General features: G+C 44.1%; 3 protein-coding genes across 18 annotated transcripts; 2 read left to right on the top strand and 1 right to left on the bottom strand.

Annotated features, from left to right (window-relative positions):
* Positions 1–107,247: 107,247 nt before the first annotated feature.
* On the top strand, positions 107,248–133,347 carry ABHD3 (abhydrolase domain containing 3, phospholipase). The gene is made up of 9 exons (XM_090039795.1): positions 107,248–107,503; positions 110,875–111,038; positions 112,672–112,854; positions 114,498–114,543; positions 117,526–117,638; positions 124,318–124,491; positions 125,209–125,257; positions 125,341–125,506; positions 132,512–133,347. Exons 1-9 carry the CDS (start codon positions 107,357–107,359, stop codon positions 132,688–132,690), a joined length of 1,221 nt encoding a protein of 406 aa, XP_089895921.1. The 5' UTR covers positions 107,248–107,356; the 3' UTR covers positions 132,691–133,347.
* Positions 133,348–143,056: 9,709 nt separating this feature from the next.
* Positions 143,057–197,719, top strand: ESCO1 (establishment of sister chromatid cohesion N-acetyltransferase 1). Of its 4 annotated transcripts, XM_090039792.1 has the most exons (11): positions 143,075–143,200; positions 146,332–146,436; positions 146,635–148,766; positions 149,408–149,519; positions 152,928–152,994; positions 158,091–158,202; positions 172,040–172,171; positions 181,108–181,197; positions 190,218–190,361; positions 191,525–191,712; positions 196,516–197,719. In XM_090039792.1, exons 3-11 carry the CDS (start codon positions 146,637–146,639, stop codon positions 196,661–196,663), a joined length of 3,123 nt encoding a protein of 1,040 aa, XP_089895918.1. In that variant the 5' UTR covers positions 143,075–143,200; positions 146,332–146,436; positions 146,635–146,636; the 3' UTR covers positions 196,664–197,719. The 4 variants fall into 4 exon arrangements, 3 of the variants coding, with proteins under 3 accessions (XP_089895919.1, XP_089895920.1, XP_089895918.1); XM_090039793.1 differs by lacking the exon at positions 146,332–146,436 and having other exon boundaries at positions 143,057–143,200; XR_016441391.1 differs by lacking the exons at positions 191,525–191,712; positions 196,516–197,719 and adding an exon at positions 180,372–180,493 and having other exon boundaries at positions 143,074–143,200; positions 190,218–190,263.
* A 5,059-nt stretch (positions 197,720–202,778) lies between these two features.
* On the bottom strand, positions 202,779–447,900 carry GREB1L (GREB1 like retinoic acid receptor coactivator). 13 transcript variants are annotated; one of them, XM_090039779.1, is made up of 36 exons: positions 447,752–447,900; positions 442,512–442,607; positions 440,309–440,422; positions 330,203–330,313; positions 312,340–312,511; positions 311,963–312,160; positions 301,422–301,598; positions 298,285–298,461; positions 296,080–296,217; positions 283,263–283,397; positions 282,749–282,886; positions 282,289–282,408; positions 279,464–279,601; positions 277,555–277,740; positions 254,078–254,404; positions 252,798–252,926; positions 252,145–252,279; positions 249,479–249,676; positions 246,177–246,357; positions 243,999–244,191; positions 241,671–241,804; positions 236,728–237,067; positions 231,360–231,475; positions 230,720–230,964; positions 224,705–225,267; positions 222,659–222,761; positions 221,362–221,517; positions 221,122–221,261; positions 216,986–217,147; positions 216,509–216,716; positions 215,404–215,569; positions 212,884–213,111; positions 210,260–210,401; positions 209,048–209,248; positions 207,690–207,828; positions 202,779–206,339 (listed from the first exon to the last, which is right to left on the bottom strand). In XM_090039779.1, exons 5-36 carry the CDS (start codon positions 312,506–312,508, stop codon positions 206,176–206,178), a joined length of 5,946 nt encoding a protein of 1,981 aa, XP_089895905.1. In that variant the 5' UTR covers positions 312,509–312,511; positions 330,203–330,313; positions 440,309–440,422; positions 442,512–442,607; positions 447,752–447,900; the 3' UTR covers positions 202,779–206,175. The 13 variants fall into 13 exon arrangements, with proteins under 13 accessions (XP_089895905.1, XP_089895906.1, XP_089895903.1 ...); XM_090039780.1 differs by lacking the exon at positions 440,309–440,422 and adding an exon at positions 330,820–330,868; XM_090039777.1 differs by lacking the exon at positions 440,309–440,422.
* Positions 447,901–487,042: the final 39,142 nt, after the last annotated feature.

The raw sequence follows: 487,042 nt of genomic DNA, 5'->3' as shown, positions 1-487,042 counted from the left end.
CCCAGATTAGTCCACTGAGTCTCAACCAGGGTGTTGTAGCCCCCTGGGATGCCCTGGGCTCCTATCGAGGGCCCACACTGTTAGCACTCTTAGGGGGATGGGCATGATTCACAAGAAAAACCTAGGATTTTCAACTAGGAATTCAGGGTGATTAAAACACTTTGCCCTGCTGAGGTCCGAGTCCTTCATAACAGAAGAGTTGCTCAGAATTTTTCCATAGTCAAAAAAGGAGGGAGAACTAAGAGCTGATGTGTTTCAAGAGGGGCCTTGAGTCTATGGAGGGGCGTTGCAAGTATGAAGAGGTTGAGAACCACAGGGTTAATCCATAAGATGCACATGTACCCTGCCGTCTGCTAGGCAGATAGACAGACAGCTGCCAATGCATCCTCTGCTGCCAACAGAGGTATGAGCTGTCGGAGCAGGGTATGAGCCCTCCTCTGAGGATGGAGTGTGCTTCCCCCTTTTTTTCTTACCAAGACAAAAATAATATAAAATCCATCAAAACACCAACAATACCGGTAGAAAATAAGCATCCCCAGCACCGGACTTGTTAGGAGTACTGCTCCTGGTACAGACATTCACATGTCAACCAGCAAAGTCAGAGGTAAGGAGGAGGATGAAGTAAGGGCATGGAGAAAACACCACAAAAAAAAAAAAGAGAGGATGAAGAGGGGATGGACATAATTTTGTAGGAAAGTGCTTCAGACCTAACAACGCATAACCACCCAAAAAAGGTAGTTAAAAGTAAGCCAAGGCTCCATTTGGGATGGAAAAAAGGGGCACCGAAAAAATTGGACTGGAGAGAGGTTGCTAATGGAGATCCTCAAGGATTGGCTGAGAGACAGATCTTATTTAATATTTTCATAAAAGGCCTTGAAAGAAAAGGTGTGAATGTTCTAATGATCAGTGCAAAAAACCATGTCAAAAGTCAGGTGGAGTTAGAGCCTACCAAGGAAAATAAAAGGAAGACCAAAACATTCTTCAGACATATAAATTAAAAAATTACTTCATGGAGGCACCATGAAGGGAGGATAAGATTGAAACTAAAGTTATGGCCCAAAAAATAAATGAATGCTTTACCTTGGTTTCCAATATGGAATAAAATGTAGAACGTGGAACAGGATGGCTAGTGAGAATAAATGTGTGGACTGCATCCAAGGGAGAACCAAAATTCAAAGACTTTAATGTGTTCAAGTCAAGCAGCTGCATAAACTCCATCCCAGGAAACTGAACCGCCCCCACCTCCACTCCCCTCCCCCCCCAAATATGTGGACTTGTAACTCTAGTAGCAAAGCCTTTTCATGTTTAGGGACCTACTGAATTCACAGCAAAAGTAGAGTGCACAGCGGCTCCTTTAATCTTGCACGTTCCCCCCACATACATCTCGCCCCTTGCCCCCACCCCTTGCTGCTAATTAGCAGAGGACCCCCCACCACTCCATCCTGGTCAGAAGGGAAGCTAAAACCACAGTTTTAAACCTGGCATGGTTTTTGCCTCCCTGCCAGTCAGCAGCAAACAGGGGGACAATCCCGGGCCCCTCAGTCAATCAGTGTTGGGAGGCAAAAACAGCGCCATATTTTAAATCACAATTTTTGACTCTCTGCTGATCAGGAGCCAGCCACAAGCAGGGTCCCTCCACTAATCAGCGGGTGGGGGAGATAGGGCACAGGGTGAAGGGCACAGGTGAACCTGCAAGATTAAAAGAGCCACAGCTTGCTCCACTTCCACCATGAATTTGGCAGGTCCTTACTCACGCTGTAATGCATAAGAGTAAATGCATCAACTCTGTTTGAGGAAAGGAAAAAACTATGACCCAGGCAACTAGACTTCCATTAGAGCAAGTTCACTAGTATGCAAGACTTTTTAAAAAGTTATAATTCAAGACATGAAGGCAAATGGGAAATGGTATAAAAGGCAAAATATTTTTTACCAAAAGTAGGTTGTATCAGAAGAATGCGATAAATTTCTTTGATAAAACAACTGACTTCCTAAAATAAGGAAACGTGGTCTGTTTCAGCTCTCTCTACTTCAACAAAGCATTTGGTCTGGTACCACAGAAAATGAATAGTTCTACTGCAGAAGATGAGGGTGCACTTACTGAAGAACCATAAAGGAAACAATAGGTCCCCATTGAGGTTGTGCTAAAAGGGGACCTACTAAGCTGAAGCAAGGTAGCTAAGGGAGTTCCTCAAGGATTGGTCATGGGACTATTATTTAATATTTTCATTAAAAGCTGTGGTACAAAAAAGTATAAATGTGCTACGGATATTCATTGGTAGCACAAAGTTGTGACATGAAAGATCTTTATCAACACAGGCAAGGGCTATTCAAAAAGAACTGGATGACTTTGTGGCCTCGAGAAACAGAAATTGGCTTAAATCTAATAGTATGAAATGTAATATCATGCATTTGGGAACTAATGCCAAGAATTTCCAGGTTGGGAACTCATCAGCTGCAAACAATGTAGTAGGAGAAAACCAGGCTGTATACTAACCAATTACAGGATCACCATGAGCCACCAAAGTGATGCCATCATAAACAGGACTGGATTAATGCATTGCCTAGTTTGCCTCATGTCTAGGGCCCTAAGTGAAAACAGGCTCAGTTGTGCTTATTTTATATATCATACTTATTAAGTGAAAAAATAATATAAATATATAGTATCAAGTAGGGATCTATGTGTTTGTTTGCCTTGGGCCCACTAAAGGGTTAACCTGGCCCTGACCATAAGAAAAGTGAATGCTGGGTTGTAGCATGTGAAGCTGTTCTAGTGGAAACAGAACAGTATTACAGAACAATACCATGTCACAAGGTTGTGATGAGACTTCATCTGCAATACTGTGTATAATTTTGTTCATCCACATTTAAGAAAGATGAACTGAAATAGGTGCAGAGAAGGTCTACTACGATGATGAAGGAAATGCAGGTGTCTACACATTGCATGTATCATACAATTACTGAGTTAATTGTGCAATTAAACTTAGACCAGCTACAGGTACAAATTAACTAACATACCATTAAAAGGTCCAACCCGCTATAAAGATACAACTCACTGGAAAATGTTTAATAACTTTATAGCTGTTTTTTATTCAGCCTTCATTGCACTTGAAGGGACTCTACCACCCAGCAGCGCCTTGTAGCTGCAGACTCTGGGTCCTGGTTGCTGGGTCTAGGGTAATCCTAGACCAGCAATAAGGCATGTGATGCTGGATCCCACAAGCATGCACATCCAGCATGGCAGAAGGCACGATTGTGTGGATTGTGCATCAGATCCTATCACACCCTCACCTGAATGTGTAAAGGGGTCTGCAGAGACTACCTTTTGGCAGAAAACTAAAAGAGCTTGGCTTCTTTAACCTAGCAAAACAGAGGTTTGGAGAGTATATAACACTACCCTATAAATACACTATGAAGGGTAAAAAGGTACTTAGTCACTAAAGAACACTATAGGCACATGAACAAGTGGGTATTAAACTGGCCAGAGACAAATTAGCTTGGGAAATACAAAACATAGGATGAAAACAAAGAAGAAAGAGAGAACTGGATGATTATTGCAATGAGAAGATTAAGTGTATTTAGCTAAAAAATGTTTACATGACATAAGCTTGGAGAATATGGTTTTTCTATAAGACATGCTATGGAGTTCTGCAGAAGGTGGAATTATGTGTGTGACAAGAGACTAAAGCAACAGAACAATTGTATTCATGATCCTTATGTAGGTGGAGATGTATCAGACATTTCTGCAGGTCAGGACATATCACAGCATGTATAGAAGTACTTCAGGCCCTATATGGAAAGGACCCTCCTTCTTCATCTTCCTCCCATAAAGACACCTTGCCCAACTTCTACTGTTTTTGCACAGAGATGTAGAATGTGGCTCTTAGCAAACTATTTCACTCTAAATATTGATTCTATATCTACTGTGTATAGAATCAAAGTACAAGAAGTTATTCCATTTTAAATGTTTTCGTTATTGTTCTCATCTGTCCTTAATACTATTGGACATGTTGACCTTTTATGTTAATAAATTTAAGGTTTTAATGGAAAGAAGCAATTAGGCAGGCAAAAAATACCACCTCATAGTAAAGAAAAATGACTTGGAAAAGGAAGCTATGTTTCCCTCCTGTCTCAGGTATTATTACTTGTGTCCATCCTGTCCCCCCCCCACTCAACCTTTGAGAGACTACTCATATAATTGGAAAAGCTTATGGAAGCATTTCTTAATGTTTTTGCTCCATACCATTCTCTCATGGTATGTATAGCATACAACCACAATATAGACATATAGCTTCCAAAGTACCATAGTATTAATTTACTTGGTGACTTTTTCTTAATCCATATTAATGATAGCCTAGGAGGAAGAGCTTCTTCTCTTTAACTTGAAGTTGTTCAACTCTTTATCATGAAATTGCTCTGTGTGCAGGCACTCTGTCTGTGTCAGAGTTCTTTTTCCGCAGTAGAAGTAGCAAAAAAAGAGATATGATGTCTGAAAAGTATGTAATTGTTGAACAGTACAGATTTCCTTGAAAATTGACTTTGCATGGTCAATTTATTAAATTTATGCAAGTCACTGCAAAGGTACTGAGACAGAACTGGGCAGATTCACAAGCTGTAACTGCCAGCTTCCTAGAACATTTTCTCCTCACCACTGGGGGTGTTTGCACCTGAGGGGCTATTGATAAGCCCTTGGAATTTTCTTATCTGTCAGTCTACTGTTCAGAAATGTGATAGATGGTTATTGACAGGTATCAGTCACTAAGAACAACAGAAAGCAATGGTTTTTTAAAATTTATTCCTCAATTTACTGCTACGAGGGTCTTAGTTTCCTTTTCCCGGGTGTGATTTCTAGGCCTCTATTTTTCCCCATACTTGTTGGGCTTGTATGATTAAATTACAATTTATAAAGATATATTCTGGTTTTAAAACATGAAACAGCCATATGCAACTCCTACAGACACAAGAAACTAAGGAGCTACTTGTGTATAGAACTGTATGGGTTGCAACAAATGTGAGAAACTTTCGGTAGTGGTGAGGGAAAGAACAGACCTGCATAGAGACCCAAAGCTAGTAAAGTTTTTACAAGCACCAATGCTCTCATCCTGTGAAAAATAGCTATCAGTACTAACAATTGGAAATAGAATGAGAGCTACTTCAATGTTCTTCCTTATGGCTTCATTGTTTCACCCAATTCCAGTCTAAACAAAATGCTAATGCTAAAATATCTATGCAAATGCCACATTAGTCACTTCCTCTTTCTGGTCACATTAGGTTCATAGACTCTCAAAAGGTCTGGAACCTCAAGGGTCATTATTCCAATCTCTTACACAAATACAGGATGTGCTATTCTATTCTTAAACCATCCCAGACAAAAGCTAATCCAGCTGCTTCTTGAAAAACCTCCATAGGAAAAGTTTCCACATCTCCAGGCAGCTTGTTCTGGAGTTTTAACCAAAAGTGCTTTGCTGTAGTTTAAACCTATTGTTTCATGTTTTACCCTCTGGGCAAGGGGACAACAGCTCTTCATGGCAGATCTACTCACCTCCCTTTCTCTAAACTAAACATACCTAATTCTCTAAACCTGTCTTCCTACAGCTTGCACATCAACCATTTGTTGCTTAGGTCTGTATCTGCACCACTTTCTCTATATCATGCTTAGGATGTGAAGCTAACTCCATACATTACTTCAGTTAGGCCAGAACTGCTCATAACAGTCCAGCCCATAACACCACCCTGCTTACACTTTTGGCTTGCTTCCATTTATTGAGTTATTTAAATCTTGTTCAGCTCCATCTTCTTCAGAACTATTGTTCCTGCTCCTGCTTATAAATCTTCACCCTTCAACAACACTGATGTAGAATTCTGCAGTGCAAAACTTATTTTCCCCATAATGTTTTTTGTTACAAGATTTTGTACTGACTGAGTTATCAGAAAGTTTAATAAGATTCACATGTAGTCAGACAAGGATGAAAAGCTTTGGAAGCTCCAAACTATAAAACTGTACTACCCCCTGTGTGAAAGTCACCACTGGAAAGAAGATGATGTGGTAAAACTGGTGAGTCTGAAACTTCCAATTTTTTTTTTCAATCAGGATAAGCAACTATAAAGGCAGTAGGTGCCATACAAGAAATCCAACATCTGTTATACAAGAGAAGTCATTTAAAATTACTATTTAATAAAGTGACTGCTGTTAGTTATCAAAATAACAAAGTTAGCATGTGCTTTGGGACTTTACGCTCTAAGTGAACCTCTAGGTTTCTGCATTAACATTTTACAAAGAAAGGGGGTTAAGGCTTGTTTGCAAATTGTAATCAAGTTTGAATTTTAGAAGATACCTATAAAAACAGTTGTTACAATTCTGAAGACATTTGGCCTAATGTCAAAGTCAATTGCCGCTGTGAGATAACCATACTGAATTAGCCTGAGAAAAAAGTCACATCCTGAAATGGGGCAAATTATACCTCTTTGTGCATCCCCACTTATAAAGCAAAGCCACCCAGAAAATCTTGAGGACTTCCAGAAGGTTAAACCTTGCCTTTCAAGTACCCAGAATTGCTTAACTAGTCTGTATGTCAGTCTGTGGTTTAGCTTTGCTTAGAAAGATCTAGTGATAGAATCTGCCCAGTAGGCTCATTCAGTTTTAAGCATTGCATCCAGTCATAACTCTCCAACTTATTATTCTTGGTCCCTCCTCTTACACGCAGAAGAAAGCTGCATTAAATAGATAGCTTATCTTTTAGCTGCGGCTAAAAGCAGCATGTGCTCAGTAACAAAAGCCAGCTATGAAATAGATTAAATACAAAATCAAGTGAGCATGACTATAAAACACACATGGCCTATATAAGGGAAACATGCTGATGGGTACCTTTATTTATTTTACAGGTTTTATTTAAAAACTCACTTTTCACCCTAGACTTGCAGAGCTACACATATTGAGCACCCTTGTTTTACCAAGACTTCATACCATAGAAACAGTTGCATATAAAAGATAACTCCACATATTAAACCCTTAAACATGCATAAACTTCCCATAAAAACAAACCCTTACAGAAGCAGTTGTCTTCATACAGAATCCCATGAAAAACCTGTTACATCAGTAACCACCTGAAATTCTGCCCCTCCTGCCCACCCTCTATTGATGTAGTGAAACAAACATCCATGACTTTTTCCTCCACTTCTCTGCTTCTTCTCACATCTCTTCCTTTGTCTCCATTAGTGTAGTATTTAAGTTCATGCAGCCCCAGCTTCAGGCACTCTTTCAGTGAAAGCCAACTCCTTAAACCCCTGGTTTCTTACTTTCCACAAACTAGTTTTAACAGATATTAAGCCCTTAAAAACATTTCCTCTGTTCCCTTTGGTATGAGTCCTTATAGTACCATCTCCCATGCCAATGACAGGTTTATTTTGGTTACACTCAAAGTGGCAGACTCTCCCACACACCCGTTGCATATGTACACTCCAAAAACATGGCCCACCATTCATTCTTCCCTGTACCTCTCCCTCAGACACCCTGAGGAACTCTTCAAGCCTCATGTAGGTTGCACTTCTCTCACTACTAAAACGTTTCTTACAACCATCCATGTGAAGTCAGCATGTTTGCCGCTTAGTTGCATACTGCTCCCCCGTACCTCCTTCACTCATCTTTCTGTGAAGTTTCGTACCAGCACCATCCTGTCTCTCTGTTACTGCTTTCACCAATTCCTTATGATCCTTCTGGACCTCCAGCCCTACCTTATCTATTTTATACTTCTGCATGAATCCTTCCATTCTGGTGCAATGAATCTGTGGTTGCCAAGCCCATGGACCCTTCAAAGAGATCCGACATACACCCATTTGCTCAAAACTGCAGCTGCATGAAAATGGGTGTCATGTACCATCTTCCCCTCTCCCTCCATTATTGCCTTGCTCATCATACTTACACATTTTGCTTAGACTAACAATCCCAAGTCTGGCAGCTGCCATCCCCTCATCTCTGTACAGTTCAGCTCTAGCCAAATCTCTCTCTCTGGCATTCCAGAAGAACACATTTCCCCCTATACTTTTACCATCTGCTGCCAGGTTGGTGCAAATACAATTCTTGTATATAAAGTAATTAGCAGTAGCACAGCTTTAGAAATGCTACCTTCTCTGGCAAAGAACAGTGTCCTTCTGGACCATAACCAAAGTATTAGCTACATCCTTGCCATCACCTTCTCCCATGCTGTATTACCTTTCCCCTCAGTGTCCATTAGGATCCCTAATGCTCTGGATTTCTACTTATTTGAAGGCCCAACTTCTTCTAGTGCCTCCAATTAACCAATCCCATTATGGTGCTTTTCCATCAGTTTAGCCCCTGTTGCTTCTCCATACTCCAACATATGCTTTAGCACCCTCTCCATCAAAAGCCTCTTTAAAGTCTACATTTACATCATCCATGTATAATAGAAGAAAAAGACTAGTTCAGGCACTATGATGAGAACAGGATGTTAGGGTCAAGCAGAGGGAAGGACATAGGAAATAGCTAGTCAAATATTATTAGAGATATATGCATCAGATATTGTGAATGCCATATACTTTCAATGAAACCAAACTAGCCATGTTCATTTTGCAGATACCCATAAAGAGTTTAGTTTAAAGCAAAAGGCTATGCTAATGATAAGCAAGGAAAATCTTAAAAGCCATGGTCTACACAGGCCCCCCAGCAGTCAGGGCTTGAGTCAGAGGGGGTACACACGTGTACCCAACTGACTTAACGGGCAGTGGAGGCACACCAAGAAAAGGTAAGAGGGGCAGGGGCCAGTGCAGCTGAAGAGGATCCAGAGGGGACCCCCCCCGCCCCCCCCAGAGCTGCACCCCCAAGCCACACTATGGGGGCACACCAGCATTTATGCAGGCATTAGCACAGGGAAGAGAGTTGTAGGAGGCAGTCTCTCTCCAAGGGAGACCACATGTGGGGATCTTGATGGGGTGACTGAGTATAGCCAGGAACCCTGCCCTAAAGCTGCCCACCACCTGGGGTGCCTCTGAGGCGTCCACCCAGATGCAGCCTCGGGGTAGGGCAGTGACACCTGGGCCCCCTGTGTGTAGGGGTTGCCAGGCAGGTCCTCAGAGGCCTGGGGGCAGGAGGGAGGCCAGGGGTCCCCCTGCCTGTCCCACGTGCCAGGGTTGAGGCACTGGAGGGGCAGGTGGTGGTACTCCAGGCAGAGGTGAGCAGGTTGAGGGGGATCAGGACAATTGAAGAGAAGATTGACAGGTACTTCCTTCCTCTGCAGAGCCAGACACCAGGCAGAGGAGTGGACTGCAGAAGCCCCAAAGACAGATATGGAAGGGTAGACAACAGTCACCTCCAGGGCCAGGCCACTCGCTGCAGAAATGGATCCACTGGTGCAGTTGGGAACCAGATATGAAGCCCTGGCTGCACTGGAGGAGAGAGTGCATGGAAGGAGCCCCAATCCATCCCTGAGCAAGCTGAGCTACCAGAAGAAGAGGAGACATGTCATCCTAGTGGGCAACTCCCTACAGAGAGGAACAGAGGGAAACATCTGTCCCCCCAGATCCCATGGCACATGAGGTACGTTGCCTTCCAGGGACCAAGATCCAGGATGTCACAACGAGGATTCCTGACCTGATCCAGCCCTCCGACTACTATCCCATGGTCTTCATCTATGTGGGAACCAATGATGTGGCCAGCAGTCCTGACCATGTCATGGATGACTACAGGGCCCTGGGGGCCAGGCTTAGGGAGACAGGGGCTCAGGTGGTCTTGTCATCCATCCTCCTGGTCAGGTCGCAGTAGGCACCACAGTGCCTGCATCAGAGAAGTCAACCTGCAGCTCACAAGTTGGTGTCATCATGCAGGATTTGGCTTCCTGGACTAGGACCCACACTTCCTGGCAAGGGACTTCTTGAGACACGATGGACTTCACCTCTCAGCAAAAGCCAAATCTTTTCTCCAACAGGCTGGCTGATCTCTTCAGTCAGGCTTTAAGCTAGCTCAGCCAGGGGACCAGAGGGGAGGGGAGGGGGGCAGAAAGAGAACATTAAGAACCTGCAATCCATGGGACATCCAGCAGTACAGCACAAATAAGCAATAGGGGGCCCACTGGGCATCAGAGCCAGGAGGCAACAAAGGCACCAGTCACAGGGCTCAAGTGCCTATACACTAATGCTAGGAGCATGGGGAACAAGCAGAATGAACTAGCACTCATGCTTGTAGAAAATACTTACAACTTAGTGGAGTTAACAGAAACCCGGTGAGACTATCCTTTCTTTACAGCTTATAGCCCTCAGTGTGTACTGCCCAGTCATGGGTAGAGTGGGGAGGAGAGGGGGAGGGGTTGGACTCCATGTCAAGGAATATTATACATCAACCCTTATCAAAATGGGAATTGGAGGAGGAGAAAGTAGAAGGATTGTGGGTTAGGATACAAAAAGGTCAAGGGGAAAGGGATTTGGTGGTAGGGGTCTGCTACAGACTCCCACACTAAGGTGAAGAACTAGACTTGGAACTCCTGAGGCAGCTCTTGGAGACCATAAAAGACTAGGGAAAGCAGTAGGCATGGGGGACCTAAACTACCCTGACATCTGCTGGGAGACGCAGACAGCAAATTCCCACCATTCATGCAGGTTCCTATCCTGTGTGCAGGACCTGCACCTGATGCAGGAGGTACATGGTCCCACTAGGGAGAATGCCTTACTGGACCTGGTACTGGCAAAGGGGGATGACATGGTAGGGGACCTGTAGATCAGTGGTCACCTGGGGGACAGTAACCACCAAATAACAGAATTCATGATAAGGTATAGAGCGGGAAAGGCAACTAGAATGGTGAAAGTGCTAGACTTTAGGAAGGCAGACTTCAGTGAGCTCAGGCATTTAGTCAATGATGCACCGCAGAGTAAGAGATTTGGCGAGATGGGAGCCCAGGAAGGGTGTCCATGCCTTAAGGAAGGGATCCTTTGGGCACAGAGGGAGACAATCCCAATGGGGAGGAAAAGGGGCCAAGAGGCTTCCTGGGCTAACCAGAGAAATCCAGAGCAGCCTAAGGGCAAAAAGGGGGGCATATAAGCAATGGAAACAGGGAGAAATTACTAAAGAGTAGTATGCCTCCTCAGCTTGCAGTTGTAGGGAGGCAGTTAGAAAGGCCAAAGCTACCATGGAGCTAAGGATGGCATCCCAAGTTAAGGATAAAAACAAAAACAAAAAAAGAAAAAAAAATTGTTTTTCAGATATATAGGGAGTAAAAAACAGGCCCAGGGTGGTATAGGACCACTACTGAATGGGCAAAAGTGATTGGTGACAGACAGGGAGGACAAGGCTGAACTCCTCAATGAGTTCTTTGCCTCAGTGTTCCTAAATGAGGGGCAAGACAAGTCTCACGTTGTAGAGAGACAATAGCTGGGTGCCAGACTACCAAGCATTGACCCTAAGATGCTGCAGAGTCGCTTGGAAGGACTGGATGTTTAAGTCAGCAGGCCCAGATGAGCTCCATCCAAGGGTACTGAAGGCACTGGTCAATATCATTGCACAGCCACTAGCAAGAATATTTGAGCACTCGAGACACACGGGACAGGTCCCAGAGGACTGGAAAAGGGTCAATGTGGTCCCTTTTTTCAAGAAGGGGAGGAAGGTTGATCCAAGCAACTACAGGCCAGTCAGTCTCACCTCCATCCTTGGTAGTCTTTCAAAATATTATTAAAGCTCATATGTGAGAGCCCAGCAGGAAGAATTATGCTGAGGGGAAGCCAGCATGGGTTCATAGCAGGTAGATCATGCCTGATTAATCTCATCTCTTTTTATGACCAGGTTATAAAACACCTGGATGCAGGAGTAGGGGTAGATATCATTTACTTAGACTTCAGGAAGGCCTTCAATATGGTATCCCACCCTATACTGGTGAACAAGTTAAGAGGCTGCAGCTTGCCACCAGTGGGTGGCAAATTGGTTAGAGGGTCATACCCAGAGAGTGGTGGTGGACAGGTAAGTATAGACCTGGAAGGACATGGGCAGTGGGGTCCTGCAGGGCTCAGGCCTTGGACCGATATTCTTCAATGTCTTCATCAGTGACTTGGACAAGGGAGTGAAGTATACTCTGTTCAAGTTTGCGGATGATACAAAAACTGTGGGAAGAAATGGACACACCGGAGGGTAGGGAACAACTACAGGCAGACCTGGACAGCATTGGCAGAAAACAACAGAATACAATTTAACAAAAAGAAACGCAAAGTGCTGCACCTAGGGAGGAAAAATGTACAGGACACCTACTGCCTAGGAAATGACCTGCTTGGGAGCACAGAAGCAGAAAGGGATCTCGGAGTCCTAGCGGACTCCAAGATGAACATGAGTCCTCAGTGTGATGAAGTCATCAGCAAAGTTAACTGCACTTTACATTCATCAGCAGATGCATGATAAACAGAACCTAGGAGGTGATACTTCCCCTCTATCGGGCACTGGTCAGACCACAGTAGGAATACTGTGTGCCGTTTTGGGCACCACACTTCAAGAGGGATGTGGATAACCTGGAGAGGGTCCAGAAAAGGGCCACTCATATGGTTAAGGGCTTGCAGGCCAAGCCCTATGGAGGAGAGACTAGGGCACCTGGACCTCTTCAGCCTCCACAAGAGAAGGCTGAGAAGCAACCTTGTGGCTGCTTATAAAATCAGGCACAGAAAGGAATAGGTGAGGCTCTACTCACCAAGGCACCCCTGGGAGTTATAAGAAATAACAGCCATAAGCTAGCAGAGAACAGATTTAGACTGGACATTAGGAAGAACTTCTTCACGGTTAGAGTGGCTAAAATCTGGAATGGGCTCCCAGGGGAGGTGGTGTTCTCCCCTACCCTGGGGGTCTTCAAGAGGATAGACAGGTCATCTGAACCCAGCACACTTTCCTGCCTATGCAGGGGATCAGACTCCATGACCTATTGAGGTCCCTTCCAACCCCAATGTCTATGAATCTATGGGGTTATATGGCATATTCTAGTGGAAAAAACCGGCCAGATCCAGATATAGGAAAGATTTCAAAACGTGCAGTTATGACCAAACATTTGCTGCATGACTGAAAGAATACTAATCCAATGGAACCTTTTCTGAATACATGCGATTACAAACAATATGTTCTAATATAATCAAACTATTTTGCATCTCAACATAAGCATGGCCAAAGTACAGTTTCTCTTCCCCAGCTCTGCAGAATAATGTTAATCTATGCTGGAAGGTTATACCTGTCCATTTACTGAAAACAAATTTAGTAAAGCAAGAGTCACATTAGTAGAAACACTTTTCCTTGCCTTTTAAAATTGGACTGGAAGGAGACATCAGTTAGTAACGCAGAGATGCATATGTCCATCTCCTCTCACTGAGTGAATACCAAACCACTAAATGAACAAGCAAGTGTGCTTTCTTCATCAGACTTTACACTTCAAATCCTGCTCCTGACCATCTGTAATCCAGTCTAACTAGTGATGCCCCAAACCAAACAACAAGCAGTTTCTTACCCGTCTCTTCAGGGGGGACAACTCATAGGGTTAAAGTGAAGCACCAGCTTCCTTACAAATTCTTTGCAAGCCCTAGAGAAATCCCCAAAGCAACAGGAGACTGCTCTCAGCTGAGACCCCTGTACTCCACTGAGCAGAAACATCTGGCAGCTTAGGTAAAAGGAAACTGGCCTTCTAGCTATGAGCAGATCACCCAGCCAGTTATCTCCCATTTGGTATTTGTATTCAATTCTTTTGAAGGTGTAGAACAGAGGCAGGCAATTATTTTGGGCAGAGACCCGCTTACTAAGTTTTGGCAAGCCATCGAGGGCCACATGACAGGCAGCCAGGGGCAGATAAATATTAATGTTTGAATTATTTTTTTTAAAAAAGGGCCCTGGCAGGCCAGACAGAATGGCCTGGCAGGCCGCATCCAGCCCACAGGTTGCATTTTGCCGATCCCCAGTGTAGAACCTTGCACTTGTCAGCACCAAATTTAATTCTGTTGTTTCTAGCCTAATTTTCCAATCTATCAAGATCCTTCTGAATTCTACTTCTATCCTCCAACATATTTGTATCAGCTGCAGACACACTCAGGAAACTACCACATCATTCTAGTAAACATGTTAAAACAGCACTGAATCCAGGACAGACCCCCATGAATGCTCACTCAAAAGCTCATACATCTTTCTAAAAATGCTCTATTTATAATAAACTTGTCTCAACAATCACAACCAAAAGGTAATCTGTCTTTGGGCAGATGTGATCTTTTATTAGACCAACAAAATCTAATAAAATATACCACATGTACCCAAATGACTTTGCCTGCCTATGTCCTTAAATCAACACACCTACAATGAACAGCCCTGTCTACCTTGTAGCAATTTTATCAAAGCCCATGTGTCCTCAATCAGCTTGTGAGAAAGACATGTGGGACTTTATCAAAAGCCTTAGTGAAATCCAACAAGACTAAATGTACTGAGTCTTCATGACCTTTATCTACCCAGCTAGTGACTCTGTCAAAGGATATACTCGGGAGACAGGAGCAGGGAGAAGACGAGGGATCCAGGCACACGTGTGTCCTGCATGCGCAATGTGCCCCCTTACCTGACCCAAAGTGGAGGTGGACAAAGCAGCAGCTGATCCCCTTAAGGTAAGTGGGGCAGAGGGACCAGACACAGCTGAGCCAGATCCGGAGGGGAAGCCCCCCTGGATCCCTCTTAACTGAGCCAGGAGGGAGCTGCACTGCACGCTCTGTAAGAGCGCGCAAACAGGCGCGTGCTCATCAATGGGCAAGCAGGAAGGTCCAGGAAGGAGACTCCTGCTAGCACAGGGCAAAGGCACCACACTAAGCCAGAAACAAGCAGCAACTCCCACGATGGTGTTGACATGGAGTGCTGCCAGGTCCTCTGCCTGTGGGGTGCAGACTACCTGAGGCTTGTCTGAGGCCTCCACCCAGACAGAGCCCATGGGGCACCAACATCCCCCCACCCCCTGGACTGCAGGAGTTGCCCAGCAAGGCCCCGGGGGCAGGGATTGGGGACCCCCACACCTGTGCTGCAGGTGCCCGCCTTAGGGCCCTGGAGGCACAGGTGAGGGAGCTCCAGGAGGAGGTTCGCAGGCTGAGGGGAATCAGGGAGGCAGAGGATGAAATTGACAGTTATTTCCTTTCCATACAGGGTCACACACCCAAGGAAGAAGCACCTCAGGAAGTGCCCTCCACTGCAGTGTGGCAGACAGTCACCTCCAGAACCAGGGCTGCTCGTAACACAGCAGTACCAGTTCCTCCAGTCCAACTGGAGAACAGGTACAAGGCCCTGGCAACTCTGGAGGAAAAGGAAAGGAGGCAACTCCATGATCCGAGGAGGCCAAAGGAACCAAGCAGTCCCGGAGGAAAAAGCATCGAGTGATCGTCATAGGCGACTCCAACCTGAGAGGTGAGGGCCCCATCTGTTGCCAGGACTCCTCGATACGCGAGGGGTACTGCCTACCTGGAGCAAAGATTCAGGACATGAAAAGGAGGATCCAAGCTGTGATCCAGCCCACTGATTACTACCCCATGGTCCTAATCCATGTGGGTACTAATAATGCAGCCAGAAGAAGCCCCAATCGCCTGATGGCAGACTACCACACTCTGGGGGGTCATGCTGAAGGAGATAGGCATACAGGTGGTTCTCTCTCCTATCCTACCAGTGAGCAGACATAGAAGACTGCATGTGACATGCATCACAGAGACCAACTGGAGGCTTCAGGAATGGTGTCTTGAGGTGGACTTTGGCTTCCTTGACAACAACTCGCACAGCACAACAAGAGACATGCTCAGATGGGATGGGCTCCACCTTTCCCTTAAAGGGGAGAGTGTGTTTTCTTCTAGGTTGGCAGATCTCCTCTGGTGGGCTTTAAGCTAGGCTCGTTGGGGGGAAGAGGAAGACAAGGGCGGAAGAAGCCTTGGACTGCCAAACCAAGCAACACCCACAAGTACAGCCCAGCCTAGACCGACAAGCAGAACATATACACAGATAAGCAACAGGGGCCAGGGCAATGCTGAGATTAGGGGGCCAGTGTACACATCCACAGGAGGCCTCTACACAAATGCTCGTAATATGGGAAACGAGCAAGAGGAACTCACCCTTCTGCTAGCTGACACCAATCCAGACATAGTGAGGCTCACTGAAACAGTGGGACCCAATGAATGACTGGGCCGTGAATATCAAGGGCTATAGGCTGTACAAGGATAGGACGGGGAGGAAAGGTTGGGGCATGGCACTCTACATTAAGGAGGAATACACATCCTTGTCAATAAGCAAAGAATCAGAGAGGCACTCTGAAGTGCTCTGGGTTAGAATACAGGGCAGTCAAGGGGAAAGACTTAATGGGGGTCTACTACAGACTACCCAACCAAGGGGAAGAACTAGACTAGGAATTCTTAAGTCAGCTCAGAGGTAGTTAGGTCAAAGGACATGATCATCATGGGTGACCTGAACTTTCCAGACATCTGCTGGGAAGAGCAGTCAGCCAGGTCTGATTGCTCACATAGGTTTCTAGCCAAAATGCAGGACCTCCATCTAACCCAGGAGGTGCACAGCCCCACCAGGGGAGATGCCTTGTTGGACCTGGTGAAGGGACTGCGGGTGCTTGACCACCTGGGTGATGGTGATCATCACCTGCTGGAATTCACCATCCAGCGCAAAGTGGCAAAGGCCTGCAGCAAGGCAGCAGCCCTAGATTTCAGGAGGGCAGACTTCAATGAGCTAAGTAGAATAGCTGGGGAAGCATCAAGGTCCCAGAGGGGAGGGGACCCAGGTGTCCAAGAAGAGTGGTTGCTCCTTAAGGAGATGATCCTCCAAGCCCAAAGGGAGATAATCCTAACATGGATCAAAGGGAGCAGGAGGGCACAAAAGCCCCCATGGCTCACCAAAAGCATCCAGAAATATCTTCTAGCTAAAAGGGACGCATACACCCAATGGAAAGGAGGGGTCATCACCAGGGAGGATTATACTGCAGTTGCTCGGGGATGCAGGGGGGCAGTCAGGAAGGCCAAGGCAGAGATGGAACTGGAACTAGCTTCCCGGATCAAGGACAACAAGAAGTCTTTTTTAAATACATAAGGGGCAAAAAGAAGGTTCCAGGTAACGTGGGGCCCCTGCAAAACACTAGGAAATTTGGTTGTCACACCAGGCTACAAAGCCAACATATTTAACAATTTCTTTGCCTCCATTTTCCTGAGCAGGGACTGGAACAGCCACCTCCCCCAACCCCCTTATACCCCAGGGGAGGTGCACCTAGGCCAAGGGTTAGTAAGGAACTAGTTAGGGAATTTCTAGAGGGACTGGATGTATTCAAATCAGATGGTCCAGATGATCTCCACCCTTGAGTACTGAGGGAATTAGCCAAGGTCATTGCAGGACCCCTGGCACAGCTGTAAGAGTGCTTGTGGTGCTCTGGTGTGGTGCCAGAGGACTGGAAGAGGGCTAGTGTGGTTCCCATCTTCAAAAAAGGGAGGAAGACAGACCCAGGAAACTGTAGGCCAGTTAGTCTTACCCTTGGTCCTGGGGAAGCTTATTGAGAGAATTATTCTGGCACATGTCCATGAGGGGCCAGCAGGGGAGACTATGCTTAGGGGCACCCAACACAGGTTCATTAGAGGCAGGTCCTGTCAGACCAACCTAGTGATATCCTATGGCCAGGTCACCAAATCCCTAGCTGCACAGGTAGCAGTGGACAGTCTTCCTGAACTTTCAGAAGGCCTTCAACACCGTCTCTCACCCTGTTCTCATTAAGAAACTGGGAGACTGTGGTGTCAACACCCACGCAGTCAAATGGGTCGCCAACTGGCTGGAGGTCCACACCCAGAGCAGTAGTGGATGGGTCATTTTCGACCTGGAGGGATGTGGGCAGAGGGTTCCGCAGGACTCAGTCCTCGGGCCCACACTGTTCAACATCTTCAGTGACTTGGACAAGGGGGTAAATACCACTCTGTTCAAATTTGCTGATGACACTAAGATGTGGGCATGCTAGAAGGGAGGAATAGGATACAAATTGGACCTAAACAGGTTACAGGGGTGGGCAGATGAGAATAGGATGGGATTCAACACTGACAAGTGCAAGGTGATGTACCTGGGGAGGAAGAACCAGCACCATACCTACAGGCTGGGGAACTCCCTTCTTGTCAGTACAGAGGCAAAGGATCTTGGCTTCATCACTGAGGCCAAAATGAACATGGGCCGGCAGTGTAGGGATGCAGTAATGAAGGCCAACCGCATCCACTAACGCATCTCAAGCAGGTCCAAGGAGGTGATCCTCCCCCTCTACGCAGCACTGGTCAGGCTGCAGCTAGAGTACTACATCCAGTTCCAGGCACCGCACTTCAAGAGGGATGTGGACAACTTGGAGAGGGTCCAGAGGAGGGCCACTCACATGAACAGGGGGCAGCAGGGCAGGCCCTATGAGGAAAGGCTATGGGACCTGAACCTGTTCAGCCTCCACAAGAGAAGGCTGTGGGGGGGGGGGGGGGGGGAGGGGGGAAATATAGTGGCCTGTTACAAACTAGTCAGGGGGGACCAGCAGGCACTGGGGAAGTCCCTGTTCCCCCATGCACTACTAGGAGTGACCAGAAATAACGGGTCACAAGCTGGCAGAGGGTAGATTTAGGCTAGATATCAGGAGGCACTACTTCACTGTCAGAGCAACTAGGATCTGGAACCAACTTCCAAGAGAAGTGGTGCTGGCTCCTACCCTGGGGATCTTTAAGAGGAAGCTAGACATACACCTTGCTGGGGTCATTTGACCCCAGTACTCTTCCCTGCCATGGCAGGGGGTCAGACTTGATGATCTGCTCAGGTCCCTTCCAACCCTAGAAACTACGAAATTACATTGTTTTGGCATAATTTGTTCTTACCAAGTCCCTGCTGGCTGCTCATGATCAGCCTTTCCTCTTCCAGATGCTTACAAATAGACTTCTTCATAATCTGCTGAAGTTCCTGGGTACTGAAGTCTGGGTGAACTGACTGGTAAATAGTTCTCCAGGTCCTTTTACCTTTTTAAAGAAAGGTATTATGTCCCATTTCAAGTCCTCTAGGACTTTGCCTGTCTACCAAGACTTCCTAATATTACTGTCAAGATCCCTTCTGACAGTTAATTAGGCCCTGATGACTAAATTCAGAGTTCTTTGACATTTTCACTATCATGACCCTCACCCTTTTCCCTTACTTGTCTATGAAAACTTCTTAGTAGTCTGGCTGTGTGCAAAAACCAAGACAAGACTAGTTAAGCAGCTCCATTTTTTGGCACAATCTATTAATAGATCACCCTAGCTATTTAGCTTTGGACCTACTGCTTTCTTTTCTGATTTATGTTCTGTATTTATAGAACTGCTTCTTGTCCTTGTATCTGGGAAGAGAAGCTAATTTCCCCTCACCTTTCTTCCCTGATTTTGTGCCCACAAGTTCCTGCTACTTTATTGTATGCGTCCTCAGTGACTTGCACATCTTTCCAGTACCTGCGTGTTTTCCCTTTGATTTGAGGCATCCAAGGACCTCCTTGTACAGTCACATTAGTCTGCGATTATTCCTGCATTGCCATTGTGTCCTACTTCTGAAGTTTCTAACACCACTTTGAGGAAGACCTAGCCAGGCCAAAGTAAAGTTCCAGTCTCTCTCTCAGGACTGGATCGTCTCTTTTAGTTTCACTTGCCATGACTTGTATGTTAAGCAAGGAATCAAACAGATAGCCCTGGGAGACAAAGCCAATGTTAATTCCTGCAACTTAGAAGTATGGCTCCTTTTCACAGGGCTCCACCATCCCCATCCCCTGTCCTTACCACATAAGATTGTTGATTGTTGGCGTCACTGGGCATAACGCTAGGTAACTCAGAGGGATGGAAGACCATGAGTGTTGATGAAGCCCCCCTGCTCTAGGCCCAGGCAAGCCAGGGCCCCCCCCCCCCCCGAACCTTTGTAACCCTTTCTTTGAACTTTTGTAACCTCCTGTAATACTGGAAAACAGGATGAGTAGCAAGCAAGCTGAAACTCCCTAAAAACTGTTATCTGTGGAATGCAAGGGCACCACTCAGAGAGAGAAGGGAGGAGGGAAAGGGGGGGGGCAGCTAGTGGAAAACTACTGCAGAAAGTGACCAGGATATAAATATACACTGTTGCAGGGCTAGGCACATGGGATTTGAGAGCACACACACAGTCTCCCTGCACCTTTTACTTGAGCTCAAATAAACTCCGTCTACTTCTCCCCCCAGTGTGTTTATTGGGGCAACACACACCAGACAATGAACCCAATTGTTGCCTCCCTCGGGCACCTTGTGCCAGCAACAGTTTTTGGTGCCCAACATGGGGCTCGAGGCTAACATTTTGCCTTGCCTGGATCCCTCCTGGGGTTGACGACTTGCGGCAACAACCGACACCCAGTGCGCACCAGTGGTTTCATCAGGGGCCTCAGCGGAGATGTGGTTTGATCGATCCCGGAGAGCACAACAGTGCAATGCACTCAAATAGAGGCGAAGCAATCATGGGCAACGGTATGGAACCAGTCCCCCGGACAAGGTAGGATAAGCTCAGCAGTCTGAGCATTGCCTGTTAAGACCTGGGGATGCCCAGTGTCTCCCTGTTAGGGCCTGGGGATGCCCAGCATCTCCCTGGTGTATGGGACAGGGACAGAGTACAGTTGGCAGGGTATGGTGTACACCCTTAGAATTGATTCTGACTAATTGGAAACTGTTTAAGTCAGATCTAATGACTAAAAATAATCTTAAAAGGTTCTGTACAGTGGAATGGCCTCAATATCAACTGGAGGATCAGGAAAGGTGGCCTCTGGCAGGGTCAATTAGCTATAATACAATCCTCCAATTGCTCCTGTTTTTGTCAGCAGACAGATAAGTGAAATGAACATTTGTATGCTTAATTGTTTATGGCTTTACGAAATGACAGATATTTTGCAGAAGTGTAATTTGACTCTGACAGGATTGGTAGTTGTCAGTGTTGAGTCTCAGCATTCCCCCCCAACCACTGTAATGCCAGAGTCGGTGTCCCCTTTGGCTTTAACACCTCCACCATATAAAAGATCAGATGCCCCCAGTTCCAGAGATTCCTCCCTCAGTGGGATTTTATCCTTTACTTACTGAAACTGTAATTGCATGCCCATCTGCCACAGGCTGGGCTGCCCAGACCATGCAAGTATACACCCATGTACCTTTTAATCCAGTGGACCTGGTGGCTTTTAAGGCACAGGCTGGAGAATTTTCAACTAACCCGAGTAAGTTTCTCTCCATCTGAGGGATGTTTAGCTAGTCACAAGCCTGATTGGGATGATTGTAATATCCTTATGCGAACCTTATTATCTGAAGTAGAGTGGAATCAAGTTATTTCCAAAGCAAGGGAGGAAGCACAGCAGCGGCATGAAAGGAATCTCGTCAATGTTCCTGGTCCAGCAGATAGGGTCCCATCTAGGGTCTGCTACGGGAACCACAACAACCTTGTGGATCATACCCATCTTACCTCTTACAAAGAACTGCTTATGCATGGGCTCAGGCACTCAGCTGTCCGACATAATAATTGGGGAAAGCCATACAAAATAGCACAGGAGCTGAAAGAAAGTCCAGTTGCGTTCCTGCAGCACATCCGGGATGCCATTCGGCAAAATACCAATGCAGACCCTGATGACCAGGCGATGGAGGCTATTATAAAGGGTATTTTTACCAGCCACACAGCCCCTGATATAAAGCAGAAATTACAAAAAAAAAAGGAAGACTTAATGGGTATGTCTGTAGCACAAATCCTGGAGACTACAAACAGGGCGTATACCCTCAAAAAGGAAGAAAAGGAAAAGAGACAAGTTAAAATGCTAGTAGCAGCAGTACAGGCTGGAATCAGAGAAAGGCCACAAGGTGGGAGAGGCAGAGGTATAAGGGGTCATGGGCACGGGCGCCCTGGCCCACAAGAAAGACACCTGGGACAGAACCAGTGTGCCTTATGCCAGCAAGAGGGACACTGGAAGAATGAATGCCCAGAGAAAGGGAGAGACTGTACTCCTGTAATGGCAGCAGAAGGACAGGAGTAGGGGTGTCAGGGAAAATAGACCACCCCACCCCCAGAAGCCCAAGTAAAAGTGCAGGTGGGGAATTCAGAAATTGATTTTTTGTTAGACTCCGGGGCCGCACGGATTGCTGTAAATCAACCTCTTCAATTTCCCGTAGCGGACTCTCTCATCATGGTAAGTGCCATGGGAAAAAAGACTCGGTGCTCAGTGTATGCTCCTGCAGAATGTGCTCTGGGAGACCAGGCTCTCTCTCACAAATTGGTCTACCTTCCAGATTGCCCAACACCCCTGCTAGGACAAGACCTGCTTTGTCGATTAGGTGCATCACTGCATTTTACCCAGGATGAAATAACCCTCACACTGCCCCCTGAAATGCATGGATAATGACCCTCGCGATTGAACCCTCGGCTATGAACGCCCCCCCACCCCCAGAGTGGAACCAGTGGGAAGACCAGGTATACCCTTTGGTGTGGGCAAGGGGGGGTCCCTGGAAAGGCTACACATCAAACCCCCATTAATATCCAACTACTGCCAGGAAAAGGTCCCGTACGAATCAAGCAGTACCCAAATCAAAAAGGAAGCCAGAGAGAGACTGCAGAAGACTATAGACTGTTTCCTAAAGTACGGCATACTGTAAGAGTGTCAGTCAGCCTGGAACACTCTTATCTTGCCTGTACTAAAGCCTGATGGCACATAATCGACTGGTGCAGGACCTAAGGGCGGTTAACAAACGGGTTAAAACTTTTCATCCCCTCATCCCAAACCTGTATACCTTGTTGGCCTCCATAGGGGGGCAGTATACTTATTTCTCAGTTCTTGATTTGAAAGACACTTTCTTTACGATTCCAGTTGACACCCCCTCTCAGGAGATATTCTCTATTGAATGGGAGGACAGAAAAAGGGTTAAGAAACAGCTTTGTTGGACAGTATTAGGGTGGGAGAGTTCTTAAATCCCTGGGCTTTTTGGCCAATCCTTAGCTAAAGACTTGGAGGAGTGGAATAATGAGCGTGAAGTCCTCTTGTTACAATATGTGGATGATTTATTAATTGCTGCTGTAGATTTAATCTCTTGCCTTAACACCACTGTAAGCCTCCTGAACTTTACTGAACTTCGAGGATATCAGGTGGCTTGAAATAAAGCTCAAATTGCTCTCCCCGAAGTACGATACCTGGGATTTGACATAAGACAGGGGGAGCGCCAGCTTTCAAGTGAACGAAGGGAGGCTGTGTGTCAGGTTCCCACCCCAAGCAACTAGAAGTGGCTCAGGGCATTTCTTGGCATGGCAGGTTTTTGCAGAATATGGATCCCTGAATTTGGACTATAGGCAAAACCACTATATGACTGCGTAAAAGGGGCAGACCATGACCCTTTTTATTGGGCTCCAAAAGCCGACAAGGCATTTAAAATACTAAAAAGGAAACTAATGGAAGCCCCCACCCTGGGTTTACCAGACCTTTCTAAACCTTTCCAATTGTATGTGCATGAACGAAAAGGGATGGCTCTGGGAGTGCTTACTCAATTGCTGGGAGCATGGAAATGTCCCATTGCTTATTTCTCCAAACAGCTTGATCCAGTTGCCAAGGGATGGCCAGCATGTTTACGAGCAGTTGCAGCAACTGCCCTAGTACTTGAGGAAGCTGAAAAGTTAACACTGGGAGGAGTCGTGCAGGTGTATACCCCTCATATGGTCCAGGCTCTGCTAGACGCAAAGGGGGGTCTCTGGCTCACCCAGGCTCAGGTGGCTCAGTACCAAGCTAAGCTGTTGGAGAACCCTGAAGTGACTCTGCAAACCTGCCCCTCCCTCAGCCTGGCTACTCTCATGCTTTTGTTCTTTTGTTTCAGGTAAGATTGTTTAGACATCATAGATGCACAGTACTCCAGCCATCCAGACCTACAGGATCAGCCACTTCCGAATGCTGATTGTGAGTGGTACAGGTTATGCTGTTGTGACCCTCTATGATGTTGAGGCCAAGGGTTTGCCTGCCAGAACATCTGCTCAACTTGCTGAACTGGTAGCCCTGACCCAGGCGCTAGAACTGTCAAAAGGGAAACGGGTCAACATCTATACCGACTCTAGGTATGCTTTTGGAGTACTGCATGCCTATGCTGGCCTATGGAAACAAAGGGGAATGCTGACAGCCCAAGGCTCCCCAGTGAAGGATGGACCCCAAATTCTCCGACTCCTGGAAGCTGTTCAACTTCCTTCGGCAGTGGCTGTAATGCATTGTAAGGTGCATCAGAAAGAGGATCAAGACATAGCCAGGGGTAACGCTCAGGCAGACAGAGAAGCTAAAAATGCTGCCACCCTGAGGACGCCGAGACCTGCTGACACCCATATGCATGCCCTCATTCCATCAGTGGGGGAGCTCCCCAATCCCCAGTACTTGTAATGAAGAAAAAGAACTAGCCAATACTCCAAGAAAAGGAGGGATAGCTCTGCTCCACTGATGGGAAGATCCTCCTACCAAAGAGCCTGACCCAGCCAGTGCTGCAATGGCTACATCAAAACTACTCACACCAGAAGAGCAGCTCTCACCTCAGCTAATGAACAAATATTTTCTAACCTCTGGACTTCAACCTCCCAGATACAGGCCAGCTGTTCGATTTGTCAAAAGAATAACCCTCGACCTGGTCTCTCAGTACCTCCAGCCATTTTGGAACCTACCCCAGGCCCAGGACTAGTCTGGCAAATAGATTTTACTGAGTTCCCCTGAACTCAAGGATTCAAGTATCTCCTCATTATAGTAGATCAATTCAGCAGATGGCCTGAAGCCTTTCTGCGTCGCAATTGTACAGCCAAAACTGTAGCTCTAAAATTCGTCCGGGAGATTATTCCCCACTTCAGACTTCCCCAGTGGATGGAATCTGACAATGGAACACATGTCACTTCAAAGATCATCCAAAACATCTCAGATGCCTTACAGATCCCCTTGAAACTCCATGGCAACCACAGGCTAGTGGTGTAGTAGAACATACAGATCAGACCCTCAAGCATCATCTATCAAAGATCTGCCAGGAGGCCTCTCTGCGATGGCCCGATGCTTTGCCCCAATGCTTTGCCCCTTGCTCTGCTTCGCATCCATGCCCTCCAAAGGGAAGATTAGGCCTTAGCCCCTTTGAGATTATGTTTGGAAGGGCATGGCCTATGAACAGGACACCGGTTTTAGCAGGGGAGTGGGAAATAGGATGTGCTCCATCTGCTGTTCTTTCTTCTCTCCATAGGTACACTAAAGACTTGCAGCCTCTTCTGCTGGATGCTCCAGTCCACTCATTACAGCCAGGGGATTCCATGCTTGTTCATACCTGGAAGTATGAGCCCCTCCAAGAGAAGTGGAAAGGACCTCACACTCTGTCCTACTAGTTTCCCCCACACAGCAGCAAAGGTTTACGGACACAAGAACTGGATTCATCACTTGTCTAAAACCGGTGCCTACTCCACCTGCAGGACAGTGGACCGTCCAGCCCACCAACAACCTTGGACTAAAAGTTGCTGTTTAAAAGGGGAGAAGTTTAGAATTAACAGTATGAATTCTAGTTTACATTTCAAAACTACTGTAACATTTTTCTTTTTTACTGTAGGCTTTCTTTTCCCATTACCTTTTACTACATTCTCCTTACATGCAGGGTGGGGAGGGGACCCAGCGGACCTCGTTACAAACACCTATGAAGCATTGAAGGTTACTTCCGCCCATAAGTTTAACCTACCTAACTGTTGAGTATGTTCCCAAATCCCTTATCACACTGCAGGACTCTCATGGCAAGCCATGCCTAGCAACATGAACCCACTGTTTTCGATTCTCTGGAGCTGGTTGCCCAACCTCAGAGGCGTAGGAACAGGCATCCTTCACCTCCTGGTCACTGGTGTTGTGTTTAATTACCCTCCTGTTATTTGCATGCTGTAATGCCCTCCTATACAAAGTCTGTGTATCCCCCTCCCCAAGTGCTTCACTATACCCTTGCATTGAAGATCCCAGTTCCCAAACACTTAACCACCTTTTATCTTCAGAATATGAGAAAACTCAGCCAAAACTTTGTTGAGTATTCTCAAAAGGGGGGAGTTGTTGGTGTCACTGGGCATAACCCTAGGTAACTCAGAGGGATGGAAGACCATGAGTGTCAATGAAGCACCTCTGGTCTAGGCCCAGGCAAGCCAGGGCCCCTCTGAACCTTTGTAACCCTTTCTTTGAACTTTTGTAACCTCCTGTAATACTGGAAAACAGGATGAGTAGCAAGCAAGCAAGCAAGCTGAAACTCCCTAAAAACTGTTATCTGTGGAATGCAAGGGCACCACTCAGAGAGAAGGGAGGAGGGAAAGGGGGGGGCAGGTAGTGGAAAACTACTGCAGAAAATGACCAGGATATAAATATATACTGTTGCAGGGCTAGGCACACAGGATTTGAGACCAGTCTCCCTGCACCTTTTACTTGAGCTCAAATAAACTCCATCTACTTCTCCCCCCAGTGTGTTTATTGGCACAACGCACACCAGGCAATGAACCCAATTGTTGCCTCCCTCAGGCACCTTGTGCCAGCAACAAGATGTTCCTGCATTGATCTCATTATGTCTCCTTCATGGGAGTCAGATTCTCTATGCTGCCTTACTCCATCTCCAGGAAGCCTGTTTCTGGTTGTCTGCCTCTTGTCCCATTCTTCACCTCATGGGTGACAAATAAACGAACAGTCATAAAGCTGCCCTCCCCACCCCCTTACAGGAGGAGTAGTCTTGGGACAATGCCCTGAACTCACAGTTTAGATGTGCCTTTCTTCCTCTCTCAGGCCTGCAGGATGAAGTCTTGCACCCACCTGACTCAAGCTCACTAGTTCAGCTGCATTAACTTCCTACTGCCTCTGCTCTTCAGGCAAGTCCATCAGCCACAAGCCACTGTAGCAACTCCATCCTCCCCAGAGCATCTCAGGATCTCCCTCCCCTCACTGTAGGAGAGCTGACTGCTCCATCAGCTCTTTTAAATTCCCACACTGATCAGCTGCGTACACAGTGGTAGCATCCCATTTACTGCTTTGTCAGCTCTCACAGCATCCAGGGATTTGAGAGTCTTTTCCTCCATCTGGACTCACCATGTCATTTCCCTTATCCAGGCTCACTGCCATGGTAAGTTTCTTTTCCTCTTATTCTTTTGGTGTCTTGTGATGGGGTAAGGCTTACTGTTCTGTCTCTTGCATCCATGAGAAACAGCCAGCCATCCTGACCCCCTTATCCTTCAGTTTGTCCTTGCATGGAACCTTACCTACTATTTCTCTTAACTGGATGAAGTCCACCCTTTGGTATCCCTTAGCTTTGCAAAACCCATGCCTTCCTAGTCTTTAAACCATGAATTCAGTCATGTCATGATCACTTCCTCCAAAAATTTCTTATTCCCTTTCCATCCTCAATCATTTTGTGCTTACTAGTCAGAAAGAGATCCATTAGTTATATCCTCAACCTTCTGAAATAAAATGCTGTCCCCCCATAAGTTAGGAACTTGCTCAACATTTCCCAGGATATGGGCAAAATTGCAAGTAGCACTCATCTTCCGGGTTCTGAATCTAATTCCCATCAGCTCCCTTCCAGAGGGCTCTTTTTTCACTTCCTCCCCATTTCATGTTCCTATCCATTTCCAACTGTAGCACAAAACAGCTGTGGAAACATTCAAGTTTCCATGGCACTAGTTTAAATATAGTACTTTAAGTGTGCACTGCTTGTTACACAAGACAAAAGCATCCAAAATCCAAAATGTTTATTTATAAACAAGACTAGTGCTGTGATTTTGAGTAAATAAATTAATAACTCAGTTATTCAACATAAAATATGCAACAGTAAGTTAGTAAATAAAGATAGTGTACCACATTAAATTAGCCATCACATCAATTAAAGTCAATTAAAGAGACCAAATAAGTTTCAAGAACATACCATCCTTTGATGTGGCAATAGGATATTTAAAAGAAAATCCAAGTCCTAAAAACAGAATGAATGGTAGATACCTAGGGGAAAAAAAAAAAAAAAAAAAGAGACAGCCACAAGTTAAACCAAAATATAAACTTACATCATTCAGCAAAATCATAAATTACTTTTCTATACAAGTGATGGAATATTATAGCCCATGGACTTTCTATATGTCCCCCTGCTTATCATTACCAAGTATCCAATTAATAGATTAATTTCTAGCTTGACTCTTCCCCATACTGCATTTTTTCCTGCAACAGTTCACAATGCTACCACTATTAACAATACCATGCAAACAGAAAAGAATTACTCATTGTTTATTTATACTGAAAATGCAAGTTCCCATCTAAGACCAGGCTCTAATTGCAATAGTATTTATATTAAATAATTGCTTGCTCAGAGCTCAGTCAGCCACATACTGTTCTGTCTGTCACCGTAATTTTGTATCGTAGTAGTTTAAATTGTGTGTCTGATCTGTGACCATTCCATTATTTATGTATTAAAAAAGACACCTACAAGGGTGTCCTTAATTCAAATGATAATTTTCAAATTTAATATTAGGAGTTCATTCAAATTAAAAAAAACAACTTAGCTTGGCAGGCTACATCAAAATCTGAACACAATGCTTAGGACAGGCTTAGAACACAATATTGTACTCCACAGCTGCTGGATTCTGCTAATGGCAGGAGGCCTCCTGCAGTGCTATTAGCCAGACATGGGAGGGGAAGAAATTCTCCATGAAACCCTGTCAACTTGAAAATACCTCTACAAAACTAAAATCATAGATTTCCTAGGTCCATGGTTCCTACACATTGTTTTATTTAAGTTAAAGAGTTCTGGAAAAAAACCCATAGGTACAAGTTCCATGTTTAACCAAAGACAAAGACTTAACCTATATTGATAGTATTAACTTTTCTATGGGGAGTGCTTTGTACATTAAGGATAGTCATCCTGTCACAACATCATACTCCCTACCACAGTATCTCCTGTAGGTGGTAACTACCATCTGCAGGAGAAAAGAAATGGAAGGCTGTTCTCTGCCTGGCAAAGTTTTCAATTCTTGAAAGCTTTTCTAGGCTTCATGGTCACTTGGGATCATAACTATAAATGATTGGTAGTAAGGTGTAATGAAGTGTCAGGCATTAACACTTAAATGGACAAAGCCTTTAATCAAATGATTTAGTACACAAGTAACAAATGCATATTTTTTGCAGAGATTTTTCACTTCCCTGTAATACCAAACTTGGAATATTCATACGTATTTCAGGATCAACATTATAATTCTGCTTAGCAAATCCTTGCACTGATCAAATGCATCACAGCTATTGCCAGTCACATCCTGGGTCTCCCTAAAACAATGCAAGCGCCATGTCAGGGCTAAGGCTCCAAGTACATTACACAAGATAAAATCTGCCCTTTACACTTGAGACTTAATACAAGTTGATATTTTGTATAGTGTCATACCACAAAATGAATTCCCCCCTTCCAGATAGATTATTTTACCAATTTGTCATTGCATTAGTCTCAATGATCAATATTTAGAATTATTTTATTATTTTTTACATTTATCTCACCCTACTCTAAAGGCCTCAGAGTGGATATTATCATCACCCATCTTATTGCCCAGATGCAAAAGCAAAGAACAGAGAAGAGCCACATCTGCAACACAGGAAGCTACTACATTTTTAGTAACACCTTGATAATACTAACTAGAATAGGACTGAGACTTGCTGAGATTGCTCACATGATAGCCAGCTTTCAGCTGGCCTTATCCTTCATTGCAATAACTGGTGAGCAAGACATTTCATGACAATAAAGAAAGATCAGGGACAGATATTCAAAATCCCTGAGGCAGAAGTGATCCTAGTTGTGCTGTTCTCAGTAAGCAACATAAATTTATAACTGTAGCAAACTGAATACAGACTTGCCCTTGTGGGGGGAGGGGCATAGCTTAGGCCAGGTTCCACCATGTTTAAACCGGTCTACATGTGCTAAACTGCTGTTCTGCTACAGATATGGACTGGTGTCTGATCACTTTTATCAATAAGTGCTGTGTCAGGCCTAGGTGTCTAGCCAGGTAGAAGCCTTCCCTTTCCACTTGTACTGGCTGCAGGAAGAGGCCTAATTACTGTATTCTAAGCAAAGTGAATTTCCAGCCTCTGTCATACAGGACAATAATCCTCTTGCAATGCACTGACTGCAATATCTGAAATTATAGAAAGCATTACATTAAATGCCACTTGCAAGTAGAAAATAGAAATAAAAAAAATTAGGCAACTCAAATAATCATTCCTTCCTCATCAGTAAATACAGGAAGTACCTTCCATTTCCTTTGCTTACATAATCAAAACCTTACTGAGGCTTCTTTGCAATTAACATTTTTGGTATTCGGGGGGTGGGGTGGAAAGAGAGGTCAGCTCCAGGAAAAGAGCTTACAACACCAGAGGAGTGTGAGAAAGCATCTGAGAGGACATTTCTAACAGAAAATTAGCAGGAGTCTGACAACATCTTTACAACTTAAATCATTACAGTTTTGGAGGCATTTATATTCTATTTAATATACCAAGGAGTTTAATCATAGTTCACCACATGGTTTGCTACTTAACTTCCAATTCCACAAAATTGGAAAATTGCACAAGTCCCACTGAAGTCAGAGCTACTTATGCAAGCAAGGAGTAACTTGTGATAGTGAACAATGCTGAACATTGCAGTGATAAACAAGTTCCCAATGCAACCTTAGTGGAAATGATCTAACAATTATTACATACATTCCAAGCACGAGCAAAGAACTTTTCTAGTTCCTCACCTTCCTTTGATCTCAGGTCCTTCATTGGCCCTTTTTCCCCTTGGTCTCTCAGATACTTCTCCATCCTTTTTTCTTCCCTTCTTCATGCCATCCCCCTTCCCATTTTGGTCTTTCAGGCCCTTCTCCAGTCTTCCTCCTTTGTTCCTTTTCTCAGGGGTTTCTCCAACCTCCCTTCCTGCCTGCTTTGCTCCCAAGGTACTTCCTCAGTCTCTTCTTTCTTCCTTGCTCGGAAGGGATTCCAAAGCAGCTTTCATTTGCTTCCTGGTCCCTCAGATGCTCCTTGAACCTCTCTTCCTTGTGGTCTCTCAGGTGCCTCCCCAGACTCTTTGCTCCCCCTTATCCTCTCATATGCCTTTACTGCTGCTCCTCCTTTAGCTCCAAGGTGCTCCTCCAACTTCTGGTTTTCCCCCTTGGTTTCTTACATGTTTCTTCTCCCCTTTCAATTGGTCTCAGGAGATCTTCAGCCCCCATCTCCCCAGATGCCTTGGCATTTCACCTTTGATTTCCCCACTTCCTTTAGCTTTTCTTCTCTATCCCTTGCTCTCAGGTACTTCTCCAGCCTCTTCCTTCCTCTCCCAGCTCCACCATGGCTTCTTATTGTTGCCATTGCACCCTTGACCTGCAAGCCTGGGTCGGCACGACCAGCTTGGCACGAGGAGGGATTTATGACCAGGCAGGTCAGCAATAACAGTGAGTAGGAGTCAGATGATTTAAACACAGTGTATTGGTTACACAAAAAGTTTATTTTACTTGCACTACTGATGGCTTGCAGCTTAAGCAGAGGAGTTGATTTATTCAGTTACAGCATGCAGATATCATGTTACCCAGCATTTACAGGGTGGGTAAGAGAGTTGCTCATTACAGATTCCAAGTGATTCACATAAGCCATTGCAGTCTGCAGATTACTGAGAGCTCTTGATAAGAAAGATAACGACAGAGATAGAGAGATAAATGGGCCAGCAAGATGGGGATACACCAGAAAGATATGTAGGCGGAGAGATAATATATTTGTTGTGCACAACCTGTTCTTCTTGAGTGTATACACAGTTCTCTGCCTTGGGCAGAAGTTCTTTCAAAGTTATACTGACAAAGGTGACTAATTACTATATGCCAGGCATGAATAATTAACAAGTTGGCACTTGTGCTATTTTTGTTTGTTTGTTTAGGTTTCAGGAAAAAGGGGGGTATTTTTACTTGGGTGGTACTGGTCCCGTTTGGTCACAGGATGGCACACATAGTATATTATTTTAAATTTAACAACTTCAAGAAAGTAGTTTCATTTTTATCTGGTCACCATGGGTACCAATATCTTTCATGCTGAGTTGTCAAGGTCAGTTTCTCTCTCTTGTATGGGAGCTCAAGTGATTTGAAATGCAGCAGACAGGGGTGTGTATATGCAGTACTGTTAATACAGAGGGATAAATTACAAATTACAGAGTTTGTTGTGTTGGCAAAAGGTCAGAAGCTATCGGCATCTGAAATCAAAAGACTTTGATCTTTGACACTTATGTGCTCCTGCAACCTCTCCACATTCTACTTTAGGTTCCCAGGTTCCTCTAGGCCTCTCCTTGCTCTGCCTTGGGCTGTCACCTGCCCCTTTGGTGCCTTTGGGCTCTTCATCAGCTCTCTGATGCAGCTCCACTTTGGGCTCTCAGGTGCACTTCCTGAGGCAGAGCCTTGAGAGGGTGGTTCTCAGGTGCCTCTCCATTTTAACTTTGCCCTTTCATGCATTAGTTGTTTCTGAAGCCCCTCTGGTTGTCAGAGGCAGTCATTCTAGCTTTCCAACTGCTCATGGATACACTTCTGACAATTCTTCACTCCCCCTTGCTCTCAAACTTACTTTTCCAATATGCCTTTTTTCTTGGCTCTGAGACAGGGGTGGCCAAAATGCAGCCTGGGGGCTAGATGCAGCCCACCAGGCCATTCTATCCAGCCCGTGGGGCCCCTACGAAGTTTAGGAATATTAATATTAAAATCTGCCCTGAGCTGCCTATCATGCAGCCCTTGATGGCTTGGCAAGACTCAGTAAGCAGCCCTCTGCCCCAACTAATTGCTCATTTCTGCTCAACAGGGTATTCCTCTGGCCACTTCTCTCAATTGTTAGTTCAGGGGCTTCCCCACCCTTTTGTCTCCCCAGCTTTTTTTGCCTGTTAAGATCTCCCACAGCCTCTCTCTCAACCCAGGTCCCTGCGAGAGACCTCTTAGCTCCCAAATACATTTTCATTAAAACCTGGCTGAAGTATATCCAGGTTTAGCAAGTAACACTGGAGCAAGAGGCAGGGTTCCTTTGATAGCCCTACACCAAATTCTTACAGTGAAGTGGTGGTATATAAGAATCCAACAGACATTTAACAACTCTCCAGTTCCCTGTCCCAGTGGATACTTGTCCTATGCTTTGACAAGGGAGCCTTCCCAATTCATTTATGAATATGGCTTCAAGCTTCTCCATTCTTAACAGTGACACTTCATTAAGCTCCCTCAAGCCCTGTACCCCCACCACACCAAAACTTAAAAGAACTCAAACACCTTTCCTTTATCCTAGCTTTGGGCTCCTCAGCTGCCATTTTTGGCAGCCCTATGCTCAGAACCTACTTGCATGTTTCAGGACAAGCATCTACCTGGCCTTCAGCTGTCCTCTAGACCCATATCTATTTGTGCCCCTAGGTTTGCTGAGGAACTCTCCCTGCTTCAGCCATCAGCCTGCTCACATGCCTTCCCATAGCACAAGCTATCACATCAAGACATATGCCTGCTGAAGTTCCACCAAGCCCTGGCCTACAGCAGAACTCCCCCAAGACCCAACTAACTTAGGCAGCCTCCAAACCCAGTGCTTACAACTCTGGCTGTGGGATCATAAATAGCAGCAAGATTCATTGGAGGAACAGACATTTATTTTCAAAATCACACCCCAAAACCTACTTCCAGGTGGCAGGACAAATACCCACCTGGCCAAAAACTTAAGTAGTGATCTCTGCACTTAATTCTGATGAAGCACCTTCCCCAAATCAGCTGTTAAAAAGTGCCTCCAAACTTTCCCCATTCTTTAGTATTAAGACTTGCTTAAGGTCCTTCAAACTTCAGGCCCAGTCCAAGACCTGTAGAGCCTCACAACAGACCTTTGCTCATAATGCCACCATACCCAGGCCTTAAAGTGATCTCAGAAATGCACAGCAGCATTACATATCACTGGACCTCAAGTGAGGGTGCCTTTGGTAGCTGTAAACCCAAAATCTATTTCAAAGGGCTGGGATACAAGCACCCACCTGGCCTTCAAGTCTCTTCTTGATCACTGTCAATCTGTGCCCCTGGCCTGAATAACTCCCTGCTTCAACTATCCTGATGTCCCCAGCCCTTCCCCATTCCACAGCATAAAAACACTTTGGCCTGCTTAAGCTTCCTCAGATCCAGACTCGGGAAGGAAACCTCCAGGATTCCAGCCACAAAGACTTAGAGGGCTCCCCAAGCCCCTTTTCCTGAAACTCAGTTGTTGGATCTCCAGCTGCAGGAAGTGCTTTGGAACCAATTAACCCAATACCAAAAACAGACAACCAAATAGGACCATATAAGCAGTCACCTGGCCTTTTCCCAGCCTCTTGATTGGTGTAGGTGAGCACATAACAAACAGGAGAGAAGAAATCAAGAGGGGAAAAGGCAGGTCAGATAAGGGGACAAGAAATTAAGTAGGCATGAGGCAGGACAAAGGGAGACAACACACCCAGACTGGAAGTGACTAGAGAATAGCATGAAAAACCAAAAGGTTATCTGAGGCAGGACTGGGGTAATAGACAACCTAGACAATAAGTCAGTTGAAGTTAATGGAGCCAGAAGGATACAAGGATGGAAGAAGGCACAGCAGACCAAAAGGGAAAGGAGGCCAGATGAGCATACCTCAGACAAAGGGGTAACTGAGGCATGATTAAGACTCTAGCCATCTCTAAAGAGGACAGACCAGGAGGAGTGGGTGGCAACCCCAGGGGACAAAGAACCTTGATTCTATTGACTGATGAAGGAAACCATGAGTAAATCCCTGTCCTTCACTCAAGTTCCCTGCTTGCTACCAGCCCAACCAAGTCACATCTCCCACACCCACCTCTGACTCTCAGGACCCCAAGGCCCAAGTCAACCCTCTCTACTTCAAGCAAGGTTGAGACAACATGATTGTAATAATGTTAAAGCCCTGTGCTGAACCCCCAGACTAACTAAGCAAGCCAAACTGCACCACCTCAAATCAGTGCCACTGCTTTCAATTAAAACCCTCCACCTGTTCCAGATTTCAGGGAATCTACTAGCTAGGTGTCAACAAAAACAGAAGCCTCAAATAGGGTCCAGTGAGGAGGCTGTATCTGAGGTATTTGGATCCATCTGAGCTGACTGAAGTGCTAGCTTTTAGGAATGGCAAAAGTCTCATGACATTGTTGCATCTAGCAAGGTTTCCCCTCAAGCTAAGCTAAGGGCACAGGTAGGTCATGCTCTCAAGGACAGGGGTATACCAGATGTATGCTTATAACCTACAGCTATGGGAAAGATGTTGGCCCAGAACTAGACCAACCATTCCCAAGTGTACAAATGAAAAAAAAAAAATGAAGATCTGAAAAAACATGAAGCAGGACAGTAAAAGGCAAAGCGTCAACTGGGTTGGAAAGAACAGGGGCCAGACAAAAACTGAAGACAAAAGGAAAAAAAAGAAAAAATGAGGGGCTAGAAAAGCACCTGAAAAATTGAGAGAAGTGGAAGAGTACAAGACATGCAAGAGAAAAAGAACAGAACAAGAGCAAAAGGGACAGCCACTGAGAATAGCAGATAGGGTCAGGAAGCAATGCACACAGGAAGGAAAGTGCTAGAGAGAGGGTAGAAGGTAGAATAGGGAAAGAGACTTGAGAAACACCTAGGACACTTAGAGTGAGGCTGGATACGAAGTCTCACAGCAAAGGAGGAAGGAGAGGTAGAAGCACTTGACACCTTAGGGAGAAGAAAGGCTGGAAAAGCATTTGAGCCACTAAGGAGAAGATGGTCTGGGAAAGCATTGAGTCACCAAAGAAAAACAGGGACCTGAAGAAGAGCCTGGGACACCAAGGAAGAAAGGGGAGAAGGGAGGCTAGAGAAGCAACTGAACCATGATGGAGGAGGGGTGGTGAATGTCTTGAGGAACACCCAAGGCACCACTGAGGAAAGCAAGGCTCAGGAAGATACCAAGAGACAAATGAGGGGAGATTTCAGAAAAAGTGCTTGCAACACAAAGTGATAAGGGACAGAAACCATCATGAAATAGGCATCTGCTTTGACTGGCCAAGAGTGAAGAACCCAGGCCTTTAGGGCTTGATAGGTGGCAGATTAAGCACTGGGATGCACCAAAAAGAACCAGAAAGGAGACCAGCTTGAGTATCAGCTGGAAGAGTCTGTTTGACACAAAAAGGAGAAGGCAGCCAGAGAAGACTACATGCCAATGGTGGGAGCAGAACAAATGCTAGGGGGAAAAAAAGCAGAAGACCAAGGGCCAGAGTGAACAGGTTGTGGAAGCACTTGATCAAGCAAAGAGAAGGCTGCAGGAAACCTCACAGGGCCCATCAGGGCAGAGCAAAGAGGCTGCCAAAGTACAGAAGGGCTGCAAGGAAGGTCACCCAACAGATAAAAGGAGGGGTAGGTAAAGCGACTGGAAGAGTCTGACAGGCCACTGTTCAGCCAGCTTGGGACCAAGCATACAAACCAAGTCAACATGAAGACAAGAGGGTAGAAGCACAGTACTGGCTGGCTTGGAGGCCACTGGAACTGCTTGAGCTGGCTCAAGTGCTGACCTTGAGGAGTGGGGTCAGGCACAGGCTTTGTTAATGGCTAGGGATGGAAGGGCTCCTCCAAGGTAAGGGCACAGGTGGGTCTAGCTCAAAGCCAGCTTGTGGTCTCACAGCTCAGAGAAGGTGGTCTAGGCCATCACTGCCAACATGCCAGTCTGCCTGTGCCCTCAACCTAGCATGGACAACCCTGATCTCATAGATTTCATAGACATCAAGGCTGGAAGGGACCTCAGGAGATCGAGTCCAGCCCCCTGCCCAAAGGGCAGGAAGTCAGCTGGGGTCATAGGATCCCAGCAAGATAAGCATCCAATTTACTCTTGAAGGTATTTAATGTAGGTGCTTGAACCACCTCCGCTGGCAGACTGTTCCAGACCTTGGGGGCTCGGACAGTAAAGAAATTCTTCCTTATGTCCAGCCTGAAACGGTCTTGCAGGAGTTTGTGACCATTCGACCTCGTCATCCCTTGGGGCGCTCAGGTGAACAAATGTTCCCCCAGATCCTGGTGGTCACCCCTGATAAGCTTATAGGTGGCCATCAGATCACCCCTGAGCCTGCGCTTTTCCAGGCTACAGAGTCCCATGGCTCTCAGCCTGTCATCGCAAGATCAGAGGTCAGGAAAACAGATCATGCACATGGCTCTCCTCTGGACTCTCTCAAGCTTCTCCACATCCTTTTTGATGTGTGGAGCCCAAAACTGGACGCAGTACTCCAGCTGCAGCCTCACCAAGGCCGAGTACAAGGGGAGAATGACATCCTGGGGTTTGCTTGAGAAGCATCTATGGATGCACACCAGCATTTTGGTCACTTTACTAGCTGCAGCATCACATTGCAGGCTCATGTTCATCTTGTGGTCAATGATGACCCCCAAGTCTCTCTTCTATAGTGCTAACCAACATAGCACTGCCAAGCCTATAAGGGTGCTGCAGGTTTTTCCTCCCAAGGTGGAGAACCTTGCATTTTTTGGTGTTAAACACCATGAGGGTCTCATCTGCCCATTTGCTGAGCTTGTCCAGGTCTCCCCACCCATCAGCACAGTCTGAAACATTCCCCATTCTTTAACACTAAAGTCAGTTCAGGCAGCTCCAGCCACCTTGAGGACAGCCACAGGCTGGAGACCTCTTAAGCCTAGTCCACATGATTCTGGCTTGAAGGGGATGACAGAATGGGGTTAAAAGGAAGCAAAGACTTGGAAGCTATAGACTGAAAGAAAACAAGACAAGGATGGTGGTAAGGAACAGACCACTAGAGCAGATGATGTAAATGAAGAAAATGGAAGAAACAGTACTGAGCTAGCGTACCAGAAGGGGAAGGGAAGCAGGGTTAGGAACACAGGCACAAAGGAACAACAGGCAGACTGGGAAGGTGGGCAAAGGCAGGCAGGCCTAGGTAGGGGAAGAAGTGAATTGAGACTAGACTAAGGAACTCCTATCCAGGTAGGCAGGGGATCAGGTAAAACTGGATCAGCCCCACACAGCCCCAGCACCAAGAGGGGGGGGGGGGGAAGAGGCTGGCTAAAAAACAAAAACAAAAATAAAAAAAAACCAAAACACAAGAACAGGAGTAGTGAGGACTGGAAGAGCAGCAAGACACTAGGAGACAATGAAGACAGGCTGACAGCCACCCAGGAACACCAAAAGGTAGGACACCAACAGCTGCTGAAGCATCTACAGGACTTCATTACAGAAGGTAGGGAAAGAATGAGCAAATCAAGAAGCAGAAATGAAAAATTATCAAAGCACTCAAGACAAAGGCAGCAAGTGCAACAGGGGAAGAAGGGTTGCTGAAAGAGGTAGAGGAGCACCACAAAGGCAAGTGAGGCAAGAACTGGAGCCATACCTGAAACACCAGAGAAAAGGGCTGGACAAAGTGCAGCAACACTGAACAGCAGTGGTGATGGAAGAGAGCCTGGAGAAGCACTTGAGAAAGCAAGAAAAAGTAGTGACACTGACAGAGCAGATGAAAAAGCATGGGAGACAGAAGTGAGTCTGGAGAACAAAAAAGAGGACCACCAACAGGGGAAGACAGACTGGAAAAACCCAAGAACACGAGGGGAAAGATAAGCTACAGAAGCACATAAGATACTAGGAGAGGAAGGGAGGACAAAGCACCTTAGACACAAGGGAGGTGGAGAAAGGCAGAGAACCACTTGATGCAGGAGGGGAAAAAAAAAAAAAAAAAAAGAAGTGGGAAGCTAAAGAGATACCAAGGAGCAAGAAAGGCTAGATAATTATTTGGGGGCACAAGGGAAGAAAGCCTGGATATGTACCACAACACCAAGGAGGGGAGAAGGGAGGAAGGAGAACCCACAAGGACACAAACAAGGAGAACAGTGAGGCTGAAAAGGCACAGGAAGGAGAAGATAAAGGCTGGAGAAGCACCCATAAGCCAATGAGAATAGTAAAGAAGTGGCAAAAAAAGGATATACCAAGCTGGAAAAAACACCCGAAAGAGGAAAGAAGGAGAGGCTAGAGAATCAGCCAAGACACCAAGGATTTGAAGAGACGTGGGACAAGCACTGGAACACAGCAAGGAGAGAGTGCAGAGCCCAGAGGAAAGAAAACAGACACTGGAGAAGCACCTGAGACAGCCAAGGGGAGGGAAGGGAAGCTTGAGGAACACCTATGACATGAAAGAGGTGGGCAACTGCAGAAGCAGCCAAGAGCCCAAGGAGGAGGAGAGGAAAAAGAGACCAAAGGAGCACCTAAGATACCAAAGAAGAGAGGAGAGGCTATGGAGAAGTAATGGATAGCACAAGTAAGAGGCTGGAGAAGTAGCAGAGAAGTCAAGGAAGAGAGAAGAGAGGCTGGAAAAGTACCTGAGATGCCACAGGGAAGAAGTGATGACCAATACAGACCAGAGAGAGGAAGGAGAAGAAATAGAGTTAGGGAGATTAGCTAGAAAAACAAGAGAGATGCCACAGAGCAGAAGAGGCTGTAAAGGCACAAGAGACAGCAAGGACAGGCAAGACCTGGAGAAGCAGAGCCAAAGGGTAACACTAAAGAGGTTTGATAAAGTAGCCAAGAGCCCAGGAAGGAGGGGAAGAGAGAGGCTTGAGAAGCACTGGAGACACCAAGAAAGAGAGAGGGAGGTTGAAGCAGCAACTGAGAACCCACTGAAGAGGAAAAGGGTTAGGAGAAGCAGCTAAGAGCAAAGGGAGAAAAGTCCCAGAAAGCCCAGGAAGGAAGAGAAAGTGTGAAGCAGATACTAGTGCCAAAATGAAAGACTAGAGAAGTATTAGAGTGCACATGGGAGGAGACAAGAGACTGAGGAAAAGTGGGGAGAAGAGAGGAAAAAAAGCTGGAGGAGCAACAAAGGCAAAACCAAGGTTTGATAAGCTGCTGTGAGCCCAGAAAGGAGTGGAAAGGCTTGAGAAGCACCAGACACCAAGGAAGAGAGTGGGGAGCCTCAAGCAACCCATTGGGAGGAAGGGTTGGGAGAAGCAGATAAGAGCAGTGTCTCAACCTTTTAAGTAGCAAGTAGCCCAACAATTTTTCTAGGGGATTTTATATTTACAGACTAACATGTGCCATGTTAGAAGGGCCGTGTATGAGGCCATTATACAACAGATGTCTGATCTGGTATGGGTAGGGTTGCCACCTCAACACCAGGGCTACACAACTCAAGTATGTACTTGGACTAGAGGTGATGTTAGCCAAAGCTAGGAGGGCTGAATCCAGTGCCACAAAGTGTAGCACACCAAATTTGCCATTGTTTTGCAAGAAAGGGGCAAGAGAAAAAGGAAAAAGGCAAGAGTGTTGGGGTACTCACATACCACCTGCCTGCATCTCATACCACAGGTTGAAAAGCAATGGATGAGAGCAAAGAAAGGAGAAACTACAGGAAGGAGGGGAAGAACTGTGAAGCAGAGACTAGTGATTTAATGATAGAAGATGAAATACCAGAGAGCCCAAGGGGGGCAGAGAAATTGGGGAAGCAGGGGAGAGCCAAAGGAGGAGAACAAAGGCTGCAGCAGCAGAGAGCCTAAGGAGAAGCTGAGACATTGGAGAAGCAACAGTGTACAAAGGAGAGGGGGAAAAGGCTGGAGAAGCAGCAAAGGGCTCAGGAAGGAAAGAAGAGGCTGGAGATGCAGCAGAGTCCTGGGAAGAGGGGACATGTGGGAGGAGCACTGAAAAGCTGAAGGGGAAGAGAAGAGAGTTTGAATCAGCAGGAGAAACATCCAGGAGAAGATGAGTGAGAATGGATACATACCAAAGAGGATAGAGTAGAAATGGGAGTTGAAGATGCTGAAGTGAGGGGCTGGAGGAAAAGCTCAAAAACAAACAGGACAAGCAAAGATTGGCAGCAAGACAGTGGGAGGTAGAGGAGAGGCTGGAGAATACACAAGCACCAAAGGCAGCTGCAGAAGTACCTGTGTGACCAAACCAAAGAAGAAAGGCTAGAGGAGAACTTTAGTGATGGAGGAAGAGACACAAAGTTAAAACAGCATGACACCCCAAAGGAAATTTGAAAGAAGAGAGCAGAGGAGCACCAAATAGGGCAGACAGGAAAAGACTGCAGTAGTACCTGAAACAGCAAGGAGGAAAGCAGAGACTGGAAAAGATGCAGCAACACTATTGGTAAGGTCATTCTGAAAATGAGACAGACACCAAGAGAGAAAGGAAAGAGACTGAAGCACATGATGCAGAGAACGGAAGACTGGAGAAGCATGAGAGCATACAGAAGAGGGAAGCAACTGTCAAAGCACATAAGTAAAGGGGGAAAGAAACAGGGACACCAAGAAGTAGAGAAAACAGGCTGTAGAACCACTTGAGAAAAGGCAGGGAAGGAGAGAGGCTGCAGGAGGGAAGAAAGGAAGCTAGAGAAGCAGCTGAGACACTAAGGAAAAAGGAAGAGAGGCTAGAGAGACCCAAGATAGAAAGGAAGAGGAGAAAAGCACTGAAAGAGGAAAAGGAGAGAGACTGAAGTGATACCAAGAGGGAAAGAAGCACTGGAGACACCAAAAGAGGGAAAGAGAACCTGGATAATGACCTCAAACATCAAGAGAAGGGAAGCAAAAGAATCCATGGGGACACCAAAGACAGAAAGCACAAGGAACACCAGGGAGCAGAGAAGAGCTGGAGAAGCATCCATTAAGCTAATGTGCCAACAAAACTTGACTGAGCTGGGTAAAAAGCTAGTAAAACACCCAAGTCAACAAGGAAAAGAGACAAAACTATTAAAGATACCAAGTATGAGAAGCAAGGCTTGTTAAGCAGCTGGGACAGCAGGAAAATGAGGGAAGTGGCTGCACATGCTAGAGGCAAGGGAGGATCCCAGACAGCTAGATGGAAGTGGTACTGTATAAACATTGGGGATAGAGAGAAAAGACATGATATTGGACCTACTGGAACAGCACTAGAAACAACAAGAGGGAGAGTAGAAGGAAATGAACAAGGACCTGAAACAAGGGAGAAAGGCAGGACAAACCCAAGACAGCAAGAAGTGGGGGAGGGCTGATGAAGCACCTGACAGCAAGTAGGAGAAGAGAGAATAGGGGCTAGACAAGTACCCGGTAAGGAACAAGACAGGAGAGGGGCCAGGGAAGTAGCTAAGACAGCAAGGAAAGTGTGGAGAAGACAAGATGAAGCACTAGACACTTAGGAGAAGAGAATAAAAAAGCACAAGAAACAAAAACATAGATGCTAGAAAGACTTAAAATACAGAAGAAAATAAGAAAGCTTGAAGCCACCCCCCAAAAAAAATTAAGCAAATAACAGAACAAGAGTCCTAGGAGAAACTAGCCAAAAAGTATAGAAAGAACAAAGAAACCCCAAATAGCAAAGCACAGCCAAGTGTATCACATACCAAATACACCTCTACAGAAGTAAAAACAAGCACTTACCTTTCAGAAGCTAGAAAACACTCATCCTACAATCATGCTAGCAGTACTTCCTGCAAAACAAGGGCAACTTCCTTTGGAGTGCACTTTATAAAGGCTGAGAAACTCCGCCCCCGATTACTGATTGGTCAGCGATGGGGGGGGGGCTTACTTAACCTTTATAAGGCAGCAGCGAGGGGTTTAGACCTTTTTTTTTTTTCTTTTCTTTTCTTTTTTCTACATAGGTGGATGCTACCAGGCTGCAGAGTCTATAGTGCTGGGATAGAGGTAAATTTTTTTCTCGGTGCAGGTAAGTTAAGATTATTTTGCTGTTTATCTTGGGTCTCTAGGTTGAGGAGCGCGGCGCAGCAGGTACCGCCTCAAAGAGCAGGGTGGGGGCCATGGCTTCCCTGTCCGCAGCCCTCACCGCTGCCTGTGCTGGCATGGCAAGGCAGCGGCGCTAGTCCCCTGCTCCGGCCTTTCCCTTCAGGGTGTCTGGGGCAAGCTTTGCCCCCAGGCTTCTCTGTAGGACTGTTGAGCTGGTTGGGCTCTGGATGCAACCCTGCCCCGCGGCGTGCACCCGGGCTGACCCCGGCCCTGCTCCGAGCTCGCCTGCTGCCAAGAGTCAAAGTGTAACTATGACCCTGCTTTGGGCTGCCTGACTGGCTCTGGGGCTGTGGCTTGCTGGAGTTGGATGGTTTGGGGCTGTGCTGGTCTGGCAGCTGGGTGGGGGAGTGGCTGCTGTGCCTGGTCTCCTGCCCCCAGGCACTTCAGGAGCTGAGCTGCTTCCCCTGCTGCCTCTGGTCTTGGGCAGTGCTTCTCAACCTGTGGGTTGGGACCCAAAAGTGGGTTTCAAGAAAATATGAAAGGGTTGTGAGCAAACTTTAAAAATGTGGATTTGTCTTTAAATGAGAAAAACATGGGAAACTGACTTTTCCCTTGCAGGCTGGCAGAGTTCCAGCCTGTAAGGGGCTGCTTGGGGGCCCTCCATGCCCCACATATACCCCACTCTGCTACACACTGGGAGCTGGGGCTGAGGCTGGGGGGCAGTGTCAGGAGTGAGGGGCATTGGGTTGGTGCTGGCTGTGGATGTTGATGTGTTTCTCAAATGCTTTTTTATCAGGATGCATTTGTCTATGGCAAGGCTTCTCAACCTGTGGGTTGTGACCTAAAAGTGGGTTGCACAAAAATGAGGGTGTGGACCAAACTTAAATGGGTCAACACTTTAAAAATGGATTCTTCTTGAAAGGAGGAATATGTGGGAAAATGGGTTTTCTTTTCCAGACTGCTTGGGGCTCCCCTTGTCCCATGTACTTTGGGGCTAGGGGCACAGGGCAATGGGTTGGGACCTGGCCTCTAATGTTTACAGATGCATCTTAGTACAGAAAAGGTTGAGTCTAGCTAGGGCTTGGAGTGCCTGGGAGGGGTGGTGAGCTTGAACCCTTGAGCAAAACTGGCACTGGCTTGGGATTGGATTGCTCTTGTTGATGTGGGTACCTGGCCTGGCTACCTGGGGCTGAGCCATGTTTGGGAGTAGCCTGTGTGCTGGTATGATGGGGCTGGCTTTTCTGGGGAAAGGCTTGGACTGGCAGAGCCCAGCCAAGAGACTAAGGGGTGGGAGTTTTCTTAATTGGGCTCAGGTTTGGGTCTAGGGCCTGTAGATAACTCCAGTTAGTGTTGGGCCTTGTGGTGCTATGGCTTGGGAGAGGGGGAGGAGAGCTGGGACTTGCTGGAAAGCAGAGGGTGGTTTTGTTGGTGTAGCTTGGGATTTGGAGGCAGGCCTGGGAAGTGCTTGAGGGGTCTCCTTTTCAGGCAAAGAAGGTGGGGATCTCTGGGCTGGGCTGGCTGCGGTTGGATGGTGGGAGCCTGATGGCTAGATGTAGCCTGGGGCTTGAAACAGGTGGAGGTTTCCAGATGAAGTGCAGCTTGGGTGCTCAATGGGGTGGGGCTGCTGGTAGAAGGGTGCAGGGGGAAACTAGTTCAGCTACTATAGGACATGTAGCCTGAAGTAGGGGTAGGTGGCTGGACTTGTCAGGGGATGGGGGACAGGTTTGGCTTGTTGGGGTTAACAGTAGCTTGGGGGATGGTGTTTGGTGTTTTTTCAGTTTTTTACAGAAAATGTTTTGTATCCCAAGTCAAATAAGCCAAATCAATTACACATCTGTGAGGCATTCAAGAACCATAAGTGGCCATGCTACTTGCAAGCATCCTTCACCCCTGCCTGGGGCTTCAGGTACTTCCAAATCCCTTGGTGAGCATTCTATGTGGAGGCCCCAGCCCAGAAACTTGGGGTTTAGATGCCCCTGAATTATGTTTGCCCTCTGCTGTATGGCTGCAGGATCAAGCTAGGGAGGAACCTCCCAGTTCCATAAAGTTGGTGTATAGCAGAGATCTTCCCAGTCAAAGTGGGAGGCTAACTATGCATTACCTAGGTCAGGGTACTAACTTCTGCCAAGAAAACTGTTTTCCCCCATGACTAGGAAAACCACCTTCATAGTCATGTGATTTCACTTGTCAGATAAGGATTGTGTGGTGGTTGGCTGGGATGACTGCAGCATCAAAGGGCGGTGTCTTAGGATGGCTGAGATGTGATGTGGGTGAAGGTTCAGGTTGTAGAGACTTTTGGTTTGGTTACAGTCTGTGATGTTGCATGAATGCCTGGTGCTGTGGCTTAGCTGCCTGTGGTCAGGCTCTGGGAAATGGGGATCTTGGTATGTTAGCTGTGACCTGGGGCCTGGGATGGGTGAAGCTATGGTTTGACTAGTTCAAGGCTTGGGTTGACTGAGTTCAGCCTGGGCCCTGGTTTGGTTTAGTTCCTCAACTGGGGCTTGGGTGATATTTATTCTGGTTTGGGTGGGGAGATGCATTCTTGCAAAGAGTCTGGGCCTGGGTTAGTTCTGTGAAAGCCTGTAAATGGGAATAGACTTCTGTCACTTGTTTGGTACAGCTTTCAGGGGGTATGGTGGGGGGGGATGGAGGTACACTGAAATAGGGGAGTTGGAGCTCTGGCTTGTTTGTTTGCATGATGAGAGCTTGGGGGAGCGCTCTGAATGAAGTACTGTGCATTCTTGCATGGAGAGGTGTTCTGTCCTGGTTGAGTTGTATGATAGAAACCAGCACAATATGACTACTGGTGGGAGTGTTCTGATGAGGTTGGTTGTAGATATGGGGGGACTGGTATGGTTGAGTGCTGCTTGGGTCCTGGAACAGGTGGAGGGTTGTAGCTATTGGCTGCAGCCTGGCTATATGCTGTGTATGACTGACATAAGTTTTCTTCAGGATTTCAGATGGGTGCGGAGATGTAGATGGGTTACTTGAGTGCACCTTTGGATGGTGGGAGGAGGTAAAGATGCCAGATGGCTGATGCCAGGGATCTCAAGTATGAGGAATTTATGGTGAGAAGTCTGTTTAATTTCGTTTTAACACACAAGCTGCAGCCATTTAGTGTGGTGTCTGGTTTATACCTAAGATACAGGGGTGATGAGACTGAGTAGCCAGGATGCACACAGGCAGAGAGGCATTTGGGTTTAGACTGGAGGATAGTGAAAACAGTGGTGGGAGCATGGGAACTGAGGAGACCTGGCAGCTTGCAGTGCAGTATTCATGCTTGGGTTTTGGATGTGGGGCCTGCATAGATTAGGAGTAACCTAGGGGCCTGGCAAAGTTCCCAGCTTTAACAAACCAATCCAAAACTCAGGCTGGGAAGGGGGGCTTGAGGGCAGAATGGGGCCTGGGTTAGTGGCAGGTGAAGAGGGTCACTTGTCAGCCTGAAGCATTGGGAAGGGTGGGATGGCAGCTGAGTTGTTTATACTGTAGGGCAGTGGTTCCCAAATTGACAGATTGCATCACCAATATAAAACAATTCAACCTTAAGTACCACCAGCAAAATTTTGTTGTATAAAATAATTATTATATATAATGTTTGATTGGTTTCATGTGGCGGCGTGTCTCGCTGCTGCCCGCCCCCCCCCCCCCCCCCCCCCCGATGGGTGTAGTGGGGTCTCTCGCTGCTGCCCCCCCATGGGTGTGGCGGGGTCTCTCGCGGCCCCCCGGACAGGTGTGGCTTAATTAGCTGTAGCTGTCATGGGTGGAGGCACTGTCCTCTGCTGAGTGTACCTTCCTTATTTGGAACCAAGTGCTCTTGTTAAATTGGGCATTATGTTCAGGTGTGATGAGGTAACCTGGTTGAGGGGTTTGTGGTGCCCTGGCCTGGATAATTAGAGTTGGGAGAGCTGGAGTTGGAAGGGGCTATCCTAACTGGTTGTAGCTGATGGTGAGGTTGGGGGACTTCTAGGCTGGCAGGTGCAAGGCTTAGATTGGTTTGGTGAAGCCTTGGGCCTCATGGGGATGGAACTGGCTTGGTTAGTTGCCTCTTTGAAACATCTCTGGGGTTGAGGCCGCTGGTTAGTATTGGGCCTCAGACCCTAGCCCAGGGGCAGGGAATTATTTTGAGTAGAGGGCTGCTTACTGAGTTTTAACAAGCTGTTGAGGGCTACATGACAGGGCAGATGGAATACTAATTTTAAAATTTTTTTAGGGGCACCATGGACTGGATAGAATGGCCTGGTGGGCTGCATCTGGCCCCTGGGCTGTGTTTTGCCCACCTCTGCCCTGGCAGGAGAGGTGCTTCCCTGATTTGGTTGGAGCACAAAGTGCAGGGGGGAAAAGCCTGAGGTCTAAACAGAGTTAGTAACACTGACTTTGTGGGTTGCTCTTTGGGTGTATGGTGTTAGGGATTTATAATGCATGTGGAAGGACTGATTTTTGGGAATGGAATGTCAGAAGCCTTGGTCAACTGGGTGCAGACAGCATCTTGGAATCAGTGAGTAGCTCTGTCATGGTTCAACCTAGTTGTGGTGCAAGGCCTTGATTATTTCCTGCATCATACTCTGATCCTATTAAATACCCTAGTCCTGCACTGCTTCAACCTTGTAAGAGGTAACTTGATATTCATTTGAATTCCTTTATTCTTGTACTTGGTTCATGGTTATGGTTTTAAGATCTCAAGCTCCTTAAGTCCCCTTGGTCTTCTACATTGTAATCCAGCCACTCTTTTACTTGGCACATATATCGGGTGCTTCTCCAGCCTCTCCTATCACATTTTTCAGCTTAGAATAATTTGGAACAGCTTTTTTTTATTAGTGTAACAGTGATCCAGGCCCCTTAACAGCCTCATCCCTTTGAACAATTAAGTAATTTTAATGTTGCTGCTTTAACAATGTTAAATGTGCTAAAATAAGATTTTGGCTTAAGGAGATTACCTCCTCTTCCCTCTATGTGAAGCTGCCTTGGCATTTCTACTCCTTAGCTTGAAGTGTTTAAATGCTCCAAATCTTCAACTAGTAGAGGCAGGCAGGGTCCCGAAGCCTGGGATGCATGGGCAGGGCTCTGGATAGGTCAGGTGGGTACTTGTCACATGAAGTTGAAAAGCATTTGGGGCTTGAGGTGTCAGGGTGAAGGATTCATCCTGCCAAGACTCATTTGAAAGAGTGGTTTGGAGGGTCCCTGAGGCCTCCTGCCACAAAGCCCAAGCCTTGATTCTCCTATGTCAGGCTAGGTTAGGGCTTCTGTGTGAACAGTAAAACCACTGGTACATATGGCATAGAGGGGGAAGGAAGCATGTGTTAGTTGCTAGAGGTGGTGGATGGGCAGGATTCTGGTTAGGCCAGGTGGATACTTGATGGATGCATGATGCTGGGAACTTTGGGGCTCAGGGCAGCATGGGTAAGACATAATCATGCAAGGGCTAGGCTGACAGAGGGAGGTGTGTTTGGGGGCAGGGGGAGGGTCCTTAAGGCAAAAGGCTTCAGCTTGGGTGTGAGAGGCATCAATCTGCCTGGGGCTGGTAGGGGCTTCTGCTGTTAAGGTGAAGATCCAGTACTCGGCAAGGGAAGGATTGGGGCCTTGTAACAGGCTCCTTGCCCCCACTAGACAAGTGCTGGCAGGTGGTTAGGGCTCTGATTTTAAGCTGTGTCAATGCTTCTGCCAAGCCATGTTAGGAAGTGTTCACCTTCCAAGGTGGCAGGGAGCAGGCTTCATCCTTCTAGAGCTGAGTTCCCTGAGTGGTTTGGGGTCCCAGAGGCAAGGTTTGGCTTTTGTGGGTTGGGGGGTCTCCTGCCTGGGGCTAGTAGGGGCTTCTGCTGTCAAGGTGAAGCTCCTGTGTTCTACAAGGGCAAGGATTGGGGCCTTTCCTTTGGGGACTGAGAGGTTCAGCGTGTCCCAAATGTTGACTGACTGGTGGCCAGGGTTTTGGTTATGTTAGGTAGATGCTTTTATCCCTCCATGGTGGGAAATGCTTGGTTTCCAGGGTGGTAGGGGACAGGTATTAACCGGCCAGAGCTAGGTTCCTTGAAGAATTTAGGTCATCCCTGAGGCAAGACTTGAACTTTCAGGTCAGAGGCATCGCCTTCCTGGGCTTAGAAGGGGCTTCTGTTACCAAGGTGAAGCTCCAGTGTTCAGTAAGTATGCTGACTGGGGCCTTTGGTCTAGTTGGGGCTGAAAGTTGCAGCATGTTCCAAGTGCTGGCCTCTGTTCAGGGCTCTGGTGGGGTTAGGTGAATGCCTTAGTCTGTTAATGTTTCCAAGTGTTTGCAAACTAGGGTGGCAGAGTGCAGGATTCATCCTGCCAGAGCTAGGTTCCCTGAGGGATTTGGGGATCTCTGAGGCAAGGCTTGGGCTTCCTGCTTAGAAAAGTTTCCTGCTTGCACTTGTTAAGGACTACTGCAGGTGAGGTAAAGCTCCAGTGTGTACAGCAAGGGAAGGATTCCCCTTGGTGGGGACTGGGAGGTTCAGCATGTCCCAAGTGTTGACTAGTGGCCAGGGTTTTGGTTAGGCTAGGTGGATGTTTGTGTCCCTCCATGTTGAAGTTTTTTGTTGCATGTGTGTTTGCTTTTTTTTTTTCCATTTTATTCCCCAGGATGGCAGGGGCAGGCTTCATGGTGCCAGGGCTGTGTTCCCTGAGGGGTTCTGGGGTAACTGAGGCAAGGCCTGGCTTCAGTGCTGGAGGGGTCACCCAGCTGTGGCTGGTAGGTGCTTCTGCTATTGGGGTGAAGATCTAAGGATCAGCAAGGGGAAGGACTGAGGCCTTTGGCTTAGTGGGGACTGAGAGGTTCAGCCTATGTGAAGTCCTTGCAGAAGATCCAGGCTTTGGTTTGCCTAAGTGGATGGTTGTGTCCCTTCACATGCTTGGAAGTGTTTTGATTCCAGGGGGCAGGCTTTACCCTGCTAGAGCTGTGTTTCCTGAAGTAAGGCTTCAGTTTTCTGGCTACAGCTGTGTCCTGGCTGGGCTTGGTAGGGACCTCTGCTGTCAAGGTGAAGCTTCAGTGTTCAGAAAGTGTGATGGCCAGAAGGGTCAAATGGGCAGCTTTAACCAGAAAAATTTGCTTTTTTAAATATCTGCAAAAGTGGCTGATGAAGCAGTTCTCTGTCTATCTGGAAGAAGATTTATATATAGCTTTTTGTATTAATCTCCAGACAGAATGAACTTTTAAAAAGCAGAACTTAAAATTATAGCCACAGACATAGCTGATTTATAAATTTTGATTAGAAACAGTTTAAAAAAAAACAAAACACAACAACAAACAACCCCCCCCACCCCCCAAACTAACAAATATAATTAACATAGTGGGTTGAACTTAGGTAGGGACATGTTAATCTCAGACCCCAAAGTGATGTGGTATGATTTGCTTATTGGGTAAACCCGAGCTTGGGCAGTGACTTACTGTAATGATTTCTAACACTTTAACCTCATAGGATAACAGTTATATAGCCATTCATAGAGTTACTTTATAACCAAAAAATTAGCATAAATAGGATATAAAAAAACCGTGCAAGTCAAAATAAGCCTTGGGAAGGATGGAACAGAAGGGTCATTGCTGTTCCATATCCTCAGATCTCTGTTTCTCCCTGAGAGAGCAAGGACCAGATCCTGTCTGAGGGGTCTGCCCTGATTTTTCCTTCCTGGTTCTGAGATGCATGTCAAACTGATTCGCCCAAACCAGACATCTTCTAACTGAAGGACTATCAATAAGTTACTAACCAAGTGGGAACTCTTGGTTAATTTCTTCATCTGTTGTATTATCACTGTCAATTTTAATCTGTATTGCTATGTTGTCTGTTGATTAGCTTAACCTTTTTACTAACTGTCATATGTGCAAACTATATCTTTTGTCATAAGTAAAATTTATTCTTTCTTTTATAAGTAAAACCTCGATCCCGAACCAATGGCTAATAAAGTTGCAATGATCAGTCAGTCTGCAACCCACTTGATATACTCATAGTGCCCAGCTGGCCTGTAACAAAGTGGACTGACTTAGGCAGGGTGGATTTGAATTGAATCAAATTGATCTAAATCACTAGTTAAGAAACTAAATTTGAAGGCCCAGAAAAATTCAGAACCCCCACCCCATTATTTTCTGGGTTTTTTTTCAGAGTACTTTTGTGTTTGTTTTTCTGAAATTGAAAATTTTTAGAAAAATTAAACTTATGAAATATTTACTTTTAGAATGAGGAAAAAGGTGTTTAAGACAAGGCATTCATATATTGCTACCATTTACTCCCCCAAAATGTTTTCTAATAAACATGTAATGGTTAGACTTTTATGTAAGACTATCTACAGTATCAGACCATTACAATTCCTGTACACTGAGGACAAGCAGTACAGTACAACTCTCAAATGCAAGACCAAGATGCATTTTTCCCCTAGGGGGCACTGCAACTTTCACAAGAGAAGGAAGAAGGATTCAGTGGCACCTTTGCTTGTGGACTTCCTCTATTGTTGACTTTTAATCTAGCAGTTGGTGGATATGCTCCTGTCTTTGGCTAGGTGTCAAAGGACTGGCAGTGGACACTGGGAGTAGCATCCATTTGTTCCCATAGAGATTTAAAACCAAGGAGCTTATTGCTCTGCTTGCTCGAAAGCCTCAGGAGAGGAGACGGAGCAAGTCTAAAAGTTTTGGAGTTGGAAGGAACCTGTCTCCCCGTGACCTTGATCTACAGAAGTCCAGAAGCAGCCTCTGCTTACAAGTACAGAAACAAGCAAAGTGAAAGACTTTATTAACAGATGGGAAGAATTGTGTTGCCAATCAATTCATGCTGCTGTAAATCACTTGGATCCAAGATTCAAAGGCAGAAATGTTAGCGATGATAGCACTGCTACTGCACTTGACTGGATTATAAAACAAGCAACACACTTCGGGCTTGATGTTGGAAAGGTACTTTGAAATGCTGCAGAAGACCGAACACCTTCAGGTAGGTGGTCCAGGAATGCAGTCTGGAACTCTGCCAGGTATATCCCTCCTGCAACATGGTGGCAAGGCCTTTGCATGACTGTCTCTGACTCCTTTCACATGCTGCAAGAGATGGAGGAATCTGAAACAGGCAAGAAGCACAAGAAACTAGTCTGTTTGGAAGTACTTGCACCAAATCAAGAAACTAACATGTGAAAGATTCAGGAAGCTTGTCGCAATTAAGGCAACAAGCCTTAATTATCTTCATAGACTTCACTTTTCAGAAGTCTATGAAGATGATAAAAATGAAGGATCAGAAGAAGCAGAAACTGCTGATAGTGATGGCTCAGAAAAGGAGACTGATTAGTCAAATTTTCATGTAGCAAAATTTGTATTAATTGATTCTTGTTTTTCCCCTTTTTTCCCCTTGGTGCTCTAAACACAAGTACTGCTATACTGTGACACCATGTAATCATAGAAAGTTAAGTTTTTGGAATGGACCTCAGAAGGTCATCTAGTCCACCCACTCAAAGCAGGACCAGCTCTTGACTAGATCATCCCAGCCACAGCTTTGTCTAGAAAATTGAGATGGAGCTTCTACCACCTCTGAGTAACCTGTTCCAGTGTTCTGCTACTTGCCTAGTAACAATTCTTTTTAATAGCTAACCTAAATTTCCCTTGCTACAACTTGAGACCATTGCTCCTAATTCTGTCATCTGCCACCACTAAGAACAATCTAGCTCCATCCCCTTTGGAACTCCCCTTCAGGTAGCTGAAGATGTAGTATTAAGTCTCGTCTGTCTCTTCTCTAGACTAAATAAACTTTGTTCTCTCAGTCTTTCCTCACAATTCATGATGCAGCCACCTCACTTTTTTTGTTGCATTGGACTCTCCAATTTGTCCCCATCCTTTCGGTAGTGGCGGGGATCCAAAACAGAACACGGTACTCCTGATGTGGTCTCACCGGTGCTGAATAGAGGGGAATAATTACTTCCCTTGACCTATTGGCAACACGTCTACCAATGCAGTGCAGGATGCTGTTGGTCTTCTTGGCAACAAGGGCACATTGCTGACTCCCCATTCACTTATTGTCCACTGTAACTCGCAGGTGTTTTTCTTCAAACCTGCTGCCCAGCCAGTCAGCCCCCAGCCTGTACTGCTGCACTAGGATTGTTCAGTCCTAAGTGCAGGACTTTGCACTTGTCCTTGTCAAACCTCATGAGGTGTCTTTGGCCCTATCTTTGAATTTATCTTCTGTCACTCTGAATCCTAGCCTTGCCCTCCAGCATATCTACTATGCCCCCCAGCTTGGTGTCATCTGCAGACTTGCTGAGGGTGCACTCTATGCCATCTTCCAGGTCACGGATGAAGATATTGAACAAAACTGTCCCCCAGGACTGATCCCTGGGAGTATCCATTCAATACTGGCTGCCAAATAAATATTGAAGAATTGATTTACTGCTGAGCCCAATGCTGTAGCCAGTGTTTTTCTGTCCATTTTACAGTCCATTCATCCAACCCATACTTCCTTACCTTGCCTGAGGGAGTGCTGTGGGAGACTATTAAAAGCCTTGCTTGGAATTCAGGTACATCACATCCATAGAGCCAGTCACCTTGGCATAGAAGGCATGACTTAGTGAATCCATGCTGACTGTTGCCAATTGTCCTTTTCTCTTCCAGGTGCTTACAAAAAGATTCTTTGAGCATCTGCTCCATGATTTTTCTAGGGACTGAGGTGTGAGACTAGCTGGTCTATAGTTCCCTGGATCTTCCTTTTTTCACTTTCTTAAATATGGATGCTATGTTTGCCCTTTTTTCCAATCATCTGGGACCTCTTGCTTGCCATGAGTTTTCCAAAGATGATGACAAATGGCTCTGCAATCACATCGGCCAGCTCCCTCAGCACCATCAGGTGCATCCCATCTAGCCCCATGGATTTGTACATGTCCAGCCTTTCTAAATAGTTGAACTTTTTTTTACCACAGAGGGCTGCCAACCTCATCCCCAAACTGCTCCTTGGTGCAGTAGTCTGGGAGCTGACCGTGCTTGTGAGGAGGCAAAAAAGGCATTGCGTACTTAAGCATTTTCTGCCTTCTTCTCGATCACAATGTTGCTTCCCCCATTCAGTAAGGGACTCTCACTTTCCCTGATCCTCTTCCTACTGACATAATTGTAAAAACCCTTCTTGTTACCTTCCACATCCCTTGCTAGCTGCAACTCCAGTTGCCCTTTGGCCTTCCTGACTTCATGCCTTCATGCCCAAGCAATGCTCTTTATAGACTTCCCTGGTTTATTTGTCCAAGTTTCCATTTATAAGCTGCTTCACTTTTGATTTTAGATAACTGAAAAGTTCCCTGGTAAGCCAAGCTGGATTTTGGCTATACTTACTAGTTTTTCTTCATATTGGGATAACTTGTTCCTGCACTTTCAGTGAGGCTTTATTAAAGTACAGCCAGCTCTCCTGGACTCATCTTCCCCTCAGACTGGCTTCCCAGGGGATCCTGCCCATGAGTTTCCTGAGCGAGTCAAAGTCTGCTTTCCTGAAGTCCAGGGTTCTTACTTTGCTGCTTTCCATCCTTCCTTTCCTCAGGTTCCCGAACTCGATCCATCTCATGGTCACTACTGCCCAAGTTGCCATCCACCGCTGCCTTTCCCACCAGTTCTTCCCTGTTTGTGCAGTAGGTCAGGAAGAGCATGGCCCCTAGTTGGCTGCTCCAGCACTTGTACCAGGAAGTTGTCCCCAGTACTCTCCAAAAACTTGGGGGACCTGGTGGCTGCCTAAAGTATATAAGGGGTATATCAGGGTCTGGGGGAACACCTGTTCACCAGAGTACCCCAAGGGATGACAATGTCAAATGGTCATAAACTCTTCTAAGACTGTTTCAGGCTGGACATAAGTAAATTATCCTTACTGTCTGACACATCCTCCCCCCCAGGCCTGGAACAGATTGCTTCCAGAGGTGGTGCAAGTACCTACTCTGGACTCCTGTAAGAAACATTTGGATGTTTATCTTGCTTGGGATTCTTTGACCCTAGCTGACTTCTTGCCCCTGGGGCAGGAGGCTGGACTTGATCTTCTGAGGTCCCTTCCAGCCCCAATGTCTATGAAACTGGGCTAGAGGTGGTAGGCTTTTCCCCCTGGGATTGGAATTAGGGCTGCTTATGTCAAGGTGAAGCTCCCAGGGTTAAGCAAGTGCATGGACTGGGGTCTTTGGTCTAGTGGAGAGAAAGTTATCACCTATACCTGCTTGTGGACCCTGTCCATGGCTCTGGATAGGCCAGATGGATGCTGGTGTACCTCCATGTTGGGAAGTGTTTGGGGCTGGGATTTCCAGGGGGCAGGATTCATTCTGTGCATCTCACCCTAGCAGAGGGTTTTGGGGGTCCCTAGGCTTTGGTTCCTGAGGTACTTCCTGCCTGTGGTTGGAGTAGGGGCTTTTGCTGTGGAGATGAAACTCCAGTGTTCAGGAATTGAAAGCATTGGGACTTTTGGTCTCATGGGAACCAGGAGCTTCACTAGTCAAATTAAGCTTATTAGATAGGCAGGGGTTTTGAGGACTGGTGGCAATACTTGCATGCAAATACACATGCTACCCCCACCTCCCTTAGCTGCAGGGCATAAGCATGCACCTGACATCTCACTATTTTTAAGAGCCTGGCCTACCAGCTGTCAGATTAGGGAACAGCAGAGGGGGGATAACTTCAATTTAGATTGCATGACCTCTGCCAGCCTCAACTGTGGAGACATCCTTATAGCTCTTCAAGGCTAGCACTTGAGCCAGCTCAGGCAGGCCCAGCCACCACAAACACAGCCCACAGTCTCACCCATTTTTCCCCTGTCCTGCTTCATGCTGCCTCTCATTGTGTTGGCCCCTAGTTTCTGGGTGCTCAGCCTCTTTCCCTTTTCTCCCTCTTACCCTACAGTTACCATTCCTTTAATCTCCCAGGTGTTGTTCATTCTCCTGATGGTGCTTGTCTCCTGCTTCCTTTCCTCTTCTGGTTCGTCATCTTTCCACTTTTCCTCTCTGGCCTAGTTGCCTGACATCTTTACCTAGTCTGATAGTTGTCACAACACCCCAGTTCCTGTGTCCTGCCCTCTGCTGGTCCCCAATCTCTGCCCCGGGTCTCTCTATTGCCGTCATGCTTTAGGTCCCCACTTGATTGCATTATTGGCCAGTCCTGCCTTCTCTATTTTCTGGTCCCTCCCTTCTTGCCTCACTACTTGCACTAGATTCTTCTTCCAGTTTCTTGCATCACTACTTATCAGTACTGTGTGAGCCTCTGCTCCTGTTGGGTTTATAGTCTGTCTCTTCATAGTTTCCTGGTTGGAAGGGACCTGAGCAGATCACCAAGTCTGACCCCCTGCCATGGCAGGAAAGAACACTGGGGTCAAATGACCCCTGGCAAGGTGTCTGTCTAGCCTCCTTTTGAAGATCCCCAGGGTAGGGGGCAAGCACCACTTCCCTTGGAAGTTTGGTTCCAGATACTAGCTGCCCTGCCTGTGTGAAGTGTAGTGCCTCCTGATGTCTTAGCTGAATCTGCTCTTGATCAACTTTATGGCAGATTTTATTCCTTGTTACTCCCAGTAGTGCTTGGGGGAACAGGGACTCTCCCACTGCCTGCTGGTCTCCCTTGGCCAGTTTATAGACAGCTACCAGATCCCCTCTCAGCCTTCTCTTGTGGAGGCTGAATAGGTTCAGGTCTCATAGCCTCTCCTGGGGCCTGCCCTGCTGCCCCCGATCAAGCGAGTGGCCCTCCTCTGAACCCTCTCCATGTTGTCCACATCCCTCCTGAGGTGCGGCACCCAGAACTGGATGCAGTACTCCAACTGTGGCCTGACTAATGTCGCATGGGGGGGAGGATCACCTCCTTGGACCTGCTCGTAATGCATCTGGATGCATGACAAGGTGCAGTTAGCCTTCTTGACTGCATCCCCACATTGGCAGGCCATGTTTGCCTTGGAGTCTGACTCTCAGATCCTTTTCTGCCTCTGTGCTGATGAGAAGGGAGCTCCCCAGCCTGTAGGTATGCTGCTGGTTCTTCCTCCCTAGATGCAGTACCCTGTACTTGTCAGTATTGAATCCCATCTTATTCTCATCTGCCCACCCCTGTAACCTGTCCAGATCCAATTGCAGCCTGTCCCTCCCTTCTAGGGTGCCCACTTCTCCCCACATCTTAATGTCATCTGCGAATTGGAACAAGGTGCTTTTCACCCCCTCGTCCAAGTTGCTGATGATGTTCAACAATGCGGGTCTGAGGACAGAGCCCTGGGCAACCCCACTGTCCACATCTCTCCAGGTTGAAAATGACCTGTCCACCACCACTCTGGGTGTGGCCCTCTGGCTAGCTGGTGACCTGTCTGACTGTAGGCATCGACATTACAATCTCCTAATTTTTTAATGAGAATGGGGTGAGAGACGGTGTCGAAGGCCTTCTTAAAGTCCAAAAAGACTGTCCACTGTGACACCTGCATCCAAGGATTTTGTGACCTGGTCATAGAAGGACACCAGGTTGGTCTGACAGGACCTGCCTCCAATGAACACATGTTGGTTTCCCCTAAGCATACACTCCTCTGCTTGCCCCTCACAGATGTGCACCTGGATAATTTTCTCAAAGAGCTTCCCCAGGATGGAGGTAAGACTAACAGGCCTATAATTTCCTGGGTCCTCCTTTCCTTTTTTGAAAATCCTCTTTCAATCCTCTGGCACATCACCAGAGCATCACGAGAGCTGGTAAAGCTATGCCAGGGGTCCCACAGTGACCTCTGCTAATTCCCTCAGCACTCTGGGGTGGAGGTCATCAGGACCTGCTGATTTGAAAATCTCCAGTCCCACCAGAAGTTCCCTGGCTAGGTCCTCTTTGACCCGGCTGTGCCTCCCCTGGGACCATTGGGGATCCCAGTGGGGGGATGACCTGGTCCTTGCTCAGAAAAGTCTTCCTTTTTCTCCTCTTCCCTTTGGTCCATTCAGGTTTAGTTTGGGCTTTGAAGAGGCTGTAGTTGGTAAAAGCTTAGGGAAATGCAGGAAGCTGACTTAAAGGATGGAGGTTTTGGTGACATTTGTTTGATTTGAGTATAGAGTGCAGGCTTGGAGAGGGGAAGGTCTTGGGCTGGGTTGGTTTCAGGATAGGGGAGTTAAATACTGACTGGCTTGGATGGCTGCAGCTAGTGTGGTAGCAGCCATCCAAATCTGGTAGGGTGGGGAGTGGGGGACACTAGTAGCTGTGATTAGAGTAGGGGATTAGGTAGTTTGCAGCATCTTGGGTGCTCAGGTAGCACCCAGGTCTACAGCTGACAGCACTGTGCAATTGAGGGGGATGAAGCTTCTGAACAGTAGCTAAGAGGTTTGACTTGGTGTTGTGTGTAACCTTGATGTCAGACTGTGGGGGATGGAGCTTGTTTCAGTTAAGATCAGAGGAGGGAGCCCTGGAGACTTCTACTTGGTTGGAAGCAGCTTGGGGTCTCCCATTGGGGTGCCCTTGTTTGTTTGGGTAGGAGGTTGGTTCTGTAGCTGAGCTGACTACAGCCTGGGGACTTGAGGAATTGGGTACGAGGCTGAGGTGTTACATATGTTGGCTAAGATGTAATGCTTGGGGTGGGTGTGGGTTGGATCTGGTTTGTCTGGCGTAAATACATGAGGAGTAGATGCTTTGGGTTTGGTCTGGACTTGTTCTGGTGGGTAAGGGCAACTTGCTTGGTTTGGAGAGGGGCTGACTTAAGGCCAAGGCTGGGATTGGGTAAATACAGTCAGCAGGTAAAGTGGTAAGAAGCTGTTTCATTTCAGCTCAGCCTTGGGCATGGTCAAGTTTTGGGGATAACTCAGGGCTGTGTTTTAGCCTTGTGCTGTGGCCTAGAGATGGGGATGGGCTTTAAATGTAGCTTTTAAAGGAGTCGCAAAAGGCACCAGGCTTGATTTTTTTTTTTTTTTTTTTTTTTTTTTTTTTTTTTTTTTTTAATCAATTGAGGATAGCCATGTGTGGCTTCTGTTATCCTCCTTTGCCTTATTTCACATTTTCCTGCCCTGCCCCCCCACAACCACATGTCAGTTGCCCCTACTTCTATCATCCCCTTTTTTTTGTTCCCTGCCCCTGCCTTGTTTCTATTATGCAATGTCTTGCCCCTTTTGATCTGTCATCTCCTACACTTAATTGACTTACTCACTTGCTCTACAGTCTCTTGGTGTGGAAGCTTCACTTTGGTTAGTCCCTTCCTCCTGTTCAGTCATTCCCTTCCCAGTTCTCCCCTTTGCCTGCTTTGTGTTCCTTCAAGTCCATCTTACCTGACAGCTTGGTCATGCCTTGGTTGGTTTTTCCTGGCCCTGCCTCTGCCCTCCTTGACTTGTGTACCTTGATTCTACCCTGTTCCCCATGTCCCTGGTGTTTTGGTTTGTTCCTATCCTTGCTGCATTGGGGAAGATTTTGAGCTGCATTGATAGCAGGGAAGGACTGGGCTCCAACAGCTTAATTGGTGCTTTTACAACAAATGGCCTGTTCTCTTTGCAGTTTGCTATTTATACAGTTGCTCTTATTCTTTCCTGGGTGTCTCAGTTGCTTCTTAAGCCTTGCTTTTTTCTGTCTCAAGTGCTTCTCCAAACTATCACTTCTGCTTGGTGATGGAGGTGCTTGTCTCCTTTTTAGAATCTCAGGTGAAACAACAGTTTCCTCTCCTTGGTGTCTGTGGTGTTTCTCCAGCCTCTTACCTTGACTAGTTTCTGGTTTTAGGTGTTTCTTCCATGTCCTTGTTCAACCTTTCTACTCATTGGTGTTTCAGGTGGCTTTCCATCATTGTTTTCTCTCCTCATTGCTGTTTTGGACCTTTTTCCTGCCCCCCTCCTCCTCCTGCTTTGAGGCTCTGGGACTTTTCCAGCCTCTCTCCTTCACTCCACCTTGGTGTCTTACTTGCTTCTCTAACCCCTGTCTTACCTTCCCTGGTGTTTCATTCTTTTCCAGTTCTTTACTTCCTCTTCGCCATCTCTTTGGTGCTTCTCCAGCTTCACTTCTGTCACTCCTTGCTTTTCTAGCCCCTCTACCTTTTTCCATGCTTCCATGTGATGGATGAGCTGCTTCTCTAGGCTCCCTCTCCCCTCGGTGGTGTTTTAGGGTCTCCTTCAGGCTCTCTGATCTTGGTGTTTCAGGGGTGTTTTTTCCATGTTTTCATTTTGGATCTCATGGGTGTTCTCCATCCTGTGTCCTCAACTTGCTTTGGCTGTCTCGGGTGCTTCTTCACCTTCTTGTCACCTTCCACTGAGATTTTTAGCTGCTCCTGCTGCACCCTCACCTCACTCACTTGCTCTCTTGGGTGATTCTCCGAGCTAACTTCTCTTTTCCATCCTTTTTGTGTGCTTCCCCTAGGTCCTTGTGCAGCCTTCCTACTCTCCCTTTTGTTTCTGATGTTTTTCCAACATCTTGGATCTCTACTTTGCAATCACTTCTATTTATACAGTCCCTCTATCCAACTCATGGGATGCTCCTCCAGCCTTTCACCCGACCCCACCCCCCTTGGTGTCTAGATTCTGGAGCCTCTCTTCTCTCTTCTTTGCTGTCCCAGCTGCTTAGCCAGCCTCTCTTCCCATTTTTATCTTAAGTGATTTTCCAGCCTCCCACCTTTTGGTGGTCTACTCTAGTGTTTTCCCAGCTTCTTTTTCTTCTCCACCTTAGTGTGTCAGGTCATTTTGCTGGCCTATTAGCTTCATGAATGCTTCTCCAGTCTTCCTCATCACCTCTCCTTGGCATTTCCTGTGTGTTTTGAGACCCACTGCTCTTCTTCTAGGGGTGTACCCATGGATTCTTGTGCCTCCTTTCTTTAGTCCTTTGGTGGTCCTGGTACATACCAGGGTTCTCTTTCCTTCTCTTTTGTGCCCCCAGTGCTTCTCAAGCCTCTTCATCCTCTCTTTGGTATCTCTTCAGCTGCTCTTCTCTGTTTCAAGTTATTCTCTGCCTCTCCTTCTCTCTCTTGGGTGCTTCCACAGTTGCTTTTCTTGTTTCCACCATTCCCTCCCTTCAGGTGTTTCTCCTGCCTTTTTTTTTTTTCCTCCCTGATGTCCCACTTACTTCTCCAGGCTTTCTCTTTTCTCTGGCTCTCACATGCTTTCCCAGTATTGCTTCTCTTCATTGCTGTCTTGGGTATGTCTCCAGACTGTCTCCTATTCCCCCTCTTCTATCATGCGGTGCATCAGCAGCTTCTCATTTTCCCTTCTTGATGGTCTCACCTGCTTCATGAAACTGACTTTCATCACCAGTGATGTTGCTGTCTTCTCCGGTCTTTCCTCTCTCCCACTGCTGCTGTTTTTAGGTGCTGCTCCAGTTGTTCTTCCCCACCTTGGCTTTGTGCTGTATTATGCAGCCTCTTTCTTTCAACGTCCCCAGCTTGGTCTCAGATGCTTTTTTTTTTTCTAATTTCTCATCCATCATTCACTCTCCTTCAGCCTTTCTTTTGTTTAGTCACAATGGTACTTCCACAGTTGCTTGTGTCCTGCCTTTTGGTGTTTCTGGGTCTTCTCCAGCCTTTCCTTCTTTAGTAGACCCAGACACAGGCATGAGCAAATTGGGTGGCTGCCCAGGGCCTGGACAGAAAGGGGGGCTTAAAAATGATAATAGTTGTGTGCTGTGCCTGTGCCACAGGGGGGCCCGATACTAAAAGTTCACCTGGAGGGTCCAGGAGTCTAGGTACAGTGCTGCTCTTTACTGCCTAGTGTCACATTACTCTTCCAGTTCTTGCTACTCATCCTGTTTTGTTTGAGGTGCTCCTCCAGCCTCTCTTCTCTCCCCTATCCTCTCATACTTTCGAAGCCACTCAGTTCCCTTGTTGGCTTTGGTTTTCCTTAACATGCTTCTATTCCTCCATTCTTTTTTTTCTGGTATAGCTGCATCTCTGGTCTATTTTTCCCCCTTCGTCAGAATGTGTTCTCACCTATACCCACATCCACTTGTTCCATTTTTCAATTTCCTTCTTCCTCTTCCTTACTTAGGACCTTTTTCTGGGTCTTCTGTGGTCCAGCTTACCTGACCCCTTGCCCTGCCTAGATAGGTGTTCCTTGGTTCTGTCTCAATTCTCTAATTTATATTTTCCTCCTTGCTGCTTTTGCCCATGTTGCCGGTCTACTTGGCATGCCCCCTCCACAGGCTCTGAACCCTGCCTCCTTTCCCCTCCTGGTATTGGTGTGCCTGTTTTCTTTGTTTGCATCTCCTGCTCTATTGGTCTGTTCTTGCTATCATAGTCATATCTTGCTTACTGTGTTCCCAAGTCTCTGCTTCCTTCCAGCCCCATACTGTCATTCCCTTCAAGCCACACCATGTGGACTGAATGCTGCTTACCTCCAGCTTGCAGATGTGCTGGAGGTGCCTGAGCTGGCTTCAGTATTAGTGTTAAATAACTGAGGATATTTTGGACTGTGCTGATGGCTGGAAAAGTTGCAGCTCCCCAGGCTGGGTTGAGAGTGCAGGCAGGCTGGGCTCCTGAGGCCAGTGGCAGTGATAGCCTAGACCTCCCCTGAGCTGTGGGACACAGGCATCCACCTGGCTTCCCCTGGCTTCAAGAGCTGTGACTACCTGTGCCCTTTATAACTTAGCTTGGAGGAGTCTTTCCAGTCCCAGCTGTTGGCACAGCTTGAGACTGACCCCAGTCCTCAACACCAGCATTTAAATCAGCTCAGGCAGTTCGGGCTTTTTCCTGGGTTGGAGGTTCCTAATCTGCTTAATGATTACTTTGCATTGGTTTCTCACCAGCCCAAAGGGGACCACCCTGCTGAGCATGATGTGGGATGACTAGGGTGAAGATGAATATATGCCCACCATTGGTGTAGATCTTGTGAGGGAGCATCTTGAGAGATTGGACCCCCATAAATCAGCTGATCTGGATAAATTGCACCCAAGAGTGATATAGGAACTAGCAGACAGTGCGTCTACTAGTGAGGATATCTGAGAGCTCATGGTGCTTGGGGGGGGGAAGATTGGAAAAGGGTTAATGTGATGCCCATCTTTTTAAAAAAAAAAAAAAAGGTGGGGGTGGGGGAGGAAAGAAGACTTGAGAAACTACAGGCCAATCAGTTTGACCTCAATCCCTGGGAAGATTTTGGAAAAAAATATCAAAGAAACCATTCTTGACAGCCTAACAGTAGGCAACATTCTGAGGGATAGCCAGCACGGGTTGCTTGCAGGTAGGTCTTGCTTGACCAATCTTATTTCCTTCTATGACCAGGTGATGTATCACCTGGACAAAAGATGAGGTTGATGTCATGTATTTGGACTTTAAAAAAAGGCTTTGACCTGGTGTCCATGATGTCCTCATGGAAAAATTAGGCAACTGCAGCCTCAACTATTCTGCAATCCAGTGGCTGGGAAACTGGCTCAGAGGTTGGACCCGAGTGGTAGTTGATGGAACCAAATCAACATGGCACTTGGTGACTAGTGGTGACCCCCAAGGCTCTGTTCTTGGACCTGTACTCTTCAGTGTCATCTCAAATTATCTAGACACTAGTGTCTTAAGCAGACTGGCCAAGGTTGCTCATAACACCAAACGTTGGGGAAGTCTCCACACTTGAGGATAGGCTGGTGATCCAGGCTGATCTTGATAGGCTTGCAAGGTGGGTGGATGAAATCTGATAGCATTCAATACAGAGAAATGCAAGGTGCTCCACCTCAGGAATAAAAACTTGCCTCATACTTTTATAGGCTTGGCAATACTGCACTTGCTAGCACTGTGATGGAAAGAGACTTGGGGATCACGCTTACAAGGTGAGCATGAGCCCACCAATGCAATACTCCGGCTGGCAAAGCAAACTCTGCTTGCATCTACTGATGCATGTCGGGCAAGACCCAGGATGTCATCCTCCAGCTGTACTTGGCCTTTGTGAGGCTGCAGCTAGAGTACTGCATCCAGTTTTGGGCTCCACAGTTTAGCAGGGCGTGGAGAAGCTTAAAAGAGTCTAGGGGAGAGCAGTGTGCATGATCAAAGGGCATGAGAGCAGGCCTTATGAAGAGAGTCTACAAGCTATGGGACTCTTCAGTCTGGAGAAGTGCAGGCTCATGGGCAACTTGGTGGCAGCCTATAAATACAGGAGGGGTGTACATCAGGATCTGGGGGAACACCTGTTCACCAGAGCACTGCAGGGGGTGGCTATGTCTAGTCATCACAAACTCCTACAAGATGGCTTTAGGCTGGACATAAGAAAAAAACTTCTTTACTACCTGAGCCCCCAAGGCTTGGAAACCCCTCCCCCCTGAGGTGGTGCAAGTACCTACTCTAGACACTTCTAAGAAACTTTCAGTATTTATCTTGCTGGGATCCTTTGACCCTAGCTGACTTCCTGCCCCTCAGGCAGGGGGCTGGACCCAATGATCTTACCAGGTTCCTTCCAGACCTAATGTCTATGAAATCTGTGAAAGCCAGCTAGAGATGAAGGCCTGGGGAAAAAAAAAAAACCAAGAAAATTTGAGGAATAAACAAGTTCATGGCTTCCAAAGAGCGGGCTGTGGTCATGGAGAGAGAGGCAGCGAGCTGCTGGGAAGAAATGGCCTCCACCTCTCTCCCCTGGGGAGGAGGCTCGTCTCAGCTAGGCTGGCTGACCTGCTCCACCGGGCTTTAAACTAAGCCCGCTGGGGGTTGGGGGGACTACTGCCCCTGCTGGCCCGCTGAATGGCCCTCGCAAAGCCAGCGGACTGGGGCACTTAAGGGAGCCCAGCCCTGGCACAATCTGTGGGCAAGGCAAGAGCCCCCAAGGGCACACTTGCCTGCTTGTACACTAATGCCAGGAGCCTGGGCAACAAGCAGGACGAGCTCGTCCTCCTGCTCAGTGCAAAGAAATATGATGTCATTGGGATAATGGAGACCTGGTGGGACTCCACCCATGACTGAACCACGGGTATAAAGGGCTATACCCTATACAGGAGGGATCGTATTGACAAAAGGGGCGGGGGTGTAGCTCTCTATGTGAAGGAAAGCTACATGTCCCTGCAAGCTGATGTTGGCGACGGGCATGGACAGCTAGAGACCCTCTGGGTAAAAATTTGTGGGGAATTCGGCACAGGGGACACAATGGTGGGAGTCTACTGCAGACCTCCCACTCAAAGTCCCGAGCTTGACCAGGAGTTCGCCCAGGAACTGACTGAGGCCGCTTGCTCCAGGACCTTGGTTGTCATGGGTGACTTCAATTACCTGGACATCTCATGGGAAGATCACTCAGCTAAATCTGAGCGGGCGCAAAGCTTTCTCTCATGTGTGGATGACCTCTACCTGACTCAAGAAGTCTATGGGCCAACGAGAGGCAAAGCGCTGCTTGACCTGGTACTAGCTATGGGGGACAACCTAATTGGCGACTTAGTGATTGATGGGAAGTTGGGTGACAGCGACCATGAGCTGATCACCTTCACCATCTGCCGTAAAGCTGGCAAGTCAGTCAGCAACACAGAAGTCCTTGACTTCAGAAAAGCCAACTTTGACAAGCTCGAGGCTAGTAGGTCAGGCCCTCCGGGACCGTGACCCCAGGGAGATGGGAGTTCAAGAAGAGTGGTCGCTTCTCAAGGAAGTGATCCTCAGTGCACCAGCTAAATCTATTCCAACGCGGAGGAAAGGCAGCAAGAAGGCACAGCAGCCCCCCCTGGCTCTCCAGAGACCTAGTGGACCTCCTGAAGCTAAAAAGGAAAGCCTACAAAGGATGGAGGATGGGATTCACCTCCAAGGAGGATTACTCCACGCTGGTCCGGTCCTGCAGGGACCAAACCAGGAAAGCCAAGGCTGCAACTGAACTCCAACTAGCTTCAGGCATCAAGGACAACAAAAAGTCCTTTTTCAGATATGTGGGGAGCCAGAGGAAAAGCAAGGGCAATGTTGGACCCCTGCTAAACCAGATGGGGCAACTGATGCCCAGGAAAAAGCCAACCTATTAAATAGGTACTTTGCGTCAGTCTTTCATCAGTCACACGGGATGCCCATGCCTGCTATGGGACAGGGAAATCTGGGTGAGGGGGATCCCCTATCCTCCATCAACGCTGACCTTGTGAAGGAACATCTTGAGAATCTGGATACCTTCAAGTCAGCTGGCCCTGATGACCTGCACCCCAGGGTACTCAAGGAACTGGTGAGCGTCATAGCCCAGCCCCTGGCACGGATCTTTGAAAATTCCTGGTGCTCTGGTGTAGTGCCCGAAGACTGGAAGAAGGCCAATGTGGTGCCGATCTTCAAGAAAGGGAGGAGAGTGGATCTGGCTAACTACAGGCCCATTAGCCTGATGTCTATCCTGGGGAAGATCTTAGAAAAGTTTATTAAGGAGGCCACCCTTGAGGGACTGGCCCAGGCTAACATTCTAAGGGACAGCCAGCACGGGTTTGCTGTGGGTAGGTCTTGTTTGACCAATCTCATTTCCTTCTATGACCAGGTGACCTATCACCTGGACAAGGGAGAAGAGATTGATGTCATATGTCTTGACTTCAAAAAAGCTTTTGATCTGGTATCCCATGATCACCTCTTGCCAGACTGGCCAGTTGTGGCCTTGGCTCCACCACGATCCGCTGGCTGGGAAATTGGCTTCGTGATTGGACCCAGAGGGTTGTGATTTGATGGTAGTCACTCATCATGGTGCCCTGTGACCAGTGGGGTCCCTCAAGGCTCTGTCCTTAGACCCATACTGTTCAACATCTTCATTAACGATGTGGACATTGGAGTCAGCAGTGGCCTGGCCAAGTTCGCCAATGACACCAAACTTTGGGGCAAAGCATCCACGCCAGAAGATAGGCGGGTGATCCAGGCTGACCTGGACAAGCTCAGCAAATGGGCAGATGAGAACCTCATGGTGTTTAACACCAAAAAATGCAAGGTTCTCCACCTTGGGAGGAAAAACCTGCAGCACCCTTATAGGCTCGGCAGTGCTACGTTGGTTAGCACTACAGAAGAAAGAGACTTGGGGGTCACCATTGACCACAAGGTGAACATGAGCCTGCAATGCTATGCTGCGGCTAGTAAAGCGACCAAAATGCTGGCATGCATCCATAGATGCTTCTCGAGCAAATCTCGGGACGTCATTCTCCCCTTGTACTCGGCCTTGGTGAGGCCGCAGCTGGAGTACTGCATCCAGTTTTGGGCTCCACAATTCAAAAAGGATGTGGAGAAGCTTGAGAGAGTCCAGAGGAGAGCCACGCGCATGATCAGAGGTCAGGAAAACAGATCTTACGATGACAGGCTGAGAGCCATGGGACTCTTTAGCCTGGAAAAGCGCAGGCTCAGGGGTGATCTGATGGCCACCTATAAGTTTATCAGGGGTGACTACCAGGATCCGGGGGAAAGTCTGTTCACCAGAGCGCCCCAAGGGATGACGAGGTTGAATGGTCACAAACTCCTGCAAGACCGTTTCAGGCTGGACATAAGGAAGAATTTCTTTACTGTCCAAGCCCCCAAGGTCTGGAACAGCCTGCCAGCGGAGGTGGTTCAAGCACCTACATTGAACACCTTCAAGAGTAAATTGGATGCTTATCTTGCTGGGATCCTATGACCCCAGCTGACTTCCTGCCCTTTGGGCAGGGGGCTGGACTCGATCTCCCGAGGTCCCTTCCAGCCCTAATGTCTATGAAATATATGAAATCATTTTCTGCTCCCCACCCCCCCCCCACCCCGACTCTTGTTTTTTGTGAAAAATTTTAAAAATTTTGGGGGGGAAAGCTTATGAAATGTATTTTCTTTCAGAATGGTAAGTGCTTAAGACAAGATGTTCATGTATTGCTACCCTTTACTCCCCCAAAATGTTTTCTAATAACTATGTAATAGTCTTACATAAAAGTCTAACTATCTACAGTATCAGACCATTACAATTCCTGTACACTGAGGACAAGCAGTACAATACAGCTCTCAAATACAAGACTAAGATGCATTTCTCCCCCAGGAGGCACTGAGGCTTTCATAAGAGAAGGAAGGAGGATTCAGTGGCACATTTGCTTGTGGACTTCCTCTATTGTTGACTTTTTGATCTAGGGTTTGGTGGATCTGCTCCTGTCCTCTTGGCTAGGCTTCAAAGGAGTGGCAGTGGCATCCATTTGTTCCTGCAGAGAAAAAAACAAGGAGCTTATTGCCCAGCTTGCTCAAAAGCCTCAGGAGAGGAAATGGAGCAAGTCTAAAGGCTCTGGAGTTGGAAGGAACCTGCCTCCCTCTAGCCCTTGATGTACAGAAGCAACACACACGAGCTGAAAGAAAACATGCTACTTTATTGAAAGGTAAGAGTTTAAATTTCTCTGAATTCACCGTTTTTAATTTTATTTTGGCTGCATTAGTATATTTTCATTACCTGTGTAACTCAAAATTGACTTCCTACTAATCTGACTTGTGACAAATCACCCAGCCTTGGCAATGAGGTAAGGCCTGCAGGGCAGGGAAGTTGTTCACAGTCAACTCGGAGCAGGCCTGTCCTCCATCCATTACTAAATTTTGTACATGCTGTAGCTTAGTGCTTATATATGCAAGCTAACTACTAAATAACTTTTTTCTTTTTTTTCCTTCAGCAAAATGCTGTGACCAACTTCTAGCATATGGAAGCATTTCCATGCTGCAAGTTATTCTGACACTTATTTGCAAATACTGTCAAATGAAATATGCATTTCCAAATGCTACTAGGAATACCAAACATCCTTGTATGCAAGTAGTGTTCTGCCATGCATTAAATTCTTCCTGGGTGTAAGTGAGGAGCAGGTGTAGATCGTGATGATGAAAGTGCAAGTAGCTCTTTCCAAAGTTCTTAATCCAGAAGTTCTGCTGCTGCTGCTTCCATAACATCAGCATCACAAAAGGATGCCTATCAACATCCTCAAGTAACCAAATATTGCAACCAACTGTATACAAAAGACTCTTGATAGCTTCATTTGTAGACGAGATGACTCCTGACTATCATCAAAAAAATTGACCAAGCTGTTGTAAGAGCAATATATTCTTCTGGCATGCCATTGTCAATAAGTGAAAATGCATACTGGCAGGAGTCCTTGAAATAACTAAGACTATCATACCGTTTGCCCAGCAGATGTTCTGACTCTAAAAGGCTTACTCAAGAACATGAATGTCTAATGTGCAAGGAAAAATCAATGAAGTACTGCCTTGCAGTACTTACAGATGGATGGACAAAGGTATGGAGAGAAGGAATCATAAACTTTGGGATAACACCTCAGTCAGTTTTTAGGGAAGCATTGAAACCAGAGAGAACAGGCATACTGTAGAGTACAGCTGTAGTATAATGAAGACTGGGAGTGGTAAAGTGTTTTGTTTTGTTGACTGGCAATGCAAGTAACATGAAAGCAGCATGGAAGATCATAATGGATAAATATCCACATTATTGCAACAGCATGTGCCTCCAAGGGCTAAACTCATTTCTTAATGACAGCATGATTTTGGACACTGCAGAAGATCTATAGAAGAGCAAAAAAGTTCTAAAACATAGTTTTAGAGTTAGTAGGGTCAGAAGGGACCTGAGCAGATCACCAAGTCCAACCCCCAGCCATGGCAGAAAAGAGTACTGGGGTCAAATGACCCCAGCAAGGTGATTGTCAAGCCTCATCTTAAAGACCCCCAGGGTAGGAGCCAGCACCAGTTCGCTTGGAAGTTGGTTCAAGATCCTAGCTGCCCTGACAGTGAAGTAGCGCCTCCTGATGTCTAATCTGAATTTACCCTCTGCCAGTTTGTGACCATTATTTCCAGTTGCTCCTAGTAATGCTTGGGGGAACAGGAACCCCCCCCCCCCCACTGCCTGCTGGTCCCCTCTGACTAGTTTGTAACAGGCCACTAGGTCCTCTGGCACCACACCAGAGCACCACAAGTGCTTGTAAAGCTGTGCCAGGGGTCCCACAATGATCTCAGTTAATCTTGTCAGCACGCTAGGTTGGAGACTTGTCTGGACCAGCTGATCTAAATGCATCCAGTCTTTCCAGAAGTTCCCTGACTAGGTCCTCACTGACCCATGGCCTAGGTGTGCCTCCCCTGGGGCCTGAGGGGGGCCTGGTGGGCGCAGTGTGAGGAGAAAGCATGGCAGCAGGGAAATGTCAGAGGACACCACCAGAGGGAGCCCAGGAAGCACTGTGGACTTGTAGTGGTGGTGGCATGCTTGGGAGACTCCCTGGGAGGAGATCCTGGCCAAGTCACAGTGGGGTGAAGAAACCAGAGCAGCGTGCCACAGAGGTACCTTGGGAGGAAGTAGCAACCCCACTGCAGAATGTAGTAAGAGGGAGGCATGTGGTGTGGGGGATGAGAGGAGAGAGCAGTGCCACAGCAGCACTGAGCCAACTGGGAACCCATGAAGAAGGGCGGAAGTCAGGGGTCACTCTGGGTGGTAAGACAGGTGGTGGCATGGGACCATGATGGCCTAAGGCCAAGCCAGGAGGGAGAGCCATGCAAAGCAGCCAAGGCTGGTGATGAGAGCAATGCTGGGGAAGGACTAGACTATCCAGCCTCAGGTCAGATGGGGCTGAGGTAAGAAGGGGCAGGGACCCAGCAGAGGGCCCCCACAAGATGACCACCAGGGGTGCGGGGGGGGTGGAGCTGCTGAGCCTACCTGGCTATCTTAAATGGGGAAAGTGAGAGGGCCCCAGCAGGGGACCTGTGGGGCCTGGGAGATGAAATCCAGGGGCCCATCAGTGGATGCTGATTATTTTCTGTTGCCATTGGCATTATCCTTAAGTTCCTGATTTACCTCAGCATTGAGACAAGTTTTTTGGTTACAAAGGCTCTAGTCCAAGGTTAAAGGAGGATGGTCTGTAAAGAACTTATGGCCAGGAAGTCTTCAACCCTCAAGAAGTGGGATGGTACAGGTGAGAAGATATCTATAAGCAAGATCTCCAGAGATGGATGGTCATCTTGGCTGTAGATGGGGCTGTAAGGGTGGGGTAAAGGGGAGGATGGAGCCCCACTTAAACCCAGGTGTAAGATCCCACATGCACCACCTGCTGGGAACTCTCTTCCAAGAGAAACATCAAAGGCAAAGCAGGCAAGCAGGAGCAGCAATCAGATCACAATACCTACCAGCGATGGCATCTTTGGCTTACCTTATTCTCTTGGTGTCTCCCCTATTTCTTGAACCTCTGTTCCCTCACTAATGGTGTCTGGGTGTCTTTTCCTCCCTCTCTTAGCCTTTATTGTGGTACTCAGCCTCTATTTTTTTTCAACCTCCCCCACCCCCTGACCCTCTGCCTTGGTGTCTTGAGTATTATCCTAATAGGTTATTCTTCCTGCTCACTCCATTCAGATCCACCTCCAGCCTTTCTTCCTTCATGTAGTAACACAGCTGCTTCTAGAGCTGTATGTTGTATGTCATGGGGGGGGGGGGGTTTTTTGCAGTGCTCCTCTAATAGCTCTTCTTTTTTTCCATCCTCGCCCCACCTAGCCTCTCTGTCCTCTTGGTCTTAGAGTCTTCCAAAACATGCTCTTCCTCTTGACTTTGCCTGGTTGTTCATCTACATCTCTAGTGTCTCTTCTGCCTTGGTCAGAATGCACCCCCATCCCTAGCTTGTCTCCTTCTTCCACTGTACTCTTTCTTAGTCGCCACCTTTTTCTGGGTCCTCTGTGGTCCACCTTTCCTGACCCCTTTGCTTGCCAGGATGGGAGTTCCTTGGTCCTCTGAGCTTCTTTCTAGTCCTTGCTGAATTGCTCAACTTTCCAGGCTACCTGCCATCCCTCTTTCCATGGGCTCCTAACACTGCTTCTCTTCCCCTACTGGTGTGGCAACTCAGTACAAGTGTTCCCATTTACTTTACCTTGTGGACAAAATCAAACTTTGCATTGTGGTTGAATCAGAACTGACAGCCAGCTTTTCTTTATTTAGGGCTATACTGTGATCACAGGGAGGATTTTGTACAGCAAGGGGAATCACCCACTTGTCCGTTTCAAAGGAATCTTCCCCCTCTCTGTTTTCAAGCATTTTTATACTTAAGCAAACAGAAAAAAAAAATGACCTTAGAGAAACTAAAACAAATTTACTTAATTGGACCTCTGTGCACAGGGTAAGAAGACATGCAGGATTTTTTATCTCAAAATACACAACTGAAATATGCAGCATCAGCACTTCTGGTCTCTGTCTGTTTTTCTAGTCAGGTAGGCCAGAAGCCGACTAAATTTACTCTTACAATCTGCATCTTCTGCTCTATTGATCTGTACCTTGTCATCATCTTTGCATCTCCATTTTTTTTCAGTCTGTTCCCAAGTCTTTGCTTCCTTCCAGCCCTATTTAGTCATTCCCTTCAAGCCACATTATGTTGACTCCTGGTAGCATCCAGCTTGTAGCTATGGTGGAGATGGCTGGAGTAGCCTGAGATGGCTTTGTAGCAGGCAAGCTGAGTTATGCTAAGGCTTTTTAGTCATAGTCCAGGCCTTCCTAAGCAACAATATTGAACAGAGCACCTTCTGTGGCACTAAGATGCAAGCACTGTGACTGGGCACTAGGGGAGCAAGGTACAACAGATTCCCTATAAGGAATGTGCCTGATAGTGCCAGGGGATTGGTGTACCATATAAGAAATGTTTGGTGTGCAGCTGGGGATTAGACTGTCTTGGAATGAGATTACAAAAGTAATGGCCAAACAAAGGAATTTGGATGTGTTACCATGCTATGACCCTGGGAGGACAGATGCAGCTGCTGGGTCCCTGCTCACACAGCAGGGAGCCAGAAACTAAGATCCAATGCAGGCAGCAGCAGACTTGAGGCCTGGTACCCCCAAAGGTCACTGCTGTAGTGTCTAAAGAGCCACTTGTCAGGTTGTACTAGGGGAAGAAAACCTCTAATAGTGTCTGTGGGTTTATATTAAAGTTCATTTTACAACAGTTGAGTTGCTGTGTCAATCCTTGGAGGGCTCTGGCAAAAAGAATCCCAGTGGTAATGTTTGGCAAGCCAGGCAGGAGCCACAGATGGATTGATGGCATCAAGTTGAAAACTATAGCCAGTAGGTAAAGTAACCTTCAGGGATTAGGGAATGAAGATGGCTAACTGGAATTCTGTTTTCCCCTTTGCCACCTGCACTAGGGATGCTAGGGTGAGCTAATTCTTGATCAGAGTAGTTCAGGGCAAGTTGTGTAATAAAGCATTATGTTGCTGTTCCCCTATTGTCCTACTACACAACCACCCACCTCGCTGCCTGACCAAAATCCCACTTCGGGTGTCTCTCCCTGGGGTGCCTAAGCTTGGCCAGCCCCCTTCTGGTGTGTGCACACAAGCCTGGGGTGATTGCTGCTACCTGGTCCTTGTTAGAGCTCTTGGGGTACACAGACCCTCTGACCTTGCAGGTGCTTAGCCCATCATGGTATTTTGGGGTACTTTTTAGCCTGAAGCATTCACAAGTAGCCTCCTATATGGGAGAAAGCTAAAAAGCCATGCCCATCTTAACCAGCCAGCTGAGTGAAACAGGGCTTTAGAGGCTCATTATAAGCATTTACAGCAAGGAGTGCTATAACAGATAGGTTTTCTTTCAATTTTACATAGATCAACGAGGGAGAGGGTGAGGAATAAAAAACAATTTAAGCAAAAGGTACAATGGGAATAGGCTTGTTGGCCCCTTTTGATATGTATCTAGTTTACTTGCCTGAAACTTAGCCAGTAACTTCAGATTAAGTTACTTGCATGTTCAGCTAGATACTGATGGCTCAACAAAAGGCCTGTTGCTAGTTTCAGGGTCCCAAAGATGACTGACCTCTCCAAAATGGAGTGATACCCTTTTAAAATATTAATGACATCATCACTAAGTCCCAACCAGAAACAGGCAGTATTGGATGCAGACCAAACCTTTAAAAGTAGTCAGCAGCTTTGAGTGGGGGGGACCAGAGCTACACAGGACAAAGGAAGAGGGAGTCCCCCTCCCAATGGAATTTCTCTCTGACAGGCAGGTGACCAGGTTCAAACCAAATAACATGGGTAAAAAAGAGTGTTAGAAATATTATTAGGAATGCATAATGAATAGAGTGTTGTTAGAACTGCACAGTTTGCATCTCGTACCTGATGAGCAAAAACACTGCCAAGGACATTTCTCTCCTTGGCCATTGCTAGCTTTTCTAATGCTAAATTACTCTCTACCCCCACACACTCCCCCTGACTTTCACATGCAGATTACAGAAGCTGGAATTCAACTGACTGTGTCCTTGAAAGGGGGGGGAGGATTTCAACTCTTGGTGACCTAGAGAGCTTTCTGAGCGTGCGTAATTAGCTGATGCATATATGCCTATCCGCCCCGCATACTTAAGTAGTTAGTTATAATGCACATGCGGCGGATGATGTGATGCAATTACATGTATGTTTGTATGAACCAGAAATGAGCTGTAAGAGTTCCTGTTTCTGCACGCGTGCCCAGGAGGGAGGGTATATAGTACCGGCTGCGGGTTTTCCTCGGGGGCAGAGTAATCTGAGATTTTCTGTCTCTGCTCTGACCCTATTTGCAAATATACCTTTTGTGCTGCTAATAGTGTGTGCCTGAGAAATTATTATTTGCGAGCCTCCAAAAGAAATGAACAGCAATTTTTGCATCAAGAGAATGGGTGTTAAGGATGTCCCAAGGCAGGGCAGTGAAAGTGGGATTTCTTTCCACACAGTCCATAACTGGTGCCTGCAACACTATAGTATTATGTAGAGGAGCTGAAAACTGATTTAAAAAACAAAAAAGGCCCTTGGTAAACTTTGAAATGTGCTGGTCCTGGTGCATGATTAAACTTTTGTAAGACACAAGTTGAAAACTAGGGATTGGAGGTTGTAATTGGCGTGGGGGGGTGTCAGAGGAAAAAAAGAAGCAGAGGAGCAGCTTAAGCAGTTGAAAAATCCTCATCATTTGATGGCTCTTGAAACCATTGCAGATGGCTGACTAGAAGAGAGAAAGATGTGGAAAGTGTTTAGAAAGAAAGGCAGTGAAGAGACTAACAGAGCTCATTTGGATGCAAGAGTAGGCAGGATGAGAGAGTAAGAAGGAAATTTTAGGAACTACTGCTTTAGAGCAGGGAAAGATAGTTGGCTTGAGGACAAGTTGCAACTTGCTCTGAGTGCCTGAGGTCCTGCTGTGGCCTGTTTCGGTTACAATAGCTTCTGTTGTTGGTCAGATAGGAAGTCAGTGGCAGAAAAGATTAAGCTCTGTGCTAGAAACTGTATGAATGTTTCTAACAGAAGTCAAATCTAATAACTGGGCTGCGTTGTAGAGATTAAGGTGTTTGTACAAAACGGAGAATGAAGCAATGTTGTGTGTTTTTGTGCCTGTATTTCAGGCAAAGATACTGTTGGAAGTATAAATGCTTGCACTCTGTCAGGGAAATTGGTCAGCTACTGCTTAGCACCCATACACTGAAGGGTGTGCTCATACACCGAGGAGCACTGGCCACATCCCGTTGATGCAAAAGATTGCGGTTTGTTTCTTGGAGGCTCGCAAAGAATCTCGGACACGGTCATTTAGCAGCACAAAAGGTGTATTTGCAAATAGGGTCAGAGCAGAGTCAAAAACTCAGATTACTCCGAACCCACCAAGGAATTTTTGCAGGCTGTATTTATCTTTTTCCTCCTGGGCACGTGTGTAGAAACAGGAACTCTTACAGCTCATTTCCGTTTCATACAAACATATGTGGTTACATCACTACCTCCATCGCATGCATATTATAATTAACTACTTAAGTATGCAGGGTGGAGAGGTAAATATGCATCAGCTAATTGAGCATGCTCAGAGACTATTATAGGTCACCAAGAGTTTAACCCCCCTCTCCCCCCCCTTCAAGGACACAGTCAGTTGAATTCCAGCTTCTGTAATCTGCATGAGAAGCTGGGGGAGAGTCTGCAATTTAGTATAAGAGAAGCTGTGGCAAGGCTTGCCAAGGAAAAAAGTCCTTGGCAGTGTGTCTTTCTTATCAGGTGCAAGATGCAAGCTGTGCATTTCTAACAATACTCCATTTCTAACAATATTCCCTCCTCAAGATGCTTTCTGCTCCCCATTTTCATTTAGGCAGATCAAGATAATTATGAGGAATTTTTCTGAGTACCATGACTTTTGCTATAGTCTGCACTTTGAGGGGGACTGCTGCAACTTGCATCCCTTCAACTGTGGTGGTTATCAATCTAGCGAGACAGGGAGTAAGGCAAGGAATAAAAATCAAACCAGTCAGAGCACACAAATACAAACCCTACTTTCTTCCACCAGGGTCCTCCAAGTAGATTAGACCACCAGTCTTTATCCCATGTGTTTTCCCATGTTTGTATTGGTACATGGGCTATTTTCCTAATCTCTTTAGCAATCTCTAAGACTGCTTCTCCGTTATCATCTATTTGGAGACAACAATTAGAAAGGTTGAACTTTCCGCAGACTCTGCCATCCTCTGCGAGTAAATAGTCAAAGGCCATCCGACTTTGGTATATGGCTTCTCTCATCTGAGAACTCTGCCGGGCCAGTAACTCGAGAGCAGTGGCAGTTTGATTAGTAATTATTTCCAAGACTGCCTGCAACCTGATGATTCTATTTAGCATGTATATTGGTGTCCGGTATCCCCAACGCCCATCATTAGCCCATGTAGCTGGTCCATAATACTCAATAATCCTTTGAGGGGGCCACTCATCCTCCTTCCACTTTTGGGAGCCACCCTGTGTCAAACTTACATCAATACTTCTCTTGGTCCTTTTCCAATCATCATACATACAAAGAGACTCCCAACTTATTTCCAACTTCAGATGGTAGCAAAAAGAAAGCTGGTACAATTACCCCAATATAGCAGGTTCCTGTCCACCTTTGTGGCAGTACTGTATAGGCTCGCCTTCCGCAAATCCAATAATGTCCTTTTAAGGCCCTGTTCTCCCCTCCCGGAGTCCCCCACAGGCCCAGCAGTTGGTAAGATTGGAGGTACCTGCAATTCTTTCCATCATGTCAACATACAAATTTGTCCCTGGGGGAGCAATTGGGGGAAGCAGGGATATAGGCTGGTGGCTAGGGCTGCTCAATCCTGCTGCTCTTACTACATAAATAACAACAAAGCATATTAAGATTCCCACCATATTCTCCCTTTCTTGAGATCAAATACAGCCTAAACTTTTTTCTTTTTACTTTCTTGTCTAATTTTCTGAACTTTGATTAAGCCGTCTCAGGCGCACTTGGAGATCACCAGTAGGTTCACAGCTCCACTTGCTGGCTTCTTGTTCTGAGGACGACTCGGCTTCCGGAGTGAGTTCGTCTTGGGAGATGTTGTCCTCTGACGCTCGTGGATGTTGTTTCACACGGGTATGGTGTATCCAATGGTCATGGCCAGCAATCTTTACGGTCGTGTGGGTTGTTAGAAGTACCTGGAAAGGGCCACTCCACCTCTCAGTCAAAGGTTCCTTTTTCCACTGCTGCACCAAGACCCAGTCTCCCGGGCAGAAGTCATGTACTGGTACGTCTAAAGGCAGATGCTGAAAGGAGGCTGCATACCTGTGAAGAGAAGACAAGACAGACTGCAAAGCAATAACGTACATATGAAGCTTGCTATTACCTAATTCAAAAGTTACATTTTCTCGCATTCCAGTGGGTTAGACTCAAGGGGGCTTGCCAAACATAATTTCATATGGGGTTAATTTAATGCCCTGTCGGGGAGTGTTTCAAATGCAAGTAAGAGCTAGCGGCAATGCTTGAGGCCACTTAAGGCGTGCTTCAATACAGATTTTGGTGAGTAGAGTCTTTAAGGTCCTATTCATGCGTTCCACTTGTCCTGAACTCTGTGGTCTCCATGGTGTGTGTAATTTCCAAGTGATCTTGGGAGCTTGTGTGACTTCTTGAACTACCTTTCCCACAAACTGTTGTCCTTGATCTGACTTGATGGATTCAGGCAGAGAATACCGGGAAATGATCTCCTGCAACAAATACTTCACTACTGTAGCTGCAGTGGCAGTCCTGGTGGGCCATGCCTTGACCCAACCAGAGAGCTGGTCTACCGCGACAAGTAAAAACCCATGATGTCCGGGCCATGGGAGCTTGGCAAAATCAATCTGCCATGCTTGTCCAGGGTACGCTGCCCAGGGTCTACCTCCCATTGGCACAGGGGGTTTCCTTCGAGGGTTTACTTTCTGGCATGTGATGCACCTGGTAGCAATACACTGAGCTTCTACATATATAGCCCTGGGGCTACTGCTTGGTGGATCACTAGATCACCCATAACCAAGCCTCCCATATGGGTTCTTGCATGGAGCTGTTGCAGCACCTCCCGAAGCAATGGCCTGGGTATCATGACCTTTCCTCCTGGTACTATCCGCCACCCCTGGGAGTTCTTTTTTGCACAAGCTTTCTGTGCAAACTTATCTTCTTCAGGGGAATACTGCGGGACTAAATCCTGGATGTATGGCCATATGGCATGGGACAAGGCCTGCCTGGATACTTCCTCCGCTTCTCCACCAATAAATGCGGCTTCCTTTGCTGCCGCATCAGCCTTTGCATTTCTGAGCTTATGCTTTTCCTCATCAGCCTTCCTGTGGGCCCGCACATGACTGCTATCTCTTTAGGCTGGTGGAGTGCCTCTAGTAGCTTGATAACCTGGGGGCCGTTAGCAATTTTATTCCCAGAAGCCGTAATGAAACCCCTTTCTTTCCACAATAGTCCGTGCGCATGGACCGTAGAAAAAGCATAGCGAGAGTCAGTGTATACATTAACCTGCTGGCCTGTCCCCAGCTGTAATGCTTGGGTGAGCACAGTGAGTTCTGCGGCCTGTGCCAACCATGAGCTTGGCAATGACTCCCTCCATACTACCTTATCCAAGGTTACCACTGCACATCCTGTTCGTCTTTTTCCATCGATGACAGAGCTGGAGCTGTCTACGAAGTATTCAGCATCTGGGTCTTCAATTGGGTCCTCAGCAAGATCAGGCCGCACCTGTGTGGTTTGATTCAGGACCTCAAGGCAGTCATGTGTCGGTTGCCCTGGCTCTGGCAGCAAGGTTGCAGGGTTCAAGGCTGTAGTATGTTTGAAAGTAAGTCCTGGATTAGAGAGCAAAAATATCTCATACCGTGATTGTCTGGAGGGGTTAAGAAACTTTCCTCCCTCAGTCCCTAGGATCTGGGGAACTCCATGAGGAGTGAGTATTTCCATATCCGCACCCATGACTATCTTCTGGGCTTCTTCAACAACCACTGCTGTGGCTGCCACAGCCCGAAGACAGGCTGGCCACCCGAGTGCAACTGGATCTAGAACCTTTGAGTAATATCCCACGGGTCTCCAGGTCGGGCCTGATGGCTGTGTCAGCACCCCTGATGCGACCCCTCGATTCTCATGAGCATACAGTCGATATGGCTTTTTACTATTTGGGATGGCCAGGGCAGGGGGCTGGGTTAATGCTGCCTTAAGCAGATCAAAGGCATGCTGCATTTCTTTATTCCATTTTCCATTTAGTGAGACTCTCCTTAGTCAGTGAGTCATACAGTGGTCTAGCCTTCCCACCATAATCTGGTATCCATAGTCAACAGAACCCAGTTAGCCCTAGGAATGCCCGCAGCTCCTTGGGTGACCTAGGTGAGGTTAGACCTTGGATTGCCTGTATGCGATCTGCACTCAGGGCTCTGACTCCTTTTGAGAGCTTATATCCCAAAAATGTAACTTGAGGCTGACATATTTGGGCTTTCTCTCTAGAGACTTTATATCCTTTTTCCCCTAGAGTGTTTAGCAGTGACCTGGTGGCTTCCTCGCAGAGCTGCAAGTTTGGGCTTGCAACTAGCAGGTCATCCACATACTGGAGGAGAGTCACTGTGGGGTGTGATCCCTTCCACTCCTCCAAGTTCTTCTGAAGGGCAAGTCTGAAAATATGGGGGGCTGCTATGAATCCTTGTGGAAGAACTGTCCACATGAGTTGGGCTTTATGCAAAGTATCTGGATCCTCCCATTCAAAAGCAAACAATTTTTGACTCTCTCGGTGAAGGGGAATAGAGAAGAAAGCATCTTTCAAATCTAGCACTGAAAATATTTCAGCTTCCCCCAGTACTTGTGTCAAAATCGTGTGTGGGTTCGGGACTACAGGATGGTCTGAAAGGACCTTCTTATTTACTGCTCGCAGGTCTTGGACCAGTCTGTATGAGACCCCATCTGCCTTCGGCACTCCAAGAATGTGGGTGTTATAGGGTGAGGACCCTTCCACTAGCCATCCGCACCTCTTGTATTTCTCTATTAACGGCTTGAGTCCAGCTCTGGCTGCTCGGCTGAGTGGATACTGCTTTACCCGAACGGGCCCCTCCCCATCCTTGAGTATGATCCTTACCAGGGAGACCGACTAAGCTCGTGCAGGGGTTCCATCAGCCCATACTGAAAGGTCTACTCCAGTCATGTGATCTTCAGAACTTACTACAGGGCATCAGGCCTCCAGGAGAGCCATCTGATAGTTCGAGCTCTGCTTGACCGGTAGCTGGACCACCATCTGGTCGGCTCTGAAAAATATCTCAGCTTGCAATTTTGTGAGTAGGTCCCGCCCAAGTAGGGCAACTGGGCAACTTGGAGAATATACAAAGGAGTGCTCAAGCAAATGGTCCCCCACTTTGGTGAGGAGTGGTTTACAAACAGGGAGTCGGGATTGCGTTCCCTCAATCCCTTCCACAAGTACATGCTGTTTACTAGTTCCTGCACATGGGGGGTTTTCCGGAATCATTGAAAATGTAGCCCCAGTATCCACCAAGGCTTCAAAGTTTTTGCCACCAACCCTAATGGTTACCATGGGATCTTCTCAGGCTCCAACCCGAAGGGTAGTGGTCTTAGATCCCTGTCCCCTTCATTCTGTGTCCTCACCCTTTTCCTCTGCCCGCATGAGGTGACCTCTTGGTTCACCCTCTCTCTTCTCCTTCAACTTTGGGCATTCCCTCTTCCAGTGTCCTTTCTCCCTGCCGTAAGCACAAACGTCTGCTCCCACTCTTTCTCCTTTCCCTTTCTGCATCCTGGCCTTTCCAGGGTTACCTCCAGTTATAGCAGCTGCCAGCGCTGCCATCTGTTGTTGAGCCTTTTTATCTTCCTTGCGCTCTTGCATATGCTCACGATTCCCATATACCTTATGCAATTTCCACCAGCTCTGAAATCGGTTTCCCAGCACCTCCCTCAGTTTTCTGTAACTTCTTATGAATATCAGCAGCGGATTGACCAATAAACAAGATTTACCATGCGTTGATTATCTGGGGCTTCTGGATCTAGGTCCGAAAACCTGCAGAATGCCTCATACAGCCTCCCGAGGAAAGCTGAGGGATCCTCTTCTCTTCCCTGTCTCACTTCACACAATTTAGACAGATTAGTAACCCGAGGCACTGCCTTCCCCATTGCTTCCACTATAATCCCCAGATACCGTGCACTCAGCTCTCTTCCTTCTGCAGTATGATTATCCCATCTTGGTTCCTCAACAGGGCAGGTATCATGCAAGGTACAACCAGCAGCTCCCTCTGCTTCTACCCTGGCTGCTGCAATGCGCTCTGCCGTCCCCAACACTAATCTCCTTTCCTCCAGGGTCAGGAGGGTTTGGAGCATCATCTGGACATCAGCCCAAGTGGGTCGATGGGTTTGCCCAATAGATCGAAACAGGTCCCTCATCTTTTCAGGGTCTTCACGAAAAGAGGGGCTCTGATTCTTCCAGTTAAATAAATCTGAAGTACTAAATGGTGTGTAGACAAAAGTTGCATTGCCCCCCTCTCCGATAACCTCTCGCATTGGGCAGTTCAGCACCAGCTGTGATTCTACAGTCTTGCGCAAATAATAGCCCTTATTCCCTGATTCAGATGGGGCACTTGGCTGAGGCTCACGCTCTGAATCATTAGGTATGTTCTGATACGCCGGTGGTAGTCTCCCTGAGGGAGGGAGCGGTGGTGCAGAGGGACTGGATCCTGAGGAGCTGTCTGATTCATCCTCGCTACCTGACAGGGCGACCGGAGAGTGGGTCCGATACTCAGTCAATTCAGAATTCCCCCCCTCATTAGACTCGGGGAGTACAGGCGGTCCTCCTCGAGTCTTTCCTTTAACAACCATCACGTGAGACTTCACTAAGCATTTCTTAATCCAAGGTGGCTGATTTTGAACCACCCACAACCAACAATCAATATAAGGAAATTGATTCCAATATCCGTTCTGCATAACTATTTCATGGATAGCTATCACTTCTTTTACTACAAAAGATCCTTTCGGGGTTCAGTGGACCCCAAATGTTGGCCACTCGAGTTGACAAAACTTAATTAAATCACCCTTTTTCATCTTTACTCCACAATCTGCCTGCTTTGCAAATTTACTAAAGTTCCATAATATACATCCTAAGGGCGTATTAGAGTTTTCTACACGGGAGCGACCCACACCCATTGCCCACAAGAGTGCGCCCAACGCACACCAAATACCAAAAGATCCTGGTTACAGACGGCTCTTATATACCAGGCCAAAAGTTTCCCGGTATTAAACCAAATAGAGCACGTCTTTATTCCTAGATCCAGACCAAATTGGGCAAGGGAATTCATATACTCACTCAGATACCCCAGAGATCTCGATCAGAATGCTGGAGTGTGTGTCTGGCGTCCTCAGAAACCAAAAATTTGCACAGGAGCCTTTAACTTCTCGAATATCCCGACTCATGTCTCAGACCCCCAGACGAGCCCAAAAAGTTGCCTCGGTGCGCACTCCCCATGGTGCCAGAGGCGATTTTGTCACTGAACTTCAGGGTAGTCCACAAGAAGGTCCTGCCGCGGTCACCAGAATTGTTGCAAAATCTTGCGGTTCGTTTCTTGGGAGGCACGCGAAAAGAATCTCAGACACACACTTTTATTAGCACCACAAAAGGTGTATTTGCAAATAGGGTCGGAGCAGAGCCAAAGGACTCAGATTACTCCGCGCCCCTGAGGAAATTCTCAGCTGGCATTTTATCCCTTCTCTCCTGGGCACGTGTGCAGAAACAGGAACTCTTACAGCTCATTTCCAGTTCATACAAACATGCATGTGACCACGTCACTTCATCCATCGCGTGTATATTATAATTAACTACTTAAGTATGCGGGGTGGATCAGTGAATATGCATCAGCTAATTGCGCATGCTCAGAAAGTTCTCTAGGTCACCAAGAGTTGAAATCCTCCCCCCGCCCCTTTCAAGGACACAGTCAGTTGAATTCCAGCTTCTGTAATCTGCATGTGAAAATCAGAGGGAGGCTGAAGGAGTGTGGGGGAGGGAGTGATTTAGCATAAGAAAAAAACTGTAGCAAAGCTAGCTAAGAAAGAAAAGTCCTTGGCAGTGTTTTTGCTTATCAGGAACGAGATGCAAACTGTGCAATTCTAACAACGCTCCATTTCTAACACACCCATCTCAAAGAAAACACTTTATTCAAAACACTGTATTAAAAAATGGGAGCTTAACAATATAAAATATACACACAGTGTTTAAAAAAATACCCCCAAAATGCTTGCAATTCTGACTATATTTCACTCTCTTCATTCATAGGTGGTTGCCACCCTGGTGCGTTCTGCCTGTGAAAATTTTCTGCAAGGAGGGGGAAAGAGGAAGAGGAGGAGGAGTGGGGGTTTTGGAACACAGTCAAAAAAACAAGCTTTTGCATCTGTCCTCCACTCACCCTGTCCTCCTCTTCCTCCCCTTCCCCCTCTTCCCCATCCCCCAACACACATGTACATATAAGGTCAGTGGGACATATTACCTAAATATCACCTGGGATGCTGCATATCCTGGGTGTTGGGTCTGGCAGGCAGTATCCTGCCCCTGGATTTTTTTTTGTCGTGGTTCTGAAATGGAATGTGATGAAGTTCAGAAGTTTTGCAGCATTGAAGGAAGTCATGTAACCATTCACTCCAAAGTTTCAAACTACTTGCCAAAAACTTGCGATTACGGTGATGCTCCAGTTGTCATTGGGAGTTATGTCCACTGCAGTGGCAGCACATGAAAGAGGCTGTGGGGGGCACAGGTAGAGGGTACGTCGGCGAGCCCAGGCATGAGAAAAGCTGAGCTAAAAGCCCCCGATACTAATTAAGACTACCAGCTGGGAGAGCTGGCAAAGGAGCAAATAGGATGCTGTGTCTAGCACAGGGAATTAAGAGCTGACTGAACAGTCAGCTTCTGCTGGTGAAGGGGATGGCATGGAGGAAGACCTGTGGGAACATGGAGTGATGGCAGTGGTGCAAGACTGACCAAGGGGACTCGGGAGAGTATTCTGAAGACGTACTTGCCTGACGAGCCAGGAGGACAAGTTAAGTTGTAGCATCCAACCTTGTGACTTAGTCCGGTGGGTACAGGATTCTGTTCCAGAAACCTGAAGAAAGGAAAAGAAAAGGTCAAGCATCAATATGAGTTTGGGGTGTTGGCCCAATATAGTTCTGCCCTGCAGGACAAGGGCAGGGACAAGCTGTGTGATGGTCAACTTGGTGTTAGAAATGTGCAGCTTGCATCTTGCACCTGGTAAGAAAGAAATACTGCCCAAGGCTCCTTTCTCCCCTGGTCCCGCCTTAGCCTTTCTCATGCTGATTACAGAAGCTGGAATTCAATTGACTGTGGGCTTGGGGTATGAACTTTTGGCGAACTGTTGTAGTTTCTGGGCATGCTTAATAAGCTGTTACATATTTACCCCTCCGCCCCGCATACTTAAGTAGCTAATTATACTATACATGCGATGTATGTAATGATGTAACTACATGTATGCTTGTATGAAACGGAAGTAGCTGTAAGAGTTCCGGTGTCTGCACACATGCTCAGGACAGAGAAGATAAATTCCGCTTGCAAACACAATTAGTTTGTCAGAAGCTGATTTGGGCATCAATGCCCCACTCTGACCTTGTTTGCAAACAAGTACATCCTTTTGTGCCGGCTGATGTTTGTGTGTCTGTGATCTTTGCGGGCCACCAGAGAAACGAACTGCTTTTTGCAACATTGGGACCCATGTGGAGAAAAATGGGGCAAGTGACCCAGGACAAGAAACCAGATGTCTAGAGATTAATCAAGGGAAGCCAGACACTGAGACTTGCACAGAGGGGACCACAGCAGGGATCCTGGTTTTGTCTGATTAAAAACCCAAAATCCATGATAAAAATTAAAGGCCCCCCACAGCCCCTCCCAGCGTTGCTGGTGCACCACGCTCCTCCCCCACAGTCTCAATAGCCCTCCTGATGCCCCTCGCAACAGCCCCACAGACACTGACACCCATCCCAGCAGGTAAGTGTGTGTGGGGGGGACAGGGTTGGGGAAAGGAAAGGTGATTGGGGCAGGTAGATCAAGAAGGGGAGAGTGTGCCCTGTGCCCATGCTGAGGAGCAGGGCCAGGGGGTGTGGGCAGGGGTGCCACCCTGCAGGCCACATACATGCCAGCTGGCCTGACAGGAGGTTCGCACATGGGGGTCACCACCACAACTCTGCTACTGCACCCTGCGCTACCATCCCACAGCCACCTGCATGGCTTTGTGGGCAAGTGGCGCAGGGCACAGCTGCAGCAGTGCAGTGGCAACCACTGTGTGTGGGTCACATATGTGCTGCCCGGCCAGAGGGTGAAACGGGGAGCTTGCATACAGTGGCATGCCCCACAACTGGCTGCATGGCTCCAAAGCGGTACTGGGTGGTGCCAGCTGCATGCAGGGTGGGGAGACTTTGTGGGCAAGCGCTGCCACTGTGGAGCCATCCCCTTCGCCTCTGGATCCTAGAGGTAAGTGGGGCTTGGGGGCTGTGGGGCAGGGCTGGGGAAGATGGTTCAGGGCTGAGGGGGTGGGGTGTGCTCGGCCCCAGGCGGTACCTTACAGCTGGGACCAGGTCCAGGAGGTGACGGCAGGGGTACCTCTCTGTGGGGGGACTTTGTGGGCAAGCTATGGGGTGGTGCCTGCCATGCACGGGCCACATGCATGCTGCCTGGCCACCTGCCCACGGGAGGGGGAGAGGGAGGCTGGCATGCAGCTGGAGCACAGCTCTGTGGGTGACTCTGCAGCCACGGTGAGGGATGGGAGGGTGGCACATGGTGGCTGCTGCTTCTTACCTGGAGGTCTGTGACGGCTGCTGCCTACACAATCCCCTGCTGCTGCTGTGGAGCCATGCTTGAAGCTGTGCGACCACCAGCAGTGGTGCAGCGCAGTGTAGGGGGGTGGGGGTTGCGTGCCACCCGGCCACCACCACGCTGCTGCCCAGTGGCCAACCACACAGCTCTGGGCACAGCTCTGCGGCAACAGTGGGAGGTTTTGTAGGTAGTGATCACCACGTGTGAGCCCAATCCCCCACCCCCCGCGCCCCAATCCCTCGCCGCAGCTGCAGAGCCAGCCACAGTGCTATGCTCCAGCCATGTGCCAGTCTCCCTCTCCCCCTCCCCTGGGCAGGCAGCTGGGCAGGATGTGTGTGGCCTGGGCACCACCACACTGCATCCTGCATCTCTTGCCTGCAAAGCCCCCCGTAGAGGGGCACCTCTGCTCTCACCCCATGGCCCTGTTCCCAGCTGCGATGTGCCACCTGGGACCGGCAGCACCCCCTGCTCCCTCAGCCCCCAACCATCTTCCCCAGCCCTGTCCCACAGCCCCACTTATCTCCATGGGCTAGGGGCGAAGGGTGAGCCTTGGCTGCCTCAGAGGCTCAGGTCCCGCCTTCCCCCTTCTCCCTCCCACCAGGGCTGGGGGGTTTTCCCCCTTTTTGCAATCGGCTCTTGCAGGCTGGAGCTGTGCCAGCCTGCAAGAGCTCCTTGCAAAAGCAGATAATCCAATCCATGGATTTCTCTGCTATAAAGAGAAATCTGTGTTTTTCCAATAAAAACAGGGAATCTGTGGTTTTCTCTGTTTTTCCGTGGGAGATGGAAAACCCAGTTCCCTGCTAATAAGAGTAAAATTGAAGCATCTGATGTGGTAAGGACAGGATATGGGGATGGTGGAGCCCTGTGAAGAGGAGCCAGCCTTCTAAATTGCAGAACCTAACAACAACTTTGTCTCACAGGACTGTATCCATCTTTTCCATCTAAGTCGTGGCAGGATCGTTTAAAGGAGACTGTCTGGTCCAATGAGAGAGAGAGCAATTTAAATTTGGTGACATGGCTAGTCTTCCACACAGCTTAGTACCCCATGAGGTTTGTTTGGCAATGTTTTGTAAATTCCTTGAGGATTAGAACTGAAAGATTGGAAAGAGTGTGGTTGTTGTCATATTGAATATAATAGTTTGAATTCTTGTAATAACTGCCCCTTAGCCTGTTTAGACAAAAGGAAAGGTTCATCTTCTTATCTAGGCTCATTGCTTGTTTTTGCCTACATGCTGAATGTCTTGGTTCTTGGATTTTATTTTTAGAGGCCTTTAACAAAGTTAACCTAAAAACGACCCTTAAGCAAAGATTCCGAGAGATCAAAACCTAGGGGCTTTTGAAAGGGAGTTGGGAAGAGAGGTCACCGCAGTGGTGTGGAAAATTTCCCAAAGAAGAGAAACTGATTACCCAGGAAAGGAATCTGTTGAGTAAAGATTCAAGCCTGAATTTGGGAGTAGTGACAGGTTTGGGTAGGAGGGGCCCAAGATGGCAACTCACCCAGTAAAAACTGTAGTCCCAATTTGGAGGTAACCTCACTTGCAGAACACCGAAGGAAGAATCGCAAGTGTAGGCCGGATCAGACTGATCACCTAAACCACCCTCTCCGTGAACAAGAACTCCCATTCATGCTGAAGCCTAGGAGCGCCTGAGTGGGACTGAAGGAAAGGGACTCATTCCTATCACTGCTGAGACCAACCCTAAAACCATAACTAAAGCATGAAAGTATACCTGGGGATTTGGTTTCTCGGAATTCTAGGATTGTAAGTATACCATGAGAAATAACCTTTGCTTGTAATTGTAGTTGTTTTTGTAATATTAATTCTTATAGCATTGTTTGGGAAGGATTTCTTAAAGCTAAGCAGTGTTATATGTGTAGCAAGGAATTTTAAAATAAAATTGTGTTGTAAGAATTTAGTGTGCAATCATTGTGAAATCATACAATTAACCAAATACTCCCCCAGCCAGGTGCATCAAATGAATCAGTAAATTGTGTGGGATCTTTCTCTATTCCATAACCCACTAAACACAGTTGTCTTATGAGAAGTGGGCACCCACAATTAATTAGGTATTTTTGTCTTTGCTAGACAAACAACAACTGTGTAGCAGAATGACCACTCATGGAAAATCTATTGAAGACAAAAATACCCAATTACCTGTGGGTGTGCACATCTCACAAGACAACCACTCTCTCTCCAATCTCTGTTCTAATCCTCAAAGTGAATTTTACAAAACAGGTTTTGTAGATGAACCTAACAACTTCATTGATTATAAAACTACTGGATTCATAAAATCATGGACTAAATATAGACATTGGATTTACGGCACATTATAACCTGTCCACCATCCTATAACCCCAGATAACCGCTCTACGTTTTACTAGCTATATTCTATCATCAAGTCAACTTTCCCCCTCCCCATCTACCTGTCTCACACCTATCATCACCCATGGCCTCTGATCCTTACTGCCATGCTTTTGCATTTTCACAGACCTGCATTTCCATTCATGAGAACATGAAGTACCAGCAGACTCTCCCTATGCCTGAAGAAGGGTGTTTGTGCCTGAAAGCTTGCAAGGAACTGCTTTTCCAACTATTTAGTTGGTCTAATAAAAGACATCATATTTCTCCAAAGACTTTGGTCTGCATATGTCCTTAGACCAACATGGCTATAACCAACACCACCAACGACTAAAGGAACACAACACTACTTTTAATAAGTTTTCAGCCATCATTTTTCTTGCATCCCCTTTCTATAAATTGTGATTATTAACAATGGAAATATTTTTCGTCAGTCTGTGAGCGTGAGGTGAACTTACTGTTTATCAATGTTTATTGATAAAAATGTAATCCTACCAAACCTATGTATAATCTAGGATAGCGGTTTTCAACCCGTGGTTTGTGAACCCATGGCGGTCCACAGATTGTCTAAGGGATCTGTGAAAGGCAATCAATCAAAAGTTTGTGAGTATCTACACTTACATGTCAATGAGGTCTGCACCTCCATTCAATTTTTTAGGGGTCTGCAAATGAAAAAACGTTGCAAATCACTGATTGAGGAAGCTCAAATTAGTGTCTGTGGTGTTTTAGAGAGAAACAAATGACTGCCTGCTAGCAGTTGATTTGCAAGATTCTGCCAACAGCTATATGATGTGATTTGCAAGGTATTCCTAGTCACCATGTTTTTTACAACACAGTACTGATAACTTGCAATTGTCAAGTAAATTGTGTAGGTTCAACCATATATCCATAATGCCATTTTCTGCAGTGGTTCCATCCTGTCTCTGAACAGAAGTTAGCCCAGCAGAAGGAAAACTGTGGTATCTGTTTCATTGGAGTCTTTCAAGAAATGGCTGGATTAGGGTACCTCTTTAGGATGGCTTAGGAACAGCAAATCCTGCCCTTTTGCAGTGAGCTGGACTACCTGACCCTTGATTTTTTCCTTGTCATCCTACATTTAGAAAGGACTTGGGGCTATGTTGAAGTGCCAGCATCCCATCCAAGCTTCTGTTATCAGCGTAAGTCTGAATTTTATTTCTTTTTTAACCATATATTTTGTTCCCTTCAATGTATGGGCAAGGGTTTTTATATAATAATTGATATTTTTAGATCTTTTATGCTGCTCCATTCCCTAGGGTTCTGTTCTGATGATTTTGGGCTCTGTTCTGATGACTTCCTTGTCCTGAAGTGTATTAAGCTAAGACTCCAGGATTTGTCCTCAAAGTAACTGTTCTATTGATTCAATTTCACTTACAGTTAATTTCATGATATCATAGGAGGACCAAGGATCAGGGCCCCATTGTGTGGGGCTCTATACCTACACTTACAGTAGGACATAGTATTCCAAAGTAACGTGGAAGATTTTGTCTTGAAACTAGCGCTCTTGTAACCTCATGTTTAAACCTATGAGTACAGGTGCTGAGCAGAGCAGATTGAATTTTTTAATCATTCCTGTTGCCTGTCTTTTCACCGCCGAGTAAACAAAACACCAGATTTGTTTCGCTTTATCACTCGTCATAGCAAACAGCAGTGAGTGCATTTGTGGACTGTTCTTTCAAAGGTGTTCAGCATTAGACAATCAAGTTATTGGTTCCTAAACTTGCTAATTGTTCTGAAACTTTGCCAAACACTTTTAAAGGATATCCTTTAGTGAAATAAAGCCTGTCGTCTGGATCACTCTTCTTGTATCACTGCTCCGTGGCTCTTTGTTCAGTTTCAGGTTTAATCTCCTAACTGTGGTCTGAATATCACTTCCTTTATTTTTTCCTTGTGAAAAACTTCAGAATGTTAGAGTGGACCTGCTGTCTGCAGTAGTTATAAAAGGGTGTTATGAAGAGGCCTACTTGGGCAGTTCTAACAGCCTGCACTTCTAAAACATGACGACTAGAGGGCAGCATTCATTGTGGAAAGGTAGGCAGCCATGCCTTGCATGTGTATTAGAACTGATTAGGAAAATAAGAATTGTTTTTGAAAAGCATAGATGAAAGATTTTATCATGTCTATCCCCAGTGATCACAGTGCATGCCTACATTATTCAGTGAATCTAATGCGCATGAAGTACTTATGAGTATAGTACTCAGCAAACATGCCAACTGGTGTGTTTTGATATAGCATCTCTTACTGGAATATCCCTGATTGCAGGGCAGAGAAACAGGTTGACTGTTCTTTTGAGAACTTGTGCAAAAACACGTTCACGCAATGTGTTCATTATATATTTTCCTCTTTTCACTGTTTTATTTATAGATAGATCTTGTGAGCATTTTGAGAGCTACAGCACATCTGTGCTTGTATTGCTTCACTCCTGCTGTTCTCTCTTCTTTCTATATCCAGCCACTACTTATTGATATACCCACATTTCCTAAACTGTGTAAGACATGCTTTACTATCAAGTGGTTATTCTGTTAAGGCCCCAGGTACGTAAATCAGTCAGATACCTAGCTTTTCCCACAGCAAAGATCATAAACAGATCTGCTTATGTATAGAATTATTATATATATCTTTAACATAATAATGTATTTGAGAATCACTTTAATTAAAACAGGGTGGATGAAAATCAATGATTTAAAAAAAAATAAAAATTGGATTTTTTTATTTAAATCAGATTTTTTATTTTTTTTAAATAATCAGTAAAATACTAAATTTCGCTCATTTAAAAAATAACAGTTACAATTAAATCTCATCAGAAACTGCTAAACCTACACTTACAGTTTCATAAAAATGAATTAATGGCTCTGTCACAGTCACGCACATCGAGTCATCTACCAATCAAACATGGACACTCATTTCAGTTTTTCATCTCATGAAAATGGCTGTAGTCTGTCTGTCCAGACTAACTACCAGCTTTTGCTTCTTGAAAGTTCTGGGCTTTCAGTTTCTGTTTCTCAGCAGACTAAAGTCATGTGTGCAAAGACGCAGGCTGGATAGGATTGTTGTTCTGTGCTTATGTGGTGATGGAGCTGGGCCAAGCAAGGCAGAGGAGTTAAAGAGAGAGACAATATAGGAAGGGACAGAGGCAGAGTAGAAAGGAACAGTGGAGTGGACTGGAAAGAAAAAGGGAACACATTATTCAGTAGTACACTACACAGTTTCTTATATTCCCCCACACTTTTGCCACAGGAAAACTGTCATGGCTTCTGGGCATAAGAGAGACCCTATCTGGGAATATTTTGAAGAAATTCCTTCCCTGGGTAAAAAAGGAAAATGTGTCAAGTGTAAGCGGTGCAAGGAGGAGATGCAAGGCCTAGTGGCAAGAAAGAAACATCATAATGAAAACTGCTTATTGGGAGAAAATGATGTGGATGAAGATGTGGGTATGTTTGAAGAACAGTTTGGATCAACTGGTTAATAAATTAAATAATTCAATTTGCAATGCATCATTCTTCAAGACTCTCTCTATGCCTTTTACTGTAAGTGTGATTTAGCAAGTAAATTCCTAAGCTCTTTGCTATGTTTGATGTTGCTAGAAAAAAATGTTTAGCTTTATCTAATCCTTATGGCTTGTTTAATTAGTTAACTAGGTTTAGAATTTATCACCCAAGTTTACCATACAGAAAGCTGCAGTAAGAGAAATCTAGAGTTGCCACTGGGTGTCATTTTCTTATTTTATATTATATAGTACATACCCCTTATTTTGGAATATCATGGCCGTAGACCATAATGGTGATGCCATAAATCTATTCCCTGTTTTACTTCAGCATAACTCACTTTTCCCAAGGGAATCCCATCCTATATTTGTTTTCTCAAAAAACAGAAGTGCCAGTGAGTTCAATGGGCTTACTCGAAAATTAAATGCACTCTAAATGCAGTCAGCCTTAGTTTTTCTGGTAATTTGGAATTGGATCTGCATCCTTGCTGAAAATATAAATGATTAACTGAATAATAGTGAGACGAACAGAGAAGAATGACTATTCAAAAATCATTTTTGTTTCAGGATCCCATTCTGTTTCAGTCTCTAAATAAAAATGACAGTGGGAATGGGGAAGATGACATCTAGTTGTAGAAGTTTTAAGGACAGTGTACATTTAGTGTTGTGATGACTTGTCTGTTACAGTGAAATTTTTTAATTTTCAAGTTATATTAAGGGAAGAGGTTATAAAATGCTGTATTGAGTTGTAAATTCACATGTTTTAGTGATCAGATTTGTGCCATTGTTTAAGAAATATGTGAAGAAGTATCAGTGGGAAACTTGATTTAAATCAATGATCAGGGTTTTAAATTGGCTTGAATTAAATCAGTCCACCCTGAATTAAGAGCAGCAATGCCTTTGTAATAAAATATGAGGTATCGTTACCCAGATTACAGGTAACCTTGGGGGTAAGCTACTGATCAGAGGTAGAAACAGGTCTACAGCTCAACCTTTTATTTGCTTGCACCATGAAACATGAGAACATTTATCCCGAAGTTTATCTGGCTACTCACAACAGCACCAAACAGATTCTCACCTATACCGCCTGAGGAAACTTGAAAGGTGGGAGGAAGGTAGCATGAAGATCATCTTAAATTTGGGTCTTCCAAATTTCCCTTCAGTCTGCCCAATATTTATAGATAGTTGGGTTTAACCTTCTAAGAAAGATCTCTGATCGGGTTTTTCTTAATTTCTTTGTTTCACTTAAACTTTTGGAATTGGACTGAACCAGATGTCTTGTGGACTTGGAAGGTGTCAATTAGTTGGGTTTTATATCATTGGGAAAGGGTTCCTTATTTCCTTTCCTTCCCCATTATGTAATGCTGTTCTTGTTTCTTCTTTACCTTACTTTGTTATTCTTTGACAAGGCTATTTTTTGTTTTTATAAATTATCTAATCATTTTAATAAAAATATCTATTATAGCGAAATATCTAATACATTTGGTTACATCAACCACTATACCTACTACTACCATTTTAAGATAAAGCTATGATATAGTGTATATAATGTACAGTCTTCCCTTACCTCCTTTTCAGGCCATGTGCTTTGTTTAATGTTGGTTTCCTTTACTTGCTGACCAAGTTAGTTGTCACATCTGCAAAGGTTCGCACTGTGGTTACTGAGAGAAACAAGCTGTGAGAAAGGAAGAGAGGGCCCAGCCAGACTTTCCCCATCACACACTGTAGGGGAGATGATGAGAGGCAGCTGCAGGGAGATACAGTGGTGGCAGGCTCAGGTGCACCATTTTCAGAGCTGCCTGAGCCTGTGAATCTGAGGAGACAGAGGGTGGAGCCAGGGAGAGGAGCTGGCTGTTGAAAAAGTGGCTTGAAGATCAGCTGAGGCTGGCATGGGGAAGCTGGAGCACAGTGGTGAGAAAACACTGTGGAACACTGCCTGGGGAAGATGGGGAAGTACTGAGGAGCATGGCTTGGGAGAAGCTGAGGCAAGCCAAGGAGACTGTCTCCGGGAAGAGATGTGGCACCAGAGACCCAGCTGCACATCCAGGAGACACTCTAGGAGGAGGACCTGACACTGCAGCTGAGTGTGGTAGAAGAGGCGTGCGGTGCCAGAGCCGGGAGGACCCAACTGAGTGCTGTGGAACTACCCCACTGGCAGGGAGCCCTTGAGGAGGGATGGACACTGGGAGCCACACCAGGCAATGAGAGAGGTGACAGCATGGGGCTATGAGGCCATGACAGCCTGGAGCTGGCATGACGGGGAGGTATCGTTGTGCAGGGCTGCCAAGGCGAGCGGTGAGAACACCATCCAGAGTCACCCAGACAACCCAGCCTCAGGGTGGAGGTGGGAAGGGGCAGGGACCCAGAGGAGGGCCCACAAAAGAACTGCCAGAGGTGTAGCAGAGAGCAGCTAAGCCTGCAAGGTGGCTCTTAAAGAGGTGGGTGGGGGGGAAGGTAAAAAGCCCCAGCCCTGGGACCTGGGAGAGTAGACCCAGGGATCCATCAGCAGAGACTGATTGTTTCCTGTTGCTATTATTCATGATGTTCCTATTACCTCAAAATTGAGGTGAGTTTTAGTTGCACAGGCCACAGTCCACAGACAAAGGATAGCCTACAAGGAGCTGACCAGGGGGTCACCACCCCTCAGAAGCAAGGCTTTACAGGTGAGAAGGTATCATCTCTAAAGGGGACTTTTGGAAATTGATGTCCATCTTGGCTGTGAATATGGTAAAGTTGCAGTAAAGGGAGGTTGGAGCCCCATAAAGAAGCCCAGGTACAGGATCCCACAGGCCACCTGCTGGAAACTGTCTCCCAAGAAGAACATGAAGTCGTGGCGGGCAAGCAGAAACAGCTACCAGAACATGCAGGTGGTACAAACTTGGAGTCTCATCCTGACGTCGCTGTGGGGCAGGGCACTGGTAAATGGGGACTCAAGCCCTAACAACAACACCTACCAGCAACACAAGCTTTGGGCCTTCTGTCTAGCAACATTTCTGCACCTTTGGCCTCTTGAAAATGGTCAAGGCTGGCAACAGTGTTCAGTAGTATGAATTTTTGCAACTGCGTTATGGATTAACATCATTATTTGATAGGCAAAATGCATGTTTATTTAGGATGACTTAGAACCTTACTCCCCTATCAAATGATCTAATAATGTGCTGCATTTTAATTACTCTGAGTGGCTTTGTTTAGTCTACCTGACTTCTGGCACTTAGTTCTGGGTCACCAATTTTACAGACAGGCTGTGGTATGTTACTTTCAAGCCAGTGGCGGTGCATTGAGGGTGCACAACGGTGCACATGTACACCCTGGCAGCCAGTGCTCCCTGGTTAGGTGATGGGCAGAGGGCAGGTGGGAGTGCCGGTGGCCCCCCCCCACGAGCACCAGCTGGGGAGTGGGGGCGCTAGGAGAAGCACTACTGGCAGTTGCTGGGAGACCCCCTCCCCCCAGTTGCTGACTGGCCACTGGGGGGGCATATGCCCCCCCTGACCCAGGAGGCACCAGTTGCCCATGTGTCAAGGCCTGTCTGTTTTGCTTTTTAGCACATTTCAGTTGATTTCTCTCTTACCGTCTTATGTATCTGAAGAGACCTAGTTCAGTATTGCCAGTATTTTGAGCATCCTTCTGTTAATAGCTTGGTCTTGTGAAAAGCCTGGCCTTTAGGCTTTCCAAAATGTCATAAACCCTAACTTTTAATTTCTGTAGGTGTTATTTTTGTACCCACTTATTTTTTTGCCAAATATTATAGTTGTGGGTCTAGTACAGGACTCTGTACTCTTAAACAGTATGATTGACTTTGTATTTTGATTTTAATTCCTGTATAATCATCTTGATGACACATTTCTTAGGCGAAGTGTCTAATTATTATTTATTTTTATGTTATAATATTTGTTACCTGAATTATAGTTGCACTGGCTGCTTTTAAGAGTTGAGAGACTGTTTGAGCCCAACTGGTTTTTCTTGACAACCCAGCAGGCAACCTGGGTCCTTGGTTGGTTATGTGCAGCCTTGGGGACTGGGGTAGGAATGGCTTGACCTGGTTGGAGAAATGCTTAGACTGACAGATTACAGCCAGAGGCTTAAGAGGTGGGAACTTTCTTAGTTTTGGTTTAATCTTGGGTTTGGGCAGGCTGGGGTAACTTCAGTTTGTTTGACCACATGCTGTGGCATGGGAACAGAGACTGTGTCCTTGGATACATCATGGGAGATGTTCGTGGGATGGGTCATTTTGTTGGTGTAGTTTGTAGTACAGCTTGGGAGTCTTTGAGCCCTGGTTTGCTTACATGTACATTGGGAACTTGGAGGTGTGCTGTAAAAGAGTTATGTTTGGGTGTTCAGATAGGAAGGAGTGTCCTGGCATGGTTGGTTTCATTTGAGTGATGGAACCATCATTTGGTTGGGAACCTAAATTAGGCCATCAGTTTGGGTGTAGGTTGGGGCTTGAAACCAGGTGGTGGCTTCTAGCATGTAGATTGCAGCCTGACTGTTGGCCAGGCTGGCTTGTGAAGTATGGGGTGCTAATGAACAGGGGACATCTGGTTTTGTTTCTTGTTGAAGTGCAGCCTTAAGAAGGGGTGGCTGCCTACAGGTGTGGGTTTTGTGTGGTAGTTGCCTTGGATGACTGCAGCTTTGGTAGCCTGCTATGGTTAGCTAAGTCTGGCAAAAGCTGACTATTTTGAGTGGATCTGGATTCTTGGCAGGTTTTGTCTCATCCTTTGAGGAGTGGAGGGGTCTTTAGGAAATAGTTTGGAGGCTTGGGAGCTTAGCACTGTCTTATTTGGGTTCAGTCTTGAAGTTTGGGCTGTGAGGTGGGATTTGCCTGGACTGCATGTAGGGGTTCTGGCTTGGTTGAGAGCAGTTTTGGGGCTCCCTTTGGGACGCAGTGGGTTGGTGCTTTATTGGCTGGTTGCAGCCTAGGGGTGGGATGGAGTGGTAGTACTGTAAATTAGTTGCATGAAGGCTGACAATTTCAGGAATGGAGCATTTTAATCCCTTGACTTTGGGATGGGCAGGGGTCCCTGTGCTGTGGGGTGAAGCCCTGGGCCCTCAGGGAGGAGGTGTCATTCTGCAAAATGGTCTGGGTTCACTAAGGAATTGAGATATTGACCAGGGTCAGGATGGGTGGGCAGAATCCAAGGATCAACTGGATCAGGAAGATAAAAGGATGTTCCAAGAGTGGGATTTAGGAGCAACTGGAGTTAAGAAGCTTGGAGATGATGTAGAGAATGGAGCATAGAAGGAAGCTGGGTTGAGAAGCTGGGAGATGAAGCAGAAGAGTGGAGTTGAGAAGCAAGCTGGAGGGAACTACCAAGTTGTTGGTTAGATTCAGCACTGTTGCTTGGATACTTCTTGCTCCTATACAGGAGTCTATATGGGGAAATGGAGGGTCAGCTGACAGCTGACTCTGGCCAGCTGGCCACTTCAGTAGCACAGAGTGGTCAAAATATTAGGCTATGCCGGATTGGTTTAATGGTCAGCCATAAAGTAGTTGGTTGGGATAAGGGGCCTTTCTGACCTGACTACTTTGGACTGTCAGGGGAATGTCTACCTGGGTTAGGAGCAGCCTAGGGAGTCATGATGGGATCTGGATTGTTCAGCTTTTTTTGGAGGCTCAGGCTATGGTCTGAGTTTGTTTGGTTGGGTGCTTGGGCTGGAGGCAAGCCTTACTTTTCTGAAGTTTGAGGACTTAGGAGAGACGGAGCAGGGACAGTTCAGTTGGCTATGACCTGGGGCTTAGGTTAGGAGCCGGATCTTCACTTGGTTGGGTTCAAGTTTTGATCTTCAGGGATCTGGATGTGGGTGGGGAGTGTCAGAATTAATTGGTGGAATGCCTTGAGTGGTTTGGTGCAGGTAGTGTATGGGGAAGGTTTCAGTACTTGGGCTGGGGCATTCTGACCTGAGCTGGGCCTTGTTATGGCAGCAAGATTGAAGCCTGCCTGGGTTGGGTGGTGATGCTGGAAGCAGAAGTTTGGTTTGGATGAGATGCAAGGAAAGGTTGGCTGCATCCCAGAGCACCATGCACACTGTCTGGGATGACACTGAACAGATCACTATACCAAGAAGCAAGATAAGAGTGGTGGTGGTGGTTGGTGACTTCTTTCTCTGGGGGACAGAGGCACCAATCTGTCATCCAGATTTGGGGACCAGGTGGTGTGCTACCTGCCTGGAGCCCAAATTTAGGACATCACAGAGACTGCCAAAGTTCATCTGTCCTTTGGATTGCTACTCCTTCCTGCTTGTCCATATAGGCACCAATGACACTGCCAGGAATTAGCCACTGTTGGTCTTCTGTGGCTCAGAGGCTTTTGTATTGAATTAATGGCAGGAAAGCTGTGAGCCCAAAGCTGGGTATGGGCCCCTGAGCTTCAGCCTGAATGCACAGCCCTGTGGGGATTGATTTTTTATGTCCTCAGAACACAAGGCAAGCTCAGATGGGTTGCAGAGCCCACCTTCAGGACTCAGACATGCATGGCTTGGTATGGCATAGAATCATAGAATTGTAGAACCAGAAGGGACCTGTAAGATCATCAAGCCCGGTTCCCTGCCATGGTCAGGAAGTTATTGGACTCAGACAAGCTCAACAAGGTGCCTGTCCAACCTCCTCTTGAATACCTCCAAGGATGGTGACTGCACCACCCCTGCTGGGAGAGTTGCAGATTCTGGAGATCCTTACAATGAAGTTTTTCCCTATATCTAGTCTGAATTTGCTGTCTATAAGCTTATGTCCACTGGTTCTTATCCTCCCTTGAGGTGCCTTCCTGAAGAGTTGCTTGCTTAGATCTTGGTGTTCACCCCTGTCTACTAATAGACAGCTATAAAGTCACCTCTCAGCCTTCTCTTACTCAGACTGAACAGGCCCAATTCCTGGAGTCCCCTTTGACCATGCCCAGGAGGGGCAGCCCTTCTTTTTACCCTCTTGAGCTTATCTTTCTTGAAGTGTGGTGCTTGGAACTGGACACTACTCCAGCTGAGGCCTCACCAGTGCCAAATAGAGAGGGAGGAGCACTTCCCTGGATCTACTGGACACACAGCAGCTGATGGACACCAGAGTTCTATTTCCTTTCCTGGCAACTTTGTTGTACTGCTGGCTCATTCATCTTCCAGTCTATCATAACCCCCAGGTCTCATTCAGATGCTCTGCCAGCCAGTGGACCACGTAATTGTGGTGAGGGTTCTTCCTACTTAGGTGAAGGACTTTTGCACTTATCCCTGTTAAACTTCATCTGATTCCATTTTGCCCATTAGTCCAGTCTGTCAAGGTCATCCTGGATCCTGACCCTATCCTCCAGTGTGCCTGCATTTCCCCACAGCTTGGTATAATCTGCAAATTTAATTGAGCTTTCTACCCCCTCATCCAAGTTGTTAATAGATTTAATAAAGAGCACTGGTCCAAGCAGTGATCCCTTTGGACACCACTGGAGATGGCCCTCCTTTGTCTTTGGGGTTTGGGCATGCCACGCCAAGCCTCAGCTTCTGGTCCATGCTTCAATTGGAGGCCTGGAAGTTTTTCTGAGGAAGGGTGACTGGGTCCAGCCAAAATGTTCTGCTTTTGGCAGGGATGGGGGGGGGGCGGTGAGGGGCATTCTGCTTTAGTGTTGTGGCAGCTGAGACTATTCAGGTCCTACCACTTAAGAAGCCAGCAGTCCTGGACATGTAAGAAGCCAGTTTGTGTCTTATCTCAGGGACTGAGCATGAAGCTGTCAGGTAAAAGCAGTCTGTGGCTGCTTGTGGCCTCTTCTTGCTGGGCAGAGTGCCCTCTCTCAGGGCACTTCATTTTTTCTTTCTTTCTTTTTCTTGGTATGCATGCAGTAGTAGTTTGCATGGTCAGACTATGAGAAGTGCACTGTTGGCTCAGAGGCTTGTGAGCTGAAATAATGAGCTGTGAGCTCAAAGCTGGATGTGGGCTGCTGAGCTTCAGCCTGACAGTACAGCCCTGGTTGGCTTGAAATTCCATCCCAACACATGCCAAGCTCAGGTGGGCTCCAGAGACCACCTGACTAGCTCTGGGGCTCAAAGATGTAGGGCTTAGCATGGGATTTCAGCATGCCATGCCAAGCCTTGGATCTTTGAGCCCCTGAGCCACTGTCAAGTGGGCTCTGGAGCCCATCTGAGCTTGGCATGTTTTGGGGTTAAGAAAAATTCTCAAGCTGACTAAGTTGCAGCTTAGTGGACCACAGCCAGCTTAGTGGACCACAGCCAGCCTGGATTTGGCAGCCTTGTTATCCTTAATTCTGCACACAAGCCCCTAAATCTCAGAAGATGACCAATAGATGACCATTCTCATAGCTTGAATGCTCAAACTACCGCTACACATGCACCAAAAAACATATCTAAATCAATAAGCAAGTAAGTGCTCTGAGAGAGTGCCCTGTGCCCCCAGCAAGCAGAGGCCACAGGCACCCTGCTTTTATTTGCCACCTTCATGCTCAGTTCCCAAGATACAATGCAGGCCTCCAGGGGTGCCTGCTCCTGAAGCAGTAGGGCCTGAATCATCTTGGTTGCCCCAAAATTTAAAGAATCAATCAGTTTTTTTTAAGGTGTGGAGAGCAAAGGGCATTTGAAGCAAGTTTATTTAGGAATGTTGACCGTTTCCTTGGACTACGATGAAAATTCAAGATACCAGGATGACAGCTTTTTTGCTGTTCACAATTCTCATATCACTTGAAATTAGCTGCATTTAAGTGGAAAATGACCTTTGCTCTGTAGTTTTGGGCAAGATCATTGTGACTCAGGATTAATATAGGGTGTATATTGGGCACATATAAATAATTAACTTTGTACAGAAGAAAAGCTATTAGAAGTGGCAATCCCTGACCTTAGACAGTGCATGTGTTAGAACCATCCAACATGAGTCGTCAGTGTGACGAAATAATCAGCAAAGCTAACCGCACTTTATCTTGCATCAGCAGATGTGTGACAAATAGAACCAAGGAGGTGATACTTCCCCTCTATGCAGCATTGTTCAGACCACAGTTGGAGTACTGCATCCGGTTTTGGGTGCCGCACTTCAAGAAGGATGTTGATAGACTCAAGAGGGTCCAGCAGAGGGCCGCTCATATGGTTAGGGACTTACAGGACAAGTCCCATGAGGAGAAACTGAGAGACCTGGACCTCTTCAGCTTCCGCAAGAGACGGCTAACAGGTGATCGCCCACCGTGAATTCTTAAAGCTACTGTACATGTTTAAAGAAAAAAAGAAAGAAGAAGAAAAAGGCCAGTGCAAATCCACTTGTGTAGCTTTTAGGTGTTTGAATCAATCCTAATCAATCCTAATCAATGGTAACAAAGCCATTGAGATATATCTAGGTTACTTCAGCATCTCAATTTGTCCATTGTAGTTTATCTAGTGCAGGGTGTCAAGCATATTGCTTGTGGGCCAGATCTAGCCTGCAGAGCACCTGTATCTGGCCTGCCAGATAGTGGAAGTTGAAGGGCATGGTGGGGGGGCTGTGGCCTGCTGCAGAATGTGGGGCCCTGGTGGACATGGCAACGGGCAGATGGAGCCTAAGTTGCACTCTGGCTGCTTTGCCTACCATCATTGCCGTGTGCCTTCTACCCCATTCCCTGTGCTGGACTCAGACCCTGAGCTCGCCTCGCTGTGGTTCATCCTAGAGTTGGAGCTGTCACCCCAGCATGAAATGTGGTGGTGGCAGCAGCTCCAGTGAGGAGCAGACAGCAGGAGCAGAAGCTAGATCTGTTGTTGCATGCACTGTACAGGAGCAAAATACATAAACAGCGCTGTCAAGCACAGGCTGGAAGCTAAGGCCAAACCTAGCTCTCCTATGTTACTGTCCCTGTCACTGGGCCATAGTCGCATGCTTTTTTTTTGCTTGCTTTCCTTTTTGGCCTGGATCTTTACTTCTCAACTGCTCAGCAGGACGGTTTCAACAGGAGGAATAAGGGACTTGACCCCTAGCTTAGCAATTAGGTAAAGAGGTGCGAATACAAGCCTCCTCTGGCTAAGGAAGTTTTAAAATTTAAGTCTCCGACTCCCAGGTAAACTGCTTCCTGTGGCCTTTAAATGTAAGAAGTGAAACCAATTGGGAAGTATAATTCTGTACTTAATCTTTTTTACTTTATTTACAGGTGTGGTCAAACAGAAGGTGACACATTCTGCACATTATATGTCTTAGTCTGATAAAATTGTCTGGCATTACATTGAAATATAAAGCAGTAGCAGTATGTTATTCAGCTGAAATAGCCTAAAGCAAAGAGTTCATCTTTTCAAAAACTGTGTTAAAAGAGAAGGTCATGAGAGAACTTCATCTCTTCTGTAAAGTTACCATTTAGCAAGAAGGAGTTGGTAAGGAAGCTGTTTTCAAGTAGAGTTAGAGCTGGATCTAGCTTGTAGACCCTAGGTTGGTGAACTCTGGCCAAGTCGTGGATCTGCAAGATGACCCATTCCTGACTGCAAACCATTTGCTTATGCATTTGGGTACATAATCAAAAAGGCATCTGACTGCTGCTTAGGCCTTTCTTCTATGTGGAATGGTGCTCAACTTGGAAAATAAGGCCCATGTGTTTGTAGGTTGGTCAGATGTGAGATCTGCATTAGCTATGCAATCCCAGCATGCACAGCAGGAGCAGATCCGTGAGGGGGGGGAGGGGGTGCTGTGGTAAAGATGCACTTCCCTTTCAGTTGACAATGATGTGAGAGCAGCAGGTAAGAATTCCTCCTCCTCTCCATCCCCAGCTTGTTCAGCAGCACTTTCCCTCCCTTTTCCTGCATCCACTGCTGCTGTTATTTCTGGCTGCTCCAGGGGCAGGGAGAGGGAAGGCTCCGGAGCAGCTGCTCCTGCCTGCTCTGGCCATGCTCAGCAGAGAACCAGGCTCAGCCAGGGACAGCGACAGCAGTGAGCTGGTTCCTTTTCCCTGCCCGCTCCCCAGCCTGGAATGTTCCCTGCCAGCCCAGGTGTGGGGGAAGGGAACCAGCCTGCTGCTGCCACCAATGCTGCTGCTTCTCACTGAGCCAGGCTCCATATGCAGCCCAACTGGAGCAGGGCAGGAGTGGATGCCCCACTCTGGGTCAGCTGAGGGCAGTGGCGGGCTGGGAAGAAGAGCATGGGAAGGGATGGTTATTATCAATGGTGTAAGGCAGAGCTGTGTAAGTGGTGGTCTGCAGGCCACATCTGACCCATGAGGGGTTAGCGTGGTCCTCAGACTCATGCTCAGTCACCACAGCCCCTATTGCTCCAGGTGCTGTGGGGATGGGGATCACCCATAGGATGGTGGCAGCTACGTGTGGGGAGGGAATAAGAGCTCATGTGGCAGCAGTGGGATGTGGGGATCACCTACGTGGTGCTGGCAGCAGGGGGCTGACATGTTAGCAGTAGTAAGGGGATCAAGCTGCTTATGGCAGGGGGGCTGTATGCAGCCAAAGTCTTGGGGACTCCATGTGGCCCCCTTGGCATACAGCCATTGTAGTGTGTAGACCAGGGCCTGTGATGTGTGAGAAGTGAAGACCCTAGCTGCTCTGAAGTTGGGCAGCCCCTGTGTAAGGGATCAGGACTTAGGTAGTCATGGTGATACCTGGATTACCAAGGCAGCAGTCAAGGGAAGTGGGATTGTTGGAAAGCCAAGGGACTATAAGCTGGTGGGGCTAGAGTCTGGAGCCAAAGTATCCTAAGGCAAGCCAGAACGTGATTAAGCAAGGCATTCCAACCAGTAATTTAGTCTTTTCCTGGACAGCCTGGATGTTTTAGGTTAATTAAGTCCTGTATGAACCAGGCTCCTTGCAAGGGCGGGGGGTACAAATGGGTATCTGTTCCTGCAAGGGACCATCTCTACCTTTTTTTGCCACTTCTTGTGAAACAATTACCACTAAGTTGATCTGAGGCCATTCTGACTAATTCTCCTTTTGTGTGCACCTCCAAAGTCAGATCTCAAGGCTCTGTCCTGGGACCCATACTGTTCAACATCTTCATTAACCATGTGGACATTGGAGTCAGGAGTGGACTGCCAAGTTTGCCGATGACACCAAACTTTGGGGCAAAGCAACCATGCCAGAAGATAGGCGGGTGATCCAGGCTGACCTGGACAAGCTCAGCAAATGGGCAGACAAGAACCTGATGGTGTTTAACACTGAAAAATGCAAGGTTAAAAACCTGCAGCATCCTTATAGGCTCGGCAGTGCTACGTTGGATAGCACTACAGAAGAAAGAGACTTGGGGGTCATCATTGACCACAAGATGAACATGAGCCTGCAATGCGATGCTGCGGCTAGTAAAGCGACCAAAATGCTGGCTTCTCGAGCAAATCCCGGGACGTCATTCTCCCCTTGTACTCGGCCTTGGTGAGGCCGCAGCTGGAGTACTGCGTCCAGTTTTGGGCTCCACAATTCAAAAACAATGTGGAGAAGCTTGAGAAAGTCCAGAGGAGAGCCATGCGCATGATCAGAGGTCAGGAAAACAGATCTTACGATGACAGGCTGAGAGCCATGGGACTCTTTAGCCTGGAAAAGCGCAGGCTCAGGGGTGATCTGATGGCCACCTATAAGTTTGTCAGGGGTGACCACCAGGATCTGGGGGAAAGTCTGTTCACCAGAGCGCCCCAAGGGATGACGAGGTCGAATGGTCACAAACTCCTGCAAGACCGTTTCAGGCTGGACATAAGGAAGAATTTCTTTACTGTCCGAGCCCCCAAGGTCTGGAACAGTCTGCCAGCAGAGGTGGTTCAAGCACCTACATTGAACACCTTCAAGAGTAAATTGGATGCTTATCTTGCTGGGATCCTATGACCCCAGCTGACTTCCCGCCCTTTGGGCAGGGGGCTGGACTCGATAATCTCCCGAGGTCCCTTCCAGCCCTAATGTCTATGAAATCTATGAAATGAGTCTGCATGCTTCAAACGTAATTTGCAGGCCACTGTAGTACAGCACATTTAAGAACTATGTACTGAAGTGACCAAAAGTTGTTTGTTTGTTTGTTTGTTTGAATAAAGTTGAGAAAAGACCCTGTGCTTATTAAAAGCCTCCCTAGTTCACACAGGGCTCTACCTTTCCCAGGGCCTACCCTGTCTCCTCACTGTTCCCTTTTTGATCGTTAAAACGAGTGCTGTTCTTTCAGCTTTTCCTCATAGGTCATGTCTTCTAAATCTAGAATCCTTCTTGTCCTCAATTTGTCAAAATATTTCTTAAAACATGCATCTCAGAACTGAGTACACCATTCCAGGTGAGGCCTTATTAGTGCAGAATTTCTTCCCAGGTCTTAGTTACAAAACTCCTGTTAGCACATTCCAAAATGAAATTTCATTCTTTGCAAGAGCAGCATACTGTTGACTTTTTTAGTTTGTAGTCCCCTACACACTCCCAGTTTTTCAGTATGTATGTATGTATATTGATTGTTCTAGTATCTTTCTGGATAGCCAAGTGAGTATGACAGCTTTATTTTCTCACGTGCTTCTTTTCTTTTTAAATAAAAGAGGATCTACTTATGAACTGTCATACTTTGAGCACACAGTTGTCAGACTAGTTCAGTGGTTCTCAACCTCTTTTGGACCAGGACCCATTTGTAAACATCAACAGCCGGTCCCAACTCTCCCAGTGTGTGGAGCAGGAGGTCTGAAGCAGTCCCATGCAGGCTGGAACTCTACCAGCCTGCAAGGGAAAAGCCAAGGTTTCCCACAGTTTCCTCCTTTAAAGAAAATCCATTTTTAAAGTTTGATTGCAACCCTTTTATATATTTTTGCAACCCACAGTTTGAGAAATGCTGCCCTCGACCTCCTGAGGTTCCTTCCAGCCCTAACTTCCTATGGTTTTATGATTGTGTGGCTGTTCATTGTCAAAGGAACTACAAGCATTTGTATCTTAATCCTGATTCTGACAATGTGGCAGAAAAGTTGCACTCAAAACACTTAACCATTTAAGCAGTTGCTGTAGTTGCCATGGTAATATTGTATGATCAGGAACAGGAAGGGATACATGCCATCAAGAAAAGATCCACTTGCATGGATCTAGGATTTTAAAGAGTGGTGTGCAGATGGTCTAGTGCATCATCCTATATAACACGTTATTTATTTTTCTCCATGTAAAAAAGCTAGATGCTTTAATACTGTGGTAGAGTCTGAGGACTCTGGTATTTTCAGTTTAATATAGAACGAAAAACAAATGCATCTTACTTGGAATATGTTAAAAACAGCCTGCAGGCACATAACATAAGCACTATGGCTGATGATAGACATGAAAAAACAAAAAAAGCATTTGACCAGGAGAGGAAGTTGTTCATTGGATCCATCTCCCCAGCATCTACATAGGTGGCATGGTTCAGCCAGGGTCTTTTTGGCACTTCTACATAAAGCTGATTCAATCACCTATTAAATAAATGACAAAAACCATTATTGAAGTGGGTGATCTATTACAGATGTTGGGCAGGTGGATTCCAGCTACCTTGATGCCTCTACTGGGCACATGCTGTGCTTGGCTGGAAGTGAAGAGTTATTTTTTGTTGGTTTTTGTTTCATCTGTCTGTAAAGCAGCCTCTGTTCCCATCCAACAGAATTGCAAAACAGAGGCTAGCTTACTTAGTCAAACCTCTAGACCACTGACATGGTGAGGCTTGTTAATGCTTGTGAGAGGAAGAGGGAGAAGGGATCAGGTACAGGCAGTCCTCAGACTTACAAACACAATTGGTTGCTGAGAACCGTGTCTTAAGTCGAAACGTTGCGACTCCGAACGGATTTTCCCATAGGAAACAATGTTATAAATGGGGGATTGGTTCCTGAACCAAGGCCTGATAGATACCCTATTCTCACCAAAAATAGCCCAGAATTTTGTACTCGATCAATTATAGATGAGTAATATAGCTACATTAACATATTTATATTGTAAATAGCAATCATATTGATTTGGAAGGACTTCTTTGAGGTGACTCTGGACTTTTTAAAGGGCTCCTGGTTGGACTTTTTGAAGGGTTGTTGGCTGGAGTCTTCTTAGGAGTCTTGTCTGCTTTCTTAAAGAAAGTGTCCAAGGAAGTTTGGATAGATGGGAGATGGGTGATGCAGCGAACTTGTTTGCTGAGGTGGCGTGGTGTTGGATCAAGCATTGTAAAGTCGAAACTGAGGTCAGAAAGTTGAAACAGTGTCAATTTATAAACATTGTAAGTGCAAAAAGTTATAACTTGAAACGTTGTAAGTCAAGGACTGCCTGTACATAAGGAGCCATGCAGTCCATTGATTTCCTCAGCACTCCGGGACTATAAATGCTGATTTTAAGTTTGGGGTGGTGCAAGTACATCTATGTACCCACCCCTCTGCCCCTATCCTTTCCATCTGAACCAGCTACTCTCTAAGATACCACCCTGCCCCACCTTCTGTTCCACGGGATGTGATCCCCACAAGAATTTATTTATTTTTATATTTTGGAGCCTCAGGGCTTCGAGCTCATTCACTTTCCTAGGCTGCACCATTCAGAAGCCTTCCTCCCTGCTTATTGTGCAACCCTCGGCAGGACGGCCTTGTCCCTCTCATGTTCTTCATCCTCCCGCTTGAGGAAGAAAGCTGAAATTGGCTCCTTGGTCCTGCTTCCTTTTTCAAAGCTAATCTTTCCTCAGTGAGAAGTGGTTAGTAATGAAGTAGGCATGCCACAGGGTTGGAATTTCCTATTTTGCCTCATAATCACATCTCCACTCCTCCTTCAGGGCACTGTAGTTGCTTGCTGGTATTATTTTACTTTCTTAGTAGTGAATAGACTTTTTTTGATAAAGTTGTATGTCCTTAGCATGCCTACTTCCTTACCAATGGCCTTTAAGGTTAGCTCTGAGGAAGGAGCCAGGAGCAGGGAACAGGGCAACCCCCTTTTGCCTGCTCCCTGGGGATGGCCCCGGCGCCAGCAGCCCCGCCGGGAAACGGACTAGAGCAGGCTGCCGAAGCCTCCCCCCGCGCTGCGGGCTCCCGGTGGAGGTGGAGCTCGCCCGGCTTCCTGCCGCCGCGCTCGCCCCTCCCCGGGGCGGGGGGAGAGCCGAGCCGAGCCGAGCCGGCTTCTAGTCCCCGCAGGTGGCTGCCCGCGAGGTTGCGCTCCGGCGAGCCGCCGCCGCGATGAGCCTGCAGGTGCTGGCGCGGGATCTGTCCCGCTACCTGGACAGCCGCGTGCGGGGCGGGCTGGCCGGCTCCGGCGTGGGCTGGTCGCTGGTGCTGGGCTTCGGCGTGGCGTACGCCGCCTGCTACCTCAGCAGCATCGCCAAGGTGAGCGGCGGGCGCGGGGGGGGGGGCGCCGGCGCCTCAGCAGCCCTGTCCGGCCCCGCGACCTTGGAGGCGGACGGCCCTGCGCGCTCTTCCCCGCCCTTGGCAGCCGGGGCGGGGGGCGCCTGGGAGCCGAGCCGAGCCTGCGGAAAGCCGCTTTCGCCTGCAACCGCCCCCCCCCCGTCCTCTTTCCGCGGCCCCGGGGTCCCCCTGGCTTGCAGCGCTGAAGCAGGAAACGCTGGTTTCCGGGGTTGGTCCCAGCAGAGAGGGCTCCTGGCCTCGGCGTCAGACGCACACAGACATTTCTTCACCGTCACACACACACACACACACACACACACTCTCTCTCTTCCTCACCTTCATATACACTTACACATGCATGAGCCAGTCTTTCACCCCCCCCCCCCACATGTGCATGCTTTTTTCTTGCGCACACACACACATCATTCTTCCACACTCATGGGGCACTCTCATTATCTCTAGCCCCACACGTGCACACACCATTTGCGCACATGCATATACATAGGTATCATTCTTAGGTACACACATGCACACCATTCTTACACAAACATGGGCCACTCTCTCACACCCCCCACACATGCATGCACTATTCTTGCACGTGCAGGCATACACAGATCATCCTTGCACACTCCTGGGCCAGTCTGTCACATGCGCGCACACACCTACACATGCACACACCATTCATGCACATAGACATACACACACATACATAGGCATCATTCTTATGTGCACACACATGCACATCATTCTTACACAAGCAGGGGCCATTCTCTCGCACACAGCCCCTCATACATACACACATCATTCTTGCACATGCACACACATAGGCATCATTCTTATGTGCACACATGCACACCATTTTTATACACTCATGGGCTGTTTCTCACCCACATGCACCCACCCATACACACTTGTGTGCACGCCATTCTTGCACATGTGCACACAGGCATCATTCGTACATGTGTTGTTGGTTGTAGCTGTGTTGGTCTAAGGACATAAGCAGACAAGGTTCCTTGGGTAGATGTGATACGTTTTATTAGACCAACTTAATAGTTGGAAAAATTGTTCTTTGAAGGGTGTTTGTGCCTGAAAGCTTGCAAAGAACAATTTTCAACTCTTCAGTTGGTCTAATAAAAGATATCACATCTACCTAAAGAAACTTGTCATTCTTGCATGCACATTTACACACACACAGCATTCTTACACATGTACAAGCCATTCTGTCTCACACGCACACACACACACATGCACAGACACATATTCGCACACCATTCTTGTGCATACCCATGCACACGCAGGCATCATTCTTACGTGCACGTGCAGCCATCATTCCTACACACGCTACTCTTATGCACGGGCCATTCTCTCTCTCATCTTCCCCCCACGCACCTTTCTTGCACACACACACACACGCATGCACATGCACCATTCTTACATTTCTATTTCCTTACATCCATAACTGATTTACTGCAACCCTTTTTTTCTTGCTCTGAGTTTCTAACATCTTACTTTGATGTGTTCAGATTTGGAGGACGGGGATTTGACCTCAGCACATCCTTTTAATGCCCTTGCTTCAGGAGATACAACTTGGGCAAAAGGAGCCATTTGGGAAGGGGAATTCTCTCTCATCTCCATTCTTGACTTCTAAGCATCTACTAAGGTTACAGTCAAGGGAAATAGCTCTTGCAGCCTTTCCTTCTATATATATTTTTTTCTGCCCTCTGAATTAGCATCAAATAAGTATATTTGGTCTTACTGATTTATGTTGCAGGGCTTTCTTTATTTTCCTGTTGTGGTTTCTTTTAAATGTGAAGGTTGTCTGGAGGGGGAGAGAGGAAGTATTGGTGGGTTTTAGGGGAACAACCAAGGCCCCTCTGTGGAGCAGGGGGCTGCAGGATTGAGGGGGACCTTGAGGAAGGATGGAAGGCATGTCCCACTGGGAGAGAGACATGGAAGTTGGTGGACATGGGGAAGAAGGAAAGTGAGAAGAGGTTTTTCAGAAGTGAATGAGTGCTGGAAAACTTGGTTGGGACGTGTGAGAGCATTTGATGTCCTGGGTGAGAATCAGGGAAGCAGAAGTGGGTGGGTGGGGTAGGTGGAGTTTGAAAGTTCTGGGGTGTCATTTGGGGAATCTGTTGCTTTATACCATGTGGGTGGTTCTGTCTCTTATCCTAAGCTGCCCTGAGCCTTCTTGGGGAGGGTGGCATATAAGTGCAATGAATAAAATAAGTATACATCTCAGGTACTTTTCTCTGTTTCCTTGTCTGTAATAACATTACAAATAAATCCAGGACTCAGAAATAATTTGGATACAGTGAGTCAGCACCACATCTGTTGGAAATGGGCTTCATGGAACTGCCAATTAACTAACACATGAGGCTTGGGCTCAATATTTCATCAGTTGACAGGGTGCAGGAAATAGTACATTTTGATTAATGGGTACTTACACTGATGCTTTCCTGTCAGATATGGTTTTGCTGCTGTCTGTATCTTAGGCTGTGTTTAGCAGTTTTCAGATAATTTGTTGTGGCACTGCCTGTGCAGTGTCAGAATGGCTATTCTGTGGCTCCAGAGATTTGAGTTCAAACATTTTTCAAGATGGGTGCTGAACTCTGTCCCAGTCAGCCCAGCTATAAATGAGTACTGAGTCATTTCAGGTTGTGATGTCAAAGGCGGTTGGATACAATGTTGGCTATAAAAACTGGCATGCTGTAACCATGTTAGCCCAACTGACTGTTTGGCTTGGTGGACCTTTGACTACTTTTGTCCTGCCCCTGTGGCTAACTAGCCTAGGAAAGCTCATACAGAGATCTAGCTAGCATGGTGAGTAGGATAGAGTTTAGTAGGCCTGCTAGACCACAGTTGAGGGTATATACAGTATGACGTTAAAAAAATGCCAGTAAAGATATGACTTTAGGATTATTGTATGATGGGCTTATTGATTAAACTCTATGGGTTTCCATTGCCCCATTTGTGAAACAGGTATAGTATCTACATCTTACCTCTCATGTCTGTTTTGGGTCTTAATTCATAGCTATAAAGTGCTCCAGCTTTGGATGGAAGATGCTTACGGTGCCAAGTATTTTTCATTAGAGCACAAACAGTACTTTAATAGCATATTTTAAATATGTACCAGAAATCTATTTTGCTTAAAATCAATAGTGTTTTTTTTGCTTTTCCCTTAGAGCTTTGTTTGCTTCTGATTTTAAATCACTTTAATTTCCACTTTAAAGAAATAAGTCATTACTAGTACAGAAATACATAAAAGCAATTAGCGTGTGGGAAGAGAATGCAACAAGCTAGCCTTTTTTGTTTGTGGGTTCTGAATACCTGACCACACCTTCTCTTTTTAGAAACCTCAGCTAGTGGCTGGCAGTAAGAGATTCTGCTGCTTTCTCAAGAAATATTGTCCTGTTGTGACAGAAACTTACTACCCTACAATCTGGTGCTGGGAAGGCCGGGCACAGACACTTCTGCGCCCCTTCATCACCTCCAAACCTCAGGTGCAATATAGGAAGTAAGTGCCTCTCTCCTGCAAAGTTACCAGTCTTCTGCATATTACCTTGAATGTGGGTGTGCATTACTTTGAAAGTGTAATAAGTACTTTAGGTAATACCAGTATTCAGATACTGTACTGTCACCTTTACAACTTGAAGGATCTAATGCCCACCTAGAAACCAATTCAGCCTCTTGTGCCGCAAGGTAGATTCTGCATGCAATTAGTCTGATATTACAGCAGAGATCATTAAAGCAGTAAGCTCATGTTACTGAAGCCTAGATTAGTGGTGCTTAATGGGCACCATAATTTGGCAGGGGACATAGTAACACTTTGCTTCTCCCAGTTGAAGTTTTTAGTATTCCTTTAGTTCTATTGCAGCAAATTTAGTTCTGCCTCTGATTCTTAGGTCAAATCTTGCTATCATAGTTTATCTTTTGTTCTTGGATGCCTAAATTAGGACAGGAATAGGCATTTATATTTATTTCTCTTCAGTAATTGCAATGGCATGCAAGGCCGCTGGCACAGAACCTGAAGAGGTGGGGAGTGATTTTATACCACCTGTTCATCTTCCTTGTCCATGAGGTCAACAGAAGACAGTTCAGGCTCTTGGGCAATATAAGGTAGGTCCAGCATCTGGACCTACAACATTCCCTGTCTTCTGGGGGTTGCAAGGAAAGAGGCATAGATCAGAAAATGCTGACTTTGCAAGATTTCTTAATACAAAGAATTCTTAACTGGTCACTCACGCCAGCTTTAAATCTGCTTCACACTGATGAAGCAGTGCAAAGCTGGTTGAACAAGGCTAAGGATTTGGCTGGTACACTTAAAATATGCTTTAGCAGTTGTCATGAGTGTTATATTGATGAGAAATCTTTTGTCTCAGATATGCTTTTCATAGGATGATATTGTTCATTCTCAACAATATAGTATTGGTATGATGTATTCTCTTCATTAGAAAGCTGTTCAACATGAGGAAAAATGCAGTAAGCTTTCAGAACATGTTTTCAGCCAGTTTATATGTTTAAGCCTTGCTTGGCTTCTGAACATGTTTTGAGTTGGTTGCAGGCTTGAGAGAGAAGCTTTAAAAAAATGCACCCTAACAAAAATTCCTTGTAGATTGTCATGGCGAAATCCTGTCTTCACAACTTTTTACTTGAAGCAGTTATAGCTTTGTATGCATGTGTGTGCATGATAAAACTTCTGTCAGATAATACTCTACCCAATAAACACTAATTGTTTTCTCCTGGAAAAAGAGAACATGTATGTGCAAGAGGCTTATGTTGTTTAATGTACTACCAGAAGATGCTAAAATGCTACAGCAATGATGGTGTAACAAAGACACTTATAGAATGGAAGGTAAAACTCCTATGAACTTCATTAAGCCAGCACTCTGCAAGAGATTGAGAGAGCCAGCTCTTCATATGGTGCAGACTGAAATAGCAGTGCTGAGTATGAAGACTAAAGCTGCTGAAGGCCTCTACCTCACTATGAATTAGAAATTTGCAAATAAGTGTGTTATATCAGACTTTAATATTAACGTAAAATTAAGGATAATTTTTTGTGTGGTAATTGGTAATGACTCAGTGGTATGCCTTTTTAATTTTTTTAAAATAAAGCTAATCAGTGTTGTCTTCTGAACTGTGTATTTCAGCGAGCTTATTAAAACAACAGATGGAGGACAAATTTCACTGGATTGGTTTGATAATCATGACAGTGTACGTTATCCAGATGACAGCACAAGACCCACAATCTTGGTATTGCCTGGCCTTACAGGAACAAGTAAAGAATCATACGTTCTTCATATGATCCAACAGAGTAAAAAATTGGGATATAGGTAATCTTACATATTTACAGTTTGTTTGTTCAACTAATATTAAATGTAGGCATGTGTTGTCTATCTAAAGCAAATGATATATAGAGAAATCCATTTACATGGGATAATAGTTGGTAATACACAAAAGTGATATAGCAAAAATGGTAAGTATGTGCAAAATACTAAGCAGGTCTTAAACTTAGTTTGCTTAGTTGTAAATGATTACACAAGATGGTAGGGAATAGGGAATCAGACCTTTAAAGTGCAGTCTAAATGTTCATTGCTGTGTGTCTGCATGTCTGTCTCCCATGTACCTTCCTGAGGAGGACTGTTTAGTGCAGCCCCAAGTAAACTGGTTTGGGGAAATCTGTCAGAGGCTGCTAGAAGTATTGCATGCTAAGAATTAGAAACTTGGATCCAGTGACTAAAAACCTACGTGTACCATGTGGCAAGGGATGACATTGTACACCTACTGCTGATGACTTGTGGGTAGATCTGTCAGTCTTCACATGCTTTGTGCACAAGCAAATTACTCAGAGTTAGGATCACAGTTGGTAGGGGAAGTGAATTGCTCCATATGAGTACAGCTTCTAGATGTTATAATTTTGTTACAGTTCTGTTTTAGAATGTAATAACATACTGTGGTTACTCCAATATCGTATTCCGAGTCCTGCCACTGTACCCTGAGTTTTGGCACTGAATATGTTGCATTTTGTAAATATGTACATGAATGTTCATATTTGATTCTTTGTTGTCCACTTGGAAATGCTGAAACCTGCTATAATAGATGCTTAATTTTATTGCCACTTAATACCATTTTTACATGTATTCATGACAGGTACGTATACTTATCACCTGAGACTGGAATGTGTAACTACAAAAAGAGTCTGGGATCGAGTCTTTTGTTCTTGCTTTCATAGAGTGTACATATTACTTTATATCCCACCCTATTTTGGGTAGAAAGTTAATTCCTTATAAGGCACCTACTTATTTTAAGTCATATTACAATAGAATAGCATGAGCTTAATTAACTTTAAATTACAATGTTTATTAAATAAAAGTGAAATTCATCTTTTTTGCATTTAATCTAATTTTTAAACTAACAATTTTTATGTTAACAAAACTATTCTTGTACAGTTGTGGAGCAGGCAATAAACAGAAAAACCCCCAAAACCTTACCCAAAGATTCTTAAATCAAGATAATTCCTTTTATAAGGAACTTCATACACTCTTGCTTAGATTAAATAAGAGGGATCCATTTTGGCACAGGTTGAAAACTCCCCTTCTGCTCTCCCTACCTGCTTGAAAATATAGGATACATGAATTTGTGGTTTTTGTTTTGGCTCCTCTCTGCTGCTTAATAAAGATTATATATACTTGAGCCCTATGCACACGTATCAGATTGCAAGATCAGACTCCCATGCATAAAAAAGAGTCCCAGTGACTTCTCTGGACTCCAAGTAGGCATATGGATCAATTTTAGGATGAGGACCATAAATATCTCCAGTAGATAACTTAGGTTTTCTACTGATTCACTTATTTTCTGTATTTTCATTTAAGTTATGTTCAAATGACCTTTTTTAGATAAATGAGTAATTCTAAGAGGGCTGCTAGATAGTTGTGTGCATCAATGTACCTATTCAATTTACCTTCTCAATTTTTAGATGTGTGGTTTTTAACAATCGAGGAACTGCTGGAGAGGATCTCTTGGTAAGGATTACTTTTAAAATCAAGATGAACTTTCACTAAAGCAGTACATATTGAAACCATCAGTATTAACCCATAGGGCTGGAGTCTAGTCTTAGAGAGACAAATCTCACATGGTATGTTATCAAAAGAACGGAATAGAATGTAGGCTCTAGCTGGCTGCCTGCACATCTTTAAATTAATACAGTATATTTATTTAAAATTTAATAGCACTCATCCCAATCGGTTAAGTTCAGTTCAGTTGACAAATTTCAAGGAATAAGTTAAAATATATGTGGTCAAAGACCACTGAAATTCATGGAAAGGTTTACATTGACTTCACGGTCAGGTGCTTAGTTCATGATTTTATTTTACATCTTCACCCCTTTTTATCAAAATATGATTTCCTTATCTGATAGTGACTTGTGTGATCTCCTTGTTCTGCAATAGACATCTAAAGTTCAGAAATCACATGGTCACTTTCTGAACCTTATCTACACTAAAGATATACTGTGAAAGCTTGATTTTTTTTTTCCTGAAGAATTGTCCCTGATTTTTGCAGCAATACTGTTATCTGTAAAGTGTAGCGAGTTAAATGGCATTTTCATTTTATAAGATATTGCATAATTTATTATTTCCAGCAAAATGCATCTTTTGTATTTTCCTTATAAAAATTATCATAATTCTTCAAATCTGTCCAGTATATTAAATCTGTCCAGTGCAGTTTTTCTCTCTCTCAACTTACAAGTCTGAGCTGCATTAACTATTTTAAATGAAATTTGTTGGCATGAATTTAAACTAACCTGAGTATAATAAAAATAAAAAGCTTTATACTTAACTGACTGATCCACCGTTGTATCCATGATTGTATGAATGAACCAGATTTATATGGATTGTGACTGGATTTTTTTTCCTGAACAGCTACAATATATGATGGGCTACTAGTAAAAGTTATTTTGTATAGAATTTACATAGTACATTAGCTTACAAATTAGTGACAGCTCCATAAATTACTCATATCTAAAAGCTAAGCATTTTCTACAGCTTGGCACAAGATGTGATTAAAATATTGCTGAATAAGCTTTGTTTCTTTATATACATTTTATTGATGCTTCTGCAGCTGTTATAGAAGTGCATAATACTGCCTGTTGTTCATTTTTGCATTTTTAATCCACTGATATAAAACAACTTAAAATGCTCATAATGCGCTCTCTCAATTGATTCAGATATTTCAGTGCAAACACTGCCATGTTAAATGTCAATTTTCTGCATACTTCTGGAGATATATATACAAAGCAGTTTTGTGACACACAACGTCCTTATTGATAAATTTGATTCAGTAAGTGAAAAGACTTCTTGTTTGGATGTATTGTGTGTATTTCAGTGTAATCAGCTTTCCATCTTTGGGCATTATAAGAACTTAGTGTTAACTGAAACAGCTAAAGTCATTTGCTGCAGGGGGCTTTCTACATATTAATATAAACTCCCTACTTAATGAGTTTGAGGCATAGTCAAGCAATGTGGTAAAGCAGTCAAGCAGCTCATTCTTGTTCTGGTCTTTATAGAGAGATTTAACTTTAACTTACTATTTAAAGTATTAAGTATGAAAAGCTAGTGTACTTGCATTTGAGTAATAGTGAATGTTGTATAACTAAAAAGAATTATTTTTCTAGAGTGGTCATATTCTAGATAAGTATAGTTTAATTTCAGTTAAAGCATGTATAACTTTCTTGAACACTGTTTAAAAATAACTTCATCTAGCAAGTGGAAATCCAGTAGAGTTACAGGAATTAACTGTAAAATAAATATATCATGCTTCTGTTTTTGTAAAATTTAACTCTTTTCCATGGGAAAACATCATACCTGCCTTACTGAAATCATTTACTTTTCTCCTATATTTAATTAAAATAATAAAAGTATGAATGAAAATTCACTTATGTGAATGAAAATTGTAAGTAGCATAAAAGGAACAAAAATTAGATTGGAAAAAAGCTTCAGCTTCATTTATCCCACTCTTAGCATTTTAATCTTTATCTTCTATTTTAATATTTTCATATTCCTGGTAAGTAAATTTGTATCAATTAGCTTGGTATACTAATGACCCTCAATTTTAAACATTTTTTTTAAAGTTGAAAAACATATAGTTTCATCATGCATTTGGAACTATAAATGAGCAAAGGACAAATGTTACAACTAAAATTCAGGAAAGGCCAGGTCCAACTCACAATAGGAGCAATGGGATTCTTTCTAGGCTGTATTCAGAAATTGAAGGGATACTAGAAGTTATGTTGTGCTTAAGTGCTGTCCTGAATAAGAATAGACAATATGCATGCTTAAGTGCTTTCCTCAGTCAGAACTTTAATTGATACATCTTTCATCTGGATGTCTGTCAGTACAATCAGCTTTAAGTATTTTTTTATTTAAATGTCTGCAACTAAGTAAAATATAAAAAGCCGTAACATTTTCTTCAGGGTGTTTTCTACTCTAACTTAGAACAAAAAATAGGTCATTGTAATAGCATTAACACTAAAGTTATTTAAAAGCAGGAATTTTGTAGTAATTAAATACTGACTAGTTTTGAAATCTGTATTTATAGAAAACTTTAAGACATCTTACAACTCTTTGTAGACAATGTTCCTATTTAGACAAAGTATGTCATGAAGTCTGCATTGTTTCCTTAGGGGTTATAACTTGCAGTAGTTCCCATAATTTTAATACATTTCAACCAAAAACCTGCATGTTCAGAAGCTGTCCAGTTAATGTTTTGACAGTTGCAACTATTGAGCATACTAGTCATTGCTATTAATCATGCTTAATAATATAACTCCTCCTTCCACCTCCCCCGATATTATTCCAATTTATGGTTTTATCTGGCTATTATTCAGTGAGAAATGTTAAGTTAATTTCAATGTTTAAATTGTTTAATTTAAACCACCCAGCTCATACTTTAACATGAAAAGTGATGCAAATACCTAAGATAGTGTTTTCCCTTGTGGCTCCTTACAGACACCAAGGACTTATTGTGCTGCTAACACAGAGGATTTAGAAGCTGTGATTCATCATGTACACAATTTGCATGCTTCAGCTCCACTTCTGGCAGCAGGTGTTTCTATGGGAGGGTAAGATATTACGTAACAGAAATCCCTATAGCTTAGCTTAGCAATTGCAAAATAAGTGTTGCTGCTTTACTGTCATTTAGTGCAGTGTAACATTTCCTGAAGTTAAATGGAATCATTAATATGCTAAAGAAATTCTAAAGTTCTAATTATGGGTTCTGCTCAATGGAATTCAGTTTCAGTGAGTACCCATCAGCACAACTTTAACCAAATTTCCTTTTTCAAGCTAAGCTCAGAATAGCTCACACTATGTTGTTGAGTTACAGATGCAAACAAATTTATAAAAGGAGGTAAATTAGATTTGTCACACTTAAAATCTTCATCAGCCTAAAACGAGTTGAGCAGAATTTCTGACTAAACAATTTTTACACTTAGCAGTCAACAAAAGGACATAAAATTAAACTCCTCATTTAACCTTAACTATGGGGTTACTATTTTCCATTTTCATTCAACTGATTTACCAGATAAGGTAATTTGAAAATTTGGATATTAGTGATACCTGTCAAACAGAAAAACTTGCAATTGCTTTACTAACATGAATGGAGGGGTGCAGAACCTATCAAAAACAAACAACAGGTTTAGGAAAAGGAAGAAGCCAAATGTTATTTTTCCCTTAACTGCCTATTATAATATACCTGCTGTACTTAAAAAGTGGAAATATATCCCCCCCAAAACTCAAAATATGGGGCCTGGTGATGATTGCATTTCCATTTGTTACTAATGTACTTGTACAGCAGAAAACTGGTACTGCAAATAAGTGGTGGAATAGGGTATAAAGGCAGTGACTAAGCCCTGGGGTCTTTGGGTACAATGTTGTTTTCCAAGGATAAGCTAACTGCTGTAAATTATGTTGATTGTTCTTAGTCTAGGACTATAATTGCAGATTAGCACTGTATAGAGGTATTCTGGTGAAATTTTCCTGTGGAAAAGTATAGTAGGTATGTTGGCAGCCATGTGAGTTGCATGAGAACCCCTGTGCTTTCACTAGGCCAAAGATCATCCTTATTTTGGCATAATGCTTGGGTCAGTATTTGCTGAGGTTGAAAGACAAAGCAGTCATGCTTCTTTGGAAGATCAAGTCCGCTAACTGTAAGGTCACATGGGGCCAATGACAGTGTGTTTAATAATTAGCATTCTGTTATTTGTATTAAATAGTAAACACAATAATTACCCAGTGGTATGATGATTTTTTTTTAAATCTGATTTTTATCTGATTTGCCACTTTATCTCCTTATTGGATATATTTCACGAAGTGCATGCTACTGCTTTTATGAACAGTAGGGCTGGAAGGGACTCCTTGGGTCACTTGAGTCCAGGCGTCTGCAACCACAAGCCACAATATTGCATAATCTTTTATAAACGGATCAAGTTTCACCTTTAAGCCAATTAAGCCTCTTTCCACTGCTACTCCTGTTTAGTCTGTTCCAGCACTTCACTGCTTCGATGACTAGGAACCTTCCTTAAATTTCCAACCTAAATTTATTCTTGGCCAGTTTAAACCCATTTGTTTTCATGTGCCATTATTGTCCTCTAGTTGAAATGGTTGCTTTCTATTCCCTGGTGTTTACTTCTTCCCTGATGCATTTATAATCCTATCTCCATTTAACTTTCACTTTGCTAGGCCAGGCAAGTTAAGCTCTTTTAGTACTCCTAAAACAAGCTTTCCAATCCCTGATCATCCCAGTCACCTTTCTTTTCAACTGTTCCAGTTTGAATGTATCTTTCTTGAACATACGTGACCAGGATTGTATACAAGATTTCAAATGAGGTCTCACTCCTATTTTGTACAATGATATTAATGATTTCCTATGTCTATTGGAAGTACCTTGACACTGCAATTTAGGATTTTACTTGCCTTTTTCATAGCTACAGCATTTTGGCAGCTCATAACCGTTTTATAGGATCATAGGAAAGTAGGGCTGGAAGGGACTGCATAGGGTCATCTAGCCAAGGCCCCTGCTCAAGGCAGAATCATTCTCGACTAAATCATCCCTATCAGGTGTCTGTCTAATCTGCTTCTGAAAAATTCCAAGATTGGCAATTCCACAAATTCTCTAAGTAGCCCGTTCCAATCAATGCCTGACTTGACCACCCTCACAGTTAGAAAGTTCCTCCTAATCTCCAACCTACTGCAGCTTGAGGCCGTTGTTTCTAGTTATGTCCCCTACAGCCACAGAGAAAAGCAATTCTTCATCCTCTTTATAATCGCCCTTCAGATGTTTTGAAGACTGTTATTAAAACCCCTCTCACACTCCTCTTTTCTAGGCTAAATAATCCTAGTTTTTTCAGCCTTTCCTCAAAAGTCTTGTCTCCCAGGTCCCTGATCATTTTTATTGCTCTGTGTGCTGGGCTCTTTCCAAACTATCCATGTCCTTCTTGAAATGTGGGGCCCAGTACTCCAGGTGAAACCTCACCAGTGCTGAATAGATCAGAAGAATCGCTTCCTTTGATTTGCAAGTGACATTCTTGTTAATACAACTCAGAATTGTTCACTTTTTGCAACAAGAACACACTGTTGGCTGATAGTCAGCTTGTGGTCTGCTGTAATCCTCAGGTCCTTATCTGTAGTACTGCAGCCTAGCCACTCATTCCCTAGTCTGTATGTGTGCATGCAGTTATTCTGTCCCAAGTGTAGGACTTTGCACTTTTCCTTGTTGAATCTCATCTGATTGATTTGCAGACCATTTCTCTAATCTATCCAGGTCAGTCTGCCCTTTGGAGTGTCTGCACTTCCACCCAACTTGGTGTCACCAGCAATTTTGCTAAGTGTGCACTCAGTTGCATCATCCAAATCATTAATGAAGATGTTGAACAATACCAAGGCCAGGACAGACCCTTAGGGAACTCCACTCGATACCTTCTCCCAACTTGACATCGAGCCATAGAGGACTAGTTACTGAGCATGATGATCCAACAAGTTTTGTATACACTTTACACTACTTCTGTCTAGTCTGTATTTCCTTAGCCTGCTAATGAGAAAGTTGTGGGAGACCATGTCAAAGCCTTCGTAAGTCAAGGTATATTGAATTTTGTTCCAGTTCTCAGTGTGATTAAGTTCTTCCTATATAATATGCTGATCTCCCTCTGCATTCACAGAGCTTTACAGCTTTGTGCTAATAACATTTATCACTATCTCCTCTTTTTTGTGCCAAGATCATTAAGGAAAGGAAATATTAAACAAGATATGTCCCAAGATCAGTCCTTGAAGAACTCCACTCAACTTCTAACCAACCAAATGCCTGCCTTTTCAACAGTGCCTATTGTTGTGTCTCTGTTCATTTTTTTTTAACTAATACTTACCTACCTACAATGTATCTGTTAATCCAGTGGGAGTCAGGCCCTTGGGGCACTTACACGCATGCAGGGAGCCTGCTCCGATGTGCTGGAAATCCATTGTGTCAGAGCAGACTTGATTAATCAAAAAAGAGATGTATGCAGTGGAAGCTAGGGATGGTCCACAAGGAGGACTACATTAGTGGCCAGCACTTGTAGGGAAGTGATCAGGAAAACCAAGGCAGTGACTGAGTTTAGGTTAGCCACGGGAAAGGACAATAAGAAGTCCTTCTTTAGGTATTTAGGCAGTAGAAGGAAAACAGATGGAAGTGTGGGACCCCTGCTTAATGCCTCGGGCCAGCTGGTAACTGACATTCAGGAAAAAAATAAACTCCTGAATGCCTGATTTGTTTCAGTATTTCACTGGACCAAGGGGAAAGACAAGTGAGATAAGGCTCATAGTGGGCATGCCATCAGTGTGATGTGGCAGCCAGCAGGGCAAATAACACACTGGCATGCATCAACCGATGAATCTCACGTAAAACTAAGGAAGTGATACTCCCGCTGTACTCCGTATTAGTAAGACCGCAGTCGGAGTCTGCATCCAGTTCTGGGTGCCACACTTGAATAAGGATGTGGAAAACTTGAGAGAGTCCAGAAAAGAGCCACCCATATGATCAGAGACTTGCAAGGCAAGCCATATGAGGGAAAGCTGAGGGACCTGGGCCTCTTTAGCCTAAAGAAGAGAAAATTGAGAGGGGACTTGATAGAAGCTTGCCGCTATATCAGAAGTGTTCATCGGGAGCTTGGTGAACAACTGTTCACTAGGGCACCTCTGGGGAAGACTAGGACCCCCAATGTCTACTCAGAGAGCTGGTAGCCCAAGAAGGGCTTTAGACAGACTGCCAGGACTGGGGAAGCCAGGTGTTCCCAACTGGCCAAGGATGGGGGTCAAGGCCCAGAAAGGGCTGAAGGTCCAAGAGGGGCCACCACCAGAGATTGAGAAGGTAAAGGACTTGCAGGCAGAGAGTCTGGAGCCAGGTCTTGTACCATGGACCTAGGCTAAAGGGCCCACCCAGTGAGAGCATGGAGGAAGAAGGTTGATAAGGCCAAGACTCTACAGTGTGGATAACAATACAGTAACACCTGCAAGGCTTGGGGCATAGTATAGGGGAGGAATGGAACCATGCAATCTGCTCTTAAAGGTTACAGGTGCCCTGCAAGCACACAGTGAGCTGAGAAGGGTCTACTAGGCTTGAGAGCCTAGCTGAGGTGAAGGGGATCCAGGGGAGGGGCCCAGTAATGATTTGCATGGACTCTGGCTCTCTCTAACAGCTGATGGGCATCCTCCCTTACACTGTATCTACTGAGAACAAGGCGTGGTGAGCAAGTGACCAAGGGAGGGCTGCATTAGAGGCTGAGCCTGATGGAAACACACAGCCACCGGGGCATAATGGCCACGAATCTGCATGAACCCAGTGGTCACGAACCCAGTGGTCACAAACCTGCTGGAATGTCCCAGAGTCCACGGAGAACTAGTCGCCATTATGTCTATCGTATCATGAGGTCACTGGAGTTCAGTTAAATGATCAGAAATTGTCATTTTACTATCTTCCTGATAAAAGGATTTCAGGACAGAAGAAAAAAAATGAGCTGAAAAAATGGAAGAGGAAGTGGAGCCCATTAGCCTATGAAAGTTTCAGGAATTAATTCTACGTTGGTGGGACTTTGCAACCGATAGGTACATGGTGTTGGCGTAGGTGTGGACTTCAGTAAGCATCTGCCTCAGAAGCAGGAAATAATCTTGACCAAACCAGCAAGACCTAATTAACACTTAGTGTGTGGTGGCTCCACCCCAGAGAGCACAGCTGGACTAGACAGTGATTGTACAGGTACTCAGGAAATGTGGAAGTGTGCTGTTAGGAAGAAAGGGGATTACCCAGTCACCCTTTCTAATAAGGCACTCAGAGTGGGGGACTTTCAGAAAGAATTCTGCTAGTACAGGGTGGAGTCTTCTGTTTCTTTCTTATTGATTTTACTGAGGATAAGCCTGGCTCTTTACAATCTCTAATGACTACATTTCAGTGGGCGAGTGGCTTTTAAAACTTGATGGGCCAAATCCCAGACCCACTGGAAGAGAAACATATGTTGGCACCCTGGGCAATGTTGGTGGGAAAGGGGGAAAGTGAGCCTTTGCCTGCTCATGCATCTGTTCTGAATCAGCCATGCTCGCCTGCCCCCAAAGTTATGTTACTGCACTGGCATTATTTGGAGTTTTGCCATTGTCTTCAAACAAACCGAGATTTGGACTATTACTGGGTTGCTTTCTTGGTTTTTGTTGTTGTTGCCTGTCTCCAGGGAGTCACCAGTGTTGTCAGGGCAGATGCCATCAGTGGTATTGTCTGACTGTTAGGGTTGTTCAGGGGTTAGGTGCTGCCAGTCACATGAGGCTCCCTCAGTCTGAGTTGTCTGTGTGCATACTGTGAGGATACTGGGGATGTGCTGCTGACAGCCCCATCGTTATAAGAAACGGACTGCAGTCTTTGGCTCTTAGCCGGGAAACAGACATCTTATGTGGAGCAGGATTAGGTGTGCTGCAGTATGTCTCCGGGGGGAGTGGGGAACTCGCATAGGTGTGTTCCCATCCATGCTTGCAGGCATGCATGAGGAAATCCCTTGCAGAGCATAGGGTGCATGTCTGCAAGCAGGGAACCACCACTTGCAGACATGTAAACCAAAGCCCCAACTTTCCTTGCATATCCAGATGCCTCCATAAAAAAAGTGTTTATGGTGGTGCAAAGGTGACATCTGGTGTTTATGGTGGCACTGACAGCTGATCTCCCTTCTTCACTGTATTTGATGTTTTGGGTACATTGTAAGATTTGGACTGCAATCCCTTAGGCATGTGAAACTTTTAACTGTAGCTTTAAGGCAGTCTCCTATTATTCACCTTTTATTATTGTCCCTTTCTTCTGTTTGATTTCTTGTCTGTCTTTCTATATTTGGAGTGTCAGGTATCTATTAGCTGTCCTTCTTAATCTCACATTGCTGCAAAGGAGGTTGTAAGTGCCAGTTAATCAGAAGAGCAACACTTGTGGGCTGGGTATCTGGGTGATAGTTTTGCTAGTTTTATTCACTGTTTTTCTTCTTGTTCTTTATGTTCCTTGCCTTAAAAAGCTCTGTATCCCAGGTGTGAAGCAGTGGTGATGTTGGAGAGAGAAAAAATAAACTATACATGATAGATGTTAGTTATATTGCTTAATACGTTTTTGGAAGGTGTTCATACACTGCAGTTAGGCTGGTACACAGACCTATGGAGAATGAAATAGACTTAGAATTCTACATTTGGTTGTTTTTAAATAGTTGATTGGATAATTATGTTCTTTGTGGTTTTTATCTCTGTTTGTAGCATGCTTCTTTTAAATTACCTGGGCAAAACTGGTAGAGAAACTCCTTTGATGGCAGCTGCAGTTTTCTCGCCAGGTTGGAATATTTTTGCATCTGTAGAATCACTTGAGAAACCACTGAACTGGTTTCTTTTTAATTACTACTTGACTACTTGTCTACAGTCCTCTGTTAGTAGGTGAGTCAATTTCATGAACTCCTTAGACTGAAGAATGTTAGCTTGGCATTTATGCGAGATAAAATGTTGAAAATTAAGTTGCTATTATAGCATTTCACCTAACCTTTTTTGTCTGTGTATCCATTATTGAAAGTTCTAAAGTATATTGTTTGAAAGATTTTCTTCATCAAATTCACTTCTATGTAAAGAACCAGGCCAAAGTTTATCTACCACTTATGTCTTCAAAATGGAGATTAAGTGGGATTTAAAATGGATAAATAGGTTTCTGCTGACTCTTTTTACAAGACCATATTTTATTTTCTGTACATGTTGTCTCACGTAAGGCTACTCAAGAGTTGGATAGATGGCATCTATTTGATTTTCTTTAAAATCTCATTGAGTTTGTGGGATACATATGTACTCATTTAATAAATGTGTCAAATTTGAAAGCAAAGAAAAGAGTTACTTGTGTTTAAAAAAAACCCCGAGAGTGTATATTCCTAAAAATACAGTTCTCCTTTTTAACATTGGCGTATTTCTCATGACTAATGCAGATGTCAAGCAATTTTCTGCATGTATTTATACGCAAGTGAACAGTGCTTATCATCCTGTACAGATTTTTTTTTTGAGACACAAAAATGAAAACCATATTTTCTTACTCATAGAATTTACTTCTAGGTATGTCTTTGTAGGAAGGGGGACTTCTACATCTGTTAAAATACTTTCTCTTGTTTTCAGACATCAAAAAATGTTGGAAAAATTATTTGATTTGGACCTGGTCATGAAGGTATGTGAATAAGAAGTCTATTTTGGTTTCATGCTTCATTTCTTGTTGCTGATATAATTCCATATTTGATTTGTGTACTTCAGGCTAAAACCATTAGGGAGTTTGATAAGCAATTTACCTCAGTCATGTTTGGCTACCCTACAATTGAGGATTACTATGAAGATGCAAGCCCATATCACAAGTTGAAGTCAGTAGGAATTCCACTGCTGTGTCTGAACTCTCTGGATGATGTTTTCTCACCAGGCCATGGTAAGTTAATGCTGACTTGTATGTTTCTCTATTTATGTAGTCAGTTTGATAGAAACTATACTGATTTAAGAACAGGCCCTATATGTGAGGTTGTATCTAAGAATTGTATCTGTTGGTGTTTTGCTGTACATCATTCTTGCTGTTTACTTCCAAGTTTCCACTCTGAACTTGAAGTTCTTAGAGGCTCTTTACAATTAATACAAAGTACCTAAGAACTAGTGATTCTATAGATCAGCATTTTTTGAAGCCTGTCCTTAGGGGGGGGGGGGGACGATGACCCAAACCTTTGTTCTTGGACTAGATCATGTATCAGGGTACTTGAACTCCTCAGTAGCCATGACAGCCAATGACCTCTGTGATATAAAGCTCCAGTGACTAAATGCAAAATTATTTGGTTTTACCCAGATAATTGAAAATGAGATACTGCAAGAATCTCATTTTGAACCTAACATGGTATTGTCATGGATCTCGCCCCTTTCAGGAGAAGCTCTGCCACAGGATTCTCCATAGAGAAGCCTTATTTGGTCTCCCACTCCTGAAGGACCCTCTGAAGCCAGCCCTCATGTGGCTTCATGAGGGGCAGGTCCCCAGCCTGGAGACCCTGGCTCTTTTCTGCCTCTGGCTTCTCCAGTGATCTTCAGCACCCCCACAATGGAGAACTCCTTCTTAGTCAGCTCTTGGGAAAGGGGGGGTGTACTCTTCTTCAAGGAGTGGGGGAGAGGATGGGTGGGATCAAGTCAGAGTGCTGACATCCCAAACAGTACAGCAGACTGCTCAGCACCAAACTGTCTTTATTGGCCCACTCTGTCCTCTCTGGGACTTTCCCTCTACTCTGTCCCCGCTGAGACTTTCTCTCCCCAGTTTTCTCATTCTTTTTCAGGCACAGTCAGCCAGTCTCATAACAACACTGTTACAAAAATATAGTTTTAGCCTGGGGACTGATACTTACCCAATCAAATGAAATGGGGGAGCCAACAGGGGACCTGTTTCTTCAGCCTGCTGCCAGGCACAGGCTGCTATCTCCCCCTGGGGTGAAAAGGACGTTCAGTCTTACAAGACTACGTATAGCAAGGATTTATAGCACAGCATGCTCATGCTGAGCCTCTCCTTCCCCCAAGCTAGGCAATCCCAGTGGTCCTGGCATACCTGGGAAGCCTTCACTCCTTGGAGTGCCCCGTAATTTTAAGTATTATCTTGTCTGGGGTGCCAATTCACCCTTCAGGCTTGGAATTCTCATGGGCCCTACTCAATCCTGATCAAAAGTGTAACCACTGGCGCACCGGTAAAGCCCGGCAAGCTGCCAATCCCTTCATCACCTTCAGGATCTTGGATTCCTAGAGCCCCAGGGTCTCCAGGGAAACCCAAAATGACTGCACCACCTTCAAGACAAACAAGGCCACACAATCCACTCTTCACTCCCTCTGCTCTGTCAAGCACAGGAAAACTTGGGATCCCTAAAGGACCCTTTCTCCTTGGAATTCCTTTTCCTGAACTAATTTTGGTCACCCTTGATGTTAGGTGTCTCTGGTATTCCATCGTAATCTGGTGCACCGTTCTGTCTACTGGCACTGGTAGGACCTTGTGGGCTATGGTCACCTTGTCCTTGTCCTGCACCAGGAAGCAGTCACAGGGCACCATGCTCAGCAAAGAAAAGGGACTGTTACCAGCTCCTGTTGCTGCTGCTGCCTTGGCAATGCTGCACATGCAGCAAGGACCTGAGTGCTGGGGATGCCACAGAAGTTTTGGGCTGTGCACAGGTGGGGTAAGGCACCATGCGAGGGACATTCTGCTCCACTGGGCACCAGGCACCTTTGCAAAAGCAGCTTTTCTCCAGCAGCTGCGGGAGCTCAGGTGTGCAGGTCCTTTCAGCAATGATGCAGCAGTATGTTCTGGAGCTCTAAGTGCACGTGGCACCACTGTCCTCATGAAGGTCTGCCGCACCTGTCTGAGATGGCAGTATGGACTACATGGAGAGTGAGGCTGCAGGTAGGAGCTGTGGGCAAGGGGGTAATGTGCATGGGAGCAAGGCAGTTACCACTTTCCCCATCAAGATCTGGAGCAGACTGGAGGGGTGTGTGTGTGTGTAATGCAAAACAAACAAAAAAAGGGTTTACATCAGTAGTTTAAAATGGCCCGCACTATTACTAAATATTGGTTATTGCAGGGGTTTTCAACCTTTTTAAAGAAATGTATCCCTTCTGGTGGCGGCAGTCAGATGTGGGGCGGAGGTGCATGCGGCTGCTACCCACCAACCCATGCCACCACCACACCCTGCTTTCCCACAGCTGGTTGCATGTGTGGCTCTACAGGCTGCTGATGGGCCTCGCACCCAGCCAATTGTGCGCCGCCAGTCAGCAGCCCACAGAGCTGCATGTGGGACTGGCTGTGGGAAAGTGGCACAGGGCAGTGGATGGCAGCAGTGGCCACCACATGCAAGCTCCCTCTCCTCCCTCCTGTGACTGGCTGGCCAGGTGGCTCCTGTGTGGCCCACAGAGGGGCACTGCTGCCCTCGTTCCCCTGGCCCTGCTCCTGGGTGGCGGTGGCGCAGGGTGGTGGTTGGTGGCGCTCCGTCCCCCACTTGCCTTCACGTGCTTCCTAGGACAAGCACGAGGCAAAATAGACCCTGTGGGCCAGATCTGGCCCTTCAGGCCATCCTATCCAGCCCATGGGCACCTAAAAAGCTTAGAAAATTAATATTTATCTGCTCCTGGCTGCCTGTCAAACATGACAGGATCTAGGGGGGCAGTAGGATCCCAGGGAAGCTAGTAGGACATGGGAACAAGGCCAGCCTGGCCCCACCCCCACCCCCCTAACCAGAAGCCTCTGCTGGCCCTGGCTGTTACTACTTTCCTGCATCCCTGTTCCAGCACCATGTGGCCCTGGGCTGCATCACTGGACTATGGGAGCACAGGGCCATGCTGGTACCCTGGGGTCAGGAGCAAGAGGGAGGGAGGGTGTGTGTGTGTGTGTGTATATTTATAGGGTGAGTACCACAAGCACACCCCACTATACACATGCACCCACAGCCCCCTCTTCCATTGCCATACACACAGATACCCACGTTCCCTCACACCCCACGCCTATCCGCCTATCCACCCCCCCACGTAGTCCCCTGACACGCACCCATGCCCCACATACCCAGACACTCACAGCCCCCACAAACCTATACCCTCCCCTGATGCTTCCCACCTCTCCACAGTATAAAAGAGTAAGACTTCATTTTAAGCTATTGTGCAATCACCTCTATGTACACACAAGCACATGTAAATCAAGACAAAAATATTTTTTTAAATCAAATTAATGAATGCTGTAGATGTTTGAATTTTAGAATATAATTTGGTATTTTTCTGGTTCTGAGATGGCAAAACCCTTTGCTGAAAGGAGTATTTCCAGGGGCAAAGGGAGGGACTTCTGGTGGCAAAGGTCAGGGGTTAGGAGGTGGAACTTACGGTCCCAAGATGGTGACCAGGGGACGGGGCATGTGGCCCTCAACAGCTTACCAAAACTTGGTAAGTGTCCCTCCACCTAAAATAATTGCCCACCCCTTCCTTAGGACTTTTCTAAGTACCCTGGGGTATGCGTACCCCCAGTTGGCAACCCCTGGGTTATTGGATCAGCATCAGCCAATATGGTTGTTTAATCACTGGCTATCAGTATCAGCCAAAAAACCTTTATTGGTGCACCCCTAGTAAAAAGCCCAACAAATAATCTCTAGCCAGTCATTTTAAATTTTTGTGTTGGATGGCAGAAATTTCAGGCTAAAAAAACCCCCCACCCTACGTGCCCTTTTTCCCCATGAGAAGCCATATCCTTTTTGTCCTCAGCTTGCATGTCATTTTCTGGCTAACGGTATAGCCATGTGAATGGAGTGACTTGGCTTTTTTTTTTTTTGCTGGGGACATGTATCTTCACTGTGAGAGGTTGAATCAGCAAAAATCACAGTCCAGCAGAAGGAAGAGGTCAGTGATTACAGCTGCTGACATCAGTTATGTCACTGGACCTCATCTCTGTTGGCATTTTGCTAGCAGCTGCATGTTAGTTAATGGTGTATGTTGTTTAGAGAGGTGATATTGTTCTGGCAACAGAAAGACTGAGGCTTGCTGGCTTAGAAAATACATATGTGAACACATAAGCCTCTGGTGACAAGGCAATGTCTGTTGACAAAACTCTGTAGTGGAGACCAGGCCTGAGACCTACAGTGGAATACTGGTTTCACTTTACAAGCTCAAATGGCAGTTACCAAGTGTTTTTAGCACTTATGTGCAATGTGTGATCCTATCCTGCAGGCAGCATGGACACGCATACATCCTCACTAGCTGTGTGGATGTTTGTGTCAGGTACATGGCTCTGTACAGATATACCTGGGAGAGTAAGTCCTGAAATAGTAACCAGACAAAAACCCATGACTAGCAGGTGTTAGAGGAAGAGAAGGGCCATCCCAGGCTTAGCCAAATAATCTAGTGTAGAGGTGTCAAAAGATACTTCTTGCAAGCTGGATCCAGCTGACAAAGCTGTATTGTCCAGCCTGATGCATACAACATGTACTTGCCGTGACCCCACATGCTGCAGAGCTGGAGCTGCACATTGCAAGCAGCATGCATGGCTACTCCAGGGTATGTGCTGCCTGAAGTACCCTCACCAGCCCAGCCCTGTGGGCTAGATTGGGCATGTGGGCCAGTCTGTGGACCTGATCAGGCTAGTAGATCAGCTCTGTGCCCCTCATCCAGCCCACAGGGCCAGATGACTTTGACATCCCTGACCTAGTGATTAGGGTACTGCCTTCCAGCACCATGCATGCTGTGCATCTGGCTTAATTTCCATCTTTTCACTAAGCTGCCCAGTGCTGCTGTGTCTTACCTAAACATGTGTCCTTGCGGTTTACTGCCTTATTAATATCTTTGGACTGTTCCACTCCATTTTGGTCTGAAATAGCAGCAGCAGTCATGAATGTAAAACCTTACTAAATTTTCTCTTTATTCTCTTTGTTTTTGGTTCAGGCTTGTGGCACTATGTTGTTGAGCTTTACTTTTCATGCAAACAGTATAATGGAGTTAAATGGTCATTAGAAACCAAATGTGGGGGACAAAAGAGAGGATAGAGACTAAAGAGAGTGATAAGAGAAAGGGATAGAGAGTTCATGGATCGATAGGAAGATGAGACCAAAGGGAATGAGTCAAAAGCAAGCTAGAAGTATTAGCAGAGTTCATGTAGCTCAATTTATCTTCATAATATTGATGTCATTCAGAAAGTAGTAAGATTTTTTTTTAACAAAATGTAGTTTCATGTACGAGTTGCCTGAGCTAAAGAATCCTGTTTAATGCTGTTTGCTTGCTTCTGTCAAGATCAAATGCAAATTCTTTTTTATAGATCCTAAACAGTCACATGGTTAGAGTTTGAGTAATTTTCTATTTTCCATTATATTTTATATTTTCCTGTAAAAAGTATTTTAATACTTGAAAATTTTAGTTTTATGGGGCATCTGGCAGCTATGAGCTCATAGTGGTGCTCTAAACCAGGTGAAAAAACAAATGCTTTTCAGGTCTTAAAACCTTAGCTATTCACTTTTCAAAGATAGCTACATTTTAAATAATGAATTGCTTACACCATGAGCACGAGTAACACAATTGCATAATAGCCATTCAATTTCCTGTCAGATAAATAGTCCATAAGGATATAAATAGTCTGAAAGGGTATCTCTACATGATGTTCTCAATACTTCTGGTATTTGATCTGCTTCTGTTCCACTGGTATCAAACTCAAAAATGAGGCAGTAAAGCCTCACTGCCTGTCCTCAGCCCCTTTTCCCCAATGCAGTACTGCCAACTCCACCACGTCAAAAATCATGAGACAAACTTAAAAATCAAGGTTTGGAATGTATATCATGAGATGGTATTTTTGAAGTGTGTGTGTGGGCGGGGGTTTACCTATGAAGATGTAATGGGTTGTAGGCATGTGTGGGGTTTGGTGCTTGGGGAAGAGGGATCCCTGCACACCCTAGCAGGGTGTGGGGTACTGTGTCAAGAGTGGGGGGCAGCAGCAAGGCTGGGGGGGCTGTGGCTTGGGAGTGAGGGGCAGATGTGCACACACACAGACAGCTGCCCACAGCTCTGTTGCATGAGTTGCCCCAGTCCTGAGGCCCCATTCATGGGTGCCTCTTGATTCAAGGGGGGGCATGTGACCCCCCGACACCAGTCAGCAACTGGGTGGGGTCCCCTGGCAGCTGATCTTAGTGGCTGAGGGGGAGTCCACTGGCGGCCAATCCCACTGGCTGGAAGTCATCCCCCACATCTGATCTCACTCACTGTAAAAGTTTCTGTGCCACTTCCAGAACTCCCGCAGCCACTTCTGGAAGTGGCACAGCCACTTTTGCTGGTGGCCCTGCTCCCCAGTCAGCGCTCGCAGGGTGGGACACTGGTGTTCCTGCCTGCCCCCCTGCCTGCTGGCTAAGTAGGGAGTGCGACCTGACGGGGTGCACTGGCACTCTTGGGAGTACATGTGCACCCCCTACACATCGCCCTGGCCCCATTCACCCCTACCCCACTCCCGCCCCCTGCCCCTTCCTCTTCACAAACTTATCAGCTTGACACACTCTACATGTGCCAGAAGAAAAAATCCTGAGATTTGACAACTCTCTATCAGGAGATAATGAGTCAGAGTTAGTGTGACTTAGAAATCAGGAATCTTGTGATCTTTTTCATGACAGTTGGCATTACTGCCAGTGTCACTCCTAAGATCTCTGTCTCTGGTATCCTGGACAGCAGCAACAGCATGTGCCCCCTCGTTTCCAAGTTTCATGCATGCAGGTAGGAGCAGGTGAACCAGGGATACTTGAGCAATATTATTCTACCGTGCTGGGGACAGTGTCTAATGTCCCAGTCCTGTACCCTCTTTTCCTTTATTTCTGTTGCATGCAGTTTTTAATTTGTATCTAGCATGTTTAATATTTAATAGATATTACTAAGACTTGTGGGAGGACTGTCAAACCTTTCTTTTCTCCCTTTTTAGCTGTTCCGGTGGAAATGGCCAAACAAAATCCAAATGTTGCTATTGTTCTTACCTCCTGTGGAGGCCATATTGGTTTTCTGGAAGGAATGTGGCCAAGGAATTGCACTTATATGGACAGAGTCTTCAAGCAGTATGTGCAAGCTATTTTTGAGCATGGGAAACAAATCATTAGCATGTAGCTTTGGACCACTATTTTAGCACATTCTGAAAAGGGCAACTCAGCCTAATGCACAAGTTTTAACTACTGTAAGCCAGCAAAATGGATGAAGTCCATTACTTTCCGCAAAAAATACATTTGCCTAAAACTTTGTAGCAAGAATTTTACGTATTACATTGTCACTTTTGTATTTATAATATGCCTTACTAAGAATGACCTTAAATAAAACAGCACTCTGCGTACATCCAACTGCACTTAACCAAAATCATTAAGTAATAGATAATAATTCCTCAGGGTTTTTATTTAAGCCAGTGCATTTTAGGAGACTTGATTGATAATATAAAAACTGTAACTTCTAAAATTACACTTATTTTTGTTGCGTATTACAAATTGGTGAGAATAATGAAATATAAGAATAGAAGGAAAAGAAGGAATGCAAAAACAGCATTGTTTCTTCAAGTAGTCTTTACATTTTACATTTGAGAATGGATTACAACTGAATTAGATTGATACTGTATCTATTGTTTACCCTGAGAGAATTACAGATTTAGGATTAGTTTATAATGGTAATGCTGTATGTCTTGCACAATTATTTTTATTGTTAACTAATTTATAATATTTCTATATTACGAAAACATGCTGTTGAAGCAATGCATAATAAAATGTCATTAAAAAATCATTTTGCATTTAAGCGTTTATTTAATTTTACGTAGTATTGTATATACAATGCGTATATTTCACATAAGTATGGTAAAGAAACATAAAATACAGAATCACATTGTTTACTACTTTGCAGGAACATTTTTGGCTTTTAAAAATAAATGTTAGGAACATGGGGTGCAGTCTGCTTTTAAAAATTCATATTTCCAGTTGTTGTAAATAGTATATGCAATTAATACAATGGAAAAGGAGGGGAGAATCTTTGTTTCAGCTGGTTTACTCTGTGCACTTGTTAAAGACTTGAGAAAATGTCTGTAGCCCCTCGTGTCCTGTGTCTGTTCCAGCGATAAAAAAATGGTATGAAACTTGACCATACATCATCATTTCCCTCCCAGCTTCCACAATACTGTTGTTGCAAAGAAGGGGTTAAAATGAACTGGACATAATTTAGATTCTGAGACTGCTGCGAAGTCCTAATCTAGTACTCAGTAAAGCAAATGCACGTCACGCCAGGTCGGGGAGCTGCAAACTACCCTTGCACTTTTCTTTTCTTTTTTTTGGCACTGCACCAAGAACAGCTCAGACCAGAAACTCATGTACACCTACTCCTTGCTTAACGTCATAGTTACATTCTTGAAAAATGTGACTTTAGGCAAAACGATGTTAAATTAATCCAATTATGTCACAGTAGTTATCTACTAGCAGGCGGCAGCCAAACAATGTTATAACCGACGTTGCGCTACTTTAAAAGAGTATGTTCTCTGACTTTATTAATTCTCACTTCCATTTTTATAAACAAAGAATGGCACATACAAGTGTGACTAGGTATGGTTCACAAGTTCAGAGTTAAACCTTTATAAACTACTTTTATTAGAGAAATGTTTATAGTTCAATGCAGAGTTGCCTGAATAATGACAGGTTTACCATCTCTCCATTTACTGTCTAAGTGAAATAAGTCTTGATCCTGAAATTTCTTAAATCAGTGCAAATATTTACTAGTTTAAAACTAAACATAACCTCAATCAAGCCATTTGTAGGAGTGGGATTTTAAACTGTAACTTAAATATATCTGTTTTAACACACACACACTTCTAAAGACCAACTTAAAATTCAATGGTTTGTGCAGTTCTTTCTTTTCCAACATGTATTGCACTCTTTTCCAAATGCAGTGTATTGATTTGACTGGGATAGACCAATGAATACCAGCTTCAGCAATTTTCTCTCTTCAACATCCCTCAGACAAATTACATGAAACAATACAGTATATGAGTAACTCTAGTAATACTAGTGACTTACATGGTTATTAACAGAAACTGTCAGAACCCTGGGGCCTAGTTTGCTGTTTTTTATACATGATATATGATATCATATTAATAAATAGGGGTCTACCAAACTTAAGGTGCAGCAGGTAGATCCTGGGGCCAGCCACCATTTTTGCAGGCTGAATGCAGCAGTCCTGTTCCCCCCTGCCGCCTCCCCCGGCTGAGGGGCCCAACATCCTGTCCCTCACCTGGCTCCAAACTGTGGCTTAAATTGCCCAACAATGTTTCCCTTAATGACTTCTGTGGGCTTAATCAGGAGATAAACATTCACATGTTATTAAGCAATTTAAGCACTCAATTAAACTCAAATGAAATACTTTATTAAAATAAAGCTGTGCACATCATGAATTGTAAATAATACCAACTATATACAATTTATTAAAGGATATTATAAAAAGGAGTTGACTGAAACTGAATGCTAACCTTAAGACAGGCAGTAGGGCTGTGCAAACCTTTGGTCCCTGATTTGATTTGGCCTGATTTGGTGGCCAAATCTCCAAATCCAAATTGAATCAGAAGACTCTTAATCTCTTTTAATTGAATTGAAACCCTACAAATTGATCTGGAAAGATTTGGAGATTCGGATATAGAGGCAGCTTTAAATGTTTTTTCTACATATTTCTATGTAGCAGGGGCTTATGAATGCTGTGATGCTGGGGCACGTAGAGTATCCCACAGAAGCAAGGGGACTCCCCAGCATGCTCAGACCTGGAAGTGGTTCCGCCAAGGAGTGTGCTGGGGGCACCCCGGCTTGGTGACTGGTGCCTTTGGGGGGAAACTCAGGGTCTTCCTGTGGCCAATCACTGAGCCTGGGAGGCATGGGGGGGGCGCCCCAACATGCTCCCCATCAGACCTGGAAGTACTTCCAGTCCACTTCGGGTTCACTGCTGAGCACATGGAGGGCACTCCTGCACTCCTGTGAGATGCTCCATGCGCCCCAGAATTGTAGTGATCACCGGCTGTGCCTGCTACCTCAAAGTATGTAGAAAAAACCTTTAAAGCTGTGTCTATGTCCAAAAAGCTGATTCTCCAAATCGGTATCAAATCTTCAGATTCAGATTTGGCCGAATCCAATCGGGGACAGTGATCCAAATCAACAAAGCGAATCACTGTCCGTGATTTGGGCTGAATCTGAATTGAATAAGGCCTGCTTTGCACACCCCTAACAGGCAGTTCAGAGTAGCTATTAAATGCAAGTACGCTGCACCCAACCACAGTTGCTGCAGACCATTTTCTTTCTCTGTGAGTAAACACTTGCCCATACACTTGAGATGGCACGCTCAGTGTCCGTTGAGTTTGTTGGAATGGTGAGGCAGTATCTTGTTAGGATGTAGAGATGTGGAAACAGGTTGCAGAGTCCTTGAACACAGGCACAGATTTCCGGCATTCTTTGACAAAGTTCACATAAGCAAGTTGTTCATTGTCATGCTTTGCCATCCCAGGATTGCTTTCAGTAGCTGATGGTGACAACTCGGAACAGGCACCTGTTTGGGATCTAAAATGCTAAGTGCTAAGGAAGGTGGCAGCCGGTTGTCTACACCGTGGTGGAAGTGATGGGTCACGTGTAGTACTGGTTCAGTTTCACAGCTATTGCTTGGAACAGCTCTTGTCTCCACTGGTTTTCATTGCATCTTGACAGTTCCTGCAATGCCCTGTCTTTGACCCAGCTTATCAAATCCATCAGCTTGTGTGCGTGGTGGACCACAGCCTGCTGGCCTTCAAAACACATTAGGAGCTCCATGAGCTGGGTAGCATTGTCAGTCACAAATGTCACTTGCTCTTGAATGTTGCCCTGCCTTAAAAGATCACAAAGCTTGCACAAGCGAGGAGATTGTGAGATTTTCAGCTTCTCAGTCACAAACTGCTGATAGTGCTGCATATGCTTGGCATGGTTTCATAGTTTCATAGTTTGTAGGGTCAGAAGGGACCTGAGCAGATCATCTAGTCCGACCCCCTGCCATGGCAGGAAAGAATACTGGGGTCAAATGACCCCAGCAAGATGTTCATGGTAACAGACTGCATTGAGCCATGAATTCCACCGTGTGAGCACATGCTCTGGTGGCAGCAGCATAGTCCCCCCACTTTGTCATGTGCATCCCCACTGGGCTCCTGTGCAGCTCAGGCAGGCAGGCAGGCTCCAGGGGGGGCGGAAAAAAGATAAGGCTTGCTGCTTTTTTTTTCCTTCTGTGGAGCCTGCCTTCCCAGGCTACTGCCAGGCTGTCTGCACAGCCCCTGAGCCGCACAAAGCTGGTGCTTTCCTCCCTGGCTGTAGAGTAGGAAACTAAGGTTTGACCTATCATGTTACCTTCTATAGAGTTTCCCTACTTAGGCTAAATAGATTTTCTTAAATCCTTCAGCATGCTCATTTCTCTGCACACTTCATGTTCACAATAAAACGAAGAGCAATGCACTCTGAATTTACATAGTTAACTTGAATTATGAAGCTTAACCTCATCCAGGAGGTTTATGAACCACTTGGTAATGATATTTATATTACCTTTATTATTATATCTATAATAGATATAATAGATGTAAAGTCATAGTGGATTACAGTGAGTTAAAGAGGAGCATCTACAGCAGGGGTCAGCAACCTAAGGCATACATGCTGAAGGTGGTATGTGGCATGTTTTTTATTGGCATGCAGGCTGCTTCCCACTCCAAAGGGTGGGAAGAAGCGTGCCCAGATCGAGCAGCATATGACTGCCTTGTGCTGCTGCCAACCCCAGCCCCGGAACAACCTGACTGCACCATTGACCCCAGCCAGGTAAGAGCCCCCACCCACACCCCTAGCCCACCACCAGCCCTGGCCCCGGGCTGGGGGCTGTCAGCACCCCGATGGTCCTGGCCCCAGCCCCACACTGCCGGCATGCCCCAGCTGGCACTGCTGCTGCAGCTGGCCCTGCACCCGGCTCCAGCCAGCACCACTGCTGCCACGGGCTCTGGCCCCACCACTGCCCTGGGCCCTGGCCCAACTACCACCCTGCGCCCAGCCCCGGCACCGGCCATGTGCCGTTGGTGGGCCCGGTCCCAGCCTGCACCACTGCTGCTGTGGGTGCTGACCCTGGCCCCACTGTTGGCCATGGGCCCGCCCATGGCCACATGGTGCTGGTGGGCCTGGCTGCTGCCACCCACCCCAGCCCAGTGCTGCCACCGGGCTGGGGCTGTCAGTGGTGCTGGCCACATGCTGCCGGTGGGCCCGGCCCTGACTGGCACCACTGTGGGCCCCAGTCCAGTGCCAGTACTGGGCTGAGGCCATCAGCAGTGCCGGGATGAGGCTGGGGCCCGGGCCCAGGCCCATCCCGTTGCTGCTGGTGGGCCTGGCCTTGGCTGGCACCACCACTGCTGCCGCTCACCTCAGTCCAGTGCTGCTGCCAGTGGGCCCTGGCCCCAGTCCTGTGCTGCTGGTGGGCCCTCATTTTGTTTTTCTGATATGTTGGCACTCCAGCACCTTTCAAGGTAGACGTGGTTTTTTCCACACTCCAGCCAAAAAATGTTGCCTACCTCTGATCTACAGAGAGTTATAAATAACTTATCCTGCTGTCCACAATCAGAATAAAAAATGCAGCTACTGAAAATTTCCATGTGTCCAGGACAAGCTGCGCTTCACTGAAGCGAGGGTGGAAAAAGTATCGTATAAAGTAAGGTAGGCTACACATTTCAGTGTCACTGTGAGGACAAACAAGAATGTACAGGGACAGCAAAACCTCTCAAGGTTAAGGGGAGATGAGCCATACTCTCCACGATTAGCTCAATGTAAGGATCTACTTTCCAGCAGCAAGCTGTGCAAATGGGGTGGCAGAGGGATAGGTCTAATTTAGAGCATTACCTGAATCTAGCAGCTTATTTTATATGGGGAAAAAATACCAACATAACTGCATTTTATGGGTTAGTATCCTGTGTGTCACAGTGGCAGACTAGATGCTGAAAGGGAGAGTGGACAGGATTTTTTCCGCTATTCCTCTCTCATTTGCAGCCTTCAGCATTTAAGGTTTAGGAAGTTCTGATTCAGAGCCTGTACCCCTAACTCCCGTGCTCAGTAGCTAATGATGCCTCCTTTCACCAAGAATTAATCCAATTTCTTTCTGAATCTGGCTAAACTGTCAGCTTCCACACCTGCTGGTGGCAGTGCATTCCACACTTTAATGACACACTGTGTGAAAAAAAAGGTGGATTAATGCATGGGCCAGCGATTCCCTCTGGAAACAGTGGATTTCCCCTTGCAGGCAGGCATTATTCCAGCCTGCAAGGGGTCCTGCTTGGGGCTGCCAGGAGATGCAGGAGCAATGCCAGTCTCTTCTTAGTGGGGGGCCTCAGCCAGGAGCACCATGCCTCTGTGGGTTGCAGGTGGGAGGGGTGCAGGCAGCAGCAGCACTGGGAAGGGGGCCAAATATGGGAGTCAGAGCCTCATATTTTGTGTATTTACATTTTATGTTTGTGAGTTGGTATTTTAATAAGAATTTAATACTGCCTGATCTTTACCTTTTGGTCTGGTTTACTTACCCCCGCCCCCCCTCAGGATACAGGTAAAGGAGTGTACATATATTGCATATAGTTCTATGTTTTGTGTATATATATCTATTTCTTTCTATGGTTATTGTATTAATAAGTTTATATATAATTAAGTTCAGAGTGTCCTGGCTTGGCTCTACAGGGGAAGGAGGGAAACTGTGCTTAGCCTGCAGTTTCCACCCATAGCACACCTGCCCTGCTAACAATCCCTTCAACTGGAGAAGGGAGGACATACTCGAGTACACCCGGGCTACGTGCGTTTGCCCAGGGCCCCAATAAATTTTAATCCACCTCTGGTGAAAATCTTCCTTATGTTAGGTTTAAACTTACTACTTACTAGTTTCATTTTGTGACCCCCACCCCCTCCTTGTTCTTGCATGGTGAGAGCATTGGCAATGCATAGAGGGTGCACACGGATGCAACATGTACCCCCTGAGATTGGCAGTGCGTCCCCTGCAATTGGCCGCCACTGCCAGCAGCACCTGTAGGTGGTTGCTGCTCACCATCCTCCCCCACCCTCCCTGCTTTGCTGCCGACACTGCTGGCGGCATCTGTGAGTGGTTGCCGATAGCCGCTGGCTGCCACTGCCAGCGGTGCCTGCAGGCGGTCACCACTCGCCACCCCCCTCTGCCACCGCTGTGTGCAGGAGCTCCCCGCTCCCCCGCTGTTGATACCACTGCCGCCGCCTGTGGACCGTCACCCTAGCCTCCGGGGGCACATGTCGTTCATGGGTGAAAGTACATAATAAATTCATATTTACTCTTTCCTTGGCATTTAGTATTTTATAAACCTTTTTCATGTAACCTTCAAGCCTCTCTTTTCTAATCTGAATAGGCCTAGCCTCCTCAGGGTCTCCTCCTGTGGAGGCCTTTCCATGCACTAATCCTTGTTGCTGTTCTCTGGACCTTCTCTATTTCTTCTATCTGCTTGTGGAGGTGTGGGGACCAGAACTGGGCACCGCCTTCAAGGTGCAGACACACTGTGGGTTTAAAAAGGAGCATTATGCTACTTTCAGAGGAGCAGGGAAAGTTATCCAGATAGATGCAGCTGGGAATTCATGACAGGTGCCAATTAACATAGAGCTCCTACTGAATGCAGAGAAGAGCTGATGCAGATGCACCAAAAGACCAGCTCAGTCTCCAAGTGCTCTGGGGGGCCAACATCATTTGGAAGAGGGGGCAGCTGTATAAGAGATTGCCCTTGAGGAGAGGACGTGGTCTAAGCTGCAGGCAGCTGCTGACTGGCTGCCTCAAGCCACAAAGAGGTTCCTTCCTTTCTTCCAGTGGTTTCTTCCACAATCCAATCCCATCCCATCCCATCCCAAGGGATGGCTGTGCCTGCATGCCAGTGTTGCCAGGTCTTAAATATGAAATTATTGTACTGGAAGCTCAAAATTATCGTATTTGCTGAAAAAATATCATACACTAAAATGGCATGCAAATAAACACGCTAATAAGTCGTATTTACTTTATATTGCTCACTGTAATTTCCAGTGAGTGAGTGAGAACTTGGTGGTCTAATTTAAAGCATTTCTTTATTTGGAGGCAAGCAGTTCTAAGAAAGTGCTGACAACGAACTCAACAGTCAGTTAAGGCTCTCTGAGTGTGACCTGAGTTTTGCATATGCTGCACAATTAACTGCCTCAAAAATTAATTCTATGATTTGGATCCCATGAACCAGGGGCGATGCCTAGTGGGTACATGTGCACCCCCTGAGCGTGGCGGTGCACTCCCTGCCAGAGGTGTCTGCGGGTGGTTGCTGACCCCTGGTCGGCGCTTGCCAGCCCCCACTGCCGCCAGCACTGGCTGCATTTGCAGGAGCTCCCGCTTACCGCTGCCATGCTCCAATGGCCGCCATGCCCCCCCAGCTGCCAGGGATGCGTGTTGTGTGTGCTTCCCTTCCCCTCTGCCCGGGTGCCTGCCTCAACTCCAGGAGTGGGGGCTTCCTCCCTGTCAGGCTGGGGCTGAGCACACAGGAGGGAGGGCCCTGGGGACAGGATCTGGAAGCCTGCAAACCCTGAAGCCCCCCCACTTGCCGCCCCTGGTTGTAGGCCCTGGGCACATGTTACATATATGAAACAACTGACTGGTGAATCATGTTGTTAACTGAGATCGGCCACATGTGTGAAGTGATTCTCGTAGTTCACTGGGCAATTGTGCAATAAATTTAGACTGGCCACACTTGCAAAGTGATTGTCATGCAATTCGCTGGTGAGTTGTTCAATAAATGTAGACTTATATTGCATGTGTGACCAGACTGGCCACAAGAGCAAACTATCATGCAATTTGCTTGTGAATCGCACAATAAATGTAGGTGGCCACGCATGCAAAGTAAGACTGGCCACATATGCAATCATTATGCAGTTCACTGACAAATCGCACAATAAATGTAGACCGGCCACAGGTGCAAAGTCATTATCATGCCATAGAAGTGCCCACCCAGCTATAAAAAGAGCCAAACAACTAATGCTTGGAAATGTATAACAATTTTACAGCTGGTTTCTCTGTATGCAGGGCCTAATAGTATCATGAAGATGTTGGGCCAGAAGGAACCTCTAGATGTCATTTAGCTCAGCCCCCTGCCTGAGTCAGGATCATCCCTATCCAAATCGTCCTGTACAAATCCATAATCTCACCTCCATAATCTAACCAAAAGTACAATCAAACTACCATTTATTCCAGGGTAGACTAGTCCAAGATTTGACTTGCATTGGTGGAGGTGCAGGACAGTTGTTCACACACAAGGTTTAAATGGCAGTTCCCTTGAAGCAGCACAAATTGTTTCCAGGTAAAATGCTAAATCAGGCTAAAAGCAGACAACCAGCTTGATTCCAGTTTCAGTGTTTTATTTTAGGACAAACCCCAACCCCTCCTACATGAGGTGCATATGAATTATCCAAACTAATGCTTGACCAGATGCTCAAATTAAAATCAAACCAGTTGTCTGTTTCTAGCCCGTGAAGTACTGAGATAACACTCCTGGCCCCATCTCCTACCTCCCCTTCCCATCCTCAGGACAAGTGGGACTAAAATTTGAGTAAACTGCTGTTCCAGCTGCCTGTGTAAATGAGTCTCCAGCCTATTCTGATGCAAGTCAAAGCCCAGTATAAACTCATCTGTTTTTTTAGCCTGGGAGAGTTGGGAATACTGCACTTGCTAAGCAATGTTTCCCTTTAAGATTCCTTTGAGTTTGCTACTGTAATATAGATCCTACTTGGAGGCAGGGACTTGGTGTGAACCTTCCAACAAAGATTCCTCTCTCTCCCCCCACCCCCAATGCCAAGGTGCAGGACTTAATTAACATGAGTCATAGGGTGAACCACTGGGTTGTGTGAAGCGTCAGTCCCTGATTCCATCGGCAGATATTTGGACTGATTCGGTGGCTGAATCTCCAAATCCAAACTGAATCCACTTACTGACTCCTCTGTGAAATCCTATGAGATATGAACTTTCATTTCTACCCAGCAGAACTTTTACAATCCTTTCAAGGGTGCCTGATGAAGTGTGTTTGTGCCCCAAAGTTTAGAATTAAAGAATTTTTTTTTTGCAAAAATCTTGTTCGTCTGAAAAAAAAGACAGCATCTCTCCCACGAGTCTTGATTGCTTATAGGCTATAAACACTTTTACTAGTATTGCTCGTACATTGTAGTAGGGGCAAAATCGTAGAAATACGGTAATTACCATACAACCAGCAGCGCTCCTCTGGCGCACTACCCGCAGGAGCCGCTGCAGCTGCACTCGAGCGGCACCAACGTCCTTCACTGGGCATGCGCTTCCCTGCCGGAAGGAACTAGGCTGCGGGAGGAAGCGCTGTGCGTTTTTTTAACCGGGAAAAACTAATAGGGGACGGCTCAGTGCCCGGATGTGAGCAAACCACGCCCCTTCCCCGCGACAGCGGCTCGGAGGGAGATGGCAGGGGGGCACGCGCCGCGCTGACCTCGGCGCCCCGCCCCCTCCTCCCTCCCCTCCGCCCCGCCCCCTCCCCCGCCGGGCGCTGGCGGAGCGCGGCTTGCGCCGCTGCCACGCACCGGGTGCCGCTGAGGTGAGTGAGTGGCGCGCGACGTCACCCGCCTCCCGCGCCGCCGCCGCCTCCTCGCGACTCCCTGCCGGGCCCGCGGCCCTGCGCTGCCTCCCCGCGGGGCCCGGGGCGGGCCGGCAGGTGCTGCAGCCCGGAGCAGCGGCCTCTCATGGTCTCGGCCGGGACGGGGACAGGGATGGCCTCTTCCCCACCCTTAGGTGGGGCCGGGGGCGCGGGCGGCCAGCTGTGCGGGGTTGGCTGTCGGTTCGTGGAAGAAATGTTTTGCGCGGCTTTGAAGGCCCCAGCTGTGCCTGTGCTGGCGCGGGGGGTACACTCGCTCCCCGCTAGGTCCCTCGGTCGTCCTTGTCTCTGAGCAGAGCCGAGCCAAGCCGGGGGCCGGCGGGGCTTGCTTCCTGCAGCCGGCAACGTTGTCAGGGGAAAAACAACCAGGGGTTGGGCCGGGCTGGCAGGGTTCTGCCAGCCCCTTTGCTGGAGCTGCCTGGCCTGCCTGCCCAAGGTGGGTGCAAGGGGCGCAAGCTCCATCAGCCTGTGGGGCTGCTGCCTGTAAGGAGACCTCTCAGTGCTGACACCAGGACTTCTTCCTCCTGTCACCCCCCACCTCCCTTCCACCCGCCCTCCTGGATGTTTTTTCAGACTTGCCCTGGGTAAGCCTGGGGGTGGGCAAAAGGCACTCCACGGAGCAGTTATGTTGGACCTATTGTGGGGGGGGCAGTGATGGCCAGTCATGCCACCCTTGGGCGCACAGCGGGGCTGGGGTGGTGCAGCAGCTAGACTCTGTTTCCTGGTAGCAGTTCCTTCCAGCTGCTGACCCAGCCCCACTGCCAGAACAGTCCATCCCATATGCACCATCAGGGGCAGGCCCCATGTGGGCATGGCATGCAGCTGTGATGGGCGCACAGACCAGCAGGAAGTAATGTTGTAGAGCGAGATGGGCGGCTGGGGCCAGATAGACCCCAGGATCTTGGGGTGGCGGCAGCACAGAGCCAGGGCCCACAGGCTCCTGCCCACACGCCCCTGTGACAGTTCTGCATGCAGGGGGGGTGCCATGGCTCTGCCCTGAACCTCGCCTGGCCTCATGCTGTCACTGCCCAGAGATCCCGGACCTGGCCCCGGCCCCAACCACAGCTGTTTGCCTGCCTGCAGCTCCATCCTGTCTGTCCATATGGCTCCTGTTCATTCGGTCTCCATGGAGACCCCAAGATCTCAGAGTGGTGACAGCACAGGGCTGGGACATAGCTCCTGTTCTGTGGGTGGGGGCATGTGCGGAGTGCATCATGGTGTTCCCCTGGCCTCGCACTGTTACCACCCTGCAGTCTTGGGGTCTCCATAGAGACTGGACTGGCAGGTGGATGGGATGGGGCTGTGGGTGGCAGGGAGCTGCAGCTGGGGCCAGGATCTTGGGGTGGTGATAGTGAGGAGCTGGGGCAGAGCCGCAACCTGCTCCCTGTGTGCCCCTACCTGTAGAATGAGTGCCCATCACAGGGGCATAGGGACAGTGGATCACCTCTGACCTGGGCCCTGGCCCATGTTGTCACCGCCTCATGACCCCACCCCAAGATCCCAGCCTGGCCTGTCCTGTTCCCAAACACCATTCTCTGCCTGCCTGCCTGCGGTCCCATCTCCATACAGAGTTTTAGTAACTCATGGGGTGGGGTGTGGGGTGGGTGTGAGAGTGCTGACCTGGCTCACAACAGCTCAGCAAAACTCTCTGTGTTGTCTGTGGGCCCAGATAATTGCCCACCTGTGCACTGGCCAGTGCTCCAGACTTGAAGCTGTGTTCTAAGTGTCTTCCGACTGGAAGGAGTTTAAATTATACATTGGTGTTGTCGAGCTGTCCAACTTGAGAAACATTATTGTTGCTGTTCTTATTTTTATCATTGTTCTGAAAGCTTTAAGTAGAAGCCAGATAGCCCTAGAAGGCCAGTGGATAATTAAAGCTCCTTCTAGCAGAATATTATCATCATCTTCATTAGCTTTGCCTGCCGGGGTGGGGGGGGAGTTTAATAGCAGCAATGAAGCTAACTAGAATCTTGTTAATTTGCATTCCATACTGACAAAGTGACAATACCCAAGGAACACGGGAGAGGGTAGGATATAAATCTAAATACTAATATATATTTTGCAGATTGTGGATAGGACTAATATGTTACTTTTCTTTCCATTTGGCTTTGGAAGATTGCAAAGCAGCTAGAAAGTTGTTCTTAAATAGTCACCTCTACTTATTTCAGCAACATTTGAAATGCAAGAAGGGAAATGAGAACCATGAAGCTAGAATATATATTTTCTTAAATAACAATTGGAGTGAATATTAAAAATGTTTTGAGATCTTAATTGGAAGTTACCATATCTTGCTGCTTCATCTTTTTGTTATAGGGCTTGTCTAATGCATCTTTGCTTTATTTTAGTATTTTTAGTAGCACTGATAACCTTTTTAGGCCAAGGGTGCAATAGAAGTGGGTCAGTTTCAGATGCAAAGGGGACATGTATTGTCACTTAACAGTGTTGTAGATGGAGGTGATGATTTCCAAAAACAGCCCTGTCAACTTTTTTGTTCCCTTGGGCTTTGAGTAATGCAGAACCACAACTGAACTGAAGGGCTCCCACTGTAAAATTGCGTTATCATGATACCTTAAACAAAGGTTGACCTACAATCCAGAGGACTCTTTACCTGAGAGTTATATGTAGTTTATCAGCTTAAATGATGTTTTCTATTTTCAGTTTAGAAGGACAGCTAAGGTATTTAAAGCTAGCCTTTGTGAGGATCAAAGATTTCTTAGGTAATATCATTTATCAGACAAACTAGAGTACTATTCTTAATATGTTATGCCTGGCTTGTTCTGGTTGGACCTGAATAAGGCATTCAAGAGCTTGTCTAACAGTCCCAACTCTACAGTTTAGCCCAGTAAAAGGTACAGTATTGCCCTAAGAAATCTTAGCCTCTTATAATTTCTACACCATCACAGCTATAGTATCACTCTTGTACTGCCAAAGCTAAGCGTAGTTATTTGAAAGAATGGGAAATTTAGCATGGTTGATAAGGAGCTCTAATGTGAATTTTGAGATTGAGAAGGAAAAAGCTTACTTAAATACAGTATATTTATTTTATCTCCATAAATTTTTTATGTTCTTCATAGGTGACATGTAACTTCCTGTCTATAAGCATATTCATAAGGAATGCTCTTGGCACACCTTGATAAGTTACTTTGGCCAAAACAGCGGTTGCTTCTTGTAAAATACCTGTAAGTAAAATAAGTGTAGCGTATTAAACTAAAGATGACTTGCACAGTTTTTGGTTTCTGATCATGACTTGTATGTATTAATCGTAAATAGACAATATGATTAATGTAATTTCTTGTATTAAATAGGCTGATATTGAAATATGCTGAAGTAGTTGAAAAGGTTATAGAAGTTTGGTTCACTTATTACTTATTTTGCAGAAATGGCAGCACAGAAAAGGAAGTCTACACTACTAGAACCTTCTGCTAAACGTCCAAAGCTGGATAAGAACAGCAATTTAGCTTCAACAAAGAAAGAAAGAGAGGTTTCAGGTACAAAACATGTCTCAAATAAATCAAAACCAAATAAAGCTGCAGTGCAAGAGAAAACACTCAAAGCACCTACCAAACTAAACAGGTCGGTGGTAAGTAAAGACAACAAAAATTGTACTAGGCCTTCTTCCCACACTAAACCGGTGCAGAAACAACCTAAACAGAGTGAAATTGACTTAAACAGAAGATCCTGTAAAATAGGACCTGTCAGAAGATCAACTCTGAAATCATTAAGTATGGTATCTTGTACAAAGTCACCCTCCAAAACTTCAAAAATGAACCATACTAGTTTCTTGAAATCTGCAAAGACCTCTTCCAAAACGAGTCCTGAAGGAAAGAATAAATCTAATTCTACACAAGGAAAGGTCTCTGAAAGCAAGAGACAGCAGCAATTAAAAACAATTTCAAATGATAAAAAGCATTCATCTGAAACCCAGAGTAGTAAACGTCCTGTCTTGCAATGCGTAAAAACATTAAATACAGCACTGCGGAGAAATTGTGTAGAAATGAAATCTGTTAAAGACCATTCTAAAGAAAATACGTCTTCTAAAAGCTCTAAAGATTTAAAAACTGATAGAGATTTAGAACTAGATGTTAAGGGTTCTAAAAAGAATCTTGCAAAAAAGTCATCTTCTCAAGAAGCTGAACAACAGTTGGATAATTCTGTTAGTGGTAACACAGATGAACCTGAATTAGGGATGCGTATGACTACAAGATCTTCAAGCACCAACTCTAACAATAAAAATGTACAGCGACAACCAAAAGCCACAATAAATAAGGAAGTGTGCCAGAAAAAATCTATAAAAGAAATTTCTAAGTCAAAAAGTACAGTTACCCCAAATGAACAACAGATGAGGAGGTCACAGAGATTGCAGCAGTTATCAGAAGTGCCAGCAAGATCGCTGCGTAACAGAGACATTAAAGAAGTTTCAGAAACGAAACAAGGCATCCAGACGAAAAAACATGATCAAGGTGTTGAAGTTGAAATGCTTAAACCTGGTAAGCAGAAAACAGAGCAGAAAAACATAAAAATAAAACTTGATTGTACAGATGAAGATGGAAAAATACTTACAGAAATAACTAGCTCTCCAAAAGAGAGTAAGTGTAAAGTAGACCATAAAAACAACGATACCAGTAGTTCCCAACATAGCCATCAAGGCTCAACGTCACTTATGGATAATAATCTTCAGCAAGAAGTTAAGAAAGAAAAGGCAGACACCGAGTCTCCTATTCCTTGCCATGTGAAAAAAGTAGATGTGGTAAGCTGTTTTAGATCAACTTCTGTGACAGAAAATAAGGAAAAGCAACCAGTGCATCAGAATGGAAAAAGCAGTGTAAAAGTTAAGAGAGTTTTACAGCCACCAGTAAACAAAGCAGATCAAGCCCATCAGCCAGAGAACACTGAGAAGTCCAAACGTGTAAGCATCCTCGAACTCTGTGAAGAAATTGCAGGTGAGATTGAGTCGGACACTGTTGAGGTAAAAAGAGATTCTCCTAACACTGAGTATGAAAAAAGAGAAGAGAAGCATGCAGAAGAACAGCTGCGACAGACTGAAATACTTACTCAGAAGGAACCCAATCAAAGCACTCAGTGCAAGAGGTTCTTCCCTAGCAAAAAAGGAATGCCTGTCAAATGTACACTGAATGGCAGAAATAATTCCACAAACAAAAACTCTAAGTGGACCAAAATTAAACTATTGAAAGCTAATCACATGAAGCAAAGTAACTTAAAATCTGCAAGCGTTTCCACACTTGCTTTGTTAAAAATGAAATCTACAGTTGCAGAGATGAGTCAAGTGCCAACTATGGAAATACAGCTTTCAAAAGCTCCAGTCAAAGTGCCAGTGACAAAAGCATATGAGGACGAAAGTAAAACTTGTTTGCGGGAGAAGTCGGAAGTTCCTTCTGAAAGAGCTAAAGCTAAAGATGTGACATCAGGAGCAAAACAACTCACAAAAAAAGTTGCTGAAAATGGCTTGGATAATTTGACAAAACAATGTCCTGAGCCAGCGCCAGATGAGGTAAGCCATTTTAATTATGGGACGTGGAGGGAGGTTCTGGTACCTAACAATGTTAGTCTCATGTAACCAACTTCAACAGTAATATTTTGTATAGCTATGACACTCAGTGCAGAAACCTTAAGCTAAAAAGGTTTGTGTTGCATTACATTTTAAAGACAAGAAGGTATACTTCAAATAGGAAAACTAGTCTTTATGCTTTATTAAGGACAGTAGTTTCAAAATTGTTCTCTTCCAGTATTTCAGGTATACTTTTTGACAGACAGAACTGTATTCCACAACTATTCTATGTTAAAAGTGTACTTTGAGGGACAGAGAAAGTACACTTGGTCTGGATTAATCTCAATTTTGTTAAATGTATTAAGTTTTAATGACATATTTAAAAATGTTTTATTTCTGAATAAGTTTTTATAGGCATTAAAATGTGTTATTTAACTACATTTTGCTAATTTATAATGCCACAAGCATATACATGTGGAAATTTATACATGAGTTTGCTTATCGGTTTATTAAGCAGTCTCAAAGAGGGGATAAAAAGCATTGAGCAGTACTCGACTTGGAATTAAGAATTAGTAGAAAGAGGTGGAAGGAATGTGTGAGATGAAATATTTTCATCTTGTATGTTCTGACATAATTATTTTTAGAGTTTCAGCCTGCATTTGGATTCAAGCCCAGAAAGTTCTCCAGCAAAAAGTATTGCAGCACCTCCACCACCAAAACAAGCCAAGAAAGAGGCAGAAGAATGTCAATCTCAAGGTAAAAAAAAAAAATCCTTAAATTCCACGTCACTTTTAAATATTTATTTATTTATGTATTTTGCTACTAATGTCAAAGGAAAGGTTGTTATTTTTTTTTGTAATATGAATAGAAGATGCAAAATTTACCTGGTAATTTAAGTAAAAAATACAGTATCAGTGAACATTCGTCAATCCACAGCCATATCCTCAGTAATAACATAGCATGTAATTGTTTTTAATCATGTATAAGTGACATCTTTTAACTTGTTTTTTAGCTCTTAAATTTCACTAACTGCAAGTTCTTGTTAAATAGCAGAAATAAATTCATTACTAAGAGGTGCCACCAATACATCGGTCCAATATCGGATCGCCACCGATATCAAGAAAATTGACTGTATGGAAAATCAACTTTTTTTACCTGATGTGGCCAATAATGTGACCAATAAGTACCCTATGCATGCATGCTGCCGAAATGCAGCATGTAGGTGGTGAAGAGCATAGCCCAGCAGCTTGGAGAGTTGCGTCTGGCTGGTAAGCCTGTTGTGGTGGCAGGTGAGGGGGAAGAAAAGGGGCATGGTGGGGGCAGATCAGGGCCCCCATGGTGAGGGGGGGAGTGGGGCAGGCGTAGGCACTGCACAGCCAAAGCGGGGTGGGATGCAAAATGGAGCTACAGCTATTCCGGGGTGCCTCAAGGAGGGTGAGTGGCTCCTGCCGCTGCATGCACCCTGGGAGGGCATGTGGGGCATGTGTCCCTCTGGATCTGCACAGGATGGGGCAGGCTGCCTCTGTGGGCTGGAGTTGGGGTTGTGGCAGGCTCCTCCTGGTGGGGGGCAGCTACAGCGAATTTTGGGGTGGCTGCAGGCCCCTGTAGCTCCCCTCCCAGTGCCACCTCTGCCTGCCCTTAGCACATCCCAGATCAGCCTGTGCTGGGAAGAGCCTGGCACAGCCCTGGCCCCAGCCTGCAGCGGTCGCCTGCCCTGCCTTGCCTAGATCTGGGGGGCACCTCCAGAATGTGGCCCCACCCCACCCCACCCCGGCTGGGCAGTGCCTACCCCAGCCCCACTCCCTCCCTCACTGCAAGGGCCTTGATCTTCACCCTCCATGTCCCTTCCGTACCCACTCCCCTTCCCCCACAGCAGACTTACGAGCTGGACACAAATCTCCATGCTGCTGGGCTCTGTATCGGAAATCGGATCAGGATCAGCCAATATGCCTCCTTAAAAATCAGCTATTGGTATTGTCCCCCAGAATCTCTGTCAGTGCACCTCTATTAATTATGTACAGCCTCTAACTACACTATAGTGATTCCATGATATGTATGGTATGATTCCATCATAGTAATCTGTTAGGATAGTGTAGTTAGAGGCTGTACAAATTGGTTGTGAATAGTGTTAATCAGATGCTGCTTCAATTTACCAATATTATTCATATTTCATGGTGTTCTACTATCTTGATTTACTTCAACTTTTGTTTTTGTTTTACCCTTTCCCATCTTCACTGCAGACTTTCCAATAACCAGTCATCAGACATTTAGCGTTCTACTAGTACCCACCCGTCAATTTCTTTCTCTCTCTCTCTCCCCTTCTTCCCTTTCATCTGAATGTTTACACTTGCAGCTTGTAATTTTAATTACTAGACAGGAGACTTGAAACTGAGCATTGTCCCACCTTTTTGTGTAAAGTTTGGTTTCCTTCTAGGTACTAGCAAAGGGAAAGTTGCTGAGATTCCTTAAGAAGCTCATGTCTTTCATGTAAGCTTCTGCCTACTAGATACCTGAAACTTAAAGCCACTCACCCTGTGTGGCTGCCAAAAGAGAAGAGCAGCACTCTCTCTCTGTTCTTATTTCCTTGTACTCCCTGTAGCTCCTAGGGTGAGAGTTCTTTGCCATGTCTTATCTTCCCTGACCTTCTGCTGATGTGTTGTGGATGGAGAGAGTGTCAGCTTGTCCGCTCTGCCTTCATCTTTCTGTATGACATTAGGAAAAAGTAGCATAAGTATATTCCTTTCTCCAGATGCCATTTTTAGAATCATGTTTAATAGGATCTTTCTCCCTCCCATAGCTTTCCCACGTTAGTGTGGAATGAAAGTGACCTGATGATTTGCTTGTACCCAAGAAGATCTGCAAAATGCCAAATGGCAACTCAAGCTTCTGGTCAGTTTTCACAGAGTTGCTGAGCTGTCTTGCACCCTTCAGTAGATGGCATTATGTTGCTTTAACCTTGGTTTGATCTTGGAATGCCTTTTTCACAATTTATTAAAGTTAAAAAAATCTGAATTTTTATATTTATATTGGCTGATACCACATTCTTAGGAAAGTGTCCTATTCACTCTGACCAGTTTTTTTTTTTTATTTTTTTTATTTTTCTGGCTTTGGGTAGGGAATTGAGTAATTTTTTTTCTGAACAATCCATCTGAGGAGAAATGTTGATTGAATTAATACAAAAAACACAAAAAACTCATGCAGCTCTTCTTCTCAATTCCTTCTTTCCTTCCTCTCTCATTTTTTGCTCTCTTTTTTTTTTTGATCTTCTTTAATGAGTGTGCATTTCTTCTCCTTCATTTACCATTTTCATTTACTTTTATCCATCCTTTCTTCAGCAGTAATTTGAGTAACTTCAGAGTTCTTCCTTTATTTCTTCTCTTTTTTCAGCAAATTCTCACATTCATTTCCTGTCTAAGGAGTGGTGTGTACATTTCACTTCACAGCTGCTCTTTCATGTGTCCAAATTTGTTTATAAAGACATGAGAATTTTCCTACAGCCTCATTGGCTCAAGAAATAAAGAACCAAACTCCATCATATGCCAATAAATAGTCAGTAGAGCAGTGACATATCTCTTTCTCTTATTTGTATGCTATCCTTTTTTCTTCTATTTCACTATGAGTGTGCCTGATCCTGATACTTCACCATCAGTGCTTAATTACATGGTTTATACTTTTTAGTAGAATTTCTGCAAATCTTCTTTTCACTGTAGTATTGTTGAGAGGACAGGAGAAAGCATTGTTCTTCTCTGCTGCCTTTCTCTGTTCTTTTTCTCCCCCTCTCTTCCTCCTGCCACTATTTCCTGCACCCAGAGCAAGTGAGGATCATGTTTGTGGCTCTCCTGCTATACATAGTAGGCCATTGATCTCAACACAAGCAGATTAAAATTCCATTTCATTGCTGCTTCTGTTTGACTGCTGGAGAAGTGCTGTGTGTAGTAGTAGTGGAAATATGCCGTTTTCCTGTAATGGAAATTGAAAAGAAATAGTGTGGAGTAATATCAGAATCCTGTACTAAACTTGTTTATTTTAATACAAATAAAATAGTGTCATCTTGAATTGTCTTGGTATAGTGAGGTTAACACATTTCAGTATTTGTTTATCTATATTTGCTTTGGTATTAAAAGAAATTTTATAATGAAATGACAAATCCTTGATTAACTGCAGGTTTGGCTCCCAAGCAGTTGGTGCGTGCTTTATTCACAAATCAAACATCTGAGACTAATGAGAACAGGTATGGTACCTTTTTATTTCTCAGGGACAGTAGTTCTTGCTAAACAAAGTTGTAATAAAGTTGCCTTGAAGACTAATTATTTTTGTCTATTTTCCCTTGGTCCTCTTAAATATCTTTCTGAAATCAGTATATTGCCCTTGTCATTGCCCTTGTCATAAGGGAGAATGTAATCCAGTTTGAAAACATTTGTTGATAATGGAAGAAAATTTTTTTATCAAAGCAGAAGTTGATTCTTAACAGATAAGATGGCTTCAGCTTCTGAACCCTGAATTTTGAAGAGGTAGCTAGCAGATTAGGAAGAAATTTCTAATATGCTTTGTCATATGCAAACCTTACTGGAAGATGGGTAATTAAATGCAGTTTAAGGTTAATGAAGAGTCATTTAGTTCAATAAATGAAAGCAGTAGTTGGTACAGATTTTTTGGAACGACAGTTAATTTTAGAAGTTGATAATGATCTGTTGACCCAGCCACACTGGCTTAGCATGACACCAATTACCTGAGAAGATCAGAAACTGAGGCTGCCTTTTATGTTAACTACACTTCTGTATTGTGAATATCAGAGTTGTTGTACCAGTTCTGGCTGATTTATTCTGCTCTTCTTATTAAGCAGATAACACATTGAAGTCAGTTGATCCTCCCAGTTTAAAATTCTGGGTTAGCAGAATGCTGACATGATAACCAGTGATCCAAGTGTCATTAGACATGCTCACAGCCAAAACCAAATAATAAGCAATACTTCACTTCCAAATCATATAAACACATTGAGTGCTCAAGTGTTATAGATGTTAACGTTGAGGGAAGAGTTCTTACTTCAAGAATAACGCTACATTCAAAGTAGCTATGAAAAGAAGAAAAGAGAAGTTTGGAAACTTGTGGCAGATACAGGGATTTTCAACTGAATAATTTTAACTTGCAAAAATAAAATCCTAACATTTAATCTTAAAACTGATTTTTTAACTTTTTTTTTTGTTTGGTTTGACATTTTTATAAAATACTTCCTTTTTAAATTACAAGTGTATAATCTTATCCTTAACTTCACTTTGCTGTTGTTTAAATTATTTGTCCTTATTCTTTTTTTACCAAATGTTCTAGATGTTGTACCTGTTTTATGTTATAGTGAAGTAATTTGTGTTGAAGTTACAGAGAACTCAATACATTGCCCATTGGGGTAATATAACTCTACCCTATGTCCAGTAAAAAAAAAATACAGAAACAAAAATCAAGCCTTTGAAATATTTTCAGTAATGAACATATATCAAAGGAAATTAGTAATCAAGTGAAAAGGCATATATTTGCTGTCTTATGTCTGGCAAGAAAAGTACTCTTTTAAAATAACCTTCTCAGCAAAAATTCATCTACTACAGTGACCACAACATGTCAGACTTCTGTTAAAAGACATCATATTGCTCTTCCCCTGACACTCACTTGTCAAAAAATTAGTGTTAGTAATTGTCCTATGGATGTTTCTCCCTATGATTTTCAGGGATCCCCATGAATCTTTATGCTAAATCTAGAGAAGTACTAGCCTGTGGCAATCCTCTTGGAGACATTCTGCACCTTTCCTTTCTATTGCCCAAGTGCTGCCACCATGAGACAAGAGCGTTTTTCTGAGGCTTCCTTCAGTTGGGAAGAGTGGAGTCATATTAATTACTGGGATGTGGGGATGGGGGTGGGTTCAGAACAGAGTGCGTAGCTAGGAGGGAAGAAACTGCTGGTTTGGGCAAAAGGCAATCCCTACTGGATACCAGTCTGAGGAAGTCCTGGGACGTATTAATTTTTTCTCCACTTTCCCACACCTCCCTCTAGTAACACACCTGAAAAGAAAACAGGAGCAAGAAGAGATGTGGCCATTAGGGCTGTGCAGAGCTTTGGTAGCTGATTCAATTCAGAGGACATTCAGTGTGATTCAGGGACCAAATCTCTGAATCCAAATTGAATTGGGAGACCAATTAAAAGTTCCAAGTTGATTTGAAGCATTTGAATCGATTTGGAAAAAGCTTCGGAAAAGATTCGGCCGCTTCAGAGATTCAACCATAGACTAAACAGGCAGCTGACACGGCTGCCTCCAGCTGTTAGCCTGTTGGGGTTGGGGGAGGGAAAAGGTATAGGGGGAGGGGGGATTGGGGCTTTGGCTGGGACAAGCTGTCTAGCCAGGGTAAGGTGGGGTGCATTATTCGGGAAGGGGCATGGGATGTGGGCACGGCAGCAGTGGGACTGGGCACTCTGCCCTGCTGCTGCTTGCCCAGCTGGGAAGGGGGCACAGGATGCAAGCATGGCTCACTCCAGGTGGAAGGGGGCAAGCAGCAGCAGGGCATACCCCTTGTTCCCAGTGCTGCAGTGCCCTCATCCTGCACCCTTTGCACCCGCTGGCAGGTGACAGCAGGGCAAAGCCCCAGCTTCTAGCTCTGATGGGCGTTGCAGCACTAGGGAGCTGGGGCTACTGCCCTGCTGCTGCCCAGAGCAAGCCCTGACCTGCATTGCATGCACCCCTGCCTTCTCCCACACTGTTCCAGCTAGGCAAGTGGTAGCCAGGGTAAAGCCCTCACAGCTTCCCCTGCTGGGGCAGAGGCAGGCAAACCCAGAGGAGCCATGGGAGAAGCCCCCATAGCTGCCCTGCTCAGCTGCATCCCCTTCACTGCTGAGCCCCACTGCACCTGCATCATGGAGCATCTGTCATGCGGGTGCCAGGTCGGGGGTGGGGAGATCCCTGCTGCCCCCCACTGCCCTAAAAAACAACAAAACAACCCCACACTCACCAGCTTTGGCACCCGTCCATCTGGCCCCTGGCATGGGTGCAATGCAGTGCATGTGCCCTGCCGAGTTGTCTGGGAGTTGGCACAGCTCCACATGTCAGCCAGAGCACAGCCCATTCAGCCCCAGCAACCCCAGCTCCCAGACAGCACACGACGACCTGCTAAGCCGTGCTGCACCTGTGCCATGGGGCAGCTGCTGCGTGGGTGCCAGGTGGGGGAGGTGATCCTCACTCTTCCCACTGCACAGAGGACTCCACCACGAGAGCCCAGAGGCCACAATCACTGCTGCAGCTGATGAGGGTGGAGTCTTTTTTTACTCTAAAGCACTGGGACTAAGCTGGGGCTGGGCAGGGGATGGGGCCAGGCAAAGGAAGCCATGGGGGCTTCTCCTGTGGCTTCCCACACCCACAGAGGCAGGCACAGCCAGAGAAGCCAGAGGAGAACCTGCAGTTGCCCAGCTGTGCCTGCCTCTCCCCAGCTGATTTGAATCACCGAATCTCTCTGAATCAGAGCCGACTCCTGGAAAGCCAATTCAGCCGAATCGATTTGGGACAGTGATCTGAATCTCCGAATTGAAACGCTGTCCTCCAAATCGGCCAAATCTGAATTGAAAAGTGCCCTATTTACACAGGCCCAGTGGCCATCAGAACGCTAATCTACTTCCGAGGCAAGCAGGTCTAGTGCGTCTTCTCTGCTCCATGCAGTAGGGAAATTCCATTAAGAGCTTTGAAGCTGAGCATGGCATGTGTCTGCATAACCTTTGCAGACCCATTGAGACATCTGGGGAAGAGTTTTCAGTTCTTACACTTGAGGTGGTGTGATAATTAGACATATGTAGCTGTTCTTCTAGTGATATTGGGCAGTTACTGAACATGACAATAAGTAGTTTTCAAAGTAGAAATTTTGTGAAATTACATACAAGTGTTCTTCTAATAATTTTGGTTCATGTGTGTAGCAGGGCCCTTTTAAGACATTAAGCAGTCTGAGAGACTGCTTGCAGGTGGCAGAGAGGAGCTAATGAGGAACTCACCTGACCAGAAGAGGGCTCAGACTGGTGTTATATAAACTCAGAGCCTGCACCTGTCAGGTAGTCTTTTCCCAACAACCAAGAAGTGGAGCTCCCCGCTTCAGGGTTCCTGAAGGGATTGGATATTGTTGAACAAACCTGCAGTTCTGGGAGCTGAGGCAAGTCTCCTGGCCTAAGAAAGACTGGGTTTACAGGCGAGTGGGTTTTGTTTATGTTAAATCCCTGGAGGAGAGAGGTGTCTACCAGAGGGTGGTGATGTTTCTTGTTTATTTGAGTTATCCTGGTTGTTTAGCCTTGAGCCCTGCAGGGGCAAGCTCAAGGCCTATTTAGAGGACCAATAACCCAGGAGTCTCAGACTGAAATTGGGCCCCAGTGAGGAGCCCAGGAGCCAAGAAAATGGCTGAGACCCAAACCTAAAGGTCCAAGAGCCCAGGAAATGGTGGAGTTGGGCCAGAGCAGTCCAAGCCAGAGTAGAGGGTCCAACAGCCTGGAGGAGGGGCTGCATGCAGGACTGAGGAACAGTGTAAGACTGAGTAGGGGACCAGGGGGCCCAAATGTATGAACTGTTACATCAGTGAGAGAGAACATCTGTGAAGCTTGGGGCATAGTGTAGGGGAGGTGAAGGAGCCAAACAAATTGCTCTTAAGGCTCTTGGTGCCCTACAGGGGGCCTAGTCAGGCTGATTGGGACTTACCAAGCCTCAGGGCTGGTTTGAGGCCAGTGGGGTCTCAGGAGAGTGGCAACTTACTGGGATTAAAGCGCACTCTAAGGACTATTAGCAGCCTCCCTGAATCAACCTATAATATTTAAGAATAAGGAATGGCAGGCAAGTCATGTAGGGAGAGTGGCACTAGAGTTTGAACCAGGCAGAAGTGACAGGGCCTCTAGGGGGTGTCATGGCCGAGCTGGTGGCAATAAGTCTGTTGCAATGTGGTATTGAATGTAAATACTAGCATAATTTAAAAATGATATTGCTACATCACTAAAATGAAGAATTTTAGGAATTGGCAAATGAAAGAATCATGATCTCAAGGTCTTGAAATATGTAAGCTTCAGTGTAAAGGATAGCACATCATCTCTTTATATATAGCTGCAAACAAATGGTGTGCTTTTTAATTCATCCTTTTAAACTTGCCCTCCTATGTTTCAGTTGAATTATAAGGTAAAATGCATACTGTCATGTTTAGGAGCATAAATCAAAGTACCTTTTAAAGTACATTTTTGAAAATGCCTGTCAAATATGGCTGTATTGAAGTATGTAAGTTGGAGAGAATTAGACAGCCTTTTTTATATGAAGTTTGTTTATATTTAAAGGGTCCCTTTGTCAAATCATACACTAACACCAAGGTGCAGTAGCGTACCATCAGAAGGGCATATTCAGAAATTAAAAGAAGCAGGAAAAGATGGTGATAAGCAGCTGATAATTGTAAGTACATTCTTTTTATATAACTTTCTCAAGTTCTTTGAAATTTTAATGATTACAATGAAATATTTTTAATTTCGCTATGCTTAAGCTGTATGAACTTGCCTTAAACTTAGCTGACAATCAGTGTACTTTTCTCTAGTCTTGCAGTCACTAACTATTACGCTTTTATTGAATTATTGTCATTTAAAGTTGGCAGGAAAAGTGATGATTGATTAAAATAGAACTGCTTTTAAATAAATTGCCAATTTTTTTACAATCTCTAAGTAAACTGTTTATTTATTCAAATACAAAGATTTTTACTATAAAGAAGAATAGAAAAGGAATGAAAAAGACTGTTAAATTATCTTTATTAGCAAATCCTCAGTTTTATTCCATTAATAGAACTGCTGTAGGGGGGTGGGGAAGCAATGTATCTGGCATAAACGTATCTTGCATAAAAAGTTGAATGTAAAAAGCATATGCTTATTGAAATGAGAAAATATTTTTCCGGGACACTATGTAAAACCAAAGATCATGAAATTTTCCCCCTATACCCTGATACTTTTTAATCGTATCATCTGAGCTTCAACAATAGCAAATACTGTGAGGGAAATAAAAAGAAATAAACATGATTGGTAAACTAGTAAGTATGGCTATTTCCACTAAAGTAGTAGTATATTGAGAACTATTAAACACAATTTCAAATTGGCACAAATTGGGGCAGGGGGCACACTAATTGTCCTTAGAGAAAAGGAACACAAAATGCCACAGCAGAACTAACACAGACATTATCAGATATTCACACTTCAGTATTACAAAAATAGAGTACCTAAGAAGTAAAATCATAGGAAAGTCTTTAATCCTCCAAAAACATATACCAGGAATACAAGTCAGAAGTTTTGCTCTTTATTGCAGCAGGGACCTTGCTCCCGTATGCATGGCATTACAAACTAACAGATACTTTGCTCATTGCCACTCAAGTTCATAAATTTAAGGTTATTAAATTGTTGTGGGATACATTTAATTAATCTGCAGTAGTCTCAGTAATTATGTGTATACCTTATTTTAGGGATGTGCAGATAATACCAAGCTGTGTGGAGTTGTTGACACTTTGGATTTAGGATAACCTTGATAAACTGTAGAAAAGGTTAAAAATTAATTGAATGAAATTCAGTAAGGGTAAGTGCAAAGTGCTGCACTTGAAAAGTAATAATTGCATGCACTAGCGGACTGTGATCTGAATATGAGTTGACTTGTTTTCAACAAGAGCACACTGTTAACAGCATTATATTATCAACATGGTTGTATTATCAGGAATGTCACTTGCAAGTCAAGGGAAGTGATTCTTCCACTCTATTCAGCATTGATGAGACCTCATGTAGAGTATTTTATTCAGTTTTGGACACTACATTTCAAGAAAGATATGAACGAATTTAGAAACTGTTCAGAGAGAGCAACAAAAATAATTAGAGGTCATGGGAACCTAAGTAGGGCTCTCACCTTCAGCTTCATCTGGTCTCTCCAACTCCTGAAGCCAGTCGAGGCATGACTTCTAGAGTGGAGAGGAGAAGCCAAAGCTTTTTGGTGCCTCACCCTCTCGGGTCTTCTACAGCCCTTCCTCAGGGCAGTACCTTCTCATTGACTTCAGAATGAGGGACATTAACTCTTAATAGGGATAAGAAGTGCATCCTGAAGTTCCAGCAGCAAAGCAGATAATGTATCTTTAAAAAGGCAGCTATTGAGCCAAAGGCCACCCAGCAAGAAATCCTTTTCCCCTCCAAAAGATTAAGCAAGTAACACTGTACTCAGGCTAGCTCATATAGCCCTGAGCACCCCAAAGTTAGCTGCTTTCTTTCTAGTCCTCAGCTCCCAAAGTAGCCTATCTGTTTTCTTTCTCCTGATTCTTGAGATCCCAAGCCAAACCCTACCTGTTGAGGCTGCTCCTATCCAGACGCATGTCCTTCAACTTTCCTGTATTCCTTTGGCTTCATTGTCTCTTAACCCCTTCTTTCCCCATGTACAAGTCAGTCAGGGAAACTGAGGCATACAATACCATTAAAACAAAACTGCATTTAAAATACATTTTACAATAAAATTTGTAGTCCGCCAAACTTGACATATGAAGAAATGTTGGAAGAATTGAGATTGCCTAGTCTGTACATGAAAAGGTTGAGAGGGATTTGATAACAGTCTTCAGATTCCTGAAGGATAGTTGTAAAGAGGGCAGTGATTGATTCTTCTCTGTGTCCACAGGGGACAGGACAAGGAGTACTGGTCTTAAATTATAGCAGTGGTAATTGGGTTTGGATATTAAACTAAACTTTTGAACACTAAGTGGTAAAGCAGTGGAACAGGCTACCTGGAGAGGTTGAGAAATCTCCATTCTCAAGACCAGTTTAAATAAACCAGACGACAAAGCTAACATGTTTAATGATTTCTTTGCCTCCGTCTTCCTAAGTAGGGACCGGAACAGCCACCTCTCTGCTGGGCCCCCCTCGGGCCCCAGGGGAGGCACACCTGGGCCAAGGGTTAGTGAGGAACTAGTTAGGGAACTTCTGGAGGGACTGGACATATTCAAGTCAGCCGGTTTGGACGATCTCCACCCTAGAGTTCTAAAGGAATTGGCCATGGTCATTGCAGGACCCCTGGCACGGCTTTACGAGCACTTGTGGTGCTCTGGTGTGGTGCCGGAGGACTGGAAGAGGGTCAACGTAGTTCCCATCTTCAAAAAGGGGAAAAAGGAGGACCCGGGAAACTGTAGGCCAGTTAGTCTTACCTCGATCCTAGGCAAGCTGTTTGAGAAAATTATTCTGGCACACATCCACGAGGGGCCTCCAGGGGACTGCATGCTTAGGGGTAATCAATACGGGTTCATCAGTGGCAGGTCCTGTCAGACCAACCTGGTGGCCTTTTACGATGAGATCACCAAATCATTAGATGCAGGGGTAGCAGCGGACATAGCCTTCCTGGACTTCCGGAAGGCTTTTGACACTGTCTCTCACCCTGTTCTCATTAAGAAACTGGGGGACTGTGGTGTCGATGCCCACACAGTCAAATGGGTCACCAACTGGCTGGAGGGCCGCACCCAGAGGGTGGTAGTGGATGGGTCCTACTCAACCTGGAAGGACGTGGGCAGTGGGGTTCCGCAGGGCTCGGTCCTTGGGCCCGCACTGTTCAACATCTTCATCAGTGACTTGGACGAGGAGGTAAAAAGCACCCTGTTCAAATTTGCTGATGACACTAAGATGTAGGGGGATGTGGGCACACTAGAAGGAAGCAACAGGCTACAATCAGCCCTGGACAGGTTACAAGGGTGGGCGGATGAGAATAGGATGGGATTCAACACAGACAAGTGCAAAGTGATGCACCTGGGGAGGAATAACTTGCACCATACCTACAGGTTGGGGAACTCCCCTCTTGTCAGCACAGAGGCGGAAAAGGATCTTGGAGTCATCATTGACTCCAAGATGAACGTGGGCCGGCAGTGTGGAGAGGCAGTCAGGAAGGCCAACCGTACCTTGTCATGCATCCACAGATGCATCTTGAGCAGGTCCAAAGAGGTGATCCTCCCCCTCCTTTGCAGCACTGGTCAGGCCGCAGTTGGAGTACTGCGTCCAGTTCTGGGCACCGCACTTCAAGAGGGCTGTGGACAGCATGGAGAGGGTCCAGAGGAGGGCCACTCACATGATTGGGGGGCAGCAGGGCAGGCCCTATGAGGAGAGGCTACGGGACCTGAACCTGTTTAGCCTCCAGAAGAGAAGGCTGAGGGGGGATCTTGTGGCCTGTTATAAACTAGTCAGAGGGGATCAGCAGGCATTGGGGGAATCCCTATTCCCCCAAGCACTGCCAGGAGTGACCAGGAATAACAGTCACAAGCTGGCAGAGGGTAGATTTAGGCTTGATATCAGGAGACACTACTTCACGGTCAGGGCGACTAGGATCCAGAACCAACTTCCAAGAGAGGTGGTGCAGGCTCCTACCCTGGGGGGTTTTAAGAGGAGGTTAGATGAACACCTTGCTGGGGTCATTTGACCCCAGTACTCTTTCCTGCCATGGCAGGGGATCGGACTAGATGATCTGCTCAGGTCCTTTCTGACCCTTGAAACTATAAACACTTGTCTGCAATGTTTTAGACAGGTATGATCTTGCTTTTGGGTAGGGAGTTGAACTAGAACAGCAGTGTCAAAGAAGCATACAGCTCATTGAACAGTAGGATCTGGCCCATGAGTCTTGGACTGAGCACACGCGTTGTGTGTATTGGCCCCAGTCCTGCTTATGACATGTGATGCCTGTACTGCACTGAATCTGCATGGTGGCTCCAAGGCCAGATCAGGCTCACAAGCCATCCAAGCATGCTGGAGTCATTGCACAGGGTCAGTTGGATGTAGATGCAGTATGCACCCCATGTCAGATCTGCATGCGGTATGAGCCCCAGACTGGTCAGCCTAGGATGCCCAGAGCCTGGAACCTGTATGCAGCACAGGGGGCCAATCCAAAGTTGCACTGCATGTAGCACCCTGCACACTGGCTCCAGGGCAGTCTGTGTCGGACCCACAGACTGGACCCAGCACACAGAGTTAGACTGGTATCAGCACTTCGTGCAGTACGTACCCAACATGCCCCCATGTATGGCACATTCAAGCCCTGGACTGGTACCAGGGTGGTGTTGCATGAGCTACCTGTGCTGAACCAGCCTTGCATGCTGACTGTGGTGCATGGGGTTGGTCTGTGGGTCTGGTCCAGCCTGCAGGCCAGCCGTGTTCCCTTCATCTGGCCTGCAGGGCTAGAAGAGTTTGACGCCCCTTGACTACATGGCCTTTTGTGGTTCTCTCTAGCTCTATTTTTCTCTGATTTTAAGTTAGAGTATTAATCTTAGAGTAAAAAGGATGGTTTTCATGAAGAAAGTTAGAAAATAAGTTTAAATTGGCAACAAATTCATCATTTTTTCTTGTTCATATTTCTCAAGCCAAAGAGAGGGATGCTTAATCATAACAAAATATTTCTAAAAGGAAAAGACCTCCATAATATTATTATTTCTATTCATTCTGTAGCATTAATACTTAAAATTAACACTTACTTGGATCAGGATTAGTTCTTTGTTGGGTTTTTTTGTCAAAAGAGACGTTAGTCAGGCCTGTAGTTCACTTTAATCAAAGAGTGACAGTCCATGTGGCAGTGAAACTTTTTGGTTTACCTTTCTCAGACATGAGACTGCAACATTCTATATGTATAGAGAAAGTTGTCCTCTGCAAAATAACCTTTTTTGTAAAATACTACATATTTGTTAACTCTAGTTTTTGTAGAGATGGTTCATGGTAGTTTTGTGTATGGTTTTGATAGTTTGTACTCACATATATAGAAAAATACCTGATTTGAAAAGGAAAAATTTCAAATATAGTTACTTGAAAGAGTTTAAATCAGTAAATACGTTTTTTTAAAATCCTATTTTTAAAATGCATAGTTGCCATTTATGAGAATTTGTGATTTTTTTTTTAATCACATTTTTAGATATCAGCAGTAGTTCAAAATTTTCTGAATGGACTTTTTACAAAGATGCTTAGGTACTATTGCGTTGCAGGTATCTGAGTACCAAATCAAAGAATGCTAGTTTGATTTAAAAATGAATCAATTATTTACTTTAAAAATAAATATAATAAAAATGTTTTGTTGTGTGTAGCCAATTTAAATTCAGTTGCTGTATAGTTATAAGCTATTTTAATAGTAATAGCTAGAAACGTAATTCTAATTCAGTTGTAATTACTAGTATGCTCTTAGCAATAGCACTTCAATATAAAGGAATAGAAATAGGCTGTTGCACATGTGCACATCCAAAAGTGTACTCTGTTGGAGGAGACTTATGTTTAAGGTCACTTACAACATTTAAATCTTGTCCTTTTTGCGGTAAGCAAATGTGATCTCTCTCTTACAGATCAAGGAGAGATGAGTAGCAGGATTATGACTTGGATAAGGTCAAAGATAGTGTTAGTTTCTGAGGCCATGTGCAGACAAGTGTGCACGCGGTATATTCTGCGGCACCATAAACTGCATGCACCGCACGTGCAGGTGTTCACTGCACTGCTGATTTGCAGTGCACTGGGAGTGTTTTTGACCCTGGGCTATCCCAGTGTCAAAAAAAACCCTGCACCTGAAAAAAGTGGAGCGGTGTATGTGGAAGTAGCGTGCGCTGCCCAAAATTGGAGTCTGGACTGTCAGAGCCACGCTCCGGCTATCGGCCAGGCTCTGCATGCTGGATCACCACCTCGTAGCCCTAGGAAGCCCCCAGGATCTCAAGTAATGCTGCTGTGGCCAGCCCAGATGCTGGCTTCAGCCTCCTTTAGCCCACCCAGAGTGACTTGTCGTGTGCATGCGTGCATGAACGTTACTTGGGGACAAGTACCAGCAGCACAACTATGTGCAGCTGCTGTTTGTCCCCGGGAGATGCACGTGCACGCTTGTCTGGACATGCCTTGATTTGTTCTTGTGTTCAAATGAATATAACAAACTATTCTGAAAATTTGTTAAATTCACCCCCTCATGGATTATTTTAGTATGAGAATTATGGACTACCATTTTTTTTAAATTCACATATTACATTTATGTGCTTTAAAGTTAAATGAGCATCCAAATGATGCAAAATGAACATATAATTCAATTTTATTTTTTATTTAATAAAAACAATATGCTTCTGCAGTGTCTGCTTGCTAAAAAAATAGTTTTGGTCATACTTCCAGTTCTACAATTTAGTAAAAAAAACAGTTCATGGGAGACCTAAATTTCTTTTGTTTCCTAAATTCTTACCAAGCTTACAATCTTAATTGTTTTACTTTTTATTGTTTTAATCTTAATTGTTTTAATTTATAAACAGTGATCTTTACTTACATTAATTTGGTAAAAGCTATTTATTATAAAACTGAAAAAGTTAACTATTCTACTTCCAATTGTAGGGTTATATGTGTTATAAAACAATGGAATATTCAAGTTCTTCATCTGAGTTGTTTGATAACTACGAGATATCATATTATCCATGACTGAATACTGTTTGCATTTCCTTTTCTTAGTATCTTTTTATAATTGGACATGTTTATACTATTAAAATAGTAATTAATTCATGACCGATAATTCCATAAAAATAATTATTTTAAAAATAGCCTTAAATTGCTCTGCCTCCCCTGGCTAAAGCACTATCTCTCTAAGTAAACTGGACTTGTCTTCCCAATGGTTCGTTTGAAGTTTATTTCCTTTTTGAGGGGGGCATGTCTGCTGACCCTCTTCTTGATCAACAGGATGACCTGCCCAGTATCTTACCTTAGAAATGCCTGTTGTTGCAGGCATGCACAGAGCACCATAGGAATCCCCATTCCTTTTCCTTTCTGTGAAGGGTCTAAGAGGGAAATCACTTCCTTCTTTGGAACGTCTGTCTTCTTTTTGCCATTTCATTTTTCATTTTCAGCCGCTCTGTTTTCTGGCTGTTCTGTTCCTTATTCTAGTATCCTCACTCAGCAAAGTATATCTCCCTCTACCTGAGGGTCTATAAGGAGGGAAGTGAGTTATCCTTTGCCCAAAGCAAGGGCTCCCTTCAGTCTCCTACAAAGGCACCAAATGCCTTTTTTGCTTGCAGGGCTCCTTAAACCCAAAATGGAAGATTGGCAGACATGCACCGTCTCAAAGAGGAGAAATTTGGTAAGACTTTTTCCCCCTTGTTTAATACAAACAAAGGACTTAGCCCTTCTGGATGTTAACTTGGCCCTGATGTAACGCAATGCTTTTTTGCAATGAGCCCACATCATCTTAATAGAGTTTGCCTAACTTACCAGAGTTGTTTGTCTGCTGCATTACAGAATTTGCAATTCTGTACTCCTAATTTATGTAGGCCAGTGGGTTTCAACCTTTCAAACTTTTTAGCTCTTTAGTTTTCGCTCTTTTTGACTATGGAAAAATATGAGCAATTCTTCTGTTGCACAGAACTCGGAAAGATCACAATGTCCAAATGATTTTTAACATCATGGATTCCTGTTTGAGAACTCAGGGTTTCTCTCGTGAATCATGTTTCTGTACCTAACAGTGCTAACATAGCGTGGCACCCTGTGGCACTTTGAAAGCATCTACCATATTTTTCGGACCATAAGACGCACTTTTTTCCCCCCCAAAAGTGGGGGGAAAACGAGGGTGCGTCTTATGGTCCAAAGGTGTGTGTCCCGGGGAGACGGGGCGGAGCTTGCCCGCGGAGGCGGCGGAGCCCGAGCGGGACACCCGCCGCTTGTTTATGCCGTGTCCCGGGGAGACGGGGCGGAGCTTGCCCACGGAGGCGGCGGAGTCTGAGCGGGACACCCGCCGCTTGTTTATGCCATGTCCCGGGGAGACGGGGCGGAGCTTGCCCGCGGAGGTGGTGGAGCCCGAGCGGGACATCCGCCGCTTGTTTACACCGGAAGCCGGCGCCCGTGCCGGTGGCCGGGAGCCGGCAATAAAAATGGCCGGCCACCGGCACACATAGTCTCTCCTGCCATAAAAACTGGGTGCGTCTTATGGTCAGGTGTGTCTTATGGTCCGAAAAATACGGTAATTTTTCTCCAGGGTGCTGCAATACGCTGGTTGAGAATCATTAATATAGGGTTCTTGCTTGGTGACTAGAAGAATGGATTCAAGACAAGTAATCTAATTTCTGCTCTTTCTACTGCTTTTCTAAAACCTTTTGTTCTGCTGGATTTCTGGGAACTAATCATCTTGACACCATTTACTAGTTGTCTTCAAAGTCTTGACAGCTCATGCTCCAATGGGGGCTTGTGAAGAATAGTGAAGGGACACAATCAACTTGAACTAATATTAACTTAAAATGAGTTAAAGGGATTCTGTCAGCTGAAATTTTATAGTAATATAAAAAGCCTTTTTCTCTATTTCCAACTTTAAAAAGAAGTGAAGTTTTTTATCCTGTGCTGAAGCTTTTTGCATTATGGTAGATTACCAAGTTCTGAAAAGGATTACTCAGGGTTGGTACATATCCCTCCATACCCCCCACCCTCTGGACAGGTCTTCCTGCTTGCCACTTCCAATTATAGGGTCAAAATATGTATTTTTTTTAACCTCTTAAACACTAAGAAGAAGAAGATGTAATTCCTTCTGCTGTATTGCTGCTCTTGATTTTAGTTAGCTTAGTGTTTTTTGCCCTGAAGAGCCTGCACTCCATCCTGCACAACAATTTTTTGCTTGAGGGATGGTGCACAGTGGTGTAACAGAGTTAAAATACTGCTTTAAGTTTAGTTGCTAGCTAAAATCTGTATGGACTGCAGAATATATTTATCTAAAACAAATTAACCCCTTACCACTCTGCTGAGCTTGAGAGAAGCCCACATGTGTTTTGTAAGGGTCTCTTGCATTACCCTAGTATATGGTAAATATTTATGTGTGTGGTTGTTGAATACATTAAAAGTGTTATTTTAATGAAATCCTGAAAAATATCCTGTCAGATATATGAGGTATACTAGAATTTCCAATATGGCTCTCTTATGCCTCTCAGAAACATTAAGATAATAACAACAGCCACTGAGTGGATTGTACCATGGGCCCTTATTGCCCAGTATCCTGTCTCACAGTGGCAGAGAGTGGATGTTGAAAGGGAGGGAGGACAAGGTATGATCAGAGTTTTTCCCTTGTTCCTCTTGCACTTATAGCCTCCAGCATTTTAAGATCTAGGAAGTTCTGATTCAGAAGGTGTACTCCTAACACTCATGCTGAATATCTGCTGGTAGCCCTAGATGAACTAAATTGACACATTTTGAGGATTTCTGTCATTTATTGTTTTGGTGATTTCCTGTGTTCAAGGATTTTTGTTGGCAAACTAACCAACATTCAAATATAATAACCTTTACATTTTCAATCATTTGAATGCAGATACTTTTGCTTCAAAAGGATAGTTAATAGCACTGTTACGTGTTTGAATGTTTAAGATTTATTTACCTGATTTTTTTTTTTAAGCGTTCTTCAAGGATCTGAACAGATACCCTTGCCCTTTTTAATCTATCATACCTTGATCACTTTCTTTTTCTTCTTACATGCCATGGGAATATAGGACCTGTGATACTGAGCATAGATCAGTGATTTCTCAGTTGCTTGTTTGCAGCAGTGGTTCATATGTAGATTGCTACAGGCTTTTATAAATCCTACAAAATGACAGGAAAGAGTGACAGCCTTTCTTGTGTTTCTACCTTCCACCTAGTTGGTATTATTTTTTTTTTGAAGTGCTCTGTCACTTGAAGTACCCTGTGACAATTACTAGCAGTCTATACTTCTTACAGTGAATTTATCAGGAGGCTCTAAAGTCTAGACTTCACTAGCAGGTTTGCTTGAGGTCACAACAGTTTCTGTGTATCATAGAACATTAGGATTGGAAGCCTAGGTGACGGAAGGGGGCTGTTAACTGGGCTCAGCCCCCGCAAATGCAGGGGGCAGCAGGTATGGCTGGACAGCAGCCTGGCCACAGGCTGCTGCAAAAGTGGGAGAGGGGCGTGCACTCAGATCCCTGCACAGCCAGGATCACAGCCAGCCTAGCAGGCAGGTAAGTTTCTTTCTTTACCAGGGCTTGACAGGGGGCAGGTCAAGACCCCCACAGTGCAGGAGGCAGTGGGATTGGGATAGGGGCAGGGGCGAATCATTCACCCCTGCCCCACTCCATGCTGCACTGTAGGGATTGTCCCATGACCTGACCCGACCTGAGCCCCTTTCAAAGTGAAGGGGGGGCTGGGCCGGGTCATGAGACAATTGGAACCCAGTGGCTCCTCCAAAGGTATGGCACCAGGGAGCCAAAGGCAGCAGGGCATGTGCTCCCCTGATCTTTGCATGGGGCAAGGGCGGGCTGCAGCTGCGAGCTGGGATCTACCTGCTCCCAGCCTCTGCAACTCACTGCCACCTTTGAAAGCAGCGTGGTACCATGTACACCCCTCATTGGGTGGGCTGGGCAGCAAGGCACATGACACCATGCTGCTTTCGAAGCAGTGGCAGCGAGATGCGGAGGCTGGGAGCAGGCAGAGCCCAGCTCGCAGCTGTGGCCCACCCTTCGCTGTGGAAAGATCAGGGGGGCACATGTTTCCCCCCCTCCTCCCCTTGGCTCCTCAGTGCTGCACCACACCTCTGGAGGAGCCGCCAGGCTCCAATTGTCCCGTGATTCAGCCTGGCCGGGGCCCCATTCACTGTGAATGGGACCCCAGCTGAGCTGGGTTGTGGGACAATCAGAGCCCAGATATTCCTCCAGGAATGCAGCATGGGAGAACCAAGGTGGGGGAACATGCTCACCCTCCCCTGGCTCCCCCACGGTGTGCACAGCAGGCGGAGCCATGCACCTGGAGAAGCCACTGGGCTCTGATTACCCCAAGACCTGGCCTGGCCTGAGCACAGCCCAGACCAGGCCTAGCCTCATTTCAAAGCCCCACCGTTCTTCCCCCCGCCCCTTCCTCTACAGACTTTCCCAAGGGGCGGGGGGGAGCACATGTGCATGTGTGCACACACTTAGCCGCCCCCCGCAAGAAAAATTTCTCCCTTCACCTATGATTTGGGAAGGACCTCAGGAGGTCATCTAGTTCAGGAGTGGGCAAAATGTGGCCTACGGGTTGGAAGCACCCCATTAGATTATTCTATCTGGCCCACAGGGCCCCTAAAAAATTTAGAAAATTAATATTTATCTGTCCCTGGCTGCCTGTTATGCAGCCCTCAATGGCTTGCCAAAACTCAGTAAGCGGCCCTCTGCCCAGAATAATTGCCTACCCCTGATCTAGTCAAACCCTTAAGCAGGACCATCCCCAACTAGATCATCCCAGCCAAAGCTTTGTCTAGCTGGGTCTTAAAAACCTCCAAGGATGGAGATTCTATCACCTGTCTGGGCAACCTGTTCCAGTGTTTTACTACCCCTCTTAGTGAGAAAGTTCTTCCTAATATCTAACCTAAACTTCTCTTGCTGCAACTTGAGACTGTTGCTCCTTGTTCTGTCATCTGCAACCACTGAAAACAGTCTAGCTCCATCCTCTTTTTAACCCTCCTTCAGGTAGTTGAAGGCTGCTATTGTATCTCTCAGTCTCCTCTTTTCTAGGTTAAATAAGCCCAGTTCCCTCAGCCTCTCCTCAGAAGTTATGTGCCCCAGCCCTCTGAAATAAGTCTGTGAAGTAAGTCTGTTGTCTGCATCTATTTATCAGTTTTCAGATCCAACTTACGCCATATTTACTTGAATCCAAGACAAGGTTTTTTCTGCCCAATCAACATGAGGCGTGGGGGGAAAAAAAACCTTGTTTTAGTTTTTTTGTACTGGCCTGAGATATGCGGTGGCTCAGTTCTGACTTCAGCCCTGGCCTGGGATGGCTCATGCAGTGGAGAAGGTGGTAGGCACCAGGATGCAGGGGGACAGGTACAGACATGGGGATGGGGGCAGAGGGTAGTGGGGGCAGGCACAGACACTGTTTGGGGTCAAGTGACAGGGGGTTAGGCATAGGTATGGTAGGGATAGGCAGCAGGGGAGCAGGCATACACATGATTTGGTTAAGGGTAGGGGTGACAGGCACAGGCATGGGGAAATAAGCAGGGGGATAATGGGTGGAGGTCCTGCCCCTCATTATTGGCATTGCTGTAGGCAGGATAAATTCAAAATAACCCTCCAATAATTAGATTCGACACATGGACAATTATAACAAATTTATAATTTTCCACATATAGAATCTAGTTATTGGTGGGGAGTCTAAAACTCAAGGTTGTCTTGGATTCAGGTAAATACAGCGTGTTCAAGTTGCAAGAACGTCTAGGAAGTGAACTGAAAAAATCTAGTCATGCTGCAAAAATCTTTCCACTGACTATTATAAAATGATTCTGTTCTTTTATAAAGGTCTGAATTAAGTTAAATTCAAGCAGTATATATTCATGTAATGCTATATGTGAGAATTAGATACTGCCAAGGGGTTTTTTAATATTTTGCGTACTTCATATGAAATAACAACACTGCTTAAAGAATGAACAACAAATCATTTGCATGCTAAAGTTTGTAATGGATTGCAAAATAAGGTGATAAATTTAATGTCAGAAACAGCAAGATGGAGAAGAAGGTTTCTTTTATATCATGAGTACTTATCATCTGTGTTGAAAATTGCGACGTGAACTATTCCCTTAAAACCAGATACAAAGTATGGTAAAGCTGATATTCAGAACTGTCTTTGTTGATGGTGAGCATGATATTATAAGTCTCTTATACATATATACCACCAAAGGAGAAGAGAAAAAAGTACAATGCTAGCCAATTGATATGAAAATATTTAGTTTCATCACAGAATTCTGAAATCCCTTGGGTAAATACAGTAAGTTTGTTACTGCTTATTTCCATGTTCTGGATTTTCATAGTAGTGACCAAAGTATGCTAGACACTTTCCAGATCTTCAGAAAGGGTTTACACCCAACGAATTTATAATCTGACAGGAGTTGGTAGTGGGAAACAATAAGTAATGCATTTTTTATACTAGGCAATAACGGTTGTTACAAGTAACAGAGTAGGTAATGGCATCTTAATAATATCTTTGTATTCTATCTTTCATAAAATATGAATAGTCCTTTTGCTCTATGCATGTGTCTTAGCTCTGACCTGAAGGAACTGGGGAGGGAAAATTTGTCTTAATGCCCCTCTTGGTCTGTGGTCTGTCTTGAGACTGACAACTTGTCTGAATGCTATAGGAGGGTAAGGCTTCCAGTCACTATTTTTTGTATTTTTCCCTTCCTCCATTTTAGCTTGTGTGCTGTGTCTACCGATGTTATTTAATTGCATATCTACTTATGGAATCCCTTAATTGAATTCCATTTCTGTTCTGTACTTTTGAACAATATACCTTCTTTTAAATAGGATGCAGGACAAAAGAGATTTGGCGCTATTTCCTGCAATATTTGTGGAATGCTTTATACTGCATCAAATCCAGAGGATGAAACTCAACATCTGCTGTTTCACAATCAATTCATTAGTGCTGTAAAATATGTGGTAAGATAATTTTATGCCTCTTTTTAAAGAATAAGATTCATATTTTTCATAGTGTATTAACTCAAGTTCAGATTGCTTTGAAGTATAAATTTATTGTAATAAATTCTTGCCCTTAAAAAAACACAGTAGATTACAAATCCATTTCTAGAAAATGATGGTTTTGTTAAAAGCGTAACAGGTGGTTATAATTAAGCTACAAAAATTCATCATCAAGATAATACACATCTGTTTCAGTTTTATTCTGTCCTCTTTATTTAGTAGTTGGGCTTACCGTTTTCTCTAGAATGCCATAGAACTTCTTATTCAGTTTGCTTTCCTTAAATGGGCTAAGTTAAAATAGCAGTAATTCAGAAGTAGATTAGCTAGGAAATTTTTGGCATAGCTTTAGTGTGTTTAAACTTTATTGAATAGGCTGTTTTCTTTTTTACAGTGTAAAATTAAAAAATAGAATTTTACATTGTGTGCTTAATAGGTATGTTTGTCATTGAGTTGTACATTTTAGACAAACTTGGAAGTTTTGCACAGTTTCAAATTTGTAGAAAAATCAGTTATTTTGTATAAACTGATATTACAAGATTTATAGGGGAAACTTGCCCCGGTTTCTGAAATTCAGATCAGAATCCATGAAGTCCATTTTCTTTATCACACATGTTACCTTCAGTACTCTACACTCAAGAGATAAGACCTCCAGGATAACTGAACTGCGGCCACCAATTCATTTCATGTAGGTGCCAATCAGCAATTGGAGTACTCTTAAATCTAGAGCTGGGTTTGAACCAGTTACCATTAAAAAAATCAGTATATTGCACTAATACTTTTGCAACTATCTAGTCCTGATAAAACACTTGAGTCTTTCATTCTTTTCTCAGTTGACTGGCTGAATAACCCCAAAAATATCCTTTCTTGGTGTTTCTGCAAAAAAAAAAAAAAAATCAGCTGTAAGAGAAGAATGAGTTGATCATGTGATAAAAGGCAGCATGATACGTACATGCTTTGTCCATTATCTGACAAAGTAGTCATTTTATGATGTCTGCAGATAGTGAACATGTCCCAGGAGTCTCTTCACTATTGTAGATACTGCAGCAACTGGCAATAAGGTGGCTTGGGCACACCACATCTGGGTTTAATAGTTTAGACTGACAGTGGGGTGATGGGAGGGAGAGATTATACAGACAAATAGGTACGGGGGTGGGGAATGGTAATTAATATAAGAGCAACTCTTTCCTTTGAGCAGATGTGGCCTGTAGCTGTTCATGCCACTGGAGGGACCTTGGGGCAGAGTGGACAAGTATTTTAAGGAAGATGAAAGTTGCAGCAGTTGACGTGACCTGTTCCTTACTGTCATAAGATAATGTCTAGGACAGTTGTGTTCATTGTTTTGGCCTTCTGGGTCAGATGAATGGTGCAGGGCTGGTCCATAGGCCAGATTGGGCCTTGTGCTGGCCCCATCCACTGGAATCAGGCTTCGGAGGCCGCACACTTCTCCTGTTTGGCTCCTGTGCACTGGGATTGGGCCTTGCATGGCCAGCCTAGCATGCAGGGGCACTGCCCATGGGAGTCCATAGGGAGTCCTGCGAGCCAGATGACACAGCACTGGGGGCTACATCTGGCCTGTCAGCTGGGGATTGAGCACCCCAGTGTAGGATAAGTTATTAACAAAATTAACAGTGATATTAATATCAAAGGAAACGGATAAAAGCTGTTACAATTCAATTGCTAAACTGTCCCAAGGCAATTGGCTAGCTTGTATTGCTGCTTATTTATGCAGATATGCTAGTTACGTTGTAATGTTTGACACTATTTATAAGCAGCAGCCTCATCCCTTCTGTTCAAAGTGACTTTAAAGTTCATTTGTCCGTACCCACAGACCATTTCAAGGTACTCTCTTCTCCCATTCATTTATATGGAAGCCAGTATTGGATAATGCTTTATAATGAGAAAGTTTGTGGTTTATGAGTAAGTTCAAACACTAGGGAATTTTTTTTCAAATAACACATAGAAACAAGGTTGTATAAAAGGACACATGATCACATGGGTGAGAGCGGTTTGGTTTGTCTGTTTGTTTTTAATTCCACCAGAGCAGACTTTTTAGCTCAGGGAATGTGCACAACATTGTTATTTTCTGAATGATATGCTATTGTAATAGGCGTAGTGGTTTTTATAATAGGCATTTTAGATATAAGGGAAATCACTGAATTTTTTTATGTTCACTTCTTGACCAGTTCTACAGTTTCATAGCATAGGGATTAATATCATGTAGAACATTGTGTAATTATAACAAACCATCATATCACTGGCCATTTTTTTTTCCCCCTCTTCAGTTTGCTCACCTGGGTTTGGTGCTTTGGTATACAATAGTAATATCAGTGGCAGACAGTCTCATAACTTGCTTTTTAAAAGAGCCTTAACAGTGTTTTTCAAAGTCAGCCTTTGGCCCTTTTTGCTCCTCTTATGCTTAAAGAAACCCCAAAATGTTAATTTTAACCTAAAAATAGCAGAATTTAAATAAAATATTATGTCCATCTAAAATGCTAGTATGGGAGTGAAGGGGCTAATACCAAAAATCTGTAGTAAAAGTTGTGAATGGTTCTATTTTATCCCTTTTTTCAGAAAGTGTCAGTATTTGAAAAAATGATCAGATTCTTCATTAAAGGGGTGACTGTTAGGGAGAAATTGATTGCTTTACCTCTGGACCCATGAGGTGGGAGTTGTAGTTGCCTCTGTAGTGTTGCTCATGGTCCTTTCCCCAGACCTTTTGAGCAAGTAATAGCTATTTTTGCAGTAGCAAGGCACTGGCAATGACCTTGTCTTCCCTGTTTTTACCTATGATATGTTATAGAGTGTTCTTGATGTTTCAGGTGTTATGCCATGTAGCTGGGTGTGAAGATTAAAAGTGGCAATTGCTTGTAAATGTAGGGGGACCCCTCAAGTTCTATGGGTTTTTCTGCCCTAAATAGTAAGACACTGATAGAAAAACCCCAGTAAGAGAGGCTAGGTGATAGGATCAGGATATAGTCTCTTGTTCCTTATTGTGTTCCAGTCAGTCGTTAATGCTGTAATGCTAATAGCTTTTTTCCACCCTGGGGCCCATTTCCTCCTAATAAATAGGAAGGACAGAGTAATGTTTGCCTCTCACATGATTGTGATCCCAGAATATGCTCTAATAGTAGTGTCTAACCTTTCAGCCCCATGAGCTGAATGAGTGGTGTGGGATTGGGCATGGACCAGATCAGGCCCTCAGTTCTGAGTTGGCAGAGTGGTGTGAGGCTGGGCATGGGCCAGATCAGAGTCTCGTTCCCAGCCCTTGCCCTGCGCACACTATCACAAGGCTTTCTTGGCTGTTATTGGGGTCTACATTTTTCTACCCTTAGGCCTTCTTCTCACAGTTTTCTGATTGTTTCAAGGCAGACAAGGCTCTTTGGATGAATCTGGTATCTTTTATTAGACCAACTTAAATAGTTGGAAAACAATTTTTAAGCAAGCTTTTGGGTTCAAAAACCCTTTGTCTGGCTAAGGAAGTATCAGCAGTTGGTGTTCAGATTCACCCAAAGAACCTTGTTTGACTATGTCCTTAGACCAACACGGCTACAACCCACACCCCTTTAACACTGACTGTTTCAAGGGATTTGTCTCTTTTTACCCATTGTTAAGGCTTTTCATAAGGTCATGCAACTTTGGAGCAGAGGCTAAAGTTTGGTGATGGGGGAGTAGTCTTCATATACCAGGGGTATGTCTTCTGTTATCCCTACCTTTGACAAAGCTATGTCTTTGTAAATCCATTACTGAAATATATTCCAGTACACTTTAGATTTTAACAGCTAAATTCCTTGAAGAATCAATCATCACTGTACATACTCCAGCCCAGGACATGTGCTCTTCCTTCCAGAGGCTGGAATGGATTCTTGAAGTCTCATTATGCCTGTACCACCAAATCTGCAAAGTATGCTGGTCTCATTTAATTTCATTTGATTCACCTAGCACATTATTGTCAAGAATTAGTTAAGGTAGGAGAGATCTGTACACTGGATCTAAATCTTATATCCCTACTGATATCCCAAGGCGCCAATCCATCACGTCATGACTTTTTTCCTGGTTCGTTTTCAAAAGTCTAAGGCTCCTTGTACGCGCCGCAGGGGTTTGATTCGGTTTAGTTCTCCCTAAATTGAAATGGTGGGTTTTTAAAACACCGCTTCAGTGTAGGGAGAATTAAACCGAACTAAACCCCTGTGGGGTATACACAAGGGTTGGGGGTTGATCTTTAGCTGCCTCTTCAGTGGGGGGGGGGGAGGGGGCAGCTGCTGGTGGGCTGAGCAGTCCCTGTTAGGGGCACCCAGGCTGTCCCAGGGGAGGCCATAGGCACGGTGGAAAGTGCCAGCCCCCATACAGCCACGGAAGGAATCACCAGGCCCCTACACAGCTCAGGCAGGCAGGCTTTGGGATGAAAAAAAAAAAGATCAGGCCTGCTGCTTTTTTTTTTTTTTCCTCCTTCAGTGGAGCCCGCCTTCATGAGCTGCGGCCGGGCCCAGTCTCACAGCCCCTGAGCTGCGTGTGGCCTACCAAGCCCCAAGCATGTTGGTTTCCAGCAACCCATGCACAGTTGCACTTTGTTAGGTAGCAAACTAAAATACCTCAGGTGTTTTATCTTGCTACGTTCTGAAGTCATTTAAAGTGGAATATGCCGCCAAGCGTGCAAACAGCAACTCCATTAAAGTGGTGCAAAAGGGCATTTAAGCTGCTTTAAAGGCCAATTTTGTGGCATGTACAAAGGCCCTAATCAAAGTTGCCTTAAAAGACAACTAAGATTGGAAAGTCAAACAGCTATAATTCAGCTTCTGCCCCATTTTATGCATTGTATAATCTTAAATTATGTGTTCATATTTGCTAACGTCTTTTAATTTTTTAGTTGTAGTCTGTGTCATGGGCATGAAAGGATACATGTTTGTATACCTAAGACTATATGTCTAGTCTTAGGTATACAGTACCTACAGAGGAGTGATTTGCATCAGAGCCCACATTAATAATTTTTATAGTTTTCAGATTAAAGAAAACCCAAGATTTGATTATTACAAAAGATTAAAAAAGGGGTGTGCAGTTGAAGTTAACTTCCTTATCGTAACTTCTTTTCTTTAAGACATACTAAAGAATTTACCGGGAATAAGGTTCTTTATTTTTTCCACATCTAAACATTTTCAGTTGGTCTGTTAGATTTCATCCTAAGAAATCCTTACTTCTCACTTAATGTTTGGACCTTCACAGCTACAGTATCACTCTTACAACACCATAAACATTTTTAGGAAGAACAATTATGTATTGTAATGTAAAATTATAATTTTCAAGCTATTTGCATCTATATGGGAGGCAGTGATTGGAAACAGGTTATGCCTGGTGTATTAAAAAAACCAGTGCCGGGCATCATATCATATTTTATATTTTTATATGAACTTTTTTAAAATTCAGAAATATATAGTTAATGCATTCTTCTGTATCCTTAGTTTGTATATCTTCAAGGGACAAGTGTACATCAGAAGTTCTTTATGTTGTGAGCATAGCAGAACTTACATAGGTGCAAGCACTTCCAAGCTACACCAGAGTTGCCATCGCTATTGAAAAATGGCTTAGTCACACTTGTATCCTCATTCTACCCCTTAACTAGGCTGGAATATACCAAAAAATGCTGCACCAAAACTGCACTGTCACAGTTAGTATTCCTATCACAGTGCCGCAATACTGCAAACAGTGCAGCAACTGCTGTGTAATAGGCAACATTTCCTTTATTCTTGATTAGATTTCTTGTTTAAGCTATTCATTATTTTGTCATTCTTTTCATACACATTCTGTGCATTGTTAGGGTTCAATAAAAACGATCTTGAGTCATTTTTTAAAATAGTTTAAATAGAATATGTGCATATGAATTAGAAAATGTTTAAGTGATAATAATGCAAATAGATATTTTTTTCCCCAGCAGTTTGTCAGCTCTAGTAAAGGACTCTCTCATCTTAGTTTAGTGACCTACAATATAGATATCTACATCCACTGACATTGCAGGTGTTAGAGAGAATGCTTGCTGGTTTCAGCTTACTAAATGGATGATACTACTCTGATAGACTAACGTGAACTTAGTGTGCCTTTATTACTTACAATTAATAGCCATACAGAATCTCAACAACTAGTTATCTAATGACAGTATAGCTTACTTCTGTGGGTATATGGTTACAATCATGCCCTTTTCCCAGACAATGCAGAGTTACAAATATTTTGATACAAATGAAAGAAAGTGATGGCTCATTCCGCCAACTTTAATACTGATTTTTTTTAATTTATTTTTTTAATTCTAAACAACATTTTGTATTACTTGAGTTCACAGTCCCACCTTAGAAGACCTTAGTGTAGAGTCCCACTTCGAAGTCAGAATGATGAAAACGCTTTCTTTTTACTCCAGGTCTTCATGGGGATTTATTTTTAAAGGAAAATATACCAGCAAATTGCATAAAATATCATTAAAACTGTATTAGTATATTTGCAAATACTTGATCAACTAAAGTTGAACATTTAAAATATGATATAAGAATAATGCTAGAACTATGATATTCTGGTGATTTATCAACATACTGGTAGTTTAGGAGGAAATAGTTTGTTCCTTTTTGTTTGTAAGCATTAGGATTTTTGACAAAATAGAGAAAAAGGTTATATCTACTTCTTGAGAAATACTACAAAATTCAAAATGAGAGGGATGCCATTTGTATTTGGTTTTGTTTTTTACTCTAAACCATAAAATCAAGTGATCTAAATCTAAATCTTTTTTTGAATACTGCCAGCATACCTGGGAAAACTTTAAATATTTCTCAGCACAGGCTGTCTTTTAAAGGCAGAGTTGTAAGGCTCTGGATTTCAGAAGTTGTGGAGTAACAGCTGCACAGAATTATTATCTTGTATTAAAAAAATATATATTCAGTTAAATTCTCTTCAGAAAAATAGTAGATACAGAACAATAGAACCAAAAGAAAAATGATAAATATTTAGAGGCAGTTTCACTGAAAGATTGGTTCTCTGATCTTACTCTATTTTGTTTTAGATTCCTACTAATAAAATATTAATCTACTTAAAAGTAGAGCAGTGGCAGCATAGTCAGGTGACAGGACTCTTATTTTTCTGTATGCTTTTATAGGTAGACTGACTGTTCCTTGGGATTAAAATTCTTCTGAAAAGACAACTTTCATAATTTTCTTACCTTTTAGTGAAACTATTTTTGAAGAAGAATGTCTGAGCATCTCTCCTGAGAACATGTTTTTTGCCTAAAATGCTTATGGTCTGCATCCTTGTGTTGGGACAGTATCACTCTGGGTGCTGTTATGGCAGGATTACCAAGCACGTGATTTAGATTAGATGAGTGACATTCTTAGTTGGGAAAGAGTAGGTAATGGAATACGTTGGAGTCAGAGAGTCAAGTTAAGTGAGATGAAAAGGAAAAAAGAGGGGGCTTAACTCCTGCTCTAGTTTGTTTAGGAGATGCTATGTTTATTAAAAATCAAGATCAAGCTATCACATACAGTACTGTTCTTCTGAGTGAGTGTCATGGTAATCTGTATTAGTTCCTACCAGCCAAGCATAACTTCCGTTATGCCACTCTGTGTCGGTACTCAGTATTGCTGTTGCTGAGGTGGAAGATGGCAGGAATGAACTACACTTGTGCATAACATCCCTGTGATATTAGTGCTCAACCCTGGGGAACACCACATGTTCAAAAGTATCCCTTTTGTGTCATTTTCAGTGTTGGCTGCAAGTGGACCTCTGATGAGCCTCATTTCTAAAATTCTTCTCTTACTCTTGTTTGGGAAATGGAGATTGAAAGTAGCATGCTAAAAAAGTAGAAATCAAGCATAATACTTTCAGCATGTGACACAATACAGGTAGATCATGGCATTCAGACACAGTGCCAAATCCAGTTGTTTGTTTTAGTTAGGTTTTATTGATGCTGGAAGTTATAGATTTCAATGAAAAGTGTTCCATCTGTGTTGTTTCTGCAAAGGCTTTTTTACGTTAAGTTGCTTTGAGTAAAACTTATAGATTGGCCAGCTAAGTGGCTGAAATTACTCTTTCTGTATTTTCAGAACCTCATCAAAGCAACTTGAGTTCTAATTTCTGGATTAGTCCCATCTTACTAGATTTAAGTGGCTTTTTTTGTTTTGTTTTTTCCATGCAGGTACTGCTCATTAATCACCATGAGTGTGGATCTGAAGAAGAATTAATAACCTCTATTTTTTTGAGTATGTTTAACTTCAGATACACACAACGTAGCCTCCTTCCCCATTAGATTCTTAGAAGGTAGTTATACTACTTTTTATAGTCTCCTTCTTGTGGCTTTGATAGTTATGATCAATTAAAAAAAATCTCTTCCTTACATTTTGGGCAACTGCATGCCAATCAGTTCATTTAGAACCTCCTGGAGGTCTTTCGCATGCCAAACTTTAAAACTGAGTGTGTATTTGTGGAGGTAACTATGTTAAAGAAGAAATCTTTTAATAGAAGCATAGATTTTTCCATTCACTGGACTCTAGAAAATTAATGCCTTTTAGACTGGGGCATCAGTTATATTATCTGAGTGAGTTCATCCTTTTTTAAAATTTCAGTTTGAACTATCATGTTGTGGGGGAAAAATTCAGTTATACAATTATAGAATACCTTCACAAGTTGTATGTAGGTGTAGTTGGGTGATTATAAACTTGCATCAAATGTGACTGTGTTATGATTATTGTGTAGATAAATAAGGCTGGCTGATAAGGTCTTTTATCAGCTAAGCAATTGCAATTAGGTTTTTTTGTAAATTTTTATACCACAAGTTGATATGTATTACTATTATTGTAAAACGGCATCATGTATTCAGATTTGTTGTTATTATTATTATTATTATTATTATTATTATTATTATTATTATTTAGGGATGGAAAAAGGAGAGAATTTTGGCTGAGTACCCTGATGGCAAAATAATAATGGTTCTTCCTGATGATCCAAAATATGCACTTAAAAAGGTAATAATAAATAAGTAAAAATACGTAAAGTTGCTTGATGTTTAAATGTCACAGTTATCTATATTGTAGTTAATGTTATAATAAGTTTTTTTTTACAGAGCTGTCAATACACTTCAACTTAATACTTCCCAGTTGCACCAAATCCAGCCTTAGCCTAGCTGAGAATTCAGTTCTGCGTATTCAATCTCTTTAAGAAAGCCCATGATCATTACAGCCTGGGCTGACTGTTAGACTTAGTGACTGGTTGATAAATGTGTATGTTTGGCGAGCTTAAAAAAAACTCCATTTGTTTCATGAGAGGACTGGATTCACTGGCCCAAGAGGCTCATTTCAATACTATATTCCTAAATTTTGTGAAATGCCTTTTCTCTTTAAAAAACAAAACAAAACAAAAATTACTGCGTGGGCATTTTTAAGCTGGTTGGATTGCATACAAATGTGAATCACTTTTGATGACTTCAGCTGGGTTGTTTTTAAGTTTCAATTGAGAGTTCCGGCACTTGAGATTTAGCAGCTGATTAGAATTGAACAGAGCATGACATGAGCACCAGTACTTTTGTAAATGTTTAAATTTTGAGCCTGTTAAAATAATCATGGCTATTCACTGAAATATCAACTTTAATATAAATATAATCTCTTTCTAAATACTAGGTGTAAACACTTCTGAAGTTAAAATTATAAGAAGGAAAACCTGGTATGCATATAGTGAATTCATCATTTTAAATAATGTAGTTCTAAATTTGAAGGCTTATAGACTAATATTACGGTTTTGTTTAAATTTAATTTCAAAATCCTTTTTTTTTAATGTGCCATGTTTCTTTAACCTACTTTACAGAATGTTCTAATATCCATATCCTTGCAATTCAGTATTGTCAAAAAGATAGTTCTAAAACAAATATTCATGGCTTTGGCACCAATTAAAAGCAAAAGTAACTTACATTCTTCATTTGTCACAGATATTTAGGTATCTTTAATAATGAGGCCAAATATTTAAGTAGTTTAGTTTTTTAAGAATATCTTTCGACTGAAGTTTAAATTACGTGACAAATACATATTTAAATATGTTGAAAGGTATTGTCAGATATTTCATACACAGAAGAAATTGTTCATCTTATTGTATAGTAGTAGCGCTGTATAGTGTTATATAAAAGACCAGTGATTACTGCTTTTGTTAACTTGCTCCAAAGGACTTAACCGAATATAGCAATGACAAATATTGCTAAGTTGCAGCGGTGCTGTAGTTGGATCTTATCTTATATTTGAGTAAATATAGTAAATTTAAAGTGAACCTGAATGTAAGATGAACCCCATGAATTAGATTCTATATATGGACAATTTATAAATTTCTTATGTTCTGGGGGTATAGGTTGTAGCTGTGTTGGTCTAAGGACATAGGTAGGCAAGGTTCTTTGGATAAATCTGATATCTTTTATTAGACCAACTCAGATAATAGAGAAAAATTCTTTGTTGCAAGCTTTTGGGTTCAAATGCCCTTTGTCAGGCTCAGGAAGCATTTATAATTTTCTAGGTATACAGTCTAATTATTGGAGGTTTGCCTTGAATTTGTCTACCTCCCACTGCTACAGCAGGGAAAAATAAATCAGGGGGGATTAGGTGGCTCCTTTCCTTCTCCCCTGCAGCACCTTCCCTCTCTTCCCCACCATGGTCAGACTCTGCTCTGGAAGGGAGGGGCACATTTGAAAACACTGACTTTTTTACTCCAGGTACCCTCAGATTTAATTCATCCAAGACTGATGCATTTTACCTTTTTTGGAACTGCTGGAAGTTTTAGCATATAAATTCATACACACACTTTTAAGCAACACTTTTGCACATACTTATATGCAGTACAAACTATGCATGATGTTAGTTCAGAGACAAAAGGCTAATGATTTACCATATAGTTCACTGGGCTGGGCTGTTGAGCCAATGGGATTTCAAGCCATGGTGACCTCACAGATCAGCACTGCTCAGTATGTGTGTGTACTCCAGATAGCTCATGGATCCTTTGTGGAGGTAATTAGCCTGTCCATTCATAATTGCAACCGGGTGCTCTTGTCATGAGTTCTGGGATCCTCAAAAACATTTACGTAGCTGAGACATAGGGCAACCTGGTTCAGCTCTACCTCATGAGGCGCTACAGGGAGTTGGGAGCGGGGCTTAGGGGTCTGGGAGCTCAGGTGCTGTTTTCATCGATCCTCCCAGTCTCGGGCTATGGGCTGAGGAGGGAGAGGAGGATCCACGCAGTGAACCAAAGACTGCAGAGCTGGTGTCATCGGGAAGGCTTTGGCTTCCATGACCACAGCCTGCTCTTTGGCGAGAGAGGCAGCGAGCTGCTGGGAAGAGATGGCCTCCACCTCTCTCCCCTGGGGAGGAGGCTCTTCTCAGCCAGGCTGGCTGACCTGCTCCACTGGGCTTTAAACTAAGCCCGCTGGGAGATGGGGGGATTACTGCCACTGCTGGCCTGCTGAGCGACCCTTGCAAAGCCAGCAGACCAAGGCACTTAAGGGAGCCCACCCCTGCCCCAGCCCTGGCACAATCTGTGGGCAAGGCAAGAGCCCCTAAGGGCACACTTGCCTGCCTGCACACTAATGCCAGGAGCCTGGGTAACAAGCAGGAGGAGCTTGTCCTCCTGCTCAGTGCAAGGAATTATGATGTCATTGGGATAACAGAGACCTGGTGGGACTCCACCCATGACTGGACCACGGGTATAGAGGGCTATACCCTATACAGGAGGGATCGTGTTGACAAAAGGGGCTGGGGTGTAGCTCTCTATGTGAAGGAAAGCTACATGTCCCTGCAAGCTGATGTTGGCGACCAGCATGGACAGCTAGAGACCCTCTGGGTAAAAATTCGTGGGAAAAACGGCACAGGGGACACAACGGTGGGAGTCTACTACAGACCTCCCACTCAAAGTCCTGAGCTTGACCAGGAGTTCGCCCGGGAACTGACTGAAGCCGCTTGCTCCAGGACCTTGGTTGTCATGGGTGACTTCAATTACCTGGACATCTCCTGGGAAGATCACTCAGCAAAATCCGAGCGGTCGCAAAGCTTTCTCTCGTGCGTGGATGACCTCTACCTGACTCAAGAAGTCTATGGGCCAACGAGAGGCAAAGCGCTGCTCGACCTGGTACTGGCTACGGGGGACGACCTAATCGGCAACCTAGTGATTGATGGGAAGCTGGGTGACAGCGACCACGAGCTGATCACCTTCACCATCCGCCGTAAAGCTGGCAAGTCAGTCAGCAACACAGAAGTCCTTGACTTCAGAAAAGTCGACTTTGACAAGCTCAGGAGGCTTGTCGGTCAGGCCCTCAGGGACCGTGACCCCAGGGAGATGGGAGTTCAAGAAGAGTGGTTGCTTCTCAAGGAAGCGATCCTCAATGCACAAGCTAAATCTATTCCAACACGGAGGAAAGGCAGCAAGAAGGCACAGCAGCTCCCCCTGCTCTCCAGGGACCTAGTGGACCTCCTGCGGCTAAAAAGGAAAGCCTACAAAGGATGGAGGATGGGATTCACCTCCGAGGAGGATTATTCTGCACTGGTCCGGTCCTGCAGGGAGCAAACCAGGAAAGCCAAGGCTACAACTGAACTCCAACTAGCTTCAGGCATCAAGGACAACAAAAAGTCCTTTTTCAGATACGTGGGGAGCCAGAGGAAAAGCAAGGGCAATGTTGGACCCCTGCTAAACCAGATGGGGCAGCTGACAACTGATGCCCAGGAAAAAGCCAGCCTATTAAATAGGTACTTTGCGTCAGTCTTTCATCAGTCCCATGGGACGCCCATGCCTGCTATGGGACAGGGAGATCCGGGGATCCCCTACCCTCCATAAATGCTGATCTCGTGAAGGAACACTTTGAGAAGCTGGATACCTTCAAGTCAGCCGGCCCTGACAATCTGCACCCCAGGGTACTCGAGGAGCTGGCAAGCGTCATAGCCCAGCCCCTGGCACGGATCTTTGAAAACTCCTGGCACTCTGGTGTAGTGCCCGAAGACTGGAAGAAGGCCAATGTGGTGCCAATCTTCAAGAAAGGGAGGAGAGTGCACCTGGCTAACTACAGGCCCATTAGCCTGACTTCTATCCTGGGGAAGATCTTAGAAAAGTTTATTAAGGAGGCCATCCTTGAGGGACTAGCCCAGGCTAACATTCTAAGGGATAGCCAGCACGGGTTTGTTGCAGATAGGTCTTGTTTGACCAATCTCATTTCCTTCTATGACCAGGTGACCTATCACCTGGACAAGGGAGAAGAGATTGATGTCATATATCTTGACTTCAAAAAAGCCTTTGATCTGGTATCCCACAATCACCTCTTGGCCAAACTGGCCAGTTGTGGCCTTGGCTCCACCACGATCCGCTGCCTGGGAAACTGGCTCCGTGGTCAGACCCAGAGGGTTGTAATCGATGGCAGTCACTCATCGTGGTGCCCTGTGACCAGTGGGGTCCCTCAAGGCTCTGTCCTGGGACCCATACTGTTCAACATCTTCATTAATGATGTGGACATTGGAGTCAGGAGTGGACTGGCCAAGTTTGCCGATGACACCAAACTTTGGGGCAAAGCATCCACGCCAGAAGATAGGCGGATGATCCAGGCTGACCTGGACAAGCTCAGCAAATGGGCAGACGAGAACCTCATGGTGTTTAACACCGAAAAATGCAAGGTTCTCCACCTTGGGAGGAAAAACCTGCAGCATCCTTATAGGCTCAGCAGTGCTACGTTGGATAGCACTACAGAAGAAAGACTTGGGGGTCATCATTGACCACAAGATGAACATGAGCCTGCAATGCGATGCTGCGGCTAGTAAAGCGACCAAAACGCTGGATTGCATCCATAGATGCTTCTCGAGCAAATCCCGGGACGTCATTCTCCCCTTGTACTCGGCCTTGGTGAGGCCGCAGCTGGAGTACTGCGTCCAGTTTTGGGCTCCACAATTCAAAAAGGATGTGGAGAAGCTTGAGAGAGTCCAGAGGAGAGCCACGCGCATGATCAGAGGTCAGGAAAACAGATCTTACGATGACAGGCTGAGAGCCACGGGACTCTTTAGCCTGGAAAAGCACAGGCTCAGGGGTGATCTGATGGCCACCTATAAGTTTATCAGGGGTGACCACCAAGATCTGGGGGAACATTTGTTCACCTGAGCGCCCCAAGGGATGACGAGGTTGAACAGTCACAAACTCCTGCAAGACCATTTCAGGCTGGACATAAGGAAGAATTTCTTTACTGTCCAAGCCCCCAAGGTCTGGAACAGTCTGCCAGCGGAGGTGGTTCAAGCACATACATTGAACACCTTCAAGAGTAAATTGGATGCTTATCTTGCTGGGATCCTATGACCCCAGCTGACTTCCTGCCCTTTGGGCAGGGGGCTGGACTCGATGATCTCGCGACGTCCCCTCCAGCCCTAATGTCTATGAAATCTATGAAAATCTATGAAATCATGGGGGGCAGGGCTACACTGGTTATATACACCAGACTGAGAGAGGGAGCAACAGAGGGATTCTGGGTAAACCGTATGGGGCCCTGTTTGGTGATGTTTACTGACATTTAAGCCAGATGAAGAAATAGGAATCAGTGGAAATGGCACAGCTCATCTGTAGAACTATGGAAGTCAAACTATTCAATATTGTGGCTCGCCATGACGAAAAGGAGGTCTGCACTCAGTGGGCAATTATCCTCTATCTTATTCAGATGGGCTTCACTAATTTATCTTTATGGTTGCCCCATACGGGCCATGTGTTTTGTAGTCATGTTTGGAGTTCCATTACTGAGCACATTCTGCTTTTGGCAGCAGTTTAATGATAGTATATTTAGTGAGGTTTTCTTGTATGTAAAAATAAGATGAGCTTTTCCCACCATGCAGATTGGGGTGGCAGGGGCGAGGGACTTTCTCTTATATTTGAGTAAGTGCAGTAATAAATCAAGCAGATTTTGTTGTGCTCATTACGTGGACAGGAGAGCCTGAGGAATACTGTTGAAGGAACATGTACATTTTTCTATTCCAAAAAGGCAACTTCTCTGGAGATGTTGGATTCTATAGTCATAATGGTCCAAGACATGTGAGAGAGAGTGATATTTATGGGTCATATATTTTATAGGAACAACTGTATTTTTGGGAGATATTTGGACAGCCTTTCAGGTACAAGTCACTAGTCCTCAGGTCCTGGAAATAGTTTGTCTAGCCCATGGGACAAAATGAATTTGATACCCCTGGTTTAACAGATTTTGGATTAAAATGCCTCACATCCTAAAACCATCCCATTTCAAAGAGCCTGCTTTGCCTGCCATAACCTCTTGCTCTGTCCCATATGTTGAGGATAGAATAGTAGAAGAGACCTTGGGTACATATAAATGCAGGGTCCACCAACAACTGTGTTCTGTTTACCTCTGGAAACAATCTGTTTCTAACCTTCGCCTGCACTGGACACTAGCTGTGAGCTAAAAAAGAGTTAATATTTTAAAATCTTTTCTTCAACTGTTAAAATTCTGTTACTTTTAAATCGACTGGGCTTTCTGGGAGCCATGGGGAAAACTAAGAAAAACTGTCAGAATTCTTGCCAGTCTGCTCTGGAGAAAAATTTCTTCCTGGTCATAAATGAATACAGGCCCAGACTTAAGACATGGGTTTCAGGAACCAAGTGTGGCTTAAGTTGAAAGGTTCTAACTAGGAACTAATTTTCCCATAAGAACAATGTTATGAATGGGTGATTGGTTCCTTTAGGATGCTGGATACAGCTATGTCCAGCTGGTAAGTCTGGAAGGGGTGGGGGGGCAGATCAAGGTGGGGTTGGGCCTGGGGCTGGGACAGGGGCTGGGGCAAGCCCAGCAGGGGCAAGGGGCGCAGGATGAGGGTGCAGCTCATCTAAGGGGTATGGGGGTGGGGACATTGATCTGCCCCCTGCCCATGCCCTTTCTTCCCCCTCTCCCCTTCCAGACTTACTATCTGGACACAGCTGTATCCAGTGTTATAAAGTTGAAACCCACATTGAAACCTTGAAATGTGTCAATTTATAAAGGTCGTAAGTGCTGTTCATCATACATCAAAGTCATAAGTTGAGGATTGCCTGTAATTGGTCAGAACCGAGAAACATTTGCCTTGCCATGGCCAAAGGGATGTAGTATAGTAGGGCAGTTAAACTGGAGTAAGTGGTTTTGAAAAACCTGGGCAAGAATGGCTTAGTTGGCCTAGTCATTCGTATCTCAAGAATTAGAAAGGCAGAGAGTTCAAGGAAAGAGGGATATCAGTTGCAGTCCACATTCTTGCACCTTGCTTTGCACTTGTCATCCACTTGGAGTCTCTCACTGGTGAATCGGAGGAAGATGTATTTTTGGTACATCTATACGGTGTTGAGGTGCCCCATGTCTGCTCTTTGCGCTAACTCCCCACGTGGAGGTAATGTAGCCACATTAGTGAAGCACTGTTTACATGCAAATAAGCTTTGTATTGCCTCCAGCTGGGGAGTTGATATCTGCAGAGTAAGCATTGTGCATCTTGGTACAGTGCTACTTTGTGCTAAGTGATGGCTAGAGAATGGTACTTAAAGGTTTACTTTTAAAACTTGGCTTGTAGGTAAAGTAAATGTTGTAGTAAAACAATGGTTCAGGGCAATGGCAAGGGTTAGTTAATTTCTAAAAAGCCTGTTTGTAAAAGTTTCCGAAGGGCTACTGTGTCTAACAGGCAAGCAGCAAACAGACACACAGGCTGAAAAATAAACAAGTACCACACTGTGTTCCCTAACATAAAATAAGGTGGCACCAGGTCACAGTGCCCAACTGCAGAGCTCTTGAGATTTCTGGTTTTGGGGAATGGACCAAATTAGAAAAAAATCTGGAAAAAAAAATTAGGATGTGTGCATGTGATGGATGGGTTTGTAAAACAAAAATATGCTGACAAAACAAAACATGAACAGTATAACAACCACAAAAAAACAATTGGCAATACCCAAAAATAAAAATTAAACACAAAGAAATACAAAAGCAAAAATTTCAAAGCGGCAAAGGGTCCTCAGAAGGGAAATCCAAGGCCACCAGTTACAAAGGGCACACCACCAATCTGTCTCATCCACCCCAGTCAGAGGAGGGGGGGAGAGCTGCGGCTTCTGATCTTTAGGCTGTTAACATTAACATAAAAAAAGAACCTCAGGGTAAAAGTTTGCATGCTGGCCAAACGTACCTTCCCTCTGATAACAGCTCTACAACTGGTAAATATAAAATTCTTTACATTATTCGTATATGCTGTGTAGCAATAAAATTATCTTATCGCTGTATATCAGTAAAATTTGCCTATTATCAAATAAAAAGGTCGTGGTCAGTCTAAGCGTTTTGGGTCTGCCCAAAACAAGGTATCTGGGTCATAAATCCAGTGCCAGCACTGTGTACCACTTGTTCTGAGAACTGTATGTCAAGAATGAAGCTACAAATATTGGCTTCATTCAGTGTTTAAAATGAATACCAAACCTCAAACTTGATTTTGTGAAGCCTGTTTCTTAGCTTCAGCTAGATCCATTGTGATGATGGAAATGACTGGGTGCATACAGTTTGAAACCACTGAAAGTTGATCAAAAGAAATGTCTTTTATCTTTTTAATTAAGCATTCTTTAAATAAGTTTGTGAATACTTCCATTTGGAACTTCTTAGTAGCCCTTCTTAATAACCCTGAGCCTAACCTACATATAAAATGAACTGTTCCAAACAGGAGATTTTACCACGTCTTCAACTCTCCTATGAAATATGAACTTTTAGTTATAACCAGAAGAACTTCTACCATTTTCTATCGCATGCCTGAAGACGGGTGTTTGTGCCTGGAAGCTTGTAATTAAAGATTTTTTTTTCAAAAATCTAGTTGGTTTAATAAAAGATACTTCTACCACGAGTCCTGATTGCTTAATAACCTTTAGAATTTATGGAGGAATAAAGTTTCAGATGTCAAATTGTTGCTACATTTGTTACATTGTCGTTACATTTTGTTACATTTATTTTCTTATTTGTAGGCCTTCTGTTGTATATTAAGCTTCATTGTTTTGACAGGTTGAAGAGATTAGAGAGATGGTTGACAATGACTTGGGGTTTCAACAAGCTCCACTTATGTGCTATTCTAGAACAAAGACACTTCTCTTTATTTCTAACGACAAAAAAGTGATTGGATGCTTAATTGCTGAGCATATACAGTGGGTAAGTGTATCCAGAATTTTATCGGTCTTTAGGGTTTGGGTATTTAGTGACTAATTATGTTTGCTAGGTATTCCAGATCCAGAGAATCTATTAAAATTCTGTTTGGGACATTTTGCAGTTGATTTGTAAATCTGCAGTGTAAGATGTCTGTGCAATTTAAGATCCTACTTGTGAAGCTTAAGCATGTAGTCTATGCCGCCTACAGGAATGTCCAACAGCAGTCGGCCTCCCACTTCCATTTCCTGGTTCTGTGCAAGGTCTCTCATATGGAGACAGAAAAGATACACTTAAAAGTAATTAAAAAGATTCTACAGAACTAATCTCCATGCTGATTAGAAGATAAGATACAGTTATGGGCCACTGGTTTTTTTCCTATTATGATTCCACTTAGATGATTTGGTGTGCATGCAATATTTGTGTCTCTGCAATTAACAGGGGTTGGGACTTACTGTGCCCCAGCTGTACTATGTTAATTGTCCCTCTGATAGCTGTTATCCCATGGTAAGAAGTAAAAAGAGTTTAGCCGCAAATGAAATAGAGTTGTCCCTTGATTTAGATTTCCCTTAATAAGGGAAAACTGTAGGCACAGGGATAGTAGCTGCAGAGTAGCTGTTAATTAAGTTGGCAAACTGGGTAAGAGGGATTGAAGAATATAGTGGTTTGTGAGAGATGTTGCCATCCCGCCCTAGTTGGGAACTGCTGCCATTGATATTTCCGGCAGCTAGATACTCACCTTAAAATGGTACGCCCTGACATAAGATACTTACTTATGTAGGAAAATGGATGGATATTCCTACCCTCTCAAAGTACAGGAGGAGCGTGAACAGGGAATGAAAAGAAAATTTTGAAGAGGAATTAAAATAGAAGTAAATTTCTTAATACATTTGTGATTGTACTTTCATTTTCTTCAATATTGTCATTTTTTATGCAACCTTTTCCCCCTAACGCATGGCACTTGAACAGTAGGATGGTGACTTCAAAAGGGACTAAAATGAAATTATTTATGGTTAGATAACTTACTGTCTTGACTGAAGTAACATAGTATGTTAGTGCGTGGATACGTTTAAATTAAAATTTTAAAGTACAGTGGATTATCTTGTACTACCATTCATTTGCAGCTAGGAGTAATTAATTTTGCTGTTATACTTTGCCATTTTTTTCAGGGCTATCGAGTTATAGAAGAGAAGATTCCAGAAGCTAGCTCAGAAAATGACAAAGTCACATTTGAAAGGCAAAAAGCGTGGTGCTGCTCAACTTCTCCTGAGCCTGCAATCTGTGGGATTAGTCGAATTTGGGTGTTCAGCATGATGCGCCGGAAGAAAATTGCTTCTCGGATGATAGAATGTCTTAGGTATTATTAAAGTCATTACTTTTAATAATTTGAGTTACAGGTTGAATTAACAGTAACATTTTTGTCTGACTTAATCTTCATGGGTTTTTAGACCTTTCATTTAAATTGGACATACATCTGACTACACCTGGCAGTAGTAGTTTTTAACAACCAGTTTAGTAACTAGGGCCTGCCTTCACCAGAAAAAATTGCTTGAAAATACATTTGTAATATATTTTGTACGTTACAAAATAGCTCGGCTAACACGGACCACATTTGTGCAGTCAGCGTACTTCAGGATAGAACTGGAGTCACAAGTGACTTAAGAAAACAGGGCTCTGGCACTCTGAATGCTGGGACTTCAAGTATAGTTTAAGTGTTGTGACCAGATTCATTGGTTATACCTTCTATATTTTTTTTCATCCTTTCTAACCTTAAAGTAAGAAGCAAAAATACAATCTTATCTCCATCCTGCTTGTATACCTACATGCATATTCCTTTCCTTCTGTAGTGTATCCTAACCTTAGTCTGATAATGATTTCAGGTTCACTGAGCCTTAATTGAGGTTTTTCAGTTTTCGTGGAGTTGCGCGGCTCAGGGCACTTATCCCACGTAGGCGCCCTTAGCATTTAGCCAATACGTGAGCAGTGAAGCTGTTCCAACCCACTGTAATTACAGCGTGTCAGAGCAGACTTGATTTGAGTCTGCTGGTGCATGTTAATTATCGCTGTCCAGCAGGCCCCTGCATCTCTTGTATTACTGTCCCCATGGTGAAAAATGGAAGTGGGAGCCCTTTAACTAAAGCTCATTCAACAAGCTCTAGTTAAATCAACCCTGTCACCATTTTTCAGCATGGGGATGCTGATGCACAAAATGCTCTGGGCACTTTCATTAGAGTGGCTCTCAGAGCTGCTCTGATTAAAGCCCACGCCTCCCTCTCCTGGAGCATGTGTATACATACTCTAAAGGGCTAGATCTACAATTTCTCTTGAGTGTCTGCAGTGGCAGTAAGGCATCTAGGTTCAGAACTGAGATCCTCAAACCTCTGCTCAGCTATTGCCTATCTTTGGAGGTGCTTAAAGTTCCTAAGATTCCACCAGTGAAGTTATTAGATGCCTGAGTGTCTGCTACTGGACATACCAGAATCACCTGAGTCGTGACAGTGCTGAGTAGCTAAGCACTTACAGGCAGTCCTCAGAGTTATGACACAATTGGTTCCTGAAAACTGCTTCTTAAGTCGAAACGTTGTAACTCGGAACGAATTTTCTCATAAGAAACAATGTTATAAAAGGGGGATTTGTTCCTGAACCAAGGCCTGATACCCTATTTTCACCAAAAATACCTCAGAATTTTGTACTCGATCAATTGTAGATGAGTAATATAGCTACATTTAATGTACTGATATTGTAAATAGCAATCATATCTATTTGGAAGGACTTCTTTAAGGTGACTACTGGACTTTTTGAAGGGCTCTTGGTTGGACTTTTTGAAGGGTTCTTGTAACTCGAAACGTTGTAAGTCAAGGACTGCCTGTAGTTCAATCCTAGGCCATGTTGGGATCTATGGACTAGGCATTCCTCCATCTATCTTGCTTCAGAGACCTAATATAGCAGGCATGGTCAGAGAACTTCTGGATGTAATGCCCCCATTCTGTGCAGTGTCTGCATAAAACACACTTAGAACATTGCCCTCCTTTTAGCCAATATCCCAGTGGTTTCATGGTCCTGTGCCAGGACTGTCATATGGAGACCAAAAATGTTCATTTTTAAGCGAACATTAGTGAGCCAGAATGTGGGAGTTAGAGGCTCAACTCCCTCTTGCCTGAGGGGATATGAACTTCTATTTTCTGCTTCCCAAGTCAGTGCTTTAATGGAGGAGTTCTTTCAACCCTTTCTGTTTAAAGCTGTTCTGTTTGCACAATATATCCATCAGACAACCATAGAGAATGTGAGCATGATTTTGGAGCCTAGTGGTTTGAGAAGCAGGTTTCATGGCTGTTTTTCTTTGTCAGCGAACACTTAATTGTTCATTAGAGCAAGGGCTAGAATTCAAATCTCCCCTGAAGGTTGTAGTTGTAGGTTGTACTTCAGTCTCTCTTGCCCACTGAAGCTGTTTGATGGAAGATATTGACATCCCACACTAGAATATGCTATTGCCTGGTGGTTAAAGCATTCACCTGCAATGATGAATGTTGTTCTGCACTCAGGAAGAAGAATAACTTAAATCTGGATCTGCCTCTGTGCATTAACTACTGGGATATTAACTGCTTCTTTTTTGAGAACAGGCAGTTTGGAAAAAAATGTTTATAATTACTCAGTCCAGAACAAATGAGGGAGAATCAGGTACTGCTATTTCAGGCAGGTCACTGTTGAGATCCAGAATCATCAAAAATGCTGATTTTGAGGCGTTTGTGTTGGAAAGAAGCCCAGGTAGCTGACTTGAGGCATGGATTATGGTAGCAAGGCTTTGAGGCGTGGATTATGGTAGCAAGGCTTTTAAAAGTTAGGCACTGCAATGCTTAGTAGTAAAAGGCCTAAGTCCCTCCCAGGAAAGAACCAGCCAGTTTCTAAACTTGTTTTAATACAAGGGTTGGAAAGAAGTTTTCAGAACCTGAGAGTATCAAAGGTACCATCAAATGAGCACACACATTTGATAATTGGACGTTGATTTTAATTTTAGAAGCTTTGTGATATTTAGTACTTCTCCATTAAGCTGCTGTAATTTTTTTTTATTAGGATCTAAAAAAGGTTACTTCCCAGACCACACGGAAAAGCTCTTTCAGTTTACATTTCTACCTTATTTACAGGATACAGTTACCTTAGCTGACTAAAGCCAAATCAAAGATAATGGGAAAATCCTCAACGGTCCTTGAATTCGCTGTCTTTGACCTGTTTGACTAGCTTAATTCTAGCTTTGACACCCTCCCAACAGACATGCATTCCAAAATCAGGAAAAAAAATCTGTGTAAGATCTCTCTGAGCCATATAGGATCCCAACTAATTACATGGTTGTAAATATCAGTCAGAAGATAACTGTTAAACTTATTTCAGAATAAAGCAGTTGGAACCTCAGCATACATTGGGCACTGCTGCAATGTAAGTGTAAAAAATGGAAGATGTGCAGATTCTGTTGTATTCTCTTCTAGGGGGTGTTTCAGGTGCATTCACTACCAAGACGAGTAACACAACTGAAGTCCACAAAACTTCTCTGGTGAACGAAATCAAGCTCTTTTGAAATCCTCTCCCTCACATTTTTTTCATAGACTCAACACATTTTGACTGAAATCTGACTTTTTTGATCTAGAGGTTAATGCATTCTACCTTAATCTGCAAGCAGGTCTAATAACCTGGAAATTTTATAGATTAGTCCCTTGGTATCTCTTTAACAAGAGATTTTCTTCTGACTGTTGAAGTTGCTTTCAGTTAAGGTCTTGGAGAGCTCCAGATCTCCATAAACCAAAGTCCACCAAAAATATATCCAGTAAAATAGCAAAAGTTTTGATATCCTGAACTTTTTTCCCCAAGGTAAAAGAGGAGGAGAAAACACAACACTTTCAGGCCATCGTCTGTCTTTGTCAAACAAAAGGTTATAGAGCCATTTATGATAAACATCTTGAAAGTACCTTATATATTAGGTACATCAATATGCTGGGTTCTTAAACATTCTGAATCCATTGAGGTGTACTTTTATCCTAGTACCAAGTGGTGTCTTAGACCATCATCTTTACTCAGTCTTCACGCAGCTCAGGAATTGCATGCTGCCAGTTGTTTGTAGCTCAGAACCCTGGTATTTCTGGTATTTCTGGTAGTTCTAATTACAGAACAGTACTTTCCTCCACTTAATCAGATGGTACTTGGAATACAAAGCTAAATTCATTCTAAAATGAATACAACGATTATTTTTTTACAGCTCATAGGAAATAGCATTGATAGGTACATTCAGTATCAAGACTAGTAACACCATTGAAGTCCACAAAACTTCTGTACAGATGAATTAAATCAAATGCTCTTTTGAAATATTCTCCCTCATTTTTTCCAGAAAAACAGAAATGCCAAGCCATGGGAGGAGGGAGAGATGACAGGTGTGGTGCATACCAGAACTTTTTTTTTCTGACAGCTTGCACCATTAAATTAATAGCTTATTGGTCTAAGAGGTTATGTCCTTTAATAGGACAGATGTAAGACAGGCATCTAAAAAACAAACATTTTCCTTTGCTATTTAGCGAGAAGTGGATAAACAAGCCTCTATTACACTGCCTTATACCAGGAAAAGGCTAACACGAAGAAGGGTGCCTTGTACTCAAAGATTTGTCTAAATTTCTCCCAACCATGCAGCTGATATATTACCCATAACAGTCTTTTCTCTTCTACGTAGTTCTTGTTGTAGTTTATATTCTGTGGTGCCAAATTATCTGTGTGTAGGGTCAGTAGACATCAATATGAAAAATAGGTGACAAACTTATAAAAAATTTCCTTTCTTCAGATACCTCTTGGCATCTACCTACCTTTTTATTATTATTTCTTTATTGGAATCTCAAGTGCACAGTCAGGCTGTGCAGATGTATGCCAGCCAGCATGGGACTACATTTTTAGCTTATGACTACTTATGACTGTTTCTTGTATATAATTATTAAAAAAATATGGAAGTGTACTCTAGTTATTTAGAGAAAAAGGTTTAATACCCCACTGGTGACAGACAAACTTGGTTTTGCCATTTTAAAACTCCATGGGTCCTTTTGCGAGGATCATCAGACTTGAATTGAGGGAAGGTAATTGTTGCAGTATTGCTTCATCAAAGTAACTTTTTTTTTTTTTTTTAAAACAGGAGTAACTTTATATATGGCTCATATTTGAGTAAAGAAGAAATTGCTTTCTCTGATCCAACTCCTGATGGAAAACTCTTTGCAACACAGTACTGTGGCACTGGCCAGTTCCTGGTATATAATTTTCTCAATGGACAACATCACACTTAAGTGGAATTCCTTCAGCAAGTTACTAGAAGACTTCTCAAATGTACTGAATGGGTACTGACCTTAACCAGGAGCTAGGGCCATTTTTTTTATCCCAATGAACTCAGGACTGGTAACAGCCAAAAGGTTGTACTATTTTATTACAGTTGTAAACAATGCAGTAATAGGCTAACTTGGTTTTTTAAAGAAGATATTTTGTTAACTTTTACAGAAGTTTATGATTGTATTTTATCTATAGTTAGTCATGTTTACATGCAGCAGATACTTGTTCATAGTGGACTGTAAATTAATGCAAGGACTATGGTCTCACTGATGAGTACATATTGAAGTTCTTAATTTGGTGATATACCAGTGCTCTTTAGTACTGTATATTTTTAGTATTTGACCTGCTACCACCAGTTTGGAAGGTTTCATAAGGTAGATAGAAGATTCTGTTTGACAACATTTAAAACTATATTCAGAACATCAATGAAAGGAGTATATTATGGCTGGGGTTAGCAGCCTATTGCCCATGTTCCAGATCCAGCCTGTAGAACCACTGGATTTGGTTGGTGGGCAAAGGGCTTCAGAGGCAGGGGGTGCCATTTTGTGGGTGCTCTCCCATGCTACCATGAGGATGGGCACTGGCTGCCTCTGACTTGGGATAGGTTGTTCCAGCCCAGAGCCAGAAAAGGCTCCCTACTTCTCTATTATGGTGCAGTATTTAATGGTGATGAAATTCACAGATCACATGGTAGGTCCTGGTATGCTTTCTGTGCATTCATGTAAGTAACAGGGATGAATTAACCTGGGTCCTTTAGTAACATAAAATATAGGACATTTACATACTGTTGTTTGTGAAAGATGAACTTAAAACAAAAGAACTGGTATAAGGACTGTCATATTCCTTCAAATGCTGTACTGGGTATATGCCTTTGTTATTGGACTTCATTCTGTTACTTGTCTCTTTCATAAAGCCCTCTTCTTTAAAGGGTGTATATGTTGAAAAATGCTGTGGCCTTTCTTGATCTGTATATAATGTAGATTTAAAAAATAAAGTACTTGATAGCTTTTTTTAAAGCAATTCTGTGTTGAGGCTGCCAAACTGAATAGGTGTTCTTAGGAGGTTTTGTTTGGGCAGGTGGCTTATTATTCTGATATACAAGTTGTGATTTTGTGTGGTGTTTGTGGAGGGTGTTACAGTATTATGAACTGAACTCTGGTAAACTGGAGATCAAATGATCACTGTAGACATTCTGTCTTCAGTACAAGTCTCACTTTCTGGCTGCTGATGCTAGAAGTCAGAGCTGTCCAGTTTGCAACCCACAGGCTCCTGCCACTCCCCACACTGCTCCAATGGGGGTCTCTGAACTCCCCCTGATTCCTCCGGCTTTTGTTTCCTGCACCCATCCAGGGATCCCAGGCAGTAGGGGTAAGCCCACAGGGAGTCAGCACAGCCTCTGGGAGAAGTGTCGGGAGAAGCTGGAAAACCCTTCTACATTTCATTTTGAAGCAGACCATAAGAGTGGCAGTAGTAACCTTGCCCATGTAGGGACTGCTATAGAAGTAGGATGTTCTGAGAGAGGGAAAAACATTGCTTTGACCTTCTAATAAGCTTTCCTTCTGTAAAGCGCTTTCAGTGGAGAAATTCTGTATTCACTTCTTATTTCATGGGTTGTCTTGCAGTATACCCTACTGCAGCGATTCCCAAACTGTTGTATGGGTACCACCAGGGGTACACAGACAACCTGGGAGTGGTACATGGAGGGCCAGGGGAACGGGCATGCATATACACAAGACACCCAGTTGCAGCCTGCAGCAGGCAGCCAGGAACAGCCCAGCCACGTGTGGAGCAGTGTCCACCTGGTAAATGTGGTGGGAGAGGGAGGTGGGGGGCAGATTCTCTCTCTCTCTCTCCCTGCCCCCCATTTTTTCTTTCTCCCCCTCTTTCTCCTTTTTTTTTTTCTATCCTCACTTGCCTCTTTCTCTCTCCCTCTCTTCCCCCTCGCCCTTTTTCTCTCACTAGTCTTATTCTCTGGCTTTCTCCTCTCCTGCTATCTCCTGTTTCTCTGTCCCCCGCTCTCCTCTCTCTCCTTTTTTTTCTATCTTCTCTTTCTCTCTCCTTTTTCTCTTTCTTTCTCCTTCCCTCTATCTCTCGCTCACTTTCCTCTTTCTCCCTTTTACTCTCTCTCCTTCCTTTTTTCCCTACCCCTCCCTTTCTTGCTCGCTCTCCTTTGTTTTACTTTCTCTTCTCTGTCTTTCTCTCTCCCCTTGTCTCTCTCCTCTCTCTTTTTTCTCCCTCTCTCCATCTCCTCTTTGCCTTCTCTCCCCTTTCCTTTTTTCTTTGTCCTCTCACTTTTTCTTCCTCCCTTTCTCTCCTCTTTCCTTCCCTCTTTCTTTCTCTCCCCCTTTCTCTCGTTCTGTGACCTTTCGCTCTCTAGCTCTCCTTTTTCTCTTACTCTCCCTCACTTCCCCTCTCCTTCTCTCCCTTTTCTTTCTTCCTCCCTCTCCCCTCACTCTCAATTTTTCCATCTTTTTTCTCTCCCTCACTTTCCTCCACTCTTCCCTTCTTTTATTTGCCTTCTCCCTTTCTCTCTCCCTCTTGTCTTTCTCCCCCTCTCCCTTTCTCTCTTTTTCACTCTCCTCTCTCTCCATTTTTTTCTCCCTCTCCTTTCTCTCACTTTTTCGTTCTCCCTTTTTTCTCTTTCCCTCAGTCTCCTCTCCTTTGTCTCCCCTTTGTCTCTTTCTTTTTCTCCCTCTCTCTCCATCTTTTATTTCTCTCACTGTCCTATTTTTTCTCTTACTTTCCCTCTTCCTTCCTCTCCTCCCTTTCTTTCTCTCTCTCCCCTTTCTTTCCCCTTTCTCTCTCCTCTGTCTCTTGCTTTTTTTTTTCTGTCTTCTTTCTCGCTTTCTCTTTTTCCCTTTGTCCATCTTTCTGTCCCTCTTGCTCACTTTTTCTTTCTCCCTTTTCCTCTTTTTCTTTGCCTCACTCCCTCAGTCTCTCTGTCTTGCTTTTTCTTTCTCCCTCTATCTCCTCTTTCTCTCCCATTACTTTCTCCCTCTCTTTTCTTTCTCCTCATTCTCTCTGCTCACATTTTCCCTCTCCTCTATTCTCTCCTTTTTACTCTCTCTCCCCCCTCTTTCTGGTCTCTTTCTTTCTCACCCTCTCTCTGTCTCTGTATATCCCTTTCTCCCTTTTTCTCTTTCACAGAATTATAGAAGTAGGGGCTGAAGTGACTTTGTAGATCTTCAAGTCCGACCCCTCTGCCTGGGCAGGAGAAAAACTGGGCTCAAATGACTCCAGCCAGGTAGGCATCAAGCCTCTTCTTAAAGACCCCCAGGGTAGGAGCCAGCACCACTTCCCTTGGAAGCTGGTTCCAGATCCTAGCTGCCCTAACTGTGCAAAGTAGTTCTTACGGATGTCTAATCTAAACCTACTCTCCAACAACTTGTGGCCATTATTCCTTGTTATGCCAGGGGGCACTAAGGGAAACAAGGTCTCTCCCAAACCCTTCTCATCTCCGCTAGGGAGTTTATAGACGGTCACCAGGTCTCCCCTCAGCCTTCTCTTGTGAAGGCTGAACAGGTTCAGGTCCCGCAATCTCTCATTGTAGGGTCTGCCCTGTTGTCCCTGGATCATGTTGGTGGCCCTCTCAGACCCTCTCAATGTTGTCCACATCCCTCCTGAAGTGGGGCGCACAGAACTGGACACAGTACTCCAAATTTGGCCTGACCAGTGTCACGTAGAGGGGGAGGATCACCTTCTTGGCCCTGCTTGAGACGCATCTGTGGGTGCATGACAAGTTCTGGTTAGCCCTGCCAACCTTGACCGCACATTGTCGGCCCATGTTCATCTTGGAGTCAATGACTCCAAGATCCCTTTCTGCCTCCGTGCTCTCAAGAAGGGAGTTTCCCATCTTATAAGTGTGCTGCTGGTTACTACTGCCCAAGTGTAGCACCCTGCGCTTGTCAGTACTGCAATACATCCTGTTTTTGTTAGCCCATCCCTGTAACCTATCCAGGTCTTGCTGCAGTCTTTTCCTCCCGACTAGCATGCTCACCTCACCCCAAATTTTGGTATCATCAGCAAATTTTAAACAGGTTGCTTTTCACCTGTTCACCCTGTTGTCCAAATCGCTGATAAAGAAATTGAACAGTGCAGGCCCAAGGACTGAACCCTGGGGGACTCCACTGCCCACTTTCCCCCGGGTTGAGTATGACCCGTCCACCACCACCCTCTGAGTACAACCCTTGAGCTAATCTGCAATCCATCTGACTGTAGGCATCAATGCCACAGTCGCCTAGTTTTTTAATGAGGATGGGGTGGGAGACTGTGTCAAAGGCCTTGCTGAAGTCCAGAAAGACTAGGTCCACAGCGACACCTGCATCCAATGCTTTTGTGACCTTTTCCCATCTCTCCTCTCCCTCTGTCTTTCTCCCCTTTCTCTGTCCTTTTCTTCTCTGCTTTTTCTCTCCTCCGGCTGGTTGTCTCCCCCCCTTTTTCTTTCTTTCCTCACTTTCTTTCTCTCCCTCTTCCTCTATTTCCCTCTCTCCCCTCTCTCTTTCTGTAACTTTTTTCTCCTTTCTCCCCCCTCCTCAGTCTTGTGTTTTCTTTTTTGTTAAGCATGTTGTGATGAGAGAGGGAAGAGGGAGAAGGAGAGAGAGAAAGAAAGACGAGAGAAAGGGGTGAAAGAGGAGGGGAGAGAAAAGAAAGCAAGAGGAGACAGAAAAAGGGGGAGAGAAAAGGGAGAAGAAAATGGGCAAAAAAGGAGAGAAAAAGCGAAAAGGGTGAGAAAGGGGAGCAAAAAAGAGAAAGTGAGGAAAGGAAGTGAAAGAGGGAGAAAAAGGAGTGAGGGAGAGAAAAGGAGACACGAGAGAAGAAGGCGAAAAAAGGGAAAAGGGAGAGAAAGGAAGAGCAAGGGAGGGAAAGAAGAAAAGGAGGGGGAGAGAAAAAGGAAGAATGGAGAGCGGGAGGGAGAGAGGAAAGGGTTAGAAGGAAAAAGAAAAAAGTGGAAAAACAAAGAAATTGGCAGGAAGTATTTACCTTTTTTGTTGTAAAGCTCTTGATTTTGATACGGGTGTACTTTCTCCTTACCTGTTACCCAATTTCAGTACTGCTGAAGGTGCCTTTCTGAGTCCCTGTGCTTCCTTAATTCTTACTTTTGATTTTAGCTATTCTGTATATCATGTCCCACTTAAAGTTAGGAGATGTAGCATTATTAAAACAGAGCTGCCTTGGCTGTCTAATTCCTAGTGAGGTGTTTTGTTTTTTTTTTGTTTTTGTTTTTTTTTTTTTAACATTCTGCTATTTTAGTAGAGCTACATATTCAGTGATACTTAATTTACTTTATAGAGTCCAGCATATGAATTCCTTGAACCCATATACTTTAGTTTGTTCCATATAGTTGATTGTATTTCCTGAAAGGCTAAAGGTGTTTTGGCCGCTCCTGGTACCTCAAGGTATGTAGGAAAAGCATTTAAAGCTATGTCTGTGGCTGAATCGCTGATTCTCCAAATCGGCATTGAATCTTCAGATCCAGATGTGGGTAAATTGGGACAGTGTTCCAAATCAACGAGTTGAATCAATGTCCCTAACTCGGGCTGAATCCAAATCAAAATAGAGCCAGTTTTGCACATCCCTAGTTAACATTGGAGTAGTTTTGCTACACTTATCTGCATAATTCAGCCACTGCATCAGTATCCTTTAATTTTTGCAACAGTTATGTCTGCCTATAATCCTTGGTGACATTTTTTTAAAATTGGGGGCAGGGTAAGTAAAGAAAAGTTAGAATAAGCTGGATTGTTAAAGAGCTCTTTTGGCTTTTTAACTAATACATTTGTATACAGTTGTTTCCATGTTTTTCCATTAATTTAAAACTCTAATTTCAAAACATTCTCCTGTATAAGTTTTCCTGGAAGGTGATAACATTTTTAGTCTTAATCTGTTCTCAAATCTGTTGCTCTTTCTCAAAACAGTAAGTACAAAGAGAGTGAGGCTGTCTTTATGGACACCACATCTTGTTACTGGTAAGTAACTTTTGCTGTTAAGAGTATGTACACAAAACTAAGATATTTATTTACATGGAAAAACCTACAAATTACATAGTTTTTCATACTGCACAATAAAATCACTACCAACACTGGGAAGTTAGGGTGCATCTGGAAGAGGTAATGCTCCTCGTAATGAGTTACTGACAGCACAACTGCTCAGTAGTGAGCAAATTTAAGATTATTTATTGAAAGAGTATAACATAAGGAAATCCTTTACACTCCTATTCTATCAAGCTGACAAGTCTGAAGAAAATGCAGACTTACATTACAACTTTAATATAGTCAAATTTAATGAAAGCACATTATAAACATACTTGTAGCCACAACTGCAGACAATTTCAATCATAAACAATAAAATGTGAGGTAGACTGACTAGTGAAGCTAAATTCACCAAGTTTTTTAAGAAAAATTGTACACTAAGAAAGCAACACTTTTACCCCCTTCCAAAAGTCATAAAAAGCAATTGCATAAGTTACAGCAAGACATATCTGAATATGATTTTCATTAAAATCTTAGTTTACATTCAGTATTAACCTGTGAACGGACATTCGCGTCTACAGGTAAAGTATAATGCTGGCCTATGTAATACATTCATAAGAGTGGCCTAGATGGTAAGTCTTAAAACCAAAACGGAATAGCAGTACTCTGGGTGTCAAATAACCGTCTCCTTCCCTTGTAGTCAGTGACAGCAAGCTGTATTTCTCAAACAGGCAGGCAGGCCTAGGATTCTTGTAACTATCTGGTGCTGTAGTGTTAACATATCAAGAATACAAAAATATGCTGCCAAAAAAACCTTTTCCTCTGCACTGGAGATAGTGTTATGGAAATCAGTTCTTGTTTGGTAACGGAAGGTAGATACACTGACTTTGCGATTTCGTTCTTGACTTTGAGGGCAATTTTGCACCACGACTTTTCACCACAGGACTAAATCACTTTAGTAGTCTTAGCACTGGAATTTTAAGAACTTAGTGCAAACATCAAGTATGCAAACATATAGGAAACAATTTAGAACATTTTATATCCTCAGGTTTGCAGAATACAGGTAATATTTCCGAAACTTACACCATACTATATCTCAAAGTTATTCAGTCAACAGCAAGCCTCCCTAGCAAAATCCAATCTACATTTAGCTGTATAACAAAAGCTTCAAGTAATATCTCTGGATCTTTAATTTTGCCAAATTCAAAGTATATTTTAAAATTATAAGGCAGATCTTGTATGAAGGATAATTAAAAACAAATCTAAAGAGGGTGGTTCATTTATTACATTTACAGCATCACAGTTAAGCTATATTAAAACCAACATATGCAAAGCCTTTCCCTTTTGGCTTCAGTCTAAATATATTACGTTTTTCATTATCTGTAAACATCTTTTCAAAAGATGAAAGAAGTTGCTTAACACTTTGTTCAAAATGCAGTTTTGGCAGGCCCTTCCTGGTTGAGTTGCAGGTCAACTATAAAGTCCGTCGTAACTTCATAAAAATGTAAAGCAGGGAATGAATATTACTGATTTACCATCTTACAAAATGTGCTACATATATCTTGATAAGAGGACAGAAAGCAAGTGTGTGGGGGAATATATTTAGAGAATGCAAAATATGTAATCATTTGAGTAATCACAAACGGAATACTCCAAAGTTAGTTGTACTAGTAAAATTGATGCCATTATGATGTAAACCCTGATGCCAACCACTAGCGCACCAATTTCATTCTAGAACAGCCCAATAGTAAATTGAAGGGAGTAATGTTTTCAAATGAAAGAAATGTACAAATATCACTACAACCAATATTTACAGAAGTTTAGTATTCATAATAAGAGAGCAGCTTATTTCAGGCACTGTCTTCAACTCTGTCATTTGGATTATGAGCAGATTCTCTTGCAGATGGTCCCGGTTCACTTGGAAATGATTTTTTGGTTGGTTAGGCAAAGTCCCAAATTGTCATCCTCTAACCCACGTGTCAGCAACCTGCAGCCTGCATAGCCGTTGGATCCAGCCTACAGATGGGTGGGGCTTAGGTGGCAGGGGGCTTCATTTACCCCTGCTAGGACCAGCTGCCCAAGAGCTTCACCCATGCTGCACTGTGGCCAGGTGGTGGGGGAAGCAGCAGCGATGACAGCTAGGTCCTACTGCTAGACTGCTTCAGCCCCAGAAAAACATTGTCAGCCATTACCCTACCCTGTTTTGGTTTGCTTTAAATACTGTGCCTAGTTTCTGTACCTTGTCACCCTGTTTGAGTGCTTTCTTGATGCTTTATTCACCACTGGGTGGGCAGGTGAGTTTGGACTTAGAAAATTGTTTTACCTAACCTCAGCATGTGCACCCTAAGGAAGGACACCCAGAATAACTGCATGGCAACCTGTGCCGACAGGAGCTGATGAATGAGGATATTTGCCTGTATTACATAAATGGTGGTTTCACCAATTTTAAAGCCTTTGACATAGGCAAGTAAGATAGATGTGTGATAGCTTTTATTAGACCAACTGATACTTGGAAAAAAGTTCTTAGCAAGTTTTCAGGCGCAGTCACCCTTCATCAAAACTGGCTAAGAACTTTTTTCCAACTACTCAGTTGGTCTAATAAAAGCTGTCACATCTACCCAAAGAACCTTGCTGACCTATGTCCTTAGACCAACATGGCTACAAGCAAAATCCCAGCAAAACCTTTGACAGTATTGACAATTTGAGTAATGTTGCTGGTGTTTCATGACTAACTGAAGGGACAATATGCATAAGAAATCTTTTTCTTCTCATTATAGTAGCCAGTTATTCTACCTACAGAGCAGACTGTTAAAGAGGTGAAATAATGTAGAGAACCTGCGTGTACAATACCCGCCATGCATTTACTGATTTGTTCGGGTTTAAGTAGTAAACTTTAACTCCTGTGGAAAATTTGCCAAAGAGTTTCAATACATATACAATTACAAATCTTAAACTAACACTGCACAGAGAGAACAAGACTATTCCTTTTAATACAAATATCTAAGTTACTTTGTAATTTCAAACCCCTGAGTATTACTGTACTAAAGTACAGATCTGAAGAGAAATGGAGGGCTCTCCTCAGCATGTTATCTTCAATGAATTCCACATGACTAGTGAGAGTCATGTAACATTCAGGCTAGTGGATACTGAAGGCAGTTTTTCCCCTAGCTTAGCATAGTACAAAAAAACCCCTCTTGATTAAGCAAAATATGTCCTACTCCTGTAATCACAGAACATAGCTAATATATGCTCTATTGTTAGTCACATATATCAATTGATGAGGAATCATCTCGACTCCAAGATCCTTTAATCATAACCAAAGTGATAAGTTTATGCCTAAAAATAAACCTAGTTTAATTTTTTTGGGAATCCTTTAGAGTAGTCTAGATAAATAATGGTTGCACTTTGCTCCACAGTGATTGTACTTTAAAAGAACAAAACAAACAAACAAAAAAACCCAAACTGTCAAGTTCTTTTTCCCTTTGTTACTTGGTCTCCTCTCCAACTTAAATGTGACGCCCAGTCAGAAAATAGAGTGGTTTGTCATCGCTGCTGTTGGCAGTTTGAAACTCATCTCTGAGACGGAACTGCCACTCATCTTCCAACTCTAAACGGACTATTGTTTGACGTAATGAGCTTCTGTCTTGGCATATGACACACAAGGTGGCACCTTTAAAAAAAAAAAAAAAAGGGGTGGAGGGAGGGAATAACATTTTAGGCTACAAAGTTACACTTACATTTTCTTGCTCCATTTGCAAGGAGGCATTTATTTTGAAACCTTGCCATTAGAAACATTTCCTCTGAAAAAATACACTCCTGAGAGGTTACCAAGGAATCTAACACATCGTAACAGCATAACCAGCATGTTCAGCTTCAAAGCAGTCCGTGTCCTCAGAAAAAACAGGCAAGTATCTCTATTTGCAGTGTGATTTAAAAATGAATACCATATACAGTGGAGAAAAAGTTATGCAAAAGATCTGAAATTCAGAAGTTTACAATGACACAAGAAGAAGGAAGTGATATAAGACATGTTTCTCTCTTTTATGTAGACAATGCTATATGAAATTAGGGTATGTGTGCCAAGGAGGAAAAACAGAATATGCAAGTGCAGCTTGTTGCATTGGTATAATATAAAAATGACAGACCATACAGAATGAGTGTATTCAGTAACCCTAGCTATTCTGTTATCAACTGTGCATCATGTACATGAAGGGCAGAAACTACACACTAGTCCTCAAATGCTTTACTGATGTCAAGTAAGATCTACCACATTTTCTTTGGCTGGAAAATCAGGTTTATCAAGGGTGGATTAGAGATCAAACTATTGCATTTATCCCAACTCCCTTTCCTTCCATGTCTTACCGTTACTATTAACCATTCAGCCTCTGCCCCCATATTTGAAAGCATTTTCCTTATTGAAAACTGAAGTAAAATATTCAAATGAATGAAGATTTCCAAGAAAATAGGCAGGGCTGAGGGAGGTGGAGAACTATTATTTATTTGCAAAATGTAGTAGTACTTGGCGCCTTAATCTGGGCAAGGCATTGTCTAAAAACATAAAAGACAATCCACGCCCAGTTGAGCTTTCTACTTGAGCAACTTTGGTTACACCCACTCTGTAGCTATTCACTACTCCATTGGCAGGCTCATAGGTCTGAATGGATGAACTACCTGTTCTACCCAATATGGCACCTGCTGTGTACTGAAATCTACTTTCAAGTCATACCTTCCCAAAGTGGTCAGCTGCATGCTGCACTGGGTGAGTTTCACTTGCACTGTATCTGATCTGCCCACCTATTTTTATTGATAGTACTTTCATTACTGCAATTTATTAATTATTAACTACCCTTGATACTACCCTACACAACTCAAAATAGACAGAATGCATTTCTTTCTGGAATACGACTAATTATAACAACAGAGTTGCTAATTAATCCATTTCTTCTTCTGTATTTTAGTATTGTAAGCTTTTATTTTGTGCCTCAAGCAAGCGAGGTGCTCGACAGAGAAATCCGATTACCTTTCAAGAATCTGAACTTCTTAAGAAGATCTGCACCTACAAAAGAGTCACAGAGGTACAACAGCAGTCCACTGAAAAACACCCCCTCACAGTTGACATTGACAGAGTGCGGGCGGGAACTGACATAGCATATGGCCACCTGAAACCAGAAAGCAAAGCACAACTTTTTGGTTAGAAAAAACATGCAAAATAGACCTTATATGGAGGTGGAACATGAAATAGCCATAAGTGCCCAGAGGTAACTGGCCCAGGTGAAGAGGGAAGAAAGACAGTTTTGTTTGAACTGTACCAAAAAAAGGACTAAAACATGCAACCATCTAAGATTAATAAACTACAGTCAGAGAAAGTCCTAAATTCATCAGGCTTATCTGTTACTTTTTCATGGTCCTATACAGAAATACAGCTGTCTCTCTAACTCATTTTGTAGTTTTAAACCTATTTGTCAATTACTTTTGTGTGCTTAACTAAGCCCTGGGATTTTCCTTTAATTATCTGTCCCTCAAGCAAACAGAATGGTACACAGTGGGCATGTCTACACATTCATAAATGCACTGTAATTATAGCATGTTACATTTAGTACTGTAATGCCAGGTACTAAATGCACCATAATTGGTGGCCCTACTGCGCATGACTGCAGGTGAAGGCATTTTCTGCAACCTTAATGTGCATTAAACAATCTCTTGTGCATTAGCACTGTTTTGCCTGCTGCAGTAGAATTACTCTTTTGCCTATTAAGTGTCTCATGTAGATGTGCTCACTGGTGTTTAATTCCATTTCCCATGACAGAATGATTTCATAAAGGGGAGTGGTGCCTGCAGGGGAGGGGAAATTAAAATCTCTGGTGTCAAAATCATGTGAACACCGGAAAAATACATTCACCCTCTTGAAGGGACCCACTGTAATCTTAATTCCCTGAGTCTCCATGGATTAAAATGTCTGCAGTTTGAATTTATAGCAATTGTATTATTTGGTTTGTTTTTGCTTATCTGACATTTGAAGTATATCCCTTGTAGAAGAGAAAAGTTCTGTCAATGGGTACATTACAAAAAAAAAATGAGTATGTATCACTGGTGTAGGCAACCAGAATGGCCTCAATCACTGCATAATCAGTACTGGCAGAGCACAGATCTTTGCTCCCACATATAAGGTCCCTGTCACTGGAGCACCTAAGAGTTTTACTGCTACTGCTTCCAGGCTAATAAAATTTGTCAAGCAGTAGAGACTTTGTTTGAGATCAGGGCCCCATGCTCAAAATCCAGGGACAATTCTAAGATGACATCATACAGAAATAGCAGTTGTAAAAATAAAAAAAAAATTAAGAATTTATATTTGCTGGATCCTACTCTCCAATTTTGTACCTCGACTCCGATGTTCAGGTAGCAGTCAATGGCCAGTACAGGGTTCTTGAAATTATGGATCGCCTTTGGGAAGAGTTTGTAAGTTGCATGCTGAAGGAATTTCTCCAGAAGGAACTGAGCCGGGGCAGCCAGAAGTGTATGTTCACTGTCTGGAGCACATATGTACTGCAGAGGCATTATTGGAGCCAGGCCTTCAGATACCTACAATGAAAATGATGGAGCATCTATCAGTGAACACTCCACAGCTTCTATCTTTCCTGCCTAGACTCTATTTAGCAAGTAGCAATTACACAAATACAGCAACAAGAAAGTAAACTGGAAACTCCAGGACAGGCAACTCAGCAATACCAAATGGAACTAGGATTTATTCCTTCTCTGAATATCTTGCTTTGAGGACATCCTCCATTCCTTTAAGTGACTGGTTTCATTTCCTTGGAATTAAAACGCAAGCATTTGCCTTTTCTGGCTTAGCCTGTGTCTGCTTCCTTCCCCAAAAAGATTCCTAGAGTAAGGCCATTACCAGCAATTGGAAGCCAAATCCAGTTTCCTGACCACAGGTGAAATGTATTCTTCTGCTGAAACATCACTTAACAGCAACCAGCAAATTCTGTAACAGTCACAGTTTCCAAGTAAATGTTAAAAAGTGTTTCAACATCTGTGTGGAATGGCTTTGTTTGTTCATCGTTAATATCGAAGACTGAAGATCACTACAAACTACTACTGACAGGAGACGGACCAGTTACATGTCTTGTCACATCCATCTTAAGATTTAGTTTAGAAAGATTTACCCACGGCTAATTAGAATTTAAGATTAGGAGCCCTTAAGACAAGCCATTGCTCAGCCAAAAATACTAGTAAACAACTAGAAATTAAACACTTTCAAGATCCCAGCTGGCTCTTGGTGGTCCCATGTGATGAAACAGTTGTGTTTTAATGACTGTGATATCAAAGACACTCCTGGGATTAGTGCTGGAAACAGATATTTGCATTAATATTTATTATTTACTGTTTGTATGTACTGCAGTTGTGCTTAGGAGCTTACCCACAGACCATGGGTAAGCAAATCAGGTACTGAGCAAAGGGGGCCCAGTAACCCAAACAGCTTCCAACATTCAAGTAAAATATTCCATTTTGACCCTGAGGGAAGAAGAAGAAAGCACAGGTTTTACCTCCTGCCCATAACTGCTTTTCTGCCCACACCACCAAACTCACCATAATTTTTGGCTTAATGACAAAGTCCTTTTGCCCTCCAACTTGAATGTGTTTCTTCATGACACTGAAGTTGTTAAAGCGGCAGATAAGCAGGCCACTGCTGTTTGTTCTCAGGTTGAAATCTACATCTTCACAGAAGTACCTAGGCATTAAACACAAGGTCACTCATCTGATTGTGGATCTGCCAAGAGTAATTTTCTGTCCATGATATATAGAGCCCTTTTTAATTGTTTAAAATAAACCGTATGTTGTAGAAATGGTCTATAATAATACTAGCCAACCTTGCTAGTTCAGGTGAAGCTGAAACTATATTCCTTGGCCTGTCAAATGAACCGCGCACTTGAATCTTGAACTATCTTACCAGCTGCTTTGTTGGAAAAATTTGTATAACTCCTACATAAATCCTCTACCCAAAACTTAACAAATGTGTCTGCCAACATACTGGCATGTTCCCACTGTTGAAAGACCTTTGCAGACTAATTTTAAATTGAGAAACAGGTGTCTATCTTTTTTTTTTTTTAGTATCGAGTTGGATAGCCCCCACCATTGTTCTGGCATGTAACACTTTCCTTAGGCTTTTGGGGTTTTTTTTAATTTTATGCTTTATTTTTGACCAGATAAAAATCTACAAGTGAACAATCTCCCTTTCACAATGGACCCATTATCTCTGAAATATTACCCAGGTGAACTGTTTTTGTAATTATGTGGCTTCTTTATGTTTGTAGCCATACACGTACTAATCATAAGGGGCTATACTGCCGGTAACAAAACCAGCTGCTACCAGTTTATCCTATTTGTGTGAGGTGAAGACCCAAAACCGCTGTGTTATGAAGGATACAGACAAGAGAACTGCAATAGCAGTATCTTTGGCACCCATATAATGAACTGAGCACACCAAAAGGTGGTCACTCATACATACGACAGCCATGCAGATGATGGAGGCAGAATCCAGTACAAGCCCCCTTGGAGTCAGTGGTGCGCACAGCTCGGGCTGCTGGTCATGGGGAATAATTAAATTCTAGTCTCAGCAGGAATTTAGATTTTGCTTTGGGCCATGGCCTTGAAGGGGACTTACAGGTAGACATGGAAGCTGTCAGGTGAGCAGAAAAAGGAAAAGAAATGGTAGGCATCACAGGAAAGTTAGTATTCTTTATTTTTTTTAAGCCCATATATAGATGGAAGGCAAAATAGCAAGGCAGAAGGAAAGAGAATGTGGGTGCTTCCTGGAAAAACCTGACATAAAATTCAGAAGTGATTTAGCTCCAAAAGAAATACAGTATCTTCCGCTCCCTGTGTGCTTGATGCCATGCTTCAGTTGTTTCCCATTCTCTTACCTTCAGTCAGGTGAGCTTGGCTTGGCTTGGCTTGCCTTGCCTAGAGATTCCTGCCACTGGCCGGTGCGTTCTGGAAGCAGTGCTTCCTGTGACTGACAAAAGGTGCTGTCTCTGGCAGGGTAGACTTTCTGCCTCTCTTCTCATTTCTTCCTCTTTCTGTCTTGCAGTTTAGGTCTCCTCTGTTGTTTAACTCCAGAGGGTTTTATCCCTCAGACTCACCACTTTCACCACCCTTACTAATCTCCCAGCCTATCTGCATACCCTGCTTCATCCTTCCCACAGTGTTCACTCCCACACGACTCCATTCTTCCAGTTTCTGCTCCAGGGAGCCCTCACACACACAAAAGCAGCACCAATAGGGAAAGGCAAATCCCTGCTTCTGGATTTTATGCATTGACTACTTTCTCCTGCCAGGCAGATAGCAGTCAGCCCCACTGAACTGCACCAGCGGTATACCGGGGAATAGGAACAAAGATCCCAAACCATCACCCCAATGCTCCTTTTGTTCTAAGAGAAAAACACTCTACACTCCCCCTCACCCAGGGACAAATTAATTTACTAGAACTCAATCCAATTTCTGGCTGTATTTTTTTTCTTTAAAAAGAGGGCACCTGTCCTAGAATGGGACACTAACCCCTACTGGCCAGTTAGGATTCCCCAGGTCTGAGCACTACAGGAGTTGTAGTTTCACAGCCATTAAGAAGCTTGCATGCTAGCAATCAGCAATCTGTTCTCCCACCCTTCCCTTCAGGGTCCATAAGCTTTCTATCATATATAAATATGTATTGATAAAACACAGGAAATGGAGCCAAAAGGCTAAAATAAATACATCAAGCAGTTGTGATTGTCATGGCAGCCTGCAAGTGCAAAACCGGTGGGTTTTGTGATGACGTAAGTGGAACTTGTAGTTGGTATTTTTAGAATTTAAAATCACAAAACAAGTCTATTCACATCATATACAGGATTTCCACTCGTCCCTTCCATTAGTTGAGTAGGCCCCGTCCGTTCCTTAGAAAGAGAGATTCTTTTTAACTCTCAGTCTGAAAAACTCGTTTTTGTACAGCAGGGTTGTAACAACAGAAGCAGCTCAGCCAATCATCATACGAATGATTTTCATTTGTTTGGCTGCTGCAGTCATTCATTAATACACTGCACATTTCTTTGAAAGTCCTATTTTATGGCTGTGACCTCACACCATGGTAACACCACTTTCCATTATGCCTACAAAACACAGAACATGAGTTAGCTGATGGTGAGATTTTTACTGTCTGTGAAATCCGCTTTGCCTACCTGTTTAGATCATATTGCACATTCTGGGTCAGGTCTATGTTGAGCAGTATGAAGTCATGCACATTGCACCTGGAGAATGGAGCTTTTGATTTCCTGGAATTCAACTTGCTGTTCCATTTCTGAATACCCAGGATTGCGTAATGAACAATTTTTGGTGTGGCTTCAATGTGCTGTAGAACACTCTTCAAAGATACATTCTTATTGGTCGCCCCTGGCTCCATGGACTGGCTATGAAATTTAATCAGGTACACATATGATTCAGATCTCTGCTATCATTATAACTGATGTGTAAAGTGTCTATTATCACCATGCCAAAGATCCCAATCAGGAGCCTTTCATCCTTCATATTATGTAAAATACACACTTTACATTTTGAATTATTAAAAATAGCTAGAAGCAAATGCTAATTAATTCCACCTCTTCTTTCCTCTCAGTCTGGCCATAAGCAACATGTAGATATTAGAACAGAGATGGGCATTAGAGAGACATCTGGAGAAGTAGAGAGAAGTAGCCTTTTGGATGAGTGTGGGGAGGGGCATTGTGAAGGCACTGAGACCTATAAATTTGGCAAGCCAGGATGCCCCATCGTCTCTGACATGGGCACAATCACAAGAGAATTTCTGGCTTTGTTGACTCTATCCTATTCCCACATGCCACTGGAGCTGCCATCTATTTGAAAGACACTACAGATTTCTTGAAGAAACCTGGCTTCACTGACAAGCTTCCAGCAAACATCATATTGGTTACCATGGATGTCTCACATCTCTGTACACCAACATTTCACCAGGAGGATGGATTACAAGCCATGAAGAGCACCATCCCCAAGCAGGATACTGCTTCCGATTCCATCAAACTCTTCTGCTTTGTCCTCACACACAACTGTTTCAGATCTGGGGACTCCCTACATCTACAAGCTAATGGCACCACTCTGGGCATATGTATGGGCCATGATGTGCCAGCATATTTATGACAGACCTTGAAGTCAGATTCCTTCACAGCTGCCCTCTCATCCCCTGGGTATGCCGAAAGGGCATGGATGGACATCTTCACTGTATGGACACACAGGAAGGAATCTCTAAGAAATTTCACTGGGACTTCAACAACTTCAGCCTCTCCATCAAACTGACTCTGGAATACTCCACACCTCACACATTCATTTTCTAGACATCACAGTGAAAGTTTGCAGTCACCACTACTTCGTATCAGAAACTCACCAACCACCACAGCTACCTTTACACCACCACCTTTCACTGTAAGCACACTGCTATCTCCACTGTCTATAGTGGCCAAGTTCTACATTACAACTGTATCAGCTCTGATTCCACCAACCAGGATACACAACTTAGGGGTCTGGAGCAGGGTTTCTTAGAATTACAATACAATCCCAAAACTGCAGCCACTCAAATCAACAAACCCTGACTCAGACTGTGCACTTACTGGCTACAATACCAATCCTGAGACAAGGATAACAATCCTTCTGGTTGTCACCTACAGCCTCCAACTTGAACACCTTGGACACATAACTAATGACCTCCAATCTCTCTATCTCAAGGTAGCTGTGGAAGACAAACCTGGCCTGGCTTGCAAGCAGCCCCCCAACATCAAACCGCATCTCTTAATCCTATTGTAACCAATGCACCAAGCCATGCAATAGACCCAAATGCAAGATGTGACCCTTCATAAATACCTACTGCATCATTACTGGACCAAACAATGCAGATTTTAACATCCATGGTTCATTTACCAGCATCTAGACCAATGTCATAGGCTATCACCTGTTTACAGTGCCCCTCTGTTTTCTACATTGGACAGACAGGGCAATCCCTACATGAAAGAATGAATGAACACCGATCAAACATCAGATTCAGGAAGATACACAAGCCTGTGGCAGAAGAATTCAACTTCCGTGGATGTTCCATCACTGACCTCAGAGTAGCTGTTCTTAGACAACAAAACTTTAAAAATGAACATGAAACTGCAGAACAAGAAATCATCCACAGTCTGAGTAAAGTATGGTCTAAACCAAGACTACTGATTCTTATCCCATTAACTGCATTAGCTTTTGTGACCCCCTTTGTCCCTCCCTATGGGTTTGTCACTTGTTTGACTCTCAGCACTGCCCCCGCTCCCCTCTTGTCTTCCTGGTCTTTTGTATTTAAATCACTCTATCTGGTAGCCTGTTCTGTCCTTTTACAGCATGTGATGAAGTGAGCTGGGACTCAAAAAAGCTTATGCATTTCTGATTTAGTCAGTCTATAAGGTGTATCATTATTCTGCCTTCTAACTGAGAATAATGGCATCATGGTTCCCAAAATAAACTGCCTTCAGTGACAAATGAAATACACTTTAGAGATTCTGCTCTAACATGGTCAACGCCTGTTTTGAGTATTGCCAAATACTACAAAGGGGCAAATTTTCAAGGGGTTGACCCAGACCATAATGTTTAAGGTGTTTGACCTTAGGGCTATGTGTGGAGCCCACCTGAAAACTCCAGTCATTGTTTATGAAAAGTGAATTTACCTGGACTGTTCTTGGACACCATGCATATTCCATAAGACACATGAATCATCCATGACGACAATAAACGGCCAGACACATTGCCGTTTAACTCCTAGTTCTTCTAAGCGGTTTCTTTCCAGTTCTAGATTGTGGTAGGAAAGTTCCTTAATAAGGAATCTGGCAGCACCTGGGAAAGTGCATAATACAGAACAACCTCCATAAAGAGATCCATAATAGACTTTTTTTGCCCCATAAAAGATGCAAAATTTTTTAAAAGAGCTGCTTATTTTGCCCTGAACTACACTTTGTGAAAGTGCTTCTTACCTCTTACCTTACAATTAGTAAATGTTCAAGTGCATTTGAAAAACCTGGGCCTATTCCTGTGTGTATTATCTGACAGACAGTGTCATATTTTCCTTGGTGCCTGAAAAAGTATTTATTATCTGACTTTAACCAACTACAACCAGTCTTTCTGAAAATGCTAGTTAGCAAGATGCATCTGCTACTGTAATGGCATTTGAAACTCAGGTGGGAAATGATTCATCATTCAGTCTGCAATGATGAGGAAAATGATTGAAGCATGTCTATAAATCAGCTGCTCTCAAACTATGATCCCTTCAAAAACTATCCATTAACAGGAAATACAAAACAGGCGCACCTAGGAGGAAAAAAAAAATGATACTGTGGAAAAGTGACCGGACCACACAGTCCATGGACTCGGGCAAAAGGAGAACCCAGCAGCACAGAAACAGAGACAGGGGGATAAGACAAACAGGCAACAGGGAGACATACAGAGAGAAATAGGAAAGGGAGTAGGAAGCTGAGGAGCAGGTGGACAGAAGAGAACGGAAAAGATGGAGAATAAGTAAGCATGATGCAGATTGTGATTAACCTGGTTCACAAAAAACAAAATAATTATCCCATGGAAGTTAGATAGAGCGGATACTTTCCTCACATCACCTTCTGAGCAACATTATATGAATACAATTGCTGAAGCTGTCACACTGTATATAATCACAGTGGGAGGGACAGGCATCAAGTTCTCCCTAAAGATATGGTTCGTACTATAAAACAGGTTTGAGTTTTCACCCTGTTTTCTAAATAATATATTGTTGTTTCCTCTTACCTACTCCAGCGTTGTTGAACATGCCTGGCAGGACTAGCATGATATGATTGGGCCAGTATTTACGGTAAAGTGGCATTTCATACTCCTTGACCACTAGGAGGTGAAGGTGATTGATGCCTTCCATAGCGTGGTAAAGGTTCAAGAGGCCATGCTCATGGCGACCACTGGAAGGAGTGAAGATGGGACTCTTTACTGCATTCAGATTCTGCTGAAAGACCAACAGAAAAATATTTTATAAACTCTTGAAAAACAAAGATTGATGCTGATTGACTTCTTTCTAAGATCTCAAAGATGAGTATTTATTGTAGTAGCTAAACATAGAAACTAATTTACATCTATCCAAGGAGGCACCTACCCTGAGAGACTCAATCTATAGAAAATCAGAGATTACAGGAAAGGGTGGTTTGGTGGGTTTTTTTTAGTGAGTTAGATTCACCATGGGCATCAAGTATGAGGAGGTAAAAAGTACACACCCACCTTGTCAGATACAAGAGGGAGACGCATGCTTTCCAGATGCTTTCCCTGCTTGCTGAAGACAAAATGGTTCTCTTTGGACTTGGGGATTATAAAATGAAGTTGAACCTCTTCTCCTAACATTGAAGATGAAAATGTGAAAGCATGCAAGGTGGAGTCAGATATCTGTAAGCAAGAAAGCAATCGAACTGTAATCAGATAAGGAGGGTATAACACAAACATGAAACTCAAAGTACAGCAACTTTAATGGCATTGCAGACTGCTGGAAGCAGCTAGAAATGAACACTAAACATTTTCTCAAAAATCAAGTGAATCTTGATCAAAATCAAGAATCCAAATCAAGTGAATCTGATTCTATTACATTCATATTTTCCCTCCCAGAAGTGGAATTAGGCATGTAACCTGTCAGCTTTCTGTATGAATAACATGATCTTCAGCCCAACTATGCTCTTGCTTAAATTCATGTTACTTAGATTTTCCAGTGCTCTGTATGTGTCAGTATTTCTAAGTGCTAGAAAACCACATCTCTTATCAATATGTGCTACCACCAAGTGTTCTGAAGACGAAGCTTTAGGTCCCATATTATGTAGACATACCATAAATTACCACCGACTTGCACAATATGACAAAACTCCAGCAATTCATAGTTTACTACACCTTAACAGTATTAATGTATATAAAATGAAACTAAGCTAAAAAAGTTCAGCTGAGTCTTGCCTGCATTATTCATAAGTTCTAGTGTATTGCAACATTCATTTGCCTAAAAGTCGTTAAAAAAAAAAAAAATCAAAGGACAGACCTCAAAGGACCTTATGTCCAGAGAACTTGGTGACCTTCTTCCACTTGTCTGTTTCTCCATTCAGCAGCTTTTGATCTCATTCTGGTAATGGGTTAGTTTACAACAGAATAGAGATCATTAGCACGAGCAAGTGCCCTTTTTATTCTGCATGTTAACTTCCACTTAAGTGTTTCACTTTATCAAAGGAAGAAGAAAGGCCCCAGTTCAGGAAAGCAGTCAGGGCCAGATTCCAATTAGTTATGTAGGCACCTAAATATGGGACTGAAACAGAATTCATCCACTTAAGTCACAACCAGGGATTCAAATGGGCCTTGCACTAGCAGCCACAAAACACATTTGATGCCTAAAATAATGAAGCATCTCTGTGCTTCAAACTGTAAAATCTAAAGTAGAAGCATAAAAACACCTAACTGCCATGTATAGAGGTGCCTACACTCCACCTAAATCCCTGAAGTGGCACCATCTGGGCATGCTCTGAGCTTGCCTAAAATGGCACCAACAGCATTTAATTCAGCTAAAAAATCCTGCCCCACCCCCACAAATTGCCCACCATCTGCCCAAACTCTAGTAATTAGTGGACTCTTCAGTGAACGCCCTCAGAAGTGAGCCTGAAAACCAGAAATAAGCCTTGAAAGCAAGCACGTATGCTTTCTTGTGGGTGGAGAGTTCCAAGTCCCAGCTACTAGGGTTATTTCTGGTTTTAGCCAACAGCTGTCTAATATAAAATGCAGAAAGAGTCTGGACCTCTTTGTCCTGTAGACAAAAAAGGGTTTGAGCACTCACCCCTGCAGTGGAAGACCTGGGTTCCAGGCCCTCTTTAGCTACAGGGGATTCACACCCACACCTATTTCCCAATTTCCCATTCCAAAATAGATTCATAGATGCTAGGGTCGGAAGGGACCTCAATAGATCATTGAGTCCGACCCCCTGCATAAGCAGGAAGGAGTGCTGGGCCTACATTACCCCAGCTAGATACACATCTAGCCTTCGCTTGAAGACCCCCAGGGTAGGGGAGAGCACCACCTCCCTTGGGAGCCCGTTCCAGACCTTGGCCACTCGAACTGTGAAGAAGTTCCTCCTAATATCCAATCTAAATCTGCTCTGGCAGATTTATAATGGCAGTTATAAGGTTATGTAAGTGCTGCTTAGGCCGTTGACAGACATTCTGCCTACCTAGAAACTGGGGGAAATTTCTGACAACTTTCCTCTGGGAGAAATCGTTCCAGGAAAGGGAGCAGTACAGATATTCAGTCTGCAGCTGCTTCCTCTCCCCTGCTCTCGGCGCCTTCCTGAGACTGGGGTGATCTCAGTCTGGGGAAGGTGAGGGGAGCCATGCATGCCTGCTCCACCCCTCACAGTCCAAAGGGAGTGCAGCAGCAGGGAAAGACTCCCTCCGCTTGCACCAGAACACTGTCCCCCCAAGCTGGCAGGGGAAACACCGTGTATCTGGGTCCGTGAAGGCAGTTTTTCTCAAGTGTTCACAGGGATAACTGTTCTTCTGGTGTGTTTTAGTACCTGCCGAGGTGTTGGGACTTAAAGCCCACTTTATGGAAATGGGAGGCTCCTCCATAGCTTGCTTCTGCGGTCATATGGCTGAGGGCAGGTGAAACTTGGGGGCATCTGCACCCCAAGCCTCTGGGCTTGGGCCTGCATGTAGGATGCCTGCCAAAAGACTTTGGAAATATCTGAAGCCCCTGGTGGGGGTGGAGGATGTTTGCTGGTTGTAGGGCCACTTATGCTTCTGGACTGACTCATGGTTTGGACTTGATTTGGCTTGGGACATGAAAAATTTCTTTAAAAAAACCCAAAACAAACAAACCAGACCAGGCTCTGGGAAACAGGGTGGAGGCTACCCATTTTGACTCCACTCTTCAGTCTCAGGGAGTGGAGCGGAGTGGAGGGAGCACTGGGGCAAAGCCCCCAGTCCCTCTCTCAAGCCTAGCAGTGTCCAGCATGGGGCAGAGGACAGGAGCAGTAGTAGCTGCTCCTCTCTCCTCCTGGATCAGTTGAAGAGGGGAAGGGACTGGAGAGGCCAGACACTTCCCTGGCTTAGAGAAGGGGCTAGGAAGTGGGCTTTACGATTCCCCTCCCCTCCCAGACCAATCTGGGAGAGGAGAAAAACAAAGCTGAGTGGGAGCAGAGGAGGGAGCACTAGGGCAACCCATGCCCACTTCTCACTCTGGTCCTGGGGTGGGAGAAGCAAGCAGGGGACTCAGTGCTGCTCCACCTGCTCACTCCTGGTGCACAGAGCAGTGGGGCAAAGTCCTCACCCACTACACACATCTGTGACTCCACTCAGTTGAAAGTGTACAGACATTCAGTCTGGGAGCGACTTAACCCTGGGTGTTCCTGGAGTAGCTATTTTTGCTCCAGAAGAAAAAGCTTGAATGTCTGTCTGTACACTTCTGGTTTCTATCTAGAGAACAGCAATTTTCCCAATAGAGACTGAATGTTTGCATGTAGCCTTAGACACACAGACATAGTGCTAAGGCCTATTTAACCTCTTTGTTTTCAATTTCATAACAGGCTGTTAGAAAACCAAGCACAGAGGAATGCAGTGACTTGCAATAAGAAACATCTAAGTAAACACTTTATGGTGACTAAAGAACAAAAGCCCTAAGCTCCTAATTGGGAAGATTTTTCAGGTTCCTGCCAGGTTACACACTTTTGTACTGTTGGGTCCCAGCAAAACAAAGGGATATAAATAATTTTTAAAATGCCTCTCTAAAGGTTTGAAGAAGCTAAGCTTTCCTCAGTTCCCATCACATAGGGCAGAGGACCTATATAACATACTAGTAGGTATGGAGTGTTGTTGCAAATATGAAAATCCAGGAAACATGCAACAGGCAAGGGTTTTTAGTATCATAGTGCTTAGAGTCGGAAGGGACCTAAAGAGAACATCAGGTCCAACCCCAGCAGGGACGGGTGCCGGGATCATAACACCCCAGCCAAGTATCTGTCCAGCCTCCTCTTGAAGACCCCCAAGGTAAGAGAAAGCACCACCTCACTTGGGAGCCCATGCCAGAGCCTGGCAGCCCTAACCATAAAGTAATGCCCCCTGATGTCCAGCCTGAACCTTCTCTCTAACAATTTGTAACTGTTATTCTTTGTAACCCTGGGTGGTGCCCGGGGGAACAGAGCCTCCCCCAATTCCTGCTGGCCCCCCCGGTGAGTTTCTTTTGGGTGATATCTTTTATTGGATCAACTCCATAGTGGGGAAAGGTGCAAGGATAAGGGTGCAAAGTGTCCTTCCTTTGGGTGTAGACAGACAGACAGACAGACAGACATGCTATGCTACGCTAAGCTGTAGATATACACATATAGAAGTTCCAATACCAACCTGTGCAGCAGGATTAATATCCATGTACTGATGGCACTGTTCACAGTGATGAAATGTATTGTAAGCTGCATATTTGGTCAACATCATGGACACTGTCTCTCTTTTTCTGGGCTCCTCAATTTTAGTTTCTTTATTGTTTTCTGCAAACCAAGATGATAAACAATTATTTTTTAGATCACTGATACACTTGCAAGTGGGCTGTAATTTGAATAACTATTTTAAAGAAAACCAAGTACTGACCTTGTTTTACTCTTGATAGTTGTTCTGTATACACTGGACTTATGGAACTGTATTTGGGGTCATGCACACTCAGGTCAAAGGTCATTTTACTGAAGATTTCAATATCAGGCCAGTGATCATTGTTAGACTGAGTGACTTCACTACTTTCTGCATGATCTGTGCAAGTAAAAAACATACATTTGGTGCAAGCAATGGAAAAGAACAGGCCAAATGGGTTTCCTTGGCATTTGTAAGCCAACAAATACACAGAAACAAAAATAAAAGTTGAACTCTATGGCAAACATACAAACTGGAACTGGCATGAGAAATCATATGATGCCATTTGAAAGAAATGAAAATTCCTTAGAAAGGGAAGAACCAAAGGAGCAGTCTCAATAGCTGAGCTTCTATTTTATTCACCTGTCAGTATTTGGAAGGTGTCCATCACTAAAAGCTCTAGGCACTGGATAAAATTAGCTAGTGATGCAGTCAATTCTCCATCTCACCTTCCATCTTTTTCATCTCATGTCATTAAGGATTAATCATCCCTGTAACAGCTTCAAACTAAAGGGTTACATTTTAACTCTATTACACCAGTCTTTGAGCATAATTATACATTAGTTTGTTCAATGGATAGAAGATAACCACCCTTTTTCAAAGCTAGTGCCTTGGTTGTAGGGCTCATGTGTTAGGAGATGTACACAACTCAACTGTAATGGTTTGTGACTCCATAAAGAGGTATACCTGGTAAAGGTATACCTGGGGATTTGTATTCCCTGATAATGAGCAGATGTTACCCAGAAGTTTCATCCCCAACTGACAACTTTTAAGTTTAAGACACAATAGAAGCGTCCACAGAAATTGGTAGCTAATTTATAGTGAGCTTATAACTACTACCCAAACTGCAAAGTGAAACAAACCTTTTTAAATTCATTTTGTTGGCTTAAATGAGGACAGAGCCAATATTGGGGAAAGAAAAATATATGAAAGCCACGAAGAGACAAAAAGAGACAGATTGTATCTGCATGAATTTTACTGCCTTCATTTGCCTTCCCAGTACTGCCTAGATATAGTATTTCTTCACTTAAAAGTGTTCCACTGTCCATGGATAATTGCATCTAGCCCCCTAAAAAGGAAGAATGTATTTAAAAACCTCCTGAGAATCTAGCTACATGTTGACATATTAATGATATGTCATTTAACATACAAGACGTTAATTTTAATTTACAAAATGATTTTATTCAGTCAAAAACTTTACTTTTATTTTATTAAAGTTCATTTCTGCTTGAGGTACAATGAAATCCTCCTTCATACTTACCGCAGTTAATTTCTTCTTCATCATATACATCAACCTCCAGTAACCTGATCAGCATGCGAAAGAGAATCCTGAGGAACTGCAAGTATGAGCCAGTCTTTCCCACCTAAACCGAAGGAGGAAAAACACAGAAAATTGACTATAAAAATACAGTTACAGCTAACCTATTTACATTTTGTCCTCTTATTTTGCTTTCCAGTCCTGCCTGAATAATGTCTATATATGGTAAGAGCGCATTATTAATAAATACTGCTCTCAGTTACACAATCGCATCAACTTCAGTGGGATGTCACCATTAGAACTGGTTGAAAATCAGGCCCAGCACCTACAAGTTGTTTTATATCAGTGTCTTGCAGAAGTTAATCTGCTCTCTCCAGATCTGTTTAAGGCAGGAATGTGAACCAGGCCTCGCACAGAACCATCTCCTTTAGAGCAGGGGGCTCCTGAAATGCAGCCTGCAAAGCTTGTGAACGTAGCCCACAAAAGGTGGCTATCCTTGACAGGGGCAGCTCATGGGTGAAGCTCTACCCATTGACCATTCATGAATAACTGCCTGACAAACCTTAGCAACAGCCTAACTGTTCTTCTTGCCATAGATTTGTATGCAAGGCATACCGGGTGCCTACAGATGTGCTGCGGGGCTGCTCCAATGCACTGTAATCCCAGCATGTCAGAGCAGACCCAATCAAGACTGCTGGAGTGTTGTAATTACTAGGGCTGTGCAAAACAGCACTGTTTCATTTTGACGGGACAGTGTTTCATTTTGAGTTTCATTTCATTTCAAAACCACTGTTCTGTTTCGTTTCGTCAAAACTGTCTTGCTGTTTAGACGTTTCACCCACAGGTTATAATGGGGAACCACAAAACTGCCCATAACTTTGTCAGTTCTTGCCTAATTTCGATGGAACCTGCAGGGACAGTAGCTCCTTCTGAGGCCACAAAGCCTGCCAAGTATCAAAGACAGATGCATGGGGTTTCTGGGAAACTGCACCTCAAATTCTTGAAAGTAAAACTCGAGTGACTTGTGTGTTAAGGCACAGCAGGGTGAAAACTGCAGGGATGGTACCCCTGCCCCTGCTGAGGTCATGAAGCCTGCCAAGTTTCAAGGAGATAGGTCCAGGGGTTTCTGGGAAACTGCATCTCAAGCCGCTGACAAGCAAAACTCATGACATGGGTGACAGAAAGCAGGCCAGTTCAAATAATGCTGCCTTTTATGCTGTTTTTTTCCATCCCTCCGCCACAGCGCTGGGATTGGAAGGGACCTCAGGGAGGGCCGACAGTCACTGGCCAGCTACACAGTCAGTATGAGAGCACTCCTTCCCCTCTCCTCCCCCTCCTTACTTTCTGTTTCCCTGCAGGCAAGCCCTGCTTGAGTTTTGAAACATTTCAGAACATTTCGACTGCCCTCGTTTCGTTTCAAGGCGGCTTTGAAGCCCTTAGTTTCATTTCGATTTTGCTGTTTTGAGCTCAAAATGAGTTGAAACAGCATCAAAACAAAACAGCCCTAGTACTTACAGTGCTCCAGCCAGGCTCTGCATCTCATGTATTAACATCCCCAGGCTTCAAAATGGTGGCAAGGGCCTTTGAAATAAAGCTTGTCGAATGAGCTTTAGTTCAAGCACTCCTGCCACCATTTTGAAGTGTGGGGATGCTAATATCAGATGCTACAGCACTTTAATTAGAGCAGCTCTTGGAGCCACTCTAATTAAAATGCCCCCACCCCTTGAGCACATCTAAAAGTGCGCATTATGTTACACCAATTGAACATAAAAGGATTGCACTGTAAGTTCATTTTGTTATGTGGCCCCAAACATGACAACCCACACATTAAGTGGCTTTTCATGAACCAACTAGGGAACTCTTTTTTTTAGACAGGTATCAATTCTAGAAGCATCGTACCACAAAGCATGGCTTTAAACAAACCCAGTAAACAATGCCATTTGTGTCTTGCCATGTGCCTTGAAAAGAAAAAAAAAGTCCTCTATTTGTAGCTACCTTTTGGTCCACCTCTTCTGCCCTCATGCTCTACTGTGAGGAAAACTCTCATACCTGAGGAGGTCCTGTCAAAAGCAGTCGTCGTGGGTGGAAATTCCTGGAACCAGCAGTTTCGCCCTGATTACTGTAATCTGCATGATGTTGCCTGGCTGTGGTCCACTGCCTGTAGTAGAGAGACTGCTCGTCACTATTCATGTCCTTGTGAAGCACAGACCTCAAAGAGTTCAGCCAAGACACGTCGGCATGAGGCAAGAGAGAAGAGGAGGAAGGCAAGTGCCCATTTTTCTGTGAGCTAAGGAGACAATAGGCAGCTTTAGACAATATGACGATGCGTGGCAGTGCAGCACGTAGGGTCTTGCCCTCCTTGGCAGACTGGCTGGGCCACCGAAACATCTGAGATGCGGAGGACGAGGATGAGAACTTAGAAGTGGTGCTGCTTGCCATCTGGTTGCCCAGAGAGTCACATTCCTGTTTCAGAGTCTCCCCAGATGTAAAGCCAGGGTAAGTTCCTTCATCCACTGAACTATGGGCTACATGCTGAAAGTTAAGGGATGCTGGTTGTTTCTGAGACTTGTCTGCAGCACTGGAGGAACTCACACCATTTTCAGCTAAAGAACCTGGTAGGAAAAAGCAGGAAATAAAAGGAAACAATCAAGCCCCCAAAATACCCAGACAACCTCATAAGAAGGGATCCTGGTTTTCTCTGTTTAAAAATTACAAACACTGTGGTATAAAAAATAAATAAATCACGCATTTTCTGAATAAAAAATTCCCAAATCCACAATTAAAATGAAACCCCACTATACATATATAGGTATCAGTTGAACACAATGTTTTATTGATATATTTGCAATTTTAAAGCATTTTGGAATCCTACCAGTGTCACTATAATAAATAAAATCAGTACCTATACATTTTAGCATTTGATTTTGGGTTTTTTTATCATTGAAAATCACAGCTCCCTCTAACCCCTTCTACGATGGAGGTCCAGGCCCCTCACTCCCCACTCCCAGCCCCGCTGGTGCCCCTCACTTCTCACCTCCCTACAGGGGACTCAATCCCTCCCCTCCCTTCCCCTCCCACCCTTCCTGACTTACCTAAGAGAACTGCTCTCTCCAGGCTCCCTGGCAGCCATGTGCTTGTGTGTGCATGCATGTGCACATAGTGCCCCCAGCCTGACAGCCTTCTCCCGCTCCCCTCAGCCCCTTGCAGACTGGAACTCTGCCAGCCTGCACAGAGTTCCTTGCAAAAGTGGCAAATCCATGCATTTCTCCATTAAAATTAAAAATCTGCAGTTAAAAGGAAAAATTTGGAGGTTTTTTTTTTCCATTTTTCCCTGGGGAACAGAAAACCCAGATTCCTGGTGAGGGGGCTGCGGGTGATGGGCCACCTGGGAGACAGTGATCATCGCTTGCTGGAATTCACCATCCAGCGTAAGGTGGCAAAGGGCTGCAGCAAGGCAACAGCCCTAGACTTTAGGGGGGCTGACTTCAACAAGCTAAGGAGGATCGTTGGGGAAGCGCTGAGGACCCAGTGGGGAAGGGAATCAGATGTCGAAGGTGAGTGGTTGCTCCTTAAGGAGACGATCCTCCATGCCCAAAGGGAGGTAATCCCAACAAGGGTCAAAGGGAGCAGGAGGGCACATAAACCCCCATGGCTCACTAGGAGCATCCGGGAATGTCTCCTTGCTAAAAGGGAGGCATATACCCAATGGAGAGATGGGGTCATCACCAAGAAGGACTATGTTACAGTCGCCCGAGGATGTAGGGGGGCAGTCAGGAGGGCCAAGGCAGAGTTGGAGATAGGACTAGCTTCCCGGATTAAGGACAATAAGAAGTCCTTCTTCAAATACATAGGGGGTAAAAAGAGGGTCCCGGGTAATGTGGGGCCCCTGCAGGACATGATGGGCAACTTAGTCATCACGCCAGATGACAAAGCTAACATATTTAACGATTTCTTTGCCTCTGTCTTCCTAAGTAGGGACCAGTTCAGCCACCTCCCTGCTGGGCCCCCCTCGGGCCCCGAGAGAGACACGCCTGGGCCAGGGGTTAGCGAGGAGTTAGTTAGGGTACTTCTGGAGAGGCTGGACGTGTTCAAGTCTGCTGGTCCGGACGATCTTCACCCTAGGGTTCTACAGGAACTGGCTGAGGTCATTGCGGGACCCCTGGCGCGGCTCTATGAGCACTCGTGGTGCTCTGGCGAGGTGCCGGAGGACTGGAAGAGGGCCAATGTGGTCCCTATCTTCAAAAAGGAAAAAAAAGAGGACCCGGGAAATTACAGGCCAGTTAGTCTTACCTCAATCCCGGGTAAGCTCTTTGAAAAAATTATCCTGGCACACATCCAGGAGGGCCTTGCGGGGGAATGCATGCTTAGGGGCAACCAACATGGGTTCATCAGTGGCAGGTCTTGTCAGACCAACCTGGTGGCCTTTTACGATCAGGTCACCAAATCATTAGACGCAGGGGTTGCTGTGGATGTAGTCTTTTTGGACTTCCGGAAGGCTTTCGACACTGTCTCTCACCCTGTCCTCATCAAAAAGCTGGGAGACTGTGGTGTTGATGCCCACACGGTCAAATGGGTCGCCAACTGGTTGGAGGGCCGTACCCAGAGGGTGGTAGTGGATGGGTTCTTCTCGACCTGGAAGGATGTGGGCAGTGGGGTTCCGCAGGGCTCGGTCCTCGGGCCCGCACTGTTCAACATCTTCATCAGTGACTTGGATGACGGGGTAGAAAGCACCCTGTTCAAGTTTGCTGATGACACTAAGATGTGGGGGGATGTGGGTGCACTAGAAGGGTGCAATAGGCTACAAGCTGACCTTGACAGGTTGCAACGGTGGGCGGATGAGAATAGGATGGGGTTTAACACTGATAAGTGCAAGGTGTTGCACATGGGGAGGAAGAACCGGCACCACACTTACAGGTTGGGGAACTCCCCTCTTGCCAGCACGGAGACGGAAAAGGATCTTGGAGTCGTCATTGACTCCACGATGAACATGGGCCGGCAGTGTGGGGAGGCAGTCAAGAAGGCCAACCGTACCCTGTCATGCATCCACAGATGCAGCTCGAGCAGGTCCAGGGAGGTGATCCTCCCCCTCTATGCGGCACTGGTCAGGCCGCAGCTGGAGTACTGCGTCCAGTTCTGGGCGCCACACTTCAAGAGGGACGTGGACAATATGGAAAGAGTTCAGAGGAGGGCCACTCGTATGATCAGGGGTCAGCAGGGCAGGCCTTATGAGGAGAGGCTACGGGACCTGAACCTGTTTAGCCTCCACAAAAGAAGGTTAAGGGGGGACCTTGTGGCCTGCTACAAACTGGTCAGGGGGGATCAGCAGGTATTGGGGGAGTCCCTGTTCCCCCGTGCGCTGCCAGGAGTGACCAGGAATAACGGTCACAAACTGGCGGAGGGTAAGTTTAGATTAGATATTAGGAGGCGCTACTTCACAGTCAGGGCGGCTAGGGCCTGGAACCGGCTTCCAAGGGAAGTGGTGCAGGCTCCTAGCCTGGGGATTTTTAAAAGGAAGTTAGATGAGCACCTTGCCGGGGTCATGTGACCCCGGTGCTCTTTCCTGCTAAGGCAGGGGGTCGGACTAGATGATCTACCTAGGTCCCTTCCGACTCTAGCTACTATGAAACTATGAAACTATAAGATATGAACCCAATTGATCTAAGTTTAATATACAAATGTTTCTGTTTAGTTAAACCCTGTGGTGTCAGGCCCTCACCTGGTATTAGTCAAGGTAGCTGTACTGAAATCAGTGGAGTTAGAAATGTAGATCAACCGAGCCTATAACTTGCTCTCTCCACCAGAACCGGACAGGAAACATCCTCTCACTGAACAGAAATCAACAGTAGTGCCCCCTTTTGAGCATAAGGATCATGCTCACTCTCTCTCTTACATCGAGACATTTTGGGATTTGGAAAGGCAAGTCAGCCTTAAGACGAACATGAGCCTCCAATGCGATGCTGCGGCTAGTAAAGCGACCAAAATGCTGGCGTGCATCCATAGATGCTTCTCGAGCAAATCCCGGGACGTCATTCTCCCCTTGTACTCGGCCTTGGTGAGGCCGCAGCTGGAGTACTGCGTCCAGTTTTGGGCTCCACAATTCAAAAACAATGTGGAGAAGCTTGAGAGAGTGCAGAGGAGAGCCACGCGCATGATCAGAGGTCAGGAAAACAGATCTTACGATGACAGGCTGAGAGACATGGGACGATGACAGGCTGAGAGACATGGGACTCTTTAGCCTGGAAAAGCGCAGGCTCAGGGGTGATCTGATGGCCACCTATAAGTTTATCAGGGGTGACCACCAGGATATGGGGGAACATCTGTTCACCAGAGCGCCCCAAGGGATGACGAGGTCGAACGGTCACAAACTCCTGCAAGACCGTTTCAGGCTGGACATAAGGAAGAATTTCTTTACTGTCCGAGCCCCCAAGGTCTGGAACAGTCTGCCAGCGGAGGTGGTTCAAGCAACTACACTGAACACCTTCAAGAGTAAATTGGATGCTTATCTTGCTGGGATCCTATGACCCCAGCTGACTGCAGGGGGCTGGACTCGATGATCTCCCGAGGTCCCTTCCAGCCCTAATGTCTATGAAATCTATGAAATCTATAATATATTAAAGGGAAGACAAATTAGTAGGCAAAGGTCCAACTCAAATTATTAATTGCAGGAAAACTGGTGGGCTGAGAGTGATAAACAATCGGAAACCAGGCCAAGATGGCTACAGGGAAATTTGTCATCAGGGAATTTTCTAGATTTTATCCATTATCAAAATTCAGAAAAGTGAGATTGATTCTCCAAACTCTCACACATGTATATTTCAGGGCCAGCTCCAGGAGCTCTGCTTTTCTAGATGAATAAGCAAATATCCAAACTTAGTATCCCACAGTTACTGAGCGTTTTGCTGTTCCAAATATTTTATACTACTTATTTTATTTGTTTAAGGTTTTCAATCTCTCTCCAAAATACAATAAATAGAAAATTACATTTCAAAAACAGTTCCAGCTGGTTCAGCTTGTGTTATCTAAACATCCCAAACCAGCACCTGCCTCCTACTCTAGTCAGGAAAAACCTGGGAACACAAAGATGCACCCTGAAAGTTTTAGCATGAAATTAGATGTTACAATTAAACATTAAGGGCACTTAAATCATGAAGGATTACACAGTCATGCTCATTAGCAACTGCTAAGTGCCTTCTAAGTGTCTTAACCCTTACCTCAAATAGCATAATTTTATCATTGTGCTGTGCTAACCAATCTGACTTAGTCTAACTTCCAATTGTTCATGGGAGATCAAAGGACCAATTCACAGTTCTCCGTATCCCAAGAGGCACTGCTTCCAGTTGGACCAGTTGTCCACCTGGACTCTGATGCCTTCTTCCATGCAGTGACAGCCTGGGCAGCAGAAGAGCAACTGGTGACTAGGGAGGTGAGTAGGGAGGGAAGGTGCCAAACTGCATACACAGCACACCACTCACACATGAGTGACGGTGTGGGGGGAGGCGATGAATGTTCACATGGTGCACCATGGGCTGCTACCCAGCACTGACAGGGAAGCTCCTGGGCCATCAAGGATGGCTGCTTCCTCACTGCCTCCCCCACGTCCAGTAGTGCTGCTTGATGGTAGCCAAAGGCAATTCGGGATGAGGGTATGTGAGCGGTGGGCTGTGTATGTAAGCTGGTGGGGGTTGTGCTCTGCGTGTGCATGCGCTGTGCTGGTGGGTGTGGGTTGCAGCTAGAGCTGGCAAACAGGGCAGGCATAGAGCAGACTTGTCAGGTCCTAGCCACACCCGCACTCGCCAACCCTCTAGCACTACCTTAGAGTTGTGCACCTTACAGAGGGCATTAACCTCAAACATATCACTGCTAGTGACAGCAGGGGCTAACTGTAATGTGTAAACTTGCTCTTCCACTCTGGAACAAGTACACAAATTTTATCTTGCAACCTGAAGCAAAACACAGCTGCCAGCTGAAATTGTACTACATGCTTTAAAAAAGGTTTTTATTTACATTCATACACTAGATGGATCAAGATGAACTCTTCAGGGAATAGCAAACCATATAACTGACCTGATGTTCCAGTAACTGCACTGCTATTACTCTGGGGTCTCTCCAAGTCGATCAGCAGTTCATCAGAGTCATTTTCACTAACATTAGCTTTTTCATGCTCCTTCTCACTAAGGTCAAGAGCTACGATAGGCCCTCGAATTGCCTCTTTTGAGACATAGCAGCATGCCAGGCCCACTTCTTGCTCTAAGGCAGTGCGAGTTAAAAAGCTTGAGTCAATTAGTCGTAGGTCACAGTATTTCAATGACCTAGAAAACCAAACCCAAGAAACAGGATGTTTTATGGTTCTCTGGATTGTAAAGAGTTACTTTCACTATTAAATTCAAATTGTTAAGAGAACATCTATTAGCAATTCTATCAGTAGAAATTAAATTAGTTTAGCCCATGAACTATGGTCCTTCATACTTGGTACAGCTGTTCAATTAACTGCACAATGTCTAAACCATTTCAAGCAATTTACTTTTTATATGCACATTTTTGTACAGCTGAGAGAAGCTGTACCCAAAGGAAGGCTTCAAAAATCTCTCAGAAATTTGCACAAAATCAGCATGTTGTATCAGCATCTCTGACAGCTTTACATTTACTCTGATAACCATTACAACTTCTAAAAACAACATTTATATTGCAGTAGTTCAAATGGTACCTGGGCAAAGTTTCTCCTAGAGGGTCTTTGCCAGTTAGGATAACAATGCAAGGTAGACCTTCTAAATCCTGGTAGGTACGAGGAACCCAGTCATCCTGTTCACTGCCTCTCCAAGCCTGTGAAGAGAAAATGTCCAGACAAGCATGGATTCTATATTTTTATTTTTAACTTGATTTTAACTTTTACAATTTTTTTTTTTTCCTCTGCACATGGTTCAGTATATCAACACCCAACAGGGAAGGTAACCTATGGGCTAGCATGCATTTTTCCAGGTAGCCAAATACTAGGCAAACAATAAATGCGTAATAAGGTGCATGTTTTTGGGTTAGTAACGTACAAGTGGCTGAGGTATTAGCAATGAATCAGTAAACATCTTTGGGTATTATCCACACTCCCTCCACCCTTTCATACAATAGCACAATGATCCCAGTGGAGCACAGCTGTATTGTTAGGTACAGCTCCTTAAAAATCTTGCTACACCTTGAGCAGGAGAATCTAACTGACTTCACTGCACTTTTATCCCCCTTACTGCCCACCCCTCTTGAAGAGGCAGGCAGGTTTAAATTACAGAATGTCCTTTTAAAAAAGAAAGTCTCTCTCAGAATGGAAAGTAAAATAGAAGGCCTTATTGCTTTCTGAATTAACACCTATTAGTAGTTCAGAATATTATTGTATTTGAAGAATCTGCCTCACCTTAATAATGAACAGGAATCAGTTGTGAAATATATTCCCATACTTCAGCCTTGCAAAACTCTCAGGGAAATTTAGCATCTGAGGCACAAAATCTACTTCGCCAACTGAATCATGAATATTATTATAAAAAAAAAAACCTTAACAGGTTTTAATTGCTCATTGAAGATATGAGAATGTGCTACTATTCTGGAGGGAGAAGACTGGCAAAAATATGAAAATACCTAAAGAAGTGTGTTTGTACCAGAAAGCTTGCAAAGGACAATTTTTCCAACTATTTAGTCAGTCTAATAAAAGATATCACATTTACCCAAAGAAACTTGTCATAATATAACCTGCACATTTGTGTCTTCACAGATTACTTAGATTTGTGCAACCTCTGTGACAAACGTGTAAAGCCGGGAAGAACAATTCAATGTTGTTTTTATCTCAGCTTGTCAATTCTCCACCTGGGTGCTCTATTTTCTCTCTCTCCTCTCCCACACCTCAGAAAGGTCACATCTTATGAGTCATTTCTTCTCAGGCAAAGGAACAGGCTTGAAAAGGAAGACTCAGCAGCAGATCAATGACTCAATATGCTGTTCTATATTTAAAAATTTCCACTGTGAAAAACCAAATGACTATTTATCTCTTGGGCTTACAGGTAGCACTTAATCTCTTCTGCTATACACTAGACAAGGGGTAGGCAGTTTATTTGGGCCCAAGAGTCACATAGGGAGTTTTGCGGAGCTGTTGTGCACCAGGTCAGCACCTGCTTCCCCACCCCCAACTCACCAAAACTCCCTTTGTGGGAGGGGGCTGTGGGCAGGTGGGGAGCAGTATTCAGGAGCAGGATGGGCAGGCGAAGCTGGGATCATGCAGCTAGGTCAAGGGCCAGTGACAGTACAAGGCTGTGGCCCAGAGCAGAGCCACAATCTGGCCCACACATCCCTGCGACTGGTGTGGGTTCAGTGGGCAGGGGCATGCAGGGAGCAGATCATGGCTGTCCCAGCCCTGGCCCCGCACTGTCATTGCCCCAAGATCCTGAACCTGGCTCCAGATGCAGCTCCCAGCAGGTTTTCACGGAGAGCCCAGGATCACGGCACAGTGACAGTGTGGGGCCAGGGCAGAGAGGCAATGGACTCCTCACACATCCCTGCCCTCAGAACCAGGGTACTGTCCTGGCTCCAGCCCTGTGCTGTCACAGCCCCATGATCACAGGGCACGCAGCTGGGGGATATTTGCATCCAGGTCTGGGGCAGAGGCCAGGGTCTTGGGGCAGTGACAGCGCAGAGCCAGGCCTGGACAAAGCCTCAATCTGCTCCCTGCATGCCCCTGCCCATGGAACCTGCACCCATTGCAGGGACTTCCAGGCAGCGGATCATGGCTCTGCCCCAGGGCCCAGCCCCATGCTGTCACTGCCCCAAGATGCTCGGGTCTCCCTGGCCCTGGACACCTATCTCACTCTTAGACACTGCTCCCCACCACCAGGGCAGCCAGGAAATGGAATTGACTGACAGTCCACTCCAGCCCCACTGTGCGCCGAGGGACAACAAGGCCAGCTGCATGTGCCACAGCCTGGGCGGCCCCCGTGACTGGGCCAGACAGGGCCAAGGGACCTGCTGTGGGTCAGGCAAAAATTGCTCCATGGGCCAGGTTTGGCACACAGGCATATTTTGCCTGCCCCTGCACTAACCTCTCACATATCAGGACCCCACAGAACAGTCCCCTGTTAAAAAACATAAAAGGAACATAAAAATGAAACCCATTTACAGCAGTCTAAAACACAATAAGAATAATCTTACAAAGTATGGTACAAAAAACCTGTACATCCAGAGGTTTATGCTTTTCTTGAATTTCTAGTGACCAAATTGGGAGTTAATATTATCTCAGTGTTAAAATAAATGCTGTTCAAATAAGCAAGGGTCTACTGTAGCCCTATTTTATTTCCCCACCCAAAGAGTTTACTGATTTCTGCAGCTTGTGTGTAGCAGATTTTTGGAAATAATGCAAATGGTTCCGACTGTCTTCTATCCTCAGCATGTAGGTTCAGTTAGCAGGTCTGTACCACTTTGGACACACGAGGCCACATTCACATATCATCCAGAACAGCGTAAACAACTTTGGACACTTTTGGTATGTACACTGCTGGGAATGGAGATGGGATTTAGGTGCATAATTGTGAGCATGTGGGCATGTTTCAGTGCTGATAGTTTTTTTCCACCCTGCATCTGATGTGAAATATGAAAACAAATGTTGGACCTGAAGAGAAGATATTGTGTCTTATCTTGTGTGGGAGAGTTAGTTGAGAACAGCTAGTTTAGAGGTTTCTCAATCTCTACTTGATTATGGGTTGTTGTTTTTTTCACAGCTTCAAGGATTCCCTGCTGTCTTAGTGGGTTTGATACCAATCCCAACTCTAGCCCCTGCTGCTGTCCTGGCAATGTTACAGGGGGCACAAATGTTTAACAAGAGTCCAGTGAAAAATTACCACAGCATGATTATAGCCTAGGATCACTCTTACAAGCCCAGAAACAGCCTATAGGAAACAGCTTCATGTAAGGAAGCAGTAATGGGCAGACGAAAACCTCATGGTGTTTAACACCGAAAAATGCAAGGTTCTCCACCTTGGGAGGAAAAACCTGCAGCACCCTTATAGGCTCGGCAGTGCTACGTTGGTTAGCACTACAGAAGAAAAAGACTTGGGGGTCATCACTGACCACAAGATGAACATGAGCCTGCAATGCGATGCTGCGGCTAGTAAAGTGACCAAAATGCTGGCGTGCATCCATAGATGCTTCTCGAGCAAATCCCGGGACGTCATTCTCCCCTTGTACTCGGCCTTGGTGAGGCCGCAGCTGGAGTACTGCGTCCAGTTTTGGGCTCCACAATTCAAAAACAATGTGGAGAAGCTTGAGAGAGTCCAGAGGAGAGCCACGTGCATGATCAGAGGTCAGGAAAACAGATCTTACGATGACAGGCTGAGAGCCATGGGACTCTTTAGCCTGCAAAAGCGCAGGCTCAGGGGTGATCTGATGGCCACCTATAAGTTTATCAGGGGTGACCACCAGGATATGGGGGAACATCTGTTCACCAGAGCGCCCCAAGGGATGACGAGGTCGAACGGTCACAAACTCCTGCAAGAGCGTTTCAGGCTGGACATAAGGAAGAATTTCTTTACTGTCCGAGCCCCCAAGGTCTGGAACAGTCTGCCAGCGGAGGTGGTTCAAGCACCTACATTGAACACCTTCAAGAGTAAATTGGATGCTTATCTTGCTGGGATCCTATGACCCCAGCTGACTTCCTGCCCTTTGGGCAGGGGGCTGGACTCGATGATCTCCCGAGGTCCCTTCCAGCCCTAATGTCTATGAAATCTATGAAGGAAGCTCCTTGGGAAGCAGCTCTTTGGTACCCCCTTCCCCCACCCCCAGCATACCTGCAGTAGTGTAACAAGGGGAAAGGGGTGTGAGGCCTGTGCCCATACCACCCTATCTCCAGATATGGTAGTAGGCAAGGAGCTGCACCTCCCATGACAAAACTCGGTGGCAGAAAGAGGTCGGGGGAAGGTAATTCTATTCCACTCAACCCCTCCTCTCTGAACAGGACACAGGGCAGCCCAGTGTCTGCACCTGCCATAGTGGAGACACCCAGATTCCCAGGGGGGAGTAGTATCCCGGCAGCCAGAATACCTTCTTGCGGCCAGAATGCAGTGAGTCTGCTCCTTACCTGCAGCAGCAGTTGCCACCAGAGTGTGGCGAGAGCAGGGGCAGGTAAAACTCTGCCCTGCACCCCTCCCCCTCTCCAGTGGTTGCACTCTGCAGAAGGTACTGCAAGGGCTTGCTACATCTCCATATGCCCTAGGGACATGCTCTGAGAAGTAATGGCTGGGAATGTCCCCTGCACTTTTCCTGTGCTAAGTACACCTTGGTCAAAATGAAGGATATGTCCCATGGGCTCCAATTTGTACATCACTGCACATCTCATAAAATGGGTGTGAATAGGATGACTAGTCAGAAAACAGCCCTCCAAGTGCTGCTAACTACAGACCAGGTAACTCAGAAAATGCCCTTCCACTACCACCAACCGTTCCAGGAAAAGCAGTCTGTTTCCAGTAGTTTTGATATCCAGTAGTTTCATTAATGCTGGCAAGCTCACTGCAGGAGACAGCCTTGGCTAAGAATGTCATGCACTAGCAAAGCCATGCTTGCTAAAGTTCTAATCAAAATGTTCAGCATGGCACAGATCAGTTGTGAAGAGGAGGCCTTCATCATGCATTGGACTGAAAGGAGATGTAGTCCTATGCCAGGAGAATACTTTACCAGCTATCAAGACAGTAGAAGACAAACTAGACAGACACAGATGAAACAGAATTAGTTCACCTGGTGAGAAGCAAGATGTGCTCTCAAAGATTCAAGAAAGTAACCTATCAGGAATTTAACAAAGATTATTTCATGCTGTTGTTTAGTTTTGCAAGCAAGATAACATGCTGCACTTAGGTTAACAATGCCAAATTATTGTTCTGACCCTTAAAGTGATTACAAAAATATACTATACCTGCACAGTGAGAACTGTTAATTATGCCCCTTTTTCTACACAAGAATTAACATACAAACCCATAAGATCTGTAGGCAGGCACACAAGATCTGTACATTTACACAGGTATTGTAGTTGGATGCAGAAACATTCAACTGCTGCTAACCTTTAACCGTGTCACAAAGTGCTTGGCAACCAAGAGCTCTGAAGCAGGATTCCCAAGAAGGATCTCAAAACGATACTGCAGACCCAATTTGTCTCGCACTTCTTGCAATCTCTCTTTTGCCAACATTGCCAGCTGCAAGGAGGGAACTCTAATAATAAGCATGTGGCCACAACCATTTTTATCCTTTCCTGGTGAAGTGATGAGATCATCCATGATGCTGAGGGTCTCAGGTGTACTGTGGTCTCTAAGTGAAGCCATGGTTGTGAGGGCCATCAAAGCTTGTGAATACTGCTGAATGAGAAGGTAGCAACGAATCACCATGCTGTGCAGCCTGGGGTACCTTTAAAGAAATACAGTTACACATTAATGGATATGTTAAATAAAATCACCAGATGAAGATCTGGAAATAAGTAGGCCCAGATGGCAAAAGAGGAGCTCATTTTATGTGTAGTACATGGAAACTGAATTTCTCAACTTCTGCTTGAGGTTGGATGCATCAAATAGAGTTTTACATAGGTAAGCACAGCACTGTACAAGTAGACAAGATTTTGAATGAAGACCTGGCCATACTGAAATAAATAGGATTCAGAGGGATCAGGATTTCACCCATAGTTTTTACTGCAGGAGGTCAATCCAACTTGAACGGAGTAAGCACCAGCACAGATGTGTACAATACAGGTGGATGAGTCCATTTCTCATATCTGCCCCAGGTTTTTTTCCGCCTATCAACTTGAAAGGCCATCACTGGAAAGTTGTATAGAAGAAGCAAGTTTTAAGGCAGGCTATAAAAGTACATCGCTCACCCAAATTATCAAGTTGTATTTACCAATGTACTAAAGCAGGATTTCAACAAGTTGAATCAACAATTCAGCTTTTTGGCTATCCAGCCCTGTATATTTTTGAGAGGCTAAATTTAATGACAATGGATCTGAATAAATGTGAAAATAGGGGTGCACCAATAAAGATTTTCTTGGCTGATACCGATGGCCAATGATTAACCAGCCATATTTGCCAACACCAATCCAACAGCCAATTTACAGGAATGCAGCTTGGAGAGCAGCATCCAGCCAATAAGTCTGTGGTGGGGGGAATAAAAAGGGACATGGGGAGGGCAGACTGAGGCCCCCACAGTGAGGGAGGGAGTGAGGCAGAGGCATGGGCAAGGGGAGGGGCAGGGACTGGCAGGAAATGTGACCCCACCAGGAGCATGATGGAGCCATGGGCACCTACCATCTGCTACTGCACTCACCCCTGGGGGAGGTGTAGGGGGCATGTACCCCCCCTGGATTTGTGTGAAGCGGGTGGGGCTGAGGCTGCACAGGGCTGCACTCTGGGTCAGCAGTGGAAGGCTCTGGGAGAGGAGGCTATGCCCTCCTGACGCTTGTCCAGCCAGGGTGAAGCGGAGCTGCTGCACTGCCTCCGGACAAGTGGTATGCAGTGGCCAGAGCTGCTGCGGCCTCCCCGCACCACCCCAGCCTGGCTGGGTGAGTGGTGGCAGGGTATGGGGGGGGGGGCACGGATGTGTGCCCCCAGATTTGTGCGGGGTAGGCGGAGCGGGGGCTGCTCCAGGCTGTGCTCTGAGCAGGTGGCAGGGCCTATGGAGAATTTTAGGGTGGCTGCAGCCCTCCCATAGCCTTCACTCCACCACCTGCCCCACCCCGATCCAGGGGCACACTCCCTCCCCCGCATGCCCTGCTGCTGCTGCTCGCCCAGCCGGGGCAGGGCAGGGTGAGGCAAAGACGCAGCTCATCCAGGAGGCATAGGGAGACCGGGGTGGCTCAGGGATGCTGAGTGCCCTTGTCCAGAGGCAGTGCAGTGGCTCCACCCCACCCCACCCCACCCCAGCTGGGCAAGCAGCAGGAAGGCAGAGCCTCTGCTCCCAGCACCTTTCACCACCCACCCAGAACACAGCCCAGTGCAGCCCTGGCCCCACTCGCCCCATGTAGATCCAGGGGCACATGTCCCCCGCCATGCCCTGCCGGACCAGCAGTGTATAGCAGTGAGAACCTCTGGATGAGCTGTCAGATGAGCAGCTCCTGGACCGGTGAACTGCAGCAGCAGGTGCCGCCCACCCCCTCCCCATGCCCCCCCTGCCCCGGTTGGGCAGCCCTTGCCCCAGCCCCAATTTCTCCCTTGCTGCCAGGGCACTGATCTGCACCCCCACCACAACGGAGTTACCAGCTTGAGGCAGCTGTGTCCAGTGTGGTAAAGGAACCAATCCCCCTTTTATAACATCGTTCCTATAGGAAAACTGGTTCTGAGTTACAATGTTTCGACTTAACACGTGGTTTTCAGGAACCAATTGCATCGTAAGTCGGAGGACTGCCTGCACCTGGGAATAGACTATAGGTCATATCAATTCCTGTGACACTCCATTTGTCACATTCCTCCAACTAAGCATGCATATTCCATTATACTTTGGCCTATATGGGGAGTTTCCAAAATCTCCGAGAGAATTAGGATCATTTTTCAGCATAATGTGCAATTCTGAATCACTTTGGCACTATTTAAAAGAACACTACTGAGCCTTTGATACTAGTCTTATGTGGTACTACAGCAAAAAACTCTTTCACAAATAAATTTCTTCATCCCTAAGAATTCCTTGTCCATTCCTTTAATTACTTAATCATATTTATTAAACATGATGTTCCCTTTTATAAATCTGTGCTGACTGCTTTTGACCTGCCTGCACCAAGAGGTCTGCAAATAATTCTGTGGTCTTTAGCCCAATAAGTTTTAAAAGCACTCTTTGCTCAAATAAAGGAAAATTCACAACTGTGATCCTAATAAAAAAATACTAGAATGGCTGAATTTTTCCTTAGAAATGCTAAGCCTGGACAATCTGTCTACCTAAGTAATCTCCTTAACCTGAAGAGCCTTGTTTCATAAAACAGAATGACAGAATGATCCCCACGACAAAAAATGAACCTAAAATTCGTAGGAAAGATAGCACGGAAACATAACACTACCACAGAACACAGAAATTAAGGTCAGTTGGCAGAATCAAAAATTACATATATAGGTAATATACTCCTTAGAGAGATCAGCATTTTTTAAAGATATGACTGCCCTTCTCACCATATTTGGCTTCTCTTAGAATATGTTAGGCAGAAAGGAAGGCAGAATGGCACCTTAGGCCCCCTCTACACATTACAACAAAGGTGCAATTAACCAGTTAACAACAACCAATAAACTATAAAGTTATTCCACAGAAAATGTGTAATGTAGCTTGTTCCAATCGTGACATTAATGGAATGTGTGGCCACATGCTCCCCTATGGCGGGGAGCCCCATCAACTGTGGAGCTCTCAGCCACAGTGGTGTCCCATCCACTGCCAACCCTGCAGCTAACAAGGCTTGAAGTGGTTGCAGCATTCCTGGCGCTGCCCCCAATGTGAGCCTCATCAGCCATGGTGCTTGCTGGGAAAATGCTGCCCCTCTGCAAGCCTCATCAGGTGCAGGGCTCACAGCAGGAGCAGCGCTGTGAATGATGCCACCACTGCAAGCCTCAGCAGCTGTGGGGCTCACAATGAGGGCAGCAGCGAAAATGCTGCCACTGCTGCAAGTCCCGCACCTCAGGAAGCTCGCAGCAGCAGCAGCAGCAGCAGCAGCAGCAGCATTCTCCCTACTGTTTTTTTTGTTTGTTTTTTTTATAAATCAAATTTTGTATCTCAGGCCAAATCAGTCAAATCCATTCCAAATTCCATCAACTGAGCAGAGTTTTTTTTTCCTTTATTTGAGCAAACAGTGCTTTTAAAACTTATTGGGCTAAAGACCAGAGAATTATTTGCAGAGCTCAGTTGTTCACATCCATGTGGCACTACCACTGGCAAGCATCCTCCCAAACGCCTCAGCCTGGTGCTTCTGATATCCCCAACATACTACCATTGACAAGTACCTTACCTCCCAGACTCTTCAGCCTGGAGTTTCAGATACTTCCAAATCCATGGCAGGCATCCTACATGCAGGCCCAAGGCCAGAGGTCTTGCGGGGTTCGGATACTCCTGCGTCTTACTTTCCCTTCGCCAACAGATCAAAAGGCACGAGCTAGGGAGTAAACTCTCATCTCCATAAAATAGGCATGTAGCCAAGATCCTTCCATTGGGAGGCTATAGTAGACTTTCATAGAGGGCCTTGTCTCCAGTGCATTGGATGGGTCTCCACCCTTCACTACACAATGCCATTCAAAGTGATCTGATTTCAACAGGAAAACCACACCATGGCACCTCCTCAGGCTAAGCCAAAAGTGCTGCCCCACACTGCAAGCCCCACAGCCTACATCAGCTGTGAGGCTCACCTGCTGCAAGCCTTATGAGGTTTGGGGCTTGCAGCATGGGCAGTGGGAAGAGCTTTGCCACTGCTGTGAGCTCTGTGAGGTGCGGGCCTTGCAGCAGTGCTGGTGGAGCCAGGATTGTGATACTGGGCTCCTCCTACACCAACAAGAATGTGCAATGGGATATGAAACATGATCCCACAATCATGACTCCTGCTATACACGTGTGGCATGTCAGGAGGTGCAACTGCGTGGACTGTAATTGTGTGGAGATGCAATTGTGTAGATCCCATTGTGCCTCTACCTGTGTGTGTAGAGGGGTTCTTACTATCCTGTTCAGAAAGGCATTAACTTTTATAGGCAACAAACTACTTCATCTCAGTCTGTTGCAGTACATCCAGACTTCCTGATTATGAATATCTTATGGTACAGGACTGTTTAGTATTAAATGAGGAGATATGAAGCAACTGTTAGTTAAATCTAGCTTCAAATAACAGAGACCAAAAGTTAACGCCATGTGTCTATTTTTCCATTTGTTGAGTCTCAATCCAGTTACCAGCATCTATCACACTGTGATATCATACCTCCATCCAAAGTATATAAAATTGTAACCATATTCTGTATTTGGATCAGAATTAAGCACTGTTTGAAATTCTCTTCTTACTGTTTACCTTTCCAAGAGTGTGTTCACCATTTTTTCAAATGTTTCATCACATCTCAGCAGGGGGCTTGTGATTCCCCATTGTAGAGATTTGCTATATTCAGTTAAGCCAAAATATAGCTTTTCTTCACTGCCCACCTCGTCCTGTTCCAGAGAGATCAGAAACATAACAAAGGTCAGAGATAGTTTACACTTGTCACACAACCACAAACTCTAGTCAATACATAGATTCACAGAAGTAGAGTCGGAACGGACCTTGTAGATCATCAAGTCTGACCACCTGCCCTGGGCAAGAGAAAAAACCGGGCTCAAATGACCCTAGCCAGATAGACGTCAAGCCTCCTCTTAAAGACCCCCAGGGCAGAAGCCATCACCACTTCCCTTGGAAGTTGGTTCCAGATCCTAGCCGCCCTGACCGTGAAGTAGTGCCTTGGGCTGTCTAGTCTAAACCTACTGTCTAACAACTTGTGGCCATTATTTCTTGTCACTCCGGGGGGGCTCTAGGGGCTCTAGCCTAGGAAATGACCTGCTGGGTGGCACGGAAGTGGAAAGGGATCTTGGAGTCCTAGTGGACTCCAAGATGAACATGAGTCGGCAGTGTGACGAAACCATCAGAAAAGCCAATGGCACTTTATCGTGCATCAGCAGATGCATGACAAATAGGTCCAAGGAGGTGATACTTCCCCTCTATAGGGCGCTGGTCAGACCGCAGCTGGAGTACTGCGTGCAATTCTGGGCGCCGCACTTCACGAAGGATGCGGATAATCTGGAGAGGGTCCAGAGAAGGGCCACTCGTATGGTTAAGGGCCTGCAGGCCAAGCCCTACGAGGAGAGACTAGAGAAACTGGACCTTTTCAGCCTCCGCAAGAGAAGGTTGAGAGGCGACCTGGTGGCTGCCTATAAGTTCATCAGGGGGGCACAGAAGGGAATTGGTGAGTATTTATTCACCAAGGCGCCCCCGGGGGTTACAAGAAATAATGGCCACAAGCTAGAAGAGAGCAGATTTAGATTGGATATTAGGAGGAACTTCTTCACAGTTTGAGTGGCCAAGGTCTGGAACGGGCTCCCAAGGGAGGTGGTGCTCTCCCCTACCCTGGGGGTCTTCAAGCGAAGGCTAGATGTGTATCTAGCTGGGGTAATGTAGGCCCAGCACTCTTTCCTGCTTATGCAGGGGGTCGGGCTCGATGATCTATTGAGGTCCCTTCCAACCCTAGCATCTATGAATCTATGAAAAGGTCTCTCCCAAACCCTGCTGGTCCCCCCCAGTGAGTTTATAGATGGCCACCAGGTCCCCCCTCAGCCTTCTCCTGCAAAGGCTGAACAGGTTCAGGTCCTGTAGCCTCTCTTCGTAGGGTCTGCCCGGCTGTCCCCGGATCATGCGAGTGGCCCTCCTCTGGACCCTCTCAACGCTGTCCACATCCTTCCTGAAGTGCGGCGCCCAGAACTGAACACAGTACTCCAGCTACGGCCTGACCAGTGTCACATTCACGAGGAGGATCACCTCCCTGGCCCTGCTTGACATGCAGCTGTGGATGCACGACAAGGTACGGTTAGCCCTACTGATCGTGACCTTGCATTGTTGGCCCATGTTCATCTTGGACTCAACAATGACTCCAAGATCTTTCTGCCATCATGCTCTCAAGAAGGGATTTTCCCAGCTTATAAGTGTGCTGCTGGTTCCTACTGCCCAAGTGCAGCACTCTGCACTTGTCAGTATTGAAACCCATCCTATTTTCATTAGCCCACCCTTGTACTCTGTCCAGGTCCTGCTGTAATCTGTCTTTCCCTACTAGTGTGCCCACCTCACCCCAAATCTTGGTATCATCTGCAAATTCAAACAGACTGCTTTCCACCCCATCATCCAAGTCACTAATAAAGAAACTGAACAGTGCAGGCCCAAGGACCAAGCCCTGGGGGACTCCACTGCCCACTTCCCTCCAGGTCAAAAAAGACCTGTCCACCACCACGCTCTGAGTATGACCCTTCAGCCAATCTGCAATCCATCTGACTGTGTAGGCATCAATGCCTCAGTCACCTAGTTTTTTAATGAGGATGAGGTGGGAGGCTGTGTCAAAGGCCTTGCTGAGGTCCAGAAAGACTATATCCACAGTGACACCTGAGTCCAATGCTTTTGTGACCTGATCATAGAAGGCAATCAGGTTGGTCTGACAGGACCTGCCCCTAATGAAACCAAGCTGAGTGTGTAAGAAATGAATTCCAACCTGGAAAATAGATTTCTCCAAGATTTCTGTTTATACACCTGGGTTACACAAAATAGAATCTGACAGATGTAGAAGATGCTATAATTCAAGGCTCAGCAGTTACTTACAATACTTACTGTATTGTCCAATTGTATCCAGTGTACCTCATTGTTAGAGCTTATCCTGGACTGCTGCGTTTGTAGAGTGTAGGGAAAAGAGCTGACCTGAAGAACAAGGAGATTGAAAGCCTCAAGAACCTCTCTGCAATTTATAACTCTATCTGCCAATCCATGACTGGGTTCCCCATGTGACAGTGAACTTGAGATGGCGCTGTAGAAATAAAGAAAATGAAATGTCCATTTTGTATTTTTCAAATTCAACTGGTCAAAATAAAATCTCCAGATGAACAGTTCTACATGAATAGGTTCTCTGAAAAGAGCAAGAGATGCCCAAACCACCTAGATGACCTGCAGAGAAAAGTCCAGGAGTGAGAGAGAAAAATAAAACAAATAATAGAGCAAAGTCTTCCACCATGATATGACTAAATCAGCCTGCCAATTTAAGAAAGTACCAGAAGAAAGGATATTATAAACAAGCTGAATACAGATAAACTGTCTTTTAGCTGCAGAGAGCTGTTCCATGCATTTGCAGAAGGTAACTGAGTTCCTGATACAGAACCAGTCCTTACATACAAAACTCAAGGCCGGAGGACACTCTCCTGTGCTCACTTACTTCAGTGGACCTACAGGATACAACAGACCAAATCTGGAATTCCTCAGAGAAAACACAAATTTGTTTTTGGGAAAAAATAATTGACAAGATGCTTTCATCTCCTTCAGTTGAGGGTTACTTCATAGACTGTGTTTTGTATATTATACTTCTACCAACAAAAGGAGAGAGAGAGATAGCACGAGAGTAAGCGAGAGCACAAGAGCATGAGAGAGAGCATAAGAGACAGTGCAAAAGCGGCATACAAGAGTGCACACGTGTGGTCACAGGGCTAAAGGTCCATGAACAAGCTGCAACCAACATATACTTTGGACAGATCAGTTGTCCTTGAAAAGGAATAGAAAATTACCAGTGTGTTGGAAAGATATGTGTAGCTGCTGTTTATGCAACTTGCAAGTAACTGCTCCATATTGTTAAAATTTTGCAGAAAACTATGATCAATGTGATAGAAGATACACTCATGACTAAGTAATCTTATATTCAGGACAATATCAGGGTGAAGCTGAGGTGCTTGAATAAAATGAACTTGACCAGTATATGTCCTTGCTGGACTTCCCAACAGGCAGTAAGGTTGTTGCCAAACTTTATATGCTGTACCCCATGATGCTGACAATATGCCGTTGTATGGCTTGTTCCCAATAAAAGGGTTATCTCATGCCTCTTACAAGAACTCATTTTGATCAATTCCCTTTCCGTTGAGAAGGGGGATTCATAACAGCATGTGTTTGCATGGTGCATTTTCTGTTCAGACCAAACACTGCCATTTAACCTCCATACTCGTGATACTTTATCAATGTTCCCAACTTAAAAATCTTTGACTTGAAATTAACTATGGTTGCATTTAAAAAGAAGAAACACCTGTTACAGAAAAAGATAACAAATGACTCCCTCTCTTTGAGAGAGCTCTGTTTCTGAGAGAAAAATTTCAGTTCTATCTTCAATAAATCTATTTAAATGAAAAACATTAATAACAACAACTACAAAAAACCCCTTTGGTTTAAAAAATGTGGCTAACTGGAAACCTCCCAGTCAGCTAATCTAACCATGAACATGGAAAGAGCCTGAGGGAAGTAAGTGGTTTACTTTTGTGATACTGGATCAGAGTTCTCTTTTTTTATCTTATTTTGATAGAGAAGAAAGGCAGTTCTTTTAGCTCCAAGTACTCAAGTACCATTTTGTATGGCACAGAGTACACCATCAGTTGTTTCTCTCTGCTCACTGCCTGCCCAGAAGGAAAGGAAACTGGGAAAGCCCCAAGAAATTGGAGAATGTTGCTAGGAGGAGAAAAGAGACCATGAAGGACCATCCCCTATGGGAGGAGCTTTTTTAAAATCTAAAAATCTAAAGTTAAGTCTATTTATAGTGCCTTAAATTGAATCAGCATTATAAATTTAGAAATATCTAGAATGGGTAAAGCAAGTGATATATGTTTATATAGACTGAAATGGCTCAGGCACAAAGTAAAAGCAGACTCCTAGAGCACAGTTTTGACTTTGTTTTAAAACCCTCGTTTTGATTTTGTTTTAAAACCCTCATGTGAATAGACAAAGAAGAAATATTTTGTCTTGTTATTCCAAAGTACTTACCTTGTTAAATCCACATGAGCATTGTCGTGAACCAGCACAAACAGTGTGTATGGATTCTGCTTTACCCGTCTCATAAAAATTTCAAACTTAGCTTGGAGCTCATTGTCAAGGCGCACTACATATTTCTCTGCTCTCTGATAGGCTGTCCCATTGTCTTCAAGGCCCAAGTCTACAAGAACACCTGCCAAACATAAAAAATTAGAAAAGGGGGAAAATGTCCTTTCACTCTGGTGGTGACAGTGATTTTGCCATTTCTAGATTTTCTCCAAGGAGAGAGAGATGTACGGTAATTCCAGAGAGTCAAAACACTACTAGAAAAATGTCAGACCTACATAAAGATGCTCCAAAATTCCACTGACTTGGCTTTACACAGTGACAATAGGCCAAGTTTTCCCATGTTCTGCTAATGCATTATATCCCACTAGAAACAGAAAAGGTATTTTGCCTCCCACACCACTTCAAATATTTGTAAATATACAGATTTCTTGCCAATACTGTGTCAATCTTTTCTGCTTTCCTGAGACAAAGCTAAAATTGCTGCCACCTCCTACAGCCTTTTCCAAACAACAGGAAGTACAACATTTTGTGTGCAGTTCTTGTAAACTGTCTAACAAACTATACCTATATTCATAAGGCAGACAAAATGTATTCCTTGGTTTGCAATAGAAACTGTTTCCAAGTAATACTGTTAACAGCAGTCCACAGTAAAATATTTATTCTGGATTGTCATATTTTTAACTAACTATAAATCACTCAGTTAAAAAAACAGAACAAAGAAGACCTGCACTTACAGTTTACAACTATCCTGTGGAACTCCCTGCCATAAAACACTGCAGACCAAAAGTTGAAAGGGATTCAAAATGGATTACAAATGTATATAGATAATCCACAGTTACATTACACTGGATACTTTTAAAGAAAGCTCATAAATCCTGATGTTTCAGGCCACAGAACAATCATTGACAGACTATGTGAGACAATATCTCCTTCAATAAGGAGAGATTTTTGTGGGCGATAGCCTTTATTGGATCAACTGTATAGCTGGGAGGGACACAAGCTTTCAGGTACAAGTGCCATTCCTCAGGTCTAGACCTCAGGAGACACCTAAGGAAGGTTACTTCATACCCAAAAGCTTACCTTTCTCCCTCCCAACTATTACTGGTTCCATAAAAGATACCACCGACAAAAATCCTTGCGCCTCATATTTTTCCTGGACCACCACAGCTGCAACACCACCAAAACTCTCTCTCAACAGCAAAATCAGTCCATAAAAAAGGACATCATGAGCCTTCTACTTCTCTCTCTGGCTATTCCAGTCACAGAATTACTAATTGAGTCAACATGGCATTTCCTATGTTACAGTGTATGTGGATACAGGCATATTAAATTAAAAAAACAAACAAATCTGGGTTTAATACTATGACCAATAACAAGGACTTTAACTATAATATAGGAGCATATAGACTGGAGACATCTGAGAAAAACGGAGACCTGGGTGTGCTGTTTGATCATAGGATGACCAAGAGCTGCCAGTGCAATGCAGCAATGGAGTACAAAAAAAAAAAGCTAATGCAATTCTAGGTTGTACTAGGCAGGATATGTGCAGTAGAGACAAGGAGGGTATTAGTAGCATTGTATACTGTGTGACCCCATTTAGAATCCTGTATGCAGTTCTGGTCACCAGTTCAGGAAAGATGAACTAAAACTGAAATGAATTCAATGAAGGGCCTCTAAGATGGTTAAGGGAATGAAAACATTTTCTTAAGAAAGATTAAAGGAGCCTGGCTTTTCTCATATGGCTAAATGAAGATTCAGAGGGATATGGTCATATCTTACAAGTGCATTCATGGGTGAATATTTAGGCAAGAAAAGCATTTTTCAGGCTGAAAATAGGCCCAACACAAAAATCAAATGATTCCAGACTAGCTATGAATACATTTAAACTGGAAAGTAAAAGATTTCTAAATATCAGAAAAATCAAGTTTGAAATGGTGTTCCAAGCCCCACAGTTAGTAGGCAAAAACCTGATTTGCTTTAAGATGAAACTGGATACGTTTATGGAAAGGATGGTGTGAGAAGACAGGGAGTTATGGCTGAACAACCTGGGTGTTTGTGGTCCCCCAGGCTGGGACAAATACCTTATAGTGTGGGAAGTGTCTTGCAAACCCATCCCACTTCTTCAGGTCACCCATTGGGACCAGGAAAACTTTTTCACCTCATGAATGCTACCAACTTCTGGGTTTTTGGGGTTATTATTTATCTTTCGCTGAGGCACTGGAATATTGGCCACAGTTAAAGCTGGTGTTTTTTGACTGGGGTACATTGATGATCCCACTAGCACTTAGAAAACCAGAGGCTACCTGGGTAGAGGGGCCTTGTTCTGCTCAGGCTCGTATCACTCAAATTTGAGGTCACGAGGGAATTTTCCCCCTAGGTCAGATTGGCAAGGACTGTGAGGTTTTTTGCCTTTCCTGTAGCGTAGTTCTTTTCCTCAAAATTTCTGAGCATATGTTAACCAACTACTTCCTGTTGTAATAAAGGCATGGCATGAACAATACCTTCATCTCCATTTTACCTATGCCATCCTTCAGGGAGCTATTAATGTTCTCAGTATTGTGCTTTTTAGTCATGTGCAAAGGTTTGAAGTAGTGATTTTGGTGGCCCCTTGGGTTAATGACTTCCAGCCAAAGCAGGGGACTAGATTCAATGGCTCAGGTGGCCCTATCCACCCCATGTCCCTAAGAAAGTATGAAAAGACATTTGTTTATTCTTTCTTTTGCTTTCATATTGCTGGTTGTTGCCTCTGCTCAAAGATAATCCAACTGTTACAGAAACATAGCAGCGTCCTTTACAAGCTATGCAGTAGATGCAATAGATTTGTTTTTATGAAAGGTGACCCGTTAGACCTTTTTAGGCTCAAGGCACCCCTTGGAAAATGCCGGCTCTTAGTTTTCACTCTTTGAAATTAGAGCAATTCTTCTGTAGCAAAGAACTTATAAAAATCACTGCAAATCAGAAAATTTTTAACACTATGGATTCTTACGAGAAAGCTCCTGGGTTTATCTTGTGAATCATGTTTGCAGACATAACATGTGGCACACTTGACAGGATCTTAAGGTATCCCAGGAGCCCATAGCACCCTGGTTGAGACTCATTACTTTAGACCTTATATGACACTAACTGGACAAATGTGGGATTTGCAAAATAGAGTCTGGAACAGGTTATTCAAGCACTGCATGCCCGGTGTACATAGATGAACTAGTTTGATTTAATAAAAAAAACCTCCCTCTCCATTGCTTTACCTGATTGTCGAATCCGTTGAAGAGTCTGCTGGACCAGGACCTCTGAACGAGGAACTACAATGATGAAGTCTACTTTACTAAAGTGGCCCAGATCCAGACTTTGATTGCCACTGTCTGCTATAGCACAGACTTGGGACAAGAGCTTTCTGGCAATAGTAAGCTGTGGCTGGTAAATCTGGAAGGTGTCAACATCCAAATCTAATAAGAAAAGGCATCATATTTTAATTCAGTTTATGCTAAACAAATCTTCAAAATATTCTATCCTATATAGTATAACCTCATTAATCTGGATATAAAAAATCTGGAATTCTCAAAAATCTGGCACTTTTTAAAAATACGCTAAATTGGGGAGTAGTGGTGGCTGGCCCCAGAGCAGTGGAAAGGGAAGCTTGTATGCGGCAGCTGATGCTGCCATCCACCACCCTGTGCCACCACTCTGCACGTGGCCACTGCTCCGGGACTGGCTGCTGTTACCCTCCGCCGCCTTCCTCCCCCCTACCCGTACTGTTTCAAAAATCCAGAATTTTCAAATTTCCAGCAGGTGCTCGGCCCCGAGCATGCTGGATTCATGAGGTTATACTGTATTATCAACAAAAATTACTTAACAGAATAAATCCACTTACTTCCTAATGGCACTGTATAGAATTGATTTTTGCAATAAAAACATGGCTGAGGCTGGTGTACTGGACAACCAAGAGTGCTAGAATCATGAGGCTAGAGGGAGAACAAACAAGAGAGAGCCTGGCTCTGTAGGTTTGTTGTTACAGCAGTTATCTGGGAAAAGGGAACCCTGGGTTCTGGTCCCTTATCCATCCAAAACTTAAACATTTTACATTAAACAGTCTGGGTAAAAATCAAATATAATCCTGGAAGCAAGGAATAGATTCCTCCATCCAAGCCAAGTACCCTAACTGCAATGCTGCAGTCAGGCTCCTTCTTGCTTTTACTCCATTTAGCTTCATGATTCTTGCACTCTTGGCTTCAATGAGAGGGGTAGAGGTGCAGCCTCATAGAATATTCAACAGCCTGGTGATTGGAGCACTCTCCTAGGAAGTGGAAAATTTGCATTTCAAACTCCCCTTCCTGGATGAGTGCTGTAACTACTACAATCGGATGTCGAAAGATTGGTCCCAGCCATGCCTCCTCCTCAGGCCACATTCTTGAATAAGTACGATTGTGGCTGCAGTATTCTGCAATGAACTCAAAGCTGTTCCATGGATTTAGGAAGAGTTCAGGGAGCATCCCACTTCCATTCTGGATTGCTGCAGGATTTAGGTGCAAGCCAGACACCTATTTGCTTATGGATATATGTGGAAACTGAAATGTAAAGTCCTAAGAATCCAAAACATAGGTGAATAAACAATTTAGGCACCTACGGAATTTGGTGGCTACTAACACAGGGATAATTTGGATGAGTTAAGAATAGGGCCAGATTCAGGGAAGTTGCGGGGGTGGGGTGCAGTGGTGTACCCCCCATCTTTGAGTGGAGCATGAGCAGGTACCCCCTGCTCCATCCAAACTTTACAACCAACTGCCTGGAAGGGCCAGTTGTATTTCTATTTAGGCAGTGCTGAGAGAATCAATTAATTGAATGGATCATTATCAACTCCACTCCACGCATGTTAATGGCCCTCTATCCTTTTCTATCCTAGATGTTCCAATGTTCAAACTATCTTTTTTTTCTGAAATGTTTATATCTCTTAGCCATTCCTAGTAATGTCTCCTTTTTAACAGCCCTGAAGACTGTTTTTAGCTCTCCTAAAAACCCTTAACTTAGGTCTGGCAATATTAACTTGAGTGTAGAAATGAGGAACAGTGAAATACTGAGAGTCAAAATGCTCAAGAAGGCTGGATTTTGTTTTATGAATCTGAATGTAAGAGATGTATATTTCATTATAATGACTATGGGACTAATGACACAATATCTTTTAACTAGTTTTTGGATACTTTTCCTTTTTCTTAACACAAAATCTAGGAAATTGTGCACAATTCCAATCATACTTGCTTTTGCTTTGATCTTAAACTGAGTAATTTAACGCTAGCCCCCTAGAAAATAATAGAGCTTCTAGTTTCACTTTAACTGGAGAAAAATGTACTGTATTTTCAGAAGTGATTATGTGCCACACTATCTACAACTACCTTTTCAAAATTTTAGATTCACCATTGTTTAAGGCTCAAAGCAATAATACCTGTAACCCAGACAAGCTACTTTACATAATGAAGCATATACAACATAAAGCTCATACCTGTGTAAAAGGCCACACAGGTAGTCTGAGTACAGTCAGATACAGGACACAGATCTCCTTTGCTTTTACTTCAAGACAATGTTCTTTTCCCCAGGCATAACAGTGTGAGATCAGTCCAGAATTTAAGTCTTAAACAGGAATTTCTCCATGTTCTAGTTTGTGCATTGTACAAATTTAGAGTAAAATATTTTAGATTAAGAATTGTTAAGTAATATATTTTAGATTAAGGATTGTGAAGGGTAAAAAAAGGAAGCTGTTTGTGATACAGGTTTTGTGCCAAGATTATTGCTTTGCTTTCTCTTGTTGATGCATTCTGCCAGAAATGCTAATAATTTTGGCTCAATGCCTTCAGAATACTCTGAGACATGCATTTTATGACATCTACAAATAACTCTTTACATCTTATTAGAAAAATATTACCTGGTTCTTGTCCTGAAACCATGGCAGCTGCCTCCTGAGATGATAAACATTCGTTAACATCTCCATTAAAAGGGATTACAACACTGTCTCCTCGCTGATGCTGCATTTTCTCTAGCAACTTGTCCAAATCATCACCTATTTAAGAATTCAGAATAATGTGCATGAGTAGAGCTTAGTATAATTGATGGAAAACTTTATAGCACATATAGTCTAAATGATTGATGTCATATTTGCTATCCTCAATTTTACTAGTGGCTTACTATGAAGCTTAACTCCAAAAGGTAATCAGAACTGGACACTTTCGTATCTTTTCCTTTAGTTAGTAGTGATATTTGATAGTCACTGAGGAACAATTACAATGAAAATATGCTGACTGATCAGCACACAAGCCCTGTGCACTTCTGGATGCCTCACAATCAGATTCAGCACAAGTAGGGTAAGGATAGACTAAAACAGGATGGTAGCTCTCATTGCACTGGCCTGAAAGAAAGAGAACTCCTTTATACTCGGTATACCAAAGGCCACAGAAAGGAGAGAGAGTTATGGTACTCCTTACCCCTTTATTTCAACCCCTAAAAGAAGATATGCCAATACAAAGAACATTAAGAAATTTCCTCTTTTAGCAGGATCTTGAGTGTCTCCAATTCACTCACCCAAAGATGTATTTTTGAAATGTGATGCCAGGAAACTAACTTTTCCTGTGATGAGCTCATAACTGATCTCTTTTAAAAATTCACTGGTTGTAAGCATACTCTCTGCTAGGGCTCTAGACTGATATTGACCTAGAGAATGCAAAGGACATATCAAAATTAGATACAACCCACTGTCATTACAAACTCTTCAATTTGACTTTATAGAGGCAAAGTTAATCTTCAGCTATAGGTTTCCACCATCTTTTCAGAGAAGAGACTGGTAATATCAAGGAGTAAGATGTTCAAGCCTACTGCAACAGGAGGCAGGAGGATGAGATATGTCTATTTAGCACATTTCTTGCAAGTTACTGTCCACAAACATGTTGGCTGAGCTCTAGAATTAAAAGGAAATATGCAGTGTTAGCTTTTAGTCAATCCCTCAGAAGGATGGCAAACTTTGCTAAAATGTGAAGAGAAAATTATCACTAGAATCTGATTTGTCCACAGAGAAAGTAATAAATTCAGCTCCTCTCAGGCACACAAGTATGCAATGCAGACCTTCTGTAATGGCCACTAGTGAAAAATGGTACAGCTGAAGTAGTGTCCTGTGTTTCATACTGTTAAAAAATTAGTCATTTGGAAGGAAGGCATGGTGTCAGAGTAGTTAAGATCCCTGGCCCGTGAACAACAATAGTACCCAAGGACCTCAGAGCAAGCCGTGGGATGGAAACCATTTTGCTTGCTCTGAATTCAGGCGGAAGGCTGCCCTCAGCGAATCGAGCTGTAAATGGGTACCTAGTCATTGCCTAGGGAATCAAAGTAACCAGAAATGATGCTGGCCATATTGCTTTGTGCACCACCAGCTGCAGACACCTGCATGCCTTAGGCACGGAGCCAAATGAGCTGCTTAGGCTCAGGTTTGGTTTCATTTAGATATTCACCACCATAGTGTAAAATACAGTGCTGTATAAATTAGGGATATATGAGGGCTTTATATTGCACAGAGGACACCTTAAGCTATTTCCCAAGGCAGCTGTATAAAGAAACAAGCACAGTTTCAGGCATCTCAAGCAAAGGATGACTAAATAATCTGATTCAGTAGATCTGCTGGAAGCATGCAGCTATGTTCCATCACCTGCTGAGATCCCTGTAGCCACTAGTGCACAACATCCTGGTGGAGCAGAAGACAGAGCAAAGTGAAAAAATAAAATGGGATCAAAAAATGAAGAGGGAAATTTTAAACTCGAAGCACTGCAAACATAACTGCCTTTGTAACCAGAGAGTATCGTAAAGTTACTTACCTAAAACTACCACACAGAACTCATTTCCTCTAATCTTGGATGCACAAATTGCAACAACATAATCTGGTAGTTTTTGCCGATGTTTCATTTCATTGAGGGATCTCAGAGTCTCCGAAATACCTTCAGCCAAAGAATTCTGGGTAATCACCACATGCACCATGTCCCGAGATACACTGGCAATTAACCTAGCAAGCCAAGGGAGCTGACCTGGTGACACTGAGACACACTGAGTGCTCATTTGCAAGGAGCGCTCTCTCAGTGTGAACTCCTGCATAGCTTTCAGCATGATCTGTTCAAACTCTTCCCTGAGTGGTATCTGGTCAGGACCTATAATTAAAATAGAACATCTCTTCATCACAATATCGTTGCATTAAAAATAATCAGTCATTTGCCCACCTGGATTTAAGACACTCTTTTAGACTCACCTAGCATTTTTTCACATTTTTTAACCTGAACACATTCTCACTGTTTAATTGTAAAAGTTCTATTTTTAAACAAAAACTGCCTCCTCCCTAGCTTCTCTCTCCTCTACAATCAGGCTACTAAAAAATAGATCAAGCAAAGGGAGAGAAGAAAATTTGTACTCTTTAGGTGAAATGGAAGCAATTTATCTATATTATAAATACAGCATCCAGTGGTCCAGGGAACAGGAAGTCCAATACTCACCCTTTAATCATGACAATGCAGTATGCTAAAACTTGAGGACTGGCCTGAAATATGCTTTTTCTATCACCTCTCCAAGTAAACTGAGTTTGGAAATTACTGGGTAATTGAGTAACACGATTTAACAAAATATCAAGCTTCTGATCAAAAGAATTGTAAGCATATCTAACACTTGAAATGGACTTCCGACATTGATTACATTAGTTTTAATTGGTGAGTTATAGCAGTATCAATTCCCAAAATAATTCAGTTTTATTAGCATTTTCTCACTAGTATGAATCTAACAAGATTAAATATAGCCAACTTCCAAAGATATCCTGAACAGACAAAACTGTACTCATAAATGAAAAAGAAGAAATACCCAAGTTACAAATTGCCAATATTCCATATTAGCGCCACAGGAAACTGATGGATAGTCTAGCAATTTGTTCATCTGTGCAAATATATGAAGTATATGAAATGCATGTTTTCATGTTATGCTTATGTCAGGACAAAAAAACAGGGGTGAAGGAAAGAGAAGTTAATGGAAAGGAAAAAGTTGACTGAGAAGTAGGAAAATAAATTGGTAAATGACCTACTGTAAAAGTCAGCTAAGGGTGCAAACAAGTAATTCATCACTCTCAGTTTAGGTCTAGCTGACTTACTTTAAGCTGTTAGGAACAGTACAGCCCTGGGGTTGTGCTGAGAACATATGCAGGTCCTGTGTTAACCCTTTGTAGATTTGGTTAACCTTTTATTGATCTAGTTCACCTCAGAATGTGAACTTAGATCAGGCATGCCATCTTCTGGGCAATTTATATCCTGTGAACATCTGCACAATCTTGGTTATGTCAATCTAAATGTAATGCCTGTATGTATCCTAAATGTCAATGCAGAACCAGCTTTTCTACTGGATTATCACCACCAACATGAGTAGGACAAATCTAATTTTCTGAACGTCAGGCAATTTTCACTTTTGATTTGAGGCAAAAGGTCCTGACAAATATGATAATGACACAAAATGGGTAAAACTCTGTATTTTCCATTCCCCTTCTGTAGAAACATGTTTGTATCTTCAAAATTGTCTCAATGCCTCAGCTACACCAAAGCATCACATCCATCTCTAAAAATCTGGATTAGCAGGAAAATGATGGCTGATGTTCTGTAGTGAAAATTATTACCATCACAAGAAAATGTAAAAAGTCTGCAACATGCTAAAGAAAGAAGCCTAAGACTGCACAGAAACAAAAGCAAAACTGTGCTGAAAGTGACCAATTATGTAGCTTACAAGTTCTAGACTGAAAGAGTGAAAACACCCAAGGAAGACAAGGGTAATTGTACAAATAGAAAGACACAAAATACAGAATGCTGTAAAGAGAGCTGAGGTGATGTTACCCGGAGTTCCTGAAGATAAGATAGCCAAATGCAAAATCTATAAGAGTATAGGAAACAGCCTGCAAGAACCGCTGAAACCACATACATTTCCTGATCACACTGGTTCAGGAAAGATCATCCCCTATTAAAGGACTACCGTCAAGTTATTTTAAAAATTAAGCCATCGCAAAAAATAGTGAGTGGCAATGTAAGAACCCACTGTAAAATTTCAGTTTGTTCTACACGAATTAACAACAAGTATTAACCCACAATCCCAACTGGCTCATTTCTTCAGTTCTCTTAGCTGTCTGCTCAAGTATATCATGTAAAGTGCTTATTATGCACAGACAAAAGAGGTAGAAAGAAAATAACTCAATTTCAAAAAACCTAGAGGGTTCCAGGGTTCCACAGTGCATTCCCATCCACATAATGATGCTTTTCTGATTCACGTGTTCAGAGTCATAGGCAATAGGATAAATACGTGAGAACCAATGTCTAATAAGTCTCTCAACCCAAAGAAAATTAATTCTGAATTAGCTAAATAAGATACATTAGGACAGAAGAAATATTCTGACAAGAATGCCAAACAATTACCCCACACTGCTAGTAAGTGAAAATATGATGTTTCAAACAGAAAACACCTGGCAACTTGCCAAAGAACAGTCAAAGCCACCAGGAGTGGCAAGCAAAAGGACCAGTAGCTTATCTACCTTTGCTGCTGTGGTAGTAAATTTAGTTGGGCTTCTGGCCTACTTGACTAGGAAAACAGACAAAGATCAGAAGAGCTGATACTGCTTATTTCAGTTGCATGTTCTGTGATAAGGAAACCTGCATGCCTTATTACCCTGTGCACAGATGTCCAATTAAGTAAACTTGTTTTGTTTTCTCCAAGGTCGTATTTTTTTCTCTTTATCTGTATTAAGTATAAATCTGCTTAAAAACTTAGAGAGGAGGAGGATTCCTTTGAAACAGACAAGTGGGTGATTCCCCTTGCTGTCTGGAATCCTCCCTGTGATCACAGTATAGCCCTAAATAAAGAAAAACTGGCTCTATCAGTTCTGATTCAACCACAATGAGAAGTTTGATTTCTTCCACAATTTGGTGCCATGACTTGGATAGAGACACCCAGAGTGATCAGCTGGGACACAGACATCTCTTTACTGAAGCCCTGGTGCCAAACCAAGGTAAGAGACCTTTTGAAATCTCTACTGGGGCTTTTCAGTGACAGGCTGTCTCTGTGTCTTCCTGATTCACTGCTTGAGGCTTACCCTATCCAAACTTTTTTTTTCTGCCAGAACTGTCAGACCCACTGTGTAAGTAGTCACTGTGAGTAGAAAGAATTAAGGTTAAAGACTCTGTGTTGCTGTTGTCAATGAAAGTATTTCCCCGTGTGAATTAAGTTCTGTAAAGAACTATGAGGTCTCTCTGAGGCCAGAGTGGAAACCTTGTGCAGCTGCCCCAAAGACAACAGATTTGTTCTGTGTGCTCTTCGAAAGCAAGGGTGCAAGGTGGAAAATCTTAGAGTGTGAGTGTTTTCCACAATAAGCATTGACCAAGGCTGAAACTAAAGAAATGCTCTTGTACCTCATGCCTCAATGCAGAAATTCCCCTGTGTGGAATGAGTGCATGAATTGAGAAATATGAGCCACTGACCAGGTCTGAGACTAAGGTTGGGTTCAGCTGCCCCAAGGCTGTCCGGAAGGGCAGTTTTGAATGCAAGGGAGCCCAACTGGAACCTCGTGACCCAGTGCACAGGTTTACACTTTCCCCACCCTCATAAATGAGCTGTGTCTAACCGTAAGTAACTGCAATGTGTGCTGTTATTGCAATGGAGTCTCATCTTTGGACATTAGCCATAGCATCTCTGTGCTGCTAGCAAATCTCACAACCTGACCAGACACCCTGAATAAGCCATTCCTTTATGAAAGACCTGTGTGAATTGAGTTTAAAGATATAGGAAGCAGAAAGTCTAAAGATGTACTGGCTCCGCCAAAAGGGACTCCAGCATCGTACATGTATGCACACTATGGCCATAAAAGTTGTAAGTTTCTAGACAAATGGAATTGGTATACCAGAGATGATTTTAGCCGGCAGTTACCCCTGGAGGGAACATTTGATTTAAGTAAAATTGTTCATCTCCGCAGAGACCTTGAGTTAAGAGGTAGTAATATACCACAGACTCAGCGGGACGCGTTTTTTGATCGGTATGAAGAAGCTTTCAAAAGATGTCAAGAATCTCAAGTTCAGAGTCTTAAGGACTCCCGAGAGAAACTGAAATCTCAGATAAAGGAATTAAAACAGAAAGGTGCACCAAAAGGGGGCCCCACCATCAACAATACCATCAGCACCAAAACAACTTTATCCACAAATAACTGGATTGAATGAATCTGCAAGAAGACATCATTGATTTTCTTAATGTGCCACCCCCATATCAGTCCCAGGCACAATCTGAACCTGAAGAAGTCTAAAGTAACCAAATAGATTCTTCCAGCAGGATTAGCCCACCTCACCAGGAAACTATCACTCAACTACTCTCATCTGCCCCAGGGCATGCCCACGTCCACCCGAGGCATGGCGTCTGTCTCCTGAAATCTCAACCCCCTCCTCTTGCTTAAGGTCTGGTACCCAGTATGGTCCATCCTCTTCTTTAAAATCTAAAAAGGCTCAGTTTATGGCTTTACACCAACTTCCAGGGCAAGGTCCAAATGGGAAAACTACAATCACAGTCCCTGTCCCCTGGACCCTAGGAGATCTCCTAAACCTTGTTAAATAATTTCCCAATATCAGGAAGGAACCCCAGAAATTTAGAGATGAATTGAAAACTGTAATCCATTGTTATGATCCAACATGGGCAGATTTGAACCAATTAATGAGAAGTGTTCTGCCCTCTGAGGTCTGCAACTGCCTCATCGCACAGGCTACTTGGCCTACTCAAGACCCCGGAATAGAAGATCACTTAGCAGATGCCCGAAGATGCCTTCTTGAGGCTGTACTTAAAATGTGCCCCAGGAAAACTTACTGGGCCAAAATACATAACTGTAAACAAAATAAAGGAGAATCCCCAGCAGACTACATGGACCGCTTAAAACTAGTATTTGAAAGACATTCTGGTATTGAAAATGCAGCTGAAACTGCCCCAGAAGCAGTTGCTTCCACCTTTGTCCACTGACTTCTTTCTAAAGTCCAGGAACAGTTGTGCACAATTGCTGTAGGTTGGCAGACTAAGCCACTTGCAGAACTAGTCACCATTGCAAATCATTGTACAACCTGCCAGGAAAAGAAAAAGGAATCCACAGAAACTAAGCTAATGTCATTACAATTACAGACTTTAGGCAGGGGCAGAAGTTGAAGTTTCCATCAAGGACAGTTCAGAGGCAGGAGACGTGGTCACAGGATGAGACGAGGAGGATTTCAGTCCCAAAATAATGACAGTTGTCATTATTGTGGCCAACCAGGACACTGGAAGGCTCAATGTTCTCACTGGCCTGGCCAGGCGGGGATGATGTTTAACCCGCCACCACCTCCTCTCACTCAATTCTCTGTCCTGAATCAGGGAGCTTCCTGTTAGGCCAGCCTGAGGAATAGTAACATCACCACAGCCCCGCTTCTCCCACTTAATCAAGGTGATCCCTTCATTTCCTGCGCAATAAATGGCATCTCTACAAAATGTTTAGTAGATACCGGGGCAAGCCGCTCTACTCTTCGAGCTGAAGAATTTTCCACAACTCCCCTCTCCTCTGCTGTTGTAAACACTGTAAGAATTTCAAATCAAATAGTTCCTCATCCTGTTTCCCAACCATTACATGTTTCTCTTGGTCCTGTTTCTGATCAACATGCCTTTCTCCTTAGTCCTTGTTCTCCTGTTAATTTGTTAGGCAGAGATTTGTTTTGTAAACTCAGCTGTACTATCTGTTGCTCTCCTAATGGTGTTCATTTAGATGTCCCCTGTGATAATAAAATAGCTGTACTTGCCGCTTTAGCTAGCTCACCACCTGAGCCTGAGCTCCCTGATCTTTCTGTGTTGCAAAAAGAAATCATAAAAGCTGTCCCTCCATTTCTCTGGTCCCAGCATGCTAATGAAGTAGGACAAATCCATACTGCCCAGCCTGTAAAAATTAGATTAAACCCAGCTAAGCCTTTACCCAAAGTTGCTCAATACCCTTTACGTCCAGAAGCCAAAAAAGGGATACACCCTGTTATAATTGCCCTTTTAAAGCAAGGTATCATTGTCCTGACTAAGAGCCCTCATAATACGCCTATTCTTCCTGTAAAAGAAACCTGGAAAGAATACCTATCGCTTTGTACATGACCTCCGTGCGGTAAATTCTGCAGTTTTACTGACTTTTCCTGTTGTACTAAATCCAGCTACTATCTTGTCCTGTATTCCTCCTAATGCTTATTTTACTGTTGTTGACTTGTGTTCTGCATTTTTCTCTATTCTTATACAACCTGATAGCCAGCTTCTCTTTGCATTTACCTATCAAGGACTTGAGTATACCTGGACGAGATTGCCCCAGGGCTGTACTGAATCCCCTTCTCTTTTTTCTCAAACTCTGAAGAAAGATCTAGATGACATGATATTTAAAGAAAACTCTGTGCTTGTGCAATACGTTGATGATCTGCTGTTAGCATCTACCTCCCTTGAAACCTGTAAAACTGATTCTTTAACTCTCCTCACTTCTCTTGCCCTAAAAGGCCATAAGGCATCTAAAGAAAAGCTACAACTTTTTCTTCCTCCTGTCCACTATTTAGGTCATGATATTTCTGCTGGAGGATGACTGCTTTCCTCTTCCAGAATAGAAGCTATTCTTAAAATCCCTAGACCAACTACTGTGTCCCAAATGCGTACCTTCCAAGGCATGGCTGGCTACTGCTGTCAGTGGATACTCCGCTATGCTTCTATAGTCAAGCCGTTGCAAAATCTGACTCTTGTTAATACCCCTGAGCCTTTACCCTGGACTTCAGAGATCAAAGTCGCTTTTGCCTCTATTAAACAAGCTCTGTCGCAAGCTCCTGCCTTAGGTTTAGTATAATGGGGAAGGCCTTTTATTCTTTTTTGTCATGAAAAGGAGGGATTTGCACTTGCAGTACTTACTCAGACACATGGAGACAAGCTCCATCCCATTGCTTATTATAGCTCTACTCTTGACCCTGTTACAGCTGGATTTCCTCCATGTCTCTGTGCTGTAGCTGCAGCTGTTGAACTTTGCTCTACCCTTGTATTAGGTTCTCCCGTTACTGTTGCTGTCCCACATGCTGTATCAGCCCTTTTACTAAAAACAAAAACCCAACACCTTTCAAATGCTAGATTAACTAAGTATGAAATCTTGCTTCTCTCTGCTGGAAATGTCTCCCTAACTAGGTGCCCTGTTTTAAACCCTGCTTCCCTATTACCTACCCCTTCAGATGGTGAGCCCCATGACTGCATTTTTGCTACTGCTCACCTAACAATGTCCCGCACTGATCTTAAGGACAACCCCTTGCAAAACCCAGATCTAGTATTCTATGTTAATAGAGCATGTCAAAGAAACTCAGAAGGTTCCCTTGTTGCAGGATATGCAGTATGTTCCCAATATGATGTTACAGAAAGCCATCACTTACCTAATGTGTATTCAGCTCAAGTTGCCAAGCTTGTGGCCCTCACCAGGGCTGGCACCCTAGCCTCTGGTGACTCTGTTAATATTTATACTGATTCTCGCTTTGCTTTTGGCATTGTACATGATTATGGTCAACTTTGGAAACAAACAGGCTTCCTCACTTCAGGAGGTGCCAAGCTTAGTAATGGTTCATACGTAAATGCCTTGTTAAATGCTTTACAATTACCTTCTGCTGTTGCTATTATTAAATGCCAAGCTCACCAGAAACCTTATAATGATGTTACATGTGGAAATGCTCTGGCAGATTCCGCTGCCAAAGCTGAAGCTATTTCCACTCCCCAGGCTACGCCTGTGTTTTTGTCTATTCCAACTAACCACGTCTATTCCATTGGCAAGTCTTCACGACATTGCCCTCCTCCAAAATCAGGCTCCTGAACCAGAGAAACATACCTGTAGACTGGCTGGGTGTTTGTTACACCCTGACCAGCTCCCCAGATGGCTGCCTGGTTGCCCCAGTGGTCCCTCTTCCTCATCTTGCTCGCATACACCATGGCATGGCACATGTGAGCACAGGGGGGATGATAGAAGCTGTTAAGCTTGATTGGTTTGCTCCAACTTTTCCATCTGTGGCTCAACAGTACTGCCACACCTGTCCTATTTGCCAAGCCCATCATGTGGAAAAGCCTGTAAAAACCAAGAAGGCAGCACATCCCCCACCTTGGGGACCATTTGTAAATTTACAATTAGATTTTATTCAAATGCAGAAATGTTGTTCTTATGAATATGTTCTTGAAAAATAAACTGGCCAAAATTTGTCCTGAGACACACCTAAAATGGCCAGATGCACTTCCCATAGCCCTTGTGAGAATGAGATCTACTGACAACCGAAAGACTAGGCTTAGCCCACATGAAATTTTAATGGGAAGACCCATGAGGCTCCCTGCCTCGCCACCTGTTCCCTCCCACTTTTGCAATATACATTCACTTGATGATACCATTCTAGACTATTGTAAAGCACTAATGAAGTGTGTTAAGGCTTTTCATTCACAGGTACAGGCAGCTCTCCCCATAGAATCAGATGAGCCGTGCCATTCTATCCTGCCTGGTGACTGGGTCTATATAAAAGTCCATCAATGAAAGTCATTGCTGGAACCTCGCTGGAAAGGCCCATTCCAGGTACTCCTGACCACCAACACTGCAATAAAGTGTCAAGGACTCCAGACATGGATCCACACTTCACACAGTAAGAAAACATCAGCCCCATTAGACCCAGTCTCCTTCATATCAATTTTGTAATCAGCCTCCACAGACTAGTAGTGAGCCTAGCGCCTGCCAGCAGGAGAGCTCAAGACCAGTAGTGAGCCAAGTGCCTATTGGTGACGAGGATTTGCCACTACAGAGCGAAGAGGATGTGCCCCAACGATATCACTATGCCCTTCGGGACAGGAAAAAGGCCTCTACCTAGTTCCTGGTTCCCAAGGTAGAGAGTTGGTTAGTCGTGATTTGACTAGTTCTCAGTATTTCTTTTTGGGCCATCTTATATGAACTTGACTCATCAGTTATAAAAAACTCTGTAAACCAAACTACACTTCTGCACTGACAAAGAAGATCATTTCATGAAAATATGTTCTTGTCTTTAGTTAATCAAATTGGGATAGATTTAAATGTCTCTCGTTGTTGGATATGTAGTCATGTCCCTATCTATTCTACCGGAGGAATACCCATGATACTGGTACCCTTGAATGCAACTCAGATGTTAGCCCCTTACTATTCAGATTTTCATGGAAATGAAACTTGGCAGAATATAAGTTGCAACCAGTCTGACTATGTATGATTAGCATATGCCATATGGAAAGTTCTGTTGGACCTGTAATGGATCTCATGTTGCAGTAGGAGTCAGTAAGTGCAAGGTAGAATTTAAGATAAATGGTGCTTGGTTTTCTAATGGTTCCTGGATATCTAACTATTCCCCTGTAGGTCAATTTTCAGGCTATTATTCAGAATGGATGATGTCCCCATGCTGTAATACAGGCAGATTTACTGCATTAGCTGTTCACTATTTTGTGTGTGGAGATAAGGCCTATAAAAATCTTCCCTCTGGTTGGAAAGGTATGCGCTACATCTCTGCAGCATATCCTGCCTTTACTATTAGGTATCACTTACCTAAAGGAAGAATTCTCAATGTTTGCGAAATTAGAGAAAATCAAAGGTTTTGGGGTATAATGTTCCCCAGCTATGGTTCAGCTTAGCTATGTCCGAGATAAAGAAAGTTGCAGCATCTCTGAAAAAGATTGCTAATGCTACTGCTGATAGTGTTGATAAAATAAATACAGAAATGAAGGAAATAAGGCAAATGACATTGCAAAACCAACTTGGCGTTAGATTGTATACTAGCCAGCAAAGGAGGAGTCTGTGCTTTAACAGGTGAAGAATGTTGTACTTATACTCCCAATAATTCAGAAGAAATCCAGGATTTAAGTAAACATATTTGGAAAGAATCAGCTAAATTGCATGAGTCAGATAGTTGAAATTTGAGTTCTTGGGTTAGCTCTATTTTCAGTTCCTTAGGCTCTATTGTCATTCATAGTTTGTTATTGTTTGTTGTTTTTACTGGAGTATGCCTAGTGTTTATGATAGTACAGTGTTGCAGCACGTGGGAATCCGGCTTCAGCCACATGATGCTCCGGATGGGACGGATTCAGCTGGGTCAGCACCGGCCAGGAAAAGCGGCATGCAGCTGAAGTCGGCTTCCCATGTGCTGCTGGGGACAGGAGGAGCCTGCCTGGGTCTGCACCGGCCAGCAAAAGCGGCGACAGAGCAGTGTGCCGCTCACGACAGGAGAAGCCCGGCTGGAGTGGCAGGGGCTCACCTGAATTTTCTCCCTGCCTACACCAGTCAGTCCCGAGCGGCACATGGCTCCGCCGCCGCTTCTGCTGGCAGTGCCGACCTGGCCGACCGCCTCCCCTCCTCCTCCCCAGCAGGACGTGGGAATTCGACTTCAGCTGTGTGCTGCTCCGGATGGGAAAGACCCGCCTGGGTCAGCACCAGCCAGCAGAGGCGGCGGCAGAGCCAGGTGCTGCTCAGGACTGACCAGCGCAGGTAGGGGGAAAACGCAGCTGAGCCCCAGCTGCTCTGGCCGGGCTCATCCTGTCCTGAGCAGCATATGGCTACTCCTCTTCCCACACGCACCGCGTCAGCAACATCAAGCTGATGCGGTGCGTGTGGGAACCTTGTCCCTTCCCCAGCCCTTCAGCAGCCATTAGGAAGCTACTGAGGGGCTGGGGGAGGGACAAGGGGTGGGAACGAAAGTAAACAGTGTTTACTTTTGTTTCCCATCACAACACTGCGGGCCTCAGACAAAAGCTTTGTCATTCAGTAATTGGGAATATGCAGGAGTTGAGGGATATGGTATATAGATTTTTATTTTTCAAGCATTTTGTAGAAATGTATACCAGGGAATATAATTTTTTACCAAATACTGAAGCGTGGTTCAAAAAAAAAAAAAAACCCCAAAAAACCCAGAAAGGCTGATTTTTCTACTGAATTTTCATCCAAGAGAAAGAAGCTCCATGAGAAGGACTTCTCAGATGTTTGGAATATTCTTGGTAATTTTGCAAAAGGAGCAGTGTATAGAATATTAAATGTGTATACCATATTACGCCTGGGATGTGCTGTCCAATTTTGCAGTGTACTTTAGAAAGCAAATAATAACTTTACAAATAAGTGAGCTAAAATGTAAAGGTCCCCTGGCCTATAAAGGATGCTAACCAAGCCTCTGTAAATTTTCTAAACACATTAGAAAATGAGCTAGGTCATTTTGTAAATAATCAGTTATCTATACAATATGTGATTCTACAAACACTTATGTGGATGGAGAAGTTTGCTCAAGTAAGCAGTTATGTTGAAGTCAAGTGGTTATACTGAACTCTGCATCAGTCTTCCCTTGAAACTTCCTTGTTTCACAGCCATATCTCCCTTGAAGTGGGTGGAATTACTCAAGTAGCCTGCCCCCTGTGAATGCTTACGCCTTTCTCAACTGGTTAGTCAGTCTCTCAGGTGCTACACTACACTACCTTCTGCCTCACCAGACTAAGCATCCAAGTGTCTCTTATATGTACATTTTTGTGGGTTTGCCCCCTGCAAGGTTCATGTAACTAGCTGACCAATGCATTACTATCATCAAAGTACTTCAGCAAAAAACATGTGCAAGTAACTTTCTATCTCCTCCTGTGTGCAAACAATATACTGAGAGCTATGTGAGAACTCCTATCATCATACAAAAACTTTAACCAGTACCTGAGTAAGAAATTTCTAAATCAAGAGAAAAAAACATAACAATAGTTATCTAGAAGAGAGAACCTGTTGCCAGACATAGGCCCCCCCTCCACACATTACAGGTTTCACATAATTAACTGGTTAATTGTGCAATTGCCTTGAGACCATCTACACATATAGAGTACCTGTCAAGTCATAAAAAGCTTCAACCAACTATGAAGTTAGACCCTGAAAATCATAGGATAATAGTAATAGAAAATTAGAGTCAGAAAGGACCTCAGGAGGTCATCTAGTCCTCAAAGCAGGACCATCCCCAAACTACATAATCCCAGCAAAGTCTTTGTGTTTACCTGGGTCTTAAACACCTCTAAGGAGGAGTTTTCACAACCTCTCTGGGTAGCCTGCTCCAGTGCTTTACTACCCTCCTAGTGAGAAAGTTTTTAATACAGTAAAATCTCTGCTATCTGGTACTTAACCAACGGAAATACTCCATTAACTGTAGTTTCCGCACGGCTGGGGGTGAAGCTTGCATGCAGCAGGTGCTGCTGCCACTCACCACCCTGCCCCTCCACAACTCTGCTGGCTGGATGAGTGGGGGGGGGAAGGGAGAAGCGGGGGGAGGGGTGCAGGGGAAAGCATCTACCACCCTGTGCTGCCACCACATCCCCCTTCCCCTGCTTCCACGTTATCTGAAAATCCTGCCAAGTTATTTCAGATAACCAGAGTTTTTATGTAACCAGCAATCCCCTTACCCCAGGGATGCCAGGTAACAGAGATTTTACTGTATCTAACCTAAACTTCCCTTGCTACAACTTGAGACCATTATTCTGTCATCTGCTACTACTGAGAACAGTCTAGCTCCATCCCCTTTGTAACCACCCTTCAGGTAGTTGAAGACTGCTATTAAATCCCCCCTTAGTACAAATAAGTGAGCTAAAATGTAAAGGTCCCCTGGCCTATAAAGGATGCTAACCAAGCAACAGATTCCGTTTTTAAATCAGAGAAAATGTGGATTTCTCTTTTTAGCAGAGAAATCTGAGCCTCAGCCTCTGAGGCAGCCAAGGCCAGGCTCAGGCTCAGGCTCAAACTCTCCCTTTGCCCCTTGACCATGGAGGTAAGTGGGGCTGTGGGGCAGGGCTGGGGAAGATGGTTGGGGGCTGAAGGAGCAGGGGGTGCTGCCAGTCCCAGGCAGCACATCGCAGCTGAGAACAGGGCCAGGGGGTGAGGGCAGGGGTGCCCCTCTGAGGGGGGGGCTTTGCGTGAAAGTGATACAGGGCGCAGTGTGGTGGTGCCCACCATGCGCAGGCCTCACACATGCCGCCTGGTTGGATGCCCGGGGCGGGGAGAGGGAGGCTGGCATGCGGCCGGAGCACAGCTCTGTGGCCGGCTCTGCAGCCACAGCGAGGGGCGGGGGCTTGGGCTTGTGGGCGGCCCCACAGGCAAGCAGCAGCAGCTTCCTGTGCCAGCAGTGACTGCCACTGCCTACAAAACTTTCTGCTGCTGCCGTAGACCTGTGCTCGGAGCCGTGTGGCCAGTGGCAGCGGCGCAGTGTGGGGTAGTGGTGGCTGCGTGCCGCCCAGCCACCACCATGCTGCTGCTGCCACCTGGCGGCTGGCACAGCTCTGAGCACAGCTCTATGCCAGCAGCAGGAGGTTTTGGAGGCAGTGGCCATCACCGCCATCATGGGCCTCCAGGTAAGTGGCAGTGGTAGCCACATGCAAGCCCAAGCCCACGCCCTCCCCATCCTTCACCGTGACTGCAGAGCCAGACATAGAGCTATGCTCTGGCCGCATGCCAGCCTCCCTCTCCCCCTCCCCCGGGCAGCTGGTTGGGCGGCACGTGTGTGGCCCTCACATGGCAGGCACCACCATACTGAGCCCCGTATCACTTGCCCGCAAAGCCCTCCCACAGAGGGGTACTCCTGCCCTCACCCCTGGCCCTGCTTCCCAGCTGCAATGTGCTGCCTGGGGCCAGCAGCACCCCCTGCTCCCTCAGCCCCCAACCATCTTCCCCAGCCCTGCCCCACAGTCCCCAGGCCCCACTTACCTCTAGGATCCAGGGGCGAAGGGCATGGTTCCGTAGTAGCACCGCTTGCCCACCAAGTCCCCCCACCCTGCATGCAGCCACCACTCCCCCACACCACTGTGGAGCCATGCAGATGGCTGCGGGGCATGCCACTGCATGCAAGCCCCCCATTTCACCCCCCGGGCTGGGCGGCACATATGTGGCCCGCACACGGTGGTTGCCACTGCACTGCTGCAGCTGTGCCCTGCGCCACTTGCCCAAAAATACATTCAGGTGGCCGTGGGATGGTAGCACAAGGTGCAGTGGCAGAGTTGTGGTGGTGGCCTCCACATGCGAACCTCCTGTTCTTCCCTTTCCCCCGCCTTGCCATGCCTCTTTCCCCCCCACACACACTTACCTGCTGGGGTGGGTGTCAGTGTCTGTGTCTGCATGTCTGTGCATCTGGGGGGGCTGTTGTGAAGGGCATCAGGAGGGCTATTGAGACTGTGGGGGGGAGTGCAGGGCACCAGCATCAGTAGGAGGGCCTGTGGGGGGCCTTTAATTTTTATCCTGGAATTTGGATTTTTAATCAGAGAATCTGCAATTTTTAATCAGAGAAAACCAGGACCTCTGCTCATCACCAGCCTTTTTTGGGCCATTGCCTCTCTCCCCAGGCCTGCCTCACTCCTCTGTATTCACTAGCTTGGCTTTGGGCACCTTGGCTCTCCAACCTCCACTGCCCCTCTCCAGGAAACAGGCTCACCTGCTCCTGTTTCCAGGCCTGTCTGTTCCAAGGTCTGGTTGGTTCCTGGACTCAGTGTTACTTACCCCAGCTTGGCAGTGATCAGGAGCCCTGCTGCCAGAAGCTCCTCCCACACTGGCACTCAGAAGTACACTGCCTGACCAGCTCAGGCCCTGGGCTTTTATGCATCAAGCCCTGTCACCTTCCCATCAGGTGACCATCTCATCAGCCCCCTGCCACACCTTCAGGCTACTTCTCAGGCAGCCTCTCCTCTTAAAGTGACAGGAGTGCACCAAGTACCCTGTCACACTTTGGACTTCTCCTTATTGAACCTCATGACATTTGGCCCAGTCCTCCAATTTGTCTAAGTCACTGAATCCTAGCTCTACCCTCTAGCATATCTGCTACTACCCCCAACTTGGTATCATGCACAAACTTGCTGATGGCACTCTATGCCACCTTCCAGATTGTTGATGAAAATCTTGAGCAAAACCAGTTCCAGGACCAACCCCAGCCCTAGGACTTGACACCAGCTACCAACTAGACATTGAGCCATTGATTATTGCTCTTTGAACCCAACAATCCAGCTAGTTTTCTATCCATAATCCATTATTCCAGCCCATACTTCCTTAGATTGCTTGTGAGAATATTGTGGGAGACCATATCAAAAACCTTGCTAAAGTCAAGGTATATCACATCCACAGTCAGGTTAGTCAGGCATGACTTGGCCTTGGTAAATCCATGCTGACTGTTCCTAATCACCTTCCTCCCCTCCAGGTGCTTGGAAATGGATTCCTTGAGGACCCGCTCCATGAACTTTCCAGGGACTGAGATGAGATTGACCTATCTGTATTTTCCCAGATTCTCCTCTTTTTCTTTCTTAAAGACGGGTAATATATTTGCCCTTTTCCAATCATTTGGGACCTCCCCTGATTGCCACGAGTTTTCAAAGATAACGGCCAGTGGCTCTGCAATCACATCAGCTAACTCAGTACCCTTGCATGCATTGCATCGGGCCCCATGGACTTATACACATCCATCTTTTCTAAATAGTCCCCAACCTGTTCTTTCACCACTGTTGGTTGCTCACCTCCTCCCCAAACTGTGCTGCCTTTCTTGTTACCCTGCACGTCCCTTGCTAGCTGCAACTCCAGTTGCACTTTAGCCTTCCTCATTTCATTTCTGCATGCCCGAGCAATTCTCTTATAGTCCTCCTTAGTCATTTGTCCAAATTTCCACTTCTTGTAAGCTTCATAGTTTCATAGTTGGTAGGGTGAGAAGGGACCTAAGCAGATTATCTAGTCCAACTCCCTGCCATGGGCGGGAAAGGATGCCCCCAGCTAGGTGACTGTCTAGCCTCCCCATGGTAGGGGCAAGCACCACTTCCCTTGGAAGTTGGTTCCAGCTCCTAGCCGCCCTGACAGTGAAGTAGTGCCTCCTGATATCTAATCTGAATCTACTCTCAGTCAACTTATGGCTGTTGTTCCTTGTTACCCCCGGTAGTGCTCAGGGGAACAGGGACTCTCCCACTGCCTGCTGCTCCCCTTTGGCAAGTTTAAAGGTGGCCACCAGATCCCCTCTCAGCCTTCTTTTGTGGAGGCTAAACAGGTTCAGGTCCTGTAGCCTCTCCTCGCAGGGCCTGCCCTGCTGCCCCTAATCATGCGAGTGGCCCTCCTCTGGACCCTCTTGATGCTGTCCACAGCCCTCCTGAAATGCGGCACCCAGAACTGGACACAGTACTCCAACTATGGCCTGACCAATGTCGCATAGGAGGGGGAGGATCACCTCCTTGGCCCTGCTTGTGATGCATCTATGGATCCCTAACAAGGTGCGGTCAGCCTTCCTGACCGCATCCCCACATTGGTGGCCCATGTTCATCTTGGAATCAATAGTGATTCCAAGATCCTTCTCTGCCTCTGTGCTGATGAGAAGGGAGTTCCCCAGCCTGTAGGTATGCTGCTGGTTCTTCCTCCCCAGGTGCAACACCTTGCACTTGTCAGTATTGAAACCCATCCTATTCTCATACACCCACCTCTGTAACCTGTTGAGATCTAGTTGTAGCCTGTGCCTCTCTTCTAGCGTGCTCACTTCTCCCCACATCTTAGTGTCATCTACTAACTTGAACAAGAAGCTTTTCACCCCCTTGTCCAAATTGCCAAAGATGATATTGAACAGTGCAGGCCGAAGACCGAGCCCCGGAGAACCCCACTGCCCACATCTCTCCAGGTCGAAAATGACCTGTCCACCACCACTCTTGGGTGCAGCCCGTGTGATGGCCAGAACCAAAGAAATTAATAAGCAATAAATATGTGCTTCTTGGAGGCATTTGGAACGTTTGTCTAACATGAAGCTTGTATTTTTGTAACCCACAAATGTAACTTGTAACTGTTTGTGGAACTGACTAGGCCTCAAAGACAAAGCTATAGCTGTGAAATTAGCTGACCTAATAGTTCTTTCTCGCTCAGAATTTAGCCTTGATGATGATAAAAACGATTCAACTGCCCAGCTTATCTAGTACATTTCAAAAAGGACATCTCAAAAAAGCATAGTCAGAGAGTTTTGAAGGGGCTGGATTTAGGCAGAGTAATGTTAATTTTAAACCTAAAGACGTGTTGCAATTTGCTTATTTGATAAACCCAAGCTTGGGCAGTAACTTATTATAATAATTTCTAATACCTATTAACCCCATAGGATAACAGCTATAAAGCAATATTATGAATGGCTATATAACTAAAAAATTAGCATAATTAGAATATAAAAGAACACATGCACCCTTGGGAAGGACGGAACAGAAGGGTCACTGCTGTCCCATACCCCACGGAACTCTCTTACTCCCTGTGACAGTGAAGACCAGATCCTGACTGAGGGGCTTCCACCGGTATCCTTCGAGCAGCCCAGTTCAGAGACGTCTGACTTCGCTGATTCTACTTGCTGTGCATCTTCTAACCGAGGGACTATTGATAAGTTACTAACCAAGTGGGAACTCTTGGTTAATTTATCTGTTTTCTTATCATTGTCAATTTTAATCTGTATTGTTATGTTGTCTGCTTATTAGCTTAACCTTTTTATTAACTATTATATATGCAAACTATATCTTTTGTTGTCATAAGTAAAATTCATTCCTTTTTGTAAGTGAAACTTGTCATTTCTTTCCTTTCCAACATCACCTTCTCAATCCTGAACCAAAAAGCCCAGTGGCTAATAAAGTTGCAGCGCTCAGTCAGTCTGCAACTAAACTGATATTAGTTCAGGCCTGTCAGCCAATTTGTGACCCATCTGACTGTGTAGGCATTGACACCACAAACGCCTAATTTTTTAATGAGGATGGGGTAAGAGACAGTGTTGAAGGCCTTCCTAAAGTCCAGAAAGATTACGTCCACCGCAACACCTGCATTCAAGGCTTTTGTGACCTGGTCATAGAAGGCCACCAGGTTGATCTGACAGGACCTGCCTCTAATGAACCTAAACATAAACTCCCCTGCTGGCCCCTTGCAGATATGCTCCTGGAAAGTTTTCTCAAAGAGCTTCCCCAGGACTGAGGTAAGACTTATGGGCCTATAGTTTCCTGGGTCCTCTTTCCTTCCTTTTTTGAAAATGAGGACCACATTGGCCCTTTTCCAGTCATCAGGCACCTCACCAGAGCACTACAAGTACTTGTAAAGCGTGCCAGGGTCCTGAAATGACCTCTGCCAGTTCCCTAAGCACTCTGGGGTGGAGACCGTCGCTTCCTTCTTGTGTTTCAGCTCATTGAAAAATTTCCTGCTAAACCAAGCTGGTCTTCTGCCATATTTGCTAGTCTTTGTACATTGGGATGATTCATCCCTGTGCCCTCAGTAAAGTTTCTTTATAGTATAACCTGCTCTCCTGGACTCCTTTTCCACTCAGACTGGCCTGCTCATCAGATCCCTAAGTAAGTTGAAGTCTCATGCATCTTATCCTCCTGGTATAGTATTCTATAGCAGACATTCATCACAACATCACCCTTGTTGCTCTCCCCTCTGACCTTAATCCAGAGACTTTCAATAGGCTTGTCTCCAGTTTCATACTGGAGCTCTTAGCAATCATACAGTTCTTTTACATAAAGAGCAGCTCTTCCTCCTCTGCCTGCCCTTCCTGAACAGTTTATACTCATTCCTGACAATGCTTCAGTCATGCAAGCCATCCCACCAAGTCTCTGTTAATCAAATTGAATCTGTGACTGTGCAAGGACTTCCAATTCTTCCTGCTCATTTCCCAGGCTCTGTGCATTCAAGTACAGACATCTGAGGTAACCAGCCAATTGCCCTGCTTTCTTCTCTTGCCCACTTCTGGTTGTGCTTTTTCCAGGTCATCCCTGCTTTCCAACTTACCTCAGGGTTTTGGTCTCCTTCCTCTGGTAAACCTAATTTAAAGCCTTCCTCACTAGATTAGTGAGTCTGTCTGCAAAGATTTTCTTCCCTTCTTCATCAGGGGTATCCCACCTCTTCCTAGAAATCCCTCTTCTTGAAACAACATCTCATGGTCAAAGCCAAAGCCCTGCTGGCATGAGGTAGTAGTCAGAGGGCTGGATGAGTCTCGGTAATCCTTCCATGACATCTCAGATCTGGGCTCTAGGCAAGCAGAGGTCCTCCCAAGACAACAGGTTGAGCCAGCAGATCAGGGCAGCGGTCAGTACACATATATACAAGCTTTAATTTGCACATGTAGCAGGGTCTCCCCCTGCAGGGCTCCCAGCCTCAGGGGTGCACCATGCCCAGCCAGAGCTGGAGTTCCACAGCTGAAGGGGCTCTCAGCCCCAGCAGCTAGTGACTGGGTCCCACCATGTAAAACACCCAAGGCTCAGAGATCACAGCAGCTGTCTCAGCTCCCTATGGGAGCTTGCTCCTTGCAGTAAGACACAATGGGAGCTAATGCACAATCCCAGAATTGTAACGTAGATCCCACTGCATCTTTACCTACACATGTAGAAGCATCCTTATATATACACATTTGTTTGTAATCAATTTATTGCACAAGATATTTCATCATAACCCAACAAGAGAAACTACAGAAACTCCAAGAAATATCTGTCACGCTATTACAATAATATCTGATTCTCAAAGAAAGGAATACCAGTCTCCACACATCACATACCAGTATCCTATTTGGAGAGCCAGGATTCCCCTTTCTCCCATCCTATCCTCTCTGTAAAAATTAGCCTAGCTCCTTTCGCTTTCCTTCATATCCAAACTTGCTGTGGAACTCTGCTTCATTCTTCCGCTACAGAGCATAACCTGTCCAATTATTATCTGCTCTGGTCTGCAGAGCTCTTCCCATGATCTCTGAGATCATGTACAGCACACAGTAGACATTGCTGCTCCTAAATCCTCCACGACCGATGCATATCCAACCTCTTCTTGAACACCTCCAATGAAAGAGATTCCACAACTTCTCTAAGCAATGTATTCTACTGCCTCATTGTTTTAACAATAAAGATGTATCTGACAGCCAATCTAAACCTGCAATTTCAGGCCATTACTGTGTGTTCTAACTGTTGTTTGTCCATGGCAGTCATAAATAAATTACTCCAGCCACAAGTGGGGGAAAGTACTGCCAGACTGACAAGCATGGAATATATTGTAAACCTAAAGTAAAACTATACATTCATTGCCATTAGCAGATTAAAGAAAAAGTAACTTTAGCTGTATATCACCAGATTCAACACGTCTCACATCCTGTCCACTCTTTTTAAAAATGACTACAGCATAACACAGACTGCAAGATTCGCAGGGAGCTTGCATTTCCAGTTTCTGGGTAAAGCCCATCGCCTTTCTGATAGCTTCCCTGAGAATGTGCTGTACTGACTATTGTGTCAGGTTCTTATTTATGTTTCTTTCCTGGGTAGTGGCTAAGGGGGGTGGCCTTTAGAGGAGGTGAGGAGATGGCCTTCCTTCCTCCATAGCCTTCTCCATGTTAGATTCAAAGGTGTCCTCACCAAATGTAGGTTGCTCAGCATTAATAGGTCCTGGCTGGTCAAGATTGCCATTTTCTTGTGTAGCACTATTGGTCATCACTATAAGTTACAAAACTGATGGTTCAACAAAAGGTGGGGCTCCAACTGTTGCTTCTGTGCTCTGTTTGGTAGTCACTCCTGTGCTCTTTTCACAGATAAACAAGAGTCCATCAGCATTTCCAAGTGCCTTTGCTCTTTTTTATTTAATGTCATAAGTGTAACTAGCTAAGAAAAGACCAGTGTTGAATATGTGCTGCATTTATCCCAGTTGACACTCCTTGACAACTAAGACTAAAGATTGGTGATCTGTAATCAATGTAAGCTTTCTCCCATATAGTATTGGTGAAATGTTTTCACTCCAACACCAGAATTAAAGCTTTTTTGTCTGTCTCTGCATAATTCCATTCTGTTGCTGTAAGTGATTATGATAGACATGCTATGGGTTGGTCACGGTCATGGCATGTGATATAACAGCTCCAATGCCATATGAAGACGTATCATATGCTAGCTTGATAGACAATGATAGGCCAAAGTGAACAAGTACCCCACCAGATACGACCAGCATTTTGCTTTGAGAGAGCTTTCTGACACTTGTGACCACACCCATGTGTGGTTCGTTTGCAACAAACAACAGAAAGGATACAGTACAGTTGCTGGGTTTGGTAAAAATCTACTAAAATAACTGATAAATCCTAGAAAATATCTAAGTTGTGAAGCACCTTTTGGCTATGGGTCTTCCAGAACTGCTTTAATCTTAAAATATATGTAATCTTAAAAATGTATGTGTTCTTGGAATACTCTGTAATACTAGATCCATTGCTCACTGCCATATAGCAGGAACAGAGGCTATACCAAATATTAATCTATTATACTGGTATAACGCTTTCTGTGTATTTATGTTAAAATAAACATTTGAATCTCCATCTCTAAGTAAACTTTCACTAAAGCAATTTTGCAAAATCTCTATCCCCCAGCTAATGTGGAAAAGTATCTTCAATTTGAGGTAGAGGATATTTAGAAATTATCAGTACAGGGTTTACAGTAACCTTAAAGTCCCCCCTCACACTGTACCACATTCTTTTACAATTGAAAAAGAATGCAGTACACAGTATGCCCCATTCACTCTGATCTACTTTTGAAAGTACTTTTGAAACTCTTTCTAAGCTTTATAATTCTGCATCTATCTTGGCACACAGAATGTAAGGAACTGGATGAGCTTTGTGAAACTTGGCCTAAATGTTTTCATCTATCATTATCCTAGCTTGGAAATTTTTTAAGTTTCTATGCCTTCCCTGAACAATTTGGAAGCCTAGTGCAACAACCCTTCTAATTGATGTTTAAGTTTTTGCAGGGGTCTCTGAAAGTGCCTGCAGCATCTTTGCACAATTCTAATCCAGTGGAATCTCTTAACCATTCACAACCCCACAGAGCATTTCCCTTCTTTCAATGACATGTAAGCTGAAGAGGTGCTGCTTATTGTTATAGTCTACCAACACTGATCCTTTAGTATAATTTTCTCTACTGTGTATGTTTTTAACAGCACTGGTATCTTCCTTAATTTTGTTTTTTTAGAATTTGTTCACAGCCTGAATACAAGATAACAGAAACTGTATTCAACTTCATTTTAAGGGTTTTCCCAGAAACCCATGGTGAGCAAGTGTGCTGCCAGACTGGGAGGCACAAAATATATTGTGAACATTAAATAAAACTAAGCATGCACTGGCATTAGCAGATTCAACAGAAGGTGACTTTAGATTTACATGTGCAAATTCAGCATATTCACATCTCATATTGCTCTCTGCAACAAAGGAGAAAAGAGGTTTTCAATTTTCTTTATGGCAGTCCTTCAGATATTTGAATATTGTTATCATGTCCCTCCTTAATCTCCTTTTCTGAAAGCTCAACATTCTTAGTTCTCTCAACCTCTTTATCGTAGTCCCCTGAAGCCCCCCCCCAACCTTTTTTTTTTTGGCCCAGCTTTGGACCCTAGTTTCTTGTAAAGGAAAAGCACTTCATAGTTTCAGCCCAGGCCCTAGCGGACAACTGAACCTAGTCCAGAACTGAAAGCAGAAATTAAAACAGACAGATCACATTTATAAATTGTGGGGCAATAGTGGAAGGATTATTCAAACTGTTGGGCATATTTCAGCCTCTCGTAAATAACTGTAGCACATCAGAGAGACCAGTACACTGGGGAATCGTACAGTATCTAGAATTGTTCAGAGCAGGTCTACTCTAAATTTTGGTGATTCTACACCACAGAGGAGAGTGCATCTAATATGTACTTGCCACTACTGTTTATGCTTATATTTATTATCACTAAATTTGACACCAATTTAGGGAGAAGGTCTCTAACAAAAAGTAAAAGAATCACTAGACTGCCTTAAAAGCCTATTTAGGAGTATATATTAAATAGACTAACAAGAATTAAATCATTTGTTTTAGTTTGCACAAGAGAGTTCATTTTCATGTAAATACTTAATCCCCTAAACAGTGGTGACATCTCCAAGTATCTGTCATGGAACTGAATAAAAGATGGAATGGTCTGAGAAAGATATCTGAAGGTTTGATATCTTAAGCAAATGAGATATTTGTCTTTCAAAGTGAGTATGGATTTTCACACAAGTAACCTGGTGAAACATCACAGGAGAAGGCAGAGACAGCATTATCCTTTTCCCATTCAACTCATCTTTAATTTGATTCACAAAGTAGCCAAGTCACTGACTCTAGATGGAGCTATGAATCCCTTTAAGCCAGACAGAGAGCAGAATGTTGGCTGCCTACATAAAGCAGGGTTAATTTTGATATACAAGGTAAAAAAACCAAAGAGAGTCATGAGTAACAATTGAAATTAATATGAAAAATGGCTTACCTAGCCGGACGAGATACTGGATAGTTAAAAGAATCATGTTCTCCACAGTTAGTAACTGACTGCCAGTCAAACCCAAAAGATCCAAATCCTTGTTCTCTAGCTGTGGACTCTTGTAACAATTTACCAGCAAGGGACTTACTACAATGTCCCCAACATTTCCATAGAAATAGGGTAAAGTGCCATAACCTTCAAAAATAAAAGCACTCAAGTTACTATGCAAAAATCTTGTGAATGCTATATTCTGTAACATCTACTTGAAGCCACATAGCGAATCATGGGCCATCACCATGACCAGACTTGACATTACAATTGAAGAAAATCAGATATATAATATAGGGCAAACCAGCACTGGCATGCGTCAATTCAGAACAGCACAAAAAGAACTGCAATTATCTTCCTCCCACCAGGAGGGTAATTTTTTTTTGTTACCGACAGACAAAAATTTAAGTCGTCTCCTCAGTTCTTATCACGATCCTTTAGGTACAAAACACTCACATTTCCAATAATGTAGTATCCAAACTCTGTGCAGCTACGGTACCTCAATCTTAATATGATAAAAGCAGTACGAATTGAAGCAGATGATATTTCAAATACTGCTGTATTGCTTTGATCAATATGACTTCTTATCTGCTTTTAAACTCTACTCTTGTGAACAGATTACACAAACATCAGCTACTGACAGAAGCTTTTCTGTATGGTAAAGTATGACAGACAGAAGAGACTAGTTCTTTTCTCCAAAGAACATTTCTCTTTTAAAAACATATTCTCGGCAGTGTTTGGTAGACCCATCAATGTTGGTACATCTGGTTCTGTGCTATTAATAGGACACTGTTTTCCAGGGACACTAACGTTTAGCCTAACAGAGGCTGGCCCTGGCAACTCTCCAGGAACCCAAAGGCTGTACTTAATTTGCACTTAAACTGAAATGACTTCAAGCACTGCCGTCTTTAATAAGGAAATGCAGTCTTGGAAATTACAGAATAGTATTCTGGGGCCCAGGATTTCTCCAAATTGTGTTCCCATAAATGAAAAAATATAAATGAACTATAATCCTAACCTTGCACACTTTCCTCATGTAAGGAGCCCATTAAATCTCATGTTAAGGACTACTTGCTCAAGTAAGAACTTGTGTGAGTGCTTTCCGTCTACTTGTTCATAATTCATTCTAGGGATCATACTGGCATATCTGTTTCTGTTATACTCAAGGAGCTTTACACAAGGACAAAGGATTGCACTAAATTGAACAGACATGAAACTGCCTTTTGAAATGACACCAATTTCTAGTCTTAGATTTTAAAATTTTACTTGGGCATCACATCTCAAAAAGAGTTATTTACATTAGAAGTCATGTTTTTAAAGTAAAAGTAATATTCTTATACAGGCTATTAATAATGTACCTTGTACAGGTAAAAAGTTTTAAAACTCTGATTTAGGTTTTATAATTTGCACTGATTTTTATTTATATTACCCTGTACTCTGGGAAAAAGCTAGTCAGGTTTTACTTTTAACTGGTCACTTCAAACTAAATTTTCATTTCTGTTTCTCATGCCGTAGCACAGAGCTACAGAGTTGCAAACACTGCAGAGGAGTATACATTTGTTTTCCATTTGTTTTTATTTTAATTCCTTAGAAATATGTTTATTCTTAAATTTTTTAGAAATCTTTATAACAAAACCAAAATTGAGGGTAAATGTCGACTCTTGTGTATGTCAGGTCTTACTCAATTATTCAGATTACTCTATTTTTCATCATAAGAATTGCACAATTAACACAGGATGTCACTGACAGTCTTAAGAAACACAAGGACCCCATGCTGCACTGATGGGCTCAGCGTAAAACAGAGGTTTCAGTGCTACAAAAAATTCTATTTATTCAAGATGCAGAGTGTTATTCACAGTGTGAGGCTTACCTATCAGAATCACTGGTCTGACTCCTGAGTTATTCAGCAGGTTTTCAGGAACTATTACAGTCTCCCCTGCAGGGATGGGTTGAGGCTGTAAAATTCCAGTTAACATTGATTGAGGAACTGGGACTGACAAAAGGGGCTCTATAAAATAAAGAAAGAAAAACTTCCATTACTAAAAGTCTCATACTGTGATTTGGCCTTATGAACAAATAAAAACACTACTACAGATCACTAACTGCAATAAAATTCAAAATACTTTTGCACTTCCTTGTATAGTTGCAAGGAATTTAAATTAAGAACCAATATCCTTCCTTTGCCTCATCCCTAAAGTAAAACTTTATTTCTTTCTGACTACTGTATTGTTTATAGAAGAGGGAGATGAAAACCTAGATTTGAATATGCATGACTACCAAAGCCAAAAGCTAGGCTAAAAGTATTTACACAGGTCATCTTTCAGTGCTACCTGTCAACACAAAGAAGGGGGAGACCTTGCTAACTTTTCACCTACAACAGGTTAATTAAAAAGCCAAAGCACAGGCCAAAACCTCAAAGCTATTTGTATACCATCTCACACAGTTCTGAAGTAATGAAGACAAAAACTAGGCTTTAGTTGTGAAAAAAGCAACTGCATTTTTTCAAAAGGAAAAGGAAGCACAATGCCTCAATTTTTGTAATCAGTTAAGTATTAGCCATAGCTGCCTCTCTCACAGGAATGTTACAAGCTGTTTAAAGTAACAGATTTTGCAGTCATCTGTTGAAAGGTGCTATAAACTGTATTTTTTTTAGTTGTTTTTGTTTCTAGAGCCTTAACTTAGAACTTTCAACAGCAGAACAAAAACAACAGGGACCCACCAAAAATCTACGCAACTAATGCAACACGAGGCATGTAACACGCAAGTAAAGAGCAATATAGGTGGTAAGATGTCTTTTTAATGGCATATTGTTTGATCCTGAGCAAATAAATAACTTAAAAGCAAAAATTCTGCAACAAGGACCACTGATTCTGGATGCCCAAAAAGACAGGCATGCCCTGATTTCAGGTGCTGGCTTGGATGGATTAGGATTTACTAAAAGGGGGTGTGGCACACTGCCCTTCAGACCATGGAAGAATGGGGCAAGGCATGGCTGGAGCCCCTAGGTAGACAGGGGACACTAGGAAGCCAGGCAGGGAATAGGCACACAAAAGTGGGCAGGACTAGAAGCTGGAACTTGTATGGCACCACTGCTGTCCCCAGAGGTGCTTGTCACCTTGTGCAGCTGTTTAACACAGCCCCCAGACAGAGCAGGGCAGGAGCAGTATGGGGGCTCCTCAGGCATTTATAGACATGCTCTGGGGGCAGGGTGCTTTAATTAGCAAGGATCTGAGAGCCACACTAATTAAAAGCACCCACGGCATCTCATGTATCAGTGTACCTATGCTGAAAAATGCTGGCAAGGCACTTCAAACTAAAGCTCATTGAATGAGTTTTATTTTGAAGCACCCTGCTGCCATTTTTCAGTGTGGGGATGCTGATACACATGACACTGGAGTCTGCTGGAGCATAGTAATTACCTCGCTCCAGCAGGCTTGATTAATCGAGTCTGCCCCAACATGCTGTAGTTACAGCATGTCGAAGCAGCCTCCCTGCATGTGTGTAGGAGCCCCTCCTGCACCCAGTCAACCAGGAACAGTGACAGCAGCAGCAGAAGGGGGCTGTACCACAACAACTCCCTTGGATCTGCCCCCAGGGCCTAAGCCCCAGCCATTCCCACTGATTCTTTTTGGAGCTGTCGATACCTTGCACCTCTAAAACTTAGGTTCAAACTGAAAAGCCAAAAAACTGATGCTCTCAAAATCCTTGTTACTATTGACAATTTGAGCCTAACTTTGTCTCAGCTTCTTTCCTTTAAAATAAGATAAACCAATCCCCTTTGTAAGCCCCCTAAGAGCAAAAACTGAAAAATGTTATTGTGACAAGTAGTTACATTAAAAATGTGTATATTTAGTATATAATCCCACCTTTTATCCCACCAATGGATAACATCACATGTCCTTGTCAAGGCCCTAGGGATTCACTAGACGTCTTGCTGTCAAGGCAGAACTGCACCCAGCTGAAGATGACTTGGCGGGACATTCAAAGCAGCCAACATTATGTTTATATAAAGTCCTTTTTTTCCTGTGGGGAAGCTGAGCATGCTGTTTCTACCACATGTGGTACCTGCCTGAAACTAACAACTCCAAGTTGAGGAGCAAAAGAAATTTTATGCATTTGTATCAAAAAGTCAAAAGTCTACCAGAGCCTCATGGCCCAGTAGGCTAGGACAGTTAAGGCACACCACTTTCCACAGTCAATGGCATACAAGGCAGTGCTGTGGTTACCATCACATCCAACTGATGTTGACCTTCCTGTCTGAATGACCAAGGTACTCAGATGACTTGAGGTTGCCTTCAGCCCAGGTTTGGAGACAAAGCAAGATGCCTTAGCTGTTCTTTCTCTATACTCTTCTATATTGGTAGACTTACACGCACATACATATAGCTACCCTTGCAACCTAGCATTTTTATTACTACCACTCTCATTATACCTTTTCCTGTCCCATTAATTGCTATGCTTCTTTTTGTCTCATCTCAAATTAGGGAGCAGAGGGCTTAATCATCACTGCTGCTTGTAAAGGGTTGAACAAATTAAGGCCCTTATCCTTAGCAAGGCTAGTTACTTCTTCATGGAAGTGATGAAGTGTTTTGTGCAACTGTTCAGAGCTGCGTTCCTAAGCCTTTGTGCCGGCTAAGCACAGAATTTGTACAAACGTTAATCAAAAGGAAATGTACAGAATTAGTTAAGCCTTACCTGTCCTTGCTAGAGGCCGAATTGTAGGAACAGGTACAACCAAACCAGGAGGGGGCACTGGTGACCCAGGAGACCATCCCCTGTGTCGTTTCTTTGGTGGTCCAGAACTGGACATTGATGCTGAGAAGAATGAAAGAAAAACATTATTCAAAATACCTTCCCACACCCATTGCCATTCAGGGACTTAAACCCTTGGTTGGGTTCTAATCACAAGCTACTTTTACACTGGTATAGGTGGTCTAATATTAGTGCTCTATTCTGCATTGTAATCTGAGGAATGCTAACAGCTATAATAAGGAGTCTATCATTATCATCCACCATCATGCCAGCAACCTACAGCATTTCAAAGCATGAGTTGTAAAAGTAATTATAGTGGAAAAGAAAACAAAGTTATACTTTTCAGATTCAATAGCAAATGCAGTTTAAAATGAAATAGCAAAAACTCAGAGCCATTCTGTACCCTGGTCTCCAGCAGCACAACCAGGGCTGGGGGAAGTTGAATGAGGTATAGGCCGAGAGAGTGTAGAGCTCATAACATTATTCCTTCCTCCACTGTTGTTTCCATTAGCAACATCAGAGGCACGTAGTGACAGGGGAGCTGAATAAAATAAATACAGTAGAGCTTTAGACAATCCTTAAACAAACCAAAGGATTGTAGAATATAAAAAATATTAATTGAACAAAAAGCATAAGAAAAACAATGAATCCACTTTTATCCAGGGGCAAATCTCATATGGCTTTCAGGCAGAGAGGTAATAGTTTTCTTTTAAGTTCACTGACCAAATTGTCAGGTCTGAGGGCCAGAATAGTACCCATGATGTGGATAGTAACAACAGAATGGGAACTGCATGGAGAGAGTTAGGGGTGTAGTGCTGCCTTCTTTTCCTTTCCTCCTGATAAAGTGTTCCATTAGTCCCAGCTACTGAACAGACAACTCTCAAGCTCACCAGGCCTCCTAGATAGCAAATGATTACCTGTAGCAAAAGTCTTTCCTACAAGCTGCACAGACAAAGCCAGTGGTTTCACTATGTTCTTGTTCCGGGACAGATCTTGAGTTCCACTTAAATTAATGGCAGAAGAGGATTTTGTTGGACTAAATACAGAGGAATCTGCAAAAGAGGTTGTTTTAACAAAGTAACTCTGTGAAAAGAAATGCATCTATTTGTACAGCCCTAAGAAATTATCAGCCAAGTGATTTTCTTAGAAATGTCAAATAAATAAGCTTACATTTCTATACAGTCTTTTCTCCCAGGAGCTAATGCTGCAGCTCATTATTTAGCACCTACATACCTTTCACCTTCAGAGAACTTTTAAAATATCACCTAGTTCAGTGGTTCTCAACTTTTTAGACTCAAATCACCACTCCAAATGTTTCCAGAATCTAGCAGCACCCCCATTAAAAAAAACCTATTATGAATATGTTTGAATACAAACATCATACTGCTATTAACAAATGTGTTATTAATTGATTGGATAATCATATTATATTCACCCCTTTGGGCTGATGACAGGAAGTGTTCCCCTAGCTGTGCCTGGTCCAGCACATGTTTGCACACAACACAGACTCCCCACACACAGAACCAGGTCACTGATGGAGATTGGGAACTACTGATCCAAGTTCTTCCTAACAGTTCTTCTCCCACCCCCAACTCCAGCTCTAGGGCTGTCAGAGATAGAGTTGGGGGACACCCGGGTGACAGGGAAGTGCCAGACTACACATCTAGCACATAGGGAGTGCTGAGAGGTGAGAAGGGCAGGGACTGGGCTAAAGGACACATGAGGTCAAAGACGGGAGAGAGGGCAGGCCAACAGGGTGCTGTGGTGCAGTCACTGTCACAGCCACCACAATCAGGCAGAACTGCATCGCATGCCTCCAGCAGAGCCAGATCAGGAAGTGGCTGTGGTAGAAGCACCTGCTCTTTCCACAGCCCTTTCCAGTCTGACCTGGCATGATGCCTTCCAGAAACAGAGGTGTGCAGGGCAGGTGGAACTGTCCTACATGCTTCTGTTTTCAGGAGGTGCATTGGAGCGTAACGGAGAAGTGGCTGCAGCAGCAAGGCATGCCTGCCTGCATTACATTATAAAGGCAGGTGCGCCACTTTTGCTGCAGCTGTTCCTGGTTTGGCTCTGATGTGCTGACTAAAAATGGGGGCAGATGAGGCAATTTCAGAAATGCCACCGCTACCAGGCAGAATGGCTTGGCTCACCTCCATTTTCAGGTGGTGTGTTGGAGCTGAACTGGGAAGGGCTGCAGCAGAAGCAGCATGCCCACCTGCACAATGTAAGGCAGGTGCTTCCTCCTGCTACAGCTGCTTCTCAGCTCAGCTCTGACATACCTCTTGAAAACATAGTGGTGGCAGTAGTGCAGCACTCATGTCAGGTTCTTTCAGCACCCCAGGATGCCACAGCACCCTGAGAAGCTCTGGGTTAGATCTTCCTCACACTAACTCTCTATGGATTAAGCACGTAAACATGATTATCCTCTTTTACAAAAAAACTCAGGCGACTTTCCCAGAATATCATAGGGGGCCAATATCAAAACTAAAGCATTCCTAATTCTATGTCTTATCCACAAACTACTAGACACACCTCCCTCAAAGCACTTTACAAAGGTGAACAACTGTTGCTATTGCTATCTGAAAGCTGGGGAAACTTTGATGCAGAAGGATTAAGTGAACTGACCTGTTCTATAGAGCAAATCAGTTGTACAGCTAGGAAATGAGCCCAGAACCTTCACATTGAGAGCCTTGCTCTAAATATAAGGTATTTAATCTCTGTAGTTGAATTCAAGTCATACTCCACACTTTGGATGTTGGTGCACTAACAAACATAAATTCTTGTGACCTAACAATGAACTTTTCTTCTGAAAGAATATTAACTACATTTCACTGAGTGAATTAATCTGCAACAAGTGAGCAGAGTATGCTAGATCCCACCTACAGATGTCCTAGTAAAATAGCCAGTGACAGAAAACAGAAGGTAAAGAACATTACCACCTTGATCTGCCAAAATAAAGTACCCCAAAGCAACACATTAACAGAAGAACAATGTGGGGAGGAGGAGGAAGGCTTTTTTGCCAGCTGGAATAAGCAAGGTAGAGAATAGGGAAGGATCTCTGCTGCTGCTCCAGCAGAATTACTTGTCCCACTTTCATAGTAAACATGCCAAACAGCTAACTAGTCAACACAGGGTCAGAGGCTCCAAAGAAATCTGATACTACATCATTAAATATAGTGTTACAAGCTAATCTCTAAGTGTCTCCTTTAGCCCATAAAGCTGTGTCATCCACTCTGCAGGGCTCCCCAAATTTTCAAACTGGCCCCACCAGTTTGAAAGTTTGACAGCAGGGAAGTAGTGGCAGTGTCAATTGCTCCTCCTCTGCTGATTAAAATCTCTGGACCTGTGGGGAGCTCCTGCAGACCGGAGACTGTGGCCCTGCATACGAGATTGGGCATGCAGGACAGAGGTGATGTGGGGACCAAGCTGAGTGCACAGGCCCAGGCCAAAGCAGAGTGGGATCTGACCCAGGCATGCAGAACCCAGCCGTGTGTGGGATCTGGCCTGTGGGAAAGAGCACCACTATCCTAAGGGATTTTTTCTATGTCAATAAATCCATGTCTCTAGCTTTTATATAAATTTTAGAAATGGACATGTTTATGTGTATGTGTTCATGTGCGTACATACACATATACTTATCTAGCTATATCTGTGTGTGCTTTTGTCTACTTAAAAATCCAAGTGTATGTAAGTAGAGCTGACAGCACCAACTATTAAGGCTGCCAAATGCTTCCCTTTTTAAACCCTATTTATTACCCTGGAACTTTACCAGACTTTAACTGTTTGGGCTGTAATTTTCCATGCCAAGTATCTGAATTATTATTTTGTAAAATTTCAGCTAAAAAACTTGGTCACTTATGAGAATGAGGCTGAGGGGAATTGGGGGGGGGGGAGGGGGGCAGGGAAGAAAGGCGTATTGTCTTGCCAGAGTTAGAAAAAACTCTTGAGGCAATTATTTTGAAAAGCTGTAATGCTCCTTTCTTCTAGTTTGGAACAGAGACTTCATTTTTAGGGGTTTTTTTGTTTTTGCCAGGGGGTGGAGGAAGGGGGAAGGGTGTGTTCTGTGTGTTGGGGGTATGCCTTTTGCTAGCTTTGTGAGAATTTGTCCAAACTTTACCAAGTTTTTTAAAATAAATTACTGTTGGCACAAGTTCCATATAGGCTTCTTCCATTTTTTTGCAGCAAAAATTGCTGGAGATTCTATTTTCACTGGACTTATGTGACCCCATTACAGCTTCTGCAGCTGACTGGCTGTTCATGTGCCAGTCCTACAGAAGGACTAAATATGTTCCAGTCCAGAGAGGCTCAGCCGTCTTGGCTATAATGTTTGCTTCCAACTGCTCTGAGCCAGGCACCAGAATTGAAAGCAATGAGCCCAGCTTCTCCTATGCTCCTTGCAGCCACCCACACAGCCTGAGTGAGGAAGCCATTTCATTCAAATGCAGAGGTGGAAGAGAACAATATTTGCTCAGTGCAACCTGTCTGGAGAGAATGGGACTGGAAGGGTATACTAGGACTGGCTGGTCAAGAAGACTATGACTGGGAACTGTGGGGAGGAAAGGCATGCTGGACAATGAGGACTCAGCTGGGAGGAAATTCTGAGATTTGATCAGGAGCTGGGACTTAGGAGGCAGCAGCAGACACTGGTAGTTGGTGGACGTGGAAAACAGGACACAGAATGATGGAGTAAAGTGTGGATGAGGGAGAAATGAGATGGATCTGGCAAGTAGTTAGGTTACTAGGGTAGAGAGACTGGCATAGACAAATGTTCACTTGGAATGATTTCAGGAGCGAACTGCTGATGGGGAGCGCACAGCAGCTGTTACACTCTTAACTTCTACCTGTGCGTAAACAAGCCTACAGCCTTATAAGAGGGCTACAGATGACAAAGCAGAGTTAGAGTTGGAGTAGATATAAATGTGGCAAAACACTACAGGTCCTTAACGGTACGATTACAGCATGAAAGGCTATTGCATGGTCTGGAGAAGTGGCTCTTACTCCCAGTGAATGCTCTGAGTGAACACTACTCAGTGCTCTGACATGCAGGAAGGGTAGGACGCAAGAGACTTAGGTTAGATACCGTGTGAAATGTATTGTTTTTTCTCATTTTCCCCCCAAAATAAAAATCTATGAAATTATACACCAAGCTGCACTAAAAAGAGGATGTTCAAGGCTGCGAAGTTAAGCACTCGGGGGGGGGGGAGGAGGTGGGTTCATAGTTTCAGTTTCTAGGGTCGGAAGGGACCTGAGCAGATCATCTAGTCCGACCCCCTGCCATGGCAGGAAAGAGTACTGGGGTCAAATGACCCCAGCAAGATGTTCATCCAACCTCCTCTTAAAAACCCCCAGGGTAGGAGCCAGCACCACCTCTTTTGAAAGTTGGTTCCAGATCCTAGCCGCCCTGACAGTGAAGTAGCGCCTCCTGATATGTAGCCTAAACCTGCCCTCTGCCAGCTTGTGACTGTTATTCCTGGTCACTCCTGGCAGTGCATGGGGGAATAGTGACTCTCCCCCAATGCCTGCTGATCTCCCCCCTGACTAGTTTGTAACAGGCCACTAGATCCCCCCTCAGCCTTCTCTTTTGGAGGCTGAACAGGTTCAGGTCCTGCAGCCTGCCGTCATAGGGCCTGCCCTGCTGTCCCCTGATCATACAAGTGGCCCTCCTCTGGACCCTCTCCATGCTGTCGACATCCCTCTTGAAGTGTGGCGCCCAGAACTGGATGCAATACTCCAGCTGCGGCCTGACCAGTGCCACATAGAGGGGAAGGATCATACTAAAAGAAAAATGTCTTCGTGGTCCATGTGACCAGACTCTGGAATAGATTCCCAGTGGTGGTGGTGCAGGCGCCTACCTTGGAGATCTTCAAAAGGAGACTGGACACACACCTTGCTGCTCTGCAGAAGTCTCCAAATATTTCAGAGGATCTATATCTATATCTATATGTATGAGAGAGAGTTCATGCTTTTTTTTAGAGGACCTTTTTGTGACTAGAAATAATTTTTGAGTTGCTTAGGATGAAATTTAGCCTGGGGGTCACTTTTCAAAAGTTGGTATTTGGCCACCATCTTTAAAAATGGCAGCCATGCCCATAGGCAGAGGGAGCAAAAATTATTTGTGGGGGGGAGAGGGGAGTGCATGTGCCCTCCCCCCAGCAGGTAAGTCTGCAGGGGAAGGGATAGGGGGAGGGAAAAGGGCTGCTGTGGAGGAGAAGGGAGTGGGGTTGGGGCAGGCCATGCACAGCTGGGGTGGGGCACAGGAAAGAGCCACGAGCGGCTCGTCTGGGGACACTGGGAGGTGGGGGGTGGCAGCTCCTGCCGCTGCACGCTCCCTGGGAGGGCATGGGGGGGCTCAGCCCGCTGCAGCAGCCTGCCTTGCCCTGCACAGATTCAGGGGCACACACCCCCATGCCTCCCGGGGTGCACACAGCAGCAGGACCTTCACCCCCCAGACAGACTGCTCATGGCTCAGTTCCATGCCCAGCCCACCCTAGCTATGTAGTACCTGCCCCTCCACCAGCCCTAGCCCCATTTCTTCCTGTCACCGCTGCACACATGCCCCTCTCCACCCCTATTGCAGCTGCTGGAAGCCCACAGCCAGGCTGCCTTGCAGCCCTACCACTGCCCTGCGTTTGAAGGGCTAAGCCCCATTAGCCCCCCCCTTCCGCCACCTATGGACGTGACTAACACGATGGATAAATGTCAATATCTCGGTACCTATGAGGCTGATTTTGATTTTCTAAATGACTTTAAATAGATATTGCAATAACCTACAAACTTCCTTTGTCTTTTGATGGCTCATTGTTTGGCACCTCTAAGCTTTTAAATGCAAAATAACAATATTACTGACTGCTTTTAAGGCACAACATATAGCATACAAGAGCCAATACCAACAATGTTTTGGTAATCCTATCCTTTTGTTGTTACTTCTTAATCTACATTAATTTTTAACTCATCCAAATCCTGAAGGAAATTAAAGTGGGCACTTCTTATTACGATATTCTTGATAAACTTTCAGCATGGGCACTGCAGGAATGCTACAAATCTGACCATAGTTCAATATTTTTAGTAGATACATCGCAGTCAATTCAGCATGGTCAGTTGTGTCCAAGTGAAATTGCTCTAGGTCAGCCTTATACTGTTGTCATGGATAAAGATGATTTCAATGAGGAATGGGTTAACAGGCTCCGAAATAAGCCATTATACAAATGTAATTATGACACAACCAATTTCATTTAACCAAGAGTAAACTATTTTAGATACAACAACCATGGTTATACCAAAACCTGAAGTTTGAAAGATCTAGTCTGCCCAGTTATTGCCAAAAATTATGAGTGTGGCAAATTATGTGCTCAACCAAAACCATAGAGATTGGAAGTTAGTTTTGAGGGAATACTGGTGCACCAGTTAACTGCCCATGCACTTATCCAAGCAATTCAACCATGTGGAAAGGTCCTAGCATTTACTGGATATCATTCCTCTCTTGAAAGCAATGTTGTGATGTGGGAAACATACAACATTAAATGTTACACACAGCCTCCAAGCAAAGAAGTTGTTATAGATGTGATGGACTGTTGCCAAAAAGTTGCTGACCTGAGGAAGATGCCAGTGATTTTAGTTGGCTGCAGATCAAGCAATGTAGAGGTATACTGAAGACGCCCTTTGTTAAGATGAGAAGAGAAGGCCTCATGTGAAAGGGGTACCTGGAGGGTTTCACACAGAAATGTCTTATCTCAATGATCTAGGAAACAGATGTACAGGCCTTCAACAATTAGCTGTGGCTGCAGGTAGTGCACATAGAGTGTTTTCAGATCAACATTACAACAGTGCCTCCATAAACTAGTAATAGAAGGTTTACTATGTAAATACATAGATACCTCCAGAAGAGTCCTCAAGCAATTGACAGCTTGAAACAATTGGTAGATATCACTACAGAAAATGGACATGATAAATTAATCAGTTAAGCTGCTTTTCAGGAATTGGTACCTTCAACGTTTGAAAAAGTGCTCAGTTGTGAATAAGATATGACCAAGTATTTGTCTTATATCATAGATGTTGAAATTGATGTGGAATGAATTTCAAAGAGTACTTATCAACTTGCCATAGAATACTTGCACTGTTAGCAGCTTATGGAAATATCCTTGTGTTACTGATGAATGACAACATTGAGAGAAGGCAAAAAGGTGCACATGACTAGAGTGTTTTCACTTTTGTTCACTGGAAGGACTTGCAGCAAACTACCTCCAGACCAGGTCATTGAAATGACTGTGGACAAAGAATCCAAAAACAGAAGAAGTGGGGGCTGGACTGGATTTACCAAGAACCTATCCATGGTTGCAATCAACATACTAAACAGACCAGTTATTATGCAGTTTACAAAACAACTAAAACAGGTGGCTCATTTCAAGCAACCCTTGTATTTTTATCCAGAACTGGGTCCATCAAGCATGAAGATCAACTGCAAGGTTCTTGATGCAGCGAAGACAACTCTGGAAGAATGGGATGTGGACCCATGGGATCTGAATCAACCAACTCTTCACTCCCTTTACTCCAGAGAGCCAGCAACTGAAGAGGTAAGGAAGAATCTCCACACAGCCCATGATGAGGGTAATGTGATGGTGAAAAACATTCTGGAGACACTTTCCTCCAGAATTCAGTGAATATATGATACCCTCACCACAAGGTAAAGCAAGACCTTTGCAATGAAAGACAACTGCAACCAAGACCAAGCAAGAGTGTAGGAAAGATTTACCATACTGCAATGAAATAAGTCATTGATTGAACCTCTAACCAGCAAAAAAGAGATTACCATGACTTCAGAAGAAACCATGCAATACAGAATTACTTCTATGAGCCTTTCACTCTTCACAGCAGATGGGACATTCCACAAACCTGTCAAATCAAAGTTCGTAACATTGATGAAACTCTAGTCAACCTCACCACCACCATTATCATACAATAATACAGGGGCTTTCAAACTTTTTTAGTAAGTGTCCCGCCAATGGCCAGACACAGAGTTGGAGGGCGGGAGAAGAGGAGGGGAGAGGGGGAGTGGCACACAGCCAGACATGGAGCAGGGGGAGGGGGTAGCATGAAGCCAGATGCAGAGAGGTGGCAGAATGGGTTGATGGAAAGCGGCGGCAGCTGCTGCATACAAGCTTCCCCTCCCCACCATGTCCAAGCGGCCAGGCGGCACCTGCACGGCCTGTAGAGGGGCACCACTACCCTCGCCACCCCCCCCCAGCCCACATGTACTCCCTAGGGCCCTCCCAAGTACCCCTGGTTGACCACTCCTGCAGTAATAGATGTTGGAATGACATGGAATAAAGGCCCACCAAGCAAGACGTGGTCTGAATATGCTTCCAGTCTTTTCAAGTATGTTGCTGGCTGACACCCACAAGCAGTGGCATTTTACTTCATTAATGATATTTATGACCAAGAATTGTTGAAGACTATTACAAAACAGTACGAGCAGCAGCGTTGCTCAGAGTCATTCAGGTTTGTTTTTGACCAGGAAATGCCTACTGGAGCATCCTGGTGCTCATTTTGATTAAAGCATTAACAAAATGAAACTACAATGTTTCCTCTTGAATGAACGGCATTCTTACTTCCACCATGCTGAGCTGTACTTTACAATGAATCTCATCTGTATGAGTTAAAATACAGAGATCACGATGCATACTTTGTATTGAAATCTACATATGAAGCTGATACAAGGGAGTTCTTCCATGCAGCTCAAATGGAGAATTCCTGCACCATCATTTTTGATTTCAAAGAGACTGATGTATGGGTTGTTGCTTCCTACATCAGTCACATGATGAACATGATATGTACATGTACAAGGAACCCAGAGAAGCACCATCATACTACTATTGCTGTTTGTTATTTCCAGAGCATGATGCTGCTCTTAGGGTTTATGGATTCACTGGAATAGACACAGTGGGAGGTTTCTTTGGGTGTGGAAACGTGACATTAATTAAGCAAATCTTACAAATCAAAAGTTTGATGGACATGGAGACTATGCAACAACTTTTGGAAAAAATGAGGAGCTTACTGAATATCTGTTTGATAAACTGTTTTTATTCACTGTCAGAATACTTTACAATGATCCTGTGAGCGATAATTTGTCCGCTGCCCAGGCACATAAAATGGAGGCAAATGTCACACAAGAATTCTGCAAGACTTCCTCCGGACCATGACTCCTTCAAACAGCACTGCCTCCAAGCACACTTGCAAGTCTATGAATGGAGAAACTCACAACATGCACAAACTCTTGATCCAACAAATTTTGGGTGGATGTCAATTCTGGATGTGTTGGAACCTGTGACGCATACTAAAACTGAACTGCCAGATGGAATGAAATTGCCTCAAGACAACGAAAATGGACATTCAGATGAACCAATTAAAGCTAGTGTTCTAGAGTCATCTGAGGATAGTAATACAGAAAAAGAATACTTAAATTAAGAGTATCCAGTGTACACCACATCACAGATTTGACTTCAAATTTCAGTTGAAGTGTTTTTACTTAAACGTGTTCTATACCATCTGCCCAGGGCAGGAGGCTGGATTTGATGATCTACTAAGGTCCTTTCCGACCCTAAACATCTATGACATCTATAATCATTTGTACCTTTGTTATTAATATTATTAAATGAGACTTTGAAGAAGTAAATGGTAAACTTTCCACCTCAAACAAGTACTCTTATTGTGTTGCCATACTGCTCAATATTGATGGTTTTTGCATTTAAAGACTTAGAGCTACAAAACAATGGGTCATTGCTCATCAAAAGAAAAAGAAAGTTTATTAGTTATCACAATACCTATTTTAAGTCATTTAGAAAGTCAAAATCAACCTCATAGTTGCCTCATAGATACTGAGATATTGATATTTATTCATTGTGTTAGTCAAAGCCACCATTTTTAAAGATGGCAGCCAAGCACCAAAATTAGAAAAGTGACTCCCCAGGCTAAATTTCATCCTACACAACTCAAAAATGATTTCCAGTAATAGAAGGTCCCCTAAAAATCACATGGTTTATATATAACACTATAATGTGTTTCAATTTTAGGTTTCCATCCAAGATGCATGGCCTAATTTGTGAAAATGCTTAGTACTAGCAGTTGCAATTGAAGGTAATGAGCTGGGCTTAAGTGTGTGAAGTGTTATTTTACTTAAAGTTATTACAAAGTACTCAGAAAAATCAGATACTAGACATCTCCGATTTGGCACCCAGAATTAATGAATACTTTATCTTCCATTTAATTCCCCATCTGCAAAGCGTGAATGAAAACTTACTGTAGCAGAGGTTTTGTGAATTTTAACATTCATTACTATTTAAGAAGCACTCAGATACTATTGTGAAAAGCCTCTCAGAAATCCTAGCAGGAAATGAAAAGTTCTGTCTCCACACCAAAGTCTGAATACTATACAAGGTCAAGGGCTATATGTTAAGCAACGAGGATAAAACAAAAAACTTCTCATGGCTGTTCATTAACTGAGCACAGGCTATCTACTGCACTAAATAAAGAAGGGATATTATGGGGGGAAAAATCATGCAACTATATGTAAGCACACAATAAGGAGATTCAACTAAGGCTGCACGAGCAACCTTAATTCTAGCATTTTCTGAATCTTAAGCATTTTCCTTTACAATCTTAATAATCTTATCTTAATTTAGTGTTTTGCATTCAATATGTGGGTAAATATATTTTTACATATATTCAACATGCCCTTCTAGGGTGGCTGGGGGGCATTTTTTTTTTGGTTACAAAGACAGACAAAGGGGAAAACCTGGCTACAGCACATTCATTTGAATTTACTATACAATAGAGAAATTAATTTCCTTTCAATATAGGACAGCAGCATTATACCACTAAAGGTGGTATATAGATTTATACAGCCTGCAAAACCAGTGGGCTTTTCTTCCCTTGTCAAATGGAATTTGTATGCATGAATGTGATGTTATCTTCACTGGAAGATAACAATGGTAGGAGATGAAAACGTTTTGACAGTTGTGACCTGAGAGTGCAAACACTGACAGAAAGAACAAGCAGAAGAAAATCACAATCAGCTAGCAGAAACCACAGTATAAAAGGTGTATCTATTAACTTGCAGGTCCAAATCCAAGACAAAACTGTGTAAATATTAGATTTCTTGTTATTCTGACTAAAATGTGTTCTCCTGTTTTTGTACCAGGACCTGGAGTCCAAGGCATTACAGAAAGCAAATGCAAATGTTGAAACACCACTGTCTTTCTACATTAGAAATACAGTTTCCTAACTGGGAACAAAGCCTGCTGCCTCTGCCAAGGTATTTTGAAACACACAGAATAATAACTGCAATCCTACAGGAATACTTATGTCCAATTTTTTTTATTGTTCATTTCTTTTAAGCATTAATCCAGAAAAATAATTATTGGGATAAGCTTTTTTTTAATATGCTTCACATTCTTTCACTGAAATATATATTCTGGCCAGCAAGTGTCCAGCAAAACCGAAAGCTGTAAGACAGAAGTGTCATTCTTGGAGGGGGAGGGAGAGGGTTCCCCCCCGCCCAAAACAGCAATATTTACCTCTTGTCCTACTCTAGCTCTTCTGAATAAGTTTCATGTTTACAACATTTAAGAACCAAAGAAGAAAATAACATTATGACAGTAAAAAAACCTGAACAAACAAATGCAATGAAAAATGCAACAAGACCACTAAAACTATGGCTTATAAATGCAGAGAAGAAATTGTTCTGGGTAAACTATTTTTTTTTTTTTAAATCAAGGTCTTTCCTCTTGTCAGTCACTGTTCATTTAAATGTCATTACTTCTCTTTATTTAAACATGTCAGATTACCATATTGTCAAATGATGCATCCTAGTTCACTTGAAAAAAATCACTGGGTTTTATTACAACTCGTGATACAACTTAATAGTGTGAGAAGACAGTGAAAAAATATGAAATCTATGTTTTGTTCCACAAGGGAAAACACATCAATCTTAAACCAAGTTACCCAATCCATTAACATTACTTGTGAACATGTACAGGACAATACCATAACTGACTGGGGTTACCTGGCCACAGTCCCAAGCATCATTATTCATTATTGTGTGTGTTGGGTGGGGAGTGGGGGGAGGAGAGGAGAGACAAAAGCATCCAATACTATCTAGTCATAGAGCTGCCCTACTACATTTCTGGTATGGGGTGTTTCAAGGGTGACAGTGTATGGGCGGGGGGGCACATACTCACAGGCTTGATTCAGCCTGTGGGACTTGTTGTTGTTACTTGCCCTGCTCCAGACACAGCCTGCAAGGCTTCTCCCAAGCCAGACCCAGACCCCAGTGCTTCCTGTAGGCCACTGGGGCTTTTAGTTGCCTCGGGGAAGAGGGGTGCAAGCAGCAGTGGCATTAACTCCCTGGGTTCCATGGCTGCGCTGAAAAAGCAGCCCCAGCCAATACAGGGATTAATGTTGCCGCTGCTTATAGTCATCTTGTCTATGGGAGGCCCAGCAGTCTGTGCCTGGCCTGCAGGAAGCCTCATGGTTCAGATTCAGCCTATGGGACCAAGGGAGTTTGACACTCATGTTCTGCAGCATAAAATTTGGAAGATGTCTTCCTACTTAAGTGATTGACCCATTTCTGACCATCCACTTATCCATTGGTCTCTCTGATGAGCAGCATCCAAGTTAATTAACCAGCACCCCATTGCTTCCATGGTTATTTCTGTAGCATATGGCGTTTTCAGTTCCTACCTGTCTGAGTGAACCCTGATTTGTATCCATTGGTTGATCCACCCTCCGGGGTTGTGGATGGTGACACCGAAGAATTTGGTTTAGCAGAATGGCTAGCAGCAGATGATTGCCTGCTTCTACATTCTGGAAGTGAAGGAGCTACAGTACATATTAACAATGCTTAGCTTCCAGCAGGATGATATATAAGGTTAACAAATACTGACAAGCACATACAACAAATAGCAACATTGAAATAAAACATATTTTTCAGGGTTTAAGTTCTTAAATATGAAAACTTTTCCTAGAGCAGAGTGCCAAATAAATACAACTCAGATGCCATAAGGCACTAAGAGGCCTTGACTGCCAGCTTCTAGTAGAGCTGGAGGTGTGGGGTACCTGAGCATTTTATCCTTTATTGGATAGCATTATATAAATTATCATTTTTCTAACCGTATGTTCTTTAGAATACAAATGGTGTTGACATCAAACCGTCTGGTTGGATTCTATGCACAACCTTCTGCAACATTCTGCCCTATTAGGGGTCTGTATAGATCAGGGTTGGCCAACTTGCCACATGTGGCAAGGGCAGCCTGTGTGGCATGCAGCAAATCAGGAAGCGGACAAGCAGCACAGCAGCATATAGAGCAGGAAACAGAAAGCAGATAGGAGATCTCAGATCAGACAGGGTTAGGGAGCACAAAGCAGAACAGAAGGTTGGGTAGAGGAACAGTTTCAGAGTTGCGGTCAGGGAGGGTGTGGGACTAATTTGTGACACCTGCCAAAAAGGTTAGCCCCCACTGGTCTAGATAATCAGACCAGGGGAAAAGTGAGTTTTAAATTCAACTTCTAACTTAATTTTGAAGAAAGTGGAAAAATCGTTTTTTCCCCTTTTTGTTTATTGTGGGATATAGCTATAGGAAGGGTTTGCATACGGGTGCTTCAAAAATAAATAGTCATTATCCAATCAACATGTGGCCTTATATCATACATTAGATTACCCCTGACAGAATTTAGTTCATCACATATCTTACCCCAAATAGTATATTCATGCAAATTTGTCTGAAATTTTAAATGCAAAATAGTCAAGAAATTCAAATGAATTATTCCAATAGCAACTTTAACTCCTCCCATGCATGTATGCATTGTGATAGAATCAACATTTGTATAATCACAGAATTTATATGGAATAAAACAAAATTATGTGTGCACACAGATAAAGACTTTGTTTAGAATATTTTAAATGAGATTACTATGCAGAATAACAGTCTATTGTGCAATTTCTAAAGGTGTGCCAAATTGTCTACTGTTGTTTTCCTTAAATTATATTCTTTTTTTATATATATATATATATATATATATATATATATATATATATGTATAAAGGGCTTAGTCTGTCTGTAGGTCTGTAATGCGTTTGGCCAACTGTGCATGTGCTGCCAAGAGGGCAGGCCAAGATTGGCTGCGCAGGCCCAGGCTGCATGGGTGCAAGTTTGAGTCGCTGCCAGGGATGTTTGTGGTCATGGCAAACATGCCCCGGCTGCTCGAGCAGTGGGGCTTCCCCACGCCTCCCTGCCTGAGGGCGAAGGGGGGTGGGGATTATGGTGGCAGTGCCCCAACGCTGCCCATCCCCGACACCCCCCAGAACAGCCTACAGGGGAGGAAATGCGGCAGGAGGAGGCAAAGTGGGGTCATGGTGGTGGCACTTGTTAGGGCTGGGAAGGGGGCCCCAAGAACAACTGGCAAAGAGGGGGAGGCCTCGGGGAGGGAGGAGGCTGCATTTTTTTCCTCATTCTGAAAATTTAAAACAAATGAACAGATTTTTTTCGTTCAGAGTTTCATAAAATATCATTCATGGTTGGTCTCTGCTAAACAAAAATTTCAGCTCATAATTAATTAATGTATACTTTTGACTGAGAATAGTCATAGCTGTAACTGATACAATGGCACTATAATCTTAAATATGGGTCAGCAGTGCAGTAGGGCTGTCTTTCTATGTATGACAGCATAATGTTATAGGACTGCAATCTATCTGAGAAGTCTCAAAAGATTTAAGGGCTGATAAATCCCTGGGTGACATACTGACTCCACTGCAGTCAATGGGAATCTTCCCACTGTTTTCAATCATGCCAAAATTTCACCCACTAAATTTTTAATGCCTTAAAAATCCAGTGCTCAATATCATCTAAAACCCTAAGCATCTTGCAACAAAAAGGGGGGACTCTTTACCTTTCCAACAAATAAGGGGTCCCTTTGATAGTACACCTTGGGAGCTTCTTACTAGATAGTACTTTAAGTGCTTCTGCTTCTTTGGCTGAGTGGTTAGTTTCAGATTTATGTGGTTGGAAAACTCTGTGAAGTACCGAAATCCTCTTTCTCCACAGCCTATACAATTCCCAGAAAACCCTACAAAAAAGATGAGAAAAGATATACAGAAGAGAATAACAACATAAATAAATAAGTAAATAAATAAATACATAAAATGACATATAACACGGACAGGAAATTAGTCTGTTTTAGCCTTGCCTGTATATTTTATTTCTACTGATTAGCTACCCCCCCATCCATATATCCATCTACTGCAGACCTTTCACTTAGCACACAAATGGCTGGAAGACAGACAAGCAATGAAGACAGACTTTTGACATGCCTGATTTGTCTGAAAATTCCATCTCCCTCCAGCTATTACTAATCTAGGGCCAAATGCTACCCCAGTGTTCTGCACTGCAAATTGTACACAGGAGTAGACCTTCAGAGGGAAAGAACGTACAACGGAGAGCTATGAAGACTCTGAAATTGGTAACACAAAGATACTCAAATCCCATCCATGTCACTAACTTTCTTCTTGATCCTCAACACGTGTCAAATGGACCTGCTTTCTTTCCTATGACTGTGGCTGATGCAAAGTATTCTATGGGAAGTTGGTGCTGCTTAAGAGAGCATAAAAATCAAGTATATTCCCTATGACTGCCTTTGGCTATCTTGTAGAAACTTGCCAAGTGAGAGCAGAGGGGTAAGCAATGTCTGTCCAATGGGGTTTTCAGAAGAAAGAAGCAAGACTTTCCCCCTTAAGGCCCTGAAAAGACCCTAATACTTTATACAAAATCTTTAGGTTCTACTGAGATTGAAATTAAAAGCTTTTAAAATCTAAAAATCTTTGCAAACAACAGAATTAGGAATAAAGACAAAAGCCAGACAGAGAACCACCTTACTGCAAAGTTGTCAAAACAATTTAATGGAGAGGGCTGAAATTACATTGAATTAGAATCTATGGGAAAGGGCTGCATTTTCGAGCTATATAATCCATAGCAGAATCCCACCAATGTCAGTGGGAACTGTACACAAAAGCAGAAGGTACATTGTCCCTGAAGGAAGGGACAGAGAAAGCTAGTGGCTTGTTCCTAAATGTATGAAATTTCTTTTCTCCATGTAAAGCGTATGTTGTCTGAAGGAATCCAAATTGTTCTGACATTTTCTTATCATTTGCCAGTCCAACAATGTTTGAGTCACTGGCAAAACTTATCAGCAGGGATTTTATATATCTTTATCCAGATTACCATTTAAGGTTTTGAAACAACACTGAGTCTAAGTAGGATCCCATTAGGAACATCTTCTTTGATTACCCATTTTGATATCTATGAGTGAACTAGGTTTGTATCTATTTAATAATGTACTACTATGATAAAATGGCATTTCTTAAAATGAGAATGTCATAGCTCTCTATTGTCAATATTTTTCAGAAATCTACATCAGCAGTCACCTTCATCAACCAAATTTGCAATTGTTAAACAATGACATATTAAGATTTTCTCTGGTCCTTTGAAACTTCCTAAGAATTCTATGATACCTTTAAAAAAACAAACAAAGCCAACATCAGTGGTTCATAAGACCCCCAAAATAGTTCTTTAAAAAAAACCCTTCTGGCTATAATTTATCTAGTCTTCCAGATATTTAAATATTTAGATCATTACCAGAGCAGAAATTGTTGGACTCACCACTAACTAAGAGATGAGAGGAAGATTAAGGCTAAGTTTTGAAGGGCTTTACAAGAGAAGACAGTTTATATTAAGGTAGTTAAAAAGGGAGAACTGAAGATCAGAGGAATGAAACAACTGGAGGAGGGGCAGGAAAATAATGTAGCTGGAACAATAAGCTAAGTGGGCAGTCTTTGCAAGAGTGTTTTGAATGGGGAACAGTATGACAGCTGTCAAGGACAAAACAGAGCAGAGTGCAAGACTTACGTCAGATTATTGATGGACTAAACCAGAATTTTAGCTATATCTAAATAAAGGTGCTTAGGCTTTATTGACATTTCTTGTTTGTTACAAAGTATACCTGAATGCATTCTAGGCAGCACAGTAACTAGAGACAGAAAGGAGAGGATCCAAGACAGATACTGAGGATGCCAAAAAAAAAAAAAAGCCTTAAATTACTTTTACTGGTTTGTTTACACACCAACCATGAGGCAAAGTAAGAAATCCAGTTGCACAGATGATTGTCTCCAATTACTAAGAAACATTAATACATCAATTTAACGGCACTGCTTATACAGAAAGTTATCAAATAAATTCTTTTTACTTATTCAGAGTTTTGAGGGCAGAACATAGAAACAGAGCTGGCCTTAGGGAAATGGTGCCCTGGGGGACCTTGTATTTTGGTGGCCCTGCCCCTCCCCAAGTCAGCAGCACTGCTGTAGGCAGAAGCAGGCAGGGAGGGGTACAGGGCACAGTCTGGCAGGGAGGCGGAGTGGCATGGTATGCTGGACAGGTGGGTAGGCAGAAACCACTGCTGCCACCCACACTGCCTGTCTCAGCTCCTCCTGAGCAACAGCTGGAGGTAGGGGGCAGGCTGGGCTGGACACTGCTCCTCCTGCTTGGGGAGGCAACTGGCTGGGGCAAAGGTAGATTGCTGCTGTGAGCACAGGCTGCTCACGTGTGTATGTGTGTGCCTGTGATGCACACCTGACCATGGTGCCCCGGGTGATCACCCATGTTGCCCACCCTGAAGGGTGGCTCCACATATAAATTATTTAGACACTGAAGATTAGCTGCATATGGATACTTCTCAGTCATTCAATGTATAGCAGAAGCAGCTTTAGAATTAAAAACATATTATGCTTCACATTTAGGGCCCAAAGGCTTACTTAACATGCTGAGTCTCATTCACTTCAAATGCAATAAATTGTAGGACCAGGGTCTTATTTTAAAAGGGCTTTTGAAGCGTAGCTGTAGATTTAATGCAAGAAATACTGACTTCCTTCAATGCACCATTAGTCAAAATTAATTTGCCAAACTGATATAGTATGATGTTGAGCCAAACTTTAAATTATACATTTTTTTACAAGAGGAGTAATGAAAGCCATTTACCTAAAAGTGCATTTTTTCCATGATCATCTGGCAAAAACCGCTTGTCAACAGCACACACTAGAATGTGCTCAGGAAGATTTGGAGACTTGGCTCCTACCAACAGGAAGCCTGCTGGGATATCAATTTGTTCCATACACAGGGATACTAACCGCAAATCCTTGCCTGCCTGACAAAAACCTAAAAAGGAAAGACACATGATGAAACTTTATAAGGTTTGTGTTCATTATACAAAATAATTAAGAAAAATACTTACTGTTTTGAGATTATATCTACTTTTTAAAAAACAGACATTTAAGAAAAAAAGTAAATTCTGGACATGTTTCATTATCCTACTTGTTTGAGGTCTAATCTAAGTCAACAGAAAGATTCATACAGGCCTCCAAGGAACTGGGATGAGGCCCACAACAAGGGGCTCAGATCTGCTAGCCGAGAGAATATAAATAACGTATTTGGCAGGGCACCTGAAATGCTTCAAAATGAAGATTAACAAAACTATGAAGAAATCACATGGCTAAAAAATAGATAAATTTTCACTGTTCATGCCCAGTTTTAATAGCACAACTCAGAAGAAGTTGTAACACACTCAAAATTACAAGAAAGCCCCATGGTAAGTGAAACTGATTTAGTATTTCCTTTCCCCCTATACAATGTATATCATTTCAACCCAAATTTAAAGATATTGAGAATTCATAACAACAGAGTCCTTAATTTATTATCAATAATTTTCTTTATCTCAATCTTTATATTGCAAAGTTTTCAAATGAGATTCTCTATCTTGGTATCTTGTACCATGTTGACCATATTATTGGTACTAAACAAAATATATTAACTATAAGAAAAGAGGTAGGCATAAATCCAGTGCAATAAAAAATGCTTCAAAATCAATTTTGAAACTTTCCCTTAACATAGCTGGGTTTTCTTCATTAAAGGTATGAGAAAGGTTTCAATAATACATTATTCAAAAAAGAGTTTGGGTATTTTTTCACCTTTTATTTTCCATATATATTCCATCTAGGTATGGATTTGGTCTATATTACTATATTTTATGCTGGTGCTTATCTGATCTGCTCCATTTATTGAAGTTTATAATTTGACTGAATACATTTCATATTAAGGGAAAGACCAAGCTAAAATGTGTGTTTTTCAGGAGAGTCTGAGCTTTTCTCTTGTGCTTTTTCAACAAAGTTTGTTTAGTTGTTATCTCTTACTTAAAGGTATTTTTCAGAATTAAAAATTTGCTTATTTTACACTTTCAAGTAATGGGGACTGTTTAGGTTTTCACTTTATTCATTTTTTCATATATTATAGGGAATCTAAGATAGCCAAGGTTTTGGTTGTCAGAATAATTTTCAGCACTGTTTCAATATGACTTATCTCTACAATGAGTAAATAGCAGAAAATCATGTTGGAAGCTGAAACTTCATAAGCACAACAACTCCTCATGTTCCAAACACCAATTCAAGTGAAGCGAGGTCCAAAGAAGTTGAAAATTTTGGACACAACTGTAAGTGACCCAACAACTCATACTGAAACCATGCTGGGCAAAATGTGGCCCACAGGGCCCCTAAAAAGTTTAGAAAATTAATATTTATCTGCCCCTGGCTGTCTGTCGTGTAGCCCTTGATGGCTTGCCAAAACTCAGTAAGTGGTGCTCCGCCCAAAATAATTGCCCACCCTGGCTGTATACAGAATAAAGCCACACCAGTAGTTTTGATGATAGAAGGATTGAATAGGACATCTTAAGCACTAGTAGGAGCCTCTGCAGGTGGAAGGAGTAGTGAAAAACTGGTCACAACATTCAGGCAGTAATATTTTGAACACACATTAATGTTTCACGAGGCAACGATTACTTAGGCTGATATATTTTACTGGACAAACTGCATGGTTGCAATAGAGTTAAGACAAGTTTTTGAATGCAAGAACATGGTGCTTTAATAATCCACACTGAAACCAGCCTGATACCACAGATACCACCCTATTAGGCAAACGGTTTATCTGAAATTTCATGTTTCCCGCTATCTGTATAAAGACAACTGTACTGTATAAATGCCACACACGCACTATCATAATACATCTAACTATGTAAATATGACTTTTAGTATTTACACAAGAAAACAGTAGCTGGGAAGCAGCTATTCCTTTCTGCTTAGATATTCAAATCATAAGTAACGTGATAAACTGCAAACCATACTTAAGGATCTGTCCCAATATGTCTGCTACGTAACTATTAACTGTTCTCTTAACAGTTCTCCTGGGGTTTTGGGGTTTTTGTTGTTGTTGATGTTACTAAAAATAAGAGGGCCTACAACACAAAACAAAGGAGATTTCAACACAAGATCTGAACAAAAATTAAAGAATAAAATCCTGCAAAAACAGAACTGAAGCAAAAAATACACCCTTAACTCACCATTAGCCCAGTAAAGGACAAGACTTGAACTGGCAGCAACTGGTTGCAGCAAGGACAGAATCTTGCCTATTTTCCAACTACTTTCCTAAGTTCCAACTACTATTTAAAACTAAACCAGAAGATCCCATACAAGGGTCATTTCTTTAGAAACAAACAGTTCATTTGGATAGGAGCAGGGTAGTCATTTTCCCCCCCTTATTTTTCCCTTCATTATTTTTTTCTATTATTTAACCACAAATTCAGAATACTGCTTTTTAGTATGATTTTGTGTTGATAAGTAAATATTAACTACAGGTATATCCATTTAAACATCAGTAAAGGAAGATGAGGTGAAATAAGACCTTTGTCTTGTAATTGCATACAAGAAAACCTCATTAAATGCAATGTCTATTATTAAACTACAGTCAACAGTAATTGGTAATGGAAACCAAGTATAAAGTTGATTAAATCCAGCCAATACTGAGCATGAGAATAAAACACATAGTCTACATGGGACAAATATACTGATGGGAACCTACCACAAGAATAGGTTAGTGCAGCCCATCTGAATAAGTTGCATAATAGTGCCCATTGAGCTTAATCTCCCCTTAAGCACTGACACTTTTTCAAGTCATGGTGGGCTACATTGAATACATCCTCTTCACTCCCACAGCTGAGCTGCACCTTAGTGTCCCATTTCCAATGATTCCTATTTCTTCACCAGTCTTAAATGTCTGGCAAACACCAACAAACGGGGCCCCAAACAGTTCACCCAGTATCCCTCTCTCACCTCCTCTCTCAGCCTGTTGCATATTAGTGTGGCCCAACTCTCCATGAAGCAGAGCCAAACCAGGTTGCCCTATACCTCATCTGCATATGTATTTTTAGAAAATCCCAGGACTCGTAACAAAAACATCCAGTTTCAGTCATGGGGGGTGGCTAATTAGCACATGGATCCTTTGTTTCTTGGTGGGGGAGGGAGTATTCTGGAGTACACATACACACTAAGCAGTGTTGAGCTATGGGGTCACCATGGCTTGAAATGCTTCCGACTCTGCTGGGGCCCAACCCAATGTACGATATGGTAAATCATAAGCCTTTTGGCTTTGGATTAATATCATACATCATTTGTACTGAAAATAAGTAGGTATAAAAGTGCTACTTAAAAGTGTGTTTTTGGAGTATCTATGCTAAAACTTGCAGCAGTTTCAAAAGAGGCCAAATGTATCCATTCTGTATGAATTAAGGCGATGGGTACCTATAGTAATTTGCCTAAATGGTAACTTACATTTATTTCAAGGTCAGTGCTTTCAAATTTATCCATCACTTCCATGTGCTCAGGAACAGCAGGGTCTGACAGTGAGGATGAGGGGAAGGGAGGGAATGCAGGGTGATGGGGAGGAGGGGGGTAAAGGGGCCAGGGGCTTCCTGACCCCCACATTTATTTTCTGTGCTGTAGCAATGGGAGATGGACAAATTCAAGAAAAACGTGCAATAATTAAATTCCATACTTGGAAAATGATAACAAATTTATAAATCTTCCCTATATAGAATCTAATTATTGGTGGGGTATTCAAGTAAATACAGTAGTCACTTTAAAAGGGAGAATATGTTGCTCAGAAGCATACAGCAGCTGATACAATCTAACTTCTATCTATAGGATCCTAGAGCAATACAAGTTAACTAAACTATCTTATCTTTACCCCTGAATTTAGCAGGGTTAAAGGTGGAACAGTTTTGCTATACTTGTATCCTACAGAATCATGCTGACTTAACAGTTATACCATAACAGCTTGTATCAGTATTGTCTATAGTAATACTATTGTTAGGTCCGTCTGTATTCTAAGAGACACATTTTCAGAGTCTGACTTCTATCTCAGCGTGTACAATTTGTGCACATATTTTCTATATTCTTTTTTAATTAGCATGGGAGTTTGTACTTGAAAAAACTTCTGAGTTGTCACCTTCCCTTCCCCCAAAAAACTACACTGTATTAAATCTTTATAAAACATAAATGAGAAAGAATACTGCTTAGCTGGTTTAAAAAATCCTAAATAATAATTTGTGAAATGCTAAGAGCAATGGAAAAGAAGATGAATGAATGGCTTTGGCAGACACTATCTGCATTTCTTTGGGAAAAAAAATTCAAATTTTTTTTTCTTTAAAGAAGCAATTTGCATTCTCCAATCATCTCTTAATTTCAATGAAAGCAGATGTGTTTGGCCAAATAAAATGTTTTGTCTGTACAGCTGTGGAAATACAAAAGTGCTGAAATCTTTTGAAAACAATGATTATTTCCCCCCCTTTCTTAACACTAATAAACAGCAACCTCAGCATGGGGTATATACATCTTTTTGTACTCCAGTAAAATAGGTATTTGCATAAGAAATTAGCTTCCACAACTTGCATGTGAATTGCAGCTTGCTGTTGCTGCTACTGTAACTTCACAGCAACTGATCAGGTGCTAAATACCTGCTTACCTAATTGCCTCTGAAATTTCTTTAGCTTCCTTTCAGCTCTCAGGTAAACTGACAATTCACTGTTTTGAGTTTCATACACCTTGCCTACAATGCTGCTCCACAAATTAGAAAAGGCTTGCTTTAAAGATATGGCAAACAAAAGTTAAGAATGCTTTACTGTATCACCTTGAACATTTGAGGTCACTATGCAAAGAGCCATCAATATTTTTTGCAACGTTATTTCTATATATATGTTTAAAAACTGATTATTAAAAGTTCACTTAGAGCTGACACTTCTGCAGAAGAAAATAAATTATACTTACCACTAAAATGCTTTATTTTTGCACACAAAATTATTATGTGGGCTAACTGCACATGTGGTTACCCACTGTGCATAAACCTGTTGGTTGCTGTTGGCTAATCAACAAAAATAAAAGTCCACCACTAATGTCAACTAATGAAGGGTGGCCAATCAAAAATGGGACTTATGACAGATGAGCTTTTTCTTCATGATTGATCAATATAAACTAAGTCCATGTACAGTTTTTCAGTTTATACCAAGAAAATCACCATTCTCTCAGTAGAAACCAAAAATATACAAACATTCAAGCTTTTCTTACCAGAGAACAAATGGATGCTCCTGGACAAAATTAACTCAACTACAACAAGGTAGAAATCATTCCTGGGCAAGTTTCTGGGGACCAAGAGGAGTGGAACCAAGGGAAAGGCTCCTTTGCCTCCTGGAGACCAGGGCCACCTTGATCTACAGAAAGCTTGGGTGGCAGCTGCTTCTGCTCCTCCCATGGATCAGGAGGTGGGGAGGAAGCTGCTCCCTGACTGCTTTGCATTCCAGAGTTCCCAGTCTGAAAATCAGGCAAGAGTTTTGCTTCACTGCACCTTCTGCACAGCTGCCTGGCACGAGTTGCTGAGCACAGAAAATAGCACAGCCCCTTGACTGCTTCTCACACCAGGAGTTCTCCTTAACCGGAGCACCTGAGCGGTCTCCACTGACTTAAACTTCTAGTTGGTTTAATTTTTTTTTAATATTTTCTCAATATTACTTACCTATGTAAGCAACTGCTGTTAGCTACTCCAGGGATGTCATGCAATGGAAAAAACAAGGTTGGGTGCTCTATTTGATCATACTTGGGAGTATAGGTAGGTGCCACCAATTCAATCTTTTATTAAGATATGGCCTTCAGAATGAGCCTGTTTGCAAGCCCATCCACTTACAGCACAAATAAATATATTACACACAAACTAAAACTATATTGACAAACTGTCTTTAAACTTCTTCTCGCTCCTTTTCTAACAGTCCAACTATAGAAACCATCCCCATTTTAATCAGCACAGCAAAGAAAAACCTGGTAACTAGATCGGATTTGCAACCACAAAATCATTAAATTTGAGTTCAGTCAGACGAAAGTCAAGTGAGTCCAAGAATCAAGAGCCCTCCATTGAGACTATGCTTCTCTCCACTTCCCTTAGACAGTCATATCTAAGAACTTGTCATCTCCAGCCCCTCAGTTTTATAATTAAAAGTAAGATGCAGGCAGTTTCTTTGAAGGTAACAAGAACCCAAAATCTGAAATGATTTGTAGGTTAAAACAAACATGCAGAAATACACACACACACACACCCATACAACCCCCCCCCACCACACAGAAAGAAAGTGAACCTGAAACTAGCACAAATGAAAAAAAAAGCACAGATCCATGTGTGAAATCTGTTATGTTCAATGTGCAGGCATACCACAGATGTTTCTATTGTACTTAGTTCTGTAGTATCTAGACATCTACCTGCACTACTTGAATTTCTGATGCCTTCAAGTATAGCCCCAGATACAATTGTGTAATCCACACTGAAGGTCACAATGTTATAATTTATAGATCAAAGGAAAGATAGTATTTTTTAAACCAGGAAAGATGGAAAGGATCACTCTTGACAACTGTTGTTGTCTGGACAACAAGAAACCATCAGGGATAATAAGAACACAGCAACACTGGACACAGGACTTGAAGGGACCTCCCCAGTCATTAAATACACTCCAATGTGACGATATGATGATATAATCTTTTTTTTTTTTTTTTTTAAAGGGATTCTTGTGCCAACACTGTCCTTTAGCCTAAATAACTCTTCTCCCTCCTTAATGTAGCCCTCCCTCTTTCACACACCCCCTGTCTTTGTTTCAGTAGGCAACACCTATATGCTCTGATAAGATAGGCTCTCTATTAACCTTATCAGTCAACTAGGCTTTTTCTGTACCACTTCAAGTTTGAATTCATTTTTCCTGACCATGAGTAATCAGAGCTGTACACAGCATTTAGATTAGATATTGCCAGTTCATGGTACAATGGAATTAATACTCTCCTATCTTTCTTGTAAACACCTCATTTGACACATCTCAGAATGATATTTACCTTTTTTGAGATCATATCTCTTTGATGGTTCACTGATTGACTAATATACCAGGTCTCTCTGCTGCTATGCCCTTTCCAACTAAGAAGACTCCACCTTCCAGCAGAAATTCTTATTAGTTACCATATATGTGGTCCTGCACTCTGTACTATTAAACTGCTATAACTCCTGTCCTCAAAAGCCATCCTCTTCTTCCAACATGATATTCTGATCATTTTCTTTACTGGTAACTCCCAACTTTGTATCATTCAGAAATCTCATTAGATTCAAAATCCAATTAATTTCATTAGCAGACCCCTATTTTTGTGCCAATGGCCTTAGTTAAAATATTAAATGAGATTAGTTTCTTTACTGAAGAACTAATTGAGAAACTCCATTAGCAACATCCCTCTGCACAATTATTTTTCTTTCTGCTTAACCTATTGTTCTCTTTTTAGCTAGTTCCTTTAGCTATGTTATAGTTCTTGCACTAAAATCTACAGTCCCCAGTACATTTCCATGTAAATTTTATATTAGATTAACCCTATATCCTTTAGTGAACTGATTTTCTAGACAAGGAAAATATCAAGTTAGTTTGACAGCGTCTACTTTTGCTATACCCGTGTTGCCTTTTTGCCCCATTTTCCTCCATGTTTCTCCTTCCAAATTTGTTTCTAAAATCTTGTATAGTACCAGCCATGTAGTTGCCTGGATGACTGTTTCCCCTTTCTTCAATATAGATATTATACTTACTCTTCCCCAATCAGAAGGTACCGCATCTGATTGGACACATTCATTATAATCCTTGCCACTGAACTTGCAATTTCAGGTGTTAGTTCCTTCAGCAATATGAGATGGAGATTATCCGATGTCATTTTAAGTTTTGTTTATACCTCCAATGTACATTTTTTTCTAAGTGCTTATTCCCATTAGCCATCCTGCCTTTATTCCCATAGTCAACTTCATCATCCTCACTGGAAACTAAAGCAATGTATTCATTTAATATTTGGGTCAAATCTAGATCCAACAGATTGCCTACATTAAGCAATTTTGTAATTAAAAGGCTGGTACATTCCATATCTGGGAGGGAGAGGGAAACTCACTTCCATGATCTCTTTTGCCTGTTTGTAACAGCTTGTCAATATCATTTTATGTCTTTAAATGAACTTCTACCAATTAGTTCCCATTCAAGTCCTAACCTTGGCCAATTACTAAGTAATAGAAGCAAGCACACCAATGATACTGGAGCACAGAACTAAATTCCAGAATCACATTGATGATATTTCACCAAAGTTTCACATCTCCATACTGAATTGGAAGCTAAAAGACTAAGACTTGGTAAGAACCCCAGTGAGTAAACCCTATGAGTAGGCCCTGCTAAGTTCTCTTAGAAAGAAGAACAAAGCTACTATACCTGTTCCTGCCAAGATCCATAGATATGGTAAATGGTATTTATACGGCTACAGATCCAAGTGAATTAACATAGACAACAGGTTTCAATCTGCTGTTGTGAGGCAAAAGGCAGAGTCGTTTTTCACCTCATAGAGCAACTAAATTAGAACTGCATAAGCTTTCACAAACAGTGATAGCATCCAGTGAAGTAAGTTGCTTACGAACGCTTATGCATCTGATTCAGTTAGTTCGTAAGGTTCAAATCTACCTTACCTTCTGCCTGACTTCGGACTAACACGGCTACCTATCCTTATTATGAGAACATCAACCAGTAAGTCAGTGTCCATGCAATTCCTGTATTAAGATCTATCCCTAAGTAGTTCTAAAAAACCAAAAACAAACTCAGAAAACAGAAGAAAATATAAAAACTACATAACAGACTCCCAATAACCTTCCCTAGTTTCTAAGAAGAGACAGTTGCTCCCTTCCCTTCTTACAATTTGATGATAGGTTTCTAATCTTCTAAAAGACAAAAATGCCCATCTAACCCAGACTAAGAGGGGCAAAAGCAAAAATCAATATTTACCACCAATTACCATGGAAATTTTAGGGCACAATGGGGAATAAATGCTGGCAATATTGTTTACATATGCAAAGTACTTGCTGGTAAATATTGACTTTTTAATGGCAATCACTGCAAGAGGCCAACAACCCAGCAGAAATCTGATGTTAAAGTCATTTATTAAAATAGAAATGCCATATAAGAGCTATTATTAATATTTTCTTTTAGGGATTTATAGATCTGTAGGCTATACTCATAATGTGAGCCCACAGTTTAATTCTCATTCTAACAGCTGTTTCCCTAACACACTTCCTTCCTACCTTTTATATTCAAATCACTTTCTCCATTCTATACACTGCTCTGTGCACATGGTCTCACACTATCTGATGAAGTGAGATCCCATTCACAAAAGCTTATATCTATTTCTAACTCAATTAGTCTACAAATTGCAAATCTACCCTGCCTTTTAGTGTCAAACTCCTGCTTTACAGCTTACATTTAAAAGTTTGTATTGTCAACGTTTGTGTTTAACAATCATTTATGGATAGGCTGTGAACCTGTTACAGTACTGAACTGACAATTATCCACATAATTTGGTTGAACTCATTCCCACTACTTTTGTGAGCATATGCAATAGACTGCGATCATCTTTAAGGAGCTAATAATGGGCCATAAGGAACCTCAATCAATGTTCACAAACAACAATTCTCTTTTTTCCTCTATAATATAACCCTCTTCCCCTTATTCAATTGTTTCCCAAAGTTTTTTAACTGAATTTTTAGAAGGATTACAGTTCATTGAAGATTAGGAATGACAATTTCAGATTTACATTAAAAAAAAAAATCAAGAAAAGTTGAAATAAAGAACAAACACATTTTTATTTCTGTATGTTAGAGTTACTTTGAATTTTATGAATTCATGTAAGTGTTTGGGGCTGACTGCTCCATATTCTTACTCATTTTGGGAAGTCATCCTTGTGCAATTAGCCCTATTCAAGCTGGCCTTTAAAAATAGTTATAATGTTTGAAAAACTATCCAGTTAAATTGGGTTTGAAATGCAAAATAAAGTATCTTCTGGCCTAAATCTGAAAGGCAACATTTTAGTCAAAAGCCAAAAAGCATGGTCACCTTTCTAGACTCTTGAACAAGACCACTCATGTGAATAAGTACTTCCCAGTATGAGTAAAAGTTGGAAAACTGGACCCTTTATTAATAGCTCTCATGGGAACAATATACTATCAATATTCAGTATGGTAATTCAATCAGTTTTCATTGTTACTCTGAAGACTAAGCATGATACTGAGAATTCATTCAGTTCATTTTAGATACAGGGATGGAAACCAACCATCAGTAGTGCAAGACCCTTCTGGGGCAGGTTTTTGTGAATATGGGATTGGTGGACTACTTGAATCTGACATGTCTTCATCTTCCTCTTCATCTTCCATTTCATTAACAGTTTGATTATTAGAAAAATCCAGGGTTCCATTCTGCGAGTAACGATGCACCAACTCTTTGTCCAGTTCTTCCACCTTCGGTTTTACATCTGAGCAAAAATATAAAACAGAACCACCCTTGTATTAGTTCAGGTCAGAGCAATGGCAGACAAATACCACAACTCCCTTCCAAGAGGCACATAAATTAAATATGGATTTTATGTCCAAAAATGAGCTGAGCTATAATATTTTCTTTAGCAAAAAAAATGACAACTGAAATGTGCCATACTTGCATGGTTACCTTCCGGCAAGAAAGGAGGCTGATCAGGGTCCAGGTAGAGCTGTGAGAAGATTGGCCGTGGGACAACACTGCTACATCTCAGAGAGGCTTCTATAGAGTTGTGAAGAGCTTCTTCAAAGCGGGCAGATTTCAGTTGCCCTGCATATGAATTCCCCATTATCTGTTAGCAAAAAAATAGAAGAAAAAAGAGACTAGCTTAGTTTGTTAAGGGGGTGAGGAACTGCATACACAGACCCTTTATTCAAACAGGTCATTTATGAATTAATAAATATCCGGCAGGATAAACATTAGCAGTGGCATTTAGTAGTTAATGAAAAATGTAGTGAAAACAACAACATCTTGAAATAGTACTGTTTGTTCCTGTTTGTGTCTGAGTTTGGAAGCTTCTGTGTCTGCTTGTTTCAATAAGAGCTCTTACTGCAGTTAGCAGAGCTCATAAATGCTGGTTTGTTTACTATTTCTCCTAATAATATTAATCTCAACTGCTTCAAAAAATCTATCTGATATAGAATTTGTTTGAGGACAGATAAAAATATCTAAAGTGGGGATGGGAAAAATATGGGCCACAGGCCAAAACCAGCCCACCAATTAATTGCATATGGCCCATGGCAGCCCCCGCCATACTCTGCATTGGGCCAAGCCCTACCTACCCCTGCCCAAGGCAGCCCACACTGCACTCCCACATCTGTCCATCCCACACACACTGATATCCCTACCCCAGCCCTGGCCAGCATGCACAGCTTCTCAGCACAGTTGCTCCCGCTCAGGTACTGCTTGGTTCCCCCTGCCTCCAGCAGGTCCTCCTCCTCCTGCCCCTGTTGTGTTCTGAGCAGCAGGTAGTGTGGGGAAGAAGCAGTGGCCATGAGCACGCATGCCAGACACCACATGTCCAGCCAGGCATCAGGGAAGCTGCAGCCAGGGGGCTCCTGCCCCAGTATACAGGCCTCCAGCTCCAGCTCCCACATGCCTTCTAGCCACTCGGTTGCCTACAAGTGGATGTTCATCGTGCTATTGAGCTATCATGCAATTACCTCTATATACACGACTCAAAAAAAACATAAATCAGGACAAAAAATATTTTTACAATAAAATATGTTACTAGTAAATGCTTGATTTTTAATATTTTTAATCTATAATTTGTTTAAATGATTTTTTTTTGAAAGATTTTACATGTGCAGCCCTTGACAGCTAACCAAAACACAAGTGGCCCATCTGCCAAAATAACTGCCCACCCCTGATCTAAAGAGATGCAAATGCAGTTTTAGCATACTAGACATATAGTCTAGTCTTTATTTTCTTATCTCTTGGAGATTTTTTGTATATATTACGGCAGAGAACATACAACATATTGAATTCACAGATTAACTTACTTCAATAATTGTCCAAAAACATGTCCACAAGATTTTATCTAGGGCAGGATTGTCAACCTATGGTCCACAGGGCAGATCTGTCCCACAAAGGTTTGATCCAGCCCCCCAGTGGCAATCACCAGCAAGTGGAAGTGGTGGAAGGTGGCAGCATTCAGAGGTAGGAGGTAGAATTGGAGGCACACAGCCAGCAGCTCACCAGTATGGAAGCCCCCTGGAAAGTCTGCACTGCTCTATTACAGCTACAGTTTTTTATTGCCACTGAACCCTCCAATGGCAATTGGTCAACAGGAGGAGGGTGCGAGAGTGCCCACCAGGTTTTGGAAACATTGGCCCAGGGTGATATTCAGTGGCAAGCAGCAGGAAAGAAATGGCAAAGGAAGCAGCTGGATTGCAATAGTGGCCAGCAGCATTCCCTCTAAGCTGCATGGTGTGCATGGCCACACAAGTGCACCTGGTAACACGGCATGAGTGCACCTGCTCATGCCGGGCAGCTTAGAGAGAACACTGGTGGCCAGCCTTAGGGCCAAACTTCATTACTTGAGCCTGCCTGTTGTAAAACATTGAGAACCTCTGGCCTAGGGTGCTGTTATGTTAGCCAAGCAATTGGGTGCAGAGACACCTAATAATTTTGTTGGTTGCCACTGCTGAAATCTAGTAAAAATAGCTAAAAGGCGATATTATATATAAATAATATAATAGTATTATTATATTATTAATAATCATTTTCCCTTAAATGTTTCACTTTTTATACCCTGCTTCCTCAGGGTTTTGTTGCATTTCTCCTATAATATGCCAGCAGGAACTACTAAACTGATGCCTCCAGTAGCATTACATGATCTTTCAAATTTAAATGCCAAGTGACAATGAAGCCAAAGAAGATTTTAAAATGACCTGAAAACAACATGCTAAATTATAACTCTACTGTTGTATTGAGCCATTATCACATACAACACATATTGGACAGATGTAATAAAAATCTAGTATCCACCACAGAATACAAATGATTGATTTCTTGTAATATGTTATTCCAGTAAAGTTAACTTGTGGCTATGTATTGAATTGGGGGGGAAATAAGACAGGAACCAATGCAGTATATAAACTGCAATATATAAACATGACCTTAGCTCATGACTCCACCTTCCTCGTGTCTTCTAATATTATAACCTGGGAAGCAGTGTGCCAAGTGGCTAGAACACAGGACTACAATTCGGGAGACCTGGGTTCTATTCCTGGCTTAGTCATTAGGTTGCTGGGTAACATGAGGAAAGTTACCATCACCTCTCTCTAACTCAGATTCTCTGGGTATAAAAAGGGGACAATGGTACTGACCTCCTGTACAAAACCTGTTAAAAAAATCTACTGATGACATTCATTATATGAGAGCTAGAGATCATGTTTTCCATTAGCAGGGACATTAAGACAGGCAGGATGGTTAGGATGCCAGATCAGACAGACTGACTCTTGTCTTCATTCTACATGTAAGGTCCCATATATGCATATAGAAATGATCTATGCATTACAATACAGGTGTAGCAGGAGGCTGAGCTCAGACCCTGCTATGCTCGCACCTTGAGGCAAGTCTGGCCAGGGGAGACAGTCACCAAGAGTGCTGGAGCCAGGGGAAAATGCCAATTTGGCACCAGATGGGTTAAACTGCGCACACCACCAGCAGGCAGCTGGGACCAGCTCCCATAGGACTGAAGGAGTTCTGGTCCTCCTCAGAAAGGAAGTGGCCCAACTTACAAGAGCCATGGAAAGGGGAAAGCAAGGGGAGGGGAGACAAGTACCTTGTGGAAGTAGAAATGAGACAGAGAAGGGAGAAGAACTCTGGCTGTGGAAGGCTGACACTGAGACTGCAGCTGCAGAGACTTCTCCCAGCCTAGTAGGAAGGAAATCTCTTATGATAGAGAGCAAAGGGAATCCCGGTCTTTGTTGAAGGTGGACAATTAACGGGCCTGAATTGATTGCACAAGAAAGGGGGAAGTCAAGAAACTGATGGACTGTATTGTGCAAGGCAATGAAATCAATTAAAGCCTTATCAAAGCAGATAATTGATTAATTAGAGCATGGACTCTATTATACAATGTGTTAAAATTAATTAGGGGCTGATAAGAGTAAGAAAACTGATCGATTAGGGGGGCCTATTGGATTGAGAAGGACCCAAATAAACCAGGAGGGATATTTATGAGTTATTGTCCCTAAGGAGGACTCAGGTAGGATAACTGGGTCGGGAGACAGTTAAATTAATTCAGAACCTAACTGACTCGCACCTAACAAAGTGCCTGACTAGAGAAGGACCAAAAAGGTCACATCAACAGGGAAATAAATGCAGGAGACACCTTGGAGTTACCCTCATTGCTCAAAGTAAGGCATGCTAGTAGGGAGGGAAAGACTGCAGCAAGACTTGGATAGGTTACAGGGGTGGGCTAGCAAAAACAGGATGCACTTCAATACGGACAAGTGCAGGGTGCTGCACTTGGGCAGTACTAATAAGCAGCACACTTATAAGACGGGAAACTCCCTTCTTGAGAGCACAGAAGCAGAAAGGGATCTTGGAGTCATTATTGACTCCAAGATGAACATGGGCCGACAATGCGAGGTCATGGTTGGTAGGGTAACCGGTCCTTGTCGTGCATCCACAGGTGCATCTCTAGCAGGGACAAGGAGGTGATCCTCCCCCTCTACACGACACTGGTCAGGCCACAGCTGGAGTACTGCGTCCAGTTCTGTGCGCCCCACTTCAGGAGGGATGTGGACAACACTGAGAGGGTCCAGAGGAGGGCCACCTGCATGATCCAGGGACAACAGGGCAGACCCTACAATGAGAGACTGTGGGACCTGAATCTGTTCAGCCTTCACAAGAGAAGGCTGAGGGGGGACCTGGTGACCATCTATAAACTCACTGGGGGGACCAGAAGGGTTTGGGAGAGACCTTGTTTCCCCTACCACCCCTAGTAGGATGCCCTGTTCCAGATCCCTAAAGGTATCCATCCCAGTTCATGAGAATAGAGCAGATATGTTATCACATAAAGCAGGGCTGTAAACAGTGGATCTAGTGGTGTGCTTACACGGAAAGCTGGTGGCATGGTGGTAGCTGCAATAGACAGTCAGTTCCCAATCCAATGTGGTGTTCATGTGGCCACTGCAAAGGTTCACAGTTGTGTCCAAGAAATAAGTTTGCTGGGTGGAGTATTGCAGAGTCAGTTTGATGGAAAGGTGGAAGTTGTTAAAGTCCTGGTGGAATTTCTCTAGAGATTTCTTCCCATGTGTCTATAGGATTAAGATATCAGTGTACCTCAGGTATAAGGGGGATAAGAAAGCAACTACAGAGAAAGCAGGGATAATGTCAGAGCCAGGCCATGCCCTCTCACTCCCTCCCTGCATGTGGGTAGATTGGGCCTGGGCCACATGCCTTTCCTCTGTGCAGCGAGACTGAGGCCAGGCTTTCCCCCTGCCCCCTCCTTGTGACCAGGTCAGGTCTCTCAGATGGATCTGGCCTGCAGGCATACCAGGCATTGTTCATTTGGCCCACAGGTGAAAAAGGTTGACTACCAGTGACATACAGAATGGAACCACTTGCACTGGAAAGTTCACTGTATAACACCTAAAAGTCACGAAATTCCTCTGTAACAGAGCAGAATGCTAGGAATCTTTGAGATTCTATCCACCTGCCCTCTAACAAGGACATTTTTCAACTATGGGATAATTGTAGTAAAATAGATTTACTTGGTAACAACCCAGGATTCCCTGGAGCCTTTACCATTCTGGCTTCCTTGTCCTCTAAGGCAGGGGTACTTGGGAGGGCCTGAGAGGGTACACCCAGGCAGGCAGGGATGGAGCACTGCTAGTCCCCACCCTGCACCTCTGCCTCCCAGGAGGAGGGCCGGGAAAGGGTGGGGACACAGCCTGGCTGGCTGGATGCAGGGGGAGAAGGGAAGCTCACACATGGCAGCCATCGCTGCCACTGCCACTTCCCACCACCCTACAGCACTGCCATTGCTCTGCGTCCAGTTGTACACCACGCCATCCCCCGCTACTCCACGTCCAGCCACCAGGCATACATTTACTAAAAAAGGTTGAAAACCCATGCTCTAAGGGATAAGCAGAGCTAATAAATTGTAACATTTCAACAATATCTATTTTTAGGGTGATCTCATTGAACACCTTCAGTGAAAAACGCAGGAAAAAAGTGATGGCTCATCAAGGATGCTGAACAGCCTCCTTTCAGCTCTTAGAACATCCTTGTCAATTCAAGGTATAATCACATGCTGTCCCACTGCCTTAAAAATATAACAGAGTCAACACAACTGACAGTGTGCAAGGAAGAAGGGAACAAAATAGCTCATTTGGCTCTGTAGTGTCAAGAGAAGTAAAAAGCAGTAAAAACTAATTATTATTAGGAAAGTAGGTAGACATGGCCCTGAACCCACAGAAAGATCCACTGAATAGGAAAGTTCAGTAACTTCTTAGAGTAAAACTATATAGTAAGAAAAGTGAAAATAAGTGACGTTATTCAATATAAAATAGATATGTAAATTATTAGCTTCCAGTTGGGACCTAACCTAAACTTTAAGGAGAGGAACTTAACTAGGATTTTGTTGCTGTTTATAAGGCAATTTCACAATTAACCTGATAGTGAACGCTGACCCTAGCAGTGACATCTTAGTTCAGCTACCACTATACCCAACTTTGCTCTTAGCTTAACTAACAGAGCTGTATTTTCCAAAAATTCATGATAATGAAATCTGATCTAGTTTAGCCCTGGAGCAAAGCTTCTCTACAAAGAAACAAAGATGTTTACTTGGTAAGTCACTGTGCTACTGCTGAGCTTTCAGCGGGTTTTGTATCTCTAAGGAATACCTTAGCAATGAGATATAAAAAAAACTTGTTCATTTGTAACACTGCTTAGAATGTGTTATTTAGCTTAAATGTAACATTTCTTTTGTCTATTTCCTCAATACAGTATTCTTCTTCTTACCCAATTCTGACCTGCTGTGGTCTGCGTTCCTTGCTACAGGAGAATTGCTTTATTATTTTTCTGTAGTGAAAAAATAAGTGAAAGCTAAGAGCTGGCATTTTCCAAGAGATATCTTAAGTCTGTGAGTGGTTCCTCAGGTGAAAAAGGTTAAGAACAACTGGTCTAAGGGCATGCTGTTTTCACCCCCTGCCTTCCACAATTACCCATGGTGGGGGCAAATAATTTTTATTCCTAGATTATCAAAAAGGCAAAGAAAAATGAACAACAAAATCATGTACAGCAAAACTTTACAGAGGCAGGTCAAGCATGCCTTATCTTTGCTCAAAGTGGAGTGCCCTCTCAGTGAGAATTCTTTCTTTTACCATACTGAAAACATTGATTGCAATTAAACTCATCAGTCTGTTATCACAGATATGGCGATAGGCTGGAAGAGACTATAATTTATTCAATAAAATGTGTGCATTTTGGGTGCAGGATAGCCTTTCTTTGAATAGGAAGATGCATTTTTGCAAAGGTATGTGAACAAATGATAGAAGAGTTGAACTAAAATTCAAGATCCAATCTTGAGTTCCCAAAGTTAGCAACTTGAAATTATCTATACGAACGGACAAAACAAAACACCCTAAATCCTGGACAACTTGAGTTTAGATCCAGGTTTTGAATTCACAAACCTGGGAACATTCAGATACAGGATTTAAAAATCAACTCAGGACAAAAACCCAGAACATAAGAAGGGTTGGCAGTTCAGTCTCAACTCTAACTTATTCTGTTTCTGACTTTAAAATATATGTTGCTCCTCAACTCATTGTTTATCAAGCAAATACAATTTGACAAAACTTATGTCAAGCCTAAGAATTTACTATATAAAGAAAATGTTATAATATAACCATATGTACAGTATATTACAGTACAATACATACCTATTTTTAAACTTGACTTGATTTTAAACTTTTAATAATGTCTAGAAAAAGGAGGTCAAGTTTTAAGAAATTTAATTGTGTAGTTTCAAAGTTCTGAGAATTTATATATCTGAAACTGTCCAAACATTCTCTACATTCAATGCATCTTCCAAGTGTTAGGATACAGTCCCACAGAATCCCTGCCTCTACATCTCAGAAATCTCCTGATTTCCCTTCTGGTTTAAAAAAAAAATGTCACTATATTCAACGTTAACGTCGTGTAGCTCAGGTTGTCTGATACAGGACTGCAGAAAATTAGGTGAAATTCAGATAAGAATCAGATTTCTTGAGTTTTCATACCTCAGCTGGGAATCTTTTAGCAAATTTTCTGTATTTTCTGTTTCCTGATCAGGAAGAGCTATATCAATATTCTCAGTTATAGTTCCAGTCAGAAGCCAGCTCTTCTGTAGGAAAGCTAATAAATCAACTAGTCTGGCATTCTTAATATTAGATAATCGCTAGCAGATGAGAGATGGGGGAAGCATGAATTGCAAGTACTTAAGAATGTAGATTCACCTCATGTCATTTTTATTAAAAACAAGAACAAAAGTAAAAGGAACAAAAAGGAAGCATTAAATCTACTAATTTATTTTAATACCTACATAAGTCATTACAGGGCAAAATACCAGGCATGATTTGTCTGGAGGATGCTAGTAATATCTGCAGAGGATTTATGTTAAAAGATCTCAAGACAGATACCGAACATTTTGACTCAGAAAGAAAAAAAAATTAACAAGTGCTATGTCAAACCAGATTCTGTTGTCTTGAATGAATTAAAACCATTGCTGGATTCCAATCACCAGTGGGGGGCAAATTAGCACATGGATCCTTTGGGGAAGGTGGGGGGAGGGGGAGAAGGGAAGAGGTATCTGGAATACACACACATACTAGGCAATGCTGAGCTATGGGGTCACCATGGCTTGAAGCTTGATTCTGCCATAAGCCCAGCCCAATTAAATATATGGTAAATCACGAGCCATTTGGCTTTGGACTAATATCATGCAGTTTATGTAAGTAGATACAAAAGTGCTGTTTAAAACCTTGCTACCTGTGCTAAAACTTGCAGCAGTTTCAATAAAGATAAAATTCATCAATTCTGAATGAATAAACTAAATTATTACAGGCATGTTTATTTCAAGGTCAGCATTTTCACATTTCACTCTCGCCCTCTGCCCTTTACTTCCATATGCTCAGGGAGAGTAGGGTCTAACAGTAATGGGGAAGGGGCTGCTGGGAGAAGAATTGGGGCAGGGGGTGTGCAGAGAGCAAGGAAGCCACCTGAGCCCCTCCAGATTTATTTTCTCTGTCGTAGCGCTGGGAGGGCAAATTCAAGGCAAATCTTTAATTATTAGATTCTATACCTGGAAAAGTGTAACAAAATTTATAATTTTCCCATATATCGATTCTAATTATTAGGTTGCCTTACATTCAAGTAAATATGATACTCTGAATTAAAATCAGATGGATACACACACACACACACAGATAGATGCATACACACGCACACAAAAGCTATCCATCTGCATATACACACACAAATATTCATTGTATATCCATTATATGTACACAATACCGCACATACTTCATGCTTTCAATCTCTTTGAGATGCACATTCCCCTACCCCTGATATCTGGGAGACACCGCCCTTCCCCCCCTCATTCTTAATGGTGAAAAGAGGAACCTGAACTATAAAATACTCATACCAAATAAACTGCATTTTGTATTTTAATTAGCAATACAAATAAGGCATTTGTAACAAAAGATAAATTTGGTCTTTTCATTTTACATCTTTTGTGGGTGAAGGCTAAGCTTTAGAACAAATCAATTTAGTCCATGATAGGCATAAAGTCAAATGAAAACAAACCATAACCATTGTAAGGTAGTAAAACAAACCGTAGTGAATCAAGGATGAATTGGTCAGGAACTAGAAATAATGACGCATGCTAAAATATCAGCGTGAGAAGTGTTGAAGGGTACATGTCATACATCACTAAGGGCATGAGGTCAGTTAATTTAACAGCTTCCCAATAATGCAAGTCAGCGTACATTTTGCTTTTTAGTCCTTTTCAAGAATTAACCCTGTACACTTAAACCATTCAGACCCAGAATTTAAAAACTCCTTCTAAATGATATTGTGAAAATGGCAGAAAAATTATAGTGCAAATACCATTAGTTCATCATTTTTGGGTAAGTGCTGGAGAAATAGTTTGTGTACTGTTACTAGGCACCTTGACAAAAATAAAAACAATGGGAAGGGAAACAAAATAAACACATTTTGACAGAAAATCTGAGAAGAGAAGAACTATTTCAATGCAAAAATTCTGATTTTTTGTTAGAAATGCAATACTGTTAGAGGGCTACACTGAAAAACTAGATTATTATTCTCGCACTAAATCCAGAGGCAGCAGAGTTGAGCTGTTGAACTGTTGAAAATCCTGCTCAGACTCTTCAAAGCAAATATGCATAGGTTTATCTTTACTCATGTTGTTAGCAAGCGCCAAAACACTTTTAAGCATCTGAAAGATCAGGGCCTAATTGTATAGTGTAATTTTAAATCTGATTAATAGAACCTTGTAACTAATTACTTTGGCCATGTACAGACATTGTTTCTACCAGGAAAATCACTGCTCTCCCGTAGAAACTAGGACGATACAAACATTCATTTTGTTTCATCAGGGGAAGATATGCCGCCTCTTGGGGAAAGATCTCCCTTACAAGAGAAACCCTCTCATAAGAATGAATTCCTGTATGTCCCCTCCCAGTCTGGTCCAGGAAGGGAGAAGACCAGTGGAGCAATGCTCCCCACCTCTCCCCCCAGCCAGAAACTGTCCACTTTGAGGAACTCTGCCCTGCTGCTCTCTCAGCTGCACTCCTTGTATCCAGGAACAGCACAAAGGATAAAAAAAAAAAGAAAACATTAACAATAAAAAGTCTCATATCTGTAAAATATGTAAATGGACCCATTTAAAAAAATCATTACACTGTTGCATATTCATGAACTTAGGTTTTCTGATATTGATGTTCACTGCGCTGTGTTTTCTGTTTATATGTCAAGTCAACATCATGGTAACTTACATTATCACCTCTTTTAGATCTTGAGCAATTTATGTAATTAACTGGAAACAGTTTATTAAAATTATTTCTACTTTAACATGCATACCTTCCTATAGATCCATTTCCCCTTTTAAAGCTTTGGCTTTAGTGAAAGTATGCACACTAGCAATAAAATTAATCTGGTCACTTTTGAAAGAAATAATGTTTTTTAGGATGCATTTTGACAAATTAGCATTTTTACTGTCTCAGAAATAGAGAGTTCAAGGAACAACTTTTGTCTGGTCTCGCTCTAAGTACAATATAATTACAAATCCTTCTCTCTCAGTTTTAATATTGATTTCTGTTACTGGCTATTTTCATTAATAATACTTTTTTTAACAGTTGCATTTCAGACCCAGGGCTTGTGGCCTGGGAATCATATGAAATTACTTGATAATAATTACCAGGTAGTTATATGAAAACAGACACCTACTGAAGTACTGGGTTTTTTTAAAACTAAGACTACCATTTAAATAGAAGCCATCTTATTAAAGACAACAGCAAAATAAAAGCAAAAGCTGTGGAAATCATAAGCTAAGTTTACATAAACAGACAGAAAACACTAACTGCCAGAAATCTGAAAGAAATCTTATCAAAGGCTGTGGATGGTGTAAATGAGGACATACAAGAAAATTCTGTCTGAATACTTGAGTTTTATTATTGCTATAGCTCTCACTGTTGTAGATCTCTCCATATACTGGATCTTTCGAAAAACAGAGAAAGCCATGGTCCTTAGCAACATTCTATTGGTACTGTTCTTCTTTTAAATTTTCAAACTGAGCTCATTTTAAGCACCTGTCATTTTTGTTTGGACCTTTCAAAATGCCCATAAAACTATTTTCACCTCCTCTAATCACAAAGTTTTCATATGAAGAAGTCAGAATGTCAAAAACGAAGTTTTCATGAGTGCTTTAACTAAGAAGCCACAATTATAGCCTCCTTATACAAGCTAGGTTAAATCTTCAAATATCAGAAAACAAAGCTAAGACCGCCAATCTTACAATGACAGCTGCTTTAATCACTCCAAGGTTAGGGACAGAAATTACACAAATTACAATAAGTCATTGGACACCAGTTCACATCTGTACCACAATAGAAGTTCAGTGCACATAAACTGCTTTCAAAATGACTAAAACCAGTTTAAGATAAACCTGGATGGATGTAGTATCAGACTTAACTGATTTAGGTTAAATTGATTTATTGCACTTCTGTCTCAGAGCCCCTTCAGATTCAAGTTAACTCACAGTCCCCCAGCATACCAGGATACTTTGCACCTCCCTGCAAACCCTCCCTCACAGGGTAGGCAGGCCAAATTTTGGCCCAAGCTGTCTGCTGCAGCAGAACAGGGAGGTGTGCTCCAGAGCCTCTGGCTTATGGCCTAGCCCACTGGAGGCATTTCCAGAATTAAAAGTGAATGTCTGTTCACTTGCTTATTGGTACAATCTATGCAGCTTAAAATAACCTGTGAAGATTGAATCGATTCAGCCTCAGGCTTTTTCACTGTCTGTACTTAGTCCAAGACTTTGGCTGATCTATAGCAACTAAAAAGGTATAAAAAAAATATAGCAGGATAAACAATGAGGGACAAGCCCAGCAATAGGCCCCCCTCCGTTTTTTTTCCCTGATTACCTTTCTTTCACTGTCATGGTGGCAGCAGGTTGGGTTCACCACAGGAGCACAGGAATTGATACATCATGCCATGTCACTTTAGGATCACCCACTTACTGGTGCTATTCCCCCAAGAAAGGTTAGATTTTGTGGCCAAATTATACCAAGAGAGGCACAATCAAGTGTATCCCCTACCTTATACTTACCCCAAACTTATTTTCAGAGAGGAAATCCACAAGGTCATTCTTTAAATTTGAGGAAAATATACAAAATACATAGTAAAATCAAGTTTCTGTAGCTAGAAGACTTGAATAAAATAAGCTTTTTTTTGTTTTGTTTTGTTTTAAGTAACTTCTTATTTCCTCAGCATCCTGTACAAAGCTACTGCAGGTCTGATACATTTTTCTTCTTGTTTCTATAAGGTTAAGACTGGCCATCCAAAAAAGTAATACTAAGGGAGTTAGGGGGTAAAGACTAACCTTTAACTAACTGTATAAGGCAGAATCTTTATAAATTCCCTTCAGATTGGGACCACTACTGTTTTTTATTAAGAAGTATTCAGTAAGATTTCTCTTTAAATAAATAACAATCATCTTTCTTCACAACTGGATATTTAAATATACTTTAAAATACATGAAAAAAAGTACATTTTGTCTAATCTGAAATGCCACTGCAGTCTTCAGATTAACAGGCACATTAACAAGCTACCCTTCTCCCATCATTTTCACCTGCTGCTGCAAACATACAAAATAATAAAATAATTGAACATCTGTTTTCATGGCCATTTCTATGCCAAAAATAGTGTATTAGTAAAACAAACAAAGAAAATAAGGGTATGTGATATCTTTAAAGCCAGACAAAACTACATCAAGGATAACAGTGAATCAGAATTTTTCTGTGAAATTGTCCCAGACCATTGACTAAAAGTGGCCATGTTGTTCATCAATATTTTATTAAATAAATCCATTTTTCATATTATATTCTGGTAGAAATTATATTTATCTCAAAATGGGAAATGTTTCTCCCTCATTCTTTTATGTAGCATATGTTTATCACATGTCAAGGCTGAGTCCCTACTTTCTCTCTTCACAGAAATACCAGAAATTCTTCTGCAAAGCAAACAAATCTGTCAAGAACCTCTGGAACTACCAGAGGCAATCCCTGTTTCAGATCAAAGATGCAAATCACTAATAGGCATTGCATGACCTCCAAGGTGTCACAGGAGACCAATTATTCAACACAAAGGCAACCCAACAGAATAACACTAAAACAGTAAATTCAGGTAGGCTTCTAAAAAAAACCAAACCAGTAGTTGACAGGATTCATGTTACCTTTCTGCATCAATGGTTCCAAGATAAAACCATTATTTGCAGAAGGGAGGTGTTATAGATATAAAATGTCATGGAATGTCTTGGGATATGAAAAATAGTTATAACTAAAACTATTTTTTTCCAATTTACAATTGAGTAAAAAAAAAAAGAAAAAAAAGATTTGCCTGTATTTCTCATCATTCATTGCCCTAACTAGAGCAGTGTCTGTGTGTCTCATTCATTCACTGCATTAACTAGTGCATTGGAGTTTTACGGATGAGATGAATATAGGAATAAATTATTCAGTGCAGATAACTACTATATTTCTCTACACTAGCCCAGATACAAAAATTCCTCATGCTTTTTACAACCTGGACATAATTAGCCTTCAATACAAGTACAAACAGACAGCCATGATTTCCAAGGCCACTATTTCTTCTATGTTTTAATGCAGTGATTTCTAAAGGGTGTGAGGCAACACGTTAGCAGCAGAAGTGTCTAGCAAAAAAAATGTGCAAGATTGGGCCTCCTGCTACACTGGCCCTTCACAGCAGGATAGGGGCCTGGTTGGGCTAGCAATGCATACAGGATTGAGCTCATGGATTGGATCTGGCATGCAGACTGGTGAGTGCAGTGTGCTGTCAATTTTAATCCAAAGAAAAAGTATGTCCTAGGTATAAAAAGTTTTGGAAACATGGGTTTAATGTAGTGGTGCTTAAGCTTTGGCCTCACAGGCCAGATGAGTGATGCAGAGCTGGACCACAGGCCAAATTGGGCCCCATGTGCCAGAATTAGGCCTGCACCTGATCCAGCATTCAGAGCCATGTTATCTTGTCCCTGGGTCTCACCCTGGGTATGGAAGTTTGACAGCAACGCAGGGATGTTACCACTCCATTGCCACCATATTTCCAGACCCAGCATGAGCTCCATGGGCTGGATGACAGGGGCTGGATCTGGCCTGAGGGCCCCAGGTTGACCACCCCTGGTTTAAGGAAGCAATAATACAGAAACATACGGGCTGCATGCACTAAGGCAAGAGTGCCAAATATTTGGCCCATGAGCCACATTCAACCTGCAACATTCCCCACCACCCCCTTCTAAACCACTGGGCTAGCAGTGGGTCATGGACAGTTTGGGGAAGCCACTCATGGTGGACAGGGCTGCCAAAGAATCCAGGGTCCCAGTGGACACAGCCCTTGGTGGCAGGGTGGCAAATGATGGATTTGCTGACATAGCCCCACTTGCTCTGCAACCGCTCAGCCTCCATTACAGCAAGCAGCCACCTACCCCACTGCCACCATCCTCAGCCCAATGAATGGATCTGGCCCACCAAGAAACCTAGTGGACGAGATCTAACCCAAAGCACAGAATGATTTTGACATCTCTGCACTGAGGCATGTGGATAAAGCTCCCATTCCATTAAGGAGTAGTGCCCACGCACAGGCAGTACAATGGCATTTAAAGGCAGGAGGGCCAGGACCTGAGGCAGGAAGTCTCTCTAAGTCTGTTTCCTACCCATACTAGGCAGCTTAGCTGGGTGATGGAGACAGTGATTTTTTTTAAGCTGGTAGAGCTGGGAACCAGGTTGGGAGACTCTCTTCAAGCCCAGTTCTCAGCACATTAAAAAAAAAAAAAAAAATCTCAAGCACCACCCAGCTGGGCAGTGGGGACAGCAAAGGAAAGCTGGCAGCAGGAACTTGGCTTCATGAGCATCTCCCTGAGCCCAGTTCCTAGCTCATCCATTGCTACTCTGTTGGCAGTCTTTGGTTTGAGGACCAGACTGCGAGGGGAGCATAGGGAGATCTTTCAGGTTGACTGCTGAAAGATCTCTCTTGAAGGCAGCATATTTCCCATAAGAAAAAATGAATGAACATTTGTACGCTTACAGTTTCTCCTGAAAAATCAGCAACTATCCTGACAGAAACGGAATGCCTTTATGTAGCCAAAGACACAAAATTGAAGATGACTGGTCCACCCAGCTCCTGTGCTAAACTGTGCTTCAGTCTTATGGGTAAAATTCAACACTATAACTTTCCCATTACAAAATAGTTCTATTTGTGTTTGTTGTACAGAATTACAACACAGAACAGTGAAAGTCTGGAAAGTCAAAGTTAAGGCTAGTAGTGTTAGAGTAATGTTACACAGTCTCAGGGTGATATCTTTAGTTAAAACTGGCATTCAATCTTTATCTAACCTCCCTTCCCTGTGCCTCCTGAGCCCTGAACATCCCTCAGACACACATCCCATCATTTCCTGATGAATTTGGAATTAGGTATTAGGAGAATTTAATGACGTGTCAGTTCTGTAGCAACCTTAACATTATTTAAACAGGTTTTGTGTTTAACAGGCAATTTGCATTTAATCGAGTTTATCCATTTCCAAGTTATTTGTTTAAAGATGCTTTAACCTTGACATAAATCAGTGCCAAGCATGTGTATACATTACATTTAAAGGGTTTAATAATTAAGCCCTTTGAAGAACCACAATTCACAAGTAAGTTTCATATAGAATGAGGAAATGCTTGCCCTTTTCTTTCTATTTAATTTCTATTCCTCCACAATTTTATGGATTATTTCATCTGTACTCTAATGTGTTTTTGTAAAGATCACCATGAAACACCAGTATAATTACTATAACAATGCTACCACCCCTCGTCTCCTGAATGCCTGTTTCTTCCTAATGTGACTATGATTGCTTATATAAGATGGTAGGGTCAAGGAATCCAAGACCTTTGTCTGTGTCCTGTGGTAAAAACCTTTTGGAACACATGCACATTCTTCCCTCCTCCCTTTCCTTTGTAGAAGGCAACCATTATTACACTTAAGACCTTGTAAATAATAAGAAATGTATTTCAACACTCCTTTCCAGTCTGCTTTATATAAAAGTACTGAGAATAGCAATTCTGTGTAGCTTATAAAAAATAATGCTAAGCAAACCTGCGTTACCTACTTTTAAAAACTGATTTTTCTTCTTTAATTTAATTACACAGAACAACAACTACAAAAATACGCTTCAGACTCGAAGGCAAATTTCAACCTTTACTAAACAAGAATTAACATACAACACATAAACTATGGTTTAAATTGGATTCTATCTTGATAATTTAACATTTATCTGTTTGAAAAAATTGGCAAGACCATGTACTTAGGTTAAGCTCTCTAAGAAATATAAGTTTTCAACTTAAAAAAAATCTTTCAGCTTTTTCAAATATTTTTGGCATTAACTTTACAAACGGAAAAAATCTCGTAAGAGGAATAGTTCATATTTCTTTTCAGATACAGAAACTTTAAAATGATACATCTGGGAAACCAAAGTACACTTCAACCCTTACTGTCTTTTCAGGCTGGTATTGACTACTTTATAATAGCTGCCAACATTCGGTAAGGATTATCCTTTCATTTAGACAAAAGAAAGCATTCCTTAGCTAAATCAGCACTTTTGCCATCAGACTCATAAAACCTTTTCACAACACGGATTTTCAAGAGAATCCTTTAAGGTTTTAGGATGCTGCTCCTTTTACTAAGTAACAAAATACACCCCATGGTGTCTCATTGACCCCACTCAGCTCTCCTCTGACCTCTTCAATTGTTGTAGCCTAACTTCAGGGGCCACAGAATTTGCCTCCCATATCAAAAAGGCTAATGTTGCTTCCTCCTGGCACCTGGTGAAACAAAATGCAAGAGGTTCCCCACCCCCCACCCTGACTACTACTATGTTCCAGATGTTCCCAACTACTAAGTTACTGAGAGCAAGTTTTGGTATCTGCATGGTAACCAAGAAGCAACAAATTAGAACCTGGACTGTGGCAATGACCCTCTTGTTCAATTGGGCCTCAATGCTGCCACTGCCCTAAGGATACAACAGGTCATAAAACAGGAATAGATTGTCAGCCTCCTGGAAATGCTTGGCCATTACAATACAACAAGAAACCATTTTGAGTTCAGCATCCTATTCAGAGTCTCCTGCAGTCACCAAAAATATTGTTGAAAAGCTCCCAATTTGGAATGTACATCTATTTTTAAATCACTGCAAAATTTAATGACTCAAATTCTTTTCCAGACTTGCTTTAACTTTTTTGAGATGCCAACCAAATAAAACACTTCATTTTGTACCCATGTACATACAGAATACAAGTGCATTCCTAAGCATTCGTTTACTTCTGCAGAACAACAAAAGCTACTCCAGATTTACAGGCAAATTTCTATACTTATCCCAAGTTTGGGTGCTGGCAGAATTTAAGGTAACACATCAAATTAAGGATAGCAGTGGTATCAAACTAAGTAATCAAACTGAAAGTAGAAAAGAAAGCCTTCAGTAATATTGATCAGTGTTACTTAGTGAAAGTAGATTAAAAATTAACTAGTTCACTTAATTAAGGATACTTGCAGTGTTGAAATATGTACATTAAATAATGCAAGAATAAAAGAGTGTCACATGCAGCTCCTCCTAATCCTAAAAAACAGCAGAGATTACAAAAGTGGATGTTGAAAATAAAATTCACATGTTCTATATTAGGAATACCAAGTACAATACCTTCCTGTGTTTCTTTTAGCCTTTTCGAAATGCATTCATTTTTAAAGCTCGTAGCTAAGAGTTTGAGAAACCTGCTGCCACGTTATCTAGATTTTTTAGGTTCTTTTGCACCTGCAAAATAATGAGGGAGAAAGAAAACAAAATAAATGATATTCAACATTCAGTGAAGATTCAACATATGATATGCTTTGCAATAAGTCATTAAAAATCACCTATCAAAGCTCATATTTGGCAAAAATATTGGACAGAGTCTCTGCACTGACTAACTCTTCTTTCCAATTTCTATGTCTGCAGGACTGGAAGCACTTTTTTGTTGTTTGTGCAAGCTGACAAAAATGAAGAAAAAAGCATTTTGTTTTAAAAAATAGCTGGTGTAAATTATATTACATTTTCTGTGCCATTAAATAACAAGACAATCAATTCTTTTGGATCGAATGGCAAGAGGTTTGACTATCTGATCCAACCCCACTGAAGTTAAATGAAATTTTGCTACTAATTTCAATGTTTGCAGAATAAGGACCTAACATATTGAGAACTTGCTTAAAGGATAAAAAAGAATCTTTTTTTGCAGCAGTGTAAATACCAGGACAAGTAATTAAGACAAGTAATTTTCATACCTTTTCTTTTAAAACATATGTATCTTCAGAGAAAAGGTCAAAATTATTTCTAGAGAAAAAATAAGAGGGTAGACTATAAATTTTTTCCCTCCCCAACGCCACAGTAGCTATCAGAAAAACACTGTAATTTCCTAATTTCCAACTCTAATTCCTAAAAAGAATACTTTTAAGAGAGCTATGAATATGGCAACAGAGTTTGTTACAAACAGCATAGATGTCAAGTTCTGAAGCACCTAGAGAGTTGAGAAGATTTGTAAACAAAAGAGAAAGGCTTAAGTCAACTTATCGTTGGACAAATTATATTTAATGTACAAGATCTTCCTAGTCAATACAGGCAATCCATGTTTCAATAATGAATAGGCCATATTATTCCTGCAAATATTAAAAAAAATCACCCGTTGATTGCAACTGCAATAAGTACTTGCTAGACAGTGTTCATAGACATTTTTGAAAGCATGGCAATAATACAAAATACGTCTGGATTAAATAAAAGATTCTCTCCAATGATATAATTTTCTCTCCCCTTTTTCACAATCCAAAAATTAAAAAAGAGTCATTGAAGTTTTACTTTACCTCTTAGAGGAGAAAGGGCTTTCCCCGTAACACAAAATACACTGAACTAAAACATCTAAACACAGCACATCAAGATCCATAGTGACTGCGAATACTCTGAGCCACACAACCTCGCTGTCCTAGAAACAGTAAGTTTATCATTGTAAAAAAGGTTAAAGCACAGAACTTTTGACCACACTGTAAAACTCCACAAAGGCTTTGATGACTGAAAAAAATCCATAATCCAATTCCAACAGCTCCTAGGTCTGAAATTGCTATTTTTTGGCCACGTGCTGAACATTTCACCTGCTAGTAATGACATTTTTGTATTTTCTTCTAATTACACTCAAAGTTAAGACCTTTGGCCCTAGGCCACAGACCTCTATTCAGGCTGCACACATTCTCTTAAATGCCCTGATCCTTTGTTGTCACTCTGAGTCTTTCATCTATTATTTACATCCATTGAGAAGGGAGATACTCTACCATTTGTGAAGCTTTAAAGCTTCTAATCATCTTAATTTCTTCGCCTTTCAACCCATGCTTCCCCTCACGAACCAATGCCAAACAATGTGACAAAATCATTTTTCAAGCCAAGATCCCCATCTTCCCAAAAGCCCCTCCCTAAACCTTGACATAATGTTGGCCGCTCTGTGAGTGAAGACTCATTTTGTTCTTATCTGACTCAGACCTCTGCTGCTTTAAAAAAAAAAATCATTCTCTTTCAGTTCAAGAATTCAACCCCACTTAAGTACAGCTAAATTAGGAAATATTGTATTACTTGTTCCTTTTTATTCTGAGTAATATATGAAATGCAGAAATCACTATTTATTTAGAATGGCTTTGTTAGCTTCCCCAGACACAGATTTATCAAGTGTACTCGGTCTTGGATTTATATTTTTACATAAAATTAATTAGCATTCATTAAAATAGAAGTGATGGAAAAAAGCATGCATACTTGCCTATCCAAAATAAAAAGACACAAGGAGTAATAAAAATAAACATAGAATAGTGCCATCAACATGTTATTTTTAGTATTGCAAAGTTAATTTCTCTTAAAGTTAAAATCAAAGCACAATTTCTTCCTCAGATCCCACAAATACTCTTCTGACTGTACCTCAGATACAAAGAACAGAAAACAAGTAATAACATTTTTACCATGACAGAAGAAATTCTCAGATCACTGCAGCTACCAAATAATCTTAGCTTCCAACACATTTGGAATATGACAACACGTGATTCATCTTGGTTCTTTCTTCCAGTGTTGCTTGGCTTACTCTTGATTTCTAACAGTGTTTCCTTGTTGTTTGTCCCCTCTGAGGACCCCCAACCCCCTTGTCTTTTCCTATTTTCACCATTTGCTTCAACCAGCAGTTCACTTGAGACCCATCTATCTTACAATGCCTAAAGTGACAGATGCTCTTAGGAATGACCATACTGCTGAGTGAACAAAAGATAACATCACCTCTAGGAACTCAAGGGAGAAATACAACTGCAACCTTAAGACAGGATTGTCCTAACGGACACTGCACCATAAACTTCTCTCAAGTGAAAAAAGAAAACAATTGCAAAAAAAGGAATCTGCCACAATCAAAGGCAGAAAAAGAGTGGGGTTGTGGGGGGGTTTTTGTTGTCACTGTGATGGCCTTTTCATTCTTTGTTACCTCCATGGAAGATTCTTGTCAAATTGAAACAGAATGAAATAAAGAGGTTTAAACTGAAGTTGGGGAAGACTACATATAAATTGTATTAACTTTTTCATGGTTTTTAGAGCAATCACAGCCTTTCAGTACAATTTTAACACTATGCCACAGAATTCTTCAGCAAAAATCACAATTACTTTGTTGATCCCATTTTACAAGATGGTTAGAAGTTTCTACAGAACAACTATCACTCAATTAAATTCTATAGGAGTGTTCTCTAGAGATAAAACACATCAACAGAGGAAGTTCTGAGGCACGGGAAATGTACATGTGCATGGGTTATACACAGACAGATCTGCTTCAACTGTCACTGTTTTAAACCCATAAATATTTGTGCTTCATTAATGTCTAATATTTACTACAGTTCAATGGCATCTTGACACAGCTGCGCTGGACATTCTAGCTCAGATTTATTTTAAATACATGAAGAAAACTTAATTTAAATGATACATTTTCAAACAGAGAGTGTAACGTAGTCTGCAATTTCAGTTGGGAGTATCATCTCCAAGTCATAACATATACATAACATTTATTATGCAATCAGTAAGTGACCACACTTACAAAGCCTCGGAGGGAGTATTTTAGGTGGTGCTATATATCTCTTATATAACAAAGAAAAGGCCATATTAACATCGCCCAGCAACAAACTAATGTAATGAGTGAGGAGCTACAGACACTTATAAAGACACATTTTATAAAGGACTAGTACATTTTATAAAGAGAAGGGAGCTGTGCATGTGAAGATTCTCTCCTTCACTTTCTTGCCTCCTCCTCCCCACATCAAGGATCTAAAAAGGATCTTGCCTTCAGTATTCAAACAATGAAAGGAAATAAGCTTCATTGCAGAATTCAAAATTACTGATGTCATCTGAGCATACAAGCAAAACTAGAAACCTGTGACAAAACACCTCAAACAAAAACAAATCAAGAGGAGGACTAATTAATGCAACATCTTGAGTTCAATGTTAGTTTGTTATCCATAATCAAGTGCACATTTCTTAATCTATATTTATTAGTTGCACAGTAATTTCTTCACCATACATAAAAATTTTAAAAAACCCGAACCTAGAGATATTGCCATAAATCTTCATATACAAACTAATCCATTTCTAATGTACTTCAATTTTTTTTCATTGAGCAGAAAAAAAGTAAAACATTATATAAAGACTAGTACATCCTCCTCATTTTTTTAAACACTGTAGTAAATTTGGGAATTTTACCTTACTCTGAAATGAGGATCCATCAGTTTAGATCCCTGTGTCACGCAGAATCCTACCGACTTCAGCAAGTGTGAAGGCCTGGGCAAAGAAGAGCTGGATGCAGGCTCAGGGTCTTGGTATCATAAGTTCTTAAATAAATTATTAAACTCCACTGCAGGTCATGTAGTATGGTTACCATTTCCTCATGGTTCGAGATATCCCAGGTGTAGAGAATTAAACCACAGAAAAAGCAGATTGGTTCTTCTGCACTTAAACCTATTACATAGGAACCTAAAAGGAAGACTACTTTGATTATCCCCAAAGGATGGCTCTCAATTGTGCCTCCATACCATCATATGGACACCTGTACCCACTCAGCTTTCTATGTCTACCATGGAGTCATGCTGTAAAGCTTACATTTCTGGCTGCTGTGTCCCTCAAAAGTTTTCATTTAGGGTGAAAAGGGGTGTGCCTGAAGAAAAACTATGCAGATCCCTGGCCTGTCATAGCTAACAGTTCTCCATCTCAGAGGTGGCCCCATAATAGGAGGAGAAGGGAGGAAAAACACCTTAGTTATGTGAAGGGTGACCATACATCCATTTTTTTCCCAGGACAGTCCCATTTTAAACACTTATCCTGGATGCCCCATTGCTTTGGTAAAATGAATTCTTTCGTTCTGTTTTCAGAAACCTCCAATGCTCAGCAACCCCCCATGGTGCTCTTATATTTTAAAAATCACAGCTCCTGGAGACAAAAAATGAGTTAAGAAATCTCAGCTTTCTTTAAAAACAGGGTAGGGAGGAAAAGAAAATTTCCAAACTAAACCCTCATGGACAGAAGTTTGGAAAACATGAAATATGAAAGATTAAATAAGAAGAGGTATATACAAAATCAGTTGAGGGTAAACTTCTTTGCCAGGTGTGACACAAAGTAAAGCCTGCTCCCTCCCCAAGTGCTATTCTGATCCCTTTCTCCTGCCCAATCCATTGCTCTACTCTCTCCTGCCTTGCCAATCTGTTGCTCTGCTTTCCCCTGCCTCCCCTATCTGTCACTGCTGTCTCTACTCTGTGCCAAATCTGCTGTCACACAAAGCAGCGGTGCATGCAATTTGTGGTGCGTGTGCTGTGGGTTAGCCACCCCTGCTCAAAGCAATTTGTTCAGCACTCACCCACCTATAACATTTGTCCTAATATTCAACCTAAATCTCTATTGTTTCAATCTAAGTCATTATTTCATATCCTGTATCCTGTAGACCCAGAGAAAAGTCTATATCATTTTGGTATTAGAAGAGGGTTTGATAAATCTTCAATCTTATTTTCTCTAAACTAAAGAATCCAAATTCTTTCAACCTTTTCTCTTTAATCATGTTTTCTAGATCACAAATCATTTTTGTTACTCCCTTCTGGACCCTTTCTAATTTTCCTACATATTTCTTGAAGTGCAGTGCCCAAAATAAGACATGTGCATCTTGAGGCTTTACCAGTGATGAACAGAGTAGAAAAAATCACTTCCTAGGGCTTACATTAACACTTCTGTTAACATAATCTAGTATTCCATTGACTTTTTTTTGCAGTACTATACTGTTGACTCATATTAAACCTGTAGTCCACAGCAAAACTACCAAAAGTGACTACTTAATATAATCTCATTATTTTAAAATCAATCTTTTGTTTTGTTCTGTTTTTTAAATTTTCTTTTGACTGACTCATTAACACAAGGGCTTGTATATACTATGAACCTCTGGACAGGATGTGAACCAAATTCAAGTAAATGATAACATCTATTTCTGATTAGACAAGACAGGCTATATTATTCCATATATATAAATCTTACACCTCAAAGTTAGCAGCTGTAAGTTGAAACACAATAAAAGAGAATCATCTTCAGTTAACATACAATCCATTTTATCCACATTCCAATTTATAAATATTGCAAAAGAAAATACTAGACCCTAAACTAAAACTTAGTCTATGAACACTGCAAATATTTTGTCAGGAAAGGAAGAGTAGAAAGTAAACTATTGGAATCCAAAATCGTTTACAACAGGGTGACACCTAAAATCTGGATCCGTGACTACTAGGGTGTATGAAATCTAGATCTGAATTTTGCAGCTCTTACTTATTATGATAAAATACACAAAGGAACACAGATCTTTCATCTGCAAAGCTTTGTAGAAGAAGTTCCAATTATATCATGGTCCCAAATCCACTATTTAACCTTTAAATGGAGATTTATATTATGCACACTTTTTGGAATATTTTATTAAGCTGTCTGTTTACCAACAAAGAGCTAGTTATAATCCTTACATCAAAATTTTAAACGTAAGTGGATAAAATAATTTGAATAAATGATTTTCCCAGCTGATATATTATAGCAGCTTAAGTAGAACTAATAATAGGCAGATATTTTGCTTTCTTTCAATTTTTGTATTAAAATATATACAAGTAAAAAGAGGGTCAAGTGTGTTTCTGTTCTTATGCACATCTCTGTAATATAACAAACAATATACGTTTCAAAAATATCTCACATTAGTCAAGACAGATTAAAAGATGTTTCTGAAAACAAGCCAGACAGTCTGAACCTCTAACTAAATGGTATTTATTCACAGTTTATTTCCACTATTTTTTGTTCAAAGCATGTATTTAAACCTGATCTCATCCTAACACAACTACCTACTATGAAATACATGAAATATTGTTAGACCATTACAGTTACAGGTAACTTTTTTCCATTAATACTAGTTTCTGACACTGAAACATGACCTTGAAATGACAGCTCCATTAATGCAAGTCTTATTGAGGAAGGTTTCAAAAAGCCCGATTAAATTAACTACTTCTAAACACAATAGGATCAATATGCATACAGAGAATGTTCACCCCCATGGCAAGTTCTTTTTGCTCGATTGATCAAAAACAAAAAAACCTGTGGCCTTCCAGATCACAGCCGGTTCCAGAAATCCACACAGAAAAAAAAAATCCATCAAAATGAAACTCTGAAAAGGTTTACCCTTCACCAACCTATTTGCACTTCAAAAACTCCTTAAGTCCTTCAGCTAAACCCTGGGGTTGAACCATTTCAAAAATGGGAGAGGGGGTTGACTGTGATTTATCTTCCTTTTGGCCTCTGGACAGAGCTGTAAGGTCTGCCAACATTTTTTTAATTTTCTTTAGCCTTGCTTGGATATGTACCATATTACAAACACCACTGACTTGAATTCTTTCTTGCATCGTTTGTGTCTCTCTGATGTGAGCCTACTTATAAATCAAAAATTTTGAGTTCAGCTCCTCGGCTCACAAGCCTATACTATTAAGTCAGCAAAGCAATCAAGCATCAGAAACCATCCTGTTGAATGTTTATCTTTTAGCATAAAGCACAAAATAACAGGCCTTATTCTGATCTTATACATGTGAAAAACAGTTGTTATTCTACTAGTTGAAAAAGCAGTGAAATCAGAGTCTAGCTTCCACATCAGCTGGCACAACATATTTAACTACATATAAAATTCATTTCCTATGTACTCTCTTAAAGCTTTAGACCATATAATATGGAACTTTCAGAACACTTTTCAGTTTTTTGCTTTGCAAGATACATTATCAATTCCAAGGAAAATGGAGATTTCATGGGTCACAAACCTCTAGGTCACAAGGACCTTTGAAACTGCTGTCAGACTACTAAGACTCAATCAATTTATTCCTAGTTTATATGTTTTACCCTCATTATTAAATACATCCTGTAACTGCATTCTTTACACAGTAACATTTTTCTTTAGTAAAACAAACACAGAACAATGTTGCTGTTATTCTTTGATTATAAATTCCCAGCTTCAGTCACCAATTGTGATGCATAAAATATACGGCAAACATCAAGGATAAATTCTCTCCGATACCAAGCCTCACCAAATGACACAATGAAATGACCTCAACTTCTAATTTTTTCTAATATGTTCTTGTGTTCGAAATACATAGTTCTATACATGACACATTTTGTTCAACAACAAAACTTCCATCAGCTCAAATGATATAAGGCTTCAATTTTTAATGCCATTTATCCTATTCTTTTTTCTTCAGATGAGAATGGGGGCATTTGTTTGCACAGTTTCCACAATTCACTCAAATATGCTCAGTCTTCAATGGTAAAAGTATTTATCATTATATTCCATTGCTAGAAAAAAAATGTAAAGTTTGCATTGAAATAAAAAATTAAAATTCTTAGTGACTGATAAACCCTTGGCTCTGTACTTGCCCTGAGTTCTAGAGCCACCTTCTAGTCTCTACGTTACTACAGGCCTAATCCTGAAAAGGTCTCAGCACTCTAAAAACCCTATTCAAAATCAACAGTTTAAATGAACAAAAGTTTGTAGGATGAGATCAAATGTCTACTTAGTCAACATACATTCTCCCAAACCTAAACACCCAAGTAGCTGAGTCTCCCTCATATGAAAAAGAGTGAAAAGAATTAAGATAACATACTAAAATCACTACTATGATAGTGCTTCTTTTAAAAGTAAACAGTCCACAAGGAAAATCATTTTTTTTCCTCTCAGTAATTTTTTCCGCTATTAAAACTGAAATCGTTGCACATTTACCTAGTCTGTAACAGAACATTCTGTTTTCATCCCCACCTATTCCTTTGTCTGCTGTTTCAAGATGGCAAGTCAGTAACACAGTACATTTTTTCAGATTTACCCCATGCTAAAGACTTCAACTACCTATAATCTAAATAGTTAAAACTTTTCAATTATACGATAGCTAAATGTTGATTTTTTTTTTCAGCCTCGTTACAAGAAAGTCTTCTTTCAAGACCACCACTCAGAATTACACCCAAAATTTTCAGGGATAGTTACTATTTAAAAACTCAGTAAGAAAGAATTTTTTTAAAGATTTGAAAGTAGCAATGTATCTTTTATATATAAAGATTGTAAATTAAGATTTGAAAGTAACAACATATCTTTTACATATATTTATAAACCCTGGGAGTAAAAACTTACATGTGTAATAAATTGGATTTCCTACATTTCTCACACTGCTGCCAATAAAAATACTGCTGTCAAGGCAATGTGGGGGAGAGGGAGACTCCTGAGGACACAAACAGAGAGTAGCTGTCTTCGAAAAGAAGCTGGGACAGTGAAACAACACAAAAAACAAGAAATACCTTGTGGAATCATTAGCAACCAGGGTGGCGGGCCATAGTCTAATTTCCTTATAAAGCTCATGACTACCTGCAGAGCATGGGAGCGCAAATCACATTAGTGGAGGCACCAGATGACCAAAGAAAGCATTTGAGGCCTGGTAAAATCAGTAAACAAAAGGAAGCATTCCAGATGAATGCCATTGCTAGAGTCAGCATTGTAAGAGGCCTCCATCTGATAACCCAAAAGCAGATTAGCTGCAGGCAACAAAAGTGTAAAATGAGAAACAAAGGGGTCATTTTGACACATGAAGAAATCATCTTTATTAAGCCATCTTGCATTTACTATGTAGTTATAAAAACTAAACTTACTTTAAATGACATTTGAGGCAATGAAGCTGTGACAGAGCTGACAAGACAAGTTACTGAGTGAAGGTAACACATTCTTGACTGCAACTAATTCAGCAAGCAAATTGCCCTCTTTCCCTTTGAATCTTTCTGACATTTTAAAGATCTATAATGATTTTAAGATTTGTTGTACAGATCATTTCAGCTTATTATCCGATTTGAACTTTTGAGTTTGATAGGCATAACATTGAAAATAGATAAATAAAAGCAGAGGTCTCCTTCAGGGTTCTTTGGGTAAATCTGATAACTTTTATTAGACCAACTAAAATAGTTGGAAAAAAATCTTCTTTCCAACTATTTTAGTTGGTCTAATAAAAAATATTGTATTTACCCAAAGAACCTTGTCTATGTCTTTAGACTAACAGAGCTACAACCTATACCTCTGAGGTATTCTTCAAAGAAAGCAAATATGTTTTTATATAACATAAATGTAGGCTTACACACACACACTGTTGTCTATATACTGTGCAAATTTTAAAAGTTTTAAGGTCAGAAGTTAAAAAAGGTTCCCACAATTTTGACTTGCCAAGCACATAGCAAAGAACTCAAAGTAACCAAAAGCAGGCACAGACTTTCAGTATGACCCCAGAAGCTCAAACAGCACAGCTAAGAAATAGCTGACAGCTAAAAAAGTATTTTGTGTAATAACAGGCAAGATAGTAAACTTTTCCATTTGCTTTAGCTACCCTATATTGGTCACAGTATTCAATACAAGCATTCTGAAGGTGTGTGTTTGAAGCACTTCTCTTCGTCTACACAAAGAATTTTCTTACCTGTGTTTACATAACAGTGCTGCCAAGAGCGCAAGTCCATCATCCCAGGTTTTATTAAATAGCCTATCTACATCCTGCCTACATACAGTCCATAGCACTGGTCATACTGGCATAGCTGTTTTCCAAAATGGGTAAGAAATATCCAAGCATAGATGCATTCCAGGTGTGCTTAATTAAGATTAAGCCCTGGAGCACAGTTGACTCGCAATGGACTTGGGAGGATATGGGTGAAAAGGTGGGTTAAAGGTGAAAGAAAATGAAAACAGATCTTAGTTCAAACAGGCAGGTATGAGGCAACACAAGAAAAAGAGAACTGAAAAGTCTAAAGTGTGAGATTTACAGGCTTGAATTTTTAGTCCCACTAAGTAATGCTACACCACAGTCACTGAGGCTAGGAACAGAAATTAGACAAACTCAGGGAAGAGGCAAGATACGGTGCAAGGGCTGGATTTGGCCTCCCAGGCAATTTCATTTGGCCTGCAGGTGCCCACCAATTAATTGTACCCCACCCAGCTCTTCTGCCCACAAGGGTGGGAGTGAGGCACCCACATATACGCAGATTTCCCCCAACATACCCTATTATACCTTGCTCCCACATTTGTGTGCGGAATGGCCTGACCCAGCCAGCATGCAGCTTCTGGACATGGCTGCTGCTGCCACAGCTGCAGCTGTCAGGGGACCTGCTCAATCTCAAACTCCCCAACTTCCTGTTCACTCCAGGTGCCGGGCTGGGAAGCAGTGGGGGCGGCAGTGGGGACAGGGGAGCGCAAGGCTCAAGTGAGCAGGGTGTAAGGTTATGGGCACCCCCCACACACTCCCTGCCATGATGCACAGCCCCACTGGCGGCAGAAGCAGCAGTCAGGGACACTTGGGGCACTCATGGCTGGTGTAGGCGCTGCTGCTGGTGGCACACAGTTCTGGCCAGCACTGCCTATGGAGGCGAGGAGTGCAGCCAGGCCAGCCTTCCTCTATCATGTGGGGCTCTGCGTGGTGCACATACACTTCTTGCACTCATACAACACTGGGGGAAGCCCCGTGCAATGGAGCTGGCTGCCTTCACCGCTCCCTGCCACACAGGTCCCAGGACTCCACCAGAAGTGGAAGGTAGGCCTGGACCCTGCTACCCCGTGGAGTCCTGGGACCTGCACCGCACAGAGCTGCAAAAGCATCCAGCTCTGTTGTGTGGGGCTTCCCCTAGTAGTGCGCAAGTAGAGGGAGCTGCATGTGCACAGAGCCCCATGCGATAGAAGTGGGCTAGCCTGGATGTGCCCCTTACCCCCACGTGCAGTGTTGCCTCAAGCTCTGTGCTGCTGGTGGCAGTGCCTGCACTGAGCACAAGCAGCCTGAGTGCCCACTGCTGCTGCCACCAGCAGGGACTGTGCGTTGTGGGGGAGGAAGTATGTGGGAGGGTCCCCACACCCTCCCTCATACCCCACAAACACCACACCCTGCCCTTACAGCCCCCACATATAAACACCCAACATAGCCTATTGCCCCCTCCCACAGACATACCTCCTCACAAACCCCCATACATACCCCCACCCCAACCACAACGCCACACACAATATACAAGAGTAAGACTTTATTTCTGAATTATTATGCAATCATCTCTATATATTCTATGCAAACACAAATCATGACAAATATTTTTGTAATAAAATTAAAATAATGTTATAGTAGGTGTATGACTTTTAGTATATGATTTGGGTTTTTTTCTGGTTCCAAGATGGCAACCCTCCCCCTCCCAAAAGGAGTATTTCTGGGGGACAAGGGGAGGGACTTCCAGTGGCAAAAGTCAGGGGTTAGGGGAAAGCCTTCTGGTCCCAAGATGGTGACCGGGGGTGTAACACTTGTCAAGGGGCAGGGCTACACTTGTGGCTCTTGACAGCTCATCAAAACTCATTAAGCAGCCCTCCAGCCAAAATAATTATCCACCCCTGCATAAACTGGTATAAGTGGTCGGAAACCAGTTCAAATCTGTAACACAACAGAAGTTCAGTACACATAAACAGCTTTCAAAATGGCTGAAACCAGTTTAAGATAAACCTGAACAGAGGTAGTATCAGACTTAACTGATTTAGATTACATCAATTTATTGAACTTCTGTCCCAGATCCCCTCCAGATTCAAAGTTAATTTACAGTCCCCCAGCATCCTAGGATGCTTTGTACCTCCCCGTCAAGCTCCTCTAACAGGGTGGGCAAGCTAGCCTTGGCCCAAGCTGTCTACTCCAGCTGAGCAAAGAGAGGTGTGCTCTAGCGCACCTCCCCCCAAAAAATTCTGGCCTGGGCCACTGCAGGCATATGGCTGCATTCTCAGGATCAAATGTGAATGTCTGTACGCTTGCTTATCAATTCAATCTACGCAGCTTAGACTAACATGCAAAGAATTAATCGAATCGATTCAGCCTTGGGCTTTTTGACTGCCTGTACTTAGCTGAAGCATCAATACCAGGCCAGAGTGGTAGCCTACCTGTGACAATGTACAACTTAGCTCTGGCTCATTTATCTTGCCTCCTGGCAGTGACAACAATGTTAGATATACCCTGAGAATCAGACGCACGGAGTCAAAGCTAACTAGAACAACATGAAAACCCAAACAGCAGTTGTGACCAAATGTATACAATTACATACTTTATTGGCAACTGCCCTGTGTCCAGAATTGATGGAGGTCTGATGACAGTAAACAGAGGACTGACTACTATCAAGAACTATCTGTACTGCAGATCTTTGTACCAATATATTTGCATGGGCACAAACCCAGATATGCTCCAATGGTGTGAAGTGTGTCTTGCAGTGTAACTTACTCCAGGTTCTAAACATTTCTACCCGAGGGGTTGACTACTGTAGCCAAAACACAGCAGTATTTCCAGTAGAGACAGGGCTTGAGAATCAGAACTAGACAGATGGACCGATGAAGTACTGGCAGAGGAACCTTGCCTCAGGGCTTGCCTATCCATGAATATATACCAGAATACCAGTCATTGCATAACATCCTGTGTGAACACTCTTCTTCCACTATAATGCTTTAAAGTCACATCTTGACATAACTTCCAAGCATAGACATGTCTTTACAACTGAAGAGGAGGTAGTCGAAAATATGACACATTAAAGAATGTTGAAGGAATAAAATAGGATTCAGCAAAAGAAGATGTCTAGCCCTGCTTCGTTTGTGTGTGAAATAAAGTTACTTAAGGTGGCTTAAGTTAGAAAATATTTGGAAACATCCTAACATTTAGAAAAAGGAAGAAATACTTAAAAAGGCTATTTTCTGATGTTTTAATATATTATTTCAATAGAAACCCCAAATACATAAATATTTAATTACAGGACATTCGTCATAGAATCATAAAGTAGGGTCGGAAGGGACCTTGTAGATCTTCAAGTCTGACCCCCCGCCTGGGTGGGAGAAAAATTGGACTCATTTAAATGAGTCCAGCCAGGTAGGCATCAAGCCTCTTCTTAAAGACCCCCAGGGTAGGAGCCAGCACCACTTCCCTTGGAAGTTGGTTCCAGCTCCTAGCTGCCCTAACTGTGAAGTAGTTCTTGCAGATGTCTAATCTAAACCTACTCTCCAATAATTTGTGTCCATTATTCCTTGTTATGCCAGGGGGGGCTAGGGGAAACAGTGTCTCCCCCAAACCCTTCTGGTCCCCCCAGTGAGTTTACAGACAGTCACCAGGTCCCCCCTCAGCCTTCTCTTGTGAAGGCTGAACAGGTTTAGGTCCCGCAGTCTTTCATTGTAGGATCTGCCCTGCTGTCCCCAGATCATGTGGGTGGCCCTGCTCTGGACCCTTCCAATGTTGTCCACATCCCTCCTGAAGTGGGGCACACAGAACTGGACGCAGTACTCCAGCTGTGGCCTGACCAGTGTCGTGTAGAGGGGGAGGATCACCTCTTGTCCCTGCTAGAGATGCACCTGTGGATGCACGACAAGGTCCAGTTAGCCCTGCCAACTGTGACCTCGTATTGTCGGCCAACGTTCATCTTGGAGTCAGTAATGACTCCAAGATCCCTTTCTGCCTCCATGCTCTCAAGAAGGGAGTTTCCCATTCTATAAGTGTGCTGCTGGTTTCTACTGCCTAATTGCAGCACCCTGCACTTGTCAGTATTGAAACACATCCTGTTTATGTTAGCCCACTCCTGTATCCTATCCAGATCTTGCTGCAATCTTTCCCTCCCTACTAGCATGCTCACCTCACCCCATATTTTGGTATCATCAGCGAATTTAAACAGGTTGCATTTCACCCCGTTGTCCAAATCGCTGATGAAGAAATTGTCAAGGGTCAATGTCAAGGGCTATAGGCTGTACAGGAGGGACAGGATAGGAAAGAGAGGTGGGGGCGTGGCGCTCTATATTAAGCGTTGCTCTATATTAAGCAGGAATACACATCCTCGTTAATTAGCAAGGAGTCAGGGGAGGGGCACTCTGAAGTGCTTTGGGTTAGAGTACAAGGCAGTCGAGGGGAAAGGGACTTAACTGTGGGAGTCTACTACAGACCTCCCAACCAGGGAGAAGAGCTTGACCAGGAATTCTTGGGTCAGCTCACAGAGGTAGTGAAGGCTAAGGATGTGGTAGTCATGGGGGACCTGAATTTCCCGGACATCTGCTGGGAAGAGCAGTCAGCCAGGTCTGAACGCTCACGTAGGTTCTTGGCCAGAGTGCAGGACCTCCATCTAACGCAGGAGGTGCACAGCCCCACCAGGGGGGATGCCTTGTTGGACCTAGTGCTGGCCACAGGTAATGACCTGGTGAGGGGGCTGCGGGTGCTCGACCACCTGGGCGACAGCAATCATCGCCTGCTGGAATTCACCATCCAGCCCAAGGTGGCAAAGGCATGGAGTAAGGCAGCGGCCCTAGATTTTAGGAGGGCAGACTTCAACGAGCTAAGGAGGATAGTTGGAGAAACGCTGAGGTCCTGGAGGGGAGGGGAGCCAGGTGTCCAAGGAGAGTGGTCGCTCCTTAAGGAGACGATCCTCCAAACCCAAAGGAAGGTAATCCCAACGAGGATCAAAGGGAGCAGGAGGGCACACAAGCCTCCGTGGCTCACCAGAAGCATCTGGGAATGTCTCCTTGCTAAAAAGGAGGCTTACACCCAATGGAAAGAAGAGGTCATCACCAGGGAGGACTATTCTGTAGTTGCTCGGGAATGTAGGGGGGTAGTTAGGAAGGCCAAGGCAGAGATGGAACTGGGGCTAGCTTCCCAGATTAAGGACAATAAGAAGTCCTTTTTTAAATACATAAGGGGTAAAAAGAAGGTCCCAGGTAATGTGGGGCCCTTGCAGGACGCCATGGGAAACTTGGTCATCACACCAGACGGCAAACCTAACATGTTTAACGATTTCTTTGCCTCCGTCTTCCTAAGTAGGGACCAGAACAGCCACCTCCCTGCTGGGCCCCTCTCGGGCCCCAAGGGAGGCACACCTGGGCCACAGGTTAGCGAGGATTTAGTTAGGGAGTTTCTGGAGGGGTTGGACGTATTCAAGTCAGCCGGCCCGGATGATCTCCACCCTAGAGTTATAAAGGAACTGGCCGAGGTCATTGCAAGTCCCCTGGCACAACTTTACGAGCACTCATGGTGCACTGGTGAGGTACCAGAGGACTGGAAGAGGGCCAACGTGGTCCCCAACTTCAAAAAAGGCAGGAAGGAGAACGCGGGAAACTATAGGCTGGGTAGTCTTACCTTGATCCCAGGCAAGCTGTTCGAGAAAATTATGCTGGCACACATCCAGGAGGGGCCAGCAGGGGACTGCATGCTTAGGGGCAACCAACATGGGTTCATCAGTGGCAGGTCCTGTCAGACCAACCTGGTGGCCTTTTATGATCAGATCACCAGATGCAGGGGTAGCAGTGGATATAATCTTCCTGGACTTCCGGAAGGCTTTTGACACTGTCTCTCACCCTGTTCTCATTAAGAAACTGGGGGGCTGTGGTGTAGACACCCACACAGTCAAATAGGTCGCCAACTGGCTGGTGGGCCGCACCCAGAGGGTGGTAGTGGATGGGTCCTTCTCAATCTGGAAGGACGTGGGCAGTGGGGTTCCGCAGAGCTCGGTCCTCGGGCCCGCACTGTTCAACATCTTCATCAGCGATTTGGATGAGGGGGTAAAAAGCACCCTGTTCAAATTTGCTGATGACACTAAGATGTGGTGGGACGTGGGCACACTGGAAGGATGCAACAGGCTACAATCAGACCTAGACAGGTTACAAGGGTGGGAGGACGAGAATAGGATGGGTTTCAACACAGACAAGTGCAAGGTGATGCACCTCGGGAGGAACAACCGGCACCATACCTACAGGTTAGGGAACTCCCCTCTTGTCAGCATGGAGGCGGAAAGGGATCTGGGGGTCATCATTGACTCCAAGATGAACATGGGCCGGCAGTGTGGAGAGGCAGTTAGGAAGGCCAACCGCACCTTGTCATGCATCCACAGATGCATCTCGAGCAGGTCCAAAGAGGTGATCCTCCCCCTCTATGCGGCACTGGTCAGGCCGCAGCTGGAGTATTGCGTCCAGTTCTGGGCGCCACACTTCAAGAGGGATGTCGACAGCATGGAGAGGGTCCAGAGGAGGGCCACTCGTATGATCAGGGGACAAGAGGGCAGGCCCTATCAGGAGAGGCTACGGGACCTGAACCTGTTCAGCCTCCAAAAGAGAAGGCTGAGGGGGGATCTTGTGGCCTGTTATAAACTAGTCAGGGGGGATCAGCAGGCATTGGGGGAGTCACTGTTCCCCCGAGCACCGCCAGGAGTGACCAGGAATAACGGTCACAAGCTGGCAGAGGGTAGGTTTAGGTTAGATATCAGGAGGTGCTACTTCATGGTCAGGGCAGCTAGGGTCCAAGAGAAGTGGTGCAGGCTCCTACCCTGGGGGTGTTTAAGAGGAGGTTAGATGAACATCTTGCTGGGGTCATTTGACCCCAGTATTCTTTCCTGCCATGGCAGGGGGTTGGACTAAATGATCTGCTCAGGTCCCTTCCGACCCTAGAAACTGTGAAACTACTATGAAACTATGAACAGCACGGGCCCAAGGACCAAGCCCTGGGGGACTCCGCTGCCCACTTCCCCCCAGGTCGAATATGACCCGTCTACCACCACCCTCTGAGTATGACCCTTGAGCCAATCTGCAATCTATCTGACTGTGTAGGCATCAATTCCACAGTCGCCTAGTTTTTTAATGAGGATGGGGTGAGAGACGGTGTCAAAGGCCTTGCTGAAATCTATAAAGACTACGTCCACGGCAACACCTGCATCCACTGCCTTTGTGACCTGATCATAAAAGGCAATCAGGTTGGTCTGAGATGACCTGCCCCTAATGAAACCATGCTGGTTGCCCTTGAGCATCATCCTGGAAGCCAGCCCATCACAGATGTGCTCCTTTAGGATCGTCTCAAAGAATTTTCCTAGGATTGAGGTAAGACTGACGGGCCTATAGTTGCCCAGGTCCTCTCTCTCCCCTTTTTTGAAGATGGGGACCACATCTTCCAATCATCTGGCACCTGGCCCGATCACCACGAATGCTCGTAAAGCCGTGCCAAGGGCCCTGCAATAACCCCAGCTAGCTCCCTCAACACCCTTGGGTGGAGAGCATCTGGAGCTGCTGACTTGAACACATCCAGCCCCTCCATGAAACATCCTAACATTTAGAAAAAAGGAGGAAATACTTAAAAAGTCTATTTTCGGATGTTTCTTCTGTCCAGCCCCAGTCTTCATGAAAGACTGAGAATTGACCGTCATTGTCAGGGCTATGACCAAGACATAGGTGGTCAGGGCTTAAAACTAGGGTTCAAATCAGAGTCATACGCCAAAGGATAAAGAGCTAGAAGCCAGGATTCAGACAAGAGTCAGGAGAAAGAAGGTCAGGAAACAGATTTGGACTGGAATTGGAAGCAAAAAGATTTAGACCGCAGCTTGGCTAGATACAGAGGAGCTACCCCTGTGAGGCATCTGTGCTGTTGAATAGCCTCCTGCCCACTCAGCTGTACTGAACTATTGCTCGTGTAAAGATAGCCTTACCTATGGGGCCAGCTGGAACTATTTAGGTCACCAACAACTAGATTCAGTGACTAGGACAGAAGTTACATATAAACCACTCTAAGTGATAGGAAGCCGGTTCAAATCTGTAACACAATAGAAGTTTGGTGCATATAAACTGATATCAAAATGGCTAAAACCAGTTTAAGATAAAGCTGGATGGATGCAGTATCAGACTTAACTGATTTAGGTTTAATCAGTTTATTGAACTTCTATCCCAGATCCCCTCCAGATTCAAAAGTTAATTCATGATCCTCTGGTATCCCAGGATGCTTTGCATCTTCTCCTCAAGTTCTCCCTCACAGGATGGGCAGGCTAGCCTTGGCCCAAGCTGTCTGCTCCAGCCAGGTAAGGAAGCATGCTCTAGCACTCCCCAGCTTCTGGCCTGGGCCACTGCAGGCATGTGGCCGCATTTCTGGAATCAAAAGTGAATGTCTGTTCACTTGCTTATTGGTTTGATCTATGCAGCTTAAACTAACTGCTGGAGATAGAATCAATTCCATCTCGGGCTTTTTGACTGTCTGCACTTATTCATTAAGGTAGTCAGAGCCAGCTAACTAGTCAGAGCTAGTCAACCTACCAGATCCTCTGACTCCTGATAGCCATCATCCAAATCGACAAGTTTTGTAAATGCAGGTGCTTGCTTACAGTAAAGTATACTGATCCAATAGGCAGTAACCAAGATGCCTACTGGTAACTCTTTAAAACCAATGACAAAAAATGGATAATGTTTACTAGTGAGTTTTAACCCTGCCATTGCATTTCATTCCACAAACTTGTAAATTCTTCACCCGCCACTGTTTTAACTTTACAGTAGTCTAAAATAACTTAAAATACATAAATAAATAAAAGGACAATTCTATATTATAATACTAGATACTAATGCCATATTAAAATCACAAGTGACTACTCCATGTATCTCATTCAGGCATTTAGCTTTCAGCTTTGTATTTAACAGCATGGAACTTAATGGACACGATAGACTTTAAGAACCAACACTTCAGCATAGTTAGTTTTTATATTCCATAGAGAAAAACTGGGATGACTTCTGACTCGCAATAGCTGGTGGGGATTTTGATATTTTTTTTTAAACATGTAACTTGTAATAAATCTCAGATTGACTTGTGGTATAAGAACTGTCTGATAAATTCTGCACACTTAATATAAGAATTTATCTTCAGACTCTTCACCTAAGCAGACCCTATATTCCAACTAGAAAGGCTCTTCTAAACAACATTACTACATGTATCTGTTTGCCAGAGTGCTCTGGATTTTTTCACTATTGAGATATTCCAGCCAAACAGACACCCTGGCAGAACTTGCTGTCTAACTATTATATGCTTGAGCATCAATCCACTGCAGCAGACCCTGCAAAAAATACTAATGTTAAAAAGCTTTCATCTTTTTCAGGAATTCTTTTTATTTTAGATGGATGAAAACACCTGATTCACAACTGCAACTGTACCCTTTCAGTTTGGACTGTCATGAACTGGTCCTGTGCACCTGGCTGAATGGGGAAGGGGCAACGGGAAGGTGTTGAGAGTCAATCCCCTGTTGTGAGGATTACTAAAAAGCAGCATAAGCAGGCAACCACTAGTTGAAGTTTTTTGTTCATCAGCGAACAGATTGATTCCTATATGCACTATAAATCTATGCAACTAGTGCAAAATGGAAAAACACAGAGTTCAATGCATCCATGCTACCCATGTTGAATATTCTCAGTTACAGAAGTTCAGCCCACACAATCACTAGCACCATTTTAAACCACTTCAGTTGCAACACCCTGCGCCTGTCCCTCAGCTCCCTGCAGAGCTTCTACAAGCAGTGGAAGTTTGGGAAATTTTAAAGCCACAAGTAAGCCACATTCAAAGTACTATGATTTCATGCCAGCATCCTCCACTCAGGGTAACACCAAAACAATTCACACTGAAATGGTGTTTAACCTGGAGTCTGCCATGAACATTAAGTGCTGAGATCATTTTTTCAGTGCTGATACAAAGCATCTGAAAGTGGGCTGGATAGATAATTTTACTCCTTTACAAAATAAAATTATCAAGTGTAGACAATGGTCTAATGGCAAAGTCAAGAAGAGAACACTCAGGGGTCTCCTGCAGCCTCTGCACTGTTGTCGAAACATCTTAGTTAATGAAACATCATTCTCCATAATGCAAGTAGGAGAAAGAAGAAGCACATACAAAGGAACAAGGCACAAACAGCTGATAAAAGAATTAGGATTTCAGGAAGGAGTAAGTAAAGAAGGTTGATCTCAAGAAGAAAAGGCATGAAAAACTTCTGCCAAAAAGAAAGGAAGCTGCATGAAACTTGAGGGAGGAAAAGGAAGAAATGTGCCACTCTGACATAAAGGTACAGGGATGGGCAACACAGTACCTGCCATTTCTCAAACACGTGCACAGGGGTGCCTCTCCCAAGGACACAACTCACAGGCAAGGAAGCCTGATGAGTATGGTCCATAAAAGGGGGAGGGGGGAAGGGGACATGATATTACAGGGTGTGATTTTCTTAGTTAGAATCTTTTCTGCACTGAGGTGTTTTGATCTTCTCCTATATCAATAGAGTAGGGTATTTTGTAGTCCTGTTACTGGGGCTGGGTGACCTCTAGGCCAGGGGTGGGCAATTATTTCTACTGCAGAGCCACTTAACAAGGTTTTGGTGAGGTGTTGAGGGCCACATTGGTTACCCTGCCCTTTGAGAGTTGCCCCGCCTTTTCGTTCCCATCTTGGGACCAGAAGTGTCGCCCCCTAACCCCGACCTTCGCCACTAGAAGTCCCCCCTTGCCCTCCAGAAATAGTTTTTTGGGTTTGGTTGTTTTTTTTTGGGGGGGGGGGGGGGGTTGGGGGGGGTTGCAATCTTGGAACGAGGAAAAAAAACCAAATCACACACTAAAAGTCAAATACCTACTATAACATATTTTAATATTCTTACAAATTTTTTTTTATCATGATTTGTGTTTGCATAGTGTGTATACAGGTGATTGCATAATAACTAAAAATAAAGTGTTACCCGTGTGTATTGTGTGTGGGGGTGTGTATGGTGGGGGGGGGTTCATGTGTGTATGTATGGTGCAGGGGTGTATGCGCAGTAGGTGGGTGTACATGGGGTAGCAAGTGCATGTGGTGGGGTGTGTGCGTGCATGTGTAGGGTGAGGAGAATGTGGGGGGTGTGCATGTGTATTTGTGTACAGTAGGGTGTGCATGTATGTGTGTATGTCTGCTGACATATGTGTGTGCATGCACACGTGTGGTGGGGTGTGGGGAGTGTGTGCGCACATGTGGTGGGGTGTGCATGTATGTATGTGGTGGGGCATGGGGTGTATGCGCATGTGGTGGGGTGTGGAGTATGTGCATGTGTTTGGTGGGGCACCGGGGGAGTGTGTGCACGTTTGGTGGGCATATGTGCGTGTGATGGGGTGTATATGTGCGCATGAATGTGGTCGGGGTGTGTGTGTGCATGTGTGTGTATGGTGGGGTGGGCAAGAGTATATGTATATGTGGGGGGTTATGGGGACAGGGCACTGGTGTGCTGCTTTTGTGGGGTGAGGGATCGTGGCAGGATGTGGACACCCTCCACACCCTCCCCCCATGGGGCACTGTTCCCGCCAGCAGCAGCGCAAGCACCAGCAGGCGACGAACACTCGTGCCCAGCACAGGTGCTGCTGCTTGACAGTGTGCAGCTCCAGCCAGCACTGCATATGGAGTCCAGCCTGGCCAGTCCGCCTTTATCACAGGGGCTCTACACGGCACACGAGGCCCCAGGCACTTGTGCAGCACTGAAGGGAAGCTCCACACACTGGGGCTAGCTGCTTTCCCTGCGGAGTCCCGGGACCTGTGCTGCAGGGGCCAGGGAAACAGTGGGCAGGCCTCCCCTCCACTTCTGGAGGAGTCCTGGGGACCAGGGTCTGCAGCCATTTGGGGAAGAGGACATTGTCCGTGGGTGTGGACATTTGGTGGCAGTGGGGAGAGGGGAAATGGGGAGCAGAGGCAACCTTTCTGGTAGGCATGCTGAAAATTAGCCCCACAGGATACCTGAGTGCCACTCCAATTCTCTTCCCCTGCCCAGTTGGCTGCTCTACTTTCTGCTCTCTGCCCTATCTGCCAATTTGCTGCTTGGCCCTTCCATGATCTGCCACATGCCATGAAGACTGGCCACGCCACTTATGACACTCATGCTGCAGGTGAGCCACCACTGCTTTGGGGTATCAATTCTCTCTGTAATCTTTAGCTACCATAATGTTGGGAGAAGGGAAGATGTGCACATTGGAACTCCTCATTCTCCTCATCCAGCACGTCTCTTTCTTTTGTTGTGTTGCTTCCTCCTGGCCTGCCCTTGGCTGCTTTTTGAAGCAGCAGCAGCTGTGCTGTTATTGCAGCCTTGCAGTCTTCCTAGTGCTGGTACAGCTGGCCCTCCCTTCAGCTGATGACATAGTGACCAACTCTCAGCCAGCTGCAATGTACTATGGGGCTCTGAAAAGTCTACACAAAACACTAATATTGGCCGCTTGTTCATCAGGCTATTTTTTTTTTTTAATGAAGGGCAGGAGAATAACAATCCCAGATATGCTTTAAATATGCACGCACAAAAGGAGGTAGGAAGGGCAGCTGATGCATCATGATAAAAACTGTACAGGTAATGACCTCTGTTTTTTGCTCCCCCAAAGCTAACAGTGCTGGTTACTGCACTTCTCTAATGTGATCTGGAAAGAATCCAGCACAGTACTGATTACACTTCATCCACAGTTAGTTTAACCTTTGAAACATGTCAGTGAATGGAACGGAACAGGCCACTAGGTAAGGTCAGTGCAACCTTGTCAGTCCCCACATTCTCTCACTATTTGCATAGAAAACAACTGTGCTGAGGGACTCTTCCTCCAATAAATATAACATGCACAAGATGATGGCAAGTGAACCACTCATCTTATTGTAAGATGTAGCTGGCTATCTACATCTGTTTATCTTACACCCTCGTGTTTCCAAAAACAAAAAATGGTTTATTTCAGAGTGATGCTTACAAAAACAGAATATTTCCTTGCAAGTAAAGATCACCTAGACTTGTTTGACCCAGGGCGTATCTGTACAATGACATTGCTATGGCACCGTGCTTTAGTACTTCCTTTTGGCACGGGTGGTTACTGCACCATGTGCATGGTGCACAGGTAAATTTCACTGGTACATCACCATAGCAGCATGCTATACCCAGGGAGCATGCCACTAGGGCAATCACGCCACTAGAGCAAGCCACTAGGGCGATCATGTGTAGATATATGTGATCACTACGTCACTGTAGCGCACCATGTAGATATACTCCTAGTGTCACATATTAGGCACTCACTTATTTGGAATATTGGAAAAAAGTTATAATTCTTTTTTTTAAATAGAAATAAAAAAAAAAATGAACACCACCAAAACAGCCTTTGGTAAGGTTACAGATGTAACACATACATCCCTATGAGAGGATAGTAGTATAAACTATGTTTAACTAACTTAAGTCTGCGCGCTCCCATGGAGATACACATAGAGAAAGAAAATGTATACAAACTTTAATCCTTTAAAACTTTAAAAATTACATTGATCTGACCTGAGGAAGTGAGTTTGATGCCTGAAAGCTTGTCCAACAACTCTCCCAACTATGCACTTGGTCTAATAAAAGACTTCACAAAAAAATCCTTGCTTCTTAGGCATTTCCTAGACTATGACAGCTACAACACTCGAACCTTACTACACTGATCTGTCTCATTTATGTCACTATAGGAACCTGAACTTCAGCCTTCAATATCAGAGCTGATGCTCACTCCAGAGGAGCAACTCCATCTCCCTTTCTAAAGTGATTAGAAATTATATCTGTCCAGGGACTAATAGTTTAAAACATCAAAACAATTTTATCAACACTGGAGAATATCACTAGGGTCAAAATATATTTTCCATTATAATGCCCCTTTCTTCTAAAAGAAATTACCTTGTCCATAATATTTACTACTGAAAGCTCAGGATTCTGATGAAAAAACCTAATTCTGTAAAGTGCTGAACATGGTTAGCTCCTTGTGACTTAGTTAATGGTAGGTTGCTTAGGAATCCATAGGATTTGGAGGGCTGTGTTTTTTGGGTGAGGGCCACTGGCTGTGTGATTGCTCCCTGGGTCTGAGAAAAGCCCTAACGTGGGGCAGAACCAGTCCAGGTCCGAGAGGCCTGGAGAAGGCCAACAAGAGACTCCCCAAGCAACCAGGGAGCGCATAAATAGGAGCAAACAGGAGACCAAACCCCTGAGAAGTGAGAAAGCAGGTGACCTGGAGGAAATGGGAGGCCTTTTCATTCTTTCTGAGGAAGTAGGGTAATCAACTAGTTATCTCAGAGGTCTGTACACAAATGTATGGAGCGTAGGAAACAACAAGGAAGAATTAGAAGTCCTCACGTTGTCACAGAACTGTGACATGATTGGAATAACAGAGACGTAGTAGGATAGCTTGCATGATTTGGAGCACTATCATGGATAGGTAAACTGTTCAGGAGGATAGGCAGGAGAGAAGAGGAGGAGGAGGAGGAGGAAGAGTAATATATGTAAAAGCTGTATGATTTCTTAGAGCTCCAGTATGAAACAAACCTGTTGAAAGTCTCTGGGTTAGCATCAAAGGGGAGAGCAACAAGTATGATGTTGTGGTGGGTGTCAGCTATGGACTGCCAGACCAGGAAGATAAGACTTTCTTCAAACAGCTAGCAGAAGTCTCCTGATCACAAGCCCTGGTTGTCATGGAGGAATTCAAATCACCCTGACATATTCTGGGAGGGCAATACAGCAGTGCACAGGCAATCCAGCAAGTTTTTGAAGAGTGTTGGGGACAACTTCCTGGTGCAAGTGTTGGAGAGGCCAACTGTGGGCTGTGCTCTTCTTGACCTGGTACTCACAAAGAGGGAAGAATTGGTGGGGAAAGTAGAGGTAGATGGCAACTTGGGCCCCAGTGATCATGAGCTGATTGAGTTCAGGACCCTGAAGAAAGGTAGAAAGGAAAGCAGCAGAGTAAGGACCCTGGACTTCAGAAAAACAGACTTTGATTTACTCAAGGAACTGATATGCAGAATCCCCGGGGAGGCCAGCCTGATGGGGAAAGGAGTCCAGGAGAGATGGACATATTTTAAAGAAACCTTACTGAGGTGCAGGAATGAACCATCTTGATGCACAGGAAGACTAGCAAGCACAGAAAAAGACCAGCCTGGCTTAGCAGGGAACTCTTCAGGGAGCTGAAACACAAAAAGGAAGTGGAGATGTGAACAAATGAATAGGGAGGAGTATAAGAGTACTGCTCGAGCATGCAGGGATGAAATCACAAAGGCCAAAACATATTTGGATATTTCTGCTGTTACCTCAGACCCTAGATTTAATTCAATAAAATGCCAGGAGGGATAAAACCACTGCAAATCTTCATTAGCTGGCACAAAGCAAACTACCTATATGTTCATCTTAAGAAAACCAGGGTTCTTAGGACAAAAATCCTGAAACTTTTCCCTCAATATGTTGGCAACACTTCACATAATGCAGCCCAAGATGCCGTTAGCTTTCTTTGCAACAAGGACGTACTGTTGGTTTATATTCAGCTTTCTGTCCACTGTAACCCCCAGGTCCTTTTCTGCAGATCTGTGACTTAGCCAGTTGGTCCCAAGCCTGTATTGGTGCATGGGATGTTCTGTCCTAAGTGGAGGACTTGACATTTCTTATTGAACCTCATGAGATTTCTCTCAGTCCAGTCCTCCAATTTGTCTATGTCTCTGAACCTTAGCTCTATCCTCCAGCACATTGTGGTACTATCTGCAAACTCCATCCTCCTTTCCAGATCATTGATGAAGATATTGAACAAAACCAGCCCTGGGGTATATGCCACTTGATACCTGCTGCACACTAGACACTAAGCCCTTTGAGCCCAATGATCCAGCCAGTTTTATGTCCACCTTACAGTCCATTAATTCAACCTGTACTTCCTTAGCTTGCTTGCAAGAATGTTGTCAGAGACCATATTAAAAGCCTTGCTAAAGTCAAGGCTTGTCATAGCTACTGCTTTCCCTGCATCCAGAGAGCCAGTCATCTTGTAACAGAAGGCAATCAGGTTGGTCAGGCATGATTTGCTCTTGGTGAATCCATGCCAACTGTTCCTAATTACCTTCTCCACATGCTTGGAAATGGATTCCTTGAGAACCCGCTCCATGATTTTTGCAGGGACTGAGATGAGGCTGACAGGTCTGTAGTTCCCCAGATCCTACCCTTTCTTGAAGATGTGCACTATATTTGCCCTTTCTAGTTGTTGGGGGCCTCTCCTGATCACCACAAGTTTTCAAAGATAATGGCCAATGGATCTGGAATCACATCAGACAACTCTCTCAGTTCCCTTGGGTGCATCGCATCTGACACCATGGACTTGTACATATCCCCCCCATTCAGCACTGGTGAGGCAACATCTGGAGTACTATGTTCAGTTTTGGGCCCCCCACTATAGAAAGTATGTGGATAAATTGGAGGGAGTCCAACAGAGAGCAGCAAAAATGGTTAGGGGGCTGGGGTGCTTGATTTCTGAGGAGAGGCTGGAGCTAGACTGTTCTCAGTGGTGGCAGATGACAGAACAAGGAGTAATGGTCTTAAGTAGCAGCTTGAGGGTAGGGAAGTTTAGGTGAGATATTAGGAAATTTTTCCTAACTAGGAGGGTAGTAAAGCAGTAGCACACATTACCCAGAGAGGTTATGAAATCTCCATCCTTGGAGGTTTTCAAGACCTCGCTAGATAAGGATTATCTAGTTGGGGATGGTCCTGCTTCGAGCAGTGGGTTGGACTAGATGATGTCCTGGGGTCCCATTCAAGTGTCATTTTCTAGGATTAGGTTCATAATCTCTACTCAAAATATTTTTGGGAGACATCTGAATACAATCATTTAGGACATTTCTGAATAATAGTGGGGGGAAATATTTAACCTGGAAAAAAATTCTAGGTACTCTTTTAAGTTTCATTATATTTCTGTACCATGCTAGGGTGTGTAAAGTTTTGGAAGGCTGGAAACTGTCTCTAATAAGAAACAGTGCCTCTAATTTAGTCAATAGCATGAGGCTTCTTTTTGTACACCAAGGTAAATTTAAAAAATAAATCTGTGCTTAAAAAGATAGACACATCTGTGTCTATGTGCTCAGCTCAGTGCACATAATCAGGGCACTAATCAGGGAGTGCATGTTTTTCAGACGAGGTAAACAGAAGGTCAGTTTAGAAGAATCTATTTTCTCTTAGTTGCTCAGAGGGACAGTTTATTTTTAGCTCTCAAAACCTGCTGTAAAATCACAAAGAAAGGACTTCTAAGTCTCCTGCTTTTGCAAATTTTTCAAAATGTCATTTACAATTTGAACAATTTCTCCATGCTTCATTCTGGATTGCATCACTAAATCCTATATTCACATGGAAGTTTTCATTCCCGTGGAAGATCAGACTTCTGCTGTTACACCAGGCCTTAGATTTGATTCATGCGCGTTATCAGGTCAGGAAAACAGACCTTATGACGACAGGCTGAGAGCCATGGGGCTCTTTAGCCTGGAAAAGCGCAGGCTCAGGGGTGACCCGATGGCCACCTATAAGTTTATCGGGGTGACCACCAGTTTCTGGGGAAATGTTTGTTCACCAGAGCGCCCCAAGGGATGACTAGGTCAAACGGTTATAAACTACTGAAAGACCACTTCAGGCTGGACATAAAAGGAAGACTTTCTTTACTGTCTGAGCCCCCAAGGTCTGGAACAGCCTGCCATCGGGGGTGGTTCAAGCACCTACACTGAACACCTTCAGGAGTAAATTGATGCTTATCTTGCTGGGATCCTATGACTCCAGCTGATTTTCCTGCCCTTTAGGCTGGGGGCTCGACTTGATAATGTCTATGAAATCTATGAAATCAATAAAAAGCCAGGAGGGACTGTTTTGTAGTTTCATAGTTGGTAGGGTCGGAAAGACCTGAGCAGATCATCAAGTCCGACCCACTGCCATGGCAGAAAAGAGTACTGGGGTCAAACAACCCCGGCAAGGTGTTCATTTAGCCTCATCTTAGAGACCCCCAGGGTAGGAACCAGCACCACTTCTCTTGGAAGTTGGTTCTAGATCCTAGCCACCCTGACCGTGAAGTAGCGCCTCCTGATGTCTAGTCTGAGTCTACCCTCTACCAGCTTGTGACTATTATTTCTCCTGGAGCACTCGGGGGAACAGGGACTCCCCCAATGCCTGCTGGTCCCCCCTGACTTGTTTGAAAATGACCACTAGATCCCCCCTCAGCCTTCTCTTGTGGAGGCTGAACAGGTTTATATATCAATGCTGGAAAGCAGCTATGGTTTTACCAATAGTAAAACTAGGAACATCTGGAACTGAATACCTTACAAGAACACACGTATGAATACTTTCTACACTCAAATGTTTTTCCCTCCACTTTATCTTAATGCCCCAAAGATGAATTGCATTTTAGGTCAACTGTTTTACCCCAAGCTCAGCAGATCAATGATATCTCTACTTGTTCTGAGAAAAGAACGTTACTTACTAGTTACTGGAGTTCTTTGAGATATATTCTCCACATCCACAGTCTCACTGTAGGCATATTTCAAGTCTCTGAACTGCAAATTATGGTATGGATACATATACATTTGGAGCAGTTTCAAAAGAGGAGCAGCTGTTATGTTCCAATTCCTAGGTATAGACAAACTGAGAACGATATAAATGTAGCACAACCACCCCAACTTTAACCCTGGACAAAGCAGTATTAATGTTGGAGTGGTTTGCCAACACTATATGGTTCCTGCCTTGACCACAGGTAATAGTTAAAATGCAACTGCAGCTCCCCTTTTGAAATGTTCCTCTTCTGAAACTGCTCGAATGTACATGTGCTTATACCCTCAGACCCACCCTTTTGCCTTCACAGTACCAGCACTATGCATTCTTGGCCTGTCCCTCCCTGTGCTCTGTTCCAGGGGGATAAAGTGCAGAACACACTTTCTGTATCCGACTCCAAGAACAATAGAAAGGAGGGTAGGATACATATGTTTTATAAAGTAGCAAGTAATGCTTTGTCTGCAAGAAACTATCATCATATACACTCAATGCAAATGACTCCAGAGCAGTGCCTGTATATCTGGAGATGATTTTGAAATACCCTAAGTGAACAGTAACTGTAGACACTGCTGTCCTGGAGGCTTCCACAATGTCAGTGCACTTTATAAAGACACATAGTGAACTCCAGGTGGCTACTCTGCAAATGTCAGTCATAAAAAGGTTTCACAACAAAGTCATATGAGCTCTGGTGGAATTGGTCTGTACTACCGGGGTGAAGGGGGGGGCGTGAAATTAAGGGTGAGGTAAAAAGCTGAAGCTCTTGTAACACCAAATGAAATATGGTCTCAATTAAAAAGGAGACGGGGGGGGGGGGGCAGCCAGACACACAGGAAAAAAAAAAAGACCACTGGCAAGCTGATATGCCAACTGAGAGATCCCTTTTCATGATAAAAGGTGGGAATCTGCCACGAAGGTTCAGATCCTACCACCCCTTCTTGCCCAAACAATTCTATCAGAAATCATTTTCAGAGAAATCTATAGAAAGGCTCTTGTTGCCATGAGCTTAAAGGTACCCTCTTTATCAATAAGGTTGGATTTAACCCTGCTGTGGAAACAGGTTCCTCATATTGGAAAAACAGTGGTCAGTTTCCTGAGAAACATGACAGATGTTGAGTGACAAAACATGCACCATCCATGACGGGCATGTTGGTTGCTAGGTCCACTTGACCTAGGGTGACAGTCATATCAGCGTGCATGAATTTCAGCAGACAGTCCAGTTTCATCTGAAACAGGTAATTTGGTGAAGCTAATACAATTTTCCTAATACTTCATGTAAAACTGAGTCCATTTCACCCCACTGGTAAGTCTGCTTTAGTAGTTCTTTCTGCTGTATAAAACCACTGCAAAGTTTCATTAGCTGGCACAAAGCCAAAACCCTATCTATATGTTCATCATAAGAAAACCAGGGTTTTTAGAACAAAATGAGATGGTTTTGTACTACAACAAAATGATACAGATATATAGAATCAATTCCCTGAGAAACTAACTTAGAAAGGTTTCTACCCTTTCATTCACTGAGATGAAAGCTATATTTTGAGGGTAAAGTATTACCTTTCATGTAAATGGAGCACCAGCAGAAAGCTTGGCTCACTGCTGCTGCCCTGAGAGATCTTCCCAGACCCATTCGTCAATGGACCCCTCCTGCTGTCAACCAACCCTCACCCCAGGACACCTCCAGCGGTGGCCTTCAGACCCACAACTGCCACAAAACCCCTTGCTGCCCTGGGCTGGATTTGGTCCATAAGAAATCCTACAGTCTGGATCTGATCTGGGGCCCCAGGTGAGTATGACCTCCCTAGGCTAAGTTCACTATCTTTCCACTCTAGGTGGGTAAAATTGCATTTGTCAAGGCTAGAGAAGAGTCTGTACTAATCAAGATGTGAAAGGAGCCTGGGCGAGGTTTTTAGTTATATAGATGCACAAAGAAAATAAGTGATGTTATGTAGAAAGAATCTGCAACATTTGGACACAATCTCAATGCAAGGATCAAGAGAGACATCAGATTGAGAGAGGACACCCATTTATGACCCTAAGTGGTAATGTCCACAGTATAGACACCAACTTTTATTTCTGCTGGAGGGGTAGCTAAGATGATGGACATGCAGAAAGTTTCATACATTTCAGGTGATAGCCCTCTTCCTAAGGAAGGCCAGGGACCTCAGGCCCCTATAAACTCAGCTCCTCTGGTCCACAGCGACTGAGGAGAGGCAGAGGGAAGACAGTTAACATGGTGGTCAGAGCTGTGTTATTATTCTCTGATATGGATACTACTTTCAATATCTCATCTGCTTCTTTTCTTCTACTTTTATTGTAGACTCTTCAGGGCAGGGATTGTCTTTTGATTACACAGATGGGGGAAGGTTAAAGAACTCTCTTTTAGCCATGATGAGCTTCAGTGGACAGCTAGAAATCCATGAGATCTCAGAGTAACAGGATGCATGTTTTTAGCTCAAACAGAAGGAGACAGATTATTCATTTTATGGTCTGTCAGTACTTCTCACCAAGGTTTGCACAGGAAGAAAATGTCATCTCCAAACAAACTGGTATAGACAGTGGATCCTTTGAAAACACTTTAGGTCCCAATCAGATAAAATACAAATGCCACCCCATGTCCCTCCCCTCTCCTCCCCCATTTAAGTAATCCTTACTCATAGATGTTGTTCTATTGATTTCAATGACATAAGTATTCCTTGGGTGTGCTAAGCCTTATAAGCCAGAAAAGCATCTAAGCATATCCCATTGATATTTCACACATGCTTCAGGTTACACAAGCATTTAAATGCTTTACTGGATCCATGACCTAGCCAGCATTTTTTTAAAACACGATAAAGTTATCTGAATCAAAGAGGACATGAACCTGAGTGGCAGACAGCATGGTAGTGATATGGTTGTTGATTATCATTACCTATTGAATGTAACTCTAGATATATTTGAATGTGTCTTACATCCATGTCTTTTTAATGCCAAGAGTTAACATGTAGATCAATTCTAAACTTTTTATAACATTGAAAAAATATGGTCTGTGAGTGTAAGTTTCAAAATAGAAAAGAAAGTTAAATTATTGTTGGAGTCTAATCCACAGTGGAAAAACTCCCAATGGAACTACAGATTTTGGAGTAGACTTAATCAAAAGGGAGCCGGAACAAATTACAAAAAAAGCTGCCAAACCAATTTATTTATATTAATATAATAATATTTATTAACATGAAAATATTTATTTAGTAATCTCTACTATAAAAAAAAATCACAAGCTAAGTATTTCAAGATGTGAAGTTATCTGCCTTATTTGTAATCAGGCAACATATAAAGTTATTTACTGCATACTATATTTTGTAAGCTTCCCCCCCCCCCCCCCCCCCCGCTTTTAAATAGGTCTAGAAATTTCTTCTCTTTCCAGTTTATTAAACTTGTTCTTCATACCCTTCTGGCATGAACTTGCAGTTCATATCAAGGTTATAGCTGTATGAAATGAAATTTCAAACTGAAAACAAATACTTCCTATGTACCAAGACAGTGTATAATGTTGCATATTCATTCTCCTAGATAAGTTAGAGCATTATATGAATGCAAAGAATAACATCTGAGTTTAATACTGTTGAAATGAGACACACCCCACAATACTTAGATACGTGCTGATTTGATTATTATGGGGTTTTTTTAAGCTTATAAAAAGAAGTGTTACTTTGTAGGATCAAAGCTTAACCAAAGGAAACATACACAAAGCATTTGGAAATGAGGGTTAATTTAGCATGCAATGTAACAGCATTAGCTTTTATCAGTTGACATCTCAAGGTCAGGCACGTTCACATTTTAATATTTGTTTTTGTTACAATTGTTCAATTACAAAACTCATTGTTCATCAGAACTTAAAATGATAACAATTTAATGGCGGTTTTTCTTATAGGTTCCACAAAGAACCTGAAACTGCATTATATGCGACAGTACATTAAAATATATTTTAAACAATATTAACATTAAAAGAAAAGGGTGTTGTCCCTTAAGCCAAAGAGATCATATCACTAAAAGGAAAATGGCTACATAAAGCTAATGGATCATGCTAAATACAACTTGAAATAATATTTAATATCAAAATATACAAGGACACATAACAAGCGAACAGATTGAAAATATTTTAACTTTTATTCCTGTATAATGCTTAAGGGGATGGGTTAAATAATTGAATCATATTTTGAAGCAGGTCTTGATTATTTTTATAATCAATGAAAAATTTAAAGGGGGTTAAGGCACATCGTAATTTGTAACTTCAGGTGGCCAAAATTTTTGCCCTTTCAGAAACCGTCTTCATTTTTCCACCAATTTAACTTTAAACCTTCTTGAAGAAATCTTTATAGTAATAGCAGCAGCATGACAGCAAAATAGTCTTTAAGTTTTGTAAAACATAAGCATCTCATTTTTAATAGTCTTTTTCGATGCAGAAATAACCTGTTACGACTTTTGATTATCTACCAAAAATTTTCAATATGTGACACTACTTAAATTTTTGTCACTCTGTTTCTTTTAGTTGATAAGGATTAGAAGTGTTAAACAAAACAAAAAATAAATTAAAGCCACTGTCTGACTCAACTGCAACAAAACAAGCAAACAAAAAAAACTTACTAGTTTTTTGCCTTTTGCCGAAGACTCCGTACTAAAGGCATCCTTGACCTATTTGTAGATTTGTGGTTCTGATGATTACAATGAGTATTGCTTGGAAAAAAAAAAATCTGCATTTCTTGCTCATTTAGCACCTGACCTCTAGATACGCCACGCACCTCTAGCTCTGATATACTTCAACAGGAACGAGTGATGTTCAGTAACCCTCAGGTTTAGAACATTATTGCACTTGAAACAAACAAACAAAAAAAACCCACACAAGCTTTGATCAATTATTGATTGACCCGTACCATGTCATGGATATACTCCAAAGATCTTGGAGAATACTTAAAAGGCAACAAGGTAATGGTACTCAGTTTTTTTAAGCCTCTTTCTTTGCCAATTGTCTATTAGGGATCAGAAGAATGCCATCCTATTACACCAAAATGAAAAAAGTTGCCCTGACACAAGCATAATTAATCTTCTGACACCTTGACAAAGAAGTTGCTTGATTGCCACAGAAAGGATCTTTCCGATTTCCTCTCAAGACAGGAGACAGTCTTTATCCATCATCCACTCTTCCTGATCTCTTCTTCCCAAATATCCACATCAGCAAAACTGTCTATCAGACTAGACAGCAGGAGGGAAAGGTCCAAATGACTGATAGGACACCAGTACTCTACAGTGCTATTTAAGTGCAAGAATCTATTGTTAGAAACTTACTTTACAGCAGTTAAACAAATATAATGCTAACCAATTCAACCATTGTACAGCTTGACTTAACCCAAGCTAATAAGTGAAGTTTAGTTAATCATGACAATTTAGTTGTAAAAATCCAGATTAGTTCTACTGACATATATTTTCTATACACACTGAAGACGAAATGCTGAAAGAAAAAAATTCTTCATACAAGAGGTCTCTCATATGCACCCAAATTCTAGCCTTAATGAAGGTAATAGCAAAAACTCTCTGACTTCAGTAGACTTCATGTTTTCTCTTTCTGTACTTTCAGTACGGACATGAAGTATTTCCTTGCAGGAAATAAAGAGGCCTGTTCTTTGAGAGGAAAGTACTGAAAGTTGCCCCTTAAAACAGGAATATTTACTATATGCAAAGCACTTAATTCTGTCCTCTATTACACTAACTCTGAAGAAACTGCATGGATGTAACTCCAAAATAGATCATCTGATAAACAGAGGAAAGTTATATATACGCAAACACATACATGCTTAAAGTGTAAAATGCCAGCTGCTTTCTTATTTGTAATCCACACACAAGACCCACCCAGATTCCCCAAAAAAAGAAGAAAAAAGGGATTGGTCATGATCACATGCACATTTCTGTTTTTTCTAGTCGCAAATTGTATTATCCACTTCAGGCTACTCTTAAAGCACCACTTCTTTGTTGGGGTGTAGTCCATGAAGCAAATCAGCACAGGTCAGATAAGGAGCAGGGCATAACACTCTGGGAACTGCTCCCAGACAGTGTGAGAGTCTGGCTCAGTTCTTAGTGCCCTGTTTCAAGTATAAATCAAGTTAGATTCCTTACAGAGCTACATCTAGCCTAACCGATAAGAGTGGCAATAAGTTACGGCATTCTGTGTGTTCTTTTGTTGAGGTTGCCAAGAAAGACTGTTTCACTGGAGACACGAGAACTCAATGACCCCTTATGTTTTTCTGTGCCACTATGATCTTAGCTGCTTAGTTCTGGACTCTGCCCATAGGAGTGTTTATTTATCCTCCATCACTGAGCACCTCTCCAAGTTAGTCATCTTCTGCAATTAGAAAGCCAAATACACCAAAACCTTACCATGAATGGTTTGTCTTATGTGCGGCAAATAAAATTCCTAACTTAAATTCATTAATCAAAGTGTAAGTAGACTTCTTTCCTAAAAATCCATAAAATTGTAAGGTGATTTCAACAGGGTTACTGTAGCCCAAAGACTGAAATAAATATATGTATACCCTCTCTCTTCTCTGGAATGTATGAGCATGTAAATAAATATTATTCAACTGAGGAAATCTGGGCTCTTATTTTATATTCAGCTAAAGCAATGGCCAACCTTCAATGGGACAGTATTAGATCTTGTGTCACCTCTAACTCAACCCCTAGTTAAACACCTAAAAAAACTCACAAAACTTATGTCTTATGAAATTTGTGTAGTTGTACACTATTACAGTCATTCAGGTGACATCACTGCTATTAAAGCCATGGTATCGAAAGTACTGCTCAACTTGCACAATCATTCATGATTTAATTATCTGCCAATTTCCAGGTAAAAACCAAAAGCCTTTACCCAGTAAGGAGACGTGTGAGAAATATAGCAGATTATGTATTTGATTCCTGGGTAAGGGAATCAAATATTAAATAGAAAAAAAAAATCTTGCAATGTGCCTGCCTGCTGTTTGAAGTAGATCTTAGTCAAACAGAGCAACAATGCATTGCAACTTCCCTACCTCTGCTGTGTTTTTTCAACATGGTAAAACTAATATTTCAGATTACATACACAGCAATTTTACCAGACTATTATTAGAACAAACCAGAAATTTACCAAAAAATCTTCTCTTTAATTAATTCAACTTTTATGGAATGAAATATATGAGCATTAAATGCTATGGTATCTGGCTTATTCTTAACCAAAATGTTATCCCCAGCCTAGTCCCAAGCATCAAATTAAAATGCTAATAGCAAATATTAAAGTATTTTCATTCATGCCTTGAATTAATTTAGTTAACTATAAGTTTTTTTAGTCAATTACAAATTGTAGTATATTCTAAAATTATTTTAAATAAAAGACCTACAAGATGAATTGAATGCATACACCAAGTACCTCCAGTTCCAAGGATGAAGAAAATGTAACTATGGAATTGATTATATTTGTTCCAAAGGAAGGGGTTTTTCCCCCATTTAAATCCCTCATTTTGGAATCTAGTAGGAACGTGGGGCAGGCTATGCCTGTAGCCACAGCCCCAACCTGGGGCTGCAGCCCCAGCTGTTGCCTGGCCCCTGCTACCTCTCCCCACCCTTACAGCCTTGGTCTCCTGCCCCACTTCCCCCATTTCCAACCCACCCCAAAGCTTCAGGCTCCCTGCCCCCCATTTCCTCCATAGCATTTAGCTCCCCTGCCTGCCCCTCTGCCAGCACTCACTCTTGCTACAATGTAAACAGGCTCCATCCCTGCTCCAGCCTGAAGCACAAAGCACAGCTCCAGCCTGGTCTTATAAGAACAGTTGTAGCAGTGCCACTGCAGTTGCACTTACCAGGCTGGGCTGGGGCCATACTCTGTCCCCCAGACTAGAGCAAGAATGGAGCCTGCTGGTACTGGAGCAAAGGCAGGGGATGCAGAAACTGTGTATGGGAGATGGGGAATGGGAGGAAGGGGGCCCAAGACTGTGGTAGGGTAGAGGCAGCGGAGGGGCAAGCTGCTTAAACACCTCACCACCTGCTCCCCCCACTACCCTCACCATTGCCTGCTCCCCAATTCCTAGCCCCTACCACCTTCTTCCCACTGGTTGTGCCCCTACCACTTGCCCCCATCACCATTTTCCCCATTGTAGTTAAGGGGGGGAGGGACAAATTTAAGACAATTCTCCAATAATAAGATTCTAAACATGGAAAATTATAACCAATTCATAGAATTTCCATGCCTAGAATCTAATTTTAAGGGGTCACCTTAAATTCAGGGTTGTATTGGATTCAGGTGAATACAGAACTTTTTGCTGATGTTTGGCGCACAGCTAACTGGTGGGTTTCTTTTCATCCTACCCTAATTGGTACCAAGAACTGGTGCTCATACTCTGTGCACTCATGAAAGCGTCTCATAAGAAAAACAATCTAGGACATTTTCTTCACATTATTTTCTCTGTTTAGCTGCTCTTCTTTAGACTTGAAGGAGTCATTAGACTACATCTATCAAGAAACTGAACAATGTGCAACTAAATTAGTTGAATAGTATTGGCATCCATGGTAGATGTGGATGACAACTAACGAATTCCACAGTTCCTTCCACCACTATCTGAAGCCGTGGTTCACGGAATTCCTTTTACAAGGCTTGGGAAACTGTGGGAGAAGCCAAATCATGCACTCAGTTCTTGAACTCCTTCCTCAACAAAAAAAAAATTCTGGAACAGCTCTTTAAGGTAGCTATGAAGCATCTAAATCAGTGACCTTAATCAGAGTGCCAGGGCACTCAGATCCTTTGAAGGTTGCCACGGAAGCGCGAGAAGGAGATAAGCACATAAAGGCCATGGGTGGCTGGTGCTGCCTTAGTCGGGGGGGCATGCCCCCTGTGACCAGTCCCGCCAAATGGTGGGGAAGGGGTCCCCCCAGGTGATCCTGTGATGGCCAATCGCTACAGCCAATCACTGCGATCACTGCAGCTGCTTCCCAGAAGCAGCCACAGACACTCCCAGAAGTGGCTAGAGTGATCAGTGACTGGGCCAGTGCTTGCGGGGGGGGGGGGGGGCACCAGTGCTCCCACCTGCCCACCCTGCCCATTGCCTAGAGCAGCCAGTCAGGGGGTGCACTGGCATGCTCAAGGGGTGCACATGCAACCCCATGCAGCCCCTATGCAGTCTCAAGATCTAGGTGTGAGGGAATAAACAGAGTAGGGTAGGCTTAAGCTCTCCCTGCCTGGACCTCTGCAAGGAGGTCACCACTGGAATAAATAAATTAGGTTCTGAAATGGGGTGCCACTCAATTCACAAAAGTTATGGAGGGATGTCTCAGGTCAAACAAGAAGTGTCTTCATTCTCAAAAACGAGACTGACTGGCCTACACTAATGACAGTACATAGTTACCATATTTCCAGTTTCAAAAGAGAGGACACTTGTGGGGAAGAGAGGAGGGAAGGGAGGAAGGAGGCAAGAAAGGGCAGGAGGGGGTATATGATTGTAGGGGGCAGGAGGGCAGCAATAAGCTTGTTGCCTTCCCCTCCCTATCACTCCCAAGCCACAGCCTCCCCAGTCCTACTGCTGCCCCTCACTCCTGATCCACAGTACCCTGCCCCCCCAGACTATGTTGGTGCCCCTCACTCCCAACCTGCAGGCCCCCCATCCCTGCTGATATCCCTCCTGACCCACAGCCCCCTGCCCCCCCCAAACCCTGCTGCCTATTCAGCTCTCTGCTGCCCCCAAAGAACCCCCATCACTCCCTTCCCCCACCTCCCTGCTCTAGAGCCAAGCAGACATACGCACACACACTTACCTGCCTGAAGCTACCGGGGCCTTTAAATCACCTTCCCCCGCTGGGAAGCCAGGAAGTGCTGGGAAAGCAGAGGCACAACAAAATCCTGGACAGTTTCTGATATTTTAAAAAACCACCTGGATGGAAATGGGAGAACCCAAAAAGAGGACATGTCTGGGAAAACCCAGATGTATGGTAACCCTAACAGTACAACAGTGAGGGATGTTTTATTTGCATCTCTGGAGAGCCAGAAATCAACCTTGAGAACAGCAGCTCATATTTGACTGCTGCAATAATGACTTAGAACTCCACCTGAAGTAGACAGACCCTTGATGTACAAAAAGAAGATGTTCACTGGCTGTTGTACTGTTCAATTCTAGACCACAATCACAAACCACTGGCATAAGAAGTTCTTAGGATGTGGGATGAGTAGCAGTGACTAAATAAAATATAGAAAAGGAAAGACTCAAATACAGATCTGTGTTTAATACACCCTATACTGTAGTGGCCTGACCAGGAGAATAAATGTGCCACAGAGCAGAAGTCTGGCCATTGCTGTGAAGCTGCCTGCCCACGAGGCTAGTAGTCAGTTGGGTATTAATTTGGTGTTAAGTCAGTAGTCTGCACTACTGTCAAGGAGGAGATTTGCAACATAAAAGAATATTATAAGGATATGAACTCAAGGGATCCAAAGAGCTATCATACCCTAAAGGTGCAACAACTATTAAACACAGGCCAGTTTGCAAATTGTGCCATCTTAAATCAAAAATATTTGAAAATAAGAGAAAAAACAGAAGAAACAGGAATTCTCTGTGGTCTTATCGAATTACAGTGGCAGGTTCCTAGATGAACACGAAGTGCATGATGCCAGAATTTTCAAAAGTCTTTGAACCGAAGGCCACCTGTCAGACCAACCTGGTGGCCTTCTACGACCAGGTCACAAAATCTGTGGACACAGGACATAGTCTTTCTGAACTTTAGGAAGGCCTTCGGCACTGTCTTTCATGCTGTTCTCATTAAGAAATTAGGTGACTGTGGTGTCGATGCCTACACAGTCAAATGGGTCACAAATTGGCTGGAGGGCCGCACCAAGAGGGATGTGGGCAGTGGGGTCGCCCAAGGCTCAGTCCTCAGGCCCGCACTGTTCAACATCTTCATCAGCGACTTGGACAAGGGGGTGAAAAGCACCTTGTTCATATTAGCAGATGACACTAAAATGTGGGGAGAAATGGGCATGCTGGATAAGGAGGGGCAGGCTGCAACTAGCTCTAAACAAGTTACAGGAGTAGGCAGATGAGAATAAGATGGAATTCAATACTGACAAGTGCCAGGTGCTGCACCTGGGGAGGAAGAACCAGCAGCATACCTACAGGCTGGGGAACTCCCTTCTCATCAGCACAAAGGCAGAAAAGGATCTTGGTGTCATTACTGATTACAAAATAAACATGGGCTACCAATGTGGGGACATGATCAGGAAGGCTAACCACACCTTGTCTTGCATCCACAGATGCATCATAAGCAGGTCCAAGGAGGTGATCCTTCCCCTCTATGCGACACTAGTCAGGCCACAATTGGAGTACTGCATCCAGTTCTGGGCGCTGCACTTCAGGAGAGATGTGGACAGCATGGAGAGGGTCCAGAGGAGGACCACTCACATGATCAGGGGGCAACAAGGCAGGCCCTACGAGCAGAGGCTATGAGACCTGAACCTGTTCAGCCTCCACAAAAGAATGCTGAGAGGGGATCTGGTGGCCACCTTTAAACTTGCCAAAGGGGAGCAGCAGGCAGTGGGAGAGTCCCTGTTCCTCCAAGCACTACTGGGAGTAACAAGGAATAATGGCCATAAGTTGAGAGAGAGTAAATTGAGAGAGACCAACTGGCGGCTTCGGCAGTGGTGTCTCGAGGCAGGCTTTGGCTTCCTGGACAATGACCCACACATTACAACGAGGGACATGCTCAGCTGGGATGGGCTTCACCTGTCCCCCAAAGGTAAGCGTGTGTTTTCTTCCAGGTTGGCGGATCTCCTCCGGCGGGCTTTAAACTAGGCTCGTCGGGGGGAGGGGAAGATGAGGGTGGGGGAGGCTGTGGACCACCAAACCAGGTGGCACCCACAAGGACAGCCCAGCCTGAAGAAAGAGAGCTTTGGGAACGTGAAAGACAGGGGGTGGACAGCAATACGGCACAGGTAAGGAACGGGAAGGTTAGAGACAAAAAGCCCTTTAGGACTTGGAGCGAGGGGGTAGCAAAAGCACCAGTCACAGGGCTCAAGTGCCTATATACTAATGCTAGGAGCATGGGGAACAAGCAGGATGAACTAGCGCTCCTGGTTGCACTAAATGACTACGACTTAGTGGGGCTGACGGAAACCTGGTGGGATCCATCCCACGACTGGGCGGTACATATTGAGGGCTATAGATTGTACAGAAAGGACAGAGTGGGGAAAAGGCGGGGAGGGGTTGCGCTCTATGTTAAGGAGCAATATACATCAACCCTCATCAAGACAGAATCAAAGGATGAGGAAGTAGAAGGACTGTGGGTTAGGCTACATGGGGGGCAAGGAGAAAAGGAATTGGTGGTAGGGGTCTGCTACAGACCCCCACATCAAGGGGAAGAAATAGATTTGGGGCTCCTGAGGCAACTCTCAGAGACCATAAAAGCTAAAGAGGCGGTGGTCATGGGGGACCTAAACTACCCGGACATCTGCTGGGAGACACAGACAGCAAAGTCCCACCGCTCACGCAGGTTTCTAACCTGTGTACAGGACCTCCACCTGACGCAGGAGGTACATGGTCCCACTAGGGGGAATGCCTTACTGGATCTGGTATTGGCAACGGGGGATGACATAGTAGGGGACCTACAGATCGGTAGCCATCTGGGGGACAGTGATCACCTAAAAGTACAATTCAACATAAGGCGTCGAGTGGGTAAGGTAACCAGTAGGGTGAACGTGCTGGACTTTAGGAAAGCTGATTTCAGCAAACTCAGGCGATTAGTGAAGGATGCACTGCAGAGTAGTAGTTTTGAAATGATGGGAGCCCAAGAAGGGTGGCTGTGCCTTAAGGAAGCTATCCTTCGAGCACAAAGCGAGACGATCCCCGTGCGAGGTAAAAGAGGGAAAGGGGCCAGGAGGCTTCCCTGGCTGACCAGAGAAATCCAGTGCAGACTAAGGGCCAAAAGGGGAGCACATAAAAAGTGGAAACAGGGAGAGATCACCAAAGAGGAATATACCTCTTCTGCTCGTGCTTGTAGGGAGGCAGTTAGACAGGCCAAAGCTACCATGGAGCTGAGGATGGCAACCCAAGTAAAAGACAATAAGAAATTGTTTTTTAGATATATAGGGAGTAAAAGGAAGGCCCAGGGAGGAATAGGACCCCTGCTAAATGGGCAGAAACAATTGGTGACGGACAGAGGGGACAAGGCTGAACTCCTCAACGAGTTCTTCGCCTCAGTGTTCCTAAGCGAGAGGCATGACAAGTCTCTCACTGGGAGTGTAGGGAGGCAGCAGCAAGGCACCAGACTTCCATGCGTGGACCCTGAGGTGGTGCAGGGTCACTTGGAGGAACTGGATGCCTTTAAGTCGGCAGGCCCGGATGAGCTCCATCCGAGGGTACTGAAGGCACTGGCCGACATCATTGCAGAGCCACTGGCGGGAATATTTGAATGCTCGTGGCGCACGGGTCAAGTCCCGGAGGACTGGAAAAGGGCCAATGTGGTTCCCATTTTCAAGAAGGGGAGGAAGGAGGACCCGGGTAACTATAGGCCAGTCAGTCTCACCTCCATCCTTGGCAAAATCTTTGAGAAAATCATCAAGGCTCACATTTATGAGAGCCCGGCAGGACAAATTATGCTGAGGGGAAACCAGCACGGGTTCGTGGCAGGCAGATCGTGCCTGACCAATCTAGTCTCTTTTTATGACCAGGTCACAAAACGCCTCGACGCAGGAGGAGGGGTGGATGTCGTATACTTGGACTTCAGGAAGGCCTTTGATATGGTATCCCACCCCATACTGGTGAACAAGTTAAGGGGCTGTGACTTGGATTACTGCACAGTCCGGTGGGTGGAGAATTGGCTGGAGGGTCGCACCCAGAGAGTTGTGGTGGATGGGTCGGTTTCGACCTGGAAGAGTGTGGGCAATGGGGTCCCGCAGGGCTCGGTGCTTGGACCGATACTCTTTAATGTCTTCATCAGCGACTTGGACAAGGGGGTGAAATGTACTCTGTCCAAGTTTGCAGATGACACTAAGCTATGGGGCGAAGTGGACACGCCAGAGGGCAGGGAACAGCTGCAAGCAGACCTGGACAGGTTAGACAAGTGGGCAGAAAACAACAGAATGCAGTTCAACAAGGAGAAATGCAAAGTGCTGCATCTAGGGAGGAAAAATGTCCAGCACACCTACAGCCTAGGAAATGACCTGCTGGGTGGCACTGAAGTGGAAAGGGATCTTGGAGTCCTAGTGGACTCCAAGATGAACATGAGTCGGCAGTGTGACGAAACCATCAGAAAAGCCAATGGCACTTTATCGTGCATCAGCAGATGCATGACAAATAGGTCCAAGGAGGTGATACTTCCCCTCTATCGGGCGCTGGTCAGACCGCAGCTGGAGTACTGCGTGCAATTCTGGGCGCCGCACTTCAAGAAGGATGCGGATAACCTGGAGAGGGTCCAGAGAAGGGCCACTCGTATGGTTAAGGGCCTGCAGGCCAAGCCCTACGAGGAGAGATTAGAGAAACTCGACCTTTTCAGCCTCCGCAAGAGAAGGTTGAGAGGCGACCTGGTGGCTGCCTATAAGTTCGTCAGGGGGGCACAGAAGGGAATTGGTGAGTATTTATTCACCAAGGCACCCCCGGGGGTTACAAGAAATAATGGCCACAAGCTAGAGGAGAGCAGATTTAGATTGGATATTAGGAGGAACTTCTTCACAGTTCGAGTGGCCAAGGTCTGGAACGGGCTCCCAAGGGAGGTGGTGCTCTCCCCTACCCTGGGGGTATTCAAGAGAAGGTTGGATGTGTATCTAGCTGGGGTAATGTAGGCCCAGCACTCTTTCCTGCTTATGCAGGGGGTCGGACTCGATGATCTATTGAGGTCCCTTCTGACCCTAGCATCTATGAATCTATGAATCTATGAAATTCAGGCTAGATCTCAGGAGGCATTACTTCACAGTCAGGACAGCTAGGATCTGAAACCAACTTCCAAGGGAAGTGGTGCGCACTCCTACCCTGGGGGGTCTTCCAAAAGGAAGCAAATAATCACCTAGCCGGGGTCATTTGATCCCAGCATTCTTTCCTGCCCACGGCAGGGGGTCGGACTTAATGATCTGCTCAGGTCCCTTCCGACCCTACCTACTATGAAATTATGTTCATTGAAGATGAGGCAGAGGACCTTTCTTCCCAAGAAAAAGTACAGATGATGATTGTGGACCCAAAATTTAACAAAAGGATTTTAAGTAAGTTGCCTCAATACTGTGGTCAGGCGATGGAATCCTTGTCTGCCAAGCGAGTGACCCGGGTTCAATTCCCGGATACACACAACTACAACCATTGAGGCACTGAACATCTGGACTCACTCTGGCCTTTGGATTCCATCTCAATGGTCTCCACTCCTCCAGACTCTGCTTCAGTGTATGTGCCAATGGTCTGGGTGACTTGTGTGTACACCATGATCCAGAAGGATCAACAGTTGCCTACCAAAATAAGTCAGGTGGAATTTTCCTGCCCAGATGCTTTGAAAATGCATGAAGGAACCTGTGTTCTTAAAAGTCTGAATACTTTTGAAAGCTTATCCCTGTGTTTGTATCCACAGTTTTATTAACCTGCATTGCCATTTTTATTCCATGCCCCACAAAATCAGTTCTAGGTAACACAAGCCCAGAGGGATATCAAATCTACAATTCAAATCTACATTCAGCAGGTAAAGGCTGTTTTGGGAGACTCAAAGCAAGACAGAAAAGTCTCTTGACCTGAAATGACAGTTCCAACACGCATTAACAATATCTTAATGTTGTATTTTGTATAAAAATTGTGAATGCAAAGAAGTGCCACAGCAGCAGAGTGAGGAAGCACTGAAATGTGCAGAAGTTTGATGCACAAATAAACTGTTGAATTTGACACGGTTTCTTGTGTTGACATAGCACATTGAGCAACATATTAACTATTTAGGATATAACTATGCTACACACTGTACTATAGCATAGATATAACCAAGCTACCTTTAAATGGAAAACAGCATAAAGTAGCCTGCATGGAACTCCATGCTACCCATAGCTAGACAGCTTCTGGTACCCAGGTGAACCTGAATATCTTTACACTTAATCTTATCCAAAAGGCCAAGAAGTGATGTTCCACCCCTGCGTTAACCTATACCAAGTAATACGAAGTGCATCCTCTTTCAAACTGATTGTGTGCTCTCTGGGGATAAAATATTCCTTTTAAAAGTCTATATATATAATTCTTCTTTACTGTGCTCAGGGTGGGTTCCTGCTTATGACTATTATTAGTGCATTCACTTACATTTTGCGCTTTTGGAGTGATTTCATAGAATGGAGAATGGTGTTTGTATTAATAAAGTAGTTGCAGTTGTGAACAATTACTATGAACCATTCGTCTTACTGGGGACCTGGATGCCCTAAAACAGCCTAATAGCCCATCTCGCTAGGTGGTCATAAGCACTGATATTATGGCCACCAGAGCCTTTTATATTAAAGCTACTTCTGTGACATGCAAGGGATTTAAGTGTAATGGATCACTACTGAATAGACTTGTTAGGAAAAGAGCTCTAAACTGAGCTCTGCTGTATACACTGTACAAACTGAACCCTCTGCCAAAGGTAGACAAAATAGTCTACCTAAAGAAGAGGTGGGCAAAACACAGCCTGCAGTCAGATCCAACCTGCCAACTGATTGGATCCAACCCACAGGCTGGAACCCACCAATTAAGGGTGCATCAATAAAGATTCTTTTTGCCAATACTGATGGCCAATTAAACCAGCTGATACTGATCCGATTGCCGATATGCAGCCAGGCAACTTGAAGAGCATCCTCCACCTGGAAAGTCTGGGAAGGGCAGTAGGAGGGACACATCAAGGCCCATGCAATGAGGGAGGGAGTGGGGCAGGCCAGGGCAGGGCACAGAACCAAGGATGGGATGCTGCTGTGGGCTGGGGCCACACTCTTCTCAGTGTGAGAGTGGGGCCAGGGCTGTGTTCAGGGCAGGCAGCAGCAGTGCTGGGAGTGGGGGCTACGGTGAATTCTGGGGGTGGCTGTAGCCTCCCCCCAGAGCTACCCCTATAGCCCCTCCATCACCACCTGCCCTGAGCGCAGCCTCGGCCCCACCCTCCCCACCAGCAGGAGTCCGGTGCTCTCCCGACCCCAGCCTGCCCTCACCCCGCACACAGATTCAGGGGGCACATGCCTCCCCTAGGTATGTGTGCAGCGGTGGGAGCACACACACAACCCACACCCCCCAGATGAGCCGCTCATGGCTCCATCCAATGCCCTGCCCTGCCCCTTCCTTCACTAGAGGCCTTGATCTGCCCCGCCCTTCCATGTCCCTTTCACCACAACAGGCTTACCAGCTAGATGTTGCTTTCCAAGCTGCTGGGCTGACCACATGCATGCTGCAGCTGCTTACATGCATGTGGCATTTATCAGTGACATTTAATCATCAGGTGGGAGGGAGGTGGGGAGCTTAAGCCAGAAGACTCCTGCCCCAGCACACAGAGCTCCAGCTCCAGGCTGCCTTCCACCCACTTGGCTGCCCTAGGGAGCTGTTCATCATGCAGAGTGGGTGGAAGGCAGCTGGGAGTTGGAGCTGGAGTACCACATGCTGGGGTAGGAGCTGCCCAGCTACAGCTTCCTCCCTGCCTGGCTGGGCATATAGTATGGCAGGGACAGGACAAGGAGGAGGAGACACTGGAGATGGAAGAAGCCAAGCAGCACCTGGGCAGCTGCAGCTGCATTGAAAGCAGCCCCTCCAGGAAGCTTTGCATGCTGGCCATGGCAGGGGTGGGACCATACAGCAGGTATGGGTAGGAGCACAACATGGGCAGGACTCAACCTTATGCAGAGCACCATGGGGCAGGTGTAGACTAGATGTGGGGAGGGAGGGAAAAAGAATGGAATGCACCAGCACCCACACGCTCTGGTGCATGCACTGCTAACCCCCGCCCCTCCTCCCCCAAGCTCCTGGGACTTAGCTTGTGGGCAGCTTCCCCACCAAACACCCTTCCACACACAAACATCCCATATCCACCCACCCACCCAATATACAAAAGTCAGACTTTATGTTGAGCCATTATGCAACTGCCTCTATACACACTATTAAAAAAAAAAAATCAAGACAAAAGATTTTTGGAAATAACAATTTAAATATGGTATAGTAGATGTTTCATTTTTAGTATACAATTTGGGTTTTTTTAAAACTATAATTTGTTAAACTATCTTTTAAAGGATTTTCTGTGCATGGCCCTTGACAGCTCACCAAAACTTAGGTGGTCCTCCAGTTGAAACTGCCTACAGCTTAAAGTAAGCTGTAAAAGGGCTTCTAAGCCAGAGATTCATTCCTCTCCATGCTGATTCTTTATCAGATAAATGGAGAAAAGCAGTTATCCAGTTGGTGGTTTGGCCACCACTGTACCAGTACATGGGCAAATGCACATAAACCCAGGGTATGTCAGGGCAATTTTAAGCCACTGCCTTCAAACAATAATTAAGTTTTTTACTTCATTACCTTGTTCGGAGCCCTCTGGCTTCAGAATTTTCCTAAATACTGCTACCTACTACAATGGGTTCCATCTTATGGCATCAAGTCTACATCTAAAGATAAAAAACCTCAACAGCTCAGGCTGAAATAAAGGAAAATGTTAGCCACTACCTGCTTCCCTGATTAATGTCAGATACATTCAGCCATAAGCAAAGCTAAGCACAGTCACATCTCCAATCTCAAATGGGTCTAGAACATTTCTCGCTGTGTATTAAAAAGGCCACAGGTTCTGGAATATCTTCAGTGCCCAAATTCATGACTTAACTGGTAAAAACCCACTCAGAAAATTGTCCTCAGGACAGAATATAAAAAGTCTCTTCCTCTGGGTCATAAAGGTTGTTGGTGCTTATGACTACTTCAGCAAGCGGCATACTGTGCTGATTTCTATCCAAAGAGAAAGGTTCTAGGATCAGAGTATAGATTTATCCAATATGATATGGAAGAAGTCTTGACCAAGCAGCAGCCTTGCTTTACAACAAGGGGTGGAAAACGTTTACTCACCACAGGCCACTAGTTGGAACCTGGCTGGTGCTGAAGGTTTCCCATCCCATACTGTTCCCCAGTTATTCTTGCTCTTTGCAGAGGCGATGATCTCTCACTCTCACCCCCCGCCACTTCTATATAATTTATCATGTCATCTTTCAGAGTGCCTAATTCAGCAAGCAGAAACTACAATGTGAGGAGAGACAGCAGCCCTCTGCATGGAGCTGGAATCCCACAGAGCCCTCTGCAGGAATCAGCAGCAAGCCGATTAGCTGGCCATTAGTAAAATGCAGACTGAGGAATCCAGGCCACAGCTAGGCTGTAACAGGGTTTCAGTGCGCCACTGGTAAAAACAGAGATCAGATAGTAGACCAGATCTAATCTCTTTGCAGGTTAAATCTGGCCCATGGGCCATAGGTTGCTAACCTCCATTTTACAGAATTGTGCAAGTAAACTCTTGTTAGGTTTCAGGAAGCAGTTGCTGGAGGTGAGGAACTCTGAAGCCACAACATTTTGTGATAATTTTTTCCCCATGTTTTCACCATTTTGTACACCCCTAGCTTGACTCTGTTTTCCAGGCTTTGTGCGCAATGTCATTAAAATGGAAAAGAAGTGAAAAATTGTGTAAGACACAGAAGGAAACCAGAGAATTAAAACACTAATGCAAAGTACACACACAGGCGCGCGCGCACTTTAAATTAGTACCTGTTTATATTATACATAGGAGAACAAGAAATAGAGGTAATTGGGGTTCCTGTGTTACAATTCTTTCTTTCCTGTGGTTTGTTTGTGTATGTTTCTCTTACCTTGGAGATGAAAAGTGCCCTCTCAGTAGGCGCCTAAGCATTTACAATGGAAGGAACAACCTAATAGAAATAACACTTCTGCAGAATGTAACTAACAGATCAAGGCTAAGGCAAGGCAGGGTAACACCTTAAGGTGCTGAGAGACCCCACTCCACTTCATGGCGGCAAAGCACCATGAGTTAAAAGCACTCCTGCCCTCCCCCCACCACCCAACAGATGCTCGCCTGTTGAGTCAGGGGGTGAGACTGAGCCAGACTGTAGAAGCCACCTCTCCCCTCAAGCCCTGCCCACCCCCACCCCCACAAGGGAAGAAGGAAGGAGGAGGGGGAGAGAACTGCTGGCTGGGGAGTGAGCTGGTTGGAAGATGGGGCGGGGGGATTCAACCCACCTGCCCCCCTCTCCAGCTCAGGCCAGACAAACCCCAGCTGGCAGCTCTCCCTCCTCTCCTACCCCTCCCTTCCTGCATCAGCTCAGTCCTGATCATGTGACAAATTAACCCTAGGGAACGCAAGACCCCTAAGGAGCTCTGAAGTGGAGCATGTTCATCTGATCCCTCATTTGATGAGGGTCAATTTGCCGTGCAAATCGTCCCCTTTAAAAGCACTTTGCATCCATGCACATGTGTCATGGTATAGCTGTAGAGCACTTTCAAGGGGCCAATCATGTGACAAACAACTTCTGTCTGCACCAGGTCAGAGAGAGGCATAAGTTTGAGATTAGCACAGCTACTAATTACCCCTCTAACAGATTAGCAAAAATTTACCATTAACAATCTAAAGTAATGGAATAAACAACCTTAGGTAACAGAACACATGCTAGTTATAGTACAGAACTCTGTTCAAACTTTCAGCTCCAATATAGCAAAGAACAACAATTCTTATATAACAATGTAATATGATTTTAAACCTCCACAGCAGTAACGTATCAGAACTTCAATAGATGAGAGAAAAATTTACCAGGTCAATTAGTCCATCGCCCAAATAGGACTGTTCCTTTTGTTAAAAGTAACTAGTGATGTGAATCACAGCAGACACCATTTCAGAAGTCCTTTCCTACCACCTATCCTTTCAGAAACAAAGATGTGCACAGAGAAGAAAACATGGAAACTTAGGTTTTATAAATCTAGTTTGCACAAATTAGTTTGATGATTATTATACAAGTAATAGATGAGTGAGAGATGATATTATTCAACTTCCAAAACTGGCATATAAGATTATTTTCACTACTGTAACTGGTATAGAAAGTTTTAGTACTTCAAATCAGATTTTCAAGCCAATCTTAAATCAAGAATTTCAGGATTTCTTCAAGTGTTAGATAATTTATCATATAGATCCTAAAAAAAGGAAATTCAGCAATATGCCTATAAAATGACTAATTAGACTGGCATTGGGAACCTTGTACTCTGGTGTCCAGTTCTTACATTCATGATCCATCCTTAAACTAAATAAGAAAAGTAACACTTTAAAGTTTTAAAAAGTAAAATTTTAACATAAAAACAGACCCGTCAAAGAAAAGTTTGATTACAGTCACTTGTCTTAAAACACTGAAGAGACTAAAAGATCTCTCAGCAATAAATTAAATTAAGGGCTATTGTTTTAATTTTACAAGTACATACACCAAATCTTTGCTACAATGAAGAACTCTTAATGAACATGTAGAACATGTAGAACATTAGAATCTCTGGACCAGTGATTTCTAAGGGATGCATCGCCAAAAGCAGTAGCAAAAGCTGATGCTATAGGCTCAAAATTACATAGAGAGAAACCTGGTTTAGAGGAATAAATATATTTTTAAAACTCTCTATGTTAACCTTGTCTACACTCCCATATGTGGAGGAGAACAAATTTGAAATGATGAATCAAAAAATTCCAGGAGATCCAGACTGAGGCATCACCCAGTCTTTCAGAATTACCACCAGCTGCTTGCCATTAATTTTTAATCAGGCTTTTGGTGGGCGGGGAGGGGGAAGGAGGCATATGGGAGGGAAGCTACCTGTACATATGATGTTACAGACATTCTGTACAGTGAAAAAACCAAGACTTGAACCCAACCTTCATCCTCTTGTATTCAACAGCTGAGGCTTAAGATGCATTTGAATGATTCATATTTGTTCAGTGCATGCTGTTCTCTTCATAAAAGTTTAAAACAGTTCTTATCTTCAAGGAGTACATTTTCTTCAGTGTGTATGTACTCCAAACAGTAAGCGACAAATGACAGTAGACATGCTGAAATGAATTATGATTGTTTTATGTGGATGAACTACATCAGTTAACAAAAAAAAAAGAGAGAATCAGCCATACTGTTACGTTTCCACTTTATTTTTATTTCCACTTACTCCTTCTCTGTAGCTAACTTAATAGAGCCAAGAAAGTATTTAAGTCATTCCATGCTTTTAACCAGACTAAATATTTTGTGCTTAGAAAGGTATGTTCTCAAATAATTTCAATATTAGAAAGGTAACATAGTCATAAGTCTGAAGATTATGTTTTTTGGGTTTTTTATGGTAGCAGTGACAGGCCAGGACTTATGAAACAGGCAATTTCTTAGGGTCATATTTTTTATTGGATCAACTGCATAGTCAGGATAGAGAGTTAGACAAGCTTTCAAATGCAAGACATTCTTCAAGGGGTCTAAGGAATGATTACGCATTACTGTCCAATTAAACACCCTGATCAAAGGACAGAACACAGCCAAGTCACCAGCTGCCTTGTCTTTATTTAAGAGATTACGGTAATTGACATTATTTCTTTATAGGACATCGCATATTACAGTACAGCAGGGGTGTCAGAAATATAGCCCACGGGCCAGATGCAGCTTGCAGAATCTACTGTCTGGCCCATGGGTCTCTGACCGGCCCACTACATATGGCACGTCGTACACTGGCTTGTGAACCACATACAGCATGTAAGGCCAGGGCATCCACTGCATGTGGCTCATGGGACCAGTCTGTGGGCACAATCCAGCCTTTGGAATGGTACCATATCACTCATCCAACCCAGAAGGTGAGATGATACCCCTGCAGTTCTGGAACTACCAGTAATATGAAATCCATTAGACATCATAAAGCATACTTAGAAGATCTTTACTAATTTTACACTACGTTCACTTGCTCCTTGATGCAGAGAGTCCGACCCTCAAAAGCAAAAGTGTATCTGGAAGAAATAGAAACTTAAAGGAGGAAAGACAACATCAACTATTACTATGTTTCAACATCAAAACTTAATTGTGGAAAGAAACAGCTGGATAAAATAAGTTTGCACAAAGTGATTTTAACTGGGAAAAAGGTTTGTGCTTCAAATTGTACCAATTCAAGAGTTAAAATGCATGTGCTGCATTTTCTGAAGAATCATTACAATGATTTGGAGTTTGAATCCATCTACTGCTTGGAGTGGAAGTGGGCTATGTGAAATATTTTTCAAGTATCCATACATAGCTTCAACAGTTGCACACTGCATATATAATTATTCAGATAATTTTTCAGAAGTAAAAAGAAATGGAAATTAGAGACTTGCAAAGCTGAGAAATGTATACTTAACTTGCATTCTTTACAGTAGGGTTTCAAACTAGAAAACCTTTTAAAGTACATAACAATAAAAAAGGAAACAGCAAAGTCATAATCAGCAACCTTAGATTTTTTCAAGTGCAAAGCAACCAAGTAACAGCCTACTGAGTAAAACTAATATCACACCTCTACAGAGATAAGTGATGAGAGAAAATCATTAACTGCTGTGCTATTGTACGACAAAAATTGCAAAACCAATTACAAGTTCCCTAGAATAGAATATATTTTGACTTAATAATTAGATTCATTTAGTACACTCACAATTCAGTTTACATTCATTTTAGTGTCAGAAAATTAAAGCTACATTGCTGTTGCTTTAAAAAATGTTCCACACAGAACTCCTTTATTTTTAAAATCAGCAGAAAAGTATACTGTGCCTCATTTTTTCAAAAAACAAATGGATGTTACATTTTCTCAAAAAAACAAAAACCTGAAAAAGTACTGAAATACTGGATAAAGTAAAAGTGTACAGTATTGATATCTATATGAGTGTGTATAGGGTAAAGGATGTATTCAATCAAATGCAAGTGCTTAGACTTATAGAAAAGACCATTACAGTTTTGTTCATTGGAAAGGCATTATTATTTCTGCTTGAATTACTCTAATATCTAAATGCAAAAAATATTTAAGCAAATCTTATACGTTCTATTCTGGGACTGCATCATTTAAGTTGAAACAAACAATTTTTAAAGGGAAATTAAAAACTTGAAATCCAATGACTTTTAAAATAGGTTTTAGCTATTACATCTTTTCTTGATATACCCTAGTAAGTTTATGCTTTTGCACGCCATGGTTCCCACAGCAAGATGAGGGACAGAAAAGAATCCATGAAGCCCTGAGAAAACTGCTTATTACAGAAAAAATGGCTGAACAAACCAGATAAATATGGTAAAAGGAAATGGGAAAACTATTTGGGACAACAGTAACTTAAAAAAAAAAAAAAAAAAAAAAATCAGCCTCTCCCTTTAAAAACCAATCTCTCTGAAAATAACGTGGCAGTTCTTTCAGTACATCTTCTCAATTAATTTTATTGCCACTTTTACTTGACAGTAGAAAAGCTAGGTAACGTGCTATTTAAGTACTTCAAGTACTTTGTGGACTGACATGACGCCAGTAGGTCCACATGGACTGTAAAATGGAAATCGCTGTGGTGTCCACACAAGCAGGGGTGCGAGTTTCCAGCAGCACAAATCTGTGCTGTTATTTGTGCTGCAGTGTATACTCCTGCTTGTGTGGTTTGCAGTGAGACACACTGTCCCACATGCCGCAGGGGAGGCTGGCTGGGCCACAGGGGGCACCTATATGTGAACGCTGTTCTGACGTGCTGTAATTACAGTGCGTCAGAGTAGACTCAATTAAATAGAGTCTACTGCAACATGGCAATACTGTGCCCCAGCAGTCTGCTGTGTCTTGTGCGTCAGCGTCCCCCCACTTACACATGGTGACCGCAGCACTTGAACAAAAGCTCGTCTAATAAGCTTTAATTCAAGTGTCCCCGGGGCCATTTTTAAGCACAGGGATGCTGATACCCAAGAAGTGGCAGTGCTTTAATTCAAGCAGGTCTCAGAGCCATTGTAATTAAAGCACCACTTCTCCCCCACCCCTGGAGCAGGTGTAAAAGTGCCCAGGGTGCCTCAGTGTGGGGCTAGCCGGTACGCAATCCCCACGCTGGGGTACTCTGTGCCCCAGCCAGTCAGGGAGCGGTACATGGAGACGGGGACAGCAGGTAGCCCTGGGCCACCTGCTGCCCCATTTCCATGTTTGCCCAGCACACAGCACTTTGGTATGCTTTTTACCCCCTTTTTTCCTAGTGGGCTTTGGGGTGGGGGGGAGGGGTTTGCTACTGGGAAATCCTGCTAGCAAACCACACCATGTGCTTAAATTGTACACTGGTTTGTGATGCCACAGAGAGGTTTGCAGTGCCATAAATGGCACAGGCCTGTGTGGACTCAATAGCCAGATCCAGGCGCACAACTACTTTATGTAGTTTTCCCCTTATGGTACAGCAAACACTATATTTTAATCAACTCATACAGAAGTGAAATTATGTCAACTTCAAAATCAACTTCAAAGACAGAGTCAAATATGTTGTTTCTGGTAATAAACCATGGGAAATCCATGAAGAAACATTATTTGAAGCAAGCCATTCATCATATACCAAAAAGTGATAAGTGCCCCATAAATTGCAGTGAGCTGTTTTCTATTAGCATTGCGTCACATAACAGAAGGCAACATCATTTGCAATAACAATTTTTATGACCTCTATAGGTAGGTCATTTCCTAATCCTACCCTCTTTATTATTGTCAGATATAAAAAGATCATAGAAAAACTTTCATGTTCCAAGTGAATCAGTAGTTAAATTATTGGTACATTAGAGTTTGAAAAGGAAACAACATGCAAACTTTCATCCTTCCCAGTAAGGATTTTGAAAGTGGTAATTCAGCCAATTAAAATGAAATATTTTTCTAAAGATTATTCATAGTTCACAGAATCTCCTTTGTTCCCAAAATTAAAAGTAGGGGAATTTTCCATCACTATGCACAATTCCTTTATAATAGCTAACATTTTTCTGCCATCTCTGAGGGGAATCCAGGAAGGAGAATCTGAATCCTACATTATGGAGGATGTCAAGCATAATCATGATTATCATAACTATTACTTTCTGACCTTAAAAAGACACAATAGAAAGACAAAAGACAAAAAAAGACATAATAATAGACTCATCATACACCTACCATACCCACTGTGTAGAAGCTAAAGGGTATGAAAACTTAGAAGAACAGGTAAGTTATGAAGGGCCATATACCATTAATACATAAAAGACTATAAAAAGTGCATGCTTAACTAAGCACCAGTCATGAAAAAAACTGAAGTGGTGTGTTTTATTCTTTCCATTGTCACTGGCATAGCATACCACTATTTTTACTTGTGGGCCTCAAACATTAATAAGACAACAACAATTAAACAAACAGGAAGGACCTGAACATCAAAAAACTTTAATGTACTGAATTCTCCACTATTCACAGTCTTTACATCACTATTATATGCTTTTCTATAAAGATGCATTCAAATTTTTAAACCAGCTCAGCATTTGTGAAATACTATACAATAACGGAATATTTGTGATTTCTTTCACATTAATCTTAACTTGTGAATTAGAAAGAACAGATGTTGATATTTTTCCCTATTGCAAACATACTTCTGATAAATATTGATTTATCGATAAAGGTATCAAGCATATTCAAGTGTCTCACAATCCATGTCACTTGCAAGAAGTAAATTATTTCTCCAGCTAGACAGTTGCCATGCTCATAGAATCACAAATACTGTATACATTTGAAATCACACAAGCACAAAAAATAGGTTCAAAAGAACATGACAACTGCAGTCAAACACTTAAATTAGGAACTGCCAAGTTAAACTTGTTTCTGCAACCTTAATCAACTCCCTTTGTGCAGATACATTGTGATAAAATCTAAGCGCACAACCATTGTGTGTGTACATGCAGTTTCCTACCTTTTTAAAGTAAACAAAAAAATGCCAAACAGAACACATGGCATCACACTGACACCTACACAAGGTTATCAGCAAGGTTGGAGCTTTTAAATAAGTTCCCAGACCTCTGTCACTTTTGCTAACAGTATCTGATAGCAATAAGAAGCAAGACCCGTCTTACAGAGGGTAAGATGCTTAGCCAGCAGGTTTCTTGGACGTTAACTGACAACAGAAAGAAGTGACATGCAAGAGTCTCAGGTTGCTTTACGCACACGGGTGGGCAAAATGTGACCCGCAGGCTGGGCGCAGCCTGCCAGGCCATTCTATCCGGCCTGCGGGGCCCCTAAAAAATTTAGAAAATTAATATTTAGCTGCCACTGACTGCCTGTCATGCGGCCCTTAATGGCTTGCCAAAACTCAGTAAGCCGCCCTCTGCCTGAAAAAAAATTGCCCACCCCTGCTTTACAGACTGAGAAGTGAAATAAGTGCTTGTGGGCATACTCTCTTGCCCAAGCCCTTCCCCTCAAGTTTGAATCCTTCTGCTGAAACCCCTCCAATACACCTCTATCCCATTCTCCTTACTTGGGTGTTCCCAATCTCCACTCCTCAAGTTTCTCACCAGCCCATGTCTTCTCAATCTCCAGTCTGCCCACCCTGTTCAAATTCCTTGCTCAGCCTTTCCCCTTGCCCCCAGTTCCTTGTCCCAAAATCCTTATCCAGTTAGTTCCAGTTTCTCTCCCCAACTTCCATCTGATCTGTTTCTGTCCTCTACCAATGTGGAGTCACATTTTTCACCCCTTCCCATGTTCGCCACAACCCCCTTCCCTCCCCAAGCTCCACAATTCCAGTCTTCCTCCCTGGATTTCTTGTTCAGTCTCAGTCTCTCCATTTCCCCACAGCTTCTTGTCCCAATCTTTGTACAACGAGATTCTGTTCTTGTCCTCCACCCTAGCTCTTGCCAAAATTGATTTCAACTCCCTCACCTGCTTGCTCCTACTCCACTAATGTCCTAATTCTTTAGGTCAGTGGTTTTCAACCTTTTTTCATTTTCAGACCCCTAAAAAATGTTGAATGGAGGTGTGGAGCCCTTTGAATTGTAAGTGTAGTTATTCACATACTTCTGAGTGAATGATCATAGCCATCCTTCCTCTAAGACAGTCTGCAGACCCCCAGACCACCAGTTGAAGACTACTGCCTTAGTCCGTGTGTAGAAGAAACGGGGACCCTAAAACAAAGTGGTGGGTTTTTAAACTCACCACTTCAATTTAGTGCCCTTTAAATACCTGTGTTGTGCACACACCTCACTGAGTTACCTACCTCTCCAGAGGGGAGGGGAGGGTGAGCTGGTGGTGCGCAGAGGAGTCCCTTGGCTGCAGGGTGGGGCTGGTGCTTCCCTCCATGGCAGTGGCAGCCCCCCTCCCCCAGGTAGCACCTGCCCACAGGCACCCAGCTTGGGCAGTCCTGGAGGGCACCACAGCCCCGGAGGGATGCACCAGACCCAGGGCGGGGGGTGAGGGGGGGGGAAAGAAATCAGGCTCACTGCTTGGGCAGAGCCTGCCTTCCCAGGCTGCTGCCACACTGCCTGCAGGACTTCCTGCAGAGTCCCTGAGGTGCACAGAGCCCAGTGCTTCGCTCTACAGCTGTAGGGGCAGCAAACTAAAACTCCTGAGAGGAGTTATCTGAGAGGAGTTTTAGTTTGTTGACCCCAAGACATTTAAAGCACATTATGCTGCTGAATTTTCTATAGCACCTGGGATTAATGAGCAATATGCCACCAACACATGCAAACACCAACACCACTAAAGCCGTGCAAAAGCATTTAGCCTGCTTTAAAGTGTCATTCACATACACCCCTCGTTTAGTCTACACATGGCCCTAGGTGACTGTAACAAGTGGGCATCCCTGGGCCAGTTGAGTCACTGGCCTGCCCACTTGTCTCAGGGCTAACCACCCACCTACCTCACCTCCAAGTAATATCACCAAAGGCGTGGGATGATGATAACAAGGCAGAAGGCTGCCCATTTATTTGCCCTGATGCCAAGGGCCTATACAAGGCTTTGAACCTTCCCTTATACTCTGTTGCATACTTCATAGATGGCATCCATGGCCTAACACCTGGCCTTAGCTTGTTTGGCCTGACACCCAGCCTATCAGCCCGTGCCCTCACACAGGGACCTGCACTCCAATGCCTCACGTTGGGACTCTCACTCCCATGCCCTCACACTGGACTCTCACTCAATCAATCAGGGCTCCCAGCCCCTCACTTCTCCTGGAGCTCCCTGCCCAGCTCCCCTCTTGGTCCCCTCACACCACACACTGGGCCTCAATCCCCTACCTGACACTGGGCCTCAATCCCCTTGACCCAGGAGCTTCACACTTGGCTCCCCCATAGACTTAAGGCTCCACCCCCTGGAGTCTTCACTGGACCTGGGCACCGGACCTCAAGATTCACTGTGCACCTGGGCCCTTGCTTTGTCTTCCGGGTGTGCTCCCCTAGCCTTTCCCCTCCATGGGTAACCCGCAAGGCAGTGAGGGCAGAGGCTTTCTGGGGCCCCAGACTCACCCTTCACTGGACAAGCACAGGTGTGGCACTTCCTGGAGACTGCCCTACCACAGCAGTCCCGCCACACCACCCAGTCCAGCGGGGTGTACTTTTAGGTCATGCCCCAGGACCAGGAGTCTCCACCTTCCCCATATCTCCTTCCCTGTACCTCCAAGATATTATGAGCAGCAGCTCCAGCCAGGTGATGCTCTCTCCTCGGCTGCTTACAGCAAACTGCTGGCTACACTGCTCAGAGCCCTGTTCTTACAACAAACAGCTGGGCCGTGATCCCAATCAGGTAATTGTGCCTGATTGGGAGTGCAGCCACCCTGCACCATTGTTGCCCCATTACATTTCTGCCCTTCCCGTTTCCTAATCAGTTCCAGTCTCCCTTCTACTCCAACCACTGTCTAGTTTCTGTTTTCACCTCTCCACTTCCCCCAGTCTACTTTAACCACTACCTCTCCCCCTTTAACTTTTTTTTTCACTTGAGACACACATTCATTGAAGTTTAGGCTGGAACAGACCTTGTGATCTTCCTCCTCCATGGTACCTGGGTCCAGCCCCATCTCTCAATTTTGGTGACTGGATTTGAGCCTGAACCCAGTGTGGTCTGAAGCAGTCCAGAACTCAAACTGCAAAGACAGTCCTGCCTGGCATATTACAGCCATGAATGCAATATGCTTTCGCTAAACGCATCTAAACACTAGCAGGCACTGAGCTTTTGCAAACTGCAGTTCATAAAGACTTATAACTTGGCCAAATTCAGATGAATTTTCATGAGCGGGAGGAAAACACACCCCAACCCCAAATCTACCTCATGCCAAATTACAGGCCTCTGCTACAAATAATGAGGAATACTGGGTATTTCAACAACAGGGCTGCTAAAATGGTGACAATAAACAGTTTTTCCCAGCCTTGGTCTCAGAAACTGCTGAACAGTGTCAACTGAAATTTTCCCAAAAAATAGGAAACCTGAGGCAGACACCAACACGTGAAGTTTCAGTACAGCACATTAAAGTCTGGGAAAGCAAATAGGTTCTGATAATGAAAAGTGTTGAACAACCTTACCAGCCTCTCATATAATTATAAAATCACAAACTGCTTGCCATTCCCACCAGTTTGTTTCTAGAAGCTACTGTTTTTTTGGCTTCTACTACCGTTCTTTGTACTCTATCCTAACATGCATTGCTTTTTTTCACTCTATCAAAAACGATCATGATGGCTTTTTCCCCCCCTCACAATTCACAGGTGTAGTAGAGCTGGCCTTTGACCAATTCCATGAAATTGTGACCAAATTTATATCAATTTGTTGCAAATTTAGATCATTTGCAGTGAATACTATGAATTTTATTTCTTAGAGTGGTTTACTGGCAAGTGTCCAATCTCTTTTTGGACAAAAATTCTCATTTTGTCATCAAGCAATGTAATAAGTTCCCAATTTTCAGTAAATAAAATTAATATATGTATGAGGTCAGTAAGGGTCAACTCTAACACCATATTCACACAATAGTTAATGGATCCAAAGGCAAAGGCAGTCTCAACATTTATCATCCACATTATTAACAAACCATTACTGCATAGGGAAAAAGATTGCCAAGCCTAGGTGGAAGACACTAAGTAACTTTCTTGGAAAATATAATCCCACGAGTAGAAATTTAAGATGAAAGCGATATTGGATCATCTAATCCATCTGGTCTTCTCAGGGTTGTTGCCAAATGCATGAGTGCTGTAATCAGTCTAGTTTTGATTCACTGTGATGGGCCCTTATTTCTTTTGGAACGGTAGCCCACAGTCTAATACAAGCCCTCTAATAATAATCTACAAACTTTTTGGACACATATAGTGCTGCACATCCTCCCCTCAGCTACCCACCATTTTTGTCTTTTAAAGAGTTAAAGGACCTGCTAAAATAACCTGAATACCAGATTTTCAAAAATTTTCGTGCATTTTAATTGTTTTGCTTCCTGATTTTAGAACTTCAAACTATTGTTCATATACATAATCATATTTATTTCAGAAAATAAACCTTTTTTATTTAATTGCTGTCAGTCAACATATCACACAGAATAAGAGCCAATGTGCTTTTCAAAGTCCGAAGTAACTGATTTGTGCCATCACAAATATAAATTGTACAAATCAGAAAGAAAATAAAATGACTCCAAGCACAAAACACAACAATATTATCTACACTTTTCACTACAACATGGTAAAGATACTGGTTATGCAACTGTAGTTCAAAGAACAAAGCTGGTAAAAGCAGGTGCTCGACTAACCTTTCTTTTCACAAAAATTTCAAGGAAAATTTCCAAGGCCAAAACACACTGCATAAAAGCCAAGCAGTCTGTAGAATCCATCAGCACTCACAAAGCAGGAACAATAAGTCAATGAAATGACCCTTTAAGATCTGTCTAGTTCTGTAATTGTTGTCGGTATCCAATTGGCATTAAATAAAGTAGTCATGATCATGACCTTTGCATTTCTACAAACATTAGCCATTGTGATGAAGAAGACCTCTTTGGCCTCATAATGCAGATGCTGTTAACAACCAGCAAGAACACAGCATGCTGTGTCAGTCACTGAACAAAAGAAAAATTGACATCACATACCTCTCCCAGAAATGCATATAATTCAATACTGAAAAAAAGTTTCATTTTTAGGAAGTTCAAAATAAATCTGTTCAGATTTTCAGTGGTTCAGGTTCATTATTTAGTTTCATTTCTTTCTTTCTCTCTCTTTAGCTTTTGCTAATTACCAACCCCCACCCCGCCCAAAAAACCCAAACAAACAAACAAAAAACCCCCCACCACATACTAGACACCAACAACTCACACATCAGATTTGTCAGTGAATAAACATGTGTGAAAACGTTTTGGGGTGTTATGCAATTTTTATTTTGTTAGTTTACGTTGTTCCACAATGGTTCACACCTCCACCACACAGTTTCCATGTTAAAATTCTTTTACAAACTGCAGCTGAGTAAATTGAGGGGCAGTTTTTGGAAACAATCAGTCTCAAAAAAATTTCAGAACGTGCAGTGCTACCATGGCAGCATAGTATGGCTCTCATATCTCTTGTGCAAAGCAACATTGCACACTACTCCAAGTACGAGCCCTGGTCTATCAGGCTAAAAGGGGTCAGGACCATGCTTCCCACCAAAGAGGAGGTGGCATGGGCTTATGGCAGGAGTGGGCATTTATTTTGCTGGAGGGTCGCTTAATGAGTTTTGGCAAGCTGTCAAGGGCCACAAGGGTAGCCCCACCTTTTGATAGGTACCCCACACCCTAGTCGCCATCTTGGGACCATAAGTCCCATCTCTTACGCCCTGACCTTTGCCACCAAAAGTCTCTCCCCTCCCCTGGAAGTACTCTTTTTGGGAAGGGAGTTTGCCATCTTGGAACCAACGCCCCCACTAATTATATACTAAAAATCAAACACAATAACATATTTTAATTTTATTTTTAAAAGATATTCTTGTCCTGATTTGTATGCGTTTACATTGTGTATATAGAAGTGACTGTATAATAGCTCAAAATTAAGTCCCACTCTCATATATTGCAGGGGGTGTGGAGGGGTGGGTGCATGTGTGAGTTACAGTGAGCAGGGCTCCCCCATGAGCACCCCCCCCCAAACTAGTCATCACCCACCCCTGCCCCACAACAGCCCAGAGCCCACACACCCTGCGGCCCCTCCCCTCCATCACCACCAGCACGCAGCCCCAGCCCCAGCATGCCCTGCACCTGCAGCATGCACTGACCCCAGCAGAAGTGGATCAGTCAGAGACACGCACAGCCCCCAACCCAGTCTACCCCATGCCTGCTCTGCACCACCCTGCCACAGCTTGGGCATGCAGTGGGGCTAGGGCAGCTCTGCACTGGACTGCCTTTCTAAGCAGCCCAGGTGGCAGCAGCCACTGGCCCCAGTTAAGTCAATAAACCTTTCTTGCCTTTCTACCCCCAACCACTCTCTCAATCCCGAACCCTCCACAGGCAGCTGGGACAGTGGCAGCCACCAGCCCCAGCCCTGAGGTACTGGTGGGGATCTGCGTGCAGCCTCTACCCTGCCCACACCTGCTGCAGACTTGCCTGCTCATGCTGAACAGCTGCAGCACTGGCAAGACAGAAGTGTGCTTGGCATAGGGGAAAAGCCCCTCACCACTGCCCAGCACTTCCTGTAGCAGCTGCTGGGAGCCCACGCTAGGGTGCCCGACATCTCCTCTGCGCTGCCCCCGCTACACCCCTGGGCAGCCCGGAGGTGGTGGTGACAGCAGTGGAGACGCAAGACAACTCAGCGCAGGCTCCCAGCAGCTGCTGCAGGAAGCGCTGGGCAGTGGTGAGGGGGAGGGGCCACTTTTCCCTCCTGCCAAGCACACTTCTGCCCCCCCAGAGCTGGTGCTGCTGCAGCTGTTCAGCAGTGAGTTTGCAGTACGTGTGGATCAGGGCTGCACATGGGTCCCTGCCAGTAGTACCATGGGACTGGGACCAGTGGTTTCTAGAAAGGCAGTCCCACTGTAGAGCCACCCCAGGCTTGCTGCGTGCCCAGGGGGTGGCAGGATGCGTCACGGCAGAATGATGCCCAGCCAGGCAGGACCTAAGGACTCACCATGAGCCAGACAAAGACCCTTCATGGGCTGGATCCAGCCCGCAGGCCATATTTTGCCCAGCCTGGCTTATGCCCAAGAGCCCTCTTACTTGAGCAAAGCCAGGAAAGGAACAGTCTGATTACAATTCCTAACTCAACTTACACCAAGTTCATTGAAAAACTAGGCTAACTGAAAAATCATGACATTTAGCAAACCTTTTGGTGAGCCTAGGCTGAGATTTCTAACATTCATTTATTTATGTAAATGGTGCCTTTGATCCCAAGAGCAGGTCATATTTATCTGGTATCAGGTTCCATTATGAAAACTTTCAGAGAAGCATTGAAAATAACATCAAATCTTTCATTCTCCCCTAGATGCAAAATAAATATAAAGTTTAAAAATGTTGCTTTTCCCTCAGTTTATTCAACATGCCAACACTAATTAGAGACAAACTTCAAAGATACTATGCACAGTATATATTTTAGCCTGTCATTCAAGTCACGAAATTCTTATTTTTCTGAGGCGAGAAATAATGCATCTCATGAGTTATCAGGAATTTGAAAATGAACTGCCCTTTGCATAGGCATCTAATCATCTACATATCATGTTATCTACTAACCAAATCAGAGGAGCTACCACACTTAAGAAACAGATGAGTGCACAGTACATTAAAATGATATTACTTTTTGTTGAACTCTAGCAAAGATCAGTGAAATTAAACACCTCCTTCGGCAACTGTCAGGAGCAGTTTAGCCGTTAATGTCATGTCAGCTGGTGACCCAACTGACCTACATTAAACTCAGGCTAAAGAGGGCAATGCCATCTTTCTCTTACTCCTTGAGAATGATGTTCAGAAAAGATAAGGACAGCTCCCCAAACCTTCTTTATTCCTAGTGTTTATTACCTGCTATGAACCAAAGCTTTCTGAATGTACATCTACTATCATGTAAAACAACAAGCAGTACCCACACAGTTCATTCAGTAGTATTCTTTTGGGGATGCACAAACAGATAGGATCTCCACTTGAAGGTTCCATTACTTCATAGACTACATCACATTAATGGGCACTGATGAACAAAGTATATATGTAGTGATACATACAACACGACATGTACAGCAATATATACAAAGTGTGTATGTGTTTCAAAAGAATGCAGCCTTCAAGTAGAGGTCCCATCTGTTAGTTTATTCCTTTGGAGATGCATACTACCTAATGAACTACTTGGGCACTGCTTGTTGTCTAATATGATAGTAGATGTACATTCAGAAAGCTTTGGTTCATAGCAGGTAACAAACACTAAGAATGGTGAAAGCTCTAATGAGAGACACTAAGAAGAGAGAGGCTCTCTCCCTCTCTCACACACATACACACACACTGTAAAGTATTATTATACAGGGCTATTCTGAATTTAATATAAAAAAGTTCAAAAATGGCTTGTAATGTTAAGGGTCATGCCACTGGTCACTGAAAAGATAAAAATTTCAGTAGGTTTTAGATTCGGCCTATAGCCTCTCCATCCAGATTTGATGATCCTCACATAAGTAATGTGAGCAAATTATACAGTCAAACTTCACCAATATAGTCCCAAGAATGTTAATTCTTCACAAGGATCCAAGTAATTTACATTAGAAAAAAACTTATTCCCTAAGTAGCTCCATTTAAAAAAAAATACTCTCCATGTTATCGCTAGTCAAACAGGAGTGCTATAGATCTAATGCATGATCCACATAATCACACCTCCTGTTGTGCCACATGTGCATGGCAGGAGGCACCAGGGTGGGATTATGCAGGGCTTGCAGCAGCAGGGAGAAAGCTGTCACTGCTGCAGGCCCCATGGAGGTGCTGGGCTTGCAGCAATGGCAGGACTACCCCCCCCCCACTGTGAGCCCTGTAGCCCACTGGCATGGGACACAGGGGAATGCTGCTGGTGCTGTGAACCCTACACCTCACAAAGCTCACAGCAGTGGCAGCATTCCCTCGCTGCTGCTGCTGCAAACCCCACAGCAACACAGGCTGTGGGGCTCATAGCAGAGGCAGCACAAGGGAATGCTGCTGCAAGCCCCACACCTCACAAGGGTTGTAGCAGGGCAGCATTCTTCCCACTTTGCCCCTGTGGCTGGGAGTTTCTCAGTTGATGGGGTCCCAGACAGAGGAAAGTGCTTGGCCACAGGTTCAATGCATTCCTTGATTAGAACGAGCTACAAGAGTTATTGCATGTTTTTTGTGGAATAACTTTGTAGCTTATTGCTTGTTTTATCATGCTATTACTTGGCTGAACATGTACTTGGGTCACAACTTAAAGTTTGATTATCTGGTTAAACATGACTTAAATGTAATGTGTATATGGGGCCTCATTCTATGACACACTCAAATATACTCCATAAACAAATCAAGGATCGAGTAACAATGTGGCCCCAGTAAGAACACATCCAGCATTCCTTGGTCCGAGAGTAAATTTTTTTCCTCTCACTATAAATTAAAATTACATTTCATACAATAAATTCATTCCTAAAATACAGAGTATGTACATACCGTCAGGCTGGAAGACCTGTATTTAAATCACCGCTTGTCCTTTTGGCTGGAAATGATATTAAGGCAGTAGTCATTGTATGGGATGAGGAGGGAGGAGTGAAAATAACTTCATACTATAAACTCCAGTGATTAACTGACTAGTTGAGGGGAGTCCTAAATCATACCCCCTAAGCTGGCAAAACTGTCCCCATTACCTGGAGCTTCAAAGAAATAGAGTGGGGAAAATGTTGTGGCTGTCCAACAGTATTCTCAACCTCCTGCTCCTCCCAGTAACAAGTGGGTATCCCAGGGCCTGTCTGATTGTTGGCCTGCCCACTCATATCAGGGCTAAGTGCCCACCTACCGAACCTGCCACGCCTTTGATGACATTAAATGAGAAGATGATAGCAAAGTGGGAGCCCGCCCATTTACTTGCCCTGATGTGAAAGACCTATAAACAGCTCCAAACCTCCCTTGATACCATGTGCCATGCCTTGGTATTGGCATCCAATACCTGGCCTAACACTGGGCCTATAAACCCATCCCCTCACACTGGGACCCGCACTCCAGTGCTTCACGTTGCGACTCTCACTCAGTCAATGCCTTCACATTGGGCTCTTACTGGGCTCACCTACTGGCTGGGAAGTGATCCTCTCAGCAGCACAGAAGCAGAAAGGGATCTCGGAGTCATAGTAGACTCCAAGATGAACATGAGTTGTCAGTGTGACGAAATCATCAGCAAAGCTAACCACGCTTCATCTTGCATCAGCAGATGCGTGACAAATAGATCCAAGGAGGTGATACTTTCCCTCTATGTGGCACTGTTCAGACCGCAGTTGGAGTCCTGCGTCCAGTTTTGGGTGCTGCGCTTCAAGAAGGATGTTGATAGACTCAAGAGGGTCCAGAGGACGGCCACTCGTATGGTTAGGGGCTTACAGGACAAGCCCTATGAGGAGAGCCTGAGGGACCTGGATCTCTTCAGCCTCCGCAAGAGAAGGCTGAGAGGTGATCTTGTGACTGTCTACAAATTCAATAGCGGAACACAGCAAGAGATTGGAGATGCTCTGTTCACCAGGGCGCCTCTTGGGGCAACAAGGAACAATGGTCACAAACTGACAGAGAGCAGGTTTAGGCTAGACATCAGCAAAAACTCCTTCATGGTAAGGGTGGCCAAACTTTGGAACGGGCTTCCAAGGGAGGTAGTGCTCTCCCCTACCTTGGGGGTCTTTAAGAGAAGGCTGGAGAGGCATCTGACAGGGGCCATCTGACCCCAGCACTCTTTCCTGTCCAGGGCAGAGGGTTGGACTCGATCTGTTGAGATCCCTTCCAACCCTAGCATCTACAAATCAATGAATCTATCAAATGGGGCTCCCAGTCCAGCCCTTTTCCTTGAGCTCCCTGCTGGCTTGGGAGCCTCTTGGTCCCCTCACACCCCCACATTGGGCCTCAATCCCCTTGACCAAGGAGCTTCACACTTGGCTCCCTCATAGGCTTAAGGCTCCACCTCCTGGAGTCTCACACCTGGCTCCTTTATACACCTCAGGACTCACAGTGAGCCTGGGTGCTGCCTCAGGTCCCTTCACTGGACCTGGGCACCGGACCTCAAGATTCACTGTGCACCTGGGCCCTTGCTTTGTCTTCCGGGTGTGCTCCCCTAGCCTTTCCCCTCCATGGGTAACCCGCAAGGCAGTGAGGGCAGAGGCTTTCTGGGGCCCCAGACTCACCCTTCACTGGACAAGCACAGGTGTGGCACTTCCTGGAGACTGCCCTACCACAGCAGTCCCGCCACACCACCCAGTCCAGCGGGGTGTACTTTTAGGTCATGCCCCAGGACCAGGAGTCTCCACCTTCCCCATATCTCCTTCCCTGTACCTCCAAGATGTTATGAGCAGCAGCTCCAGCCAGGTGATGCTCTCTCCTCGGCTGCTTACAGCAAACTGCTGGCTACACTGCTCAGAGCCCTGTTCTTATAACAAACAGCTGGACCCTGATCCCAATCAAGTAATTGTGCCTGACTGGGAATTCATAGATTCATAGATGCTAGGGTCGGAAGGGACCTCAATAGATCATCGAGTCCGACCCCCTGCATAAGCAGGAAAGAGTGCTGGGCCTACATTACCCCAGCTAGATACACATCCAACCTTCTCTTGAATACCCCCAGGGTAGGGGAGAGCACCACCTCCCTTGGGAGCCCGTTCCAGACCTTGGCCACTCGAACTGTGAAGAAGTTCCTCCTAATATCTAATCTAAATCTGCTCTCCTCCAGCTTGTGGCCATTATTTCTTGTAACCCCCGGGGGCGCCTTGGTGAATAAATACTCACCAATTCCCTTCTGTGCCCCCCTGACGAACTTATAGGCAGCCACCAGGTCGCCTCTCAACCTTCTCTTGCGGAGGCTGAAAAGGTCCAGTTTCTCTAATCTCTCCTCATAGGGCTTGGCCTGCAGGCCCTTAACCATACGAGTGGCCCTTCTCTGGACCCTCTCCAGGTTATCCGCATCTTTCTTGAAGTGCGGCGCCCAGAATTGCACGCAGTACTCCAGCTGCGGTCTGACCAGCACCCGATAGAGGGGAAGTATCACCTCCTTGGACCTATTTGTCATGCATCTGCTGATGCACGATAAAGTGCCAAGCTGTTTGGCTGTTTGCTCATGCCCCTTTGAATAACAGAGCACACCCTTGGCCTGTGCCAGGCAACAGGGCTCAGGAGCACTCCTGTCCCCTCTTCCCAGTGCAAGCCCCCCCAGGGGCTGCCTGGCACATACTACTGGAGCCCAGCACCAGTGGCAGCTGGCAAGATACACCAGGAAACCTGGATGGCTTGCACTGAGCAGCAGGGGTGGGAGCGCTCCATAGGGGAAGGGTCTGGGCCCCTCAAAGCGCAGTCCTTCCTTCTGCAGAGCAGGGCCACTCCTGATTGGCTGTTGGACACATGCCCTTGGGCCCTTGCTTTCACTGTGGGCCCTCCCCCATGCCCAGCCCTGGGTTTCGGGGTTGCCATGGCTCTCCTTCCTAACGTGGGTTAGGGTATGCTATTGTGGCCCCCTCTTGGGCTCTCCTAGAGGCCAATAGCTGGGCACAGTGGGGTGGAGGGGGGCCACGGTGGCAGTGGGGAGTAGGGGACGTGTGCCTTGCAGCCAAGCAGGGATGGCCCTCAGCATTATCAGCACACCGGGAGGCATGCAAGAGTACCTCACGTCTTGTCACCATGCCGATACAGGCATTTCTATGCCCCCACACTGAAGGCAGGACATGAGTGAGCTTAGAGAAACCCACATATATTGGATTCTGCCTCAGGCTTTTTGAATGTCTACTTAGCCTTATACTTGCAAGTTGTCCTTGTTAATGTGAGTAGTTCCACAACTTGACTGATTAGTTATACAAGTCTTACTCATATAGATAGTGTCATGAATACATGCATTTCGACTGATCTGAACTCAGAAATAGATATACCGTAAAGAAAAAGTGCCTTCCCCCCACTACATTTCACACAGTTATTTCTATAAAGATGAAACACATGACTAAAAATCTCCATTGTTAAAATCTCCCTGCTAGCATATTTTCCCACTGAATAAACATTGGTGCAAGGACACCTGAATTCTGTGAACAAGGTCATTTAGGAAATCTGACAGCTGAATATTTTAATTTTCAGAGTGTTTTTTAACGTAAAGGTAGTGATCTGTATTGTTTGTATGACTACATACGTTGACAAAGCACACTTATAATTAACGTGTTAAAAAGAATGTCGACAAGACAGCCAAATATGCTCTTTAACAGATGGAGCACTCACAGGATTCATGCTGAGAAGTGTTTGTAAACAAGCAGGAAGTGTAGCAAGCTTTGTTTGGTTGGAACAGCAGCATATGTCCATATTAAAAACAAAAACCATCCCCATTGTGCAATTATTTGGAATAGGACACTGAATGTTTTTGCTGAAAGAGATCAAAATTGGGTATTCAGGCAATAATAAATAGTATCCAAATACTAACAGAGTAGAATGATTCAGTGGACAGCCAAGCTACATAACAAAAAACAAAAAATTAATTCCAGACTTGCCATTAGAATCCAACAAATGCAGCTACTTCCAGGCTAGTATTTTGTGAATCCAAGGCTACAGCCACTTCCAGGTTAGTATCTAGACATTTTTGTGAGCAATCCTGTTCTACCTATTGCATGGGTGTTGCATGCTCCACTACTGGAAAAAAGGGGAAAGAAAGTAAAAAAAGAACCCTATGACCAAATATTTGAAAAGAGGTATTCAAACTTCTTTCAATGTAGTTTTGAAACCTTTGACAAACACATTACAACCAACTTGAAAAAATACACTTCACTAATGCACCCATCAGGGAAATAGGTTTCTTTTGAAAACACTTTAATGTGTGTGCTGGGTTTCCCCAAAACCACATTAGTGATCATGAGAAAAGGAGGCAAAGTTCACATAATCCCCATGCTGGTACATTTTCATAACTTAGCATAGCTGAATTAATGTACTTGATCTGGTTAAAATGTTGGATACTTATAATAATACACCTTTTAGAAAGCGAGATGCATCTAAAGCCTCCATTTTTTATTTCCTTAATGTGGGTATGTTTTTAGAAGGAATTCAAATTTGAAAATAAACTGTGAATCTGTGATGGATTACCATAAAGACATTAGACATATGACGCATCCAGACGAGTGCGGCCATGCGGTGCTGCAAACATGTTTGCAGTGCCTCATACTGCTCAGTTCAGCATTCTCCTTGCCACAAGGGCACACTGTCCAAGCATGCGCTGCTCAGGTTTTTTTTTCCTCCAGTTTTTGACCATGGATATGCAAGGGTCAAAACAAACCAACCCCCCCCAAAAAAACCCACAAAAAACCCACCATTGAAAAAAAATGGAGCAGCGCATGATTGGGGAGCATGCGCTGCTGAAAAGCAGAGCCAGACTGTCCAGAGCCAAGCTGTGACTGCTGGCCAGGCTCTGTAGCCCCCAGGCTCCCCAGGCTTCCCTACTGCCCCTGGGATAACTTGCTATGCACCAAAGCACACATGTCTCCAGGGAATGCCTACGCCAAGCAGCTGCAATGCAAGGTGCACCGCTACTACTTGTCCCCGGGGAACCAAATATCCACCCATGTCTGGACGTGTCCATTGGTGATATTCCTCTATAGTCAAAAATACTAATTATGAATGCATTGAATGGTAAAAGAGCAACATAGTTTCATAGTTGGTAGGGTCAGAAGGGACCTGATCTCTCTACTAAGACAGCTGTAGCTTCTTTTGTTGTAAAACTGCACGATTATACCAGCCCCTTAACTAAAAAAACACAACTGAAAACCAAAACATACAAAACTTCCTTCCAGCTGTTTGTTTCAGGATAAATTTGTTCCAGGAAATATCAAGCCATCCAGTTGCTTATTTCTGTATTTCTATGGACAGAAATAATTTTAAATTCCAATACCATATTTCCTCACATACAACACCTCCCCCACAATAAGATACTTACCCTGTTTTTGAAAAGTAGAATGAAGATAAAAATATGTTGGTAAGTATGGTATCTTTCCAAAACAAAAATAAAGTCAGCTGCAGTATGATAGGGAGGAAGGGTGTTGTGGTTGCTCTGTTAAACCCTGCGCTGTATGCTGCTGCTGGCTGTCCCAAACAGCTTAACCCATCTTCTCTTCTTGAACTGAGCTGGGTGGGCAGGAAGCAGTGTCCGACAGGTCAGCTGAAGGTCTAATCCTAACCTCTGCCCTGGCATCCAGGGCTCAGCTCTGCTTATAGTAGAGCCATGCCAGTAACCACTTCTGTAACTCAAGCTTCTGCTAGGGGAAAAAGGCTCCTACTGTCTATATCTACTAGCTATAGACACTGCACTGCCCTCTGTCCAGTAAGTGCAGTGTAACTTCCACCCACCCAGCAGAGGCTCATTTTGCAACAGTTATTATTACCATGTTTCCTTGCTTAAGATGTGCACTTCAATTTCAAAGAGCTGATATTTTTTTTTTGTGAAAAAGGTGCATATTGTAGTAGAAGAGAAAATATAGTAGTAATTGAGTCTTCAAATAGCAGTTGAAAAAAACAGAACCTGCTAAAAGAAATCTTGTGGGGTGATGTGGGAGAGTAGGAAATACCAAGCTTCTTATGACGCCACATATGTCTACATAAAAACAAACAGATCATTACATTTAATCTATTAATATTTTGTCCAATAAACATGATGGAATATCTCGTCTCTCAAAGATGATGACCCTTTTTAGAATACCCATCTAGACAAACCTAATCTTTCAATTCATCTATGACGTCACTTCATACTGAAGTCTTAGAAGTTACATTGTAAATAGGAAGTGTTTAAATTTTGAAACTGTGAAAATAAAATATCTATTTTTCCCCCTTTCTCCATCCTGCTTGAAATACATTCCAGACCATTAACGTTGCCCAGCAATAAGGCAACACTGTAATTCAAGAAGGAACTGCAGGAATCTAGGTCCAACGCGTTTACAGAAACCTACAGAAGGCTATTACAACAAATGTGAATGTCACAAGTTCTAGTCAGGATTTACTCACTAGTTTTAAATGACAAGGAAGAAGCACAAAACAGACTTTTAAGAAAAAGTTGCGTATGATACTGCCTTCAGAATTGCCATCCAGACCATGGCATTTGTTTTTTTCTTAAGGAATTTTGCCATAAACTTCATCAGGATTAAATTTTTGCTGAGGGTAGCTACAGAATAGTCATTAAATTTATGGTAGTACATGTTCAGATTTCTCTCATTGTTTATTAGGATGAGATATTTTATTTGAATTACACATGCTTCCATACCAATCTCTCATGTTATGCCCATTCAGAGGTTTGTCTTTCTAGAGAACCGAGGCCTGATCCTGATCCATTTAACTTTTTGGAAGGCTTGCTGTGGACTTCATACTGACCAAAAGTGGGCCCCAATGATCCTTTCTCTTCTTTATTTACATTGAAAGGTCTTTAAGTTAAGGTTCTTCTCTTATGCATGTTTGAACAGTGCCTATAGCCCCAGTCATGGCACCACTAAATTAGAAATAAATAGTGTGATGTTGTAATCTTTTCATATAGCTCAAAGTATGATTTTTTGATAACTGGATCATCAGAATTAAGGATAATGGCTACAAATTCTCATTTACTGATCTGTTTACTTTTACTTTTTCCATATCAAAAGACCTATTACTAGAGAAATTTCCCCAGAGAAGACATTGTGGAAAATAACATTAAGACTGCCTTCTGAGGACACCTCTGCCATTCCTCCACATAGTATGCATAGGAGAGCATCAGTGGGTGAGTCAGAGCATACAAGACTGCAGCAGTTCAGGCTATGCTGTGACCAGTAATTCAGGCAGGACCCCCAAGGTTTAAAGTTACATTTTCTCTTCTCCCTGCACAAGTTTCATGACGACATCCAAATAGGCACAGCACAGAATCTTAGCCAACATTAATTCTGTTATCTCTAGAAAAAAAATCCTTGAAGCAGTTTTGTAACAGAGATAACACTCAATTTCCCTTCCTACAATTAATTTCAGGTGTAATTTCTATAAATAGCAGTTCCTTTTTCAAAGAGGTCCAGTGTACGCATATGTATACACACACACACATTGAACTTTATTTTTTTTTAAACTGGATCACCATCATTTTCCATGCAAACTGGATTTTCTCATGGTTCACCTTATGTCATTGGCTTAACTTACGTTCATTAATTTAATTTAATAGAAAATTAGATTTGCTCTGCTGCAAGGCAACTTTTTTCTGACAGGTGTTCTCATTGATTTGTGATATTTTAGTTTTACATCCATTAAATGTAAAACTATCTGCCTCCATTGTACAATGTTGATCTGTGTACCACAGATGGAACTGGAAACACCTGCTGAAGTTAAGATTTGAAAAACATTTTCCAGCTCCTAATACCAAATGTTTCTTCATTTCTCCTGTAGAACTTAGCTTTATGTATGTTGTCTGCCTAATGAGGAATTCTTTTGTAGTGTCCGATCACTGCTAAACTAGGAATTAAAATACATTCTACTTTTTAAGGCACTTGTTGATTTTTAAAAATTGGTAAGAGCGGCAACACAACTGTACAATGTATGAAAATTGGTTTTGACACAAGGGTCAGAAGAATTGTGACATTTTTGTCTACATTTACAGAATACAGAAATCCCCCGAGATCCTTGTGGATTCTGGGGTCGCAACTGTTTATTAGGGACACTCATTCAGAAACCTCCACCTCCACCACAGCTCCAGTATGTCCCGTTTAGCACCCTAACACTGGTACAGACTTTTCCCTACATACAGCCACTTCTTGCCTCTTCTCCTTGTCCTCTCTGGGATTACTCTGAAAGAAAGTGAGAGCCTGCAGGAAAGATAATATAGCTCCAAGCTGTATTAACTTTCAAGGATCATCTCCAGAGTTGATGCAAGGGGGACCTATATCACTTCTTCACACACCAGTTCACGTGGAATCCTGCAGATCTGGAGTCATGAAAACACCACAGCGATTGCTCTTTGGGATAAGAAATTTACAAAGTTGCCCCAGTAAAACTTACATCTGTTACATGCTAAACACTGGTACCTCTGAATCTTAAAATCTCCACAGAGCAAAACAAGCAGAGATTTCCTCCCCCCCCGCATCCCCTTTCTTCTTTACAAGACAGATTTTCCTTTTTAAAACTTTATTAACTTTACTGTCACCATTTTAGGAAAAAGTCCAAGTCAAGAAACAAAGGTTAAGATTCCACCAATGTTCATTCTGCAGCATAGACCATGGCAGCATTTTCACTTCTTGTGTTTTGATTAACTCTATACCTTATTTCTGCTGATATCAGGTGTTACATAAAACTAGGAAAAAAGAAAAATGCAAGCACCACCAATTTAGCACTGCTTCTAGAACCTTACAGAAATATCTGTATTTCCTACCTTTCTCTTTTAACATAATTTTTTGTATTTAAAAATACAGACCTTAAATGTGTTCATATTCCACTGTGACTGGGTGCCTGATAAATGCATAAATTCATTAAGAATCTAATTTAACCAAATTAAAGACTATAGATTTGGAGAGAAACAGAGAAAATCCATCCCAAGTGCATCATATTTCTTCATCTACAAGCATTTTTTCCCATAATCAAGATTTGAGCAACGTGTTATGCGAGCACTTTCTCCATCCATGATTACAAGGGGTAATTCAACCTATGTTCTGCATTCTGCCTTATTCTGATGCCAAGCACCTGGCATACCCAACTAATCTGGGATTCTCTGCTCTACAGTCACAATTTTTGCTAGCTAACTTCATAAACCTCATCAGTTCCAAAAAGGAGGTGGGCATCAGCAACTTGATGCAGCTTAACTTGACATAACTGCAAAAATGACCAAGGAGAACCTGTGGTCACCTCAGTTTCTGAAACTATCAAAATATAATGGTCACCAGGGTTTGTTCTGGTCTATGCTTCCAATTAAACCACTCCCAGCACCAGTTCACCAGGGGACAATTCTCATAAATTTACACTATCTTTAACAGAAGAAAAGTGAAACTATAGCCCTACTGGAGCCAACTGGAGTTTTGCTCTCAACTTCAATGGAACCAAGAACTGACTTCACTAAGTTTGAAGAAAGGTTTTAAAATAATATGACAAATGTTCAGAGGAAGACTTAATAATGGGATTTTATGCAATGTATTTAGTAGCTGCACAACTGATGATGAACTCAGAGAGTGTATATATAGATACTATGTTGCAAAGCTCAGGGGGATTCAAGGAATTAATGGGCCTAATAAGTGATCATGGAAAAGGCTCAAATTTAAGCAATTTATTAGCTTTAGAGAGATGATTTGGAAACCACAATAACTTCTACATTTCCCCCAACTCTTTGCTTCCAAATTGACAGCATCTTTCTACCTCCCAGAGCCAAGTAGCTCTGGAGCACATAACTGCTGCCTCATGTTCTTATAAACTGCACCAGCCAAACAGCTATAAAATTCTATAGATACATGCTTGAACAACAATGTATTATAAAGGAAAGAAATACTACGTGCTAATTTTAACTTGTATCATAATTTACATAGGGAAGGAAGGAAAAAAGGCTGAGTATAAATTCAAATTTTAGATTTTGTATTTCTTGACTTGAATGTATAAACTTCATATATCTAGTATCTGAACTTCCAGCAGCTCTTCCCAGACATTCCCTTACTAAGTTTTACAGTTCACCTTCAAAGAAGACCAGTATTATGTATATTTCACAAAAGGAAAGCAAAGGCACAGAAACTTTAAATGACTTGCACTAGGTAAAACCACAAGGCATAGCAGACACGAGTTCAAAAGAAATCCAGTTACTTCCAGTTGGAGTGTCTCAAAAGGAGTAAAAAAATTCTAGCAGTTTCTGAAACAACAGGTTTAACTTTGGTTGTGCAAGTACTCTTGTAAATCTTTTAAAGCTGCTTGAGGTCCAGCAGAAACCAAAATCAATAAAAGGTTTTCTGCTTGGAGCTATTCTAACAAGTCTGACTGCTTTCTCCATAACCCAATATTCAGCTGCTTCTAACAGATGGGAGTAAGCATGTTTCTGCTTGAAATCACTGCTTTTCCAACAGCACCTATAGCCTTTAGGCTACTGCAGGGTTCTGGACTGATTTAAAAAAAAAAAAAAAAAAAAAAAAAAAATCAGACAAAATGGTTACTTTTTTACTTAGAAGTATTGCACCAGAGGTATTTCTACAGTTTAATGTGATTTTTCAGATGAAAATAACTATTTAATTCCATAATAGAGATTAATCTAAAACGAAACAATTCAGATACAGATTTGGATCTAAATTTTCCCAAAACACTTAGTGCTCCGTTTTTCCATTAAATGAATGCATGATTTCCTCCTATGCTAGGGACACAGTGCATTATAACTATAATAAGCAATAGCCATCACCACGAATTACAAATTGCTAAAATCCTATTAACACAAATGTTTCTGCCATAACATCATGAACATAAGGTACTTGCATCAAGCTCCATGTTTCTTTACAGAAGTTGACTACATTTCTAAAGACAGCAAATTCCATGTTGTTATATCAAAGTCTTCCATGAGAATTGAAAGGAAAATATAAATTCTATAGGGATTACTGAGAATATACACTGCCACGATTGTTAGCTAAACCACATCTTCAATGTAGAATTCAAAATGTTTAAAATTATTATTTTCTCATTCTATCCCATCCAATACAGTATGAAAAAAACGGACCCAGGCTCTAAAATGTATACACTAAAGTGAAAAAAGAAAAGAAAAAAGGAAAAAAGGAGGGGGGGAGAGTAATTGATTCATTACGTCTATTTCCACTATATTCCTTTTTGTATTTTTTAGACCTCATTTCAAAAGGCATTGTCTGAATTGCCCTAATCTGCAAACAGCAACAATAGGTGTAGCAAATACTTGACAATGAAGATGTAAAGCCTCTAAAAACCTGTTACCTTAGTAACCACGAGAATGTAGGAGAATAAGAATACACAGACTGTCAGGACACCATTTCAGATTCCACAGGATTTGGGTTGAAATACAGTCAGCTGTCATTAGCTTTTTGTTTTTCCCAGTAGGTCCTTGGACTTTGAAACAAAACCTGAATGGCAGCTATGTGCAATTCCAGCCTCACTCCTGATTAGCCATGCCAAACAGAACAGCTCTCTCCAGTGAGAGAGCTTCCCAAATATCTGCACCCAACTAGTCTGATAAATTAACAAAAATTTAAATTCCTGTACCCCAATTTATACCATCAAAATACAGCGTCTCTAACTGCTGAACTCAAATGTGTTATGCACACAGGTTCCTTCTAAATTAATTTACTAGAGGAAAAAGCCAGCATACCCCTACAAGAATTTTTTCACCCAAGGAATGGTATTCACTGGCTCTTCTGTACTTGTAGAGTTAACATTTCCAGTTCCAAAAAAAGAAGACACCTGTTGGGGAGACACTTCACTTCCAACTCAGTCCCCTGGCCTTGCCAGTGCCCCTCATTCCCAACCCACAGTCCCTTGTCCTCCCTGGCCCCTGCTGGTGCCACTCACTCCCAACTCACAGCCCCCTGCTCCCCCCAGGCCTGCTGGAGGGAGCCCCCAGCTATCCCCATCCAGATTAGGTGTGAGCGCAGCAGCTCCGACTTATGCCGATGATGGCAGTGCACATCTGGCCCTGGCAAAGTCTAGAGGGCACCCCCTCCCCTGGGCTGGGGCTCCAGCATGGCGCCTGGCAGCCCAGCCACGCCATACCCAGGCAGCATTTCCTGTGGCCGCCTGGCCCACATGACCAGAGGCATGAGCCCAGACATGGAGCTCCCCACTGCACTCAAAGGACTCCCCCAGCCCCTTCCCCACACTGGAGAGACAGGCACCTCCCCTGCCCTGCTGCAGCCCTGGTGCCCAGACAGCTTCCTCCAGCACTACCCCTGCCTCCAATCATCCTCCCCCTGCTCCCGCTAGTGGAGCAGAGCAGAGACCCAGACATTGGTTCCTATTTCACAAAACTATCTAGACAGAGATCAAAATGAGGACATGTCTGGGAAAACGCGGGCTTATGGTAACCCTAGTACTTCACTTCATAAAACATTGATTAACTTTCAGTAATGACTTATTCTAATTTTACAGATGGAGAAACTGAACCAACTAATTAAGAGGTTCTGTCAGATTTGTGGCAAACACCAGAACAGTGAAGAGAGCTTCCTATTGCCCATAGCCTACCAACAAAACCATCCTTCCTTTTCTTGACAAAGAAATTGGGAAAGCATATTTAAAAAAGCAGCAAACAAGTTAAAACAAGTAAATGAGTTATACTAGATTCAGTTCCAATTACTAAAGAGGCATTTACAAGGAATTCACCATTTCAAAATATCAGCCAACTCACCCACACTAGGAATGCTATAAGCATGGCAAATTTGCATCTTATAGACTAATTTAGAGATGTATTACTTAATTTTTTCTTGCCCCTGAGCTCACTTTGATGTTAGATGCTGCGAAAGGACCTACACAAAGCAGTGCATCAAATGGTACAGTCATATATGCACAATCAACTACACGTACATGCTCACATGGCAAACCAAAGCGATTATCCTTTCAGATGAATTTTGTACATAGAAAATTGATTTAAAAACCATAAACATGAAATCTAGCAGTGGTTCTGGGGGGAAAGGGGAGGGGCGAGGGGAAGAAAAAGAAAGATTTACTTTCTTTTTATGAAACCCTTATTTTGATTCTGAGGTACAAGGTGTGCAAGTTGAAAAATCCCTGATGTTTAGGAGTAGTGGGGCAGCAATGAAGGCAGATGTTAACCTTACTCCTCCCTTTGCTTTCTGCAAAAATTAACTGTGAGGACTTTTCCCTTGAAATGGTACCAACAGTATTTTATGGTAAAGCAATTTGAACTTGAGCCAGATTCTCCACTTATTTGCAACCTTCTGCAGTTATTTTATATCCATTTTACACAGGTATACATATTACAAATTAAGTCACTGGTGCCTACTCACCAGAAGCAGCATATAAAACCCATTTTACACTCTGTAGATCCTCTTCTGATGCCATTTAAACTAGTCAAACCTCATTTCAACAAAATTATTTCTAATCTATGCCATCAGGTTCATTTTGACCAGGTTTCAAGGTGAAGAACTGCAGACAAAATTCTATCAAACTCATTTAAACTTTGTAGGATCTGGGAAAAGTCGTCATTTTAAACTATCTCAAAGTAAATTAAATGTTCCAGAAGCTCCAAGTAATCTTTTATTCACACACATTTATGGGACTCCTTTACCTATAACTATAAAACATTTCTAAAGAAGTCAGATACTACATGTATCATTAAGATAGCCAGAACAGACCTGCAAATACATTACTGAACTCCTGCATATAGTGGATGGAGCATGCAATATCTAGCCATGTACTAAATAAATCAGGACTATTCAGACCTCTTGTATTTAAGACACTGGCTAGAGATTTTGGAAATCAAGTTTCAATCCCAACTTAATCATAGGCTTTCCTTATGGCCTTCATTTCAGTCTCAAAAAAAAGAAAAAAAGAAAAAAAAAGGCAGTTTTTTTTAACACAAACCTTATTTTTGTCAAAACTTAAAAACAGTGATAATTTGTACTAATGATTTTGAAATGCAGTTTTACAACAACTGTGGATTGGAAAAAAAAGATACTATGTATTTTGTTCCAAGTTTTTATATTCCAATTGGAGTTTCCCAGTAGTCTATCATGTTCTGTCCTGTGTCTGACTGGCCACGTGCCCATTATGGGTTAGTTTTAAACTATATGACACCATGCTGTAACCCTCCCTCGGTTGTGTAAAATGAAAAAGAGACTACATAGCAGCAGTTGCCTCAGTCCTGAATAAAAGATTCAAACTTTTTTATTTAAGCAGTTCAAGCAACCACATTGTCCCTTCACTCCCACAGCTACTATCTGAGAGGCTGATCAGGACTCTACCATCACTCTACAGATTCAAACAATATGTTCAGAGTAGTCAAAAATATTAAGTTAGCTACAGAATATGAGAGGATGCTCGTCTTGGACATGCTTCCTTTCTCCCACACACAGAGCAAAGGCTTGACATGGTTTAAAACTGCAGCTTTCTTCAGGTGGTAGATCCCAGGCTGTTCCTATTTTCCAAAAAAGCCAGCATCAACTCTCTATGCAACTATGGGAAATGCAGTACAGCAGCCTGGGTAATTGTGAAGATGGGCAAGCACACCTGACCACCACTTATGTAGACCAATAGTCAGAAAATTGACTGTGCGTCTAATACATTACGACAAGGAACAACAGCCTAAAGATCAGCAGCAGACCCTCACTCAATGGCATGCCACATTTTGCATGTCAATTTGAAAAACAGCACACATCTGGAACTTCTGGGACAAAGTACATACTGTCATTCAGAAATGGCTTAACACTCCTCAGCTCCTCTGCTGGATTTGTGACAACAGACAATGAAGTAAATGCCACAAAGGCTATGTATTGCAATAGCATCCCTTGTTTGATTCACTGCCTCAGCCTGCTTGTGAGGAGAGATGTAGAGCTGCAAACCCTGTTGTCACCAGCCAGAAGGCTCTGCAGCCATGTCAGGCAGCCCTGTACAATGCATTGCAACCTTAGACAGCTGCAGAAATCATTTAAACTGCTGCGCCACAAAGTGGCATAAAAGAGTACTACTTTTCAAGTGCTGGAACTTCTGTAGGTCCAACGCGGCAGGTCTATGCTTAAAGGTCCATGGCTCCACACAAGCTTCAAAGAATCAAGGTCCATAGCTCCAGGAACCATGTCCCACACAAGCTTCCTGCCAGTTTCCTGTCACCCTTCCACTGGCCACTCATAAGAAACTACTTTCAAGTACTCTGAGGAGGTTGTGTGTCTGGACAGCAAGGATGACCTAGACAAACAGCCAACTCCTAAGGATGACCTTAGATATTACAGGGAACTGTTTGAAAGCAATACCCTTGCTGTGGCTACTAGAGAGATACTCTGAGGAGGTTGTGTGGCTGGACAGCAAGGATGACCTAGACAAACAGCCAACTCCTAAGGATGACCTTAGATATTACAGGGAACTGTTTGAAAGCAATACCCTTGCTGTGGCTACTAGAGAGATACATGACAATACACTTCTAGGAACAGGATAGTGACATTATAGAATCTCTGGAGCAAGTTGCACTCTTCTTAAAAACTGTCCCTTCATACAGTAAGTTTTCCTTGGAGAAAGATAGGAAAAGTAAGAGAAGAAACAAGGAGGCAGGGATTATTTTTAACAAAATAGAAAAACAAACACTCCTTCGCTCCCATTTAATCTCAGGGTTCCCCCCACAAAGATACTGTAAAAGAGTCAGATCTTTTTGCACCACATGTAGTTTAATAATTTCTTGCTGCTCCATTGAACATGCTGGGGATGGAGAGAAGTTTTTGCGAGGAAAGATACTTTTCCCTCTGTTTATGTTTGGACCGGTTCTGTGAACATCAGAGGTGTAGTAATACAGATCTGCTCTCAAGGCTGCCATGTGCTGCTTGGGACAGCGCTCACTTCTGCCATGCCATTGTGGCAGCGCAATCAGCCACCACCACTGCAGCAACAACTGCTTTTGTAGTCCCACAAAGGCAGCACCCAGGGCTGCTGTCCCCTTCAGTTATGCTACTGGTGAGTGCAGCACACAAAAAAGTAAATGAAAAATACTGTACAAGGTCTGCTTTCTTTAAATACTGTGAAGGTTTATACAGAATTTTTTCTCTCTCATCTAGTCTCTGGTTTCAGCGTAGGTAGGAGCAGCAATCTAGGTATGTGGAATGTATGCCTGGGATTTTTGTGTGGCTTGGGGAGCGTGGGCAAAGGAATTTCTGGGAAGATATTGGATAAATGTACTGTAACCTCACTCATAAATCAATAGTAGAAGTTATGCTGTTGCTGGAATTGCTCTTTAATGAAGATAAGTTGTTAACAGGAGGGCAGCCAGTGAACTGCTTTGTGTCAGCCCCTACCCTTTGACCTGTCCAGCTTGGGCAAGCTCACCAGACAGTCCTACCAGCGTATTTATCAGGGTCATTGGTACATAAAACCCCTCTCACTTTGCCCAAGGGAGGAGTAAGTGCAATGGATATAATAAACAATGCCCACTCCTTTGTTTTAGAAAAGAAGGTTTGTTTAAAATAAATAAATAATAAAACAAAAACAAAGGTTTTTGACAATAAGTCATTCCAGATTCCATAACAGTCTTGGAGGCGGTGATGATCAACCCCCACCCCCAAACTCTGCCTCAAAGGAAGAAGAGCCAAGGAAGGAGGACATCATAAATAATGGAAAAGGGTTGTGGGTGCCAGAATAGGCAGTGGTGTTATAAGCCCTAATCCTTGCCCCTGCCCCAAGCAACAGGAAGAAGTAACAACTAACATGGTAAAGCCTGAACACTTCTTTACTTGCTCTCAGTGCACTGGGTAAGGGCCCCAGATACCAACAGCTGCAGCCTGACCTATAATCAGGGAATATTTCCTTCTGCTCCTCCAACTTGGCATTCAAACACTTCCACAGTCCCCTGCATTTAGCCAGCACCTGCTGCCTCTCCAGAAAGCAAAACATCTGCTTCTTTGATGTTTGCAAATACCAGTTCACCCAGTCCTATTCTTCTAAAATAAGGAGTTGTGAACCTGCACTCACAAGGCAGCAGCGGATACAGAAAAAGTCTGATACTAAAGATGACATTCATGGGTCTGACAAGGCTGGAAAGGGACACTGGGTTCCACTTCAAGCCCTTGTGGGCTGCCACTTCAGGTGGGAGCATACTATTGTAGTCCCCAACTCTATTCCCAACATGCTGAGAAGCTGCTCCCTTAGGCTAGGGACAGACATTACACATAAACCAGTTTAAGTGACCAGAAACTGGTTTAAACTTGTAACAGAACAGACATTCAGTGCACATAAACCTGCATCAAAACAGCCAAAACTGGTTTGAGAAACCTGGCTGAACGTAGTATCAGACTTAACTGATTTGGCTCAAACCAGTTTATGCAATATCTGTCCCAGACCCCTTTCTGGCTTAAGATAAACCAGACACCCCTAGCATCCTGGCATGCTCTCTGGGCTGTTGGGGGGAGGGCCTCTCTGCTCCAGCCACAAGGCTGGCCCCCTCTCCTCTGCTCTCTAGCCAGAGCAGGGACCAGCCCTAGCAGACACTGGCTGGCATGGCCCCATTAAGGAGAAGTGGGCAGTGAGGGGGTTAATTCTCCCCTCCTCCCACCACAGCTGGGGTCAGCCTATCCACTGGGGAGCAGAGGAGAGGAGGCTGCAGCAGTGGCCCCTGGACCTGGCAGACCCCGGCTGCAGGGAAGGGAGGGAAGAAAACTTAACCCTTCTCCCTGTCCCCTTCACCTTAACAGGGCCATGCTGGGTTGGTTGTCCCGCAGGGTGGAGAGGGGGGCTCTGTTCCATGCTGGATGGGGACTTTTCCTCCTCCTCTCCTGCCCTTTGCCACCATGGGGCTGGGAGGTGGGGCTCCATGTGAATCTGCCCAGCCCCAGACAGCGGGCAGGGGGACACTCTGTTTCATGCTGGGGGGGAACTCTACCCCCTCCTATTCCTCCCCCGAGGGACAGCAGGAACACAGAACTCAGCTGGGCAGATTATGGATGTGAGGGTGGTGGGGGGTGTCCACCCCACACACTCCCCCCATGGCGTGCAGCCCCTGCTGCTTGGCAGCAGCAGCAGGCAAGCAGGTCAGAGCACTCAGGTCTGTTGTAATTATTTCGCACTTGTTATGTGTTATAACCTTTTGTAATAGGTGGCCATGTTCGCATATGCCAACTGGAGGCTTGCATAGTGTTTATGTAACAGGTGCTAAGTGAATAAGAGACTCTAGGGTTGCAAATATAGAAGAAACACGAGGTTGGGATTTTCCACGTGGGGTTTCCCAAGGGAAAGTCCAGCGTCTGTCAGTAATGTAACAGTCACTGCTTCGAGCCAATGAAGAAGTGCCGCACACGATTAGACTGCCCTGCATCACTGAGGGTATAAAATACATTGCACTACGAACTTTGGGGTCTTTGCGCGCCTGATGGAACGTAGTCACGGATCAGTTCAAACTCAGAGCAACCTTCAGCTCGGCCAGCTGGAGGGGAGGATGCCAGACCCGCCTGATCCCGGCGACCAACCCCGGAAACACCTTGCCAGAACACGACAGCAGTCTCACGCATCACTAGGGCGCGTGAGACGTCGGTGAGTGCGTGCTCACTGGTGGACATAACACCATTGATTCCGTTTTGTTTAACGTTTCATCAATAAAGTTAAGCCTGACCACCTATAACATCGTCAGAGCGTGATCTGCTGTAAGCCCGACTATTGAAAGATCCTGTAACATGGCGTCATGAACAGGATGGTCGGCTGCAGATCATGACAGGGATGATCAGTCCCGCTGTCAGGCATATCCTTGGGCGTCCGGCTGCAGGCAGCTTGTGGACGCTGATGAACTTTGGCGCCATCTGCAATTCCATCAGGCTCCCGGCCACACTGATAATGACAGGACCCAAGTATTTTGCGTGTGGCTTGGGGAAGACCCCAGGAGACCTTGGGAAGCTCGTCTTACGGGCCGTGCTCTCGGCTGCACATTAAGAGATCCCGCAGTCGCTTTTTCTATCCTGTCGGCCCAAGGGGAGCAGGTCGCCGTAGCCAGCGAGTTCCCCCCTCCCAAATGGGATGCCACCCCCTCCCAAAAGTGGGACGGTTGCGTGGAAGCGATCGCAGCGCTTGCGGGTGACAAGGGGTGCTTGCAAGGAATCGCTCCCCCTTCTCCGTTCACGATCCCCTGCAGCGTTAGTCACCGGCGGCTGCACGCCCTAGCTGAAGACCTCAGGGCATTGAAAGAAGGGAAAAGGAAGGGAAAGAAAGTTGCATGCTTGCATGCTTGTCTTGAAACCCTCGTATCCACCCATAACCGCTTGAATGATTACGAAGTGGCAGTCGTTACCATGAGCCGCGGTAGCAAAGATGGCGCCCTTCAACAACGGCCGAGCAGTGGAGACAAACTGGAGCCCCCACCCCCTACTCCGCCTACCGTCCCACCACCATATTTAGGGGACAAGGCACCACCTCCATCAGTGACGCCACTATATCCGCCACTCCTTGAAGGGTGGGGCAAGACTTGTCCTCCTCCTCCAGCGCCTCCTCCTCTAGCGCCTCCTCCCTCCTCCATCAGCGCCAAACTTTGTGCCAACCCCACCCCCGCTTCAGGTTCATCCTATTGAGATTGTGAAGACCCGCCAGGGCAACGATGGCAACATTATCACCAAGCGAACCACCAGAGACCGTGATCGTGGCGAAATGAATGAACTTATAAGCAGGACAGCCTGCCAAAGCGATGAGACGCCAACCCAGTGGCTAGGACGTCTGGTTTTGGAATGTGGTCATGAAACGCTCAGCCACTGGGAGGCTGTCGTTCTGACCATGCATGAAAGCTACAGCTTAGGACTCCTGCCCGGATCCAATGTCCTGGAAATTGCATGTACCCTGTGGCCTACTTCACTCCCTGCCCTAGTGGCAGAAGCTATTCACGAGAAGCCACATCAGGCGCACGAGGGGGCCCAACCAGCCCACGCTCCGCATTCACAGCCGTTTACCAACGCATTAGCCGGCGCAGTGTATTTCTCTATCCCGAAGAGGTGCCCAACAATTGATGCCGGCGTATCCGTTTTCACCCGATCAGGAAACAAGGGCGATAGCGATGATGACACTGGGGATGAACATCACTCCGACGATGATATACCCACCTCCTCCAAGCCACCAGATTCCACACTTACCGGACCAGGGGTATCACCCAATCGACCAACACAACAACCTCATCATAGTTACGACCCATGGCCTCAGCGACATTGCAAGGACACTCTCCAACTTCAGATTTCCCCGGCGATTCTACAAGCCATGATTGACATCTATGCCGACAATCCAGAGCTCGCAGAGCTTCAAGCTAGCTCTCTTCACCATCAGCCACTTGTGGCATTGTACCAGTTCCAATGCCGGCGACGACAACGACAGCATGAACACACAGCACCAGCACACCCCGCACAAGCCCTGCCAGCCAAAATCACCAATTTTGTCTGTGAAGTGCCACATCGGTATCCTGAATGCACCCCGGAGGAACGTGCCCGTTTTGGGTTCCTCCTAAATCACGAGACAGCTAGCGGTTAAGCTTGGCTTTCAGTTTACTCCCAAGCCAAAAAACTAGTAGGGGTGGATGCTGATACTGCAGATCCAAGCGCCTGCCGGTGCAGTAATATTAGTGATCCCCCGCAGCCACAAGACATCGGCAACTTGGAAAAGCCTTCTTACCAAGTGCTTAACAACACCACCTCGGACTCCCACCCCTACGCAGTTGTACCAGTTGTTCACCCCATCACGGGACAACAACTGCCAATCTGTTTCTTGTTAGATACCGGGACAGAGATTACCGTCGTCGACCCTGCCATCACCCCCCATACTCCCACTCGATGCACCATTCATGTTGCTGGCATTAATGCCACCTCTACAGTCCCGCTTGCCAAGGTCCGTCTCGGCAATCCAATAATAACCATAGACGCCTAAATCTGCTCGGCGTGTCCGAGTTGCGAGCACTGCACATGAAGGATCTCATGTGCAGTGCCCTCCCAGTCACCAGAGCCGTACCCCGTCTGCCACCTCTGTTCACACCACGACTGAAAGACCCGACAGCCCCTCCGTGGCGGTTCACCCCTATCCGTACCAAACCTCACCTGATCCCAACGCTGCTTACTCTCCTCGACAACCTTACGGCGGAGGGAAAAAAAAAAAAAAATCGAGCCAGTGCAGTACAGCCATTATGTATCCCCTGGCTGGGGAATACCTAAACCGAAAAATCCCTCTGAAGCTCACCTGGTTGTTGACTACCGCCAAGCCAATAAATGCTCAGACCTAGTCCAGCTTGTTCTGGTCGTAACATTACCGGACCTCCAAGCGGAACTCTTACAGGTCATGGCCCAAAGCTCCTGGACTGCTACCACCAGTGACCTGTCAAATATGTTCTTCAGCCTCCCTCTTCCTGATCCTGAGGGAGTCCTGTGTATGGGCATCCAAGGTCGTATATTCTGCTGGAGGGTTTGCCCTCAGGGCTATTGTAACTCACCTGCGCTTGCTACAGCTGCCATGAATCAATCCCTTCAGCGTTTTCCCAACTCCGACTGCAACGTGAAACTCTTTAACTATGTAGACAATATCTTGGTCATGGGAACTCCATCAGAACTCATTAAACGCATCACCGCCGACCTCGTCAACCACTTACGAGAGGAAGGATGGGACATCAACATTGCCAAGTCCCAGTTGGAACCCTCCGCCAGCTGCGTATTTTTGGGCACTCAATATACTCCTCAGGGTTGCGTTGCATCGCCAGCTGCAGTGCCCACCCCACCAGGGGATACGGCCTCTGACAGGCCCCACACCAAAGCAAGCCCAACAATTCTTAGGCAGCATCAATTGGCTCCGCCATCACGTTGCGCCCGAACACCTCGGTACACTTGCGATGTTACAGCGCCAATTGAGAAAGAGGATGACAAATCATCAGCCATGGACGCGGCAAGATAACCGCCGAGTCCACAACCTTATCCAAGCCGCCACTTCCACACCGCTAGTGCCATTTAGCCCAACGACACCACTTCGCGTCACCGTTGGTTGGACCCCTACACATCTTTGGGCCACAGCGCATACCTCTAAGGGCCTGGCCACATTTCTTAACCAGACCCTGCATAAGGAGCAACATTGTTATGGACACCTGGGCAAATTATTGCTCTGCCTACGTTTGGCGTCTGAACATCATCTTCACCATAGTGTTCATGAACTCTACGGTCCAGGTGCCATCCTACTCACACACCTCGATCCTACGCAAATGCCGGGAGACTTCCATGGGGCTCCTTCCACCTGGCACACGCTGGTGACACACGCCCAATACGACTGGGCTGTGTGGGCATGTCACGACAGTGCCACCGTCACCCCGACTATTCTTTCCCGTCCTATCTTGTACAGGACTTCGCTTCCAGGAAACGTGGCCAGTGATGGTACATCACAATTCGGTGGCAGGTTTGCTTGGGAGTGTTCGTTATGTGCTGCCAGCCACATAGAATGGGCAAACCCTGACTGGCGTGACACACCAGACGCACCTCTTACGCATCAAGCGCAGGAGCTTGAGCTGCGGGGAGCCATCGGCACACTTAAACACATCGCCATTGCACATGACCAGCCATTTACAACGGTGGTTCTTGTCCTGGATTCCCGCTGGGTCTGTGATGTCCTTACGGGAGTAGCCGAACCAGAACGTTTTCGCTCCCAATGGGATGACATCTTTGAAGTACTCCACACACGAGTTATCTCCCGATGATCTGACATACTAACTCTCATGTGCCAAACACTGACCCATTACATCAGACCGTTGATGACTGGCTAGCTCTAGGTCCAAAGACAACGTCACACGATTACATTGATGACGGTATCCATCCAGCCGCGGCGGTGCATAGGTCACTAAAACCGGTCTGCAATCCATACCTTAAATGGCTTCATGACCTATGGGGCCATCCCGGTTCAGACACTACCATGCGGCGTTATCATAATGTAGGCGGCTGGCAATACACTACCCATAACAGCCTACCCACACCACGCAATTGGTGACGCGTGCTTCAAGCCTGCCACCAGTGCGCCCAGTTTAAACCTTTTAGAAAGAAATGTTTCCAGGGAGCTTATAACGCTGAGCAACACCAACCTGGGGCATTTTGGCAGGTCGATCTAATGGGCCCACTTCCCAATGCACGCCAGCATCCCAAGGCACTTGTCATTGTCAACCTCGGTTCCCGTATGGTCGGTGCAATTCCTATGACTAGAACCGACGGGCCTTGTTGTGCTCAAGCTCTGTTGCACCAATTTTCTCAATGGCAGACTCCACAGGAACTACAATCTGATGGTGGGCCACCTTTCAACAGCCACCACATTCGCAACTTTCTCACGACGCACAATATTCGTCATCACATACATCTACCATATCACCCCCAGTCCAATGGCATCATGGAGCGCGCCATTGGAGAATTAAAGCGTAAACTCTTATTGGAACTGAAACAAACCGATTTCAAGGGATGGTCGAAAGTGCTTTCACAACCCCTGCTCAACCTCAACAGTGGAAAAAAATCTCTGGGCAGTAGGACCTCTTCAGGCTCGAGAAGGATGGGACCCAGACTTTAAACCCAGGGACCCCATATGGGTCGCCTTCCCCACCTCGACACCAACCAAGTATCCACCCACATTTCCTGGCGTGGTCGTTGAACCCACGGCTTTAGCTCATACCTACAAGCTCCGTTTAATCAACTCAGCTGATGATTGCGAGCATTTAGTACATTTCAACTGGCTAAAGCCTCGCAGTGTTTTGTTAAGCTAACAATCATTTATTTTCTAAGTCAGGTAACCCTTCGCGATGTCCGCCCATCGACAGGACGAGGAGGCCGATACCGAACCTCTCATCCGCCCATCCATCACGCTGCCCCCGCGAGACCCACGGGCACTGCCCCTGTCATTCGTGGGGCTATGGGTGAGACTTGTGGGGAGACCAAGGGGATCGGGAGCAACCGCCCCCACATCGGGACTGAGTGTACCCCCACGCCCACGTCAGAAGCTATGGTTACTCTTTTTGATTTATTTTTTGTTGTTAACTAATATCATTGTAATGCATTCCTTTACAAAACGCACAAAGCAGAGTTTAGATCTATCCCCATTACCCATTGCGGACAACATATTCCTCCACACCTCACAGGAGTGGATGTTACTCACTGGACACACGTCAGGCTCGGTTTGTGCCCATGCACCCACCTCAGCTGCAGATAGCCCCTTTAGTATAGCCGTTATCCCTGTTAATTACACAAAGTTATTTCTGAGTTTTACATGCAATTCCCCTGGTAACGAAACTATCCACTACTTAGCTTGTAAAACGACATGTTCCATTAAAACCCTCACTTATGCATGGAAGTGGAATGGTACCCACCCGATTAATTGCACAGTCCAAGATGTGCCACAGGGTTGCTTTAATCTTACCCATGGGCCACCTTGGGGAGCACTGCACTCCATCGTGCCCGACCCCAAAAATGTTACTCTATCCCGTCACTTCCTCAAGCTGTTTTACGAATGGTAAAAGTTAAACTCTCTACCCTTGACACCCAGTGTTTCTGGCCAGGGTGTCACACTATTCCATGTACCTTTAAAACGTCCACGTCAAGGAGGGCTTTTGAAGATGCTACAGCATTCCGTCTATTCTCCACAAAAGTTTTTATGACAATAGAGAGTAATTTCGGTTTATCTACTCACCGCAAAGCATTTAAAACCTTTACCAACCATTTTAGCCTGGACCTCAAGTCCTTATTAGCCCTTTATAATACGAAGCACCCCCCACTAGTGGGGCTAATTCCAGCTCCCCACGACACCATGTTTTACTGCCAACGGGATGAAAATTCAACCCAGGCCATTTTATATAGTCATATTCCATATCATTCAAACGTCTGCTGTATTTTGGTGCAGGTTACCCTATGCCCTTATCAGTTTTCCAATGTCACTTATTGGACTGCCCCGCTCATGCTCCCAAATAGCGTTCGGAAACGCCGCAACATAGTTTCCACTGACCAAATCACAGGTGTCATGGGGGAATCAAAATTCTGGTCCAGTATGACCCACACTGAGCGCAGAAAGTTTGCTACTGGGTGGACTCTATACAGTATGTTTGCCACTGGCACTTCTGCCTCCGCTTTAGCCATTCAGCAGTTGCAGACTTTAGAATTGTTAGCAAGACTCGCCAACGGTACGGCAGATGCTTTAGAAGTGTTTAATCGACAGTTGCAGGACACCTCTAAAATGGCGTTCCAAAACCGTCTCGTACTGGATTTCATGCTAGCTAAAGAGGGTGGGTTCTCTGCAACATTGAACCTCACTGCACCACACGAGACTTGCTGTCTCGTCATTTATAATGCCTCGGAACCCCTCTCCAAAGCTATCAACCAAATCCGCAAGGTAGCAGAAGACACACGCACAATCGTTCAAACCCCTTTTAACTGGCGAACAAGCACATTCGAATCACTATTAAACCTTCGACTTTCGCCGTGGTTGGTAAATCTGTTAACCCCCCTGTTTACAGTCTTGATTGTTATTTTAGTTGGGCCTAGCTGTATTGGCTTAGTTGTTCATTGTATCCGATGTCAGGTTACATCTGTTATGCTCATTACACTTCACAAGTACCTTCCCCAGATGAATGCTAACTCCCAAGAAATGAGGCAAAGCGCATTATAAAGTTGTTCAATAGCCAAGTTACATTTTTGTTTAACTACTTAAATTTAATAGTAACAGTTACCTTGAAATGTCTGTCTTAACCTATGTGGGCTTGTCACTTATGGAACTAGACGTTAGGATTCCTGTTTAATTGCACTTTGAGTGTTTGGGCTTCAGCCCCATTTTCCCTTTAGGGTCTAGAGTGTGTTGAGTAAAGGGAGAAGCCCCAATGTTCAAAGCTGCTCAATGTTCTCTTTGCCATATCTATTATCATTATTGTAGCAGCTTGTTTACTTATTTGTTGTAAGCCACTTGGCTCACATGGCCAGGGGGGCATGTTGTAATTATTTCGCACTTGTTATATGTTATAACCTTTTGTAATAGGTGGCCATATTCGCATATGCCAACTGGAGGCTTGCATAGTGTTTATGTAACAGGTGCTAAGTGAATAAGAGACTCTAGGATTGCAAGTATAGAAGAAACACGAGGTTGGGATTTTCCACATGGGGTTTCCCAAGGGAAAGTCCAGCGTCTGTCAGTAATGTGACAGTCACTGCTCCGAGCCAATGAAGAAGTGCCGCACACGATTAGACTGCCCTGCATCACTGAGGGTATAAAAGACATTGCACTACGAACTTTGGGGTCTTTGCGCGCCCGACGGAACGTAGTCACGGATCGGTTCGAACTCGGAGCTTTGGCCCGGCCAGCCGGAGGGGAGGACGCCAGACCCGCCTGATCCCGGCGACCAACCCCGGAAACACCTCGCCAGAGCACGACAGCAGTCTCACGCGTCGCTAGGGCATGTAAGACATCAGTGAGTGCGTGCTCACTGATGAACATAACACCATTGATTCCGTTTTGTTTAACGTTTCATCAATAAAGTTAAGCCTGACCACCTATAACATCATCAGAGCGTGATCTGCTGTAAGCCTGACTATTGAAAGATCCTGTAACAAAGTCCAGAGCAGGCACCACTCTGGCCAGTGCTGTGCAGAGATGGGAGTGGAGCCTGCCTTATCCCCGCAGCTCTGCTCCCTGAGCCTGAAGCGGGAGAAGCCCTGCACTGGAGCCAGCTGCATGGCCCACTCTGCACTGTACAGGTCCTGCACTCTGCCGGGACTGGAAGGAGCCCCAACCTCGCTTCCCTGCAGAGTCCAGCACGAGGCTTTCCCGTATGAGTGCGGAGCTGCAGGTACAACGCAGAACTGTGATAGGCAGCCAGCACTGCGCTGGGAGTGAGGATTTCACAGACTTCATAGACATTAGGGCTGGAAGGGACCTCAGAAGATCACTGAATCCAGCCCCCAGCCCAAAGGGCAGGAAAATCAGCTGGGGTCATAGGATCCCAGCAAGATAAGCATCCAATTTACTCTTGAAGGTGTTCAATGTAGGTGCTTGAACCACCTCTGATGGCAGGCTGTTCCAGACCCTGGGGGCTCAGACAGTAAAGAAATTCTTCCTTATGTCCAGCCTGAAATGGTCTTGGAGGAGTTTATAACCGTTTGACCTCGTCATCCCTTGGGGCGCTCTGGTGAACAGACTTTCCCCCTTTCCAGGCTAAAGAGCCCCATAGCTCTCAGCCTGTCATTGTAAGGTCTGCTTTCCTGACCTCCGATCATGCGCGTGGCTCTTCTCTGGACTCTCTCAAGCTTCTCCACATCCTTTTTGAATTGTGGAGCCTAAAACTGGATGCAATACTCCAGCTGTGGCCTCACCAAGGCCAAGTACAGGGGGAGAAGGACATTCTGGGATTTGCTTGAGAAGCATCTATGGATGCAAGCCAGCGTTTTGGTCACTTTACTGGCCACAGCATCGCATTGCAGGCTCATGTTCATCTTGTGGTCAATGATGACCCCCAAGTCTCTTTCTTCCATAGTGCTAGCCAGCGTAGCACTGCCAAGCCTATAAGGATACTGCAGGTTTTTCTCCCCAAGGTGGAGAACCTTGCATTTTTTGGTGTTAAACACCATCAGGTTCTCATCCGCCCATTTCCTGAGCCTGTCCAGGTCAGCCTGGATCACCCCCCTATCTTCTGGCGTGGATGCTTTGCCCCAAAGTTTGGTGTCATTGGCGAACTTGGCCAGTCCACTCCTGACTCCAATGTCCACATCATTAATGAAGATGTTGAACAAGATGGGTCCAAGGACAGAGCCTTGGGGGACCCCACTGGTCACAGGGCACCGTGATGAGTGACTTCCATCTATTACTACCCTCTGGGTCCAACCACGGCGCCGATTTCCCAGCCAGCAGATCGTGGTGAACTCAAGGCCACAATTGGCCAGTTTCGCCAAAAGGTGATCATGGGATACCAGATCGAAGATCAAGATATATGACATCAATCTCTTCTCCCTTGTCTAGGTGATAGGTCACCTGGTCATAGAAGGAAATGAGATTGGTCAAGCAAGACCTACCCACAACAAACCCATGCTGGCTATCCCTCAGGATGTTGGCGTTGGCCAGTCCATTAAGGATGGCCTCTTTAATCAACTTTTCTAAGATCCTCCCCGGGATAGAAGTCAGGCTGATGGGCCTACAGTTAGCCGGATCCACTTTCCTCCCTTTCTTGAAGGTAGGCACCACATTAGCCTTCTTCCAGTCTTTGGGCACTACACCAGAGTGCCAGGAGTTTTCAAAGATTCGTGCCAGGGGCTGGGCTGGGCTGTGATGCTCGCCAGCTCCTTGAGTACCCTGGGGTGTAGGTTGTCAGGGCCGGCTGACTTGAAGGTATCCAGCTTCTCAAGGTGTTCCTTCATGAGGTCAGCATTAATGGAGGGCAGGGAATCTCCCTCACCCAGACCTCCCTGTCTTGTAGTGGGCATGGGCATTTCATGGGACTGATGAAAGACTGACACAAAGTACCCATTTAATAGGTTGGGTTTTTCCTGGGCATCAGTTGTCAGTTGCCCCATCTGGTTTAGCAGGGGTCCAACGTTGCCCTTGCTTTTCCTCCGGCTCCCCACATGTCTGAAAAAGGACTTTTCATTGTCCTTGATGCTTGAAGCTAGTTGAAGTTCAGTTGCAGCCTTCACTTTCCTGGTTTGCTCCCTGCAGGACTGGACCAGTGCAGAATAATCCTCCTTGGAAATTAATCCCATCCTCCATCCTTTGTAGGCCTTTCTTTTTTACCCTCAGGAGGTCTGCTAGGTCCCTGGAGAGCCAGGGGGGCTGCTGTGCCCTCTTGCTGCCTTTCCTCTGAGATGGAATAGACTTAGCTTGTGCATTGAGGATTGCTCCCTTGAGAGCAACCAGTCTTCTTGAACTCCCTTCTCCCTGGGATCATGGTCCCATAGGACCTGACTGACAAACCTCTTGAGCTTGACAAAGTCGGCTTTTCTGAAGTCAAGGACTTCTGTGTTGCTGACTGACTTGCCAGCTTTACAGCGGATGGTGAAGGTGATGAGCTCGTGGTTGCTGTCACCCAGCTTCCCATCGATTACTAGGTACCCAATTAGGTCATCCCCAGTAGCCAGTACCAGGTCGAGCAACACTTTGCCTCTTGCTGGCCCATAGACTTCTTGAGTCAGGTAGAGGTCATCCACGCGCAGGAGGCTCTTGTCTTGCCCACAGATTGTACCAGGGATGGGGCAAGGGTGGGCTCCCTTAAGTGCCTTGGCCCACCAGCTTTGCAAGGGTTGCTCAGGAGGCCAGCAGTGGCAGTAAGCCCCCCGTCCCACAGAGGGCTTACTTTAAAGCCCGGTGGAGCAGGTCAGCCAGTCTGGCTGAGAAGAGCCTCCTCCCCAGGGGAGGGAGGTGGAGGCCATCTCTTCCCAGCAGCTCGCTGCCTCTCTCGTCAAAGAGTGGGCTGTGGTCATGGAAGTCAAAGCCTTCTTGATGACACCAGCACCGCAGACTTTGGTTGACTACGTGGATCCTCCTCTCCCTCCACAGCCCATAGCCCGAGACTGGGAGAATCAACGAGAATACCACCTGTGCCCCCAGACCCTCTTGCCCTGCTCCCAAATCCCTGTAGTGCCTCATGACCCAGCTGTGAGCACTCCGACCCATGTCATTGGTGCCCACATAAATAAGGAGCATAGGACAGTGGTCTGTGGGCTGAAGGATCTTTGGCATTTTCTCCACAATGTCCTGGATGCAGGCCCCCAGGAAGCAGCAAACTTCCTGGACTAAAGGGTCGGGCCAGCAGATTGCGAAGCGAAGCCCTGCACAGCCTGCCCAGCTGCTTCTATCCCTGCAGTTTCACACCTGCAGCTCTGCATTCACACAGGAAGCCCCACACTGGATTCTGCAGGGAAGCGGGGATGAGGCTCCCTCCACTCCCAGAATGCGGGACCTGCACAGCAGTGAGTGGGAAAAGCAGGTGGCTCCTGTGCTGGGCTTCCTCCACTGCAGACTCAAGCAGCAGAGCCATGGGGATAACACTGGCTCCACTCCCTCCTCTGCAAAGCACTGGCTGGAGCCACACCTGCTCCAGGCATGAGCGCCCTGAGCAACTTGCCTGCTGCTGCTGCCAAGCAGCAGGGGCTGCACACCATGGGGTGGGGGGGGGAGGAAGTGTGCGGAGGTCTCTACACCCCCCACCCATCCTCACACCAACACCCTGTACTCCTGAGCTCCACACTTCTGCTGCACCCCAGCATGGAACAGAGCTTCCCCCTGCCTTGGTGGAGGGGGAACGAGTGTGGGGGAAGAGTCCCCCTCTGGGGCTGGGCAGCATCCCATACAGCTCCCCTTCCCATCCTGCAGCAAGGTGGAAGAAGTATAGGGACTTCTGGGGCCAGGCAGCTCACAGAGCCCCCCTCCCCACCCCACCACAGGGTGAGGAGAAGAGGAAGAAGAAGAGCTCCCCAACACTGAACAGGCTCCCCTCCCAGCCCCACAGCAGTGGGGAAGTTCCCTACTGAGGCCAGGCAGCTCTGTGTGCCTAGATTGCTCCTGGCTGTCAGGGAGCCCCTGGGGTGAGTCTGCCAGGGCCTAGCCATGTCCCTCCTCCTCAGGTCAGCTTCCCTGGGGAAGGGAGGGCTGCTCTAGTGCGCCCACACTTCTGGCTTGAGCCACCAAACACCTATCCACTTGCAAGTCGGTTCACTCTCTGCAGGTTAGCTTAACCAGCAGAGACTGAATCAGTTCAGGCTCAGGCTTTTTGAATGTCCGTCCCTAGCCTTAATAATGGCAGTCATTTATGGCTGCCATTTAACCACAGAGAAGTAGTCCCAGATGCGTCTCATAGTTTCATAATTTGTAGGGTTGGAAGGGACCTGAGCAGATCATTGAGTTCAACCCCCTGCCATGGCAGGAAAGAGTACTGGGGTCAAATGACCCCAGCAAGGTGTTCATCTAGCTTCCTCTTAAAGACTCTCAGGGTAGGAGCCAGTACCACTTCATGTTGTTTCCCATTTACTCTTCTCATTATCTCCTTGCACTGGATTTATTCATACTTGCTATCTTAAAATACTTGCCAAACTTAAAAAAGAAAATCACACACTTTTAGATAACACAGGGAACCGTTTAAAAAAACCATTGTCCAACTAACTTTCATGTTATATCAAGTCTGTTAGATATTTTATAGACCTTATAAATCACAAAAGGCATGACCCAAGCTGCATTGAAGTCAATGGACATTTTGTCATCATCTTCCACTGGAGCTGAATCATTGCCAAATCCAGAACATCATTAAAAAATAAAAATAAAACAAAACAACAATCAAAAAGAAAAAATGTAGGCCCTCACCACGAAGAGAAATGATCCAAGAGAGTGAATGTGGAAAAGAAAGAAGAAACAGAAAATTCATAGTCCTCCTCCACCTCCCTGCCCTCTCCCCCCCACAAAAAAAAAATTACATGGGAACAGAATAGTTTGGACTTATCTCAAATTTTCATCTAAATTAGATAAGTAGGGGGTCTTTCCAAACCACAGACCGGCAGGAGGCTAAGTCTATTTGCACTGAGACCAGTTTCCTCCTCCATAGCTTTAGCACCTTCAACGTGACTTTTTAGTAGTGAAGATCCACAAGAATTTTTTACAAGGGAAAGTTTCACAGCATGGAGTTCAAAACATTGAATACATGCTACATTATGAGGTTGTATTAACTTTATTTTTTGCAGAGTCCCTATGCAATCAGAGAGGAAAGGGAACATTATGCTTCCCTTGGTCGTCTCTCTAATACATTCTTAAAACCATAATCCTCCCTTCTCTTGGCGCTTAAACTATGGCTGGGAAGGAAGAGACCCAATCAAGTGATAAATCATGTTAAGTAGGTCCACCCACACTCACCCCCCCACCCTTGCTGAGGTAGGAGTTCTGACCTTTGTGATAAAAATCACAAGATTAAGTTATCTGAAGAGTTCAGCAGCATAATACAAGTATGAAAAATAAACAAAGAGGGAAATATTTTCTTGCAACTCCAGTAAAAAATGGCAAATTTTCCAGTTGTAATTAAGAATGTGTTGATTTTAAAACATGCTGGGGGAACATTTTCAACAGTGAATTCTTTTAGCATGTTATATTCCTTTTCTGTATTGACATTAATCATTGCTCCAATTAGAAAGGGATCATTAATTCAGTTAAATTTAATATAATTTACACTGAGAGGCCAGTGACAGTGACCTCAAAAGAATAAACAACAACATTTAACAGCTCTATTTTGTGCTGCCACAAACCAACCTGCTGATTGAATGCAATGTCACCAACAGTATTCTTATCTGTTGAGGGTAACAACCAATTGTTTGACAGAAACAAAGAACAGCTCAACAGGAAATCAACCAATTCAGGACAGATGGTCACTGATTCCAGTTTCACCCCTCCTCATCCAAAATTAGGTTTAAAAGGCATCTTCTGTTACCAAGCAACAGTCCAAAGGAAGGCACAAATTTGACAGTTATTCCTCTTCTGTGCGCACATGTGTGCATACATGTGCATGCACACATTTAAACTATTAGAACAGTACATCCTAACAAGCATTTTGTACAAAGTGTTTGCTTGTTGTTCTTTTGTTAAATGTGAAATCATATGTGTATGCCTCTGCTTGCCATTATGCCTGTTTTAGGCAAATAATACTTACATTATAAGGCAAGTAAACTACCACCAAATTCTTGAATGATGTACTATTACAGGGTTAGATAATTAACTATAGAGTTTTCAACTACTGCTTTATAATATTCCTGATAAGTGACTTCTGAGACTATTAAAATCTCTGTCAGTGGTTATGCTGTTCCCTCATTTTTAGAACCATTATTCACTTTATGAAAAAGGTCATAATGAAAGATAGCTGCTTTTAAAGACCTATGGCCTCCACCTGAAGAAAAGTGATTGTGCCTGAAAGCTTGCCTAGAACTTTTCCCCCCACAACTACTGCGTTGGTCTAACCAAAGAGCGTTGCCTGCCTATGTCCTTAGACCAACACAGCTACAACCAAAAATCCCATTTAAAGATCTACCAAATTCATAACTCTATAAAAGCAATAACTATCTTTGCAGTGAAATATAAAACAGTGTTCTCCCAAGCATCTCGTCTATATTAAATGTGTATCAATGAATATGCATCAACAATACCAATTCCAATCATCACTTGGGTTTTTGTTTTTTTGGGGTTTGTTGTTGTTTTTTTGGGGGGGGGGGGATGATTTTCATAAAAGTTTGAAACCAGTAACAGAAGAGAAGCATTTCTTATGAAGCCTGCACATTTCCTGTTTAGACTGACAGCATGGGCAAATGGCTCTTACATGTCTACAACGTGAAGAGATCCAAAAACACGGATATTTTGTAGGAGATGGGTAGGAGCAGAAAAGATATGCAAGGAGTTAGAAAAAATGATACCAATGTCACTTCCTTACTCAGCCTCAGGGAAAAAAAAGGAAGAGAGTAAGTGAATCTGTTTCAGGAAAGAATGTAGCAGGGGGAGGGGCAAAGGAGGCAGGTTTAAAAAAAAACAACAAAAAAACAACCAAAAAAAAAACAACCAACATTGCTTCTTAAATTCAGATTAGGATCAAAACAGAACAAACCAGCTTGTTTGACCTCATATCATGCAAACTGGTAATGAGAACGGACATGCAGTTAAATTTATCTGTAAAGATTTACTGCAGTAAAAGGCTTACAGTTGTGACCCACACAAAAATTAAATGGCAAAAATATATCACTGCCAACAAACTGACTAGTCACCCTTTAGAAGTGTGGACCCCTGGATTACTACTGACACATACTCAGGCTACTAAAACATATGGCCAAATAAAACACGGGGAGGGGAAGGGTTGTGACAGCATCTGGTCTGCAAATACTTTATTTACTCACTCATTAACTTCTGCTTGCCTTTGCAAACTTTGTTTCTAGCATCAGGTCTTCAGAAACAGCCTACCTTATTTTCACCACGTATTTAATATAATCATTTAACAATGAGTTAGATAGTAGCAGTGCAACAGCTTTTGGTAAACAGAGCCCTGGATACAAGCTGCTTAGCAATAGCACACAAAGAGCCTTGGACTTTAGAATCCTTTTTACTGAGAAAGAATGTCAGTCAAGACATTGGATGGGCTGTACTCTAAATACTGCAACAAGAACAAAAATTAGACAACACACACACAGAAACCTCATTCAAATTAATGGAAGTTTTGAATGTAAAGGATCAGGGCCTTAAATGCCAAATTAATTGTTCTGAATGGAACTCCAGGGGTGAAAATTAAGGACACGTATTGGCCCTTTTTGACCTCCTGAAAATTCAGTGACCAGTCAGCACAGGAACTAACCTGAGTCCAAGGTCCTGACAAAAAGGCCCAAAATAAGGAGCCTCTGCCTCAGTGATAAAAAACAACATAACAATATTACTTAGCTCTTTTATAGTAATGTATAAGAGGCCAGTATCATTTTCACCATTTCACAGATGGGAAAATTGGAGCATAGAGAAGTAAAGTGATCTTCCTATTATGACCTAGGGGCAGAGCTGGAAATTGAACCAAGATCTGCAGGTCCCAGTCCAGTGCTCTATCTATACCACAACGCCTGTCCTGACTGAAGCAAATTGGCAGTGAACAGAGATAAACTAAGGACAATATCAACATGTTTTCATAACCCTGAAATTTTTTTCTTTCCAGTTGAATAATCTTGTAACTGACACCTGTTCCTTTATAGATATTCTTTTCTCCATCATGCAAAAGTGAGTTGTTATTCAAGGGTTATTTAGGATAAATGATTGTTTACGAAAAACGTTAAAAGAAAAAAAACCATATTTTAAATGCCCTTAAACAGCCACAACAATTTTGCAAAAACATAATAAACTCTTAACAACCAAGTTAAAAGTTAGGCAAGTTAACTTGGCAATTTATTTTAGCACTTACATAAACAGTTTTAAATGTGTAACTTGATTCAGCAACAACATTCCAACTCCCTTACTGTCCTAACATGTAAGCCATAACAAAAACTAAACTACAATATTACTTGTGTATTTACTGTAGTCTTTAAACGAGGATATTTTAATGGATATCAATCTCTTAATTGTGCGGCTTATAGAAAAAGAATGGCAAACCGTAAATTAACTTTTGCAAGTCATTAAAAATAGCTATATCTAGATTCTCTCCCTTTAGTGCATCACAGAACTTCAGTTTTATATGCAGGCAACAAAAATAAGTAACTTGGTTCAAATGAAAATCCACTGTCTCTAAGCTATGAGCCTCCAGATGCATTTACATTTAAGTAACACACACTGAATATAGCTGTGCTGTCATAACACCATACACTCTCCAAACTAACATTGCTCTAAGTCCTGCCATGGAACAAAGCTGACTATACAGAACATTTAAAAAGCTGTTAGGAAAAAAAAAAGGTTTAATCACAGCTTGTTTGGTCTGTCTAGATCATGCATCACTATTAAAAAAACCCTGTGTCCTTTGCCCCAGACAAGGATATTTGCTATAATATGACCCTCTACCCTGAACTAAGACATTCTTTAGGGAAATAAACTGAACCTTTAATTGACCCAAACTGATAGTAGGCAGATTCCCCTCTTGCATGCCAAACATTATCAGCTGATGAAGTCTAGAACAGAAGAATGCGAATCACTCTGTCTGGTCTAGTCTGGTCAGATGAACTAAAAGTTACCACTTATACATACAAATAATTGTTTCACTGAAAGCATTTCAATGGTAACAGAGTTATGACCTACATGTCTATCTAAAGTGTCAAATTCAAGATCTCAAAAAGGTTTAAGAAATGAAATCATGAAAAGAGGTTAACTTCTCTTTAAATCAGCAGAGAGAGGGGAACAACAGGAGATGAAAGGGAATACTGTTCATCCTTTAAAAAAAAAATCTACTCAGTAAAAATGTAAACAACCTTTATTTGTGAACAGTACAGAAAGGATTTTATTTATAGCTGAGATTCAGCCATTAATAACCAACAACTAGTGTAGCCCTACCAGTGAAAACCCTAACCGTAGACATAAATCAAGCTGTTTATAATCACTAAGAAGTACAGGTATTGTTTTCAACAGCAGTTAAAAAACGTGTGCAATCTCTCCTCTTAGTTTCATAGTTTCATAGTTTCTAGGGTTGGAAGGGACCTGAGCAGATCATCTAGTCCGACCCCCTGCCATGGCAGGAAAGAATACTGGGGTCAAATGACCCCAGCAAGATGTGCATCTAACCTCCTCTTAAACACCCCCAGGGTAGGAGCCTGCACCACTTCTCTTGGAAGCTGGTTCCAGACCCTAGCCACCCTGACCGTGAAGTAGCGCCTCCTGATATCTAACCTAAACCTACCCTCTGCCAGCTTGTGCCCGTTTTTCCTGGTCACTCCTAGCGGTGCTCAGGGGAACAGTGACTCCCCCAATGCCTGCTGATCCCCCCTGACTAGTTTATAACAGGCCACTAGATCCCCGCTCAGCCTTCTCTTTTGGAGGCTGAACAGCTTCAGGTCCCGTAGCCTCTCCTCATAGGGCCTGCCCTGTTGTCCCCTGATCATACGAGTGGCCCTCCTCTGGACTCTATCCATGCTGTCCACATCCCTCTTGAAGTGTGGTGCCCAGAACTGGACGCAGTACTCCAGCTGTGGCCTGACCAGTGCCACATAGAGGGGGAGGATCACCTCTTTGGACCTGCTCGAGATGCATCTGTGGATGCATGACAAGGTGCGGTTGGCCTTCCTGACTGCCTCTCCACACTGCCGGCCCATGTTCATCTTGGAGTCAATGATGACCCCCAGATCCTTTTCCGCCTCCGTGCTGACAAGAGGGGAGTTCCCTAACCTGTAGGTATGGTGCCGGTTGTTCCTCCTGAGGTGCATCACCTTGCACTTGTCTGTGTTGAAACCCATCCTATTCTCGTCCGCCCACCCTTGTAACCTGTCTAGGTCTGATTGTAGCCTGTTGCATCCTTCCAGTGTGCCCACATCCCCCCACATCTTAGTGTCATCAGCAAATTTGAACAGGGTGCTTTTTACCCCCTCGTCCAAATCACTGATGAAGATGTTGAACAGTGCGGGCCCAAGGACTGAGCCCTGCGGAACCCCACTGCCCACGTCCTTCCAGGTTGAGAAGGACCCATCCACTACCACCCTCTGGGTGCAGCCCACCAGCCAGTTGGCGACCCATTTGACTGTGTGGGTGTCTACACCACAGCCCCCCAGTTTCTTAATGAGAATGGGGTGAGAGACGGTGTCAAAAGCCTTCCAGAAGTCCAGGAAGACTATGTCCACTGCTACCCCTGCATCTAATGATCTGGTGATCTGATTGTAAAAGGCCACCAGGTTGGTCTGACAGGACCTGCCACTGATGAACCCGTGTTGGTTGCCCCTAAGCATGCAGTCCCCTGCTGGATGTGTGCCAGCATTATTTTCTTGAACAGCTTGCCTAGGCTCGAGGTAAGACTGCTCACAGCCCATATGTGGCTGCCAGTGCCTGCCGAGGACAGCCCAGCGCCGGCTGCAAGGGCTGCAGCAGGGAGCACTGGCCACAGGGTGGGCAAGGGGCTGCTTTTCCTTGCACTCAGCACCAGTCTGTCCTCTACCAGCGAGCACAGGGTCAGGGCTGCACACTGCCCCCAGCCTGTACCGCAGGGATGGGGGGCATTGGGAGTGAGCGGGTGCATGGGGCCTACACCAGTGCCCTGGGGCCAGTGCCAGTGGGGCCCAGAGCATGGCAGCAGGAGTACAGGGGTCATGGCCGGCAGGGGCTCTATGGAACGGAGCCAGCTCCCTCCTCCCTGCTGGTGCAGCCCAGCCCAGCCCAGCTCCACAGACCCCTGCCAGCCTCCACCCTACTCTGGGCCCCACTGGTGCTAGCCCTGAGACATTGGTCCCAAGATGGTGACCAGGGGGTGAGGCACCTGTCAACGGGCGGGACTACCCATGTGGCCCTCGACAGCTTGCCAAAACTGGGTAAGCGGCCCTCCACCCAAAATGATTGCCCACCCCTATTCTTAATCTTGGTACTTTGGGGTGCTGTGAGATCATTTTTAAGAGTGCTGGTGGGCAAGCACCTACCTAAGAGTCACAAAATAAACCCAGAGATTTCAAAGTAGCCAAACATTCAACAACCTGAAGTGGCCTTTCTGAGTTTTTTGCATCACAGAAATTGCTCTAGTAATTTTCTGTAGTCAAAAAACAAACAAACAAGCAAAAGCCAAGAGCTGGCATTTTCTGAAAAGTGTCTAGAGTCTAAACGGGGGGTCCCTGGAGTCCAACAAGTTTCAACCACTGTTCTAGAGATGAATTTCTGGTCTCTCCTCTCTAACTGGATACCTTACTACATTGTGCAGATGATCACTTACTTATCTGAAGCAGAGAAAGTATGCCACACAGAATCTATACCTGTTTTCACACCAAGAGATTAAAAAAACCCCATTTATGTCAATATTTGCCCATTTTCTTTCCTCATGTGCAGTACCTAAAATATTTAATTATAATACCCATTTTAAACCTCACTCATGTTTAGATACTGCATCAAAATAATTAAGTAGCCACTAATATTATGTCTTGTATGTTACACAAAATGACAAGGAACAAGTATGTCAAATCATTGAATTATAAAATACTAGGGCTGGTAGGGACCTCAGGTGATCATCTAATCCACGGATGTCAAACATATGGCCCTTGGAGGCATACAATTTGGCTGTAAGTTGCTGAACTGGCCCCAGCACTGCCCACTCCATGTGATACATAGGCTGAATCCAGCACAACACATACTGCAGGAGGACAGTTTAGGGCACCACATGTAGCCCATGTCCTAGAGCCCCACTGCTGTGTGCAGCACCAAATCCAGCCTGGGCGCTACAGGCAGTACACACCCCGTGTCAGCCCAATGACCATGCAGTTAGCACATGCTGTAAATGTCACATGAGGCTGGACCACCCACATGCACTGCACATGGCACAGGAGACTACCATGAGGCATGTTGTGCATGAGGCGCTCCACCAGACCCAGAGCCAGTGCACAGAGCTGGTTAGTGGAGCATTGCATAGAGTGCGCACCCCATGCCAATCCCCTGTGCCACGTGTAGTGTGAGTGGCTGGTCCAGGCCCGTGCACTCCATGCTGAACCGGCCAGTCCCAGGGCTCACAGCTCCCCCAAGGTGTCACAAAATGTGTGCTGCCCAGCACTGCATGAAAGACAGGGGGTCGTAGGCATGGGCTGTATGCAGCACCCTGGACAGACCTCTATGTTGCCTGTAGTGACAGGTGCAGCCCATGCACTGAGGACAGCGCACACCAAAACAGCCCCAGGAGTGGGGCAGCACCTGAACAGGACCTGGCACTGCAGTTGTTTTACAGGATGTCATTCCTGGTCCAACCTTCAGACTGGCTCAGGTATGTTCATCTGTCCTGTGGGGCCAGATGAGTTTGACACTCCTAGCCTCCCTGCTTGAGGCTACATCATTAATTAAAGCATCCCAGCCAAATGTCTACCCAACGATCGAGATTTCAGCAACCAATCTAGGCAATTTTCTCCAGTATTTATGTTCACAGTTAAAAAGTTCTTCCTAATTTCCAACCTAAATTTCTCTTGTTGAAATTTCAGATTGGCTACTTGAGTCCTATCCCCTGAAGGCACAGAAGAGACTATCATTATCTTCTTTGTAAATGATTTTTATGATTGGAAGTCTCATCAAATCACCCCTCAAGACTTCTCATCTCCACACCAAAAAATCCCACTTCTTCTAACCTTTCTTTGGACATCATGTCTACTAGACCTCTAATTATTTTTGTTGTTCTGCACTTGACTTCCTTCCAATTTGTCTACTTCTTTCTTGAGCTGCAGTGCCCCAAACTGGACATAATGCTCTAATCAAGTGCTGGATGGGATAAAACATTACTTCCCTTGGCTTGCAAGTGATACCTCTGTTAGTACATATCAACACACTATGGGGGGGTTGTTTTGTTTTGTTTCTCTCAAAAATAGCACACTTTTGACTCATGTTCAGTTTATGGTCTACTGAAGTGATTTTCAACAAAGGTGCCGAAGCACCTTAAGGTGCCACAAGATTCTTTCAGTGGACAATGAATGTACATGAATGAACTCCAGAGCTTATTTATCTGGAGATTACTGTTGCCAGGTGTCCTGTCTGCACACGTGCTCAGGACTGCAGCATGTTGAGATGGTTCAGAGCAGCCCCAGATGTTAAGGGGTCCAGGGAAATCAACCCAGGGCTGCTTCCCTAGCAAAATGTGCTGCAGAGGGGCTGGCTGGGGCATGAGGGTACCTCAATGCAGAGCTAGCTGGCAGGCAGGCCCTGCACTGAAGCGCCCTCATGTCCCAACCAGCTGGGGCAATGTCCACACGTGCGCTGCTGTGGAATAAAAAAAAACTCTGCGTCAGGATAGAATTTGTAAAGTACTTCCAAGTATTTACAAGTACTATCCTGTGCAGAGTTAATTAATTTGCTCTGGCCTAATAGGGACGCACATGTAGACACATGATGTTTGCTGCACAGACAACTAGTTTACTGTGTAGTAAATGTCTCATGTAGACACACCCAAGGACATGCAACATTAGTACAATCAGATGTGCAAAAATGATTCACAAGATAAACCCAGAGATTTCAAATAGGAATCTATAGTGTTACAAGCCCTGACCTGTTTTGAACCAAGTTCTTGGCAACAAAAGAATTGTTGCATCATTTTTCTGCAGTCAAAACATAAGCGAAAACTAAGAGCTGACAGTTTCCAAGCACTGCCTTAAGTCTAATAAGCAGGGATCTGGGTTTTCCATTTCCCATGGAAAAACAGAAAAAAAAACCTCTCCCTTTTTCCATGGGAAAAGGAAAACCCAGATCCCTGCTTATTAGACTTAAGGCAGTGCTTGGAAAACGGTTTTCAAAAAGGGTGCTGAAACATCTTAAGATGCCAAAAGATCTTTTCAGTGTGCAATTAGTGGATTTGCCCTTTTAACTGGAAAAAAAATGCAAATTTCTCATTTTAATGGAGAAACATACAGATTTTCCAATTTTACAAAGAGCCCTCCACAGGCTGTCAGAGTTCCAGACTGCAAGGGGCTGGGGGTGCCATGTGCATATGCACACATACACGTGCACGTGGCTGCCAGGCAGCCTGGCAAGCATCTCCTATAGGTAAGTCTTGCACTGGGGAGGATGGGGAGATTGTGGCCCCCATACAGAGGGAGGGAGGGAGTTGGGTAGAGCTAGGACTGCTGCCCCGCTGGGTGGTGCATGGAGCTTGGGGCCAGAACGCATGGCCACAGGACTCTGGCGGGGAGGATGGAGCCAAGGGAGGCTCATTTGGGGGAGGGGGAGGGGCTGGCTCCCCGCTGCTGTGCATGCTCCTGGGGAGGACTGGCGGGGGAGGAGGGGGCACGTGCCATTCATGGCCCAGCGGGCTAGACCTGGCACAGCGGGACAGAGCCTGGCCAGGCAGGGAAGCTCCTTCCTGTTCCGAGTACCACCCCACCCTGGTGAACTGCCCCCTGCCCACCTGAGAGCAGTGCAGAGTTGTGCTCCTTGATGCTGCTTGGCAGGCAGGGGGTGTCTCGCCATGGCAGCGCAGGGCTTGCAGTGGTAAGGAGCTTCCCCGCCTGGCCCCACTCTACCCTGCTGTGCCAGATCCTGCCCACTGGGCTGCAAAGACCCTGGGGGGAGGACAGGAGGGTAGGGAGCCCCAAGCCCACAGTGGGCAGCCCATATCCGCCCCCCACCCCTGATGAGCTCTGCTCTGACTATGCTGCCTGTCAGGGAAGGGGATCCAGGCTCTGCACTCCACTCCACTGCAGCAGCCAACGCCTCCCACAGGCTGCAGCTCGGGCTTGGGCACTGCTGTGGGGGGCAGGTGGCTGCAGACCCAGGTCCCTGGGCCCACAGCCCTGGCAGCTGAAGCCCTCTCCAGCAGGGCTGGGTGGGGAGTGAGAGGTCTGGACCTGTATCCTGGTGAATGAAGGGGGAAGGGGGAGCTCTGCTTTCCCATGATAAAAACCTAAAATCAAATACCAATATTTATGTGTACTTAGAATTTATTTTATTATATTGATTGAGACACTGGTATGCTTCCAAATGGCTTGAACATTGTAACTATATCAATAAAACACTGTGTTTGATCAGTACTAGAGATGCACTGATACATTGGTCCAATATCAAATTGGTACCAGTAGAAAGAAAATTTGCTGTATCGGATATCGTCCCAATGGGGCTAATAATTTGGCTAATAAATGCCTGTGCTGCACCCCAATGGCAATGTGTAGGAGATGCGTGGGGGTGCACCCCCCCCCGTTTGCTGACTGGTTGCTGGGGGGACACATCCCCCTCCCCACGACTAAGGTGGCACCAGTTGCCCATGCTGTGCCTAACCGCAGTGCAGCACGGAGCAGAGCTGGCAGCATGGAGAGCTGCCTCCAGCTGGTAAAACTGGAGGGGGAGGGAGGAGGGAAGGGGTGTGAGGGGGCACATCAGTGCCTCCTGAGGTGAGGGAGGGAGGGGGCAGGGGCAGGCACTGCCCAGGAGGGAGGAAGCAGGGGTGCGGGATGGAGGTGCGGCTCATGGTGGGGGGAGCAGGCTCCTGCTGCTTGCACCCGGGGGGGGGGCTGGACTCAGAGCAGATGCCAGCGGCGCTGAGAGAAGCCACCCCAAGTTTCACTGCAGCTCCGCTCCCAGGCCCATGCTGCCAGATGCAGCCCGGCTCCATGTCCCGCCTCCACCAACGTGCTGGGAAGAACCAAGGTGATGCTGGGCAGCTGGCAGCAGCGGTGGAACTAGGAGCGAAGCTGCAGCAAAATCTGGGATGGCTGCAGCCCCTTCCCAGAGCCACTGGTACCCAATCCAAGACCAGCCCCGTGCAGCCCCAGCTCCAGCCCGCCTGCCCCACACAGATCTAGGGCACCCCCCCCACCCTCCTGGAGTGCAAGCAGCAGCAGGAGCTGTCCCCCCCACCACAAGCTACGCCTCTGTCCTACGCCCATGCCCCATCTGGGCAGCGCCTGCCCCGCTCCCTCCCACCCTCACCATGGGGGGGCATTGATCTGCCCCCCCACACCCTTTCACTCCCCTAATATATAGTGGTGTTTTATTTTAATCACAGATTTGGGGGGGGGGGAGGCTAATTAGATAATATGAGCTTTTTCAACAGATCCCAGAAAACCAGGATCCTTGCTAATAAGGTTCAAAAACACTGGTTTACCGTAAACCCCAGACCCTCTTCTGCAGTACTGCAACCTAGACAATCGTTCCCCAGTCTGTATTTCTGCATTTGATTGGTTATTTTTAAGTGTAGTACTTTCTACTTGTCCTTGACTTTCATCTGATTTTTCTCAGCATATTTCTCCAAAGTACCAAGATGATTTTGAATTTTATCCGATACCTTACACAGCTTGGTATCATCTGAAAAAGAAACTACTTTAATATATTTTGGTATGCTGTTGGTCAGCATTAATGGTTTCACTTTTTAAACCCATCTTCTCAACAGAAGTTACCAAGTTGAATTCAAGCTCAAGTTCACCACCATGTGACAGTTCAATCAACTCTTTGGTTTTTTGCCCTTTTTTTTTTTTTTTGTTAAGAAGATAAGCAGCCATGAAGCAATGCCATCTGATACACTACCAGAAAAGTAGCCATTGAACTGGGTGATAAAATTAAGACAGGATTCTTTTATGACAGCAATGAAATCCAGATGAATTTTCTGCCGTTCTGAAACAGCACTGCATATGCACCCTTCTGGATGACAGTAGCTCTCTCAGCAAAATGTGGGATTTCATAAGAACATCTCAGTAGTTTATACTATCCTACTTAGACTAACTGAAGCCAGGACTAGCAAAAAACCAGTCAGCTATACTCACATGAAAACAGAGCACCCCAAGCTACCACTAAATAAAATTAATCCACTAAGGTCAAGAAGTCTAAGTCATTACTGTAGCTAAATGTGGCCAGAAGAGTATATTTTGCTGCTTGAGAAAGTTCTGATGCATTGCAGTCTATTACGCTGGCTTGTTCGAAAACGTTGTTCCCCTCTCCTCCCCCGAGGGTTTTCTTCCTGTTAATAACTGCCAAATATACATATATCCCTGCTAAAACAGTCACCTACATAAAATAACCACAATTTTATTTCTGTAACTCCTATCCCTATTCTTAAAGATAGACTCCCTAGTCTTTCAAATCCACTATTAATATTATGAGCTGTGTGGAGCAGGGAATTGTCTGTATGTTTACTGTGCACTGCCCAACCTACCCGTGGGCACTTTAGTTTATTAAATAAAAAAAAGTCCAAAAAGCACATGGGATTTTTCTTTATGTACCACTTGATGTTTCAGTAGAAGTACACTACAGCTTGACAGCCTGCTGACACAAAAGCTTGCCAAAACTAACATGTTTTAATCTCACTACCCTTGAAATCCTGCCTACCTCCATATCTGCCAAAACTGAGATGATTTTGTCTTCTCCCTCCAGTTCTACAGTCTGCCAGGGATTCTATAATTGCCATTCCAATAAGAGATTTGAGAACTGAGAGGTCATTCTCTGCAACAAAATAAAAAATGGGGAAGCTGTTAATTTGAAAAGCCACCAATTTTACTTCAGTCAGACCTGTGAGGTCATGCATATACTGGTCCTGGAGATGGCTCATGCGCCTTTTTGTTTTTTTTAAACCCACTGTTTCCCACCCCATGTACACCTCTCAGCTTTTCTCTAGACATATGTCAGACATGAAAGTCTTCTCAGTTGCCTTCATTTTTACTTCAGAAGAACAATTTTCAAAATTGTTACTCTGTCATCTGGCCCACCAGCAGCTATTGTGTATCTGACTACTCCCTCCACAACTAAATTTTGTTCTCGAAGGAAAATAAAATATTAATAAAAATATCATAACATTCGCACAGCATATGCTTTGAAATTCTTCTATCATTAAGATACCACCCACATACTTAGGTGTCATGCATGCAATATGATCATCTCTAACAGGCAGCTGTTTCCTAACTACAAAGTACATCACCCAAGCTGTAAATTAAGATCCACCTTCCCAGCAGGTGAAAGAGAACCAGCTAGTTTCACCAAGAATTAAATTATATAGAGAGAGTGTATTAAATAGAGTTCTATATGCTTCCGTTATGAAACAACTGCAATCAAATTAGACCAAAACCTTTGAAGAGATGGGAATGCACTAAACACAGTCTGCTTCCCATGACCCCCATTCAACAACCACCTATCTGAAAGCATAACATATTGCTGGGCTCCCTGAGATACTGGAGAAGATAGTCAATTAGATGGGACAAAGCTAGGAAACAGGTAGCACAATAGCGTGATCACCTAAGCTACTCCATGCTATGGAGAAGAACACTCCACACAAAACAATATTATAATCAATGGCTTTAATGTCCTTTCCCCCAGCATGAGCATGCAGTAGTCTGCAGCCATGGCAGAAGGTTTAATGATAGCAAGACATTGTACCAGAAGGTTCAGGATGTTGAAGTTAAAGGAAGGCACTCCATGAGCATGATCCCAAAATCCAAAGCATTAGTGGCAAGGATTTACAATGTCTATTCCTCACCTGGAATGGTCAATATCATTAAGAAGTGTCGAAAATGCTTTAAAAAAATCCTCCGTTGTGCAAACAGCAGCTATGCCCCATCTATTCGAAACTACTCCCGTTTCCCCTCAACCATTTTTCCACAATGGGTGCATAATGGGAGAAGCTCAGAGAGCTCTTGCTCTTTTAAATCCACAGCTGCTGACAAATTCCTTTTTTAAACAGATGATCAAACTTTCAGTCCCTTTCCCTGCAGAGAATCTTAATTTCATCTTTACTGAGAGAATACAGAAGAGAAGCACAGCCATCTCTCAAAAATAGAAACATATACTTTAAGTGCTGTCTTTGGAAACCTTGCAAATTTTTTCATGGTAAGTGACACTATCAAGACATGCAACTGAATTCTGTCTAACAAAAGACACAAAACTTTAAGAATATGAAGCTGTATGGACAAGCCTTAATTATTAAAATCCTTAATTAAACATCATCAACTCGATGCATTTCACCCCAGAGGTAAAGTTAAGAATTAAAATGCTGCTTCACATCAAAGAGCCCTAATCAGATACAAAACTTGCATAATCACTTTAAGAAAACCACCAAAGGTGAAACAAAGGCTACAGTTGGTAGAATCTGAGTATCTTTGCACAAGATCTTTCTAAAGCTAAAGTCACTTAAGATAGTGTTACATGAGAGATTATCAGACATCTGTCCTAGTGTTTCCATGAAGAGTCTTAAGTCTACCCACACTGTTACTTTGATTTCAAATCTATTTCCAAAGTCGTGTCTCACATCTGGAGTATTAAATGAAAACTATGTCACATTTTGTCTCACTGACTCAGAAATACTCCCTGCTGATTCCTTTCCACTATATACAAAACCCCGTCATCTACCATAGAAATGTAGCAAAAGTTGAAATATGGCAAATCATTTAGTGAACATGTACATTTAGATCCAGTTAATTACCTCATATTTAAATTCCAAAGTAGACAAATTATTTCCATTACATCTCTGAAATGCAATGAAAGTTATGGTGTTATACAAGTGTTAATTGATAAGATATTTAAATATAAAGAAATTTCTTACCTGGTCTCTTATAGTCCAGCATGTCCCAAATCAGTTTCATGGAAGCTGTGACATCACAGCATAACAGAGTAAGTCAACACAAGTGAGAGCTCGTGACTTCAGAAGATGTCCAAAATAAAATGAAAATAACTACATTTTAGAATCACATATTCTCACCACTAACATAATTCAAAATTCTACATACATCTGACTTGCATAAAGTTGCTTGCAAATTTCTGTTAAACAACTGCAATTTTCTTTGGACTAGGCATGTCTCAAAACCAAGCAATAAAAATGACAAGATCCTTAAAGATGCTGCAGGGTGTCGCACAATTCTAGCACTGCTGGGCGTGTAAACACTTACACATGATTCACAAGATAAACCCAGAGACTTCAAATAGAAACAAAGGGTCAAAAAACATTGTGACCTGTTGAGGTCTTTCTGAGTTTTTCACAACAGAAGAATTGCTCTATTTTTTTTTTTTTTGACCATGGAAAAATAGAGTGAAAGCTAAGAGCTGGTATTTTCCACGGGGTGCACTGAGTCTAATGAGGTTGAGGACCACAATCTTAAACTAAATGAATTAAGCATCTCAAGTTTCTCACTTTAAGACATGTTTCCATTATTGCAGCACTTCTTTAAAACTAATTTTTCAACATCTCTTCTAAACTGGTGACAGCAGCCCTGGGCAGTTTTCTGGTAAGTTTCCCATGCCAAATAATGAGTTACCACAAGCTCACTATTCATACTTGGTATTGCCAAGCAATCCAAAAGGTCTACATAACTGACCTGTCCTATTAATATCTGCCATTACCGCAATCTGTGTCATCTTCAAGTTTTACTAAATATTATTTTATATTTTCTTTCAGGTCATTGAGAAAGGGTTCTTGGTCCAGGGCTATTATGAGTCAGGGATCCTGGTTTTCTCCAATTTAAAAAAATCCCCAATTTTCAGTTAAAAAAAAGAACCCCAAATCTACATTTTTCCGTGATTTAAATGAATCACCCACTAGTATACAGTGTCATTTCATTTAAATCACAGAAAAATGTGGATTTGGGAATACTTTTTCTTAACTGAAAATTGGGGTTTTTTTTAAAACCAGAGAAAACTAGGATCCCTGGTTATGACCATACTAAAACACCCCCATGGAATGACAATATACAATTACTCTTGTGCAACTATCCACCATTTTAATCCATGCAATACAAGCAACAATGACTCCGTTAATTAGAATGCAGTCTTGTTCTTGGGGAAAATATGAGTTTTTGTGCTCATTCCAACAATCTCTCTCTCCTTATCAGGTTAGGATCATACACAGCATTCTAATATCAAGGAATTTAGGAAGTAAAAAAAATGAAACTATGCCCTTAATGTATCTGTATGAGGAATACTGTATTAAATATTATGCCATTTATGGGAAAAAAGCTATTTCAAAATAGCTAAACAGTAGGGCTGAAGATGTATCACTACTCATATCAGTGTTTGTTTTAAGAGCAGGGTTCCCAAACTGTGGTACATGTACCCCTGGTATGCAAGACTTTGCTAGGGGATATGTGGGAGAAATTGTGTAATGGCAGATTTAATTTTCATTATAATAATAATTGGCATTTAAGGGTTTATAATATAAAGTGTATGCGGGTAGGGGTACACAGGCAGCTGGTAAATCTGGAAGGAGGTACACAATAAGAAAAAGTTTGGGAACCTCTGTTTTAGAGTATATTTAAAGCAAAAGCCTGATGAAATTTGATATTTTTCAAAGGCCTGTGTCAAAAAAGAAAAACAAAAATCACTCAGGAATGAAATTTTGCTGTTATTTTACCTTTTCTAATGTATCTTGACTACGCAAAATTGCTGTAGCATATTAGCACTATTCTGATTGTTAGTATATAAAGTAGGAGAGGAATTTACAGCACTAACTGCCTTCTCAAAGGACTGTCAACATGTGGAGGCCTATTTCTCCTGTATTTGTCAGATATGCTTCACAAATCCTCCTTTCCAGGCTTATCTTCTATAAACAACTGAAAATGGCTCTTCTCTGTTCAACCACACATTATGTAAGAGCTGATGGTGCAAGAGCAGACAAAATTTGTTTAAAGTCTTGAAGGGCCATACATTCTAAAGTGTAAAGCCAAGGTCCTGATATACATTTGTACTAAAGCTTTCATGATGCTTTTCACAACAGTAAAGATTCAGTGTCCTAATATCTTGTCCAAGTTTCAGGTTTTGTTAATTATGTCCTACATAAGTGCCCCCTGTAGTTTCAATTAGACATGGTATTCTTCTTCACTTCCTGTCCTGAATTATTGTGCACTGTTGCTAAGCGCTAGTTAACAGTTGCCACATTCACCCAGAGTCAGCAGAACTTCAGTGGTAGGTGAAACAATTAGATGCAAATCATAGTGTAGGAACAGGAGAAACATAAGAAGAACTTTTAAGATCTTTCAGAATGAAATTGACGCTCCAGAAATAAACAAGACAAAATACAATTTTTTCAAACTGAAACTTCTATTTTCATCTATGTTAGATAACAGAGGTTCCTATAGCTTAGTACAGTTTTGTGAAAATACAAAAAAAGGGGGAGAGAAAAAAAAGAAGACAGATCACCTTGCTTATCCCAATATTAATGGTGAAGCAGGCCCCTCCACTAAACAATCCTTCCCTTCCCTGTGTTTACAAAGTGCAACAACTTCAGTCCAACAAACTTTCTGAAGCAGGACTGAAATTTAGTCATAGCAAAACCATGAACCAACCCTGACTTTGCTTGTCTGTGGAATTCTATGCAAACATATCATGGTCTTTTTCTTTCTACTTGTCTTGCATGGAAGTATTATACCATGCACTACAGGGATACTTGAATAACTTATTTTAACCAGCACAACAAAAATTCATAATTCAGCTTGTACATTATCAGTATTATTATCTTTAGTTCCCTCTTAATATTATGTCCTTGCAAATACGGTGCAGCTATAGTTTAAATTTGCTACTGCTTTATTACATACAGCTGTAATGCTGAAATTTGGAGTCACAAAAGCATCTCTCATATTTAAAAATCAATATTTACTTTATTGCACATTATGCAAAATATTATTTGCAAATATAGCAACATTTAAATGTTGCATGCTACATTTATTATTTTATATTAACAACTGTACTTTCAGCTATGAACACTGTACTTTCAGCTTTAAAACCCAACCATGCTTAACAGCTAGGGCACACTAAGCAAAGTACACTGTGCTTAACTGTGATACCCAAGCAAGTAATCCATAGTTACAGTGGGACTACTTATGTAAAAAAAAACAAAAAAAAAAAACAAACCACATATATACCTAGGTTTCATGCACCAATGACATAACTTTTTGTTGTTGTTGTTGATTTTAACAGTACATCATAAGAAGTTACTCCTGAATAAGGGTATTTTCAGAGAAAATACACTTTATACAGACCCCTAATTCCATCATGGGGCAGTAACAGTGCTCAGATAACAGGTCTGGCAATCACTAGAAGGCCTTCATGTTTCTTTAGAGGTCACATACTACACAAGGATTAATAAAGCAAACTGTAATGCATACTTGTGTGCAGCAGATGAAAAACTACTCAAAGCCTTTTACCTGTCCTTCAACCTGGCAGGCCTTTGTGAAGATCTACCCAAACAATCTTTTATCAGGTCAAGTACAAGAATCTATTGTCAATGGGACTTAGTAATTACTTGTGGCTCTGAGCTTTAAATAGTGACCGTAATGAAAACCCTATGCTCCATTCATTCAATCTACTAACCTTAAATGAGAAAACAAGAAGTTAGTTTTCTATTCAACAGGCCATTCTTGATCATTTAAGAAGTATGTGGCCCTGAGAGAGATACCAGAAACTCAGATCTAAAAAAAGATGTCTCCCACCCCAATGCTGTACATGTTAAAGAAGGCCAAAAGGCACATGTCGAACTCCCATCTCCAAGGTCCATGCAGAAAGACTGCAAACACAGATCCTAAAAACTTGCATTTCTGGGTTGCCCTTTACAGGACTGATACCATTCACAATACGAGTGATACCATTCATGATAAGTAAGTACAGCACTGACATCTATGTTTGCAGGTTGGGGGCCAGAGAGAGCAAGAGCAAGTGGTCTCCCTTCCCCATCAAAATCCCCTTGAAGGTCAACTTGTGCAACCCTGGAGGAAGGGCCAGTCCAAGGGTAATTGGTGCCCCAGGCGAACGGTGTACCTCAGTGCCCCCACCACTTCCAATATAGAGGAAAAGAAGAAGTCTAGAATCAACTTTTACCCCTGAGATCTTTTCAGAGGTCTTTCTTCCCTTACGGAACCACAGGTCTTAGACCAAGGTAGAGCTGCAGTCAGCCAGGGCTGTTATTTAGAATGATGTTCCTGTTATTTTGTTCTGCATATAATTTTGGTGCCCCCCCCACAAATCTTGGCACCCTAGGCGACCGCCTAGTTCGCCTAACGGTTGGACTGGCCCTGCCTGGAGGTTTCTACCAGAGGTGTGCAACCTTTTGCAGATGCCAGCCACCCCTCCTCAAAGGCACTCCTCCATATGCTCAGACAGTCACCTAGAAGCCGGGCTGGTAGGGACCTCCAGAGGTTCATCCATTTCAGCAGTTCCCAACCTGTTTTGTACCAGGACCCCTTTGTAAACAGCAATCGCCAGTGCCAACCCAGTGCCCTCAACCCCAGCCCTTCCGTGTGTGGGGCAGGACCCCCAAGGCCCCCCTTGAGGCTATAGCTCTGCCAACCTGCAAGGCAAAAGCCACAGTTCCCAAAGTTTTCCTCCTTTAAAGGAGGATCCTTTTTTTTTTTTTTAATTATTATTTCTCAGCGACCCTTTCATATACTTGTTCTTTAAGCGGGTTGTGACCCACGGGTTGGGAAACGCTGGCCTAGTCCCACCCCCTGCCTGAGGCCGGCTCAGCCCTACCCAAGCCCCCCCGCATCTAAACAGCCCTGCCCGCGACCCCGGCCGACCACCCCGGGCGCAGCGGGGCAGCGCACGTCCCGCGTCTCCGCACCCGGGCCGGCGCCAGGCTCTTTGTCCGGCTCCAGGGGGCTGCCACGCCCGGAACACGCTCCCGCGAGCAGCGGACGGGCAGCTCCCCGGGCCCGCTGCATCCCCACAATTATTGCAGGGCGACAAAAGGGATCTCCCCCCCCCGCCAAGCGCCGGGCGAGGCGGAGCAGGCAAAGGGGGCTCCCTCCCGCCCGCGCCGCGGCCACAAAGGGCCAGAGGGCGCCGCTGCCGCTGCCTTACCGCTGCCCCGCGCCGCCGCCGCTACCGCCGGGCGCCTCCTGTGGGAGCCCGTCTCCGGGCCTGAGGGAGGCGGAGGGAGGGAGGAGAAGGCGGAGGCGGGGCGGAGCCGCAGGTGCCGCCCCCTCCTGCTCTGACAGCGGCTCCGGCGGGAGAGGGGCAGGGCCGGACCGGGCCGGGCCCCCGCGGAAGGGGTGCGGGCACACTGGGGAGGGCAGCACAGATGGGGAGGGGGCTGCGGGAGCGGGGCTGGTTTAGTCTGGAGAAACGGAGCGGGGATTTGACAGCAGCCTGAAGGGGGCTCCGGAGAGGATGGAGCCGCACTGCTGCTGCTCCTTGGTCTGTCGTCTGCCACCACCCAGGGCAGTTTCAGGTTGCAACAAGGGAGGTTTGGGGTGGGTGTTAAGAAGACTTTCTCACGAGGAGGGTGAGGAAGCACTGGGACAGGTTACCCAAAGAGGTGGGGGCATCTCTGTCCTCGGACGGTTTTAAGACGGGGGTAGACAAAGCCTTGGCTGGGATGCGGTAGCTGGGGCTTTGAGCAGGGGGTTGGACTAGATGCCCTCCCACCCTCCTTGTCTATGATTGTCAGGTGGAGCCTGAGGCAGGGTGAGGATGGGGCTAGGCTGTGTGAGGGGATGGGCAGCTGTGGGGGTGAAGCTGGAGCTGGGGTAGAGGTGGGAGGCAGTGCTGAGGAGATCAGAGAAGGCCTGCAGGGGGGACAGATTCAGCCCAGCAGAAGGAAGGCAGTCTAGGCAGAAGGCGGAGGGAAGAGGATCAGGTTGTGTTGGAGGAGGTTGTAAGAACAGGAAGAGTCAAGGGGTCAGATGGGAGCAGGGCTGGCAAGGCCCATGCATATGGAAGTGGTTGAGTTCAAAGGAGCAGGTGGTGTGGTGACTGAAAGCAGGTAGATGACTGAAGGGTGTGTATGGAGGATGGTAGGATTGCAGCTCAGGGAGACAATGCCTTGAAACCAGCGTTCCCTCTAAGCTGTGTGGCATGTGCAGCCACGCAGGCACACTCATGCCACACTGCCAGGCATGCCTGCACAGCCGCACACACCACACAGCTTAGAGGGAACACTGCTTGGAGCCCTTGACAATGAGTTCTCTCTCCTTGGCTGAGTTGGACTACCCCACACCTATTGCTGGCCTTCTCCTGTCTCCTTTTTAAGACGGTGTCCCTAGCCCTCTTCTCTCACCTGCTCTCAGGGACACAGATATCAAAGAGCTCATCCTGGCCCTTGCCTTGGCCTCTTCCCTTCAGAACAGAGGCTAATGGAAATTATTATTAGTAATTATTCTTACTTCATAGGAATCTTCTGTGGGCTCCAATGGAATTTAAAAAGATGGAGAGAGGTGCTATAGATGTATTTAATACCTCTTGCTTACTCCATTTATTTTTCATTCCTTGCAAGTAGGTTACATTATGATATCAGAGTGACATATAAACATGCATTTGAACATCCAGGACTCTAAGGCACTAGGTAGCCCAGAGAGGAAGCAGGTCCCTTTTGGAGTAGGATCTGCACATATGCATAATTTGTAACAGTGCCCATCACTCCCATTTACCCATTAGTCAAGCTTCTCAACCACTTGTTTCATTTAGGTTCTCAGCTAGTAAGGTACTTATAGATGTGCATAATTTTAATTATGTAAACTAGCCCTAATATTGTCAATAGGACTACTGTACTTATACTTCAAGCTAGCAGGAGGGTAAAGTACCTTCCTGGGTCTGAGTTTCTTTTATTAGTTGTAGCTTAGCTGAACAATGATTCAACAATGCCAGTCTACTATACGGTAATTATCATTATGTTTAAGTTGATAATAGTTTCTTGTTAAACATTGTACTAAGTTTTTAGATGAAGCTAGGTTTTGAGGGCTTCAATTACCTTTGAAATCAAAAGAAACTGAACAGGTCCTAAAGCTTTGCTTTAGAAGGAAACAAGTTGCACAGAATTTTTTTGCTAACTTCAACTAAGTTCATAGATTTCATAGACATCAGGGCTGGAAGGGACCTCGGGAGATCATCGAGTCCAGCCCCCTGCCCAAAGGGCAGGAAGTCAGCTGGGGTCATAGGATCCCAGCAAGATAAGCATCCAATTTACTCTTGAAGGTGTTCAATGTAGGTGCTTGAACCACCTCCGCTGGCAGACTGTTCCAGACCTTGGGGGCTCAGACAGTAAAGAAATTCTTCCTTATGTCCAGCCTGAAACGGTCTTGCAGGAGTTTGTGACCGTTCAACCTCATCATCCCTTGGGGCGCTCTGGTGAACAAACGTTCCCCCAGATCCTGGTGGTCACCCCTGATAAACTTATAGGTGGCCATCAGATCACCCCTGAGCCTACACTTCTCCAGGCTAAAGAGTCCCATGTCTCTCAGCCTATCATCGTAAGATCTGTTTTCCTGACCTCTGATCATCCGCGTGGCTCTCCTCTGGACTCTCTCAAGCTTCTCCACATCCTTTTTGAATTGTGGAGCCCAAAACTGGACGCAGTACTCCAGCTGCAGCCTCACCAAGGCCGAGTACAAGGGGAGAATGACGTCCCGGGATTGGCTCGAGAAGCATCTATGGATGCAAGCCAGCGTTTTGGTCGCTTTATTACCCGCAGCATCGCATTGCAGGCTCATGTTCATCTTGTGGTCAGTGATGACCCCCAAGTCTCTTTCTTCTGTAGTGCTATCCAACATAGCACTGCCGAGCCTATAAGGATGCTGCAGGTTTTTCCTCCCAAGGTGGAGAACCTTGCATTTTTCGGTGTTAAACACCATGAGGTTCTCATCTGCCCATTTGCTGAGCTTGTCCAGGTCAGCCTGGATCACCCGCCTATCTTCTGGCGTGGATGCTTTGCCCCAAAGTTTATCTGCGAACTTGGCCAGTCCGCTCCTGACTCCAATGTCCACATCATTAATGAAGATGTTGAACAGTATAGGTCCAAGGACACAGCCTTGACAGACCCCACTGGTCACAGGGCACCACGATGAGTGACTGCCATCAATTACAACCCTCTGGGTCTGACCACAGAGCCAATTTCCCAGCCAGTGGATCATGGTGGAGCCAAGGCCACAACTGGCCAGTTTGGCCAAGAGATGATCATGGGATACCAGATCAAAAGCTTTTTTGAAGTCAAGATATATGACATCAATCTCTTTTCCTTCGTCCAGGTGATAGGTCACCCGGTCGTAGAAGGAAATGAGATTGGTCAAACAAGATCTACCCGCAATAAACCTGCGCTGGCTATCCCTTAGGATGGTAGCTTGGGCCAGTCCCTCAAGGATGGCCTCCTTCATAAACTTTTCTAAGATCTTCCCCAGGATAGAAGTCAGGCTAATGGGCCTGTAGTTAGCCGGATCCACTCTCCACCCTTTCTTGAAGATCGGCACCACATTAGCCTTCTTCCAGTCTTCAGGCACTACACCAGAGCGCCAGGAGTTTTCAAAGATCCGTGCCAGGGGCTGGGCTATGACGCTTGCCAGCTCCTTGAGTACCCTGGGGTGCAGATTGTCAGGGCCGGCTGACTTGAAGGTATCCAGCTTCTCGAGGTGTTCCTTCATGAGGTCAGCATTTATGGAGGGTAGGGGATCCCCATCACCTGGATCTCCCTGTCCCATAGCAGACATGGGCATCCCATGGGACTGATGAAAGACTGACGCATAGTACCCATTTAATAGGTTGGCTTTTTCCTGGGCGTCAGTTGCCAGTTGCCCCATCTGGTTTAGCAGGGGTCCAACATTGCCCTGGCTTTTCCTCCGGCTCCCCACATATCTGAAAAAGGACATTTTGTTGTCCTTGATGCTTGAATTGTTGGAGTTCAGTTGCAGCCTTGGCTTTCCTGGTTTGCTCCCTGCAGGACTGGACCAGCGCAGAATAATCCTCCTTGGAGGTGAATCCCATCCTCCATCCTTTGTAGGCTTTCCTTTTTAGCCGCAGGTCTGCTAGGTCCCTGGAGAGCCAGGAGGGCTGCTGTGCCTTCTTGCTGCCTTTCCTCCATGTTGGAATAGATTTAGCTTGTGCATTGAGGATCGCTTCCTTGAGAAGCAACCACTCTTCTTGAACTCCCATCTCCCTGGGGTCACGGTCCCTTAGGACCTGACCAACAAGCCTCCTGAGCTTGACAAAGTCAGCTTTTCTGAAGTCAAGGACTTCTGTGTTGCTGACTGACTTGCCAGCTTTACGGCGGATGGTGAAGGTGATCAGCTCGTGGTCGCTGTCACCCAGCTTCTCATCAATCACTAGGTCACCGATTAGGTCGTCCCCCATAGCCAGTACCAGGTCGAGCAGCGCTTTGCCTCTCGTTGGCCCATGGACTTCTTGAGTCAGGTAGAGGTCATCCACGCACAAGAGAAAGCTTTGCGACCGCTCAGATTTTGCTGAGTGATCTTCCCATGAGATGTCCGGGTAATTGAAGTCATGGTGACAACCAAGGTCCTGGAACAAGCGGCCTCAGTCAGTTCCCAGGCAAACTCCTGGTCAAGCTCAGGACTTTGAGTGGGAGGTCTGTAGTAGACTCCCACCGTTATGTCCCCTGTGCCGTATTCCCCACAAATTTTTACCCAGAGGGTCTCTAGCTGTCCATGCTGGTCGCCAACATCAGCTTGCAGGGACAGGTAGCTTTCCTTCACATAGAGAGCTACGCCCCCGCCCCTTTTGTCAACACGATCCCTCCTGTACAGGGTATAGCTCTCTATACCTGTGGTCCAGTCATGGGTGGAGTCCCACCAGGTCTCCGTTATCCCAATGACGTCATAATTCTTTGCACTCAGCAGGAGGACAAGCTCCTCCAGCTTATTGCCCAGGCTCCTGGCATTAGTGTACAGGCAGGCAAGTGTCCCCTTGGGGGCTCTTGCCTTGCCCACAGATTGTGCCAGGGCTGGGGCAGGGGTGGGCTCCCTTAAGTGCCTTGGTCTGCTGGCTTTGCAAGGGTTGCTCCGCAGGCCAGCAGTGGCAGTATTCCCCCCATCCCCCAGCGGGCTTAGTTTAAAGCCCGGTAGAGCAGGTCAGCCAGCCTGGCTGAGAAGAGCCTCCTCCCCAGGGGGGAGAGGTGGATGCCATCTCTTCCCAGCAGCTCACTGCCTCTCTCGCCAAAGAGCAGGCTGTGGTCATGGAAGCCAAAGCCTTCCCGATGACACCAGCTCTGCAGTCTTTGGTTCACTGCGTGGATCCTCCTCTCCCTCCTCAGCCCATAGCCCGAGACTGGGAGGATCGACGAAAACACCACCTGAGCTCCCAGACCCTTTAGCCCCACTCCCAAATCCTTGTAGTGCCTCATGACCTGGCTGGGGGTGCTCCAAGCCGTGTCATTGGTGCCCACATGAATAAGGAGCATTGGATAGTGGTCTGTGGGCCGGAGGAGCTGTGGGATCCTCTCCGCAATGTCTCGGATGCCCCCTCAGCCCCCCTGCAGAAACCTTGTTCCTCTGAATACTTTATGCCCACAGTATTATTGGTATTCTGTAAAATATGACAGAATTAAGTAATATGAATAGTGGTCTCTGGAGATGGTAAGCCTGTGTGAAGTGGCTAGTATTTGCTTCGGATTTGGCCAATTTGGGGGACAGTGATTTGATTTGGTAATTTGAATCACCATCCCAGATCAGATTCAGCTGAATCGATTCGAAGCTTCGGCAGCTGCTGAATCAGCTGAATCTCTGAATCCCACAGGCCCCATACACTGCCTGCTCCCCCAGGCCCAGCAATGGCTGCCCTGCCCCCGCCCCAGCTCCTGGCACATTGAAAAAAAAAAAAAAGACTCCACTCACTGGGTGCTGTCAAGGGGGTAATCCCCACTGCCCCATGCTGTATGGGGAGCTCTGCCATGAGCCCCCTAACCCCCCCCATCCTAGTCCCCCTGTCCCCCCCGCCCATGGCTGCCCTGCCCACCCCCAGCTCCAGCCCTTCGAGGGGAAAAAAAAAAAAAAAAAAAATACACAACCCCAGACTCACCTAGTTCCTGCCCGGCAGGGGGCAATCCCTGCTGCCCCGCACTGTTTGAGGGGCTCTGCCTCACTGTTTGAGGGCCTCCAGAAGCCCTGAGGCCGCTGCAGTAGCTGGTGAGTCAAGGGATTTGGGGGGGGGTTCCTTAAAAGGCCTGGAGCTGGGGTGGGTGGGGCAGCCATGGGAAGCAGAGAGCGTAGGCAGGGGTCAGGGCAGAGCCTCCCCACACAGCATGGGGCAGTGGGGGGGGTGTCACAGCACAGGATCCTAGGAGCGGCCGTGATCTCTCCTGGCACCCCTACCGTGCCAAGTTGCCCGATTAGCACCCTCGTTCTCACCCGCCACAACTTTGATGGTTCTATAATATTAATGGGAGGCTGCCTTTGCTTGACCCCTTGGACCCGGTGCTTTTACCCTTCTGGTCCCTGCTCTATATGGATAGATTCTGGTGTACCCAACCCTATGGGCATCACGTGGCTCCTTCCACCCCTAATACCACACCCCAAGCCTCTCAGTTGTCCCAGGCATTATCTCATCTATGCTGTGTCCCTCTAATCTTGTACTTGCCCTTACTGGGCTCTAGTCATATACTCACCCTCACCGGGCTCTCTAATCTTGTACTTGCCCTCACCGGGCTCCTAATCCTTGTACTTGCCCTCACGGGGCGTCTATTTGTACACTTGCCCTCACGGGGCTCTCTAATATTGTACTTGCCCTTACCGGGCTCTAGTCACACACTCGCCTTCACCGGGCTCTCTAATCTTGCACTTGCCCTCACGGGGCTCTAGTCGTATGCTCGCCCTCACGGGGCTCTAGTCGTATGCTCGCCCTCACGGGGCTCGCCCCTATCGGGGCCATCCCGTGCTCCCCACATGCTCACCCCACAAGGGCCTGTCTTCTATTCCCTGTGCTCCCATTGTCCGCACTGGGGCTTTGTCTCCCGCACTTCCCACCGCCGGGTTGCCCACGCTGGGGCTTCGTCTCCCGCTCTTGCTGTGGTCGGGGCTCAGGTGGCTGTAGCCGTGCCTGGCCCCCAACCCTCCTCAGGGGTCTTACGCCCGACTTGGGCACTTCACAATCAGGCTCAGGCAGCCTCTGCCTTACCTGGCCCTCAAGACCCCTTTCGTGGGACTGGGGTCAGTGCTCCCTGTACGTTGTACCCTCACTGGGCTTCTTGCTTGCATGCCCCTCTCTAGGGCTCTACCCATGCTCATGCCCACACTGGGGCCGGTCTCGTGCTGCACAACTGTGCCCCACTGGGGCCGGGGTCTGTACAAAACCCCAAATGCGGTACCCTCTCTAGTGCCAGGAACCCCCATGCTACTGGGGAGCTCCCGAGGCCTCCTCCAACCCCTACAGCCTCACCCAGTCCTCTGGTCTTACACAAACAACCAAACAGAAAATACAAAGCCATAAGCCAACTGGCTGTAACACAAAATAAGCCTCCTGGCTATAACATAAATTCTCTGCCACCCTGGCTCTCCTTCATACCTCCCTGTCAGGGTTCTCTCCACCCCGTACCATCATGCAGACGGTCAGGCTGCGCTGCGCTGCGCTGCCCTGCCCTGCCCTGCCCTACCCTGCAGCAGAGCTCCCACTGTTCAGGCTGCCAGAGGGGAACTGCCTCATAGGCTTCAGCCTGGGCTGTTTGTATACTCCAGGCCCTGCCCCCTCCTGGTCAGCTGACCAACTGTGGTTGCCCCAGCAACCGGCACCTGTATCCCTTCATAGGCGCAGGGCACCAGAGTGTCCCCGTGACAGAGGGTAGTGGGGATCACCCCTCTGCCCGGCAACACCAAGTGAGTAGGGGCTTTTTTTTAGAGCACCAGGAGCTAGGATGGGTGGGGCAGCCATGGGGGGGGGCTGGGGGAATGGGTGGAGGTGGGACCTGGTGGGCGTCATGGTCCCCTTCCCCCTCCAGTCCCACCTCCTTGTCCCCCTACTTACCAGCTCAGAGTCCAGGTCCAGCTCCCTGCTGCAGTAGGTAGGGACTGCGTGAATCACCGAAGCTCTCTGAATTGATTCTGAGAGCTTTGAATTGATTCGGATATTTGAACTGGTCCCCTGATTCGATTTGGATTTGGAGATTCGGCCACTGAATCGGGCTGTATCTCCTCCAAATCGAATCAGCACCCAAAGCTTCGCACAGCCCTAATAATGAGGCAATGCAAAACCAAACTTCATGTCATATAGAGAATGATTAGACTACAAATTATATTGATTTCAAACATCAGGTACACAGAACCTACTGAAAGAATGTTACGGTTCAGGCAAAATATCTATCATTCAAAGTAGAATAATTCTAAACAACAAATGCTTGCAGCCTGTCTAGTTCTATACCAATATGCATAGACACTGCAGCATAAATTTCCCCTATATTGACATGGCCATGTGTTTATTTTCACTGACAAGTATTTACCATACAAGTGAGAATTACTTTTGCAGCCTTTAACTAGTATTTTTTCTTCTTTTCTAGAATTCTTCATTTTGCTTTTGTTTGTAAACAAGAATATAGATGAAAACTTATGGTGAAGGCGATACAACTACTTTATTATTTTGTATTGCAGTTGTTTCCAAAAACTGATGCTCCTTTTCTGAATGTTGACAGTGGAGAGTAGAATAGGGAGAGGACAAAGGTAATATAAGATATTCAGTCACAATAGCCTTGTGATTGGATGGATTTTCCTCTCTTATCTTCTCCTTTCTTTCTCTATGCATCTCTGATACCAGCCCCACACTTATAAAGCAGAAATTAAAAGTACTAACTTTCCAAATAATACTGACAAGTAAAGGTCAAGCCTGATAGAAAGAGTCCTTCTTTCCCTTTCAACCTGAGATTGGGAAACATTATGGAATTCACAGTCTTGGTTTAGGAAGTGAAAGTTCAGCTTAGATTCTTCCTTGAGGTAGGACTTGCATTTGTATCTCAGCCAGAGATGCAGTAATATCCATTCCATCTGATACATGAAATTATAATTAAAGTATTCACTGATAACTTGACTCACCTGTACTCTAAAGAGAGTACGTTAAACACTGCTATCCTGTTAAAATGGTATCTACCCTACTTTGTTTTCTGCTCATGAAGTATAAAATTTCCATACTTCCATACTTTCCATACTATGCACGTAGACATACTAATGTTTTACTTTAGTTCTCATCTCTAGCTAACTTTAGTAAAAATCTTTATCTGCATTAAATACTGAAATCAGTGTTTTGTAACTAAGTTTTTTTTTTTAACTATCCTCCCTTTATTATTGTAACAAGAACCTGTTTTATTAGTAGTATTAGTATTGGTTTCTAGGCCCCAGTTAAAATCAATGTATCCATGTGGTAGTGATTATCCAAATACTCAACAGCTATTCCCTGACTCAAAATGCATAATTCTAAATAGAGAAACCTGATAAAGGGACTGGAAAAGGAAGTGGTACTAGCCACATTTTGGAGACAGGGAAATGAGACGCACAAAAAATTACATGGTTTGCTCAAGTTCATGAGAAATCCTTAGTATTTTTAGCTATTTACAAACATGTTTATAAAATTAGTGCTTCTGTTTACATTCAGATTTTTGGCATCAGCATTCGCCACTAGTGTCACAACAGAAAATAACTAGAAATACAAGATAAGACTTCAAGTGAAAGAATGTTTCTTACAGCTGATGTTAACATACTTTCTTTATCTCTCTTTTCACTGAGTCTGTCTCCCTCTAAATCTGAAATTGAGCAACTGGCCTGCAAAATATTTTGCTGATGGCTTTGTAGTTGTATGCAGTTAAACTATCTGCAATAGGCACATAGAATAGATATTCTATCTTTGTTGCTAATCAGTAATTCAGATTTTGCAGAATGGGCAGAGTTAATGGCAATATTATTTCACAGAAGGAATAAAGGTCACATCTTTCTTCATATACGTGCTAGAACCAGTCACTACCCTATCAAAGGCCCAATTCAAATGACTAAAGATTCCATTTAGATTTTTAATTTTCCCTACACATACTTAGTTAATCAGTAAGTTGACAGTTATAACTCTCAAATTGGCAAGTTAAAACAATGTATCCAGAAGAGTTATTTTTGATAGGGCATATGCCAGTTCCAGCAGACAGCCTCTCACCGGCAACAGAAAAAAAAGTATTGGCATGCCTAAATCAAGATGGGTTGTTGAACAAGAACAACCTGTAGTGCCTGTGTGACTGGGCTCCATAGGAAAAACTGTGACCAAATATCTCTTTTGTACTTTTCCTGGTGAGTTTTTTTTCCTGATAATTAAGTTGTACTGTGGGAAATATCTGCTTCTTGAGCATTTTTAGAACTGCTTTGACAAAAGGACTGTTTATGCACTATTGTATACATTAACATTTGTCCAAGTTGAGCATAAAGCTTTACACTGCCTGATTCTTGTGGAAGTTTTATTCTGAAGGCTTTAAAAGCACATTTCTTAGATTCTCTCTAACCTATCTGCAGTGCTCCATTTACCACAGTACCTAATCTAGCCATGACTTCTGAGTTCATTTTTTTAGTTTAAGTCAGATGGCAAAGGCTCTGGTTTTCTTATATATGACCTTAAGACAGTCAAAATGGTTTCAGCTCACAGAAGAGATGTATTAAGATTCACTTTGTCACATACACTCAGTTGTATGTTGCCTGTAGTTTGTTCAGGCTAAAATTGTAGTGGGAATTAATTTTAGTTCACCTGATACAGTATAACCTAAAATCTGGCATCCTTGGGACCTAATACCTTCTGGAAATTTGAAAATTCCAGATGTTTGAAACATAAGCAAAGTGCATAGCCTGGTGCTGCCTGGCAGGCCAAATGCAAGGGGTGAAGCTTGCACATGGTGGCTGGCACCACCATATGCCACCTCATGCTGCTGCTCTGTGTGCTGCTGCTGCATCCTGATTTAAAATAGAAAATTCTCAAAAGTGAGGACTATGCCTTTGCTTTTTTTCCTATAAACCACCCATTATATTCTGAATACTATATTACATTTAAACGTTCAAATGGTGTTCAGAAAATTGAGTAGAAGTTATTGGAACTAACCGAGACTTCCTTAACAGGAGTTAAGGAGAGGTGCCATGCATAGGCGAAACTTTTAGACAGATTTTAGTTTAAGGAAACAAAAATCAGATGTTGGATCAGTAAAGCAAATTTGAATGGTGTATTCTTTTTTGTGTGCCTTTAATTTAAGCACTGATTTTGGAAAAAAATAATTGGTATTTCTTTGCCCTAAGTTTTATGTTGTATAACAGTCATTATTTCTCAAATCAGCTAGAAGTGCCTTTGGCATGCCCCAAAAACCAAAGGAGGGTGTGGGGGAAACACCAATCCATGTCCCATGAAATATGGAATCCAAATTAACAGTCTCTTAGATTGCTTATTATGGACTATTTGGATAAAGTGCCTGCAAAACCTCATGACTTAATAAACATTGTAAAATTATTATCACTATCCTCACTTAACAACTGAGGAAAATGGATTAAATCAGGGGTTTTCAACCTTTTTTTAATAAGTGTAACTCTGACGGCCCCCTTTGTAGTAAATGTAGCCGGTGGGGGTGGGGGGTGGCGAGTGGCTGGATGCTGAGTGGAGGGTAGGGCAGGGTGGTGAGCAGCTGGATACTGAGCATAGGCAGGGAGGGGGAAGGCGGGGGTGTTGTGAGCAGCCATATGCGGAGCAGGGGTGTGGCAGGCAGCAGCACAGCATTTGTGCGGCCCTGCTTTCGCCCCAGCCCTGCTGCTGTGAGGCAGCAACGTGGGGTGGCTGCGCTCCATCCTCACCCTCCCCATCATACCACCTGGGACCTTTCAAAGTACCCCCAGGAGTACACGTACCCCCCGCTGACAACCTCTGAATTAAATGATTTGTTCAAGGTTTCATGGGAGGTCTCTGTTAGAGCCAGAAATAGAAATAACATCACCTGACTCCTAGAACTATTTTCTAGATCATTTTCCACCTTTTTATTCATCTTAACCCTCAATCTGGTAAGGGTTTAAACACATGCTTAACTTTTAAATTCTGTCACACTACCCAGATGCTTAAATAGAACATCACATTTGAATTAAGTTCCATATACAAATGTTTACAGGATCAAGTTCTTCAGTTTCTTATTTTGTGCATTTTAGATGATTAAATGTGGAAAAGGATAACTACTTTCAGTTTAATACCGCTAGAACAAAAAAAATTGAAAGACAAGGATAAGTGTTGCTCTATACAATACTGGCATTGGTTCTGGAAACTGTTATGACTCTTTCATAATGGTTTAGCTGCCACTTTCTCCTATCCCTCCTGATTTGTGCCTCCTGAAAGCACCACTGAGTCAGAGCCATTATCTCTAAATCATACGCTTTGTTGGCGAATACTGGGTGAGTCTACACATTAACACACTGTAATTACGGCGCATTACATTTAGTACTTGGTTAACCAACTACTAAATCAATGTGTAATAACTCACAGTACTGCAGTGTCGGTGCGCAGGTTTTCAGTGATGCTTACTGTGCAGTAGCTTAATACAATTGTGCAGTAGCATATTAGCATGGGTTTTGCCTGGCATGATACTGCACTGGGTTATTAGGCTACTGCACCGTTAGTATCTCATATAGACATGCCCACTGAATCTTTAAAGAAACTGCATTTGACAGTCAAAGGATGAAATAAGTGATTCTGATTGAACTTACTTTGACACTAGTGATCTTTTACCATCAAGGCATAAAAAAATTCTCTTTACTGTTTCCTATATAAGATGCACAGTAAAATTACTAATGTAGTTTGTATTCTTCATTGACAAGAAAATAGAAAGTGGCTTTTAAATAAACTTTAAAACTAGCAAATTCCTAATTCTTTAAAAAAGTAAAGAAACTGATGAATACCAGATGAAAATGAAATGTTTTAAAATTTCAAATGTACATGGTCTCTCTCCTCAGTTGTTTTCAATACCAGATCAAAATAGGGAGTATCGTATGTAAATTCATCAATTCTGATAGTATTTTTTCAGATATGTATCCTAAGCCTAACAGGTCAATGACAATTAGTCCTCTTGCTTTCCATTTTCAAATTAGTTTTTAGGTTGGTTTGCTAGACAGTCTCTTTATTAAATAGTTATTTGCTATTCTTAGCAGTGTATTGCTAATAAATTCAAGAGAAATGTACTAATAGCAGAGAAGACAGCCAAAGATATATATTAGATTTGGAAAATAGCAAGTGCGCATTTTAAAGCTGAAAAGCAGGTATCTCATACTTAAAAGTTTTAAACTATGACTGTGAACCTTATATTGAGGCATTTTTTCACTATCTTAAAAATTCCTTTGCTTTTTCACTGTTTACACTAGCAACTACACTTTTTGTTCCTGTGGAGTACTGACCTGACCACATTTACATTTTTTGGTTTGGGGATTTCTTTTTGTTTTTTACATGAAAATAAGCCTATTTAGATAAGTCATAGCATCCTGCTTTAAAAATGTGACTTTCAGTTATACATGCTTCAACAAAATATTTACATCTCTACTTCACAGCTATTTTCTGTTCTATGTTCAGAGAAGACTTTATATCTCTGATGCGACTATGAATGCACATTATTTGTCATCTGGACTGCAGAGAGGAAAAGAGGAATGGTAGTCTCAGGCCTTAACACCCCATCAGCAAACAAGCCTGGGTGTTCACAGGTAGCAGCATTCTAGTCTTTGGATTAACTGGTGAGGCCAGCAGCATAACTAAGGTGGGGTGACCAGGACAGCAGCACCAGTGCTGATTTGGGGATGTGGGTTGGAAATGGGGGGGGGAACTCTTGGGAGCCACTCTAATGAAAGTGCCCACAGAGTCCTGTGTATTCAGCATCCCTGCACTTCAAAATGGTGGCATGGGCGCTTTAAGTAAAGCTTGTTCAGTGACCTTTAGTTAAAGTGCCCCTGCCGTCATTTTGAAGCACCCAGATGCTGAATACATGTGATACCCAGGCTGCTGGAGCCTGCTAATTAATTAATTGAGCTTGCTCAATTAATTGAGTCTGATCTGACATTACTGGCCTCTGGACAAGAGGCCTTTGGTTGTCGGTGAAATAGAAATCCTTAGTTTTTATTCAGTGGTATAAATTTAGGGATAAGCATATGAAATATTCATATACCAGGCTAGGTCAATGTACAAACACACCTCTAGATCTGCCATTGTTCTCTTTGCAGAAACAAAATCTAAGTTTAAGTTTGTTCATTGCCATAAAATTTAAAGGCTCCATAACTGTTAGAAGTGGGGATTGGTGGTAGAGGTGACCCTACAGCCAAATGTAATTTCCAGTGACGTTCACTTGAACGTTTTGCCTTTTCGAGCCGATCAGACACAGCTGTTTTCTTTCATGTCGACAGCTTGCCCTCCAGTGAGATTCCCTAAAAGATCCCCAGAGGTTCTTGCCTGATACATCTTTGTTGTTATGGATTATTGCTGGGAGTAAGTTCTCTAAATCTGCCTCTCCTGGTTTCCTCTTCAGTCTCTTGCTTAGATCTTTGTCTTGGGGCTCCACCTTCCCTACACTCAGCCTTGCACCAACCAGTGATGATGTTAGTCCTCAGCTGAGGCTAAAGCATAGCCAATCAGCTAAAGCTCAGCTTTTGCCCTTTTTGCCCTTGTCTAATCTTAGCCCAAGTTCAGACAGCGTACCATCCTTCTTCAGGCCTCATGTTGGCCTTACCTGTTAATGTGCTCACCCTGGGATATCTTCCCTCAGGACACTCTCTCTTCCTCCCTCCCTCCCCCGCTCCCCCCAGGTTACTCTGGCTCCTCTGAGTACCCTGGCTCCTCTGAGACAGTCTTAACTGTCCCAACTCTCGGGGTTGCCACCACTCACCCCTGCTGGGGACACTGTTTGTTTCTCACCACTCCAGGCTCTCACGAGGCCTCACTTCCAGTCCTCCTTGAATGTAGGTCTGTGGAGCTTTTATCCCACTTTCCGAGGGCCAGCTGACAAACCAGCATTGGCACACAGCTACAAAACATGCCCACGCCAGTCTTGGGAAGCGTGCCTAATCCCCAGCAGTGTTCAGCTGCTGCCACTTTCCTCCTCTGTCCTGCACCGGCACAGCTTACCTTCTGGAGGCAGCCTCTCCACCACCATGTCTTTGATCTTTGGTGGCATTCTGCAGCTGCCACCTCTCCCTCCACTCTGGTGTCGGAGGTAGTTTTGGTTCATGGTGGCATCCCTGCCACATCAAATTTTATCCTAATAGAAAACTATAGTAAATAAAGCTAGGATAGCACTCACCTGTATCCAAAGCAGCAAAGATACTGGCATCCAGGTTTCACAACAGATACATCTCTGAAACCTACGTGAACCAACCATCAAATCAATAGGAATTGATAATGCCTTTATTTATAAAGTCGTATAAGAAGGATATTGTAGCTGTGATGGTCCAGAAATTATGTAAGGCAAGAATTTCTTAGGGTGATATCCCACTTTATCCTAGCTATATAGTCCAGTAAAAAATATCACCCTAGGAAGTTTGTGCCTCTGACATCTATTTATAAATTTTTCTACACATATATACTCTGGTTGACTCAGCTTGAAGGGAAAAGGAAAGGTAATGACTGGGTACAATCTGTCAGATAGCTTCCCCATCATTAAAACTTCCCATACTTAAGAAACAGCACTTGGGCATCTCCAATAACAGTCACATTCTATTTCTGAATATTTCTGGCATTTTCTAATTGACCATCCTTGTCCTACATTCTTTATAAGGGCAGACACTTAACATTCCAGTGAAAGTCTCCATCTCCTTTTCATTGCTCCTCTATTTCTGGTGAAAAGTCCAAAAGTCAAATGCTGCAGTATCTACGTGCTTGTTAATTATCTTTATACTAATTGTGGAAATCATAAATATGTTCTCACCTAATTCTCCTTCCTTGCATCTTCCTTTTATATGTCTTTGAATTTTCATGTATTTTTAGGTGTCTTTTGTAGATTGGATCATTCACTGGCTTGCACTGAACAAAAGCAAAGTCAGGCAGACAGCGTTCTGCTACAAGTGCTTAAGTACTAATCTTTAACAACCCTTGGTATACTACTCTTTGATTTCCACTGGCCAGAGCCTCTTATGTCAAAATGTGACAAAGGCATACAGTAAATAGCATGAGAGTGCTTTCTTTCCTTCAGTAGCAACCATTAGTTTGATTATGAATTCAGGTCTGTCATAAAGGAACACAATTGTACTAATCCACTGTAATACCAGGCCCTAGAAGCTACAACAGTTGATAAGTAATTATATCTATAAATGTGTCTGATCTTTGTGGCTGCAACATTAGGTTTCAGGTCATGTTTTATTTACGTGCTATTTTTTGTGCCAATTGCTCAGTGTCTCCTGCCAGCTGAACATACAGGACTATTATTATTGTCTGGAGGGAAGGAAACTTACCTATTTGTACTGCTGGTTAGAAATATTTCTGGAAGCAGCTACAGATGTGTCCACTAAAATAAAGGGAAGGGAAAAATCTGTGATAATACAAAAACTAATCATGCTGTGAATTTTTTTTCACCTAAAATATTAACTGGCAAAATAATTCTTACATTCTATTCATCTAACAAGGCCAACATCTGAGCACAACAACCCCTCTGAGTTTTCCACTATTACGAATTCTCAGTGGCATAACCAATGCGGAGTGACTGGGGCAACTGCCCCATGCACCAACTTGGTGGGGGGAGGTAGAAAAAGAAAAAAAAGCTTCTGCCAGTAGCTGTGCATTTGTGCCAGTAGCACAGCAGCAACTGGAAGTTGCCACTGCCCCTCTGCCCTGGGTGCCCAACCATATCACTACACTGCTGTGAGTTCTTGTTCAACTGAAGTTACACAAACCAGTCTCTGGCTGGATTACTTTCATGTCATTTATGATCTGTAAAATCTAGAACAAAAACCAACAGAAAACTAAACAAAATATAAATAAGGGTGTGACAGGGGGCAAGCTCGGGTCGGATCTCATGTTGGCCTGGCCACCTGTCTAAACAGGGTGGTCTACCCAGTTTCCTGACACAACTTGCTGTTTCTTAAACTGGTGTAAAATGTGGGAGACTGCCTATTTTAATGCCCCGATGCCACGGGGCGCTATACATGACTCCGACCTCCTTTTATCATGTCCTAAGCCTCGCAGATGGCATGCAGATTGTTCTCAGAGCTCCAGCTTAAGGCTGGGCCAAACTCAGTCCACTGCTGGGCCTCTCACACACTGCCCCCTTCAGTGCTACATTCATACTGCCCATGTCTCACTGGGGCCTCTTTCACTCTGCCATCTCTCACCAAGCCTCTTGCACACTGCTCCTCACTGGGCCACTCCCAACCTGCTCTGCTCCCTTCAGCGACTCCCTTGGGTCATCAGCAATAACTATTTTCATACTGGCCAGTCCCCACGCAGCCCTTCAGGTTGCTCCAGCTTCCCTACTCTATGTAGTAATGTTCTTGTGCCTCACACTGGGCTGACTTTGCCCCTAGCCCCTTGCTGGGCCCCACTGTGTATTCAGCAACTCAAAGTTCTTAACTTCTGACCCAAACTTGGCCTCACCACATCTGAGGACTTACTGGGGTCTCAGTCTCTGTCCCAACTGCAGCCTCAGGCATCTGTAGACTTTCCTTGGCCTAACTGCCCCCTCCCTGGCACTTCAACTCATGTCCTCTTGCTAGGGCCTTCCATATATGCCTCACTTGCTGGGGCCTCCAGGGTCTTGCACCGCATGAGGCTCAGGTGTCCAGAGATATGCCTGGCTTCCAATCCTGTCCCTAGACTCTGGTATCCCACCAGAATGTGGGGGCTGGTGTTTTCAGGTGCACCTCCTTGCCTTTCACCAGGAAGGTAACTGGCCTGGCATTTCTGGAGGACTGTCCCACCAACCACCATTCCCTGGCAGGGTGCAGTTTTCAGTCATACCCAGGACCAGTGCAGCCCTACCTGCCTTGGTCTCACCCCTACTGGGCTATGTTTCATTCTTTTGGCCTGCTGTCTCACTGAGCCTTCTTCCCCTAGACCATGATACTCCCTCCCATTGAGGGGACCTTCAGTCTCCTTAGGCTCTGGCCCCAACTCCAGGCCAGTCAGGGTGTCAAACGGTCCATCATGGCTCAGGACTGCCCCTTGCGTTGGGCTTCATTGCCCTTTGGCCTTCCAGCCCTGGCCCTTTTCCATTGATCAGTCGGGTTGTTCTGGACCCAGCACCATAGCAGCTGACATCCTCAGGCAGCAGGAGCCCCCTCCTGAGCCCCACCATACAGCCATCTCACTCAGGGCTTACTCAGAGCTCTAGAGGTCTTAATAACATGGCGTGGTTCTCCACTGGGCTCACCTGAGCCCCAGGCTTCATCCCTACCTGTTTCATTTCATGGGCTTGCCTAGCCCCTGTGTAGGCTTGCAACCCATAAGCCCCTTCCCAGATTGGGTCTTGTTCTATTTAGGCCCTAAGTCTTCTCCCTGGGGCTTGGCACCCCACTGGACCCCTAGGAATTTATTGCCATCCCCACAGTTCTTCCCTTATTGCCAAGGTGTTTCAAGCAGCAGCTCAGCTGAGTGTTGTTGCTCCCTGGCTGCCAGCAACAGACTGGTGGCTCAGCCCTATGGGCCTGGATCTAAAATGGCTGCCAAATCGGGACTGGCCTGCACCTGCCAACTGCCTGCTCTCAGCCACAAAGTGGCAGGCACCAAATGTCCTCTCCCACAAAGGGATCTTTGGTGCTTCCAGAGCTTCTTACATTTTTTTCTGACAATTTCTTTTGAGAGAATTAAAAAAAAAAAAAAAGAATTCAGCCCTTTTTCCTAAGATTTTTAACAAGGCTCAGCTCCATCGAGTTGTTTTCTGGATGGAACTCTGAAAATTTCTGCTGAGTTTAAGTATCCCTGTAACAGGGAACCCACTCCGGTGCCCCTTACCAAAACAAAAGAAACATGCTACCTGGAGGAGTGGAAGGGAAACTTACCAGGGTCTGGGCCACTGAGGGACTACATGAGTCACAGGGAATACAGCTGTTCCCCATTTGGTCCTGCCCCAGATCTGGTGGGAGAACATGTGCAGAGAAGAACACAGATTATATGATTATAGAAGTAGGGTCGGAAGGGACCTTGTAGATCTTCAAGTCCGACCCCCTGCCTGGGCAGGAGAAAAACTGGGCTCAAATGACTCCAGCCAGGTAGGCATCAAGCCTCTTCTTGAAGACCCCCAATGTAGAAGCCAGCACCACTTCCCTTGGAAGTTGGTTTCAGATCCTACCTGCCCTAACTGTGAAGTAGTTCTTACGGATGGCTAATCTAAACCTACTCTCCAACAACTTGTGTCCATTATTCCTTGTTATGCCAGGGGGTACTAGGGGAAACAAGGTCTCTCCCAAACCCTTCTGGTCCCCCCTAGTGAGTTTATAGATGGTCACCAGGTCTCCCCTCAGCCTTCTCTTGTGAAGGCTGAACAGGTTCAGGTCCCGCAGTCTGCCCTGTTGTCCCTGGATCATGCTGGTGGCCCTCCTCTGGATCCTCTCAATGTTGTCCACATCCCTCCTGAAATGGGGTGCACATAACTGGACACAGTACTCCAGCTGTGGCCTGACCAGTGTCATGTAGAGGGGGAGGATCACCTCCTTGGTCCTACTTGAGATGCACCTGTGGGTGCAGGACAAGGTACGGTTAGCCCTGCCAACCGTGACCTCGCATTGTCGGCCCACGTTCATCTTGGAGTCAATAATGACTCCAAGATCCCTTTCTGCCTCCGTGCTCTCTAGAAGGGAGTTTACCATCTTATAAGTGTGCTGCTGGTTACTACTGCCCAAGTGCAGCACCCTGCACTTGTCAGTATTGAAATGCATCCTGTTTTTGTTAGCCCATCCCTGTAACCTATCCAGGACTTGCTGCAATCTTTCCCTCCCTACTAGCATGCTCACCTCACCCCAAATTTTGGTATCATCAGCAAATTTAAACAGGTTGCCTTCCACCCCGTCGTCCAAATTGCTGAGAAAGAAATTGAACAGCATAGCCCCAAGAACCGAGCCCTGGGAGACTCCACTGCCCACTTCCCCCCAGGTCGAATATGACCCATCCACCACCACCCTCTGAGTACGACCCTTCAGCCAATCTGCAATCCATCTGACTGTGTGACAATGCCAGTCGCCTAGTTTTTTAATGAGGATGGGGTGGAAGATGGTGTCAAAGACCTTGCTGAAGTCCAGAAAGACTATGTCCACAGCGACACCTGCCTCCAGTGCTTTTGTGACCTGATTATAAAAGGCAATCAGGTTGGTCTGACATGACCTGCCCCTAATGAAATCGTGCTGGTTGCCCTTAAGCATCATCCCTGAAGATGGCCCATCGCAGATGTGCTCCTTGATGATCTTCTCAAAGAGTTTCCCTAGGATTGAGGTAAGACTAATGGGCCTATAGTTGCCCGGGTCCTCCCTCCTCTCTTTTTCAAAGATGGGGACCATGTTGGCTATCTTCCAATCATCCGGCACCCAGCCCGAGCACCACGAGCGCTCATAAAGCCGTGCCAATGGCCCTGCAATAACCCCTGCTAGTTCCCTCAACACCCTGGGGTGGAGAGCATCTGGACCCGCTGATTTGAACACGTCCAGCCCCTCCAGAAGCTCTCTAACCCGGTCCTCCAGGGGCATTCCTCTCAAGTCTGTCTTGCATCATGGTGGGGAAGTCCCAGTCCCTGCACAAGAAAACGGAGGTGAAGAATTGGTTAAAGAGGTCTGCTTTCTCCTCTGGCATAACCACCAGATTGCCCAGAGAATCTTGCAGGGGCCCCGCATTTTCTGGTGCTTTCTTCATCCTCCCTATATATTTGAAAAAGGACTTTTTATTATCCTTGATCTTGGACGCTAGTCCCAGGTCTATGTCCACCTTAGCTTTCCTGACAGCTCCCCTACAGGCCCGAGAAGAGGAGGTATACTCCCCCCTGGAGATAGCCCCCCCCTTCCACCAGCTGTACACTGCCTTTTTGGCAATCAGGCATTCCCGGATGCCCCAGTGAGCCAGGGTTGCTTTCAGGCAGTCTTGCCCCCCTTGCTTCTTGTTGGGATGGTCACCCCTTGGGCCCTGAATATCATCTCCTTAAGGAACAACCATTCATCTTGAGCACTGAGTTCCCCTGCTCTCAAAAACCCCAGCACCTCTCCCACTAATCTCAACTCATTGAAGTTGGCCCTCTTGAAGTCTAGGGCTACTGCCTTGCCACAGTCCCTTGACACCCTGCACTGGATGGTGAATTCCAGCAAGCGATGATCGCTATCACCCAGGTGGTCAAGAACCTGGAGGCCCCTTACCAAGTTGTCTCCTGTGGCCAGGACCAGGTCCAACAGGGCATTTCCTCTGGTGGGACTGTGCACCTCCTGAATTAAGTGGAGGTCCTGTATCTCAGCCAGGAGCCTCCTGGAATGGTCCAACCTGCCTGACTGTTCCTCCCAGCAGATGTCCGGGTAATTTAAATCACCCATGACAGCAACATCCCTTGCCTTAAGTGCCTCAGCAAGCTGACCCGAAAATTACCGGTCCAGCTCCTCCCCTTGGTTGGAGTGTCTGTAGTAGACCTCTCCCCATGGCCCCCTTGTATCTTGACCCAGAGCACTTCAGCTTGCCCCTCCTCTGACCCCATTCTGCTGGCAGATGATATGTATTGCTCCTTGACATAGAGTGCCACACCTCCACCTTTCCTTCCTTCTCTATCCCGCCTGTAAAGCCTATAGCCCCTAATGCTAACTGCCCAGTTGTGGGATGAATCTCACCATGTTTCAGTAAGCCCGATTATGTCTGGGTCTGAACTGGCTATTCTGAGGGTGAGTTCCTCCTGTTTGTTCCCCATACTACGAGCATTGGTATATAGGCATTTAAGGCCTTGCCTAGCTGCGTGTGCCTGCCACCCCCCAATCTGGGAGACTGTCTGGACCCCTGTTTCTTACCTGGACACTCCTTGCATTTGTCACCTGTCTTGCTCGGGTGGTGTCTCCTCGTCTTCCTGCAGCCCCCTTCCCCAGCGAGGCTAGTTTAAAGCTCGCCGTACAAGATCAGCCAACCTGGAAGAGAAGACACACTTGCCTTTAGGAGAGAGGTGAAGCCCATCCCACCCCAGCAAGTCCCCCGCCTGAAATCATGGGTCATTATCTAGGAACCCAAGGCCTGCCTGGCAGCACCAACTGCATGAGTGCCGGCTGACCTCGCCAATGCAGGCCTCGTGTCACCGTCCCTGCCTACTCACCGGAAGAAGAGAAGAGAATACCATCTGCGCCCCCATCTCCTTAAGCTTGTCCCCCAGAGCCTTGAAATCCTTCATAATGTGGTCAGGGTTGCCCCTGGCCGTGTCATTTGTTCCCACATAGATGCCAACCATGGGGTACTAGTCTGCAGGTCGGATGTAGACTGGGATCCTCTCTGTGATGTCCCTAACCCAAGCCCCAGGCATGAAGCAGACCTCTCGTGTCATGGGGTCAGGCTGGCAGATGGGACCTTCCAGTCCCCATAGGATGGAGTCTCTGATGACGAGGACCCAGCATTTTTTCCTGCTGGTGTTCGCTCTCTGCCCATTCTTTGTCATGTGGGAAGTGGCATCGTCCCCGCCGGAGGCAATTCCTTTGTCTTTCTCCGTCACAGCTGCCAGGGCATCGAACCTGTTCCCTAGGTGAACCTGGGGAGCTTTCACCACTCTAGGCCTAGCAGCTCTGGATTGGACACCTTCTGCCACTCATGCGTTGGCTGCGTCTCCTGTGGGGGCTGTACAGTGGGCGACCGGGCCTGCAGAGAACAGAGATAGGCATCAATTTCATCCTCTGCATCTCTGATCCCCCTCAGCCTGCTCACCTTAGCCTGGAGCTCCCTCACCTGCTCCTCCTCACCTGCTCCTCCACAGCTGCTGCCTTCGCCGCTGAGGTAAGGGGGTACACGTGTGGCACACGTACGCCCTGCTCCCTTTGCTTCTGCTCCCCAACTGCTGGGGGAATTTCAAACTGCGGGCTTTTTAAAGCCCGCAGCTTGAAATTCCCGTGGTTGACCCCCAGCCAATCAGGCCTTCCGGCTAGGCCGGAAGTGTGTGCTGGTGGCCCCGCCCCCTACCGACCCTCCCGCTGGGATCCTGGGGTGGCAGGCAATACCACCCTAAGGAACTAGCCGGAGCTGCTCCCCCGCCTGGGGGAAAGGCCCCCTGGAGCTGCTCCCCTGCTTGGGGGAGAGGCCCCTACTAGATCTACGTGCGGCTCAGGAACACGGCTCCCTGTCGGGCAAGCTAAGAGGGCTCCAGAGGGCTTCCCTTCCAGATCTGCCTCAGCTGCACTGTACCCTCTGCCCCACTTACTTTAGGGGGAATTGACTGTTGCTGCCCCCGCCACTGTCTCCTCTGCAGCTGCTGCCTTCACCGCCAAGGTAAGGGGGTACGTGTGGAACACATGTGCCCTGCTCCCTCTGCTCCTGCTCCCCAATATAGCAGATTGGCTCCTGGGGACAGAGCTGGAAGTTAAAGGGGCCACAAGCCCCAGGACTAATTGCCTGCTATATGGGAGGGGATGGCTGGGCCAGCAGGCATCGTGCAGAGCTGCAGCACACAGCATGGAGTATACAGTCAGCTGAGGAGCTGGAAGAAATCAAGAGAATGGGTACTTACCAATCATCAGGAATCAGCACCAAAATCCTCTTCAAGGTGAAGAACAGTGTGACTGGTGAGTGAGGAACTGATGGGGGAGCTTTTCCAGAGGGAAGAAAGACAGGAAAAGCTAGTTGCTGGGCAGAAGGGCTTGGACTGTTGCCTCACCCACTCTGAGGAAACCCAGAGAAGGACAGACCTAGAAAAGGGATTACTGTGAAGGTGGTGTGGATTTCCACTGGGCAGGGCAGACAGGCACAGGAACCCTGAAGAGATAAGAGCCCACCAGTAGGACCGCTAACTGACAGCCGGCAGCTTTGCTAGCAGCACTGGACTGTGAGAAGAACAAGAGAGAGAGCGAGGGAGAGAGCACCAGGAGAAACCAGCATGCCTGGAACATCACAGGTGTGGTCAGGTGTGGTAAGGGATGGAGAAGCACTGTGAAGATGCCTAGGATAACTATACTGACTGTAATTAGGAGATACCACCTCCCAACTTCTGTTTTCTTTCTTTCTATATTTTATTTCAACACATGGAGGCGAGTAAAGGTGGGCAACAAGACAGGGAGGCAGATAGCAACAGCACCAGCAGGAATATAGGCATGGCTTTACAGTGGTGCATTGGCCAGGAACCGTGGAGGCAGCCAACCCGATGGTGGGGATTCCCAAGGATTGGCAACAGGTACACAAGCTAATGTTAGTTACTCCAGGGACAACAGGTCCAAATGGAGGAATTGGTCAAAGTGAAGTCACAGAAGGCTGAGGCGAGGACCACCCTATTAAGCCGGCAGCAAGAACTCAGTAAAAAATGAAGGCACAGCAAGTCTTCATATTAAGGGCCTCAGAAATTGAGGGTTCCCAAGATGACAGGGGAGGATGATATAGAGGCATATTTGGAGGCTTTTGAGAGGGCTGTACTGGCTGCCAGCTGGAACCAGAGCAGGTGGGTACACCAGTTAGATCCTTTTCTAATCAGGCAGGCCTAGGCGGCCTACAGGGCATAACACAAGATGAGGCTAATGACTACCATACCATGAAGAAGTCAATCCTGTACTAATTCAAGATAACTCCAGAATTCTATTGGCAGCAGTTCAGGATAAAGAAGTAGTCAGAGGAGTAATGACCGAGGCTTTTGGCCCAGATGCTTTGAGACTCAACTGAACACTAGGTCCAACCTGAAGGTAAGATGGTAGCTGAGGTTTTGGACTTATTCATGCTAGGGCGATTCCTGGAAGACCTCAGAGAGGAAACACAATATTGGGTAAGGAGACATCAACTCCATGACATGGATTAAGTCCTTCAGCTGGCTGAGGCATTCATACCTACAGAGAAAGCAGGGGCAAGAGGAAAGGTCCACAAGACTGCTGGATCCCCAACCTCAGCAGGGGTACAGGCCAAGACCATGGTCAAGAGGATAGAAGAGTTTAAGACTGCCGGAAAAACAGGGAAGAATGTGAAGCAAGGGAAGTAACCTGTTACAGGTGTGGCGCCTCAGGGCATATTGCTTGGTATTGCCCCCACAGGCCCAGGGAACATTGCCCTTGGGATAGGGGACCAGATGCCTTGGGGGAACAAGTACCCGAACACAGCCCCAGATAGACACAGCTTCTGAGATTGAAAGGATCAGGTTGGATACCTAAACCAATGGTAGATGTGAAGGTGGGCTCCCTGATCCTTTCTGCCCCAACTGATTCAGGATGCGCCCAAACCATGGAGGGAGTAGTTGACCCGCATGTAGGTGAAGAAGATGCGGCAATCAGTATGGTTTGCAATTCCCAAAATAAAACACACTGCTTGCTGGATTAGCAGAAACTCATCAGTGCATCAGGACAGCAGGATGCTCCAAAAGATACTAAATGTTTTATATGCTGTTACGTATATAAGTTTCAGTGGTTGCAAGAATTCTTACTTCCATCTTCAGTTCATTCACTAACTCCCTTGTGGAGAAATTGCTCCACAAAAGCAGTTTCTAAAGGAGACATTCAGCTATAAAACTAGGAGAAGGTGGTTTTCTTGGGATATTTCCTGATATTTCCAGAAGGCTGGATGAGGACAGATCCTGGACTTAAAAAACCTTAACAAATATATATTAATTGTAATGTTCATGCAGTTAGCATGAGGAGACATTATCCTCTCCTTCTCCAAGAGGATTACTATGCAGCTCTCAACCTAACAGTTGCTTGCTTCTATGTGGCAATAAAACTAACCTGCATTAAGCATCTCCAGTTCTATGTAGGGGGTCCCTAATAACTGTCAGAACTCAACCTGGGAAGATGACTGTTTTTTCCTGAGATTCCAAGGTTTTATGATCTTATCTTTTGCCTATCTGTGATTCCCATACAGTATATACCCAGTACTGCCAGTCTGAAAAGGAAGTCAACCAAGTGCTCCCAAAAGGCTTCCAAGAATCTGCTGACAGAAAAATCAAACAATGTTGCCCAAGGGATAGTGCTCTTAACTGTTACAATCATTAAAAGGTGTTTCTACCATGTATTGGAGTGCTCATTCTCACTGTCTCCCTGGACATAGCCTCTGGAACACCTGGGAGTCTACTCTGTACGCATCACTCTGTGAGAGCTAATAAGCAACAGCCCTTCTCCACTCACCCACTCCTCCTCCCCATGCAACAAACCCTGAAATGAGGTGGTAAAGTTGCTGTGTGTGTGCTCTTGTCACTGTGTGTGTCACTGTCTCAAGATGGTAACAGAAATGTAATGACCTTGTGTTCCTCTGGGAGCTCAAGGTTAGCTTTTATCCTCCATGACCTACTACTGCCTTTTTCCAGAGTCATTTCCTGGTATCCTGTAGGCATAGGCACAGCCTATGTTCTTTGTTTCTAGCTGCATAACTTTATACTTGGCTGTATTAAACAAAATGCATTTAATTTGCTCAGGGTTTATCAAGAAATCATCCTGTATCATTGACACCAGTGACACCTCTTCATTATCAGTCTCCCAGTTTTAGATAATTTGTAAGCTTTATCAATAAAAACATTATATTTATATTTTTTCATATCATTGATTTTAAAAAGTTAAATAGCAGAGGGCCAGCAGCCAGTCATTGTGGGGTTCACAAACAACCCCTCTTGATAATTGTAGCCGCATTTTGAGACCTGTTAGTTGATTATTTTAATCCTTTTACTGTTAATTTCAAGTGTTCATAGTTTCTTAATCAAAAGTTGTGTGGAACTATATCAAATGCCTTATGGAAGCCTATTGCATCAATAATATTGCCTTTGTAAACTTAACTTGTAATCAAACTAACCTGATACCTTTTTGATGATATCAAATCTATTTTCCATAAACTTATGTTGATCGGCAAAAAATATTTAATTCGTTCAATTATTTTTTGGCAGTCAAATCCTGTATTACCTTTCCATTATTTTTTCCCCAGGCTTTATGTCAGGCTGACACCTCTACATGTACCTGCATTATACAATTTTGGCATAACATTAGCTTTCTTCCAGTGTTCTGGAAATTTCTAATCATTATGGAACATTGTCTTTAATAGTCTGGAAAGCTTCTCAGCCAGCCTGTTAAAACTCCTAGATCTAGATGTTCTGATTTAAACACGTCTGACTTTAGTAACTGCAGTTTAACATCCTCCTGAGGTACTGTTGGAATGCAAACTGTTTCATTTCCATCAGCAATACAATTTCATCATCTGGCTATTTCCCCAAAATACAGAACAGAAATATTTCTTGAATTTTCTTATGTTTCCTTCTGGTAATGGATTAATGACAGTGTTAGGATTCCTTTTGTTCCTAATATAATTTAAAAACTCCTTCTTGCTGCTGGTCATAGGTTTGTATTTCTATTCTTTTCTTTCCTTTATTGACTTGTACAGTTCCCAATCTCTGATTTGTACTCCTTACCATCAATCTACCCTTTCTTTCATTTGTTAGATACAGCTTCCATACTCGTACAGCTGTCTTCACTTCCTCTCTAACTAAAGTGTGGCCTTTTTTCTTAACTAGGACTTTTTGACCACTTAGTAAAATGTTTTTATATAATTCTGTGATCAGTAAGGTATTTCTGGGCACATATACATGTTCATTAATGTGCCATCATTACGGTGCATTAAGTTTAGTACCTGTATTAATGGGTACTAACTTATGCTGTAATTAGTGTTATTGGGCAGTAGCACTGGAGCACACTTTTTTGTGATGTTAATGCTCAGTAGATTAATTCTACAGAGCCTGCTACATGAAGCACGAAGTATATGTGAAGATATCTATGTGTGAGCATGTACACACACAGGGGGCAGGATATATGGGGGATGCAGCAGTATAGTCACATCTTCCTTCTACCATTGCTGTCTTTGGCCAAGACTGGCACTCTACACCGCCTTTCCCTGCACCTGGAATCCCAGGGCTGGTAGGAGATACTGCGGGGCTAGGCAGGGAGCAGCTACAGAAGGGGGGAACCCACCTACTGCTGCTGCCATGCCTGGCATATGGGAAGCCCCAGAACCACTTCTGTTTTTGCTGCAGGGTGTGGCAGGGCAGAGTGCCAAATTTAGCCAGGGACAGCAGCAGCAGCAGCAGGTTTCCTCTTTGGAGCACCAAATATGTATATATGTATGGGAGCAGATCTAAGATTCAGTAAAGGGGAATGGAGCACACCAGCCTCAGACCATAACGCAGGAATGGAGTACAGCTGGAGGCTTGTGGCCAGAAAGAAAGACTGAGGGTGGGGCAAGGGCCAGATGTAGGAAGGGGGAACCTGTCCCCCACCGCCAGCTGACCCAGGCACATGGGGGTGCCCCGGAGTTAGGGCTGTCCCCAGGGGGTGTGAATCAGGGCAACAACCCCAGGCCTCATGCTTTGCGGGGCCCCATGGAGCTGGGCTCTGTGTCCAGCCATTTTCAACGCCCCCCCGCCCCGTTGCCAATGCCACTACCACTGATGGCGGTTGCAGCTTCTTCAGGTCCAGGGCCATGGGGCCTGAGGAGCAGAGGTGGGACCCCACATGGGCTGGTTTGCCTCTAGCCTCATACCCTGGCCAGAGTCACTCCTCTTACCTCATGGGATGCTGCTCAGCAGCAGGCACAGGAAGAGGATCCCTCCTCACCACTGTACATGGCTGAACCAGGCAGAGGGGGAGCCCCAAAACCACTCCTGCTCCACTCCAACCAGATTGCAGGAAGGAGCTGCATGGAGCGCCAGGTTCAACTGGGGACAGTGACACTGACCTGGAGGTAGGTTCCTCTTTACAGTATCCCCTCTTAGCCACCAGGGTCTCCAGGGGAGGCGAGTGAACAGGGAACAGGCATTAGAAGGAGGCACTTGCCTGCTGTCCCCAGCTAAGCCCAACACTCTGCACAGCTGCTCCTCACATCTATCCCTCTGCCCATCAGGTCCAAGGAGAAGCAGTTCTCCTACGTGTTCAGGGGTGGGGAATCTACACCTGCTTTGTACCCTGCTTCCCAGTGTCCTGCACTGGCCTTGGGGATCCAACCACATCTTGCCCTATCACTCACCACAGTCCAAGGGGTGAAGTGACCTAGCCCCCTTTACTAAATCCGACATCAAACCCTGCTCACACACACCTGGTGCTTCAAAAAGACCGGTATCACAGAGCTGAAAACAACTTTAAATAAAAATATGCTACTTAACAGGAAATGGTTTAAAAACATTTTACTAGGTGCCCCAAAATCTCCAACTGGGGACCAAGACCACACTGCTTAGAAAGAAACTGGGCTTGGAGGGGAAGTGAAGGCAGCTGTAAAAAAATATAAATATATGTGACTGGTTTAAAAGAAATTCTGAAGTTGATTGGTCTTCCCTCTGAGCCCGTCTTAAGCTCTCTTAGAATACTTGTCTACCAAAATGACATTTTCAATAACCTTCATTTTTGTTAGGAGACTTAGAATCATGGTGCCCTGATACTGACTCCACCCAACACAACTTCTCTACTCAGTACAACCCAATAAACTCTCTCTTACATCAAACAAATTTTATGCCTAAAATGGTCTCAGTTTTCCATCTGTTGTAGCATATCTTCTTCCTTGTTTTTCTTTCCTGGACCCCATGCTCATTTAGAGGAAATCTTAGCATGGGACTCTTCTTACACCCAAAGACTGCTGATACCTAGAGAGAACTAAACCTTTCAGAAGACCAAGCATTATTTGGTGTTTTATTGGGAGAGCTATCAGGAGGAATGAATTCATCCCAATCAATCATCCCAATGAATTCACCCCAATCAAGAGTGTCACACTCGAGGATAGGCTGGTGATCCAGGCCTACCTCAATAGGCTTGCAAGGTGGGTGGATGAAAACCTGATGGCATTCAATACAAAGAAATGCAAGGTGCTCCACCTCGGGAAGAAAAAGCTGCATCACATTTACAGGCTTGGCAATGCTACACTCACTAGCACCATGACCAAAAGACACTTGGGGGTCATGATTGAGCACAAGATGAATATGAGCCACCAACGTGATACTGCGGCTGGCAAAGTGAACAAAACTCTGGCTTGCATCTACCAATGCATCTCAAGCAAGACCCAGGATGTCATCCTCCTGCTGTACTCAGCCTTGGTGAGGCTGCAGTTGGAGTATTGCATCCAGTTCTGGGCTCCATAATTTAGATAAGATGTGGAGAAGCTTGAAAGAGTCCAGAGGAGAGCCACGCGCATGATCAAAGGGCATGAGAACAGGCCTTATGAAGAGAGGCTACGAGCTATGGAACCCTTCATCCTGGAGAAGCATAGGCTCAGGGATGGCTTGGTGACAGCCTATAAATACATAAGGGGTGTGCATCAGGATCTGGGGGAACACCTGTTCACCAGAGCACCCCAGGGGATGACAAGATACAACAGTCACAAACTCCTGCAAGACCATTTTAGGCTGGACATAAAGAAAAACTTCTTCACAATCCGAACCCTCAAGGCCTGAAACAGACTCCCCCCAGAGGTGGTGCAAGCACCTACTCTGGAAACATTCAAGAAAAATTTGGATGTTTATCTTGCTGGAATCCTTTGACCCTAGCTGAATTTCTGCCCCTGGGGCAGGAGGCTGGACCCGATGATCTTATGAGGTCCCTTCCAGCCCTAATGTCTATGAAATCTATCAATTAAGAGATGTGTTGAGGAATGTTAGTTTTTAGCACCCCCCCTCACTGCAAAAAAAGTGCACATTGGTTTAATGACACAGAAGCCACAGCTGCCTCTGCAGCTTGTCTGAAACCAATTCCAAAAGCAGATTTGGAAAGCAACTATGTTAAGTTCTGTTTGTACTTTTATTCGTCATTACTCATCAAATTTGGCATTGAACACCAAGACTGCATTTGGTGAAACACAGGTGCAGTGTGTTTTGGCCTAGAACTCCTTGCACACCATCCTATGACTGAGGATAGGATACTTGCTAATCTCCCATAAGTGGAAATGTACAGCATCTCTTGCCAAAGAAAGGGAGGATTACTTTCAAATAATTCTTGTTCTTGTGAGTAGTCCAGGTTCATTCAGAATACCCACACACTTCCCTGCTGTCTCAGAATTCTTTGTAACTCTTGAGGAACTAGAGTTATTAGTCAGAACTATTTTTCATTAAAGTATCTAGATTGTATAATTAGAGGCCTGTAGGGCTGAAGTATTTACTTTGCACCTAAATTTGAGATGAGAGCGACACCTTGTGGTCCTTCACTATATGGTAGTTGACCTTTTTGTTTTGTTCCATTTTAACATGGAATTTATTGGTGTCATAGAATCATAGAAAGTTAGGGCTGGAAGGGATCTCAGGTGGTCATCTAATCCAACCCCCTGCTTAAAGCCCGAACTAGATCTTCCCAGTCAAAGCTTTGTTTAGCTGGGTTTTGAAAACCTCCAAGGATGGAGCTTCTACCACCTCTCTGGGTAACCTGTTCCAGTGTTTTACTACCCTCCTAGTGAGAAAATTCTTCCTAATATCTAACCTAAACTTCCTTTTCTGCAACTTGAGACCATTGCTCCTTGTTCTGTCATCTGCCACCACTGAGAACAGTCTAGGTCTATCCTCTTTTGAACCCCCTTCAGGTAGTTGAAGGCTGTTATTAAATCCCCTCTCAGTCTTCTCTTCTCCTAGACTAAATAAACTCATAAGTGTCAAAAAAGAGTGGGGAATATGTAGGGTGACCATATGTTCCATTTTTGCCAGGACAGGGTTCTTTTGATCATCTGTCTGAGGCAGATCACATCTGTTTCTTCAAATGAAAACTTTTGTCCCTTTTCCAGACACATTCACACCATTCCCTCATCAGCACACCAGGCTGAGACTGGAGCTCAGAAACAGCTGAGCATGTAGGAGCGTGTCACATTTTCAAATTTCAGAACTATGGTCACCCAAGGCATATAGCCAGAAGTAAAACTGCTTCGGGAAGTGTTATGCTTTGTTATTGAAGGAATAGGGTGTATTCTGGAGAATTGTTTCATTTCACTCAGTATTTCAGTTAAAAAAAAAACAAAACACAAAACTTAATTTTGATAGCATACAGATTATTATCTATGGAAGCAACAGTGATGATGTATAATGTTTCTTTCCAGTAAAGAAAGTGGTTGTTGCAGTTTACATTTCAGGTATTGAAAAAATACTGGGGAGGAAATTAAAACAAAGCAAATACAGATCTGGTAACCTTTTCATATTTCTGAGAGTTTTGGAAAAGAAGATAGATCCTATAAATTGAAATATGTTTTTGTTTCTAATCCTTAGGCATTTATATATTATGCTGCATTTGTTAATTTAGGAAGATTCACCTGGCTTCCAAAAAAAGTACATGGATTCTGACACCAGAAAAATCATTTTAAGAAGAAAATGCTTGAGTGACCCATGCTATTTTTTCCCCAACAAGATTTTGAAAATCTAGAGTAAATTGAATGGTCTACTTGGTTCAGAATCTAAAAAAGAGAGAATAGTAGGAAAGTAAGGAAATGGATTGTCAGGCAGAGATTTCCTGACTATATTGCAAAGTAAAATACAGCCCACTTAACTATCTATATATAGTAATACAGTGTGAAAAAAATTGGGTTCCTATACACGTGCAGGGAAGCTGCTCCAACACTGTAATTACAGCACACTGGAGCAGACTTAATTAATTTAGCCTGCTAAAGTATAGCCTCACTACACTCCAGCAGACTTTAGCATCATGTGCATCAGCATCCCCATGTTGAAAAATGGTGGTGGGAATGCTTTAACTAAAGTTTGTTTTACAAGCTTTAGTTAAAAAGTGTCCCCACTGCCATTTTTTAGTGCCGGGACACTGATACACGTGACGCTTTGGGCACGCCATGCTAATTAAAGCACCACTCCAGCCTCCGGGAGCACATTTATAAATGCCATTCTATCCAATTAGTTTGTGTTAAAGCAGTTCTGCATGAATCCCATAATGTCCTATATTTATACACAGGTGTGAAATGTGCATTGATGAAGTGTTAAAGAGCTATTATTAATTACCTTATCCTGGAGTTGAGCTAGGACAGTGGGATTAACATTTTTATGAAAAATATATATAGAATTTTACAATTTGGAGGATTGAGTGCCACATAGAAAAATCACCAGAACAACTACCTAAAGAATCTCGATTATTTTTCTTTACAATTCTTATCCAGGTAGTGGCCTGACTCTTCTTACATTATACAGTTGGAGAAGTCATTGCCAAAAGTGATACAATTTCAGGGTATGCAGTGGAGAATATAACATACAAAGCAAGTGAAATGGCATCTTCATCTGAATAAGAAAGTTTATCCATTAACAGGTATTTTAACAATAAAAATAGTATGTATTTTCATCCTGAGATGTTAAAGTGATTTACAGAGGAGTCTAAGTATCACAGGCAAAAGACACTGAAGGACAGAGAGAAGTGACTTGCTCATGGTCATATAGCAAGGCTCAGGCAGATCTGGTTGTAAATTCCAGATCTCTTTGCTCTTAGTACATCACCCTTTGCAGTGGATTACACTAACTGCTGTCACTATCTTTACTGCTGAAAAAGACCACAAGGTAAAGTAATGTGATTGTAATGTGAAGGTGGAAAAGAGTATTCCTACCCTATCAGTCTTTGGTGGGGACCAACATACCAGGGGCTAAATCCTGTTTTGCTTTACTTGCCTAAATGGCATACTCAGCCACCTATCGTTGTTAGCACTTATGCACAGTTTGGGATTCTATTTACTTTGTCCTGTGCACACACGTCTGTTGAAAGTAAAATAGAGGAGTAAGAAAAGGACCCTACCATCTTTCAGCCTAGTGACCTAGTTGTTAGGACATGTATAAGGAGCAGGAGACTACCCTCTTAGGTCCCCCTCAGCCATAAGGTATTAGAAATTGCATCTCAAAGTGCTCTAACCACCAGGCCCTTTCCAGCCCTCCAGGTGCACTTTGAATTTAATATTCATTACATAATTAATACTAGTAGTATCAACTGGAAGCAGGGCCCTAGGCTAGAACCCAGAACCCCTTCCAGGACACTATCTGAATAAGCCACAAATCCTCTGACAGCCCCATGTAGCTCCATCTTTTGGTTCCCCAGTGGGTCAGCCTCAAGAGTGGGATTTGGCGTTGCGTGTACCATGGTGATTTGAGTACTTTGCCAGAAAGCAAAAGATGCAGATTTGAACAACCTCCAAATAAGACATATCTGGAAGCCATGTAACCTACTTCCTGGATAAGTGCTCTAATCACTAGACCAGTGGTTTTCAACCTTTTTGCATTTGCAGAACCCTAGAGAATTTCAAGTGAAGATGTGGACCCCTTTGGAAATTTTGAATGGACATGCAACATCCTTTGAATTGTAAGGTGGGTATTTACATACTTTGGTTGATTATAATCATCTTCCACCAACCACTTAGAAATAGTCTGTGGACCCCCAGAGGTCCATTCACCATAAACTGAAAACCATTTCACTAGACTATTGGACTAAAAGGCTATTAGCTCCTGTTGCTGCCACTGCTGCCTCCTCCTTCTACCCAGCCTCCATTCAGAGTTATTCTGAGGCTAAAGTTTCAGGATTTACCAGCCTTACATGCATAACTGCATGGCTGGAGTGGAGCTCCACAAAGCTTGTTGAGTGGCCATGTATGGGTTTGTGCATGCACAAGTGCTAAAAACTGTAGTTATGTGTCTACATACATGCCATTCAGGCACAAAAAGAAAATATTGATTTAACCTCTGAACTCCTTTAGTCAAATGAGCTTCATAGCTCCCTTAAAAAAAAAAATCTATCTTATCATTAGTAAGCTAGGAGACAGCTAAAAAATGTTGATTTAACCTTGAAAAATTATAAGTTTAAGACAAAATGGGTTGGTTTTCAGAAGTAAAAATAAAGCAAGTTTTTCCTCAAGAGTGTTCTGCATGTTCTAGTCAAGCTGTGAGACTTTTCCATCCTTACTTCACCTCATGCATACTTTACAGACTTCCATCACTCAGTACCCCATTATTGCCACCTTCTAGCTTAGGAAGAAGAATGGACTCACTGGGTCTGTCTACACATGCTATTAATACAAAGTAGGCTTACTGCACAGCAAAACCCAGGAGTAAAACCCACATGCAGTAAAAACCAGGTGTGGTCTCAAGTGTCTTACTCCATACCATTCACTGCTTCATCCACCAGACTCTGTCAGCCTGTGCACGGTCCATTGGGCTCTCTTTTTCAGGTCCCCAAAATAAGAGTCCTTAGACTCTCAGATGGACTCTGCCTCTAGCCCCCTTTTAATACTACTCATTCAGGGCTCACACACTAGTCCACTTGTTCACACCTCTGATTACTTCACCAGGCAACCACCATGGCCTCCTGCCTCACCTTCAGCAACTCCCATGCCTCATAACTTAAACAGCAATATAAATAACCGTATAATATAAACTACTTAATTCTACATGCAGTCCCCTGTAGGACTTCTCTCTCCAGAGCTCCTTCTCTTCAGTTAAGCATGGACCAATCTAAGGCTCCCTTCCAGGAATCAGATTTATATGGCCATATGCTTCATTCTCTTCTAGTCATCTGACCTCTGATCCACAGGGCAGAGCAGAGGGATTTCTTTTTACTTAATCAACAGGTGTATTGCTTCAAAACCTGCCTGTCTATGGTTCTGTGCCTCTGTTTCTCTGCAACCAGACTTATAGCTCTCCAGCCAACTTCAGTCTCTCTAGTAACAGGCCCCACCATTACTTTTATCAAAATTCACAGCACCTCTGTTGTTTTTTTAATGTCATCACCACACTTACAAATAATAAAATAAAACAACCTTCTCTTTGATTAGATTGGCTGACAACCAATACCTTTTATTGAGAGATGAGTTTAGGCCCTACTGACACGAGGAAACATCTATAGTGGCTGACCGCTCAATAGCAAACTTTTATTCAAAAGGCCTTATTTATCCCTAGGCTAAGTAGGGAACAAAGGTGTTTACCTATGACTTGGCCAACACTTCTTCTTTCGTAAAAATATATTCTAATGTCCAAGGGTGTGGGTGAACACTTGCTGAACACAGTTCTGTTTTTAAATGCTTGGGAGTAAATTGAATACAACTGTAACAGGAGCCATCTAAATACTTAAAAAGACTAGGACCTAACTCACTTGCTTTATACAGCATTTCCAGACATCTGAAGCATGAAGAGCACTATATAAAGCAGAGATCCATTCCATTCATGTTAAGCGTTCAAGAGTCCTGTATTTCTGGAGTCTCTTCTTCTGTTTGTTTTTAATCTGAGAACACTCCCCAATATGTGCTTAGGGAAGGACTTTGGAATTCTGGACACCAAAAGAGCTTTCAGAGAGAATGCCAGGAACGTCTCATTCACAGCATGGTTCTGATTCTGGTCAGCTGCACCAAAGTGTGGTGTACCCTCAGCTATTATTGACTTCCTGTTGAAGGTGTTTATCATCTCACAACATCTCATCCTGTGGCAATGATATCCAGTAAATGCCTAGCTTTGATTTTTCTTTCCATTTTTTTCTGTTTCACAGTTCCTGTTCTAGAACGATGCTGAAACATGAGACATTTTCCTGAATCAACGTCAGTTCTAGTTGTTTTTAAACAAAAACTAAAGTAGATGTTAAGTATGGCTCTCTATTAAATTTAATCCCAGGAAAGAGCAAATAGTTAATTTTTTTTACATAGTTAATTTTTTTTCTGGGTGACCCAGTGTGACCCCTTGTTCCCACTGCTTTTGAAATTGCTGCAGTTTGTTCAGCCTGAAAAAATTATAGCTAGAGAAAAAACTTGGGATTCAATGTTCTATTTAAAAAAGAAACAGGAGATTTTTTAAAAATAGAAGCGCCAGTTTCTCTCTGTGGCAGCTCCAGCACAAGTATGTTGATGCAATTTCCAAAGCAATAAGAAATGTCATGGGTCACATTTAAGTCAGGTCAGCCAAATCCAGGATCAGTGAAAAAAAAAGAGCAGTTCATCTGCTCTGGAATGAAGTCTTTCTTCACATTATTCTTATTTGTAAAGATATCTTTGTGTGGTCAGATCTAAATTTAAATCCTGGATGAAATGTGTTTATGTACTGTATATGTATGTCTTATACATCATCAGCAGGCTTTACTGCTAGCATGCCTCACATACAGTTAAAGTTTTATGATCTTTGCAGCTGGTTAATATGATGAGATTCATATGTTCATAGTAATAAAAAGTCCCCCAAACTATATGTTGTTTAAATCTAGGGTCTGATTCTAGGAAAATAATGTATCCCACTTATTACAAAGAAGTTGTTCCTGTCTTAAACCCATTTCAGTGCAAAGAAGTCAAAAATAAGGCTCCTAGTATATGGCTACTCTACCGTGGGTATCTTGCTAGTTTGTTGGTACTTGAAATCCCAGTTCCACAATGAGAGGAGTGCAGAAGTAGAGAGAAGCCTCTGCTACAATCTTTTAAAAGGCATAGCATAGGGGCTGGCAAAGTTTTTGGGCAGTGTGCCAAAAACCCCCGCAACCTTGACTTGTAAGATGTTGGCATACCAGGGTTGGACAGCAGGGGAGCTGCAAGAGGCCCAATCCTTGTTGTGGCAGTGCAGCCCCGGCCCCTTCTTCACTGCCATCCTCCCTGAGGCATAAGTGCATCTGCCACAGGCACCAAGTTGGGCCAGGGCTCTCCAGACCCCAGTGCAGACACTTGCAGCCTCCCCATTGCCTGCTGTGGGCAACCCAGGCTCCATGGCCAGCAGCAGGGCCCTGCCCAGAGCCTGGCCAGCTGTGGTGTACCGAGTAAAATGGCTTCACATGTGCTGGGGGTTGCTGACCCCCGGCATAGCATGTGCTGTCCTCACAACATTATGCACTAGTGTGTGTTCAAGACTGGAGTTTTTTGTAATCCTAGAAAAGGATGCAGGGAGTAAGCTCAGTAAATTGGTTCACAGACTTCGTTAACCAATGGGCCACTGCCAATCCTCAAAAGTTCTCAAAGAGCACAGTGTACCTTTATCATTAAACTTTTGAAAAGTGGGTGCTCGTACAATCTGAATACCAATTTATCATGTAGTCTATGGATAACAGTTTAGGACCACTGCTTAATGGGTTCATTTTTCACCCCTTGTCTCAATAATGTAACTAGGGTGGAACAAGCAAGTCCCAGGGACTGACTGAGAAGGGGTACCAATATGGTTGCCTGCCCCCAGTAGTTTTTGCCATGGCAGGTACAGTATGGCCATAGGACCTGGACACGCATAGCCCCATGCCCAGCAGCATATCTGGGGAAGGAGAGGGGTGGAATGATGCCCTACCCCAGAGGCTTTGCCATGGGAAACAGCCTTGCTCCTAGGGATGGGTGGTGGGGCTGGAGGACAAACCCCTGTTGTCCCTGCACAAGGAGTATCCTGCAGGAAGCCCATGCCACTGATTGTCCCTAAGCAGTAGCAACCCAAACCTATGTTGCTACAGCAGCTGTTGCTCAAGTGAGGAGAGCCCTGGCAGGTAAGACTCTTCTTTCCCTTCCCTCCACTGTGTGCACCCCCTCCTCTCCAGTGGTCAACATAAGTCAGAGGCCTAGCAAGTTCTTTCAGCGCCCAAGGTTGGGGTGGGGGTGGGGGTGGAATTGTCTCACTAGTTGTTTTAGCCATTTTTAATAGAACAGAAAAACATTTTAATCCTTGCTAGATCTAAAGAAATTAACTAACAAAGGCTTACCATCTTTGCAGCAACGGATGGAATGTGACTCTGAGCAGATGGGAGACTAAAAGAAGGCAAAATGTAGGGTGCTGTGGGTCCTAAATGGAACAGAAGGGACAGTAGGGGAGTCTTGGAATTGATATAATATAATAAAAGAATTGTTATACATTTATTTTTTAAAAACAAAATAGGTCTCTGCCTTGCCAAAAAATCTTTAGCTATTTTTGTTAAGACTAAACAGCAAAATAGTTTGTGCCTTGCTAGTTTTACAGCAGTTAACTAACAAAGACAGTCTCTGTCCAACCAACTAGCCTTGTGGCAGCGTCTGAATGATGTTGTATAAAATACTTGTTTTGTTTAGTGTACATTATAGAAGCCATTGACTTCAGGCAGAGATGGGTTCAACACTCCAAGCTCAAGTCCAAAATACAAACTGAAATGTCTCTGAAGTTCCAGGGTAGCCAAAATCTATGAACTGGATTTAAATTTAGTCTGGATATTCAAAAGAAAATATGCTGTTCAGTTTTCTCCTTGCTACTGAAATCTTCACCCCTTTTTCTGTGCAAGAAAGGAACCAAAGGCAAAGTTATGTTTACTAAAGAGTACACAGTAAACTACAACACAGACTTCTGCAAGATAATGGGGCAGGGAGAGAGGGAAAGAAAAGTCCCTTATCTGAAAAAGTGCTTTTTCCTCCTCATCAGATAGGGTTATCACCACTTAA

Source organism: Crocodylus siamensis, chromosome 3, assembly GCF_052110815.1.
Source record: "Crocodylus siamensis isolate JL-2025a chromosome 3, ASM5211081v1, whole genome shotgun sequence".
Classification (NCBI taxonomy): Eukaryota; Metazoa; Chordata; order Crocodylia; family Crocodylidae; genus Crocodylus; species Crocodylus siamensis.
This window is presented reverse-complemented; position numbering and strand designations above follow the sequence as displayed.

Coding starts and splice junctions, on each gene's coding strand:
- ABHD3 (XM_090039795.1), top strand. CDS start 107,357: ATGAGCCTGCAGGTGCTGGCGCGGGATCTGTCCCGCTACCTGGACAGC. Junction 107,504..110,874: donor ACCTCAGCAGCATCGCCAAG/GTGAGCGGCGGG, acceptor TTCTCTTTTTAG/AAACCTCAGCTAGTGGCTGG. Junction 124,492..125,208: donor CTACAGTCCTCTGTTAGTAG/GTGAGTCAATTT, acceptor TCTTGTTTTCAG/ACATCAAAAAATGTTGGAAA.
- ESCO1 (XM_090039793.1), top strand. CDS start 146,637: ATGGCAGCACAGAAAAGGAAGTCTACACTACTAGAACCTTCTGCTAAA. Junction 172,172..181,107: donor TTAGTGCTGTAAAATATGTG/GTAAGATAATTT, acceptor ATTATTATTTAG/GGATGGAAAAAGGAGAGAAT. Junction 190,362..191,524: donor TTGCTGAGCATATACAGTGG/GTAAGTGTATCC, acceptor CATTTTTTTCAG/GGCTATCGAGTTATAGAAGA.
- GREB1L (XM_090039779.1), bottom strand. CDS start 312,508: ATGGGGAATTCATATGCAGGGCAACTGAAATCTGCCCGCTTTGAAGAA. Junction 217,148..221,121: donor ATATTAATCCTGCTGCACAG/GTTGGTATTGGA, acceptor TCTTGCTTACAG/ATATCTGACTCCACCTTGCA. Junction 215,570..216,508: donor GTTCAACAACGCTGGAGTAG/GTAAGAGGAAAC, acceptor GCACTTTCCCAG/GTGCTGCCAGATTCCTTATT.